This window comes from Anas platyrhynchos, chromosome 20 (genome assembly GCF_047663525.1).
Source record: "Anas platyrhynchos isolate ZD024472 breed Pekin duck chromosome 20, IASCAAS_PekinDuck_T2T, whole genome shotgun sequence".
Classification (NCBI taxonomy): domain Eukaryota; kingdom Metazoa; phylum Chordata; class Aves; order Anseriformes; family Anatidae; genus Anas; species Anas platyrhynchos.
Window position 1 is genome coordinate 10,912,680 of NC_092606.1, and position 548,951 is coordinate 11,461,630.

Consider the following 548,951-nt stretch of genomic DNA (forward strand, 5'->3'; position numbering starts at 1 on the left):
TTGCTTCAAGCAAGACAGGTCTCTTACCCAAAGCCGCAATCTAGACATGGCTCATGTCTGGCAGACTGTCTCCCAAGAGGACTTCTTGGCTTTGCTTGTTATTATTTGTCCTGGAGCAAAAGCTGATGAGGTTCCACCATGAAAAACGCCTCTGACAGTCCCTGCTCATTACCGGTATTTAAGATCTCATAGCAACATGCCAGTGTTGGAGATTATTACGACCTTTTGCAGTTCAAACTAGACAAATATGGTACTGCAGCCATTCTGAAGGGGCACAGTGGAAGCAGAATGGAGCCTCTAATACCATGGGGAACCCTCTCTTATCTTTAAAGTAAGCTACAAATAAATGGCATTTGGCAGTTGAGTGTGCTTATCAGCCACACTGATGGTAAAAAGAAACTCCTTTAACTCTTGAAAGCCAAACTCAAGTGAAAAAAAAAAATATATATGCTTCAGACAGTTTCTACTTGTGGTCTCATGGTGTTGATGTAGGAGTAAGAATGCCAACATATCTGAGTTGGTTGGATGGGATGACCAAGAAATGTCATCATGACCCGAGGGCAGGTGGTTGCAGCACATTTGCACTTAAACAGCAAGAACTGAAGAACAGAAAAGCACAGTAATGAAGTCTTTGTGTTTAGGGAATGTTCAGGGAATCCCAAAGAAAGTACAAGGCTGGTGCCAGCTGAGTGGATAGGAAGGAAGGAAGAGAGGAGGAAACTGAAGGACATGGAGGAGCTCACGGCCGTGGAGGAGCTCCTGACTGCTGCTCACCCCTGTTTCAGGGTGACCAGGGGAAGGCACAGGGGGTAGAAGCCATGGGCAGGCTCCTTTCCCTGCTGCATCACACTCCCAGCTGTGAGTTTGCTTTGTGGGTTTAGTTTCCTCTCCCATCCAGGAGCCTCCAGCCCACATGAGACTATGACCCATACATAGCAGGCTCCTCACAGCTCCCAAGAGGGGTGACCACAGGTTTTTAGAGGAAATCGCAGTCAAAGCTTGGTCCCTGCCTGCTGACCTGGCCTGAGTAACTCAAGCAGGGAGGTGAAGACTGCATTAGCAAATATTGTGGCTGTGTTTGTGGTGCTGGAGCTCGGCAATCAGGAAGCAGCTCATCTTTCTGGTGACACAGCCTCTCAACCCTCCAGGTCTAGGGACTTGCTGCTCTCCTCCACTTCCACCCCATGTGCCAGTGGCCTGGCTCTGATCCTGCCTTCTCTAATAGGAATATAAATTCCATTACAACATTTTCCTACCTTCAAAACACCCACATTTTGCTGGGGGATGCAATGAGAGAACAGAAGACGCACAATAACCACTAGAAGATGTGCAACAGCCTCTTGATGTGGTTGCTTGACTGCCTGGAGACAACCAGGCTGCTGATGAGCATTGTTGAGCAGGAGCCAATGGCACAGCACTGTTATTTTGCTCACAGTCTTTTGATTGCACCAAATTTATGGCCATAAGATTTGATATTATGCAGCTCAAACAACTTGAGGCCTGACACCATTGCCCTGCTACCATCAAGACCAGGAACTATCTTTTGGCTTAAGATCTTCTGCTGGAAAGGCAGCCAGTCTGCCTGCCAAGCTATCAAGGAGAATTCTGTCTTTGCCCTCTGTAATTTTTTCCAGCACAGTCAGTGTTGAGATATGGGCCGGTCCACATTTGAGGAGATCTAGCTTTAATGTCCAGCCTTTCATTCTCACTATTTTAATTTCTCTACTACATAAAAGTACTCCCAAGTGCTTACTTTTTGTTTTGGTTTTTGCAAGGAAGCATGCCTTCTGCAATCATGTGCAAGTGTGTGCTCCTCATGCCTTCATAATTAGTGGAACAAATTCAGGCAAATTTGACAGGCAGCTAGTGGCCTTAGGAGCTGTGTTTTGAAGATGTTTAAAAGTCAGATAAACATGTGGGAGGAGATAAACTCTACTGGTTTCTCCCCCTCCACATAAGAAATCAGAAAATGCCTCTGGGTAAGAATGTGAAAAAAACTTCTCTTGGTGCCCACACATCTGTAGCAAAAGAGGATCTGGGAGGGGACCCATTACTCAGACCTCCATTATCTCAGTTAAAATATTGACCCACCAGGAGACACCCCCTTGGCGCCCTTGCAGGGAACAGGATGTCCACCCCACAAGCTCCTTATCTCTGGTAACAAACCCTCCTGTGGTCTCACATCCACAAGACCATGCTTCCCAGTGCTTGGTCTCCTGGACCTTGCTGTCATGAGGATATCAGTGCCTGGAGATGAGCGGAGACCTCTGAACCTGGCATGCACAGCACTCGGATGCCCTCCCCTCCCTCTAGATCTGTGTGCATCACACTGATTTTGCAAAGGGAATTTTCCAGGATAAACAGCTGAGATGAACTAATGGAAATCTGTGGCTTGTTAACCCTCGTTAAAGGCACTGGCAAAAGCACGGGACTCTGCATTTCGGCAGGGGCAGCCTGGGTCGGGTTTAACGAGGGCTGCGGCGGCCGATGGATGCTGCTGGGCAGGAGGCGTGGGTGCCGTGCTGGGGCTGTGCAGGTGACGGCGGCGGTGGGGCTCGCAGGGCTGGACAGCCTGTTCTCCAGTCTTTCAGCCCAATTAACATCACCTCGGAGAATGAGGTCATCGTAGCGGGCCAGACAGTCTGGGAAAACACTTTCACAGCTCCAGGAGGATTTCCTTTTTCCTCTTTTCAATTGTTCCTCTGTGCTGCCTCGCTCCGCTCCCCCTCCCCATCCGTGTCCTCAGGCCTCCTTTGCACTTGGACAGAGGCAGGCTGCTGGGTGCTGCTCACCCGTCCCTTTGGGAGCAATCACCACCTTCAGGAGATGCTCAGGTGCTTAGGGAGACCCTGGTCTCTGCGGTGAGTTCTGCTCTGCCCATGCTGTCATCTGAAGGAGGTGGCTGCAGAGCTGCTCCCGGCTGCCTCCGGTCAGCCCCAACCAGCTTGTCCTCCTCGGGACTGGTGGGGAGTGACAGGACCAGTAGCTCTGTCCTCATCCTCCTCAGGGTCACCCATGTAGGGCAATGACAACAGCTCAGCATGACAGGGAGGAGGGTTTCTATATGTTGTCCCCAAGAACATGGAAGACTCCTACAATAGATGTATTCAGAGTAAATATTTATCTGAAAAAAAAGTTTTACCACAGCATTTGCAAGGATTGCACCGAGGCTGCCTCTGCTTCCTCACTGCAGCTCTCACATCCCAAGGTGCCACGTCTGGCAGTGTGCCCCACGGCCTGCCCATGGGTCCCCCATTCTTTCTGTGGGTCCCTCCTGCCCTGCCACTGCAGCCACCCCTGCCCTCCAGGTCCCTGCATAGCTGCCCAGCTGATGGCTCTGGTGATGGTGCCCCACTGCAGGTGCCCCACTGCCCTTCAGCTTGCTGGGGAAGCAGACGGCATTTTGGAAGCAGAACCACCTGCATGGCAAGGGGCTGGCTCAGGCAGAGTGGGATTGAATGGTGCCAGAGCAGGGCCGGCTGGTTCACAGCACCATCCCCAGCACTGCCCAGTGCCCCTGCAAGTGGCCTGCCTTGCCCAGCGCCCAGCCCTGCCCACATCCCTGCCCCTGGCTTCGCACCCACGGGCAGCAGGAGCCCGCGGGCCACAGCTCTGCCTGCATCGCGTGGCATTTTTTCAGCAGCATTGCTCTCCAGGTCTTGTCTTGGACATCAAGGGTCTTGTTCTGAGCCCCCCAGCTTTGGGTTGCTCTCCTCTGAGCTGCTCAGGTGCCGCATGGCCTGCACGGTGCTTGAGGAGCCCCAGTGAATGAAGAAGGGGAGCCCAGCGCACAGCCCAGCCCCACACCATGTAGCGTGGCTGGGTTTGGGGCACAGGAAGGATGTTTGAAGAGCTCATGTGTCTGTGGCTCTCCAAGGGATCACACTCTAGCTTTGGGCCCCCCTTCGTTCAGGCAGGGCAGCATCCAGTATGGCCGAGGCACTGAGCGAGGCCCTCAGGACTCATGGGCTGAGGTGGTCTTGACGTTCCTGGACCAGGCCAACTCCGGAGGGAAAACATGCCCCAGAGCCACCACCCAGAGCTCCCAGAGCATTCAGGGACAGGACATCTGCACATTCTCTTTTACAAAGCAGCTGCCAGACTTGTCTGTGGTTCCACCATGCCCCAGGCACTTACACTCACAAGCCTTCCTATCCCTTCTGCATCGCAATGTTTATTCCCACCAGTGCTCACCATCTCTCCACACCTCGAAAAGTGCTCCCAGATGCAGCGTCGCTCTCCCCTCAAGCTCGCCGCCTGCCCTCTGCTCAGAGGCCGTGTTCCAGCGTGCGTCTGCCAGGCTGCCTTTAGACATGACCTCAGGCCAGTGTGCAACATGCTCCAGAGGTGCCTGTTTTCTTCTGGGGAGAATCCACAGAGCAACTCGGACACAGGGATACACAAACCCGTCTGATATGTTCAAAGAATTACCGAGCATCTGCAAAGAGACTGAAAGAAAAACAAACATGCGGATGAAAGGATTCTTGTAACATGACAAATGAGGGAAAAAAAGGAGAAAGGGATGAATAAGGCCACCCAGACAGGTCCTGGGCTTTTTGGGAGCCCACCATCCTCTCAAAGAGGGCTACCTCAGCAACTGCACCATGGCCAGAGACTGTCACCACCTGCCTGTACCCTCTGCCTCTCTGCTGCAAAGCATGCATCCCAACATGACGTTGGTGTGATTCCATCCTCTCAGAGCTCCTTTCTGCAATGCAGGGACATTGCTCCCTACCTCCCTGACCTCTGCCCTGGCCATGCAGGGTGGTTGATGGCTCTACAGCTAAGAAATGCGCCTTGTATCTCATCCTGTTGCTTTTGTACCCTCCCCAGAAACTCTTCTCTCCTTTACCAAGGAGTATGAAACAGGCACCTCAGCAGACCTTTTTTACTGTCCGTGGCATCAGCCATCAGTGACATCCATCCATGTTCCAGTCTTCCACAGCTTGCTCCATTGACATTCAGAAGTCCCCTAAGCTATTGTTCAACATCTCCTTTCTCCTGTCACAATAGCAAGCACATTTTTTCATCCATTAAAAATAAATAAATAAAAGAAGGCCGCCCATGGTCTTCCAGAATAACCAGGGGAGCTGCAGTTCTAGCTATACCCGAGGGGCCCATTGGAGGAGGATGGTGACAGCAGTTCCCATCCCTCTGGAGGTGCTCAGGACAGGTCTACCAACCCCATGCTGCAGTGCAGAGTTTCCAGGCAGTGAGGACTCTCCAGCTCCTGTGTTGTGCAACCCCCTGTAGCCCCCAACAAGGAGCAGGGATGGGGCTGTAGATTTCTAGGAAAGCCACCCTCTGCAGCCTGGAGCCCTGCCTGCCCTCCCATCTGCAGCTCTGCCTCCTCTCACAGAGCCCAGATGCTGTCTTCAGGTGGGGATGCTTTGCTCTGGGATGCAAAGTTACGGCCCTGCTTTGGGGCTCAGAGAAGCTGGCCGCTGTTGCAAGGGTCAGGCTCATGGCAGGAGACATCTGGTTCACCAAAAGATGGGCAATGATGGAGGGTTACACCCGTGGACCAAGCAGCATTGCTGCAGCCAGGCGCTGACCACGGGCACAGAAAGGTACCTGCGCTGCCACGGCCAGCACAGAGGGAAGCTGTGATGGGCACAGCTGGCTCACGGGTGGCACTCAGAGCCCTGCTGCATGAAGGATGTGGTGGTGCAGCACCAGCAGCCTGCTGGGAACCGTCTCAGGCAGAGGAGAGCCTTAATGCTGCACAGGGCTGAGCAGGGAGCTGAGCCAGTGGGAAGTGGGCTGCCACCAGCACTGGCTTTTGCCCTGAGCTGCCTTGGCATGCGGCTGGACAAGGGGGTGCAGGCAGATGGGAAGCAGAGCTCTGCAGAGAAGGGAGGAAGACAGAGCCTTTAGTGGCTTTAACCTTTGGACAGATTCTGCTGGTTTATAAAACAAACCAGGTCCAGACACTGCTTGAAGCACGGCTGGACAACGGGTCCCACTCTGATCGGGGCTCGGGGCAGAGCTTGGCCCCAAGGGCTGTCCAAGGGGGAAAGGAGGAGGCCCCTGGCAGGGAACCTGTGCCCACCACATGTCCTCTCCACAGGGGCCCTTGGGTGCTCCTGTCCTTATCCCTGCCCCTCCTTTTTTCCCACCACAGCCATCCCCCGACACATCAGCCAAAGCCTTGCAGCAGCTGAGCCTCATTGCAGCTGTTTTGGTGGGCGCTACTTGTCCCTGTGAAGGTGACACCACCTGGGCACAGCACAGCCTCTCCGCAGGGCTCCTCGAGGACCCTCATCCCTGGGAAACATGGGATGGGGAGAAGATGTGGCCTGATGTGGCACCATCAGCCAGTGTCAGCACAGGGCACCCTGAGCACAGCAGCTTATGGGGACAGACAGCCAGGCATGGGCAACATGACATGCAGATTGAAGCTCTTCTGGGGCTGCACAGCCATCGGTGCTCCCAGATCCCAGGCCGAGCTCTTGAGTCAGTGAGTGCCAGGACCATTAATAGTGCAGTGACAGTGTTTAAATTGGAGCTGCCACTGCCGCAGACACAATAACTCCTCATGCCTGAGGAACTGATTAGCAATGGCCCCATGCTGCATTCTCCTTCACCCTCTGTGGAGTCTCTGAGGGGAAAGGGCTCAAACCCAACGTCTCAGGCTGTGGTGCACCCTGCCCTCGCCAGCACCATCCCTGTAGTGGTGACCTGTACCAGTTCCTGTGTGTCCAAAAGCTGGAGCCCCTTCTGCAGAGCTTCAGGGCTGCGCTGTGACTTATTGTCGAGTGTTTACTGTCATTGCCGGGGAGACATTAGTTCAGATTATGTCAAAACAAAGTTATTCCAAGCTCAATCCTAGAGAAAAATATTATTGTAAGCAGTGATTGGCGAGGGGCAGCGTGTCCACCGCCAGCAATCCCAAAGCCCACGGGGTGGGGGGAGATAGGATCTTTGTTTTCAAGCCAGGCTCCCAGCCAAGAGCAGCCAAAGCCGAGGTAGAAGGGAGATTTTGTGAGGCAGCCAGCAATTCAGGTCAAAGCTTCATCTCCTCCAGAAAAAAAAAAAAAAAAATTCCTTTAAACTGTAAAGAGAAAGTCCTGTTCCAGCTCCAGCCTTAGCCAGAGAGCATATGTGCCATATTGTCCAGGAATTGAATGTAAGGAATCCAGATATGCCATGTTATCCAAGAATCACATGTAGGAAATCCAGGAGTGACTTGTTATCTAGGAATCACATGCTGGGAAGCCAGACACAGCCTGTTAGACAGGGCTTGTATGCAAGGAATCCAGATGTGGCACATCAGCCGGGGGCAGGGCGCAAGGATCCAGATGTGTTGCATTCCCCCAGAGCTGTGCGTGGGGATGGGGAGCAGGCAAACACATGCAGGCTGCACCCTGCACGGAAGCGCAGGTACCCAGCTGGCTCCTGCCTTAGCTCAGAAACAGACAAATGCAAAAAGCAGCTTCAAAAGCAGGGGCTGAGCCGAGCCAGTCACGAGCTAGTAGTGTGGGGGGCCAGCTTGCAGCTGGGCAGAGAAGAACAAGCTAGGAGAGGAGGCTATGTATGTTCTCAAATCTCAACATGGGCTCAGACTCTGGCTCTGGAGTGGGGAGGTCGTCAGGGAGAAGTGGTGATCCTTTTTGCTGGTGCTAGACACTGACCCTAGAGCCACCAAACAGCATCCAGGAGCAGGAGGGACCTTGCGGGCTGGTCCAGGCTTGGCAGATGGAAGGAGATGCACCAAGGAGAACAGACAAGGGTATGAATGAGCCTCAAGAGGTGCAAATAAGGACAGCAAAACACAGGCAAAGTCTCAGGAGACATTCCCAGACGGTGAGATAGAAGTGGGCAGTGGACACCTCTTGCCAGGGCTGGCAGGGCTGGGTGGGAGTGATGGAGCCGGCTCCCTGGGGTGGACAGGGACAGGGCTCAGAGCAGGGTGCCCAGCCCCGGGGAGCTGGAGGCGTTTCCCAACCCATCACCCCTCATCCCACCCCAGGGCAGCACCCAGGACGTGGGCACTGCAGGAGGCTCTGTCTCCAAAAGCAAGCCAGCAGGGATGCTGCCACCACCCCAGCATCCCAGGACCTCTTTCCTGATCCCACTGAGAAGTCCTGGGTGATGCTGAGTGAAAGGAGACCATCCCCCATACATCTCCATGGCATGGATGGGGCACCTCCACAGGGCCACCCATCGCAGCCACAGCTGCCAAGCTCCACTCCACCGCCAGCTTGCAAGGTGTGCACAGCATCAGGGAGCCAGGCCGGCAACCTCCTGGCCTTCAGGACCAAGCCTGGAGCTGCTCCTTACAGCCCCCTCCCCAAAGCTGTGAGCTTCCCATAACAGTGCCCTACAGGGCTCAGGTGCACTGCTGTGACCATATCCCCTCCTTCCCATGGTGTGCTTTCTTCTCAGCTTCTTCTCACAGCATCTATTTTTGTCCCCCCCTTCCCCACCTCCCATTGAACCTATGCCAAAGAAATAAAGCACAGGGCAGCTCTGGGCACTGGCCAAAGCAAGAGCTGTGCAAATGGCACCAGGCAAAGTGCCCAGTATTATTCTGGCACTGAAACAGCCCCTTTAGAGACTGGCCAGAGCCCTCCCCGTCCCCAGAGCTCCTGGAGGAAGGGGCGCCTAGAGGCTGGCCAAAGTCATGGCGATGCTCAGACCCAGCATCCTGCAAGCACATCTCTTCTGCTCCTGTTCCTGCCATGCTAAAAAGTCTCCTGGTGCCACAGGCATTGGGGCTCAGATGGGCTAGAAGGCAGGAGAGAGGGAGAGGCCCATTCCTTTCCACAGCCAGGTGGCTGCACACTGGTAACCAAAGGCTGTCCTCAGGGTCAAGGGGCAGGGCATGAGGGGTCTGTTTGGCTACATTAAATCTCACGTACGCTGTCCCCAGCCTTGTCTGCCACTTGTCATTATCATGTTTGGTGGCTCATATCTCTATATCCCATAGCATCTTCCATTCCTCTTCACTGTCTTGTCCATCTCCTGTATCATCTCCAGTGCTCTGCAGATGATTTCCTCTGCAAGTGGCTGCTGCTCTTTGCTGCTGGACCTGGACCCTCTCTTGTGAGCACTCTACCCTTCTGCAGGGCTGGATGCCCCCTGCCCCAGGGAAAAGCCCTTTACCCCAGTGAAGCTGCACTGTCCCCTCTTGGCAGCCCATCACTGCTGGGAAGGAAGGGGACACGTGCAGGCACTTGCTCCTGCTCTGGGAACTGCTGATCCTTCTGGACCTCCTGGAGATGCACTCAGAAATGTGATGGAGCTGTGGCTTGTGAGCAGACACCATGCCCTGCTCAGAGAATGAAGCTTCCTCCTCTCCTCTGCAGTTCCTGGCCTTGCACCAAGCCAAAGCAATCCTGTCCTTACCCTGCTCCCCAGTCCGGGTACCAGAGCTGGCACTCGTTTGCTCATGTGCCTGCACCCCCATCCATGAGAGCCATAACAGCAGAGAGGTGACGACTGGTGTTCCATCCTCTCAAGGATTTGGGACATGGATTTGTGTCCTCCCAGCCCCAGGAGATGCAACATGGTCCCAGATCCTGCAGATCATTCACAGCACTGCCACCCTGGTGCTAGTTTCACTGCCTGCAGCCCCAAGGTGGATCAGAAACCCCCTTCCAACAAGAATCTGTGCATACCATGAGCACACCAGCTGGTTCCTCACAAAGGCTGCGAAGGAATGGGATGCACACCGTGATTTCTCCTACAAGCTGACCCAAAGCCTGGCCTGCAGAAAGGCTTTGTGCTGCTGCGCCAAAGCTCCAGGCAGCAGCGAATCCTCCCCCCATCCAAAAAGCTCCTCCAGTGTCCAGTGGCCCTTGAGGAGTGGGAAACTGCAGCTTGTTTCAAGGCTGAGTTTGTCTAAATGAGGCTTCCAGCCAGTTGACTGTAACATACATTTGTCAATGCTCCTGAAAGCCTCCCCCACCAGGAAACATTTTTATGTTCAAGTACCTATAAAAGTGGTCACGTCACCTCCCAGGCTTCTCTTAGCAAGTGGCACAAGCTGAGCCCAGCGCAGCTCATTTCCCAGCCCCTTGGACCAGGGGACCACAATAAGTGGACATCAAGTCTGGTTGCAGTCCCCCCTCCTCAGCCTTCAAACTCCAGCTCCTGGCAGGTCTCCAAGGGCTCAATATTGTCATGTCTTTCCAAGAGTTGTTCAATGTCAGTGTCAGCATTTCAGGGACTCTTCCAGCAGCTCATTCTTGGCTCAAGGGTATAAGTTAACCGGGCCTGTTGGTCTGAGGTTGCACAGCCTTCTCCATCACAGATGTAAATATTTTAGCCCCCTCAGGGGTGAACGCTTCTTTATGCTTCAACCCAAGCACAGACTGGACTCATCTGTTGCATTCTTCTGGTTTTGCTTCTTACCGTTTGACTCCATGTGTTTTGCATAGGGCTGAGATTGGGGGTTGGCTTGGTTTGGTCATCTTTAACATACATTTCTAGACTTCTCACTGCCATTAGGCAGTGAAAGCTCATTGATTTGTTTGGTTTTCCCCTTCTGTTACCTGCACAGTTTAACCAGCAGTTCTTTAGGTCGCTGCAGGCCTCCCTTCTCCCCACCTTTCAGGACAGTGCCAGCTTCTCCATCCCATGAGTAAGACCCCTTTTTGGGCACACCCAATTTGTCCGGTGCAGCAGTGCCCAGCTCTGCAGGAAGCCTGCTCCGTGCAGGAGGAGATGCGTCCTGCCTGCTCTACACGAGCAGGACAGGGGGGAGCACCCCATGGGCTCTGCTTGAAGCACTAACCCTGGAAATTTCCTCACCACTCCTACAATTCCCGGGCAGTAGTAGGACCATGACCAATTTTTAGGGGTCTTGAGAAACTGAATAGCGTAATTTTGGTGCTCAGTAACAGCTGGAGGAAGTGACCCCCACCCCGTGTCTGCTCACAAGCTGACAGAGCTCTTCCCAAGGCAGGAGAGAGCTTGAGCCATGGCTCACCTCGTCTGATCACACCTCCCCAGCAGGATGGAGCAGCCCAGCCTGGAGGTCTTCACCTTTCCAAGGTCCTCACCAGCTGGCATTGTCCCACAGACCAGAAAGGTCTCTTTTCTCCTCTGACGGCCACTGCTCCATGCTGCCAGCTCTCCCACTGGCTGACTGGGGCTGCTCAGCATGAGTCACCGCTCCACAAAGCATGGTAGAAGCAAAACAGAGAGGATGAGAAAGAGAAGAAAGCACGTTACCCTCTCTGGGCAGGGACATGGGCCTTCACTCAGCTGCCTTCCCTCCATGACAGCCTCTGGCCAGGCTCATGCCTGGTTCCCACCTGCAGCACACCTCAGGGCACCGCTGTCCTCCCCCCGGCCACCACCACCCCTGTTACACATCCAAACCACCACTGACAGCTTTTTCCCTGGGAGAATTATTTTGGTCTATGAAATCATGGCTTTGGGGCACTGCTGGGATGTCCTTGAATGAGTCCCAGCTTTTGCTAACGCCTCCCACTCTAAATTTACAGTCCCAGTCAGTCATGCCAGCGATTGTTTCACATTTTAGAAAATTGACCTTTCAGATATCCAAATAAACACGTTGTTCATTGATGTCCAATGTGAGCACAGCCACGCTGCTCTCCGGTGCCTACAGATCCCCGCGCCTGAGAGCAGCAATTAACTCGTCATTAGCGGAGCAGAGTCTGCTCACTCATCACCCTGACAGTGTCCAGAGCTTTCCGCCATGACCAGCTCTTATCTGCAGTTTTCAGAGACTCTCAAAAAGTCACATTATTGGCTGCAGAAGATATCCGCCGAGTGTCTACCAGGCGTCTCCAGGCGAAGAACTCTTTCCCCCTGCAAGCCTTTCCTGCAGGCTGGAACCGCATTTCTCCCACACGCGCCTGCCTCTAACAAAGCAGCTCTGCTGCCTCCAGGTGCCAGAGCCATGGCTGGGCCGTGGCCGTGCCTATTCCTCTCGGCCCCCCATTCGGTGAGCGGTGTGCCTCCCCACAGCCGCCCCGTGCCTGGGGTCACGGTGATGATGGATATTTTTATCAGCTGTTCCAGTGCCTGAACAAGCCCTCCAAGCAATAGCACTTCATTCGTTGCTCATCCCATTCCCACCCCCACCCCCCTCCATGAGGCAATAAAATACTTTACCTTTGTTTTTTGGGTTTGTTTGTTTTTTTGGCCATTATTTGCCATGGACTGCTCTGTAAACCCCCCAGATTCCTCCAAAGCCAGACGGGTCCTTTGCCATGTAATCAGCAGCCCTGGGGAGCAAGTCCCTCCCATCAGCTTTCATCCCCCAGCGCTGGTTTGTTTGCCGTAACTCACACTGTTCCTGGCCGTGGTTTCACTAGACTGACTGCTGCCACTATATTTGTATTGTGGGTTGGGTAATAGCATGAGGACACTTCGTGTTTCTAAAACCAGCTATTTTGGGGATATGTTTGTAGCAATCCTGCAGCTGAGGTCAGCCTTCCAACCACATGCACACACCGGCCTCCTGGAGACTGCCTTTCCCTGTCTCATCCTATGGGACATGCACTGGCTCCCAGCTCTGAGCCAAGGGGCTCGTCCCCCCATTGCAGGTCACCCACAGGGGAACCACCCAGCAGCAGCTGACGTGGGGTGCTGTGCCCACCAGGCTCCCCTCACTCACACATATGGTCCATGCCAACCTCCCAAGGCCTCCTTTATCTCCCAGGTGGGAGGGAGGAAAGCCCCTTACTTGCAGGAGGAAGTCTGGCAGGGTTTGGAAGACGAGTTTATGAGGCCTCCACATGCTCTTGGGCCTTGGTGGTGCTCTGCTAGGTGCTGAGGATGATGCAGGTGGTGCTTGTTGTTGGCCACACCAAGGACCACTGCTGCAGAAAGCCCTTCCAGTACTGCCCCACATTTTCCACCCCCATGTCATCCAATCGCACATTCAGCTGCTCCAGTAGCGGCGGTGCAAACCTGGCTCCAGCATGTTGGATGGATCATCCTATCTCAATGCACCTCCCATGGCATCCAGCTGCCTCTGTGGGGACTGACCAGGGCATGGGTACAGTGACCTCCCCTCCCACGGGGCAGCACCTCCAGTATGAGGCCCTTCACCAGGCCAAGCACTCTGTGCCATGAAGGAGAGGGCCAGGTCCCACCACATCGAAATGGACTCTGCTGAAGGACGTTCCCACAGGCCTCAGGCAGAGCCATAGCTTCCCTCAGGCACTCACGGGGCATCTCCTTCACACCAGGGAAAGGGGATGGGAAAAGTTGTTGGCTCCCACACAACCCCAGCCTCTTCCAGGGCAGACCCTGGGCCCCAGGGCAGACCCCTTGCCTCACAGCTCTGCAGCACATTGTGCTATCAGGCCCAGGACATGGAAGGCAGCGCCCAGGTGCAGAAGACCAGGTGGAAAGGTCTGTCCAGGCCGCTTCTGGTAGCAGGTGAAGGGGTCTGGGGGGGCTCTCTGATCCCCGTGGGTGCAGAGCAGATCGTCTCCAGCATCTGCGGCGCATCCAGCCAGAGCACCACGGGGCCATCACGCCGCGTTTCGGAGGCGCTGTCAGCAGTGACTCATGGAGTGAGAACACACAGTTCTGTGGGACCAGAGAGCCCAGGGAGACAACAACAGTCTGAGATTTATTCCACAAAGCAGCCTGAAAACAAACCCCAGGAATGTTTATTATTTTTCCTATGCAGCGGGGAAATAAAGCACAATTGTCTTGTGCTTGGAAATGCTGGCATCCCCACACACGGCTCCTCCGCGGAGATCGCAGCCACAGCTGGACGCTCCCAGCCCTCAGCCCAGGCTGCCTCCCTGCGGTCTGTGCCGTGGAGGAAGGGAGTTTTATGGAGTGGCTGAGCTGGAATCTGATGGGAAGGGTCACCCCGAGCCACAGGAGCACCTGCCATGGACACAGCCCCAGGAGAGGAACCCAGTAGGTTTGGGAATGGATCCCCACATGGAGAGCATGGTCATCCACCTGCACTGCTGGTCATGCATGCACGAGCCTGGGACTGGGACCAGCTGCTCCCAACTTAAAAACCATGAGACCCAGGTGCAGCAGGAGCAAGGGGACCAGGGGAGAGGAGGGAGAGAGATAACCAGAGCATTAGGAAGGGATGTAATTGCCCCCATCCCAAGTGTTGGTGGGCATGAAAGAGCATGGTGTGGGGCTGCAGTGCCAGGATGCTCCTACTGACAGCACGCAGCGCACACTGGCTGCACTCTCCCTCGGCATCCTCTCCACACCCCCATGCATCCCCACCCAGCGGGTGCAGGCACCGTCTCTGTCAGAGCTCCTGCTGCCAGCCACCTGCCCCTCACATCACCAGGCAGCACCACCTCAGTCCAGGGTTCCTGCAGTGCCTGAGCGAGGTAACACTGGGGACATCAGCTGTTCTGCTCCAGCAGCACCCACCCCACCCCAAATCCTCTACAACAAGCAGCCGGCAGTTCTGGAGCCACCGAACAGGACGTCGGAGATGTCACAAGGCACACTAGGGCTTACCCAGTCCTGATGCCCTGCAGACCTCACTGAGACCATCACACTAGCACAGATTCACCCCAAAACCCAGCACATCCCATTCTGATGCTCTGTCTTGCTCCACTGATGTGCCCTTTCCAAGAGATGCCAGCCTCTGCATCCCTTCCTGGGGTGCCTGCCCTGAGGCTGCACCCCCCAGACCCGTCCCCCCTTTTCAGGGATCAGGAAGAACGGTGCTGGGACTGGGCTGTGCGTGGGGACTGGGGGCAAACACCACTGGTGATGAGCAGTGGGAGAAGGGCCCTTGGAAGGGCAGGTGTTGGCAGTGCTCTGACGGGCAGCTCATCACGATCCCAGCACATTGACAGGCAAGCACACAGGGCTGGGAAAGCCAAGGACAGGCTGCCCCAAAGGGTGGCTGAAGCCACTGAAAGTCAGCGGCAAGAAGGTAAGCGCCATAAAACTCCCAGATATGGAGACCAGCAGCAGCAAGTGGGAACCATGGGCAGCGCCAGCCCATGCACAGACATTTTGGCTGCCCCAGACCACGTTTTCCACACAGCGGCATCCCCCAGAGGAGCCAGGCTCTTGGCCAGGCCCCTCGTGCAAGATTTTCCAGCTTTGACCTCAGCCCTGCCGCGGTGCACGCAGCCTCGGCAGCCTGGAGGGCTGGAGCTGGTCCCGCTCCCTGCCCTGTCTCGCAGGGCCCAGCCCTCTCTGAATCAAGAATGTTTATTTAAAACAATTTGGGGAAGAAAATAAAAAAGAAAAAAGAGAAAAAAAAAAAGCCTTTGCGTAGAGCTAGGGAAGCCCTGAGACAACAAATGAGCCTGAGTGTGATACTCAGCTTCAAAAGGGCAGTCAGAACCGGTCTGTGCCTCATAAAATAATGGGTGAGTATTAGGAAAAGATCCTTAAATACCACAGATAAAAAAAGCAAAAGCATCTGGCATGGCCTGTTTGCAAAGAACATCTCTTGCCTGAGAAACTTAATTGTTTTGTCAGAAAAAATTACTGGACGAGGCCAATTAGAGTGGGATTTTGGTTCAGTGCCTGGTCTGATGGCCCTGAAGATTAGCAGGCACACGCATCCCAGTGTCCCAAGCAATGTCACACCAGCCCTGCCCCAACCTATGGAGCAGCACAGGGACCTGCAGTAGGACACAGAGCTGAGTCCCGGCTCATGCAGCGTCCCCAGGGTGGGGAACAGGGACAGCGAGTCCAGAGGGGCTGTGCTGCTGCCATGCAGAGCAGTTAAGCAAAGCCGTTGGACCCCAGGAGCACACTGCTGGTCCGTGGAAAACGTTCTCTGAAGGGCCCAGGAAGCCACACTACGGAGAAAGCTCCAAGGGTTGGAGAGGACCTCAGGAAACGTGAGTTTGTGCCAGGATGGGCAGCAGGACCAGCCCCATTCCTGCAAACCTCCATTGTGGATTGCCCCATCCCCGGCAGCCCCGGCAACGCCATCTCACAGTGCCTTCAGCCCCATGGGCATGGTAGTCAGCGTGCCCCACCGTCACCTCTCAGGGGTGTGCCACAAGCAAGTGACAGCAGCTGAGATTGGGCAGGTCTCATGGAGGCATCTGGTCCAGCCCCGCTGCACTGGCGGAGCAGGCTCAGCGCGGTCAGACTGGAGCTGTGTCCATTCCAGTCCCAAATGCCTCCAAGGATGGACATCCCACTGCCTCTCTGGGCCCTTACTCCAGTGTTTGGCCACTCTCGTGGGGAAAATAAAACCACCAGGAGAAATTCCGATGACAAGTCCCCATGTGGCACCCAGTCCCCATCATCTTTGGCAGCTCCCCTTCTCCACCTCACCTCCACAGCTGTGCTCCGTCAGCCCAAGCAGCAGTTCTCCGTCTTCCTGGACAGCCCCACTGCACTGCCCGGCCAGTCCCGGGGCCAGCACTGCCCCGTGCCCTGCTGCGAGGCCAGCTGGTGGTCAGCCAGGCGTGCAGGGGCTGTCGGGGGCTGTCAGGTGCTTGCCAGCAGCCTCTGCCCTGTGTGTCTCGGGGCTCAAGCTGCAGGGACTTGGTGTGAGTGGGCTCGGGGCCGAGGGGAGCGCAGAGGGCAGCAAGAGCAGTGCTGGAAGTGGAAAAGGTCAGACACAAGCAGCGGGAGGAATGGCTCTGGAACAGCCCTTAATAACGGAGAAATCCATTCATTGCAGACAGCAACTCAAAGCATGAGTGAAACCAGACCCCAGTGGGGAGATAACAGAACAATTACAGAGAAACTGGAATTCGGCTTGCTTGCACTCAGCTGGGGAAAGAGCAGACAAAATAACCAAAGACCTTCCACAAGTGCAGAGAGCTGTGGCACCAGCCCTTGCATCCATTGGAGCACACAGAGGTGGGCAGGGGGCAGAGGTGGGAAGGAAGCCTCAGGGAGGGCTGCACACGGTGTCCATGACCTCGTTAGTTTAATTAGCGGGTGGAGTTTTATATCAAACTGGTTGCAGTCATGGGGTCTGGGACACATCCCCAGTGCTTTGCAGCTTGACTATGAGGGGTGGCCTGAGGTGACTGGACCCCATAACTAAAAACAGGAGGCTGAGATTAAGCAGGGACTTCCCAGGCAGGGGTGAGCTGGGCACACAGCAGGGGCAGGAGTTGGAGTCTCATGGAGGATGGAGCCCAAAACACCGGCAGCACAGGTGCCAGCAGGGCTCTGGGTCCTGCTCCCCACCACTGCCATGTCCCACTGCTCACCCCACCAACACCCATTGCCCTTGCAGGCACTTGGCAGAGGGCAATCAGGGATAAGCCCAGGGACAGCAAATCCGCTCACTGACTGCTTCCTGAGCCACACACCAGCAGTTTTAGGATGCACAGTTCAGGGCTACGTGTCCTTGCCCACCAGCCCTGCACCCACATAGTGCAGGTCCTGGAGCAAAGTGCACCTTGCACAGCCCGGCCCCCCGTCCTGACAGCCTCAGACCCCCCCAGGACACGGGGGGCTTCCCTGGAGCTGCCCAGCTGGTTCCTGCACTGGGCTGCCAGTGCCCCTTGCACCGGCCTAGGAGCATGGCAGCAGGGTTTGGGATTATGGGGTGAAATACCACAGCATCAGATCCCTGGAACTGTCAAAACAGGACAGAAAATATAAACTGCAAAAAACACATCAGGGAGAGGGGATTTCCATCACCCTGACTCATCAGGCTTGGTAGGGGCTGCCCCAGCCTGGGGCTTGACCCCAGCCCCTGCATGGGGGCAGCTCCAGCATTGCATGCTCCCCTCTCCCCGTCCAGCTCGGTGCAGAAGCCCCCAGTCCTAGGATGTGGTTGTCAGGAGAAGGGAAGCAGACCATAAATCACTGCAGCTGTGATGGGAGCTGGGCCCGGGCCATGGCCATGGCAGCCCCCTCTGCTCCCCTTGCCAAAGGGAACAAGCAGGGCACAGGGTGCTGGCTGTGCTGCCGGAGGACGCAATCCGTCTGCAATGCTGCTTGTCCAGCCAGGGGGCTGGGCAGCCACGCTGTGTATTTATATCAAACGGGGGAAGGGTTGTATTTTTTTTTTTTTTTTTTGGAGTACAGCAGGAAATAGCTGGGATAGTTACATACCTGGCGAGATGGCCGAGGAACCGGGGGCCAAGAAACATAGAAGATCTGGCATCACCCAGAGCATCAGTGCTGCACACATCTTGCAAGCATCCAGGGCTGCATACGTGACAGGGCAGCGGGTCACAGCAAGGACCCCAAGTGTGGCCAGCACTTCAGAGCCCAGCAGCTGGCACGTGAGGGGTGGCCAGAGGCGAAGCCGTGAGCTCTGTGCTCCAGGCAGTGAAGTGCTCAGCAGCACGGCTCACAAGGGCAGCACACAGAGCCCAGCCAGCTTCCCACCATGGGCCGTGTTCGGACACCCTCTGTGTCCCCAGCACCCAGTCTGCCTGCACACCAACAGCCCTGTTAGGGACAAGGCTCCTCTGCAGCCCTTGAGAAGGAGGAAGGTCCAAAGCAGGAGCTGCAGAGCCGTGGTGCCTCCCCTGTCATGCTCATGGACACTACCGTGGAGCCTTTCACTGCTGCTGTACTGAGGAGGGGCTGCCCACAGCCCACCAAGACCCAGCAGGAGACCTGGCGCTGGGCTGGTCTCTGGCGCTGGCAGGAGCCATGCTCGGGAGGAGGCTGGAGCAGGGACCTCCTCAGGTCTCCTCCACCCACCACCGCTGTCAGCTCTGCCCTGTACAAGAGCCAAGGCACGTTAAGTGCTGCCGTCCATCAGGACACCCCATGGTGATCCCCAGACATCCTTCTCCAAGGCCCTCTGTGCCAGCCAAAGGCTTACGGCCTCCAGACTTGAACTGTTGAGGGAGACCCAGCTGTGCCAGCAAACAGGGACCAGGGCCCCCTGTGGTAAGCTGTCTCCAGAGGGGAGCAGCCTCGAGTCCAGCGTGGTTTGAAGGGGGGGGCTGTCACTGGCTTGGCTGAGCACATGAGGCCAGGTGGGCTGGGAGAGATCAGCCCTCAGCAGGATGAACCTGGATGAAGGCAGACGAAAATGATGGGATGAACCTGGAGAGACTCTCCTAGGGCTTTGGATATAGGATTCTCTTCCAGCACTGTTACTTTGCTGTATCCCCACTGTTGTCATCTCAGTCCCAAATCACAAGGGTAGAATAATTGTCCTTGCCCTGCTGGGGCAACCAGGCCAGGTCGCTCCTGGTCCTGCTCCCCAGACCCTGCTCACCCCCACCATGTTTCTCTGCTCTCCCTTCACCCATGTCCCTCTTCCAATGCAGCAGCTCAGACTGGGTCCAAAGCCACAGGCTGTTTTTTTGTTTTGTTTTGTTTTCTAAGAAGGTCATTTCATCAATGTGTCAGGATTATTTTGAGCTCTGCATCAGTCCTTCAAGGCGTTTGCAGATTCTCATGGGGCTGTGGAGTCTGGGGAGGAAACCAACATGGTCTGCCTTCAAGGACAAAGCAATGAGGATTGCTCTTTGGGAATCCCATTTGCACCCAGGCTGTAGAAGCCCCAGGTGCTCCTTGCTGAGAAGCACTGTAAAACAGCACGAGAAGCCTTCCTGCAGCCAGAGGTGTGGCAGGGGTCCTCTCACCCACCTTCCCGCTCGCTGCAGGCAGTGCCTTCCCCTCCCTCTGCTCTGCAAGGTGGCTGCAGTGCCCCGGGGTCTGTCCCTGTACATGGCCACCACAGCCACCTGGAAAGCAGCAGAAAATCAGGGCCCACACAGGGTGACACATCCTCAAATACTTTCCCAGCTTACAGCAGTTTGCAGTTCATGGACCTCCTGAGCCAGAGCTGAGCCTTTTTATGTGATAATCCCCGGTGGATTTTTCTTCCATGAACTTGAGCTGAACCCACCCTTTGAACCCACGTGAGCTCTGAGTTTGCTTGTTCTCAGAGATAATCCACAATGAGATTGCTTCAGCCAGTGTTCAAGTGCCACAAGACAAAAGCCCATCAGGCTCAGCCCCTCTGGGAACACGGGGTTCCTCCAAGCCCCCCTCGCCCCGACCTCCAACCCACTGGAGGCTGAGCAAGCTGCCCTGCCCAGGGAGGCATTGGCTGTGCTCCCAGCCAAATGCCAAAGTAAAAATGGAGAGAAACAAACCGAGCCATCCCAGAGCCAGTTGTGGTCACCCCTCCACCAGAGCAATGATCTCCAGGGACCACCTCCACCTTCTCTGCAGACCCCTGGAATTCTATTAGCCATCTCCAGCAGGTCACTCTGCGTCTGTCCCTGCACTCATGTTACCCTGTCTCCAATGATTTAATGTCGTTTCCGCTGTCTGGGCCCCTCCTCCTTGTTCTTGAGATAATTGCAGAGATTTGGATTTTGCCAGATTCCTAGCCTCTCTCTGAACTTACTCCCTTAAAATCGTTTCTGTGAGCACCAGGCAGCTGCCCTGCGGTATCCTCCCCTGCACGTGCTTCCCGGGAGTTATTACGTAGCAGTTCTCAGTCCATAGTCTGCTTTGCTGCTCTCCTCCTTCCTTTTCCAAGACACTAATTGCACATCCTCTTCCAGCTGCAACTGTGAGTTAGGATAAGCCCACCACTAAACTGCCTAACCAGGTCATTTGGATCAACAGGGGCTGGAGAACATTCAGACAAGCAACTCAAGCCAGGAAATCCAAAGATGCAATCCTCCGGCAAAATCCTCCTAAGCTGAAATCCTCTGGCTAAGGGAGGGCAAGAATCAACAGCCAGGCGTGCGTGGATGACACGGCTTCAACCACAGGAGAACACTGTGATCCCCGCGGAGGGTGAGCTCTCGGTCCATGGTCACCATCACCCAAACCGCTGTCACCTCCTCATCCTGTTCCTCAGCTGGCCGATAGAAGGCTCCAAGCCACGCGTTTATGCTCCAAGCATGTGCTCTTCCTGTAGCTTCATGTAGCTCTGTGTGATGTGTGATGCATGGTCCTTGCCTGGGGATGTGGTTCCACTAACAATTGACAACACTCAGATCCAGCCCAGCTTAATCCGAGACAAAATAATGCTTTCGCCATGGGAAATACTATTTTCCATTCATCTCTACTACCCGAGGGAAACCTGCAGACCCCTCTTGGGCAGAGCGGGCAGGGCTGAAGCCACCAAGGGGCCCCCTGGCCTCCTACCAACAGGAGCTGCTGGGATCCAGCTGAGCTGGGATTCACCACTGTCTGTGCTGGAGGAAGGGCTGGGCTCCGGGGTCCGATTCAGGGCCCTGAGGATGAAATATAAAAACAGTAAGGGGAACGTGGTGAAGTAGCCCATCCTACCTCCTGAATGAATATCCATACACTTAGGTGCTGGTGGAGGGAGATAAAAGCTGCTTTTTTGAGATTCACATCCCCAGATGCCACTTCAGTCCTGGTCTAGACAGGGATGAGGTAGCTCGGCATCACCAAACATCCAGAAATGCTTTAGGATCACCCAGGACCTCGGCAGACAAGAGCCTGACACACAGCCCAGGGCCCACCGCCTGCCTGCCGGGGTGCACCAGCCGCACCGCACCTCGCAGGCAGCTCCGAGTCATCCCTCACACACCACATCAAATCCGCCACGTGTTGGCGGTCTCTAAACCCCTCATTAATTCCTGCTGCAACAGAAGCTGGCACCTCATTACCAAGCTGACCCAGCCCCTGGATCTCATCCTGCCCCTGGATCTCATTGCATCCCTGGTGCTTCCCTGGGGCACAGGGGCAGAGCAGAGGGCACTGCTCTGGGGCAAGAGCACAGCCAGGGCCAGGGGCTGGGCTGCGTCCCGTGGGTGCAGCCCAGAGCTCAGGCTGAACACAGGCATCAGCATGCAGCTGTGGGGACGTGGTGCCTGGGGTCACACTGAGGGATTTGCATCAAGTGGCCCGGGTGTCACCGGCGAGTCACAGTCTCGGGGTGGGAACTGTCAGCTCCGTGGTGTCACTGGGGAGTGCCCAGGGACCGCTGCCAAGTCACGAGGGTGCCATCACAGCAGTGGCACTGAGTCACGGGGCCGAGGGCTGTGCAGGTGCTGGGCAACGCGGGGACACAGCCTGCGGGCGTGGGAGAAGCCGGGGGGCGTGGGGCAGGGAGCTGAGCTGGCAGGAAAAGGAGCAGCTGGTGGGGTGTGCGGGACGTGGCCAGCATGGGAAGTGGAAGCGCCTGGTCACGAGGAGAGGCGACAACGTGGACAAGGAGAGGGAGCAAGTGCGGGTGGAAACATGGTCAGGGAATGGGAGTGAGGCCTGTAGGGTGGGCGTGTGGGGTGAGGAAGGGGGTGAGCTGGGCAGCGGGGGCTCAGGTGAGAACTGCAGAGGGGGTGCCGGTGAGCAGAGGTGCTGGGGTGCAGGATGGGGGTCACAAATGGGAACATCACCAGGACGGGAGCAACCGTGCCCCCGTGATGCACTGACCTGGGACCTCCATGCCATGGGGGTCCGAGGAGGGGAGCACCCCGCTCCAGGGTGCAGGAGGGCAGGATGCTGGTGGCACAGAGTGCAGTGTGCCGAAACGGGGCTGATGCCAGAGCACCGCACTGCCAAGCTCCTGCTGCCAGTGGCCCTGGGGAGCAGCAGCAGCAGGGCTTGGGGGGCAGTGGGTCCCTGGGGGCAGCAGTAGCATGGGCAGCGTGGCGTGGGGGTGGAGGACAAGCCTTGCCAGCCATGCCAGCAGCCATGAATCAGCTGCCAGCTGCCCCCCAGCCGGTCTGCCTGCTCTGCCAGTCTGATATTCAGCCAGCTCCGAGCCGTACTGCGCTGATTTCTACCTCAGCCTCTTCTTGCTACCTGGTCGTGAGCCACACAGGCATCAGGGGCTGGTGTGGACGGTTCAGCAGCAGCAGTCCCAGCCACGATCAGTCAGAGCCGTGCTCAGATTTATGAACTGAGAAGTCGGGCAGGGGCCCAGCCCTCCTGCAGGGCTCATGGTTTCTGAGTGGTGTGCGTGAGGGGGCAAAATCCACTTGTTCTCGGACACTGGGCTGGGCTTTAGGGAGGGACTGGACAGTCCAGGGGCTGATGGACTCCGGCCACGTTTGGACTCTGGGAAAGGAAAACATTGCACTATACAAGCACACAGGAACAGAGCTATCCCAGCCCATGGCAGCACTGGTGTGTGACCAGTCACTGCAGACGTGCAAAAGCTCAAGGGTACCAAGTCCCCAGCTGGCACCGTGCCCTCTGTCCCCCTGCCCAGTCCCTGGGGACGTTTTTGTCCTGTGGCTGAGCCCCAAGGCTGAAATACACCCAGGCTCTGCATACCTGGGAGCGCAACCAGGCCATGGGCTTTATGCAGGGTATCTGGGACCAGGTAAGCACATGCAAAGCCACACGCATAGGGGAGGAACTGCTGGAAGGGGGTTGATTGCTCCATCAGCTGGAGAGGGAGATGACAGCAGAAGAGGGATTGTGGGTGCCAAGTCAGCCCCCGCAGGGGGTCAGCTAGGCTCAGGCTGGTGCAGCTGCAGCTCCTGGGGAATCCCAGCAGCTGATACCAGCAGGAGCTGTACAGAGATGGACACCCCGATGGACACCCTCTCAAACCACCTGGACCTGTCAGGGTGCCCGCAAAACTATCGGACTATATATGCTCTTGTTGGGGACCAGCAGTCCATCACCAACTGCTGCCAGCCAGGCTCACACACAGCCACAGCACACCCTGAGGGTGCTGCACACAGCAGGGTGGCCAGAGCCAGTCCTTGGCAGTGATTTCCACACCCCTGGTTGTCTGAGTTGCTTCTGCCTCAGCATCCCAGTGCTCCACCCCAATGGGGAGGCTTAAGGACCTGGCTACTTCCACCTCCAGGGCCAAGGCCATGCCAGGGATGTCCTGCAGGGAAATGCAAACTTTATGCTGGAGCCCAGGACAGGCTCAGGCAGGGGAACTGAAGGCAGGTGAGGTGGTGGATGACATTGGCAGAGCCCAGCCTGGAGGCGCCCATTCCTGCAGTGCCTCCAAACCCAGCTCTGAGCTGCTTTTTCCCATCTCCTGTCCCCAGATCCATGGCAGGTTAAGGGTGAGGGACTGGCTGTGCCTGCTGCACAGCACAGCCAGATGCCCTTGCCAGCAGCACCGTCGCAGGAGATGCTCTGGCCCCAGGCAGGGCACAAGGACAGCACCCGAGGAACAGCACCAGGCACGGCAGGAGCACGACTGGACACTGCAGAAGTGTGGGGCCCCATGCCAGGACAAAGTGCAGCCTCAGCACGGCTCCAGCCACGGGCAAGCTCCCAATGGCTGAAGCCTCCTGCCGCCCTCACAGGGGTCCCCGTCGTCCCGCGGGGGCAGCATCCCTGGGCCTCTCAGCATTGGCACCGGGTCCAGTCCAAACCCTGGCTCGCCGGAGCTGGGTCCAGGCCAGTCCAAAGCTGCCGTGACGCGGGGCGCAGGAGAAGCTGTTTGTACAGCTGTGCACAGCACGGCAGCGCGAGCCAGCCCCAGGAACATGATGTTTAGAAAAGCACCGGCTAATTTGAGAGTGGATCTGCGCGAGCCGGGGCTGGGGGACGCGCGGCCCAGCTGCAGCCTGGCAGCAGAGAGGGATACGGGGCCGAGGGGAGGATGCTGGCTGCGTCCCCCACCTCTTGTTTGCCTTGTAAATGGACGTCAGGCTTCAATTAGCGGTGGGAATGATGTTCAAAGTGTGAAAGCGGCCCCGAAGCGCCTGGCCACGAGGCTGCCCCGTGGTGCCAGCAGCGGAGGCACCTGCCCGGGGCACAGAGCCCAGGCGGGCAGTCTGGGACCTGCGCTAGCAGCTGCGGAGGGGACAAAGGGCGCAGCAGCCCCCCCCCGTGCCCTCCGTGCCCACAGCCCCACCGGCCCGACCTCTGCCGCAGCCGCCCGCGGCGTCCCCGCTGCCAAACCCCGCGGACGCTCCGAGGCCGCCTCGGGAGAAGGGGGGGGGGGGGGGAAAACGGGGGCAAACGCAGCCGTTTGCGGGGAGCCACCGGCGGCTCTCGGGGAGCGGCCGAGCACCGCGCCCGACGGCCGGGGCAGAGCCGCCGAGGCTGCGGGGCCCGGCGGGGCCGGCGGGGCAGTGCCCGGCGGCGGGGCCGACCGCGGGCGGAGGGCTCCCTCTCGAGGCCCCCGGCCAGCACTGCCCGCACCCACCGCGGGGCCGGCACCGAGCCCCGGGGGCCCCCACCGTCGGGGCGCCGGGGGCGAGCACCGGCAGCGAGCCCCCGGGGCTGCGGGGAGCCGGCAGCGAGCGGCGGGGCTGGGCCTGCCGCAGGCCAGCAGCGGGGTCACCGGTGAATTAGCAGCGCGGTACCGCTCCGGGCGACACCGCAGGCAGGGGACGTGTCCTCCACCTTGGCCACCAAAGGCCCCCAAAGGATGCTGCCACGAGCACGCGGTCTGCGGTGGGCACGGCCGGTGGGACCGCTTCTAATGAGCTCCTCTCGTTAACCAGGGGGCTTCCTGTGCTGCCGACACCGCCACCAAGGCGGAGAGTGTCCCAGCAGCCCCCATGTGTCGTGTTGGCACCCCGTGCATTGTGTTGGTGCCCCACATGCCGTGTTGGTGCCCCGTGACAATGCTCGTCCTGCTCCCCATGCCGCCCCCAGAGCCAAGCAGCTCCTCGCCACTCACAGCCCCAAGCAGCCGTGCTCCCGGTGTCTGACCCCCGTGCCCTCAGGACACGGACCCTGCGGCACGGCCTCCCCGGGCAGCGGGTGGGCAGCTGGGGATCTGCGGCCAGGCCTGCGCTGGGGGCTGCCCAGCACCAGGATGCCACCCGCGCCTGCGGTGGCCCAGGACGGGAGCAGGCGGTGGCAGCGGACGCGGCGCTGCGGGGAGCCCAAGGTGCGAGGAGAGGGCCGGGACCCGGGACACGTGGCCGGGACACGGTGAGGCACGGGGCGGCCGAACAGCGGCGGTGGCACTGCGGGGACAGCGGCACCCGGCGGCCCCGGGACCCCCGGTGTCACCTCCCTGGGGCTCGCTGCCCCCTGCCCGGTGCCGGCGCTCTCCGTGTCGCCCCCCCGGGCCGCTCGCTCCCGCCCCGCGGCTCCCGCCCGAACCCCGGCGCGGCGGCGGCAGCCAATGGAGAGCAGGGGGTGTGTCCTCCGCCGCGCGAGGGGCCAATAGGGAGCTGGGGGCGTGCCCTGGGCGGGGCGCGGAGCCAATGGCGGCGCGGGGCGGGGCGGGGCGGGGCGGGGCGGGGCGATGCTGCCGCCGGCGGGGGTGCGGGAGCGCGTCCGGGCCGTGCACGGCGGCGCGGCGCTGCCCGAGCTGCTGCGGCGCTACGACGGCTGGGCCGGCCGCTACGAGCAGGTGCGGGGCCGGGACCCGCCGGGACCCCCCGGCACCGGCACCGGGACCGGCACCGGGCCCCCCCCTCCGGCAGCGAGCTCTCCCGGCGCCCCGCCGCCCGCCCCGCTGACCGCCCCGTCCCGCAGGATGTGGCCGCGCTGGAGTACCGGGCGCCGCACCTGGCCGCCGCCTCGCTCGCCTTCGCCTTCCCCGCGCCGCCCGCCGGGGCGCGGGTGCTGGACGTGGGCTGCGGCACCGGGCTCGTAGCGCGGGAGGTACGGGACGGGACGGGACGGGACGGGACGGGACGGGACGGGACGGGGCGGGAGGAGCGGGGGTCCCGGAGGCCGCGCGGTAACGGCGCCGCCCGCCCATCCCCGCAGCTGCAGCGCCGCGGGTTCGGCTGCCTGCACGGCGTGGACGGCAGCGCGGGGATGCTGGAGCGGGCGCGGGGCACGGGGCTGTACCGGCAGCTGCAGCGCTGCGTGCTGGGCCGGGAGCCGCTGCCCGGGCCCGCAGGTAACGGCCGGCACCGGGGGGGCGGCGGCGGGGGCCGGCGGGGGTCCCTCCGGGGCGGTGACACGGGGCCCCCGCAGAGCACTACGACGCAGTGACGGTGGTGGGGGCTCTCGGTGAGGGGCAGGTGCCCTGCTCGGCGCTGCCGGAGCTGCTGCGCGTCACCAAGCCAGGTGAGGTGGCCCCGTGGGACGTGGTCCCCGTGGGACGGGTCCCCAGCCCGACCCCCGGTTTGGGTGCGGGTACGGGCAGGCCGGGACGTGGCCTCATCCCCACGGGCACGGGGTCACACGCTGGTGTCCCGGCCAGCTGGGTCCAAGCCAGGGGTCGGGGCAGTGGCGCTCCTGACCCGCTGCCACCCCTGGGTGACGTGGTGCAGCGGGGGCCTCGTCACCCTGTCCCCTGTCCGGGCAGGGGGCTTCCTGTGCCTGACCACCAGGAGCAACCCCTCGAACCTGCGCTACAAGGCGGAGCTGGAGGCAGCGCTGCAGCGGCTGGAGCAGCAGGGGGCCTGGCAGAAGGTCCTGGCGCAGGAGGTGGAGCGCTGGGAGAGAGCCACCGAGGAGGAGGAGAGCGTCCAGGGCACTGGCTACATCTCCGGTGTGGTCTACATCTATCGCAAGTGCCCCGTCCCGCCTCTCGAGGAGGGCTGAGAGCTGAAAGGGCGCCAGGGAAGGGGGCTGAGCCTGGTGCCCTGCACGATGTCACCCTGCATGTCCCCTGCCCCATGCAGCTGTGCCACCCCCTTCCCACACAGCAGCGCTTCCAGAGCCCAAACTTCCCTGTTCCCTTCCCCATCTCCTCCCCTCGGGTCTGAGCCCTGGGGACCTGCTCCTCAGCTCGGGGAGGGCCTCCAGGTTTCATCGGGGTCTCCTGGGCACCTCCCTTAGCCCTGACATTCAGGTTCCTTGGTCCTTGTCCTTGCTGTCCCATCTCACAGCTCTTTGTGACATCTTTGCAGCTCCATCTGACTGGGCAGAGCCACCTCCTGTCTGGGCTGTCTCCTCCCCACCGTGCCCACCTCCCACGTGGCCATGGTCAAAATCTGGATCCTTCTTCATCTTCCCTGCTCCAGACCCCAGGCCTCTGCCTGGGGACTGTTGCTGATGGGTCCCCATCACCACGTCCTGCTGTCCCCTGTTCATCCCCCTCAGGAGCTAACCAGTGTGCCCTGAGGTGCCAGAGCCCCGTCTGAACCTGGAGCAGCTTTGCCAGCACAACACCCAGCTGGAGAAGCTTTCAGAGCACCACATCAGCCTTTCATCCCTGCTTAAGCTCTCATTTTCCTACAGCTTTGTAGTTAATGGTCTGGGTGGGAAATGAACCTGGAAGAGACCTCAGGAGTTGGTGGCTGCTCCCCACCCAGGAGCCACCCTGGCATCTCCTGTCCATCCTGTTCCCCAAGCCCCTTGTGATGGTGCCTCCACCCCTACCTCCTCCAGTCCTTCCTTGGGAAGTTTTTTACCCAAATCTCTTGCTGGGATCTTTCTTTCTTCCTTCCCCAGACCTGTTGCTGCTTGTCCCGTTCCCATGGATGTGGGGATCGGGTGATCTTCCTCCCTGGAGCTCAGCCCCTCCGGGAGGTGGCAGCCCTGCAGTCTGCACTGGGCTCTGGTTGTATCCAGTGCTCGGTGCCCATCCCGGTGAAACCAAACCAGGGGCTGAGCCCTGTGAGCCCTCACGCCAGTCCCAGGGCTTTGGACACAGCCAAGTGCCCCAGGCTGGGTGCTCTGAATGTGTTTTGAGGACCACAATACCCATTGTAAAAATGGGCACTTGTCACCCCTCCTGGCTGGTCTGTGTTGTCCCCCCATGTCCTGGTGTTGTGGTGCCCACCTCACCTCTGTGTCACAGGCACTGTCCCCTTGTCCCCAGTGCTGCCCCGACCAAGGGGCCATGGCTGTCCCCATCCCATGCTTGGCTGTCAAATAAACCTTGCCTTTGCTGCACGTTTGTGGTGTGTTATTCCCTTGCATGGGGCTGCTGGTTGTCCTGCAGGGTGGGGAGGGTGGTCCCCCCTCTTCCTGCCTCAGTTTCCCTGCTCCTGCATGGGGAGCACCCTGGCTGGCAACTGCTGCATCCTCATGGGGATGTGGGGACAGGACAGGGGTCAGGACAGCCCCTCCCCGAGCTGGCCACAGGGGTGTGAGAGCCACAGGAATTGTCACCGTCCCCCTGCAACGCAGTTAGAAATGAGCCCAGGCAGCTTCGGTGGCACCGAGAACTTTATGGGGGCTGGGAGCAGGCGGCAGCACCCAGCACGAACACAGCCCCTGCCTGCATCCTGGGGGCGGTGGGCAGGATCCGTCCCCTCACCCAAGGGGAGCAGGGCTGGCAGTGGGACGGGGCCACACATTGTCACAGCCTGCAGACAGGGCAAAGCGCCGGGGGGCTGGGATGGGGACTCAGCTGTTGTGGGAATGGGGCGTGTGGGCAGGGGGTGCTGGATCCGGACAGGCTGGGCACCACGGGCCTGTCCCCAGGATGGGCAGCTCACACGTAGTCTTTCATGGGGTAGCCCATGGGGCTGCAGCTCTTCACCGCTCGGTACTTCCTGGGGTAGTGATCCCGCTGGGATGGGGGCCCTGAGCAGCACAGGATGCCCCCGCCGAAGAGCTGGAGGGCACTGGAGGCCCAGCCGATGTAGAGGGCAGCCCCCAGCTCTCTCTTCAGGGCCTCGGGCACCATAGGGTTGTAGAAGTTGGTGACGATGCTGTTGGCGGACCAGGACACGGGGATGAGCAGCACGATGCCAGCCAGGACAAAGATGGCACCTGCCACGATGGAGACGCGCGTCTTGGAGTTCTTGTCCTCCACACAGCGGGTGCAGTCGGCACCCGAGATGGCGGTGAGGAGGGCGAAGAAGGCCACGATGATGGAGGTGACCACCAGGGCACGGGCAGCTTGCAGGTCGGAGGTGAGGTCCAGCAGGGAGTCATAGACCTTGCACTGCATCTGCCCCGTGCTCTCATACACACAGTTCATCCACAGCCCTTCCCAGAAGACCTGGGCCACCACGATGTTGTAGCCGATGAAGGCCGTCACCTTCCACATGGGCAGGGCACAGGTGAGGATGGAGCCCAGCCAGCCCAGCACGGCCAGCACCAGCCCGCCCAGCTGCATCGTCATCGTCGCCATCGCCAGCACCTGCGGGGACAGGGCACAGCCATCACATGCGGGGTTCCAGAGCCGGGCCAGAGCTGGGAAGGGTGGTGCCTTTGGGCTGGGTGCATCCTGCTCCCATCCACGTGGGGACGGCTGCAGGCCAGCACAGGGACACACACGCTGCATGTGGCATTGCTGCAGAGCAGCACAGGGACACTTGTGCTGCAGACAGCACTGCTGCAGGCCTGCATGGGCACACAGACTGCCATGGGGAGACTGAGCTGCAGGAGCTTGGGCAAGTCGTGTTTTTACTCAAAATGTCCCCACAGCACAAGGCAGTCGTGTGTGGTTGCCCCATTCCAGCTGAACCATGCCAGTGCAGGGCACATTATGGGGGGGAAGGCTTTTGGGGAGCAGGACAGGGGCTCGCTGTGCCCATCAGGGTAGGGCTCCCACCCCACAGCTGCGCAGGGCTCTGCGCCTCCCGGCCCTGCCTCCTACAGGCTTCACTCTGCCCTCAGCAACCTTTGGACCTGGGGCTTCCCGTCTGGGGTGCTGGGAATGGGCGCGAGCCCAGGTCTGCCTCTGATAGCGACTGCAGGGCTCAGCACTTTCAGAGATACCGGCCCCTTTTTCTCCAGACAAGCAGCACAGGGAGCCCAGGGATGAACTGGGGCTGGTCAAACCCTCACAGCTGACTACAGAGTGGGGCACCATGGACAGCTGGATAGAGGGGGTGCTGCTCCCTGGATAGGGGACACCAGGGGCACCAACCACTGTACCATGCCATGGTCCCTGGGCTCATCCCAAATCACTGCTCGGCCCCACGTGGAGCAGACCCTGGGCTGCCTGCACCTCCCCGCCAGGGGCCGGGACCCGTGCTTGGCAGCCAGGAGCAGCCGAGTTTTTATGGTCCCGGCGTGGCAGCAGGTATCGGCTGTGCCTGGCACACCCTGAGGCTGTTGGAGGTTTCACCGCAGTTTCTCCAGTCCTGGTTTCGGTTTCTGTGGCCTCTCCTGCACACCTGTGCTTCCGTCCTTCCCCGGACCTCTCACCCATTGGCACCCCAGCTGTGGCAGGCACCTTGCCGAGCTGGGGCTCTACGTTAGGCCTTTTAGGCTGAAAATAAAGTCCCTTTCTCCCAGAAAATGGAAGAGGCCAGGGGTTGGGATGATGGGAAGCCATCCTAGGTGACCTCTGCAGCCAGTGGGTCCCAGGCTGGTGGGGCGGCTCCAGCAAGTGTCACCATCCCCATGGATGTCTGCACCAGGGACTCACAGTGACCATAGCGCTACCATTCCTGCCCATCCACTGCCATTCCCAGCTCTGTGGGAGCGTTTGGGCTCCCCACTTCCATCCCCCCTCCCAGCAAAGGATGGGCACGAACCAGGAGCTCTCAAAGCCTCCAAACCCAAGGAGCACCCAGAGCCCCACAGCTCGGGAGCCCCCATGGTGGGCAGCACGTGTTGTCCCCATGCACTCTGAGTGCACACACACAACGTTCCCAGGGCTGGCCACAGGCCGGCCAAGCACCGGCAGGGTTTCAATGCTGGAAGACAAACAGGCAAAACACCCGGTGTCACCCACGCCGGCCCCAGGTGCTCTCGGGTGGCCCCGGGGCGCGGGGCCGTGCCAGCACACCCCTCCCGCCATCCCACGTCCCAGCTGGCGCCCGCCACCTCCTTCCTGCTCGGCACGGCCGGTCGGGCAGGAGCAGCGCTGGTGCCGGTCCCGATGCCTGGGGCCCTGCAATAGCGTGGGGCGGCCCCGCTGCCACGCCTGGCGCCGTGAAGGCATCTCACCTTCGAGGCACCCGCTGTCACCTCCAGGGGTCTCCCGGTGGCCCAGGAGGGGAACACGGCCGTGGCAGGGAGGCCAAGGCTGGACCAGGGGCGAAGAGAGCGGCTGGCCCCAGGCCCCAGCCCGGGGGAGGCTGGCGCTGTCCCTCTGGAGAGCAGATTTTGGGGTGTTTGAGGCTAGTGTTCTCCAGATGTGGGGTCCACAGTGGAGGCCCCACAGGCTGCCCCGCCACTGAGGCCAGAGGATAAAGACAACGGAGCACAGCGGGGTCCGAGCAGCTGCCGTTTAATGTGGGATGGCTGCGACACGGGAGCAGGCACTGCCACAGCCAGGGGTGCCGTGAGCCCCCCCCGGGCCACCCCGGCTCCTGCCCCACAGCAGGGGTGAGAAGCCCGGTGCAGAGCCCCGCGCACCGCCCGCTCCCCTCCCGCCTCCCCGACCGGTTCTCCCAGCCCAGCCGCTGCCTTCCCACTCCCAGGATAATGATGCCCGCGCCCCGGGGAGCTGCCGAGAGAAATTCCACGCACATAGAGCTACACAAAAATGCTGAAAGTAGGTCAAAGTAAAACTACAAGGCACAGGGGGTCAGAGCACCCCAGCCACCCCTCAAGACCGTGCCGGGGTTTGCTGAGTCACCACGTCCCCTGACCACGTGGGATGGGTTTGCTGTCCTCGCTGCCCCGTGGTGATCTAAGGACACGTCCTGGGGTTTTCCCGGACTTCGCAGTGGCGTTTGGGTGAGTCCCCCGGCCAGAGCCGGAGTTGTGTGTCACCCGCGGGACGGGCACCCCGCAGCGCTCAGGGCCGTGTCACGGCACGGCACACCCCGATACCGGCAGCCGGGGCTCCTTCACCAAGGAGATGCTGCAGGTGCCCCCGAGCCGCGGGGGGGAGCGGGGCAGGCAGCCAGGACAGCAGCGTTTTGTTCCCCGTCCCAGACGGGATTAAAGAACCAGCTTCAATCCACAGGCGAACAAAGGCAGCTCTGTCTGCCCTCCCCTCACACCGCTCTGTCTGCCCTCCCTCACACCGGCCCCTCCGCACCACCCCGGCACCCGGCCCCAACCCAGACCCCCGTGGGGCCGTGGGGTGCCCTGGGGGCATCCCCCCCAGGATTCACCCGTGGCGGCTGGGTGGGCGCAGCAGGGCGGCGGTGGGTCCGGGTGGGAGAGGCGCCAGGACGCGTGCGGGGTGCTGGGAGCGGCTCCTAGACGTAGTTGCTGGCCGGCAGCGAGCGGGACGCCGTGTACTTGGCAGAGTAGGGCTTCTCGCCCCGCGGCGGGCAGGTGCAGCACAGGATGCCCCCCCCCAGCAGCAGCAGTGCGGAGGCCGCCCAGCCCACGTAGAGGGACGAGCCCAGGTCCCGCTTCTGGGACTCGGCAACCAGCGGGTTGTAGAAGTCCCGGATGATGGAGTTGGCCGACCAAGAGATGGGGATGAGGATCAGCACACCGGCGATGATGAAGGTGACCCCGGAGAGGATCATGACCTTGGCCTTGGCGGTCTCGTCCTCCACGCAGTTGGTGCACTTGCCGCCAGCAACAGCGAGCAGGGTGCCCAGCACGGCCAGCACGATGGCCACCACCACCAGCGCGCGGGCGGCCTGCAGGTCCTGCGGCAGCGCCAGCAGGGAGTCGTACACCCGGCACTGCATCTGCCCCGTGCTCTGCACCACGCAGTTCATCCACAGCCCTTCCCAGATGATCTGCGCCACCACGATGTTGTTGCCCACAAAAGCCGTCTCCCGCCACATGGGCAGCGCGCAGCAGAGGATGGAGGCCAGCCAGCCGATGACGGACAGAGCGATGCCCAGCACCTGCAGCCCCATGGAGGCCATCGCTCGCCGGCGCGTGCCTGCTGCCGCCGCGCAGTGCCGCCCGCCAGGACCATGGCGGGCGTTATATGCCCTCGCCGAGGGAGGAGCCATCCCGCCGGCACCGGACGAAGGGGTAAAACCAGTTTCCCGGGATTCCTCCTCTCGCATTTCTCCCCACAGCCATGACACCTAATATCCCTGCTGCTCCCACGGTGGCCAGGATGAGGCCACCCAGGTGCAGGATCGCAGCCACATGCTGCCCGTGGGCAGACGGGGAGATGCCCAGGTAGGGCCGGAGCTGGCCCTGCAGCTCAGCCTGGGGTGCTGTAGGGGAATAGACAGCATCCGGGATGGGGATTTCTCCACCGTCACTCCCGGCCCCTTCTTCTACATGACCAGGATGGATGCCTCCACACGTCTGTGCCCCAGTTTCCCCCCAGTGGCTGCTCCTGCCCCTGTCTGCCATAGGCCCCATGCCAGGGAGCAGCAGCTGTGCCAGCCCTGCTGCTGGGCTCCGCGCCGGGCAGGGCACAAGCGGCTCTTGTTTGTTCCTTGGCGTCTGATGAGCGCTTCCCATCCCTCCATTTGGCCTCAGGCAGGAGGTGCCACCGCCCACCGCCGAGACCCACAAACCGGTCGGAGCTGCTGCTGGCTTGCCGCGGAGCAGAGATGGCGCTGCCTGGGGCGAGGCAAGGGGCAGACCCCAAAACCCTGATCACTGTCCCACAGCTGACATTCACATAGCAGCCCCTGGCCCCAGCCTGGGCTTAGCTGGACCAGGCACACGGTACCGAGATGCCAGCATCATTCTGCAACCACCCCAAAGTGCCTGGGTGCCACGGTGGCACCGAGTGGAGACTGGGGTGCTGAGCACAGAAGGCCACATGGTGCTGGGGGCATTTTGGCACAGCCAGCTGTGCCCACCGGTGGACACCAATACTTTGGGCTCTGCCTGACCTCCCCCCTTTTTATCCCCAGCCCCTGCACACATCTCCTGCCTGTCCCCTCCAAAGTCCCCCCCATCTTGTGCAGAGGCACAGCCTGAAGCCAGACAGCCTGCAAGGACAGACAGGCAGGCAGTGCACCGTTCCCTCTCCAGCTTAATCTCTGGGAGAGATAACACGGCCTGAGACTATCTTTGTTTTTCCAAGCACACAGGCACTGGGTGGATAAGGTATCAGGAAAGCCCTGTGGGGCTGCATTGGGGGTGGAAGAGCCAGCCCCCACCGGGTGCTGCATCCTCTAACCTGCCAAGAAGCAGGATGGTGGTTTGCCGATATGATATAATTGCTTGTGCTAATTGTTCAGCATGATGGGCTCTTGAGCCACCTCTGACCATGCTGGGGCGTTTCTGGGCTCTTGTATGGAGAAGGCTCCTGCTCTACCACACAGCCCCACTCACGATGGGACGAGCCGTGGCCATGGCCAGGAGGTGACAGCAGCCTTGTGGTCCATGCAGAGTGGTGCCACGAGGATGCCACCAGCACTGTGGCTGGGGACACAGGTGTCCATGCAGGCAGGGCAGAGCCCAGGCACTCAGGGACACTTGGGTCTCGCTGCAGAGCCCCCGTCCGATCCCTGTGCTGTTTCAGGGGAGCCACTCAGATGCTGGGCTGCTCCGGGGTGCTCCCGTGTCTGTCTGTCCATCTGGAGCACCCACATTGCTGGCATACCAGAGCACCCACCCACGAGCCAAAGGGCCGAGCGCCACGGTCAGGGCTCCCTTTAATCAGCGGGGCGGCGGCAGGGACCAGAGCATCCCCCGGCCGGGGCACCCTTCCAGGGATGCAGCACCAGGGCCGAATCCTGCCCCAGGCTGGATGTGGCTTCGCTGCCCAGCCGGCTGCTCTAACCACACCGTCATTTGGGGTTGGAGGCAGGCGCACACACATGCATGCACACACCTCATTGCACAACCTTGGCCCATGTGGGACGTGTCCCCACAGGTGCCTCCAGGCTGGGGACAAATGGCAAGGTGGGGAGCGGGACATTGCCACGCTCAGCGCATCCAGCGCCTGCACTGAGACAGGCACGGGGCAGCTCGCCCTCACCCGTGGAGCTAAAGCAGGCGCCAGCGTGGCCGTTTGACAGCTGATTACTGTAATTAAAGCCAGAATGTGACATGTCCTCAAAATGGTGTCTGTCACCAAGAAACAGCCCTCGTGCCCTTCCTCACGTCCCCCAGCCAACACAGCCAGCCCCGTGTCCCCAGCACTGCCGCGGGGGCCAGCAGGACACATGGACACAGGGCTCAGCGGGGAGCAGCGGAGCTGACCCCTGCAGCAGTGTCCCACCTCACACTGCGCCAGAGGATGCCACCCGACTGGGGACACAGCCTAGCTGGACTTCAGGGAACTCCTCCACACCAAAACGGGGTGCTCAGTCCGTCCTGGGGTTTTGCCTGGCACCAATTGAGTGTGGTTGCCTTGCCCCGAATCCCATGGGATTCGCAGGTCAGGGAGGACTGAGCTGCTGTCCTCATTCCAGTGCACCCCAAAGGGCTTGGAGAGGGCAGAGCTCACCTCCCATGGTGGCTTACAAAACGCTCCCCATGGATCCCCCTTGCTGCGGCAGGACAGAGACGTGCTGCATCCCCGTGCGGTCACCTTGGGGCAGGGACAGGGGACCAGGCATTAAACCTGCAGTCACTGCAATGCTCGGCGCTGGTGGCACAGAGGGACTGGCACAGTCCCTGACCTTGTGCCAGGCAGAGGACACCCTGCAGGGACAGGACTGGCAGATGTCCCTGTGTGGATCACGCGTAGCAATTCCCCCTCTCCCTTGCCACCGCATTCACTCCCAGTGCAAGACCTCGCCGCACCAGCACCACAAATACCTTGAGATCCCAAAAAGACAGGCGGAGGGGAGCCGGGCAGGGCCGGGAGCTGCAGCGGAGCTGGCGCAGAGCTGAGCAGCCTCTCCCCAGGGCGCACACGGGGCGGCGAGGGATTAGTTACCCACATGCCGCCACGCTCATTGGAGACTCAATGTTCCCAAAAAGTTCTTGCCTGACATAAACTCCCTGACCGACTGCAATGTGCAGAGTAAGGTTGTTTTCCTCTACCTGAAAGCAAAGGTTTATTAACTCACACAGCCCAGACAGATGCTCATGGAAAGCACCGTGCAAGGGAGCTGTGGCCAGAAACAGGACCTTTAGTCTCGAGTCACTGAGAAAATAAAATCCCTATGCGTTCGCTGAGCAAAAAAAGCAGCCAAAAATGGGCAAAAGCACTGGCAAGTCAAAGGGACGTGTGAGCTGACCGTCATGTGCTGGGAAGGGGACACCTCTGATGTGGCATGGCAGGTGTAAGGGGGGGTCCGCACATGGGTGATGTCTGGGGGGGGGTCGTGCCCTCAGCAAAGCCTGGGCAAGACAAGGAACCGCTCAGAGCCCATAGGGGTGGGGGTGTCCCGGGTGTGCTGCGATTCAGGGTGGCTGGGGCGTGCCACCAGCCCCCTGCCAGGCCCCACCGGCCAGTGCCCCGCGGCCCCGGCACCCTGCGTGCGGTGCTGCCGGCAGCCCCGTCCCCGCCCCGCCGCCAGACAGAGCTGCCATTGATGCTGGAGCCGCCTTACCTGCTCCCCGCCGCCGCCGAAGGGGCTTCAACAATGGGACGCCTGTGTGCCCTGGCCGGGGCAGATCCTGCAGCCCCGCGCCTGAAATATAAGCAGGCGAGGCAGCACTCACCGCCCCAGCACCGCTGCCCCGGGGGGAAAGGCGCCGGCCCCGCCGCGACCACAACCAGGGGGAACACCCCAAGCCCCGCGCTGGCCGCACCGCGCACGTGAGCGGGATGCGGCCCCGCAGTGCCAGGGGCAGTTTCTGCTGTCACCTCCTGCTGTCACCCGCCCTGCGGCAGCTGGAGCTCCTGTCCAGTGCGAGATACACATGGGGACAGGAATGGGGACAGGTCCCCTGGGCCACCTGCGGTGGCTGTCCCCCTGCCAGTGTAGGTGCTTGTGGAGAAGGGCCACCACCACAGTGATGCTCACACACCCCTCAGTCTGGCCTTCACTCAGGGTCACATCCGTCCCCATGTCACCATGAGTCCCCCCTTTGTTCCCACCACAGGGACCCGCTGCGGGTGATGCACCCCCTCACTTCCCAGCAGCAAGGAGAGAGAAGAGGGGCTTCATGCACATCTGGGACCCCACAGGGATGCCAGCCCCCTCGGCTGTTTTGGGTAAACACCAGCAAGCCAATTCCTTGCCACAGGAATGCATCCTAAAGTGTGCGGCGGCCAGCACCCCGAAACCCCGGTGATTTGCCCCTTCCTCCGCCGTGAGTCAGGCAGCCACCACTGCCCCAGGCCGGCAGCGCAGCGTGAGCGCAGCCTGTACTTTGGGCAGTTTGGGATGATGAGGTGGGGAGGCAGCGCGGCGCGTGGGGGCTGATTGCAGGGCCAGGAGATCCGTCACCCCGGTCCTGACCCGGTGGCCCCAGCCCCACAGCTCTGCGAGGGGTATCCCCCTGCCCCACGGCCCTGACCTAGGTGTTTCCCCTGCACCTGCGCAGCCGTGCGTGCACCGCTGGGTGCTTGTTTGCGCACACACTGCCGGCATGCGCATGTGTGTGTGTGCGCGTGCACCTGCCTGGCAGTACTTCTGCTCCTCGTTGTGCCTGCGCTGTCTGGCGCGTGCACCCAGGGCTGCATCTGGGGCACATTCCCCTGTGGGTGCGTGCACTTGTGAGGGTAGCTGTGCGTGTGCACAGGTGTGCAAGCACCCATGTGAGCACGTCTGAGTGTCAGGGTGTTTGTGATTCTGTGTCTGTGTGTGTACCTGTGCGTGTCTGTCTGCGCATGTGCTTGTGTACCTCTGCGTCCATCCGTCTGTCTGTGGCTTTGTGTGTGTGTGTGCCTTTGTCTGTCCGTGTCTGTCTGTCTGCCTCTGTGTGTCCGTCTGTCTGTGCAGCCATGTGTCTGTGCATCCCAGCCAGCAGGGGGTGCGTGTGTTTGGGTGTGTGTGCATTGTCCCCCGCGCAGCCTGCACCTGTGCACCCCTGCGTGCCGGGGCCGCAGCCGGCAGAGCTTTGCACTGCCAGCACCTGGCTGTGTGTCCCCGGGGTACCCCAGCCCTGTCACCACTGCCACCTGCCCAGGGACATGCCCGTCTGTGCTGTGCTTTGTCACCCCGAGGGCTGGGCCCCCCCAGCAGCACCTCACCAGGTGCAAGCCCCTTTGCGTGCTGCTTGCACAGAACCCCCCAGCACCCCGGGTACCCGGCCCAGCCACCAACACCAGCACGCCATGGGGTGCCGTGGGGTGCCGTGGGGTGGCAGGCTGACCCTGCTGCATAAGGGGTGTCAGGGTGCCACGGGGTGGTGGAGGTCAGGCACAGGGTGCCACGGCACAGCACAGTGCCAGAGGCACCCAGGCACAGGCCACTGGAGTGCCGTGGGGTGGCAGGAGCTGACCCAGCCAGACTGGGGGTGTCGGGGTGCTGCGGGAAACAGCTGGGTCAGGGCCCCCTGCCTTTGGGGTCCTGGCTACTGGAGCAGGGGGGGGTTGTGATGCAGCACAGGCTGCCAGCACCCGCTGCGCACCGCGCTCTTGAGTAGTTAATGAGTTGTAGGGGGGCCCTCGGCAGCGGCCAGGAACAGGCTGGAGCAAGCCCGCGGGCACTCACTCAGCTGCAGAGGAGGGGGCAAGCGCATTCCTGGGGTGGGGGGCTGGAAATACCTGCAGCACTCTGGTCAAACAGCCGTGCAAGGGATGGGGGAGCCGCATGCACAGCAGCACCCCACTGCCTTGGGGTGGCTCTTTTTGGGGACAGTGAGCCCCAGGATGTGACTGCTCATGGGACGACCACGCCTGGGCAGCCAGCCTGTGCCTGCCTTGTTTTTCTGTCGCCAGTTGCTACTCAGCCAGGCCTGCCAGGTGGATGAGGTGACGCTGCCAGAGTGTTACGTGCTCTGTCTGCTTCCTTCAAGGACAAAACATTTGAGCAGGATGAGTAAAGAGGTTTATCACCTGGCCAGGGATCCCAATGGGCACACCCTGCCCAGCACGTCCCACGTTACACAAGGGGGATCGGGGGCTCAGGACAGGGGGATGGGTGGAAACGGGGGCTGTGTGGGGTCGGGGCTGCGTGGGGACTGCCAGCATGGGGTGCGTTGTGGCGAGGCAAAGGGGCTGCACTTTGTACGGTGATGCAAAGGTGCCTGAGTGCACCCTGCTCTCACTGAGCCACAGTGAGATAAGAGGCAATCTGCAAGCGGATAAAAACCCCAACAAGGCTGTAATCTTAAATAAACTCCCTTCCTTTTGGACACTATGTTAAACGTGAGATCTGATAAGGTGCTCCAGAAATACAACAGACTGTGACCTACAGCATCCCTGCTGAAGAGGCTGGGCTGCGGGAGTGACGGCTCCCACCCATGCCGTGCTGTATCAGTCATGCTGCCTGGTATAGGGGCCCGGGCTAGGATCTGGCCATGGCCATGTCCAGCATGTAAGCACAGACGAGGGATTTCCAGGAATTTCCAGGCCCTGCTGCCTTTAGGAAGGGTTGTGAAGGGGCAGTGGTGGATGTGGGCTCCCCAAAAGGCACCGAGGTGCAGGGTGGGCAGCAGGGCTGGCACTCAGAGCCCATGGACGTGCACCGCAGCCCATCCAGCTCCTTGTCCGGGCTTCCCAGTGCCACGCCGTGGTCTCCAGATTGCACCCATCCAGACCCACGCCCCGAAACTAGGCCTCTGCCGGCAGTGGCCATCTCAGGTGGCTTCTCCCCCTCCCTCCCCTGCGCCAGCGCCATCTCTGCAAACAAAGGGGAGGGTGTGGGACGCTGCGACCGAGCCAGTGGCGAGGAGCGTCCGGCGGTGAAACCCCACCCCGGGCGGGCGCTGAGCGAGCGCAGCCCGGCCCCGGCCCCGCCAGCCCTTATAAGCACAGGTGCACCCAGGTGTAAGCCGATCCCCAAGGCTGCAGCGGTGAGCGGAGCCCGGGGTGGTTTCGGTCAGTGGGTTCCTTTCCGCCATCGCCTGGGGCGCGCTGAGCCGGACACCATGTCTATGGGGCTGGAGATCGGTGGGGTGACCCTGTCGGTGCTGGGCTGGCTGTGCAGCATCATCTGCTGCGCGCTGCCCATGTGGCGGGTGTCGGCCTTCATTGGCAACAACATCGTGACGGCGCAGATCATCTGGGAAGGGCTGTGGATGAACTGCGTGGTGCAGAGCACGGGCCAGATGCAGTGCAAGGTGTACGACTCCATGTTGGCGCTGCCGCAGGACCTGCAGGCTGCCCGCGCCCTCCTGGTGGTGGCCATCGTGCTGGCCGTGCTGGGCCTGATGGTGGCCATCGTGGGCGCCCAGTGCACCCGCTGCGTGGAGGACGAGACCACCAAGGCCAAGATCACCATCGTCTCCGGCGTCATCTTCCTGCTCTCCGGCATCATGACCCTCATCCCCGTCTCCTGGTCGGCCAACACCATCATCCGGGATTTCTACAACCCGCTGGTGCTTGAATCGCAGAAGAGGGAGCTGGGCACGTCCCTCTACGTGGGCTGGGCAGCCGCCGCGCTCCTGCTCTTCGGGGGGTCCCTGCTCTGCTGCTCCTGCCCCCCCAAAGATGAGAGGTACGCGCCCAGCAAGGTGGCCTACTCCGCCCCACGCTCCGCCGTCACCAGCTACGACAAGAGGAACTATGTGTGAGCCCCCACTTCCCCGCCCCGGCCCCCCGAGGGGCTCGGCCACCCGCACCCCCACCTCCAGCCCCGTCCGGCGGGATCGGTGCCACCAGGGACCCTCCGCCCCGCGGGCCGGGGAGAGACCCCGTCCCCGAGGGCACCCCGACCCCGGCGAGAGTGGGCAGAGGTGGGGGGCGATGGGGGGGGGGCAACGGGAGAGGTCCTGGGGTCAGGGCTGGGCCGCGGGAGCGGGAGCCGGGCGGGCGGCTGTGTAAATACAGACGGTTTCGTGTAAACAGAGCCAGTTTCGGGTTGCCAGGAGAGCTCTTCGCATGAGCGCCAGGAGGAAGCGGCAGTGCCCCTGTGCCCTGCCCCGCCAGCCCCCGGCCCCCTGGCCCCCCCGCCGGCCAGGCGCCTTCTCTCCCTGTTACGCGTGGTCTGTACGAGTTACATTTGTCAATAAACGTGTCCTGTTTTGGTAGCTGCGTGTCCTTGGGGAAGCTCTCCTCAGCTGGATGGAGGGGGGGACATGTGGGGTGGGAGCCATCTGCGGGACAACAGCTTCAGCCCCACGGGCTGAAAGTGTGGAGCTAATTAGCACAATTAAGGAAGAAAATGCCAGCCCCGGAGCCGGGATGGATAGGAACCCACCGCAGCCAGGACCATCTCTTTGTCCTCTCAAACAGGGGCGTGAGCACAGAGCTGTCCCCATGCCAGGAGCCACCCCACCGGGAATGGAGCCCACCGGGGTCACCGGGGACGCCCCCCCTGGCCCCGCAGGAGCAGCAGCGTCCACACAGCACCAGATCTGGGGACATGCAACTCCCAAGTCCCATCCTGTGCCCCAGCCCCTCCTTGCTTTCTCTCCCCCTCTGGCTCCCTCCCAACCCATGGGACTGCCCTTCTGGGGTCTGGTGGTCCCGGGGAGGGCTGCTCTCCCCCACACACACACTTTTGAGGGTACTGCTGGCAGCGGGTGGGTCTGCAGACACCCAAGCAGCCGTTCACATCCTGCTGCTGACACTCCCTGCCCGCTCAGTACAAAGTCTGGCTCTCCGGAGGGGAAGACGGGCTCTTTCCCCCCCAGCAAAGGCTGGGGTGAGGCCGCATTGCACAACCGCCCGTACCGCCTGTTCCCAGCCGGCGGCATGGCACGGCTCGGCTCGGCTCGGCCCCACAGGGCCCCCGCCTTCCCGCCACGCTCCAGCGAGCAGGGACAAAGCCGCAGGTGCATCGCCCCGTCCCGCGCGGGGCCGCCGGCTGCTGCCTCCTCTCGGCCCTTCCCCGGCCCACCGGGGACGTCCTGCAGCCGCCGCTTGGAAAAGCGCTGCCCAGAGGCAGGGCAGAGCAGGCGGTTTCGCCACTCCCGGTCCGACACCCCCGTGGGCAGGCCGAGCCCGCGGCGACCTGCACGGCTCCGGTTCCCCGGCCCCACCTGGCCCCCGATAAGGATCGGCCGCGCTGCGGAGCGGAGCAGCCCGGCTGGGGCCGGCCTGGGGCTCCCGGGGACAGCGGGGCGCTGGCACGCGGGGCCTGCGGGCAGGCGGTGACCTTGCTGCCTGCAGGCGGAGGCCGGCAGCGAGCACAAGGAGGCCTTTGAGGGACGCGGCCCCCCCCCCGGTTCCACCCCCGGTGTCAGCTCTCCCCTCGCTGGCTCTGCGACAAAGGCAGCGCTGCGGGGCCGGGATGCCTGGTGCGGGGAGGCGCTGCCGCCGATCACTCGAGTGTGGCTGCGGGGCACCGACGTGCACCCACGTGCTGCGTCCTGCCACAGCACAGCACGGCACAGCACAGCACGCGGCCCCTCGGGGCGCCATGGGGAGCAGGGCACGGCAGCACCACGCAGGCCTGGGGGAGTCCCCAGGATGGCAGAGGTCTGGGGGGAGCACCGCACATCCTCGGTCACAGGTCCCAGGCGGGGCTGGAGCCCCACGGGGACAGGGACAGGGACGGGGATGGGGACAGCTGCCTGCACGGGGCCGGGCGTCGGACGGGCAGTGTGCAGGGACACGCGGTGTGACGTGGTGACAACGGGGGGACACGGTGGCACACCATGGTGCACGGTGACACACACGGTGACACCCGGTGACACACACCCGGTGACACCGCTGGCACACGCGGCCCCGTTCTCCGAGGCCCGCTCCGGGCGCTGAGTCACGGCGCCGCCGCCCCCTCCGGCCGCCAGGGGGCGCGCGCGGGCAGCGGCGGGAGGCGGGGCCGCCGGTTGCGCGTCACGTCCTGCGCGCCGCCCGCCGCCGCCGCCGCCGCCGCCATGCTGCGCCGGCTGCCCCGCCGCCCCCACCCGCCGCCGCCCGCCGCCCGCTCCGCCGTGACGTAAGGGCCCGGCCGCGCGCGGGGCCAGGGAGGGAGGGAGGGAGGGGGCGGGGCCGTGCCAGGAGGGGCGGGGCTGCACCCCCCGCTTGTCCCCGCCCCCTCGCCGTGTGACCCCGCCCCCTGCCCGGGCCTGGCCCCGCCCCTTCTCGGCCCCGCCCCTCCAGGCCCCGCCCCCTCTGCCCCGCCCTGACGCCCCCCCCCCGCAGGGCCGTGCCCCTGTCCCACGCGGCGCTGGGTCCCGCGGGGCCGCGGCCGCCCCTGGTGCTGCTGCACGGGCTGTTCGGCAGCCGCGGCAACCTGCAGACAGCGGCCAACGCACTGGCACGACGCAGCGGCAGCCAGGTGAGGCCGGGACCCGGGACGGGGGGGACGGGGAGGCCGCGGCGGTGCCCCGGGGCTCGGGGCTGTGGCCGCCTGCACTGGTGCCAGGGGTGACGGGGCGCTGCCCGGCAGGTGCTGACGCTGGATGCCCGCAACCATGGCAGCAGCCCCCACAGCCCGGTGATGACGTACGAAGCCATGAGCCTGGACGTGCAGCAGCTCCTGGCCCGCCTGGGCATCGCCAAGTGCATCGTGCTGGGACACAGCATGGGCGGCAAGACGGCCATGGCGCTGGCCTTGCAGCGGGTCGGCGGGCGCCTGAGGCCGGTGGCGGGAGCGGGCCGGGTGGCGGGACGCTGTGGGAAGGGGGTGGCGACCGCGAGGTGGGGGGTGACACCTGAAGGAGCTCGGGGATGGGCACGCGGAGCTCTGCGCTGGGGCAGGAGGAGGCTGCAAGCCTTCGAGGAGCCTTGCCGGGAGCCCTGCGCCTGGCCCTGCCACGCAGAGTGTGGCTGGGAGGGCTCGGCTCGCGTCCAATGTGCCCCGCTTGTGTCCCCAGCCAGACCTGGTGGAGCGCCTCATCTCCGTAGACATCAGCCCTGTCTCAACCACGCTCGTCTCCGAGTTCTCTGCCTACATCTCTGCCATGAAGTCAGTGAACATCCCGGCTGGTCTGTCCCGCTCTGCAGCCCGCCAGCTGGCTGACAGTCAGCTGAGTCCAGCGGTCCAGGTGGGAAATCCTTCTGCTGGAACGGGGCTTCTGCTCCTGGCCTGTCCCTGGGACACTGGGCTTCAGGACCACAGTCCCTGCTGGGCTCTTCCCTCTCCTGCTAGCTCGGTGCTGGCCTGTGCAGCTGGGCCACCAGGGCACTGGGGGACTTGGCACACGGAGCCTGTGAGGCCTGCGGGGTGGGCTGGAGGGGACAATGCAGGGTGCCAGCACATCCTGAGGGCGCGTTGCTCTCACTGATGAGCGTGTTACCCACCAGCACATTCCTCTTTTGTGGCAGCACCCGCAGCTGAGGCAGTTCCTTCTCACCAACCTGGTGGAGGTGGAGGGCCGCTACGTCTGGCGTGTGAACCTGGAGGCCATCTCCCACCACTTGGAAGATATCATGAGCTTTCCTGTCTTCCACAAGCCATACCCTGGCCCTACACTCTTTCTGGGAGGATCCAACTCACCCTATATCAGGTGGGACTGGAAAGAAGTCCGTGGTTTGACCCCTCATGATCCTCTGCAGCTGCTGAGGGTGCGAGGAAGTCCCAGGAGGGGGGAGGTCCTGGAGTGAGCCCTGTGCCTCCAGCAGCCGGTGACACCAGCACGCTGGAGAGCGAGGAGGAACCTGGGGGCAGCCCCAGGCCTTCCTAGCAGTGAAGGGAGATGTGGTCAGAGCTGGGCTAGCCCTCTGCTTGGGGAGTGTGAGGGCAGACATTTGGACAGACCTCTGACCACAGCTCCCATCTCGTGTTCACTCGTCCTGCAGTTCCAAAGACTACCCAGAGATCCAGCGCCTCTTTCCCAGGGCAGATATCCAGTTCATTGAAGGTGCAGGTCACATAGTCCATCAAGATAAATTTGAAGAATTCATCACCGCTGTCCTCAATTTCCTGCCCCCACCGTAGCACTGGGGACCAGGGTTTCTGCAAACATTGTGTGAGACCTGAGGAGCCCTGGGCAGTGGTGCAGGGCTCCTGGGCTCTGGGCAGAGGGGCTCATCCTGGACCAGCTGCCCCCTTCGCAGTCCTAGGACTTCTGCCATCCCTGCACACATGGAGCTGGAGCTGAGACACATTTCCATGCCCATCCCTCTGAGTTCTCCTGCAAGCTCTCTGGGACACTGGTGGCACTGGCTCAGGCCACAGCCTGCCTGCACTGCGGTGTTTCAGACACTAGGAGGAGGCAGGAGAGTCTTCTCCTTCCCTACTGCCAGACCACCTGGTAGCGGAGCTGCAGAACTTGCAATAAACCTGACTCCATGCCAAGGTAGAGAACAGTTTGGGTGTGGCTATGGAGGAGAACAGGAGCAGTGGTGGGCACAGGAATGGGCTCTGGCTTACCTGAGGGGATGCTGGTGGGGCTGGGGTGTTAGACATGGGCTTAAGGAACCCTCATGGCTCCCAGAGGGAATCACATCCTTCCTCCACCTCCAGGCAGTGTGAGGACATGGAGTGAGCTGCCTCCTGAGAAAGGCGACGCTGTGGGCCTGCAAGGGGGAGCTGCAAGGAAGGAGCAGTGGGAACATGGACACCCACCCTGCTTTGGGCTTGGTGGCCTGGGTAAGGGAAGGCTTTGCATTCACTTTCTTTCCCGAGGGACTCAGCCAAAGGAGATGGAAACCTGGAGAGCATGCAGACTCTGGGCAGAAACTCGAGATGCCGAGGGACAGCAGGGCATGAGGCAGCTCTGTTGTTGCATCCCCTTGTGCCAGAGAAGACAAACCATAGCTCTTGCACAACTCGGGTGAGGACTAGAGGAGACACTGTCATAGAATATCCAAATTGGAAGGGACCCGCAAGGATCATAAAGTCCAGCTCCTGGGTCCTGGTGTCCCAGTGGTGCAGAGAGCAGATACACACTGAGCAGTCGTGGGCCTCCAGGGCAGCCCCAGGCAACACGTGCCCAGCCACCCTCAGGGTGGGCACCCCCTCTGATTTCCACCCTCCCACCTTGCTCACAGCTGCCGCAGGAACGCAACACAACAGCAGCTACTGCCGGCCATGGTGACCATCCACCCACCACAGGCTAGAGGCAAAGAAGAGGTACTGTCTGATGTTAAAAACCCTTTATTAGATAACATGTAGAGTCAGAGACAGGGTGGAAGTGGCTGTCGGAGATCGTCACTGCTGGGGAGATGCTCCACAGGCTCTGCTTGACTAACATCTCTTTACCATTGCCATGTTTGCATTCAGTGCTCTACTGACAGGCATCCGCTGCTCCCTGGCAAGAATTTGCTCAGAGGTTGCAGGCCACAAAAGGAAAGGAGAGGAGACCATGGACTATTTTATTCCAGTCTGAGGTTGCCTAGAGGAGAGGGCAAAAAGAACTGGTTCAGAGATTGTGTTTCTACAGAGAACACAATTCTTGGCCTTTACTCCAAGGACAGAAAAGGAAATTTTCCTTAAGTGCATCACTCTGAAGCGGAGCTGAATTCCCCTTGAGTTTGAGCCTTCTGCTGTATCACTCCCAAATTCAAACACTTTCTCTGTCCGTGGCTTTTTTTTTTTAAACCCATCGGAGAACATGAGACCAAGACACCCCTGAAACAGGTGCTCAAGGAAGTTGTTTTGGTAGCCCGTATCTGCTGTAGTCAGCTGGGAGATGGGGAACAAGTCAGGCCAGTGCCTGGCACCTACTACCAGTACTCGTGTCCTTTGGACATACAGCCTAAGCTGTGTGGTCTGAAGCCAGGAGAGATGGGGAATTTATCCCTGCTCCTGCCCTCTGACAAGATTACCAGGTTTGGGCCACAGAGAAAAGGCTGCTGTAGAGGTGTGAGGTGAAGATACTCACGGCAGGCAGATCAGTGGCCTGGGAAGAGATAGAACTTCCTGAGCATTGTAGTTCTTTCTTGTGTTGGCAACTGCTTAGGGAAGTCTTCAAAGGAACGTTGGACCTGGGGTGAGAGAATGGGGAGAAATGAGGACACCCCTTCCCAGCATGGGAACAGCATAGGGAATCAGGAGGCATTCCCAGGAAGGTGTCTGGTGGCACAAGGGGCGCCATGGGCTGCACCAACACTCCAGGTTCTCACGCACCCACCACACAGCGTGATGCTGATACCCCTGGAGATCCAGCTGATTTTCCAGGCCAAACCCGAGCACCTGGACCCCTTTCCTCAGGAGTTTGCTCCTGAGGCCTGCAGAGGAACAGCCTGCCCTGGCCAGAGCTCTGCTTGGAGCTGGGCCCTGCTCCCAGAGCAGTATCTCTAACCACTGCATAGCTGCATCTGCATTTGACTGCAGAGCCTCACCTTTCGGAACAACTCCTGCAAGTCACTGTTAAAGGCATGGTTTCGAAACTGCTCTACCAGTCTCTGGATAAAAATGGTGCCTCTTACTGGGTTTCTCCAGGAGACGGTATCTGGGGAGACAAAAGATGCCAAGTGTCATTTCCCTGGTGTTCTCCACTGCCACAGTGATTAACACTGGGTGCTACAGCAGGAAACAGGGTCACCTTCTCTGGGATATTTGTATTTGGCCTATCTGACCTGCAGGATAAAGAATGGGAAAAGGACAGAGCATTCCAGGGAGGCTGGCTGGGATATATCCTCCTCAAGCCTCTCTGTCCACCCTGCTGCCAGCCACACTCCTGATGTGTGCCAGCTGGCATGGCCTGGAGCCATCTGACCGAGCCAGACTCCCTGCAGGAGACAGCTGTCCCTAGCCAGTCGCTGTGGTGAGATAAATGGGCTGGGGAAGGTGTGCGGGCAGAGCTGGTGAGGAGGCTGGGGTGAGGGCAGGCAGCCAGGCAGGCTTCCCTTCTGGGGAGCACTGCAGCACCAGGGTGCCTAGTGCATGGGTGAGAGCAGCCCCAGCTCAGAGTGTGCCAGGAGGGCACAAAGCTCCAGCCCTGGTGCCGCTCACCCAGACAGGGCTCAGGGCCTGGCACAGCCGTGTACCCTGGCACCAGGGCATGTTGCCCTCTCCAGAGGCTGCTCCAACCCCAGAGCAGTGCATGCCAGAACACCTGATGGCGAGGACCCCCAGGCAACCTACCCCAAGGAGGTGGTGTGGAATAGACCCATGGCACGGGGAATGGCAATCCTGTCCCCCTCACCTCCCCTCAGACAGGAGAACTATCTCCCAGGAATTGCTTACCAGGTGTGGAGGAATATAAAGTGGCAAAATCACTCTCCAGGTGAATTAATCTCATTTCTTTACATTCCAGCTTTACAGTGTTCATGCTGTCTGAGCTGAGAGCAGGCATCTCGGAGATGGCTGAGTCAGACACCAGCACCGACCCTCTTTTGTCTAGGAAGATAGGGCCAGCCATCAGTAGTGGGGTGCCCCAACCTCACCCTGTGCTTGGGGCAGACTTGCCCTGGGAGAGCCTGTCTGGCTTGCTCACCTGACAGGCACCCCATAGTGGGAACTCACCTCCACGGCAGGACTGGATAATAACCACCTTGGGTTTGCCAATCAGTGCCTTGCAGTGCTTGTTGTTGAAGTTCTCATATATGGTGTCAAGGGAAAGGATGTCTGTGGTCTCATCTCTGCTCTTGGTTCCGCAGAGCCCAGTCCTACGTCCGTGGGACATGAACACTAGGAAGGTGCTGTCAGAGGTCAAATGATCTTCGTGACCTGCAAAATCCTTCATGACCACGGCCATCTCCTGCAAGCCACAAGGCAGAAGGAGCATCATACTCCTGTAATCAGCTGTGTGGAGATCCAGGCACCAGCTGTCAACAGGAGCCAGGGACAGAGTTGTTCCCATGGTGAGTTGTTCCCATGGTGCCCAAGATCCCCCAAAGCCACGTCTACTCTGAGTCCCCCCGTGACCATTGCACACAAGGGTCTCCACACCATTTGTGGGGCCAGTGCCAGCTGCTTTGTACAGTACTTTACCTGGGAAGTTAAGTTTTCATGGAGGTCCACCCTGTAGCCCAGCCCCTCCAGCAGCTTCGTCATTTCCTTCACATCCACTTCAGCCCCCTCTCGCTGGCTGAGGTGCTCAAACTCTGTGTTGCAGATGAGCAGAGCCCTACGGGTTCGTGTCTCCCGTGGCAAGAGTATGGGATAGATCTGTGAGGAGGGAGGGAGGTGACACTCAGCTGTGGGTGGATGAAGGGGAATTTTCTTGGGAAAAGCACGGAGAAGGCCCACGGACACAGCATCCACACCTCCCTTTCTCTGGGAGATCACCCCAGAGCTCCTGCTCCTGGGCCAGGGAGGACCCTTGGTAGCCCTCGCCCACTCTGGTGGGCAGCAGGTCTGTGCTCCGGCTCTCCTCTCATCTCCTCCACCCACAGCACCTGATTTCCCTCTGCTTCCTGGATGCGCTGGTACTCGCTTAGGGAGCACTGCCGGATCCACTGCTGGCCCTGGATGCTAACGGGGGGCTGCACACCAGGGGACCCTGTAAACACAAACTCCCGCGGTTACACGGGGAAGGACAAGCAGGGACTGTCACAGGGCATGAGTGGGCAAGCAGAACCAGGCTCTGCCACACAGGTGTCCCTGTTCAGTCCCACAGGGGACAGTCCCCCAAGAGCCTTGTCATCGCTGCATGGCAACGGGGACCCACTGCCACAGCACAGTGACACTGGGAACTCCCAGCTGCTCCCACGTCTCCCTCCAGCACCCTGCAGGAGGCACCCAGTGCCTCAGCATGGCTGGGGCAGGCCACAGCCCCGCGTCTCTCACCCGAGCCGGTGGCCAGACCCAGCTGCTCCACCAAGGCGTGATCATGCTTCCTGAGGCTGTCGATGAAGATCTGGCTGGCCTTGGAGCCTTTCAGGCGCACAGCATCAATGAGGCAGCGGGCCTTGTCACCTGTCACTGCATAGCCTTCTTGTACCTCATCCACTTCTCCCTGGCTCAGCACCTTGTGGGCCAGTAGGTCATCCAGAAGCTTCGAGATCAGCGGCTTCCGCACACGCTCCACGAAGTCCGCGCGCACCTTCAGCAGCTCCTGGGCTGCAGGGTGGCCACGTCAACACCCAGAGCCCACGCAGGCCACAGCTCCACCGCCCTCCCCAGCCATCCCCTTTCCCATCTCTTCCCTCAGCGCTCCTCCTCGCCCACCCGAGGCTGTCCCCACCGCCCCCCAGCTTTTTCACCAGTCCTGGGCGCTTCCCGGGCCGCCCCCCGCCTGTTCCTGCTACCGCACAGCCACGGAAAGCGCCCCGGGGGGACACAGCCCTGGCACGGGGCCGCGCCCGGCTCCTCAGCCTGCACGCTGCGGTGCCCCGGGCCCAGCAGGGCCCGTCCCGGCGAGCCCCACTCACCCGCCATCCCCCTGCAGCCGCTCAGGCTGAGGAAACCGAAAGCAAACGCGCCCCAAACCCAAACGCTCCCGCCCCGCTTCCTGCCTGGAGCCCTGACACGGCCCGCCCGAGCCCCGCCGCCCAGCCCAGCCGCGGCCCGGCCGCGAACCCGCCGCGCACAGCCCCAGGGCCCTGCCCACGGCCCCGCCCGCAGCCCAGCGCCTCCCCCTCGGCTCGGGGGGGGGGGGGGGCCGCGGCCCTGCCCTCGGCAGCAGCCCCCGGGCCAGGCAGAGGCGGCCGCAGCACCGGGACCCCGCAGCCCCCGGGGGCCGAGCGCGGCCCGCCCTGAGGTGAAGGCCTGGCCGCGCGCTGATTGGCCGCGGGGGGACGCGCTGTGATTTCTCATTGGGCGCCGCGCGCCGCGCCCCGCCCCTCCCCGCGCGCCGCGCCCCGTCACGGGATAGGCTGGCGGGCGAGCAGAGGGGCGGGGCCCGGCGGCCGGCTCGGCGCTGGGCGGGGACGCGTTCCGCTCGCTCATTGGCCGGCCGTGCCGGCGGCGCCGGGCGCTGATTGGCGGCGCCGGGCGGGGCGGTGGGGGCAGGGCGGGGAGCTGCACGCGGCACGGGCGGGAGCGGCGCGCGCCGACACAGGTGAGGGCCCGGGGGGGGCGGGGGGGGCTCCGCGGGCCGGGGCCGGGGCCGGGGCCGGGGCCGGGGCCGGGGCCGGGGCCGGGGCCGGGGCCGGGGCAGGGGCCTCGCCTCCTCCCTCCCTCCCGGGGCAGGCCGCCGGCAGATCTCTCCCCGGGGCCCGGGGCCGGCCCCGCCGAGCCGCAGCCCCGTGCCCGGGCGGCTCCGTGCCCTGCCCTCCCCGCGGCCGCCCGGTTCCTGCCCGGTTCCTGCCCGGTTCCTGCCCGGTTCCCTGCCCGGTTCCCTGCCCGGTTCCCTGCCGGCCCTGCCTCGCCCGCGGTTCTCCGCTCGGCCGGGGCTGCTCGGAGCCGCCCTGGTCCCGGCGGCGGGGGCGATGCCCGCAGGGTGCCCGTCCCGGTGCGGGCAGCGGGGCCGGGCCCGTCCCTGCGGCCGGCGGGCTCCTGCCGCGAGCCCCCCCCGAGGCGCTGCTGCTGGCGAGGCGGAGCTGCCCCCGCTCCCCGCGGCCTGTCCTGAGAGGGAGAGGCGGCCTCAGGAACCGGCCGCTCGGTACAGAAAAGGGGCCAGAGGTAAAACGAGCTCGTTCCCCGGGCACGCGTGGGGCTGAACGGGACGGGTGCGTGGGGTTGTGCTGGGAGTCGCTGAGTGACGCCTCGCAAGAAAACCCAGCAGCGTAAACTAACCTGGAGTGTTTCTGCATGGGAGGAAGGTGAGCGGGAAAACATCTCCGTGCTGTGTACTTGCACAGGCTCCCAGGGTGAATACGTCCCGAGGAATTCATAACTGGCAAGCAACTACAAACAAAAGTTTGTACCTTTTTCTTCCGTCCTTGCTGGCCCACCCTCCAGTGCAGCTTCATTGCCCCACAGTTCTCCGTCTGTTGGAGAGCTTCGGGACTTGGATGTGGTCTCACCATGGCACTGTCATGGTGTGCGGGGAAACATCAATGTCTGGGAATTTGGACAGCGGTGAACGGAGGAGAGAGACAATTTAAAAAAATTACCTTGCTCCTAGCAAGTTGGGTAACAGATGAATTCCTGCTGGCAGTCCTGGCTCACCCCCAGGATGTCTGTACCACTCCTGAGCTGGGAGGAAGTGATCCACATGCCCGCATCCCGCTGCCCCTCCCAGCTGTCCTGTGGAGGCGGCTGCTCTCCCCGCGGCCCAAGGATAGGATTTCCCTGCAGAGGGGTCAGATGATTAGCTTATAAATAGTAAAATGCCTGTTCAGGACTACGAGTGGCGTGGTTGGGCCGCAGCCTCGCTCCCTGTGCTGCTGCTCTGCCTGCCCAGTGAGCGCAGCCTCGTCTGCGCCTCGGAGTGCGAGCCACCTCCGAGCAGTAAGGTGGGCATTCCGGCCGAGGTGGTGAACTGCTGCAAGCGTCGGCCTTTGAGGAAGGAAGCTGCCCCACTGCGAGGCGCTTTGGCTCTGCAGCCAGAGCTTTGCAGCTGTTTGGAAAGGCTGCGGCCGTGGCGATGCCCTGCGTCGCTGTTACACACTGAGGTGGTCTCCGGTTACTTGCTGGCGCATTTAACTGGGAGCCTGAGTTGAAATGAAACTGAAACACGTTTAGGGGTTGAATCCCATGTGATATGTGCCCGTTTTCCTGCAGGAGAGTGTTTATTCATGTGGGGGAGCCCTCTTCTGCCCAACCTTCCTCGAGCTGAGGTTTTGTCGTGGAGCCGTACCCAGCTTTGCTCCTGAGCTGGGGGAGCCCCTTCCCCTTCTGCAGGGAGCTGTGCTGTGCTAGGGACTGGGAATGGCTTCGTGTGGCTTTGCAGCATCCCTCTGCAGGCCTGATTGATCTGTGTGGGGTAGGTTTGAAAGCAGTGCCGTGGCTTTCACAGGGGATACAACGAAGGGAAGTGGCAGAAGCAAAGCTGAGGAGGTGGCTCCTGCTCTTTGTAGTGGCAATGGCCTTGTTGTTGCTTTTTCTTTTGACTTGGTTGCTCTTTCTTGGTTGAGAGATTACCTCAAATTTCTTTTTCAAGAGGGAGTAGCCTGCCCATGACACATCTCTGGAGAGGAGAGTTACACGTTGGTATATTCTGATCCAGCTCACATTAAGTTACCAGCCTCTGAAGCTTCCTTTGCAGTTGTGTCTATTTGCAGGCACCTTATTCCTTTTAGCCTTTGGTTTAGAGCAATACCAGTCTTCCTTCCCTTGTGGATTGTATCCCTTATCTTCTAGGTGGAGCACTTGCTCCACAGCACGCTTGATACAGCTGATCTCATGCACTGGAAACCCCGTGAAGGTCAACTCTGCTGGACATGCAGAATGAGTTTTGCATTTGCCGCCACTTGTTTTCCTGGGGAAGAAAATGTGGCGCTCTCTCTTGCAAGGGTGCAAGACTGGAGGGCTGGTGACAAGGACTGACAAGCTCAGCCTCGGAAATGGACTGGCCAGGAATAAGGTGGATGGGGCTGTTCCGATAGCAAAGTGCGGCCCCGTGCTGTTCACCTCCTGCCTGAGGCTTCACAAGAAGCCAAATCTGGTGGCATTTACTGAGGCAGGCGACTGCTGACTGCAGGCAGCTCCACCCCTCTCTGGAGGAGTCCGTCCTGGCAGCAGAAACATGGGTGGAAATCACGACTTACCTGCTTGGGGGCAAAGTCTTGTATCTGAACTTAAGCCCACATTCATGGTAGTATATCCTCTAGAGCTTTCTTCCGTTCCATAGCTCGAGCAGCGCTGACTAGGGAGCGGACTTGTTCCTTTTCCAGCCCGGCCAGTTCTTCGTTGCAAAATGAGGTTTTGGAATTGCTCACTCCAGCAGAGCGTGCGGGGACACGGCACTGCTTGCGAGTGACAGCTTTATGGTAAGGACCCTCCAGAACCAATTCAATTGCTTGCTCTTTGCCAGTCTTTCTCTGATGTTCTCTGTTGAAACTGAGAACCGCTCGGAGCAAAGGGTGCAGTTTGCATTGTTTCTTCTGGAAGCTTCAGAGGCTTTTTTGTGTTTCAGCCTAGGAACTCGTTACAGTAGCCAGCTTTCTCCTAGTGGTTGATTTTCTTGTGGCAACCCAGCATCAGTCTATTCGGTTGCCTCTGTTACTTCAACTGCACTGCCTGCCTTCCCAATATTATTATTATATATATATTTTTTTAAGTCTTTCAAAGTAATCTGCAGAAGCACACTTTATTGCTGGTGCATGACTGGCATTCAGCACTCAGCACCGTGCACACAGTGTGATACAGCCGGGCAGGAGTCTGTTTAGCTGTTTTAATGTGGAAGAGAGAAGCTGCTGCCTCGCTGAGTGTCTCGTTTACAAGGCATTGCACCCAGGTTTGAGGACACCTCACCAAGGGTGCTTGGTGAGAGCGCAGCCAGCCATGGCACAGCTCGCCTGGCAGCACTGTTACCCGGTGGGCCTCGTGTGGCCCGGGATGCTCGGGTGGAGGTGCAGGTGGATGTCTGGAGCCGTGCAGTTGTTGCTTCTCACCCCAATCAGCATCGTCTCAGCTTGTGCTTACTTCTGCTTTCTGACCGGACGGCATGCCCTGCTCCTACCTCCCACCAGCTGCAGCTGCCCCGGTGCCTTTGGTCACATCTCTTGTTGTGGCAGCCTGGATTTCCCACAGGCTAAAACTCTCCAACCTTAGTGAAAACTTTGGAGCAAGCCCAGTGTGTCTGGGTGCAGGCTGTCTGGACGCCTGTGCTGCCCTGACAGTCGGACTTAGGTAGATGGAAATCAGCCTTTTCAGGCAGGGAGGCTGTGCTCGGGCGTGTTTCTGTTCCCTAAATGGAGCAGGCTGAGATGGCTGCGTTTGGATGTGGGGAGAATAGCAGTAGTGTTCTTCTGGTGAGCTTTGTTTGGTGAGCTCCTCTGGAAGTATCAGAAATTTCTTAAGAAGCTATCTGCTGAGGCTGTGCCAGCTTTACCTTACCAGCAGCCTACACTTAAGTGCAGTTGTAGAAGCTTTTGGAGCGCTGTTGTCAACCTTTCTGTACCTTCGGGTAGGTCTGGGGCCTTGGCAGCCCCTGATCCTTCGGCAGTGCTCCTTCCATGCGCAGTGATGGACGCCAGGGTTTGTCAGAGCCTGATAGCTCTGTCTGTGGGAATTGCTCCCTCTGATGTTACAGTTCATGTTTACTTAAAGCTGAGGTCCTGGGGATGTGGGGAACCACCAAGGTGTGATCTGTGCCAGCTCCTGGGCAGCCCTTCCCCTGCTGTCCCACTGGGTTGGGACCCTGCAGAGGGATTAACTCTCCTGTTGCAGGGGTATCAGCTTTGCTTTCTGAGGACTTGAATCTTTTGTGCTTGCAGACCGCATGCCTCATTCTCCTCTGCAAACATCTCTCTCACCTGTGCGAGGCTGTTCATCACCTGCCTGGTATGCAGGGGAGAGCTCCTGCTTCTGGAAGGTGCCAGCACCTCATGTTTCTTTGTCAGGGGAGCTACTAGCCTGCATTTTTCCTTTCCACACCCTTCACAAGTGGATGACAGAGGCAACCACCCTGGGAAAGGGGAGCTCCCCATGCCCTGCGTGCCTTCTCTGGGGGACGGGAGTTCCCCCATGGATGTGTGGGAGCCCAGCAAGGGTACTCAGGGCCAGGAGACACCTCAGGGGCCAGGAGACACCTCAGCACTGCTGGGCTCGGGTGGGTGCTGGAACTACGCAGTGCGGTGCCCCCGTACAATGACTTATTACCAGATCTCGGGAGTTTTATCATCCCCAGGACAGCCCAATGCTGAGGGCCCTGTGTATCCTTCCCTCTCCCAGCTCCTGACCGCTGCCCTTTATAAGGGCCTTGTTGCCTCTAACACAGAAGGTGAAAAGTGTCTCGGGCTCTGAATGCGTTACTGATGTGTGCTGGGCTTTGATGTCCACAACCAGCTGCTTATGGGAAGAGGAAGTCCCTTGATTTCAAAGGAGAAGTGCTCGTCTAAGCTGTGAAGTCCCTATTTTCTGGGGGGTTTTTGAACCTGTAAGACGTCACTGCAGTGGCTGCTGTCACCAAAGGCACACGCGGGGCGTTGAGCAGGAACATGCGCCCTGGCAGGAGGGCCCGAGGTAAGGGAAGGGCCGTGGTGGGACACTCCAGGGGCTGCGGGTACGTCCAGAAATCCCTGAGGGGCCCCGGAGCGAGTCCCAGCCTTTCCCTCTAGCTTTTTCAGATCGCACCACGGCTCAGGGTGATGTCAAACGCTCCTCGGTTCAGGAAGCCTTACAGGCACTGTCCTCGGCAGTGGTGCCTTGAAGAAAGGCGTCGCTGCGGCTGCTTTTCTCCGATCCTTCTACTGGTGTGACCTCCTTGGTCCTTCAGGTGGGCGTCTGCAGTGCCAGCCATGGTGCGGGGGTCTGGGGGAGGCAGCACCTTTTAGATACTTGTCCCAGGATAAATTGTTCCTTTTCTCATCTCTGAGTGGCTGCATAATGTGGTGGCACTGTGAGCATCGGGCTGCCAGCCCGCAGTGAAGCCCCTGCAGTGCTCAGAGACAAGTACACTATCAGAGAAGGAGCTGAACGGGCAGCGCTTCTTTATGAAGGATCAGCCGTGCCCTTTAGCGTGCTTTCAGCTGACTTAAGCCAGCGTGCAAGGTGCTGTGGTGCCGTGCTCGGATTGGGGTGGCTCAGAGGCATGCTGCAGGGACCTGGGCAGTGGGTGCAGGGCTGGTTGTGCCAGTGGGCAGGTGACTCGCACCGCTCCCTCCCGTCCTTTGCACCTTCTTGGACTGACACGAGATAATTTCTTACCTGCTCTGTTCTTTGCTCTTTCCCCTCTCCTATTTTAAAAGCTAATGGCTGCTGCCTACTGGCTGTGCTCCCTGCCCTTCCTCTCCCAGGAGTGTCACCCCTGGCATGCCAGCAGGCAGACTGATTCCCCTGCTGCCTCTGCCTCCTGTTGCCATCGAAAGGGGGTGGCCAGGTGCCCCCGGATGCTGGGTAAGAGAATCCTAGACAGAGCTGGCTTTGCTCAGCAAGGAGAGTAGATGGAGATTGTTTTCATGTGATAAAGCCGTTCAATGCAGAGGTTCTGTGCAGATAATCAAACTGCCTCACTAGAAAGCAGGGTGCTTTCTCTGCAGTTGCTAAATGAGACGAAAGAGGAAGCGAAAGTGTTTCAGTACTCTAAAGAGAACTAACAGTTTTGTTTGATAAAGCACACACGTAATGAAAAGTAACCCTCCCCTCCCTCCCTCTCCCCTTCTCTTTCTCTCTCTCTCTGCTGCATCAATAGCTCTTTCTGCTAGAGGAATTTCCAGCAGTGTGACAAACGATACAACCTGTGGGCTTGTCTTCTCTTTTTTTGCAATACAAGAGGAAGTTACTTGGACTTCTCAGGAAAGGTTCAATAGGTCTGCTCCTCTAGCAGGAGGAAGTCACATTTTCAGCATATTTTACTAATGACGAAGCAGCCAAAATCAAAGCCTGAACGAGCACCCAATTCACACGGCAGAGTTCCCTGGAGCACAGGGCACCCAGAGGAAGGGTCCTGATGTGCTCATGCTGCAGGTGGCTGTGCTGCTGCTCTGGCTTCCCCTCACTGCCCCGAAAAGTCACAGAGCTCCAGAGTTACTGGAGCAACGACTGGGAAGCAGGATGCCTTTTCCAGCACCGTGCCTCTGACTTCTCTCAAAGACACAGCTTTCCGCTCTGCCTGTTTTTCATTACTGCTGGTATCCAGAGCTATTGTGTTGCAGCCCTGGGTGCTAGCTTGTGTTGCAGTGCGCGTGTTGAAATGAGTAAGTGGTGCTGGGGAAATTCTGGCTTCAGCTGAAACTGCTGCTGGGTCTGCCGCTGATTTCAGCAGGCCTGGGATATCAACTGTTCGTGTCAGTGAGGCGCTGGCGTGCAAAAGGTGGCTGTCTCGGATTTAAGGAAAAAAGAAAAAAATCCCATTGCCTTCTGAGTTGGTTTTTTTTTTTTTTTTTGTATTCAGATATAGCAAGTCTGATGTATTTCATTTTTGGCCTAAATCTCTTTGAGGCAGGAATTCAATGCTGACGAGTTTTAGTGCAGTCAGTTACTTAAGGTAAGTGATCGCAGTCACTGCTCCTAGCGTAAAAAGAAGTTTGTATTAATTGCAGCAGATGAGTGTAAATCCTTTGGCTCCTTTTAGCATTGAGCTTGTCGTGTGACTGTCCCCATGCCCTGTCCTGGGCAGCGGGGAGGGGGCTCTGGGTGTGAATTTGTGCGGCTCATACTGTCAGATAAGCAGGGGACTTGCTATATATATCAAATTACCTTCTCTTTCCTTTTATTGATTGGCTAGGGATTTCCCTTTCTAAGCATGTCTGTTGAGAGGACGTCATGGGCAGTACTGTTTTTAGAAGTGGTTAAGCTCATGGTAGAGGGCAGGGGCCATAGCAGTTAAGCTCACCTGAATTTGCTGTCCTGCCCCATGGTTCGAGGTGAGTTGGTTCATGAAAGCAGGTTAGCGTGCAGCACAATCCTTTGACATGATTTTCACTGCTAAAGCACAGAGCTGTTCTGAAGGCTCCAGACACCTGGAAATGAAAGAAGACCAGGGACTCCAGGCTACTCTTCTTAAACCAGAGACTTCACGGGACTGGGGGTGGGAAGGGGGAATCCTTAAAGGCCGATGTAGGTGTTGCTTGGGATTGGGAGGGTACAATGAGAGACCCAGCCTGGCGCGAGCCTCTTAAGCAGGTTGCAGAGTCCCGTGCTGCGTGCACCTGGCCAGGGACAGGGCAAGGGGAGGTGGAGGCTGCTGTAGCTTAACCAAGTGCCCGTAGGCCGCTGAGCCACCAAACCCCACAGTGTCTCAGGACAGGTGATGTTACAGGGCGTCCGGTCACCCGGACAAACAGCAGTACTGGCTTTCTTTCAGACACTTCCCACTGACTGTCACAGCTGGGCTTTGGGTGCTTGCAGGTGGGTGCCAGTTTAGATGCCAAAGGCACCCTGCCTGGCCTCTGGCTCTTAACTGAGGGGAATGGTTCTCCTGTCAGTCCTGCCCTCCTCCTGCTCGTGCCAGGCAGATGCCTTTGACACCCTAAGACTTGCAAATTAGCACCTGTTGGGGATGTTTATGTATCTGTGTGAAAGTAATAGTAGTTGTATCCCTAACACCAGCAGAATCTGGGCTGAGTTTGTGCTGCTGCTGTTTAGTTGACATTATTTTAAAATACCCAGGTTGTTGGTAGGAGCTCATTGCAGCCCAGGTGCCCCAGAGAGCTGTGAGCTCAAGGAAGCTGGGGAACAGGGAGAGATGGGATTGGCACATTTCAGGACTTCTCTTTTGATTTTTGAGCCTTCTGGTGCATTTGGGTCACATATTTCAGGTTTTTTTTTCTGTTTTTTTTTTTTTTTTCTTGTACTCACAAAGACTGTCTTTCAAAGAAAACGCCAGCTGTCAAGGACATTACAAGTTGATGGGAATTAAAATGCACAGGCTTCCGATGAGTAAGAAAAATGAATGTTTGCAGGGAAACCAGGTTGAACAGTGCTTATGCAGCCTGGAGACTTGGGATGTGACCTCAGTAGCACAGTCACCATTTCCTTGAAGTTGTTGCTGCTTCCTTCCTGAGATTGAGTTAAATCTGAGAGCAGAGCAGCACGGAGAGGTAACAGGGCTGCCGGAGTCTGAGTGACTGGGAGCTCAGCCACCTCCTCCACTCCCTGAGGCACTTAGGGAGCAGCGTGTGTTCCCCAGGGCAGCCCAGCCCCTGAGAAACCCTCCTGGGGTCCTCTGCAGCCCCAGGCAGCACCCACGCTCTGGTGGGTGGCAGGGGCTCTGCGTTCCCTCCCTGGCTCAGGCCTGGCTCTGGAGCTGCAGGCAGAGGATGGGGAGAAGCAGGCACCTAGAGTGCAGCTGGGCCCGGTCCATCTGCACTGCTTTGGGTAGGGACCAGGCAATTGTACTTGAATAAAGGCCTGATTGTGACTTGAAATGTCCCGACTGCTTTTATAAAGAAAAGCAAACAGAACCGGAGAACGGGCTGGAGTTAGAGGGGGCGTTGGAAATGCTCACCGAAGTCCCGCTGCACTTCCCATCTCCCTTCACTCAGGGGCTCTGAAGTCCAGCACAGAGCCTCAGTCTCAAGCCCCTTCTGTGCCTGGTCAGGAGGGTCTGGAAAAGGTCAGGAGGGTCAGGTGGGGTGGGGGCCCTTTAGTGCCACGGTTTGGGGTTTCTCCGAAGGCCACTGGAGTGACTGAGCGGCCTGCTTCGCCCTCTGCTGCTCTCAGCTCTTCCGCGGCTGTCACCGGAGATGGATCGCTGCAGCGATAACAGCGCGCGGGGCCGGTGCCAGTCCCTGTTCTCTGCCAGGTCCTCAGGAAGATGAAGGAGGTGGCAGAGGCAGCCCTGGCAGGGGAGCATCCCCGGCGTGCTGCTGCCACCTGGTGCCACTGGCTGCCCCCGGCCCCTCGGCTGCTTCGCCTGCAAGCGAGGCATTGCGTGGCACCGCCGGTGAGAGAAAGGAGGTGCTCTGGGTATGTGTGGCTTTGTCAGCGGTCACCAATTTCCCCTTGAAACTGTGACTTTGCTGTCATTAATGTAAACAGTGGAGCTGATTGGCAGGCAGGCATGCTGCTGAAATTAATTACGTGTAAAGTCATTGCAGTGGCGGATGGATGGCAGTGCTCCTCAGGGGTCTGGCAGAGCACAGGCTCTGTCCTCGTCCCTTGTCATCCTGCACACTTGGGTCACACCTGGCTGGCCTCTGCCCCCAGAGGCATTTTTCAAATCCTGGTGGTATGTTCCTCCCCCAGGCTCTTATCCCATCTGCTCATTTTCACCTTCCAGCTCTCTCCACGCCCCATTCTCTGCCCCAGCATCCTTCTCTCCTTTCTGCTCCCTTCCTTCCCCCTCAGCCCCTTTTGCTTCTGCCTCGAAACTGCGGTGCCCCAGGGCAGCCGGCTCAGCTCAGGCCACCCCCTCTCAGTGCACTTGGCTGCTCTGCACACAGCTCTGGGATCTCCAAAGCTCCCATCTTCTTCCTCCTTCTCTTTTTCTGCAGAGGATCTTGTTTCTTCCGAGAGAATATGAAGTGCAGTGCCAGCGTCCCTTCGTGCCTCCCCACACTTCCCGCAGCGCTCTGCTCCTTTCCCTGCGGCAGGCACAGCGTCTCTTCGCACCTCTGCCCCCTTCCTGTCTCATCTGCCTCTGAATCCTTGCCCTATGCAGTAAACTGTGTGGTCTCTTGCTTAAAGCAAAGCCACCTGTGCTCCTCTTCACCTCCCATGACTGACTTTTTCCTTCCTTCATTACACCCCCCATGCACAGCCAGCTTGGGCTGACATCCCGCACGTCTCCAACCCATCTTTCCCCCTGCACCAGAACTGCTGATACAAAAACCTTGAACTTGGCAGGCTCTCTGATTTATTCTTACCTCTTCACCACTCAAGAGGTTCAGCTCCCTGGCTCCTGAAATCCCTTCCCTGACCTCACTCTGCCCCTTCCCACCCCCTCTGCTGCTCTTCCAGCATCTTCTGGGATTCACCTGGGTCTGCTCGTGGTCCTCGCATTGTCCCATGCTCTGCCTGACCTTGCCTACAGGCTCACGCCCAGCCACCCTCTGCAGGTGGCGTGCACGTGCTGTTTCTCCCCCTCAGTGCCCAGGTCTCAGTCAGGCTGCTCACCTGTCCCGCTGTCACCTGTGAGAGTCCCTGGCCACTGGCAGCGCTGGGCCTCCTGCCCACCACCCATGCTCTGTGCTCGCTGGCATGGAGCAAGTCCCCAGTCCGAGTGCTGTTGGCCCGCGTGTCAGCCCAGGTTTGTGCTCTCATTTGTGTCTGAGCTCTTCTGCAGAAGCTCCAGCACAGGGGGTACAGGCGGGGTCTGGCCACCGCAGGTGTGCGAGCTGGCAGTGCCATGGGCCAGCTTGGAGCAGGACAGACTTCAGACATCCTCACTGCACAGCTTCAACTGGGCTGAGAGAACGAGGCTTGGAAACAGCCTAATCCAAGTATGGTTTTGAGGGCCAAAAGGTGAAGTTCTCCTTAGGAGGGTGCTGTGCAGCCAGAAGTACTTACAGCTTCGGCAGCTTTCCCCTGTCTCTCCGCGATCCTGCATGTCCTGCTCTGGCCTTTGGGTGCAATCCCCGTGATGGAAGCCTGGGTGCTCCTGCTTTGAACGCAGGAGGAGCTAAACCAGTTTTCAGGGACGTCTTCTGATGGTTCTCTGTTAACACGAAGCCTAACAGTCTCAGGGCATTTTAATCATGAGCCAACCCTCCAATCAGGAAGGTTGGGGCAGTGCCTGCGGGTCCGTGTCCTGCTCCTCATTTGTCTGGAACTGAGGAGGTGAGACCGTCCCGTCCCGTCCTAGGGGTGGGTGATGCTTGTGCAGCGCTGCAGGGCCAGGGACAGCACCCTCCTCCACAGGAGAACGTTTCCTGCCTCCCAAATCCCGCAGGAACAGTGACTTTGAACGTGAAATTTGCTCTGTGATCCCAAGCCGCTGTTCTCCAGGTACCAGCAGCCGGAGCTGCAGGGTGCTGAGGGCATCCTGGGCAGCGCTGCTTACCCAGAGACCTGTGGGGATTCGCTTAGTCAAACTGGAAGAAAAGGTATCTGATAAACTGTAAAAAGGCTGGCTTTGTCAGAAGCTTGATGGAATTTATCCAGTTCTGAAACTTCATCTATCAGTAATTGGATTGAGTTATATCCTTGTCAGCAGAGTTGCCCAGAGCTGAGCATACTTTGCATAAAAAAAACGTACTGAGCAAGTTGTCTCGATGTTTTTTTAAGCTGTGTACACAAGCTTGTTTTCCTTCAGATTACTTTGGTCCCTCTGCTGTGTGCTTGCTGTCTGCACTTTGGCCACCTGGAGGCAGCCCCAGTCCTGGCCCCATGATGCTGGGGACAGGAGCACGATGCTGGGCACATGGGGGCAGAACTGCCCTCGGGTCACCACCTCAGCCAGTGCCCCATTAGGTATCGTTGCGGCAGGCTGCCTGCCCCTTCCTTGTTCCTGCTGCCCTTCTTCACCTGCCGGGTATTCTTGCTCCGCTGCACTCGTACCCGGCCCTGGTCATGCCCACACACAGGTAAATTGGGGTACTTCTCACTGCAGGGTGAGCTGAATGCTTTGGCCCACTTGCCATCATAATTCAGTATTGCGGAGATGGTTCTGAACCCTGGTAGCCCAAGCTTTTCTTTTGAATGTTTATTGATCAGTAAAAGTAAAAAAAAAATTCTTGTTGTTGAAGACCAGCTGTTAGTGGCCTTCATTAGGAGCAACCCTGGGACCTGCAGTTTCACTTAAAATAACAAAGACTATTCTGTAGAATCCACTTTGCATGTAACCGAGTGGTCTGACAATTGTATTTTTAGCCTGTAATTAGTTGAGAGGCCTGAGATGGCTGTTTTTTTTCATTTGGGATCAAAATAAGGCTAATTGGACTCCTGGTTGTTTCTTCTAACATCCCCTGTTTAATAACGGGACTGTTTTCTGCCATTAAGTACATTAGGACTAACTGCACTGTTTTCACTGAAATTAAACCAAAACCTCAGCCTGGGGCAGGCGCTGAGCATGGAGAGCCTCACTCCAGCTGCAAACAACCGCCAGCATTTCCTAAGCGGTGCAAAGAAGCCACAGGAAAGGCAAGCTCCCATCTTGCCTGGGGTGTGTGCTGAAATCTGCCCCGGAGCTTTGCCTGTCGTCTGCTGCCCTTCTCACCTCCCTGAGCTCCATCAGTACGGGAAACCTCCCCACGTGCGTGTGGATGGGCACAGCTCCTAAACCGCCGTGCTTCTCCCTCCCAAAGGACTTCATTCCCCGTAACATACCAGTGGCAGGTGCTCACGGGAAACTCCTCTGTGGTGCTTTGTTATTATTTATTATTTATTCCCCATTCCCTAAGCCTACATCACTGTAGTGAATCAAGCTGCACTGAAGACAGGGCTGTTAAGGTTTTCCTGAGCTTTTCCATGCAGCTGCCATAAATAGGTGCTGGCTGTTTATTTTCACAGTCCTGAGCGAGGTAGGCAGATGCAGAAAGCGAATGTTTCTTCCCATTGTTGACAGCCTAGCTGTTAGCTCGTGGAGTCAGGTTTTTCAGAGCACACACGCTTGATGCATTTGGATGTTGACTTGCAAAGTCAAACAGGTATTTGAGCCCGGAGCTGGAATTAAGAAAATTCCAGGGGAATTTTTCCTCCGAGGAGAATGGAACCAGGCTATTTGGCACCCTCAGCATTGCTCCCAGCACCTGCAGCAGGTGAGGGCAGAGGTTTCAAGATTAATTCCTGTCCCTGTCCAGTGCTGCTTCGGTCTCTGCCTCTCTGTTTTGCACTAAGAGAGACAAAGGTCCCTTGAGGAAATAACACCATTGTGTAACCCGCCTGAATCACGTGCGCAAGAGGGCTGTGGGGAGAACAAATTAAGGTTTTATGGGAGCTCTCAACTCTGACACTTCCTTGTTATCTGAGGGCTTGGCTCCGAGATTAATAATCCTGGAGAAGGATACAGGCTATAAAAACATGAGAACAACACAAATTGTTTTCCTGCTTCACCCAACCCAGGTCTGTTGGGCAGCATTGCGTGAGCCCTGGGGAGAGCAGTGGGCATCGTGCTCCTACCTCTTCCCCAGCTTCATCCCTTGCCTCTGCTCCCCTTGTTGTTTATGCCCAAGCCAAGGTGGGCAAATTAGCCTGTGGCCAGGCCCGGTGCATCCCCTGCAGCTGTGATTTTAGGGCAGCTTCCGACCTGGTGGGCTTAAGCAGGATTTTAGGGGAACCCGGCCTGCATGGCGTGCTGCTGCACAGTGTGTGACCTCTGGGGAGAGTGGGGCGGTGGGACAGAGCCAGCCCCACGCAGCAGCCTCCGCGAGGAGGAGGAGCACCATGCTAAGTCCTGAGGCAGCAGACAGCATCAGTGAGGACAGCTTTGAGGTGCCGGTGGAGGAGCACGTGAGGCCGCGTGAGTGAAGCTGTCCGCAGGCCCCGGGCTGAGGAGGACAGCTGGGGGCCGGTGCCTTCGGGGCCTCCCGGCTTCCACAGGTCCTCAGGAAGGCCTTGCCTGGTGCTGCCCCGGCCTGCCCAGGCAGCGGGAGGAGGTGGCCACGTTCCTGCGAGCTGAGCTCACCCGGAGCAGCCTTCTCTCGGCCTCCTCTCGGCCTCCTCTCGCCGCAGCCTGGCGGTGGCAGCTTGGAGGAGCGGCCTGGTGCGGGCTGTAGCCGAGGAGAACTGCAGTTACAGCAGTTACACCAACTTCTCGTATGAGGGAGGAAGTGAGGAGCTCAAACGGCCATTAGCAACGATTTAATACATCGGTACAAAGCGTACAGCAGGAAAAGTACTCGTGTGTCATTCATCGTTATCAATAATTCAGATAGCTTCAGATTAGTGAACAAAGTGTATTAACATTTTACTTCCCTGGCTAATTATGCTGTTCACCTAATTTGTAAGTCCCTGCCTGGCAGCGGCTCCTCCTGGTGGCATAGTAAGCTACCACCAGTTGTTTTTCTCTATGTGAAGTCTGGTGTGAAGTGGCTCTTTTGCTAAATGGTGTGAAAATCCATTTTAGTTAGAAAGAGATAAACTGGATCAGGGTTTGATTTTGCAGTATTTGGCTTTTCTGTTTCCCTAGGACAAAACCCAGGGAGGTTGTGGCGTCTCCTCTGGAGATATTCAAGGCCCATCTGGATGCCTACCTGGGCAGCCTGCTCTGAGGAACCTGCTTTGGCAGGGGGGTTGGATCTGATGATCTTTTGAGGTCCCTTACAACCCCTTCAGTTCTGTGATTCTGTGAAAACACTCATTCCCATTGTTGTTTTTCATGCTTTGCTGAAACTCAGTTACCTGCTTTTAGATGTAAGGGAATATAGCAGATAAGTTTTGAACCCTTTCTGAAGTTCCCTTCCTTTCTCATTGTGTGCGTGGCAAGACATGAGAAATTAGCAGAAATGAGCTGAAGCACGAGGGCAGTTGCTCCTTTCGGATGGCGCTGCTGCAGGCTGTGAGCCCTGGGGCAGGGCAAGAGCTCCCTCCAGCACGGCCGTGTTCCTGGATGACTTGCATGCTTCTTGTTCTTGGGGAAGATTAAATTTCAGAAAGGAATTCTCATTGCTGGCATTTGGTTTAGCCTTCTGACGTGTAGGTGTGAAACCTCACGTAATTCTGTGCTGGGAAAGAAATCCCAGAGCGGAGGGAAAGTGCTCAGTAGATGTGCAGAAACTCTGCTGTGTCCGATGCAATGCCTTGATGGTGAAAGGAGGAGTAAATCACATCAAAGAGAACTTTAGGCCCTCTCCAGTTCCACATTTTTTGACATTTACATTTTGTCTGAGGAGGGAAGAAAATCTTCACATGAAATGGTGGCAAAACTTACCCAAGGCATTGAACATCCCTGGAGCTTTGGCACACTACAGATGGCTGCTTGCTGCCAGAGGCTGGGTTTGGTTGGTGAGCTCAAAGCCACCTTCAGGCTATATTTAAAACTGAATATTTCTGGGAAAAAAAGAAAAAAAAAAAAGTAATATTTAAAAACTGGGGGGGACGGGGAGTGCAAGCGACACACGTGTGCTCTGCTTGCATGTGCTGAGGGTGCTGCACAGACATGAGTGGCACCAGGGACATGGGCGCACGGTGCACAGCAATTGTGATGATCTGATATCTCAAATGTCCCACAAAGGGTCCTCCCTAGGTCCTTGAACCCTAACAACCAGGTCTTTCTTCCCTCGGCTCCCTCAGCACGTGTTCCTCTGTAGAATGCCATGTTTTTTTCTGTCTCACTGCCGTTCAGGGCAGTAGTTCAGTGTGTGCTCCATTGTCTGACAGGAGAATGTTTCTCCCCAGCTACTTTTCTCCTGCCCTTTGGTAACATAAAGAGTGAAAGAAGTACTTCTACCCCGTTAATGAGCTTTCCAACTGTTAATTTTGAGGTTTACCCTTTACTAGAGCTAGAGGCTTGTACCACTTGATTTCTTGAGTGGGCATGGAAGTAAAATAAAGTGGAATTTGGGGAGGAGGCTGTGTCTGCTTCAGTCTTACACCCATGTTGCCCACAGATACAGTTCAGTTTCTCTGCCAGAGCCACTGTGCCATCCCCAAGGTGTGTTTCACACCTCTGGAGCCCTGGCCACCACGTGCTGGTGGGGAGCAGGTCCTGCGTGTAGTGGCTGACCCTTGGGACATGGTGTCTCCCCTGTGATAACGACTCTGATACCCAGCATGTCCTGGAAAGGGCGCAAAACAGAGGTTAGCAGCGATAAATACAGAGCACTGGCCTATTGCGCTCTCTTACTATAATTTTTTGTCTCTGTTCATATTGAGGTGTCATTGCTGTTGATCTGAATTTCTGCTCTGGGCTCTTTTGTTTGCTGCAGGTGTGTTTCGTGGAACAAGAGGAGACTGAGCTGTGATTGACCCAGGAGGTCCTGGACAGTGGCTGAGGATGGTGAGTACATATTCTAGTCCTCCTCTGTCCTGTGGTTTTTTTTTGTTTGTTTGTTTGTTTGTTTTGTTTTGTTTTGTTTTTCTGTGTGTGTGTGTGTCCAAAAATATGTCCAAATGTGAGAGAAAATACAAGAATTAGAAAGAAAAATACTAAACTATTGTGTATTATATATAATAATATAATGCAGAGAGCTCTGTAGTATGTCTGCAGTCAGGATGCTGTTGGCAGGAAAAATTTACCTCTAAACTTGTTATTGGAATATACTGGCAAGCAAAGCAAGTAAGACTGGAATCCTCTTCTGCCTCCTTGGACTAGTGATGTAGTCAATGATACTTTTCTTGTGCCTTACCGATTTATTTTTACTTTAAAAGTAAAGTTGGGATTTCTCCTTCTGTTCCACTATCACCTCTTAATGAATAGTTAACACCATGTTAACAATGTGTTTTGGTGGCACCAAAGTAGCAGAGATTTCACAATAATTTGTCAGAAAAAAATGTGGTTTAATAGAATCTGGAGGGACTGAAACACAGCCAAAATAGCCAGATTGCTGATGAACTTGAATAAGGTGACTCTAATGCCTCCAGCAAGAAAATATCCAAAATAAGCGCCATCTGATGAGAAGTCTTGAGATGAGGAATGTTGAAAGATAGGGTGAAGGTGTCTCTAGGGCAGTGCTTTGAACAGGAATTTGAACGTGACGTGGTGATACGCGTGTTTTACAGTGGGTGGGCAGCAAGTCTGTGCATTGCTGCAGTAGCAGTATCGTGATCAGCTTTATACTCACTGCTGTCAGAAGCATATCGTTATGTTGGAAGGAGAGCAGAGAAGAACAGCAGATGCAGTCAAAGGGCTGGAAATTCAAACAGAGGACTTGAAAATTTAGGTTAAACATGTCAAAAAAACTTGGCAGGCTGCTGAAGGAAATGGTGATGTCTTCAGTGGGATTGTCCCCCATGTGATCTATTAACAACTGCAATAGGAAAGGAGAATTGCTGTCTGCATTAATTGAACTGTCAGCTCTAGTAGCATAGAATCACAGAATATACTGAGTTGGAAGGGACTCACCACAACCATCAAGTCCAGCTCCTGGCTCTACCCAGGACCACCCAAAAAGTCAGACCATCAAAGCCTTGTGCAAGCACTTCTGGACCTCTGGCAGCTTTGGTGCCGTGACCACTTCCCTGGAGCCTGCTCCAGTGCCTGACAAGCCTCCTGGTGAAGAACCTTTTCCTGATAGCTCCTGTCTGAGAACAGCTTCCTGCTGTTCCCTCGGGTTGTCTCACTGGACACCAGAGATAGGACCCGAGGGAACGGTAGTTATTCATGCAGTAGTTTTGGTGTAGCCCCTATCCTCATGCTTCCTTACTTGGCTTAAGATCTCCTTTCCTCTCTTTTGGAAGAGCTTCTTGCCATGTTTCTGGTCGACTAGCTTGCTTTGGGGTGGAGAGATGAAAGTATACCTTTGTTGTAACCTGATAAAGCATCTTATACTCTGAGTTGGAATTATTCTGGTTTCAGATTGAAAAAGACCCAACAGTTTCTCTATATGAGATGGAGATGAGATTGATGCAGATGCATCCAAACGTTAATGAAAAATTGAACCTTTTTCTTTTCTTAAAATGACCTGATCTTATGCAACCTTTCCTAACGTGTCACAAACGCTCAAATGTTGCAGTGGCACTGGTAAAGCTAACCAACATCTGGATAATCCTGTTCCCTTTCTTTTGTATCTGTAGCAGAGCATCTCACTGTCAAATCTTGGAAATGTCTGGATCGTACTTTGTGTCATGCTGAATCACTGAAAAACAACCTGCTCTTACAAAATTCCTTGTTGTGTGCATGTTCGTGGCTGTCGAGAACTGACTTAGGTCAGCAACTCTGTCCCGGGGCTTGCTTCTCTTGCCCATACCTTTTCATGCCCAGGTTAGTGAGAGTGTGGGAAGTCAGGAAACCTACTCAGGTTCCCCTTTGTTGAGACAGGGCTGTCTCTGGGCTGGAGGCCGCATGTCTGTGTCTGATTCTGGTTCCCTGAACTTCCCTTGTGAAACTGGAAGGGTCATGCTGCTTCCTCCTAGCTAGCAGCCCTTGTGCTTCATGGTAACTGAGGCTGGGAGAACTTGCTTTACTCTCAGTGTCACAGGGAACCGATGTTCAGGGTACCACACAGCGTGTGGAGAGGCTGAGTAGACCCAAGCAAGGCTGGTTTGCAGCTATTCCAGATCGTGTAGTCTGAGAATCTCTAAAGGAGAGGACAGAGAGGAGGAGAAGTGAATGTATGTGTGGAAAATACATCAAAAATCCCTCCAGGTATGGTGGAAAAGGCCAGGGTCTACTGGAGAATGCTGCAGAGAGAGCCTGGGGGAGCATCTCTCTGCTGTACTCCCTCAAGTCAGGATCTGCAGCTCAACTTTGTAATCCTGAAACAATTTCCTGATGTTTTATTAGCCCTTGGTAGATTTTTTAATGGCCCTACCAAGGGCCATTAATTAATCTATCTGCTTTTCAAAACCAAGTAAAGATCTGCAGCTGTGCAGACCCTGGCCTTTTCCACCTTACCTACGGCTGTGACATGCTGTGCAAAGAGCTGTACTCCCAAGCTGTGGGCAGCAGCCCTGTCTGCCTTCTGAACCTGCTCCACATCGTTTCAGCTGACTGTCCCCAGCTCTTGTACTGGGAGTAGCTTTGAACAGTGGTGTTGCCTGTGTGCTGCTCCGTGCCCTTCCTGTAGGTCTGTCACGTTCCCCTTAGACAGCTGAAGCGCTCTGTTGTTTGCATCGTGCTCTGTACAGAAGGTGGCTCTTGCCTTTAATCCTTGTCTACACTCCCGAAACCTGTGTCCTTTATGGGGTGCATGGGCTGGAGCTTTAGACTTACTAAAAAGTTGGAATCCTTTACTTTTCACTGGGCTCCTTTCATGTGCCTTGGCAGATACATATCCTGAGCTGGCCCTTACATAGTTTTAACCTTTAGGAGTTTGGCTTCTTCTAGGCAAGAGGGTCTTCTTACGAATACCTGAAGATATCTTTACATTTTCAGAGGACCTTTTGAAAAGGATTTATGCATTTTTCATATTATACTCAAAAGTTCCTTTCTGGTCTTTGTTTTGTTTTTGTTTATTTTTCCTTTTGCAAGAAAAGAACCACACCCCCTCACCCACCGTTTTGGGAAGAGGGCATAGGCTTTCTGCCTCCTGGGACAAGGGGGAGAAAGCAACTTACTGTGAGCTGTAGAGATAAGCATTTATCCCCTCCTGCTTATCTGAGCTGCTTCCAGCAACTGAAGGTAGGGGGTAACTCTTACCCTCAGTGAGTCCTTCTGTGAGCTCTTCTGCAGGTTGTGACCTCTGAGCTCAGGGCAGGCCTGCTTCGGGTGCTGGAGGCTGGGCGCTGGTTCGTGGGCAGGTGGCTTCGGCCCCCTGCAGGGAGGGCTGCTTGGAGACCTGGTTCCCTGCAGGCGAGCTGAGCTGGAGTTAATGAGCTGTGATCACTGCGGTCAGAGGGCAAAGCACCAATGCCCTCTGGTTAGCAAGGGCATGCCCCAAAGCTGGTACCTTGCTCAGCAGCACCCCGGTGCAGATTGCTAGCTTCTTGGCCTTTTCTGCTGCTACAGGTCATCGCTTAAGAGCTTTGACTGCTTTGATTGGAAGAATCTCTTTATTTCTCCCCCAAAGATTAGCTGCTGATGAAAATAACCTTAAAGACAGCACTAGTGGTGGTTTAATCCTTAACTTTGGCTAATGGAAGTCGTAAAGAGCAACCAGCACCTTAATACATTACTTAAACTAACCCGAGGGGTAAGTCGGTGCGGGTGCAGCTCTAGCTGCATGCCATACAACTTGTGCTGCAGCATTCCCTGTTCTCAGCTGCTGTGGGTAGTGGGGCTGTCGAGATTTCCACCTCAACTTGTTCCCTTTGGAGGCTGCTGGCTGTTAGTAGGGTGAGGCTTTGCAGTTTAGCCATCCCGTCCCATCTCTGTGGCATATGGAGCTGTGTCATCCCTCTTCTCAAAGGCTTTCTGTGTTTGTTCGTGCTTGTGTTACGTGCTCACTTCTGGGCAGTTTTCTGAACAAGTATTAAATGTGTGGTATATCAGATCTACAACCTCTACTGTCATCTTGTAAAGATCAAAAGCTGACATTCGCCACCCCACTCCTGGTTTATGGGATATAAAGCAGTAACCTCTTCACACAAGTTTATTTATTATTTTTTTTCTGGAAGGCCATCTCAATGGCTCAGCAGCCTTTTGGTTCACCGAGGACCTCCTTAGGCTTTGAGGAAATGAACTGTTTTTGTAGAGAGACCCGAAACAAAGATGCCCTTCACATAGAGAAGAAGAGGAGGCAGAACAAGAAGTCCCATTGGCCACAGCTCATCAGCTGTCTGCATCAGCTCATGTAGATCCCCGTTATAGCAATTTATCTCACCCTGGTGCAGGTATCTGTGCTAAGCAGGAGGATAAATTTTGACTTTGGGACTATCTGCCCAAGACAGTTACCTCCTCCTGCTACGTTTTTTCCCCTGTTGTTTTTCTCCAGCTGGAGACAGGCCGGGGCAGCCCTAGGGACAGGGCTGTGGGTTCGGTTCTGCCATCTTGTGCAGCAGCCCTGGCTCTCTGTCCGCATGGGTTCTCTCCTCACATAACCCTGCAGTGACAAAAAGCCTGCCCTTAATCATTAGAAGTGGTAGAATTGGTGCCCTCTGCCTGATGTGAGGGTATTTACTGTCATTTTGTGAAGTGGAGGACAGGAGTCTGTTAGGATTGGGCAGATGGACCCGTTCTCAGAAGTCTGTCCAGGGTGATGGTGGTGGCATCCTGCAGGGGACGGGAGCACTTCTCCTCCTCCTGCCCTTCAGTTGCTTGCTGCCACCTGTCTGCAACAGTCACGTTTTACTGGGTGAGGGGTTGCCAGCCCTGCAGTGTTTCATTTGCACTCTTTGAGGCACTGCAGACTTTGCTCAAGTGGCCTCTTGTTCTGGGAGGGGGCATTGGGCTGTAGACCCGCAGAGCAGGAGGGAAGCTGCGAGGTGGCTCAGCAGGCGGGTGCTTGCTGCTTGCTGCATTGCACTCTCCCTGTCCTGTAGAGAGCTGGGCCACCTTTTGACACCGGGATGTAATTCAGGGTGCTGAGCAGCTCCAGGCCATGGGATTTCAGTGCCTCGGCAGCAGTCCTGTGCTGCCAGCACAGACCCAAATGCAGCCTCCAAATCCCTTCTGGGACTGCTAGCAGGTTGCAAGCTGTTTACCTGTGGTGTGTGAGTGGAGCTGCGCAGAGGGGAGGGAGGAGCAGCACAGCATGAACAATGTGCATTGCTACTGGGAGAAAACAGGGTTAATTACTACTAATTGGCCTTACGAACATGTTGACTGTATTATATTCAGCTCCTCTCTTCCTTGAAGTACACAAAGCCTTTAGGATTGTTGTGGTTGGGAGAAATGCGGGAGGTTTCTCTCTTCCCCAGCATAAATGTACATGTGCAAGACACTCAGAGGAGCCCAGTTACGTGAAAATAACCTTGTCTTCCCAGTTCAGTCGTACGGTTTTTAGTGATAATGGAGGGAACGCCAGCTGCTCGGCTGGGGAGACATCTGACTTGGCATTTAGGAAATCCCTTGAGTTAAGCCAGCTAAAAGGAGGCTGTCGGCGCCCTGTACTCCCTGAGCCTGCTCGGTGCTGCAGCTGTTTGATTGCACGGATGTGAGAACAGATATTTTGTGAACTAGGATGACTCAGGAGGCTAAATTTGCGGTAGGAAGAGGTGAAAGTGGTGGAGTTTGAAACTCTGCAGGCTCTTGACATGCTGCTAAGGCTTGGGGCTGGGTCTGCTCAGCCCCAGACTTGGCTCTCGGGCACAAATCCGAGTTGTGTGTGAGTTCTCTTCTAATGCTGCAAATGCAAAAAATATTTCTGTTGAAGCAGGGGAAAATCTATTTGTGGATGTTCAGGTCAGCTTAGGTTGGAAATTCAAAGTAATGATCTGACAAACAACCTCTTAACTCTGCGCAGCTGCAGCTTAGGTCTGTAAAGGTCCCTCTGCAACCTGAGCTGGAAGCAGCCCCTGTGCTGGGCCCTGAGCTGAGCTCTGTGTCCTGACCAGCTGGTCCGGAAAGTCTCAGAGCAGCTTGCTTACTTGCCTTGTCCATAATTTTGTGTGTTGTAAACACGACTCATACATTCTATGCACTCAGTACGTTAAAGAGCAATGTGTGCATTGACTCCACCAAAGAGACTTCAGTGCTTTACGTATTGACAGATGTATTTTGCTTTTCCCCAATGCATATCAGAAAAGAAAAGATGTTTTATGTCTTTTATAGCTATACTTTCTTTCCAGCATAAAAGACTTCTGCCACCTTTTGCTGCTCTGTTTTTTCAGCAGACTTCTGGCACTTACCCAAGAGGAGTACCCCCGGGGAACCGCTCAGATTTGGCCAACACAAATCCTTAACCTTGTGGATAAACCTCTGTTCTCCTGATGTGTTGACCTCGTATGTAGCACAGATGCCTTCGGGGCTGTGCTTTCTCCATGTCCTGCCAGGCAGCCCCGTTAGAGGAGAGCCCAGGGTGCCCCGTGGAGGCAAGGGCCTCTGAGCCCAGGCTATGTCTACTGTGACACCCACTAGGTACCAAGTAAATGTTGGACTAGGACAGAACCAATGGTAACGGTTACTGGGATTTTGTGGCTTATTCTTCCTCTGTGCTTTTGTCCAGCATCCAAATAGTGTAGCCTGTGTGGCCTTTGGGGTAGTTGGTTCACTTGGTTTCCCAGTGAGGGAGTTCATTGCCTGGGCTCTGCTGCCCTGCAGTGACACAGGACAGCACATCTGGGTGTTGCAAAGCTGTCCCTTGAGCAAGGCAGCTCAAAACAATCTAACCCTTAACAATTTTTGTGGAGAAATGCCCAAGTCTTTTCATGTGACTTGAAAGAACCTTTTGAGATGCTGTTGTGTTGGTGTTGGCAGTTAGAGCTGTCTTGTGGTGACTGTGGGGCAAGTGGGTCCTTGGGGAGCCCAAAGCCGTGTTCTGGTCCGCTGCCCCAGAAGGAAACCAGCTGGTCTGAGCAGAAGACCTGGGCCTGGGGCCTTGGAGGACTGATGAAGGGCTGGATGTTCCTTTTGTGTTTCAAGCAAAAGATTCTCACTTTTGCTCTTTATTTCCAGCATGCTAATCTCTGTCACCAAGATGCGGTGGCTCTGTAGGGTGCAATTTGGCTTCAAAAGCAGCAGCTAGGAAAGTAGTTCTGAGGAGGGATGCTGTCCAGGCTCAGTGCTGCTGCTCAGTGCCGAGCAGGGCAGGGGAGAGCAAATAATCCCAGCCGCCTCCTCAGTAGCAGGAGGCAGGGCTGGTGATGGGAACGGAGCATTTCCCCAGAGGCTCCTGTCCCGTGGCTTCTGGGCTGGGACCTAATGAGCCCATGGTCTGCTGTGGGGCACGAGGAGTGGCAGGCAGAGCGAGTCAGCCCCTGGGGATGCAGGGGAAGGGGCTGGGTGTTCAGCCCCGCGGCGCCTCCTGCACCGGAGGCATTCGCCCAGTGTCTGCACCCATTGCAAACCTGGCGGTGGGGAAGCTCCCCAGCGGAGCCACTGCCCAGGCCAGCAGTGAGGGGACCCGATGGCCCCGTGCCGTTGCCTGCGCCACAACATGAGCACCAGGAGAGCCGGTAGGAGCCAAACATCCTGCAAATCCCTGCGCCTGGCAGCTGCTGGGCAGCGCGGACGTAAAGGCTGGGGGACCAAACCCCCGTGGAGCAGCGGGGCAGCCCCTTTGTCCTCACCTCCCAGGCCTGGCAGGGAGCCGTCAGGCTGCCAGAGGCCGAAGCGAAGGTTTGCAGCAGCGGGCTGGAGCACAAAGCCTCCTCGCCGCTATTGTTCCCGGCATTCCCACCCGCGCCATCAGTGCGGCAGGAGCCAGGTGCCGCCGGGGAGGAGCGCCAGGCCCGGACTGCATCTCCCGGCAGCCCGCCGAGGAGCGGGGCCGGTGTCCACACGTCCTCGCCGGCCAGGTGCCGGCCGTGAGCATGGGGACGGGACGGGGGGAGCAGGGGTGATCCCCATCGGCCTCTCCATTTTCTGTCTCGCCTGTCAGGGAGACGCTTGGATGGCAGAGCCCTGCTCCGCTTCCCTGGGAGGTAGGTGGAGTCTGCCCGTCCTCCGCCCTCCCTCCCTCCATTGTCAGCGCAGCCGAGCGCGGCACCTGCTCGGGCTGCCCGCTGCAGGGATGCTCCTGCCCTTCGCCGAGGCACGGGGAGGCTGCGGAAATCCCTGCGCCAGGGCTCAGGAGCCGCTGCTGGCCGCAGCAAAAGGCCCAAGGAAGGAGATGCTCCTTGCGTGCGCCCAGCCCAGCTGCCGCCTCTGGAAATGAACATGAGTCTGCCAGGCCGCGTCTCCTGCTCTATGCTCAACTGCTTTGTAAGTGCTTTTTTTTTTTTTCATTCTTTCCTCCCTCCCCCCCCCTCCTTCCCTCCCCGTCTGCTCCATGTCTGCAAGCAGGGCGGTAAGCCAGCTCATCTCTCCAGCCCCCGTGCTGAGCCGCCCGCCCCAGATCAGGCCTGTCCTTGAGGCCAGGCTGCCTGCAGGTCCTGCTGCCCCGCACCTCCCTGGCTCGGCATGCTGCTGCATCCCCCTTGCGAAGGGGGAAGCCCTTCTCCTCCCTTCCACGTGCCCTGTGAGACGCTGTGGCCCCTGCTGTGGCTGTTCCACTCTCCTGCCCCAGCCCAAGGACACAGCAGGCACCAGTCCAGTGGGTTGTCAGCCAAAGGCCCTGGTGTGGGTCCTTGCCTGGGGCTGGAAAATGACCCCGCAGGTGCAGCAGACCCCAGGGGCACGGTGCGAGGCTGGGATGCATAAGCCCCCTTCCCATTCTGACCCTCCCTGCAGGCCATGCTGAAGGAGGGGATCCTGAGCTCTCTTTTTTACCTTCTGGGAAAGCAGTTTTCCTCAGAGGAGATCTGATGCCCCATCCTGCGTCGTTGTCCCCCATCCCCTTGTAGTGTGTCCCCTGCCCCCTCCCTCCCCCCAAAAAAAATGACTCATGGTTAAATGGCTTCAGGGAATCACTGGCTTGTGACGAGCGAGGGGTCCTGAGCTGCTGCTGCACCCCAGGAAGGGGCTGGGCAGGAGATGCAGAGATGCTCAGCCTCCTGCCCAACCCATGCTGCGGGCGGGGAGGGACTCAAGGACACCCATGCTGGTGGAGATCTCAGGCTGCTCTGCTCTAGCTCCTGCTGTTCACTGGGATTTCTTTGTGTGGCAGGAGACGAGGGTCTCCGCTTCCAGGCCAGCACCTCGACAGCCAAGCAGGGGCTGGTGGTGGGAGAGGCCCCGAGCCCCCGTGGCCTCCTGCGCCCCTCACAGCAACGTGAGCTTGGGGCCGCAGGCTGAGCCTTCAGAGGAGGAGTGGGGTTCTGAGTTGTGTTCAGCGCCGGACGTGGCCCTCAGGGCATATGTGAATCACTTTCGGTTTAATCTCTGATGAAACATAAGAGGATTTGGCATCACTTTAAATTGTCTGAGCAGGGTTCTTATTTCTTCAGATCAAAATTTGGGGTTCTAGCTCAGGGAACTTAACCAGAAAAGTATTTCATTTTAAATTCTTCCTGTTACTGAATGCTTAGCAGAGTATTTCCTAATAACTGCTGGAGCTTGTAGAGGAGCACTACTGAGAGAGCAAGAGGCACTCTGAAGAAATGTTCCTACAACAAAGTACTTCAGCACTTGGAATTAATGCCACCCTCAGCTCTCAGCGGCAAGTGTCTTCTGCTGAGTGTCTGGATGCTGCTCGTTCATGCAACGTGTTGGTGGTTTGACAGAATGTGAGGGAAGGGTCGCTGAAAATTAAGACCAGGATTTCATAAGTGACTGAAGATTTGCTTCTTGGGTGTAATTCGAGGCAATTGTTGTAGGTTTGCATTTCACACTTTCATATACTCCTCAAATAAAACTTCGGGCTCTTCCTAGGTTTCTTTGGGCCAAGAGTGAGAAAAGCTCCCCAAAGAAAGGAATCCTTTGTAGCAGTAAGAGTAGGTTGAAGCTGGTGGAACCATCTGGGTTCATTTCTGCTGTGGTTCCGTGACAAAGTTCATGGGGTCACATTTGATGTGGCAAATCACAGTTACTGTAACATCACTCCAAGATGCTGTGCATTGTTGAGGTGTATCTGCTCAGCTTTCCAAAGAGCACATGGCTGGAAGAGACAGACTTGGAGACCTGTGTCAGCTTTCTGCTGTGCTATGGTGTTCTGCAATAGCAGGAGAAACTGCTGAGGTCCTGCAGCATCGGAGAGGTTTGGTCTGGAGGCAGAACGGGCATTTCCATCCACAGGTTCAGGGGATCCCCAACGTACTGGGGTGCCAAGAGTATCCATAACTCTTGATTTTGCCTTTTCATAACATTCACTGGCTGGGGTCTTTCTCTTAATGTGTATTTTGTTTGTAATGCAGGGTGAGGAAGGCCCTCCCAGTTTGGAGTACATCCAGGCCAAGGACTTGTTCCCCCCAAAAGAGCTTGTAAAGGAGGAAGAGTCATTGCAGGTAAGGAAGAAAACAGAAACCATCCGCTTCAGGATGTAGCAGGCTCTGTAGCATGAAATCGGAGAGCACTTCTCCAGCCCAGGATGTGCTCCAGAGGCCACTGGTCGGCCAGCACTGTAGGTCACACTCACTCTGGTGAGCCCTTCACGTGCATGGAGGCTGTGGGCAGCTGCTCGGTGCCTCCTCCCCCTCCTTTCCAGCCCTGCCAAGATGCTGCAGTTCACACGGCGTCACATCTGCTGCTCAGATACAGCTGAAGCATGATGCAACACCGCTGTTCTGGGTATTCTCTGCCCTCCACCTGTGCTGGTGGTGAGGAGCTGTGATGCTGTATCACACCGCAGCAGGCAGACCCTCTGTGGGACTGGTAGCATACCGGAGCTAGGCTGTGCTCTCGATGGCAATAGCATGCCGTATTGCAACAGCTGATCTGACTTTCATGTACATTGCTTCTGGTGTTTTTCTGCTGCAGAGCTGTTGGAAAGAGAAACCAACATATGGAAAGAGAAACCTGGGTGGTGCCAACCTCATGCTGCAAGAGACCCTTGAAAGAGACCCAGGTGCCACTGCTGCTGTGCAGCAAGGGCAGTGGGAGCTGAACCTCCCAGTGTTTCTGCCTTCTTTCGCACAGTCCCCTGCCACTTTGTCCCAGTGCTTGTCATCCTGCTCCTATGGCCAGAGCCAGGCACGCAGTGTATGTTCTTACTGTTGCTGCAATGGTCGAGGATGCTCAGAGATTGGCATTGTTTCAGTAAACAATGCTGGTAAGAGCAAGGACTGAAATGTGACAGCTGGAAGGTTGACTGGGAAAGAGCAAATGCGGGCTGGGAGGCGTGCAGAGGCTGCGGGTCGGTATCCTGATGATGGAGCTTCTGAGGTGGCTCTGAACTGAGAGCACCTGGAGAAGAGCACAGCCTGCTTGAGTAGTCTTCGTGGAGGACCATAAAGTTTGCCCCTCCCAAAGGATAATTCGCATTCAGTAGAGAGAATAGTGATTTTTAGTCTCTTAATATAAAATGAAGTCTGAAAGGGAGCCATCGATTTGATAACAAGCTGCATTCAAGCACCGACAGTTTATTCCAGGATTCCCCTGTCAGTTCTTGGAGCTTTACCATCCCATCTCTAATCTCTCTCCCTTCTGTTGCTGTGTGAAAGAGCCACGTAAGCAGACAAAATATGTGCCAACTAAAAACAGCATTGGCAAGTATGCATAATAGACTGCAGAAATAAAGAGAGTATATTTTCTTAATGTCAAATAATTAATATTTCAAAGGTTTTCAGACAGGTGCCAGCCTAAGGTTGTTATTTTTTTTCAAGTAGCTTAAGAAGGGAGAATTCTTTAGGACAGTTGTCACTTGCACTATCACATTGGAAATCCAGGAAATTCAGTTTTTAGGCATCGTGTATTCAAGCCGTAGATACAGCTTAGAAATAAAGATAACATGGCCTGACCTGTATTAATAATAGTAAAATGAATTGTTTCATAAGATCCCCTGGCTGGCAAGTAAAGGGTTTTGGCTGAAATAGTTACGATATTTTTGCATAACTGGTTACCAAAATCACCTGGTATAGGTGGCATTCAGGGAACAAAAAGGAGTCTGCTTAGCTAGGGCAAAGAGGCCTGATGAATTCCAGGCTGCTCCGCTTTTTTTTTTCCTTTTTTAACAAGGATAAAAAAACAAACAAAAAAAAAAACCAACAACACACTAGTCTTGGCCATCTGCCAGGATCCCCTGTTTTAAAAATAGCTACAGCATGTCTGGGCTGATAGGGAAAATCAGACAGACGTTTGATTTATCTCCACCTAGATTAAAAGAAAAAATACAGGTAGCTTCATCACGGTTTCCTCAGTCTTACAAAACACTATACACAGAGATTCCTTCACAGCCTTGTTAGCAGAAAGTGTGCCACCCTTTGTTTCGTTTATTTACCTGGATTAGTACCCAGGGGTTCTGTTGGGATGCTCCTTTGCTCCTGTGGCGCAGCAGCATCACATGCATGACTGCACCTTGGGTAGAGGACTCGGGCAGCATCGGGCTGCATCTGGCACTGTGCAGAGCCTCCCTGGGGCTCCTCCTCAGCCCAGGCTGTGTCTGAGGTGGTTCCCTTAATCACACTGCCTGCATCAGCGCTATGTTGACCTTCTGTAAGAAGTGGGGACCATAAGGCCCCCACCTTGCATACAGCACCCTCATAGCCAGGTGCCCATGGTCGGTACACGTAGTATTTGTGGTGCACACCTCTCTTCTGCAAGTAATTGCCTCCCTGCAGCTGCTCACTGCTTCCCAAGGCATCCTTGGCAGAAGAGCCGTCCAGCGGGGCTGGGCAGTGGGTACCAGCGCTGTTTTGTGCTCTCAGCAGCGCACAAAAAGCACATCGATGTGATTTCCCACAGGAGATGCGTTGTGGAGACAGTAGGAGGAGCAGCTCTTGGCATTAATGGTGTGCAAAGTGCTCAGCATGTGACCTAACTAGTGGTGTCTCCTTTCCAGGTCCCGTTCACTGTGTTGCAGGGCGAGGGGGTAGAGTATCTTGGCCACGCAAATGATGCTGTGATCGCCATCTCCAACTACCGGCTTCATATCAAATTTAAGGATTCTGTGATCAATGTAAGTCTGGATTTGCCCATTCCTGTTTCCTGAACTGTAATCTCATGCAGTATTTTGGGATGGGGATTTGGGAAGGCATAAGCCATTTGTATGGTTTGCAGCCTGGGAACTGTGCCTCTTAAAAGTTGCCAAGCCTGACATCTATTACTGCTGGTCACGCAGTTGCTGTCCTGCTGCTGCATTTTGGAGGGCAGATGGGGTTCTCCTATAGATGATAATTAGGTCTTTCCCTTGCTCTTCATTTTGAAATCCAGTATTAAGCTCAGGGGTTTTAAGACTTGTTAAGGTCTCTTATAGGCCAGAGGCCGGTCTACCTGGCACTTGTCTTATTTGGATATCAGCATCCTAGAGTCAGCCAGTGGGAGCCTGAGGCTTTCTCTCACTGTATTGACATGCCATCTTTTATTGTAGCCTTTGTTTGGCTCAGTTGCCTGTGTTTATCTAGTTGTGATTTAGTCAGTAACTGGTTGATGGTGGGAGACTTAGCCAAGGACAGAACAGAAATCAGAATAGTAATCCTTGAAGGAGACTCTGTGCTGGATCGTGATGCTTCATAAGCCTTGAAGTGGGTTTGTAGTTTGGACTAGGAGCTCGTGTTTGTTAACAGAGCCATGGCTGGGAGTGATGGGTCTATGGGCTGGGCTGCTGTTTCTGCTAGTATGATGTCTTCTCATGCACTGCTTCTGTCCCTTGCAGGTGCCTTTGAGGATGATGGAGAGTGTGGAGTGTCGGGATATGTTCCAGCTTCACATTGTCTGCAAGGACTCCAAAGTGATCAGGTAGCCGTTGCTATCTTATAGATGCCACTGCAGTTGCCATGATCAGCTCTGGTGTCTCTCTTTGTTCTGTCATTGGAATGAAGCTCTTTATGGTCAAGGTTGCTCTGTTTTTTTTCCTAGGACTTGGTGCTTTATTCCTTTTTCTGAGCAGAGCTCCTTGTCTTGGTCTCAGCTGGATATATGTACCCACTGAGTATGATTTGCATTTGGGTTTGCAGGTGCCATTTTTCCACCTTTAAGCAGTGCCAGGAGTGGCTGAAGAGGCTAAATCGAGCCATTGCCCGCCCTGCGAAGCCTGAGGACCTTTTTGCATTTGCCTACCACGCGTGGTGCTTAGGAGTCTGTGTTGATGAGGAGGATCAACATGCCCATCTCTGCCGTCCAGGTAGGCTCCTGACCCATCTGCTTCCTGTTTTTTTGTCCAGAAGCACAGCAATGCAACATGAGCTATTGTTCATAAACCAACGTCTTGCTGTGTCTTACGTTCTGCTGTGGCCACAGCCCAAGTTAATCTTGCTAAGGGCCATCCCGTACCTGGCCTAGACATCCAGCTGATGTCCAGATGCAGCTGGCTAACACGGACAGTAAAAGGAACAATAAATAATAAGCATGCTAAGGAGTATTCTGAGCCAGCAGCACTTAAGTCCCCTTTTCCCTTTCTCCTTGTGAATGAAGAAAACATCCCATCCTTTAGTACTTTCATCATGATAATGAGACAGCTCAAGCAGTCTTGTCCTTTGACAGTAAATGTCATCAGCATTGAGGCAGCATCATTAATATCAGTCCATCTGCAACTCTTCTCCAGTGCTTAGAAATGTCATGACATTCCTGTGATAAAATCTGCAGAGATGTCTGGCTCATTTTTACTCAGGCACAAATGAAATGTTTGAATCCATAAAGAGGAAAACAGAGTTGTGATAGTGCCCTCGTGTGGATTGGAAGTTTGCCCTCTCCTGGAACACAAAGTTCACTTGCAGGTGCTTTCTCTTTGAAAAGCTTCAACATGAATAAAGGGAAATTAAACTGAGTGATAAGCCCTGCTTTAGATTTAGAAAAGTGTTGTTATTAAGAGAGAAGCAGTAGCCAGAATGACGCAGGTTTGGATGGAGGGATGGGGGGTGAATAGTATATCTGAAAGAGGTACCAAAAAGAAGTTGGTAGAGAAAAAGGTAAGATATGTATCCCTGCTCTGCCCCCAAACATCAGCAATTAGGAGGTATTTGTTGTCTTTCCCATACAGAAAATATTATTATCTAATATAAGTACATTTACCTGCAAAAATTGTTGCTGCAGGATATGAATGAGGCAAAGAACATTTCAGTATTTATTTATTAACAAGATTTGTCACTTGAGCACCAAAGACATCCAGTATTTGTACGGTGAGGCTAAAACATAAGAGGAAACTGAGTCACCCTCTGACAGAGCAGTCTGAAAAAACTGCCTCTGGAGTGGGCTGCCTCTGCCATTGGCTTTCCAACATCTGCTTTGGAAGCCATCTCCATCAGAAGGAAAACACAGATGAAATTAACACCACCGCCCCCAAAACACGCACTGAACGGGGAAGGCTATTTTTCTGCTGCTGAGACTGGGAGGTGATCTGACTCAACAAAATAGGCAGAGGCACCCATGCAAGGGACAAGTCTTTTTGGCTTCTGAATCAAGAACCTGCTGTCCAGCTGTCCTGTGGTTTCTCTCCAGCCTGTGATAGTTGCTATGGAGCTGCCACTGATGTTTAAATTTTATCAGTTCTGCTTAGCTGTCAGTAAATACCCTATGCTCTACCATTCCAGGAGACCACGTAAGATACCGATTCGAGATGGAGCTGGTGAGGATGGGCTTTGACTTGCAGAATGTCTGGCGAGTCTCTGACATCAACAACAATTACAAGTGAGTGTTTCACCACTAGGCTCTCCCCGATCTCCTCTTTCCTTTCCTTCTTCCCTTTGCAATCCCCATGTAGAGCAGTGGATGAGTCAGGCTCCAGCTAATCCTCCTTTCAGGTCTTGATAACCCTCAGGAAGATCAGCATATGAGCCAGACCCCCTTTCTTTCCTCCTTTAAGAAGGAGTACACTCCAAACACCAGAGCTAGCAGCAATTGTAAATGCTGACTCAGGTAGTTTATAATGTGGTGGCCAGAATTTATCCTTGAAGGCAATCTAGGGTCTTGGAGAAATCATTCATCATAGGGTTGCCTTTCTGGTCAGTCTTTCTAAAATGCTCACATTGAAAATTGAAAGGTTACATGAAGTCAGGCAGCCATTCACCTGTGTCAGGAAACTGGGGACAAGCCAGTGGAGGGCTCTCAAGATACTGAGAAGTCTGGAGGAAGAGCTGGGTTGGTTCAGTCTGGTGAAGGAGAGGCTGAACGGTGATCTGCTTACAGCCTGCAGGGCAGTTACAAAGGTGGTGGAGTGAGACTCTTCTGACAGTGGAAGGTGAAAGAACAAGGGACACTGGCCTCAAGTTGCAGCTTGGGAGGCTCAGATTGGACAGGGGGGAAGTGTCCTTCTCCAGAAGGGGGAAGATGCTTTGCTGGGACAAGTCACCCAGGGAGGCAGGAGGTCTCCATCCTTGGAGCATTTCAGGTCTCAGCTGATCTGGTGTTGGATGTGGTTCCACTGTGGGCAGGAGTGGAGATCTCTGGAAGGTCCTTCACCCAGCACGTCAGTGATTCTCACCTGTCTTCTGCTCCTGGAGAAGAGCTCTTGGAGAAGCGCTTCCGCATTCTTTGCGGCAGGTGGCATTAAGCCAACAGGTTTTTATTAAGCTTTGACTGACATGTTCATTTCTGCATTCCCTTTAATCCTTTGCTTGAAATGACTGGTATCCCTCAGTCTTTTCTGTATTTCTCAGACAGTAAAAACATCCCCAATCACCTTTATATTTCCAGTTTCTTGTGGAGACCGTGAGAAGCCTCAGGTATGCTGACCTGGGGAAATCCCTGTGGAGTTTTGCAGTTTGCTGCCTGCTACCTTCTCTCACGTGCTTCCTCAGGAATCCAGGCATCAAGCAATCTGTTTGGGCTTCAATTCATTTTCTTCTTATCCATACCACATTATTGCTTCTGGAATGTTACGTGCCTTTGTTGACAGCATTTACACAGTTTTTCCAGGAATTTCAAATAAAAATTGTTTTCCTGAACTGCTCAGTTTCAGAATGCACAACAGGTAGGTCTGTGCTGCAGGTACAGTCTCTGTGTGTCTTTGAAAGCAGCCAGGTTTTCCTTCCCTGCTAGGCTTTGGGATGTGATTCCCTCTGACTGCTTCAGAAAGTCCAGCTTAGATCAACCACCTGTGGTTTGCTTCCTGGGAGTTATGACCAGCAATGCTCAGCTATTAGCAAACGTCTCTGAAGACAGATGTTTGGTTTTCAACCAAACCAGGGAAGAAAGAACTTGAAAGAAGTTCTTAGCAAGCTGGATGCAGGCCTGGTTGTGCTTTCCTTGGGTCTGCTGAGTTCCTCCTTGGGGATCCTGGCAGGTCTCAGCTTCCTTTCTCAGCAGACATCTCAAGATCTTAAAGGTGTTGTAATTTGCTTGTGCAACTCAGAAACCAGTTCTCTCTTGCTGCTCCAGGGAGTGTGTCTTTAAATCCTGCCTTGGCTTTTGATCATTACCACCTGCCTCTATTCACAGGAATCAGGTTACTTTTTAACTGTTTATAGTCCTTTTTATCTTTTATTTCCCAGCATTGACAAAACAATGTTGTTAGAGACAGGATACTCCAAGGTAATGACTTTGTTCGTTGTCTTTCAAGTCTGTTCCGAGATGTTCTTATCTGGTAACTATTATCTTCTTCCTGGCGACAGCCATCATAAAAGTAGAGCTATACAAGCATATAATAACCACTCCTTCAGTCATGATAAAAGTTATACTCTTTCAGCACACAATAATAATAAAAATATTACATAATATCTCCATGGCTTTTACATCCCCAGTGATCTGTACACCGAGAGAACTGTGCATGCTCTGACATAGGCCAGCTAATGTACCCATGCTGTCTGAGCTAGAAGTTGTTTTCATGTTGCCCATGATGCTAGGAGAGTTGATGCACACATAGTTCCTTCAAAAATAATAAAAAGAAAGAAAGAAACAAACAAACAAATTCACCTTTCTTTTGCTGTTGATGCTTATCTTCAGCTTTGATCTTTTTACAGTCACTCACGGTTTTATTTATTTTTGGTTTTATGAGGAAAAGCTGCCTGGAGTGCTGTGGTATTGTTGAAGATATCCGATGTTTCCTACTCGTTTCTGTGACTGCTCTTAATTCATAGTTTGTCTTATTTTGTTAGACTTCTCTACAAATCTTAATACTTTCCTCCACTTTCATGGCAAAGGTGATGCTTCATGTTCTTGCATACTGTAAAGGAGGATCTCTCACTGGGGTGGTTGTTGCCTTTGCGGCAAGAAGATGCTTCATCTGTCCTTGTCTGTAGGTGTGGCTAGTGCTGATTTATGCATTAGTGTTGTTAATGCCTCTTTCTGGGATCTAACTTCACAGTTCCAAAAACATTCCATTTGCTAGTTTGGGTCAGCATGGTCCATGAGTCACATTGTTTCACTGTTCATTTCTTTCCATGTGCAGTGTGAGCACATCACACAGCACAGGGCCAAACATGGGTCCCTTTGGGACTCCCTTTCTCACAAAAAATAACCAGTTACATTCTGTTACTGTTTCTTGCTTTTCAAGGGTTGCTGTTTCTCAAGAGGAGCTTCTTTCAAGTCTTCAATGAGCAACTTGTGTAAAAAAACAAACAAACAAACAAACAAAAATCTATGAAAATCGAAATCCACTGTCAGCTTTGCAGGCTGTATCTACTTGTTCAGTGGTGCCTGCAGCAAGCTCTAGATACGTGACATGCGACCTCCCTCCACAAAAGCCATTGTTGACTCTTCCCAAGTGCACTGTATTTACCCTTGCACCAACTGTGCAGTCAGTGGCTTTGTACAGAAGTCAGACTTGAGAGGTTTCCCACATTCACCTCAGAGAGCTTTTTACAAAATTGATACCAAGTTTGCCACCTTTCATTCCTCTGGCACCCAAGCCAATGTAAGCAATAGATTACGCATCTCAGTTAATCATTCACCTGGTGTGCATTTGGGTTGCTGTAGCAATGTTGGGTATTATCCAGTCCTGCTGATTAGTTGCTCTTCGTTCCTAGCAGATAGTTCTACAGCTTCCCCTGCTGAAGTTTCCACATTAATCTATTCTTGTCCCTTGTCCCTTGCAAAACAGGGATAGGTCTGGCAACTTCTTTTCTCTGTGCACTCCTCCAATGATCACCGGGATCATTGTAGATAGTTTTGACTCTCTGCTGTGATCTTGCTTATCTATCAGACCTCCGAGGTGTCTTCATAGTTTTAATCTCTTAATAGGGCATTTCTTGAAATCTGCATGATTGCCTTGTTTTTACTGTTTTTTAATTGAGATTCACATTTGGCTCCTCTCAGGTTTGTGTCCTTTAGAAATATTTCCCCTATTTGAAGGATGTCATTGTATTTCTAAAATCCTACTTTCATTCACCAACTCTGCCATCTCTTTCTGATCCTTTTTGATGTGTTTTATATTACATTGAATAGCATATTTAATTAAGCATCGCATCAACTGCAAGCTTTTTTTGCTTCCTTTCACTGTCTCTTGAAGTATATAAAAATGAATCTTTTCCTCTTTCTGAAGCAGACTTCTACCACAGTGAGAACCTTTTTGCCTTTAAATATATTTTTGACTTCTACTGTGCAACGATTGCTGCAACAAAGCAATTTTTCAGTTACCCTGTGTTGGAGCAGCTTTGTGCATGCTTAGGACCAAAGGAATAGTTATATATCTTTTGATTTATTTGGCTGGTACCACCAAGAAGCAGCTGATCATTTCTAAAAACGTAGCCTTTGTCTAATGTGTTATCATGATGCTTATGTATTTTATGTGGAAGCAATGCAAGTCTCCCATTGCAATTTCTGCCCTTGCAGCCTCTCTGAATCTTTCAGCCTTTCATGGGTATTGCTGCTGCCGTGCTCCTGTGGTTGTAGTGTACCCTTAGTACTATCCAGTTTCTCTTTAGGGTGGGGATTTCAGTCCGTGCACTTCTTGCAATGTGTGTTGATGCTGGCAACTCTTGGCCTCACAATTTCACCTTCAGTTTTTCTTGGAGCAGACAGGACTTTGTTAGATCAATCTATTCTGGTCTTCCTACAAAGCTTCTACTCCAAAATCTAGGGGACCAGTGATAATCTTCCTTGTGCCAAGTTTATAAGGTGCTGTTAAGCCAACATACTCCTTTATCCTGGCTCTTCGTGTCCTCTAGCCTTAGGAGCACAGGTCTGTTTATCTTCACCTCAGTGTCAATTTTTGTGCACCCTCCTTAAATTTGGCTTAACTTGTTGAGGCTGTCCTGTGTTCTAACCTGAATTTTATTGACTTGATCCTTATTGTTTTTGTAAGATTACAGAGTTTGTGGCTTAACTCTTACAATATATGCTCCTGTACTGAAACACTCTTGTATTTATTCTCCCCAGTTTTTGAGACATCTTCCATAACATTTCATCCTAAGTGCCAGGAAACAGGTTCTGTTTTGACTTAGATGAAGACCATTCTTTTACAGACCATGGCTATTCAAAAAATCCCCCCAGATCCTAATAGGTACTAATCTTATTCAACATTCCATTGTTCTTGATCACACTTCAGTGCTTTTCTGGTTTTCTGAGCAATTTTACGAGAGGAACGTGAAGCACTCCAGAGAGTTCTACCACACACAGATGTTCTGTCTTCAGCTTCTTACCCAACAGCTTACATTTTCCTTACTGGATTCTCTTTCCATGCCCTATTGTTATTGTCCCATAGACCAACCTTGCCTTCTGTCCAGGGCTTTCTGAGAAGCTGTCTAGACACAGTGTGAAGTGACATTTCTAGCATGTCAGGCAGGTCCTTTCTACCATCACAAACCAGGTAACATCAGGTAGAGTAGCCTGGATTGAGGGGAGTACCAGGCCATCCTCTGGAGCTTACCTGCTTGATAGTTTCACCCTCCTCAGTTTGCTTCCTGTCTGCCCCAAAACATTCCTTCGAAAGATGTGGGTTATAGCCTGGAGCTGACTGCTCTTTGATGTTTCTTGTCAGGGCTTTGTCTGCCTGAGCTGCTGGGGCTCTGCTGGTCCGGCATCCAGGCGGTGCTTCCTCTCTGAAGCCTGCAACCTGTCTGCCCACATGCAGCCACATGCTGGGAGCCCAGGGGCAGACCAGTTGCTGCAGTAACCAGGAAGCCCCTGCACTCCTGAATTTTCACCTGTGCATCATTTTGTTTGCATTGCTCTTAGCTCCTTTCCCCAGCATGCTATTTGGATTTCCCCATCTTTCCCTTGGCTGCTGTCTTGTCCTACTCTTAACATACACTACAATTGTTTTTTTAACGTTTGGGGAGTTAAACATTTGTAATCACAGAATTGTCTAGGTTGGAAGAGACCTCCAAGATCACCTAGTCCAACCTCTGACCTACCACTAACCAGTCCTCCACTAAACCATATCACTGAGCTCTACATCTAAACGTCTTTTAAAAGACCTCCAGGGATGGTGACTCCACCACTTCCCTCGGCAGCCCATTCCAATGCGTAATAACCCTTTCGGTAAAGAAGGTCTTCCTAATATCCAACCTAAACCTCCCCTGGCACTACTTAAGCCCATTCCCCCTCGTCCTGTCACCAAGCACGTGGGAGAACAGACCAACCCCCACCTCGCTGCAGCTTCCTTTAAGGTACCTGTAGAGAGCAATAAGGTCGCCCCTGAGCCTCCTCTTCTCCAGGCTGAACAAGCCCAGCTCCCTCAGCCACTCCTCGTAGGACTTGTTCTCCAGACCCCTCACCAGCTTCGTTGCCCTTCTCTGGCCTCGCTCGAGCACCTCGATGTCCTTCCTGTAGTGAGGGGCCCAAAACTGAACACAGTACTCGAGGTGCGGCCTCACCAGAGCTGAGTCTAGGGGGACAATCACTTCCCTCGACCTGCTGGCCACACTGCTTCTTATGCAAGCCAGGATGCTGTTGGCCTTCTTGGCCACCTGAGCACACTGCTGCCTGGAAAATCCTATATGCCTGTTCCCCACTCCCTCCCTCTCTCCCTCCCTCCGTCTCTCCCCCCCCCCCCCCCCCCAACTTCTGTTTCAGCCAGACTGCTTTGAACTTCCGTGAGTTTAGATGTGGCACTTTGTTACTGCAGCTCTGTTTCTTAAAGAGTTGTGTCCCCTCCGCTATAGCTGTACATGCTTGGAGTTTATCTAGGTGACCAGATTGATAGGGACTTGCCCATCACATTTATGTCACTGTTGGCACATGTTCAGATAATGACCTCACTAAATATTATTTCAGATCTCCCTTGTATCATTTTATTGTAGCACAGACCAAACCATCATTGCCATCTTTCTAGGCAGAGATCTACATCTTTGTCATGGAGGTGTGTAAAAGCTTGTCAGTGGTGATCTGTTTCCTACAAGGGCCAGATAATCATTTACTAAACATAGTGTGCATTTCTGGGTTTGTAAGTACTGCAAGAAAACTGACCCCCCCACACACAATGACTGTTCCCCTAGACCCTCGTGCACATTTAAATCCAGAGCATGTTCTAAAGGCATCCTTGGGAAGTGCTAGGATACTTGGCATGGCCCCAGAGGTGAGGCCTGATGTTAAGGGAGGCTGTTATCTCCTAGCTCATTCTTGACAGCATTTTTTGGGTTACTTTTCCTGTGTTGAAACTGTACTGAGACAGATATGAGGAGGAAGAGCCATGCAGAGTTTGGGAGAATGTGAAATGCTCCTGCACTCTCTGTACAACTTGTCTAGTACATATTTTAGTCACCGAGTTCTCATCTTGCCTTGCTGCTATCTTTTTTCCAGGCTTTGTTCCAGTTATCCCCAGAAGCTGCTGGTGCCTGTCTGGATCACGGATAAGGAGCTAGAGAATGTGGCTTCATTTAGGTCATGGAAGAGGATCCCTGTGGTTGTGTACAGGTAAACAAAAAAGCAAAACAGCGTGCTCCCCAAGTCCCCAGTAGCTGCCCTTTAGACAGGTCTAGGAACTTGGTCTGTGACGGTAAAGCAGGACGTTCTCCCAGAGAGAAAAATATTTGGTAAGTGCTGCTTGTTTCCTGCTTTCATTTAGATCTGAGGAGAGAGGTGACTTTCCTTCTGTGCGAGATGCAGCAAGAATCCCATGTCAAATTCAGGTTCTCTTTGAGTTTCAAAACAGTTTGAGTTTCTTTGAGTGTCACAAATTGAGGTGTGCCTAGCTGTTACTTTGAAAAGAAATCTTGGCCAAAATGAGCCTGCTGCATGGCCCTTCAATCAACGACTTACCACAGCCTGGATATACATTTTAGTACCCACATGCAAATCATTCCTGTTTTGACTGAGTTGTGAGAGTTTGAAAACAGAGTTTGAAAAAAGAGTTTGAAAGTAACAGGTAGGATGAAATATTTGCATGTGGCTGAACATCATTGATTCAATAACTGGTAAATATGGAGAGTACCTCTTCCCCGATCAGAGCAGCCTTCCAAAAATTACCTATACATGAGGATGCATGAGGCTAGGCAGCAAACAAAGCAGGGCTTTTCAGGGCAGGGGGTTGGTTTCTCATTAAGCATGTCTTCTAGGAGGCTGACATGTTTGAACCAAATGGGACGTTGGTTGCATAGGTGTGCAGGAAGATACCTCACCCAGTCAGTGTATGTTGTAATGTATGTTGTGGTTTCTAGCATCAGACTCAGTGTTAGCAACTATTAAATCCAAATATAAAAAGCTTTGAAAATGTCAGCGCTGCATTACAAAGGAAAGCCCTGGAAAGCAAGAAAGCCAGGAAACAAAACCAGCAAATTTACACATACCTTAACTCTACATCTTTGTTTTACATGGTTTGTGTTACATGCTGGCAAAACAGCGTGCTGTTTCTACAAGAGCTAAATTCTACAATGAAGTAATAATGAGCACTGGTTATCACATGGAGCCTCCCCCTCTTTGCAGCCGAGTCAGCTAAGAAGTTAATTGTATTTGTGATTACTTCTGCTAAAAATGGTCTGGCGCTGGAGACTGTGTGCTTCTCCACCTGAGGGCAAAGCCATGTCTTTTTCTACCCTCTTAAAATTATTTTGTTCAGCGCTTTATAATATCACTATGAAGGTACCCAGTAATTTACAGGTTGAACTGCAACCTTTTGCAGCCTGGTATCAGATTAGAAGATGCTGACAAGTGATGTTATAAGATGGGTCCAGGCCTTCCCCATTTCTCTCTCATTTTCACGTTCTCTTTAGCCTTTGCCTTCAAACTTTATGCGTTTGGCCAAGAAGGTCTATAAGGGCCGTGGCTGCTTCTAGAGTACCTTGTGCTGTGCCAAGGGGAAGGGGCAAAATGCAGAGCCTCACACTCAGCTCCTCATCACCTACAGCTCAGGGGAGAGGGCAAGTGGCCTTGGTTGAATTTATCCCAGGGACTCAGTCACCACAGGACTGTTTGCTAGAGTTCAGAGATTTTGGAGAGCAAGGCTGAATTCAACAGCTGACACTCGGATCTGTAAAGCATGACACCAAAGATATCACATTATCAGTTTCCTTACAAAAAGTATAATTTAGCTGGTAAGCAAAACAGAAATATGGATCTCCATCTTCGAGTCCTCAGTGGAGGACATGCACAGTAGAGATTCAGGACCTTCCAGGCACAACTCACTTTTAAAGCAACACAGAGGACGCAATCAATTATTTAGTTGACTACAGAGGCAGACGGGCATTGTATGCCAGCCGCTCCTCATTATTACTCTGTCTGCACAGCCACCTTCAGAAGACCTTGGGACTACGTTAGCAAGAGAGCTTCTCACAGAAGCTCAGCAGTTGCCTTTGATTGTGTTCATGCTGCGATGAGTGTCAGGGAAGCAGTGGGCAGATGTGGACATTGCTGCAGCCCCATGCTGAGCATTGGTCTCAAGCTGGTCAAGGTGGAGTGAGCCAGGGCTTTCATCTGGTGGCTAGGAAACAAAACACTTGCATGAATGCATCTCAGGTGGGAATCTTTAGGTGATGCTGAGAGGCAGCAGCTCCGTAAACCCTCTCAGCAGTTTCTCGTGTTTTAAGCTGAGCTGCTTGACTTTGCATAGTGGATGAGAACTCCTATGGCCAGAATAACAGTCAGGAAAATCAAGATGGCATGTGCTAAGAACATCACATCTGCTCTAGCCTTGTGCTCTAAGTGAATCTGGGAGTAAAAGATGAACTGATAAGATACAAGGCATGTCATACTCCAGCTTTGGATTCTGAAAGGGTCTTGAGTCATCTAGACTAAACTGAGGATCCCTTGGGAATACTTACGTCCACATAAGTTAACATGCTATGGCACGTTCTACCATTCCAGTTTCAAGAAAGGATCATTTTTCCTTGGGGAAAACTTCCATTAAGAAAAGAACCAAAACTTCATATGCTCGTGTTGTGAAGATCTGCAGGAGACCACAGAATCAAGCTAGCTATGTGTGCTTCTGTGGTTTTGGAAGCTCACTGCAGGCTCGGTTTTGGTTTTGGTTCTTATACTGGCACCTGCTACACTTTCTGCTTACTGATGTCTTCATGCTCATCAATGTTGGCCATGTTTCCTCGTGTTTATTAGCACATCATTACATCTCTTGAAACTGGTTACCTCAAGACCATGCCCTGCCCAGTATTTGTTGCGCTGCTCAGAAGCCTGTGGTACCAAGAAATTCTCTAAATGTAGTATGACACTTTGGCCATGCTTCTAGTAATGCATTGGACAGGCCATCACTGAGGTGGCCTCCTACAACTCACATCTACACAGCTACAATCTTTTCCTACCCTCTGCACCCCAAAATGTTACTGTCACATCCAAACAGGCTGCTGGGAACAGTCCCTGGCACAGCACCTGCATGTCCCAGAAACGTGCTCGGGCGCTGTCTGGGAAAGTGCTAGTTGGCACAGGCCGAAAATTGTAGGTGTGCTAACAAACAGGCTTGGATGATCACAGGCCGGTGCTTAAGTCCACACCTTGGCTCTGTTTCATTTACTAGTATAAACAAAGCCTTTGCTGCTGTCTGTATTATCCATCCTTCAGTGATCCCAGTGCCAGAAATAGACCTTCTGGGAGCATAACTCACCTTGCAAAACAAAACAGCAGCAGAGGATGGCACCAAATGAGAAAAGACTCCAAAGTATTTTGAGTTAGCTGCATACAAATACTGTTTTTTGGAAGTCTTCAGTTTAGAATCGTCATCAGTATTAACTATGGGATGCCATTAGCAATAAAAACTTTTTCAGTGTTTACTGGTAAGTTGCTTCAGGACAATCTTGTCTCTGAGGAGCAAAACCATTTCTACAAACTGCAGTAGCTGCTGGTGAGATGCCACTGCTGTTGAAAGAAATTCAAAGTTTCAGTGTATTTTCTGGATGTACTGCCTTACAGCAAGTAATGTGAACAAGCATTGTCATCCGCTGTGGAACAGCAGAGCCTATAACAGGGGGATGACAGCATGAGGAAAAAGAGACACCTTCAAGAGTTCTTCTACTTTTAGCCCCCATCAGTAACCAAACAGCCTTTGAGTGATGGCACGAGGCTTCTGCTAGTGTGTTTTAGGATCTAGGCTGTTATGTATTGCAGGTTTTTCAGAGGTGTCAACCTTCAAAGAAAATATCTGTCAGATGTTTTATCTCTGTCTTTGTTCTTACTCCAGCTCGTCTTCAGAGAGGTGTCACATGCGGGGCAGTGGGACAGGGAGGGGTGAGTGTACAGGGCTGTCCAGGTTCTTGTCCCCTCCCTGAGAAGGGCCAGGCACCACGAGTAGCATCTCGAGGAAGTGTAACAGACAGGACAGGGATGCAGGTATTCTGTCTTGCTGTGTCTTTGGAGCAGCCAAAGTATCTTAGACTTCCTGCGGCATATATTCAGGAGAATGTATGGTTGTGTTTCATGGTCACTTGGTGGACCTACCCACTGTGAATTAAATATATTTATAATTCCATATCACCGTGGCAGTGAGTCCACTCTCTGTTACGGTTGTGGATGGATTAAAGAAAGAAGCTTGTGTGATTGTGAAGATGCAGGTGTGTGATGTGGTGTCATAATATTTTCTGTTTTATTATTTTCTTAATAATTCCTTGCACATTCTTAACCTTTCTGCTTCCTTTGAGCCTTGAGCTGAGGCTGTTTAAGAACTGCAATGACTTCAAAGTCTTTGAGATTTGGCAGCTTATTGTGCATAACTGTTTCATGTCATAACTGGGATACTTATTGATCATTTTTAAATACTTTTCAATTATTATTGTTACATTTTTATCACTCAGTATCATGAGATCCTCTGCATTTTTTTCCAGTCAGCTATGACTCTTGGATAATTCTGTAGCACCAGCAAAAGTTGTCACATAATCATCCACTCCCTTTTCAGGTCACTTGTGACTGACTTGACAAGTATGTTCATGTGAAAAAATGAGTACTTCTTTCTATTTCAGACATTCTGCCAGGCCTTGATTAGCAGCAGCCAGGGTAAGGTTCACATTGTAGGGGTTATTAGTAAACACCAGCTCAGGCCTCCACCCAGAAACTAACTAGTCCGATGCTGAGTGAGTTAATCTTTCTAATTTACAAGCACTAAATGAAATGGTTTAACAACCAGTACATAATGTAAGGGAGGAAAAATGTGAAAATAGAAGAACAGAACAGTAGTACAAGAAATAATTATGACTTTTCCGAAGTACAGCCATATTTATTGGAACTTCTCTCTAGTTTTCTAGAGTTGTAATGACAAGAACAACTGGTAGCTTCCCCCTTGCTACAGAAACTCTGGATCATTTTAGTGGTGGTCAAGATCCCAGCACAGCCACTGGTCCCAGGGGTGCAGCTGCCGCCATCCGCTGGCACTGCGTGTTCCTGACAGCCACTCCTGCAAAAACTGCAGCAACCTGCTCCTCTGCAATCTCGTTTTGCCAGCTGTTCCAGCTCCATCAGCCGCTCCTGCGCTACTCACAGCCATCTTCTGTTCCTCAGTGCTGAGATTTGAGTGACAGCCTCTGTGTCACTGCTGTCGTTATGAATAATGGTTATTTGAAATGCCCTGCCCTGTTTCACTGCTTAACTACAAGGGTAAATGCAGCAGATGAAGCAGTGAGGAGGGTTGCACAAGCACTGGCTGTTTGTAGATGTGTGGGGAAGTTTGCTGGGCTCATTCCTCACCTCTCCAGGGGGATTCATCCAGCTCTTGCTTGTTTTGCAGACATGTGCGCAATGGGGCAGTGATTGCACGCTGCAGCCAGCCTGAAATCAGCTGGTGGGGCTGGCGAAATGCTGACGATGAGTATCTTGTGACATCTATTGCCAAAGCCTGTGCCTTGAACCCTGGAATAAAGGTACCTGGTGGCATGCCACACAATGGAAGCAGTGATGGCAGCGAGGCCTGTGAGGCTGACTTCGGTGAGGCAATATGCTCCCTTCTGCTGTCTCTTAAATGTGTGAATTATGGTGTGGTTCCTACATCTAAATATTGTTGTTGCCGCTAGCAGGGCCGTTACAGTGAAAGATTTAAACCCGACATCCAAGTCAATAATCTGGGCCCTGCATGTGGGACATGTCTCTGGGCTTGTACGCGTCCAGTGTTGGGTTGTGCTGGAGGCCTGTTGTAAGAGGGAGGGAGGTGCCAGGAACTCAGTCGTGCTGTCTCTGCAGACTCGTCCCTGACCGCATGTTCAGGTGTGGAGAATGCGGGAACTCCTCAGAAGCTGCTGATTCTCGATGCCAGATCCTACACCGCAGCTGTGGCCAACAGAGCAAAGGGAGGAGGCTGCGAATGTGAAGGTACACAGAGATAAACAAATCCCAGTGTGTTCCTCTTGAACCTGCTGTGTTGAGTGGGCCCTGGAGCACAGTTTGGGTCAGGCTGGCATTTTGGTGCTCACTCTCTGGGAGCACATTCCCCTTCTCACTCATGCAGTCTGTTATCCCAGATATATTGCTGCTGGCCCACAAGGCTTTTCTAGAAATGCTGCCTACCTTCTGCTAGAGACTAGAAACAGTGCTGCAGGGTACAACCAAACTATGTGTATAGAGGCACTTGCTGCAGTGGCAGCAGCACTTTCTGACTGTTTTTGTCTCTGTTGTGTTCAGAGTATTACCCAAACTGTGAAGTCGTGTTCATGGGCATGGCCAACATCCACTCCATCCGCAACAGTTTCCAGTATCTGCGTGCTGTTTGCAGCCAGGTACCAGACCCTAGCAAGTAAGTGACCTTATTCTAGCTAAGTTTGATGCCATATCTGTTAACGTCCTGTGAGCTTTTTTTCTTCCTTTTTCTTTTTCTCCACTCCAGATTTCTGCCTCACAAAATGGAGGAAAAGTTCTCACAGTGCTTAAATGGTGCCCATTTTGATCCCCAGTAATCCAGAATAGATAGTATCACTGACTCAGTATCACTTATCTATTTATATCCTCTGATGGTTTCAAAAACATAGCTTCTTTTGGGGGAAAACTGAGATTAGATGATGGATTCTTTGTAGTTATTCACAAACTGTCTAACTCCTCTTTTGGATGTTTTAAAAAAGACACTTTTTTTCACTGCTAAGGAACCATCTCCTTGCTTTTTGCACACCTTCTAGCTGGCTTTCTGCCCTGGAGAGTACCAAGTGGCTGCAGCACCTTTCTGTCATGCTGAAGTCAGCGGTGCTGGTCTCCAGTGCAATTGACAGAGAAGGGCGTCCAGTGTTGGTTCATTGCTCAGACGGCTGGGACAGAACTCCACAGATTGTAGCACTGGCAAAGATTCTTCTGGACCCTTACTACAGGACCATGGAGGTACACATTGTGCTATTTTGCTGTTTCATGTCTGCTAAATGACAGTCTGAGTCTCCTCAGAAAGGAACAGAACTGTATTTAGCAATTAGTTTAGTGGCATTTCAGAGCTGCTCTTACAGGTACTGAGTTTTTCTATATGGTCTTCCTGCATGTTTTCAGTAAACTATATACCTCATTCCCAGTGTCGTAAGGCACTTTGAAAAACAACCTGTTGTGCTCAAGGTGCAGCTGCTTCCCTGTACTTCTTGTGTTCATTCTCGTGGCTGTTTGTCATATAGAAATAACAGTTGTCACTTTGTTTTTGGAAACCTCTGACATTCATGTAGCTTTGCTCCCAAACCAAGAACAGATAAAACTTTCTTTGCAGACCTTCAGAAGTCCTGCAATTTCCTGGCACTGCTAGCAGACAGAGCTTGCCTTGTCTTGCTAGGTGCCTACAGCAAAGTTGCCTGCAGTTAGTTTTCTCTTGTGTTCGCAGGGTTTCCAGGTGCTTGTTGAATCAGATTGGCTGGATTTTGGTCACAAGTTTGGTGATCGCTGTGGTCACCAGGAAAAGGTGGAAGATCAGAATGAGCAATGTCCAGTTTTCCTCCAATGGCTGGATGCTGTTCATCAGCTTCTGAAGCAATTTCCTTGCCTCTTTGAATTTAATGAAGCTTTTTTGGTAAGAAATATGCATGCAAACATTTATTTATTCCTTGCGAGATGTGAGCAGAGGCAGAGAGAAGGCCATATTTTACAGCATTATAGTTGAAAAACAATTCTTTAAAAATGGGAAAGTGTCTGAGTACTGCCTGGATTTCTGCTGGCATTCCTGACATACTTACACTGTACGGGTCCAGCCCTGCACTTTGGTTGTGGTATTTTGACCTGGTGCTGTATGTGTAATGCTCCTGATGGCTTCTTGCAATTTCTTCTTTCTTCCAGTAGGGATTGCAGGCTTGGAGTACCTTGCAAACTGGGCAGTGATGAAGGTTTTATATTGTCTAATTTCTTTGAATCACTTCTTCTGTGGGTCCCTTTCTAGCCCAGTGAATTCAGATTTTCTGAAATCAGAATTCAGGAGCATTGTTCTGATCAAAAGCTTGATTTGCATCTCTCAGACATACTAAAAAAAAAAAAAGGATGGGGGGATGACAAATGATAGCTATTAATTGCTGACTTACCAAATAATAGTTTAGGGTCATAGAAGGATGGATATGGTATTGGTTGACCATTGCTTTCTCTTTAAGCTAAGTGGCTCCTGTTATCCCCAATTTGTCCTGCCCTGTGTGACAGAGGACCACAGTAAGGTCACCAGCTAGATAGAAAGTACATGGACCATCCTAGACAGGTATCCTAGACAGGTAGAAGACACTGCTCTTGGGGACAGGAGACACTGCTTACCAGTGGCCATGACAATTGTTCTCCTTTTGATGCTGCAGGTAAAGCTGGTGCAGCACACATATTCCTGCCTCTATGGGACCTTCCTTGGGAACAGCCCATGCGAGCGGGAGATGCACAACATCTACAAGCGTACCTGCTCCGTGTGGTCCCTCCTGCGGGCTGGCAATAAGAACTTCCACAATCTTCTTTATATGCCAGGGTCTGAGCAGGTGAGTAGAGCTCCTGGTCTAGTCTTCTGGGCTCTGTGCCTGCAGAGCACTGGGGACTGTATAAAGAGAGAATGGAGAGGTTTTCTTCTGTGTTCATCTCTAAACATAGCGATTGTTGCAGGTGCTGCATCCAGTGTGCCATGTCCGAGCACTGCATGTCTGGACAGCAGTATATCTCCCAGCTTCCTCCCCACATCCTCTGGGACAGGATGATATGGACATTTACATGCCCCCTGGATCTCAGAGCCAGGAGTTCAGTGGCAGATGTTTGGACAGGTAAGAGCCTGGAGCTCCAGTCCCAGGTTGCCTCTTACCCACAGTCATCTTTCCCTTCTTGCTCATTATAGTTTCTCTGTTTTACCTGTTGTGCTTATTATCTTTACTGTGGAGAGCAAGAGCTCAGTAGCATTGTCCCAGCCACTTGGAGAAGAACATGTATAATTCCTCGATGCTCCTAAAAAGGCAGATTGTGGATGCCGTGATGTAGTTTCATGCCTTTCAGTTCATGCTGCTGCGCCCCTCTACCTCACCCCACCCCATGATCTCTAATTAGGAACATTTATGTTAATCTCAGTTTCAGTTGAAATGAGGGACATTTCAAGAGTTTTGTTCTGAGATTTGCTTTGCTTCCGGGTTCCAGATTACCAAAGACAAGATCTATGGATGACCTGCTTTCAGCCTGCGACTCCAGCAGCCCGCTGACCCGCACATCTAGTGATCCAAACCTGAATAACCACTGCCAGGAAGTCCGGGTGGGCCTGGAAGCCAGACATGCCACTGCTGAGGGAGCAGAGCTGCATGTGGGAGAAGGCAGCGTGATGGCTGCAGGCGAGGCAAGGGACGTGGAAGAGCATCAGCAAAATGCCCCCCTGCAAGCCAGCAGTGTTTTTAGCGGCTATGCTGAGCATGAAGTGCATAGCAAGCAACAGAGCAGCTGGGCATCTGTGCCAGCAAGCAGTGTGTCTCTGGAGATGGAAAAGGGAAATGTAACATACATGGAGGAACTGGATGGCGCATGTCCAGCTCCAAATCCTTCCAAGCAGGAAAATGTTGACAGGGTTCCTACCAGCTCTGAAAAGCAATTAGAAACCTGTTCCCAGGAACCCTTGAAGGCTGCTGACTTTGCATGCAGTGGAGGAGGTTGCCCCAAGAAAAACACCACCTGCCAAGACATTCCTAGCCAGGAGTCCCTGGCACCAAGTGCTCCTTGTCAGGAGCTGGGCATCCTCTGCCTGGATGAAGATAAGGGCAAAAGCAACGCTAGAAGGAATGGACCCTGTGAGGAGCCCTGCCAGCTGGGGAGAGTCCCGCTAGAGCAATGGCGCAAACCTATTTCCCAGAGCCAAAGCAGCGAGTTCTCGTTCCTGGGGTCCAACTGGGACAGTTTTCAAGGAATGGTGACATCACTCCCCAATGGGGAGCCTGCACCCAGACACCTCCTCTCCTATGGCTGTTGTAGCAAGAGGTTGAGCAGCAAACAGCTACGGGTGCCTGGCCTGTGCCTCAGTAGCCAGTGGTCTGTAAGAGAAGGTGCGAAAGCCTCAGTCTGCTCTGGCCACGTTGGCACACATTTTGCAGGCTCTGCAGTGAAGCCCAGCCGTTCAGGGCTACCCTGCCACCTGAAACAAGCATCTGGTCCCAAGCACGTGCCGCCAAAATGTCCTTCTCCTGTGCCTCCTCTCTACCTGGACGATGATGGGCTGCCCTTCCCCACAGATGTGATTCAGCACAGGCTGCGGCAGATCGAGGCCAGCTACAAGCAGGAGGTGGAGCAGCTACGCAGGCAGGTGCGAGAGCTGCAGCTGCGGCTGGACATCCGCCACTTCTGTGCCCCACCAGCTGAGCCACCCATGGACTATGAGGATGACTTTGTAAGTAACTGCCTCTAACACCCCAAGTCCAGCCATGCATCTCCTGGCCAGCAGTGGTCCCTGCACACCCCTCACACTCCCCTTTCCAACCAACATTCACCTTTAGAGTGGATGGTTAATACTGCTTCTGTGTTTCTTCAGCTCCTTTCCTCTGTTTTCCCTGTGCCATGTCCTCATGCCACCCAGAAGCACCTCTGCTTCCTGGAGGCCAAGCAGTGGCTCTTATACGGTTGTGAATGCTTCAGCCCTTTTCTCCTTGGGTGGAGAACTGCAGAGCTAGCCATGTGCCCCTCATAAGCACTGTGTGGCTGGAGAGGGAATGCCCTTGGCTCTGTGATTGAAGCAGCTGAGGGGATTTGACTTGTTCTCTTTTTACAGACATGTCTGAAGGAATCAGATGGCAGTGATAGTGAGGACTTCTGTTCTGATCATAGTGAAGACTGTTTGTCAGAAGCGAGCTGGGAGCCTGTTGATAAGAAGGAGACAGAGGTACGTGTGCTGCTATGGCAGCTGTAAAGGTACAGGAGAGAATGTTTCTTCCTAGCAGCTAACTTCAATGGTTATGGCAGCAGAGAGTGAGCTGGAAGAAAGGATGAGAGCAGCAACCCTTGTCCTTTAAGACAAGGTCCAAGAGACTACATCTTCTGCTGCTGCTGCTGTGTCCAATAGAGAGGACCAGTGGGATGGGCTCTCTCAGGGCTAGCCTGTTCTGGTCCAAAGCAACATCTCAGCCTGCATCCTGGGTCCTGAGACCTGGTTGGTGTGGTGTTACAGATTTAAAGCTGATGAGGACTGGTGTTTGCCCTAGGTTACGCGGTGGGTTCCAGACCACATGGCCTCACATTGTTTTAACTGCGATTGTGAATTCTGGCTGGCCAAACGGAGGCATCACTGCAGGTAAACAATATTTTTGCTGCAGTTCCACTCTTCTCTGCTTTTGTCTGTCAAACCTCACAGAATTCTTGAGTGTAATCTTTGTCCCCTCCACCTCCGAGGAGAAAGTGTTAAGTCTATCCTTTATTCACCAGGTCCCATAAATCCCCTGCAGGTTTCCAGTCTGCTATGTTGTCCTTGTTTCCATTTCCTTTTTGATCCTTTTGGTCTTTGATCTTTTTTCTGGGTAGTACTGCCTACTAGTCCCTTTCTAGTGCTAGCCAGCCAGATTGTGTTGGGAACCACGTTATTTTTTAAGAAACATGCTCACTAGTCGTAAGTAAGGCTGAGACTTCACTCCTGAACTTGGTCCTTTGCACTTGCTGAGATTTGCTGTGGCATTCCCAGCTCTCGTCTCACTGCTTTTCTTGCTCCTTCACAGGAACTGTGGGAATGTTTTTTGTGCCGGTTGCTGCCATCTGAAGTTGCCCATCCCTGATCAGCAGTTGTATGACCCTGTCCTCGTTTGTAACTCCTGTTATGACCACATCCAAGTGTCTCGTGCCAGGGAGCTCATGAGCCAACATCTGAAGAAGCCCATCGCCACAGCTTCCAGCTGAATGCCAGACAAGGGACCTGTCTAAGCCCAGCCTTTTCTCTCATGGGTTTGTAGGGTGACTCTGCCTCCACTGTAATTGTGAAGGCCTTTGGTGCAACACTTAAACACCAAGCTTGAATGCACTGTCTTCAACAGTCTTACTATCAGTCTGGAGCAGAGGAGCTCAGATTGGAGTACGGTGTGTGTCCCCACTCTGGTACCAGTGGGCCCGTACATTGTAGTCTGATTACCTAGGGCTAAAGAGGGGATTGCAACCTCTTTCTTTTGTGGGCTGGAAAGCAATGTTTTCACAGATATTGCCTGTGCAAAGTACCCCCAAAGCAATAGAAAGGCATGTTTAGAACCAATTCCCCCAACAAAGGCAAGCTGCTGTACAAGGAAGAGGGCAGACTCTAGGTGGTACCATGTGCTTTGAAAGGGTCTCAGCCTGGAGCAGGTCTGTAGATTCTCTTTCCATGAGTGTGATTTGTGATCAGCTTGGTGAACAAGACTCATTAGCCATCACTAATTGATTTTCTCTTGAGCATTGAAGAGAAATTCATTCTGGCTGAAAACGGGCTGAGCAGATTTCACCCGTTTTCATGCTCCACTAGGATTGGTGAATGCACTTGACTGTCCCTGCCCTGCAACAATGTGGGGAGATGGGAGATTGGCTTTTTCACTTCCTGCTCTGCCCGTCTGCTTTGTCTGCAGTAGTGTCACAGCCTGGTGCTAACACAGGAATGGCACCCTGATCTTCTCCTGGCATGGAAACAGAACTTGTGTTCCTGTGTTGCTCCTCCTCCCCTTTTCTGCCCTCAGCTCTCCACTTCCTACTGCTCTTTATCCTGAAAACTTGATACCTTGAGGGTATAGGCCATAATGTGTTGTTTTACCTCCTGGAATGTGCTGTCTGGTGTATGTGAGGGTTTCAGTCCAAATGCTGCTATATATTTCTGTGCACTTAATGTAACCCGAAGAAGGGAGAATGAAGCAGATACCAAAATGGGGGTGGGGAAAGACACTGGCTGACATAGACACTACAGTCTGTGCTTTTCACTTCAGGATGTACAACCAAGCTACAGTGATAAACATGACATGTGGCATCTGTTCAGTGGTGGAAACAATATCTCTGTTTTGCCCCAGTGCTACCTAAAATGCCTCTTGAATTTGACATCTTTTTTTGTTGCCTGTACAGTGGTCGAAGTTCAGAGTTGCCAACTTGTAATTGCCTCTCTACTTGTTCATTAAACTAGAGAACGGAAATCCCAACTCATTCCAAAAATAAAAAAAGTTAACAATTGAACTGGGGTTAGGAAAAAAGTGGGCTTTGGGTGAGCTTTCTGCTTTAGGAAGAAGCGTTTGAACATGGGACATTTCTTTACAGAAATGCAATTTTCTTTCCAACAATATAAAAATGTACTATGTATTCTGTAATATGTCATGAGCTGAGACTTTATATGTTGGGAAGGGAGTACTTGTGAGGGCATTTGGTCTAATAACAAGGCAAAGTACTTCATGCTGTTGTGATCTCCCAGATTTTTTGCTATTGGTTTGTCATCTCTATCAGAGGGAATGGAATAATGACCCTTTCCTATACTTTGATATGTCAGCCTCTGGTTTTGTAAGTCCCAATAGTGCAAGTAAAGCTAGCATCATCTGAAGACCCTGTGCTTACTTGGACTCTGCTTCTTTTCCATACTGGGAACAACCAATATGGCTTTGGGAAGAGAAGGCACCTTGCTTCAGATTCTCCCTTGCCTTGTACCTTGCAGTCATTGCCAGACATGGAAGAGTAACCATTGGGCTGGCAGAAGAATTTGGATTTGTTCCTGTTTTGCACATGTTGGAATGACTGCAAGCAATAAGGAAGCCAGAAACTAGGTACTCCTGGCTCTTCCGTTCAGGCCATTAGTCCAAACTGCTTTTAGCTCTTGTGAGTTTCAGTGTCACAATGTGCTGGCCAAAAACTCTAAAATCAGTTTGATAGCATTGTGACAAACAAAATGTGCTGTACAACTCAATACAATTGAAATAAAATCTCTATATTAGTGCTGCTGTGTTTGGACCCATTCTTTAGTTTATGGTGTAATCTTACTCATCGTTCCCCTGGCTGTAACTTGCTACCCTTTCCCTTCATTAAGTTATGTTAGGAATTTAGTATCCCTTCTCACAAATAGTAATCAAGAGTAGGACACAAAGCATGCTATGTCATAGTCTTCTAATTTGAGGCTCTGTATTCTTTACCAAACAAGCCTGTGGCTACCCAAGATGCCAACTTCCTCCAGCCTCTCCTTTAATGACTGGGTGAGGAATTTTTCTCTTCTAAACAAGAGCTGCTAGGGAGGATTCTGTAGTTTTTCAACATGTTTGTACCACTTTTACCTGGTAAGTTATGTTAGATTTGAACATCCTCAGGGATGGGATGGTTTCACAGGCTTCTGCATAGCTGGATTAGTCCCCAACTTCCAATCTGTGGTAGAAGCAATGGTCCGCTTTCTCTCCTTGCAATTTGGTGAGCTTTTTCCTGCCCGTTTCACTTCTGCATCTGGCAGTTGGTTGCATTCCTCTATGCAGAATGGCATCTGGGGACTATTTTGCTTAGTCAGCCTGATCTGCCAAGGGTGATGCAGGTAAGTAACAGTTTGTAGTGGAACTGGAGTGAAACTTTTAGAAAGCATCCAGGGATCTTAAAATTGAACAGGCCTCTCATAAAACTACTCCAATAGTTCAGGTCAGGCAGGTACCTAATACCTGTTGTATTAGAAAACAGCAGTATGATAGCTAGTCACATTTAAAAACTAACCTTTGCTCTTGAAACAGTCATACAAAAGAAAGTCATCTTTGAAGGCAATGCTTCTGAATGTTAACCATGAATGATGTTTCTACAAGGAAGAACAAATTAACTTCCAGGCTGTGGTCTTAACAGTTCTGATGTCATCTTTCTATGCAGTGGAAGACTGGCTGCTGGGACTGTTGTATGACCCTTTTAGCATTCCTTCACCAGAAGAAACAGTACTTCCACAGAATTTCCCTCTGTGCCTTCAAAGCTGAATATAGGCATTTTGCCTGAGACACTTGTAACTGTTATAGTGTCAGGCTGGCGATGCCAGCAAGGGCACTTAACATTCATGAGCATTGAGCACAGAACAAAGGACTATCACTTAAAGAATATAAAGCCATAATTTGCCGACATGTTCAGGCTGAGGTAATCTATCTGTGCACACTGAAATGTGTCTAAACCTAGCACAAACAGTAAGATCAAAGCTTTCCCCTATCAGTGCACTAACTGCCATGAATTCTTAGCAAATTAACAACTGGAACTGCGTATGATGTACTATAATACCAGCCACTGAACAAAATAAACATAGATTTAGGTGTAGTGAGAAGTCAGGTCAAGCTTGTGATTGTTAGATATTATTCATCTGCTAAGCCATTAGTAGATAATGCTAAAACTGCAGCAGATGTAAAGAGACATGTTAAGCCTTGGTTATGAAAGAGGGAAAAAAGAGGAATGCGATATATGGCCTTCTTGTGAACCCTGCAAGTACTGAACAGGAAACAAGTTTAAACTGCGAGACAGACAAGACAGATGCAGGCTTTCTGAGGTGTGTTTGATGTGCTTCTGGTCATTCCATTTTCAACAGTTAAATAGCAGTACAATGCTCTCCCAAAATGTTATGCTTCTGTAAAAGTGAACTTTGGCCACTGCCATTTATTTATGGTACCTTGGGTATCTCTGTGTCTCTTAAGTACATACTAACATATATATCAATCTGTCCTTAGATGAAAGATGCTGTATGCAGTCTCCAGTATGTTTAAAAAGAGTTACTGAAAGCAGCACACACATCTTCGAAAGTCTCACAAAGTTTAGGTTAGTCATGCAGCTTTAGTCTCCCATGTAAACATATATTTTACTGACATGTTTGTATCCGATTCTTTCTTACTGAAAACAAAGCCAGTTCAGAACCTGTGTCAACCTCTGCATTTGAAAAGCCAGTTGTGCGAACCTGCTGGACTGGCCTATTAAGTTACGTGTTCATGAGAGAAGACAGCAGCTTAAGGGTAAGCCCTCATTATGGGGGTACTTAGGTGTTTTATGTGACCTGGAACAAAATATTCAGTGTTACAACTGCCACTTCCCTTTTGTGACTGTAGCCTTATTTCACAGTTAGACAATAAAGTCCTCCCTGTCACCTTCTAACAAAGTAATCACGTTGTACAAAAATCGATATATTTGTATACCAAGGACATACATCAAGAAAATATAAGAACAAAGCATTTTCATTCATGGTCTTAAAAAAATGCAAATTTATTTTAGATTTGCATAACATTTTTTATTTTTTTTTAATGGCTGCAAAGGCACTTGCCAAAAGGAAAGCATTTGGCAGAACTGTATCAGAAATAAAGACTGACAGGCCTGGCTTAATGGTTTCAGTATATACACTGTGCAGAGCCTCTTCCTTTTGAATGAATGGTAAGGGTAAGTCAATTATCTGCTAAAAGTCAGTTCTACTGAAAGAAGGGAGGCATGCAACATCAAAGACTTGTAACAGGTGAGCAACTAAAGAGGAACAAATTCAATACTCCATAAATCCAACAGGGACAAGAATCTCTGCAACAAATTCCTGCATAGAACTGCAGTTCTTATTTGGTGATTGAATTGTGGAGGCAGCAGTAGTGCTACCAGACTTGAAGCTGCGAGTAAGGGAAACTAGGACCACCATGAGGGGAGAACATGTGCTGCCAGGTGGATTGTACTCTTTGCCCGTCTTTTCAGACCCGGAGCATTGCTAGTTTGGGGAAGACTGAATAATGTAAGTCAGCGTGGGGCTGGAATGGTGTCAAGGCAGGTGTTGAGTGAAGTCTGGAGAGGCGATAAAACTGTGCAGGGAAAGAAAGATGTAGAGAAGCAGCAGCAGTAAGGCTGGCTGAAAATGCTAGGCACTGTTGTCAGCTGACAAAGCTACCTCTAGATCCTGCACTGTCCAACAGCTTTGACTGAGCTACGTTTCCTGATGAAAAGCACTTCATTATTATTGATCTGTTTCAAGTAAGAGGAAATTTTCAGTGTTCCCCAGAAACATTCTGAGGGGCACCTACACTGTCTAAAACATGAGCAGTTCAGAGGTTGACCTACCAAGACAGCTAAAAGGATCATTACCTTCTCATTGTCAGGCTTGCTGGGCGAGTCAAGCACACTCCCATCTGTGTGACACAGCTGTAAGAGAGCTATGAAGCTGTTTCCTTCAGCTTACCTCCTGCCACATCTGCTGTAAGATTGTCTCGTGTGACCTGGCATGAGTAGTGAGGCACTGTAAGGTGCAAGACACGGCTTTGCTGGGAGCAGGCAGCACTCTGGAAGCTGATGAAAAAACATTCCATCTTTCAAAAGTCATCTGTTTTGCAGCTATGGGCTCAGCTGCAAAGTACGAAAGGAAATACTTTAAAGGGACTTCTTAGTTTTAGAGACTCATTCTCTGCATTTTACTTATGGACTACATATTGTTGAGTGTGACAAGAGTTATGGTTGACATAAAAAAACCTCACCTATCTCAGCTTCAGGCAGTCATAGTCTTCTTGCACTCCTGCACAGGGAAAGAGAAGCCTTAAATAATTTCTTTGACATAGTACAAGAGACAGACTCAGGAATGCTGAGAAAATATTTTGTGAAGTGGACTTTTTCTTGATTTTCAAGTTTGCATTCAGTATGCTTCACTTCAAAGTTATAGCTGTTGACACTGAGCAACCATTACAGAATTCTTAAGAGGATAATTTATAAATTATTACTGAGGAAATAAAAATGCAAAGCCCCTTGGGAAAATGGCTTCATCTTCACATGGGTTTAATGAGTTCAACTAGAACTGTAGGCCATTAGTTCCTCGGGTAAAGCAACTTCTTCCATGGTCCAGGATTTTAGCTTTGACAACAATGCTGGCAAAATTTCTGTTATTTCCTGCTGTTGCTACTGACTCAGAATAATGACAAAAGTGCTAAATCTGACAAAGATAGGCACAGGACAGAGTAGTAATCAGTCTGCTAGAAAAGGGGCAAAAATCATCTCTTAATCCCTCCTAACAATCACTTTCTGTTGACCCATTTCTTATTTTACCTGTCTGCTTTAATTTGAAGTGACCGTATCCCAAAATACTTAAGTACAATTTTTTTCCTCACTTCAGTTATGCAGAAGAGCAGAATGATTTTGCTTTCAGTTTACAAATAAGAACAGTTTCCCATCACAGCTTATTCAACCTTGTCTCCTTTCTATAATTTACTGCACTCTCACTTGCCGTGGTGGTTTGGGGCTGTACTGTAAACCAAAGCATTAAAAATTATTTCAGTTAAAGAAATCTTATGACACCTATCAAATAATGTACTTAAGGCCACAAGACGTGCAGCTGTTTGATCTTCTCACTATCTTGCTCTGAGGGCAGCCAAAGATAGAGGAATATCTTTTTCATTGCTGATGACCCATAAATGGGATGCAGACAGAGATTACCATTCTCTTCCTTTCCCAGCTCCTTTTTTCTCCTCCCTTTTTGGTTCATAGCAGAGGTTCTTTCTCTAAAATTCTAAGAATGACTGTACTAGGCTAGAAAAAAAAGTCCTGTGGAGCCTGTCTCCAATCACAGCTAGCAGCCGAAGCTCTGAGAAGAGCCTAAGAGGACATACATGCACTAATACATCTCTGGTACGAACGCTGATCATCCACCAATCTATGACTCAGGGACTACCAGTGACAAGTGCCATCTTTAAGAGCCGTAGATGTACTTCTCTTTGTGAATATATCTGGTCTTTTTATTTTTTTTCAGCCAAATCCTATTTTGGTATCCAAAACATCCTGTAGCAATTAGTTACCCAGTTTCCCTGTAGGCACCCAACTTGATTTATTTTATTTGACATTCTCCCAATTCTTCTACTAGTCGCATTCACTTTCTTTACACTACTTATAATTTTACTACCCACCTTCACATAGTCAAAACCACTCTTAAAGTTTCTTCTTCAGTGTTTCCTTCTGTCGAAGTTAATCCATATCCTCAATGCTGATTTTCTCTATTCCATTCTAACGCTACTAAAATGCTACTCTGGAGTGAGAGAGATGAGAGCTGCACATGTTCACTTTTAGGGCACAGTGAAAATTTGTGTTTTCATCTCTGTTCCTTTTCCAATCCCGTCTAAACTCACTTTCTTTTCCTTTTTGGGCACTGACACAGCTGTGAGCTGACACTTTTGTAGACCTACTGTAATATCACAATTTCTGTGATAAGCAACATGTTTCAGCGACCATCACTGGGTACGAGGTTAGGCTTCTATCAGCACTGAATTCCCCCTGAGTATTGCCCACACCAGCAGATGCATAGTCCTGCAGTCCCTCACAGCAGCTCCAGAGAAGTTAAGGTGAGGAGCACAAGCCATCATCTGTCTCACCAACCTCTTTTTGAGTGCAGTCCTGCACAGGCTGGGCACAGGCCATCAGTCCCCATAGGAGTCAATCACTTCCTGTGGAAGCTGACTCGCTTTGCTGAGTAAGCTGCTCTGAGGAGAAGTGGGCAGCCTCAGCACCTGAGTACTCCTCCTTCACTAAAGCAATCTATGAGGCTGGACTTCCCCTTCAGGCCATAGTTTCACCCAGCACCTGGTGTTTTCAACCTGTTTCCACACATCTGGGCTGATAGTAGCGCACTTACCTGTGCTTTGGATGATGCCCCCAGGACTGCCTGGGGATGCAGACAGGCAGTTCCAGCAGCAGCAGCCCCAACCCCTGAGGTTCGGTCTCTCTCCTCCTGGGACCCACAGGGAGCCCCTGATAGCAGTGGGGCTGAGTGGGTGGTGGAGCTGAGAGGGGCTGAGGGGACATCGGGAATGAGGGACCATCAATGGGGCTAAGCGGCACTGAGGGGGACTGACGGGGGGATGAGGGGGATTGAGAGGGCTGAGGAGAACCGGTAAGCCAGTGGGTCTGAGGGGACGGCGGAACTACGGGGGGAATGAGAGGGGCTGAACGAGACCGGGGGCACTGATGGACCATGGGGAACTGAGAGGGGCTGAGATGAACTGAGGGGACTGAGGGGGACCAGGGGGCACTGGAAGGACGCTGGGACTGCGGGGGGACCGAGAGGGGCTGAGGGGAACCAGTGGGAAACAGCGTGAGGCCAAAGGGACGATGGGGACAAGGCGCCAGCGGCCGGGCTGAGGGGGACCGGGGGACACTGAGGGGACGGCGGTGCCGGGGAGCCCGGGGGGGCGGGAGGGGAGCGGGGGAACCGGCGCGTCGTGGGCAGGGGGCACGTGCTGGGCCGGCTCCGGTGCTGCCCGGCGGCGGCGGCCCTCGCGCGGCGGCCGTTGGGGCGTGAGCGGCCGCCCCGTCCCGTCCCGTCCCGTCCCGTCGCCATGGAGGAGCCGCTGCTGCCCGCCCCCATCAACCCCAACAACTTCCCGGCCAAGCTGTGGCGCCTGGTGAACAGCCCGCTGTTCCGCTCCATCCGCTGGGACGCCCGCGGCGAGGGGCTGCTGATCGACCAGCCGCTCTTCGAGTCCGAGCTGCTGGGCGCGGGGCCGGGCCGCGCCGCGGGGCCGGGCGGCGACGGGGCGGCGGGGGCCGGCGAGCTCTTCAAGACCACCAACTTCACCAGCTTCATCCGGCAGCTCAACCTCTACGGCTTCCGCAAGGTGGTGATGGGGCCCGCGGGCGGCGCGGCGGGGACCGGCCCCGGCCCCGGCCCCGGCCCCGGGCCGGGCCCAGGGGGCGACGGCGGCTCCGGGGGGCCCCTGCACCACTTCCACAGCCCCCACTTCCGCCGCGACCGCCCCGACCTCCTCGTCCACCTCAAGCGCCTGACGAGCGCCAACAGGGCGAAGCTGGCGGCCGGGCTGGAGGTGACGAGCCGCCCGCCCAACCGCTTCCAGCGCCTGCTCGGCGCCTCGCTGCACGGGGACCTGCTGCTGCCGCCCTCGACGCCCGGCAAGGCCGAGCGGCCCGGTGAGGCGCGGCGGGGCCTGCGGGAGGCCGGGCGGGGCGCGGGGCACGAGCTTTCACCTCGTAGAGGAGAAAAGGCCTGGTTGTAAGATTTCTGACAGGCCGCTCCCAAGAGAGAATAGTTTGTAAAGAGGACTGAATGACAGGGTGAAAGCTGAACGGAACATAATATTGTTAGAAAGCCTCCGAATATGTTTTATTATCTTCCTAACCCTCCGTGAGAGGGTCTGAGTTTTCCAAGACAAGCCTGAGCTCTTGGAGGACCATTCCACAAATTCCAGATAAGAGCAGGAGAATTATAGTTGGCGTTGTCCTCGTTTGCTGTGCTCTCAGCCTGACCCGTGGGCTGCTACCCAAAGAGCAGTCCTGCTCCCAGCTCCCGTGACCACACATTGCCATCATCTCCGTTGCAGTTGTTGGCTGTGCACCGTGCCCTGAAGGGAGGAGCAGGGGCTGCCCCTGTAGTACTGACCTGGGTGCAGAACTGTGAGGCTCGGGGTGGGAGAAGTGGCAGGACTCTGCAACCAGAAAGGAAAAAGCAGACGGTGGTACTGCCTCTTGCAGTACCAGCCCTTGCTGAGGGCAGGTCAGGGTATCCTGATATTTATTCTTGATTGTTGTTTCCAGGCAGTAACTGTAATCTACTTGTGTGGTGTTTTCTGTAATGTGAGTGGAATTGCACCTGTAATAGCAAGGAAACAAAAAGAAACTTCTAGGAAGGGAAGAAGCTTGCTTCAATATTGAGCCTAGGAAGCATTTAAAGATTTTGTTTCAACATTTTCAAGGCTAAGATAAGTAATTACGGATGTCTTCAATGAAATCAGGTCTGAACTGGTGTACTACAGGCCATTGATAGAGTAAATCCTAAGGAAAACACAGCCTTTTTTTTTTCCCCCATCTGTTTTTATGGGTGCATTTTTGTCCCAGTTTTTAGAGAGCTTTTGCTCTAGGAGTCTGAGTTTCTAGAAAGAAAAAGAGAACATCAGTTTTTATAGCCATCGAGTTCTGACAGGCTGACAATTTACTGTGCACTCTGTTCTGTACTGACTAGGGGCATGTCTTACTTTGCTTTAAATATGAGGTAATGTGATAGGTGGAAGATATTTTTGTTTGCAAAGTGTCAGTCTGTTCCAAATGTCTTGCAACATGTAGCTCTGTGTTAAATGTCCAGGAACAATTCCTGTTAAAGCACTGGTACATTGTAACCTGATAATTGTAACCTGAAACTAGATAATCTTAATTTCCCTATCCAAAGGTAAAATAGGAAGAAAGGAATCCTCATACTCTCTTCGTTCACTGTTTTTATATGGTAAAAATACTGGAGAGGAAATAAACAGTCCTATACATAAACTCTTACTAACATTTAGGGGGCAGGTAGTATTTATTTAGTGATTCCTAATGGTTTAATAAGAACTTGTGGAATAATGACTGTATGTTACCCATTTCTTGAGTTAGTTCCTATCAGAGTGAAAGAGGTAAACGCGAAGCTGTTTTTAAAAAAGACTAGTTTGATGCAAACCATTCTTAAGCTTATAATTAGTATAGCTATACACAGCACTGTGGAAAAGTCATAAATACGGTAGTTCTTTTAGGAATTCAATGAGCATAAAGACATTCTGACTTTTATAGTCAGTGTTCTGAGAATGTCAGCAAAAACTCTAATAGAAACTATGTCGTCATGGCATAAGACGTATCAGTATCTAAACTGAACTAGTTATGCTGACTGGAAAAAAGTTGACTTAAAAATGACAAGTGATCTTTGATGTTAATCAAAGCAAGGCTGTGTATAGAAGAAAGGAGATTCTTTAAACATACACAACAATGAATTACAAAGCTTGTAGCCTTCTTTCTCCTTCTCCTTCTTGAAAAAGACTTGGTTGTTCATGCAGATATATTAAAATCCAAATCAAATTGGGGCATAATCTGGCTAAGAAAAATAGCTGTTTTAAACTTTTAACACTTCCAAAAGTTATAAAACAACAACAACAAACAAAACCACAAGTTCTAAGTGAAAATACCTTATCTGTAAGTGTTGATGCAAGATCTTGATTACAAATTCATTATTCTTTTCTTGTACAGGTTACTTCTAATACTTCCCTTTTTCATTATCACTGGAGTCCTTCTGTAACTTAGACAGAAGCCAAGTGATATGCATCTCTGGCTTCCTCCAGTGCTAATTTGCAGTTTTAGTTTTTCATACTAGAGAACAAGAGGCTAGTACGATGAATGGCACTTGGGAAGAAACAGTTGCTTTTATACCCTTGTCTACAGCTCTTTCTTCAGATTCAACAATAAACGTTTCTATCATTTCTTTTTTCCTTGACAAATTAAATGATTTGCCCTGAAACGTATGAACTTGGATTTCAAAACCACTTGGAGGATTTTGACATTGCCTTTCTTTGGCTGTCTTTGAGCTTTCAGCATTGGAGTTTCATATATTCCGGCTTTATGATTTGTTTTTCATCTTTTATTTTTAATATACTGTCTGATTTAACACACAGTACTTTTAAAATTGGTTTAGTGTGGTTTACTAATTTACTATGCATTACATGTTCATTATACTACATTTATAAATACGGATAACTGGTTACTGCAGGCTTATGGAGAAATGCTACATAGACTACTGTGTGCTGACACTGCTCCCATGTGCCACTGCAGCTGTTACTGTATGTTCAGTGTATCTTCAGGTGGAAGAATACAGTCAGTTTCTGGATTAAGTATATTGAACGAAGTGTTGTCTTCCCAAATAATGTTTTAGAGCCTTGGCTCCCCGTATTATCTTTCATTACCTGTGAAAACTCCTTTCATTCACACTTGTTTTATTTAATTTTGTACCCAATGCAGGACTGCTGACTGTAGGACAGTTTCATGGACCTTATCATCAAGACAGTTTATTTCCTTACTCTTACATATCGGTCTCATCCCACAACCACAGCACGTTACCATCAAAAAGTTTAGATCGGACTCCAGTCCCTTCCAGAACGTGGCAGAATTCTCTTGGGTTTGTTCCAGGACATGAGGCTTCCCCAGCCTTTTCAGATAAAGGGGTTGCCTTTCCAGTACTCCAGAGGTTTCCGACAGAGGTCACGTACACACTACAGCCCAGCACCTCTTCTGTGCCACTTCAGCAGCGGTCTCAAGCCATTGCCACGTCCCCTCCAAAATACAGCAGCTACACATCTTCAATGCAGTTCTCACAAACCTATTATCCAACAGGTGAGAAAAAATTCTAAAAGTTATAACTTTTCTATAATGCTGTGTCATGTGTATTTCAAGTGAGAATTAGAAATTTTAAAGTCTAAGAGGATGAGAGACCTTTTAAAGTAAAAAGGTTTCCTGTTTGATGTTCCTGCCCTTCCTCTAGCTTTGGAGTGTTCTCTGGTGATTTTCCATGTAGCCTCTCTTTTGACACTGAGGAGAAAAGTATTTGTCCACAACTAGTCAGTGTTAGCCTAACTTTTTATTTATTTATTTATTTATTTTTAAATAAAGGAAAACTGAGGGGGATGATACTAAACCACTGATAACTTGTTGAAAATATGCTACTCCTCAGTCCTGCGTTTTTCCAAGTAACTTTTTTAAGTTGAAGATCACTCAGAAATCTTCTGCAGAAAATTTAATTCTGGTCTGTAATCTGTGTTATTTTCTCTCTCTCTTTTTTTTTTTTTTTTTTTTTTTTTCTAGCTTCTTCAATGTTGTATTTTTACGCACTTAAGACTGAAGAAGAGTTACAAAAGTCTTGACTACCTTCTGTTGTCTAAAACATTTCTGCTAAACTTTTCAGTCTTCATACAGACAAGTGTTGTTTGTTTTTGTTTTCCTAGAAGGTAGTTGAAGCTAATTAATCTTCTGCCTCTGCTTTGAACTGCAATAAAACATGCAGAAGTTTGGGGGGCTTCTGTTTGTTAGTTTTTTCTTTCCCTAGAACCTCAGAACATAGTGACTCTTACCTTGAACAAATTAAAACTCAGTTATTACTCTCACTTTCTGCCTGTTCCTCCCTTGGCAGCTGCACCTTCATGAGTCAGATATCCCTGTTTAGAAATCCTGCATGTGGTAGCTGCTGTCTTTCTCCAACAAGCACACAATGAAATCTTCACATCTTTTGTGTGTATCTTCTGAGACCTCTGCAGAGAATATTAGTTCATGTTTCAAACAATAATCACTACTTTCCGTTACATACTTCTTGTTAAGGAAGGATTCTGAGGAGTTATGCAAATCCTGTGTATGTTTGTAAAGGTTTAAGAGACAGGGAACTTTTGTCATATGTCCCTTGCCCTGTGCTGCTTATAAAGATTACTGGTAGCTAGTGCCTATTACAAGCTGCAAGTTATTAAGCCTCCTCCAAGGAGCAGGGTGACATGAGCATGCAAGCTTAAGGTGGGAAATGGTCCCTACTTCTTGCTTCTGTCTGGACACAGAGCATAGGCTGAGATTCATCTTCTTCAATTTTAGATGCTTATATCTCAGTTTGTCCCCCAAACCTCGTACATAGTCAAACAAAGGAAATGGACATCTCTAGGGTTTGATTCATATGGCTTGTGTTAGACTTTGTCTTAGGCACTACCAGGAAATGAGTGATCCCACCCTATTTTGCAGTATTGACTGCAGAGGAGTTGAGCCTGACTAGGTTAGATTTAGACATGATTCTGTAGATCTCCAAACTGGATGACACTAATATGTCTCACTGTAGTTATAAAAGTTTAAAGAAGAAATCAGTTATGGTGCTCAAAAATCTTTTCTCTCTTTGCAATAGCATGGGAAAAGTACAGACAGAATCATTAGCAGGGGGAAAGCATGATAAAAGCAAATTTTGCAAGGTATGAAAATTAACATGTAATTCAAACAAAAATAGAGAAAGGTATGGAGTCTGAGACTTTTGAAAACTCCAATGAGTTCATTAGTACTTCTGAGAAGAAAGGTTTGTAATTGACAAGTCAAATTGACATTTGACTGTTTCATAAACTACTTCATGTTCACTCCTACTTTGGACACTGTTTTTACTTCTTTCCCTGTGTATCTCTTCATCTCTCTGCTATCCTTTTTGTTGTATACTGTACCTTACAGAATGCTGAAAGCTTATTTTTTCATATGTCCACATGAAAAAGTCTAGTTTCCTTCATCTTGAGAGCACAGAACCAAGGTTAGCTTATTTGAAAAGTGATAGTTAATCTTAAAGTATGTATTTCGTAAGTGACAGGACTAAAGAATCTATGTCCAATCTTGTAGTTGACTCTCTTCATTTCACTTATAATGAACATAATGTTTTTGTAGTGCCATTAAATCAAAGTAGAACTTTGTCAACAGGTTGTCACTATGTATATTCAAATTTCTTTGTTAACTTAAGAAACCAAAAGATTTCCTTCTTTTTTTTTTTAATTATGATTCTTATTGGAAAGGCAATAAAATTAGATGCTCATCTGGATTTTTTTTTCTCTAGTATTAGAGAATAGTTGTTTTAAGAATTTAGTTCTGCAACTTCAGCTAACTGCAAAACCTTTGATAGTAGTAGGATTGCATAAAAGAAATGTAGCGAAGCTTGGGTATTCTAATAATGAAAAATAAGTCAATGAGACTATGTGAGAAACATTACTTATTGGTGCTACCTGATACAGCAGGTCCAGTCATGTCTTCTGAATACATCTGTGGCTGTAGAGTTCATTTACATATGATAACCTTTCTGGTGAGTGGTAGCTTAGGAGTAGTCATATTATTCTGAATGGTACGTTTTCTCTTGAGATAAATATATATTTATCTTTTCTCATATGTAAAGCTTAAAATTCACGTATGAGTTAGTCAGAAGGGGTATCTTAAATAAACAGCTGAAAATATAGCATCTGTGTTTTAACACAGCATAAATAGCACGGTATTTTCCCTTGACAAAAGCAGACTGGATGCATTAGTAATGCACTTGTAAAACTAGTAGTAGGATTCATCTTGCCTAAGATTCATCTGAATGTATAATATTGAATTGTATGTGCCTGGGCTTGTCAGATTATATACATTCAGCAAAGAGAAACAGGCACCTCCCAGATGTTGAGTCATTCCAACTTTCTTAGATATATACCTTTGGAAGACAACTCTTATCTTTCTGATGAGCCTATTTCTGTATCAATGGTGTAGAGAGCACAGATGACTAGTTTTGAAAACTGGTAGACTGTAGCAGTAATGCAATTAATCCCACCTAAATGTCTAAGACATTTCCTGTTTTCCTTTATGGAAGAGAGCTTGGATGTCATCCTCATTCTCATCAGTCTTTTGGTTTGTAAAGGATCAGAGCTTGCACAGCTGTTGCATTCAGGTCCATCATGACATGTTCATTGATCTGACAAGAACAGGCACAGTTGCTTTCCATAATTTCCTGCACAGCTTTGGTACTGTTACTCATCATAAAACCGAGTCATCTCACTTCCCTTAAGTATAACGTTGTGAACTGACTTGATAAGGTCACACTGAAAAGGTGGTCTTCAGGGTTCTTCCCTGGTATTTTGCATGTAGCCTGTGCTTGAGAAGAATGGAAGAAGCTGGAGTGTCAGTCTCATCCCCTATGGCACAGCTGAGTTGCTAACACTGTTTATCAATATCTATTGCTATCTTGAGTACATAGAGAGGTATATGTTTTCCTTCAATTTCCAACAGATCTTTGGAGAAATTACTATGGTTGTTCAAGCGTGGAAAAGATCTGCTGCTGATCATACTGTATTTGTATTTCTTTAGGAACTTTCCTGAGCTGGCATGTGCTGTTAGAACATATGAAATCATGCAGGGCAAATGGGTATACATCAAGCTGTAAGCATGGAGCTATTTTCATGTTCTCAGATTCTGTTTACGTTTAGGTTCTAACTCCCAGATGCATTTGGCAAGGTATGCCTCCGCTGAGACCATGGCTGAACTTAGGCATATCTATCTGTGCCTATGTTAGTATATTGAACTTTGCAGGTAAAGAGCCTGGGTGTCTTGATCCAGTCTAGAATTAGACTGCTAGTTAGCACTCTGCCTGGAAAGTACTGTGCTAAGTTTTGCAGTTGGCATGGGCATGGGACCATTCCCAACAGGCAGTTTGGATGTGGTTATTTTGACTTGGAAGAGTAAGAAATTTTAATGGTATTAACAGAGTCTGTTCCAGAGAACATATCTGGATGCATTAAATTTACTGGTAGAGCTGTAGCCTTTGTGTCTTCAGCAAAGATTATAATTGATATGTATTTCTCTACTGAAACATTGTAAGCACTTAAAATAATACAGTCTCAAAAGGAGGGAGATGTATATAAGAACTGCCATTTTATCACAATGGTTTCTAGTTTGCTTAATGGAGTGACTCATGATTTCCATAGGACATTTTTGTAATTTCTTCACTTGTATTATTTGTCTGTGAACTGTTTTTCTATTCTTGGACAAAAAATTGGAACATGATCTGCTGAGGAGATTATGTAATCATTTGTGTGTGTGTGTGTGTGTGTATGACCTGTGATTGAAAGACTTGAGATAAATGCTTGTATTGGATCCTTTGTAACATTGCTAGGAAGCCTGTTCCAGTGTTTGACCACCCTCACAGTAAAGAAATTTTTCCTCATGTCCAGTCAGATCCTCCACTGGTACAGCTTTATGCTGTTCCTGCTCATCCTGTCATTGGTGAGCAGGGAGAAGAGTCTGGTGTCTCCTTCTCCACTTCCCTTCCTTAGAAAGCTGTGGAGAGCAGTGAGGCCACCTTTTAGCCTTCTTTCCTCCAAGCTGCTCAGGCCAGGTGTCCTCAGACTCTCCTCATTGGAGTTGTTGGTATGGAGTGTTGGTATGGAGGAGGTGGTATTGTGGAGTGGTTGATTTCAGGCCTCGGAACTCCACTGATGTATAAACTGTAGACCAAATTTTCACTGTTGGTACTGTGTTCAGTTTTGGGCCCCTCACTACAAGAAGGACATTGAGGCCCTGGACCGTGTCCAGAGAAGGGCTACGAAGCTGGTGAAGGGCATAGAACACAAGTCCTGTGAGGAGTGGCTGAGGGAGCTGGGGTTGTTTAGTCTGGAGAGGAGAAGGCTCAGGGTGGAGCCTCCTCAGGGTGGTATTGCTCTCTACAGCTACCTGAAAGGAAGGTGTGGGGAGCTGGCAGTCGGCCTCTTCTCAGAGGTAAATAGTGATAGGACTAGAGGGAATGGCCTCAAGTTGTGCCTGGGAAGGTTTAGGTTGGAAATTAGGACACATTTCTTCTCAGAAAGAGTGGTCAGGCATTGGAATGGGTTGCCCAGGGAAGTGGTGGAGTCACTGTCCCTGGGAGTATTCAAGTAAAGGTTGGACCTGGTGCTTAGGGACATGGTTTAGTGGGTGACATTGGTAGTAGGGTGATGGTTGGACCAGCTGATCTTGGAGATAATAATGATTCATTATTCTTAGTGATTCTATGATTCTATAAAACTTAAAAGCTTTTGTTTTTTATTTTTCCAACAGCTAGATGTTAGATCATTCCTTGTTTTTCCACAGTGCTAACAACTAGGTTGATTCTTTAAGATTTGCTAATATCATATTCGTATCATAAATTCCTGTAGTCAATGCCATTAGTATTACTGATAGCTGACTTCAGAATGATTTTAGTGAGATTAATGTTGTCATCCCTCCAGCTACATTTCACTTATTTTTATATAATTCATTTAATTTTGCCAATGGTGAGAAAACAGGATTTAGAGAATGCCTCAATAGCTCTCTGCTTTGGAGCAGAGAATATAGATCTCTGCTTTGGAGATGAGAATGTTAGCCTTAATCAGATCAAATGACCATATAGCTCATCATTTCCTTTGACAGTAATTCCCTGAAGCTGCAGTGTTTGAGCATTTTGGAAAAGCATCATTCCGTGTTTGCTCTACTCTTTTACTCTTCCTTAGGCATTAATCAACTATAACATGAGTTGTCAAATTTAATAGCCCTCGATGGATTTGACTTACATGAACTTGTCTTTTTTTCCCAACCAATGTAGACTTGTTGTATATCTGTAACAAGGAGTTCATAACTTAATTGCATTTTGTGCAAGGCACCTTTTCTTGTCTCTTTTAACCCAATTAAATATTAATTGAATCTCCATTAGTTTGTTTTCTTTGCGTGCACGTGTGTAAATGTGTCTCTACGGATATCCCCTTCACTGCACCATTTGTGTATCTAATAACTTTTGGTGATTTCCCTTGGTTGCATTTTCTCCAGATCAGAGATTTCTCTAGAATTTTCTAGATTTCTCTGCCTGGCTTGGCTGTTTGTTGAGGAGTGCTCTGTAAATCACCCATGTTGCCTTCCTTGTAACTTTCCAGTTCTGTTATTTTCTTATAGAGTTGTAAAATCAAAAATTATACACAGTGGTCAAAGTGTGGGTAAATCATGGGCTTATGCAGTGGAATAATAATGTTTCTGTTTCTTTCTCCATTCCCTCTTATAATAGTTTTTAACAACCTGCCATTTTTGATTTTTGGGGTCTTTCTGACAGCTCCTGAGTGTCAAGCTGCTGTTAATTTTTATTTTACCAAAGTACAGAGCTTTGTCTGGTGGGTGGTAGCTTTGGGAGATTCATAGGGCTTTTTGCATGCCTCCATAGCTGGCTGCTTGTTTCTGCCATGAAAAACCTGGTGCAATTAGCAAGCATCACCTCGCTATTCCCTCACCCTATTTTTAAAGTAGTTTATTGAAATGATGAACTGCATGAGTTCTAGTGCAGGTCCTCCCTCGCTTCATTCACCTGTGAAAAGTGACTGCTTATTCCCATATTCTGTGTCCTGTCTTTAAAACAGACTGTTTTTTTTAAAATGTGCAGCCTTCTCTCTCACGCTGTTGTTGCTTAGGTTTTGTAAGAGTTTGTGATGATGAATTTTCTAAAAGCTTTCTGGAAACCGAACTATCATATCAAGAAGATCACCATTATCCATGTTCATTTACCTACTGCAGGTCTTTCAAGACAGCAGTGAAGGGTGATGACTTCCTTTTAAATAAATGAAAAGCATTCTTGTTGACTCAGCCTCCATAATATGTTATCTGGTATCAACTAATCCTCCATTATATTTCCTTCTATTTTTTCTCGTTCAACTGTTAGGATTTATAATTTGTATTTCCTTGTAATGTTTTTGTTAATATGTTTCTAAATAATTTTCTTTAAGTATTGATTTCTTTGCTTGAGTTCTTTGCAACCTGTCTGGATATCCAAATATATTTTCAGTATGTTTGAAATATGATCACTTGATTTCTGTGCAGAAACATTCATCATGCAGTGTTTAGTCTTTTCCTTGTTCTGTGAGCTATGCTGTTAATTGCTCTCTGCTTGTCCTCAGTGTTTTGTTGCTGTCCCACTGACAGCAATTCCATTCTTGCACATTGGCGCTCATATTTTACATACTGTGTACTCTAGACTTTGAGAAATTTTTATTTTCCATCCAGAGCCTGTATGGACAGAATTGCCTCTTTTTTGACAGAAACTAAATCTATTCTGAGTCTGATCCATCTTGTTTGCTGAAAAGCACTATATCTCTTTCTTAATTTATTCAGTAATTATTCCTTTATTCCCTAAGATACTGTTCATGCCTGTCTCCTTAGTATTTGAATGAGAGACATGCTCACTGTCAACTGTTTCATAGCAGCCAGTAACAAAATGTGCTTTAGCTGCTAATTTCTTCTGGGTATGGCTAGATTAACTATGTCTTAGACAACAGAGTTTGGAAATGTATTCACTCCAGTTTTATACTACTTTTAATATAAGCATGTGAGTGAAGCAGATAACGTTTGTTGAATGAATTAATTCAATTTGAAGACATGAGGTGCAGTAAATGAATCAACATTTTTACCTTTGATAACACTGCCTGTCAGTAAATGCTTTCTTGAATGTTTTTTAAAAGTTATTTGGATAAATGGTGGATCTCCCTTTTTGACCATGGGTGATGATGTTGCTTATCTCAAATTGACCTCTGTCTTATGGTAGAATTGCTTCTGAATTGACTCATTGTTTATCTCCTATGATACTGCACAAATGCCATTGTTCTTGCTGTTAGATCAAGTCACTGTTGTAGCCTGTGAGCCCCCTCTCCACCCCCAAAAAAAAATCTTTTCAGTACAAACCATCAAGTTTATATGACTTCCTCTAATTCAAAAACATTCAGAATGTCATCAATCTCTTGTCCTCTAGACAGTTATTTTTGTTCTCCTCACTTTGATTTACAAACATAAAAATATGTTTGATTAATGAGTTGCTTTTGCCCTAAGTTCTACTAGTTGTGAAAAGAGTATCTTGTAGCATATTGTAGAAAATAATCTGCAATTAATAATTTACACTTACCTAGTACTTCACAAGCACTTCTGCCCTTCACATCCTTCCTTTTCTTTCATTAGAAAATAATGTTTTTATAATTTGTGTTTGCTTTTTGTTAGGGTCACTTTAACAGGCTACAAGAAACCTCTCATTTGTCATTGCTCTCTTGCTTCACCTTTACAAGTCTTTTAAAACTTTTTTGGTGTTTTTCTTGGGTTTGTAAACATCCTTTGGAGTTTCCAGTGAGTGAGATATTACCAAACCAAGGTATTATTTAGGTTTTTAGCAGTATCCAGATCTGTAATCCAGATCCTGATCTCTTTCTCTCCTGAAAGAGGTCCAGATTTCATCATGAAGTTGCTCAGAATTTGCTTCTGGAATTACAAATCATACACAGATCTCATGCTTGCTTAGAAGGATGTCCACTAGCTCTTTCTTTGTTGTTTAGCTCCCATGTTTGTTTCTCTGAATCAAAGGAAAAATCTGCAATATCATATTTAAAAGGGCAATAAGAATAGATTAAAAAAAAATCACATTTGGTTATTGTAGCAACTATCTCATGTGAAATCCCATGTAAATGTCAAATGTTGCAAATAAATTTGATCTGTTTGCCACCTCAAGTTATACTTTTTAGTCCCTGTTATGATCATTGGACTAAACATGATAACATCAAGCACTTATTTTTCTCAGAATGATGGGAAATCTTAGAGCTTATCCATGATGCAAATGATGTCTTTACTTTAAAATTAAGTATCTCTGCATGTCACCAAAAATTATACCTGCAGAACGTTGCCTCATATATAAAGTTGCTTTTTAGAGTAAAATTGCTCTTTAATGTCAATGTGTATGTATGAATATCTGGAGTTTTCTTGTGTGAATCCCGTATGTTATATTGTGATGGAAAAAGTCAAGCAGCTAAACGAAAGAGGTGATATGGGTATGCAAAAGATTGTGACAGACATATTCATATATGTTAACATATATTCATATACATATATATGTATAAAAAGTTATAATATTTCTATGTATTATAATATATCACAACAAATAAATCTTCATATGAAGAAATCAGTCTTAAAATTGTTCAGGAGTTAATAATACATTTCTGGAATTTAGTTAGTTTGCTACGTGATTATTGAAATGTTTAACAAAAGTAAGCAATAGAACTCTGCATGCCAAACACAAATTCTGGAAGTCTGATAGCTGTTTGATTTCTTGTAGCTGCACTGCAGTGTTGCTCACCAACTACTCACATAGATCCTCTGACTGGCTATGCTAGTCCTACTGCTTCGACGTACACCCACTGCAGCTTTTTCCAGGTGAGTGCAGCATACTGAAATCAGGTGAAAGCTGAAAATTGTATGGATGGACTGTAGGTTTATGGATTCTGGAGCAGATTACATAAATTTGAAAACTTATCTACGTGAGAAAGTAAAATTTTAGTTTACTATTTCAAAGAACCACTCCATATTTAAAGAGGTAGTTTTGTAATTCTAGATAGGTTTCAGGGTAGCAGTGTGGTGGATGTGGATGTCCTGATCAGTGGAGTGATTTCTTCTGTATGAGATGTGTGCTCAGCTTCACCAGAATTTGTTTGAATTAACAAGTCTATGTATATATATTTTTTTAAGAATATCCTTGCAGTGACAAAATCCAATTCTTGATATACTACGGTAACACTGGGAAACAACCCAATTTTTTAAAAGTTATTTATTTATTTATTTTATTTTTATTTTTTATTTTCTGTCATCCAAACTTTCTGCAGTCCTTAGGCTCATTTGATGAATGAGGAAAAACTAAGATGCCTTTTAGAATCAACCCCACCACAGAGGTATCCTATTAAAAATAACTACTGTAAATGCTTTATATAACTCTGGTGAAAACACACCTTTTTTGGAGGGCCTGTCTTATCAAATATCAAAAGGCTTGAAGTAAAAATGCAAGGGCTTCCTTTTGTGTTACAGCATAATACATGTACTTTTTTTTCCTCACAGAGGACAAGCAAAGCAAGTTATGCTTATGTGTGTTGAAAATAGGTTGACCTACCCAAGCTTGATTATCCAGTTTCCTGTCTTGCAAATATCAACCTTTGTCTTTTATTCATGATTTCTTTTAATATAGGCTTATCCAGGATGGCCAGGTTACAGCCAGAATAACGTGTTGTTGTAAGCGTATAAATAACCAATCATGATTGGTACTCTTGTATTTATTTTACACACAGTGTATCTTTGTTCTCTCACTTTCATTATGAGAGTTGTGGAAGCTTTTCTTTTTTCTCTTCTCTTCTCTCTCTTTTTTTTTTTTTTTTTTTTTTTCTTCCCAGGCATGACCTGAGAATAAGTCTGAGTGATCAAATAAAACAAATAAATTCTCATCTCAGGACACTGAGATCAGTGTTTGGGATAGCAGATCATTTCAAGAGAGACCTCGTGGCTGTTACTAGGGCTAGACTGAAAGATGATACAAAATATACTGTCCAAAGGGTGCAGTGAAAATTAGTTGTTTGAGGGAGAAAGTCCACAGACAGTGTGTGGAGTCAAAAGAGGTTTAGGCTACTTAGTAGTGTCTTCCACCAGTTGCAGGAATCCAGTGCAATGCTGCTGAAGGATGGTTTGCAGAGCATTTTAGGCTGTTTGATCATGCTGTGGCCTATTACCACTGGCAAAGTTTATACCAAGCTGCTGAAGTTAGCCAAGAAATGATTGGACCAGTCCAGGAGACACTGGCAGTCAGCAAGTTGATTATCAATCTTGCTTCCTTTGGATCAAGACAGTGCTTTGTTGTCCAGATGGAAAAATGGGAACTGTTGACCAAGAAAGACTAAGCCTTGTGCTAATCCTTACAGAAGAACATCACTTTACGTTCAGGAGACATTAAGACAGGTTTGGTTCAGTGTTACTAGAAGATGGGCTGTAGAGTACCCATCTGAGCGTGGTGACCTGACTGGAACGTGGGTAGAGAAGGCCAGTAGGTAAATGCCTGTCTGCCCACAGCTCGCACTCCAGAAGAAGCTCCAGAGAGTCAGCACATGAAGAGGTGAGGGGTTATATCTGGCTATATGGCTGCTTATGGTATGCATCTCGTCAAGTTTCTGAAATCAACAGCTTCAGGGATTTGTGTTATACTCTGTACATTCCTGCTAACAAAATTGGGAATCATGTAGAGCTTTGTATTCTTTTTCATTTGGTTTCTCTGTAGGAATAAGTTGTGGATCAATGTAATGAACCTCATTGCTTGGATGGGAGTGAGAGTCTTGTAAGAGGAAACTCCAGCTATCTCCTGCAACAGTTGTTCTGATAGTTTACAACTAATAGTGCAGTGCTTCCCTACTATTTTATCATGGCTGTGAACTGAGGCTACGTATTGGTTTTTAGTGTTCTGTATATATGTGCGTATATACACACATTTATTTTAAACTAGCAACCCTAATATTTGATTGTTGCTATTAGCATTTTTATTAAGCTGTCGGTATTTTCCTGTAAAACAGAAGCAAGTTCTACACTTGCAATAAATATTGTTCTACAACTGAAGCAATAAATATGTGAGAACAAAGAAAAAAAGAAACTTCCACTTTTATTTGTAACAAGAATATTAACCAACCATGTTAATTCGAAAGGAAATTGAATCCCAACTACTTCTGAGTGATTGCGCAAGGACTCAAGTCAGTCACTGAGGAGGTGCGGTTGCATTTTACTTTCTCTGTACGCTACATTAATCTTATAATAAGTGAAATACCTATCTTCCCTTTCACCCCTTTTGCTGAATCAGCCCATTTTGCTTCTTGAACTGAAATGACCAGCAAACTTTTAGTCTTTTGAGTGCTGACTTCCCAATCTTTGTCACTTTCCTCTGTTTCATTGCTGCCTCCCTCTGTATTGTCTGTCAAAACACGTTTAGGTAAACTAGAAGGATTTGCGCTGTGTCTTTGTGTGTGGGCATTTTCTTCTATTGGAATTGCATACTAGATCCTATGGTGTACCCAAAAAGATGGTATGTGTTTTTAGATGGTCTCATCCCTAAGCAGTTGATTTGTTAACACAGATCTTTCTTTCTTAAAATCCTGGCTACTTAAGACAATGAATAAATAAACCATGCAACAAAAGAGAAACACCTTGTGTTAATACTTTTTAAAATTACAACTGGAAAAAAATTAAACAAAGGTGACTAAATTCAAACCCATATCTTAAAAATGTTAAGGTGACTTGCCTTTAATGAGAACATTTTTCTTAGCCTAAATGTCTCAAATTTAAGGCTTTATCTTTTTTTCTTTTTCTCCCTAAAAGGGTATGGTTGTTTGCAGACTGGCACATCTGCGAGTCCACTACAGGACTTGTCTTCATATACCTTGAGTAAGGGATCAAGATATTCTCATCTCTTTGCGGTACTTCCTTCAGGGACTTCTTGTGTTCATGCTGCTGAGAAACCAGATGCTTCAATGGCATTTGATCTGATATGGTTTTCCTGGTCCTGTGGCTTCCTATTCTCTATATTAATCTATTGAAATAGCTTTTTTAATAGCCATTACCTCAGCTAGAAGGTCTGAGGAAAATCAACACTAAGGTCTAACCTTCCTACCAGATCTCTTCCAAAGTGAGACTGTATTTTAAATATACCTGAGTTTCTGTTCAGCATCATTATATTACTTTTTTTGTCAGAAGAAATTACCCTACTAATGTCCTTTAAATCCGAATGATCTCCAGAAGAAATAGCAGTGTAGGTATTGGCTGTTAAAATGGGATTTATCATTTCCTTTGAGTAGGACCTGCTGCTTTTGGAAGATTCTTCATTGCCTTCTTTATGTTTTGAAGGTTCTTTGATTAATTCTACTAAAAAATAATAAAAAAAAAATCAACAATTGGATTGGTGTTTCTAAACTGGAGATCCATAGGGCTTCTGTACAGATTTACGTAGACTTCAAGTCATATATCTGTGGGACTCTGTTATGTATGAGTGTCCTGATTGGAGGCTGTGATAGACAGGGCAATTCTATGGTATTTGTTTTCATAGGTATCTGAACTCCCTTTCATTTGGGACTGGAGCATCCTTGGAAATAATTCACTGTGTGAATGTGTATATGGACAATCACTAGAAGAGGAAAAAGATGTTATTGGTAAGTAACTGTGAGTTCCTCAATTTGTGTTGTCCATATGCACGTTTACAGCATGTGCACGTTTTTCCTAAAAGTTTGGTTTACATTGTTTTTTATACGTAACAGCAGTGCTTGAGTTTTAGAAGAACTGAAGGTGGATACATATGCTCTGTCCTTTCTATCACATATGTCACGTGTAAAGGGGATGGTTCTAATGTAATAGATCTACAGATCTACTCAGAGTAGAAGTCTCTGGTTTGAATGCTTGGGTGTATGTTGTTTATTTGCAATGAAAAGGGTATGCAGACAGAGCATCTGAAAGAGTACCCAGCTACTGTTAGGTAACCTTCCTTTCTCTCCAGGACACACAGTGAACAGAAGAAAGTAAGCTTGCTACGGGTAAGGTGGTTAATGAAAAATAAACAAAGTGGTAACCTTTTGTAATTAAACCTGATTTAACTGAAAATAACATTGAAATAACTTGAAAGCTTGTCTATATGAACACTATGTCGATTGCTCAGGTTCATTTACAGGACTTTACAGAACCAATGTGCATCCTGTTATAGTACCTTTTTTTAATATAGAAGTTCACTCTATTTTGTTTCTCCCAGAGTCCTCCAATGCAGTCACCTTATGCAGTTGAATTTCTACCCTCTAACTGGCCATGTAATACATCTGATGAAAACAAGAAGACAGAGGTAAATCTTGAAGCCGTGTTTCAGATTGTTGATGAAATGCATTCAACACCTAAAGCTGAAATGGTGAAAGTGGAAGCTGTGGAGAACCCATGTTCAAGCCCTCGATCCAACAGAAGTCAACCACTACTAGTTGATACTGAGAACAGTGATCCACCTTCTTCAAATGAGGAGAGCCAACTTGAACCTCTTACTCCTGTAGCTTCAGACATTACGTCATTTGTGATGGGAGCAGATCAAGAAACGACTTGTCCTCTGTCACAACCTACTGAATTTCTTTACACTCTCCGTACCTCTGCATCAGTAGAAAGTGGTGCAGCTCAAATACTGCAAGAACCTGTGACCATGCAGGAAGCACGTGCAAAACTGGGAGAACAACAAGATCACTTCCCAACTCCATCCTCAGTAATATTTGTTCAAGAAGGACAGCAGTTCAGTCCACAGAAGGTAAGGGGTAAAGAGAGTTAAAGCAGCATATTTTTGAGATAATTATATTCAATATTAATGCTGGTCTGGTAACTTTTTAGTATTCTTGCACTCTTAGAACTAAAGAGTTCCTTACTTAGGATTTTAATGGACAATGAAGAATTTGTTTGATAAAACAACATTGTGGGTTTTTTTTTGTTGTTGTTGTTTCTAAAAAGATAATGAAAAAGTATCCCTTGTTAATGAGCATGTTAGTCCGTGATGGCCAAGTTAGGCTGCTCATTTGCATGGGAAAAATACACATGGTATTTTATATGTATACATGGTGATGAAGTGGAAGCTTTTTTAGGCTATAACATACTTTCTTCACTCTTTAAATAAGAGTATTTTGAAAATTGCCACTGAAAGCAAAGATTTTTTTTTTAAATTTAGATAAATGGTTAGACTGTTTCCAAGAAACAATTACTAAATGTGTTTTCTGTGGAAAGCATAATTTATTTGCATGTGAATAGTATTTAGCATTTAGATTTTAATTGTACTGTGGTTCACCTGCACCCAGTCTTCCCTGTGACAATTTTACACTAAATTGTAAAATTATCACTGACAGGCATTCTAGATGTTTGCTGTGTTAAGGCAGCAAATGCATGCCTATTTTGTCATTGTTGTTTTGAAAAAAACTAAAAGCAAGAAATTTACTGCATCTGTTTCTGTGGCATGAGACCTAGCTCACATGTAGGCACTCCGTATTTCATTTTGTGTACATGACAAGACTACTGTACTGTTGTGTTATCAGTGTCTTGATGCCTTCCCTAAGGTTCTACCTCTGAAATCCTCAGCTGGTAGAAACTTGCCATTACTGTTCTCAATGTTATAAAAATTAGTTATCTTCCTCTTGGGTATATATTTAGAGAAAGAAGTGTATGTTTTGATCAGGTTTCTGCAGAGACTGAGCCAGTTACAAGGCTGTTCTGCTCAGCCCTGCACAGAGAGACAAGAGCCCTTCTTTGTGCTAGTGTACACAGAGTTGGCCATGCTCCTTAGTGAGTGTCCACTCATTATCTTAACTGCTGACCACAGTTTAAATGTTTTCAGTTTTGGAAACTTTGGAACTGCATTTTTAGAAGTATATTTTTCCTTTGTTGAACACCTCGGAAATTTGTGATCCAGACTTTCTTGTTTAGAACATTAATTGTGAGCCACAGAGTTGTGTGGAGGGGGGAAGGTGCTTTGGTTTTGAGGCCCCCTTAATGTGTGTAATGGGTGAGAATCACGATGCTGGTCCTGGTCTGGTTCCCTGGAATTTAACTGGATAAATAACTGGGGGTTATTTTGTGTTGAAGAGGAATTTGTGGAATTAGGCCTCTGGTTTGACAGATTCTGTCTTTTTCTTAAAAGTATTCTTTCTCTTACTAGTCTCCCCATCCTCAAAAGGGGCAAGGTTGCCTCTTGTCCAGAAGTATTTCCAGGGCCCGGGATCATGGCAGGTGCAGAAGTCTCCAGGGAAGGTTTCTATGCTTGTACTTCCATCAGGCTCCTACATAATTTGTTGTCTTCTTTATTCCTGAATCTGGAAGCCTTCCAAGGCTTTCAGTAGCTCAGTACCATTTAATTCAAGGCAAGCTTATGGTAAAATACTGCCCATGTAGAGAAGACTGTTTTATTCCTCTGTGTAGCAGCAGAGGAGGAACAAATTCCTCCAGTGTTAATATAAGAACATCAAAACAACTCTGCTGGGTCAGATCAAAGGTCCGACTTGCACAGTGTCAAGTCGCAAGGCAATAGCTGTAATCGGATGCTTAGGGAAGAGAAAGAAGAAGGCATGCAAATAGAACAGGACATTCCTCCTTATACTTTCCAAATATTTTCAACTCAAGGATTAGGGTTGATACAGCATACTAAATCTTAGATTTCTCTTCCATTGACTGAAGTCAGCCCTTGAAACCACGTAAACTGTAGCATGTGGTATCCTTTGACCAAAGAGATTCTTTGCTCACAATCTATTGCACAAAAAACTTCCTTCTGTTTGTTTTGAGCTTGGCTGTTACAAGCTTCACGTGGTGCTTCCTAGGAAAACTATGGAATTCTATAGTGACACGAAGGTGTTCACTATTTTGTTCTCTATTTCTTCCACGATGTTTCTTATCACTTAATTGGTTTTGTGACAGCTAGTGAGCCTCAAATGGTCCTCTTCAAAGAACTAACAATTTGGTAGAAACCTGCCTTATTCTGCTTCCAGCTTAAAAGATAACAAATTAAAGAGCAGTTCTTTGCATAAAAAAAGTCTAAGCATGTTCACAGTTCACATTCAGCACTGTCATCTTAGCCTCAGTGAATTCCTGTCCTTGTTTTGATTTTGGCCATAAATGGGCATATTTTAATCCACTCTTACTCATAATAAACATATTTATGTATTATTATTATTTTCTTCTTAAAGTGGAAATACAACACTTCTGTAATACCAGTTCAAGGGGAATTTTCCTCCTATTTTGTTCACTCTTCTTAGCTGTATACCTGTCTGAAGGCTGAAGCTCTTGCTTACTTTGTTGGTTAATCCAGCAAACCCCATTCATGTGAGACTGAGCTGCTAATTTTAGTAATTTAGCTTCTCATCATGGTTCCAGCTGGGTACAGGAGTCATGTAACCAGTGAGACATAGCAGGTTTTTTGTGAATGGTTTGGCATTTTTTCAATAAAATGAAAAGGCAAAACTTTCACATCTGTCCGCTTTGGTAGTTTGTTTGATTCTCTGCCAAACAGCATTCAGGACAAAGCTGCACAAGTACTAGGCTTGAGTGAAGAGTCTTTCCACAGATGTGGTAAAACCATAATCAGAAGCATGTTCACTTAAATAAATAAATAAATAAATAGAGTTTTGGAACCAGAGTTGTGTGTGTTAGGTTGATGCTATTAGAATTAAAATCTTATTATTGCCTGTTCTATATAAGATTACTAAAAGAGTTGGTGGGTAAGATCCTATAAGCACAGTAGTAAAAAGGAATCTGGAAGGAACAGTGCACAGTATCCCTCTCTGCTCTTCAGTTCCGTACCTACAACAGCGAGGTTGCTGGTGGACACAGCATTGCAAGTAGAGATTTACCAGTCAGGGAAATTAAATTCCCAATTTACTGATCATGTTTATCCTCGTGCAGCCCAACATGCTGTATGCCTTACTGGGTACTACAGCATCCCCAGGTCCTTCGCAGCAAACCTGCTATTCTGTCAGAGGTTCTGGACTCCTTTTAGCAAATAGTAATCATTTCTTGATAATGGTTATCTCAATAAATTTTAGTATGTTTTTTTTTTCTTTCTTATTAATGTAGTTTGATTTCTAAATCCGCTGATAAGAGCTTGCTTTTCAGATTGTACTGTATCTATTCCTTTTTTTTTTTTAATAATAAATTTGTAGAATTGTTTCTAGGGAGCATGCAAATTAGGATGCTTGCTTAAGAAGGATAACCTTTCACTAGGTTAAGGCTGCATACTCATATTTCTAGAATTAAAGTTATTATGTAAAAGTCACCAGGAATGGAAAGGTTTAAATCATCATGTGACGAAAAGTCTCATCACACCATTGCTGATGTTCCAAAATGTGCAACCTGTATCTACTCTGACCTGCTCTCTTTCCCTGTTTGTAAGAGTTAGTCTTGAGAAATCAGGATTCTAGCTAGTGAAGGTAATGAACTATTGACCTCCTTCCTTCTCTTTGCTTTTACACTTGGGAAGAGGAGCTGTGGTTCTGATGTTGGACAAAAAAGTATATCTATCCAAATGGTTTTCATATTAGCTAATTAATCCTACTAATGTAATGCATATAGACAACAGATTTTAAAGAACAAATGTTACAGTAAAGTGACTGAGTGACTAGCAAGTCCAGGAGGCTTGCTGGGAGGAACTATCTCTCCCACCAGTTTTCAGCTTCTGTAGTTGCACGGGCCTTTTTGAAAATTATAATAAAGCTTTGACATAGAATGTATATGCATTTCTATTAATATGCATACACACTGCCTTTTATGTATTTAATACTGAGCAATACAGACTCAAGGGGGAGATAGAGATTTCTGGAATTATTGCATTTGGTAATAAGGTATCAATGACATTTTGCCCTCTACATACTCACACATACCAGTTTTCAAAAGCTTTCTTTTCCTTTATGGACGAAAACATTGCAGACTCTGAACAATCATTAATCTTTAAGATGTTGGTCGATAGGATATTTGCAGAAGAGATTAATACTCTAGAACAGGTGACAGTGAGAACATCTTTCTGTCTAAAGGTAAAGCCCAAGTGCTTAATTTTGGGCCTTTACTTCCTTACTGGGACAGAAACATAACTTGTTTGTTTGTTTGTTTCCCTTTTTAACCTACAGATTTTGCCATATCATTAGAGAACTATTCAAGTTCAGTGAATGGTTGCTTGCAAAATACACGTGGAGCAGCAGCAGAGGGCTCCAAAAAGCAAGCAACAACATTATACTGTAATGTCTTAACAATTTGATGGGGTGGGGTGAGATTTCCAACCAGAAATGCGCTGCTTACATGTGTGGTTTTGCATTACCCATCTCTGTCACGTTGTCTGAAGTAAATCTGTCATACAGGTGTCAAAAACAATGAGTGTACCTGGATTTTTTCTGCTTACTTCTCATACCTACTATGATGACTGAGGGCAAAGCTGAGACCATGAGTACATGTACTCTTACTCTGTATATTCTGATTTTCTGATTTCTTGTTTTGCTTAATATTACATTTTGTAAGAGCTTGTGCTTCAACTTGTCAACCTTAACAAGTGTTTTTAACTGACAGTTACATAATCCATATAGACACTGTTCAACAATTGTTAGATGTCTTTTTGGAGTAGAGAAAAATACTTAATATTTTGTTCCTTGCAGTGATTACAAGAAAATATTGAGTGGTCTTTTTTGTTTGTTTGTTTAGTACTCACCTGAAAGCAAAACAAAAGCTAAATGTCAGTCCAATACATCAGAGAAAGCAGTGTCTTTGGAAGAGATGGGATTGCTCACTTCAGGAACTGGGCCTGTGAACAAATCTGCAGTTTCATCTGCACATCCTAGGAGCAGAGAGAGAAGAAACACTACACAGAAGAGCAAGTCCCCTGGTAAGAAGAGAGCCCAATTTATATATATATATATATTTTTTAGAGATTACAAAAACAGCTGCTACAAAACTAACCATCGCAGAAAGGGGAAATCGGAACAGGTTAGTTCTTGTCTGCAGTGTATTTCATTGTAACTTCAGTCAAAATACTACACTTGTACAACCTCTTAGTGTACTTGCTGGTATACTTCTTGAGTTATGCTTGCATTTTCTACTCATATGTGGAAATGGGTATAAATTACATGAGTAAATAAAATCTGATGTTCTGGGGGTTGTGTAAGAAACCTGGATGTTGTAATATTGAGATATTACCGTAGATGTGCTGGAGAGTAACAGTGTCATGAAAGAAGGATAAAGTAATAAAGTGACTATTGGAGTAGCAGGAAAAACAAACAAACAAAAAGCCCACCAAACTTATGAAGTAAGTATAGAAATCCAAACTTTTTGCCCCAATCACTAAAAATTTGGTACCAGATTGCTGATGTGTATGCTGAAATACATGAGAAAAACAAGTAGTAGACCATCTGAGGCCAAACAGTTCATGAAATCTACTAACTAATGGAAAACCTAAATGTGTCTGAGGACATAAGAGTACTTTAGATCCATTCTAGAGGAAAATTTGATGTGACATGCAAATCTTGTAAGAAACTATTTCCCTCACAGCTGATCATCGAAGAACTGATTGTATAGTTTGAAGAGCTGTTGCACACTTCAAAGGGTAGTTTCTAGGTACCACTTAATGAAGCTAGTTAATAATTCAGCTCATATGCCCATCAGTTTCAAATGTTTAAGTGAGGAATAAAGTCATTTTATTAGAAAGTTGGTTTTTTTTTGCATTTTTTTAAGGGTCATCTTGAAAGAATATGGGCTTTTGTTTAAAAATGTGGAATTGAAAGCTCTCATTCAGTTACTTCCTGATACCATAGACAATTAGTACACTTCTCAGGTTTTGTATCTACAGGTTTTTGTATCTTTACTTAATTTTTGTTATTAAGTAAATTTTACTCAACAGTAACAAATTTACTTAACAGTCATAAAGTTACAGGAATGTTCTGGAAAGCATTTCTGTTATACAGAAATGAAACACTGCTTTGCTAATTAACAATAATTAGCATAGTTGTTCTTTGGGAAACATGATAGTCATCCAGGTCTTCATTTCCACTGCTGTACCTTTTAGAGGTGACATACATGTGAAGGATAGAGAGAACACACCTGAACCAAATACAATCAGGGTCAAGTTGACCCAAAATAAATTTGTCACATGATACAAGCCTTGAAGCTGCATAGTCCACCTCCTACTTTTTAAATGTAAGGCTGGAGAATATACATTTAATTATAAGCAGACATCTGTTGCTCTGACTACATGTGTGTTTGTCAATACCTCCTTTCCTCTATGCATCTCTGGACACAACTTCTTCCCTAACTTTTCAGATCTGGAAAGGTACATGACGACAAATTCTAGATATTTCTTCACAATGTATCGTCTGAGTGCAATTGCGTCCTGTCCTTTTTCCTCTTTTCCTTTGGGCACCGATTTGTGTGTTTCCTGAGTAGTGTAGGACTTTGATGTATGTTCTAGGATAGAAAAGACTGTTGTTCCATCTATTTCATTAGGCTTAGGACACGATTCACTTGTCTTTGTTATGCAGTGTCTTTGTTGGTGACACCAAGTTCTAGATATCACACAGTGAGAGCCCACATAATGGAGTACAAAATGCCACTGCAATGAGGATGGAAGGAAGAGTCACTCCTGTGACTGGGAGCAACTCTGGGCCAAAACCAAGGTCACAAATCAAACTGTCCCTTTTGAAGAAGTCATTGCTCTCCTTTGAAGAATTGGACCAGATTTCTTTGCCTTTTATAGTCATTCTGAGCAAGAGAGACAGTTGTCTCACTAAAACACAATTCTCAGAATTTCCTTCCGTAGATGCCAGCTCATCTTTGCATCGCCATAGATAAATGAAATAGGTATCTGCTTTCTAGTGTACTTAACCAGCTTTCTCATTTGAATTCTAATTTAACAGTTTTAAAACCATCCTGTCAAACAGGGTCAAGATGAAGGGTCTCCCTAGTCCAGTGTCCTGTCTCAAAAACAAACACAAACAAAAAAACTGGCATTTTGGTACTATTAAGTACAAGCCACAGTGAACTTTTCTTCCATCAAATTTTCTAGTCACTTTTTGAAGTCTTGCGAACTTCTACCGTTCTGTGCAAATTAATATAGTTAACACAGGTTAATTACACAATGGGTGAAGAACCCTCTTCTTCTTTTGTTTGAAAACTTTTGTTTTCAATATGTTTGCTTTCATTATATCCTTACTCCTCAAGTGCTAATTGTCTTTGCACCTCACAGTCTGACAGAGGGACCCCATCTCCTCTGTTAACAACAGGAGAGATGCTTGTGAGTCCTCCCTCAGAGAATCAGAAACTGCAACAAAACATCCTTCTGAAAGAGTCTGAATGGGCTGTTTCACCTGTTCCTTTCCTACTCGTTTTTTTGAGAGATGGTGGGTGTGGCAGTCTAGTTTCTGGCATGTTTGTTTATCATGTTGAGCTGAAGGATAGCTCACACCTTTGAGAGACTGCTGTTTTCAGCCCCAAGCTCTTTCAGCTCCAGGATCTTTCTTAGGATGTAGTTTTGAAAGTGCTGATGATTAATCTTTTTATCAACTACTTTCTAGTTCAGCTCATCTATAATTTTTTTTTTTTTAGAATAAATTTGTCAGCAGCATCCATACCTGCAACAGGTGTCCTTTTGGACTTCATGAATGATGGCTAGGAACTCTGTAAATTCTTCTTGTGTCCTTCCCCATCTCCTGTGCATTGTATTCCACTGGTATGCTCATCTAGTGAATATAGCTATACTGGAGCTAGTATCTGTGTTTTGTGTTTTCTCTTCTAAGACAGTACATAAGAAGGACCAGATTCCAACAGGAGAGATCTCAGAATGGCACAGGTAGAATTTGATCCTTCTGGATTTAAGCATTCTGATACATTAAGGAAAAAGCTTTCTTCCTCAGTGGCTGTTTTTTGTTTGTTTGTTTGTTTGTTTGTTTGTTTTTGACAGTCATCTGATCCTTTTCTTCAAATAATCTGGCAACTTCCTTTTATTTTTATTTTATTTTATTTTATTTTATTTTATTATTTTTTTTTGCAACAGGAATACAGCCATAATACTGAGATGCCACTGGCTCAGATGAATCTGTCATTATGCTGCAAGGTACCCTAGACATTTATCACCCAGTCCCTTGCCACTACAGTTGTGTCATTATGCATTCCTTCTCATTCACTGCAAGGTTATTTAGATTTATTGATGCAATTGCTAAGGTCAAATCTTCATTCAGGCAAGGTTTTCCATGCAATTGTATGTGTGAATGTTCATTTGAATTATTTGTTGCACCTTCCAGACAAAAAACACTTTACTGTTCAGATAACATTCCTAGTAGTACATGGTGAAATCCTCTAAAAAAGTGTTAAGGGTTAGTGCAGAGACAGGCTTGGCCCATGACTCTCAATGTGTCCTGTATTGGAAACCCAAAGTGAAATTGCTCTCAAAAGTTTGAGCTGCAGGTTCTTTCTCTAGCTCAGTTGCTGTTACCTTTATTTAATTATCCATTCAGTGAAGGACTCTCAGGTGTCCTGGCAGTCTGCTGTTTTGTATGAGTGGATGTTAGATGCTATCTCTTGTATTTACACAACTGAGAGTTGCATTGTTACTAGCCTCCTCATTTCTCCATCCCAATGCCTTTTCTAGATTTATTCCCAACAGTCTGCTTTGGCAGGAGGTCTATGTCAGAAAGTGCAGAACTGCTGTCTTTTCAGCAGGTATTTTGCAGTATGGAAAAAGGAAAAGGATGCCAGCCCTTGTTCTAAGATGTGAATGTTTCTGTCAAGGGTTTGAAGTTCACAGAGGTGATATTTGCAGTGGTAGTACTACTGTTGTGACTCTATCAGGGTACTTGTTCACTTCCTTGACCTGCAAGATGCTACATTTTACTTTTTGGTCTGGTTATACATTACAACTATCTCCATTTTGCTCTAGATCAAGGTATTTTTTTAAAAAAGTCTGCCTGTCCTGTCTATGACAATGCATATTGGCACCAGCTATGGTATACTTTGAGGATATTGTGCGTTTTTGCATAAATGAAGTTATGTATCACAAGCTGAATGGCCATTTCTGTAGACACTGCTGAGGTTTTACAGTAATTAGCTTTTGGCAGTTGGTACCCATGGCAGTGAATGCATACAGAAATATACCTTGAAGAATAGGAGCATAACTTGCTTTTTTTTTTTTTTTTTTGGTCTTACATTTAAAATTTTGCAAAATTTGAATAATTCCTATTCTTGAACAGTAGACATCAAATTTCTATATTACATATATTACAATAATATTTCTATTATTATTATATAGTAGACATCATCATTTTCTATATTACCTGATATTGATTACAATGATGATTACAATTGCTATGTATGCTGTTTAGTGACACATACAAGGACTGATATTTACTCAGTATTCCCTTTTCTTCCTAGATCTCCATCTGCTGGTAGACGTAGCTTGCAAGCAGGGGCACTTTCCAAAGGAAGAAATAAGAGAGTGAGAAGTGGGTGACAAGTATGTGAAAATGTGCAGCAGCTGCCAGCTGGGTTCTCTTGTCAGACTCCAGAGGCAATGTCTTGCACACAACAGGCACTTTGGATCATTTCAACTGTTTATTTAAAAAAAAAAAAAAAAAAAAAGACTTTTTTTTTTTAATTTCATTCTAACTTTGTGAGGTGTTAGTCACTCCATGCTTTTTTACACCTCTTCCATTACATTTTCTACCCGACAAGTTATAAAGTGTCTAGTGGTCAGAATATTTAATATGAAGTAAATACTTAGCTGCTCATTTTTTTTAGATATGGAAAATCTGGATTTCCTGTAAACAGGAACAGCCTTAAAAGCTTTTTCCAAAACTTTCTTACTGGGAAGCAAGTTGTTTTTAGTGCTGTATTTGGAATCTTTTTATTTAACATTGTTGGAAGCTACAGTGTACTCGGCACATATGCTGTTTGGTGCTCTCACCGTCTTTGCTTGAAGTCATACTGTGGCTCTTTAATGGGAATTGTGTATGAAACAAAAGCACAGGAAAGTCACAAGATTCTAGGTCTGAATGGGTCAGGGATTTCAGGAGAGCAGCTATGGGAAAGATGAGCTAATTTTCTGAGTGATTAACCAGGAAATGCTCTTCTTTCCTAAACCAACGCTCTGTTTCAGCAACAAGTGTGTTCCTTCTGGTGGGTATCTGTTACACATGACAGCTGCTGATCCTTTACATTTATGGAGAATTGTCCTGTTTTAATAATTTCTCTTTGATTCTCATAATATATGTAATGGTAAGTTATCTGTTGTTTTAGTACTTTATTTTAAGTAGGTCTTAAATACATTGTAACATATTAAATCTGATTCTATTTATATTGATAGTAGATTTAAAGTTTTTAATAGCATTTGTGTTAATATACTGTTTAAGGGATAAAGTGGGCACAGTCTATATTTATGTTAGGGAAATACATGTGAAAGAGCACCTAAAACATAGATTTAATTGTGTCATCTGTGTTCATGCTTCTTTTAAAATTAATTAGAGCCAGTCCTTTCACACAAGAAAGAAAAAATTTATCAGGACTGTCTCAGCTATACCCTCCAGCACTTTATGTAGCTTCTAGCTGTGGTAGGATGTCCTAAGTGAACATCGAGTGGTAGAATGAACCGGGGCAAAGCCTTGGATTATTCACCAGCAGTCCAAACTAGACAAATGCAATCTGAGGATGCTTTTAGGTCAAGGCTAGTGGGAGTGTTACCATCCTGGTTGTCCTCAGATTTGTTATCCTGTATCGTATGTTACAGGATATATGTGCAGTACAATTTCAGTTGACATGAATAGTGAAGGGTTAGGTGGTTATGTTCAAGTCCTACTTCTTAAATGAAAGTATATGGAAACCATTTGTATATGAATGAGAGTATTTGGGTAGTTAAAAGGAAAAGTTTTTCAATAACATTGCTGGAGCTCATCACCTAAATTTGCTTTCATGCCCTATAGCTGACATGGCTCGAGACTGTTGCATAATATGCTGTGGAAATTGTGGATGGTCTGTGTCCTGTAGGAGCTGGTGCCATCAATAGTAATGGGGTTTGACAGCAGCAGACTAGCCCTCACAGACCAAGGGGTAAGGAGATGCACTTAAAAGGATTTTGGCTTATCAAACTGGAGCTGCTACCTCTTTAATTCACATACACTACAAAGGGAACAGTTTACCTTTCTTATTCCTGCTTGCCAACCAAAAGATTTGACACTTTTGGAGATTTAAGATAGGGGAATCTCAGGGCCTTAGATAATGCTCTGTTGTTTTAAAGGCAAATTACGAAAACTTTCATATTACAATTTTTTAATATGCTGATTCAGAAAGGCTTTGGAGCTGGCTCTCCTGATGTACATCGCTTTCAGAACACACATGGATGTAAGCTCTCTTCATTCTTAATCAGCTCACCCTGACGTAGGGAGAGAGCCCAGGAGAAAGGGCACTCGCTAGCTTAGGAAATTAGTATATTGCTGCACAAGGCCTCAGGAGTCTCAGGTGGCCCTCTAGACTGAAGGTCTAGCGCTTCAGCACCTTAATGTGGATCTAGTTCAGTCAGTAAATAATAAAAAGTAACATCTGTAGTAAGACCTTGTTTTTAACTATATTCTTGTTAATGGGAACTCAATGCAATTTTGTTTACCTTGTGGATGTTCTTTTATCATCCTGCTCAGACAGCATGGTTGCACCAATCTGCAATAAATTAAACTTTCAAACTGAAATATTGCACCTATATTTTCTTTCTTTTGATTTACAAATGATGTATTATCATCGTTGGAAAAAGTCCTTCATGTTTCAGCAGTTCCTCCTGCCGCTTTTTTCACCATACAACCATTACCCCTGCAACCACGCTCTTATTTTTAAAAGTGGAGCAATTCTTCTTTGTGTAACCTTCTACTTTCAAGGAGTTACTCCAGGGATTAGTTTAGCTGTACACGTAACAACAACAAAAATGTTCATTAATCTCTACTTTCTTGAAGGTGCTTTTTCCTGAGCACCGGGAACAACGACAAGTGACTCTCCGAACTCCTGCCTGGATCATACGCCTTCTGCAGGCAGGGCATTGTTTTCACGTTTGTTTCTGAGTGCCCTCCTTGAGCACCACTCCATCGTGCGCCTGTTCACAAATTTCCAGTTGCAACCTTACTTTGAGGTTATAGGTCTGACCTGCAGCATTATTCACCTCTCGGTGATGTCAGAGGAGAATAACAGTTGAATTCCAGACCTCTGACATCAGCCTGACCTGAAGCCTCGCAGCAAGCAGCAGCCAGAAAAGGGCTACTGCTGCCTCTCGATGGGCGGCAGCGTGGGGAAGGCCGGGGGAAACGCGGGGAGCCCGGCGGGGCCGGGCCGGCGGGGCGGGAGGGGGCGCCCGGGAGCGGGGCCGGGGCCGGGGCGGGCGCTCGGCGCTGCTCCACCCTCACTTTGTGCCAGCAGGTAGGAGCCGCGAGCCGGGAGCCGCGGCCGCCTCGCAGCCCTCCCGCGCCCGGCGCTCGCCCACGGGCGCTGCTGCGGCAGGAAGGCGGCTCCGCGCCCGCCGCGGGATCCGGCCGCCCCCGGCCATGGTCGAGCAGCCCCGCGGGGCCCGCCGCGGCCGCGCTGCCCGTGCCTCGGCTGCCGCCCTGCGCCGCGCATAGAGCCGGTGCCCGCACGGGCTGCGCGGCGAGGGAGCCCCGGGTACTCCGCGGGAGTGCTCCCGACAGGGGGCCGGCTTCTTTCCCGAGGCTGCGGGTTGCATGCGGACACTTCACTTGCAGCCATGCCTGCCCCGGGAGCTTTCTGTCTGCGGTAATTTTCTCCCTTTGATCTCGCTGGATTCTCCGTCGGGCTGTGGAGCGCCACTCGCACCTACCTGCCTGCTGCATGTGCGTGAGGCGGCTTGTCTTCCGTGACTTCTTTTTCGAACGTTCCTTACTTTTAAGGACAGATTGCGTTTCTAAAAAGGAGCAAGAAGACCCGAACCAAACGTCGTCAGACGCACATGGTTTCCTTAAGCTACTGGAAGTAACTTTTTCTGGGATTTGTAGAAGCATTTCCATCTGTCCCAGCCCCTGCGGGTTGCAGCAGGCGTGCTGCCTAACAGGTTTGCAGATTTTTTTTTTTTTAATCACTTCTTCTCTTCACAGCGGAGTGATCACCCTAACTTTTTAGTTGCACACAACCCCTGTGTAAACTCTCCTAGTTATGAAGACTCCTCGACACGTTTCATGTGACTTTGGGAAAGACCATGGAATTTTATGTTGTTGTTTTGTTTTTTAATTTGTGGGGCCTTTAGTTGGGATCTTCTTGGAAGTGATCATACCAGAACCCATAGTGTGAAGGAAACAAGATATGCGGTAACTTTTTGCTTGATACCTGCTTTGCTTCGTGTCTAAACTTTTAGCATGTTTTGGGGCCTTCTTAAAATCTCCTGGGAACTTGAAACTATGAAGAGAAGCTTCGTACTTCAATAATTATCCTTGGGAATTGCACCGAAAGTCAGACCAAGCCTGGATTGTTAGGAGAAAACTAGAACTGATATGTAAGCCTGAATGAAGCATTTCTGGCACAGGAAGGATGGAAGGGATTGATTTGATTTGGAAGGGAACAATATAGTAACAAACTTTTGTTTTTACCAAATATGCAAGAAATACCTCCTGCATAATTTTTAAGAAGGATACCAGTAACTGTAGACAACATCCAACTTTAAGAGCATGAGCATATATTGTGGAAGAGATGCCTTGCTGGCAAGAAGATGTGTCTATCAAGCATATGTGAGATGGATGTTTTGAACCTGGCAATCTTCCTTAGTCTTGGGAAGGAGACACCAGGACGTTGCGTCCATGGAGGAACCTCCCTGTGTGTGCCTCCTCTCTGCAGACCTGACGAGTTCTTAATGCTGCGGGAGATTCCTCTGTGTCTGAACTGAACCTGTCCTTGCGACCTGCTCATTCTCTTTCACTGATCTTTCTGGATCTGTCTTCTAGAGGAGGGACTCATAACTTCAGTGGTTGTTTTTTGTTTTTTTTTTGTTTTTTTTTTTTCCTGGTTTAAAGTATGCTTTTCAGCTCCGAGCAGCCTCTGAGCACGTGGCACCAAGGAAGGGAAGCGATGATGGCGAGAAGCAGGAGGGCCACACAGTGAGCAGTGCTAGCAGTGGCCGGTACCTGAGCCCCTCTCTCCCCATTTTCTCGTGCCCCAGGAGCCAGCACTGCACGCCCTGCACCCGCTGTTGGAAGCTGCTGGCAGGGCGAGGACGCGTTCGGAGCGGTATGTGTGGCCGGAGCGAGCTGCTGCAGCTGGTAGCATGAGTGGTGGCCCCCAGCTGCAGCTGGCTGTCCTCTGGCCTTGGCTGCTCATGGCTACCCTGCAGGTAGGACTTGGCCATACAGGGCTGGCGCTGGCAGCGGCAGTCGAGTCTGAGAGGTCAGCGGCACAGAAGGCGATCATTAGGGTGATCCCCCTGAAAGTGGAGCCGATCATACTGGAGGGAGAGTTCGCAAACGTCGCTGAGGTTACTCCAGCTGAAGGAAAACTGCTTCAGGTAAGAGCAGCTCTGTTTTATCCAGCCCTGCCAATCTCACGATCCCACTCTTTGTATCTTTGCCCCCTTTTTTCTCCTTGCTGCTCCAACTTCCAGCATGAAGCATTTGGCTGTATTTCCCGACTACACGTTTATAACCTGAGCAACAAGGTATTTTTCATGTGAGCTGTCCACCTGTTTTGTTTCTTTGTGCTGCTGCTCTTCAACCCTGCACAGTGTTTTGAGGCAGAAGTGCTAAGTGGTTGCCTCTTCATTCTGCTACCATCTGTAGTTGTGCTAGTATTAATGTTAATTTTGGATATGGTCAATCGATCCCAGGAAGATTATTGCATATCTTAATAGATGGTATAAAGCTGACTGTGTTGAGTCACATGCTGGGACACTAAACATCTAACAGAAAACATGATTATTTTTCTTTCTGAAATCTGTGCACACTTCTGCTAATAGCTAGGGTTCTGTTACAGCTAAAACACACGTACAGGTGTTGTCCCCCAGAATTACTGACCCTTCCAGCTGTAGTCTTGCCTGTAGTACCACCTGTAACTGGAAGCTGCATTTTACCCATCCAGTGATTCCTGTACAGTGCCACCACCATGTATGTTAGTAAGTGAAATTCATGTTGACTTCTGACCTCTTCTAAGAAAGGAGAGCATCTGAACATCTCACTGTGAGACACAGATGCTAGAGGGCTGTGCTGTTCAGTGAACAGGCTGATCTCCTGTTTACAATGTGCTTTGAGATCAGTTTCTGAGACTTTGTGTATTCTCTTTTCTGTTGGCAATTTGCTCATCAGGTGCTTTATTCTTGAAAACCAAGAACGACAAAATCACCTATGTTAATATTGAACCTAATTTTTGCATGGCTATTTTCAGGCTTGACTTTGCAAATGTGGTATGTTGCAACCTGAATCTTAATTAAGGCTGTAACCTGTAAATTTAAGTTAAAATCAAAAGTTTTTTGTAGTCTTAAAAGAAAAGAAATGCGGTTGAGCCAGCTTTAAAATAGAGTCACATGGCTGAAAATTAAAATAGATAATTTGTGACGTTTATAGATCCTGTTTGCAAAGCCTTTTAAACTAATCGGATAACTGGAATGAAAGCTATGTTATAAAGTTATATTACCAGGGTAAAAAATATCTTAGTCAAATGTACTCAAGGTCCTGTTCTGTCGTGAGGCAATGTCCAGGAAAGTCAATATTTATTTCTTACAAAAACTACAGTGGTGTTGCAACTGAGCACAAAGTATAGAGTATGGACCTTTTTGAAATGAAAAGGTGATAACCTCTTCTGTATGATGTTTGAATGTTTTTAACTGAATGCAGTGATTCAAACCATGATTTTTTGTGTCATGTGCAGTCATTGAAGCCCACCCTGCAGTGCAAACAAATAAGGCATTTTGAATACTAAGCCATGAATAGTGTAGGGTTTACAAAACTTCATTCTTTAAAAATCATCCTCAAAATGGAGAGGGTTACAGAAACACTAATCTAATCTTCTCGGTTTGTGTAAACAGACACGGACCTGCATTGTATATAATTTTAGGCCGTGGTCCTGCAGCTAGATTTGCACAGGTGATTGTTCCTATTCTGTATCTCTCTGAATTCCGGTGCTGTTTTGAAGGGTTTGCACATCCGGATCTGGTTTCAGGATTAGTGCGTGATGTTGGGACTAGGGGGGGGGTCAAACTACCTGCTGCAGCAGGATGTTTGCATGGTGCTAGGCACAGGAAAGCTCGAGGAAAGCTCGAGTCCACCTCATCCAGCATCCTGTGTATCCTACAGCATAGTTTCTAATTATGCCACTGCATAATGAAACTTGTGATATTAAATGTCATGTCAGTATTTGGGTCCTGAGCCTTCAGTGGGTTCTTGACTTTGGAAAGTCAAAACTTGAGACCAAATGGGAAATGGAGCCATAACTGCTAAGGTAGAAAACGAGTAAGAAATTAGTAGGAAGAACTATTTTTAGTTTGCATTTAAACAGTCAGGTGTTAAATACATCTGAATTATGCTCTATTGGAAAATCTCATTTTACATGTAGTTGCCAACATCCCAGTCTTGCAAAAACGTTACAGGCCATGTGCTTAACTTTGATGTCATTGGAACTCTTTAGGTAAATAAACTTCAGCCTGTTCACACCTACCTTCATAATTGCTTCTTTATATGTAATTTAGGCATCTTTGCAATTAATGAACTAAGAAGTCTAGTTTTACGTTGGTTTTGGATTGGCCTTCCTGGCTGTGTCGGAGTCAGTAAGATGCAGCCAGTCTTCATACGCATCACATGAGAACAGAAACTGAAGAGTTTAGCTTGGGAAAGGTGAATGCGTGGTCCAGTCCTGCTTTCAAGATAATGCTCTCTTAGGTCAGCAGGATAATGATGTTGCTTAAGGGTAAGTGCTACAGGATTAGGTCTATGTTCAAGTAAAGTTCTAGTTAACTTCTAGGTTTCTTATGTTGTTTTGGTAAGTATAATTTTGGAAATACATTCCTAATTATATAGAACATCTAGCATATCAGTGATTGAGTCTCACCAACCATACTTACATGTATACCATAATATTTCCTTCTTCTCTCTTCCTCTTGACTTGTTCTCCAGGATCATCTACAGAAACTAACCTTGACCATAGTGCTGCATCCTTTAGTGACTTTAAAACTATCTTTCTTACCTCCCAAGTACCCCAAATGCCAAATTCCCACTCGCCCCCCTTTGCCTCATCGCCAGTTCTCTGGGAAATGTCTGGGTTTTCATTTTTGCCTTTTGCCTGTCGGAACACTGCAGGGACCCAACAGCACTGCCTCTGGCGCTGCAGAGGCTCAGGGCTGCTGCCGGATGATGCAAAGGGAGAGGAATTTCTCAAGTAGGCAGCGCCACTTCAGACTTTATAGGTCAAAAAACCAACACCTTAGACTTCTTACAGAAATCGTCTTCAAGCCTGTTCAGAGCACAAGCTTGCTCAGATATTACATGCTCTAAGCATTAACTATTGCTTAACAAGCGAGAAGTAGCATGTGTACTAGCTGGCAGTTTCCAGATGGCTGGAGGTTTAGACCTTTGTTGAGCTCACTGCATGCAATAGTCTGCACTTCTGAAAAAAATTCCTGGGGAAGTCAGAAAAAGTCCCTGTATTAAAAATGGAAGAACCAAGCCTTTCAGACAAGTAGGCTGTAAAGAATGTATTTGGATCTTACTGGTAAATGGAAATCCAGCAGCAGCTAATGATTCAGCATGCCCTCCAAATCACAACTCCTGTAGCTGTTCGCCAGATCAGCTCCCTTCAATATGATTGCTAATGCAATTTCTACAACCTCTGTTTTTGATATTTTGCTGTTCTGTTAGTTTATTTCTGATGAATAAATCTTGTTTTCCTTCTTACCTAATGCCTCAGTTTCTATTTGGTACTGGAGAGAGTTCATGATGTTAATCTGAAGATATATAGGAAAATAAGGAAATGCATGGAAAGAAAAGGAGAGAGATTTTTAGAAACTTGACAAAAGGAGATATAAGATTTGGAGTCCAATTCGAGTCACAACAGAGTTCACATACAAATCGAATACTGTGGAAGAAAAAAACTTTATTTGAGAAATAGCACATCGCTTAATTAAAGGCTTTATAGAAAAGTGGGTATACAAGCATACATAAATAAAACAGCATTAGCATCTTTTTTTTTTTTTTAAATTTGAGTATATATAACCTCAGTCTTGTATACAGGAGAAAGGATGGTACTGCTAGTAGGTATGGTGTGGCTAGGATCATTAATGGAGTTTTCTCTTTAGTTCTGGTGCTAGTATTTTTGGAAATAATATTAAAAGTTTGAAAAAGTCCCAAACAATAACGTTTGAAAAGAGATACCTAAACTCTAACTACTGTCTTTAGTACAGAGAAGGCAAACCGATGGTCAATCATTTTACATGCCTACATGCAGGAAAAAAAAATGAGGTAGTAGAAGTCTTACTTTATCACAAGTCTCACAATACTTTGTTTCATTTCCGTATAGTCTTAGCAGTTACATAATTAGGTGATTGCATGAGAAAGTCAACTTTCATTTACCCACTGAGCACATTGTTTTAGTTTATGACTGCAGAAAAAATCTTGACAGCACAGGACAAACTCCCTAAGTGCTGAGAACAAGGATTATCCTATTTTCCTCTCCCTCCAAAGAAATAAATTATTAAAAAACAATGTTTTTAAAGTCAGTCTTCTAGTTAGGGTAGAACAAGTGCGAATTAGAAGATCTTAAATCATAAGCTTTTTAGGTGTTATACACGATCAAAAAGCTGATTATCATTTATAGATGAAGTCAGAAAAGAAGCATGGTGCATTTTGAACAGCAGTGACGATTAACAATTGCAGTTACCTTGAAGTTACATACTGGCATGGTGAATTCAACATGATCATCCCAGAAATTGAGTGTTTCCAGTGTTGCAATGCATAGCGCTGCTGGGGAATTATAATCACCTACTTAAATGCTTGTAGAGGGTTACACTCCCAACCCGTAAGAAAGTAAATATATTAGTAGTTTTATATACTACCAGCTCCTGGATCAACAAAAGGATGTTGAGTGCATAATGTTGACAGAGATCAAAGAAGTGGGAAAGTCTAACCAAATGATAATGGGGACTTAAATTACCTGTGAATAAACTGGTCAGATAGCACAATACGAGTAAGTTCAAAGAAGTAATTTCTGCCTCTTGGAACAGCCAGTACTAGAGTACACAGAAAGATATTCTTGACTTAGTGTTGAGTAATGTGCAAGAACTAACTCAAAAGCTAGCAATAATTGAGCCACTTGTACTGACTGCAGTATAATAAAATTCATTGTCTGAGTACCAGAAAGTAGAACTCTGACAGCAACCTTTAGAACTGGGAATTGCAGCAAAGTGAAACAGTGCAACAAGTGGCTCTTATAGTTTAAAAGAAGTATCTTTCAAGGTAACATAGATACTACTCAAGAAAGTAAAAATAGTCTTAGGAAATGTCAAAAGGAATTAAAAAGGCGATTGTACTAAAAGGCGATTGATCTATTCTCCATTTAAGAAAGAGTTTGAAGGGCTTAAAACTGAAATCTGCCACTAAGGATGTTTCTCAGATACTCCCTGGTGTACCATCTGTTGCTGGCCCTTGTCCCCGTAGGGGACCCATGGAGGCAAAGACCCATCCTGAGCTGAAGATTTTCATTACTAAAGAGGGCATAAATCTGGAGGCCCAAGTATTTACATGGGGCAGGCATAAGGAGCAGAAATAAAACCAAGAGCAGCAGAGCAATGCTGCATGGTCAGAAGGCTGCGTCAACAGGGCTCAGTGACAGTCAGCACAGGACTTCTGGCCATACACACCCTTCCTGGAATGGCTCCAAGGAGCAAGTGGACATTTCCCAAAGATAAGCTGGCAGGAGGGATGAGGTTAAAAGGGAAAAATTCTTTTTTTTTTTTTTTTTTCTGTGCCTCCATAAAGCTATATGTTTGGTAGGCATTTCATGCAGATTATGAAAGTCTAGACTGAATTGCATGTGAATTCATGATTATTTTTTTTAAATGGAAGCTCTCAGAATTATCCAAGTAAGACAAACTTTGTTTGATCAAAGAGAGGTCTGTTTTATTAGAATTTATTTTAAACAAAAATTGTGTTACATTTTTATATATAACACAATATACTACAATTGTATCTCTGTGTTTTTCTATGCTTAGAGCTCTCAAAAGTGCATTAAAGCTTTCTGTGGACTTTCCCCCTAAGTCTTATTCCAACTGAAAACAAGAAAGTTTTAACCTAAAAGAAAGAAAGTAATTAATGAATACAATGGAAAACTTTGATCTTCAGGTCCAACTGTCTTCAGTATCATAAAATCTGTGTAGCAGGGGTTGCCAAGAATCAAATACACGACATTTTGGTTTATAAACAAAGCTGAGTGGTAAGCTGAAACTCAGAGTATGGGGTTGTAGAGCGCACTCAAGCAGTCAACATTCAGATTTTACCACTGGTTCTTTCTTAGACAAGTCATAATCTCTTGGCATGTTTAGGAATTTATTTCTAAAACAGGTAGATGTGAAATGTCTAAAGACAAGTACATATGTCAGTAAAATACTGAACCATGTGTGTATTTATCTCTTTTGCTTTTCTGCTATATGTTTTTGTTGTTGTTGTTTGGTATGGTTTTGTTTTTGTTGTTTTGTTCCTTTTTTTTTTTTTTTTTCCTGTAGGGTGCAAGCTGCTCTATGTTCAATAGTTGCATCCAGTCCCTTTAGACTTGAAGTATTGATGTATTGCATATGTTGTTTTAGATATGTATTTTTAAGTAGTTGCTCTGTTTTCAGATTTGTGGTGTTTTCTCTTGTTATCTCACAAAAAGCAACTACAAAGCCTGGGTTTTGTTACTTTGCATCCTTCTTGGTGTCACATACTTCATTGGTCATTTTCTTGTCAAATTAAGCAACCCTACAGATGAATTGAAGTCCATCTTGGTACAGAATTTATTTATTATTTTTTTTCACAAGACATAATATCAGTGCAATCTTTTTACCTAAATAATCAACTTTCAAAATAGCTGTGCCTGTAAGTGATGAAAAGAGAGGAATCCTATGCTGTCATTCCTGTTTTAATGCTATCTTTGTGTGCATCAAAAAGTAAATACTAAGAAAGTAATGAAAGTGATTCTCCTTTTATACACCATGTTAGTAATGTCTCTCTGGAGAGCTTTACCTATTTCTGGTACCCAAGTGTTAAGAAGGATATGGAAGTATTGAGAGAAACTGTAGGGAGAGCTACAGAAGTGATCCCACCTACAAAGCGTAATGCTTAAGGAGCTCAACTATTTTCAGCTTTTTCAAAGTGCAAAATGAAAACTGCAGTATATATGTATCCATTTATAATTAGTATTGCCTACAAGGAGAGGGTGAGAGCAGCTTAGCAAAGACATAGCCAGATCTAGTAGCTGAAAACTAAAATTAAATAACCAGTGTTACACAATTGATTACCTCATTTTTTTTAGATAAAATAGATAGGTTCTTTACTGTAAGTAAAATTAAAGGTTACAACAAATCATCAGGCAAAATTTTGGTTATCCCTCCATTCTAGGTCCTTAAAATTGCATTAGATACAGACAACAAGAAAGGGTATGAAGTAGGCATAAATGGCCTGGATGGTCATGGTGGTCTCTTGTCTTGGAGTTCTGTGATTTTTTTTAAAAAATATCTCTGTTTTTCCAGTATTTCACTGTCATCCGAGAAATAAAGTGTTGTACTGCCTTTCATATGCCCATAACACTTTCAGCCTGCATTTGGACCTGGCGCTTAAGGACAGTGGTTTGGTGGGTGACATTGGTAGTAGGGTGATAGCTGAACCAGATGATCTTGAAGGTCTTTTCCAACCTTAATGATCCCATGATTCTAAGGAATTGTAATCTCATGCTTTGGAGCTTCTGGCTTGATGCCCGCATGGCTTGTCACCTTGTCACTTCCCTAGCCCTGAAGGGGCTAGTTAAGGGCATTAGTGGCCCTTTGATTTCTCTTTTGTTCAGTCATTAGGTCTCCGGTGATCATCTTGGTTAATCTAATGTGCATTACTCTGCTCACTGTCAGGGCAGTTGCATAAATGTAAAGGATTGTCGTATACAGATATTCTGATTACATAGTTGAATTATTTTTTGTGGCCATAAACTCTGTGAAAAAAAAATTAAAGTTTTTGTACAAAGCTCCGTTATGATCTCTGTTAATTTAGAATGCAAATAAAGCAGTTTAGGGATTAAATTTACTATGGTTTTGCCAAAGGATATGTGAATTCTAGCTCAAGATTACATGAAAAAAATAGAATTTAGGCTATCTGCTTCAAAAGCACTTCAGCAACTGTTGTTCCATGGAACCTTTGTTCATCTAGGTAGATTTGCTTTGGTTGGCCTGTGGATCCCTGCAGAAGGGATACTTCTGCATCATTATAGGAACCAGCAGAGAAAGATTGCATTCAGGTATGAAAAATGAATAGCATTCTAGTGCTCTTGCAGACGTGAAGCCATTTTCCTTCCAAATGCCTTGAAGTTCAATAGTAGAGCAGAGTAGCTTCAGTGAAGACACAGGCTAAAAAAGGATTTGGGGAGATTGCCACATGGCAGAGCAGAAGGGAGAACTTGAGAAGATATTCTAGGGAGTGAATGAAGAACATTGATTCTTTCATTTGTTTGTTTTTGTTCAGGATCATAGGCAAAATGTTAATATTGTTTTCTGAATGTTTAAATATAACAAAAATCTTTAAGGATATGAAAGTCAAATAACAAAGTGTGCACTGTGGCAATTCCTGTAACTTCCTGGATCACAATTTGAATCAGAAGTTACTGCTTAGCAAGTTAGTCATAAGGTTTCTCTTTAGACCACCATCCAGTGAAGAAATACAGCCTCAGAAACCCTAGTGAACTATGTCTTAAAGTCGCAGGAGGGGCAACATATGTATCTCTGCTACTGCTTCTATGTTGAATCATGTTACTTACAAAATGATCTTAGTAACTTTTATTTACCATGACAATTTTACACCAAAATAATTGGAACATCACAAAGATCCTGAAGAGATAAGAAGGAGCTCCCTCTTGCCATGCTATACCTTAGTTATTCTTTTGTTCCATGCTATGGGTGCACATATGTCCCCAAATGATAACATTTTCTAAATGTTATCTATCATTTAGAAAATAATTTTTTCTAAATATTTCCCTACCACCACAAAATTCTGTCTCCGTCCTCCCTGTTACTCCCTCTTTCATCTGGTCTCATTGGTCTTATTCATATAAGCTTAAAATCACCTCAGGTCATATAGTTTCAGACAGCTTTTTTTTTTTTTTTTTTTTTTTTTTTAATTACTCATCTGCTTTATGGAGTATTTTCTTTTATCTTTGCCCCTTACATTTTCATCCTACTTTTTGGTCAGAACAATGTTTTTTGTTATTTTTCTGTATGTGTTCTCCCTGATCACCATCAGTACATAAAATTGCTGTTGCCTGGTGTCATGTGGGACAGTTTGGTTTCTTCATTTCTTTGTGATCATCTGCTCTTTTGCAGTTGTTATTTTTTTTAACTGACTCCTCCAGGGTATTTTTGACATCTGTTTTGTCTCTGATGAGGAAGATTGCTGCACCAAAAGCTGTTATTTGTAAATTTTGTACAAAGTATACCTTCATGAGAGGTGCAGGTAGTTGTAGTCTAATTTTTTTGGATGATGTATGAATCACAGAATCATTAAGGCTGGAAAAGATCTTCAAGATCATCTGGTACAACCATCACCCTACTACCAATGTCACCCACTAAACCATGTCCTTAAGCACCAGGTCCAACCTTTCCTTAAACATCCCAAGGGATGGTGATGCCACCCCTTCCCTGGGCAACATACAGCTCCTATAAGCCCTGTGTTAGAAAAGATTATCAAAATTATTTCTGTGGCTTCTTGCTTGAGAAAACACCATACACCATTTCTGATTGTTGCACCAAGTAATGGCTTGAGTTACTGCTAGCCCATGCTTTCATGCTCCCCTGCTTCCCTGTGACTGCCTGTTTTGAGATTGCTTTCCCCATAAACCAAACACTAGGGGATGCCCATGGGGAAGGTTCCTGCTGAGTCTGCCCTAAGAAAACTAGTCATAGTTTCCTGTGAAGGTTGGGGGCAGCTTGGGATGCAGTGACCATGAGATGGTGGAGTTCAAGATGGAACTTGGTGGAAGAAGTAAGGCTAAAAGTAGGATTGCAACCCTGGACTTTCAGAGAGCCAACTCTGACCTCTTCTGGGACCTGCTTGGGAGTATCTCATGGGCTAGAAGGCAAGGGTGCATGTGAGAGCTGGGCTACAGCACTTTTTCCAAGCTCAGGATTGGTGCATCCCTAAGAGTAGGAAATCGAGGAAGGGGGGCAGGAAACCTGCGTGGATGAGCAGGGAGCTCATTGATAAGATCAAAAGGAAGAGGAAGGTTTAAGAAATGTGGAAAAAGGGCCCGTCCACTTGGGAGGCATATAGAAGTGTTGTCAGGGCCTGCAGGGACGTGACAAGGAAGGCTAAAGCCCACCTAGAGATGAGGCTTGCAAAAGAGATAAAAGATAATAAGAAGGGTTTTTTTAAGTATGTAAACAGTAAAAGGAAGACTAGGGATAATGTGGGTCCCTTGCTGAATGACAGGGGTGTCCTGGTAACAGGAGATGCTTAGAAGGTGGAGATACTGAATGCTTTCTTTGCTTCAGTCTTTGCTTCAAGGACTCCCCCCCGGAACTCCTTGACCCTGGAGGGAGGAGAAAGAGTCTGGGAAGTGGAGATCTCCCCCCTTGTTGACAAGGGAGTGGTTCGGGAGCGTCTGAGTGGGCTCAACGCACACAAATCCATGGGTCCTGATGGTATGCATCCACGTGTGCTAAGGGAGTTGGCAGAGGTGATTGCCGAACTGCTCTCTATCATCTTTGAAAGGTCCTGGAGAACAGGAGAGGTGCCTGAAGACTGGAGCATAGCCAATGTCACTCTGGTCTTCAGGAAGGGCAAGAAGGAGGATCTGGGAAACTACAGACCAGTCAGTCTCACCTCTGTCCCTGGAAAGGTGTTGGAACAGCTTGTTCTGGATGTCATCTCCAAGCAATTGGAAGAGAAGAAGGTTATGAGGAGTAGTCAGCATGGATTCACCAAGGGGAAGTCATACTAAACCAACCTCATTGCCTTCTTTGATGGCATCACCAGCTGGGTGGATGAGGGGAGAGCAGTAGATGTCATCTACCTTGACTTTAGCAAGGCTTTCAATACTGTCTCCTATGACATCCTGCTAGCAAAGCTGAGAAAGTGTGGGATAGAGGAGTAGACAGTAAGGTGGGTTGAGAACTGGCTGACTGGCCAAGCTCAGAGGGTGGTGATTGGTGGAGCAGAGTCTGGCTGGAGGCCTGTGATTAGCGGTATTCCCCAGGGGTCGATGGTGGGTCCAGTCTTGTTCAACATCTTCATCGACGACCTTGATGAGGGAATAGTGTCTGCCCTCAGCAAGTACGCTGATGACACAAAGCTGGGAGGAGTGGCTGGCACGCCAGAAGGCTGTGCTGCCATTCAGCGAGACCTGGACAGGCTGGAGAGATGGGCAGGAAATAAAACAAATGAGGTTTAGTAAGAAAAAGTGTAGAGTTCTGCACATGGGAAGGAACAACCCGAAGTATCAGTACAGGCTGGGAGATGACCTGCTGGAGAGGAACTCTGAGGAGAAGGACCTGGGGTCCTGGTGGACAACAGGTTGACCATGAGCCAGCACTGTGCCCTTGTGGCCAAGAAGGCTAACGGGATCCTGGTGTGCATAAAAAGGAGCACGGCCAGCAAGTCAAGGGAGGTGATCCTCCCCCTCTCCTCTGCCCTGGTCAAGCCTCACTTGGAGTACTGTATCCAATTCTGGGCTCCCCGGTACAAAAAAGAAAGGGATCTCCTGGAAAGAGTCCAGCGGAGGGCCACAAAGATGATACGGGGCCTGGAGCATCTTCCCTATGAAGAAAGGGTGAGAGACCTGGGTCTGTTCAGCCTGGAGAAAACAAGACTGAGAGGGGATCTCATCAATGTGCACAAATACCTGAGGTGTGGGAGACAGAGGGACTTGGCCAACCTCTTTTCAGTGGTTTGCAGGGACAGGACAAGGAGTAATGGTCACAAGATAGAGCACAGGAAGTTCCACACCAACATGCGAAAGAACTTCTTCACGGTGAGGATGACAGAGCACTGCAACAGGCTGCCCAGGGGGGTTGTGGCGTCTCCTCTGGAGATATTCAAGGCCCGTCTGGATGCCTACCTGGGCAGCCTGCTCTAAGGAACCTGCTTTGGCAGGGGGGTTGGATCCGATGATCTTTCAAGGTCTCTTCCAACCCCTTCAATTCTGTGATTCTGTGATTCCTTTTGCTGAAGACACCCAGATGGACCATCTTGCATCCACATGACACTGTAGAGCAGTCAGCCAGCCTATGGCACTGACTTTGGTAGGCTGAGGAAGATCAAAGAGCAGGAAATGCAGCAGTAAGGGGAAGCTTCAATTACAGCCATTGTCATTCAGGGAACTGCTAGCCAGGAAAGCAAGGAGAGGAGCGATGCTTGCCATGGCCTTTTCCAGGACTTCATTCAAAAATCATCTTTTGAAAGGTGCTCTGTGATGGTGATGGTAATGTATTTTTTACCTGCAAGGATATTGAGAGGGAAGCCAAAAAGTCTTCCACTGTTTTAACTTTTTTAATTCAGAAAGAGGGGCTACATAAAATTGAGTAAGCCTATTAAAAAAGAATGTAAGAAGGCAACTTAGAGTTATATCCTCACAGCGGATTTGAAGATATGGAAAGACACTACAGTAGGAAGGAGTTAAGATCAAATGTACCTCTGAAGAAATACTTTAAAAAGAAAAAAAAAGATAACATCAGACCTACATACCTAAGCATAAGGGTAAAAGAAAGTACATGAAAGCATCCTGAAAAAGCAAAGATTGTGGTAAAATGAGAAAAAGAGAAGGGATCATACATACTAACAAGCTAAAATATGTTAAAAACATAATGAAAAGAATTAGAATTTGTTCTTTGCAAAGAACAAAAACTTTGCAAAGGATAGAATAATTAATAATAGATTCTCTTTAGTCACATCAGAAGCAGAAAGCTTGCCAGACAATCTGTAGGAACTATACAAAATTGAAGTATAAAAGATGCACTCAGGGCAGCCAAATTGATATCAGAAAAATGAATACAATATTTTTTGTTCTTTCATCTGTCTCAGGCTGAAATGTCTGTAGATAAGATAATGATGTAGATAGACAAAATTAGCATTATCAGTCACCAGGATCAGGTGGTATTGACCCAACAGTTGTGGAGGATGAAATAGTTGAACTATTACCTATATTAATAAACTCATATTTAAAATAACCGGAAGGCAGCTGATGCGATACCAGTTTTTCTACTGGCCCCAAGTCATCTGTTAAAGCCCAGTACTGTAAAACCCACATGGAGTAAGTTGTCTGTAACTATAATATAGAGCGTAATAAGTAAGCGGACAGTTCAATAGGTCCAGATGAAATTCCAAAATGCCCTCATTAAAGGCTTTTAAGGAAATTAAGGGTTGGAAGGAGAATACTGACTAAATAATTATTAGAAGATAGGAAGCAGATGGTAAGAATACCTGGCGCATTTTCACAGTGGAAGAAGCTGATGAATATTGTTCTGCAGGCATATGTGATGGTAGCCATGCCATCCTGTACATTTATAAAGCACACAGGAGCTGAGTGCTTGGTAATATTTTAGAGGTTTCTAATACATTCAATAGATTGAAGTAATGAAGACAAGGATCAGCTATCAAATATTGCAAAAAGTACCATATAGTTCCTTGGGAACCATTGTTGCAAGTGGCCTCAACACATGGCTTTCAAGTGGTGCTTTTAAGCTTCATTTGATGCCCTTGGCACTTTGGCCTTCCTATCATCCTGGGTATATATCAGGATATCATCAGGAAGGCTTACTTCATCCTCCTGTTTCTCCCATTGATATCATCCTTCTTACCCTGCTTTGGAGCACAGATGATCAGCCCAGCCAGTGCTAGGGAGCAAGAATCAGATGTACAGTGTTTAATTTTGCAGCTTCCTGCCGTTTTCAAGGACCTCTGTCACAAGATATGTAGCAGAAGACTTCTCACTAGCTAGCTCTGTAGGCAGCACTGAACGTGTTCATCCCTCCTCACGTTCTCAGTGCTTTGTGTATACTGTAGACAACAGAGCCTGCATCTTTAATACCTACCTGAGTGTTCAGGTAGTGTACATGCTCTTGTGGGGTTCCCTTTATAATAACCATATCTCAATAACAGTCAAATATTCCTGTGGCTGAAATAAAAGCCTCACTACATTTTAGAGGAAAGGTGTTTTGTTTTGTTTTGTTTTACAGCTGTTGGCATCCATACCTCTCTCCTTGCCTAGGGAGTGAATCACAGTAATCCAAGAACATTTGGTCACCACAAAGACCAGTCACTGTGTTGAAGTCAAAAATAGTTTCAAACACTTGCCAGTTGTACCACTTTTACTTTAAGGTCTTCATGTTCAAGTAATGTAAAACAAGGTATTCTGAGGTCCCATCTTTTCTGTTGGAAGCCATGGAGCCAGGAAATCCAGTATGTCTGGTGGTAACCCAGCTATCACAGATGCTGAATATGTCAGCGTTAGAAAGTCATTTTAGCCAACAGACTACAAGTAAAAAATGTGGAATAATATCTGAAGGGACAGCTTGCAGAAGCTAGGGATTTTGCAAGATTGATTCCTTTTCATTGGATGAAGTTCTGGCTCTATTGTCTGCAGGCCATCATGTTTCTTGAATTCTTGGTTCTGTGATCTGAAGTAATAGTTGATATTTGTCTAATCCTTCTTCCCCTGAAAACCTACTGCAAGACAAGGCAACGTGCTTTAGTGGTCGTCCTGCACACTTCAGGCTGACTGGTGTGTGCTGAGGAAATGCTAAAGCCAGAGTTATTGGTGTGATCATAGAATCATTAGGGTTGGAAGAGACCTCCAAGATCATCTGGTCCAACCATCTTCCTACCACCAATGTCACCCAATAAACCATGTCCCTAAGCACCACGTCCAACCTTTCCTTGAACAACCCCAGGGATGGTGTCCCCACCACCTCCCTAGGCAAACCATTCCAATGTCTGACTGCTCTTTCTGAGAAGAAATGTCTCCTAATTTCCAACCTAAACCTCCCCAGGTGCAACTTGAGGCCATTCTCTCTAGTCGTTTCACTAGTTACCTGTGAGAAAAAGCCGACTGCCAGCTCCCCACACCTTCTTTTTTTCCTGTACTGTTGAAAAGGCTGTAAAGTTGAAAAAGTCTGAACGCAAAGGGAGGAAAGTTATTCTAAACCTTCCCTACTCTCATCTTTTCGTTTAGGCACCGATTACTAATATTACTGACTGCAGAGTACTGGGCTCAGTGGGCTTTTGGTCCAACCTACTATGACCATTCTTACTACTTTACAGTACAGCAATAAGCAAATCAGAAGTGCTTAAGAAAAACAATGGCATGGGCTGCATTATTGCTGTGACAGTACAGATGTGTGTGTAGTTTTTCCAGGGTATTGCTGCTCTAGGACAGGGGATGGTAAGCATCCACTTGCAGCCACAATAAGCCTCTTCTAACAGATCTGATTTCATGAGTTCTCTCTGAAAAGGGCACACACATGACAAGTTGGAAAAGGGATTATTCTTACAGTCTTCAAATCTGTAAAGTATTCTAAAGAAGACTGAATTTATCATTCCAGAGGTACTGAGTTGATTTTCCATTTTTTCACTTGCAAATTTCTCTGACTAATGAGCAGTGATTTATTAATTATATCAGTGCAGATACCTGAGCAATCATTTCTGTCTGAGGGATTTTAAATTTTCTTTGGCCCTTGGGTCCTCAAATTACGTACAGAGCTTTGCTAAAAAAGTGTTAGCCTCTACTCTAGCATGGAATCTTATGCAGGGTCTCACAATCCAGATGGGGCAATAACGTGAACCTGTGGCAGCTTGCTCATTGCTGTAATGTAAATTACTCTAATGTAATTCTTAAATGTAACTTTTCTGGTAGTAAGAAGTTCTGCCAGAGGGCAAGGAAGACCCACATGCTAAATGTTTGACATCAAGTGTCTTTTTTCCCTCTCCCAAGGTAAGGTTTCTCATATACATGTACTTTCCTGAGGTAATATAGAAGTTTCACTGGAGCCAGAAAATAACTCTTCTTTTCCTGCCAGTGAACTCCAGACATGCAGGGACAGTGGCATGTCTCTTCAGACATTTGATGTCAAACAGACCATCTCTTTTTTGTCTACAGAGAACTAAACCTGTCAGGTGGCCTCTATTCAGTCGTGTCATGAACTGGGAGATAAAGAAGTACAGTGATACTAGTAATTGCATAACATATTGTATCAGGAGATGTTATGATACTGCCTAAGTGTTTGTGCCTCCGGCCATCAGTAAGTTCCATCAAAGGTCAAGTTGTACAGTAGCTTCTCTAGAGGATATCTCCATTCTTGACATCTGCAGAGCTGTCATGTGGAGTTCAATTAATGCAATTAATCTGTATACCATTGCAGATACTTCCAGGAATTATGCCAAATTAGGCATCTTGTGGTTTGCAGACTACTCTAAAATGCTTGAGATGCCCCTCCCCACTTACCTGTGGGGAGAGACAGATGGGGAATTATTGTTTGGAGTTACTCACCTTTTGAATATGTATATGGACTGTCATTTGAAGAAGAAAAGAAGATAACTTGATAGTAATTGGGCTGTTTTGAGATGTGTATTGCAAATCCACACTGACTGCTTTCTCCATTTCCACTGAGATCTTGTGGTTGGGACAAGTTGCAGGCCCACACTGAACTGTATACCCAGGCTTACTGTACTGAATATATGCATATTGATGATGTGATATCAAAGAAGACTACTTAATGATGGTAAACTTTTTTCTTTTTTTTTTTTTCCCCACACCAGTAAACTGGCCCTTCTGCCATGATCTGTGATGTGCGGGAAAAAAAAGTGGAATGAAATCAGTGGTAGTTATGGATGGACATACTAATTTGCATAAATAAGATGAATGCTGGTATTGAGCAGTCTGGTGTTTCCATGAAGGCAAACTTTCTTATGTTTATTTAGTTGTGTTGACTATGTTAAGAACTTTGAGAGATTTTTAATAGCATATAAACTCAAGTTAAGCATTTGTGTGAACATGGATCTAGGTAAGTGGGCTGAATAGATGTTTTGTGAATGATGCAAGAATATTCCTATGCTTCTCTGAAGTTTATGTAGGACTTAAAGGGTCCTGAAGAACCTAAGTGAATGCTGCTAAGTTATACTTTCAACCACGTGGGATGGTGTTTTTGCCATTTTTATGTTAGCACAGATTTGAAGGGAAGTCGGGAAGATTTTTGTGTTGTCTGTGTGCTGGTGGAAAGATCATTGTTTGTCTGCAGAAGTTAACAACAGTCTTCTCATCCCTTGGCCATACAAACTAATTGGTGGCTTTGGAATATGTTAAGCATTTATTGCAGAAGTCTTCTTAAGAAGCAATCATGTTTCATTTTTAAGGTATCTCAGAAGTTTACAGTTGTGGGAGGTTCATTTCGGGGAGTTTCAATTCTCAAGTAATATGATCGTTTTGATACTGCATATCTGCATTTAGAAAATTCTAGTCCTCAGTCTTTTTTTCCTTTCCGGTTTCTTCTTTGTAAGTGGGATGGAAAAATTAGGCATTTAATACCAGTAATAGTCACATCAGTGCTGTTCAGAAGCAGTATGTCTCAAAGAAAAATCTGTCTGAAGTGATTAAATATCATGTGTCTGAGCCATGAGTCTCCAGATGAGGGAAAAGTTTTCACAGTAATGTCGCTATTTGTTCTTTTCTTTTTACGTGTCCTTTTCTGTAGGCATCTAGTATAAGCCCTTGGCAAAGGGAGGTGGAATTTTCATCCACTCCTGTGATCTTAAATCTCACCTGTCTAACCTGTCATAGAGGGTTACAGTTGACCTTCTGACCATGATATCACACTGGCATTGTATGTTCATTTGGCATGATATTGTCCTTTCATCCACCTTTGGTTCCTTTCAGAATCGGTGCTTTCAAGGGAACAAGTCCTTTGAGTATTTTCTGAGCTCTTCATTTTTGATTTATATTGGTGTCTCTGACGTTATATCTGGTCACGCTATAATGTCCATTGTTCCAGTGTACCCAAGACATCAGAGCTAGTGTCAGGCCTTATTTTTGACATTATTTTTGATGGTACAGGACCTTGTATTATCTAGAGCAAGATTGCCAGAAGGAAGTTGTTTTCTTTGAAATTGATAAAACTAAGTGAAGCTCAGAACTAACAAAAGGAATGTTACTAATTTTTTGAGGATTATTTTATATATTTGTGGAAGAATTGCAGGAGTAATCTGAACTTCTCCATTTGATTGACTTTTCCAGTTAAATAGGTAGATCTTAAAATATATTGTTTCAGTTCCATTTAAATAACTAAACTCCACTGAAGTGATTCAAGCAAGGTGAACAAAACAGAATGATGTATGTGCCTATTCAATGCCCTTCTGGTTTATTCTTCACCTTATGCTTCATCTTTAGATGCCTAAGTGTGTAGAGGTTCATCTCTATAAATGTTTGAAGGCTGGCCGATATGCCTATGTGAATAGTTCATTAAGAAAGTGCATCTTTGTTGTTCTACCAAATTTCTTTTTCTCTCTTCAGTGGGGAAATGAAAAACCATTGTGAAAAATTAACTGAAATATAACGTTTGTGACGTTTTTTGTAGAAATTACTCTTCTTGTTATGATCAGCTGATACAAAGCCCGAGTGATGAGTTCAGCTAGCTTTTGAAGAAATTTCTGTAATTTTATCTGTAACTGACACAATGATGAAAGCTTACAATATAGAAATCATACAGTTTTTAAAACAAAAATGCCATCTACTAGGAGAAAATAGCTTGTTTGAATTGGTCGAGTCTAGTGTTGGCCTCTTTACAGAAGACATTTGTGAGCAGCAGTGGAGAGGGAGAGTTCTGAGATTCAAAGCAATTGCTTTTATCTTTAAATTTTGATCACAGAATCATCTAGGTTGGAAGAGACCTCCAAGATCACCGAGTCCAACCTCTGATATTCAGTTGTGTTTTGCCATAATAACTTCAAGAATTCAACTGTCTTCCAAATATATTTACAGGGAAAATACATGTATATCTGTCATTTCACATGTAAGCTGATCCTTTGGTTTCTCTAGTTTCAGTGTTTTGGTTTTTTTCTTTGTTTTCCACCATGTTTTCAGAAGATAAGCATCTCTCAGTGCATTTCCCCTTCATTTTAGTAATTGTCTTCTCTAGTGACCTATTTCCTCTGCTCTTCTGTTCGTTTAATATAAGACCTAGGTGTACAGCCCACATATGCAAGCGTATAAAGCCCCAAATTAACCATTATGTCAACTCGGACAATTCATTAAAAGCTCCTCAGATCATCAAATGGAAAAAAAGTACTAGATCCTTTGAACTCATTCCCCAAAGATGGAGCCTGTGTAAACAGACATGCTTACAAGATACCTGGAAATTTTACATCATTAGACAATGAGGTGTGAAATGAGTTTTTTTTTTAAGTTTTCAAAGTTCTTTTGCTGAAAACATTTAGCCTCTCAAAACTTCAGTCCAGATATTAAAAGCTCAATCTTTGCGACTGTTCTGTCTTCCTGCAGAACAACACAGAAAAAGAAATAGGTTTGCTTATAAGTGATTCAAACCATAAAGGAATTTGTGACTAAAACACAATAATTGGATCTCCGTATCAAACAAACTGGGAAACAATTTTGTCTCTTGCACCCGGATTTACTATGCTTTCTTAAAACGTACTTATCAAGTATTCAGTTACATTCTGTATCCTCAGAGCTCTCTGTAGTGATGTTGTCTGATAACAAAATACCTACATATCTGTAATGCAATCTCATCAAGAAGTGAGGAGATGGCTACCGTGTAGTAAAATAAGAATGAAATGTACTTTTACCCATTATTGACTGGAAGTTCAGGATTAAATGAGAAACCAAGGTTGTAAATTTGGATGATTGAGCAAAAGTCAAGTTGATAATGCCTCCTCTCTTTCTTCCTATTGCCTGGTAATACCATTTCAGTTTTAACTTGGACAGTGTTCAGTCAGTGTTTATATATTTTCTGGAGCCAACCAGGTTTAGCTTATGGTGTTGTATCTTCATTATTCCAAGGTGTGCAGTGTCCGTGCAAGCATGCTGAAAAGGGAGGTTAACAAGAATGAGCTAAACCATACGGCAGATGACAGAATGACTGTGCTGCACCGCTTTTAGGGCCTGCCACAGAGATATGAGTGATTACCATGGCCTTGCTGAACTGCATGATGGTTTAATTATTTGACATCAAAGCCTGCAGCCTCACTTAAAGGAAGTATGAAAGCCTGCGTCAATAGTTTCATTCCTTGTAGGTTCTTCTATGTTGTTTCACTGTTTCACTGTGAACTTCTATGTTCACTGGAACAGGCTGCCCAGGGAGGTGGTGGAGTCACCATCCCTGGAAGTCTTCAAAAGACGTTTAGATGTAGAGCTTAGGGATATGGTTTAGTGGGGACTGTTAGTGTTAGGTCAGAGGTTGGACTCGATGATCTTGAGGTCTCTTCCAACCTAGAAATTCTGTGAATTCTGTGAATTCTGTTTGTTATCATACTAGATATATTAAACCTCTTCCATCAGCACACTGAGAAGCATGGATACCTACATTCATATACTGATTATTTTGTCATCATCTCCTTAGGGTCAGAATTTTGTGTAGAAAGTGACCTGCTTTGTTGGTTTTAAAAGAACAATTTTCTTACATTTGTTGGAGAACATAAAGCCAAAGGTGTCTTTACCCAGAAGTGAAAAATGAGAGGTCTGTGAATCCAGTCCATGTTCCGAGACAGATGTGCTCCAAAATGTTGTCTTGTATGCAGATTAGTTTTATCCATTTTGTGGAATGTCACTGCAGAGAACGGGGACTTCTTGGGGCCAACTGATCTAATACAACGTAAGTGGCTATTACAGGGCAAGTGAACTGTGCATTCACAGTTCACATGACTTCTTTTTCCATTGTCTTTAAAGGAAGGTGAGGCAGCTAGCTCAGCAGTACATGAGCTACATACATAGGTACATGTGGTAGCTGCTTAAGTTAGCTGAAATGATTCTTAGTTGAAATGACCTCAGGATAGGCAGAGTAGTTTTGCTGCAGCTTTCTGAGATCGTCTTCAGGCAGGACCATCTTCTTTTTTCTCTGTGCCCAGTAGGAGAAAAAGATCAGTGTTGGTGTATCCTCCCAGATCCCAGCAGAAAATGGCTCTGGGAGTAACAGAGTTGGAAATTACATACGGGCCACCTGGGTTGTTAGCCCATGTGGATCTTACCTACATGGCTTGCTGGGTCTTTTACACCTCCACATCATCTTTCATCAGGGAAGGATCAGGGAATATGGGGCTGTGCAAAGCCTTCCTTTTGTTTACTTCTGACCTTTGACTTGGCTGTGGTTAGGGTGCCTGCTTTTATCCTTGCATTATGGAGAATGACTAATAATTATTCTATGTTTCTATTGTTTGCAAAATTAAAAAATTTATAAAACTCCTTGTTTGGATGGAACATTCTAGGCTCTTACACAAAAGCTATTCCACACCTTGGTATTACTTGTGTACATTTTGCTGTTATATTTTTCCAGTTTGAGATAGGATGGCCATTAGTGAATGCACCATTCAGCTGTAAGTTTACCACAGACAATATTTTCTGGTCCTCTTTTTCTGTAAGTCTCTACTTGCTTTTTTGGATAGTGTCTGATGTTTTCAGAAAATGTTCCAGAATAATCCCAGGAACTTTTCTGAGTTTAATTAGCTATTTTAAAGCTTACAATTTTGTCCTTAAAATTGGCGTGATTGTTTCCCAGACACATCACTTTGCACTGATACTGAACTTCACCTGTCATTTTATCACATGGCCATCCAACCAGCAGTTCTGTGCAGAGCTGATCCTAATTGATAGCTCCTTGCTACTGAAAGGAAGAAAACTCACTCTTCCCTGTTTCTTCCCCAACTGCTTCTTTCCTTCATGCCCACTTTCCATGTGGTAACTGTTCACTTTCTTGTTCTGTCTCCAGTGTTCATGAGACCCTTTCCCAAACCAGTCCAAATCATTAAAACTGCAGAAAACAGAGATTTTTTGCTTGGTCTTTTTCTGAGGTTTTCATAAGCTAAACAAGCTCAAACAGGGTAAACAGCAGGGGATGTGGTCAGGAACACGGGTGGAGGTGGGCGTAGGAGGGGGGAGTCATTGGCACGCTGTTGCTCATTAAAGCATACATCAAGTAGCCTGAGATCCTTCATGCAAGTCTCACAATCAGCTTTAGATTGGATAATTCAAAAAAAATACTGTTTCATCTGCAAATTTTGTCACCTCATTAATTTACCATTTCCCAAGTAATTTATGAATATGCTGAAATGCTCTGCATGGGAACTTCCTGACTTCCTCTACAGTGAACCACGATACAAACAATTCATTTAGCTTTTTCACAAATATTTTTTGAGTGCATCTTTCATTCCCTATGCTGTTTGTTAGCCACAGAAACTCACTAATAGGCTTCCTTCTTCTGATGTGTTGAAAAAGGCTTTGTTGTTTGTATGCAGGCCCCTAGCATGTTGTTCCCTTTTGACCAGTCTACTTAACTTGCCAGGATTATAGTCATTTCTGTTTTCAGCATTTGGATGCAAGTTCCACTATTCAAAGGTTGCCTTTTCCTCCTGGTATTCTCTTTTCCTTTATTTTTCACTGTTGGACTTTTGGGTTCCATATAGAGACCTTTTGCACAATGGTGTACATTTATTCCAAGCCCGTAATAGATCTCTAAATAATTTCTGTATCACCTAGAATCATTGGAAACATTTTACCTTTTCATTTGCTTTCTGAAACATCTAATTACTCTCCTTATTCTTAGAATTTTAATGTCTTGATTTGTTGTGTTGTTGTTGTAATTCTCCTATTAGGAGGAGAATTTTAATACATAAATATATACATTGCAGAACTTATATTTCTGTCTTAAACCAGACCCCTGTGTACTATATAGGATAGTGACTACTTTGAAGGTTTCCCTGAATTGCCCCACAAAGAACTTGATGAAGATATCTAAAGCTGTGTTTTGGTCAGACCTCAATACATTTGCTCTGCCTGCTTATATAGTGATGGTTGAAGTCACCTATTAATACTGTGTTTCTCCAATTTTGTTACCTTTCTTACTTCCCTTAGCCACTCCTGGTAGCTGTCACTACCACAGAAGGGTGATTGGTAGTTTTAATACTTCTGGGTTTGTTTGTTTGTTTGTTTGTTTGTTTTTGTACAGGCATAGAATTTCAACCTATAAATATTTTATTATTATTTTTGCTTTAATTATTGAACCCTTTCATGCAGACTGCCTTTCTTTAGGTTTCCCAGATGTTTGTGAAAGTAATATTCTAATTTTAAAGTAGGCAATTTGTTTTACCCATCTTGACTTTCAACCCTGGATTTTGTTTTTGTAAGATAGGTATATGTAGATACAGATATAGATACAAGATATATATGTACAGACACACACCTGTATATATACAGTAAAAGATACACATTTACTGATGCACATTTCATTCTTGCAGGACAGATATCAGTACAATATCCCATTTTTAGGTGCAGGAATTAAGACAGGAAGTTTATATCCAGATTCCAGCTATGAATGCATAAAGCATACAGAAAATCTGGAAGAGGGGTGTGGGTTTTTATGTGCTGCCTGAAAAGGGGAGCACAGAGTGCTGCTCTGCATTGCCTTTTGAAAATGTAATGAATTGGAAAATGTTCATTTAAGTTACTAGCCCAGAGCTAAGCACAGAGGCAGAGCTTGAATCAGGTACAGACGAAGGCACCGATCGAATGTCTGCAGTACTTAATCTCTGCAAATGTTAATAAAAGTATTAAGCAGGCAACATGTTTCCTCTTGTTTTGTTATGGTTGAATTTCATATGCAGACAGCATGCCACAAACCTCATTTTCCCTTGCCATCCCTTCACACCAGCAGCAGCTTTCCCGAGCCTCAGGCACCGCAAGCTCTGACTCATTTACTTAATATTCCTCTAATGAAACTGCCCAGAGCTCTGGACCTATTCTCCTCCAAAACAATCTTTCTCCTCCCTATTTTTCCACACCCTGTGCTTTCTTCTCAGCTCCTGTCACATTCCTAATCAGACTTTTACTGAGCCTCCTTGAGCAGACCTTCCCTTACTCCCCGTGCTTTCCTGCCCGGCTCCTCCAAGTCCTGCCAGCCCAGCTGACATGGACCGGCTGCTCAGACCAGCCGACACATTCAGGCTGGCGTTGTGTAATGATGAGGGCATGGCTGTACCAGACGGTTTGTAGTAACGCCAGGAGGGTGAGGAGCAAGCAGGAGTTTCCTCATCTGCAGCACAATGGGGAAGTGCAAACAGGGAAGGGAAGGGGCAGCAGCTATTGCCATCCCTTCTTCACCATGTCTTTCTGGCAGGACATGGGGTGGGTGGCTTGTAGCTGCACTCCTTTGTGATGCACCCTTTGCCAAATTCCCATGGGGGCTGTGGCAGTGGAGTGGGAGAAATCCCACACAGCAGCTGTCTTCAGGGCCAAGGCGGGCTGGATGTACTGGGGTGAGTGGAGCCCCAGTGTGTGGGACCATCACCAGAAATAATCAAGGTCTGGCTGTTGTAACACCTCCCCAGATGTGCTGAGGACCACATTACCACCTGAAATACACATAGTAAAAGGGGGTGAAGGTGACTGAAAACCTGGACTGCAGCTCAGATGCATAGCAGAGATTCAGCTGCAGTTCTGGGGTCCAGAAACAGGAATTTTAGCTCCTTCCTATCAGCCCATGTCCATTGGCTTTCCTTTCCCGTCTCTCCGAAGTCAGTATCAAACACTGTGTGTGTGTGTAGTAGCATTGCATGAGAGACTGAGAGACTCCATAGCAAAGCTGTGTGGTGGAGACAGAGGGGAGGACAGAAAATGCATTTAGGTGCAATCAGGAGCCCATGGGTTTTCCCGGACCAGGGACACAGGTGATGCTGGAACGGTTGTGTTACCTGGTGTGGATGCTCAGGGCTGCATGGCTGTGTAAGAGAGGTGTCCAAGTTAGGTATTGCTTCTTCTGATGGGAAGGAGACTGGGCTGTGACTTGGAGCAGGGCTTGTAGTTCAAGCCACCATTGCAGCAGACTTCTGAGAAATGCATGAAAGATTTCCCTTACTTTGGCCTCTTCTTTGTAAGGCTGGCAAGTGCAAAACTTGTGAAATCTGATTTCTGAGCTCAGCACCAGTTGCTTTAACAAAATGCTTGCTCATGTGGAATGTTTTATTCTGTCTGGTTTGCAAAATGGCGGCACTTTCAGGTCCTTGGGATTTCCCTTCAGAAGTGTTGATTTTAACAGCAGATTATATCCAGTGGCATCTGCTGAATCATGACACCCAGTGCTTGTGGTGGCCACGCACATTTGATTTGGTGGGGTCCCGTTGCTTCTTGGTCTGTGAAAGAGGGAGCGGGTGTTGCAGGCCGTGCTTCGTGGTCACCGGACAGAGAGCTTTGTGCTCCTGATCCACTCCAGAGGATACACAGGTAGATTCTGAACAGCCATGGCTCTGCAGAGAGAGGGATTTCTTTTTGGGTGGCTGAGCCAGCTGGCGCAGGGCAAGCGGGGGTGGGGAGGGAGGCAGCAAGGCTGTGTGAGGCCCGTGGCTTGGGAGGCCATGGGGAGGAGGTTGGTGGGGGGCAGACGCCAACATGCTCAGCGTGAGGAGGGCTACATCCGTAGGGGTGCACAGACAGGAGAAATGAAGCCATTTTGCATGCTGCGCATAGAAACAGCATGCTGCAAACGGACCTGGCGCACTGTAGGGGCCCCGTGCCGGCGAGGAGGAGGCTGACGGGTGTTGGTGTCGGCCGTGTGCGCACAAAGCTCTCCTGGGCTCCTGCGGCCTGTACAGACAGGCCTGCTCGCCTCAAAGACAGGGATCGGATTCTTGCCCTCGGGGGTTTCCAGCAAGCGCACAGTTCAGAGGAACCCTTTCTTTCTCCTGCTGTTCACGCCCTGCAAAGAATTTTCTATCAACAAAAGAAATTGTTTTATAATCAACTGATGTTCGGCCCTGGTCCCTGGATATGAAGGGGGTTTTGAAGGACCAGGGAAATCTGTGAGGGCCCAGAATGAAGCCTGGGGGGGAAAGCAGGGGATGGCAGCCAGTGGCATGGCCATGCTGGGACAGATCAGATGAATGTGGGAGCACTCTGAAGCTCATAAAGCTCCTGGGCTCTGCTCCAGAAGTCAAAGAAATTGAACAAAATGACAGACAGCCCCTAGAAAGAAAGGGAGGATCCCTAGTAGGTCCTCTTGGAGACCAAGAAGACTGCTTCCTTTAGTTTCAGTGAATGTGCTCGAGTATCTCCATTTGTGCCATCATGTGAAGATCCCTGATAGTTTCAGAGTCAATAGGACCATATCAGACTCAGAAGGATTTTATTTGAATGCTGTCAGTCATTGCTCCAGGGAAGGCCTGTCTAGTCAAAGCCTCTTTGATAGCAGCCCCATCCCAAATCTCCTCTTCTGTGCAGACATGCAGAAAGAGAGTGTTGTGAGAGCCTGGGGAGGTCTCATCAACACCAAATCTGAGAACTGTGTGAAAACTAGAAAAGAAGAAAGAAGTATACTGTGGGTTTTGCAGGGATTGATTTTCACCCACATTTTTGAAGATGTGGGTGACCAACAAATTTAATTAGTCTCTGCAAGTGAAGTTCTTGGAGACTGCTCATGGCCCATGGCTGTTCCTGAGGGCTCCTCTCCTGGCCTTCAAGCTGGGAAGAACAGATGTCATCCTGTCCTCAGGAGTATGAAACATGGGTGGTTGGCATGCGGGCTCTACATGCTCTGAAATATGGCTGCCACCAGTATTTCCTGAAGGAGATACCCGTCTGCCATCACTGTTACAAATGGTTTGTACTAGGAGACAGAGAACTTGCTATTTTTATAGCAGAGAGATGTCCTGTAGTGTCATCTTCGGTGACTGACATGTTAACTGCTTCTGTTTCCACACTTTCTGTGCATATTATGGCCTTGCTTGTAGCCCAGGTCTCATAGTCCTACTGTGAAGCAGACAGCTGCTCTTCATTTCATTGTCCTGTCAGGCTGCGATTACATGTATGTTTTCAGCCTCTTAAAACAAAAATTTCTGCAGAAAACAGGCTCAAGCAGCCCATCTGTTGCTTCAGGATGAAGATGGGCAGGGCAGTAGGAAGGTGGCTGAAGAACGCCATAGAATTATTAAGGTTGGAAAAGACCTTCAAGATTGTCTGGTCCAACCATCACCCTACTACCAATGTGACCCACTAAACAAAAGACCCCCAGCTGGAGGCACAGCCTCCATTCTTGGGATATGCCGAGTGATCCCTTCAGCTCTGGGGGGCTGGCAACCTCAGGCTGGGCAGAAAAACTGTTTTGAGTTACCTAAACATGCTTCAGGCTTTTGTAAAGCAGCTGTTGCTTCACTTTGTAATACAAATGTCCCTACCTGGGTTTATAATGGTGGGGTCAGTATTTTTAGAGAAAGATGGAAGTGTTGTCTCAGTTACCTGAGGAGTTTTCTTGACTTCCACAAATGTGTCCAGAAGCTGGAGTGTTTGGAAAGGATTTTTTTTTTTTTTGTGCTTATGAAAGGCAGTTTTCAAATGTCAAAGTTGAAAGTACTTTTCCTTAGCAAAAAATCACCACCAAGCTGTTCAGAACTGGCTGGGCAGGAAACCATCTGAGCAGCTGGGCTGACTCCATGGCATTTTGTAGGAGATTTTTAGGACTTTAAAGGCAGACCCATCTTGATGTTATATCTCCCAGCCAGGAGCATGCACTGAGCAGCCTTTGAGCTGTTTGTGTCAGAATTGTTTGCTTACTTAATTTTAAAACGACCACATCCACATAGTCGGAGGGATTGCCACATCATGATGCTCTGAAAGTGTCCTTTGGCACTTGATTTACAACAGCTAAATAACAAGGGGGTCAGTGGCCAGCTGGCCACCAAAGCAGGAAACTGAATGACAACGAGAATAAATAGTGTTTCATGGAGCTGGAGTGTTTGACAGTGCTAGAAGCTGGGAGGACAGATCAGCGTCCAGAATATTAACTATGGAAAGGGTTTTCAGATGGTTGCTCAGCTGTGTGCCAGCAGGGGTGGCAACGGGAGCAAACAGTTCATGAATTCATACCCCTCCACACACACATGCATGTATCCCTGCAGGAAAAGGAGCATTGTATTGCATGTGCAGATGATGATTTTTGTTGGGGATTGGAGGGATGATTGATACAGTTGTACAGAAGTGATGCCTCTGCAGGTTTCCAAAGAATGAGAAACAGCCATACTTGGACAAATCTCTAGGAGAAGCAGTATTTGGGAAATCCCCAGCCCTGGTAACATAAGTGATTGATGTGATCTGTGAGATTATAGGATTGGTAAATGAAAAATATCGTCTGGGCTGTCAGCCTTCCCACACTGTGAGGGGTGCTCATGATTAAAAGTGTTGTCACTTCATATGTGCTAGAAGAATGGCAGGCACTTTACAGACCTAAGGACTTGATCACAGACTCGGGAAGAAAGCATAGGCCAGAAGAGTGGGAAGGAGGGACTTTGACACTCTTCATGTCTATGAGATTCAGTAATGAAGGTGACTTCCACACTATTTTTATGGCATTAGACAAGGATTTGAGTGCTCCTCCAGGAAAAGTGCCACCCCCACTACCCCACAGCAGTTTGTCCAAGTTGACCTCAGTGGTTTCCTGCCAAAAATACCTGTGAACAATAATGACTTGTTAATGATTTATCCCTGTGTTCTCAAGTGCTGCACTGATGCCTAATATAACAGAAACCATCGAAGCAGTGCTCTACAGGCTTAAAGGTTTTGGCTACAATGGCTTTTTGTCCTTACAGAATGACAGTAATGCAGATTGCATGAGGAAACCAAGAACTTGGCTTACTAGGCAGTGCAAATGCACATTATTCAATGTAACATAGGGAGGTTTGGTGGGAAAATCAACTGAATTGTACTGCTGGAGAAATCAGCTGAACTGTAATGTCCCTTCCAGACATTGCACAGTAGTGAACAGACACATCAGCAGTTCCCACATGGTAGCATCAATGCCAGCGAGGCTCAGATGTTTGAAGAGTTTGCTTTCTGCAAAAAAGAGCTGCAGATTCACTTTTTGTGTTCTGGGTGTGGCGCTGGTAGTGGAGCTATGAGAGCAAGCCGTGTCCTTCCCGGGGAAATGGGCAGCTGTGGCAGGGCAGAAGTGTGGAGTCTTATGGCATGGAAGGATGAGATACAACTTTTTTTTTTTTTAAAAAAAAAAAAAAAAACAATTAAAAAAAAAAAAAGTTCTCTGTGCTTCCAGCATGGCTATCTAATAAACCCTTAATCAAACATCCTGCCCTGGTGAGGGAGAACACAACAAGATGAAAAGCAGCATATACTTACAGAGACAGAATCTGTACAGAGACAGAATCTGAGATTGTAACAACCACCTCCATTCCACCTCCACTCTTCAAAGCAGGAGGAAAGGCAAGCAAGCCTAGGAACTGGAGTTTGCATGCATCAATTCAAGGTATAGATGTCTGATTTTACACAATGGAGTGGTTTTTTTTTTCACCAAGAAGCCGCATCAGAAACTCTAGAGAGTGCTAGATCCTCTTTTCCAGTGGTCTTTCTTTGGCAGGAATGAGAGAACCTTTTCTTGTTACAAAACATCAGAAAACAAAGAACTGGCCGGTGCCAGGCTGACAGTTCCTTCCATTAGGTCTTCTAATCTGCAGTAATAAGAGATGAGAGAGCCTTCCCTCCTGCAAGCAGGAGGGCTTTTTTCCTTTCAAAACTTTTTTCAGTCCTAACTACTATGACTCTGGATATCATAATTGTCCTGACACTCAGATCTTTTCAGATCTTTTCCCCCTTCCTTACCTCTATAGGAGATGTGGGTTGGTGAGAGTTGGATTCTCCAGTTGAGGTGTTGTTGCAACTAGCGTACTTTCACTCCCTAAAACAAATGATTTGTGGATGGCTCCATTCCCATTTTGCAGACCAAAAAAAAGGCTTTTAGAGCTCAGTCAGTCTGTACCATTTCTAAGTAACATTGGGTCAAATTATTGTGTGGCCTCAAGTAAAGACAGCAGGTAGGTAATCTTCTACTGGATCACATTCTGTCAAGCAGGGAAGTTATTTATTTTACTTTCTGCCCCATTTGTCCTTGATGCTATGTATTTACATGTCCATGCTACTCTGAACACTGCAGCAGAGGTGGCTGAAAATGGAAATTTCTTCAACTCTTTGGCCTCAGCTTCTTGAGTACTGGGCCAAGAGCTGTGTCATCCTCGTCCCTAAGAACCTCTGTGTGGAGACATGCCCTTTGGTGATGAATGCTGGAGTCTTCAGAGGCTCCCAGAAGGCTGAAACTAAGGGGAAGAATTATGCTTACCTACTTCAAGCTTCTTTGAACATGTAAGCCAAGCTCTTTGAATGCCTGTGAAATCTTCAGTTGCTGGACTCCCCAGGATGCAGGCTTGGCTACACACAGAGAGGCTGGTAATAGAGTAGTCAAAGGTGTGTCTTGGAGCTAACAGAGATTGCTCTTAGGAGTCTCTTGTGAGGAGTTCCTTGATGAAAAAAAAGCTGTTGACTTAACTGAAATCCATTGTGGGGTTCATTTGCAGAAGATCTTGTGCAAGAAAATACAAATGGATAAAAAGGGAATGAGACATTTTTGTGAAATCCATCAAGCTGCACCATGCTCTGCATAAATCCTTCAGAGCAGTAATTCCCCAAGCTTCCAACCATTGGATGATGGAAAGATATAAGTGGAAGATCACTCTCTGAGTGATATCTATTGGCTGGTGAGAGACAGGTTGTTGGGCTATCTTGACTGGGGTACTGACCCTGTGTGCCTGTGCTGAAATTCTCATTTCTACTCAAAATCTGAAGACACCAATGGAATCAATTTTAAGACAATTCAAACTTTTCTGTTTAAACTGGTGCAACCTCTTGCTGCCATGTGTTGTGTGGACTTAAAAATAGCATGTGCATGTATGTAGGAAGTGAAAGGCTGCAAATGAGCCAGGACTGGGACCCAGATACCCCATCTTTCTTACCTCTTGTAGCAGCCAATGAGCTCAGCATCCCCAGGAGCCCGGAGCTGCATTCTCTGCATTCCTGTAGCTCCTTAGATGTCAGTGATGTCATCGATAGCAGCCAGGGAAATGCGGATCCCAGAGGGCTTGAACTCATGTCTTAGCAAGTAAGCGTAGGAGGAACCAATTTTTGTAGAGTACTGTACTGTACTAGCAAGTTTTATTGAATCAAATCACAGCAAATGTATTTGCATCTCCATTTCTGTCTCCTGGCAATTCTACAACATCCAACAGGAGATCTACTCCTCTCCTTCACCAGCCACTTTCATTCCTGTTAAAAGAAAACAACTGCATTTGAGCAATAAAACAATGTGAAGTCAGTATGAGGTATGATTACAATCAAGGTGTATATTCCTTTTGCTGTTCTAGTCTTTGCCATTATGCCTGGAACCCGCTGACACACATCATATTTCAAGCGCACAGTTGGCACCGTGGGAAGCAAGGCATCAGCCCTTCCAGGAAGGCATCCGCTGGAAACTCCAGCTTTTGTGTCATGGACAGGACCCCGTCAGCCTACAGGGGAGACCCTTTTGCATTTTTTTGTGGGACAAACATGCCTCATTTCAGGGACACAGTAGCAAATTTTAGTCCTTTTTTTCCCTAACCTTTTCTATCAAGAGCTTTTAGTTGATGGCATACCAGCACTGCTGCAGCCTCCTGGTAGGCATGCCATACATCAGTTGATGCTCCTGGTATAGCTTGCCAGGCTGGAATGAAGCAGAGGTTTGAAAATAATGGTCTGTGGATCACTGGTGATACCTTGAAGCCATAGTAGCTCGGTGTGCAAATTATCTACTGAATTGTATGTAATAGCATTTTCCAGCATAAAATTTGGTGGTAAGGGGAACTGATCGTTCATTAGGATGTTTCTATCTAAAAATAGGATCTTTTTTTCCTAGTTTATTTAGGAATTTGTCTATGACAGGACCTTCCAAGAGCAACGCATGACCTAGATTAATTTATGCTTTCACTGGAGGCAGTGTCAAGCCCCCTCTGGGTTTCAGTGGGTGCAGGACTGGCAGTAGGATGGAGCAGTCATCTGGAGCTGTGGCATTTCCTGCCTCGGAAGCAGTTTGCTGTGTAGCTGCAGTGTTACTTGAATGTGGCTCTGTGTTATTTGGCTGTAATTAGAGCTGCTTGCCAGTTCTTGATTTCATCCCTTCATTTCAACTGTATTTCCAGACTGTGCAGCTCGCCCCAGAGAGCTGGGATTTGTTTTCTAAACCAAATTTAACCAGACCTTATACCCACACCTGCATTTTTCTAACTACAAATAACAATGGAAGTGATTTTATCTAATCTCCCACCACCTGGTTTGTTCTTGTCCACACTCTTAGGCACAAGGGTGTTGAAAACACTTTTGGCAGGAGTAGCTTTAAGCTGTGTAACTGCTAGCATTAACACAACCACCCAGGCTACACAGACAGAGTGTAAAGAGCAAGGTGCAGACAACAGTGGCCTCGTGCAGGCAGGGCACAGGGAAACCCGGGCAACCAGGGCTCACCAGCCCTGTGGTGTTCTCTAAGTGAAGCCTGAAAGACCAAACCAATGCAGGCAAAGCCCTAGGTGGTGTCCTCCAGGGCAGAGCCTGCCCTGCACAACAAGCATTGTGCCAGGGCTGTTAGGGACCAGCCAGTGCTGCTGTGTCCCTGCAGAACTCCCCAGGACACCTTGCCAGAGCAGCCCCGTGACTTGCTAGCCTGGGCTTCAGGAGCGAGTGCTGAAGGCCCCTCCTCTCTGCCGGCATTTCAACGCTGAGCTTTGGAAGGACTCCAGGCGATCAGTGAAGGGCTCTTTGATAATATCTGACGGGCGGGTAAGAATTTTGGGCAGCGGCCAAGATACACATTGCCTGTAATCGTTAACTCAGTCTGTAAACAGTTCAAACGGCACTGAAGAGGCCGTCAGTTATTACATTAGAAGACGCCTTTCATCTCCCCGCTCAGAAGCCAGCCGTACAGTGCCGGCCCCTGCTGCGCTGACTGTAGCTGCAGGTCTGTAGGCAGGGCAGGCAGTGCTTGGTCATACAATGAGCGCCGCGCTGAATGGCTGACCTTCAAACCTTCAGCGCTAGAGCAATAACTAAATCATTAGTTTCCTTTTGTTCTGCACCTGGCTGAGGCCGTGGAGCCCAGGGATATTCCAGGGGGAGGAGATGGGATTCAGGAATCAGACAACGTTCCCGCCTTCCCCTTCTGGTGCACAGCTCGGGAAGCCTCAACAGGGGTGTCTCCTGCCCCCCTGCCCGCCACATTCCTGTGGCTCTTCCCTGGTGAGCACAGGCTGGTGACAAAGGCTCGTCTTTCAATAGTGGCCTAGTAAGGCTTCCCTGCATATTTGCTGGTTTCTCTGGAAGTGGCCACGCTGGTGGTTCAGGCCCACATCAGTGCCCTGCCACCCCTGAGCAACAGTCGAGACCACACTGCTGCTGAGCGCCATCTCAAGAAGAGCACTGGAGGATTCCCCAGTCCACGTCAGCCTGGAGAGAACCCCATGGTCTCCTTCCAAGAGCTCCCTCCTGGAGATGTGTGATGCTTCAGAAGAAATTATGGCATAATCTGCCCCACGGAGAATTTCCGTGTCATTTTTGCTCTTCTAGATCTGTTATCCCCTTTCTAGAAGAGCAAGAATGGTCTTTCTGGCATCCACTTTCAAGGCTTTAACTTTGAAACCCACTTTAGGCTGCTTCTGTAGGGGGGATTGGACTAGGTGGTCTTTCAAGGTCCCTTCCAATCCCTAACATTCTGTGATTCTGTGATTCCAGTCTGGGTGGTAAAGAGATCTGGGTTTGGGTGAGTGTTTGCATCTGGCCCATTACTGCAGTTGCTCTGGGGATCAGAACTCTCTTCTGTAAAGGTGCTTGATATATCCAGTGTGGAAGACTTCATGGATCTCTGCCACCCCTAAGCTGGACCTGAGGGACCAGACAGCTTTGTGCTGTGTGTGACAGCACAGATTTGCACTTGGAGTGACAGGAAGGATGCCAGTGCTGTCTGCACAGTTGGGGTCTTGCCTGTTGATGAGGGCAAGATTTCTTGCTCAGGAGACAAGTATTGTAGAACAGCTTTATCCTCCAGGCTCTGAAAGGGGTCAGCACAGTGCAGAAGACCATTGTGTAAGAGAGCCTTGGAGCATGGAGATTACTGGTGGCATTTTCCCCCAGAATGGAGAACAAGCTGAGCCCTCTAAAATATATGGGGCAGGCAGGTAAGCATCGGTTAGATGCAGTTCACTTGGTCTTGACTCTCAGGCTGTCTGCTGCGTGCTTGGAGGCAGCAGGAGCATGAGCTGTTCTCCCGTGACGTGGGCTGGCTTGCCTTTACTTTCATTTAGCGGCGTGAGTCAGGGCTGACCAGAGAACCTCCCTTTACCTTTGATATTCCAAAGGGGATGTCTGGAGCAGAGAGAGAGAGTTTAACCAGACATCTTGAAACATGACATGATGAAACTTTTCCAAAAATTCCTCTGCTGGCTCATATTATCATTGTGATGGCCACACTAGAACAAGTGACACTTGCTTCCCCTATGTCTGACCTCTCTGTCTGTAGGAGAGCAAACTCCAGCAGAGCTGGCAGCAGGACAGTGAGGTGTGTAGTGAGAGTTTTCTCCAGTATCATGGCCATGCTTGTGCAATTAAACGGAAAAGATCCAGGCTTTGTGACTCACCTAAAACATCTAATCCTGAGTATGGGATAATCAAGTAAATGTCCCTGTTGAGGTTCAGCACTTCTCTTTGTTGTTCACCAGCTTTGTAATGAGAAGGGGAAGGAGATGCAGTCATTGATTAGGGGCTGATTTATGGTACCAAATTCTCGGGCACTGATGAATTGTTATACAGGCCAAAGCTCATGAGCACACTAAGAGAACACGCAGGACTATCGCATTGGCAGCATGTAGGTCCTTTGTCTCCTCTCCCACCTCTTGCCACTCCTTCAGGGGACTAGGATGCTCGTCTGAGCTATTCACATGTTGAGGTAGGACCTGAGTCTCTCTAAGAATAATGCGTTTGTTATCAGTGTATGTGTTTGTCTGTGACTCACATGTGGGTAAGGTGTGTTTGCTTTTATAACAGGTCTTGAAACTTTATGCGGGGAAATTAAAAAACCCCATATCCTGATGGCTAGGCTTCATGCCCAGGAGTCATGGAAGCTGCAATTTTTCCTCAGGCCCCTTGAAATACTCTGCCATGCTCTTTGTTTTCAAACTAGCTGTCTCCATTTTCTTTTTCTTAGGTTCACTTCATCTCCCTGCTTCATCCTTCCTCATTTTTATACATCCTTCCAGCAGCATCTCACAGCAACTTCACTGTAGCTGTGTGCCAGCCTCCTGGAAGCATCTCTGATACCAGCCTTTTTGTAGCATTCCCTCTTTCCTGTGACTGTGCCTTCAGGTAGAGGGACAACTACAAATTGGAGTGATCTTTGTGTAAGAGGGGCTTTCTGCTGATCTGATATAGCAGAAGGGTTCAGATAAATTGGGAAGAGCCTCTCTTGTACAGGGACAAATGTGTTCATTCAGTATGAGCGCTGGAGGAGACTGGGCAGGAGGCTCTGATGACTGGGGCTGTCCCAGCAGGGCAGTGTAGTTGGTAGCAGCATGCACTGGGTTTGCCCAGAGCTACCAGAGCACAGCACTGCCAGGCATTGCAGACTGAGCCTGCTAAGGGCTCTCAGTATCTCAGTGACGCAGCATGTAACTGAGAAGACCAGGGAAGTGCATGTGCCATGTTCCACCCCTGCCATGCAGAGGTCCCAGGTTTCCCTGCTGTCAGCATTTGTGACGGTGTTTGTGCACTGATGCTTGTTGGAGATGTGCCACACAGTTGCATGCCTAGCCTCCAGAGCTGGTACATCTCCCTTGCTCCTTCCTGTGGCAATGCTACCACAGGATCCTGGTCTCCATCTCCTGGTAGACCTCAGCAAAGGATCTTGCTCAGTAATTCTCACAAGGAGGTCAGTTTTAGCAGCAAAGAAGGAAGATAGTAGAGCAGTTCTGCTTGCTCTTTTGAAACCTATGAAGGAATATAACCTTTGAAGAAATATTTATTTAGCTTAGAACCTCACTGACAGACACTCAGCATGGATAAGGACTAACCAATGTAGGCCCTGATATCCACAAATACAGAACCATCTGTATTCAGCCCTCACAAGCTCATGCTCTGTGACACCCACAACAGCTGGGTGAAGCAAGTAGGTCACTGGGGAGGAGGTATCTCCAAATGATAAGTAGAGATGGCACAACAGCACTTAAGATGCTGCGTACCCTCAAGAGGCCACCACTGGCCATGCTTTAGGCTCCTCCTTATCTCCTTGCTGTTGCCAGGCTCCCTTCTGTTTTGTTGTGCAGCTCCCTTGCAAGGGAGCCTTTCCAGCACAGCACTTACATTCGCTGTACCCTGCTGCACCAGCAGCACGTGCTAAATGCTCTCAGCATGAGCTGCAGCAGTGCAAGGGCTTACCGACCTGAAAAAGTCAGCGCACGCTTCTCCAGGCCTTGCACACCTGAGTACGCCCCCAAAGTCATGTGCAGGAGTAAAAGGGATGAAGTCGGCAGTGTGAGCAACGGCAGAGAGCTGGTACTGGGTCAAAGCCAGGAATCACAAAGCTGCTTCCCATAGGTGAGGCAGCAGCAGGCCCTGCCTGTGTTCAGCAGGAACCCGTGGGGTGGAGGAAGCTCTCCAAGCTCTCTGGCACTGGCCAAAAATCTCACCTTTAATACATTATTTGCTTTCTAGCCCAAATATTTGTGGCAAAGGTTCCCCCACACCTCCCACGGTGCTGTCCTGAAGCGGGGCTCTCGCGTGGGGAGGAGGGTGGTGGGCAGTGCTGAGGTGGGATGGTGCTGGGCAAATTTTGACAGCACTCAAGGGGCCGGGCCAGGAGTAGTGGGAAGATGTGCAGCCCCTGCCTGCAAGGATGGGTTTGAGGCCAAAGGCTTCGCTTCTGAACACCTAGCACCAATTAAGAAAAGCTCAGGGAGACTGACCTGAAAAAGAGAGGAATGAGAACATGATGCATAACAAGTCCTACCCAAGTCCCGCTGAAGGTTCGCTGTGCCCGGTGTCCTGCTTCTGATGGTAGTTGCTTTCAAACGTGTGGGGAAAACATGGAGGGAAAGGGCATCTACCGAGTGATGCTCCTCTGCGTCACTCCAGCTTCGGGCAGGCTGTGCTCAGTGTGGCCCGAGCCAGGGCTTGCATCTGTCTCTTTGCATTAAACAGCCCTTCGTGGCTTCCTGTTCCATGGATTTGTCTAATTGATTTTTAACCCATACTTTTGGCATTCCCAACATCTTGTGAGAATGAGTCCTGCCTTTTGAGTGTACCGCGAGTCAGCTCCACTTCTGTTTGTTTGAAAATTCTTACCTGATAATTTCATTTGATGGCCCTAGTTCTTTTGTTTGGGAAATAGTAAATAATCATGCTCAACTTCCTTTCTCCATATTTTTCATGATTTTATGTAGCTCTAACATATCCCATCTCTACAAAGCTAAAGAATTCTTGTTTGTTTAATCTCTTCTACACAAATAGTCCCTTCTGTTTAATATGAAGTGAGCAGAACTTCTTGTAATATCAAAGCTGTTGACATACTGCAGCTTTATCTAGGAGAAGTGCTTTTTTTTTCAATTCTTTTAGAGTAATGCTTAATAATTTATTTAACTTTTGACTGCTTTGAATGATTCAACAGCTGCTTTTATAAAACTCCTCACAATTACTGTGAGAACTTTCTGTGTGTTAAAAACTAACCTAGAGTTCATCTTTGCATAAAATAGCTTTTTGGTTATTTATTTGTTTATTAAACATTTTGTCATTACATCACTCAGTATCATGAGATCCCTTTATAGCCAGTTTTAATATTTACCAACTTTAATATGTATGTGTTATTGAGAAATTCAGCCACTTTTACCATTCCTCTCGTTTTCCAAACCCTTTGTGAAAACATTCAGACCGTACAGTGTACTGCCGGGGCTGTACTGCTAAGTTCGCTCCATTGTAAAGAATGATCTGCTTTTCTCTGTTTTAGTTAGTACTGCGTAATATTCTGGCATCTTTCATAGCTTTGTCCTTGTAAAGAAAAGAAAAGGAGATACCAGTGTACAATATTAGCTGAACTACCTTTAGTCTCCTACTTGGTGGTTGCTTCAAGGAATCCCGTAGGTCTGTGGAGCCTGATTTTCTTTTTCCAAAAGTGCTGTTGGCTCTGTTTGGCAGGGAAGGCAGTATTATTGATCTGCTGTTCCCTGGATCACCTTCAAATTCTTCAAGTTAAGCTTTGTATGTGCTGCTTTCCATTTTTCTGGTACTGTAATCAATTTAGTGATCAGTTATATGCTGCTGTTAACAGTTCACCAGTTCAGCTCATGTTTTCTATTAGAGCCCTTTGATGAACAGTCTTGTACTGTTCTCTTCCATGCCTCTTATTGGTTGGTTATAAGATTTTTACTGACACTTCAAATCAAATCAATCCTTTTGACTTATTCCTTATGAAGATCGTGTATGAAATATTCCCTTAAAGAGAAAACCAAGGATAGTAATTCCTCTGGCTTTGCTGTTTGGGACTGCTTCTCCAGCCTCGTCCCCACATTCTCTGCTGTGGGTAGATGTGTTTAAAGGGTTCTCAGAAAAGGACAGCAAATAATGTATTTTCCATGGGCATAGTTGATTCAATGTGAATTAATTATCTTGAACTGCAGCAGGAATGATTCAGATAAAGCATTAGAAAATACTTTACTGTGCAGAGGAGAATGCAGCCCTGGACAGGACTGCCTGGGATGGGTGAGTAGTCTCCATTTTTAGAGGTCTTGAAAACAGGTTAAGCGAGTGTCTCTGAGGAATGTTTTAGGTCTGGCTGATCCCGCCTTAGGGCAGAAAAGTGGGCTAGATTACTTCTGAGGGTCACCTTTTTTTCTGCTGTTTTAAAAGTGAAGCCCTCTCTGAGCATCTAGCATGCCTCTGTGCCTGCCTTTCTGCAGGGCATTTCCACGGGCAGGGTCCTTTCTCAGCAGCCTCCACGCCAGCAGCGCCAAGCCCATCATACGAGCGCTGCTGGAGTGGTGGGATGGACGGGCTGGTGTGCAGGTAATGGGTTGTGGGAGAGCGGGGAAGGCTGTGAGGGTAAGTGAGAAAGAAAAGTTTGGTATTCGAAAGGCAGTGGTATGGTGGTAAAGATAGGAAAGAAGGAGATGCCATAGGGTAAGGAAATGGGAAAAAAGTGGCAGCAAGCTCATACACATGCAGAGGATCTCTGCATCCTGTTGTGCAGGCAGTGAGCGGGATGTGGTGACAAGGAGAAATGGAGTGACAGAGCCAGGGGGTTGACAGGCCTGACTGCCCTGCCTCTCTAGGTCTGAGAGGCTTTCTGTAAGGAACAATGACTTCTTGGTTGTAGCAGTTGGTGCCACAGACATCCCCAGGCTGGGAGAGCGCCCAGGATGTGGGACCCCTGCCTGGAGAAGCCCATCTGTCAGTCCTGCAGTCGGTGAGCCACTCTGCAGCCACCTGTGCATGGGCCTGCATCAGAGGGAATGAGGGATGCTGACTGCAGCCCAGTGAGTGGCAAGGGCCAGCAGCTGGGGCAAGAGTCCTGTCTGCATCAAGGAATCAAATAATATTTGGTTTGGTGTTTGATCCTTAGATTATTTTTAGAGCTTGCTTGTCCTCTGAGCACAATGCGCAGCCATGATCACTCACGCCAAATGCAATGGCCGGTGGCGGTGATCTGGAGTGAAGACGAGTGGGGCATGTTGCTTGGGTGGATGAGATACGAAGAATCCCTCCTGACTGCCTCCTGTTCATCTTTTTAAAGAATGCTGAGGAAAGCACCCGGACTCTCAGCCTCCAGAGGTGCCTGGTTAAGGACTCCTTACAGAATAATGAGGGAGCCACTTGTCTGCCCCAGCTCCATGGGGCAGGGGGCAGTGACCCCTGCATGCTTGTGGCTCCCCTGGCCGTCTCAGTTTACCCCTGCTGCTTGCTGTGCCCTTTGTGGATACAGTTGTGTCCCTGGCAGAAACGCACAAAACAAAGGACTCTTGCTTGGCAAGAGGGATCAGGTGTCCCAGAGGGAAAGAGGAAAACACCACAGTGGCCAGTCTTAACAGAAAATCAGAAGGAAGGTTTTGGTGCGTTCATCAGCAGGTCTTCCCCCAATTTACCACCTGGTTCCAAGACTTTGTATATGCTACCCAAGATCATTTGGGGTGCAGAAACATAGATTAGCACTTGTTGCACTTATTCCCTGTGTTTATCATTAATGTTGTGATCAGGCCCAGCAATCCTTGTCACAGAGACACTGCTCTGTGCTCTGCACACAGGAATAGCCCTTACTCCACAGATTCCTGCCCCCAGAACATCACAGCATCCAGCAAGCCATTCCCACCAAGGGTCAAACACAACTCCAAGCAGTACTGGAAGGTGGGACTTCTTCCCAAACCAGCCAGCTGCAGTTGGAGATGTCCTCTACCCCACCTACGCTACAAATCTCACCAGCATCGCACCCCACCACTAATGAGATCCTCTAAAGCCTCTTGCCGCTGCAGAACTGGTGTCTCAGGGTGCTCCAGCAGCTTAGGCTCCTTGGAGCTCCAGGAGCAACCTGGTAAAGGCTTGATAAAGCCATCAGGAGGGTTATCTCTGAATTATTAGAAGTATTACAAGACACACTTTTTGCATTTCTTGTTTTGTGTTTTTCCGTGCTTATTAAATGATATATTAACCAACAGCCAGAGATCTCCCAGTCAAGCAAACAGAATATAAAGGTAATGACATTGGTTGGTAAAGCCAGGGGGACTGCAAACACTTAAAAGCTGTGTTCATCTGCATGTGGGCAACACCTGCCAGTGCTCGAACAAAGTGCGGGGTTATTTGGGAGCCTCTCCTGAGCGCTCCCAAGTCATAACAGATTTCATTGCTTCCCTGGAAACCCCAAGCTCTGAATTTTACAGTAAGTGGTGCTTGGCACAGGTATGTTCTCTAGAACATCTTAAAGGCTGATTTTAAGTCTGAATTATATAGCGTTCTGACATTTTTCATCTAATATATGGATTAGCAAGAAAGACCCCAAGAGAAAGATGAATGAGGCACAAGGTTGTTAACCAGGTGCCGTGCTGGATTTCAAAGTGTAACAGGTCACAGCACAGGCCAATGGTGCCATCCCTTACACCTGGGTGTAAGGTTAGCTCCTGAAGGTTAGCTGAGAGTCCTGGGTTTGGGTTTTTCTGTCTTTCTGCCTGCCTCCAAACCTACTCCATGTTTTTGTGGGGTTTTGTTTGTTTGTTTCTTTTTAAGTCCTCACCATCATAACTTGCTTTTGGTTTGGCCAGACCCATTTTTGTTTCCTAGTACCTGGTTTTGGAGTGTCAAGGCACCTGCGCTTTCAGCAGGGTAGTAGTTCGTGTGATGAAGCCCTGTTCTTTAGGGACACAGCCCTGCGGTGATCTCCACAGGTCCCCCCTGGAAGCTCCCCTTAGACATGAGGGGCAGAATCCGGCCGAGGGCCGCACCCAGTGGCAGCAGCTCCAGCCTCAGCCCTGATGGAGCCAGGCAGGTGCCAATGGGTGCCAAGGGGCACTCCGGGGCCCAGCAGGGTCAGCTCCGAGCTGGGCTTTGGCTGGAGCCAGGGGATGCAGGGCACAGCGCGGTGTGCCAGACCAGCCTCAGCGCCACGCACCACCCCAGCAGGTTCCCTGCCCTCTAGCTCAGAGCGCTGTCTCCCCACACCCTGCAGGCTCAGTGAGCACATTTTGCATTTCCAAGTGAACGGAGGTGCCGCCGGTCTCCTTCAGCTTTTGATGTGTCCCATGCAGGTGGCTGCATCTGGGCTAATTGTCTATGCACCTTTATTGTCAGGAGCAAGATATGGGCACTGCACAGCTCCCAAGTCGCGCTGCCTTGAAGGACCTGTTCCTGCTGATGAGGTGTCTGGGAGACCCGCTTGTTTGCTAAATGGCACCATCAGCGTGTCTGAAGCTAGGTGAAATAAGCCCCGTTCTCCCACTCTCTGCAGTCAGGTCTCAAACTGGAACTGTCAGAGAGCAGGAAATGGCTTCCCTCCCGCCCCTGGTTTAAGCCTGTCAAGTCAGCAGCCTTTCTGCACAGCACTGGAATGTTGCTGCAGAGTTACTTGCAGAGTAGGACATGCTGCTGGACACTCAGGTACAATGCCTGCCCTAATCCTGCTGTTTTATAATGCTGAGCTTTCTTGCTCGTTTCCTGCATTTCCACACACTGATGCATTAATAAAAGCTGCCCAACACCCTTAGTATTTATAGCTTTTTCTGTAATGTAACCTCTGTGTGCTTTGTACAGCATAATTTAGTCACAGAGGAGGATGCCAGCCAGCTTTTCTAGGAAAAGCTGGGAAGGTTCATGCAAAATGACAGGACTTCCCAGAGGGAGCCAAGAACCAAATTTCCTCCAGTTTCCTTTAACCTCCCGTCATTTAGCACAAGACTGTCTTCCCTCTACCGCCAGACTGAAAAATCAGAAGCAATCACACACTTCACAGGCATGGACCAGTGTGGCACTCAGCCCCTGGCAGGACTTCACCTTGCCCTCATGTCCCTGTGATAGGCTGGGGCAGGCCATGGCCCCTGCTGCAGGATGCTCCGCAGAGGTGTGCACCTAGGCATGGTGCCCCAACCCCATCCCATAGGGATGTCCCATGGTGGCTGTGAGCTCTGCTCCCCACTGCCATCAATTTGGCACAAGGTGGTGAATACTTTTCCAGGACTCACAGGGATGTGGTTACTGGGATCTTATCTTCTCCCCTCTCATTCGTGGCATTTCTTTGCTGCTACCTGTTCTGAGTTTTTCAACAGTTCCTTTGGCTTCTCCTCTACAAATTCATCATAAAGTTGTTGAGTCTGGCGGCAGAAGAACAAGAACTGCTGATTCTCTGAGGGCACCAGGAGTTTGCTTTTCTTGTAAGCTGGGGAGCTGTGCATTGTGTCGCTGCTGCTTGCAAGCAAGCTGGCTGTGGGAAGTGGGTCCTGTGCCTTGGGGCCCTAGCAGCCCCACAGCAGCTGAGCCAGCACTGTCTGCATGCCCCAACCCAGAATCCACACAGGTCTGGCTTTGACTATGTCACTGGGACAAAGCCAGACCTGTGTGCAGCCCATGGTAGATACTTCACCTCTCTCTGGGATGTTTCGCTGGTGGACCAAACTGTGGCTTGCTTCTTGTGGCATTCAAAGCCTCACTGATGCTCAGACACAGGATGTTGCAGTGTAATGCCCACTGCAGGGATCCCAGTGGTGTCTCCTACACATTCTTGGCAGATTGAGACACAGAGTTTGCAGTGAGCTCAAGCCACCCTTTGCAGTGCTGAGCCCCAGGATCTGAGTTTCTTTTGCTTTTGTCCTGCAGTCCCACCCGCTGTCCCTGTGCAACACCAGTGAGGATGAGCACACGGAGTCGGGATTCATCACCATTGTCAAGCTTGAGCAGCCAGATCGGGATCCCAACCCATGCCTGTCGCTGGCTAACAAGGTATGTGCAAAAAAAGTCCTGAATGGCACCAACCTGGGAGATGAAACCTGTGATGCACAACAGAGTAAGAGCTGGAGGAAGCAGCAGGGCAGGAAAGAACTGCTGGAGGGCGGAGAAAAGAACAAGAATAGAGCACGGACTTTGGCAGAAAGTATCCTCTGGGGGAGATGCTGTGCCAACCTTCCCTAATACCCATTCCTCCTTACTTTTTGTACTTCCTGGCTTTGTAAAAGGTATAGAGTTTTCCCTAACCTGACTGCTCTGGGACAGCTCAGACCTTACCTCAGCATCCCGTACGCTTTGCTGCCTGGCAGCCCTGTGCCCCACATTATGCACCCTCCCATTGCTTGCTGGCCTGTTGGAGGGATTTGTGTTTTCTGGTGTCCTCTGCTGTGGGAACCATGGACACAGAAAATGTCTTCTGTCTTTAAAAGTTATATTGCATTACTTCAATAGATGAGGCACATGAAGGATCAACACTGAGCAATTCAGAAAAATGCAAAACAGGCAAACTAGAAACAAAAAGTGACTCTTTAACAGTGAGGGCCACCATCCACCTTATAAAGGGATGGGAGATCACAGAGGTCTTCAGATCAGGTCTTCTGCAAAAGAGGTGCCTTAGTGAAATGGCAGTTACTGTGTCAAAAGTTGAGGTCACTGGTACAATTCTCTGGTAATAAGGAAGTCAGGTGAGAACGAGGGTCATTTTAAACCTTAAAATCTTTGTGTCTCTGATAAAGTTGAGTGGATAAAGCTAACATTATCTTTTTTCTTCAGTGGTTCAGTCTATGTCCTTTTATTATCTCTGTAGAATATGTTATATTATTTTCCACAAGCACTGTAAAAACACAGAGTCTTGTTTAGCTCTACTTTGTCTGGATTGCATTCAGGTGATGTAGCCTCTGTTGTCTGCTTTCTGCTGGTGGTGACATTGTGCTGGGAACAGGGTCCTTTCCTGTCCTCCCTGCAGCTCGGCTGAAGAGGGCAGGTAAAATTAGTACCAAGCAGCCCTTCCTGCACAGCACATTTTTTAACAGAGGCTGTGGTGACAAAAGCAAGGAGATGTGATGCTGTGACAACCATGGTGCATATTTGCCGGCTCAGGGCTGCTTCATCACAGCCGTATGGGCAGTCAGACAGCAGTGCCCACCCCTTTCTGGACTGGATGGAAGCCTGAGTTTGGTTTGCTGCTGCTCTGGAGCTGATGCCAGCTGTTAGCACAAGCCAGCACTTAGTGTGCAGGAGTTATTGACCTACTGTCAATTATCCTGCATCTGCAAAATGGCCTGGTCACACCTAAAGGTGCTAATGATGCATGAGGAGAGTAGGAGAAAGAGCACACCCACGGGCTTCCAGTGCAGCCTGTGATACACGTAAGAGCAAGGACTCTGCAAGTGTTTTAGGGAGCGCAGCGGGGTACTACAACTGTCCTGTGCCCATCCAGCTGTGAACATTGTGTTACAACAGTTCCATGCTACCACGTCTCGTGTGGGCATTGCTGTGGGCAGCAATGCCAGGTTTGGCCAGTGCAGCTTCTGTGGATGAGATTGAACAGGAAGGGAAGAGCAACTTCAAAGATTCACATTCCGTATAAGAACATAAAAGCAGAAGACTTCTAAAACTGTTTTGCTACTTTTGTCCTTAACCTCTCTGGCCTCAGTCTTTGATCACAGCACTGCAAGTACCAGTGTATTACTGAGCCTGGGGATCAGCTGAGGGAGATCAGCACAGGGAGGACAAGATATGCTCCATTGCTGCATCCTCACTAGCCCTGACCTTCTCTAGCACTTCTAACCCCGCAAGGCAAATAAAACCCTCAATTCATTGCCATGCATGTGGCTTGATAGAGTGACTTTGATAGAGGCTTGATAGATGGCCTTTAGCCATCTTTGCTTTATTACCAGAGCTGAATCCACCCCTGGGTTTTGAGATCCAGCTGAATATGATGTCAGTCATCATCCTGCCTGCAGGCACTCCTGCTGCAAGATCTCACCAGGAGATGCTCATAGCTCTCTCCCCCACGTAGGGCTAGTTTAGCCATGAAATACAGACAAATGCTCCTTCAGACAGCTACATCCCTGGGCCCTCCTTTTGCCTTGTACCCTGGCTCCTCTACCCGCTGCAACTGCTGTCCTTCTGCACCAGGGTCCAGCTGCTTCTCCATCCTCTTGAAGCTTCTGCCAAACTCCTTCCCTCCAGCATCAGACAGATCTCTGTCCTAAAGGCTTTGGACAATGCTTCTCCTTGACAGCAGGTGGGCAGCTGTAGGATGTGGCTGGTGCATGCTGGGGCAGAAGCCTTGCTTCCTTGGCATATGTTTCCTGTGGCCAAACTCTGCATGTTGAATTGCAGTGCTATATCAATGGTGATAAAAATAGCCATGTGCAAAGTGTTATCATAACCTCTCCTGCAGCTGTCACCAAGCCAAGCAGTGCACAGACAGCACTTTCAAGCCCAGCATAAGAATGACTCCAGCAGCCGCCTGATGCACTTTCTGCTTCTCTTCTCTGAGATTCTAGTGCTAGTTCAGCACCCAAAGCTAAAATTGTTAGGGAATGTGTCTGGTCTGCTTGGGGAGAGGTGGCCATGGAGGACGCCTCTGGAGTCAAATCAAAGTGATTCATTTTTCTTTCTGCTGCTGCATCATTTGCAATTCTTTGGTATATTTTTTCCCAAGTGAAACATTGATTGCTAGTCAGACTGCTGGAATCTCCTAAATCACTGTGCAAATGCAGATCTGCACTGAAAGTGTTTCAGTCCTCAAAGAGCAAGGGTAGCTATGCCGTGTGGCTGAAGAGATCTGACACAGAGACAGCAAGCACTCAGAAAATGCTTGCAGCAAGCAGGTTGTGAATACCAGGTTGTGTTCTTTGCAACAGGAGTCTGTAAGATGTTGTGAAGAATTGCTTGTCCAGTCTCAGTTGTTTGTTTTCCCATCATCAGTGTCTTTGGCAGGATAAAATCTTTGTAGAGCTCTTCATTGTTGATCAAAGCTTGACTGGCTCCCATGGGTGGAAGTTACTACTTGAAAGTCCTGTTTGTTCCTTGGTGCTGGCAAACGCTGAGGTTCCTTTCATCCCAGGCAGGACCCCAGTCTCTGATCCCTGCCCTGAGCCTCTAATCCCACTTTTCCATCTTTCCTATCTGTTCTACCAAACCCAGGAGTGTCCAATCCCATCAATGACTCAGAGCCCTCAGCCCTACCTCCTGGAGCTCCCCAGTCTTCCCCACCATCTGCACCTCCATTCCCATCACTGTCCCTGTCCCTGTCCCCCAAAACAGCACCTGACCCTGGCCCCCAGCTCCTCCTTGATGAGCACGGAGGCTGCTGCTTACCCTGTCCTTCCCAGAGCACCGTGTTTGATATTGCAGCTGGGAAGCTGCAGCACTGACCTCTGCCCCCAGAGCTGGAGTTTGGCAATGCAGCGGGCAAACTGCTGCAGCAGCTACAGCAGATCCCTGTTTGCACAGGCGCTCGGGACGCACAAATCAAAGCACTCCGCATGAGTAACAGCAGCCCAGCCCTGCACTTTGTTCACGTTCCTGTCTCCCTTTCACAAGAGGCTGCCTCTGCTTACCTTAAGGGCTCGAAGGGCTCAGTGGGAGAATGTGGGTGACCACATGAGGTCCTTTGGTGTGCTTTGACCTCACCAGGATGGTATTTACACTCACTTGGGTGGGCCTCAAAGCTATCCTCATCAGACTGCTGCAATGATGAGGTGGGCTGTGAGGAGCACAGCAGGGTTGATCCTACTCCTAATCCTAGACCTGCAGCCCAGGGATCACCTCTCCCTGATGAATGTGGGGACCAGGGATCAGAGAGAGCAATGTATATGAGAGTTGGTCCTATAGACAGCCCCCAGCTGGTGCAGCTGCAGTGGGAGCTGGGGACCTGTGGCAGTCCCTGCTCTCCTGGGACAGGAGGCTTGCCTAGCAGTGTGCGGTGCTAATGGAGCTGCAGATCTCCCCAACAACCCAGATCTGAAGCAAAGGGGCCCATGGCACAGACATGCAGGGGATTTGGTGTCTAGGTTTATGGGTTTCTGTGACTGCAATCACACCAACAAATTTGTGTCTGAAACTGTGTGGGGAAACCTTCCATGAGTGCTAGAGCTGTGGCAAGAGCAGACACTGGTTTCACTGCAGCTCAACACAAATCAGAAATGAGGGTGTAAGCTATTTTGTCAGTCTAAGCAGCAGGTGTTTCTTTCTCTTGTGAAGAGCCAGGGAGGCAAATGCATATCCAAATGGTAGATGTTAATATAGATGTAAAATATAAAATGTCTACTCAAGCTTCTGTTCTTTTGGACAGGCAAAGCTGGCAGGGGAACGTGGAGCCCGTGCTATCCTTTTTGACATTACTGATGATGAAAGCGCTGCTGATCAGGTACAGACCTCACTGATATTACCAAACAAATTGCAGTGCCCCTGTCACATCCCTAAATGTGCACAGGTCAGAACCTACCAGCCACCAACATCCAGTGGGATGTCCCAGGAAGATAATGCAAGTTGGATTTGAGTGTTAACTCTTACACAGCTTGTCCATGCTCATGGACAGTACTTTTCTCTTTTGCTCAACCCTTGGTGAGCCTCCGGATCAGCAGGCAGAACAAGCAAGGCAGCAGCTTGTGAACAGCACCTTGCTGCTCTTAAAGAACATCGTCTGGTCAATTGAATGTTTCTTCCAGGAACTGGATGCTTCCATGTGGGAAGTCACAGATTAACAGAGCCCATCTGGTAGGGACAGCCCTGTTGTTATCTAGAGGAAAAGTGATTTCTCAAGTTTTCAAGCAAAAGTCCTGGCCACCCTGGTATGCTGTTTGTTATAATCCTGCTACAAGTTAGACATTGGCCTATAGACCTCCAGAGATACCTTCCACCACCATTGCTAATCTCTGGAGGGGACTAGGTTCCTCGCTGGAATAATCAATGTATAATGAAAAACATCCAGCCCTAGATAAGAGGACAGATAGAAGAGCTGGTTCCTGAGATCAGCAAAACTCTGGTTTGATTCCTGGTCACTGGATCCATCCTTTGTGTTTTTTTCATGCACTTAATTTCTAATGCCAGAGAAATGTGGAAGCAGGTGAAGGCTCATGAGGCAATGCTGAGGTTGCTCAGTATGCATATGGGAAGTATGCATATTGGGTCAGGTGGCCACTCCAGTTCAGGTCAATGTGGAAGAGAGAACACATGGACTTGCTGAGCCTGCTTGTGCGAGGCTGCCTAGACTATATGTCTATGGTGGAAAAAGGTATGGTCAGAAACAAACAATGTCCTGTAGATCACAGAGGGAGGAGAGGGGAGACTCTGATGTATCTCACAGGAAAAGGAGGTGAAGTATTTCTGCAACAAAGGCAGCACTCAGTGGTGCTGTTGGCAGCTGCCACATGGGAGAGGAGAGACCAAGGACTTTTGCAGTGGGGCTTCAAAGAGGAGCACGAACAACACTGAACAAAGTGTCCAGTTGTGCATGAGGAGGAGACACTATTGAAGGAAATAACGAAAGCTGTTCTGAAGAGTTAGTGAAAGATTCCATCTGATTCCCTCACAGAGGGATAGTGCAATCTGGGGGAGCAGTCTTACTCTCTGAAGTGTTTACAAGACTTATTGGGAGGAACCAGATGTGCCCGGGGAGCTGGGATAGTCCTTGTTTCAGGCTGTTCTGGACCATCTCTCACAATGTTTGTTTCTTTACAGCTGAGAAAGCCCAGAGGGCTGAGTCAGCCTGTGGTTCTGATCAGGGGCCATGATGCCGAGCTGCTCATGGGTGTCGTGAACAAGAACAGAGAGGCCCATGTGAAGATAGAGGTCAAGGAGCCACCAGCTTGGGTGAGACACACACCGTTCCACTGTCTTCTGTATCCTCTCTCCCAAGGACTTTTCTAAAGCTGCTGGGTTTTCCTCCCGATGGACAGAGATCACAGATCTTTGCAGGAGCTCTGCAGAGCCATTCTGCTTATCTGCATCATTCAGATGCTTTGCTGCAAATAAATGCTCAAAAGCTCTTTCAGCTTATTTAGTTCCTTTTGCTTAAAGATCATGAGTGAGGTGAGAGGATTTCCTACCATTTTATATGAGACTGAGCCTTGATTTTCTTATTTGGTGCTACCTTAGACCGCAGCCTATAGTGAGCTGAGGTGCTGCAAAACAAAAAATCCGTTCCTGCCAAAGTGTGCAGAAAAGTCTGAACCCTTTTTCTTTCAGCTGTAAAGAGCAAGGAATCAGAGTTGATGCATTCAAAGGCCGATGGTCAGGAAGAGATCTGAATTCCCCTGTTTATCCTCTAATTCCCACCTTTGCCACACAAGAGTAATCTATTTTCTGTTTTATCCATCAGCCAGACTACGATGTATGGATTCTTCTCACGGTGGTCAGCACTGTTGTTGTCATCATTTTGATTTTTGTTGTCCGCACAAAGTGTCAGCTGAACAGGACTCAGGTAAGCATCTCATGGAGCAGATGTGTCTGAGGAAGCAGAAACACAACAGTGGTAGCCACAAACCCAGTTTGGGGGAAGAAAAGTGCCTCTGTGACCTGGAGACAAGGCAGGTGCATGTCAAGGATATGTGGAGCATCCCTTGTGCAGTGGCCTCGCTCTCCTCCCACCACCCCATGAGCATAGCAGCCTGCCACACTCCCTACACCTTTCAGAGCTTGTCTCAGCACCTAAAGCTGCGAAGTTGGCCTGCAAGCTCTTGATTTTAACAGTGTTACCTGTAGAAGATTTAGCATTTTAATAGAAACTAATTAAATAAAAGTCTTTACAGAGTTAGATGTATCTCCAGATTTGAAAATACCCTGTTTTTTCCAATAGAAAGACATAAAATCCGGAACTGCTGAGTGGTTTTGAATGGCCAGTGCCAGACGTTTCTTGCTGGTGTCAAAGCCCCCTCTGGCTATGCCAGGTTAGGCAAAGAGTCACCTCTGGAAATGAGTATTGTTCTCAAATCCCCAATAATCCCATTTTGAAAAGTGGAAGAGCCTCAAAGAACATGACAACACAAGGTTGACCCTTTCCTGAAAGCCTCCTTTCTTTCTGTCAGGACTCCTTGCAGCAGCAGACCATGCAGGCCATCGGGCAGCTGGCCACACGCAACTACCAGGCCAGGTGCCGGCAGGCGTCACGGTGGGACTCCACCAGCAGCTGCAGCTCAGCCCCAGTCTGTGCTATTTGCCTGGAGGAGTTCAGCGAGGGCCAGGTAGGTTGCAGGCATGGCTGCTAGTGAGCATCAGCTCTGAGCTGCTTGGCTGTGGGCAGACAGAGCTGCAGAAGGAGCTGAGCAGCTTGGCAGAGGTTGGAGGACCTTGGGCGTTTTCCTTCAGCAGCTCCTGAAAGTTGGGAAGGGGCCATCACTGATGGATATCTGCCTGCCCCTTGGCCAAAAAGCACTGGCCCTGCTTGCAGATTCCAGTTCCCTACAGATGGGTCTTCAGCTGTCACTGAAGGATATAATGCCCCTGATGTGTCCATGTTGAAACAATGGGGCAAAAGTGGGGTTTGCTTCTCCAAAACAGTCAGCCCATAATACCCCTTTTTCCTGAGGACTAGCACCAATCCCAGGCATCACCCCCCAAAGCTGCATGCAACCTCCTCTGTGCAAAGCTGGGCAGCAGGTGGCTCATTGTTAGATGTCTCCATCCTTCAAGTCTCACTTTCTGGAGCATCAAGAGCCCCCATCCCTATGCTCAGCTCCTGGGACATGGTTCTCATTCAGCCTTCTCTCCCTGTTTCTCTTTAGGAACTGCGGATCATCTCGTGCTCCCATGAGTTTCACCGGGAGTGTGTTGACCCCTGGCTGCAGCAACACCACACGTGTCCGCTTTGCATGTTCAATATTCTTGGTAGGGCTCAGACACGGCATTTTCTGGTTCAGGGGGACTACGTACCCTTGGGTGATGCAGTGGGTGCATCATGGGAACGTGTCTCTGTGCATACGGGTATATGGGGTGGTGAGTGCATCTGTGTGTGTAAAAGCCCCCATCCCAGTGGTGCACAGTGAGGTGCTGGGCTGGGGCAGGATCAGAGCCAGTCTCAAGACCTATGGGGAAGGGAGGTGAGGGCTGGGGACTGGGGCACCAAAGAGGGTGCAGGACAATTTGCTGGCAGCCATGAGGACACAGACAGGACGTGAGTATGTAGTAGAGACTCGCAAGTGCCAGGCCAACTGTATCTGGGGCACAGGACATATGCTGAATACTACCTTCTCTCTTCTCAGCCCGAGACTCGGTTGACCAGGCCCCAGTGGCAGGCTCCAGGTTGGCCCCTCGGGACATGGAGCCTGGACGGCGACTGCACCTTTTCCGCCAGCACCCAGGACATGCCCTTTACCACCTCCCACATGCCTACCCTCAGAGAAACCTCAGGAGCTTCCCCCCAGAGCCAGCCCATGGCAACCCTTTCTTCCACTCTCCGGAGCTCTCCCAGCTGGATTTCAGCACCATCCACTACATGCCCTACAGGCCAGCCAGCTCTCTGCCTGCTTGCAGCCACCCATCCCCCCTGGTCCCTGGCTTGCAGGGCCAGCAGCATCCCAGCCCCACAGCATGTGGGCAGCCTCTGACACCCCATAGGATGTGCCCCCTGCAGCCCCAGCCCCCCTGCCTGGGACTCAAGGCAGCCCTGGCACAGCGGCAGCACCGGGCACCTGCCCTGCGCCGAGGGGCTGGCCATGGACACCAGCACAACAGCAGCGGCTCCGGGGAGAGCTATCTCACGGAGCACAGTGGGTACCTGGCAGACGGGCCGGGCAGTGACTCCAGCTCGGGGCCCTGCCACGGTTCCTCCAGCGACTCCGTGTTGAACTGCACAGACGTCAGTCTGCAGGGCATCCATGGCAGCTGCTCCACGTTCCGCAGCTCCCTCAGCAGTGACTATGACCCATTTGTGTACTGCAGCTCAGAGGGGCCTGCCACAGACAACGGGCAGGAGCGGCAGCGGCCACCAAGGGAGACGCGGCCCAGGTCCTTGGACCTGGTGGTGCCTGGGGGTGCTGCTCCATCCAAGGCCCAGGTGCTCAGCCATGTCCACTACCACCACCACCAGCACCACCACTACAGAAGGGACGCAGAGTGCCCTCCTGGGCGGGCCGGCCAAGGGCCTGGGCAGCGCAAGTCCCGGTACTCTGGGACCAAGGTTGGCTTCCACGGTGCTCGGATTCAAAAGAGAGCTGAGAAGAGCCATCACTGTCAGCAGCCTGTGGAAAGCAGCACGGTGTTACAGGAGGCACCTCCAGCAGGACAGACAGCCTGTTCCCAGCAAGGCCGGGAGCCCCCACATGTCCCCTCTGCTTCTCTAAACAGGTTGGACTTCAGTGTAGATGCCACCAGACAATCAGGAGCAGCAGGCACATCCCCTGTCCTGCTGCTGCAGAGACACAGCTTACAGAGTCGTCACCACAGAAGGAAAAGGAAATGTCCCCTGGAACCCGACCCCTCTCTCCTGCCTGAGGACTCAGCCTTGCCCAAAGCCTGTGACACTCACATTCCTCATGGCCACCCCACTGGCCACCGCTGCTCCCCTGAAGTCCAGCCCCTGATCCCAAGCGCTTCCTTGCCCTGCAGCTTGGGTGCTCGGCCACTTTGGAAGTGTTTAGTGCCACAGTCCAGCTCAGAGCTGAAAAAGCAGGAAGAGGGGATGTCAGGACGGGAGGGAAACCACACAGTTCCTGCTGGTTTCTCAGGGATGGGCACAGCAAAGCACAATCTGAGTCTTCGCCTGCACTGCCCATCGCAGCAGTGTAGTCAGGGTAAGTCTGGTATTGGCCTCTTCTTTCAGCAGGCAGGTGAGTGGAGGTGGTTTGCTGCAGGATGGGCATGAGGCTACTCTGGGTGCTGGTAGACATTTGCACCTTAATGGTGGGCTCTCCTACAGCACCACTGGTGACAGAAGTTTTTCAGAGCTTACCTGTCCTGAGATGATGGCCTGGACAATTAGCATGTGTTAATACATCAGCTGAGTGCACCAAACCCTGCAATCTCATCCTAAAATAATACAAGTGAGAAATAAGGAAGCTGTTTAGGGGGTCTCTAGCCACTGGATTATCTCCCAAAGGAAAGGGTGGAACCAAAATTCTAAGTATCCTTACCGCAGTCTGGATGTCCTAGTGGCAAAGTCATTATTGTTAAGGCTTAGTGGGCTTAGTTGATACAGTTAACCCCAGCCTGCTGGGCTCAACAAGGAAATGAGTGTGCATGGCCGGATGTAGTAGAGGAACAGACTAAATGAGTTTATGGATTTGCACATCCCTCCTGTCTCACCTGCCTCTGATGTGTGGGAGTTACTTTTTAGTGTCTTCTGAAAATTAGGTGTAATTAAGATTTGGCCTTTTGCCTGTACGTCAGTTCTGGCTCTCTCTGTGAGAGGGAAAATACCAGAACGTTTGAAAGAGCCAGCCCAGGTTTAGCTCGCAAGCCTTGCTCTCTTGGACTCTGCAAATAGCAGCCTGCAAGTCAGCAAGGCCAGGTGCTGGCAGCAGAGCAGCACCTGGCTCCCTTCCTCACCCTGCCACTGACTCACTGCAGGTCCTCGGGCAAATCATTTTGATTTAGGTACCGAATACAGATCTGGCTGCCTAATTTCTGTTAAAATGCCGGCCTTAAACTCGTGACTCACCATGCCCATTGTACCACAGAGATAATAACTTCCTCCCCATGCTTGTCTATCCAGCCCAACACCACGCCCAGGCTCCTGGTTGTGCCGTGCCTGCAAGGAGGCAGCAGGGCAGGGGGAAAGGCCGGATGGGCGCAGTGCCTGCGGCACGCTGGGCTCCCAGGCTCCCAGGAACAGGTTTTTCCCAGGCGCAGAAGAGCCTGGCTCTGCAGGTGATGGGGGAGTTTGTTCAAAGGGCCCGGAGGGAGGCTGCCACTTCAAGAGACACAGAGGCAGCAGCACAGGGATCTCTCCAATTTGCTGGTAGCTCTGAGGGCTGATGCGTCCTGAGCTGGAGACGGTGTGTGGCGATATCCTCAGGAAAGAGCTCTGCCAGGACCACAGCACAGTGGCAGGTTGCTCAGGAGCTGGTGTGAGCTCCCACTGCAAAACAAAGCCCAGGGACCGGTGTGACTCAGCATGGACCTCTCTGTCCCCAGCCCAGGTGCTGGCTGGGAAGGGACAATATCTGGGGAGGCAGTGCCACACCTGGGGCCACAGGAGCCATGAGCAAGGGGGGACCAAAACAGCTCCCAGGGTTGTTCCATGTCCCTCTCACAGGGAGTGTCCTGTGCAGCATGAATGGCCTCGTCCACCAGCCCACCATGGCCTGGACACGCAAGACATGGCTGCCACCAGGACACACCAATCTTTCCATCCAGGTCTCAGGGCAGCTGGCGCTTCTTCCAGGTGTGGCTGTGGAAGAGTACAGTGCAAGGAAGCATGTCACACCTTGCTGCTGTCTGACAGTGCAGGGCTTTGCCACCCACTGCCACCCTCCCTATGGGCTGCAGCAGTGTCTGGGCTTCCCTGGCAGGCTGTGGCCCAGGAAACTGCTGAAAGAGGAGCCCAGCTGCCACCCATTGGGGTGACTGTCCCCTGGTGTGGTGTGGCTACCTTGCATCTCCATGTTGCCTGGAGGCTGACACCATAAGCACATGGTGGGATGTGCCTCATGGTGCTGTGTTCTGTGACCGCACCCCGAAGTTTCAGGGGTATAGGTGCAACTGTCATTTCTTCATTCTTATATATTTTGTAGCATGAGAGACAGGATCCCTATATTGGCTTGCCTGCTCTTAACTTCTCTCTATAGAAGAAGTGTATGAGCAAAAGAGCAGACACAGGAATGGACAGATTTAGAAATGGAGGTGCCAGGCTTGTGCAACACCATGCACTGGCTTTGGTGGCTACTGTTGTGTGTCCTTTGTAGGAAATGTGTGATGTACTGACAGGTTTTGGTACTCTTTGTGATAAAACTCATGTTTTAAGCAGTGCCACTTCCCTTCCCTTCCCTTCCCTTCCCTTCCCTTCCCTTCCCTTCCCTTCCCTTCCCTTCCCTTCCCTTCCCTTCCCTTCCCTTCCCTTCCCTTCCCTTCCCTTCCCTTCCCTTCCCTTCCCTTCCCTTCCCTTCCCTTCCCTTCCCTTCCCTTCCCTTCCCTTCCCTTCCCTTCCCTTCCCTTCCCTTCCCTTCCCGCCTGTGACCCCCACACTGGGAGGATCTGTGCTGGGGACACCCTGGAGATGGAGGAGGGAAGGTGTCTCCCTCCAGCCTGGAGGGAAGGAGGGAGCAGGGATCCCCCTGGGGCACTTGCTGGCCCAGGGGACCTGCTGCTTGGGCTTCACAGTTCTAACATGGGGCTCCAGGGCATTGCAGAGGTACATGCTGCGATGCCTCTGTTGCTTTGTGGATTGTCCCAGAGGCCCAGATTTGTGCCCATCCTGATGGTGCAATGGGGAAGGCACTTGACACTTGCCCAGAGCCAGCACCAGCGTGACTTTCAAAGCATGTCCATTCAGGAAGCCTCTGGTCCCTCTTACCTCATTTTTGCCAGGAGCCCAAAGAACTGCTGTGTTTTAAAGCAGTGTCACTCTAAGTCTGTTTCACTGTAGTAGCTTCTGTGGTGCTTTCAGGACCAGACAGAGAGTCAAAATTTCCTTATAAGATTTATAAAATAATAGAAAGATTTTACTTTATTAGGAACTAGTAAAAGTTTCAGAGAGCAGAAGCTTGTGCAGGGGTTATATGGGAAAGCCATCAAGCTGGCTTACCTTACAAAGTCACCGCACAAAGATCAGTGGAGAACTGTTAAAAACAGCAAAGAACAATCCCAATAGACAGTCCTGTTTAAATGGGACACACAAAAAATAGACAAGGAGACCAAAGAGAAATGCATATATGCCTCTAGATAAGTAAGTGTTGCAAGGTTAAAAATGTAAGTGGATGAATCAGAAAGCCTAGTTTTATATGAAATTTTTGACATGAACTTTTCAGAAAAATCGTAAACAACAACAAAAACACGGTGGCACTCTGCAATTTCCATGTGAAATTACAGAGAAGAGTATGCCTTTTCTGGGGCACAGGAGGGACACTGTGTATTAAGGAGAGTATAAAGTCCAATGACAAGTAACACAAAATCCCCAATTGTACCTAAGTAGAAACACTATGGAATTTGGGTTATAATACACTGCATTAGCACAGTCTGCAAACAAGTCTGTATATAAACATGAGACTTTTTTTAAAATCATAGTGAAAGAAGCAGTCAAAAGAAAAGATGCTTTTGGGCGCAGGGATCATTTAAAGATGCAGTACCAGAAGCCCAGAGTCATACATATCACCAACCACAAAAAGGCCCCAGAGAAGGCTTGGTGGGGCAGCAGAGCAGAGAGGGCAATTAGAAGCAATAAGCCATTCTTCAAAAGTGAAGATGTTGCCAGACAAGAAATCAGAAGAGAGCTGGATGTAAAGCTAAGTGCAGAGCCATGGTGAGGCAGGCCAGGAAAGACTTCTGTGAACAACTTGTGAAAAACAGAATGACTACTGGTGCAAGCATTTTCAGCTCCATCACAAGAAAGAAGCCTGCCAGAGGCTCTGCAGCTCCAGAGAGTAAGACAGGCCTAAGAGGGATGTTCAAGGGTTGTTAACAGCAAAGTAGAGGAGCAAAATGAATTTGCTGCATCAGTAATCAGCAGGGAAGTGCTCGAGGAAGTTCTCACCCTGGCACATCTCTATTCAGGGCATGGGTTAGAGGATCCCACACAGATCAAGTCATCAGTATGAGCATTTCTGAAACACATCAGTAAAGTGAACAGTAACAAATTGCCTGCGTTATTGATTATTCACCTGGGCATTCTGCAGGGGTTCAAATACAAAACTGCTAAACCAAAAATGTGGACTGTAATCTGTTACCCGTGCCCAGACCCAGAAGAAAGAGCTGAGGGCAGTATCAGCTTGAAATAGCTGAAGGAACAGAACGATGAGCCTGACTTTCCTGGCAAGCAAATTGTTAAAAGTTCAAATACAGGGTCTGACTTGTAGACACATGGCTAAATGTGAAACCCAGGGGAGGAGGCAACACAGCTTTTGTAGAGAGATAACGCCTCCCAGATCTTTTAAGGGAATGAAGCTCTCAAAGGATAAAAGGGAAGGTGCTTTCATAGGTAAATAACTGGCTAAAAAATAGGAGACAAAGTGCAGATCAGTCTTAATGGAGGAAAGTTACTTGGAAAGGGAGGGAAGTGGAGTTCTCCAGCTGTCAGCACCTTTCAGCAAGCTCATAAATAGTCTGGGCACAGAGAGGAGATAACAAAGTTTTAAGAAGACAAAATCCTCCAGGATTGTCAGCTTTAAAACTGGTTACAAAGTGCTACAGAAGGATCTCCTGTTGCTGAGTTATTGGGCAATAAAGTGGTGGGTGAAATTCCATAACACAAAATGCCACACACAAGCAGAGCTGCTTCTAAATGCCTACACACAGTGATGGGCCTTTCTCAGCTAACTCAGAAAAACTGCATCCTGGACTTGCTGTTAGTAGTTCAGTCAACAAGTCAGGTGATTATTAGGAGCTAGCTGGGAACAAGTACAAGACAAGCAGAAAGTGTGCCATCATGCAACTGCATGAATCTGTAGTGCTTTCAGAGCTAGAATGCACCACCCATCACCACTTCTCCCAAAAGGATGTAGTAGACTTGGCAGAAGTACAGGAGGATCGAGTACAGTCACAATGCTGAGGCTTTTTTGAGAAAGCTGAATATAGAGACTTTCATGCGAGAAAATGATGACTAGCAAAGGATATGAAACAGAGAATACAAAATCAGATAGAGCAGGAGAGAACACAACTAAGAGACACTGCTTCTTATAACAAAATAAGTAGTGGCATCAAATGGGAAACAAGCTTTAAAACACCCAGTAAAGTAACACATGGCATAGAGAAACTGTGATGTTAATTGCCCAGAGGATGTACATGCCAGAAGTAAAATGGGTTCAAGAGCCTAGATCAAGAGCTATCAAATGCAGAGATGCAAATGCAATCTCTGGCTCAGGAAGTCCCTAAACCAGGGTTTCCAGAAGCTGATGGTGCTCCTGTGGGATGTAGCACCCTCCAGGTATGTGCTTACCTCGCCCAGCTGCAAGGTGAGGCTGAAGCTTGGTAAGGCTGAATCGCAGCCCCTGTAGAAACTCCCCTTTCCTAGGCAGTACCACGCACTGGCATCATGGGGAATAATGCTGTCTGCAGACATCACCAGGGTGCCTGCAATGGCCCCAAAGATGCTTGCATGACCCTGGAGTTTATACAGCTTTTCTTGGTGGGTTTTGCATAAAGATACATCTACACTTTTCTTGCCTGGGAGACTATGCCAAGGACTTACAGCTCTGACTAGTTTAAACGAAGAATCAATCCTCAAGCAGCACTGAAAGGCTCTTTTTAAGAGAAGTCAGACAACTAGCAATGAATTACATCTAGATGGCTTCCTACACCACCCCAGCATGCAAGGATCTCATCCCAGAACAGCTGGATTACTCCCTGCGCAGGATGAAACCTCTTGCTTTCTCTCTCTGGGAAATCTCATCTCCTGCAGCATGCCGTCAGCATCCTCCCTCTCTCCCCCAGCTCCTGCTTGTCTTCTCAGCTATTCCCTTTCATGTCACGTCTTTGATCTTTGCTAGAGAAGGCGAAAGGGATTAGGGGGCAGGGAAAGACCACCATTACAAGTTAATACCCAAAGAACAAGATTTCTGTTGTATTGGCAAGGTGTGCTCCTTCAGGCCATTGCTCTGTGCGGTTCTCCACGGCCAGCCCAGCAGCTGCGGATCTCTCACCTATCTCTAGATTCAACACTTTTTTTAACTTTTCTTTTGGTTTGTATTGACATTCACACACACAAACACAGTTTTCAGAAAATACTTTAATAACCCTCTTTGAGGCTCAGGACTTCTGATGATCACAGGGCAATCAAAGCTGTACAGACTCTTCTGCATTGCACATAAGCCAGTGTACATGAGAAGCAGCTGGCAACAGCTTATTCAGCATACTGGTTACACAAATCACAAGTGCCAGATACTCTCAAACTCTGCCTTCTGGTACTTTAGCCATGACCTGCACACACACACATATATATATAATGCTGTGTCTGTCCATTCATTTTCCCACATCTATTAGCTACATTTTCAAAGCAGATTCCCCTTTAGTTGTTTTCTTCCCATATATTTAATTTGCAGAGGTTTTGTTCCTACAGCTTGCAATTTGTAATGAACAAGACTTTGCTGTGACTGTTTTGAAAAGATGTTTTGAATTGCTCTCTGTGAATAGCTATATGGGCATTTGGTTCCCTTTGATCTCAGGAACATTCAGGAAAAGGGAATGTGAAAAATAATGCATGTATGCATTTACTGGGCTATGCTTACCCTGTGTGAGAGGCTTGAGAGACATCTGGGAAAGGGAACATGGTGTATGCACAACACTCCACCACATTAGAGAGAAAAAGACTATTTGAAGCAGTAACTGAGGGTGCACAGTTTCTAGGCAGCCCTTACTTGAATGTTACAATGCAATCTACTCAACACTTGCCTGTCAGTAATTCACCAGGCGAGGGCAGCTGGTGAGGAGCATGAACTACAGACCTTGCTGGCTGGCCACAGAGGACTGGCATTAGTGGCCAACAACAAGTCATTGGGTTTGGCTCTTTTGAGACTCTGAAACAATTTGTGCAACTTCTGAACACCATGAAATGCGTGTGCCATACCATTCTTGTGTGCACACCTCTCTTACAGTCTCCTTCTGTTGTCTGGAGTTTCTTTTGTTGTTGTCCCCTGTGCCTGGAGTGTGATGCCGTGGCACTGTGTGAATATGAACCAGTGTTATGTTTTGGTGCTAATCATTTTTTAAAAAGGCTGTATAGATTTTCCTTCAAGAGCAAACATCAAAAAGCCTCAAAAGAAAATATCTAGTAGGAATATGAATCCTGAGATTTGCCATATCCTTAGCCTGTATTTTCTGAATATTCAAGTATGAGTTTGATGCCTTATCCTTACGTTTTATTGTGCATTGACATAACCTGATTGTAGAGGGGGTAGAAAAGCCCCTCAAAAATACTGAGAGAAACTTTGTGGCTTTCACTGCAGAATCCAATCTCCCTATTGCAATAGTTGAGGTCCCAGCAGTGCAAGGTCCTGAAGCATTCAGCTTGCTGTAGCTTACACTTTGTTTTTTTTTTGTTGTTTTTCTGAATGCAGGATCTGAAGAGGAGGTCCAGGATGTCCATGAACACTCAGTTTAATAAGACACTGGCTAATTTGCTTACGGGAGAGCTGAAGTGAACAAAGATGTTCAGCATACCAGCCGTAGTGGAGCTCACATCTTGGTCTCTGCACAGGAAGCATAATAACCAGCCCTGACCTGCAAGGCCCACACTGTGATGCAGACTGCACATAAGCAATGTGATGCTTGTGGTCTCCTCATGTTTTCCACGTTGCAATGGTCACACAAATGCAGAGTTGTGTTCTTCAGGTCTTCTCCTTAGAAGGCACAAGCAGCCTGTCTTCATCCAGCAGCATCTGTCTGCATGGGCTAGCTTGCTCAGAGACCGGTTCTGGGAGTCACCAGCTGGAGAGCTCGCGGAGTGAGTGCAAGCTGCTATTTTGGCATGTTGATGCCACAGAAGGTTTTGCTAAACACTTCAAAAATAAACAAGTCTTCAAGACCAAAAGCTGCAGAAATTACTTTCTGTGGCCCCTTAGCTCTTGACTTCATTTGCTCTCTTAGGTCAAAGCCAGACTTCTTCATTTAACTTTTCCACTTTTATCTCAGACAGCAACAAGCTGTTCTCCACCTCAGCACTCAGGTCTGCCCTGCAAGGTGCTTCTTCTGACTTCATTGGAAACCAATATCTCTCACCACTTTTGATGACTTTGTTGTCCCTCAGCCATCTGCTGCATTTTGCCAGCAGTGGTAGAGGTGAAGATGCAGGGACAATGGCCATTTCTGAGAAAGAGCTGGGTCATGTTTTCTCCATTGCAAAGAATCCACCCTGTCATTGGGTAATGTGAACAAGTCTCTCATTCAACCTGTAACTTCTTCATCTATCCTCAAAATAGGTGTGGTAGCCAGCCCTGTTAAGAGCTTACATTTTTGAGCATACTTCAAACTTGAGATGCCCCCATCACAGAAGTCATGGAAAGTCCCTGAGTTCACATGACTCGACTCCTGCTTCTCTCCTTCCTCTCTCATTTCCCCAAGACACAGCAAAAATTCCCAGCAAAAGCATCTGTAAGAAATGCAGAGCAGAGCCCCATCTATCACCCAGCGTTATCTTTGTATTTCTGTGAGATGCTTGAAATGATCTTGCAAAGGAGTTTTTCAAAATACCCTTTTCCCTTTTCTAGCATTTTGATGATGGAGAAAATCTGAGAAATTTCTAGGCTCTGGACTTACTCCCTTCTTACCCCATTTGTGGTATGGTTTTGGAATATTCCCAATTCTTGTTTCCTATGCCTCATAATTTGGAGACATACAAGTAAAATAAAGTCTGGCAAATTCAAAAGATAAACAGTTTTCCTGCAGCAGGGAATGAGACAGTGGAGTTCATTGCCTTAAAGGATCATTCAGGCCAAAGAATTAGCCAGATTCCCATGTGGAGTGCACGTTTGTAGGGCACCAAGACTATCTCAAGTTTTCAGAGTTAACAAAACATTGGCAAGGGAGCTGAAGGTAACTTCTGAAACCTGCTATAGGGACAAACATTCCCCCCATCTGCTCTGTGATAAGTTTTCTGTATCTTCCTGTGAAGCAGCAGCCTCTTCCCCAGGCCAGGAGTGCAATGGTTAGGCAGTCCCAGTTCAGACTAATCATGCCTCTGCCTTCCTTCATTTCTAATTAAGGTTTCTATGGGGCTTGCTGCCCTTAATCTTTGAAAAAGGCATCTTTGTCCCAGCTGGCAGTCACTAACATGATGTTATTAAAAGTCAACCAATAACACTGTTTTAAACATAACTTTATTCCTTTGCTGGTGTTCATTTTCTTGTCTCCTGTGACCAACCCACTGCAGGACCTCTGAGTCTAGAGAAAAGCTGAATTTCTCACATTAAAAAAAAAAACAAAACAAAACAAAAAACAAACAGCAGAATTATACTCTAACCCTTTCAGTCTCTTCTTGTTTTCTCCCTTGCAGGAAAGTCTGTCTTAAACTAGAGGGAAAATAATAATAATAATGATAAAGCCAGGAGAGGGTCTAGATTCACCCAGTTCAACTTTATGTGTATGTGGCACATGGCTCCTCTCAACCAGCTCCCTACATCCTTGGCCATCTAGAGGGCTCAAGGTGACTTTAAAGAGGGGGGTGTCTTGAAGTCAGGGTGCTCACACTGGTTTCTTTAGGAGTCAGGAAGGCTGAGAGCCTCCAGGGATGCATTTCACTGCCTCAAAGGAATGAGTGTCTAGTTGGCAGTCTAAAAGTACTTTTTCTCTTTTCTTCTTTATCCTCAAAAAAGGAGAACTCTTGAGTCTGCAGCAAGTCCCAAGATTACTGGAGAAAGTGGTCAGTACTAGCAAACCCTTTCCACTCCCTACTGCAGTATTACTGGGCTGTGCAGGGCAACGCCCACTTGAAAGTGTTTTCATTTTCTGATTTTTATTCTGCTGCTACTTTTCATCCAGAAAACAGACATCTCAGATGGTAGGCCCTCTCCATGGGGCTTCCTGTGAGAGTGTGCAGGTCTATCTAGGTGGGTTCTCAGGTGGGAAGAGAGGGAGGAATTCTACAGGAAGGTGTTTTTTGAATCCTCTTCTGTAAATGGACTACAATCCTTGGCTGCCTACAAGAGAAGAAGTATCATCTAAGAAAATGGGAAATGGTTCCTCTCAGTTCCTGCACATCTCACGTCTTAAGTGATACTTTTGAGTGGTCAGTACCCTTAGGCTCCATCACTAAATGTCTTCAGTATCACTGCAATGAAACAGTTCATTTTCCTTCATTGAGTCCAAAGACCCAGCTGAAAACTGATGGAAGCCAGAGCATCCTGAACTCACTCTATCCACAACCAAGCCATTGGTCCTTCCTCGGGGATGCCTTTCTTCCCAGGACCTTCAACCCCACCGAGTTAGGTTGCTGTGGGCAGAGTGCCTAGGCTGGCTGGACCTCCTCCATTTCTGCACAGAGCCTCTGTTCCTTCCTTCTCTAAAGTTCAGATCCTTTTGAAATGTGAATATAAGTTTTGTTTTTCCGAGTCTGTCCTAGCTCTTAGGGCTTGAGAATAAATTATGACCCAAAACGGAATAGGTTTTATATATATGCAGAACTGTGTATTTATGTCTGATAGAAACAAAGATGTGTGAATATGCTGATGTGCTCAGAAATATATTTATTTACTAATATATTTATCCACGTATCATGTCTGCTCGTGTGTTTTTGTTCTGCACCAAGCCGGGTTTGTGTTGGAAACAAGCGCCTCTTCGCCACGCCACGCAAGTGAGTTGTTTCAGACAACCCGTGGCTGCCGCCGCAGCCGGCCAGGTGAAGCCTCGCTGCCCAGCGAGCGCGGGGAGCTGCAAACACCGCCGAGGTCAGGACACGGGGCGAGGCCTCGTCCCCCGGGGCTGCAGCAGGCGCAGTGGGCCTCCGGCTCCGTCCGGCCCCGGCCTCACCTCGAAGCTCCCGCGACCTTCGGCCCGGCCTCGGCTCCCCGACAGCCCGGCCCCGCCGCTGGGCTGCGGGCGGCTCCCGCCGGGCCCGAGGCCGCGGCCCCTCAGCGGCTCCCGGTCTCGCCTCTGCCCGCCCTCCCCGCTCCTCTCGGTCCCGGCGTGCGGCGCTGTCCGCCGCCTCTCCCCGTCCCTGGCGGCGCTCTGCCGCCCTCCTGCGGGGCCGCGGCTGGGCGCAGCCGCCACGGGCAGGCCCGGCCCGGCCCCGTCCTGCGCTTGCGCGGCGGCGGCGGCGGCGGGATGGCGCTGGAGACCGTCCCCAAGGACCTGCGGCACCTCCGGGCCTGCCTCCTCTGCTCCCTCGTCAAGGTGCGCCCGGCCCGAGCCCCCCGCCCCGGCCCCGACCGCGCCTCCCCCCGCCCCGCCTCGGCCTCCCTGTCCCGGCCCGGGCCCCTCTCCGCCGGCCGAGGCCCGGCCCGCCCGCTCGGCCCTCCTTCCGCCTGCCCGGGCCTCCTTCGCGCTCCGCCGGGCCCGGGGCTCCGTCTCGGCCCCGGCACTGGCTCCCCTCGCTCCCGCCGGCGCTGCCCGGCTCTCCCCTCCCTCCCCGGCCGGCTGCAGCCCCTCCTTTCCCCGGTCTGTCCCTGAGCTGACGCTTCAGTCCCCCTCAGACCATCGACCAGTTCGAGTACGACGGCTGCGACAACTGCGATGCCTACCTGCAGATGAAGGGCAACCGCGAGATGGTCTACGACTGCACCAGCTCCTCTTTCGATGGGTGAGTGGGGCAGTGACCAGGGGCTGCTCGGCAGCCCCGGTGCCATGGCACTTTGGCTGGGAGATTCCCTCACACCCCTGTCTCCCACAGGATCATTGCGATGATGAGCCCGGAGGACAGCTGGGTCTCCAAGTGGCAGCGCATCAGTGAGTGTCTCTCCCTCCTGGGTTGGACAGGAGCAAACTGTTCTGCAGCAGACCCCTCTCTGGGGCAGTGGGAGCTGTTCTTTGGGCTGCTGCAGGGGTTTCTGGCTGCTATTCCAGACGAGGGGGCATCTGTGCAGGCTGAGGCTGGTGGGGGCTTTTGCTCATCTGGCTGTTGCCATGCAGAGCATCTCAGTGTTTTCTTTCCCCCAGGTAACTTCAAGCCGGGTGTATATGCAGTGTCTGTGACTGGCCGCCTTCCCCAAGGTAATGCTGCCGGCTTGTGTAAGGCACTGATGGCTTATTCTGTGTACTAAGCATTGTATATTAGCCAGTTACACTCTTGAGTGTATTATGCCATATGTGATAAAATCAGCATTTAGGGATTCAGTAAATATGGTGTGTTACAAACACAGCACACACCATGTGGAAGAAAGGATTAGCCAGGTGACTGCAAAAAGACTTTAAATGGGAGGCTGGGTTCAGGTGTTCTGTAGACAGGTTTTCTACCTGGAGTCATTCAGCAGTCTGTCTGCCAGAAGTTGATATTAAAATGCTGTTGAATAAAACCTGTGATACTGGACAGCATCAAAGTGATAAACTGTGATTAAAGGGTGACTACAGAAAGTGGGCACATTTCAAGCTGTTCAGCTACAGGGGAACACAAAGGTTTGTCCATGAAAATGAGTTGTGCAGAAAAGGGTGCTGTTTGGAAAATGATCTTGAGACGGATACCCCTTCCATTGAAATACTGCACTGTTAAGCTATGATGGGTTTTATTCATTTATAAACGGAGTATGCAGCGAGTTGGCCTTACCTTCATAAAGCAGAGATTATACTTTCCATTTGGACAAGAGGCCCTGTCCTGTCCACAGTCCTTGATCAGACATCTAACCTGAGCCCCTTCCTAGGAGTACTACAATCTCACATCTCTGGTATAAAAGCCACGCTTTTGTCTGGAATCCTAAGCCCTGACCTGAGTTCCGCTGTCTGTGTTGGGAGAGATGGAACATCATGGGGTTTGAGGCCTCCTGGCACAGCTTTGGACACATCTGAAACAAGTGGAACATAGCAAGTGATGGCATGTGCTCCATGCAGCTGCAGGCAGAGCACAACATGGAGCACAGGGCAGAAGGAGAGGGTACGTGTAGGAGATGCTCTTTGGCCTTGGTTAGAGTGTATGGCATCTTCATATCACAGGCAGAGGTGAGAGAGAACTGGGGAATGCAGGAACCACTGAGAGACTGCACTCAAGGGCCTTGAAGGCTGTCATTTGTCTGTCCCTGGTGTGTGGTGCTGATGAGAGCTATCCTGAACCACATGATGCTATTCTGCTGTGATTTCTTACAGGGTTACTGAGAAGGTGGAACATGTAGTCAAGTCACGGAAATGACTGAGAGGTTTAAGAATTACATTAAGAGTTTGGCCCATGCAGTATGGTCATAATATTCAGACATCTGCAGGTAGAAAATAATGTAAACAAAATGTCTACCCAGTTCTTTCCCAAAGCAAAATGAGAGTTGATGTCTGGGAGCTCTGTCTAGGCATTTAAATCAGAAGAGGGAACTTCACTATTAACAGTGTAGTTTACAAAGTGTTAGAAGCAACTGAGAAGAAGATTGTTCAGTTCTTAATCTCTGCAGTGAAGGCTACATGATACAGCAATCAGATTTTTTTAGGGCTTCTCCTAGAGAATACTGAAATGTGTTTGTCTCCTTGCTGCAGGGATCGTCCGAGAGCTGAAGAGCCGTGGTGTGGCTTACAAGTCCCGAGACACAGCTATAAAAACCTAAGGGGCTCTTGTGCTGTGTGGAAGATTCCTGGTGCTCCACTGGGCTGTTTGGAGGAGCAACTGGCATGTGGGGCGCTGTTCTGAAACCTTTTAGTTGTAGTATGTGGGAAAATGAACCTGGACTCAGAGGGAGCTTGCTGGCTCAGCTTTTCTTGCTGAGCCAGCAAGAAATACCTATGGACTCAGTCACACTGCTGTCTGACGACGAAGACAATAAAAATCTGTTAGATCCTTGAAAGAGACTGGGAAAGAGGTGTTTAATGATGATGCACAAACATTTTATAATTACCATGGGTAAGAAGAGAGCTGGGACACATCTGTAAATATTTCAATAAAACATGGTGCTTGGTCAGAATTGAGTCCATCTTGTATTCTCAGTCACTAGTTTCACCCACCACTGAGTGCAGATGTAGGAGGAAGGGTTTTGTACTCAGTGCTGGGCCTGCCACAGTGGTGGTGCAGTTCAGAGCCTACAACAACCATTGTTTTTATAGCATGGACCCAATTCCCATCTCTAGAGGAGGATCCTGCACGTGGCTGAATTGGGGTGTCCATTACTAGGAATGAGCAGACTTGCAATTTGTCCCATACATCTCATGGCTGGATGGAATAGGTAGGGTGGTGTAGAGTATTCCACGTGGAGGTTGTTATATAGAGGTCACAGTGCCCTGGGCCTGCAGGGTCCTGCAGAATGAATGTGGAAGCAGACTTGAAGGACCTTGGATCTGCTCTTGGTGGCCTCCAGAGCCTGCTGAACCCATTGCTAGTGTGGCTGGGAGGCAGTGCCAGGCCTTATAGGAGGAGGGGTTGTTGTTGCTTCCACAAGCAGGCGTGAAAACACCCATCCAGTCTAGCATTTGTGAAGTTCTTGATGTCACAGTGTGTTGGGACTTTCAGCTTGAATAGTCTCTGTTCCTGAGAGATGGCGCTTGCCTAGTTTTTGTTCCAGTTCAGCAGCAGCTGCCAATCACAAAGGTGGTTTGTGCAAGAGCAGAGCCCTAGATCAGCACCTCTGTGAAATAAGCTGTTTTTTTTTTTTTTTTTTTTTTTTTTTTTCCTTTGAAATAATCCTGTAGTTGAAAAGCCTGATTCTTGTGTTCTGTAAACAGATACTGGAAAACTGATAAAACCTGAAAGATGACTGATTTAGGAGGAAAGTGGCTTCAGCAAAGGGAGTGCATCGATGTTGGGGAGTGTCAACAGGAGTACTAAGGCAATGTGCTTTTTGTCCTGCTCTGGTTTGTAGAGCTGGCCCATACTCACACTGCAGGTCAAAGCACAGCTTCCCACAGAATTTCGGAGCAGCCATGCTGCCTGCTGTGAGCAGAGGGAGGTTGCGTGGAGCTGCTGCATTAACCAAGACCGCTGAGAAAGATGTTTTAAACCACATTTTTCTTCAGTCCTTTCAGACGCAATGCTGGAGTCAGTCTCTGCTGACTTGCTCCCAGGTCCATTGCACACCTCCTAGTGCAGATCACCTTGGTGGGGGGAGCTGAGTCCTTTGTGGCAGAAATGCCTGTGGCTGGGGACAGAGCCTTACCGTGCAAAGATGGAGCAGCACGTTCAAGTCCTGGGGCAGAGGAGTCAAACACAGCTTTCACACCTCCTTGGTGAATGTCCAGATCACCGAAGTTACTTAAAAATTGCTCTCCAGGCTTGCGTGGTTGCAGAGGCTGGTTGGAGATGGACCTTGGAAACACCAAGGTCAGGCCTGAGGGTGAGAGGTACAAGTGTCCTGTCAGGCTCAGGGCATGACTTCGCTGGGTGTCAAGATGGAGATTTTGGGCCCTGGAGGGTGTTTTTGGACCAGCTTTGCAGTGAGAGGCGTAGGGTGCAGTGGGATCCCCCTGGGATACACTTGTCCCATGCAGAAAGAAAGGTTCAGGAAAGCTGCAGTTAGCACCATCCCAGCTGCTGTATGAGGTTGATGAGAGCTCATGAGGTTCAGCTTAAAATGAGTCCAGGAGGACAGGCTGGATGGTTCTTTCTCCATCTGGAGGCAGGTGGAGCTGGGGAGTGAGATTTTTGGCTGTAGCCAGCCTGGAAGCATATTGTGCACGGTCTGGCTGAGAGGCCAGCAGAGGACAACTGTTCTGGCCCGGCCCACCCCTTGAAGCCTCACAGCTCGAGTGCCACAGGGTGGCAGCACGGCTTTGTGGAGCAGGGCGGGAGCCTGGTGACGGGTGCGGAGTGAAGCTGCCAGAGATGAACCTGAGCAAGAAAGACCTGAGACACGTCTCCATTTTCTAGTGCATCTCCTGTGCAGGGCCCCAGGCAGTGAGAGTTTTGTTCAGCTGGGCTCCGGGTGTGGGTCTGCGGGCACTGTGCTTCACGTCCCCCTCCATGGGAAGCTGCAGGAACTCACCGCCCAGGACTGAGATTTCACTTAGGAAATTACTCCCAAGGAACAGCATGCATTGTCACTGTGCCTCTCGGGGAAGATGAGGAGGCTTGTAAACCACACAAACACCTCGCCTCTTGCTAGGAAGTGCAGCCACCCTCGATTATACAGAGTGAAGTCTGGCAGGAGCTACAGTGCAAGTGGAATAGAGACAGAACAGCGCAGCAAGCTGGCTGGACGCTGGTGGTCTTCCAGAGGAGCTGCACCTCCTCTGCCTGCAGCACATTGCAGTGCTTCTGAGAACCTGGTGCCTGTAATTGGGCTGGCTTGGTGAGCTGAGCCTCTTCCCTGCTAGCTTGCTCGCTCACCCACGCACACACTGCATCTCCCAGCCCACACTGCCCAAATGATTCATTGCTCCCAGGCTGTTTGAGCTGAGCGTTGAACCTCTGCAAAGTGCCTGAAGTGAGCATTTCAGTTAGACGCCAGCCTCAGAGCTGCCGGGGCTTTATAGCAGCAAAGGCAAATGGATGCAGAGCTTTATTTGCTGAGAAAAGTAGGGCATGGAGCTCTCACGCTGAAGAAATCAGAGGAAAAATGTGCAGCGGCAGCCTGGGCTGTAATCAGGAGAGAAAGCGTCAAGAGCTGTGGATCTGAGTCAATTCAAGATGGCTCCTCCCCCTGCAGCAAATGACGCCAAAATATCTCAGCCAGGCTTGCGGGCTGCAGGGCTGGCATTGCTCTGCCCGTGTTCGGGCACTTCCTGGGAGCTGCCGGGGGCTGGGGAGGGCAGCAGGGGCCAGGGGCCAGGGGCCGCCCACAGCCCCAGCAGCACCGGCAGGAAGCACGAGTGAGTGGATTTCTTCGTGCGGGTTTTGAGAACCGATACCTGGCTCTCCCTCTGGGCCAAAAAAGTGACTTTCCAAAACCGCAGAGCACACGGTGGCTCTACACAAGGCAGCTGCCGGCTGTGCTGGGAAATGCCCAGCCACACTGCTCCCACCTATGAGGGACCCTCTCCCCGCTTCACGTGCAGGGACAGGGACAGGACTTCATGTGCGGCACAGGGAGCCCTGGGACCAGTGTGGTGTGCATTTGTCAAGGGTCTTGTAGGTGAGCTGGGCCCAGGCAAGTGACTGCAGATGAGAGGAGTCACGAGCTGCAGGCAGCTGTGCTCACTTTATCTCTGCAGGGGCTGTGGGCAAGGCAGGGTGGGAGCTCCCACCTCTGCCCCCATCCTTGCTCCTACAGATGTTCTGTATGTACCGTGCAGCCTGTTTCTCACCTCTTTGCTCATGTTAAGGCCAGGAGACAGAGTTGTTGCACAGGGACAGCGTGGCAGGATCAGTCGCACTTTGCACTACCCCCTCTCCCACTGTCACTTTCTGGATGTGCCCTCCAGCTTGTGAACTCAACCGTCCCTGTGTGTCTGGGGTGCTGGGAGTCTGATCACATACAGGTTAATGAACAGGGTGCCAGGACCCTTGGCTGTAGGTGCCAAGACAGATACGAAAGCCCCAAGCCAAAGCTGTTTTCCTTGCTGAGTGGCAGAGAGCCGGACAACAGTGCAGGGGAAGGTGGCCTGAACTGGTACCCTGTGGGATGCATGCTGGAGTGAGGGCAGCAAAGCTGAGGCTGTGAGCTGTTAACTTGGAGGCCTGAGGTTGGGGGATGCAGCACTGTCCCACCCATCACCCCCAGCCAGGGCGGGCTGGTTGGAGCCAGTGAGGCACCCAAGCATGTCTGATGTGGTGAGGACCAGAGGACGCTCACCTGCGGATGTTGGCAGCATCAGTTTGGAGGGACTGTGGAGGTGGAGGTGTGGGGGTGTTACGGTAACCATGGCACGAGAGGATGGGTGCACAGGTTTCTGTGGTGTGGGCGGATGAGAAAGCATTTGAAGCATGGCAGAAATGAGGCACAGCTTCCACGTGCTAAAGCCAAAGAGCCTCCTGGTATGCCAGTGGTGGAGGTGAACAAGTAAGGAGCTGGGATGCATTCCCTGCCATGGCAGACAGAAATGTTGGGCTGTGATTTACATTAGGGTCTCTGGGTGTTTGCCCCTCACAAAACACAGAGGAAAGGAGGAAGCTTCATGGAGAAGAAGCAGGCTGGAGGGCCATCAGCTCCTGAAGCAGGCCTGCAAAGGACTTATGAAGAAGGGGTTGCCACTCCTGGGCTGCCACTGCTCACATGCCTGGTGCTATCTGCAACATAGTGGTCAGGTACTTAATGGGAGACACCTGAATCCATTGCTCTGCCCACAGGGTTGGGGTTTTCATGGCTAGAGGGATGAGAGAAGCTGCTGGAGGGTCCCAAACCTCTCCAGGCAGACCTCCCACCTCCCCACTCTGCTTCCACAGCTCTGTGTCAGAGGAAAGGGAGATGCCAAGGGTTGATGGGGCAGAGAGAGGTCTCCCCAATAGTGGAGGTTGCTGGGAGTGCTGAGGGCATGTTTCCTTAGGGTAAACGGGCAAGCAGGACCACAGAGATGAAGTCACAGGAGGGATTTTGGAGCCTGACAATGTCTATCCCATCCCCTGTTTCTTGAACCTCCTGCTGCAACCTGGTGGCAACCCCAGTCCTGCAACTGGTCCTGATGGTGGGTGCGCAGCCATGTGTCCTCCAAGCGGAGAGACTCAGGTGTTTCATATGCCTATAACCAATCTCAGGCGGTCATGGAGGTGGATGGCATCTACCACCCACATAGGCCCCAGCACCCATTCCCCATATTTCCCTTGCCCGGTCCAGCCCCTCAGCCAGGCCATGGGCTCTGATGCCTCTGTCTCCACATCACCCACACAGTCCTGGGTGCCTGAGCCCCACGCAGGCTCTCTGTCTCTTGGGGACACAACAGAGACCCAAAGGTGCCCAGGGCCTCCCAGGGTGGTTGTACCACCCTTGAACAGAGGCAAAGAAGGGGGAAACTGGTGTTGCCCTGCAGGGATGGGGCCCGTGCAGCACCACGGCCCATAAGGGGAGTGGGGCCTGGCCTGCCACCCCTTCCCCCACCTGCGGGCTGGTTGTGGCAGGTGACATGGAAAATGACGGGGCACTTTGTGCCCCGCTGGCGCCAGCGCAACGGTCCCGCACTTGTCATTGGTGCAGATGAGCTGCAATTTGTCTATATATGGGCAAAGTGAGGCACCGCGTTCACCCCCGTGTCCTCCGCGCCCGCCCCAGCGCGTCACTTCAGCTTTTTGAGGTTTCCCTTTGCGCTCTCATTTGCCTCCTGCTCGCGGCCTGTTTCACCCGGCAGTTTCTGGTTGACTCACTCCCAACGGCCGCGCTCCCAGCCCGCCCCATGCTTGCTACTGGGCCGTGGGGTCAGGCCAGCAGCACCCAGTCCCTGCTGGTGGCCCACACCAGCATCGTGCCCAGCACCTGGTGCTGCAGAAGTGGCAGGGTGTGGGTTTGGGGGTGCAGAGCACCTCTGGGCTCTGTTGGGTTGCTTGGGGTGTCCCCCCTGGTGCTAGTGCGGGTTTCTCTGGGGATGGAGGCTCATTGTCTCCTGGGTCCTGTCCCCTGCCTTGCGCACAGGCAGAGGGACAGAGCACAGGCAGCTGTGGGGTGGCTTGGGGCTGAGCTGGGGATGGATCCCACCCCAACCCAGCCCCTCTCCAGTGGGCGTGGAGGTGCTGCAGCTCTTCCTTGTCCTGGCTATGCTGGACAAAAGAGTGCCCCACAGGCGGGCGGCAGTCAATGCTCTTCCTGTCCAAAAAGTTCCCAGGAGCTAGCAGTGGTACCCTTGACTTGTTGGTGCAGCAAGGCCCCGGTAGCATTGCCAAGATAGGGGCCATGGGAGCCTCCGTCCCAGCAAGGATTTTTGGGGGCTGCTCCTTGTGCTGCTCCCAGTTCTCCATTCTGTGCTGCTGCTCCATGCTCTGACAGGCAAGCCAGTGGCTTGTGTAGGGAATGTAGTCATTAGGCTTCAGTGTGACATGCGGGAGGCACTTTGGTTCCATCGGGGTCTAGCAGGCACTTCTGAATGGTGGCCAAGAGATGCTCCCATTTGCCTAAGTCACTGAAGCTGTGGACCCAAGGCCTAGATGGGGGGTCAAGGAGGATTTGGTTGAGATCACCCCTTCCTCTTCCTCCTATTCCTCCAACATAGATCTCAAGCAGTACGGCTCCTTTAAACATAGCACAGAGCTGAAGGCAGGCAGCCTGGCCGCCACTTCCCCTGCGTGCAGCGAGCGCTGCAACCGCAGGCGAGGAGGGGAAGTTGCTGCAAGGCGCGATAAGAAATATCAGCGCTTTTGCAGCGCCCTGACTGCGTGGCCTGACAAGGGCCCTTCCCCCTGCCTGCACGCTGGAGCTGACAGCACTGCTGCCCCCCAAACCCCGGCACCCGCTCCCCTGTGCTCACAGATACTGGGAGAGTTACTGGAAAAGCAACAGCAGCAGGGAGCAGGGACAGTGGCTGGTGGCATCCATGCACCATCAACGCTCAGGAAGGAACAAAAAGTGGGTGGCACCTGGGAGCAGGGGGATGCTGTGGGTGTCTGAGCCACAGCTGGGCACCCTGAGACAAGGCAAGGCACGAGCACAGCTGGGGAGTGGTGCCAGGTCCTGCTGCCACTGCAGGAATTGGTACAGCTTGGGGGCTGCAGCAGCTGACACCCTGGGGACCACGACAGGTCCCTGAGCACCCAAGGATGCAGAGAAGGACCTGGAAGTGCTGGGGGCTGGGTGCTCTCCTGAGGTCCAATGAGGAGGAAATGCAGCCATTTTTGCCTCCCCACACCAAACCCAGAAAGTCTGTTGTGATCTCAGCCCTTTGGCAGCTATTTTGGCTGGGCGTGTGGAGTGCAGAGGGAACAGTGACTGGGCTGCAAGGCCTGGGTTAGAAACTCCCGTAGCCTTGTTTGCTGGTCGGTAAAATTAACCAATGGCCAGGGGATGTGGTGAGTTCATCATCAGCTGGAGACTTTCAGACCTCCTCATCTCAGCCCAAGTAACCAGATCTGCTGATTTCCTTCTTTTGGAGAAACAGAGAAGGCAGCAGATGGCTGCTGCTGGAGGAGGAAACAGCTTCGGAGACCCAAAATATGATGTTCTCCCAGACACACTCTGCTGCACCAGGCGGGGAAAGAGGAAGCGTCTCCTCCCCTACTTCCCTGCTGGGAAGGCGCCTGTGGGCCCCCTGTGGGGGAATGGCTCCTGGGACCCGGATCCACATGGGGCAGGCGACAGGCAGCCAGGAGCCCCATTCTGGGGGCTCGGCTCCTTGCCCTGCTGCATTCCCTGGGCCCCAGCATCCCCCAGCACGTCGCTCCCAGACACGTACTTCACTCTCCCCCTGACATCTTGCTTGAGAACGGTCTCTCCCAGCTGCCTCCTTCAGGAAATGAACTCCCTCTCGCCTTGCAACACCTTTAGCGTTAAATGGACCTTTCCTCCAAGAAAAGGTCTTCTTCAAGAGCTTCAGTGCCTGTCTTCACCCAGCCCAGCCCCCTGTTCTCAGCAGGGGCAGGTTTGTCACCAGAGCAAAGCACGCCACGAGAAGTGTGGCCTCAGCCCTGCAGCGCAGGGGAAAGTCCCTCAGCAGCACCCTGGGGACAAAGCTGCCTCTAGCAGCTTGGACAAATGCTCCTTTACTTTGGTATCAGAGAACGGGCCGGCTCCGAGGGACAGCTGGCAGCATCCCCCCTCACCACACAGTGGTGGCTTTGCCCCCTGTGACAGCACCCCATCACACTGGGGACCACCCCACAGCACCCTTGGCCTGGCTTGTCACCTCAAGGATGGGGTGCTGACTCTTGGCGGCTGGGGGGGGGGGGGGGGGGAGTCTTTGGGTCAGGAATGACCTGATCACACCTTATCCCCACCCAAATTGTTATTCAAGTATTTCGGATGTCCCCAGGGGTTATGGAACAATTCAGGCAGGAGAAGACCTCAGGAGGTTGCCAGCCCAGCCCAGCCCAACATGGGGACAGCCACACACGTGGTTGCTTTTGCTGCCAGCAAGGAGATGCTTGACACGTGCCTCAGCAAGGCAGAGATTCTCCCTTGGGTCTGATGAGCAAGATGTCCTCAGCCCAGGGATATGTATTGCAATGGGGAGATGTGGGATCTCTGTGGGGCACCCCTGGGCAGAGGTCTCTGCATGTGGGGTGTAAGCAGAGGGCGGTGGGTCCGGGCAGCACCAGGCCCAGCCACAGCAGTGAGAGTCCACAGGCAGTATGTGAGGGTGACTCAGGGGCCGGGGACTTGGTGCCAGGCCAGCCGCTGGGGTCTCAGCCCTGAGCCACCAAATGCTGAACTGCATGTACAAAGAGAGACGATTCTATGGGGAGCAGCTCAACGTCAGTTTGGAAAGGGTTTCACAGCAAAACCCCCTCTACCTGTTGTGATCCAAACATGTTCAGGCAGGCCAAAACTCAAACAACTGCTGACTGTACAGTGGCTCGGTTGATTTTGACTTTCCTCCTTCTCTGCCTTCTGCAAACCTTGCTAGTAACGTTTTTTTATATTTCCTCCCAGATTATCGATGTAGAGAATGAATGGCAATGTCCTAAAGTGAACATTTTGCACAGCCATGTGAAACTCATCCCATGGACCAATGCACTCTCATTCACAGTCAGTTTTGGGGATTTAGCTCAGAATTTTTAATCCAGTTTAATGGACAGCTTCATGTAGCACTGGCTGACCTTCCCCAGCTCTGTGGTGGGTGCAAAGACTGCTCCTGGCCATGCTCCTTTCCTCTGCTCTGTGCTTCTCAGTGGCAGCGGAAGGAGAGCAAGGCTGGGAGACAACCCTTGCACCAGACACACAGCTCTTTGCTGTAGAGCTTAGTGAGGAAATTGCACGTGGCTTGGAGATGGCTTCTGTGATACGGGACCTTGGCTGGAAAACTGCTGCTGGAGTTCGCTCCTGTCCCGGTGCCATCAGGCGGTGACGGCTGCCCCTGCACAGCTCCAGCCTGCAAGCCAGCATTGCAAGAAGCGTGTGACCTCCCTGTATAGCTGGCTTTCATTTTCTTTTTGGGGGCCTCGTGTTCCTGTTGGCCGTTATGGCTTCCTCAGGCTTGGAGGAAGTCTGGTATTGCAGAACAGTGCATGGGGGAAAAGCACAGGGAGGTTTCTTGGGCAACACATTTTCTAAAGAGCAGGACTGGAGCTTGCAGCCTGCTGGCACCCACATTGTCTCCTGCTGCGCTCCTGCCATGAGGCTGGGAGACTGCAGCACCCAAAATCCTGCAGAACCTCGTCCAGGGCTACCAACCTTTCTATAATGTCTGTCTTCAGGAATGTCATGCTCCCTCTGCAAAGATGGGGTGAGGGGACACAGTGGAGCCACGTGGAGCTGTCCCCAGCCTCTGCACCAGGGTGGGGGGGGACATGGTTGCTGTCATCCCGTGCAAGCAGACTTTTTTTTTTTTTTTTGCACAAACATGTTTGTTGCTCAGCACAGCAAAGCCCAGGAGAGCGTAACCGGCTGCTCTGCAACGGCCCCCGGTGCTTCCGGCGCTCGGCAGCGGCCGCCCCTCGCCCCACGGCTGGGCTGGCTGCGGTCAGGCTGTGGGGTGGCGCTGGGTGGGACCGCGCACCGTTATCTCCTCGGCAGCTACGGCTCTTCCTGTGGTCGGGGCCACGTGGGCAGGATGGGGTTAAAAGAAGCCCCGCTCCCTGCAGGGGCCCATTGCTCCCTGGCCACCAGCACCCTGTAGAGCACCCACCCGCAGCACCAGCACCCAGCATGGGCCACCTGCGCCCCAACCCGGTAATGTACGGAGGGACCCAGCCAGCGGCATGGCACCCACGTGGTGCTCGAGGAGCAGTGGGGGCATGGAGAGGTCCTGGGGCCATGGCCCCCACCTGCTGCCAGGGGGACAGTGGGTGCTGGGGGCCACCCCATGGGTAAGAGGGTCCCCCCCAGGGAGGAGGTGCTGCAGTGGTGGGCGGGAGGATATGGGAAGAGCCTGAAGCAGAAGTGCCACCAAGGAGATTTCAGTTCCAGCTGGACAGGAGGCAGAGGATGCAGAGGCTGGTGGGGCAGGTGAGGCTGCTGCTGGGCACAGAAGCCATTCTGGGGGGCACTAGAGACATTCCGGGGGGCACAGGGCTGAGGTCAGTGTGGGGCGCATGGCTCTGCATGGCCACAGGGGCTGCCTGGTGTCCCCTGCCATGTGGCCTGAAGGGCAACGGGGACACTGAGGGGGTCTCCATAGGGGTAGCAGGCAGGGGAGAGGTGGAGGTCCCTGGGAAGCCTCCGGTCCATGGCACTTCTGTGGCCCCATGGAAAGGGTGACTTCTCTGGAGGGGACAGAGTGTGGGATCCCCACAATAAGACAGGGCAAGGGGGACCTCGGTGACAGGGATGGCAGTATGAGATGGGGACTTTTAAAGGGTGGTCCCTGTAATGGGGATGGGGTCTCCACCATGAGGCCAAGGTAAAGGAGTCTTCTGTGACCACAGTGGAATTTAGATGGTGTCTCCACCATGGGAACAAGGCAAGGCAAGGGGTCTTTGGTTCAGATGGGCTTTGCTGTGGGATCTCCATGATGGGACTGAGGCAAAAAGAGTCCTCTGTGACCTGAGTGGCATTTAGGTGGGGTGCCCCCATGGGAATGAGGCAAAGGGTTCCTCTGTGAAACCGATAGGCTTCAAGGGACAATGAGGGAGTTTACGGTGGGATCTCAAACTTAAGATCAAGGCAAGGTATGGGGTTTGAAGGACAACAACAGAGTTTAAGGTGGGGTGTTTCCTATCAAGGGAGACAACTCTAGGGGAGCAGCTCAACCTCAGTTTGGGAAGAGTCCAAGGGGGACCTTTGCGAACAGGACAGATGATGAGATGAGGGTCTCCCTATGAGGATAAGGCAAAGAGGCTATCTTTGCCCAGGATGGGGTTTGAGAGGGGATGATGGGGTTTGAGGTCAGATCCCCTCCAGTGGGGACAAGGCAAGGGCGTTCTTTGTGGTCAGAAAGGGGTTTGAGGTGGGATACCCCCCTTGGGGACAAGGTGGCAGAGTCCCTTGTGCTCAGGATAGGGCTTAAAGGGGAATGATGGTGTAGGAGGTACAGTGGCTGGTAAAGCGAGGCTGCCCCTTTGTGCCCAGGGTGAGGTTTCAGGGGTACCAGGCAGGATTTCCCCCACAGGGATGAGGTGAGGATGTCCCTTGTGCCTGGCATGGTTCCCCAGGGCAGGATGTGATGCCAGCAGGAGCTCCCTGTCCCCAGGGCAAAGCCAGCCCTGCCGTTCGTGCCCCCGGCCATGCTGACACAGAAGCATCCCCACGGCCAGGCACGCGGGGTGCAGGCGGAGGAGGCCACGTCGCTGGAGGAGAGCATCGCCGACACCGACTGAGAGACAGTGCAGTCACCCATAAAGTAGAAAGCACTACTAAACAGCACTGCAGGGTGTAGTGTTTCCTACTTTATGGATGAGTGTACTGTGGGCTACGGAGAAGAGAGCACTGCCAGCCACCTGCGGGCCGGCCATCAGCTGTGAACGGCTGGGGAGCCAAGGACAGGCTGGCGCCAGCACCACCACCGTCCCTGCTGCCACCAGGCCAGCACACCTGGGACATGGGGCTGAGGGGCCAGGTAGGTAGCAAAGCCTGCGATTCATGCTTTTCTGCCCCATCTTCAGGTCATGGATGGCAAAGTCCTGTGGGGAACTGGGTGGTGGTGGCCATGTGCGGGTGGGGAGAGGCAGGGGGGCTGGCGAATAGCTTTGCATGGCTGCACAATGGCAGGATGCTGATAAATAAAACTCTTTCAGTGTTGACTTGTGGACTTTGTCTTTTTTATTCTATTCCTGGGAAACGCAAAAACTGGAAAAAGACACCTGCAGTTCCCCAAGGCCATGGCCAGCAGCTGGGGGGCACTGGAAGCTTGCATGGGGACAGGGCCTGGGGGGGGCTCAGGGGTGTTAGAAACAGTACGAGGGGCACCAGCACCACACAGTGGGACTTGTGCCCCGTGTCCATCCAGGCTTATGGCAAAGTGGCCACATCCTGCCACAGCCCTGCCACCTTCACATAGAGAGGGAATGAGACACTCCTATGGTCACTGTCCTCCCCCACACAGCCCATCCATGCTGTTGTCCCCATGTTCTGGCTTTCCAGGTCCCCAGTGCCCAAATGTCAGTTCCCAAACACCTGTGGGCATCCCCATGCTTGGCTTTGATTCCCCATCTCCTGGCCTTGGGAAAGATACAAAAAAAAAATAAAGAAAAAAAAGAAAAAAAAAAAAAAAAGAAAAAAAAAAAAAACAAGGAAGCAGCACAGCCTGCCCCGAGCAGCTTTCATTTTGTTGCGTGCCTAAAAGGAAAACAAAACCCAAGTTTACAGTTTTAATATGTAGAAGTTTTGAAAGGTCACGTTCCTAATAATGAATATGTAAGTATTAGGCAACATAAATCCTGGATACTTATGACTGATGAATATTATGTTCACAAATATTATAACCACCCAGCATTCACTGCCTGCAGAGACGTTGGAAACATATTTCTTGCTGAGAGCAGCAAAACAGAAACTGCAACTTTTTTTTTTTTAAACACATCTCCTTTTTTAGTGCCCTCCCTGTGGGCTGAGTGCATGTCAGCTGGTTCCTGCAAGTAAACGTGTCCATTCCCTACTGGGTGGAACTGCCAGTCTCTGAAGGACCTCGGTGCATTTCTCCTTGCCCGGGTCAATGCCATGGCCGTGCGGAGGCTGTGCAGCTCCCAGCCCAACGGGGCCATGAGGGCAGTGGAAGGCTTCCCCCACTGTCTTCAGACCCACACAAATGCCCCAGTCCCACATGCTGTGGGGTTTCCATGCTGCAGAACATGAGCCACCACATTTGTGGGGGGCTGCACCATGCCCTGCGCCCAGCTGAGCTCATCCCCTTCCCTGCTGGGCTGCTTTTAGCTGTTTCCTGAGCCTGGTGGTCCCTGCCATGCTGTGCTCAGCCCATGTGCTCACACCTGCCCAGGGATGCACGCACCCCCAGCACAATGCTGTGTCCTACAAATGCACATTTCCCATGCAACAGTGCCCAGGAAATCCTCGCAAGCATGGGCATCACAGATGTTCATGTCTCCTCCCCAGATCTGCACCAAGACATGCCAGAGCAAACCCTCAGCCCTGGTGGCCCTGGAATGGGTCGAGGGAGGTGGGAAGCAGAAGCCAAGGTTCTCAGCTGGGAGAGTGGGCACCCATTGGTGTCACCATGTGTCCTGGTCTCACTGGGGCTGTCCTCAGGGGCCTGCGGGAAAGGAGGATGGAACCAGGTCAATGCCCACCAACTGCCCCAGTGCCACCACCCCTGCAGCAGGGCACAGGTCACCCAGGGCTGGCACGGCCTCAGCCTCCTTCCCCAGCTGAGACCACAGAGAGCTGCAGGAGCTCCCATTAATCCTTCATGGTCCCACCAAATTCCATCCCCTGAGGCAGAGGAGAAGGTCGATAGGACAACTGAGGACACTAATTAGTCTTAATTGCCCTGAGCAGTCTCATGGGGAGCCCCTGGTCCTGGTTCATTTCACCTTGTCTGGAGGCTGCCAATGGACCCTGTTATCAGTGTCCTGCTCAAAACCCATGGGATGGCTCCCTGGTTTTTGAGGTCCCTGGGGTCAACGTTTGGCTCCTTATTTCTTCTCTGCCATGGAGCATGTCCACTCTTGCTGCTCCACAGTGGAAGAGGGCAGGAGGCCCTGGGGTCTGTGCACTCTGTATCTGCACCTTGGCTCCTTGGAGGCCTTTAGAGAGCAGTGAGTGCTGCTGGGGGGCTCTGCTGCAGTCATTTTTCAGCTTCCCAGGGTTGAATTGTTGATCTAGGCCTCCCTACTGTCACCTGGTTTTCATTAATTGCTCAGTGCCATTGTTTGTTTTTCCTAAGCCTGTCATTTCCTCTGTCTTAGGAGAGCTTCAAGTGTCTTTCTAAGGAAACACTTTGCTCCATCTCATGTACATGGAACATTGACCCACAGCAGGTGCTTGCATGACTTGGGGAACCAAGGGGTAACTGGAGGTGCCTGTAGCACTTTTTCCCCACAGCTGTCATGAAGACTTCACTCAGCTCAAGGAGCTCCCAAGCCACCGTGCCTTTGTTTAATAACTCAGATGGATTTCTCTTTCCTCCCTAAGGATGGTCCATGGCCCTGATTTATCCTGCTGGCTGGCCAAGGAGTAAGAGCACCTCCAGCTTGCCAAGCTCAGGAAGCCAGGATGCATCCAGTCTCTTCAGAGAGGGACAGCTCATGGCTATGGGTTCAGTGTGTATGCCACTGATGCGCCACCATCTCACCTGACTTCATCTCACCTGACTGGGGTCTTCTGTAGGACTGTGGGAGGAGAAAATGGGTGCCTGGCTTGGCCCTGGTCCCTGATACTCCAGGGCAGCAGGTCCTGGGAGCACCATGGAGCCACGCAGGTCTGGCACTGGTGAGCGGGAGAAGCCTAGAACTGTACAGTAGGTCTGGTGATAGCAGCAGTTCCCTGGTGGGATAAGCAAAGACTGCTGTGGTGAGCAGCACATGGCAGTGGAAGTGCAAAATAAGACATGTCGGAGCAGGGTTCCCAAGGAGGCTGTGCTGTTTGAGCAGCGTGTGCCGTGCGCTGCTCGCAACCACATGATCTTATCAGTGGCACGTTTCCCTTCCCACTGCTGGCTCTTGCGTCCTGCTAATTAAACTTTCTTGTTCTGTCTTGTCAGCAAGTTGTGCAGCACCTGGGCTTTGCTCTGCACTTGTGCAGCATCTGGAGATCCTGCCTGGCATCTCCTGGGGAGGAAAACAGTCATGGGCAGGGACCAGGGGGTTCCAGGTCTCCTCCTGGCAGTGGAAGGCAGTGGGACTCATCCTGAGTGCTCATGGGGGTGGGGGGGGTCACTCGAGCTAGTGATTGGAGATATGCAAGTGTCAGAAGATGTGGGTAGGTGGGATCTGCTGTGTGAAATTTTCCCTCTGGTCTGTTGGTTTTGTTCACTGCTTGTGGCCAGCTTGGCGGTGATCACAATAAACACTCTTTAAAATGAAGAGCTCAGAGATCCTGGATTTGTGTGACGGCAGGCTTCGAGGATGCTGCCAGATGTGGGACTGTTAGACCTGGTGCTAACTCCCCACAGCATCTAAGTGGGTCATCTGCAGACTTTACAGTCAGCGGTGAGAAAACTGTTGTTGGTGGTGATGTCTGCACTGTCTGTGCTCAGGCAGAGCTGACATGAAGCCAGTGGCATCTGTTTCAGTAGGTGACACATCTGCACTCTGCACGCCCGGCTGTGCCCGTGAGCTCCCACAGGCAGTGCTCATAAAGCAACCTCTGAAACGTGCATGCCAGCCACCTGAGCCTCCTGTGTGTACCTCACCTGGAGCCATGGCCACAAACGGAGCAACACTGTGACAAAACACTGTCCACCCCGCAGCCACGCATGCTGATGCAGCAGCTGGGGTGTATCCCCAGCAGTGGAGGGATGGCCAAACCGTGTCCTGCTGCAGGACAAGGCTGGAGCTGGGCTGGGGAGCGAGGACAAGTGGGCGTCCTGGGGAACGGGGCGGGGGCTCTCCCCGAGAGACTGGTGCTGTGTCACTGGTGCTGTGTGGCCCACTGTGTGGGGCGGCTTCCATCCACGGAGAGCAGGATGGGCAGTAGACACCTCTGTGGCTCTGTGTGAGCTCTGCTGCAGCGCTCTGCCGCTAACTCTCATCTCTCGTCTGTGCATCTGGACCACGCCAACCCCAACAGCTCCCTCCCTTCCCACATTGTGGCTCACCCACCGCAGCCCCTACGTGTGCTGGCAGGGCCCAAGTTCGTGTTTTCGGCAGCGGGTCGTGACTGTGCTTGGCCCTGCGGGGCAGCAGTAGCGGGACACCGGGCGATCCCAGGGCCGAAGGGGATGGGGAAACGCGCGGGGCTCCCCACAGAGGAACCCCCAACCCCGGAGCCGCGCCTGGGGGGGCGAGAGCCCGGCGGGACCCCGCCGCCAGCACCCCGTGAGCCGGGCGAGGCGGGGGGCAGCGGGACGGTGGCGGGGCTCCCCCGGCCCGGAGCCTCATCGGCAGGCAGCCGGCACCGTTCCCGCACCATTGCCATGGAAACCGGCAGGGCCGGCGTTCCTCCCGGCGGGATGCCCAGGCCCGGGCTCCGCGTGCACGGCTCGGCCGCGCGGCCGCCGGGGCCTGCGGGGCTCGGCGCGGGGAGCTCCGCCGGGCCGCGGCCAGGGGCGGGCAGCGCCCGCGGCCCCCCACCGGCGTCTCGGCGCTGCGGCGGCCGGCCCGGGCCTCGGCGGGCGCGGGGGTCGGCGGGGCTGGGGGCAGCGGGCGGCCTTTGTAGGGTGCGGGAGCGGAGCGCGTGTGCGTGCGGGGTGGGACACGCGCACACGCGCAGACACGCGGACACACGCGCGCACGGACGCGCACACGCACCGGCAGCCGCCCGCCCGCCGAGCCGGCGGATCCAGGCGGGGACGGAGCCTCCCCGGGCGCGGGGATGCTGCCGCCGCCTCCGTCCCCGCCGGGCGGGAGCGCGGCCCGGGCGCCCGCCGCCGTCGCCGCTCTGATGCCTTCGGGGTGCCCGCGCCGGGCCCCGCAGCCGCGGACAGCCCCCCGCGCCGCAGCCTGAGCCATGGAGGAGCCGGACCCGCCGCACACGGGCGACGCCGTCCCCGCGGCCTCGGCCTCCGCCTGCCCGGACGTGTCCCTGGCGCCGGCCACGCGTGAGGGCGCGGGGGACGCCGCCGGCGGGGCGAGCCGCCCGCCGTCCCCGGGCCCGGAGGGGGCCGGAGCAGCCCAGCCCCAGGAGGGATCCCGCAGCAGCCTCCGCGCCCCCCCGGCGGACCCGCAGCGGGTTCGCCCCGCGCCGGAGCTCGTTAGGCCTCGGCAAGCCATGGACGGGCTCGGACGTGAGCGGACAGACGGCCTGGCCCAGGTAGGGCGGCTGCCCGGCGAGCCGCGTTTCGGGGCGAGAGGCGTCGTGGCCACGGACGGCCGTCGCCTCGGCCGGGCTCGGGCCGTGGCTGCGCCGGGCCGCGGCTGAGCCGCCCCGCGGCACCGACCCCGTGGGGCCGGGAGCTGCTGGAGCCGCTGCCACGCAGCGGGTGAGGGGGAAGGAGCCGCAGGGGTTGCCAGCTGCCGCTGCCCTGCTGGTGCTGGAGCTGGCTCCGGGCACGGATATGGCAGCCCGGGGCTCCCCCACCCCTGCGGCATCTCCGCGCTCCGGCAGCATCAGTGGCGCTGAGGGTGATGAAGGGGACACAGCTCTCTGCCACCTGCTTCCAGAGCGCGCCCTCTTCCAGCAGGGTAGTCTGGAGGGGTTGTGGGCTTGGTGGGCAGGGGGGATCTTGTCCCTGCAGACAAAGCAGGGCACCTCGAGGCAACGCAATGCCCTGCCCCTCGCAGCATCTCTCTGAAAACAGCTGAAGAGGCTTCCTAGGAGCCTCACCCCCTCAATCCTGGCCACAGAAGTTCATTAGCTGGCCCTGTTTATGACAACTCACCTTCCCTTTCCTTGGGTAAAATCGCTCATTTTTCTGGGATCCCCTGGTGCTCTGAGGTGACTCTGTGATGCGTTTAAAATAGGGAAGGAATAAGCTCTCAGCCTGTTCTTCTAGAGTGTGGGGAAGAAGAGGTGAGCAGAGCTGGTTGGGGTTTAGCAGGAGATTTTTGAGCTATGCCAGTGCTGTGTTCCTGAGCACAGCTGGAGGGTGGCTGGACCAGCTCACAGGAGCAAGGGTACTGCTGGAAACCCACCGGTAGAGAAAATTGTTTCATTCAAGCAGTCTCTTATGGGTCTTTTTTGAATGGCTGTTTAACGTGATGCTTAGGGAAATGCCACATTTAGCCACACAGTCCTTAGCCCACCTCTGGTCACAGCTCTTTGTTGTTCCAGAAGCACCCCAGACAAAATTGGGGCAGCAGTATAGGAAGCATTTCCGCTCCCATCCCCCTTAACTGTCCATCCCAAGACTCGAACCAATTGTGCCAAACGTAATGTCTCCTCTTGCTTCAGGAGAGCCAGCAGGTGAGGGAGGGAGTAAACACCCTGTCTTGGTGTTGGTGTTCCTCGCTCTGGTGCTCAGCTTTATTCTGACCCACAGGACTGCCTCATGCCGTCCGGGGAGGGTGGCAAGGGGCAGGAGATGGCGCAAAGGGGTCATTGTGGGTTCTCCAGCAGTTCTGGCTGATCCTGCAGTGGGTACCATAGGCACCAGCTGCATGTGTGGGTGGAAGTGGTGAGGGCGATGACCCCACTTGGTTTCAATGGCTGTGACTGCTGAGCATCCACCATCCAGTTTCCCTTGGTCTTTGGGATGCTTTGACTTTTCCCTAGGATCATGGGCGGTCCTAACATGGCAGATGACTGTTTCCCTTCCCTCTTCATGGGCTTGGCAGCACCATGGTAGTATCACCACAGCACCAGTGTACTGAGTCAGTACCACAATGGTACTTGACATAGCAATGGTACTGTGGCACCTGGTGGTACTGTCGTGTATTGTGTTAGTGCCATAGTGGGACTGTGGCAGTACCATGACATTACTGTGGTAGTACTGGTGATACTGTGGTGGTAGTCGTGATAATGTTACATCCTTAACATTGCTTTTGATCCCCAGAAAGGTTAACTTGTCATTTCCTGGAAGGAAATCCTGCACTTCCTCCTAAAGTCAAGTGATATGAAAGGCTTGCAACTGATCTCTGTTTCAGATCCAGCAGGGAGCTCCCCTCCAAAGCATGGCTCTTCCTGGCCAGGCTGGGACAAGTGCTACCAATGCCATGTGCCCTGCAGACAGAGCTGGGATTCCTTTAGGAGTCCAGGACTTCTGTCCTTGGGATGTCAGTGCTGCATTACGCAAACAGGGCAGCAGCCTCCAGGGAGTAATCTAGTGTGGGGAAGAGCCTCTTGAGGGCTCGTCACTGACAGAGTTGATTAAAGAGGTTGATTTTATGATGAAGCTCTTGCCGTGTGTACCAGCCTCTGCCACTAATGCTGTGCCATTTCCTCAGGACCAGTCTAGGGGCAGATGTTAAGACTTTCTGTAGGTCAAGTTAATATCAGCTTTCTTGCTTAGATCCCTCTGGAGTGCAGGGGTTGGGGAGCTGCCACCTTTCTCCCGTACGGGAGCTGGCAAGTGAACTGTGGAGATAGAGAAGTGGGATGGGGCTGAGGAGAACACCTGGAGCACCCCATGCAGCCTCTGTCTGGAGCAGAGCTTGCTCCAGAGCTGGATAATGTTGTTTAGGGCCTGTCCAGGCAAGTGTTGAATATCTCCAAAGACTGGGACCCTTCCACCTCTCTAACCCTGTCCCAAAGCTACAGTAGACTCCTTGAGATGAGTGTTCTTCATAGGTCCTGTGGGAATTTCCCTGTGCCCGTTTCTTCCCCTCCGTTTGCTGTGCTCCTCTGTGTCCTGCAATGCACTGCAGGATTTCCTAGCTCCTCTGCAGAGTAACAGCAGAGACGTGCATCCCCCGTCTTACTACTGACTAATGCTATTTAGGGGCTTGATCTCATGAATGTATTCTTGTTCCAAGGCCTTTGAAATCACTCTGGTCTTGCTTTCCAAAATTTCTGTGTAGACACAGAAGGTAAGAAAAGACTTTCTTGCTGAGAATCTCCAGGCACGGCAGGTTTAGGATCCCAATCAGAATGATGAATATCAGAGGAGAAAAACATTATGTAAAACACTATGTAGGAAGAATGGGGTCAAAGTGTCACAGGTACAGTCTGGTTGGAAACTGGAAACTTCTCGTAATGCTGTCAGAACAGTTTTAGAGCATTTCCTGGAAGAGCTCAGTTGTCTGCATCTGCTGTGGGGTGCTGCCCTGCTGGGATCTGCTTTGGTCCTGGAAATTTGGGATGGTTTGAGGGTGGGTTGCTGAACTGAAGGCTTTTTCCTGATGTCCTAAATTGATAGAGGGGAAAGGAACAAGGTCATTCACTTTCTGGATATTCTCTGTGCCCTCTGTTTCCAGGATTAGTCCCCCACCAGCGTATTCAGCTTCATGTACAGATGGGATAAGCTCAGCAGCTTAACCATCCATGTTCTGGCATCTCATGAACCACAAAAGCAAGGAGCATGGCTAGGGTGCTCAGAGTTTGCTAATGTGACTACTTCTCAATCTCAGGAGGCCACTTTGGATCTGAATTTCTAAAAAGCCAAGCATGCAGCTTTCTCTCTGAGGTCAGAGGGAGCTAAGGATGTTCAATTACTCTGTAAAACCCAAATGAAGATGCTTAATCCAAGGAGCCCCCAAATCAGTTGGAATTTAAATATCCACAGAAAAAAAGCTGTTGCTCTCAATGGGACTTAACACAAATCACAGATACAGTAAGAATTATAAAATGCTGGTAAACATCCTCCATGCCAAGTGTTCAGGACATTTAACAGCAAGCTCAGTTCCTTTTGCAGGGATTCATGGTACTTTAAGAGCTTTGAACACTCCATAGATGAAAACCTATTAATTTAATGCCTGAGGATGCGTACAGCTGCACCCCTGACTAAATGGATAGATCAGCAAAATAAAATATGGTAGGGAGGTGAGAAGGCCTTCCTGGGTACTGAGGCCAGTTCTGACTGTTACGGACATCATTTCAGAGAATCGCAATCAGAAAAAGATTGTACTCCATCTAGCTCAAAATCTGAGTAAATTATTTTTTCTTGGCAACACTCAGCCTCATGCAAATGACTTAGTGCCATTTTCTGCAAGCATTACAAATGTATGGCCAACTGCAGATAGCTGTCTGCCATGAAAACCCAGTGTGATTTTATTTGTAGGAATGAATGAAAGCACAAAGCAAGACTGTTTGGAAGGGGAAAGTAATTTTTATTTTACTTACCTATCTGAGAAAGCTGACTCTACTCACCTGTACTGTCAGCACAAAGACATATCCAAATGGCTTGGAAAGGTTACTTGTGCAGAACATGGAGGATGAGAGACACCAGCCCATTGCCTCCTCACTGTGTCCTTGGCTCCTCTGGACTGGTGATGATGGACTGGTTTGGGAAGTTGGCTGTTAACTGCACCATGATCTTTTGTCTCAGCATCTTTTTCATTTCACCCTCTGTACATTATCCACAAGGGAATTTGCCAATGCCTTTGCTTCTTTCTTTTGGGTGTCCTGTGGCTGTAGTCCTCCTTCCTGCTGGAACAACATGAAGAGATATGGCACATGCAATGCCGGCAGCCTTGTTGGCCCCCTCCTGCTTTGAGTACAGGCTTTCTGCAGCTGAGCCATCTGTTTAGCAGTTCTTGGAAAATACCCTTTTGGGCATCCGTTTGTAAGTCTTCCACTGTTCTTGCCATTCACATTCCCATATTGATCACCAAACAGTGCCTTTGGCTCTTGTGAGCGGTGCAAGGAAATTATTTCTTTGTCCTCCAGCTACTTGTTAAAGACATTGGAGATTTGGGGCTTGTCAAAAGGACAAAATCTTAAAATCACATTTTGGCCAGTGAATTCTTGCTTACTGCAATATGTAAGAAATGCTGTTCCCAATGTGCCAGAGTCTGGGCAATCAACATTTTTTAAGCAAATATGACCCAAGCAGAAAAGGTACTCTTCGCCCCTGGGAAACTGCAAGTAATTCAGGAAACAGACTCACATGGTAGAGAACTGTGGGGCAGATGCCTTGGCAAAAACTAAGCACTGCATACAAAATCTGCCACTCTAGTTCTATGATGTGTCTTCCAAGGTTCAAGAGGTCATCCATCTCTTCAGAGCTGAATGCATTAGGTAATACAGTCTCTCTACTCAATAAAAGCAACTCATGAGACCACAAATACCATTGCTGAGGCTCTGAAGTAGGAAGGAGACCGGGTATTAACTTTTCAAGCTGTGATCCTGTTAGAGGGCAGTGGCACTTCCACCTGGGGTAGGGATTTACTGAACTGCAGTTCCATGGCTGCCGGGCGTGAAGCCCTGGCACAGCCCCAGGCTGCTCACTGTAGACAGGAGCATCCCACATGCATTTGTCAATACCATGCCTTTCTTATGGCTCTCAAGTCTCATGCCTTTCCAGGGAGTGGTTCTTTGGATTAAAGTTTCTGTTACAAGAAAGATGAGATATCAGAGAACAATCGTCCCTGCTCCAGCCATCAAAATACCAAACCTGGAAAGAGCTAAGTTTTATCACCCTTCCCCAGTTTTTTTGCATACTTACAAAATAGAATTATCAGACATGTGGCATCCAAAGAGTCCAGATACTCCATGAAGACCTTGGGGCTGCCTGGGCTGGAGCCTGCAGTGCTGGGAGCTGCAAGCTGACCTTTGTTCAGACCTGAAAAACAAAAATCTCCAACACCTTCTGTAGGAAGCCAATACCCACATGTTTAGCTCAAAGGATGGGCAATGCAGACGAGTACGCAAGAAGCAGGGGTTGTGAAGCCACCCATCTTTCTGTGTTTGCAATGAGGATGTTAACACATTTACTTCCCACTTCTATGTGTTGCTTTTGTCTAGTGTAAATGTCATTGCTTGTGCCTACTTCTCTGCAGATTCAATGACTTGCTCAGCAGCACCTAGAAAATCTGCAATGAAAGAAGAAGGCTTGGCTGTCTTGGCTTGGTTGGTCACCTGAGTTTTACAAACAAAATGGGTTTTACAGCATATATCCTGACTTTCGTATATTTCAAGCTGTGCAATGAAGAGAAATAATCTCTTCAGTTTTTCTCTGCAATGAAAGCATAAAGACTATTAGTCTCGCCTTACCGTGGTGGGGATGGGGCACAATTCTGCTTTACCGCTGTGGGGATAGACAAAATCTTTCTGAAAGCTGCTAAGAGAAAAATGAGAACCTTGTACATCAGTGTTAAATGGGCAGTTGACAGAAGAGGCTTAATACATGATTCTTCCCCTGTGAAATGCGGGCATCTTTCTCACAAGATATGTAGATGAAAAAGGTCCCTACAAAGGACTTAGGGGTGCCCAAGGATCCCAGAGTGACCCAAGGGCAGGAAGGTCATGTTGTTTTCATACTGTGTATAACCCTACACTGTAGGTTATCTGCTAAACAAGTTGGATCATATCCCAGCAATCACCAGCTGCATTTTCTGGCTGCATATCCTGGATCTGCAAAAAGATTTGCATTTAACATGGAGAGAGGTTGGGTTGCAGCTGGGAAATCCTTCATGGGGACACCCGCACTGTCATGCCTCTGTGTAAGGCAGGTAACTCCCAGCTGGAAGAAGTGTTGGTTAAAGGTCTCTGGACCACACTGGAGGGCAGGACAAGGAGCAACTCCAGTACAGATGGTACCAGCAGTCATTCAGCTAGATGAGAGCCTGTGCCCTTGGCAGGACCCTTCCACTTCAGGTGTCCTCACTGGGTCCATCCCACACAGGGCTGCTTGTTCTGATCTCTGTGCTGGGCTTTGTGACACAGGGACAGGCTGGCCTTGTGGGGACAGAAAAGGGTTACTCCAAATCCTCTGGCTCTCTCAACCGACTGATCTGTTTTATGTCTGATTGTCAAAGACAAAGAAATGCATACTGTGTATGCCAGGAATAGTTCAGAGCTGCTTTTCCAGCAGCCTTGTGGTATGAAGGTATCATTTTCTCATATACTTGCAAAACTTCTTGTATTTTGGATTTGCTGCTACAGGTGAGAAATTGTTCCATATTGTATTCTGGACCTGACTGCAGTCTTGGATTCTGCCTCTGTCTCAGGATTTTATTTTCCACTCACATTCCTAGTCTCAATGCTGCAAAGACTTCAATTTTTCTCCATCTGGGAAGACTGGAGAAGTTGAGCTCATCAAAGGACAGCCCAACCAGGGTGATCAGGGCTATCAAGCTGATTTTTCTCCTCTTGGAGTACCTGATTTTGTTTTTCCGGGACTAATGATAGTGCTTTCATAAGAAACTTTAAAGACAGAGAGGACATGAATTTGTGAGACTACATTTTTAGCTGCATGTCTCAATTTAAATACATTGTGGGTAACTTAAGAAAAGCTGAAAGTGGTCAGAGGGTGTGCAGAATAGGATGCTTGGGAAAAGGTGTAAGAAAGGACAAACGTAAAGTGAATGTTCCCTGAATATTCTCTTAATATCTTGCAATCTGTGACTCCAACACTCTTCATGCTGGAGACAGTATATTTGAAACTAATAGCCTCAGATGGATTTTTTCTTCTGTGAATTCTTTACTTGTGGTGATAAAAATCAGATAAATGAGGAAATCACAATAAATAAGATTGTGTTTGGAAGAGGGATGGGCAGCAGGAGAAAATGCTGAATCATGGAAACAGGAGCTGGCAATGCACAGGGAGAGGAGCTGGTGAGGAAGTGTCATGAAGTCAAAGAAAAAACATAGATGTTTGTGTCTGAAACCAGGAACCTGGTGCAAAATGAAGGAAGCTGTGGGAAACAGGCTGCCTATCAAAGGAGTGGCAGAGTAACCACGGCTGCATCCCGGGCCTGTTTCTTCTCTCATACCTTTAACAAAAATAGCCCTTTTACCTCCATGCAGATAATGCACACTCCAGTGTGAGGTGTCCTCGCTGTGCCAGCAGTGGCAGCTGATGGGTTTTGCTCTTGCTCACTGACCGAGCAGGAGGTGATGCTATTTTTGTCTTGCTTTTGACATGCAGCGAGGGAAGTGCAGAAGAGCAGCCTACAGAAAATAACTTCCCTCTACAAGGAAGCTGATTCTGCTGAACCTGGATGGAAGAGGAAAAAACGGATCGTCAGTGACAGGTTTTATTTCCAAGTGGCAAGGACTGAGAAGTTAAGGAAACTAATTACCAAAGTCAGCTGGAGCAAACTATAGGGCTTTGGCATAATGGAGGCCTGGAATTTAATGCAGTACAAGTGACAATGATTTCAAACAAGGGAGAGGTGGTGGGTTTAATATAGAAGGTAGTAGGAAAGTAGTGGTGGTTTTTGACATAAGAAGTGGTATCTGAAGTAGGAGGGTTAGATTTCAGAGATGGCTGTTGTGAAGCAAACCTGGCAACTGGAGCCCTATCTGTTGCAGACAGGGAAGTCATCATGGGGACATTTTGAAATTATATGTTTTAGAAACAGTCACGAGCATGCCAAAGGCCACCTGAGACTTCCTGCTCATGGAGCCACCTGGTAAATTCCTCCTCAACATCTGCTTCTCTGCTAGATTTTCAAGCAGGGTTGGATTTTGACTTTGGTTCAGTTGCAGCAGTGGGACTGGGGAAGCCCTTGGGCCAGTCTGTGCCAGGCTGAGCCGCAAGGCACCAGCAGTATAGCTTGGCCACCCGAGCTGCACTGCAGAGCTGAGCTGCCAACCCTGCCGCAGTTTGATTTACTGCCCCCCAAATGGCTTCCTGCAAGTTTGCCGCAGAACTTCAAAGATTGTGCTGGATGCTGCGTGTTCCTGGGGGATTTTGATTGCATGACCCATTTAGCAGCCTGTCTGGGCATCTCGCTCTGTAAAAGCTGCTGCAGCTCTTGATGGCTTTTTGAAGTTTTCAGGTGAAAAAGCAGCAGCTTTTCTTGTAGGTATCCTGCTGAGGCCTGTGTTTGCTCATTCCCAATGTATCACGAGGAAACTGTATTTTTGGTTCTACCCGCCAGAATAGGTGACAGATGATCATGTTACCACTGTACCAAGAGGCTTCAAAGCCATGTGTCAGCTGCACTAGGGAGCTGTGCTCTGCTTCCCTGCTTGCCTCCCTGCTGCTATTTCCCTGCTTTGCTCTATCTTTGGAAAATTTCCTGTGTGGCCAAAGAACTTGTCCCTGTGATTAATTATGTTAGTGGCCAAGGAATCTCCTGATCTGGGGACATGAGGGCTCTCTGTGCCTTCTCTGTGATTCAGCTCTGCCTTGGCTCCCACCAGCTCACTGCAAACCTTCCTGACTGCGGGAAGCTTTTGGATTTTGTCTCCTGGCTTCTGCAGGCACTTCTATGTGTCCTTATGAAGATGAGCCATTTGGGGGGGCCTCCAGGCCTGTTCTCACAAAGATTTCCTCAGCTCCATTCAAAACACAACGTGTGGGGGGGCTGCAAGCATGCCTGCAGTGAGGCTGCATCACAGAGCACAGATGCAATGTGGAATGTCAGAGCGGTTAATAAATGAAAAGCTATTTCATTATAGGAAATGAATGTTTAATGAGTGTGGGATGACGTCTAGACAGTCAGTCAGTGCTGGCCACGCAATCTGTGAGGAGCCAGCCCGGCCTCAGCCCTGTGCCAGGGTGAGGTTTGGCAAAGCTTGGAGCCACCACCCTGGTGGTGCCGCAGCAAGGGTCTCCTGATGCCACGTGGCTGTGGATGCCCCTCATGCCTCTCCTAAGGAGGCCATGAGGACCTGCAGCTGCAGCAGGGACTAGGAGGTGGGGGGTGGCCTGGCTGTGGGCCAGGCCCAGCCTGGAGCAGGCCCAGGGGAGCCAGCAGCACCTGGGGAGCTTAGCGTGGACTCAGCCTCTGCTGTGTGGTGGGCTCTGAAGCGCAGCTGAACTGCGGACAGCCTGCTAGCCCAGGCTAGGAGGAGAGTAGCTGTGAGTCTTTGCATCCTGGCCTGGTGAAGACACTGTTTTGTAGCTACAGTAAAGAGGCTTCAAAGACATAAATAGGCCCATCTGGGTGTCAGTCCCCAGCAGAGCCCCTGCCATGTTAGAAGGGCCAATCAGCCCCTGCAGAACCGCGATAGTGATGTGCCAGAAGCCCTGGCTGCCAGAGGGGAGAGGCCACAGCACCCTGCATCCTTCATGGCTGCCCAGCTCCTGCCCCAGGCGCAGAAGGCACTGGCTGAGCCTCTCTGCATGGAAGAGAGCAAAGACAAGAAGCTTTACTCTTCTTGGCAGTGGCAAGGAGACGGAAATAATGCATTCTGACTTCATCCCAGGAGCTGCCTTCCTGGCTCTGGGGACAGGAGCAGTGAACCGTCCCACAGCAACACTGTGCTTGCCTGAAAAATGCTGACAGGATTCGCCCCATGCCCTCATCCTGCTTTGTGCCCCCATCAGCACTCACAGCATCCTCTGCATGGGCTCTGCTCTTCCTGGAGCTGGTAATGGGGGAAATATTCTCTGAGACACATTACTGTCCCTGTAAAGCAGCAGGGATGGGACTGGTGCTGCAGGACTTGGTGCTGGGTCTCTGGGCCCAGGTCACTGCACTGTGCAGGATGAGTGGCACTTGGCTCTGGGGGCTTCTTTGTCATGCCAGGGGACTCACATGGCACAGTGTCCTTGGAGATAAGGCAGCAACTGCACCTTTGTGCTGAGAGGGGTGGAAAAAAAGAAGAAAATAAATATAGGTTTGCTTTCCCACAAATGGAAGGCAATGCAATCTCTTCCCATGGGACATTTCACTCCACCTTTCTTGAACCCAGGGATTTCTTCAGGGTGGACACCTACAAACAGCTCTGCCAAAGGCCTGGGAGCTCGAGGCATCAAATACCCCTCTTGGGGGCTTAGAGGGCTGGTGGCACCTGGGGCATTGGGTGAGGCCAGGAGAGGGCTGGTTTATTTTTAAAGGGTTTTCTTTTGGTTTTCAGTCTCTTCCAGTCATGTTTTTCCTCCCTGATGTGCCAATGCATTTCTATACAGGGGTGAAAGGTTGGGAGAGGCTGCTTGCTGTGCCCGGCTATGCCGGGGGTTTTGGCACAATGGACTTTGTGGCACTGTTCTCCTGTGCTTTTTCTCTGATAGAAGTGATCAAGAAGCCAAGAATAGTCTTGTTCAAAAGTGTGATGAGTTTTACCCAGTCTCAGACTTCCTAGAGCTTATCAACATCCTTGTGCTGTGAGCTGCTTATATGACTTGCTGCCAGGAAAGCCTGGGAAGTGTTTATTGGCACTAGCAAAGAATTCCTGGGTCCTGTAAGACTGGTCTGGCTGCTGGGAGAACATCTGTCTAGGTCTTCTCGAAGTCCATGGCTTGCTGCTGCCATATGGCAGATGTGAAGCAATAGCTTGGCTCTGAGCTTTGCTAACACATAAAAATACTTTCTGGGACCCTGCTTCGGCAGCAAGCCTGCGGCGAGCTGCTCTGTGCAGGAAGCAGTAACCACAAGCTATATATACAGCTCCCAGCAGAGCTGCTGCTGCTTTTGATGTGACAAAATTAAGGTAGTATTTTGCAAAGAAATCCGGCATGTTGCCTTCTTCCGGAGCCAAGGCTGTCACAAGGAGGGCAGAGCCAGGGCCTGGCTCCCAGGCAGGTTCCTGGGCTAAACTGTGTGGCTGGCTTGAGGAGGGGGGTGAGGAGGTCTCTTTGCCTCCAAGAACCACACAATACCTGGTCCCTGAGCTGTAGGGAGGAGCACATGTGTCTGGTGTGTTGTGGCATGTGCTCTTGCTGGCTTTGCTTGCGTTTATCTGAGCTGGTTTAGGTGGTATGATGTCAAAACGCAAGCAGCTGGAAACAATGTCAGGGTTTGGGCTTTTTCCCCAGATGCAAGTTGAGACCCTGATGCAGCCCAAGACTCTCTGCAGGGTGACCAGTCCCACCGGTCCATGGGGAGGCACTGGGTGATGGAACCATTTGTAGAGGGGTGCCAGAGTTCAGTGTGCCCTTGATAGCAATCTCCCTGACTTTCCACACTGCTAGTAGGGCATACATCTCCTTGAACCTGGAAAAGCATCTGCAAGTACCCAGCTATGGCCATTGTTCCTGCTGTCCCCAAAGGACATGCAGCCCCTCTCTTCCTCCTGAAATCAGCCTCCAAGTCTCAGTCTGCTGCTTCACTGCCTGCACCATGACCCTGCTGGCCTCCCAGTGAAGCTGGGCTGAGCTTGCTGTGGGGCCAGGGAGAGCATGCAGCCATGGCCTCCTCGTCCAGGGGAGGTGAAGCCCTGCCTTGCCTCTCCCATGCTGTTTTGCAGAGCGGGGCTGACTACAGCTTCCTTGTGAGCCAGAACACGAAGCTCCTGAGTGCACTGGAGGACCTGCAGCACCGCTACTCTAGTCTCGTGGAAGAAAACAGCTTGCTGGTGAGCGGAGGATGCAGCCTGGTCAGGCACTGGGTTGGCTCAAGGAACACCAATGTGGGGTGTGGGATTCTCCATGGGGAGGGAGCCCTGTTTGGGGCGAGCTGCCGTTGGCCACCAGATCCAAGAAATGCTGGTACGTGAGATCAGCTGGGGAGGGCATGGGGGAAAGAAAAGGGGGCCTGGGTGCCTTGTGTGCCCTGGGTGCCTTTGCACTGCACCTGCTGTTGGCTCGAGCAGGACCCCTTCCTCGTGACCTGCTGCTGCCCTCCCTGCCATCTTTGTCCTGCGTTATTTGCCTGCTGGAAACCGCAAGAGGCTTTTCCGCAGCTGCCTGCTAGGGCTGGCAGAGAGCAACACAGCCGTGAGCTGACAGCGGGGAGGGGGAAGTCACTCTTGTTTCCTCTTTAAGGGAAAAAGCAGAAACACTGATTCACTTCACCCTGCTCTGGTGACAGCACAGCACTGCCCCCTGCTCCTGCGGGAGCTCAGCACCCAGCTCTCCAGCTGCACCCCTGGCACCCAAAGCCACAGTGTGGGCTGCCCCATTCTGCCCAACTTCCACATCCTTGGCTCCCCTAGCCCATGGTTGGCAGCCAGGAAATAAGAAGAGGAGATGCTCCCCCCCCCTCACCAGAGCATATCCCTGCCTGTAAAGCCCTGCAACGTGGGGATGTAGCCACCCTGGGTTTGAGTACCCCACAATGCTGGCAGGGCTGCATTGGTCCAACCCTATAAACTTTCAGTTCCTGATCTGAGACCATGACCATAGAGGTCCCCAAAAGTTCAGGTCCTTCCACTGCTGTGGTCCAGCCACCTGCTCAGCATGTTCAGCATGCTTCAACAGCCTGGACCTGTGTGGCATCAGGGCTTGGCTAGGCAGTGCGATGGGTACTGCTGCCAAGACACAGGCAGCAGGATATGCTTCAGGAACAACCTCCTTGTTCCTGCTGGGAATGGGGTTCATCAGCAACCCTGGCTCTGAACTACAATGTGCAGAGGGAGAGGACCTTGCATTACACATCGTCTGTGCACCTTTGGAAGTGTATGGCCATAATGCCATCCTAGGCAAAGGTGCTTCCCATTTCCTAATGTAAATGTCATAGCAGCTTCATATTTCATGTGTCACCACTGCTGTTTGAAAAGGATTAGAAGGTGTAAAAGAGTCTGAGAAATATACAGTTCAGGTTGATTTTTTCTCTTCAAAATGCCCTTGAAAATTTGATCACTCAACATTTCAGATTTACATCACCAAATTCAAAACAGATTTTAGATAATTTTCCTACACTAAAAGCATACATCCAGTATGCCCTGCAGGCTCAGGGGGTCACCCATTAGCATTCATGTGGATTTTAGCAAAGCACTGTCATATAAGCTCTCATCAAATCTTACTCTCAAAAATCAGCCTTGGTCTTCCAAATGAAGATAAGCAAATAAAACAGTGAAAGCAGCAAGTGCATGTGGTGGGATCTCACAGGGATAGTGAAGAAAATAAGTGAAAGGATCAGGTGACCTGACATTTTTGCTGATGTGAAAAGACAGCACAACACATCTGGGTACGACCTTGAGAGAACAAGCCATCGGCAAGCAGCAGCTTATCGAAATGGACAGATAACAAATAAAAGGGGATTAAGAGCAAACAGAATCAATAGAAAGGAAAAGGAAATTTGGTTTGCAAACATCATAAAGTCCTTGGCTGATTTCTCCCCATTCCCCTCAGCTTATGTCTCAGTGTCAGGAGGGCAAGGAAAAAAGCAAGCAAAGTTTGGGGTGTAATGTGGGGTGTAATGCAGCGCAAATCCACAGTGATGTGTTGAGTACTGAAACAGCAGGGAAATGTACTGGACAGGCTTTGGAAGGGAAAGCCCAAAGGGCCAGCAGCCAGGATAGACTGATTCTGGTGATGTGCTCAGTCCCATCCAGCAAAGGCAGAGCCTGCAAAGAGCAGAGAGAGCGACGGACAGGCTGCAGAGATGGATGGACTGGGGTGGGGCAAGGGGCTTCTTGTTTAAGAGGTCAAGTTAACAAAAATATCAGGAAAAGCAGAGGCTTCAGTGACTGGAGAGGAGACGAGTGAAGGTCAGTGTATATCATCTGGGACAGCTGTACAAGAACAGGCCAAGCCCTGGTTGGGGAGAGCCCGGTGGACACAGAGTGGGTCAGGCAGGGCAAGGGACCTCTGCTACCTCTGACATCCTCAGTGGCAGCTTCAAGCATGGGTGCATGGGGAGACTGAATAGGGTTTTCAGGTCAATCCTTCTGTTATCCAGCGCAGGAGCTGCTTCCCTGAAACAGAGGAGAAGGTTAAGCACCTGAAGAGGAAGAACGCAGAGCTGGCGGTGATCGCCAAACGCCTGGAGGAGAGAGCCCGGAAACTCCAGGAGGCAAACCTCAAAGTCGTGAGTGTTGAGCCTCTGCATTGCTGAGTTGGGAGGCTGGGCTAGGAGAGCACCTCACCACTGGCACTTCTTGCTTGCTACTTTTATAGGAACAGAAGGCCCTCTTCTTTTCCCTTTCCTTAAACCAGGCAAGGCCACATGGCAGTCTTGCTTTGTACATCTATAACAGCGCAGGAATCACAAAACTGAGCTGAGGGGACAGCCATCACCAGCTTCTACTTATGCTTGGGGAGCTGGTTTTGAGCAATTTCCTCCTAATTGGTTTCTTGCTGTAAATGTGCCATCCTAATGTAAGGTATTAATTTAGGTAATTAGCTCAGCTTTCCCTGGGCTAGTCATAAAAATAATTCATCTGACTTCACCGAAAAGAAACAGGAAGTATTTGAATAAGAAAAGGAGTGTGGTAAGGCAAAACAGGAAGGGGTGAGATACTATGTTCTGCCCCATCCACACCTCACTAGCATTTTTGTGCAAGCTGTGTGTTTTTTCTTTCTCAAACGGAAGAGCAGTTTGTTAGAAACCCTATAGTTTCTGATACAGTGCAGGAGTGGTGGGAGATGGCTGAAGGACATGGGATTTTGCAGACAAACATTTGCATGAGCTACCTAAAGGTAGCTTGTAGCAGTGTAAGGGAAAATCTTTCTCCCATTTGAATGAAACCTTTTTTTTTTGGGGGTGGGGGGTGGGGGGTGGGGGTGGTGGTGTGGGGAGGAGTGGGGGGAATTCAAGCCCTTTAGGATAGAAAGGAGAAGTGAAAGCTTTGCTGAAGAGAAGGTAGGGGATTTTCCTGATATTGCCTGCCCTCGCTGTCCCCCGGCACCACACTGTCCCTCTGCCACAGGATTTTGGTACTTGCAGTGTAACAGTTGCTGCCAGATGGACTTGGCAGATACTGTGCTGAGAGAAATCATTTGCTATGCATCTAACAGCTATGCAAACTCTCCAGCAACTACACAAGTACCATTTCATTATTTTTTTTTCCAAGTGAAACTTTGGGGTGGCTGCTGTTTGAGACCTGGGTGAGCCCTTGGAGAACCAACTGGCTGGCCCAGGTCTCCATGCAGCTGAACACTTGGGTGGCCAAGGTTTGTAGAGAGGTGGGCTGGAGGTAGGACCAGGCAGCTGTGTGCCCTGAGGAGCTGGGGTTAATCTGGCAGCAGTTGGCTTCCATAACTGGTACACAGGTCCTGGGGAACCAGCTCAGTGTGCAGCTTCTGTGTGTGGGCGAGGTGCTCAGAAAGACCTGGGGAGAAGTTTGCACAGAGGATGCCCTGATCCTGGTCAGGGAGGGGAGGGAGTCCCTCCTTGTAAGTTTTCCAGGTTTTGTTCAGAGAAAAACTGCTGGATGAGAGGCAGGGTGTGATAAACCTGGGGATGAGACATGGCCTCACTGCCCAGAGGGCTGGGATGCACAGGGATGTGTGAGCTACCCACCCACTCAGCAGTGCTGGTACCCCATGGGAGAGCTGGCCCTAGGGATGGGGGCCAGCTAGGGATGGGGGCAGTGCTGAGACCTGTCATCCTGGGGAGACTGCAGCTGGGCAGCATCATGCCCTGCCCAGGACCTCTACTCAGAGGCTGTGCCCAGCCTTTTGCCCATCCCCTTTACTCCCCTTGTAGTCCCCCACAACTTCCCACTCTTGCTCTTCCCTCCCTTCCAAGGGAGTGCGTGAAGCTGAACTGCTTCTTCGGCTGAACATCCCATCTTCCCCCAGCTGTGCTGGCCCTGACTGGGCTCTCTCTTGCCACTCCCCTTTGCCTGTATTTTCCACCCATGCATGCTGAAGCTCTTCCCCCTTGCCTTTCAAGGATTCCATAAAAGCCCCATTTCTCTTGCTGTCTTGGCTGCCTTCACTCTTGCTCCCATGCTCATCTTTCCTGCCACCCTCCTCTCCTTTCTGCTGTCCTCTCTTATCTTTCAGCCTTTATTCTGGCTTTCTCCTCCCCACAGCTGCTGCTGCCCTGTCTGCAGCCCTCTGTGCTGACTATACATGCATTGGCCCAGTCTGCTGAGCACCTTCTCCCTCCCACCTCCTCTCTGATCCAATTCTCTAAGAAGCCTTTCTTCTTTCCTCCCACTTTTCTATACACCTCTTGTTCTCCCGTCTGTCTTTCCATACACCTCTTGTTCTCCCCTTTTGGGGCTAGGCTGCCTGATGGTAGTTGGGGTGGTAGTTGATCAACACCAATGTATGTGGCTTTCTCTCTTGCTGCTCTCTCTGGTATAGGTAACTGCTCCGGTGCCTCTAAAGGGTTCCAGCCTGGAGCTGTGTAAAAAAGCATTTGCCTGCCAGCGTGCCAAGGACCTGACAGAGCAAGCCAGTGCTCTCCTGGCGAAAGACAAGCAGATTGAAGCTCTGCAGCAGGAGTGCCGGGAGCTGCAGGCTAAGCTCATTGCAGGGAAGGTGAGAAACTTCTGGGACATCATGCAGTGGCTGGGTAAAAACAGTGCAGTAACAATGCTGGGAACCACGCTCCAGCAGTGTGAGAAGGACAGACTGAAAACAGAGCATTTGATGTGTGAGTTGGTATGGGAGAAGTTGGGTAAGTGTGTGGCCAAGATGGGGTCCAGACCCCTCCAGAACAGTATGTTGGGGGATACTCCAATTCTCACTTCATGAATTCGTGGGTCTGTGCTGCCATTTTCAGCAGTGACCTAAAAGTCTCCCCCTGGAAAGCCCCCAAGAAGCCACAGATACAGGATGACCTTTCACAGCGCTAAACTTCAAGTGAGATGTAGAAGCAGGACTTCCTTTTAAGACATTCCTTTAAAAAGTAAACCAGCTGAGCACATTCCCAATAACCACTCTGAATCTCATGTCCTCAACCGCAGCTTTCTGAGTGCTTACAGCCACAGTAGTGCATATTTGTGGATACAAATCCCAAGATGAGGGTTTGTGTCCATGAAACCATCTACAGTGCTGATGCCTACAACAAGGCTGGTTGCCTGCATTCCCTTTAGCACTAGCACATAACTTGCTGAAATAACTGATGAGATAAAACGGTTAATTCCGCTCATCCTGAGGTATCTAAAAACTGCTTGGATGTGTCATTCCCTCGAAGCACCTATTCTCTGCAATGGCTCTGAAAGGAGCCTCTGCAGACATATGAAGCTAGATAAAACAGTTCTCACTCAAGATGACTAGAGCAATCTGTTCTGCGCATATCAGGTATGTCTTTTGTTCCTAAGCTGGAAACTTTTGGTGTAGGTCGGTTAACAAACTCTCATTCTCTCTTTTTCACCAATATGGTTGTGGTCAAGTGCAGCGCTATGTTCTTGCACCCAGCTGAGCTGAAAGAATACTTGCATTTCTACTTACTCTACCTACAGTAATACTGAGGTGACAAATACTTCCTTGCTGAAAGCAGCTTTATTTCATTCCCTGAGCTCTCCATATGTTTGCTTTAACTGCATGTTTGCAGGTAGATTCTTCTTCCTCTTTCCCTAATGTAGGTCTAGTCAGGACAAGAATAATTGGGTGGTGTTTGCTCTTTGTAAAGAGCTGCCCCAGTGATCCCTTCTGGCATTAAATTAAACAGGAGAAAGTTATCCAGGTCTGCATGTGTCCTACAGTCTCATTGAGAACAAATTTCCTTCATGTCCTCCTGACTGCTTGCTGCAACCCCCACAGAAGCAGGAACAGCCTATCAAAGCTGTCTGATTTTCACAGCAGAGCATGCTGAGCAACCAACCTGAATCTGCCAGGGATAGGAAAGTAACAAACTACAGAAGAATGTGACAAAGACAGGAGAGCAAGACTTGTTAATGGCCAAGGAAATACACATTGGTGTAATCCTCAGGGTTGATTTCAGCTTCTGCCTTGCTACGGCCTGGGTGACAACACTGGCTGGGAAGATAGAACCACCTGTTTAACCTGCCAAGGTACCAGCAATGGAGGGCACCAATAGATGAGCAGGGAATCTGCAGAGAAAAATTGCTGGAGATAAAATCATTCCATCTGCTCTTGTTTTTCCCATTTCTCTTCCAAGCAAACTGCTCATTAAATTTTAATTCTCAGCTAGTTAAAATTCAAAATTCACCTAATCTGTCTGTAGCATGCAAAATGCATTATGCCAGTGAAGGGGTTTATATGCAGAGATATTATGTGCATGCTCAGAGTTTGTAACCAAATCAATTTTAATCTAGCATACTTAATTCCGCACAAATTCTTCAGTAGCTATGAAATGGATCTGCTCAGTTCCTTTCCACTGGCAAGACAACCTGCACACCGGACTGCAAAAGCATTGCCCTTGTTTTGCAAAATTAGGGCTCTCAGGATAAAATGATTTCCTGAGATCATTCTCCAGTGATGGGTTTCCAACCAAGCCCTAGCACCAGCTCTCAGCAGACTTCAATTTCTTGCAGTGGAGATTCTTGGAAACAAGGAATTTCAGGGAATGGCAAGGCAGCTGCAGGGAACATGCATAATATGAGGGGAAATCTGAGCTTTTTTCTACTCCCTTGTTCCCCAGGCTGTGGAGGCTTTCTGTTGATAATAGCTGCCTTTTTTTTTTTTTTTCTTTCTTTTTTTTTGGTGGGGGAAGGGAGTTTTTTGCAGCCACAGTCAATTTTGTTTAAAGAACTATACCCTGATAGCGTGTACATGGGAGGGCCCAGCTGCTTGCTTCTTAAATCTGTAACCAGTTCCCATTAATGGTGCCTCAGTTTCCCCCTTGTAGCTTGAGAGCAATTACGTTTTTTGACTACAATTGCATTTGCGAAGCACACACTATTTTTAGGGTGTATAAGAAGTGAACAGGGAAGCAGATTAAATTTGTCTTGGATACCAATTATGTATTGAATTCACTGGCTTAGGAGGTTTCCAGGGGAATGAGCAATGTCTCCTTCAGCAGTGTATTTGTAAAGACAGGTTTTCATAACCAGCTTTTGTATGTATGTACAGACATGCAGGTACATGTTTTTTCAGCTTCCTGAAATCTGTAAAAACCTGTGAAGAATTAACAAAACTGGTGATACATGCACACCTTTTTTTTTTTTTTGTGAGAATAAAATTTGCACTGGTTTCCTTTAAAAGCTGCTGGCTGTAGGTCCAGAGTGACCACTTGTGCTGAAGATAGTAGCCCATCTATCCCTCTCTGATGAGGTTAGAAATCAAGAATGTTTAAAAAAATAAACAACAACATCCTGAGTTAGAACTTAACAAGTCTCAGATATTCTTCATTATTCCTAGCATTTAAAAACCTAACCCACCATGCATGCATAGGGCTGCAGAGAATGCCAGCACTCACAATAAAGGGAACCAGCCGAGGCTCTTGTTTTGCGGGGAAATGAGATTTTATTATCCTGACACGCTCTCTGCTGGCAAATACTTAGAAAACACATGCTAGGCCCTTTTTAGTATAGCTTTGCACTGGGATACTTGTAGAAGCATTACAGGCTAGTTTTCATCTGTGGGAGAAATAACATATTGAAATAAGGGATGCAAAATGACTGTTTTTGAGGCTTTGGAGATGCAGGAAACTAAAATCTTTGTGTGCTACATTACCTGTTTTTGCTGCTAGTTATTTGGTAACACTTTCGCAGTTTGTGTGTGAAATCACCACCGTGACCTGCTCCACCTTTTCAAGCTTGGCAGTGATACACTGCTGGGTTTGCGTTTTCTGCAGGATGACCCTTGCTGCCTAAACGTTGTTGAGTTTGATCGGCTGCTGCGGGAGTCCCAGAAAGAAGTGCTGCGGCTGCAGAGACAGATTGCTCTGAAGAATTTCAAGGAGTGCCTGCGTTCCTCTAAAACCAGTTCAGGCAGCTCTTTGCCAAGTGCCACCACCTGCCTGGGAGCAACACTAAATACCTGCATCAAAGACTCACCTCTACCAAAGGAGGCCCGCTCGGGAGACCCAGTGCTAAGAGTGGAAGCACACAGGAAGGTGAGACAAGTGGGTCAGCAAGCGAAAAGTCTTGTGATTTCGTTACTGAATTAAACAATGTTCTCAGGAAGCCTGCAAAGAGCACATGAGCGCTGCACTCAACGTTGGCTGTGCTCGTTTTCAAAGTGGCCTGCCCAAGCACCAAGCATCGCCTAGCAAGGGGACGGTGGCCGCTGCCGGCAGCCCCCCACCCCACCTTCGAGGGCTCCGTGGCGGTGGAGCAGAGCGCCCTTTAGCTCCGGGCCTTTGCCCCCCGGGCTTCGCCTCACGCCCAGGCCGCGCTGAGCAGGGTCCGGGCCGCCCCCCCGCGGCCGCAGTGGTACGGCCCCGCTAAATCCCCGCCGCGCCGCGCTGCCGGCAGGTAAGGCCGGGCCTCCCGCGGCCACCCGCGCCGGGCCGGGGAGCGACGAACGGGGCCCGGGGCGGGTCCGGGGCTCCGCCGGGCAGCAGCTGCCCCGCGGCGCGGCCCGGTGCCGCTGGGCCGGGGCGGCTCAGCGCGGCCCGGCCCGGCCCGGCCCGGCCCCTCTGCTGGGGCCTCCGCGGCGGGGCCCTGCTGCCCGCGGGCCCGCTGTGGGCAGCGGCGCTTCCTGGCGGCTGCGGGGGCGAGAGAGACGCTCCGCGGGCGAGGCCGGGGCCGGCAAACGGGCTCGGCCCGTCGGGGGGCCCGGGCCCGGGGCCGCGGCAGGAGGAGGCCGGGCCGAGCCGGGGATGGCACCGCGGGGTCCTCCGCCACCTGGTGGATTTATCTGCTGGGGCTTCCTCCGATTTCTGATTGAATTTTTCAGTACCCGCAGTGTCCTGGGGCGGAATTTCGCACCCGGAGTCTGTGTGAGGAGCGGCTGCTCTGAACTGCCAGCTGCTCGCGGGTATTGCCCCGCGGTTGTACTGAATGCACTGAATATTCATTTAGTGTTCATCTTTTCCAAGTGACTTGTGACCTTTCTCCTGTATTCCTCCAGCCACTTTTTGTTTCTGTACTGGTGGGTTCTAGCCTCTTTCATTACTCAGCGTTGATCATCTTTGTCTCCTTTCTTTGTACATTTTCTCTACTGTTTTTGTGTTGGGGGAAGCACTGCAGCATGCAGTATCCCAGAGGCTGTCACTGATTTATAGAGCGACATAATGAAGTTTTCTCTCCCTTTCCTAATACATCTCTTTGCCTGTTTGTGTAAGCTTTGGGTTCTATTAAAAGATCATTTCTGTAATGCCACACTGTAATCTCCCAGTGTCATGAGACTCTTTTCACCGTTTGTGTCAATGCAGCATCAGTTCTTGGGCAGCACAGTTCCTGCTGCTTCTCCATTAGTCTTCTTATTTTTACCAAATATTTACCTGAGAGAAAACCTTCCCCCATCCTTTGGTGGCTTAGTGTCTGCAGAAACCTTTAAAAGAACTGTAGCAGAGTACCCAAGCAAACTGTACCTACTGATCCTCACTCATTTTACAGATTTGGGAGTGTAGGAGGAAGTTTTTTTTGGTTTGTTTGTTTGTTTTAAATACTTGATTAATCTTTGTTTCCTATGGGTTTGCTGGGAACAGATGTCAAATGTGCTAGTCTCTTTTTTCCCAGATCACCACTGAAATACTTTTAAAACTTGATATTTTACCAGCAATTTTTATTAAGGCAGTGTCAGAGAAGTGAATCAGTACATGTCCTTACTCAGTTACTACTGAAATGAGAGATTCAGTTCATGCACTCTTGGTTGAATTTTGTCTAATCTTGGTGATTTGTTACCATTTATTTTACTGGTCTCCACATTTCTTCTATCAGACAGTTCAGTTTGATACAGATCCTCAGTTCTGTTCCTCACAGTTTGAAATTTCTGCCATGGTGAGCCCTCACCGCCTAAACTCTTCCGTGATGGGGATGTGGGGATGGATGTACAGGCTTTTCTGTCTTTCTTTCTTTTTTTTTTTTTTGGTCCTGCTCTGCTGTTATCATCCTTGGACAGCCCTTCTGTACCTTGATGTTAAATTGATCCTCCAGATTCTGTCAGATTCTTCTCATGAGAGAGAACATGCATTTTATCCTTTCGCACATCTGCTCTTCATTTCTCTGATTCAGGGGAGTCTGTCCTCATTGTCAAAAGATTTTCTCTCTCAAAAATAACAAGAAGACTAAATCTGATAGCAGTAATTAGCAGGGAGTAAGGAACTATTGCCAGTCTCACAGCTGAAACTGTAGCACAGAATACCCTGGGCTCAGTGGGCTGTGTTCATGTGGGCACAGTGGTGCAGCATTGAGAATGAAGTTAGCCCTTGTGGCAGTAATCCCACTTACTGCAGTTAAAATAAATAATTCCACTCTTCCGTCTCTCTCCCTGGCACAGTGCATCAGGGCTGTATTCCATGACTTTCAAAGAACTTCCTCAGGACGTAAAGAACAAGCTTTGTTTCTAACTGTCATTGGAAAATCCCTTTTCTCTGTTTTCCTGCTGATTTCTCTACTTCTTTAGGGATTAGAAATGATGCTTATCTCTGTTAAGTCCAATCATAATTTAAGAGGGATTTCTCTCATTGACAGTGCCAGCTTAAACAGCCTCCTGTCCCCCACTGCATGTCCCCGCTACCCCTTCAGTTGTACTGCTGCAGTGAAGTGTTAGGGACTAGAGAACAGATCAGAGTTAAAAGTGGCCTAGCATCCACAGTCTTCCTTCCATCTTTTTCTGTAACCTGCATCAGTTTTCTGGTCCAGCTCTGTGTGGTATTGTTCAGAGCTGCCCTGGCACAGCTGAGGGAAGGGACCACAGCTAAATCACGGAACATGATTTAGGGGCAGGATTGCAGTGATGCTTCCTGGATGCCAAGGACAGAGCTTTCTAGACAGCCTACAACATTTTTAATTTACTTTATTGCTTGCTTCAAACATTCTGGTCATTTGCCAAAGCACGGATACTTCTGTGCCTGTTGTATGCTTGACTTAAACCAATACATCCTTGATGTCTCATCAGCTGTGCAGCCCCACCGTGCTGTCTCAATTGGCTCTGCCAATGTAGGTGCACACTGTGGATAGCTTCGAGGGTGGAAAGCAGCTTTTCTCTGGTTATTTTTAACTGTTTTGCTGAACAGAATACTTACACCTGAATTCACTGAGCATCTTCCAGGCTCTGCCGTGAATGAGGTGGCACAGCTCAAAATCACAGCTCTCTTCATGGTGTGTGCCAGTCTCATTTACCAGTTGTCTGATGTGGTGATGAGTCTGGGTTCTACAGAAAAATAGCAGTATATAATAGCAGCCACAATAGCATGTGGCTGGGGGGATTGTCTTTGTTCTTGGGAGGAAATTAGGTCCAAGCAGGCAAATTTAATTTTCTAAATTTTGTAGGTTGGCTGTAATTAGGAATTTCATCATTTTATTTATCATTTTAATGAAAAATGTTTACAAGCAAGCAGATTTGCTTTGTATATTTGTTTGTGAGAGGATGGCTTCTTAAGCATAGTGCATGTTACTGGTACAGTAGGTATCAAACCTTAGGTGGTATATCCACTAGCGTTCCTTGGGACGTTACTTCATTAAAGCTGACTAACGTGCAATGTTTTCAGTTTGTGAGGAAGCAAAATTTTTGTGTGGGTGGGGAGAATATAGATTTGAAACTTAGTATGTGCCAGATAGTTTAAAAATAAAAATCTCAACACGTGGGTATCCCAAAGCTAAATATTAACCGAAAGCCTTTCAAGTTCCAAGTGAGACTGAGGGGTTTAGTTAGTTACCTTAGTCCCAAAGGATGGTTCCACTGGCAAAAATAATGTTTTTACAAAACATTTGAAGGCTTCTGAGTGCTGGGGCTTGTAAGGCACCATGGCCTGGGTAGAGGATCTCAGGATTTCCAGCCACTGGTTGGGTCTTGATCTGCCAGACCAATGTCACCCTTGTTCCAGGGGTGCTAATATCTGTGAGCCTTGCTGCGGGATGGTGGTTTCAGGATTTTTCCAATTTCGAGCACCAGCTCTGTAGCAGAAAATGTGAAAGCTTTGATAGCCCAGGCTTGTAGTCTCATAGTTTCCTGGGTTTCAGCAGTGGAGCCATGAATATAGTTGTATTTAAAACCAGAGTTTCAAGTCTGAAATAGATAAGAGACAGCAGGTGTAGTGCTGGGATATTCTCTTAATAACTGACTATAAAGGGAGCTCAGACTTAATAACGTAGATCTGTCACAGATCCCTCAGACTGTAGATGCTCAAAGTGAAATGAGAAATTCCAGTTCTGATGGCAGACAGATGAAGGTTAGAGGCTGAGATGGAGTCACAAAGTCCTCCTGCTTCTTCACCGTACAAGTTGGATTTGATGATCACAATCTCCTGTCTCTAAAACCATTTATCAAAAACAACTTTAAATTCAATATTTAAATGTTGCCCTCTTTCTTCAGTTTACCTCACACCTTACCCTCCTGTCAGGGATTACTCTGACCAGACAATGCCAGGTCAGATATCAGTTGAGAGTGAAAATTTAGAGGATTAAAGGTGTGTTTGTAGCCCAAATTAAAGGGTATTCCGTTAGAAACTTGTGCACAAAACAGGTAAAAAACAAACAAACAAACAAAAATAAAACAGCTTAGAAATTCCTGAGGTGTGTAATAAAGTTGCTTGTGAAACTTTGTCACTAGGCCATAAATAATAGATTTTTTCCTGTGTTTTTAGTAGTTCTTCTGAAGTTGTTTTTGACTGATTTTCTTGTATTCTGAGATCTTCACTGATTTCTACTGTCTCAAGTTTATGAGGGTTTTGTCCTCCCATCTGATCATCTTCCTCCTCTGTTTATTGCTTTGGAGAAGGCCATGGAAGGTGTTGCTGATGCCTCTCATTGAAACTTCAGATGAGGCACGAAGGGGAGCTTAAACCTGAGAACTTCCTCGAATCCACCATTGCAGATGGGTGGTTTAGTCAAGCTGGTCTGAGTGGCACTGGGCTCCAGAACCTGTCCAACACGTCTCTCTCTGGTAGCTGACTGATCCCTGATGTGACATCAACCTTTCTAATCATAAATTCTGGAGAAGGTCAGAAGTTTTCATGTGGGATGTTTCTGTCTTAGGTGGTACGGCCAGGAGAGCGTCTTCTCCCTTAGCACATGTGTTGTGAGGTGGGCTCTGTTCTCCTGACTGTCCTTGAGCTCTCTGATATCTTACTTGCTTTCCAGGTGGAACCAGGCGTGCTACCATTGGGCATTGCCTCTGAAGGACATGAAAATTTCCCTCCTAGAAATGCAATAACAGACCCAGAGAGCAGCCAACAGATTCAGCAGCTGGTGAGTTGTTGCCCTGTCTGTGGGTGCAAGAGGGGTCTGTGCGTATTGGCACTTCCCTTCCAGAATAAAACCAGTCTGGTTTTAGGTGAAGGAGTGCACTGCTTTCTTGTGGTTTTCACCCATAGGATCCAGGCAGAGGTTTGGGGGACTGAAGTCTTTTGTAGGCACAACCTGCAAAGGCTATCTCTGCATTGAGAGTGCTTCTGGGAGACATCTCCTGGTATTGTGCTGCATCTTACGTGAGCTGGTGGGGGAATGTATCAGACTAAAATGAGAGGAAACCATGCCAATAGATTCTGTGATGTGTTTAGTTTAGTCTTATCTGAACTGGGAAACAGATGTGACTAACTTGGGACAGATGTTGTGAGGAATATGGCCCTTGTGAATTATTCTGGCAAACTAGGACAGTTCACAGTGAAGTTTAGCCATTCTTTTCTATCTTGGGAACTAAGAGTGATCGCAAGTAACTATAGATAAAGGTACATAACCAGATGATGTCTGCTGTTTGTTAGATGTCAACTGGATTAGAAAAAGAGCTAGTTTAGCACAGCTGTTGTTTCAGGCTTCATATTCTGCACAACTTTTTTATTCTTGTTCCTCACATCTTGTCCTTCATCCTATCCTACACAAATAAGGACAATCTTTGCAGATGGGAAATAGAGAACTGTTTCCAGAAGTTGAAAGGGTTGAGAAAGAGAGGAGTAGCTGTTTTACTTAAAATGTTTTTTGGTTTACAGTGTTATTTGAAAAATCTCCCTAGGTTTATATGTTATTTATGTTTGTAAAAAAGAGTTTTTCTTAAGAAAATGGGAAAAGCTAATATAGCATTGGGTCTGAGAAGCAGAGCCCGAATTTGTTCTGCACTGTAAGAACATGGACTTAGTGATCTATTTATTCTTGTTTTGTGCAGGAATTTGAACTCAAGAAAAAGCGCAAAAAATGTGAAAACCTTGAGCATGAAGTGAGGAAAAAACATAAAAGATGCAAAGAACTCGTAAGTGTTCTCATTGCCTAGTGTTGTGAATCTAATGGTAGAATAAGATTTTAGGTTGTTGTGTGGTTGTCTTGGGTTCTGTTTGTTTATTGCAGTAATGAGTTGCCAGTCATCTTTTTGAACGGTGTCACAAATTCTGGGCTTCAGCCCTTGGAGCTGGAATTTTTTATTTAGTCCTTCAGCTAGTTGTGGGTTGGATAAAGCTACATAAATCACTGGATGAAACTCCATAGCCTTTGCAAGTCTGGGGAGATGCTTTCTATTTTCACATGTACTCCAGGCAAACATCAAAAATTTCTGCATCTTGAGAAAGTAATTGCACATAATTTTCTTGTGCTTCTTTTTTTTTTTGGATGAAACCTTGCCTCTTTTCCATTTCATGGAGGTTTTGCAGGTCATATCACAGCATCCAGATTTCTCCCTTCTGTTTCTACCTTGCTGAGCAACTCTGGTGGTATTAATGACTGCCACAATGTATAGTTTTGTCAAAGGGTGATGACCCTTTGAATAGTTGTTTTGCCTCTTGCTCAGATGTCAGTTCTACATGTCCATGATGCATAGCTCACTGTTTGGGTAAGTATGGAGTGTTTAGGGAATAAGATTGTTGTTAGCAGATTTTTGAGATCAAGAAGGGACCAAGTCATCTTGAAAGACTGGGATTGAGACTCTCCAGTACAGGGTATTAGCTCTTGGAATATCCAGAAAATGTGAAAATGTTTCCTTAAAACTGTGTGGTGTGGGAATGTATGTATGTGCGTGTGTCTCTGTGGAGTCACTTGTAATTATGAAACTCTCAAATTCCTCTGATGCTGTAATGGCTGTAGGTGGACTAGACTTGCATAACTCAGTAAGTGTCCATGGCTTCCTGCCTGCTCAGAGACATAAAATTCTTCTTCCTCCACTGAAATTTGTAGAGAAGACTGCAGTCTTGAACCAGCAATGAAACTTGATGAATTGTTGGTAGAGATAGAGTTCTAGACAGAAGTTGACAAGGAAATGTCTTTCTTATTCTGAGGTTTGAGGCTATATAAATAAGAAAAGCAACTTACGAGACCATCTGAGATGGGGCTGGTATCTGCCTGAGCAGTGCTGCACACTGTTACCTTCCACTGCTCAAGCAGTATCCTGCCAGCATCCTGAACCATCAGTCAACAGGAACAATGAAGTCATGCAGAAAAAGGTGGGGGAGTTAGTCTGAGGACCTTGGAATGGTAACACCTGCTGTTTCTGGACAGGAGATCCAGCTGCAGGAGATACAGAGTGAAAATGCACGACTGGCTGAAGAGAACTTGCAGCTGAATGAGAAGGCTGGATGGGCAGGACAGGTAAAAAGCAGTATTTTTGTTTGTCAGATGGAGCATTACCTTCCGTAAAACTTTCTGAGATGAACTGAGTCATCATGTTGCCACCGTGCATAGGTCTTCCAACATATTTAGCAATTGTTTGTTCTAATTGGAAGGATTTTTCTTTACTTGGTAATCTGCATTGCAAGTGGTCATCAATCCATAGTGTGCTACAGAAACAAAATACATTACTGGAACCTCCTATAGTAAGTGGAGGAGGTAAATGCAGTTTCAGCAGGTTATTGTGTCTTTCTGCACAGTTCTCTGTGGTTAATCCCACTAATCCCACTATATAGAATTAAAAAAAAAAAGCTCTCAGAGCTTGTGTGTTTTGTTTGTATCTCTTCAGTAAATAACTTCTTCTTATCCCAATTCCTTCCCCCCTGCTAAAGAGAACCTAGTAGGAGAAATGGCATGTGCGTGTAAATACGGCAGTATTTGTTCTGAATGGAAGACAGGGAGAGGAGGTTGATGATTTTGGTGTTACAAGTAAGAAGCAGGTCTGTAAAATAGCGTATGGAAATAAATTGTCCTCCATTCTTCATATAACAAATACCTATGGCTATATGTGCTAATTGCCAATCCTTTCTCTTCAGGTTGAATCTGAGAATGCTGACCTGAAGTTGCAGGTTGTTTTGGTTACTAAGGAACGGGATTCAGTAATTCAGACAAATCAAGGACTTCAAACCAAGCTGGAGAATCTAGAGCAGGTGTTGAAGGTCAGTAGGCTGGAAGGACTGTCCAGATGCTTAGTGCTGTTTTTGGATGGCAGAGGTTGTCTCTTCGCTTTTTTTTTTTTTTGTCTGTTCTTTAGATTTGGTGCTTCTGCTGGGGGTTCTGCCATGCAGGATCCTGTGACATGGCCTTCCGAAGGGAGCAGAGGGACTTGGGAAAGGCTGCTGCAGGGATTTGGGTGGAAGGGGAATATAAGGTGGTCATCACTGATTTTAAGATTCTCTTTGTGTTGCTCTGGCTTGTGGCAAGAATTTCTTACTTTCTCCTCTGTGAGATACAGACCATGTTTTAACTCCATGGCTCGTGGCAGGACATAGGACATTATTTCAGTAACATTGCCTTTAAACTGTCTGTGAATTGTTCTGCAGCACATGAGAGATGTGGCTGAGCGAAGGCAGCAGCTGGAAGCCGAACACAAGGAAGCGCTGCTAGTCCTGCAGGAGAAACAAGAGGAAGTCAGACGGTTACAGCAGGTATGCAGTGTGTGAGTGATCAGACATCTTATTCTATGAATTCCCAGAAGAGCTGGGACTCCTGCACTTTGTTGCTTGGAGGAGCAATGTATGGAGGAGCTATATGTGAATCTACTAAAGTAACCCAAGGAAGAGTCTCTGTGTCTAGGTGAACTCTGGTACTTGAGCAAATTGAGGGGTTTTTCTCATAAATGATCTCCCACAGCTGTTTGTCCATAGACCAAAGATGCCTTCAGTCTATAATGTGTCTTAAAGCTATAATAGTGTCTGTCAGGGTGATGATGATAGTAGAAGTGAGTTTAGGTAGACTGCTTTCTTATTTACTCTGTCTCTTTTTTCTTAGGCACAGGCAGAGGCAAAAAGGGAACATGAAGGAGCAGTACAGCTTCTAGAGGTAAGACAAAATAAAACAAGATGATCTAGTGGTTGCAGAGTTGGTATCTTTTGTTCTTAATGTCATTTTTCTTGATGCCCTGGATTGTATTAGTTCTTGAGCAAAATGTGATAAAGTATTGACTTGACACAAAACGTTGCTGCTGTGTATAATTATTGGTTGTGCTGGCAGAGTGTAGTCACTGAGATGAGAGTTTTGTGTGGTTAAATCCTAACTTGTTCAGTCCTCAAATAGGTTATTTCATTCAGACAGTGTCCAGCAACTCTTTCAGGGATGCATTAAGTAACCAACCTCAGATCTGCCTGCTCCATTTCCAGGGTCATCTGCAGGGAGGAGGAATACTTGTGTCCATGTTATTTGATATATTTTTTTTTTGTGTGTATAGGTTGAATTGTGTCCTTTGCCTGAAGATAATGAGTGATGATGTTTGAGGCAGTGCCCTTGTCCCATTTGCTAGTCTGAGACCAGTTGTGTGAGTGCTGTGACATCTGCGCAGAACATGCTTTGCCATGGTGGCAGACAGCTTAATGATGCAGGCTGGCAAATGGGATGAACACTGTTTTGGTTTTGATTTGCACTGTCTCAGTGGTTAAGATGACTTAGGAGAAAACCTTGGCTGTGGATTCCTAGAACTGCAAATGCAAAGCACTAAACCCTGAAACCTGATGTGGTAATTTGGTGGCTGCCTGAGACTGGGGCTAGGTGTGAAGGCACATGGAGCAGCTTCTGCTCTGTCTGTCCACTGAGGCTTTCTGAGTAATAAAATATCTGGGAAAGAGCAGAGTGCTTCGTTGTACACCTGGACATTGAGATCTCCTATTAATGAGGCTGTGGCCATGTCTATAGTGGTGACATACATGTACAGTCGGAGATGGCAGCCTGAATTGCCTATGTCGATCTCTGTGGTTGTTAGGAGCCCAGAAGAATTGAGCAAGATGGTAAGTTTTCTTTATCCATAAGATTGTTCCATGTCTGTAAATGGCATCTCCTTTGAGTGGGCATGACCTGTATCTGAACTGGAGATCCTAAGAGTGCTGGGCTCCTAACCAGATGGCACTGAAATTGTTGCAAGATGGGTGAATATTGAAGGGAAGTGATGTTATATATTGTCCCATTTCCATGTTCTTTCTGGGACATCTGCAGAGACAGGCTGCAGAGACAGGATCAGGGTTGGTATGTGTGCTACTCTTACATCAGTTGGTATTTAGCTGGCTTCTTAGCAGCCATTACAGCAAGGGAGGTTTGATACTTGGCAAATGTTTTCTGAACTAATTCATCGAAGGATTGCAGCAGCCTCTCAGGTTTAAAATAGACATCTACCCATGTTGGGGAAAAAGGGAACAGTTGTTTTTTTTCTGTTTGAGTAGCTGGTCATAAAGGCCTCATCAGTTCTTGCTTTCATATTTCTGGTACAGAATTACTTTATAAGTCAGTGACACCAGGTGGCAAAAAGAGAGAGAAATTGTCATTGAAAGCTAGTTTAATGTGGAGCAACAGTTGTTTAAACAACTGAACTATAATCATAGTCCTTCCAGAATATCAGTGTAGGGGCCAGATATGGGGTTGTGATTACTTAACACCTCATATTGTCATTTTAGATGTGTTTGGATTGCTTTTTGATGTAATATTAATGGAGAATGGGTGTGGTCCATTCCTCTTTTGGAAGAGTTCAGTCAGATGGTTGTCCTAAGTGGAGTCTTCCTCTTTGGAGATGTTCAAAACCCAAGGAGACTGGGTTGTCAGCAGCCTACTTTAGCTGACTCTGCTTTGAGCTGAGGGGATTGGACTAGATGGTCTCCAGAGCTGCCTTCCAACTTCAACTACTGTGTAGCTCTGTAATAGGGAAGTGATGGGGATGAGTAGAGGTATGGGGTCATTTCTGTGTGAGGAAATGCTATGCACAGAATGACCAACTCTGCTTAGAAAGAAAACCTTGGGGGGTATGGACACGGTGACGAAGGAATTTAGTAGTTTTTCTGATGTGCATGGGACAAAGTGTCAACTGCCTTTTGTACTTCATTGATACCAAAGGCAACAGCCTGCTTTCAAGTATACAGTGCAGAAATTTGTAGGGAAATGCAGTAAACCTGGCTCAAATTGGCTTGTTTTCCCTGACTTAGGAGCAGGGTGCATGACTGAGCAGTCTGTCTGCTCCTTGAAATTGTGGCAAAGCCACATTCTGAACTGGGCTTTGATTCCTAGCACTCCTTGGTCTCAGAGCTGGGGAGTCTATGCACAAACAATCCATTGTGTGGTAGGTAGGGATGGCTGCAATGTGCTGGGAAAAGAAAGCTTGAAATTTAGCACTTAAACTCATTTGTTCAGATCTTACTGTGATTTGGAGGCCCTCAAAATGTGCATGGCTACCTTGTTCATGCAATTGGTATTGGGGATTTGGCTTTTGTTCAGCAAGCAGATGATTGCATAGAGGTGGGGATCTCTATATGGGACAAGGTGGACACAAAGTTGGTGAGAAACAAATCTCATTCAAACTGAGGGTTGGGTTATCTTTGCAGGTTGTTAATTTTTGGCTAGTGTAACTGCTGATTTGGTTTTATATCTCTTTGCTTTTCTCCTTGCTACCAGAGTACTTTGGATTGCATGCAGGTACTGCAATAATCCTGTCAAGCAGGACATTTTTCTCCTCTGTCCTGGCTTTGACAGTTGCTTGATATTTCTGTTTTAACTATACTCAGGAAAAGATTGCAAGAGTGTCACCTTTAAGAAATAAATATAATTAAAGAAGCTGCCACTAGGAGTTTGATAGAGCAGCTGCTTTTCTGTTTAAATGCTTTGCTTTCTCAGCCAATTAGAATTTTGAGCTTTTATTGGACTTTTCCATATCTTTCAAATTTGTCCAACTGTGCACCTTCTCCATACATCACATACAAGGTCCTTGTCTTTGACCTTGTATGTCAACACAAGACAAGGTCTTTGGGCAACTACTTGCAGTCCAAGAGGAAAGCATTTCCTTCAAAACCAAAAGCAATGGCAACAACATTGCAAGCGAAAGAGTCATAAAGAATAATACCTGCTGGCTTTGTAATTGGTTGGAAGACAGGAAGCAGAGATTGTGAATAGTAATTTTTACAGAAGAGGTAGTAATTAGTGAAGTAATAAAGGTATTGTAGTCTGGAAGCTGTGCTGGTTGGCCTATTGACAAAAGATTTGGAATAAGGGCTTCTACTGAAGTGATGGAGTTCGTACCTGACAGAGAACAGATTTTGGCAGTCACCTTCAAACCTGACTGCAAAATCAGTGAGAAGGTCTCGTGGGTAGTGGGGAGATCAATGACAGCACTGATTGGGCAAAGGTATGCCCATGGAGGAGACGCAGCCATTACCAAAAATGTGCAGCATGGGCTCTCAGTTACCTGTTGTGACAGGAAAAGCAGATTTCGAAGTATCTCTTTTATAAATAAAATGTCATCTCTCTTCATAGTACTGGTCTTAAAGGCAAATACAGTGTTGGGAACTTTTAGAAAGGGAATTATTTTCTTTTCTGAAGAAAGCCTGAGGACATCAGGGTATGCCCACTTTCTGTAGAAGTAGCACCCACATCTATGTGGAGTTATAGATGTTCTTTTAATCCCAATGTTAAGTTTGGAGTTAGTCCTGCTTTGAGCAAGAGGTTGGACTGCAAACCTCCAGAGTCCTCTTTCACCTAAATCATGACTCTCTGATCACCAAAACAGGTAGCAGAAGATATGGAGAAAGGTAGCAAAGGATGTCTGGATGGGGGAACATCCTTTGTAGGAGGAGAATTGTAACAAAGCAGCCAAAGAGAGTATCTAAGAGGACAGGGATGAGCTGGTAGTGGTTAGGTCTAGCTCAGTGAGGGAAATTGGTTCCTGAAATTGGCGGTCGGTTCCTGAATTGGTCAACGTGATCCCTCCAAGCACTGCTCCCTGCTCTTGCAGCCTTTTCTGGTAATCCCACTACTCAGTCTCAGGTTGGTGTGTGGCTCATCTTTCTTCCCCTTTTGGGATAAGCATAGATGCATAGACACAAAAGACTTCTGTCTCTTCTGTGTCTGGGGCTTGGTTCTTGCTCATTTTCTGCAGCTCTTGACCTTGTCCATGGGCTCCTCTTCCTTATCCCGCAGCTTCCTAGCACTGCCCTGGAAACGTGCTGCTTGCCTAGCCACATGCGAACCTCTGTGAGTAGCCTGCTAAGAGGCATTTACATGTATTGTGTTGTGGAGGAATCCTGTACAACATGACCTCAGTGACGGGGTTGACTGAGCAAGCAGAGAATTGCAGACACTTCTGAAAGTTGCTTGTGGCGTGTAATAATCTCTTTCATTACAGGGACAGTTACTCCTTGCCACACTTCAGACTTCACCAGGCTTCACTTGAAGACTGAGAGTTCCTAGCTACTTGACAGGAAACAAATTATAAAACTGACAAGTTTAAAACATGTGTTTTATGCTAAAATAAAAATGAATGTACACTTGGAAATTGGTAAGGAGTGGGACAGAAAGATTTTGCAGTACTCTGAGACCAGAAAGAAAGCTTTATCCAGGTCAGAACTGTTACTTTTAGAGCTTCTTAGAAACAGACTTTCTGTCTCCTAGAGCATTTCAAAAGCATGATTTAATTTTTGAGTTGGAAGGAGAAAAAGACATTTCAAAAACGTTTCATAGAATGGAAAATTTTGAAGAGATTGATTGAACAAATGTCACCTCGCACAGAGCCTGTGCCTCAGCCAGATGCACTGATGCCAAATCTTCTGCGTGATCTCAGTTGAAGAATTTGTGATGAGAAGTTTGCATCTAGCACCAATACTGTGTGTCTTCTTATTACTTGAAGGGCGTGAGCAAGGTCTACACAGGAAAACTTCTAGGAAGCCACACTAAGCTACTACATGGTGGCAAGAGAGCTGAGAGAGAAAGGAGCAGTTGTGTTCTCCTGGAAATATGCCTGCAGCTAGGGAGGGTGTGGGGATGTGTAAGGACAGCCAAGACTTGGCAATATTTTGGAATGGGAAGATATAGAGATGGTAGAAAGAGAACACTATAAAAGAGATAAAAATGCTTACCTAGCAGTGTAGTCTTAAGTTGAAGGAATGAGTATTTCTCATACTTTGCACAGTATTTCTCCAATGTTCCCCTGCATATCATCCAGTTGAGATGCAGCTTTCTTGTACTCAGCATGCATTTTCATGGAGCAAGTCATCCCTATAGGACCTGGTGGCAAACCCTGTGGGCTGCCGGCATCACGCCAACATTCTGCAGCATGGGCCACAGTGATAGTGCTCTGTGCCCTTCCTAGTGTCTGGAAGTCATGCCCAGAACAGCTTGTGGGGAGGCCATGGTAAGGTTGTGGGAGCTTCCTGGAGCTTCTGGGGTGATGGAGGAAATAGAGCACTGGGAGAGCAAATCCTTTTGCAGACATGATATTAATGCTCTAAGAAACATGCAAAGCTATCTCAGCCTTTTTCTTTCCAAAATTTACTTATCTTTGACTCATCACATCCTTTCTTGTGCAAGTCTTGGATAGGACATTAATGTTCAAACTCAATATTTCAGGGATAATTCCTAATTGATCTTGTAGTCAGTCTCCTAATAGATAAGGAGTCTCAGGTTTTCGAAGACACTCTAGGTGCAGAGCTTCCAATTGCTATTGACCTTTCCTGGGCAGGGCATACAGTTAGGTCCTTGTAATCTGAGACCCACTCAGTTTCTGAAGAGTTGTAGCAAAGACGAATGCTATTTGGAGCCTCAGTGATGATTTTAATGTAGGTTTGTGCCTCATCTTGTGTCTTTCCTGTCAGGCCCGGGTGAAAGATCTAGAAGAGCAGTGCCGCAATCAAACAGAGCAGTTCAGCCTCCTGTCTCAGGAACTCAAACAATTCCGACTTCAAACAGGAAAAATTGACCTTCTCACCTCTACACTGGTGACTTCTGAGCTTCCTCTTGCACTGTGCAGCTCTAGCCCACAGCTCCACTGGGAGAAAGGTAATTGCTGGAGATGCCTGGCCTGTGGTTGTTTTGATAAATGTGTCATTATTTGTGTAAGTGGAAAGGTGTAAAGAAAATAATGCAAATGTGTTTTGGGGATCTCGGTCTGTATCAACTTCTGGGATCTCGGTCTGTATCTCTCTTTCTCTCGTAAATAACCAAAATTCATTTTGTAGTCACGGAGACAACTTGGTGTTGTCAGGGAACTGACCAAATAGAGTGTAGGGTGCCCAGTCTGTTGCACGGTTAAATGAATTGCACTTACTGAGACATGAGCTGCTCTAAAGGGGTGTTTGCTCACTGTGATACTCACTTTTGGTCTTGTATTCTGACTGCGGCTAAAAGTAATGGATAGGTTATTTTATTGCAGATTCAACTGGTCCTGCATTGCTTACTCACCAAAGCACAAAGAAGGTTCACAATGAAGAGACTGATGAGTTGGAGTCATCACAGCGGGTTCCTGATGCTGCTGTTGGTTCCCCAGTTTCTGCTACTGGTTCTCAGAAACAAGCCAAAAAAGTTGAATCTCAGTCAAGCTCTTCAAAATCAGAATCCATGCAGAACAGTCCAAAATCCTGCCCAACTCCAGAGGTCAGTATGGGAGTCCCCTCTCGGACCTGTCCTTTCTAAGCCAAGAAATGCATTGCAGAGAGCCCTGTATTTCCTGGTGTTGCATTTGTTCCCTCTGGCTGACTGAAGAAAACTGTAGCAAAGTGAGAAAACCTGTAGGAAGAATTGAAAAGGTCTTGGATGCCCATGTCTGCAGTGCTCATTTGTACATATTACTGCAATTTAGGAAGGAATCAACTGACTAGACAGAGTACTGTGGGCTTGGAGAAGGAGGCAAGTGGGCAGGTCATATGGTAAGAAGTGTGGGGAAGCTCTGGTTAAGCCTCAGCCATGGTTGCAAGCATAAAGTTTACAGACTGTTACTTTCAGCATGCTGAGGGACTATGCCCAAACTGTTTTTGTCCCTGAGCTGTAAATGAGGGACTCGAGCTTCTTTGCTTGTTCTGTTAGGAGTACTAGTTTTACTTGTTCTAATACACCATGATACATAATACACCAAGATGCTGAGTTTGTGCTAGCAAAGGGGTGAAGTTAATAGGCTTTGCCTATTTGTGTCACCAAGATACCATAGATGGCGGTTTCTTCTCTTCCCCAGGAGCTCTTATGTAGTATTACAGGGTTCATTTAAGCAGTCTTTCATACTCACTGATACAACAATTTAGGGTAAGCTATTGCTGTGAGTGGGGCTGGGTGTGATGGTGTAGGAGGCAGCTCATGGTCTCTTGGTTCACTGATGTTTACTGAACAGCTAAAACTTTGGAGGCTACATGGAGTGCCACATTATACATGTGGAGGACATTGAAGTCTTGAGCTACAGAGCCCGGGAAGTTCGTGTGCCAAGCAGTGCCCACCACTGTGTAAGGTCTGAGAAGTTGTCATCTTTAGTGATAAAGTGATGGTCACACCTGGAAAGGAACATGTATCTGACTACTATCAGTTCTGTGGTGGGAGAAATTACTATTGTTCAGTGTAATTACTGTTGTTCAATGTCTCCCAAAACATCTTCGTAGACAAGCTCAGGAAGTGCAGCCTAGATGAGTGGACAGTGAAGTGGATTAACAATTGGCTGGATGGCAGAGCTCAGGGGGTTGTGCTCAGTGGTGCAGTCTAGTTGGAGACCTGTAGCTTGTGGTGTCCCCCAGGGGTCAGTACTGGGTCAAGTGCTGTTCAACTTGCCCATCAGCAAGTTCCTTTGTCCTGGATAAAGGAACGGAGGGCACCCTCAGTGGGTTTGCAGATTACACAAAGCTGGGAGGAGTCGCTGATACCCCAGAGGGCTGTGCTGCCATTCAGAGGGACCTCAACAGGCTGGAGGGCTGGGCCAAGAGGAACCTCATGAAGTTCAATGAGGGCAAGTGCAGGGCCCTGCACCTAGGGAGGAATAACCCCAAGCACCAGCACAGGCTGGGGGCTGACCTGCTGGAGAGCAGCTCTGCAGAGAGGGACCTGGGAGTCCTGGTGGACAGCAGGCTGACTGGGAGGCAGTAATGTGCCCTTGTGGCCAAGAAGGCTGAGGGGATGCTGGGCTGCATTCAGAAGCGTGTTGCCAGCAGGTCAAGGGAGGTGATCCCGTCCTGCTCAGCCCTGTTGAGGCCACACGTGGAATGTTGTGCCCAGTTCTGGGCTCCGCAGTACCAGAGGGACGTAGAAGTACCAGAGTTCAGAGGAGGGCTATGAAGGTGATTAGAGGACTGGAGCATCTGTCACACAAGGACAGGCTGAGAGAACTGGGTCTGTTTAGCATGGAGAAGAGGAGACTGAGGGGAGACCTCATCAATGTGTATAAATATCTGAGGGGAGGATGTCAAGAGGATGGAGCCGGTCTCTTTTCAATTGTGCCCAGTGACAGGACAAGAGGCAGCGGGAACAAATTGAAGCACAGGAGGTTCTGGCTATATATGAGGGGGCACATCCTTATTGGGAGGGTGACAGAGCACTGGGACAGGTTGCCCAGGGAGACTGTGGAGTTTCCTTCTCTGGAGACATTCAAAACCCACCTGGATGCCATTACCATTTGTATTTCATACAGGGTCACAGAGATAGGAGGAAGTGAATTTACTGCATTGGAGATATGTACAGTGGAAGGGACTTCCAGAATTTCAAGTCTAATTTCCTACTCATAGTGGGACTGCCCACCAACACTGGCTCAGTGAGGCCATGGCTTTACCTAGCTGAGGCTTCAGCAATGGGAGATCCACCAGCTCTGTGGAAACCTCTCCCAAGGTTGCATCACCTGCCTGGGCAAGGAGTTTTTGCAATGTTTTGCAACCATTGAAACTGCAGCTTGGAGCTGTCATTCTTAGTACTACCTTTTCACCCTAAAAATCATTCTTCCAGACTAATCCTTAGCCAAACTGGCCAAACTCACCACATACATCTGCTTAGAGGACTTGTTCACTACTGTTGGAACCTTTCGAGTATTCCTTCATTCTGATTTTGACCATATCTAATCCTTCATCTTTAATGTGTTTTTTTAGGTGGACACAGCGAGTGAAATGGAAGAACTGGATGTTGACAGCATCTCTCTAATGCCAGAGACAGGTAGCCAAGGCCCTGCAAAGCTCCAGGTCTTCCTGGCTCGATACAGGTAATGTGTCACCTCATTAAGGTTAGACAGGTTATCTCACACTTGCCTAGTTTACCCTGATCTATGACATGAACCACTGTTAAGGAAAGCCGTCAGGTTCAACCATGTACCTGACTCATCTGTTGGACTTTTTTTGGTGACTTGCATTTCTTCCACAAGCAAAGCCTGTGCATTCAGCATAACAAAAATATAGCAAGCTCGTTAGCAAGCGGCACCGGTTGAAATTTTTCTTTTGAAAATGATTTTGGATGGAAAATTGAGTTCTGAATTGACCCATTCCTCAGTCTGATTTTTAGAGAATTGTGTAGCCTTCTCCAAGAAAATCTTATTCCAACAATTAAGAAAACTTCAGCACAGAATTCCTGAATTGAGTTTTGGCTGAAATCTTTATGGTTATTACTAAAAACAATGTAATACTGAAGAAGGAAAGAATAACACCAGATTTTCCAGTTCATTTTTGCTGTCCATTGAGTTGCTATGGTCAAAGCCAAGTCCCTCTTTTCAGTTCCAAGAATGTTGGCATATGATTCAGCTTTTAGACTGTTGACTGGAAGGAGAAGAACTGGGATGATTCTACACTTGTTAGGAGTAGATCAGATATGACCTGTGTGTTCATGTCCTAGTCCTGTGCCCATAAGGTCTTGCTCAGCTCAGAAAGGATAGCATTGCTTCAGCATGCTGGAAACCATTATAATGACTGAAGAGCAGGAATTGGCAGTAGATTCTTACAAGTTTCTTTATGAGGCTTTTTCCTCTACTAGGCTCTCCGATTGGCTTGTGGGTAGGTAACTTAGAACTATCTGGAGCCCAAATACTATCACCAATGCATTTATTTAACAATTTAATGTACTTTTGGACTGCCATTTAAAATGTGGAGTTACAGCACTGGGAGTTGGTTCTTGACAACTTGGATCCTAAGAACTGGGTAATTACGAAGGCTAGAAACCTTTTCTTCATTCATATGTAACATTCTGCACAAATCAGCTCATTCTTAGGGTTTGAAACATGGGAATTTTGAGATTCTTTGCTGTGCTTATCCCCGACAGTTGTATGGCTGGTAAAGCTTGCTTTACGTGTTTGAGGAGCTTTGATTCAAAGCAGTTATGTGCATGAAATGTAGAGAACTATGTACATAAGAGTTAAGAGTGCAGGTGAATCTAAGGATGTCTAATTCAAAAATGCAGAATCCTAAAACTTATTCAGTTGATATAATCTGGAGAACAGCAGGCACTCAGGTAAATCAAATCTTTTTAAAACACTTCCTTGAGTCACGCTGATCTGTTACTTCAGAAGTCAAAAGACATCTCTTCTGCCACTCAACAAAGCACTCCTAGCTGCTGTTTGAACATGGAGCAATATAGTGTTGGTTATATATAAAAGCATAAGCTGGAGGCTTGACCTTTGTGGAATTTGCTGCTTACAAAAGGTGGGTGCAGCTAAAATGTAAGCTGTTCTAACAGCATAGCTTGAAGGTGTTGCTATGAAAGTTGCTGTATGAAGTAAGGTTTTGTTTTGTGATTATTTCAGCTACAATCCATTTGATGGACCTAATGAAAATCCAGAGGCAGAACTTCCACTGACTGCTGGAGAGTATATTTACATCTATGGAGACATGGATGAAGATGGCTTCTTTGAAGGTGTGTTCTAGTGGAAGTGGAATGTGACTGAACTGCTGTGGAGATTTGATCCCATAAAAAAAAATAAATTAGTGAATCTTAAAAGCTCAAGATAAATGTTTCCTGTCCAAAGCCAGTTTGCTAGTGGGAAGAGCAGGTTCTATTGGAAAAGAGTTTATTTGCATCATGATTAACGTCTAAAATGTGAAATCCTGGTCTGGTGAATTCAGTGGGAGTTTTGCCATTACTTTCCATGGAGAGGACCAAGTTTAACCTATGGGTGCCTTCTGCAGGTGGTCTCTTACCCTCTTTCCAGTGGCTGCCTACTGAGCCAGGGACCACAGGCAGTTGATAGTCTTGATCATCTCTTGCTCTTTTGGGCATAGTAAGGTGTAAGCTAAGCAGTCTAAACCACAGTCTTTATCCTGTTTGGTGTTATACAGTGTGCTTTTGGCACCTTTGAAACCATGGTCCTTGTTGACTAATGGGTGGATGGAATTGAAACAAAGAATTCTGGACTGTAAATTGTAGTGAAGTTTCTTTGTAGAGTTGACATACTTATGGGGATATAGGGACCTGATTTATTCAGGTGCTTTGCAAGAGCTGAGGCAAATGCATGCCATGTTGCACTGCTTACTCTTTGACTGTCTGTTTCTTTCTTTCTATTTCCAAGCTTCTCATGTATTTATTTATTTATTGTTTAAAGAATAAAAAGATTATTCTTTACTATTTTTTTTTTTTGCTTTCCCTGCGTTCAGTTGATTTGCTGTAGGTAGAATTTGAAAGTAGGTTCGGTCCCTATACAGTGTTCATTTAATACTGATTTGATGGTTCTTGCACTTAGATGCTGTGGTATCAGTCATCCCCATGTGTCCTTTCGGGACATCTTTATTACAGAAGCTAGCATAGCAAAGGAGGGAACTAAAAAGAAGGCCAGAGCTGAATACAGAACTGGATAAATGAAATTCCATGGGGAAGTACTGTGAAAACCAAAACTGTTTGGCTGGGAGAAGACATAAAATAGCTTGCATAGTTTGTGAAAAATAGAAAAAGACATTTAAGTTAGTAAAACAAGCTGTGAGGAAGAACAAGAGGATAATGAAGTAGGAAAAACCCTTAAGCTTAACCCTTAATTACACAAAACACTCTGTGGTTAGTTGGCTCTGAAGTGTGTAGTTATCTCACAGTGAGTTATCTCACTGTGGACATTGGGATGTAACAAGAGCAGCTGTAGGAAATGGAGCAAACTTGCCCAGGGATAACATCCCAGAGCTTTCTTTATTCTTGACTGCAGTGCAGTTATGACCTAGCATAGAAATTGTCACATTGTCTTCACAGATGAGTTGGAAGGTTGAATGGTAGGTGCAGTGGTAACAGGTTTCCTGTTTTTTGTTTAGGGGAGCTGATGGATGGCCGGCGAGGGCTGGTCCCCTCCAATTTTGTTGAGCGAATTTCAGATGATGACCTCATGACGTTTCTGCCTTCGGAGCTGAATGATCTCACCCATAGTTCATACCAAGAGAAAAGTTTTGTCAGTGCAAGCACCAGCAGTGGGGATAAGAGTGATTTCTCCATTGAAGAGAGTAGCATCAGTCCGTTGGCCAGTAGAGCAGAAGGAGACCAGGAGGAAGCTGTTAGTCACACAGCAGTGCCTTACCCAAGAAAACTGACTTTGATCAAGCAGCTTGCCAGAAGCATAGTTGTAGGCTGGGAACCACCACTTTTGCCGACTGGCTGCCCAGACATACAAAGCTACAATATCTATGTGGATGAAGAGCTACGTCAAAATGTGAAGAGTGGCTTTCAGACCAAAACAGTGATTGAAAAGCTGGATTTAAAGACGAAGGCTTACCGTGTGTCTGTGCAGAGCGTGACAGAGCAAGGCAGTTCTGATAAACTGCGATGCACTTTCTTTGTGGGGCAAGATTTTTGTTTGGCACCAACTATGCTGAAAGTCAGAAGCGTCACTGCCACATCAGCAGAAGTCACATGGCTTCCCTGCAACAGCAATTATAACCATGCAGTGTATCTCAATGGGGAGGAATGTGACATAACAAAACCAGGGGTCTACTGGTATGCTTTCCGCAACCTGCAGCCAAGCACTCAGTATGTTGCCAAGCTGGAAGCCCGACCCTTGAAAACTCCTTGGGAAGAGGTCCCAGAGGGGCAGGAGCAGAACTCAGCTGTGATACACTTCACTACCCCACTAGCAGGTATCAGAGCAGTCATGCCCATTGCCACTGTGCAGGAAGTGCTTGGGGCAGAGAGTTCTGTCTGAACTTTGCTGTGAAACCTTGGAGTAAAGGGAAGCAAGGTTTATTAGGATCTGAGGTGTGAGATGCTGTACTGTTTCGTCTTAATGTTTTGTTCTTCTTTTATTTTAAGAATTTATTACTTCTGTTTTCATTTGCTCTGAGAAGACATCCCCTTTGCTGATTTGAGCAGCATGCCTCTTGGGACATGGACAATCTGTTTTGCTGTGACCTGCACTTACCTTGCTCTAAGGGTTGCTGCATCTTGGCCTCAGCTACTTTTGCAAAGTTTTGTTTTCTGTGCATTAATGTTTTCACAGAACAAGAGCACCTTATTTGCTCTGGTTTTGTCTTGCGCTTCCCAAGGCTTGGGGTTCTGCAGTGACAAGTCTGGTGTGAGAGTTTTCTTTTTGATACAAACAGGGGTTTAATTTAGTGTTATGCTGTAGTGAGGTAAGCAAGAAAAAAGTCTGTTTGTTTTCTCAAAGGTACGCCTGATGCTCCTCTGGATGTCCAGGTAGAAGCTGGTCCCTCGCCAGGTATCCTCGTTATCAGCTGGTTACCTGTCACTATTGATGCCGAAGGATCTTCCAACGGAGTTCGAGTCACTGGTTACGCTGTGTACGCGGACGGACAGAAGGTATGGAGCTGATACTGTGCAAGGCTGATGTTTGTGCAGGTGGGTGGCTGGAGGCTGGTGCAGGGTCAACGGGGCAACCTCAGAGCTTCAAGACATCGAAAGCAGCCACTGACTGTACAAGTCAGGCATGTGATGAGTGTTAATGTCACTGTGGTGCTCCTGTGACCTGGGCAGGACTGAGAGGTACTTTGTGTATTCATGAGAAGTGGAGAAAAAGGATCATGCTCTAAAAAGGGAGGATTTTTTTTTCTACTGGGAAGGGACTTTTCTGATTAATACTTCATTAGCATAGTACACAGTGGCTAACTTTGCTGCAGGTTGGTAACTTAGGGCAGATCCAGATTTGTGGGATCCCAAGTGGGGACCCAGTAACTGCAGAATGGTTAAATTGCTTTGTGGTGGCATCAGTAGGGAGTTTCATCATTCCTCATATGGGTGCTTAGCTTGTTAATTTGATTCCAATCTCTTCAGAACATAGTAACAGTTCCTTTCTGTGGACTGTCTTTCATGTATGTTTTTTATCCCAGCATTACAGTCTTCCTTTTACCATGTTTGTGGTGTGCCCACCTGAAACATGGGTGGGGAAGAGGCATAATGGTGCTGCCTCACCATGGTGTTGCCAATAAGCCTCAGGAAAGTTAATAACTCATCTTTGCCAGTGATGTTATACCCAAAAGCTGTGACTTTCTCTTTACTGTTAGGGGACGCTTGTTAACTTTGGGTTCAGGAGCTGCCATTCTCAGAAAGGCTGAACTGGGCACAATAAACAACTGTTTCATGGTTCTTTGCTTGCAGGCAATAGAAGTTACTTCTCCAACAGCTGGGAGCATTCTTGTGGACTTGTCCCAGCTTCAGATGTTCCAGGTGTGCCGGGAAGTTTCTGTGAGAACAATGTCTCTGTATGGAGAGTCAGTGGATTCAGTTCCAGCCCAGATTTCCTCAGTCTTGCTGAGAACATCTCGTCACTCTTCAAATTCAGATTCTGCTGTTTCTACTACTTTTACCTCTAGACTGCCCTGCAGAGATCCTAGGGGCTCTCTGTCTGCACGCAGCCCACCCATGCACCAGACAGTGGCACTCTTGCTTCAACAAGTTTCCACTGATATCTCAGATGCCAAATTGACTGATCTTTCTTCCAGCCACGATGGCTCAGCACGATCTCTGCCAGAGAAAGCCTCCTCACCACTGCACCTCTACTCTCCCAGTGCTTCGTTGGTGCACACCATAGGCACTTTCCCAGAGGGATCAGGCGATGCACAAGACAAGAAATGTCTGACTGTGCCTCCTCAGCAAGCTGGCAGCACAGTGTTCCCTGGTGAGGGCACAGAGCCTGGCCCTTCAAAGGAAGCAGAATTGAAAAGCTCAGACAAATGGACAGAGGTGAAGGTAAGCTTAATGTCTCGTGCCTCGTGTGCTGGGAAAGAGAATGAATCATTTTGGGGAATGGAATGACATGCTGCTGTTTGTCTTTCTCCTGTTGTGATGCACTGTTTTATTTGGGCCATCGTCCAGTGGTTGGCAAACCAGGAAACAGCATTGGCTGCTGTTGTGTACCTGCAAGAGCAGAAGACCCTCACTACTTGATTGCGTGTGTGCAACCAGAGCATGAGTAGAGTTATGAAAGCAAGAACTCTTTGGGCTTGGATGGTGAAAAGGATGTTCCTACTGTTTTTCATGTCAGTGTTAGTCAGGCATTGCTGTTGTCTTTGACTTCCAAGAATCTTCTCCAGTTGGGTGGACTTGTGCAAGGCAGACTAAGCCCTGTAGCAAGAAGGGGCACTGCCCAGTGATGTAGCTGTGTCACAGAATCACAGAATGACTGGGGTTGGAAGGGACCTCTGAAGATCATCTAGTCTAACCCCTCTCCCAAGCAGGTTTACCTAGAGCACGTTGCACAAGATGGCATCCAGGTGGGTTTTGAATATCTCCAGAGAAAGAGACTCCACTACCTCTCTGGGCAATCTGTTCCAGTGCTCTGTCACCTCCCTACCCCCCCCCCCCCCAGTAAAGAAGTACCCTCTCAGAAGCCAGAGCTCCTGTGCTTCAGTTTGTGCCCATTGCCTCTCGTCCTGTCACTGGGCACAACTGAAAAGAGACTGGCTCCATCCTCTTGACACCCTCCCCTCAGATATTTATGCACATTGATGAGGTCTCCCCTCAGTCTCCTCTTTTAGAGGCTAACAGACCCAGCTCTTGCAGCCTGTCCGTGTGCGACAGGTGCTCCAGTCCTCTCATCATCTTTGTAGCCCTCCTCTGAACTCACTCTGGTAGTTCTATGTCCCTCTGGTACTGGGATGCCCAGTACAAACTGTCTGTCTTTACACAGCTGTCAACAAAAAGAAGCAGGGCAGAAGGAGTCTAGCTGTCAGATTAAATATGAGATCCAGACCTGCCTAGCTTTTGCCTAAACTCAGGGGGCATTTAGAAACTAGGTGCTGCAGTGTCTAAATCTCCTTTGGAGTCTGATCCTGTGAATATTTGCTAAGTGTGTCTGGTACATAAGGACAAAACTGTACTTTGTTGCAAAATGCAGTGGAGATAGGCTACCTTTTTTAGATGAACGGTTAGCAAAGGAGATGGCTGATAAAGGCCTGCCTGATTTACCCTCCTTGTTCCTGTCTGTGCAGCTGTACTCTCTGTCTATATTCTTCACAGAATCCCATTTTCTTCACAGCACTTACCAGCTCCAGGAAGTGCTGGGATAGTGTCCTCACCTCCAGCTCAAGCTAACCTGCAAGCTAGTGCGCAGGATGTTCCTCTGGAACAGCAGAATGGGAAATGGCCTGGTTGTATGTGTTGGGCTCATCTTGTTCTTGCGGCTCTAAAACTATTTGTTGATATGCTTCTGTGGCCTGTATGTGACATATGAGGTGGCTGGACTTGCACAGGTGCAAAGCACAGTGCTGTAGTGGAAGGGCCCACCTTCAGGTAACTCTAAGGAGGAGTTTGTTCCAGTACAGGCCAGCCTTCTATGATACAAAATTGACTGCCAAAATCTTCATGCACCGAGGACACCGAACACATGGTATTTCAGACAGAGTAGTGGGGTTAAGGGTCCCCTTTTGGTTCACAAGTATTGGATGACATTTCCCCCAGGTTTCTTTTTGCTCCCTGCCAAGAAAGGGCTGGGTGGGGGGTGCAGCAGACTGGTGTCATTCACCTCAGAACTGCTGGCAAGGACACCAAGGTTGAAATTCTCAAATTGTCCTTGAGGGGTCCTTTGCAGAAGAGTAGAAATAGAGCATGCACTGGAGGTGGGGGTGGGGGGGGGCACAGGAAGGTCCTGCAGATGATGCTGTTATCCTGGTGATGCCTTTTTTTTTGTTTGTTTCCCAGATGGAACAATCTGTAACCAAAGCACCTGAGCTAGAGACCCCATCTAACAGTAGCCTGAAGATACATATGGAGACCTGCTGTACGTGCTCTGTGGAAGAGCCACTAAAAAGTCCCAGTACTGAAAGAGAGAGAGAGACAAAGGAGAAGCACTTGACCCCAGAGCCTGTGCCCGCCCCAGGCCAGGCTGACAGGACAGAGAGCACCTCCCGAGATGCAACCGCAGGTGGGAGCAGCTGCCAGGAGTTCCTGAGGTTGTCCCCTGGCAAGGAGGTGATGAAAGAAATGTCCAGAGTGAAAAGAGAGGTTTGTTTTGTATGTTGGTCAAATTTCTGCCTATGGAGGGGGATATAGATTGTATTTGATATCCTTTTTTTTTTTCTTCTTTCTTTTACAGTCTTAAGCTGTACCATTTTTTGCATGTTATAAAGTGTCTGTCAGTTTTGTGTATTCATGCACGTTTGTGTGTGCATGTGCCAATTGCTGCACTGGGTGCTGTCCAATTTATTTCCTAACACACTTTAACTGCATGTGTATGAGAGAATAAAAGTAAAATATTACTTTATTGCTGAAATAGAGAGGATGCCTGAGAGGATTGAAATTGGTTTTGTTTTTCCACAGCAAGAAGAAAAACTGTCTGAAATAGGAAGACGACAGCTTACCCTTTTTGCTGAGCACAACCGTAGTTCAGACCTTTCAGATATTTTGGAAGAAGAGGAAGAAGATGAACTGTCTTCAGAAGCTCTGGAAGAGAAGAAATGGGATTCAAGAGAGCCCTTTTACAGGGAGAATGGAGAAAAGGTAACCTGTAGCAGAGTGATGCTTGTGGGGAGTGCCAGTGCAGCCATCCCATGTCATCAGCTCACAGGAGAAGGTGCTGGTCTGGTTCCAGCTTGGCTAAGTTCCTGCATGCTCTGCTTTTACTCCCAGCATTGTCTTTAAGCTGCTAAAATGCAAGTTCTTCATGAGAGGGGAGAGTGTTTATATGTAATAAATTTGTCCGTGGTTTAAGTAGTTGGAAGAACACAGGATGTAATGTGAACTTCAGAGCCCAGGGTGAAAAATCAATTGTATTGACCAAGTTCTTAATGTAGATGGAAACAGTGAGCACGAAGGAGTCTGTAAAGTCCACCCATCTATGGATTCTGTAGCAATCCACCTTCCCTACAAAGGGAAAATGGTCATGTAATATTTTGGCCTTAGTCCTGCACACACTCCTGAACATGAATCATGTCGTGCAGATGATTTTGTTTAAACCTTGGTGTTCTCTGAATGGAAGGATTGCTTGCAGGAGCAGTGCAATAGTTTTGCAATTCAGATGTTACAAGTGAGAAAATACTGTTTAAGTTGAATTATGAGCAATAATTTATTCATGTTACAAGTTCAAACAGTTAAAGCTATCTGGAGTGTTACAATGCATCTGCATCAGGAAATGTGCTTAAAACTGCATGACTGGGAAGGGATATATAATCATACAAATTATGACAGTTGAAATGAATGCACATGAGGGATGGTATTAAGGCTGGATGACTGAGAAATTAGAAAGATTTGCAGGAAATGTGATCTTCCTGTATTGCAAGAAACGCCCTTATTTCTTTCATGTGATCAAAGAACAGTTGTAGTTCACTGATGCTGAACTGTATGGCTCATAGCCTGCAGCACAGATGGGATGGATCTGCTGAGCATTAAATAGACAGCATCAGAAACTGCAGTGAATCTGGAGTAAATCTGCTGCTGCTTTTTCCCCTTTTGAAGGGGGTTCTGCTTTGGCGGGGAGGGTGGACCTACAGGGCAGTGTGTCAGGAGCCTGGTGGCTGGAGACGTGGGCTCCCTGGGAAGAACATGTTGAAGCTCTAGATTGTGCTAGAAAAAAAAAAGTGATAAAAACAGTTAAAACAGTTTCCCTGGAAGGAGAAAAAGGGGAAATGAGAACAGCTAGAAACACCATTACTAGTCACCTTTTCCTGGACATTTTATTAGCCTGAAAGTGTGTGTTTGTTTGTTTGTTTGGTTTCCCCTGACAAAGAACTACCAAAAAAAACCAACAACATGCACACTCCGAGGGGTTGAGCAAACTGGTGCTTCTTGACCTGGTAAAGTGATTGTTTTCTGTTCTGGCAATGCAGAGTTGATGGCATGAGTGTGACAAGATGCTGAATGGGTAGGGGGCATCAGGGGGAAGGAAGATCTAGGGCACAGAGCTCACTACACTGTTTTGTAATGTAGAGGAAGATGATGGCTGAGGTTGGGCCAAGCCTTGGCAGGCCTATTTTCTAGGCTTCTGCATATTTAGTAATGTTCTGGGTTGTTTCAGGTCTCCTCAGCTGACTCAGGGTTTGTGGGATAAAAGAATGGAGGGGTTCTGATTTTAAAAGTGTAATCTCGGTTATGTTGTTTAACTTTCTTCTTGATTATTAATGGACTACAAAGTCCCAGACCCTTCTCATGTTACAGAATTTCATTATTCTACTTCTTTCAAATACAAAACAGTGTTTTTCTTCAAGATTTGTGTTTTCTGAGTCCCTGGATTCCTTTTGCCTTGATGTGGAAGCTCACACTTGCATAGCTGCAGCTTCAACTTGCTAGAAACCACTTATTATATTAAAACTCAAAAGCAAAGACCCCAGTTTTGTAAATGTCTTACTAGACTGTTTTTTTATGGTTGCATTTATAAATTAGCATGTTACTAATTTGTGCTAACAAAGTAGGGCCTTGAGTGCTCATCGTATGCAGAGTTCTAGGAAGCTGAGCTTGTTCAGTCTGGCAAAGAGGAGGCTAAAGGGAGGTCTAGTAGCTGGTTGCAACTATTTGAAGGATGATAATGAGGAGAAAGCCAAAGTCAAAGGGTGGCAAATAATAAAGAAACAGGCAACAGCCATGAGCTGCAGTTTGGCTCATGTTGGACATAAGTACAGACTTCCTTCCTAGGAAGGTGATGCAGCCCTGGGATGGATCTCATGGGTCAGAGGTGCAGGAGTTCCGTTCTTTGTTGTTTTCCAGCCTCAGCTAAGCAAAACACTGCTATAGTCTTTGTAACACTCCTGATTGCAAGTAGGAGATTGAACTAGACACCTCTGGAGGTCCCTTCTAACCCATTCGAAATATGATTCAAGACCAGCTTTTGCTTGGAAAAAGTTATGGAGGTTGAAGTGATCAATAGGCAGCTTACAACTGCCTTTTCACCCTATCGTGGTTCAGTTTTTAATTACCTCTGCATGGCCAGGCTTGTGGCTGTAGCTTAAAACATCAGTATCTGCATATGCTTTGTTAAGTACTTATAAATGTTTTTAGAAAGTCATGGTAAAAATTACCAGGGAAGTTGGACCAGAGACCTCCAGACATATCTTCTAAGTTAAATGATGGTATGTTTCCAGGATTCTACCCTTTTATTTTACTATAAATGTAGTAAAAGGCAAAACATAACTTACACAGTTGATCCAAAACAAGTTCTAAAATTCAATGTTTTTCCAAAAGTTTTGTGTGACCTGGTAGGCTCTTTCCCAGATTGCAAGTGAGATAGAAGTATGCACGACCCCATTGACATAAAGGACTTTCATGTATATTCATGGCAATGCTGCATTAACCTGGATTTAGAGACAAACTGCTGTAGAGCTGGACCTTGACAGATGAGAGGAAAGGTTTGGGGAAGGTGCTTTATAGCAGAAACATCTTCAAGTTGTCCTGCTATACAGGGTCACTTCCTTATGTTCCAGTGTGAGGACAGAGAGATAAGGGAGGACTCTGGGTCCTTGTGTGGGCACAGGCTGTGAGACTGGTCCCTGTGGAGGGTGGAAGCAGACCAGCTCCAACGTGCAGCGAGCAACTACAGAGGATCTGTGTTGCTCCTGGCCCGTCATCCCAGACTGGGGATTCTGGAGCTGTGGGGAGTCCAGCAGGCAGGATGGAGGGTGTTGTAGACAGTTGTCTGTGCAGAGGCAGAGCCCGGGAGGGAGCTCATCCATGCCTTTCTTGCTTTCTGCTGCATTGCTGATTCATCTGATTGCCTTTGCCAGAAGACCCATTGCTATTGTTTGCTTCCTACCCTTGCTTCTCTGCAGACCACAGTCGCTGCTTCATACCGCTGTGCTGGGAGGGAATCCACTATAACCCTGTCTCTCTTTTTAATGCATATTTCCTCTCTTTTTTTCCTTTGCTTGTCCTGGCTGTTGCTTTTCTCGGGGGCTGGGTACAGATGGATCTTTGTGATACTGACAGCGATGAGGAGATTCTGGAGAAGATACTAGAGCTCCCACTTCAGAAGAACCACAGCAAGAAATTGTTTAGCATCCCTGAAGTGACTGAGGATGAGGATGAAGATGAGGATGAGAAGGGTGTTATGGAGGAAAAGGCAAATGTTCAAGACTCCTTGGAAATGCCTACCTACCATGCAGGAAGGACCGAGAAGCCACTCAGCATCCAGGAGCCATTTCTAAAGGCAGACGGTAGTGATTCTTCCCCAGATCTGTCCGCTGAGACCCCATGGGATGAGTGTACTGTTAAGGAGAGCAGAGGGGATGCTGACCATGAGAGCCCTGGGTTTGAGCCTCTGGGCTGGAGTCAGAAAAGGGCAAACTGGAACCGGGGCTACCAGGAGAATGATCCAAAGCCTGGGACTGGGGCAATCCCCACTCAGAGCAAGAAGAAGGGAAACAACTATCGAGAGAAGATCTGGAGTCAGCCTGAGATGGGTAGGAAGAGACAGAATGATCTCTCAGAGCATTGCAGTCGTCTGCTGGGCAACTGCAGCCAGATGGGAAGTAGATTGTACAGAGCTCCTAGCCTCAGGGAAGAGCTGAACATAGTGAGCAGCGCTGGTGGTAAGGAGGGGTTTGATGTGTACAATCGAGCCAGACAAGGAACCTCACGAAGAAACCACACGAATGCAGTGGTTTCAGGGTTTGGAGAACCAGCTTTGGCAGCAGCACTCTGCTCCAGCCCCAGGAGCCTGGAAATAGATGTTGAATACGACTCTGAAGACGATCAGGATTCAACCTGTGCATCTCCCCCTGAGAGCAGGCTGTGGCCAGAAAGGTCCCAGAGCTGTGCGGGGGATTGGAGTGATTGCTCCAGTCAATCTGAGGTTGTCCACATGGATGGCAGAAGGGACCTGACCAGACTGGAGATGTTGGAAGAGCAGGACATGGAGTGGGCTGGGTATCCAAACCACCACCTGCAATTCTTCTGCCAGGAGAAGGAGGCACTGAGGTGTGAGAGCAGCTCTGAGGAGCAGGGCTGGGATCTGGACTGTAAGTCACCTGTCTGGAGAAGGAGGCTCGAACATCCTTGGAAGGGGATACGTAGCACCTCCTTGCACAAAAGGGTTGGGTGACTTTTCCTATTCTGGTTTTGAAGCAGCTTGCAGTGGCGTTAGCTTCCCTTCTGCTTCCCTGGCCTGCCTGTATCTTGCTTTGTTCAGTGTTGTCCAGAAAAAGGACCCTCTAGGACCGTCTGGAAGAATATCTGGGAGATTCTGTAGTTCTGTGCTGCTTCGTGCCTTTTCTTGTATTAGCTGCTTCTGCTTTTCCTGCTAAATGACTGAGTGTCACCGATGCAGTATTCCTTTTCGCACTGGGTCTTCCTACCTATAGCAGGAGGCTGTGGGACTCAAATGAGAATCCCTGGTGAAATAAGCTGATTTGTGAAAACTTTGTGTAGATGATGACTGTAATGTCATTGCCTTCATTTGAAATGCCCTTTCCTGCGTCCTTGCATCCCCGTTGTCAGGCTGGGTGTTTGCCTGTATTTAGTTCTCTTTTCCACCTCCCATAGTATTTTCAGCTCTAGAGTGTCCCTGAAGAGGAATGTTGCATTTGGATGCACTGCGCTTTGTGGAGTGCATTTAGGCTGAGCACTGTTCACGTGAGTTGGAAGGCAGAGGCTGCTACTAACTCTCTGGTGGTTCCTGTTGCAGGCGTCTGGTAATAAAGATCCTAGGGGCCAGGAGCTGTCTGGCTCAGCTGCCTGGCAGGCTCCCAGCAGAAGAGGGAACAGGAGTGTAAGAAGAAGTCAAATGCAGAAACCTTTGCTCTCTAGTCCAGGTGAGTGGGGAAGGAGGGGAGAGTCATGCAGCAGAAGAGGGGGAGGCTGTTGGAAATTGCATGGGGGAGGCTAATAGTATTTTAGCCATGCAGGTCTATGGCACGGAAATGGTGCTTACATTATATCTGGTGTGTCGCCTGACTACTTCCAGGTCCTCCAAGAAGTGCTGCATCAGCAACTGCTGTTAAAGATGATGGCATTAGAATATTTGTGGCCCTCTTTGACTATGATCCTGTTTCTATGTCTCCTAACCCTGATGCAGCAGAAGAGGAGCTCCCATTTAAGGAGGGGCAGATCCTGAAGGTAGGAGCAGATCTTAGTGAACATCTACTCTATATGGAGCCAACTCTTGTTCCAGGGACAGCATAAACTTTGGGAAGTGGAGCTTCCTCATCTTGGGAGTTTCCTTAGATTCCCTTTCTCTGTTGTCTTTGTGTCTTGGTCCCTGTAGTGTAAACAGTCCTTGGCCTGTCTTTTACCTTGCAGGTGTGTGGAGACAAGGATGCTGATGGCTTTTACCGGGGTGAATGTGCAGGAAGAGAGGGTTACATTCCATGTAACATGGTATCTGAAATCCAGGTGGAGAATAATGAAATCAAGAGGCAGCTGCTAAAGCAAGGGTTCCTTCCTGCCGACACACCAATGGAGAGCATAGGTACTGTATCTCCTTTATGTGTGTTGTGCCCTCATGCATCCTTGCTGAAAACTGTAGAAAGCTCAGTTGTGCTGTCAAGTTTTGTGGCCAATGCAGCCCACCAAAATGGCTCATCACCAGGGTCTGAATGCTTGTTTAGTGGCTACAGCGGTGGCAAGAAGGGATGTCTGAGATCTTGGTTCATACCAGATTCTAGAGTGGGACAGCACTGCCCAGAGCTGCATTTGCAGCTGCTTGAGTTGGTCCAGTGCTTGAAGTATTGTGCTTTTGAACTCCACACAGAAGCTGGTGAAGCTGATCCTCAGTAGAGGAGGAGGAACAAAAGTTTGAAGAGCAGCTGAAGTTTGTGAACACAGTTTTCACTTTTGTGCTCTCTTGTTTTGTGAGTTTGTAAATGAGCCTGTAGGCTCTTAGGTGACAGAATTTTCAATGTGGGAAAGGAGGAAGATGGGCAGAGACTCATAGTGAATGGTAGGAAGGGTTTGAGACAGCAAGGCAGTCAGGCAAGAGTGTACAATGGGTAGACCCTGGTCCGTGGGCTGTTTCTCACTCCCTGAAGTACATGGTTCAGTGGTTTACGCACTGCAGAGGCTTTCCTGTTTCTTTCCACTCATGTTCAGAGAGAGGAGAGGAATCTTCCCTGGGATTTGCAGCTATTACTGCTTGGGCTGGGTTAGACTGCAGTTGCAGGGCTGTGAGCTGCCCTGAGACTGCTGTCAACATACTGTGTCCCACCTGTCTGGCTTTTATCCCCCCGTCTCATCCCGTGCTTGTTTTTGTACTCTCTGCTACCAGTGACAATTCTTTGACCTTTTCCACTTGTTAAAACGAGAGGAAATTTGTGTTTTGGCCAGCCACCTTTTCCTCACCAGTTCAGCAGGCTGAAACAGCACACGTATGAGGTTTTTGGGTGCTTGGGGTGGCAAAGGACTGAGCTGTTCTCACAGACAGTCAAGGAAAAATGAAAAAGAAGCGATCAAACTTGTTTCTGTTCCCCTTCATTGAGACCTATTGTCCAGCCCTTGAGACTAAGGGTCTAATCATGCCCAACTGCTAAATGTGGGTCTCTGGAAGGTGAGTCCTCATGAGCACAGGACTTGGAGGCAGTTGCTTTCACTTTGTGGCTGTGTGCTTTTTGGTAGGTTTGTGTCTGTTGGCCCCTCTCATGTCTACGGAGAGCAGAGATTTTACTGAGGCTTTTTTCACCCCTGGAACATTCATAATGTTTCTCTTGAATTTATTCCCTGGTACCCAGAGGTGATTTGATGCCTGTGGTGGGCTTTGTACCTGTCTGGATGTACAGGGCTCTCTGTTCCCTCCCATGTTGCGTCCTCTCAGAATAAAAACCTTAATAGCTCTGAGACTGCATGAAACGTAGTGGATTTGAAAGTTTCCAGAAGAGTGGGGATAGTGAAAAAGATACGTGGGGGTGTGTGCAGAGATGGTAAACCTTGTTCCCTTACACAGCTGGGCTGTAAGTGCCTCAGTTTTCCTGCTGTTGTAAACTGGTATTACAGCCTGGTAATTGAGGGAATGCCTCTAAGGGGTTGGTCTGGGTACTCCTGCAGGCTCTGCTGGGGACTTTTCTAGGGATGTATGTGCTGGCTTCTATAGAAATCCTCCCTTTTCTGGAACTTCAAGGGACATGTTCAAGCATTGAAGAGCCATACAGGGGCAGTGGCTGTGTTTGAACATTTTGTACAATGAGAGGCTGAGGAATTGTGGCTTGTTTAGCTAGGAGAAGAGAAGGCTTGGAGTATGTGAAGAATGACTTCTGGCAGCCCTCTAGCACCTTAAAAGAGGTTAGCGAGCAGGCACAACCAGGCAGTTCATGGTACTGCATGGCTGAAGGAAAAGGGAAAATAATAATCAGTTGAGAGTTTTGATCAAATAAAAGAAACACATCTCTCACTATGAGGATAAATAAGCATTGGTACAGGACTCAAGAGGTGAGGGAATCCCTGTCCTGAGAGTTTTTCAAGACCCAGTGAGGCAAAGCCTTGAGCAGCCTGGTCCAAATCCAGTATCGACCCTGTTTTGTTCAGAAGTTTTAACAAGAGACATCCCAAGATCCCTTCCCACTTGAGCTGATGGGATTCACTTCACGTGGCATTTTTCAGGTATGAATGGTACAAAGGCTTTATTTTATCTTTGTGGTGCTGCTTCTGAAAGATAAAATGCAGCTAAGTGGCAAAGTTTGTCGGATGTGTACTGTGGCGTCAATTATGGGCAAAAATACAATGTGGAATTCTGTATATATCTAGGATGTGGATCATGCCTAGTCTGAGTCCACATACAATAAATAGAGATTGGGGCCTTGTGCACAGAAATCACAGTGTCTGCTTCCCAGGGGAAGCATGTCATGCCACTCTGTTGCGTGTTCACTCTTCAAGATGCTTTTCACTTTCCATTCACTGTCTGTTTCTCTTGTCTATTTATTTGCTTTTTTTGGGTTTTTATTAAGGAAATGGCACATTTTCTCCACCTCCACGCCGCCAAACCGTCCCTCCTCCAAAACCCAGACGCTCCAAGAAAGGTCTGTGTCACCCACTGCTTCCTCTTTGTTTCTTGCAATAGGATTACAGACTGCATTGAATTTTTACTGCTTGCTTACAGGACCCTCAGATGTTTGTCTCTGTACGACTGCTAGGAAGTGGAAAGAGCTTCCATCCCTGCTGATGTTAAGTTTTTTTAACAACAGTAATGTCTTTTATAGTTTTGGAGCTTGACCTCTGCGTCCTATTACATCCTTGAGTCATGGTTACTGGCTTAGACTTTGAGTTGCATGAACAGTTTGCTTCTGTTTTTTGCTGCTGTGGCGTTTGTTCTTTTGATTGTTGTTTGTCAGTTATGTGGTGTGGACACTGTTGAAAGATGAATATCCATTGATAAGATGTTTTCTTTCCCCAGCAGAACTGGATAAACAGGAGAAGCACAAGTCTCAAACAGGTAAGAATTGCTCTTTCTTACTATAAGAAGGGGAATGTTACATTGGCATGATCATAATACAGACACTAGTTTTGTGGTCATGGGCCAATCCAACATCCTGTATCACAGAATGGTTGAGTTTGGAAGGGACCTCTGGAGTCTACCTAGTCCAACCCCTCTGCCAAGCAGGGTCACCTAGTACTCATTGCACAGGGTTGCATCCAGGCAGGTTTTGACTATCTCCAAAATGGAGACTCCACAACCTCTATGTTCCTCAACTCCACAACCTGTTCCAGTGCTCTGTCACCCTTACAGCAAAGAAATGTTTCCTCATATTCAGCCAGAACTTCCTGCATTTCAGTTTGTGCCCATTGCTTCTTGTCCTGTAGCTGTAAGTCATCATTCAGAGCACTGTAAGAGAATGGTCATTCTCAGAAAAGAAGAGTTGTAGTTCTTTATTAGTGACTGCAGTGGCCTTTGACTAAACAAGGGATTGTTTGGAGGAGAAGGGCACACATGGTTTTGCTTTGCAAGGGCAGGGTAATCTCTCATTCATCTGATGCTGCGATCCTTAAAATCCAAGGTCCCATGAAGGAGTTCTCTCTATGCTTAGGTGCTCTGTGATTTATTGATGTCAAGAGAGTTCAAGCCTGCAAACACCCCGCTAACCCATACAATGGATCAGATCTGTAAGATGAAGGACTGGACAGTTTGTGTTTTCTGTCGTGTCAAGCTTTGCTTTTGTAGAGTCAGAGCAGGTCTTTAATGGGGCTGAGCAGGTAGGTGGTTGTAAAAACGCAGGGTGTTGCCTGCACTTCCCTTTGTGCTGAGCTTTGTGCTGGTGTGGCTGGACTGCCTGTTGATGTTGTTTAGGGTCTTGCTGTTTCCTTGGCACTTATTTATTCCTCAGGATAATTTTTACATGTAGAAAAGAGAAATATCCATTTGAGACACTGTAAAGAGACTGCTGTCTTGTGTGTTCGTGTCTGTTAGTATATTAAAAAATAAATAAATAAATAAAATTCCTGTATATATAGGCAGGATACCAGGATACTGCAAGTGAGAGATGTCACTGGTTCTGTGAGTTAATGCAGGAGATCAGAAATCTGCTTTATCAGATTATCTCAGGGTCCTCTAAGATCTCTTGCTCATTCAGTTTCCCTCTTGTATTCATTTTATTCAGTTTACTCCCAAGAAGAGTGAAGAGCTGCTGTGACTTGGTATTTTGTCCTTTGGCTTCCAGCTCAGCATGTTTTGTTATGTTTTTGTCCTCCAGGACAGAAGCATCAGGACTTTGAAGCTGAACTACTTACTCCTCGAAGTATGATGGCTGTCTTTGACTATAATCCTAAGGAGAGCTCTCCAAATGCAGATGCAGAGGTAACCAGCAGCTGCTCAGTCCTCCAATACCTTTCTTTTTCCACTCTTTTTTTCTTTTGTCCTGAGACACTTAAGACATTGGTCTTAAGACAAAGATAATTATAATTGGTCTTAAGACTAAGATAATTATAGCATGGCAAAATAATGACTAAAACTGTTTGGCTGAAGTCATAAAATATAAAGTTTGCCAGTAAATTCTCTCATGCATTCCTTAATAACAGTGGTCAGTTATTATTCTGTGAAGAGTATGAAACAACACACCCCTAATCATTTTCAGTATTTGTCTCTGTGAAGCTATTAGAGCATCTTATGGCCTTGTAGCATCCTGTAAGTGTTTAGACAGGACTAAACAGCCCCAGCTGCTAGCAACTGTACGGGGCATCCTGTGGTAAATGGAAATACCCGATTAAGGGTCAGAATTGATTTCTGATACTTATGGTGAATGTGTCTTTATGGAGCATGTCTTTTGTGTTAGCTACCTGTGTAGGTCTTTGTTCAAGCAAGAACACTTAATTCCAATTTAATGGACCAGTCCTCTACGCTCGGCTTTTCAAGCAGTCTCTACATATAATCCAAACAGTGATTCTGTGGATAAATATGTTTCTGATGGAAAGATTGTAAAACAAAATCCTTCCAGCAAAAAAGACTTTCTGAATTAGAACATGCTCTGTTTCTGTTCCTCTGTAGCAGCATCAGTCTACTCTGAGCAAACATATACATGGAAAGAATCTGAATACTAACCCCATAATTAGTAAAAAGAATGTATGGCCAAGAGGTGGCACAATACAGGTAATGCTTGACACCCAGTCTGTGTGTTTTATGAACAAAAGAGCCTGCTTCTGAGGACAGAGTATTTTGGGTTTAATGGATTATTTTAGGAGAGAGACAATAAAAACATGCATCAACCAGCATTTATGTAGGTATTCACACATCTGACTGAAGAATTTTTTTGAGCCCTTGTCAACAAGGTGCTGTTGACATTGCATTATTAGAGGTGTTCCCCATTCTAACTCACAGGAAATTTGGTCACTTGATTTGCTGGAAAGCTGCATTTGGTGTTTCTGAACCTGCAGCAACACCTAATAGGATCAGCTGTGCAGTTCTCTGTGAGTGAAGTTCCCTAGAAGTTGTTTTCTGCTAGGACAAAGTCATTCACTGCCATCAGTAGGAACCTGAACCTGCAGCCTCAGGAGAGAAATCGAGTACTGGGAATTAAATAAAGTAAATATATCAGAAGTAGGTCTCTTCGAGCCAATGCTTCCATTGGTCTGGGAATTGCATGTAAAGACGTCTTCAGTGGGTCTTGCCCATTATGCAGCCTGTTGAAAGATTCCACCTCTTCTATCTTAGAGCAACTGTTTCACTGTAACTGGGGGGATTCCTTCCGTTAGAAGAGAATTCATATATCCTTGGCCTTGGTCTTGTGCTCCAAGGAGTACCCTGAGCATTGCATACAGAACAGTCATCTGAGGTAAAGGGGGATTTAGTGTTTATATTAAAAGGAAAAAAAAAAAAAAAAAAGGCATTTCTGGTGCTTGTTTAGTTTGTTCTTTGCACCCCTTTCTATAACAGGTGGTAGGTACCATTTTGAAGTTCTATTAAAATTGGTTTACGAGACAAATTTTGCTCTTATCCTACTTTATGAAATGCTTACTCAACAATGAATTCCACAGTTTCCAAGGTTGGTTGTTCTGCATTCTGTTCCTGCAAGTCTTATCACAATGGCCTCCCTCACTCATGGTGAGATTGTGTAAGCAGCCCAGGGCAACCTTGTGAGAAATTCCAGGCAGTGCTCCTCCTGTGACTATTGTTTCCTTTTGTTCATTGCAGGCTGAACTGACTTTCAGCGCAGGGGACATTATCACTGTGTTTGGGTCCATGGATGATGATGGATTCTATTACGTAAGTATTGGGGTTGGCTGGGTCCTTTGGCTACGTCTGAAATCCTTGGATTCAATCTAGTGGCAGGAGAGCAAAAATTAGGGGACAAAATATTCTGCTGCTGGAACACATGAACACATGCCTCCTTAGAATAAACAGATTGTTTCTTGCAGTCCGTGTTCTCCTCTAAACCTAGTATTCCAAATGGTTCTGAGTTTCTTTCTTGGACTAAATTGACTGCAGGTTTCCCAAAGCCTAAGATGTGTTTACTGCACATACATTAGTTGCATCAGCATCTGCTACAAGCTGATTTGTTGCCAAGGACTCTGACACATGGTCTTAACCAGGACAGGAGGCTAACATATAAGAACAAAACCTATGCTGATCCCCATCCTGCAACACATCAACAAACCAACTTCAACAAACATTGATATCTGTTTAATTTACTGTGGATAGCTGGGGACCGTGCCTGCCAGCAAGCTGTGTGTTAGACATGTTTCTTAGCCCTTGGATCATCCCTCTTTTCCTGCACAGAAAACAGTATGCATTCATACATCAAAGTTGAGGTGCACCACTAGATGAGGTCTGGAGGCATTGTTAGGAATGTTTTGTTTGACTTCCTTCATGGCGTTGGTCAGACAACATTGCTGGGGTTGTTTTGTCTCACCCAGCTACCTCTTGTTGAAATAGAGACAAATTTTTGGAAAGACAGCCAAGCTTGGTTTGCAGCTCCAGATGTCAGTGAGCATAGAGACAAGGCCTACAGGGCATTGCACTAGCAGTACTTCATTCTTTAAAAAATTAAATACCAGAACAAATGAAAGGCCTTTAGGAATCCTGTGGCACAATCATGTTCCAGTTGCTTCCAGGTTATTAGTAAAATTTTTTTGAGTTTATAAAGTGCAAATAGTCTTCATAGTCTACAACTTAGAGGTGTCTGTCCATGCTGCTGGAATACATTTGTCATAGCTTGCCATCATCTTTTCTTCCTTTACACTCATGTGTTTTTGCATTTTGAATTGTTCCACAACTAAGCAAGAATGTGAGTTGTGAAACTTACTGAGGATGCTTCCAACATGAATGTGCTCCTGGGCTTCTCTCAGGCCATAGCATAGCCTTCTTGGAATAGGGCTGCACCTCTATTTATTTTTCCATCAGCCAGGAAACCTGATACGGGAACTAAACGTTGATCTTTCAGGGAGAGCTGAACCAACAGAGAGGGCTTGTCCCATCAAACTTCTTGGAAGCTGTAACTTCAGATGGAGGCATGGTTGAGGAACTTCATTCAAAAGATAAAGATGCTTTTCCACCAAGTTCTGAGAGCCAGGTAAGATTGTGAGACTCTGCATAGTACAGACATCCAAGCTGTGACATGGTTGGAGAGTGGGTGTTGCACAGCATGCAGCATCTGATGGAGTGATTTAAATTATTGCATGTAGCTTGATTCATCCCATGGGAGTCCAGAACTTTAGAAGGGAGCACCGGGAGCTCTTCTTAAAGACAGTATAGTACAAAATGAGACACAAAGCAAGAACATTTTCTGGGACCTTGTGCTTGTTATTGTCATGTGAGCAAAGAACATCACAGGTCCCACCAGCAAGTTCTTCAGATGCACACAAAGGTCAGTGGTGAAATCCTGCTGCAAGCAAAGCAGTTCAGCCAGATCCCCAGACACATGAAATTCCTCATATTTGCTCATATCCATGCCAAGGAGTTCTGGAGTTATTGACACCTAAGCACCAATGCTTTTCCACCCATCCCAAGTTAGATGTATCTTAAATCTGTCCAAGGAGTATTCAGGAAAAAAACAAAACAAACAAACAAACAAAAAAAAACATAGAGGGAAGGATCAAACAGATCTGAGGAGTGGATCCACAGGCTAAGGCTATGGGAGCAACCCACAGATGCAAGGGGTTCAAAGGTTGGGCTATCTCCCTTGCATTATGTTTCTGATACTTTTCAAGCAAATGCTTAAGCAGGACACTGGGGTCATCTGCCAGATTCAGTCAGTCCTCAGAAAGCAAGGCCAAAAGTGTGACACCTCTCTGGTCACTGCCTGTGCTGTGGCATTCTAGACAGTGGGAGGCAGGGAGTGACACAGCCTCGTCCCAGTTCAAATGTACTTATTCCTCAACCTTCAGTTCTTCACGGAGAGGTTATTATACAGGCCCTTAAAAGTGTGGAAGAGCAGGCCTAGATTGGCTTTGAGGCAATCCTTAAGGAAGTATGCGGTCCTAAATCCTCCTCTGTCAAACTCTTCACTGGTGTCACCCTCGCTTTCCATCTGTCTGCAGTGTCATTTGTCTTATTTTTCATTCCCTGCTCCTCCTTTACTCACTTCCCACTTACCTTTCAAATGCTGCCTGGACTTGCACAAGCTCTACCTACAGCCCCCTCTTTTGCTTCCAGGCATTTGAAGCTTTGTTGGTGTAATGTTTGTCCCACAGCCTCAATGTCTTCTTATGAGGGAAAGTGGAAGGACAGCCTCAGAAATAAGATTTGAGGGTAGTTGGCTGGATCATCTTCTAAACCCAGAAGTGGTTTTGGACCCTTATGTTTGCCTGTTTTGGATACTCAGTTACTTTGATCTCAGCCAACAAGGGCTGGTCCTTGCTGAGCAATCAGAGAAATTAATGAGCTGTTACTACCAGGGTTTAGCAGCTATGAGCTTACAAGATGCTCCTCCTTGATGCTTTACAGTTTGCCACTGCTCCTCTCCTCTCTCCGCTTTCCATTGTGGCTGGGTTCAGCAGGAGGTGATTGTTCACCTGGACACAGCAGTTTGGCCCATATATCCTTGGATGCTCAAAGCTGTATTTTTTTTTTGTGATTCATGACACCTTTTTTAAACAGGAATACCTCTTGAACATGATAAACCCTCCTAATATAGACCTGTTTCAGGCTTGCCTGGCCTTCAGTTCATTTGTGTTTCTATGCCAGAGATGCAACAGAGCTTTTCATTGCATTTGATCAGACTTGGGGTTTGCAGAGCGGGAAGCCTTAGGCCAGGATAGATTTGGTAGCTTTGTCACTTGGCCAATCCATGAGCTGCTGTTCCTTGTGAAGTCTGGGAACTTGGAAAATTCAGTTCTTGATGCTTAAGCCAATTTTGTATCACTGGGAGTCAACATTAACTATGCAAGCATGACTTTCTGTTGTCTGTTTCTATGTGGTGGCAGACAGTTTCCTGTCCTGCTGCCTTCCTGCTTCACCAGCACACCTGTCCTTGGTGATTCTGGCTTAACAATCTAATTATGTGCAGTCCTGCTTGTGCTTTGCAGTCCAGCTCCATCTAAACAGCTTCCAAATAGGAAGGGAATGTTTGCCCCCATGTAAAACAGTATATTTATCCTGCTCATAATGAAGCTTGTACTAGATAACTGCATTTAGTTATGTTTAGTGAGTCCTGAGAAGAGACCTGACCCACTGAGTTTTTGGCTGTGTCATCAGTTACAGCATCCTGACCTATGAGCAAAACACTTGAAGGGTAAGGCAAGAAGAAACATGTTCTCCTATAGAAAACATATTTTAAGGGCCATCCCCGAGCTGTCATAAACTGAGTGATACAGCCAAGCATGAGGCTTTCCAAACTCTGTCATATTCATTCTGCAGAGTTTATGAACATGCTAGTTAAGTGTGGTTTTGGCATGTATATGTAGGCAGAACACATACAGCTGCTCCTGTTTGGGATGAGACGGGGCGGGAGAACAGGGCTTATGCAAAAAATCACCAAAGACAGAAGATGCATGGCAGCCTCTAGAGAAGTATTGTTTGAATGTTCTGGGACACAACATAGCAAAAGTCTCCCAACAAATTTGCCAGTTTCATCTTGAGACCTAACACATCAGCAAGCATGCATACTCACTATGGTATTAACATCAGAGCTTTGGATTGTATTAAAGCTAGTTCCAGTCTTAACAGAAGCTTCTCCAGCATGACCACGAATGATTTTAAAATTGCCTGTAACTTCTTGGATTTAAAATTTTCACCATGTATGTTCTTCCCATTTCCCTTCTCCTTGATGCTATGCCAAAGGCCTGAGGGTAAGGACAATTAACTTTCCAAATTGAACTGGGGAAGGTGAATTATTAGAATTATTTTTGAGTAAATCTTAAAGTGCTGGCATCTGAAAAAGGTAAAGCAGTTTGACTTTCAAAGTAACGTCGTTTTGGTATTAGACTGAGCAACAAAAAATGCAGTACAAAGAGGAGTGTCCAAGAAGTTATGATCACAAACTAGGGTGCTGAAGCACTCATGTTCACCAGCTATGAGCAGTTTACCTTAATGCTGTGGCTATTGAATGAATATTTTTGCCTCACTAATATGCAGTTTTTGTCAAAGACCGTTTGTAAAACAACTTCAGAAAGTATTCAATTCTAATTGATTTCATGTATTTATTTCTGCCGTGGTGGTTCTTTTCTTCAGAGAATGAGGAAGAGAAGAGTCCAGTGATAGATATGAATGATACATAGAGAGAGAGCAACCATGTAAGTTTGTGTGAGAAGATCTCTTCAATTTCCCACCCAGCTTAGCCTATTAAAGGGTCCTGCACTTGCAATTTACTCCTGTTCTTGCTTGTAGTTTGACAGGCTGGTTTGGGGCTCTGCTATCAAGTCCAGCTTCAAACCCTCTGGTGGCAGATCTTTACCTGCCAAGTTAGTTCTGTATTAAAGAGAAGCCACGTTCTGCACATGAAGTACAGTTTGGAACAATTATCTGGTGGTTTTGGGGACCATGATGGGACTGTAGTAGTACTGGATATTCAGGTTTAGAAAAGACCTGCTTTGAAATTCAGCCTTGCCATTCTACCACTGTTCAAGCACCTGAGCAACAAGAACCTCATGTAGCCATTGCAGAAATCCTGCTCAGGCTGAGCACCCATGTTCAGTCTGTGTTTTTTTTTCACTTCTTGAAATGCCCCCATACACCATCAACTTAAGAAAGTAGCAACACTTAGTCCCTAAAACCAACCTAGTCTGGATAATTGTTCTGTCTGACAATTTTGGGGTTGGGGGGTGAGACCCCTGGTTTTGGGTGGCAGTGGGAGGAGATCTGTGGTTTTTCTTCCTTTCAAACATTGTTTTCCAGAAGTTATACAAGTCAATAATACTAGAGAGAGCATTGAAAAGTGTCTCCTGAAAACTAACGTGACTCTTCAGTTTATCAACCCCAATAGCTTTATCAGGATCTTCACAGAATCACAGAATGGTTTGGGTTGGAAGGACCTTTAAAGATCATCTAATTCTAACCCCCCTGTTCTGGTCAGGTACACCTCCCACTAGATCAGGTTGCTTAAAGCCCCATCCAACCTGGCCTTGAACACTTCCAGGGATGGGGCATCCACAGCTTGCCAGAGCAGTTTTTCCTTTAAGTTTCTCTTAGAGAAGAATCCCTTGTTTTTCTTGTTACTTGTATCTGACCAGATGAATCTGTGAACTGGTTCTGTTGTTTTTCTGCCATACAAAGACCTGTGAGAATATCTGCACATACTTGTGTGTGAGTGCCTCTGTGTATAAAGATCTGCATGGGCATCGTGTACCATAGCTGGAAATAAGAAGGACTTGCAGCCACAAAGGCTGGAAACTGCTAGTCATTTCCTTTTAACCGTTTGATGTTTGATAATTATATTGATACTGTGCTATTCTTATTACAGTAAATAACTGTGTCATTCATGAATTGATCTGGGTACCTGCCGCTCATTTTGCCTGCAGTTTTTCATGCCTAGCTCAGCAGGAGAAAGTGTGTAAGGTTTGTTGGGCCCCTTCAGATCTGCCCTAAAACTGTTTCACTTTGCCTGATAAATGTTATCCAGCAGTGCATGGGCTCCAAGCCTTTGCTGCCCTGGCTGTGCAGGGACCTTTACATTGCCCCCACATCTTCTGGTTCTGCTAAGCCAGACAGACCAAGGTGTGAACTTCATATGGAAGGTTGTTTCACAGCAGCATATTGTTCTACAGGAGGAGCAGAAATCACAGCTACTTTTCACGTTCTTCATCACAGAGGAGGTGGGCTGCTGAAACAGCCATGGGGTGATAGAGTGGGGCTGCATTTGCTTGTAACCTTAGGAAACTTTAAATAAGTGAACCGACAGCACATAAAGTCCTATAGCTATGGCAGTGATGGTATGTCTGTGCATCTGCTTCATTCAGCAGTGTTCACCAGGAGCACTATGGGACCAGAGCACATCTACTCCTGCCAGTGAGCTACAAGCAGCTGCTGCTGTGGTTCTGACACATTTCATCTGCAGGGCTCGTCTTTGCTCTTCAGCAGTGCTTCCTCCCTGGGTGGGGCATCCTTCTGCCTTTGTTACTAACTCAGTTTCCCTGATGGAGCTGTGGCTGCTTACAGATCCTTAATGAGTATGCACTCAACTCTCCCTGACTTAGTGGGACCCAAGCAGAGCCAATATTTCAACCTGCCAAGGGGGCTCTTCCTTGGCACAGCTCTAGCACATGTCATGGGTTCTGGGGACTGCCAAGGTAGGATATACAGCAGGGAGTCTAGAAAATTAGTTCTCTGTCAGGCACACGAAAGCTGTGTGGAAGAGAAGGCAGTGGGACAAGGGCTCTCCTAGGCTTCAGCAACCCAGAACCTCTTCCCTGGTGAACTTGGCAACTTCTTGGGAAAGTGTGCCATGCCAGAGCAGAAGTGGTCACAATCCATACACCGAGGAAGAGGAGATTGTGTAAAGCAGAAGTCTTCTGCCAGAAACTGACCTTACATCAGCATGTTCTGAAAAGAAAGCTGAACCCAGGACCGGGGCACTTTGTGATTTCCAAAAGGAGCAGCATACAGTGAATCATTTGGAGCTGTAGATCCTAGTTAATATTCTGAAATACTCAGGTTGCTTAAGAACACAGGTTGCTTTGTGCCACATGATTCAAGACTTCCCTGTGTCCTGCTCCATCACCACGTTCTTGTTTTTTTTTCCATTGCTGGAACCGTTGGAGAGAATCAGACATGCTTTCTGCCCCTCCTGTAATTAGATTTGATGGATGCGGAGCAGCCTTGCAAGGGTCTAAATTTCTGACCCTGACAGAGCACAGTCACTGTTACAGAAGCCTCCCAGCTTAGCCAGCCTACTTGAACTTCTGAGGTCTTGCACAGCCCTTGTTCTTACCGGGTTGTTTTTCTTAATGGCCTATCCCAGAGTGTGCCGGGAGCCCACCAGTCTCCCCTGGCCGCAAGCAGCCAGCAGGCATAATGGGATGCATCGTTACCTTTCTATCTTTGCACTGAGAAGGTGCTTAATGTAGTATTTTCAGCTGTGAAGCAACATCTTTCAAGAGGTCCTCAGTGGAGGCATTTCTGATGTTGCCCAAAGTTAAAGTCCAAAGTTAACGGATTTTGGAATATCTGAGGTCAGGCAGTGTGTTGGGAGTATAAAACGCTTTACTGGAAACTTCCTAACTGATTCTGCAGCTGCACAAAGGAGCTGAGCCTTGCAGGTTGTGGGACAGACTGGTGGGGAGAATGCAGGGTTCTCTGGCTGAGGTTTGTGTGGGCATCATGTCCTTCTTCAAGTCTAACTTCTACTTTCTCTTTTTTTTTTTTCTTTCTCTTTTCCTGCTCAGTTAAATACAGATGGATCTGTTGATCAAAGCGACTCCTCACCAACTCCTCCTACTGAACCACCTTCCTGCCTTGCCACAGGCGAGCAGTGTCCAGAGCAGGCATCGCTGGCTATTCTCAAATGCAGTGATTTACCTGGTCAGAGTAAAAAGAAGAGAGGCTTCTTCTTCAAAGGAAAAAAGCTCTTCAAAAAACTTGGGTCCAGTAAGAAAAACTAATAAAGGATTTACTGTTAGGTGTAGGCTGCCTGTGCAGTCCACACAGGCACTGAAAATTGAGGAGAAGCCCTCTGCAATAAGCTGATTAGAGTATTTTCATAGGGGAAAAGTGTATATTGAATAGAGAAAACTCTTCAGTGGGTCTGTGAGCTGTGGTCTCTGATGAGAGCCCACTGGCAGTGACTCTGAACAGTGTCACAGCACTGAGGTGTGTGAGGCCTCAGCTCTAGGATAAAGCTAACTCCACATTAGTGTGTCCTGCTCCATGCAGCCCTCAATGCACCAATTCCCTGTAAATATTTTAATTTTAAAAATATATTCTGACTGTAAGTTAGCTAAATGGCTTTTCCCAGCAAAGCCCCAGCCCCTTAGGAAGAGCTCCCTTGTACTACACCCCTTGGTATTTCTCTGGTCCAAAGGAGGTTGTGTCAAGTCCTTCACTTCCTGCAAAGAAAAATTGCACTCTTCTGTTGCTGTGAACCCTCTTTGCTGTCTCTGGGCTGAAAAGTGAGTTATTTGTACTGTAAATATGCAGCTGTGCCTAGGAGCATCCCACACTGCCTCAGTCATGTTTCAGCGTGAGGATTCCTTTCCAACCTTAATGATTCTATGATTCCCGTGGAGGAAGGAGCGATACCCAGAAGGGGGTCGATACTTCCACTTGTAGCGTGGGCTGCTGTAAGCTGCTCTTGGCTGGTTCACCTTGACCACACACTGGCTGGGGACTCCGCCTTATTTATTTATTTATTTATTTGTTTGTTTGTTTGTTTATTTATTTATTTATTTATTTTGTCCGACTCATTCACAGTTTTATTTGGCTGTTTCAGTGGGCTGCTCCTCAGTTGGAGCTTGGATGGAGCGTAGAGCTGGGGATGGAGAGTTTGCAGCTATTTTCATATGAGATGTGTTCCTTCAGTTAAGACACATCCCTTCCTAAGCCACGGAGAGTTTTGTACGACATGGTTTCTACCCTTTTCAGTGTTTCTTTCTTTGCATGTTTCAATGGGGTACATGTTTTGAGAAAGACAGTTACGTGAGGTATGTGAATTATGCCAGCACAGTGTCCGCAAGTGTTGGTGATAAGGTATGTTTTTATTTAATATCAAATTTTATTATAATAAAGTCTATTTTCACAAAAATACATTTTCCTTAAAAAAGCAAAAGATTCATTGTTGCTTATTTGGGGGGTGGAAGTGTGGTATGTTTGATATGACAGTGTACCACTATTTTACTTGGTGGACACAGTCATAAAGTTGCTTTAGCTATGAATGCTTGCAAGGTTTTCTTAGAATATCTGAAGCAGACGTAAGTGATGATGGTCCTCAGCAACCTAGTATTAAGGCCTGCTGGGTCTCTTTTGAGTCCCGAAAACATGTCAGACCCCATGTCTCCTCTGCCGTGGAGTTTTCCTCCCCTGACAGTTGTGACACTACCTATAGAGCTACAAAGGGTATAATTGTGTTAGAGAGTTTACAGAGGAGGGCAACACAGATGGTGAAAGGGCACGGCATAGGAGGAGCAGTTGATGTGGCTTGGTTTGTTCAGCTTAAAGAAGAGAAGGCACAGGGGTGACCTCATGGCGGCCTACATCTTCCTCACCAGGGGGAGCGGAGGGGCAGGCACTGATCTCTTCTCTCTGGTGCCCAGTGAGAGGACCTGAGGGAACAGCAGGAAGCTGCCTCAGGGCAGGCTCAGACAGGAGCTGTTGGGAAAAGGCTCTTCACCAGGAGGCTTGTCAGGCACTGGAACAGGCTCCCCACGGAAGCGGTCACAGCACCAAAACTGCCAGAGGTCCAGAAGTGCTTGCACAAGGCTCTCAGACATACGGCTTAATTTTCAGGTAGTTTTGCGTGGAGCCACGAGTTGGACTCGATGATCCTGGTGGGTCCCTTCCAACTTGGGATAATTTTTGATTCTGTGATTCTAATCTTGGTAGCTAGTGCTGCCTGAAGTACCCTCCATGCTGTAACTTACCTTCCACTTACCCTGCCTGGAGGAAGTTGGTTGCTGTTCTAACTGAATTTACCATCTGCAGTTTCCTAAGCAAGTCATTTGAGGTCTTTTGAAAGAAACTGTCTGTTCTTGCACTTACCAGTTAATCAGGGGACTAACGGAAGAACAACGTCCTTAGATAAACAGCAGCTGTAACGTTTTGGTGTCTGCCCAGAGCTGGTGCCTGCAGGATGGCTCACTCGCTCTGGTACTGCCTTCATACCTCACAAGGTGAATGTTGTTTCCCTGCTCGCCAGGCGTGTGCTGGGCTGCATGCTACCAAATCACAGTTATATACACAGACTCCCATTGCATAGTGGAGTCATGCTAATTCAGTTGGATCCCCCAACACCAGGCAGGCTTTACAGCAAAGCTGAGAGGAGTCCTGAGAAAGGTTTAAGACCTTTAGGTCTTGGTAGGTTAAAAAAATAAATACAAGAAACAAAACAATTCTGCTTTGCACTTTTGGATTTGAATTGCTGCACTGTATCCCAGGTGTTGATGACACTCTTGGTGACATCCAAAGCTCTGGTTTCTTTCTCTGCCAAACTGTGCCCTTCCTTAGGTACTTCCCTTCAGTCTAGATCTGGATGCAAATGCAGCCAATGGTCACCTGGGGACTGGTGTCCTCTACTGACTTAGGAGTTGCTCCTGTTTCTGATTTTGTGCATACTCATTAAGAGCTGCCTAACAGGGATGTCTACGGTTCCATTCCTGGGCTTTTGGTGACCATTTACTGCATGCATATTCTCTTTCGCTTGGCAGCTCCAGTATGCTCTTCACTTCTGGTAGGCACATCATCACTGGCAACACCAAGCAGATTTGTTAGCAGACAATACTGGCACTGGACACACATCCTCAACAAATTAAAGTAGAGAATAAGTTGGGAAGGCAGAAAGGCCAGTGGACAGAATCTGTATTTTTAAAAGTTATTTCTTCAGGAAATTTACTTAGTGTCTTCTCAGAATTGAGATAAAATATCAATGTGTAGTTGCCCATAGTTCCCAAGATGGAGTGCCTGAGTTCTGACAAGTTTCTGAGTTTACAAAACTTTCTCCAGAAGAACAAGACTTGGGTCAGCTTTTTACAGACTTCAAGCAACACAAGAGTTGAATACTCTTGCACAGCTCTTACTTAAGACCTGTAAAACCTGAAGATGTCTAGTATGCAGGTAAGAGCTTGACCTGGGCTTGTGGATCACGGCCATGGTCCCAGAGAGTGAGGGAGGCAGTGTGTGTCTCTGGGTAGGATGGAGGGTGCATGGGGAATGGGATCATCTGTCCCAACAATCCACTTACTGTAGTCAGGATGTGAGCTTGCTTATTGTGGGGTTCCTGACTGCTCTTGGTCCAGATATTTGGTTAAAAACAGAGAAATGCACTAGGTGCATGAAGCTTTTCTCAGTCCTCAGCAGTCCAGTTGTTTGTCAGTGCTGCTGGGCCTGCTGCACTGTCAAGGAAATGCCTGAAAGACTCGATGGAAAAGCAGCTTTTTCTGACAGATTTTCTACCTGAGGACTGGAAAGAGGGGTGATATTTTTCAGGTTCTTTCATGAGGATATAATTGGCTTTATATAAAGGTGCTGTTTTGTCAGAAAGCCATCTGCAGTCAGAAGGGCTTTGCCTGGCAGTTTTGAGGAGCCCATAACTTGACAGAACTGCTGTAAAAGCAGTCAAATCCTTTCCTGCTCACTGGAGCTGCACCATTGGAGCTCAGCAGTTGGGACTGCAAGCACAGATGGAGAAGAGCACCGCTGCTCATTAGAGCTACACCTGGTGGGAGAGCATCCTGATCCAGATGTGGATCTGATCTGGATCAATCCAGAAGGAGATTGAACCACAGACTTTAGAGGAGCCTCCCAACTGAAAATCTTCTATAAAACTGTCACTTTGGCATAGTTCAAAATTGAGCTGTGGTGGTCCAAAGCAGGCCCAACCAGGAGGGTTTGCCTCATGACAAACTCAGCGCTACAGAGCTTGCTCCATCAGTGGTGCAAACCTCCACCTAGGACAATCGTCACCATTGTGTTTTTCAGTAGGAGCACTTGGAGTCCTGTAGTGATGTGGAGATGCCTGGTGCTTTGATCTGACCACCTCATGGTCAACAGAAACATGCTTCCTGTGGACTCTGCCTGGGCAAGCAGGCAAACAAGCAGCTGGAATGTAAACCTCTGCTCTGAGGTGACATTGCTTGAGCTAACGTTCATTTTTTTACTCTAGAGAAGCAGCACACAGTGTCTCCTTTGCAGGTGAAGGTGCTGAGCACAAGGGCTTGGCACTTGCAGTGATACTTGGCAGAAGGCTTGTACAGAGAGGCCCAGATACATGGCTGGTCCCACACATGGCCATCTGGCAGCAGGTCCACAGTCTCCATGGCAAGGGAACACTGAAGAGACAAAGCCTCTCTCAAAACCTCCCACTATCAAGATTTCTAAAGCAGTTTTAAGAGCAATTAAGTAAGTTCCTTATTATGAAATGCAATTATCAGCACAGATGTGCACTAACTGTCTCACTAGCCTTTGAAAAATCCTTATCCCCTTCTAACCAGTGAGCTACATGATACAGCAAAATAAGCACAGAGATAATGGCTTCAGCAAGCTTCCAGCTCTGCCCCTTTGCACAAGAGTAGTGCTGCTCTCGTTGTGCAAGCAGCTGATGGTGGTGGCTCAGGGAGAGGTACTTTGCTTCTGTCTCTGACAAGCTGAGTGCACAGGAAGGTGTGGCGTGGTGTGGGGGCACCTCCTGAGGCTCTGGTCCAACCCCTGCCCACAGCAGGGCTACCTCTGAGGCCAGGGAGGATGCTCAGGGTCTTCTCCAAGTGAGAACCAAGGGTGGAGAACCAACCACTTTCCTGAGACCCGGCCCAGCACTGCACCACCCTTGTGGTTGTTTTTATTAAGTCCAACAGGAATTTCTTTTGCAGCAAACATGCCCATTGCCTCCTGTCCTTTCTCTGTGCACTTCTGAAAAGACTCCTGCTCCATAATCCTTCCATGATACAGCTGAATCCAACAGTGGGGTTCTTCTGAGCCTTCTCCCCACCCAGCTGACTAAAACTGGCTAAATCAGTTCTTGTTGTATGTCTTGTGCTCTAGATGCACAAGGTTTTGATTTCACTCCAGTTAATCAAAAGCTGTCTCAGACAAGCAACTGCAGAACAGGACACTGCTCCAAGAGCAGCCTCACCTGTGACTCATTGCAAGGCTGGCAATTGGCTTTGCAGATTTTCTTTAAGGGTATAGTGCCACCTGTGTAGTCCAGCTTTGAGGACACAAGTATGTGTTGAGCTGCTGCTGGAGGCACTGTACCACCACTGCAGTTCCTAGTAGGCCCCATGCAGGGAAGAGTTAAACAGATGTTCATTTAACCTGGTGAACACCGGCAGAGACTTGATTGTTCTCAAACTGTAACTGCTGATCCAGGGAGTTTATGGTTAGGAGAAGTACAACTGCAATAAACCCCCAGTTAGTGGGGAGCTGAGTGCTGGTGAGCAGCTCCCTTGCTTCTACACACAGCAGCTTGTTTGCCTGTCTAGCAGTATTCCATTTCCCTGCATCATCAGCACAGCTGTAAGATGGTGAGGATTTGTCCATCAGCTGGATGTGCACGCAGACAGAGGGGCTTTGTACGGTGGAAGAGCTGCTGCTTTGCCAGGTGAGCTCCCAGGAGTACAATGGCAATTTGGACAAGGGTGAAACCCCTGTGTGAGCTACCCAGAGCTTGAGATGTGCATACTGGAGGTTGGTGCATTCCTGCTGCATGTTCAGCCCATCAGCCAGGTGCCCCCTCCTGATGTTCCTGCCTGTGGGGCTCTAGGAGTGATGTTCATGGGCCTTTCCACACCACAGCAGGAACACAAGGCAGGGCAGGGAGGTGTGACGGGGAGTGATGAGCAAAGCAGACATTCCTTACAGCTGGTGGCTCCATTGATACTTACGAGACTTTTTTTTTTCAACCTTTAAGAGCAGCAAAGGATAAAGAACACCATGGGGAAAGGACGCCTGTCCTTGTAGGACATCCCCAGGGGGGAATTCAAGACTCCTGAACTACTGCAAAGTACTACCTTATGTCTCTCCCCCACCAAAACCACGCAGAAGCGCTGCTAGAGCAACAGGCTGTGTGTCCAGCTGGGTGTGCAGAACTACTCGCCTTGTGCGCAGGAGCCCCCTGCTATGGAGCTGGGGTGGGAAGCAGCACTGTGGAGAGTCACTGAGCCCTGTGGGTCAGCCCAGATAGCCTGGCACAGATAACAGCCTGCTGTAGATAACAGCCTGGTGCAGATAACAGCCTGGCACAGATAAAAGCGTGTCCGTGGGGGGAGCCGTGGTGAGGACAGCAGAAGACAGCAGGTGAGAGCCTGGCACAATGCATGCTTGCTTTTGCTTTCACAGACCACTTACTTCCACACTGCGGATGGGGAGCCGGGGCTGTGCTTAGCTGAGGTCTGAGCTTCCCCACCTCTCCCAAGGGACCCCAGAGCCTCTCTCTGCCCCACTACCCAGTGCAGCTGGAGGCTAGCAAGGATGAGGCTGGACCATGCTGCTGTTGTTGCAGGGAGTTCCCCCATGGGGAATGGGTTTTACTCTGAATTTTAAGGTGAATGCTGTGCTGCCTTTGCTTGGTACCTACCTTGCTCCATGGTGGGTGCCTAATGATGCTCCATTGGCAGCACCCACAGCTCTGGGCTCTGCTTCTGATAGAGCCAATTGCTTTGGGGTGGCCTTGCTCCATGCTGGAGGGAGGTGAGGGGTCAGTTTTGGGCAAAACATCCCAAATCTCTGCGTGCAGAAGACCTTGCAGACTGATCTCTCTTTTCCACCCCCACCCCAGCTGAATAACCAGTGGCAGCTCTCCTAACCCTGCACAAACTCGCTGCATGATCAGGGCAGCTGCTGGGCTCTCTTGCTGTCCTCCAGCTACTCCAAAGGATTTGAGTCTGTTTTTAAAATACAGCTGGGGAAATAATTGTCCATCTGCTTCTGGGCTTTTGTATAGACATGGGGGAGCTGCTAGGGACTTGCTGCTCATAATCAGGTCCGTGGCTTCTCAGTTTTCTTCACTTCTTGCACTTTTTTTTGCAGGGATGAAGGCAGAAATCCTCTTCCCAGGGTTGCTGGTGGTCCTAATCCTGTTCCAGGCACATGTATCTTCTTCCTATGGTATTGTTCTGTTCTTGTGTTTTGCAGATCAGGGTCTTGTATGTTCTGAGTGGGAAAAACAATGAAGTCAGGTCTAGGAGAATCTGAATTATTCTCTTTTAAGCAGCTGAGCCCCAAAGAGAGGTCAGAAAAAAACATTGCCAGTTTGTATCTACTGTGCCAGCAATCCTGACAGCTTCAGGTGTTTACCAGTTAATTTCCTATCTGATTTCTTAAAATCACATTATAGGAGAAGTCAGCTCTCAGAACAGCTCCATCCCCACGGTACAGAGGTCCTCCCACCCCACACGCTTTGCAAAGTGTCCCCTGGGAGCGCAGTTTGGCTCTGCCGGGCTGCAGTGCTAGTAGCTCCATCATGCATCATCTTTTTTAGGGAGGCTGAAAACTGAACTAATTTCTGTTCCAGTGCTGATTTACCCTTCCAAAACCTGTAGAGACCTCTGCTTGTTAACTCATGATTTTAAATCATTATGGAAAACACATGCCAGACCTTGAATTTATCTCATATGGTGGTTCAGGCAATAATTTTTCTCTCCAAGATTGAAAAAGAGGTGAACTCTGGGTTGGTCATGGCAGGCAGTTAAAAGAATCTTGGGAGAATCTGGAGACTTTTTTTTTCTTTTTTTTCTTTTTTTTTTTTTTTCCATTTGTGTTGATTTCTGAAGCTGTAGGAAAAAGATCCCACTCAGGGATCAAGTGGGATAGCAGGGGCTTTTCCTCTTGCTCTGTAACCCCCAGCCAGCTGATGATGGGGACCAAGTCCATTTCTGGGAGCTCCCCAGAGCATGAGGGGAAGTGATGAGAGTGGGAAGAGAGCAGGGGGTTGCAGGAGACTGGAGAAAGTAGTGGGGAAATCGGCATGAGCATCCATCCGCCTTGAGACATGGGGATATATAGGATCTTTTGCCAGTTGGTGCCATAGGTGTGTTGGAAAACGTGGCTATACCCATTCTATTTTACAAGTGTTGGGGAATGAAGACAATGATGTGAAAAAAACGGAAATGAGAGCTTTTAATGCTGAGCTGTTTGACATGGCAGCCAGAGGTATCTGTGCAAGCTGTGATGGCTGTAGTCATATAAATAAAATAAATGACAATAATTGGGATTGCAAAATATTTTATAGAAATAGCAACTTCTCCCCCATAAAGCAACAGGAAGGATCATGCCTACATCTCTCACATGGCTATCTGAAGCCTCCACCGATGGAGAGACCCTTTCCATGTTTGAGGAATGTAGTCATGCACAGATGTCTGTCTCCCTCTCCAGAGAGAGTAGCAGCAATTGCTTCCAGCACTGCAGTGCAAATATCCCTAGGTGCTGGTGGCACAAAGAGACACCCACTGCGGCACAGGGAAGCTCTGACGTGACTAGGCATGGGACAGTGTTCTCACCTCTGTTTTTTCCATTCCCCTAATGAGATCTGTCCAAGGAGCTGTCAGACGCATCCCTCCTGAGCAGCGTGCTTGAAGCCAAGAAGATCGTGGATTCAGCCTACAAGGACACACGTGACCGGTAAGAGTTGGGCTTGGGCACAGCTGTCTCATGTGCACGAGCCATAGCCTGGTCTCCTCTGTCACATTCTGGAGGGTCACAGCCTCAAGGGGGTGTCCAGTCTACTCTTCGTATACCCTTGTGGTTTCCCCACCCATCCTTTGCTGCCTGCTCTCATCCTTGGATCCTCAACTGTGTCTCTGCAGAGGGCCTGGCTCTTCGCATCCTGCAGCTGGTAGTGCTGCCTTGTGTATATTGGCTTCCCCCAATTTTGCACCACATCTCCAGTCCGTGGTGTCACTCATAGCTGGAACAGTATTCTCCCTGCCCTCCCTCCCTGCTGAGTATTGCGTGGTCTGTTTCATCCCTTGGGAAGGTCCTGAGGAGGGCTGGAGCCAGCACAGAATCTTGCTTATTCGTAGTTTTTCACCCCCTGTGGAGGACGCAAACCACTGTAGTTTGTACATTTGCTGATGACTCCAGCTTCTACCACTATGGTGTGAGAACATATGGCTTCCGACTGACCTATATACCTCCTCTTTCTGTTGCCATCTGTTGAAAACCCCTCACTGGCTTAGGAACCCTCCATCTGATAGCTTTTCAGGGCTCCAGCAGCATTAAGACAGGGTGACATGGAGATGCTTGGGACCTCTGGATGGAGACAGTCACCTGCAGGCATTTATTAGTTGGAGAACAGTTGAGTGAGGTTTGGTTGCCTCAAAGATGTAAAGATCTGAGAGCTCTGATGTTTTCTGGCAGGTTGGAGAGATTGCCTTCCTGCACCCACCCTGCTCCTCTGCAGAGGGTGGCAGGAGCAGTCTGCTCTCTTCCAGCTGCTGTGCAGGGTGGTAGGTGACTCTGCCTTTGTTGGCAATTCCAACTCTTAACATGGCAGATCTGGGGTGCCTGAGGCTCACGTGTGCAACCTGCAGGACTCATGGCTTTGGCCCATTTCAGTCCTGCAGAAGTTATTTTATTCTCCCTTGCAGCATAAAGAAGAACCTGGAGAATGATGTCTTGACCCCCGTAGAACTTCTGAGATATTTCAAACAGCCAGTGGCAGGGACTCGGGCTGCTGTGCGGGCTGCAGATTACATGGAAACCACCCTGACCCTTCTCAAGGAGAAGCTACGCTGGGCCGTGAAGGGGGACTTCAATGTCACAGGTCAGGGTGTCACTTTGCTGGGAGGAAGGCAGAGCAGTACTCTGCAGGACTCTGTGGGCTTTATGAGGAGGGAGGGGAAGGGATTTATGGGGGTCAGGTCTTGGATCCCTCCCACCAAAGCTGAGTGAGCTGTCCCTGTGCCACGCTGAGGCGCAGCATCCTCCAGGAAGCAGCAGTCCTTGCCTCCTGGCAAGACCACTTTGCTGAGAGCAGGAGGCACATTAGGGGCAAGCAGAGAAACAGCCCAGGGAGGCAGGCACAGGACGGCTCTTGCGATGTAAAGATAAAGTCATGGGAAAGCAAAGGGTAATTAATCTGATTGCTGCAGAAGCACTGGCAGGCCAAGATGCAAGTCACGGGGTGCTCCAACATAGCTCCAGCATGAGTGGGAGTAGGAAGAGGGAGACAGGGCTGGGTGTGCTCAGCTCCTACCTCTCCGTGCCAGGAGCCTTTCTCCTTGCCAGGGCACCCCGCATCAGCCTGAGCATGATGACAAACCATGCTGTGACCCATCCTGTTGGTGGCAGCAGCGGCTAGGAAACCTCCAAGGGACTCGGGAAGTGTGCAAGCAGCAATGGCCAAGCAGGGTTTGCCGGCTGAGCTCAGCCACTTACCTCCCATACAGGAGGAGAGCTTCGCGGTGGAAATGCAAATGGCATTCCCTTGTGCTGCCCGGCCACCCGAGGGTGCCTTCTCCGAGCAGCTTTGAGTGTGTGTTCAGTGGTGGTGAGGCACACTCCTCCCATAAGGGAAAGATTTGTAACAAACATCTTGGATGACTGTAATTGTTAGCAATTTATGGTGGAGATAAAAAGGAAGGGGAGAGGAAGGGAAAAGGACTGCTAATGCTAGAAGCTCATGCCTCTTCTGCACAGGCTTAATAATATCTAAGATTTGATCACAACTTTGGTGGTTTTAATGCTTTTCAAAGCAGAAAAAGCAATCTGCCAAAGAGCATCCTCAGCACAGGTCTGAGCAGAATGACCTTCGGTGAGCCCCTTGTGCTCCTACAGCAGAGGGTGATACAGTGGTAAAAGAAGGCGTCAAGGGTACGAGAAGGGAAACTTTTTCCTGAGCCAGGGAGACACCACAAACTCGACAGAGCCAGTGTATTCCTGTGTGTTTATCCTCCATGGTTACCTTGCAGACATGCTCACACCAGCTCAGCTGGGGATGATTTTCAAGGCAAGCGGATGTGACCAGCAGAATGAGGAAATAAACTGTGAATCTTCTGGCCGCTACCGAACGATCACTGGCAAGTGCAACAACAGGTGAGGAGGCTGTGTTAAAGGGAAGATGGATGCATAGGTCCTCCATCAGTAGGAACAGACCTATGGACCCAGAGGTGATCCACATAGGATGCCTTATTTAGGGTTTTGCAGCCCCCAGAGTTGTTTCCTAGATGTGTGAAGATTTTAATTACAGCCTTGCTTCAAGGGTTCTTGGTGTCATACATAAATGAGCTCTTTGGCCAAAATGACAACAATTCTGACCCTTCTCTCTCTGCTTTCTCCTGGGTTTTGTCTGGATCTACCACCTTGCATGGTTTCATAGTGCTTCCTGGCTTCCTAACTGGGTATACGACCTGGCTGCATGTGAACTGGGGCATGATCTGGCCATCTCCATGCCCCAGTCTGTGTCCAGGAGGAAATCTGGACACACAGGCTGGGTGCGAGCACCTTGTGCAGGTCCCATGGGTATATGGATGGACATGACTGTAACATGGAATGTAAAAACTGTTTCTTAGTACTTACAGAGTTTTCTATGGCAAACAGTGGAGGATTTTCAAAGGAACAGCACAGGAACATTCCACATCTCTCCGCTGTTGCCAAGTACGTACTAGGCAGAGCATGTCTTGGCAGCTGTGGCCATAAAACACTTTGGCCATAAAAAGCTGTGTCTCCCCTTTCTCGGGAGGAGAAAGAAATTCAGACAGGTCTGCCTGCCTACAGGATGACTTCGCCTTCAGATGTCTGTGTAAGAAGCAGGGAGAGAGCTAGCTGTGCCCTTCCATTTTCAGAAGGTGGTGGCTTCATTTGGGAGGGAGATCTAGTATCTGGGATAACAATGGGTCCCTCAGACCTGAGCCAGACCTAGTTGCACTAATATTTTTCTGTTCTTCCATTCACTGGTGCAGGAAAAACCCATTACTAGGAGCTTCAAACAGAGCCCTGGCCAGATGGTTGCCAGCAGACTATGAAGATGGTGTGTCAATTCCCCATGGGTGGACAGAAAAAAAGCGTGTCTCTGGATTCCCCTTTCCACTAGTAAGTCCTTACAAGTCTGCTAGTTAGCATCATCGTGATCAGGAGGCAGAAAGATAAATTCACCTACGTCAGGTGTCATCTGACTATATGAGAATCTCCATGGTGACCTAATGGAAATGCTTTCTCACTCCCATGCGTGGATGAAAAGCAAAGGAAAATTAATCTGATTACTGCAGAAGAAACAAAGAAAGACCTGCATGATGCTTTCTTTTAACTCAAGTGCATTTAAGCCAATATAATTTACTTTAAGGTCTGACTCAGCTTTTTATGACTTGTTTTGTGGAAGTTGTTTTGCTCTTGAATGGTCTCCTGAAAAGCAGTATGCCAGAGAATAAAATGAGCAAGAGAATCTCTGGAATAAAAGACATTGAGCTATAAATTCTGTTTATGCACCCATGGGTGAGTAATCAGTAAGGGATGTGTGTGTGGCTCTGGTGGCACCTGGCGGGGAGATGGTTTCAGGTCACTTGAGCTTGGTGCACCACCAGCAGTAATGAGGAGCAAAGATTTTCTGTGTTGTGTGCCTTATCGTCATGGTTCCTTGTGCTTCCTAACTCTGCTCTAAAGCACATTATCAGGGCTGCCCAGTTTCTCCTTTTTCTGCAGTAATAATTGAAGGAAGAGCTGATGGAGAAACGGTGACGGGACAGAGCAGAAGAAAAGAAAAAGGGTTTGGGAGAGTATCCTGTCTATGTGAGAAGCGTACCTGACCAAGGAGCATTTGAACTGTGAAGGATTATACATGTTTTAGTAACTAGAGGGAATTTACTGACAAAACCTTCAGAAATTCCTAAATACTTTTATTCCCTTGCACTTCTATTTCAAAGCAATATTTGAAAAAAATTTGCCTCTCTTTCCCAGTCTAAGAACCAGAGTATGGGTCTTTCTTAGCCACTTCCACATGTCCATTAAGGGATGCTCTTTGCCTAGAAGCTCAGAAACCTGGCTAGATTCAAGAGTACAATGCTCAGCAGAGGTCTCTCTGTAATACCTTCCAGTCAGAGGCTTTTTTTTTTTTCTAATATGACATAAAAGGAATCATTCCTTGTGATTTTTTTGTTGACAACCCTACAGATGCACCCATTCCTATAACCATTTTCTAATGCACGTGTTCTGCCTTCATCCCGTGCAGGTTCGAAAGGTGTCAAATGAGATCGTCCGTTTCCCCCCTGCGCAGCTCAAGCTGGACCAGCAGCGATCACTCATGTTCATGCAGTGGGGTCAGTTTATTGATCATGACCTTGATTTCAGTCCTGAAACCCCAGCCAGAGTCACCTTCAGTGGCAAAGTGGATTGTCACACCAGCTGTGCCAAGCAGCCCCCCTGCTTTCCCATCAAGGTACAGCCAGCCTGCCTCTTGCAGAGAAGCTGGGGACAGGGTATCAGTCCTCTGACCGGGAGGTGCTGGTGGCTCTCCCTATCCTGGCCACCAAGGAACAGCCTCACAGAGCAGGCCAAGGGGGACAGACCACTCTTTCTGAGGTGGAAGTGCTCACTCCAAGGAGCTGTCCCCAGATGTAAGCACATCCACAGCCTTTCCCTTGTTTCCAACCTTTAACCCCATCTCCTTCAAGAATATATATTTATTTCGGAGGTATAATGCAAAGACAACACAGACGGTGCCTGGGTTATAGTAAGTGTGTCAGAGATAGGGTTTGGTGGGTGTTAATGTCCCATTGGTACCCTGGAAAATGCCCATTTGATGGTTAACTGCTCTATAGTGTCTGGAATGAGGAAGTGGCGAGCACCTGTCAGCAGTGGCTAAGGCTTTGAGCTAGGAAACTCAACAGCCACATTGCAGTCTCTGCTCCAGTAAGCACACATGCACCCTGCAGCACTACTCTCCTGATTTTCAGGATGTGTTGCAGCTCTGGCTTGATCGCATACCCATATTTCCTCCCAAGGAAAACTGTGAAGGGTTGGGGCATCACTGAGTATTTGCCACATATGCATTTGAAAACACAGCCAGTGTTACAAGTGCTGGATGGCAATTGTCCACAATGTGGAGTAGATATGGACATTAGACTGCAATATAAGATAGGAACACACGAGCTTCTAAGATTTGATCTGATATGTATTTACCCAGGGGAAGAAGTTTAGGTATCCTTTGGTCTTTCTTTCTGGACATTCAGGCACCTCCAGGCTTTCATACATATTTGGGAGTCCTAAAAAAAGCATCTCTGCTGTCTGTCTGACACTTCATAGGTGGGATTTTGGATCAGACTCAACACTGTCTGCCATGGAAGCTGCCTCTGAAATCACTCCTGCCTGGCTTTTCTTATGACTGTAGTATCACATTGCAGAGTTTCTGCACCCCTGAAATGATGATGAATTATTTCCTTATCTTTCTTCAGATCCCACCTAATGACCCACGAGTTAAAAACACCAGAGATTGCCTCCCATTCATTCGCTCAGCTCCTGCTTGTGACAGTGGTAAAGCAATTCGAGAACAGATCAACGCGCTCACCTCCTTTCTGGATGGCAGTGTGGTGTATGGCAGTGAGGTGCCTTTGGCCAACAAGCTGAGGGATCGGACCAACCAGCTGGGCTTGCTGGCTGTTAATCGGAATTTCACTGACAGGGGCATGGCGTATATGCCCTTTGACTACATGTCAAAGGACCCCTGTCTTATGGTCAGCAAGGGAGCTAAAATTCCATGCTTTCTTGCAGGTAAGTTGGCTGTTGAAACCCTTGTACATGTAGGTTCCCTAGTCTTGAGATCTAGAGTGAACAATTCCACCAGCTCGGGTTTAGTTCTTTAATTGCTTGTTTCTTGTATTTAAGTAGAAAAGGGAGCATAGCAAAACATGGTGAATGACTAAGGCAGGCAGGTAGGAGAAAGCTCTTCACTTCCTGAGTCTTTCTTGTGACCATACCACTGCTGTGATGTTTCTCCATCTGTGCTCAGCAGCCCTGCCCTGGAGTAGAGCCAGGGACACGGTGCTGCCATGGGTGCCATGGTGCACCCAGGGCCCCATGCAGCTCCTGGATGGAGCCAAGCAAATGCAGCAGTAGCAGACTGGCTGGGATACAGTGGCTTGTCCATGCTCGTCACTTGGCAGCTGCCTCTCTACCATCTGGATAGATACAGGTGTGTTTGTGCTGGGCTGGATCACTACCAAGAAATACTTGCTAGTGCTGCTGCACTGACAGAAGCTCAGATCCCAGCTGGACTGAGAACAGGACTGATTGCAGACTGAGGTGACCTTGCCACCAAGAAGGCTGGGGTGCACTGGCAACATGCTGGCAGTGCAGACCTTTATACATTAACAAAATCTCCTGCTCCATTTGTCACCCTCTTGGCATCCTCTTGACTATTCCTTCAACCCAAGCTAAATCCTTTTGTCCTGTGCAGAACCAAGACCTTCCATCTGCTGCTGCTGCTTGCTGCTTGTCCTGTTCCCAGCACACAGAGGCCAATATATTTCGTTTCCCAAGGCCCTAAGCAGTGGTCTCTTCCCCCGGCTCCTGCTAGTGAGGAGTAGGGTGCTGCTACAAGTGTGTGAGAACCCACAGAGGAAAGTTTCTCACCCCTTGGTCCTTCCTTTTGGCCAGCAGGACCTCCTGTCTAATACTTGATGGCTCTGGCCACACTGGGCTGTTCATGGCACCTGAGGGCATGACAGATCTCATCAGCTGTGGAGCTGATTTCTGTTCCCTTGCACCCTGCACATCTGGCCTAGGCTGCTTTGAACAACATCCCTGTATACCTTGGCGATACATCCAAGGTGACAGGACCAGCAGGAGAGCTCTGCTTGGTGTCATCCTCCAGGTCCCTCTTTTCAAGTTCTTGGTGTTTTCTGTTTTCCTTGGCCTCTCACACCTGTCTATCTCTCCCATCCATTGCTCCATGTCTCCAGCTGCTTCCCCAGTTCATGCAGGTCCTCAGTGAGGGCCCTGCAGGGCCTGTGGCAGATGCCCAGTGGGGAGCAGAGCAGGCAGGTACATTGGGTGCTTCCTGGTGTGGGCTTCCCATCCCAAGCACCTCTGGGCTGCCTGAGCAGTTTCTGTTATATAGCTGGGTACATGGACATCAACAAAATTATAGTGAAGGGGTTCAGGCTTACTCAGAGGCTCCTTGCAGCTCCCCACAAGCTCCTTTGAAAAATCAGTGTCTTATTTGTGACTTTTCCGGACCCTGAGAACTGAGGCAGCTGTACATGCGCTGTTACCTAACAGGGTTCAGCGATTTCATTATTGGAGTTCCTTTGGAAGCCCTGAGTGGATGCTGTCTGCTGGAGGAAACCTCACAGTGCTTGTTTTGTTTCTTCTTCCGTAGCCTCTTACAGACAGTCTTTGATAGTTAATGAAAAGGGCTCTGTGCTGAGTGCATGAGCAAATCCCTCTATTTACTATGGATCTAGTGGACTAAACACTATTCATTTACTCTTCTCTGAGTGCTTCTTTATACTCTCATCACCTGCTTGATTTCAGGTTTCCTGCTCTAGACGTTTGAAGAAGGATTTAATATTTCATTGTTATGCCTTTTGTAATATATTCCTTCAAGTTGTGACTCATTTTGCTTTTACTTTTACTTTTCTGAGAGCTTGATTGTGACTGTCTTCTTGCTTTGGCCATGGTTTCAGCTGGTTCAAAGGATGCCTTCTGACTTACAAAGCTCCATTTCTGTCTTGAGCTCTGAGACTGTTGCTCTGATATATGAGCCTGGAGGAGTTCTACTTGTATTTAACTCCTTAAGTTACCTCTCTTAGACTTTTTTTTTTTTTTAACCCAAAAATGGGCACAACTATGCTCATCTTGGCTATTGCTGCTTTGGCAGGAAATGGCTTTTCACCCTTGCTCTTTGGTCCTCTGGACTGCTCCTTCTCCTTGTGTGTGGTTCTTATCCATCTGCTTCATGATGCAGATATTGAGACACCTAAAAAGCTCTCTGTGCATGGTTCAAAGCAGGATGTTTGCTTTCTCCCAGTGTGAAGCAGCCAGGCACACGCAGGACACTGGCACTAAAATTAAGCACTCTTGTGATACTCATAGGTGACTCTCGAGCAAACGAGATGCTGGAGCTGGCGTGCATGCACACGCTTTTTGTGCGGGAGCACAACCGCCTGGCTAGAGGACTGAAGAGATTAAATCCACACTGGAATGGAGAGAAGCTCTACCAGGAGGCACGGAAGATTGTGGGTGCCATGATCCAGGTAGAGCCACCATGTCACACCCCAGCTCTGCTGCCTTGTCTTGCAGCCTTGCAGAGTTAATATGGTAGGATTGCTAGTGTGGGGTTTCCATAGGGTGCAGTGTTTTGGGGTGCAAATAATCAAATGCTTTTCACTAACTCCTTTAGTCTAAAGTAAAACCACCCAGAGATACCTGAAATAACATGTGCAGAGGGGGTCTCCCTGAATCTTTTATGTTCCTCTACTGTTACATTTCTTAATTGTTTGATGTGTTTTTAAATGCATATTTTTGTTTGATGAACATGAGGACAGAAAAGTCAGAGGAAAAGTTTTCCCAGTATTTTGTGCAGGATAATAATGCTATTGGAGATTAGGGTTAAAATTCCTCTGGGTCATAAGTCTGTTCCTCTCAAGAAGCCCTATGTGCTGGTGGGTGCAACCACCCGTGACATTCTGTTGTCCTTATGGTTTTAGAGCAGGGATGCTTGGGTCCATGCTACACTACAGATTTTCCCCTGACTGAGACAGTAGGGTCACAGAAATACTTCTGTGCTTGGAGGGGATCTCTCAATGTCTCTAGTCCAGCCTCCAGTTCAGAGCAGGACCAGCTTCAAAACAGATGAGGTTTCACAGCTGGCAGAAAAGGCTGGCTCCTATGACAGAAGAAGACGCAGGGTTACCAAAAGCAGTGCTTAGTCATATCTAATTGAAAACCTATTTTCTGAGTTGGCTTGGCAAATTCTTTCAGTAACATCAAAAGGTTTAAGTTTTTAAAACTGTCAAAATTGCATATTATGATAGTGTTGAATAAACAAATATTGAATAAGCCAATGTGGAGAGATTTAAACAATTGCAGTAAAAGCATTGCCTCTTTCGTCGTGTTTACATCAATGGCTTAATTTTCTTGCAATTCGCAGTCAATTAAGACATTTCCTGACAAATAATTTGATTTTTTGAGTTGTATGCTTCAGCTTCCGCAATAACCCAAAGAGAGAGGAAGCCAGGGCTGGAAACCTCTGCTCTGAGAGGACTAACAGCTGCCCATGGGAGGTGATATCATCTGTGTCAACACCATAGATCTTTTCTCTCATCTGAAGCAAGTAATATGGGAGGGAGGAGGACATGCAGTTCTACGTGGCTGCTGGAAATGGCCTCTACCTATAGTTCCAAGAGGAAATATTTGAGAGGTTGTGGCAGGCAATGCTAGCTTTCATCCTGCTCTCATCTGTCAAGATATAAGGCTAGAGGTGAGGACCATGTCTGAGGACAGCTGAGCAGCAGCAGCAACATGTAGAGAATCCCAGTGCATTACACACAAAGGTTGAGCATGGGTCAGGCATCAGCAGTGTCTGTGCTTCCTGATGTTGCTGAAGCTGCTATGAAGCTTTGCATTTTCATCCCCTTGTCAGTGCTAGAGAGTGCAGAGATCCCTGCACATGGCTGGAGCAGCACCCTGCAGTGCCTGTGCCTGGAGCTGCACTGGCAATGGCATGGGGCAATGGTCAGGTGCAAAAGCTGCTTTGAACCAAGGCTACAGAGCTTTAGAAATACAATTGTCACTCAGCGGTGTCAGAAAGGATCCTCAACAGACTGCCAGAGCACTTGGGTCAAGGTCTGATGAGGTGAAAGGAAAGTTGGCCCTGGGGAGTCTGGTCTGCATCTTGTGTTAGCAAAATTTCCTACAGAAATAGCATCAGAGAAGCCCAGTCTGACAGCTCCTGTTTAAGATGTACGCAACAGCTCTCCCATTACTTTGTTTCCAAGGAAACTGATGCTTAAGCAATTAATTATTCACACTTTCCTTGTTTCTCCTTAGATTATAACCTACAGGGACTACCTGCCTCTTTTGCTGGGAACAAGTTTACAGAAATGGATTCCTTGCTACCGAGGCTACAATGAGGCTGTGGATCCTCGCATATCCAATGTCTTCACTCTGGCTTTCCGTTTCGCTCATGCTTCAATTCCCCCATTTGTGGGCCGATTAAACAAAAATTATAAGCCCATAAATCCGAAACTGCAACTCAGCAAAACCTTTTTTGGTGTCTGGAGGATTGTGAAAGAAGGTAAAGCCTTTCTTGAATGTCTTGGGTGTACCATTACTTCATTTGGCCCTCTCTGGATAAGCTCCTGCATCAGTCAAACTTAAAAGCAGCTTGCATTAAATGTATTAAATCATCTTTACTACCAGAGTTTTCCCAACATAGCTGTTCTCTGCAGTCATCTTATTATGATGTATGCAGTCTGATTGCTTAATTGTTGTAGTTTCTAAGAACATTCAAAGTATTTTCTTTCTAATGCTTTATGTGCAGGAAAACTGATTCTCCTGTACTTATAATTAAATACAAGTTTTATTCAGACCTCTGGAGCCTCTTTCATACACACTTTCCACCCTATGCTGCTCACAAGTTGCTGTGTAACTGTTGCAGGCGGTATCGATCCCTTCCTGCGGAACCTGATGGCCAGTAAGGCCAAGCTGATGACACAGAAACAAATGGTTGTGGATGAACTCCGGGATCGGATGTTTGAGCAGGTTGAAAGGATTGGGTTTGATTTGGCTGCACTTAACATGCAGCGTGGCAGAGATCATGGCCTTCCAGGTAAGCTGGCTGTGGCAGCAGAGCTGCCAAAGGAGAACAAGTGAAAATCAGGCAATCTTGTTATTGAACATTGAGAAACATCTCCAGCCCATGCTTTGCTGAAACTTGTCTTAGAGGACTTTTCCAAACCTTTTAATCTTTTTTGTACTACCATTGATAAGTAGGTTGCAGGTTGTGCAATGAAGTCAGAGCCTGGCTGGAGCTGGAGAAGACACATGGAGGCACACAGCCACAAGTACACTTAGCATTGCACAGAGTCAAGCATTCAGTAACTGATGCATTTATGTTGTTGTTTAAATGCCATAATTATGAAAGTGGTTCACCAAGGGTGTGCAGGAGTCATTAGCAGAGTTCGGGCCAGAAGCCCCCATGGCTTCTCTTCAGACATTTGTATAGGTCCAGCACAGCCCCAGAAGACCATATATCTGAAAAAAAAATAATCTCACCATATTTTCTCTACAAAGACAATGTCCCAGGAAAAAAACAAAAACAAAAACAAAAACAAAAACAAAAACAAACAAGCATGTCAAAACCACTCACAGGGAGCTGCAAAATGCAAAACCAGTGTAAAGACATCACAATATAGTCTTGAGAAATAGATTGTTGATAGGACTTGACAACAGAATCAAGGGTGTGCCATTGCCTAACACTGTTATTAGGCTGACGTAAGTGCCTGGAGCTGCTGTGTCAGTAACATCCTGGGAACTGCAATACAGCTCACTTTGAAACTGTGATGAAGAATGCCAGACTCACATGTTTTAAGCCCAGACAGAGGCTTTGCAATGCCTGCAGATGCATGGTCTGGTCACAGGATTGCTCTGCCTTTTTATCAACAGTAGGTCTTGATGTTCCATTCTGTCTGTGGGAACACTGCTGCACAGAACCTCATCTGAAATCAAATCCCAAATTTCTAGTTTTGTCTGCTGATCTACTGCAGTGGAACTGAAATGTATTTGTAAAAGTGTTTATTTGTGTTAATCTCCTTGTCTTTGGGTCTCAGCCTACCCCTGAGTGCTACTGTGCTCCTTGATGTTAGACAAACTATGAAAGTGGTGATAACATAGCAACATCAAAAAAGCTTCCTGATTCTTTTTCTGATACAGCAATATGTGGTCTCCTTGAATTGTTTGATAGTAGTACCATATGCTGTATCTTTTTCTATGAATTCTCATCAGTTTTTAAACATCTTACTTACAGCTGAAATGTATGCTGCAGTATCATTCTCATCTCTGTACCCAGCAGTTTCCTGGGCCGAAAGGTAGCAGAATGCATTAGTTCTCCATAGACTTTTCTTTTACTTAAGCAGTCATTCGATAAGATAGAGAGAGGATTGAATTGAGACTGCCTTTTGCTGTTTATGTGCCCAGATCAACAAGATGCAAAATTATCTTCCAGTTGTGGTCTCATGAATTTCCAGCTATTTGCTGTAAACAAAATTTAGTACAGCTGGCAATGTACAGTGTCCCTCTTCCACCCATAGTAGCTTGCCTTATGAGCTCTATTTGCAGTGTGGAATGGCTTGTCAGGGTGGCTAGATATAAATGTACGTGAGACCACCTGTGGGGAGGTACTTGGCCACTGTCCTATTGTACAGAGCATCAACATATTATCTAGATTCACTTTCAAAGAAATCAACATCAATAAGTTTTGTGAGGAAATCTCTCCTGTTTTTCCAAAGATATCTGACAGTCTGCTCACAGAGCTACCTTAATGTTCCTAGGCTGTAATTTGGCATGCCCGGCCCCTTCATCTGGGTATCCAGAGCAGAGGGGTAGGAGCAATCATAGCACACTCAGGATCAGGTGCCTGAGCATATGTCTCCTTTGCTATTGCAAATGCTTTGGGGTCACTCCTCTTGCCATCTGCTGCAGCTTCAACAGGGCATGGGTCTCCCATAGCTCCTCTGTCACATCTTCATGAGATTGTTCAGGATACACCATGGTTCTGGAGCCTGCATGGGGATCTGTCTTGCCACTTGGTGAAACAGCAAAATGGTGCTGGAAAGTGGTAGAGAAACTCTGGCTGGCAGGGATCACTTGCAGAGACATCCACAAATAGCATGAAAATGCCAGGCAGGACAAAATGACCCTCAAGCATTGGAAAGGCAATAGCATTAATAGAAATACAGAAGAATTTAGAAAAAGGTTTTAAACATAACTGGAACCTACCTCTGCCCAGGGTACGGGAAAGAGAGAAAAAATCTTTCCAAAAAGGGAAAACGTTATTGACCGTTCTTTGCTGTGATACTCGACTACTTGCAGGTTACATCTCCTGGAGACAATTCTGTAGGCTCTCAAAACCTCGTGGTTTGAAGTCACTTGCTCAAGTATTGAAGAATCACAGTCTGGCAAAGAAATTCATGCAGCTGTATGGGACACCAAAGAATATTGACATTTGGATTGGGGCGCTTGCAGAGCCCTTTGTGAAAGGTGGAAGAGTTGGTCCTCTCATGGCTTGTCTAATTGGCACCCAGTTCAGGAAGATACGTGATGGGGACAGGTAAGAGGGTACACAAACCCCAGAGGACAGAGTGAGACTGGAGTTTGTGCAGATTTCCTAATGGAGATTTGGAAACTGCTTCCAGTTGTTTGGTTATTTTTTTTTTCATTGCTCCTCAAAATGTGTTTGGTTTTTGTTTGTTTGTTTGTTTTCCCTTTCTAGTGATGTTCTTATTCCCTGTCTAGATATATAATCCCTAGGTTGAGATTCTAGGCTGAGATCCCTTCCCAGTCAAGTGTTTTGACCCTCTGCGTGTTCACTTTCACTAATTTTGCAAATTGTATTGACTTTTTCCATGCCGATGGCTCAAACACAGTGGTAATGTTTGAGCAATTTTGCTGCATTCAGATAAGTTGTTTTAAGGAAGGCCTATATTACTACGTGTTCAAACACCCACTTGCTCAAGCAAAGGGAAATATGTAAGTACCTTAACAAGAAAAACAAGTATAGTTTTAAGGAAGGGAAAACCAGGCTCCAGATGCATTGCCTTCACCAACTGGAAACAAGCTTCCAGGTTTAGTCAGCCTACGTAGCTCGCACTGACAGAATTGTAGATGTTTAGTGTCTGCTGATGGGGTGGATAACACTTTGGGCAGTTTTTGAAAAATTGCCTGCATGCTAAGGGATGTTACTGAGGGACTAACACTGTCAGGCTTTGAAGGGAGTAAAGCAGATTAATTGTTCTCTTGGTTCTCTCCAAGTCCCAGCTAAGCTTCACTGCTTGCTTGGCACTGTCAGCATCCCTGATCCCTCTCTGCTGGGACAGATAGGCTGCTTCTTCAGGGCTGTGCCCTGCAAAAGTCTAAAAACATCTGTCACCTTCACAGACCCTGTAATTACAGAACACAACCTTGCACAAATGCAGTGTCTTCTGCACCTCTTGGAGGTCTTAGAGGTGACTTTTCACTATTTGTCCATTCCACCCCAGTTATGAGGTGTACTCTCATGGGCATGTAGCAATTTAGGCTTAGTTTGCACCAGGAGATGGGTGGACTGGTGTTAGCTTGCCAACGAAAATCATTTGAGCAGTATTGTGCTTTCAAAATACCTGAGGTCCTCTGCCACCTCCTCCTTGAAGTTGCTATAGGACATCAGGTAGAGGAGTTTGTACCCTTTTCAAGGTACATTTGCCAGTCCTTTCTGAAGCAGGGTTCTTGCATTGTTTAGCAATATTGTCTGAAAATGGGATCATGATACCTGTTCCTAGGAAACTTTTCTGCCAAGTACGTACCTAGAAAGACTTACAAGCTCAAAACACAGAGTTGGGAGCTTAAAGGCAAACAGTCTACTTTCACATTTAGAAATCCTATTCATAAGGCAGGAATAGAAGAAACAATTTTTTAAAAGAGAGTAATTAGAGGGCTGTTCCCACCATGGCATCACAGTCTGTTGAGTTTGTGCTGAATATTCTATTTGAAAGAGGGTGTTTGAGCCTCAGTTGAAGAAACACAGGGCTAGGCTTTAATTCAACTGTATCTTTGTTTTATTTATATGGCAGAAATGCAATTCAAATTACTCAGCGGGTGAGACAGAGCATTTAACTTAAACACCAGAAATTTTAATTTGGTCTTAGCAGGGAAAAAAACAAACATTGGTGTTAATGGGAAATAATTTTGCAGGAATCTTGAATAAGAAGAAGATAGAAGGGAAAAATCTATAGTGTCATTTTCTGTCTCCTGCAGGTTTTGGTGGGAGAATAAAGGAGTTTTCACTCCTCGGCAGCGCAGTTCACTGGCTAAAATCTCCTTGTCACGAATAATATGTGATAATACCCACATCTCTAAAGTGTCAAGAAATATCTTCCAGGCCAACAGCTATCCTCACTCCTTTGTGAGCTGCAACCAGATCCCAAAGCTGGACCTCAGAGCTTGGAAGTCAAAGAAGATGGAAGAAAGTACAGAGTAAGGTATAAACCTGAAACAGCAGTCAGTTTCTGCTTGAAAACAGGTGATATAACTGGACTAAGCTCAGGTTTTAGAGGACTTTAAGTGTCTAAGCAATGCAGTCTGCGTTACACAGAAAACTAGCTTACCAAAATACTCCTGAGACTACCATGAAATGGCTGTTGACATATTAGGGCAGCCAAAGACCACTGCACCAGACACCCAGGCTCTTAAACAGAGCTGTCTATCACAGGCCTGAAGATATGTGCCAGGTACATACCTAGCATGTGTTTAGATATGTCATTCCATCGAGTCCACTGGGAGTAGTTCCTCTAGCACAGATTTTCCAGCATCAGCATTGCAAGGTGAAGCTAGCTTTATAGCTCTGGGATTTTTCTTATTCAGTCTTTTCAGTTTAGCTCTGTTGTTGGTATACACACTTTTTTTTCCATCCAGCTTGTCTTTCTGTCCAGACCTGTCTAGGTCTGTCTTCTGCCCATCTCTGAGAATGCTGTCAGCACATCCAGGTCACACAAAAACCATCTCTGCACTTGAAAAGAGATTCCCAATATATGGACCAGTTTGTGGAGTTTGATTTGTGCTAAGAAATATTTTACCCATATTTCTGGTATTTCCTTCATCTGCCTTCAGTTCTTGAGGTTTACTGCTTTAAAGTTTTAAAGTTCTTGAGGTTCAATGCTTTTCTTCCAAAATGATCTCTGAAATCTCTAGGAAGTGGATGCAGGCAAGAGCAGCTCTCCCCTGGGAAAAGTGGGCTGCTCCGGTTCATTAGGGCCTTTTCCTCATTAAACATCATCTTTCCCTTGCTCTGAGAGTCAGGCCCTGCCATGCTGTCATGCTAATAGCTGTGAGAAGGAGCAAATCACTGCAACTAGATGCGATCATTCAGAGCTCAGAGAACTCCAGCTGCAGTCGACTTCCAATTCCCTTGAGGCTGTTTAGTTACATTTTCCAAAGGGCTATGGGATTATCAGCTTGAAAGTGTGACAAGGTGCAACCATAAATGCCACTTTCTTGGTACCAGAAAAGTAAGGTTTGGAGGACTGCAGAAAGCAATATGCAGGCAGGGATCTCCAGAGGTCTCTAGAGAAATATCCTGCCCAGAGCTGAGCTAATACCAGAGTTATTGGTCCCACTTTTCCAGCTTAACCTATGCAATAAATCACACAAGACAATAGGGAGTTATGGTGCATTCTTTTCTGGTCTGTTAACACATTGGTTTTTGTCTCCTGTAGAAGAACCACGTGATTCTTAATGTTGAACACTGAGGATTCCCCAGAAGCTTGGATTTGAAGAAGCTGCTGAGATTTATTTTTTTTTATTATTATTTTATCCCTGTGTCTATGTCTTTACTGCCTGAAATGTTTGGGCATGATCGCTGTCATTCACTCTATTTAGTTTGCTTGAAGCCTTTCAAGTGAGATGAAATCCAGTGATAAAAAACTTCATGAAAAGATGTTCCAGATCTGTGCAAATTACTCAATATCACAATGCAAAAGAAAGTGAGTTATCAAGAGACTCACTCCCAAACATACTGCTTGCTCAGGTAATTTCACATACACTGGGTCCCAGTAAGCTTTACTGTCAAAAGACAGGTTCTGTACACTCCTTTCGTGTGAAATAGCATGAAGTTTCCAGTCTACACAGAAAGGCATTGGGGCATCAGAACAGATTGCATATTTTTGCTCTCTTTATTATTATTATTACCATTTCATTTTTATTTCTAAGAAGTACATACTTTGGTTTCCAGAGAAAATCTAGTAATTTCAGTGAAGCAGCATTAGCTTTCATGTACCCCAAACAGATTTATTAAAAACCCTCTGTTCCTGCTTTTGTTGGATATGGAATCAAGAAATTGTCCACTTGGAATAAAGCTGTTCTCTCATCAGTACCTGCCCCTCATCCAGAATGCCTAAGGCATCACACAGCATGATGGAAAACTCTGATAAATTGTTCTGCAGCCTGGCATGAGCCAGAATGACTTACCCCTGGGCTGTGGAGGTGATGGGATATGTCCTAGCAAAGACAGGATCAGTCTGAAGTACAAGAAAGTAAGACCTAATCTAGTTTCTCCCTTCAATAGCTTTTCCCAAACGGAATCAAAATGTCTTTCTCTTTCCTCTCTAATTTGCTGTGCTACTGTAGTTGATCAATAAATTGCAATTTTGAGCTGAGGCCAAGACTTTCTTTACACTTTGTAAAAAGTACAATGACCAATGCCAGGTGGAGGGTGGTGATAGGTTTAATTTGGAGGTAATGGATTAAGCAGATTCAAGTGAAGAACCTAGTACATTTTTAAGGAAGGAAGATATATCTTGCTGCAGTCTCTGAGTCATTATCCTGTGTCATGTAGCACTACAAAAGCATTCCTCAGAAAAAGGGGCAGTGCAGGATTTAGCTCTAACAAACGCTTGACAGTAATCTCCTCCTTATCTCTCCCAAAAGGCAAAAAGTTCCTGTGAGATCCTCAGAGAAAAAGAAGAGGTGTAGGTACTGACTTCTGGCACCATTTGTCCAAGGTGTTGGGGTGATGCTGGGGTGACGAAATGCCCCAGGTGTGTAGGCTGACAAACATAAGTCTGGACGTGTTTTGAACACAGAAGGGTTCTTACAAGCAAACATCCCCTAGGAGTGGGTTGAAGCCCAGTGTTTCTTGGTTAAGCTCATGGTGCTGAGAGTTTCAAGGGAGTTAACAGATTCAATGGGTGTGAGACACTGACTACACTGGGGATGTGCGTCAGTCTCTCTGGCTTTATTTTTTTAGTACTGGTTGTCTAACGTGCAGCCCCAGCACTTACTCAGACCCTTGATGACACAGGAGGGCACATTCATTACCTTTTGATTTCAGCAATTGACTTATGAAGAGAAAATAGAAAACTTCATTTGGAAGGGACTTACAAATATCATCAAGTCTAAATGACTAGCTCAAAATCATAGAATCATTAAGGTTGGAAAAGCCCTCCAAGATCATCTGGTCCAACCACCCCCTACCATCAGTATCACCCACTAAACACCTGCCAAGGCGATCGGCTCCGGGGCAGACACGTTCTGCAGCGGAGCAGATGATTGAGACAGGCAGGACTTTTTTTTTTGGCATAGAGGCCGCCATTCAAAGCAGCCAAGGGAGCCGCAAGGATCCAGCAGCCCTCGCGAGGGAGGCTGACGAGGCAGCCCCTGGGAGCACGAGCGACCAGGACGGGCAAACAGGGCGGGGCGCGGCGGTTCACGCAGGGAGGGCCCCTCGCTGCTCTCTTTCAGCAGTCTCTCCCTTCAGTACATGTAACCTCCTTGTGAGGAACCTGGCCATGGTATCAACCAGGCAGAAAACCATGGCCTCCCCATCTCTTGTGGCTTCTCCAGCCACAGTCACCTATGTGGCTATTCAGACAGATGGCTTGGGGAAATACACCGCCGTCCAGGTCTTGGGCTGCAGGGTGTGCCCAAGTCTTCTGTCTGTATCCAACAGCAGCAGCGAGGGGTATGCCTGTGGGAGGTGTGCCCAGGCTGAAGAGCTGCTCAGCCAGGTAGTGGAGTTTCAGGAGGAGGCGAGCAGATTCAGGAGCATCGGGCAGTCAGAGAGGGAAATTGACTGGTGGAGATGTGCTCTACCCTCTCTGAGACAGACTCACAAGCCTGCCACAGCACAGGTGCCTCCTGCTCTGCAGAAGACAATAGTTCCCTCATCCTGCCAGGCAGTAGGAGGAGACCTGGGCCAAGGGGGGGAATGGAGGCAGGTTCCTGTTCAGGGTGGTAGGTGAGCCCTGTCACTGCCCACTTCACTTTCCCATCTACCCTTATGTAACAGGCATAAGGCTCTAGTACACAACAGTCAGAGCAATGAAGTAGACGAAAGCCCGTCCCAGTTGGAGAAGGTGCCTAAGGCAACGCAACCTACCCCCCTGCATTGCTACATCATCTGTCAAGAAAGATATAAGGGTTACTTTTGAAAGGGACAGAGGGCCCAATATACTGACCAGACGCAACCCACAAGGAAGTCTGTTGCCTGCCTGGGGCTCAGGTGAGAGTCTTTGCTAAGAAAGTCAAGTGCCTGGTACGGCCCACTGACTACTATCTGCTACTGGTCTTTCAGGCTGGTAATGACAACGTAGCAACGAGAAGTCCGAGAGCAATCAAGAGAGGCTTTAGGGCTTTGGGGCAATTACTTAAAGGATCAGGGGCACAGGCTGTGTTTTTCTCTGTCCTTCCAATAGGGGGGATCAATGCTGACAAGCAGACTCGTCACATTAACACGTGGCTTTGGGACTAGTGCAACAGACAGAACTTTGGGTTTGTTGATCATGGGAAGGTCTACGTGACGCCAGGCCTGCTGTCACCAGATGGTATGCGCCTCTCTCAGAGAGGGATAAGGATTTTTGCTCAGGAGATAGGGCTTTAAACTAGAGTTGAAGGGGGAAAGGGATAAAACCAGGCACGCCGGTGATGAGCTAAGGGATGGTGTGCTAGAATCAGAGGGACTGTGTGCTAGTGAGGTCCTTCGGTCGGCTTCATAAGGTGCTGTTTGTAGAGAAGCACATTTGAAGTGCTTCTACACAAACATACACAGTATGAGGAATAAAATGGATGAGCTAGAAGTCTTGGCTCAGTCCCACAGCTACAACATCATTGGCATAAGCGAAATCTGGTGGGATGAGTCCTGTGGCTGCTGTGCTACAATAGATGGTTACAGGCTCTTCAGGAGGGACAGGCAGGGTGGATGGGGTGGTGATGTATGTGAAGCATGAGCTGGACTGTGGAACTTCAAGTTGGGAATGGCAAAGTTGACAGCCTCTGGGTAAGGATTAAGGGATGAACAAATAAAGGGGATATTGCTGTGGGAGTCTATTAAAGACCACCTGGCCAGGACAACAATGCCAATGAATTATTCTTTGCAGAACTAAGAGACGCCTCGAGATCAACTTCCCTTGTCCTTATGGGAGATTTCAACTTGCCAGATGTCAACTGGGATCAACACACAGCTGACACAAACGAGTCCAAGAGGTTCATAAAGCACCTAGATGATAACTTCTTGGTGCAGGTGCTAAGGGAGCCAACTAGGAAAGGTGCCCTCCTTGATCTGTCGCTGGAAAACAGAGAGGGTCTTGTGGGAGACATGGCAATTGGCGGCCATCTCGGTCGTAGTGACCATGAAGTGGTTGAGTTTAGAATTTATGGTGACAGAAGGAAAACTGCCACCAAAACTTCAGCCCTGGATATGGGGAAAGCAGACTTCAGGCTGCTCGGGGAACTAGTCAGCAAGGTCCCCTGAGAAACTGCTTTTGATGGCATTGGCGTCCATCAGCACTGGTCATTCTTTAAGCACTGCCTCCTAAAAGCACAAGATCAGGCAATTCCAAAATATCGGAAGGCAGACAGGAAGGGCAGAAGGCCGGCCTGGCTGACCAGGGATCTTCTACTGGAGCTTAGATGGAAAAAGAAAGTGTACAGCTGCTGGAAGGAGAGTCAGGTGACAAGGAAGGAATGCAGGGATTCTGTTTGTGTTTGTAGGGAGAAAATTTGTGTGGCCAAAGCCCAACTAGAATTGAAGCTGACCATGTCTGTGGGCGACAATAAAAAAGGTTTTTTTTTAGATAGGTGAACAGAAAAAGGAGAACCAAATAAAACATAGGTCTGCCACATGTTGGGGAAGGTCTCCTCACAATGACATAGGAAAAGCAGAGGCATTTAATGCCTTCTTTGCCTCTGTCTTCAACACTGATGACAAGCTTCAGGACCCAGGGTGCCCAGAGCTGGAGGACCATGACGGTGGGAATGCTAAATTCCCAATTGACACTGAACATGTGCAGGACTTGCAGCTCCACCTGGATCCATACAAGTCCATGGGTCTGGATGGGATTCATTCCAGGGTGCTTAAAGAGCTGGCTGACATCATCACAAGACTTTCTCAATTATTTTTCAATGATCTTGGGAATCTGGAGAGGTTCCAGTAGACTGGAAGCTGGCAAATGTTGTGCCAATTTTCAAGAAGGGAAAGAAAGAAGACCCTAACAATTACAGGCCTGTCAGTCTCACGTCAGTGCCTGGTAAAATTATGGAGAAGATGATCCTTGAAGTTATTGACACGCACCTGGGGGACAATGCAGCCATTGATCCCATCCAACATGGGTTCGTGAGGGGTAGGTCCTGCCTAACAAATTTGATTTCCTTTTATAATAACATCACCCATCTAGTTGACCAAGGGAAACCAGCTGATGTGATCTTTTTGGACTTCAGCAAAGCTTTTGACACGGTTTCCCGTAGGATCCTACTGGACAAAATGTCCAGCATACAACTTAACAAAAACATCATACGATGGGTGAGCAATTGGCTGATGGGCAGGGCTGAAAGGGTTGTGGTAAATGGGGCCACATCTGGTTGGTGGATGGTCACTAGTGGAGTCCCCCAAGGCTCCATTTTAGGGCTAGTCCTCTTCAATGTTTTTATAAATGATTTGGATGTAGGACTAGAAGGCTTTTTGAGCAAATTTGCCGATGACACCAAACTTGGAGGGGTTGTGGACTCTGATGAGGGTGGAAAGGCCTTGCAGAAAGATCTGAACAGATTGGAGAGCCGGGTGATCACCAACCACATGAAGTTTAACAAAAGCAAGTGCCAGGTCCTGCACCTGGGACGGGGCAACCCTGGCTATACGTACAGCCTGGTCGATGAGACTCTGGAAAGCAGCCCCACAGAGAGGGATCTGAGGGTTGTGGTTGACAGCAAGTTGAATATGAGCCAGCAGTGTGCCCTGGCAGCCAGGAAGGCCAAGCGTATCCTTGGATGCATCAAGCACGGCATCACTAGTCGGTCAAGGGAAGTGATTGTCACACTGTACTCTGCGCTGGTGTGGCCTCATCTTGAGCGCTGTGTACAGTTCTGGGCACCACAGTATAAAAAGGACATTAAACTGTTGGAGAGTGTCCAGAGGAGGGCAACAAAGATAGTGAAGGGCCTAGAGGGGAAGATGTATGAGGAGCAGCTGAGGTCACTGGGCCTGTTCAGCCTGGAGAAGAGGAGGCTGAGGGGGGGACTACAACTTCCTCACGAGGAGGAGTGGAGAAGCAGGTGACCTATTCTCCGTAATCACCAGTGATAGGACCCGCAGGAATGGTGTTAAGCTGAGGCAGGGGATATTTAGGCTATACATCAGGAAGAGGTTCTTCACCGAGAGGGTGGTCGCACACTGGAAAAGGTTCCCCAGGGATGTAGTCTGTGCACTGAGCCTGTCTGAATTTAAGGAGAAATTGGACTGTGCACTTAGTCACATGGTCTAGACTTTTGGGTAGACCTGTGTGGTGCCAGGAGTTGTACTTGATGATCCTTATGGGTCCCTTCCAACTTGGGATATTCTATGATTCTATGTCCCTAAGCACCATGTCCAACCTTTCCTTGAACACCCCCAGGGACGGTGACTCCACAACCTCCCTGGACAACCCATTCCAATGCCTGACTGCTCTTTCTGAGAAGAAATATCTCCTAATTTCCAACCTTAACCTCCCCTGCAACAACTTGAGGCCATTCCCTCTAGTCACAGAATCACAGTGTTAGGGATTGGAAGGGACCTTGAAAGATCACCTAGTCCAATTCCCCTGTAGAAGCAGAAACACCTAAATCATGTCACACAGGAATGCGTCCAGGTGGGTTTGAATGTCTCCAGAGAAGCAGACTCCACAACACCCCTGGGCAGCCTGTTCCAGTGGTCTGTCACCCTCACTGTGAAAAAGTTAGTCCTATCACTGGTTATCTGCGAGAAGAGGCCAACCCCCAGCTCCCCACACCTTCCTTTCAGGCAGTTGTAGAGAGCAATGAGGTCTCCCCTGAGCCTTCTCTTTCCCAGACCTAACCCCAGTTCCCTCAGCCGCTCCTCACAGGACTTGTGTTTCAGGCCCTTCACCAGCTTCGTAGCCCTTCTCTGGACACATTCCAGGGTCTCAATGTCCTTCTTGTACTGAGGGGCCCAATCACCTATGATCTTTCTGTGTGCACTAAGCACAGAGTACCTATTTTTCCATTTTTAGCTAAATGCAAGGCTGAAATGTGGAAAATTTAATCGAGCTTATCAACTTGATGAAACTGCTTAGTCAAATTCACAAAAGTGCATGTGCAGCAGGATCAGGGCTGTTCTGATGAGACTTCAGAGTGTGCTTGCCCCATCTGGCAGAGCCACAGAGTGGAGGAGTGCATCCTGAAGGAGCCACTTCCCTGGAAGGGGCCAGGACACGTTTGTTTGCCCTGCTCAGTCACTGCTGCTGATTTCAGAAACATGGCACTGTCATGGCCTCTCATTCACCTTCTTTCCCACCTTCAGCCTCCCCCAGCAGCTTCAGCTCTGCAAATGGATGTCCATATTGCTCAGGACCATCTCCCAGAACTTACTACATTTCACTTGAGTGGAGGGCTACTAAGATGGTCAGTGGGCTGGAGCATGTGCTGTACAAAGACAGGCTGAAGAAGCTGGATTTGTTCAGTCTGGAGAGGACGAGGGGAGAGGAGGAGATTTCAGTCTACAGCTGCCTAATGAGCAGCTGTAAGGCCAAATGCTTCTCAGCTGCACAGTGAAAGAATGAGAGAGGACAGACACTTGCAGCAGCAAGGGAGATTCCCATTAGACAAAAACATTCGTCCTCATCATAATGGTCCAGTGCCGAGACAGGGACCAGAGAACTGGTGGGATCTCCATCCTTGGAGATACTCCAGACTTACCTAGACAAGGCCCTGAGCAAACTTATCTGGGTTTGGAGTTAACCCTGCTCCGAGCAGCTGGTTGGACTACAGACCTCCAGGGGTCTATTCCCCCATCTTTTTATTAATATGATTCTTTCATTTACAGCAGTAAACTAAGTTATTTTCCAGTCTTGAGCTCATCTGGGTGTCCCCTGCTCTATTATCATGGATTAAAGTCCAAGACCACAAGTTATTCCAGCTTGTTGTATTACATTTCTGTCATGGACACTACAGGAAGTTTCATGAGTTGGTACACATTTTCTTGTTGAAACTCCTTTTCTGTCATTTTGGGACTATTCTATTTCACTATTTCTTCACTCATAAGTAGAAATGCAAAGGTAATCTGTGCCTTGTACAATTGAGTTATGTGAAGATTCATCATGGAGGTACAGCGGGAGCATGATAAATACAGATTCCTTAGTCTTGATGACCTTTGTCTAATACTCCGGAATCCTTGTGAAACTTTTAACGTCAGTGTTAATGTCTGTTTATCTGAGAATGTAGTAGGTGAATTCCCTTCAGCACTGCTCTCCATTACAGGACTGTCTGGCTGATACAATACAGCCCTTGCAGTGAGCAGTCCCAATTCTTTGCCCTCTGATAGCTTGCTCCAGTCTCTTCCAGTGGAGATATTTGTGTCAGTAGTTTCCAGTGGGATTCACTCCCATTTCAGAATCCAGTCCTCTTATTTCATCCTGAAATCATTCCTCTCTCACTTAAAAGTCAATCATAACCTTTAAGTTGAACAGCTCTCCCGACTCTCCAGCTTTGCTTTACTGACAACAGTCAGATCTCTTTTGAGAGATTTTGAGATCTTCATTTGCTTACTTTGGACAAGTTAATTTTCTTAGCCTTTTCCAGTTAGATCAGATCACCTTCCTGCCTCCACCTCTCCCTTCTGGCCAGTGCATGCCTTAGCAGAGTCATTGAAGCTGCATGACAAAAGTTCCTGAGAACATCAAGACCCTCCTCCCACTACCTAAGATTCATTTAAATTGGGCCAGGCTCTGAAGAAGGTGCAAATATCCAGGGGCAAGGGAGTCAGGTGAACATGGATACATTTAGTCTAAAAGCCAGGAGTTTCACTGGAGCTGTAGTTTCTAAAAAAAAGCCTTGAAAGGCAACAGCTGTCTGCTTTTGAAATGGAAGCATAATGGGTCTAGATGCTATGAATCTTTGCAATGGAAGAAAATATTATCTGAGAATTTTAGTATCAGTGGGTTTGGAGCCTAAATGTGTTGTTAGATCTGAACTGATTCTCTCTTCATGATGAGTTGGGAATTGCATAATTTTTATTACCTCTTTTTGTCCTTTCATTTTCCCATACTCATAGGAGATACTAACTATTTAAAGCCCCATATAACCATGAGCCTATCTTCAAACTCTTGCATATCTGATTTGTTCCTGAGAGCAGCTGTCCTCAGTGATGCCCAGCTGATGCTGGTTATGCCCCTGTTCAGTGATGCCATGGATGCCAACTCCTCTCTTAACTTGGCCCTCTAATTTGAGGGCTAACAGATGCTTGCACTTGTAAATCTGCTTATGTCCTCTGGCTGTGATTTGTTTTGACCATGTGGAAACCATAATTTGTGCTGGAGACATTTTTCTCATAGATCCATGGTGTTTTAGGGTTGCCATGTTCCTTTGGGTAAGAGACATCAACCTGCTATATTATGGTACCTGATTGGTAGTGCACTGTATGCTAAAGAAATATAATTTCCTTATAGCCTTGATGAATGTATTTGAAAATTGCTGTCAGTGGCTTAAAAATAAAGCTCTTCAGTGGTGTGCAATGATTTCTTTTTGCTCCCTTTTTTGTCCCTAGATGTTCTGGGTGAGTTTTCACGTGTAGAGTTGTGTAAGGTGTTCCTCTCTCATTAGGTGCCTGACAACAGCAATCTTGATTTGACAGCTACAGCTGTCCTTGCAGAACAGCCATTCAAAGACCCTTTCACTGGCATTACATTTTAGGATGAACCAGTTGCTTGTCAAATCAGCTTGCATGAAATTGTGAAAGTCCATGACTGTTATTGATAGGATTCGTATGAGATGGGAGAATTTTAAAAGGCATTAGGAATACAACTATTTGATGGACTAGAACTTGGCTTCTAGATAACAACAAAACAGCCATGGCTGGTCTCTGTGAATGAGCTCCAAAAGAGAGCTAATCTCTGCAGCACTGGCACAGAGGGGTCACAGTGCCCAGGTGCTGTGCTGTGCCTGCCTTTGTCACGTGCTGGTGCAGGGCCAGGTGTCTCTCCTCACCATGCAATACCTTCCTGGATACTCAACTGATGCAACAGGAAGCACTATGGAGTGAGGAAGCTGTCATTGAAACTCTTAGGTTTGGCTGCCTGTCCTGTGGTCACAGAAAACCTTGAGTATTCACTTATCTCCAGTTTTCCCACAAAAGATGGGAGGAGAAGAGGAGTCACTGGTTAAACCCAAGGAACAGGGAGCACAGCTGATGTCTTTCTTTATTGCCATTTCCTTCTTCATGAATTATTGCTGAGTCTTGCCCCTTTTACTATTCTTGGAGATTTGATTTTGTTCTTTAGGTTGTGGTTGAAAACTGATGTTGCTTTATGAGTCTTCCAAATGTTCTTTGAGAATCTGTAGATCTCGGTACCATTTGGAATTTAGTAATATTACTCCACTTAAGTGATAGCTGCTTGAGCAAGGCCTGTTGTGCAACTGATGAGACACAAAGCTTTTGTTTCTCAGCCTTGTCATTATGCTTGTGAAGATCCTCTTCATGCTGTGTTTTAGGAGCTAAAGTACTGCTGGAGCACTCCCACGTTCTACCTGTGATTTCCTGATTTACCTCTTACATATGGAGATGTTGTCTAAACATGTGCCTGACTCTGGCCATGAAAACATCTGGAGTAGCTTTGTTTGTTTTTTGTCTAGACAGGTGGCTTTTTTGTCACTTTTCCCCCTCTCTTTGAGAAACATCCAGTTGCTAAGTTTGGTGCCTCTAATGCCTGCATGTGTGGGCAAGGAATTGGCTGGTATGATCACTGTTTTTCTCTATCTCTCCTCCATAATATTGATTCCTGATTTCCTGACCTCTTGCAGTCAGCTCACTTGGTGAAGTTTGATGCTTGCACAGGGTGAGGCATTCTAGACAGCACAACAGCTGGGTACCTGTGCTGTCCAAAACATCACACTCCCTCCTGTTAAAGATTTCTTAAGTTCTTATGCACAGAGCTTGACACAAATGAATGCTTCTGTTAAAGATCCCTGCCCATGAAGGGGAACCCCCGTCTCTCTCTCCAAACAGTCGTTGCTCTACCAGTTGAGAGCCCCACCAGATCATTCACATACACAGGCTTGCTATTGCATGTTTGCCTCTGCTTGCCAGCCAGCTCCTACACACAGTGTTGCCACAGCTCCCTTGCTAAACCGGCTTTCCATGGTTACTTTAACTCCAAGATTCAGCCTTGCTGAAGATCTCCCAAATCTCGTTCCAGTGCAGTGCCACCCACATGTAGCTGAACAAGGCTGTGCCACCCACATGTAGCTGAACATGTAGCTAAACTCTGCTCTGCAGCATTGGATGCTAGTTACTCATTTACTGTTCCGGGCAACACTCCTCTGGTTAACACTGGGCTGAAAGGATGGAGCTACTGCTTCTTCGCTACCCATTTACTTTTCTGCTCATTGCATTTCTAATTCTTTACCAGATGTATCCTGCGTTCAGATTCTTTTGCAAGATGTGCTTCTATAAGCTGTGGGTCTTCACCATAAGCCTTCTGGTTATTACCGCCAGTATTCCTCGTGGACGTAACTGTGAAAACATGAAGTAAGTTGGCTTGGGCTTCTTTCCGCTCTGGGCATTGATGCAGTCAACTCTCTGTTTTGGAGAGTCCTGGGAACTGTGCTGCAGTGGGGAGGAATTAGTTTTATATTGATGTGCGGTATTACATAGTTCTGCAATTGAGAGAATGGAGGCAGTTTTGGGGATTTTACTTGATAGAAAGAATAATTAATGATGAGGAAGGAAAGGATGTAAAAGGTGATGAATTTGACAAACCATGTAATACCAACAAACCGAATATAACGCACAGGTAAAGTAACCTGCTTTTTTTCAGTAAACCACTCCTAACTGGTCTTCAGAGCTGTTTCCTGCCTCCCTGTGGGTGGTCATTCCCCTTCTAAGCTGTGTTGAGAAATCTTCTGAGGTACTCTTCTCTTTTTCTCCCCACTACTTTATTCTCAGCCAGTGCCCACATTACCACGGTGCACTGCTGGCATGCACCTTTGAGTTGTCACTGATGTCTGGAGAAGAGTTGAGTTGTCACTGATGTTCTGGAGAAGAGGAGGCTCAGGGGCGACCTTATCGCTCTCTACAGGTACCTTAAAGGAGGCTGTAGTGAGGTGGGGGTTGGCCTGTTCTCCCACGTGCCTGCTGACAGGAAGAGGGGGAATGGGCTAAAGTTGCGCCAGGGGAGTTTTAGGTTAGATGTTAGGAAGAGCTTCTTTACTGAAAGGGTTGTTAGGCACTGGAACAGGCTGCCCAGGGAGGTGGTGGAGTCACCATCCCTGGAAGTCTTCAAAAGACGTTTAGATGTAGAGCTTAGGGATATGGTTTAGTGGGGACTGTTAGCGTTAGGTTAGAGGTTGGACTCGATGATCTTGAGGTCTCTTCCAACCTAGAAATTCTGTGATTCTGTGATTCTGTGATGTCCCCATCACTGAAATCGCCCAGGTCTGTCAGTCTCTGAGCTTCTGCCCTCACTGCCCATTCTGTCTCCCCATCCATTTCTGCCTTTGCAATGAGCCACGGGGCTGTGCAGCTGGGTGTACTTGTGTGAGCTGTGACTTGCAGCAGCACATGTTAATGGACAGCTTCTTAGGGCATGGGGTAAGTGGGAGCTAGAAGCCAACTGCTACACAGCAGCACTAGCACTTTGTAACCCCTAAAAGTGCTCCAGGGAAAGGATTCACTACTTCAGAAGGTGTATGTTGCAGTGCAAGTTCCCAGCTTTTCATTTTAAGAAATTTTCTTGACTTTTGTGCCTGACTTTGATCTTTATTTTTTCCATTGTCTGTGCAAGTTGCAGTCTGTGATCCAGTGACAAAATCACCTCTCTTCCCACCATCTGGGAAATAGCAGTGTCAGATGCACAAAATTTTTACTGCTGCCCATATTCAAGATTAAGCAATGTGGACAGGGGAGTAGAGTATAAACAGGTGCACTGTGAATTTGGGCAGCTGGAAATGTGGTCACTGAGGATAAGGATAAGGCTGAGGTTCTCAATGACTTCTTTACATCTGTCTTTAATAGTCAGATCAGTTATCCTCAGGGTACTTTACTCCCTGACCTGGACGTCCCCTGTGATTCAGGTAGAGAATCCCCCCTCCCGTGATCCAGGAAGAGACAGTTAGAGACCTGGTTAGATAGTTAGTTAGAGACTTAAATTCCTCCATCTGGAATGTCACAAGTCCATGGGACCAGATGAGCTCCACCCCTGGGTGCTGAGGAAGCTGGTGGAGGTGATTGCCAAGCTGCTTTCCACCATCTATCAGCATTCCTGGTTCTCTGGATAGGTCCCAGAGGATTGGAAGCTTGCCGATGTGAGTCCCACAAGAAGGGCCATAAGAAGGACACAGGGAAATACAAACCTGTCAACCTGTCCAGGGAAAGTTATGGAGCAAATCATCTGGAGTGAGATCACACGGCACTTGCGTGGCATCCAGGGGATCAGGCCCAGCCAGCACAGGTTCATGAAAGGCAGGTCGTATTTTTCCAACCTCATCTCCTTCTATGACCACGTGACCAGACTGGTAGATGAGGGAAGGGCTGTTGATGTAGTCTACTTAGACTTCAGCAAAGCCTTTGACATGGTCTCCCACAGTACTGTCCTGGTGAAACTGCCTGCCCATGGCCTGGACAGGTATACTCTCCTCTGGGTAAAGAATTGGCTGGAGGACTGTGTCCCTCCAGGTAGTGGTTAATGGAGTTAAGTCCAGCTGGCATCCCATTACAAGTGGTGTCCCCCAGGGGTTGGTACTGGGGCCTATCTTGTTTAATATCTTTATTGATGACCTAGATGAGCAGATTGAGTGTACCCTCAGTAAATTTGCAGATGACACCAAGCTGGGAGGTAGTGTCAATCTCCCTGAGGGTATGGTGGCCCTTCAGAGGGATCTGGATAGGCTGGGCTGCTGTGCCAACAGGATGAGGTTTATCAAGGCCAAGTGCCAGGTCCTGCGCTTTGGCCACAATAACCCCATGCAACCCTATAGGCTTGGGCAGAGTGGCTAGAAGACTGTGAAGAGTAAAGGGACCTGGAAGTGTTGATCAGTGCTCGGCTGAACAGGAGTCAACAGTGTGCCCAGGTGTCCAAGAAGGCCAATGGCATCCTGGCCTGTATTAGAAATAGTATAGCCAGCAGAAGCAGGGAGGGGATTATCCTCCTGTACTCAGCTTTGGTGAGGCCGCACCTCAAGTACTGTGTTCAGTTTTGAGCCCCTCACTACAAGAAAGACATCGAGACCCTGAAGCATGTCCAGGGAAGGGCAACAAAACTGGTGAGGGATCTGGAGCACAAGTCTTATGAGGAACAGCTGAGGGAGCTGGGACTGTTTAGTCTGGAGGAGGCTCAGGGGAGACCTCATTGCGCTCTACAACTTCCTGAAGGAAGGTTATGATGAGGAGGGGGTCGGCCTCTTCTCTCAGATAACTAATGACAGGATTCAAGGAAATGGCCACAAGTTGCACCTGGGGAGATTGAGATTAGATATCAGGAAAAACCTTTTCTCTCAAAGAGTGGTCAGGCACTGGAACAGCTTGCCCAGGGAGGTGGTGGAGTCACCGTCCCTCCTGGTGTTCAAGAAGTTCCTGGACAAGGTGCTAAGAGATATGATTTAGTAGCTTGGTGGGTAGTATTGGTGATAGGAGAACGGTTGGACTAGATGGTCTTGTAGGTCCTTTCCAACGTTGTGTTTCTATGATTCTATGATTAACTGATATTTGGCTGATCCATGGAATTTCTGTAGCTGGAGTTGCTGGGCCATTGGTCTAAACTGTCCTGAAGAAAACCTACCAGGTGTATTTGTCTTCTCTAATGAGAGTTGAGGAGCCATACTAGTAGTTCTTCTCCAAGACAGACAATAATGGATCAAATCTTGGACTGTGGAGAAACAGGCTACTCTCCAGGAGTAGTCTGTAAGATGGGCTAGCATGGAAGATTGTTTTTTTGGCCCCTTTACTCAATTTTAGCTTTTCTTTATCTCACATCTGCTTCCCTTTTCCAGGTTTTTGAGCATGTCATTTCTGCCACTCAAATACATCTTCGGTATCAAGATAGTGGTGAAGGGCAAGGAGAACCTCAGGACCAAGAAGCCTTTTGTACTAGTGTTGAATCACCAGACCTCCCTTGACATTATGGGTATGTGGAGAACCTGATCCTGTCTTCTGCTCCTGGTTCCACTGCTCTTGAAGGGATGGTATTTATGATATCCCTAATACCACAGACAGAAGGGCAGGAGTGGCTGCTACACAGTCCATCCCAGCTAGCCTCAAGGCAGTCTGTGTTCCAGGGCATTAGAGCACAACAGTCATTTTCAAGCTAAAGCAGCTTCATCCTTTGCAACAGAATTGGGATGAGAACATCAGCTGATCTTATTCAATAGCCCTGCTCTAAGTGGGTGGTTGATCTGGAGACCCTCAGAATCCCTTTTCCAACATGCTTATGACCCTGTGAGGTTGGGTTGGAGCTGCAGAAGCTGTAGGTATGGCATTTCCCAGAGCAGAGGGCTGTAGGCCAGAGGCTGGAGGGAATGTCAGTGTAGAATAACACTTGTTCTGTCCTTGTTCTTCCCTTCCAGTGATGATGGAGATACTGCCAAGTCGCTGTGTGGCCATTGCAAAGAAGGAAATACTATACATGGGCACTTTTGGCCTAGCATGCTGGCTTGCAGGAATCATTTTCATTGACCGCAAGAAGAGGGAAGAGTCTATCGCTACTTTGACAGAGGTGGCACACTCCATGCACAAAGACAATGTGAGTGGGGAAGACCCTTTGGTGGGGAGCAGGAGGCATTTTGAGCCACTGGAAAATGTGAACCTTGATGTATGTGGAAGGTGATCTTGGTCTCTGGACTAGGCGCAGAACAGAACAAAGAGCTCCTCTGGTGGGTTAATTATATTTTGTGGCCAGAAAGTGCTTGAAGTGGAGGAAGTGCATGTCTCTTCATGGCACCAGGAGCAGACAGATCAGTCCCAGGACAGTATGCCTGTGCAGCGGTTTTGAATAGCAACTCGAGATCCCTTCATCTCAATGTCTTCTCCCTCCTGCAGTTCCGTGTCTTGATCTTCCCTGAGGGAACTCGCAATCATAGTGGCTCCATGTTGCCCTTCAAACGTGGGGCCTTCCAGCTGGCTGTGAAAGCCCAGGTGAGACCCACCTTCTTCCTGCCACTGGGGATGTAGTTTGCCTACCATGGTCCACCAACAAGCAGGACTACAAGGCTCCTGGTCCCTGACTTCCCTTTGGATTGAGCACCCATCCAGGAGCCCAGCAGGAGCCTGCAGGTGGCACAGGAGGGAGACATTTCTGGGACAGGTAGAAAACCTTAGTGACTCTGCCTGGGAAAAAAAGTGGGGGAACCTTGACAAAAGCACTGGACCTTCCAGGAGAGTTCCTGCTGAACAGGCCTGTATTTGGCAATCCAGCCACTGTTGGCCTAAATAAAGAGAATAAAAAATAAAAACCAACAGTGCAGACACTGGGTAATATGGTTAAATGATTGAAATATCCCTTTTAGTGTCTACTATGAAGCTAACTGGGATAGTTATCAGCAAAGTATGTGGTTCATCTGAAAACACCATTTCCTTCTTGGGTGAGGAACAGAGAAATTTGCAGTTTCACTTACTGTAGACTGCTTCCCCTCCAGGTTCCCATTATTCCTGTGGTGATCTCATCCTACAATGACTTCTACAGCCAGAAGGAGAAGAGATTCACTCCAGGTGAGGATTACTTGGGGCAAAAAGCAGGCTGGCAGCTTGTGTGGGCTCAGTCCTTGGAGGGAGCCAGGAGGTGGGTGGGCAGAGAACCACATGCAGTGTGGGGATTGCAGCTGGACAAAGGCAGTTTCTTTCTTTTCAGGAGGAGAGGGAGTGGAATACTTCAGGAAATACTCATCTGTTTGCTTTCTCAGAGCTTGTCCAATGAGGGAACCTGGAGAAGCAGCAGAGTCCTAGGGCAGATCCTGCCCTGGCTCCACTGCTGTCCTTGGATCTACAGGTGCATGGAAAGCTGGGGAGCAAAAGCAAACACAGGTCTCAGAAAAAGTTATGCAGACTCCTATTTCCTCTCATTTACCCTGTTCTTTCACACGTTTCATACATTTATGATGACAAAATTTCTGCTTGTCACCGTTATACAATTTCACAGGGAAAAAAAGATGAGTCTTCATCTTTTTAATGGGTCAAAAAAATGGGTCTAGGTTTCAAAAGGAAAATGTGGACAAAAATCTTTCAAGTTCCTGCAGAGAAAAACAGCCTAACGTGTTCTTCCCTGGCATCTACCCCAAAATGGGCTTCTGGCACTTCCTACCCTCTCCCAGGCTGGTCTCAAGCCCTGTTCTTTCCTAAGGGGAGGATTTGCAGCTGAAATTCTCATTCCTGTCATCATTTGTACTTTGAGGTAGTCATTCCCTTGAAGGCAGACATCTGGAAGAGAGAGATAAACACTGAATTATCTGTTTCTATTCAGCTTTCAACTACTGGATTTATTCTTTCTCTGTTGGCCACACACAAGAGCTTTTCAGTAGTGGAAGCATTCCCCCACGTGGGAGTTAAGATAGGAGGATGAGCAGCGATTTCAGATGTATACCCTGCTCTGCTAGCCTGCTCCTTGCACTCCCTCTCTATGACATCCTTGCTTAGCTGGGCAATCAAGATGAAGCACTTCCATGGGAAATAAGAGGAAGATGCAGTGGGGAGGGACCTCTTTGTTAGATTAACCTTTTACTTCACTCAAGACCATCTCCAAAGATGAGTTTGCTCTGTGCCTTATCCAGCCAAATTTGGTGTAACTCCAAGAAAGCAGATTCCACAACCTTCTCAAACATTTCAGAAAAGACTATTTGCAGTTGTATGTACATTTACCTTTATAATAACCCCCCCAAAACCTGGGAGTTTGTGGTTAGCTGGGATTTTTTGTGACCTCTAAGCACTCTTCAGGGTCAGTCATTTCCAAATTGCTGTTGAATAGAAAGGACTTTCACATCTGAAGAAAGGACCACAGAGTGCTTTTCCTGTACCTCTCTGCTTTTCCCATCTGGAAGTTTTGCCAGGGCTGATTCTGAAGATGTGCTACACATGCCCAAGATTTCTGCATGTTGAGCAGGCTGATCACCAGGCCAGGACAGTTCTCCATGTCCCCAGTGGCTCTGGGCATGCTGATGGACTTCTGGAAGGTCCAGCTGGTGTCCAGTGTCTGCACATTGAAGTTGTCTATCATGCATGGAGCAAGTGGGGTGTTGCTGGGGTTATACCCCAGCAGCAGCACTTCTAGCACCACCTTGTCATCATTCAGCTTTTTCTGCAACACCAAGAGAAGTGTAGTAGACTCCTGAGATACAAGGCCTAGCTTTGCATTTAATGTGTTTTGTGGGTATATGTGCAGGCAGGGAGCATGCCCTCTTCTTTTGGGAAGCTATTCTCTGTGCTTTTGTTTCATTTTCCTTGCATGGCTCTGCCAGCAATACTCCTGGATCCTATTTCCTAGCACGCATATAAAGGCATGAAAAAGAAGTTAAAAGTAATACGGACACTCCCCAGATCTTTAGGTGATTGTCTGTGCAGGCAGTGTCTTGTCTCCACTGTCCAGAACAAGGGCGACTGGGTGCAAGAACAGAAGAGCATCATGACAATTCCCCTGTATATCCTTCCTGTTTACACCATTTCATTGCTAAGGCACTTCCTGAGACACATCTTGGCAAACCAAGTTTTTCTGGGCATGGTTCCTCTCATAACTAAGTGCGTTTTGGTAAAGAAAGACTCTTCTGAATTCATTATACATAGGCCAGAGCATGTCCAGTTTGGATGTGTTGTATTACAGACCTCTCATTCTCTTTACCCTGATCCAGACAGACTCTGAGGTCTAGGGCCAGGACTTGTGGGTGACCTCTTCCCACTGTGAAATCTTATATTCCACTTGTTTTTTTTGCATTGGATATAAATGAGTGTCCATGACTGATGGTCTCTCTGCATGGGAAGAATCTTGTTTGGGCTTTTGCTGCGTGCATCTGGAATATAACTAGGTTGCTATACAGCTGTTTTGGTGTGAAAGAACACATTTCCCTTAATTTTTGTCATGTCTTTTGATTTGCACCAATCCCTCTGCCATAGCTTCTCTTGCTCTCCCATACCACTCATATATTTCATTCCCCTCTGACCCTTCTGTCTTACTCTTCCAGGGAAAATCACCATCCAGATCCTGCCAGAAGTCAAGACTCTTGGTCAAGGCCCAGAAGATGTTCCCAAGCTCACTGAGCAGGTCCGTGATTCCATGATCACCACCTATCAGGGGATATCAGGAATGACGAATGGGTCTTCACATTAGTGATCCAGGAACCACAAAAAGGTCTGGAAACAGAAACAACCATGACTGCAACACTGATACACCAGAGACAGGCCAAATGTCCACAGAGGAAGAAAAACTTTTACATAGAAGTAGTGAAATGGTTGTGTTCCTTTCAGAGAACTGTGCTGCCTCAGCTCTGTGGACAGACACATAATGGATAACAGGACAATTCTTCGTAATCATAACCCTGAGAACATCTCTCTGGCTGGACCCCAGACAGAGCTAGACCTTTCCTGTGATCATCTCTGTGTGCTTATGATTACCTTTTCCTGTTCAAAACCAACAAGGTGGAGGCATTTATCCCTGAACCTATGGCCATCCTGCCTGGGTGTCTTGGGGTTAGAAGGTTACCACGATCCCCTGGCAAGAACATGCAGGGGAAAGCACTGTCTCCTACCATGGGGAGGACTTGGGAGTTACCTCTGCCACAAGAGGTGGAAGCCAACACAGTTTATTATAGGGGAATTAAAGACCAACGCATTCTTTATGTGTGTCTGCAGGGGTCAGTGTTTTCTGTTTTTTTTTGTGTGTGTGTGTTTCTTTTTCTTTTCTTTTCTTTTCTTTTCTTTTCTTTTCTTTTCTTTTCTTTTCTTTTCTTTTCTTTTCTTTTCTTTTCTTTTCTTTTCTTTTCTTTTCTTTTCTTTTCAATTTTCCTCTTTCTCTTTCTTTCTCTCTTTCTCTCTTTCTTTTTCCCTCCCTCCCTCCCTCGGCCTGCCTATTAAGCAAAGTAAGAATTTGCACTCAGTAGATGGGCAAACCTTGAAAGTGTGAAGGGAATGTGCCCAGGGGACTCAGAGGCAAACAGCAGAAAGGTATTGCTTGACACCCTTACCATAACATGATAATCTTGTGATTTTGAATACAACACGTATTTTTCAATCCAAGTACACTCTGGAAGCTGCAGCTGCTCCCAGAATGAATTTTCTGAATACTTCCTAGTTTTTCTCTGTCTTCTCCATCTCCTCAACACAATTTCTGTGGCAGGTTAGGGAGAATAGAGCACCAGTAGACATCAAATTATCAAATATCATTTTTTAAAAAAAAAAAAAAAAAGCTTGTGTTTCAGGCACTGAAGTTCATTTTTACCATTGGCTGTTTGTGATTGAAAAAGGAAAAGTGTTTTGTGTTTGTATATGGGCCAGCCTGGTAGCCATGGTCTGGAAGAGACGCAGCTCTACAAGACCCCCAAGGAGTCCTATGAGCAAGGACCTGAGAAGTGTCTGGGTCTCTGTTGCTGTAAAAGACCTGGATCTGGTCTATGCTGCCTAGGAAACCTGGCCAGGTGAGTCCTGGGGACCATGGGGAACAGCCACCTCTGGTAGGACTGCATTTATTTGGCTTGCCTGGCATCTTGGCCTCCTCTGCCCAAGGGCATCACTGCCTTACCCTGTTCCCAGCATGCTGGGTGCTCATGAAGCAGCATGGTCCACATGCTCAATCACACACCTGGCAACTATCAGTGTGAAGCGTGGGGCACTCTGGGCTGAGACACACATACCTGCACACCCACTAGGCAAAGCCTGCATGCAGTTGCTGTAGCCATGGAAATTTACAAGCATCTCCTTCATCAGTCCTTGCCAGAGAGGTACCTGATCCACCCAGAAACTTCAGGCATGATTCCACCTTAAACTGCTGCCTTCACGCTCCCATTCCCCTCTTTCCCTCCTGGTTGTGCCAAGGAGAGATGGAAACTTAACATAATTTTTGTATGTTTGGTATTTACTGATTTAATACAGTCTTGGGAGTGATCATTTTACCAGATGATTAATTTTTAGCCCTAACGTTTGTGGTTTACATACCAGTCAATTTACAGTTTGTTTGTTTTTTGTTTTTTTTTGTGCTGATAAGTTTAGCTATGAACCATAGTCAAAGAATATTTTGGGACAGATATTTGACATACCAGAATGGATGCCAAATGCAGATGAGTGCATTTAATGTATTTTATTAATGCTCAACACAAACACATCTTCACAATGGAGTTAAGTAAAAGTTGTCTCTAGGCTTCAGGATGCAGCTGCCATTCTCCAGCATCTTCCAAGAGTGAAATCTCACTGCTAACTAGAAACAGCCCTTCTCCTCCCCCTCCAAGCTACACTCTTTAGCAAAACAAGGAGATAAGTAACATTGGGATAAAGATTTTACGTTACATGCACTTGCTAGATTCTGAGCAGATACAAAGGATAAGGAATTTGATTTAGAAGGCTAAATTACTACTTCTGTAACTAAGAGATCATAAATAAGGACAATGTTTGAAACCTGTTTCATGCAAGCACCTTGGCTTCTAGATTTCCCTCCCCTTCAGGATGGGAAGCAGAAAATTTCTTCTTTGATTGTGCTTTTAAACATTCAGAAAACAAAAGGCACCTAACTGAATCTTGTAAACCTCGGAAAATTTTTAAGGCAATAGGTGATAAAATGTCACTACTTTATCTGAATAATTTAATTACAGAAAGCTTTTACAAAAGAATGAGAAAAAATACAGTACAGCAAATAAAACAGTGGTCTCAGTCTTGAGCTTCTCTCTGGGAAAACACATGCCAGATGCTCAGTACAGCAGTTAGTTGAACATGACATATAGGCAGTATGCACAGCTTAGTGCCGTCAAAAGAAGTTTCCAGTACCTGTTGGAAGAGCAAGATTAGAAGCTATAAATGAAGCAGAAAAGGCTACTGAATAGCAGAAAGTCTTTGCTGGACACAGTATTCCTCTCCACATTTTTATTTGATAGTGTAACTTAAAATACTGTAATTCCTCGGGGAAGGCAAGAGGAAAATAGGGGCTTAGACCAGCAGAGTAAGAGTTTGAAGCAGTTTGGATAATTCTGATTGATTTCTTCATAGACACGTCCCTATGAAGAAAGACTCCAGATATCTTGGAATAAATTATCTGACTTGGAATGTTTCCTAGAGAAGGACACATTCACAGGGGCCAAAACAGACTGGACTGTCAGGGATTTTCCATCAAGTTGAAGAGGAAGAATTAGGCTGCTAAGGAGTGGATTATGAGAAAAGTAGGCTAACAGCTTGTGCGCTTCCTGTTGTGTCTGAGTGGGGCTGAATGGATGGACATACTATATTCTGGGGGCAGGATCACTATGATGACCATAATTCTTTTATTTCTTTAGGTGCAGGAGAGCGTAGATCAGATTTAGTATTTTCGAGAGACAAGGGAAGTCCCCTGAGTACCTTTCCTGCCACTCTCAGGTTCATCTTTCCAGGCTGAGAGATTGAGCATATCAATCTCATGGCAGTCAACGAAGTTCTCAGGATAAGTGTTGGCTTGGAACATGTCCTGGGGTAACTTTTTGATATGAGTATTATCACAGATCACCTTCGACAGAGAGACTTTTTTCAGTGCATGTAACTGCTGCAGAGTGAAAACTCCTGGTTTCTCCCACCAGAATCTGCAATGATATTTACAGAAGCAGCTTATAGTCTCCTTCAAGGCACTCGATGCTGTTTACTTCCCAAAATGGAAATCTGGCCAAGATGAATCCCAGTTCAGATCCACCTTAATTCATCAGGCCATAGGCACAACACTTTGGAAAGAGGTGTCTCCAGGTGTGACTTCTGCCACACTCATCTGCTGGTACACAGCATCACCAGGTTGCTGGGACACAGTGACTGATCCTCCTCCCTTCTGTACGTTGAGAGCAAATGTCACCTCAAGCAGAGTCTGCTGCAGATCACCCATGGCCTGGAGCTGGTGCTCCTCAGACACGTGGGTCTGTATGGCTGGGCTGTAAGAAAGAACCCTTTGACAACTAGGGCTAAAATCAAGGTGTGAGTCCTTCTGGGAGCACTCAGTGATGTGTTAGAGATGGGCTGGATCAGTGCAAGGCATAAAATGTAACCATTTTTCCCCATAATAAATGCCATGGGAGAGCCACCTACCTGTCTCCGTCACGCAGGTTCCTGAACTGGGTGCCAATGATGCAGGCCAGGAGGGGCCCGACTCTACCCTGGGGAATGAAGGGCTCTGCAATTGCACCAATCCAAAGGTCAATATTGTCTGGTGTCCCATACAAGTCCATGTACTTCTTGGCCAATTTGGAGTTGCCTAGCACCTCAGAGAGTTCCTCTACACTTTGAGGCTGGGAGAGCCCACAGAAGCGCCTCCAGGCATTGTAACCTGCAAAAGCAGAAGCTGGTCAGGACCCATGTCTCCCCACTATCTGCTTATGCTCAGAAGCTAAACAGACCCCTGAGGTCATGAGCAACATCTGCTTCTTCACATGGCATTAAAGGACTTGGAAGACATTCTTACCTAGGTAGAGACAGTCACAACAGATGTTCTCAAAAGTTGTTTTTATATGCACATACTAACATTTTGGGTTTACTTTACACATGACTACCAGATCAGCCCATCCTGTCACTTAGAGCCACCTGGTACTGAGGGTGAATGCACCAGTTCTTGCAGGAGGCAAAATGCCTATGATCAAAATTGTAGGAAAGACATTTTGTTGTGCTTATCCCAAAAACACCAATTCCTCTGCAGCACCTGGAGGCAATCATCCCCATGGGTAAAAACCACTTCTGCTCAGAGTTGTGGGTTGTTTGAAGACATAAAACGAGTCTTGATGGGCAAAGAACAGATGGTCTGTCCAGCTTAGATGAAAATTGAACTTTGTCACTTGGGTCTGTACCTTCTGTACACCACACGCTTTCTTGGCAATACACCACTGCTTCTTCCACCCTTTAATACATTATTCCAACTATCATCTTTGCTCTCCAGGTCCCTTGTCCTCTTCTTACTTCCTCAGAGAAAAATCTGTATAATAGACTCTTCTTCCCTGAGTCTGTCTATCCTTTCTTCCACCTCAAATCAAAGTACTTTTTTTTTTCTTGTGTGTGTGTGTGTGTTTTTTTTTGTTTGTTTGTTTGTTTGTTTTCCCCCATTGGTTTGGAAAAAGCTTGGTACATTCATGAAGCTGATATAAACAACAAAGAAAAAGGAATTTTATTCACAGGATCTGTGGACTTGTGTCTCCTTACCTGGAAGGCCATGGTCTCTTCCCCGCTGCAAATTCAGGGCTGCTAGATCCAGACCCATTACAGCAGTCTGTTCAAAAAGGTGGTTCTGGAGCTCCTCAACAAGCAGTTGATTCTGTTTCATTAGTTTTGCTTGATCAACAACCATGCCTCGTATCAGAGGGTCAATGCCACCTGCATTCATTGCAAATCAGGAAAGGACTTATCTTTTTACCAAGTTCCAGCTTTGATAGGCCCTTCTATGCAGCTGAAACAGTGCTGCATTAGATCATTTTTCTACTCTGAGCAGTGTAGTTCCACAATTCCATCTCAGCATATGCTAATGCCTATGTACATATCTGCAAAGGCCAGCTGATAAGGCCCCCCTTCAGCAACCAGATTCCCTATCCCTTCCTGTCCCTCAACCTTCCTTTCTTCAACCTTAAATGAACTTGTTGCCAACCGGTACCCCCAGGTCCCCTTCTGCAGACCTGCTCCTTAGGCAGTCAGTCCCCAACACACACTGATGTACGGGGTTCCATCCAAAGTTTTGTTCTGCAATTTACTTTGTTTAGAATTAGCTATCAACTGAGAAATATTTACTGGAATATTAAATGAAAAAAAATAAAATCAATTCATGTCTGTTTGTCTGTCTTTTTCATAGGCATTAAGACAGAATTACAAAAATACAGTAAAACTGGCTGCATGCGTACATTTTGGTATATTTTCCATAATTAGTGAGATAATTCATTTTGGAGGAGACATTTGTCTTCCTTGGAAAGATTCATGCCTGCAGACATTAGCTGTATAAGAGCTGGATTCCATAACTCTCTTTAGAGTCATAAAGAGACCACTAGAAAGCAATTATCCTGTCTTAGCTCAGTTGGATTGATGTGTCACCCTCTGGCAATGCCTACCAACTACAGGGGGTTATAAAAAAAACAAAACTTGCTTAGTCTGGCCTAAATTTTGTTTGACTGATTTTTGGCACTGTGAATCTTGTGCCTCCCAGAACAGCATGAGCAACTACAGTATTTGAGTGAAGGCACAGTGCTCACACTGTCAGGTCTCACTGAGATGATAGGCAGACGGCCACCTGAGATGCAGATTTGATCTGTTACATATTCTGGTTATTTACTGGCATGTTCAGAATATGAATGCAATGATGTAGTGGGTGCTCAATAACATTCAATGACTAGAGTATTACAACATGTAATTTTGGGCAGAGCTCCTTCCCCTGGGTACAGTACAGGTTCAATGTTCTTGTGATATGTTTGGAGACAGTTCTGCAGGACTGTTCTGATGTGCCACATCTGGCAGACCACATTTGTCTTCAGCCCCTTGGGTAGACATGTCATGAGCAACTTTCAAGCTCAATGGCACTATAATTTGTGTTAAAAATTAAGTAAATGGAGCTAGAGCAGTTTTTGGAGTCTAGGCTTGTGTCTAACCACTGTACCTCCACCTGAGTGCCTACTTCAGGACCAGATCAAGACTGCTGGCTGCCCTATGTTCTTACCTTCTGTTATAATTCTCCAAGAAGCACAAAATGTCAAATGAAGAGGGACATGGGAAAGTTGACTCATAGGCTGAAAACTGTCATCTAAACGGGATACAAAAGGCTGTACTGAGGTATGACCAAATCGGAAAGCCAAAGAGAAAACATTTGATACCGTAGGATTCATAGTCTCATTGTAACCACTGTACGAGGGTATCCACCTGTTAGTCTCCTCTCCAAGCACAAGTGGAAGATAATCCCTGTATGTTATTATCTGAAAAAGGTATAAAAGCAGAGCAAATGGTCAGCAGCTGTAGCAGAAATGCCATCAATGTCAAAGAGAACGTGGAATCTCAGTGAACACAGAATCTTAGACCAGTGACAGAGACATTGTAAGATATTCAGGGAAGAGAGAGAGAGAGAGAAAAACAAAAAAACAAAACAAACAAAAAAAAAAAGCTGTAGCAATAATATGAGTCTGGCAGGAGATGCTGAGGTAAAATAATTGATTAAAAAAAAAAAAAAGGCAGCAATGTTATTTGCATTAGAGAAAGGGGAGGAGGATTTTCTATGATTTCCATCCTGTTGTTACTACACAAGGTGACAAAGAACAGCTGAATCGAACATCTTCATATCTGCTAAAGAAAGTACACGTGGGTTTCACAAAACCTCTGGACATGCATGCTGTCTCAGGTGGACTGTGCTTATTCATGAGTTTTCAGCTCCCACAAATATCTCCATGAGTTATGCAAAGCACTATTTTTCCTCCCTTTACAGGAATAAAACCAATTTCTAAGGATGCAAGTGATAAACAGTGAGTAGAGGTTGGTACCTGAGTCATGGCAACTATGATCTTTCGACTCTCTTGGTAAAGCTTTTCACCATCCCAGTGAGGATTTAACTTCCCCAGCTTTGTAACCAGGCGATTGTGCTCTCTGAGGAAGACAGTGTGCAGAGCAGAAAGTCCCAGGTTTTCAGTTACGCGTTTGTCCCCTATAAATGAAAATATTTTAGAAAGTTTGTAAGCTGCTTTTTATTTCAACAGCAGATTTTGATGTTAAGACAGACAAGCAGCAACCAATAGTGCTACTGACAGTAATGCTTGTGGTCACACTTCCTCACACTCATGCCAGATATTTGTTTCCATCACAGACAATCCAGATCATTTATCCAAAAACCTTGGAGAGGGGGCTTTGGGCAATTTAAGCTAAATTGCACTTGTTCATGAAGTACCTGTAAACATATCGTTTTGTGAAAATCTAACATCTGTCTTCCTCTTGTACCTCAAGGCTTTTAACTATCTTCCTTTGTATCACTGTGAATGTTTGGTTTTGAAAAATCTCAGTTCACTCAAGTTGTGAACACCTCTGAGAGGCTTGTGAATGTGCTTTCAGCAGAGATGCTGGAGAGAAAACTGAGGAGATGTGGCAAAGTCCCTCAGGCAGCTTACAGAAGCACTGTGTCTCTCCTCATTCAGCAAGGGGATCTTCTCATGTGGAAGGAAAGTGACAATATTATGTAATGGGTACGTGTTATATTCTTATCATTACCTTTGAAAGCTTCACATTTCTAGTTTTTTTGTTTTGTTTTAATATTGTACTTATTCTGGACTACTTCCCATTTTAAATCATGACCTTTTGAGTCATTGGCTTGTTTAAAATTCAGACTGAAATTTCTAGATTTGTCTTCAGATATATGTTGGGATATTCTTAAATATTACAAATTTATATTGTAGTATGAAGGAGTTACTAATAGAATTTAAGAGCTTTTAATTTTTAGTACTTATTGAATTGAAAACTGGTGAATTCTAGGTAGGAGGGAAAAAGTCACTGGGAAATTTTAAACTGTTATTTATTCTATTGAAAAAAAATCTCCTACCTTTGAAAAAACTTTTGAAGGGGGTGGGGGAGGATTTGCTGTAACTCTTTCTGGAAATGAAAATAAAGTCACTTTTGTATTTAATTAAACAATTATTGTTTTGTTATTACTCTTTCTAAATTTAGGAGTGGTCTCTGTCTTTCACCTTATAAATTCACGTCTTGCAGCGCCTCATGCAAATATAAATAGACATGAGACAAGTGACCATAACAATCCTTTTTGGCTTTATGGACCATTAAAATATCACTGTTGCTCCCAGGAGAAAATTACTCCATGGATGTACCTTACCTGCTTTAAAACAGGGGATATTCATACTCTTGTTTGTGAGTACACAAATACTTTTTGTTTTGTTCTCAAAGGGCAAAAACTCCAACCCTGCATCAGTAAAGTTCTGGTTCACAGCCAACAAACCCATCCAGCTGGTCTGATTTCTAAGACTCTTTGCCACAGAGTCTTCGCTCCCATACACCATGCTGGCATCAATGAATGAGCTGACTGCATTGATCTGCTCGCGGGTAAATGTCCTGGAATTGCACACTGAAGCTGACTGGATGAACGGCATACAAGAATTTGATCTCAGCACCCGTGGGTCATCAGGGGGGAACTAAAGCAAACAAACATAAGCAATGCCTCAGAGAAAGTTGTGTGGCTTTTTTTATTATTAAGGTGGCATGGGATGGAACAAAATTCATGGTACCTTGATTGGGAAGCAAGGGGACTTGAAGGTACAGTTGGTCTCACAGTGAAGATTCAGGTTTGCTCCTGCACCACTGGAAGGGGATAAGTCTATATCATGGCTGATCCACTGGCCCCAGTGCATGAAGAAAAGAGAGAGCTCTTGATCCTGAGTAACGTTCTCATTGCCTGTTCGAGCAAGTTCATTGGACACTTTTCGAACCTGGAGAAAATCAAAATTAACGTGTGGACTATCTGTTCCAAGATGAATTTGCCTTTCAGCATAACACCTACCATGAGAACATGGCTAAGATGATCTTAGATACGTTCATAAGAGTTAATTATGGCTTTGAACAGCCCCATGCCATGTCTCAGTTGGACTAAAATTGATGTGATTATAGCCTCCAGCCCTTTTGCAGCACCATCTTAACTCCACAATCACTCAGCCAAGCCTCTCTTCATGGCAGGCTCGATGTGAGGTATGTGCACATACCCATAAAGACAAGATGGCTTAGGAACAGCCAAGCCTCCTTGCATGTATAAAAATCCTGTTGTATCTGTGCCCACCCTGGTGCTGTCTGCACCAAACCCGAAAATGCACACTTCTGAAAATATTTTGATGTTGCCCTGGCTTTGCTTAGTGAAGTACTTGCATCATTGTTTCTCATCTCTGTCTCTGACAAACACATGAGCCCATGCCACAACTTCATTTCAGAAAACAATCTCTAAGTTAGTACCTGATTTAGCAGCCAATTTACACTCTAGGTATTGTCATTGTTTCACTTCTGATGAAAGTGAATAACTTTCTGCTTCCTGAGGGCAACATTCACTACTATTACTCAGACAAGAGTAACTGTTCTCACCAGTGGGAGTGGAAATCCATTGTAAAGCTTTCCTTCACTTACTCCTCTGGGAACAGACACTCCATCTTCATATGCTGCTGGGAGCCAGCGAACAAATGCATGGTTGGAGGCCCCAAAATGAGAATGCTTTCTGGAACATCACAAGAAGAAATGCAAACACTGGTATTATTTCATAGATAATTTAATTATTTCAGGCATGTAGACAAATGCTTTCCAGGCCTTTAATCCATGTCTGATTATTCCAGTAACAAAGGTGATAGCCAGAAAACACTGAGAAGTAAACAATACCAAGATTATGACTGTGGATTATTATTATAAATTCCAAATAAAATTAATATAATGTCATGAGGCGTCTTTTCTTCTTTTTTTTTTTTTTAAGTTTATTTATTAAAGTTTATCTAAATAAACTTTTTTAAAAAATAAGATTCCTCATGACATTAAATTAATTTTATTTGGAATTTATATCTCTCTAGCACCTTGGTCACACAAAATCACAGTCTCACAGTAAGGCCATCATCAATTATCAGGGTGGCTATGCTTTGTCCAGTTGAGGCTTGGAAGCCTCAAAGGATGAAGATCCTCCACCAAAGGATGAAGGTCCCTCACCTCAGTGGGGACCAGTCCCAAGGCTGCTCCTTCGGGAAGTTTTCCCCTTGTCCAGCATAAACAGCTCAAAGTGCTATCTGCAGTTATAGTAAGTATATTTTCCCACATTAATTAGAAGAATTTGACTCCATTGTTTGGTAACTACACTTCAAATAGCTGATGCAGATACTAGATCTGCTTTTGGCCTCCTCCTAGCCAAACTACAGAAGCCTAGCTTCCTTCACTCCTTCTCATAGGCCATGTGCTCTAGGCCCCTGATATTCCTGAAAGTCCTCTGCTAAATCCTCACTAGTTTGTTTTGCATCCCTCATGAATTATGGACTATCCAAAACTGGACCCTCTATCTGCACGTCATGTTCCTCCTCCTCCTTCTATAATCCAATATGTCATGGGCCCTATTTGCAGTACAAATGAATAGTTGCAAGGTGAGAGCATTCTTAAACTTATCTGTGTGCCTACCAGTTTTGAAGACAGGTTTCCTCAGCTGACTTGGCACAATAAGAGTTAATCCTGGTTGTGACTTGAAACACTAAAAGCAAATTCCTTGTAGGGAACTATGAACCATCAGATTTTTTCCCCAAACAGCTTTTGAAATCACTCAGTCAATAAACTCAAGGTTAGCTTCAGTTAACTAGGCAATCTTGAAAGGGAGTAGGTTATACATTTCTACACTATTCTATAACTGCGTTATCAATAACATTAGTAAAACTTGTTCAGAAGAACAATAATACTGGTTGAGCTAATGATCTGTGACTCTAGGGACACAGTAAAACAGGCTATTTTGAGGAAGATAGTTACTGAATATCAGCTTATGCGCATCAACTGTCTGTGTATAAACTTTTAAATCAATAAACATGGGGTAATACCTGTCTATACTGAAGAAGAGGTAGTATACCCAGAATTCACACCAATGTGCTGTGAAATTAGAGCATGCCCTAGAACAAATGCCACACCATAGCTGAAGCAATTATAAAATAAATAAATTAGTACAGACCCCATTACCTCCACAGCTTGTTTCGATTGCTATTATTGTCCTTACAGGAAATTTTTGCAGAGTATTCAAGCACTATCTCATGGTGTGCATCTCAAGCTGAGCAAGATCCATTTTAAATGATCTTTATAAAACACAGAGTGCCTTTGTTACTGAGTATCTTGTTATCTCACTGGATTAGGAAGCCAGAAGACAACCCTACTGTGAGCCTAAGAAACAGCATGGGCATAGCTGCTCTTTGGGTGCTGAAGCCTCTGTGGATGGAGCTAAAGTACAGATTAACCATAATGCCAGCACTGAGTGTGAGCTCCCCACACAGGTCATATAGAGCTGTGATGTGCAATCACATCTGGGGTCTGGAGTTATATAAAGATCTGTGTTATATAAAGATCATTTAAAATGGATCTTGCTCAGCTTGAGATCAGGCAGCAAATCTGTGGCAGACCAGGACAGTATGCTTTGCTTTCCAAGTATCAGGCTAGAAATTTTCTGCTCATCAAAAATCCCAACCAACCAAAAACAAACAAACAAAAAGCTATCAAGGAGAAACAAACCAAAGTATGATCCCAGGTTTGAACCAGGAAGTAACAATGCCCAGAAAAGTGAAAAACTCTTTTTTTTTCCAGCTTAAAGGATCGTGCTATGCGGAGCTAAAAAGCCAAGAATGAAAGTCTTTTGATGCATAAGAATGGGAAGCAAATAAGAGTATGTACTTGGATAGCCACAGATATGCTGAGAGTTATAAAGATGCGTTTATACAAACCAGGCACTAAAATTAGTCTCATGTGCCATAATTCTTACTGGAGTATAACAAACAAGGATTATTTATATTCACAGGACCCATGAGACCTATGTTTTTAAAAATATTATTTAGGTACTATGTCCAAGAAATCTGAAGTTAAAAATTTTTATAATCGATGCTCATCAGGTTCAAAACTTGGAGTCTCCCTAAGGCTGGGAAAATCAATATTACTAGTATTACAAAGGAAGAAGGGGAGGTTTTCTGGGACCTCAAACAGAGAGAGTGGTAGGATTCCATAGTCCCCAAATATTCTTTCCTCAACTTTTGACCTTCTGCACCGCAGGAATTCCTTTCCTTCAGCCAAAGCAATGTATGGAGAGCAGTGGACTTATATGCAAAATTTTCAAGACATATCTTTTTTCCTGCCAGGTATAAATAGAAATGAAACATCTGATACTGGCATCATTAAAAAATAATAATAATATTTTTTTAAAAAAAGACATTTCACTCTTCTTGCCCTTTTGAAAGGTACACAAATGGCTTTAAGACTTCTAACCAAGTCAATGCATAAACTCCTTGCCCACACACAAATCCTACCTGTTGTTACACTCTCCAGTAATGGTCCGGTAAATATCATCCTCTGGGCATTTAATAGAATGATAGTCACAGCCAGTTTCTCTGGAAATCATCTCCTTCTGTTTTGTGTCTAGGAGGTCTGCAAAAGAAACCATGCAAAATAACATTCACTCTTATTGTATCTTTTTGGTATTCTAAGTTAATGCTTGAAATTTCTGTATCCCTAGTAAGGTCAGCATCCACTGCACCAACATCAAATGTTATTTAAAACTTCCTCTGATTTAAACTGTATTCCACAAGAAGAATGCATTTTCTGCCATTCTGTTACCAATATCTGCCTACTTCATCTCTCAGCAACACAAGAATCTTGGCATGGGAAACAGTGGGTCTATGCCGAAAATGTCAGCAACTAACGCCCACCAGATAACACTTCTTCTCAGGGATTTAAACTTGTACAATGGCTTTAACAAGCTCAGTGAATTTTCTCTGAAGATGAATCACAAATGGAGAAGGTTCATGCACTGACTTTTGGTGTCTAGAGTTGACAGCTTTCCTGAAGTTACTTAGGGGTAGTTACATTGAAGTTCAGCTCATGATTCATCTGACCAAATGCAGGTCTTCACTTATCCCTGTTCTATTACAGATATTTATCACATGGCATTTATTGGCCTAAGAACACATATGCAAAAAGTTGCTGGGTACCAGCTGATATGCAGTAACTGGTTTCCTCATAATAACTTCTGCCTCTCTGTGCCACAGACCATTAGCTCATCCAGAATTACTCTGCTCTTACTAAGTCTAGTAACTACAAAAAAAAAAAAAAAATGAAGAGGAGATGTGAGATACTATGAGAATAGTGGTAACGCTGTGAGGCTTAGCAAGAAGGGATGACACCAGAGCTCAGCACTAGTGAAGTTGTCTTAAACAAGAACTTCTTTGCACCAGCAAATTGTCAGCATCAGCTTGATGGTGGGCACGTTGCAGCTGCCAATTACCTGGCATTGCAGCCTGTGCTTTAGCAGCTGTGCTCAGCTCAAAGACTCCAGATGGCTGGTTCACACTCCTCAGCTGTGACACAATGTACCTCCAACATCAGCAAGGTCACATGACAATTGTTTTATTTGTTCTAGGAATTAATCCATTGGGAATAAAACAAGGAATACAGTCAGGACCACTGCAATAATTTGAAGAGCCCCGTTTGGTTGATATCTCAGAAACATTCAGGCAGAATAGATGAGAAATTGCTCATCTGTGTGTTCTTTATATTCTCTAGCACAGGCAGGGCTGGGTTGACTAGAGGCACGCTAGCTGTGATCTGAGTCAGGACTGTGGAAATATAACAGCTGTGTTTCCATTGTTAATTTGATCCCTAAAACCTTTTGTCATCTCTGGGCAAGGAAAGCTGGGATGGCATGGAACAACTTTCCAGGAGATTTGGGGACCATCATCACCAGCAAAGTTTTATATTTGACTGGGAACAAAATCATGAGCGTGTAGATGTGCTTCTGTCCTTGGAGGCTAGAGTCTCCTGACACTCAGCATGGTTTGTCACAGATTTATTCTACTTATTCTTAACAACCTTGTTACTACCCCCATTCACTCTAGGCTTTTTTTTTATTTAATCAAAGATATGAGTTGAAAGAGGCAGTGCCAAACTGATGATTAATACACCAGGTGGTCTGGGTCTGCCTCTGAACACACTTTATCTTTCCACTATTTACAGGGTCTGCTCACCCAGGACCATAAAGTCAAACAGAACCAGCTTTGCTTCTGTAGGGAAGGGCTTTATAACCAGTTGTTTGGATCACGGCAGAGCTGCTCTCTAATGTGCCTGCTGTGATAGCTTTTCTGCTGTTGGCAAGATATTTTGGACTAAACCACATTACCTGTAACATTGAATCTCCCCTTCCCAAGCAGCTGCAGCTTTCCTTTGAGGAGTTTCAAGGTAGTTTCCAAATAGTCAGCAGCACGGACTGCACATCTGGTTCTTCCTACAGGCTCCTTTAAGTGCTTCAGGAAATCCATGGGGCTGGCAACTTTTTCCTCTAGTTTTTGCTTTAAACTAAACAGGAAAGAGCCCCGTGAAGTGACGTCTTCTGCCCGGCAGGGCTGGTGTACTTAGTCATGACTGACTACTCATCAGGTTTGCATATCTCTATCTTAGGTAAATTTTGGAAAACAAGTCATTGTAATCCCTTTCAAGTTTGCTTTACATCCTTGTCACAATGAGTCTTGTTAAACTATATGAAAAGCTAGAAAAAAAATCTGTGGAAAACTGAGTTATTCAGTCACTGGATAAAACTTTACATTTAGGATGCCCTAATATATATTCTGTGAACAGAAACCGTCTTGGATATGCTGTTTCTGTTCCTGGCCCCAGGAATCTTTTGTAGAAAAAGGGACTCGTCCCCAAAACAGCCTGCTGCCTGGAACTGGCTTTCGGGGACAATACAAATGGTATAAACCAGTTCCTGGTTTTTGACTCCCTTTAACTTTGGTGACACAGAAACATCATGCTCATACCACTAGACACCAGATCCAGCCAGACTGAGGAAAAGGACCTCTTCAACTATAACAGGGAGAGTCCTTAGATAAAGGTGTCTCCTTAATAGACACGCACTGGAGAGAAGAACAAATATTTCCTCTTATTGCCTTATAATGTTGAAGCTGTTGTGCAAAAAAAGACTCACCTTTTTCGGGCACGTAAGTATGCTGAATCCACCAGCTGCCTGGCTTCATTTATGGTGCTCAGGAGAGATGAGTCTGATAGCGCTTCCAAGTGCTCTACTCAAAAAGCAGAAATTGAGGATACTTTGATACTTTGTAGTGCACACCAGGAGCTACACATCCCACTCTATCTCTGGGTGCTGGGGCATGTTGACTCACTTTACTTGCAATTCTCACTATGTTTTTAGCACTACTTTGACAGATTTGTCTGTTCCTCCTGTTCACCTGCTTTGCCCCATTACTAAGGTCATGAAAGTTATAGGACAGTAAGTGACTATAAAGTGATAGCTTATTATCCATGTCATACTTGACTCTGTTGGCTTTGGGACATCTTTAGAGAGTTAATTTTCACCCTTCTTTTTGAAGTTATTCTTCCCCTTAAGAAGGGACATTCACTTAAGATATAACATGGAAGAAGCCAAATATATGGTCTGTGACCAGTTTTACTGTCATAAAATGATACTCACGCCCTTGGAAGACCCAACAAGACAAGCTTCTTAGGCATTGATTTCATTGTCAGTGGGCAAATTTGAAGGGTATTTCAAACTTATATTGGAGCTATGACTAACTAGGAAATCAGACTGACTGAGTTTTGACTCAAATGGCCCATAAAACATCACATTTTTTCAAGCACAATATCAGCAGGAGGAAAAACAAACTTACGATTTAATGAGGAGTCCAATGGCCCAACTAAGCAGAAGGTGATGATTACTCCTTGCAGAGTTACTATCAGTTTTATGCCTAGAGAGAAACAAAACATAATAATTCTCAGTTCACATAAATGAATGGGCAGAGCTTCCCTGAACCATCAGAAGGGATTGACAGGCCTTGTTTGGTTGGAGTATTTCTTTCAGGACCCAGGAATAAAATACAGAACCCCTCTGATCAGGTTTGTAGGTGGGATTCTGACTTGCAAAGACAGTAGCTGCAGGTCTTGGTGGGACACAAGGCTGTACCTGTGATGTAGGACATTTAATAAATTGCACTGAGTAATTGCCAAGGAGATAGCAAAATACAGTTCAACCTTCAGTGACAAGGGTTGTCAGGAAAGCGTATTAGAAGAGGACAGTGTCCCACTGTACGGAGATTGGGAGGGTCCATTGCAGGTGGCTGGTGTGAAGGAGACTCCATAAATTCATGGTCAGCCTGCCCTCTCTTCCCCTTCTCAGTCTTGTTACTGATGAGGAGGCAAATCTAGCACTGGTCCTCCAGACTTTATATATACAGTAGCAGAATGACTTCCTTGGAAGGAATTACTTAACAAAAAGGTTGTAATTATGTATATATATAAAGCCATTTAGTCAATATTTTAACAGTTTAGAACAGGAAATGAAGATAAAATTTGGAGGAACTGGTGAAATTCTCATCATGAGCCAGGCTATTTGTATTTGCAGCCCAGGGAAATTCTTCACAGGGATTGACAGCTGCTTATTCCTTGCAGTCTTTTACTGCCATGTATTGCTACGTGAGGGAGGAAAACCCCTTTTTCTCACTTCTCAAAATATATGTATTTTAGGTATGCTGAGAGAAGTAAGTAGAGACACCAGCTCCTAATGCTCTACTCTGTGTCCTCATCTCCTTGGGCTCAGTTAAGGAATGCATCGATACCCACACCAGAAATACCAAACTGGTTAAATACAGACTTAAGATTAAAAAGCACTGATCTTACCTTCCATCTCTGCAGAGTTCAAAAGACTGGGAAACTAGCCAGTCATTTATAACATCTGCAGCAGGGCAGAAATCAGCTGGGTCTGACCTGGGTGTGGCCAAAAAGGGAGAACTTGGGACCAGGTTGAGCCAAGAGGAAATATCTGCTGGTTTACTTTCCTGAATTAAGAAAGGTGTACACACCTCTATCCCTTTTTGGTAAATGTGTACTTCCTTTTTGAAAAAATAAAAATAAAAATAAAATAAAAATAATAATAATAAAAAAAAAAAAAACAGTAAAAAAGGAAAAAGAGTAAAGGCACACATTTCTTTTCTGCAAGGTGAAAGGGAACATCTTAATTTTATGAAGGTAGAAGATAATGGTGGAATTTGCCTTCTTTTTCCCTTTTGGTTGACATGTCTGCTGGTTTGGAAAGCCAGAGATGTGTCTTTTTGCCAACATGTGTTTGCAGAGTATGCAAAGGTCAAAATAAGCACGTCTGCCTGGTGGACCGGTGGGCTTGCATGCAGTTTCTCTGTGTGTGCCCTGTATTTTCAGAATATGTGCTATGAACTGCTGACCATAAGTGTGCAGAAGAAGGCTGCATGCATTTGTCATAGCACTATACAAAACCATAAGCAGTAACCAGCCATCAGAATCTGTAGATTTGGCAGGAGTGAAGACATGATATTTATAAAAAATAAAAAAATAAAAAAAGATTGCAACCTTATTTTAAAGTGACATAGTTGAGTAAGTGCCATTTCAGGTACTTGCCAAAATTTGTATCAAGGAAAACCAAAGTTGTATCCCATTTCAAATTGCTTAATAACTTTATTAGTATAATTAAAAACTTGTCAGATCATCAATGATTTGGAAATTAAAATAAAATCTGTGTTCATAATTGTGGATGAAAAACACTGGACAAAGAACAAGGCAGTTGCACAGAACAAGGTGGATCGGTAGGAAAAAGGGCTGCACTTCAGTGGGCAAACAGGAAGGTAGAAGCAAGAATTTACTTCTTTGAACATCAGTCAGGATTATTTCAAAAGACAATGCTCATGACCACAATGTGGGGAAAAACAACAACAACAACAACAACAACAACAAAAACATCCTACATAAGGCACTTGTACCAGGTAAAGCTATATTCAGAAAATAAGAGTACTCTGTTTATTCATACGATATGATATGATGTGATATGATATGATATGATATTCATATGTTTATTCATATTCATATGAGTATTCAGTTTAAGTAGCCAAATTTTTAGGCTCAGACAAGCTTTTTCAGAAGCCCATCAATTTACTGAAAAGAAAATTAAGTACTGACTTAGAGTGTACATATATCTGAACACCTCTACCAGTGGTGAAGTACTTAAAACATATCTTAGTATGAAAATGAAGAGCACGTATCTATCCTTCCTTCTCCTCCACCAGTAAGCCAAATGCCTACACATGGTCTTGCCTTCTTCAGTGCAAAAGCAGGCACTTCCATCCTGTCCAAGTCACTGAGGGACTTGAAATCACTACTTCTGCCACACTATGAACTGACTCCTCATTCTACCAGGAAAGATGGAACAAGTGCAAAATTATATAAATTAAACCCAGAAGAATAATCAAAAATAAGACAAAAATTTTGAAAGGTAAGAATGAATCATCCACAAAAGATACTGCTATAATTTATTCATCTTCGATTTCTTAATAATTTCAGTTTGAGATCAGATAGGTGAGATGGGTGAGTGTAAGAATGTTACTGTGGAATAATAAACTCTTTTCATTAGCAGCAAGGGCCCAGAACTCCTTATGAAAGGAAGACTAAAGTCACCAAAAGACAGGGACAAAAATAAGCAAAAGGAGAGAGGTTTACACACAGCACATAACTGTGAAACCACTGAGCACAGAACAAGTCCAGCGACTGATCAGACAAATTAATGGAAGAAAGAACCTTCCAAAGTGTATTAGACACAAAGACACCAATATAGTTCAGGTATCCCAGAACTACAAACTGCAGACAGGAAGTGGAGGAGAAATCACATGGTATGTTTTCTCAGCTGAATTTTCCGCTCCTATGATGTAGTGGATGAAGAAGTGATCCAGTGTTCAAAGAGAGATCAAGTGATTCATGTCTGAATAATAGGTTCTTTAGTTAGTTTTATACCCACTCTGAATTAGTTTCTTTGAGACCAGGCTTTGATAGTTTGCTTACAAGTATATAATTGGAAGCAGAGCCAAAAGCACCACTGGGTCTTATCTGTGGTATCTTTATCTTTCTTCAAAGTACCTGCTGCCCTGATTGGTTTGGCATGGTTTCTTGAGAAGCCAGTGTTGACTCTTGCTCATCACCTTGGCAGTTAAATAATCAAACACTTGGTCAGTGTTGGTAGAACTTTATCCAAGAATTGAATGAATTTCCTAGTTCTTCCTTCTGAAGAGAGAAATTTGTCCTGTTCAGTGTCCTTCATTTTCATCCAGCCCTTCTCCTAGAAAAATGTCACAGGCTTGAAGACTCTATCAAAAAGTTTAGTTTCCTCAGTTCTTTAAAAATGAGGTTCAATATTTTTGAAAACATCTCATTTGTATAAATTCAATGCTGGTAGATTGTTTTTTGCCAGTATTATGAAAACCACCTGATTTGCATTGACTTTTAAAGTGCAGACTGTTGCCAGAAGGGTAGTAAGTATTTTTGTCATCAGAAGTCACAGGCTGATAGCAGTCCAGTGCATTGTGCACCTGCTTTTTTGGTTGTCTTTTTTTTGTTTGTTTATTTGTTTTTACTCCTAGATGCATTTATTGAATGATCTTTGAGGGCAGCCAGGCTTTGTGGCAGGTGGTGGCAACAGGATCATCTACATGGGGGTGACAACCTCTCTTTGCCATTGGAAATTAAACAAATGGGAATCTTGAGCCTCCATGTGTGGAAGTGGGAGTGGGCAACAATGGATGTCTCAGCAGGTCATACTAAAGGAAAGAGTGTTGCATTTTTTGTGTGAAAATCCCACAGGTTGTGCCCAGAAGCTGCAGGTAAAGAGGAAAACCATGGTCAATGTATGTTTGTGAGCTGTATGCTAAATGTTGTACCACATTCACTGGCACTCCAAGGCAACCTGATTAAGGAGGTATTGGGGAGGCATTGGGGAGGCAAGGACAATCCCCAGACATGGACTGTATATCTCGAAACAAGACACTGGAACTCATGATAAGGAAGCGGCAGACGGACAGAGAAACAAATGTAAGGACTATAAATCTCAAAATTGGACATTGGAATTCATTATAAAGATACAACAAACGGAAGAATTGGCAACAACCAGCTCTCGCAATTAAGAAACGTGCCAATTCAGCAGATTCCTGACCAAAGGTGAAAAGTACACTGTGAGGAAGACTCGGGGTCTTCCTCCCAGAGACCCCTGCCCACGTCCCAAAGACCCCTGCCCACAATTCTTGGGAGGCTCTACGCAGGCGCAAGGTGCCAAAAGGCTAATTAGCATGAGAAGCGAGGGAAGGCGGGGATAGGTAATGCATATGTATAGGCGCTTGTAGAATATTGATAGATTGATTGTATAAATTCAAGACTGCTTTCCGCTTTGGGTATGCACGATAGGTGGAAAGATCCCCCGTGCATCCAGCGCTGCAATAAAGAATATACCACTTAAAGGAATTTCGGCTTCGATCTTTGAATCAAACCATAGCACCAATTCCCTGCCCTGTACTGGCTGCAAAGATTTCAGAAGCATTTCATTATTGCAGAATACTTTATGACACCACAATGATTTAGTGTCAGAATTGCAAAAGTAGTACATCACTGATCTTAAAAAAGTGAAATCTTACTTCTGAACAGCAAAAGAAAAATACAAAATGTACCAGGAATTAATTCCGTTCTGTTTGCTCAGAAATAGTTACTGTTCAGTGTAAACCCTTCCCTGTGTCACTACTGTTATTTATTATCATTCTATAGAACATTATACAAGCTGTTGTGGAGAGACTGACATTCAAGAGGAACTTCTTACCGATGATCAACCATGTAAATCCCAAAAGATTAAGTACCCAGTCCTTCCTAGTGTTTAAATATTTTCACAGATCTTACCGAGACAAAATAAATAGATAAATATACAAAGAAGAAAACTGCAAACAAATATGCATCACGTTAAATCAAATATTTATATATGTGTGAAGGTTAGGTTTTTGGGAACTGAAAATACAATGCCTTTTTTCCACTCCTAAAATGAAATTCAGAATCAAAAGCAGAAGCTGGTACTAGAGGTGCTCTGCTCACCCTGACTGACGATCTACCATGTCCATCCAGCTTTCTACATATAAACTGTACTTATGCAGAATTCTGGGTATCTCAGGGTGATTTTGCTAAATTGCTTTTGTATTTTAGGCTATACATCAGGAAAAGGTTCTTGACTGAGAGGGTGGTTGCACACTGGAACAGGCTCCCCAGTGAAGTAGTCACTGCACCAAGCCTGTCTGAATTCAAGAAGAGATTGGACTGTGCACTTAGTCACATGGTCTGAATTTTTGGGTAGACCTGTGCAGTGCCAGGAGTTGGGCTTGATGACCCTTATGGGTCCCTTCCAACTTGGAATATTCGATGATTCTATGATTCTATTTTTGACATGTATCATTGCAGTTGCATTAGTGCCTCAGTGAAGCCTAAACCCCCAAGCTGCCCTTGGAACAGTGAAACTGCAAAGACAGGGACACTGTCTGCCTTCAGGGGTGTGCATTGTCACTTTGCAATGCCCGTTCCCAAGGTTGAAGTAACCTGACATTTGCATTGCAAGTGTGACACTAGATGTGTCCTGCCAATTACTCCAGCTCAGGTCTAAGTACAGTACCCAGGGCTTCCAACTGCCCACAGGCAAGTTGACTCATGTCACCTGCAGCTAGGAGTTATGGTTCTTCAGTGCAATCTTTTGAGCTTTTGAGCATTGCCTACCAATGCTGATCACCATTCAGCAAAGCATACAAGACATCTGGGCAGCCAGGGCATTCATTATCCATCAATTAACTTATCTCAACTACAATAGCCTCTCTATCAGATCTTCTCTCTGTTCTGAGTGAATAGAAGTTTGAGAATTCTTCTCTTTCAGACCCTTATTGTGTTATTCATATTATGTCTTGGTGATACCATTTAGGTTGCATATCCTCACCTGTAAATCTTAGTGTAAGTCTAAAAATATGTAGCTATGCAGCCACTGATAGTGTTTGCTAAATATGTCATCAAGAATTAGCTGTAGCAACAAGATCTTTAAACTTAAGTAACACACACACACACAAAAGGCTTGTATGGACACAAGACTATAACAAGGATTTGGACAGGTTTGCTTGTGGATCAACTTGGGCAATAAGTAAGAGGCCAAACACAGCAACAGTGTGGGTTGAAATCAGGTGAATTAAAAACCAAGACGCTATGGGCTAAGGTGGGCTCTGTGGCTCCCCTACACGTAACACTTCCCTTCTGTCCATGGTTCAAACAATCTACCCCAACCACCAGCAGTTCTGCAGTTCTCACTGTCCACCCAGGGACAGCAACTGGTAAAGTTTGCTGAGAAAATCCCCTACGCACGAAATACTACCAGCAGGAGCTGGTACCCATCTCACAGCAGCTGCATACATTCTTGAAGGCTCCATGGGATCTGACCACTTCAAACTCTTCTCTCAGTGGACGCTTTCAGTGCTGTTGGGACAGCAGTGTTGGACTGGCAGCAACACCATGGGACGCTCAGGAGGTGGCACCAGAGGCCTTTACAGCATCAAAGGCCTGGTGGTGAGATTCCTACCTCTCTTTGAAGTCCTCCATTTCTCCAGTTTACATTATCTTCCTGCTCTGGAACCAGTTCCTATCTCATCTGGGCATCTGGGACAAAGTCAAAGCAGGAGCGGCTGTCAAGCACCTAGAAAGTCACTGAGAAGACTTACAGGACTACCAGGTGATCAGGCCCAGTCAGCATGGGCTTATCAAAGGCAGGGCCTGCTTGATGAATTTGATTTCCTTCTACAACAAGGTGACATGTTCAGTGGATGAAGGAAAGGCTGTGGATGTGGTCTACTTAGACTTCAGTAAGGCTTTTGACACTGTTTCCCTCAGCATTCTCCTGAAGAAGATGGCTGCTCAAAGGTGTATGCTTCATTGGATTAAACACTGGTTGGGTGGTCAGGCCCAAAAAGTTGTGGTGAATGGATTTAAATCCAGTTGGAGACCAGTCACTAGTTGTGCCCCCCAGGGCTCAGTGTTGGGGCCAGTTCTCTTCAGTATCGTTATCAATGATCTGGACAGGGGGATGGAGTGCATACTCAGTTGGTCTACAGGCAACGCCAAGTTAGGAAGGAATGTAGGCTCAAGGGTAGGAGGGGTCTGCAGAAGGATCTGGATAGGCTGGAATGATGGGCTGAGGCCAACTCTATGAGGTTCAAAAAGGCCAAGTACCAAGACCTGCACTTGGGGCACGGTAACCCCAAGCAGCACTACAGGCCAGGAGATGAATGGCTGGAAAGCTGCCTGGCAGAAAGAGACCTGGGGGTATTGGTCAATAGCCAGCTGAATATGAGCCAGCAGTGTGCTCAGGTGGCCAAGAAGGCCAACGGCATCCTGGATTGTGTAAGAAACAGTGTGGCCAGCAGGTCTAGGGAAGTGATTGTCCCCCTGTACTTGGCTCTGGTGAGGTCACTGTGTTCAGTTTTGGGCCCCTCACTACAAGAAGGGCATTGAGATGCTGGAGTGTGTCCAAAGGACAATGAAGCTGGTGAAGGGTCTAGAGAACATGTTTTACAAGAAGTGGCTGAGGGAGCTGGATTTGTTTAACTTGGAGAAAGGAAGGCTCAAGGGAGACCTTTATAATTAAAGTACATCAGGGAGGTGCTTTACAATTACATTAAAGGAGGTTGTAGCAAGGTGAGGATCAGGCTCTTCTCCCAAACATCAAGTGATAAGATGAGGGGAAATGGCCTTAAGTTGTGCTAGGGGAGGTTTAGGCTAGGTATTAGAGAAATGTGCTGGGCCTACCAAAACCAGCACTGGAGAAAAGCCATTATTCTCTGAACCTTGGGAGATAAAATGGCAAAAAATTGCAGATAGAAGGAGTGTTTGAACATTTATCTGAAGAAGAAGAAAAGTCTGTCTCATGAGTACTGCTTTTGTTGTAGTTTGTTGTCTTGCATAATATTGAAAAATGCCATTTGTAACATGAGATGAACTGTCATCTCTCCTCTTGTTCTCAGATTTTTCTATAAATACATCCTGTTCTTATTAGGCAATATGGTTTTGTCTGTAAACATTCCAAGAACTGTAGATGAAAACAGGTGTTCACTGACAATGACACAAGATGAGATAAGAAAAAAAAAAAGTCAACAACAATTAAAAAAAAAAAAAAAAAAAAAGAATAATGTTGTGGAAATTCTGACCAGAGTAATGAAAGCCTGTGTCTAGCCAAGCCGCAGGAACCAGTCGAGGATGTGGTCCTCTCCAGACCCATCTGGTGTCCTGATCAAACCTTATGCCCTCTTTACCTCTGTCAGACATTTTCTTCATGCTCTGGTCTGCTCCAATCTCCTCTGTTTAGCTGCCAATGCTCTCCAGACCCTCCACACCTCCTCTGATCCTCTCCAGGTCCCTTCATTGGGGTCTGGAGCCTCTCTGTCCTTTCCACATACACTGTGGGCCCCTCCAGACCCCTCCATTTGGGCTCTAGTATTCTGTGCTCTGTGAACCTTGTCCTTCCAGGTTCCTCCATTTGCCATCTGAAGGGTGTTTGAACCCTTACCCTAAAATGAAGCGTCACTTCAACAGAGCTCTTCAGATACCAAATGCACAGTACTTCATGCTCAAAAGGAATAACACGAAATAGCTCATTGTAGACCATAGACCTCAGCTTTACTAACTGTGCCAATCAGGACAGTAGTGCTTTCCAGCTCTGAAAGCTCTTCTCCCTTGTGCCAAATCCTAAGCTGAACCCCACAGTCATTTCAGGAGATCTAGAGGATGCATCTCCTAGCTGTGAGTGTGAATATGGAGCCTAGAAGAGGGAAAGGACTGAATAACTGAAAGGGATGAATTTAAGCTTAATTTTTCTCTTGAGTCTTTCCATAATTGTCCAAAGACAGATTCCCCCCACTCACCCCTCTATTTAGCTCTATCACATTTGTTAGTCTTATTCTATTCACTATTTCATGTGTGCAGAGATAGAGATGGTTTAAGGACCTGGTTTCCTTAGGTTAGATATTAGGAGAAATTTTCATTACTGAAAGGGTTGTGCAGCATTGGAATAGGCTGCCCAGGTAAGTGTTTGAGTCACCATCCCTGGAGGTCTTCAAGAAACATGTAGATGTAGGACTTAGTAGCATGGTTTAGTGGTGGACTTGTCAGTACTAGGTTAAAGGTTGGACTAGATGATCTTAGAGATCTTTTCTGATCTGAATGATTCTATGAATCCAACACACAGGTTCATATGAGCAGGCAGGCATTCATGCACACGCATTCTTACATGCATGTGTGACTGTGTCAAGGCTGAGTACGCCAGGAACATGCTCCTCCCTCCCTGGCCAGTGGAGGAAGAAAATCAAACTACAAAGACAGACGCCAGGGAGGGTGGCAGTGCAGTAAGACCCTACTTTGGGCTGGGAGCTGCGCCCAAACTGAACTGAACATGCAGTTCCTGCACAGTGAGGTTTCTATCCAAGCTGATCCTGCTAATAAGTCACCCAAGGGAGGGGGTGGCACTGAGATACTGAAGCACTCGCACAGGTCCTGGACATAACACTGTGTTGTGGTTTAACATAGCCAGCAGCTAAACACCACACAGCTGTTCGCTTACCCTCTCCCCCTCCCTCTCTGGGATGGGGGAGAGAAATGAGAAAACCGAAGCCTGTGGGTTGAGATAGAGACAGTTTATTAAGACAGAAAACAAAATAACAATAACAACAACAACAACAATAATAATATGTACAAAACAAGTGATGCACAATGGAATTGCTCACCACCTTCTGACTGATGCCCAGCCTATCCCTGAGCAGCTGCTCCCCCCCAACCCTGGCTAGCCACCCCTATATATTGTTTAGCATGACACCAGATTGTATGGAATACCCCTTTGGCCAGTTCTGGGTCTGTCCCCTCCCAGCTTTTGCTGCACCCCCAGCCTGCCTGCTGTCAGGACAGAGTGAGAAGCTGAAAAGTCCTTGTCTTAGTGTAAGCACTGCTCTGCAACAGTGTTATCAACATTATTTTCATCCTAAATCCAAAACATAGCACCCTACCAGCTACTAGGAGGAAAATTAACTCTATCCTAGCTAAAACCAGGACACACTGGGAACCCAGGAAAGGCTTTGGATATCTAAAGATAGGCACCCAAACCAGAGATAGGCAAATGCTTCTAGGACTGTCCTCCAGATAGGACTTCCGTAGTACAAAGTAGGTTGCTGTAGACTGCTCAGCAAGGATTTCTACTCAACAGTCTCTTTTATTCCTTTCTCCAAATCCCTTTTGCCAGAAGCCAAAAGACAGGTCAAAACCATGCAAATCTGGCAATATCAACCTGCCAGCTGTGGGACAGGACACTGCCTGGTCTGTGTGTCAGGTGGCCTCAATTAGCTAAGTCTGGACCCATTTTCACAGAAGCAAATGTATGTGTATCAGGAGGGATAGAGCAGGCAAGGGTGTGCCCAGACTGGGAAAGACAGCTGGGGCTGAATGTTCAGGGCCAGGTTTTTGCTGTTAGAAAGGAGATGAGATGGGACACAGAGTTCCTGCCATGTCCCTCTACCACATCACAACCACTGATGTTGTGAATGGTGCCTGGTTTCCTTTCCCAGCACAGTGCAGTGCAGGTGACAGCAGTAGCAGAAATACCAGCACTGGGTGTGCAGGAGGGACCCCTGTCTAGTATGGAATTGGGTCCTTTTGTGACCCCCCAGGGCCAGGTAAAAGTCCCTCCTGACATCCTCCTGTGGAGAATCCATCATGCAAGCTGCTGTGATGGCCGAGCGGTGAAGGCGTTGGACTTGAAATCCAATGGGGTTTCCCCACGCAGGTTCAAATCCTGCTCACAGCGGGAGCTTTTACTGACAGCCCCTGTCCTCTTGTCCACAGGAGGGGACAGATGGATGTGACCCCACCTGCTACTGACACCAGTCTCCTACTGGCCCCCTTCCCTTTAGGATGACGAAGACTATGTTCATTGGAGCAGCCCTGCACACCTACATCTCATTATCACAGGAAGAAACCCACACTGTGTTTGCTACAGCTGCAGCATTCTGCTCTGCATTGCCCTAATCCCTGCAGTCACATCACCCTCCCTGAAGCCACATCGCTCTGCTCCCTGCAGCCACAGGACAGGCTCTGGCTGCCCTCCATGCAGGACAGCTTTCTGCTGGAGGTGATGCCTTGTGGCAGTGAGGGAGAGTCAGTTGCTGCTGACCCCAAAAGTTACCCAAGCACTGACCCCACATCATTCCAAACCCCAAGATCTGCTCCAGGGCACTGCAGGAAAAGGCTGCAACCTGCAGTGGGGGAACCCCTTCCCTGGCTGGGACTCGAACCCAGGCCGTGGCAATGAGAGTGCCAAATCCTGCCCACTAGACTACCAAGGATAAGATGAGGGTAATGGTGACAGATTCCGTGATGGTGACCAACTAAGCTCTGAAGGGATATGGATACATGGACCCCACAGCCAGAGGGGAAGACTGGTTGGTATGGATGCCACAGCCTTTCTGTGGGACTTTGCAGGGACATCTGCTGCTTTCTGAGAGCTGTGGTATTGGGCAGACCCTCTGTGCAAGAGGACGCCATCTCTGCCAGGTATGGGAAGCAGAACTTAGCTATGCTGAGGCTATGATCACCAATTAAGGCAGGTTTGGGAAAGACAATGATGTCCAATTGCTCAAGAAAACAATCAGCAGTACCCAAGGAGGTTCAGCCCTGCTGCTGATGGAGCAGGCACCCCATTTGTGCTGCTGTGCATAGCCAGGCTAAGGTGACATAAATCACAGGTGATCATGGACACAGCAAACCCAGTTCATGGAACTCAGCCAGGGTGCCCCTGAAATTGGGTGAACCAGAACAGCATAGGCACAGGCTGATGATTACTAGCAGAGCTTTCCCCTGCTCAAGGGAAACAGGGTTCTGAGTCCTTGTGCTGGTAGAGGGGCTGTGTCTGGGGTCCTCATTCCTACTTGGTGCACAGTAAAATCTGTATCTTGTTTTCCCTGGTGCCATCTTTTGAGAGTTTGGCTGGAGCTGCAAAGAGAAGGTGACCCTAGTTTACAGAGAGAGTCCTTCTAAAGGAGCAGAGCCTTTTGCCTTCATTTACCCCACAGAAGGAAGATGAGTAAACACTTGCCCACTTGCTCTGGGAACTGTGCTGCAGGAGGGGACAGGTGAGGGACACAGGCAGCACTACATGGGTATCATGCAGCAGTGGCACTTGTCATCCACCAACCCTTGCCCCAAGCACCTCACTTAGCATTTTTTATTTCAGAACAGTATTTTTTCTTAAGTGAAATGTCTTTTTCAGTCTTATTTTGTTAAGTGAAATTTATTGGACAAAATCCCTGGAGCTTAAGTGAGGTTAGGCTGGGACAAAAACAAAACCTTCTCCCCCAGTGCCTGTGCACATCCCCTAAAAAAAAAAAAAAAAAAAAAAATAGACTTTCTGCTGAACAGAACAGAGAATGAACAGAACAGAGAAGAGCAGAGGGGTTCGGAGTGGGCCCCCATTCCTCAGGTGGTTGCTGCCAGAGTGGGCAGCACCGCGTCAGGCTGCAGGGAGACAAGCCCCACGCTTGCACCTGGGGCACTGCAGGGCTTCCCAGCAGACGGGCGAATGGTGACTACGATGCAGAGGAATGAAAAGGCTCCAGGAGCATTTCCCACAAAAGACAGCAGAGGGCTCATGCACCTTGCGCACTCATGCATGGTTCAGAAAAGTAAATGATGTGCAGGACAAGGGAGCTCTCTCTGCTCCTTCTGCTCCTTCACCAGCCTATGCTACACCCGTGTCTTTAGCTGAATACACAAAGGAATGTGCCATCACAGCCTCTTCCTTCCTTCCTTCCTTCCTTCCTTCCTTCCTTCCTTCCTTCCTTCCTTCCTTCCTTCCTTCCTTCCTTCCTTCCTTCCTTCCTTCCTTCCTTCCTTCCTTCCTTCCTTCCTTCCTTCCTTCCTTCCTTCCTTCCTTCCTTCCTTCCTTCCTTCCTTCTCTCTCACATCCCCCAGCACAGTTCCCATTCCTGGCAGTGTTGGCCAGGGTCCCTTGATGGGGACTTGCTCACACAGAATGCCCTGGGGAGGCTCCTTCAGGGCTCTCCCTGCCCCATGCAGCTCCCTAAAATGGCCACACAGCTCCCCTCTCCATCCAAACTCTGGCACGGTCCGCATGGACCCCCTGCAGTCCTTCCTTGACATGGTCTGGGGTCACAGAGGGACATCCAGGGACAGCTCCCCTGTCCCTATGGTGCCCTGGCCTCTCCCCAGTCATGCTGTGTCCACTGGATGATGGCTGCTGCTTGCTGCCTTTGCCTGAGGAGCTGTGCTGCAGGAAGCAGGAAAGGACAAAGGGAGGCAGTGGATAACACTGGAGGACTGACTAGTGAATTGCAGAGTAGGATGAAGAGAGCAGAGAAGAGTGTCACCTTCCCTCAAGAGCAAGGATGGAGCCAAGACAAAAGAACAGGGGCTCGCTCGCATCTTTGCAATTCTGCAGCATCTCAGCCATGTCCCCACCACAAAGACCTGCATAGGGCCAAAGCCCCAGTGTGAGGGATGAGGCTGGGCTGTGCAGTGGACTCCAGAGACACCTAACATTATTGCACCCCTTGTGCTCGTTAGGGCAGAGGGGAGAGGGGAGTCGTGCTGGGCTGAGGTGCAGATACCCTGCATCATCAGAAAGATATGCAGATTTCATGGTTTTGGTTGCCTCTACAAGCTCCAACAGAGCATGGGCTCTGGCAGTCTTGTGGTTGGGGCAGCGTCAGTATCTCTCTGCGGTTTCTTAGATCTCTATCTGGGACTTTCAGATGTTTTGTCATAGGCAGTAACCACTCTGCTGGCAGCAGCAGCCTCACTTGCATGACACATACTGGGCACAGTCTCTGGCTGTGATGGCAGAGGACTGAGAGGTGGGTGATTGCCACCCCCTGAATGCAACAAGGAAGCAATGCAGTCCAGAAGCTGCACCTTGTCAGCAGTGTGCAGGGCTGTGTGTGATGTGCAGCTGTGGGGGATGAAAATATTCTCTAAAAGCACTACTCCTTTGAAGGACAAGTCCCAGCCCCAGAGGCAGCCTTGGAGCAACAGGCATAGGTCAGGACCCAGTACAAAATGCAGCCACCATTGCAGCAAGGAGATGGGGCTGAGATGCATGGCCTTGCTTTGTACCCCATTGTGGATCTAGGGTATATAATGCAATAAGTGCATAAATTAGCCAGAATATTTGGCTAAGTGCAATACTAAAATACATTCAGCAGAGGATTAGCAATAAATAATGCCTCTTTCCAACTCAAAGAGTAGGACATCCCTTGGAAAATCCCATTTGAGGTTTTGTCTCTGACAAAACCCAAGTGCCTGTTAGCATATTGCTGTTCTGCCCCAAATTGCTGCCACCAGGCATTTATGACAACCCCATGGTGCCAGTCACAGCAGTTCCACTATCTCTATCACTGGGTTCAGCTCCAGACCCTTCACATTAATTTGAGGGCAGGAGTTCTTGGGGTCTCCAGGGCACTTCACCTGCCTGGCATCCCCCCTCTAGCCCACCGGGAGAGCTCCTGCCTGCTCATCTGGGAGGGAGGTTTGGGGAAGCCTTAAGTTCTTGCTGTCCTGTAGCACAGAGCCCTCCTGCAGCACCTCTCATTCTCCCAGTTTTGGGGACATAGTGGTGAAGGGGACACCATGCCATGGGAACAGAACACAGCTCCTATGGCAGTCCACTGCACTGCAGGAGCCACAGGACAGCAAGGAAACCCCAGGGAGAGGGGCTCGTGGTGCCTCGTGAGCAGCACTTGTCTCTGGGAGCCAGGCATGAAATTCACGGAGAAACCACAGGCTGTGAGCTGGCAAATGTGGTGCCAGCTGAAGAGAAGAGGGAGGTGGAGAAAGGGGAAATGCTCCCTGCGGCAACCTGGGGAGCCCATCACGAGGCCCATGACTGTGAGTGTGCACATGGTGATGGGGCTCTGCCTTGGCATGAGATCAGGTCCCAAGCAGGGGAGCCTCCTGCTCTGCCTTCTTCATCCCACCTTTCCCCAAGCCCAGGTTGGTGCTTGTGTTTGCCCCACATGTCTGGGAGAAGTCAGTGTTTGTAGAGGAAACCTTCAAGGTGGACTTACCAGGCAAGCATCCCCTTTCTTGGCTGGTGCTGGTGTGTACTGGGAGGTCCTGAGCTCCATTCTGGGAGCACAGCTTTGAGGGTTTTGTGTCTCTCAAAGATTTCCCAGGGCTACAGCCTCCCCAGGGTGCCAGCTATCCTTGCTACCTGCACAGGCAGTGGTGCTCGGAGCATGCACACTGCCCACGCTGCCCCTCACATGTGTCCCAGCCCACCACAGGACCCCCAACTGGACCTGGTCCCAAGCCATTCAAGGGGCTGAGCACCTTTGTGCTCAGGACTTGGGTTCTTGAAAAGGACATTGGGCTGACATCTTCCTGGCCCTGTGGGAGGCTGTTGAGATGAGCTTGTTGGGGTTTGCTGTCATCTTGGTGAACCTAAGTGCAAACCTGCTTCTCAAGAGCTATTTCATATCCTGTCTTGGTCAGTATAGCCCTCGTGAGGGTGCTGGTTTGTTCAGACTTACCCCACCTTACACAAAGGCTATTTTAGTATTTCCTAAACCTGCTGCTTCCTCTTTATTTCAGTATTTCTGAGGCAAAGGTGCCATGACATCAGCTCTGTTACGCTTTGGAAATTCCGAATACTTGCCTTGAAATCTGCTGCTACCCCTATAAAAAGCAAGGAGCATCCAAACCATCTTGCACCAGACGAAGGAGAAACCTGATCTGATCCTGCTTCTGCCTTGCAGCTTGCCTCCGTCTATAATGAACATCTTTAGTGCAGCCCTCTCCATCCTCCTGCTTGCTGGCCTCTTTTCTCAGGCCTTTTCTGGTCCAAGTGAGTACAACTCTTTGCTCTCCTGGGGTGGGATGTTGGCATTCAGGATTTTTGCTCTGAAGGCAATAATTTTGAAGAAGAGATGGAAAAAGTTTCAAAGATTAAAAACCTGTGTGAATAGCTTTTCATGCTTTCTTTGAATTGGTTCTCCTTTCCAGCATCCTTTTAACTTAGGGAGGTAATTATGAATTTTACTTCACAAGTATTAAAGGTTTCAGGTTTCACAACTCTGCTTCTGTTACCAGGCTTTAGGAGTGATACTAGAGTGACCAAGGGGATGTTTATCATTGGTAGTGAGGGAGAAAGCCTTTAGCAAGACACTCTAGCAGTGACTTTCATTAAGCACTGTCATTTTTTGCTCACTTTATGGTTAATTTGGATAAGAAGAGGGCTCCACAGCTGAGTAAGGGAATGGTTACTCATGGTAGACTCATGCTGTCCTTCCTGATCTCTTCCAGTTGGAGCTGACACAACCATCTGCTGCTTCAGCTATACCTCACAGAAGCTGCCCCAGAGTCATGTGAAGGATTATTTCTACACCAGCAGCAAATGCCCACAGCCAGCAGTTGTGTAAGTACTGGCTCCTGCTCTGAGCTCTTTGGGAAAGGCTCCACCAGCCTTTGGGCTCTGCTCCAAAATTTCCTGCCATCCACTGGGACTAAGAGCATGGTGGTGTTAGGAATCATGCATGGAGTCAGGGGGCAGCCACCACAGGCCCCACATGCTGTATGTGAGCACTCATCCTCCTCAGATGACAAATAGGGCCATCCTGGTGCTGGGAACAAGGTGTGGGAAGGATATTCCTGCGTAGCCTCCCTGTGGCCATGAGCCCAAGGCACATAACGTGCCACTCGTGAGACTTGTACCTGATGTAGACTAGGGGTCTGAGGCCAGCAGATGCTTGCCCCAGAAATGCCAGATGCCCATACACTGCATCCAGGCTCACCTCCAGACTGGACAGGGACAGGAATGTCTGAGCATGGGGGCTTCTCCCAGGGCACCTAGAGCTCTCCTTGATGCCTGCGTTTAGCAGGCTCCCCTGGAGCTTGTGGTTTATGGGAGGGTAAATGATCCCCTTGGGAGCCAGCACTGATCACAGGACAGGTCAGCAGGTGTCCAGAAAGCAACCCAAGGCCCTGGCTGCCACTTTGGCATGTCCCTTCTACCTCCAGGACTATAACACCTCTCTGCCTGGCTTGACAGGTTCATCACCAGGAGGACTCGGCAGGTCTGTGCTAAACCTGATGCCAGGTGGGTGAAGGAATATGTGAACTTCCTGGAGATGCACTGAGCACTGGGAGCTGAGAGGAACCTGCCAGGAGAGTCCTGCAAGACCATCCAGCAAAGTCATGGCATGGACCAGAAATCCTGCTTGTTCTGAGCACCGAGGCCAACAGACGCCTCAGGGGCCCTGAATTTCCTTTCGTCTTGCAAGGGCGTTGTTTATCTTTTACAATTTAGCCACCCCTACTGGGCAGCTATGATGCTGGGGACCTACCTCCTGGCCTTGCAGACATGGCCTGGCATAGCCTGCTGTGTGAGCTGTGACTAAACTCCATCCACTCCTTGCGCCTCTGCTGCTAGAATGGGAGGGGAATCTTATCTTAGGAGCTATTTGTGGGAAGTGGTCTGTCAAAACTAGGTATGAGTGCTGTCATGTAAATGCAGTCTGACTACTAAGCCAGCTGGCTGAACCCTGCAGTACAGCAGATGCTGTGAATGAGATTCAATGAATGAAATCCTTCCTTAATGGAAGAAATGGTACACTGGATATTTATGGGATGCTGGTTGTGGAATCATGTTGTTCAGCCTTATTCTCAAAATGCTGTGTCTTGCTGGTACTAAAGAATAAAGATTTTTCTCTTGCTCTCTTCACTCTGTGTCATCTCTTGCCCAGCCCCAGAGGAAGGCAGAAAGCACTTGGTCCTGGGAGTGCTGGAGTGTGGAGGGACCTTTCTGCTACACATCCCAGCACCTGCCTACCCCAGAGCTGGTGCTTGGAAGGTACTTGTCTAGAAGGACTCCACCACAACCACCTTGGGAGAGGCAGGAGACAGGCCATGACTTCCCACCTGGAAATGCCTCATCCTTCTTTTTCCTAAATCTTCCCTCCTGCATTGCCTCCCTAGTCTCCAGCACCCAGCATTGCCCAGGGCTGCATCCTCCCAGCCCCTGCTCTGCTGTGAGCCAGCCCTTGCCCCCATCACGAGTGACCAAGGCCAGGAGCTGGTGGAGCTGGTCCTGCAGGATCTGATGCTCTGCTCTGGCCCTATCTTCTTAGTGTTTTACCACAGGCACCCATTATCTGCTGCAGATCTGTCTGCAGCTGGTTTGCAAAGAAAACCTGAATTTGGTTTTAAAAAGCACACTGAGTAAAAACAAGAAAAACACTTTGTCAAGCTATGGTTTGCATTTAAAGCTCGCTGATGTCTTTGTGGGTGGAAAACGAAACTGCTGGGTCTGACCTCCTGCCACTGAAGCTCTGTGCAGGGGGGAGAGGACCTTCGCTATGTGCCCTGGGCTGCTTCCATCAAAGCTGCCCGAAGCAAAAAAAAAAAGCTTTTGTAAGCTGACCTGACCTTGTGCAGGCAGTTTGTGCATGTCCATGTTCACCTCCCAGGCCACTGTTTACAAGGAAATGAGCTCTTCTTCACTCACTGGGACTTATTTCTCAGCCCTCCCCTCATTGCCATAATTTTCCTCCATAGTTTGGAGCAAGCAAACCAGTGTGAGATGACACAGTTTCTGTTAAATACCCCAAGCCCACTGGTGCTACAGTGGTCTGCAGGTGTTTGTGTTGTCTCCTGTCCTCCCCTTGCTCATCACCACCTTTCCACAGGTCTCCCTGATTAATGACCACCCTTTCCTATGAAGTTCTTTATTAGCTGCCTCAAAGTCTCAATTTCTGGCAGAATCTGAGCACAGAGCTCTAACCCACTGCTCCCAGGGCTCTCTACAGACTGAAGCTGTGTTCCCTGCAGCCTGGGGCAGGAAACAGATGCAGAAGCTTCGCCAAGCTAAAGTGCACAGTGGACGCTGTCATTGTGGCCTTGCAGCCCTGCTGTGCTTTCATCTGACTGGCTGAGCTGGCAGCATGTTCTTACAGTGAGAGCAGGCAACAGGGAGCCCGGAGACATCTGTGTATGTGTCCATGTCAAAATATCACAACCCAAAATGATCCCATCCTTGAATCCTGGCAGGTTTCCTGCCTGTGTAGTGTCCGCATGCTGAGAGGGTCCTGTCCCCGGGGGACCCAGCTGTGGAGGGATTCCAGATCCTTGGTGATGGGATACAAGGAAACAGCTTCAGGCAGAACAGAGTGGCTCTCCCTAGGGATGGGGAAGAAAAGTGTAGGGGGTGGAGTTGGGTGCAGGGCACCCCGTGGGACAGGAACCATCAAGGAGGCACAGATGAAAGAGGCAGAGAGCTGGGAGGTTGAGGACAGAAGCAGAGGAGGGAGAGAGAGGTTGCAGTAGAGGAAGGGATGTGAGCGCCCAGGTCTGGGATGGGAAGAGCCCTGTCTGGTCAGTCGGGTTCCCAGGCATAGGGGCAGGGTCCCCAGGGGTGGTGCCTCCAACCCACCTTGTCAGAAGCCTGTGGAATGTACAGAGACCTGTCAGCAGGAGATGGGGGACAATGAAATCCACATGGGTGTCAGGTCTGGTGCTCACAGCAGCCTTGGTTCTGCAGGGCTTCGGGGTCCTAAAGGATGTGAGGTTGTGCTCCCTTTGCCCTGTCTGGCAAACACCATGAGTGAGAAGAGGGGGCCATGGTGTTCATGACACTGAAACTACTTTGCAAGAGGAGGAAAAGAAGCTGGGGCTGAGATGCCATGCTGACTCATGTGTCCCCAAAAACTTCACAAATGCCCTCACCCAGCAGTGGTGGGGCAGCTCAGACCATTTTTTTCCTGGTGGTGAAGATGTGGAGAGGACTGGGAAGCCTTTGTGGTGAGGAAGGGATGCACCACTGCAGAGCTGCACTGTGGTGCCACATCAAGTCTGGGAACTGTCTTTTGTGTGACCACTGTGCAGGCAGCCAGCCAAGGGGAGGTGCTGAGAAAACAGAGAAGGTCCCATGAAAGACTCCTGGCTCTGCCTCCTCTTGCCGCAGGCTTTGGAAGGCAGGGAGGAGGACCACAGACTGCAGGCCTGAGTGGCTGCTGCAGACAGAGTAGTTGGTATCTGCTGGGGCAGGCATCATGTGGGCATAGATCTCTGCACACCACACGTGTCACCCGGGGGCTCCTCCTCAGTCAGGCTGGGATGGTTTTGTGGTGGTTTACATAGCTGAATTCCACCACAACCTCTCTATTTCTCTTCCCCTCCTTAAAAGAAAAAGGGGAGAAAATATGATTGAAAGGGTGCCACGGTTGAGATAAGGACATGGAGATTTATTGACAAACAGTTATTGTCATGGGCAAAACAAACTCAGCATAGGAAGATTTATGTAATTTATGGCCTATCACTACTGGATTACAACAGTGAGAAACTAAAAACAAATTAAAAAAAAACTTCCTCCCCACCCACCCTCTTCTCTGACCTCTCCTGAGTGGCACAGGGAAATGGCGAATGGGATCTGCAGTCAGTCCCTGACGCTTCATCTCTGCCACTCCTTCATGGTCACTCTCTACCCCTGCTACATGCAGGGTCCCTCCCACAGGACGCCATCCTTCCTGAACTAAGCCTGTGGGGGCTGCCCACAGGCAGCAGTTCCTCAGTAACTGCTCCCACACGGCTCTGTACCACGGGGTCCATCCCCCAGGAGCAAACTGCTCTCACGGGTCTCCCACGGGCAGCAGCTCCCCCCAGGCCCCTGCTCATGCGTGGGCCCCTCTCCACGGGCTTCAGCTCCAGCCCGGGGCTTCCTCCTGCAGGGGCTCTCCACAGGTCGCAGCCTCCTCTAGGCCACATCCATCTGCTCCACCGGAGCTCCTCCACAGGCTGCAGCGTGGAGATCTGCTCCATGTGGGACCATGGGCTGCAGGGGGACAGCCTGTTCCACCAGGGGCCTCTCCACAAGCCACAGGGGAACTTGTGCTGCGTGCCTGGAGCACCTCCTGCCTCCTGCTGCACTTACCTTGGGGGTTGCAGGGCTGGTTCTCACTCATCTCTCTCCCAGTTGTTGTTGCACAGCAATTTTCTGTTTTGTTTTGTTTTCCCCCCTTTCTTAAATCTGCTCTCACAGAGGTGCAAACATCACTTATTGGCTCAACTCTGGCTATCAGTGGGTCCTTTTTGGAGCCAGCAGGAGCTGGCTCTGTTCTGACATGAGGTAGCTTCTGGACTCTTCTCACAGAGGCCAACCCTGCAGACCCCTGCTACCAAAACCTTGCCACATAAAACCAAGACAGATTTCCCAGAATAACATCCCATCCTTCTGCAGGGCTTGTCCCTTCACCAGTACAGGCAGGTCTTTCTCAGCCACCTCCCTGCAGCTGGAAAATCTCTCTCCTTGCCAGTACAGAGTGATGGCCAGTCCCAGATAACACCCAACAAACCCAACTCTTGGTCCCAAGATAGAGAAAGACTTGTGGGGTCAAGTCAAAAGCTTCCTGAATGGGCCCAGGGCTGGTGTGTTACCCACACAAGAGCTGGCTGCTGGCACCAGCTGGCAGTGTAGGAAGGCTCCTTCTCACATTTCCTGGAAAGCTTCTGCCAAGCAAGCATGAAGCAGTGCACAGCTGTGACAGGGCTGGCTGAAAGAGATTTGGAGTGTAGGACTGAATCCCTACAACCAGAAGGAGACACATCAGGGATGCTGACCCTGCCATCCCACACACATGGAGAGTGAGAGCACCTAACCCTAACCATTCCCACCCCAGAGACCTTGGGACTTTCTCCCCACTGGGCAAGGATGGGCAAACAGGACACAGGCTTCCTGCACCACCAGTGAAGATATGCTGAAGTCTGTAGTGGGAAGGGGCAGTAGTTCCACCAGCTTCAGCCCCCCTTGCCCTATCTGGCTCTGTGGGCAGTCCCCAGTCAAGCAAAGCTCCAGCTGGACTTCCTGAAAGGCCTTGCCATTGCTTGCCTGTGACTGGACTCCTCAGGAACTTCTTGTGTTCTCCCAGAGTCCTCAGGCATAATAAGGAAAATCAACCGTGTACTACCAGCAGAGAACAAGCGCTCCTGCTGGGCCATGTTCCAGGCCAAAGAGTCAGAGCATCCCATGCCTGTTTGTCAGGCCTTACAGGTCACAATGATGAGACCTTCTTCCTCCAGGAGAACAAAAACAACCCAAAGACAGAAGTGGGTTCACCTTGGGAGTAGAGGGCAGCAATAAGGAGAGCAACCAGAGAGACCATCACTTTCCCAACCAGAGCTAAGCAGACATACAGATCATTTCTGTGCTCATCACTGATCCAAGCAGTCCTTGCTTTCCATAGAGAAGCACCAGTGATGGGTGCTATAAAAATGGATTTAGGAGAAAGGTTTCCTGAGTGATGTGGAGCTGCCACTCAGGATCTGCCACACAGACAGCATCACATAGCTTAGAAAGACAAAATTCAAAGACACTGAGTTGTGAGGTCAGATCCAAAACAACAGCTAACACAGAAGAGCTGCAGGGGGAGGCTGTGACAGGATATGCCTCCCTTAATACTTCAGCAAAGTTGTCCAGAAGTAACCACAACTCCACTCCTCATGGTGAGGACAGCTAAGAGAGGGAGGAGGCAAGAAGTGCTTCCTTACACTCTTTACCCCCTGAGGGCTGATGAAGGGGATAGCTGCAGAATCAGGTTAGGAAGAATGGCCATAGGGAGAGAATGCTGCCTGTGGGGTTGCTCACCACCTATCCCAGGGCTTTTCCCAGATTCACAGGCAGTAATGGGAGAGCTAAATAGGGTTCAAGCTCCCCAAATGACCAGAGAGGACCAAGATACCAGGTTTAGCTTCCAGTAGTGCCCAAGGCTTGATGCTTTGCCCATGGGACTACAAAGGTCTGGGTGCCTTCTGGGCATTACTGAGCACAGGCAGGGAAAGAGAAGCCTGTGCACATTCAGCAGCCTCAATATGCCAGTCTCCTTGGTTTCTGTCCACCTCACTAAAGACACAAGAAGCCTTGTAGCAAGCAAGAAAGAGCTGGGGAAAGTCTGGTGTTGTCCCAAGCCTCAGGAGAGGACCATTGCAGGCAGCTGATGCATCGCCCAGCAGCCCTGCCCTGCCCTGCCCTGCCCAGAGCTAGCGGCAGACAAGAGGCTGGGGGCAGGCTGCTCCCCTGCACCCAGGTGCACCCCATTGTTCTGAGCCTCCCCTCCCCCCCCCCCCCCCATATCTCACACTCATCCTGGCTCACTGGAAGCCAGGGCTGGCGTGTCAGTGAGCAGAGCTGGCATGACTGCTGCTCCGGGAGCTCCAGCAAGGAAACCGAAAGCAGAGAGACTGAGGGAAATTCCCACAGAAGCCTGGGCTTCCAGCCAGGGACTGTCCGAAAAAGATCCAGCTGCAGAGCCAAGCTCCTCCTGCCTCTCCCGAGTGTCAGGTCTGGAGCATAACCTCCCACCCCCCCAGGCTCCCTGCATCCGTGCTCTGTCCCCTCACAGAAAAGAGGATCAGGGAGGATTTGGGGAACAAAGCTAAAGGCATGCTGGCCGTAGGGTGGGGTAAGATTTTTGCAGTCATGCTGACCCCCCTGGTCCCTACTTTAAGCTGCTCCTGTCTGCTAGAACCCTGCTGAGGAGAGAGAGAGAAAGGAGGGGGAAGCTGCTCATCCTCGCAGCTCAGCAGGCAGAAACAGGATTGCAGAAGACCCCTCCACATGGTCCCCATCACCAGCACCATCTCCTGGGACACAGAAAAACGCTCATGGCCAGGGACAGGGCTGGGTCTGCCCATGCTGCCCTTTGGGTCCCCCATGAGCCTTCCTGCCTGAGGTGCAGCAGGGAAAACACAACACTAGAGGGAAATCACAAGACAGCTGAGAGGTGCTTTCCCAGTCTCAGGGCAGCCAAGTCTGACCTATAAGCAGCAGGGAAAAAAATGAAACAGTAAGAGACTTTTTGCGTTAGGAAGAAGAAATACTGACTGAACAGAGCAGACGATGTGCTGAGCATGACACAGGCAAACTGTGCCCAGCACTACACTTTCTCCATTGGGACCTGCTCTGCACTATTGCAAAGCCTTGTCCTGGGAACAACAGCTGGGATAAAGCAGATTTTCTGGTGTTTTTTTCACCCCAGCAGCACAAAAGAACTGTGTTTTGGTTTACTGGTGGGAATGTGAGGAGCAACTCCATTGGGATGCTCAGAGAGCCAGGGTGCCTGCTGTCTTCTACTGCCAGCCAGAAGGACCCATATATATGCTGGGGCTGGTGGCAGAGCTGCAGTGGTGTCCTGGAGGAGCAGGAAGATGGGACAAGTGATGTTGCAGGGCTGCTAACAATATGGGTGTGGTGCCTGCAGGCTCCATTATGGGAACTGCGTCACCTTCACTGGCACAAAGCTGCAGAAGAGCACGCTTGTGGGCAGGGAGCTGGCCCTGATCCATGCCCTAGCACCTGGGCACGAGGGCACATGGGTGGCTCATGTGTCCTCTGTGTCTGTCAGCTTCGCACACAACCCCAAAGCCATGACAGCCTTCCCCAGTCGTGCCCTCTGAAGTGTGCCCAGCCACTGCCTTGTCACACAGACAGTGCCCATCTGGGGACCAAGGCACCTGGGGTGTGTGTGGGGCACCTTCTTGTGTGTGCGAGGCTATGTGTGTGCACTGGCGTGTCTGATTTTGTAGAGGATGTGGGAGGCAGAGGTATATGTGGTGGGGGAACAGAGTCAGAGGATATTTATATGTCTGTCGTATGGAAACAGCATGGTTTTACCTCAAACCATTTCCCATTATCACATGTCATCTAGAGTGTGTCGATGGGCTCAGTGGTGAGGTCTTGTCTCTGTGCTGGTGAAAGGGAAATAAAGGGGGGAAAAATAAAAACGCTTTATCCAAATCCATGTTTTATCCAAATTCTTTATTCTCCAGAATCATAATTTCACACAAGTAAGCCAGGGCCACTCGTTGTCCTGTTCGGAGACTCTGAGCTGCCCTCCTGTAAATACCCTCCCTGCCACCCTCCTATAAATAGCATTATGATCCACCGATGAAAATACCATCTATCTCATATGATCATTTCTTAAATAAATTAAAATAATAAAAGAACAATAGAGGCGCAGTCCCATGGGCCTTTCTGGGCCACAGGCAGAGGTGTAAGGCTGACTGATGACGTTTCAGACTGGTCTGAAGTGCAAGCTGAGTGCAAGCAGCAACACCCCAACATGGGGTGTCTCATGGTGCCCTTCCCACAGTCCCTGGGAGCTGCATGCAGATGGTGTGGTATCGTGCAGCTCCTGCCATCCCAAAGCCCTGCTCTGTCGCAGGGGCTCAGGATGACAAGACTCATGACAGCAGCTGTGCTTCCTGTCTGGCTTTGCTCAGTTCTGCTTCATGTTCTGCAGGTATCTTTGCACCCAGGTGTCACTTGGATTGGCACAGACTTCGCGCCCTTTCTTTGTGATGAACCTGTGGAACAGGGATGAGACACGTGAGGTCTCTGCTCAGACCAAGCTCCCAGGTTTGGGGTATTGCAGGAGGTTCTCCCTTGTGTCCCAAGCTTGTGCCATGGCTGACAGTGATTTTCCCCCATTCCCATCTGCTTTTTCACACTACATGAATATCCCTGGGAGTCCCCACAAAAGATTTGTTGGCAGTCCCTGCAGGAGCATCCCCAGCAGGTCCCTGCACATGAGCACGCACGTGCCAAAATGGCTGTGCCTGCGCTGCACCCAGGCGTCAGCCTTGATACCTACACGAGGGCTGGCAGGGAGCAGCTGGTGCTGGTGACGTAGTAACGCAGGATGAGCTTCTTTGGGAGCTTGTGGGATGTGTAAGAGAAGCAGCAGGTTGGGTGGTCAGGTCCAACTGGAAGAGACAGGGAGAGACAGCATGAGCATGTGCTGAGCTGTGCACCAGGAGCAGCCAGCCCAGAAGTGCAGGAAGCTAGGCAGGTAGGAGGGAGTGAGGAACCAGGGAATAATTAAGGCTGAAAGGGACATGGGAGATTGTCTGGTCCAATGTCAACGACCATTGCTAGGGAAGGCAAGTATAGGAGAGATTCCCACTCAGTTTTTGGGCAGTGGTTGGGAACCCTGAACTATAACCAGGAATAAGAATCCCAGGTCCAGGATGGCTGGACAGATGGCTAGTTGGATGGAGGGACGGATGGATGGACGGAGGGATGATTTTCCACTTCAGGGAAATTGTAATTGATTGCAGTGCAGAGTGGAGAGTGGCTGAAAAATTCCCAGCTATCTACCAGGGGATCTCAGTGGAGAAATAATAACGAAGGCTCAGCTCCATTCTTCCTTCACAAATAAGAAAGCAGGACTCACCTGGGGCAGAGGACGTTTGGGAGCAAGAGGCTGCAATGAGGAGAAGAGCGAGAACAACTGAAGAGACCTTCATCCTCCCGTCAGACAAGGACAGTCGGAGCAGGACCAGGAGCTCTGGCAGATGCAACACAGACTGCATCAGCTGGATTCAGTTCCCTTTTAATAGGGAGTCCTGGAGGCAGCAGAGAAGCCCAAGTGGAAATTCCAGAATTATGATAGAGGATGTCACGAAAGTGAAATAGCCAAAAAATAATTAGGCAGAAGGAATGGGATATAGTTCACATTGGAGCCAAGAATGTTGAGCTTTGACTCAGCATTCATTTTCGTTTTTATCAAATCAAAAGGAAACTGAAGCATGCCAAGTAGCTTGGCCACAAAGAAGGTATCTATTCATCCAAATTACAGGAGGGATTTTCCCTGTGAGTCTGTACAGAAAAAAAAAAAAAAAAAAAAAAAAAAAATGTTTACTTTAGATTATGCAAGCCTGGAGGAAAAAAAAAAAAAAAAAAAAAAAAAAAACAAGCAGGCTCAAGGCACGCTCATGCTGTTTGTATGCCGGGTGTTTGCTAAACTGCAGTGCAAGGAGCTGAGGGGTGGCTACACTGCAGACTCTGTGCTGTCTGAATCGCTCAACCCCTACCAGTTCCACCATGCCGGGTTTAGCAGGGACCAGCCAGGAGCTGGGGCTGGAGGCATCCCTGGCGGTCACCTGGCCCAGCCCCTACTCACAGCAGGGTCAGCTGGAAGCCCTGCATGGGCTGTCCGTGTTCAGCTGGGCTTTGAAGACCTCCAAGGAGAGGAACACCCCAGACTCTCTGGACAACCTGTTGCAGTGTTCAGTAATAAAGTTTTACCTGAGTTTTAAATAGAATTCCTTGTGTTTTGGTGTGTGCATTGCTTCTTGTCCTGTCATAGACACTGAGAAGAGTCTGATTTCATCTGCTTCTTTTCCCATCCACACATGGAGAAGGCCCCCCTGTGAGTCCCAGGGCTCACTGCCTCTCTTCCCATGACAGGTACCCCAGCCGCTAAATCATCTCTGTGGCCTTCACTGGACTCTCCAGTTTGACCGAACTTCTCTTTTGCTGGGGAGCCCAGAGCTGGACACAGGACTCCAGCGGTGTCTCATCAGCAGGGGGGAAGAATCCCCTTGCTGGCAGCACTCAGGCAGCCCAGGATGCTGCTGGCTTTCTTTGCCACAAGGACACACTGCTGGCTCACGTCCAGTTTGGTGCCCACCAGGACCCCTAAGTCCTTCCCTCCCAGGCTGCTTTCAAGCCAGTCAGCTCCGAGCACGCCCTGGTGCACGGGGCTATACTTCCCCGGGGGAAGGGGTTTGCGTGTCCATTTGCTGAACTTGATGAGGTTCTTGTCCTCTCATCTCTGCAGCCTCTCCAGGTCCTTCTGGCTGGGAGCACAACCCACTGGCATCTTAGCCAGCTCTCGCAGTTTGTGCTGTCTGCAGGCTTGCAGAGGGTGCACTCTGTCCCACTATCCAGGTAATTAAGATATTAAACAGGACTGGCCCCAGTACGGACACCTGGAGTGTCCCAGTGGTGACGCTAGCTGGATTTTGTGCCATGGATCACAATCTTGTGAGCCCGGATATTCAGCCAGCTGTCAGCCCACATCAATGCCCAATACCTCATCGGTTTGTCTATGAGGATTCCATGGGAGCCAGTCGAAAGCCTTGTTAAAGTCAACGTAAATAACATCCCTGCTCTGCCAGGAGGATTATGGAAGAGGAGTTTTGCCAACCTGAGATGTTTTCCGGTCTGAACTGCTCCCCTGGCTCCAAGATGGATTGTTCTGGCTGAAAAGGTGAGGAACAGGTAGCAGAGAACCTGCCTGGCATGGGAGACACTCTCCAGCCCCGCAGGTGCCCAACACTGGAGCTGTAACAGGGCAGTGCCACAGCGCAGCACGGGGCAGCTGGGCACAGCTGCAGCTCTGTAGGGGAACGGGCGAGCCTGTGATATCTGACCTCCTGCCCCAGCCTGGGGGTGCATGGGTGGGAGCCTCCTCCACGGCAAAGAGGAGACTTGGGGCTGTGCGTGGGCCCCTGGGCCTGGATCTTCATCCCCAGGAGTGCAAACCCCTGCTTGTCTCTCCTGGAGCTGCAAACGGGAGCAGTGGAGTCACTGATTTAACTCTGTTCTCCATCAGGAACAGGTATGAGATGCTTAGAGAGAAGGCTGACGGCTCCTGGCACAGGTGATGGTCTGCTCCACCACACCCCGACCCCTCCAGGGAGGATCCCGGTCACACTCCTGCTTCCTGCTTGCTCTTCCCCTGCAGTGCGATTCAGGATACTGGTGCTGTCAGATGCAGCGGGCTGCAGCTCACCTTGCAGCTGGGCAGATGCATCATCACAGAAGCTCACAACCACTTTTGTTGGTTCCAAAGCCTCTGTAGGATTTGACACAGGTACCGGGAAAGTGGAGTTTTGCTAGATTCAGAGCAAGCCCTGGCAGGACAGGCAGGGCTCTGCTTTCCATGGCTTAGCAGAGAAGTTCTGGACAGAGGTGCATGGCAGAACAAGAAGTGGCTCCAGCTTTCAGATGAATTGCTGTAGAGTAAAACTAAATCATGGCTTTTTGCCACGGAAATAAAGTGTGCAGAAACCAACAGTGGGAGCTCTCTGTTCCCCTCTTCTTGCAGCTCATAGGGTAGCATGGACACGGGGAAATGACAAATACTCGCTGCTGGTTCTGCACTTCTTGCTGCGTTTCCATGACAGAGAGACTGCGGCTACAGAAAGGCAGTTTTGTGGCTAACACCAGCCAGAAAGAGCTTTGCTCATGGGAACTTCACTCCTTCTTCTCCCCAGCGTCCCCCTCCTGCAGTGAACAAGCCCAAGGGCTAGAGGCTCGCACTGTGCCGTCTTGTTCAGCGCCCAGAGCACCCGGGGCAGTGAGGAGGTGTGATGGAAACATTGCACATCAGGAAGCTCTGCCCTCCATCCAGAAACTCCGAGATGCTCAGTGGAATGAAAGGAGCTGTTGTTCACTGCTACTGAATTTGACAAGGCTGGGCGGAAGAGGAGGGTCTGGAAGGAGCTGCTGCAGCCACAGTTGTTTGCTTGTGTCATTGGCCCAGACTGATAAGCACTTACAAAAATGCCCTTTGAGAGCCGTGATGCCTTCTGCCAGGGTGGGCACCTCTCCAGCCACGCCTGCGTGGCACTGACCCCTGCTGCAGGTCTCCACCTTTGAGCTTCCAGCTGCAACCACACGCTCCTGCCTGGCTGTTCCTGGAGCAAGATGACCCTGCTGGCCTCTGAGGCCCACGTCTGTTTCCAGCTTTCTGTTTCTCTGCACTGTCTTCTGTCTGTCTGTTAAATCCTAGAGCCCTCTGCTGTCAGAAAGCTCCTGCAGTTTAAGTAGTTATAATTCAATCTCTCTCAAGCTTGCTTCCCTTATTATTCCTGGCATGGAGCTGCCTTTTATAGCTTTGGCCTCACCCAGCCTTGGGCATGAGGTTTGTTTGAGTAGCAAAAGAAAGCTAAAATTATTCAAAAAAGAAGATTATAGAGAAAGATGCTATAGTGGCTGCCAAGACTTCTTCCACTGGGATAGCGGTCCCAGGGGCCCTGGGACTCCCTCCAGTCCCCCCAAGTCCTGCCCTTGCCAAGAGGTACCAGTCGCAAAGCATATGCCCCAAGGGGAAGGGACCCCGAGTGCTTCGCTTGAGGTGATGCTGAGGTCTCCCGGGCTGGAGAAAGCCACATCTGCTGCACCAAAGCACAGCTCACCTGCAGGCACTGCAACATCCCCAACCCAGCTCTGCAGCACAGTCAGATGCAGTACACAAAGGGATATTAGCCTGTCCATGGCTCTCCTGCTCGATGTTCACTCCTGTTGTCCATAAGGCTACAAGTGGCTGTGAGCTCCAGCATGCAGGGTGCTGTGTTTGGGGGATGCTGGGGGTCTCGCCCTGGGCAGAGGGCAGTGTCCGGGGCTCTGTGCACAGCTGGGGCTAAAGGAGACCCCTCAGCACCTGTTCCCAAACTGTCCCTGGCCCAGGAGGCCACAGGGGGAGGCTGCAAAGCTGCATGCAGCATTCCCCAACACCAACCCCTGCCCTGTGTCTGCCAGCACCAGACAGTGCTCATGGCTCTTTTGAAGGGCGCAAACCCATCCAGGGGCGCAAGAGGCTCAGATGGGAACTGTGCTTCAGAGAGGTGCTGCAGAGTACCCCAACCTGCAAGCAGTCTCCATGCATAGGAAGTGGTTTGCAGCCTTGCAGAGAGCCCAAACCAAAATAAATGTTGAGGCTAATAAACATCCGAGTATCACTGTCGGACTCTGTGTGATGATGTCATACACACAAAGCCTAGTGGGTTCACTTACAAACTGGCTTTATTTTTCACCCTAGCAGAGCTCTGAATTTTCAGCCTGGTCTTCTTTGTTTTTCCTGGGGCACTCACCAAAGATCTGACTGATATGGCCCATCCTTCTGGACAAAGGACACAGACCAGGCAGAGACACGTTGTCATTTCCATGCATTCGTGGGGTTTGAGGGCCACCGAGGGGATGCTGAGGGGTGGGGGTGGGGGCGAGCCCCCACCACTCCAGCCAGGAGTACCCTGACAGGTGCAAACACTGCCCTAGGGCTCCAAAATCACTGAAACTCACTTTTCCCTGTTTCTTTCATTGGCTTTCATGACATGGATGGGGAGGGGGCTGGAGCAAGGAGAGTTCTGTTGTTGTGTGTTTTTTGTTTTTCTTTTTAATTATACTTTTATTTGGTTTGAAATACCCTACATTTAATCCTCTTTTGTTTGTTTTATTTCAAAACAAAGGCCAGGAAAAATGTGAGGCACACATAGGAAAGCAATATTTTTCTCCAAAGCATTTTCTCAGAAAATATCCTTGCTGGAAGAAGGTTCAACCTTTAATGAGCTACCATCTCTTATCAACACTAACAGCTTGCTGTACCCTGCTTCTCAATGGCCGTCACTGTCCAGGATTCCTTGTGTGACACGGTTTCAAGGAAACACGAAGCCGCTCTCTTGTGCAATGCAGCCACACTCGCCCATGCCGTGTGGCCTGGATGGCTGCACTGCCCCCACCCCAGTGCAGCTGAGGCACTGGTTCCCAGTCACTCCCACACGCACAGGTTCCCCCTGGAGCCAGTTCCAGGACATGACATCATCTTGAAAATTCCATTGTTTCTCCAGAAATGTCAAGAGTAGGGAGGAAAAGAATTTCTGGTTCCTTCAGGGAAGTCTTCAGCACCCAAGCTCTGAGCAGGGCAAGACAAAGACTGCTGCAGGTTGTGCTGGAGGCAGTTACTGAACTTAGGCCATTTTTAACACTTCCTTTTCCAAGTGAATCCTGCCAGCTCAGCATTTAAAACTGCTATAAATAGCAAGTTACATCATCCAGTCTCACCATTTTTTGCAGTGTTCCCCTTTCATAAGACAGATCGAGAATTTCTCTATTTCTGCCTCTGACCAAACTTATTTGGGGCATTTGCTTTATTTAGCATTTTCTTCTGGGATTTCCGTTGGCCTGCAGACAAGCTCTAACATAACCTTCCAGGCAAATCAGTGCAACATCAGACAGACTGCTTCAACCAGCCTTCCTTCTGACTCCAAACATTGCCTGCCCATGGCGGGGGGAGAAGGGCAGACCGTGTGCTGTGTCACAGGCCCTGAAACCAGCCGGAGCCAGAGTGGGAAAATGTTTATTTTCCTGCACAGCATCTTTTGCATGAACCTAATTTCCCTAAAGGAGCTCCAGCCTACTTTGGCCACACTTCCATGGCCATCTGCCCATTCCAGAGCACCTCCCAGACAAACGTCCTTCAGCCCAGACACCCAGCCCCACAGCCACCCTCTTTCCAAAAGGGAAAGGTGAGAAGAAATTCCTTTCTCATTTCATCATGATAGGGCTGCAGGGTAAGCACACCGTTTTAGACACATTACCACATCTCAGGGCATTGACTACAGCCTCCCACTTCCACCCAGCCTGGGAAGAGCTGGCAGAGTCAGGGCTTTTGTCAAATTTCTAGGGAAAAAACAGACTCATAGGAAGCAAACACTCCGATTTTGAGGTTATTTTATTGGCTTTCAGTAGTGGAAAAGTTCCAGCACTTGCCTGGCCCTTGTAACACACATTATCTATGTTAATCTGATCCTAAACTGACTCAACTAAACTGAAAAGGTGTTTTCTTTCTTTGATTGTTGTTGGGTGGTTTGTTTGTTTGTTTGTTTGTTTTAATTTAAAAATTGTCCCTGAAAATTCAAAACATTTTTGCATCTGCTTGCCAACAGAGGTACAAATGCATGGAGAATTTCAGCTACCTGAAACTGAAAAAATATCTCACTGAAAGCATTCAAATAACCAATGCATACTTACAAATAATTCTTCTATTCTAATGAAACCTGCTTTTATCAGAACATCTCTGCACCATAAATGGCATTTTGCCTGCCTGCCCTACCCACGTCATCTGTCTGGCGAGCAGGACAGGACCAGATGGCTGTAGGTGGCAAATCTCAAGACATGACCTATGAATGACCTGCTTGAAGGTTCAATCACAGGGAATAGCTCAGAGGCAAACCACGCTCTTACGTATCTACAAGTTACATTTCCCAAGCAACCAGACAGAAGAGCCAAGAAAGCTGAGGCTGGCTCAGAGCTGACTTCTGGTCCAGCTGGCTTCTGGCTTAATGTCAGCTTCCCTCCCCCTTCCTGGCCAGGCACACCAAGGCTCTCCCCTCATCCTCCCAGGACTTTGAGGGCTCAGCACATGAACAAGCAGGGGGGCTGTGCTGGTGGGGGAGCCTGCAAGGTGCATCAGCACCCTGGCCAGATGGCAAAAGGAAGGCTAGGGAGGGGACCAGCTTGGCATGGTGTTGCCAGGGAAGAGCTGATGCTCCATTTGGCAAGTGTCACATTTGCTCCATCTGCCTTCCATGCAGAACAAGTGCTGCAGCCATGCCAGGGCAAGGGGCAGGCATCCCACCACCGTGGCTCTCTGCAGGCTCTGGAGACCACCTGGAGGGTGGGTCACATCTGGGACCTCTCCTGCTAAGGCCTTGGACCACATCGTCTCCCAGAAACCCCAGTCTGCTTGGAGGTCAAGCCCCCTTCACAGGGCTGCACTGCCTCCCTTCCCACCAACTGCAGACGGTGGAAGGGCTGTGCACACCATGCGACATTGCAGTGAGGGTTGGAAAACACTGGGTTATCTACAGAACTCATCCAAGTCGACAGCCTAAAAGTTGCCTTTTACAGAAACATGGTGAGTCAGTGCCCAGAGCTGCGGCAGAGGTTGTTTCGTTGGCTTGCTCTGCTTTTTGTCATATTCTTTCAACAGGAAGCATCTGTTGAAACATCACTGAGTAGATGAAAATAATGAAATGGAGACATTTCCCTGAAATGCAGCTACCTCGCTGTTGAGAAGAGGCCAAGTTCTCTTTTCCTGACTGACATCCCAGTTTATGCTTGTGCCTTCACCCCCATCTTGAGAGTTCCTGGTCTTTAGAACTGGTGACTTCTTCCTCACCCAGCTCCTGGAGCTCCTTCTGCTTCATCTGCAGGGTCACAGTCAACATCTCCATACTTTTCTGGATCTCTGCATCTCCAGGCCCATCAACAATAGGCCTCACCTCACCTATCAGTAGCCAAAGAAACGTAAGTGTCTAACCTAAATTGGTCATTTAAGGTCTTCTTGTAGGACCCGGAGTGAGGCAGGCCCCTCCAGGAGATAACACCCCATCTCAGCTCCCTTAAAACTGAGGAAAAAACTCAAGCACTTCAGCTTCTGGAACTCTTTTTTCCACCCTTATGCTCACCACTACCTGCGCTGGTGCCTGCAGTGCTGTCACAGCAGCAGGGCAGCTACTGAGTCCCCTCAGACAATAGGAAGAGGGAGCCCACAGGTGACAGCCCCTATCTTGTGCTGCTGCAGGAGGGAAACAGTTCAGGGTAGAAGAGATCTCTCTCCCGTTGTTCCTAAGATGGCCTCATCCCATCTATACTCTTCGTCCCATTTGTGCAGTGCAGAGGCAGGATGCATGCTTGCCTCCAAGTTGCTGTTACAGGTTGGGTAACACAGGCCTGTTGACAAATGCAGGAACCTCCACAGGGGAACTTCTTACTAAGGGACATGCATGAAAGAAACAGAAATAGATATTGTGATAGTTTCATATCCTGTGTCACTGGGGAGGCACTGAATCAAGGGGACAGCTTCACGTTTCCGGGGCTGGGGCTACCACTTCGTTCCATCACGAGACTGTGCTGCGAGCCGCTTCTCTGGGGGAAATTCCACCACACCTACGCAAGCAACTGTCCAGACCTGCTTGCCCTATAAATTGGAGGGTATCTGAATGTCTCAGCACCAAAGAGAAAAGAAGCTTTCAAGCTCACTTGCCTGCTTCAGCTCCAGCCACAACTTCTGCGTTGACATGAAGGTCTCTGTGATTGCCCTGGCTGTTCTCATCGCCGCCTTCTGCTACCAGACCTCTGCTGCACCAAGTAAGTCTGGACTCTATGAATCTCTCTAAATGGGGACAGGGTCCTTTCTGCCAGCCCTTCCACCCCGGGTCCCTCCTCATGTCAGATCTCCTTCTAGCGGGTGCTCCATGGGTGCTATTCAGCCGTGGGCAGGCACAGCGCAAAGCACAACACGTGTGTGGTGTCAGCAACAGCTCAGGGTGAACCCAAATGAGAAAGAATTTAAGGAAGAAGGAAAAAGACCTTGCTTTTCGTATTCCCCCTCCACGTCCTCCCAGACCCATGGGGACTCCAGTCCCAGCTCCCTGCCCCTGTTCGCCTGTCACTTGCAACTGCTCACACCTGTCTTTGCCTTCACAGTTGGCTCTGACCCACCAACCTCCTGCTGTTTCACCTACGTCCAACGGGAGCTGCCCCGTAGCTTCGTGACCGACTACTATGAGACCAACAGCCTGTGCTCTAAGCCAGGTGTCGTGTAAGTGTTCTCCTCCAGGACTGGGGGTTCTCCCTTTGGGATGAGGATTCCTCTACATTTTGGACCTGCAATGAGAAAGACTCATTTTCAGGGGGGACAGGAAGGATGTGGAGCCAAGGGATGCATGGGGATGCTCCATGGGCTCAGTGCACTTGGGGCTTACACTGGTCCTGCTCCAGAGTTTTGCAGGCTGGTGTCTGCCAACATGGTCAGCACCATGTGGTGCTGCCCAAATCCTACTGACCCTCAGGAGAGGTGTGGAACAGGGATGGTGGGGTCTCCCCCACATGGAGCTCTCACATGGAACTCATCTCGCTGCTCCCCACAGGTTCATCACAAGGAAGGGACGTGAAGTCTGTGCCAACCCTGAACATGACTGGGTCAAGAAGTACGTGACTGAGCTGGAACTGAACTGAAGCTTTGGAACAGGATGCACTGTGCCAGGACAAGCAAGCCATGGACTCCATCAGAAATGTTCCGTGTCATTTAGAACTAGCTGAGAAACTGAAAATGTCCCAGAACCTGACTTCAGTGTACTTTATTTTTTTTTTTTTATTTATGTATTTAATTTTTATAATGAAAGGGAGCAGGTGAAATAACAAGAAAATTATTTAATATATTTATATATATTTTTAATTAAGAATCTTGCTTATAGGTCTTTATATAGATTATATTTTCTGTATTTAATTAATTGGATTTTTTTATGCAATATTTAATTCAAATGTTAAGAAATAAATATTTTTGTACAAACTTTCTGTTTTTGTGTCTATTACGGTTTTTGCGATGACAATAGCTGAAATAATAATTATGGTAACAAATTTATTTCCTCTTCTAAACTGGCAACACCCATCCCCCCCCCCCCCTCCTGAGGGCACAGGATGTCCCTCTCTGAACCTGAACCTGACTTCAGTGTGCGTTTCTTTTTTTATTTATGCATTTAATTTTTATAAGGAAAGGGAGCAGGTGAAATAACAAGAAAATTACTTAATATATATATATTTTAATGAGAACCTCCTGTGGGGCTGGAAGACCTGGGAGGACCTGTGTGTGTTTTCAGGAGGACAGCATATATTGGTGCCATCAGGAGCCTTGTCACTTCAGGAACTCAGCTCCCAGCTCTTCAGCCCACAGGACATCCTGCACCCCATCATTCATCCTGCGACAGTGCTGACTGTACTCTGCTTAAAATAGCAGCCAGGGGGGGAAAGACCAAAAGCTGTGCCCATAAGTGGGACCAGAGCCCCATTCCCCATGTGCTTCTGGGAGGGAGCTGCATGGCCATGGGGTTGGGACAGGCATCGCCACATAGGCAGATGTGTAAAACACAACATGGAGCTGCTACCTGTGAGCCGGGGGGTGGCCTTGGGCACAGCCTTGACTCCACAGGCACTGCACGCCCCCAGGCCAGCCCCATTTATTGTGACTGTGATAGACAGAATGGCTGAGGTCAGCAGCAGTCTCTGGGTCTGTGTGATTTGCTCCATTGGGCCACCCAGAACAGGGTGCCCAAGACCATCTCCAGGTGTCTTTGGACCATCTCCAAGGAGGAGACTCCAGCACCTGACTCCAGTACCAGACTCTCTGGGCATCCTGTGCCAGTGTTTCGTCACCCTTAAGGACATGAGGACACTTTGGCCACTGAGTAGCAGCCAGCCCCATACCTGCATGCCGGAGCCTGGTAGCTTCACCCGAGAACTGAGGTTGGCACAAAGCTGGGCACCCACAGCTGCCCTCACTCCAGGGACCAGCAGGAACAGGGGACAGGAGTTCCTGTCTAGGGGCATGGAGACCCACAATGGGGGCATCACACAATTGGCTTAATCCTCAACAGTCCCCTGTGGACACAGCTCCACCTGGTCCTGTGGCAGTGGGAGCAGTCCCACAGCTGTGGGGTGTCTTGTCAAAGGACACACTGCACAAGCTCAGCCACGAGCACCACCAAGCCCACACACGGTTTGAGCCCGTTGCAAACCACACCGAGCACCGATGTCCTTATCAGCCTGGGTCGTGTTGGAGCCACCCACAGCTGACACCTACCCCGGGTACCTCAGCTAAACCCTCACCACCATTCTGGGAGCCCGCAGGGAGTCCTGGATTGCTCACGTCTTCCTTGATCTCACAGCCACTCACGCGTGACAGCTCAGAGGAGCCCTCACTGAGCGTGCGAGGAACGCTGTGCTCCCGTTAATCCACACCCACGGGCACAGAGGTGTGAGCCAAGCCCACGCCAGCAAGGCAAAGGCAGTTGTCAGCATGCAGCAAGTTGGAGGCAGCCCCCAGGGCCCGCAAGCAGCACCGGGCACATGGAGGAAGTATTCCAGGCCCTCTTCAGGGCCACCACGTCTGGCAGAAGAGGAGGCGGCATACCAGAGGGCACTGAGCTGGTTTGGAGACAGGGGAGGATGTGGCCCCATGGGAGGGGACTCATGGGGGTCACGGGTCTGTCTGGACTCAAACAGACTGAGACAAGAACAATAGCCTCAGCTGTTTCAGAGTTTGTGAACTGCCAAAGGAGAGACTCATCCTGAAAGCAGTGGGGCATTTACTGCATGTTTTGTGTAACATGTAGTTCAGGTCTTTAGAGTCAATGCTTTTTGTGTTCTGTTGTGGAGCAGGCTTTTAATACATTTTGGAATGCAACAGAGTATCACGTCTTCCAGTAGTATTGAACCATATTATTTAAAGGAAAGTCTAATTTTTTAAAAAATAAATATTTTTTATGAAAGTCATGTTAAAGCCTAACTGTGAAGCAAATGAAAGGTATCATAAAAGTAACAACATTACTATAATATCTCTACAAGTTTGTTGTTTACATCACCCCACTGTGGACACAGGCATTCTGAGGGAGCTGTACATCAGATCCCAGCACTGCACCGCAGGAGGAGCTGTGCTGTGCTAATTGAGGTACCGTTGACTGCACCGGTGGTTCATGGCCTGATGCTTTTCCATCTCTGCTATTTAGGTTCGCGAGCACTGGCTCCATGCTGTCCCCACCACCCCAGGGAAGGGGGCCCTGGTTCACCACGGGTGGGGAGACTCCGTCCTCCACCCAAAGCTGCAAGTCTCCCCCGTGGCAGCACCGGGACAGGGGCGGAGGAAGGGAGGCAGTGGCCCAAGCCAGTGAGGACAAGGGCAAGCACAGGAGTAGGCATAGGTGCAGGGTTTGGAGGCAAAGGCACAACCCAAACTCAGAATCACCCGAGCTGCTGTGGCCACTTATATTGCCATACCTGGACTTTTGCTAGAGGATGTTGCTCCTGAACTCAAGTGTTGGCAGGAGGATCTTCACAGATAGCGAGAGGAGGACAAAAGGGAAAATCAAAGCCCTCGGAGTTAGAAAACCCACCTTGGAACATCCTGGCTGATCCCAATAAGCTGAGATACTGGAAAGAAAAGACTAAAATTTCTGCAGGTATTATCTGGGCCTATTAACTGTAAATTTTAAGCCAGATGACTCACAACTTTTAAACATTAGGGAAGTAATGGTGGATGGTTTTGCATGCTGCAGTAACGATATATCCCTGACTGCCCGGGCTGAATACACAGAAGTATTTAGTAAGATGATGAAATGTAATACTAGAAATGGTGTCTGACTATCACACTGTCAGCCATGGCCAACAGAAAGCAGAAATGGAAATTTGGACCTGAAAGAACATTTCTGCTCTGTTCTTAGAAAGAAGCAGACAAGCACTCACATTCACTTATGATGATGAAACAATTTCCAGTATACTAGAAGAGAAAGAAGGATGTTAAAGTTTGTTGAGAAAACACATTTCTAGAATTGCAGGTCTGTAAATTTTACTGCTGAGATTCCCAGCTGGGACAATCAGCCCCTCTGGGTGACCAAACAGGAGTCAAACCCTCAAAAAGTGACAAATCCACAGACGACTCAGAAAGAATAGCTCGCTGATCACCCATCTCCAAGCTGTGTCATTCACCAGAAGCGGCATCCTGAGGATGCCTTCAGAAAAAAAAACAGACACCTTGAACAGGAGATCAGCCCTGGGACCTGCCTCAGCAAGAGGCAGTCTCAACACAAAATGTACCCGCAGAACTTACATACATACATACGTATACACCCATCTTCCTTTGGGATATGGAAATCAAGGGGAAACTGTGTGACTGTGATCACCCCGGTGCATACAGGCCAACCTCTTTGGGACTAAATAATCTACGTCTGGGTGTGAAGGTCACCAGCTTGCTCGGTGCTGGTCTGCGGGGGATCAGGAGCACAACCGCCATGGGAAAACCCAGATGCTCGGGCCAGACCACACTGTGCCGTGTAACTACTCCACATGGCCAGGGCAAGTGGTCTAAGCAGGACCTGGTCCTTGATGGGCAGGAGCCCTATGGAGGCCAGAGCCAGGCAATACAGAAGGAAACACAGGGAAGTGGTCTCAAGTTGCACCGGGGGGTGTCTTCGGGGGGGGGGGGGGTTATATTGGACATTAGGAAGAATTTGTTCATGGAAAGTATAGTTAAGCATTGGAACAGGCTGCCCAGGAAAGTGATGCAGTCCTCATCCATGGAGGTTTCTAAAACATGTGTAGAAGTGGCACTAAGGGACATGGCTTAGTGATGGGACTGAGTTGGTCAGGTTGGTGGCTGGACCTGATCTTGAAGTCTTTTTGCAACCCAGATGATTCTATGGTTCTTTAAGCACACAAGCACTTCCATGGAGGAAGTGGGCAAGCTCAACTTGCCATGACTTAGAGCAAGAGCTTGTAAGCAGTTTTAGGAACAGCTCTAGCCTTAAACCACACTTGCCATCCAGTCTGGACACCTCAGGGCAGACTGGTGTCAGCACAGAGCAGTTTCTTAGCTGCAGATGATGCACAGATTCCATCAAGTGGAAAGTTGTATAGCACATTCAGAGTTATCTCATACCGTGGACCTTTATTCTCCTTCTTTGGAGAAGCAGATGCATGACTTCTAGGGACGCACTGGGTGTTGCGGTGGGGTGACCTCACATCCTTTCTGCTCAGACGTTCACTTTTTCACTGTCATCCCTGCCCATCTGTAAGACTTCTAGATTGTTGCATTTCCTCCTGCCTCTTCTGAAAAAGCTCTTTGTCGCTCCTGATCTGTGGCAGTGCTCTTCATCTGGCACCTTGTTGCAGTGATATCACTCTTGCTTTCTGGACAGCTTCCATCCCACCGTCTCCTCCCGCCCTGGTGACATTTAGCCTGGCCCCTTCCCAAATGCTGCCCTGCGCAGCAGGTTTCCCTGGCAGCCCCCAGCTGCCTCTGCTTCCAGCCCTCTGCCAAGCCCTCAAAGTTCATGCTCTTTCTATAGATTCCCAGGCCACATAAACTCTCTTTGTGAAACCTCCATGGAGGTCAAAAAAAGGTGTGAGGCACACCAAGGCCCACTGCCCTTCCTGGGCACGTGGCAGAGCTGGGACCACGCTCTCCCAGCAAGGCTCTCTTCTCTTCTGTGCAGCCTACAGAAGAGAGAGCAAGCAGACGAGGGGAGGTGGGTGAGGTTCACCAAAAAGTGACAAAAACAAACCAAGAGGAACTGCTGTGTTGGGTCCAACACTATTTTTTACTAGGAGCTTCCTAATCAACATCGAGGACATCCCCAGAGAAACTGTACCAGGTATTTTAGATCATTCCTTATCAAATCATGTTTTATTCTAATTGAATTGGTCACTAAATCAAGAACTGTCCAACACACAGTGCAACCCCCACGCACGCATCCCCTTGCCTTCAACCCTGGTCCCAGTGACACAGAGCTGAAGTGTGGTCAGCTGCACAGGCAGCTGCTGCTATCGAACTCTGCCAACATGGTGCCCCACTGTTGCCACAGCAGGATCTCCAGAGCAGTGGCCTCCAAACTTGCCTGATTACAAATCCTTCTTGTTATTTTCTTTTTAATCAAAGCCCCCAGTATATGTGTCTTTATTTATTTATAAATTATATACATATACTACTGAAGTTATAATATTTTCTTCCACATCCAAATCAATCATCTTGTGAACCCCACTTGGGAGACCACTGCCCTGGTGGCCCCCCCTGGACTGCAAAGAGCCATGGCCAACAGCACCCTTTGGACACCACACGTGGTCCATAATCCAGCAACAAGCACATAGCAGCACCTTCTCTCCAAGCTACAAAATTCAGGGCTGAGATGCTGGGTGTCAGCCAGGGCTCGGGGTTTACCAGCAGGGATGGATGCACCACAAAAATTGCACTGCAGACTGCTCAGGGCTCCCCACATCATCCGTTTATTGCCTTGTGTCACTACAGCTCATACCAAACACATGACAAAGCAGCATGGTGTGCAGACACCCACTACCAGGAGCCTATGGGTGAGTGGCAAGACGGTGGCGGCCAACGGGTGCCCCAGTTTCAGCAGAGTCCTGGTAGGAGCAGGGGCTGGTGGGGTCATCACTATGTGCCCCCCACGCACACAGCTGCTGCCCAGCCATCATCCCCATGCTGACTCGAGCAGCCCATCGGGCCCCAAGTCTCTGCTTGCCTCCCATTACAGGACGATGCAGCCAGTCCCCTGCATGTCCCTCATCCAGGAGATCACCAAGGGCTCTGCATTTTTGCCCCCCAAGAAGGAACCCAGGTAGAAAAGAGGCCGGAGCTTCCCTGAGAACTTGTCGGTGAAAGTGTAAAGGTGGGAGCGGTCGGTCACATTGTAGAAGGAGATTTCTCCAGCCTTGTACAGAAGAGAGAGCAAGCAGTCGAGGGGAGGTGGGTGAGACTAACCAAAAAGTGACAAAAACAAGCCAAGAGGAAGTGCTGTGTTGGTGTGGTGGTTTTACTCAGGTGGGCAGCCGAGCTCCACCACAGCCGCTCTCTCACTCCCCCTCTCCTCAAAGAGGAATGGGGAGAAAATACAATACAGAGAACTCAAGGTTTGAGATGAGAAAGGTTTAATTAAAGGGAAAGAGAAGGGGGAGAAAAAGAAACCATAGAAACAGTAAGTCCGTGAGGAAGCACAGAGTGAAGTGAAAAAATTATTCTCTACTTCCCATCAATAAGTGATGTTCGGCCATGTCCTTGGAAGCAGGTCTTCAAAACGCGTAGTGGTTGTTCAGGAGGAACAGCCCCCTCCCCCACAAGAGCCCCCCTTTTATTGCTGAGTGTGACATCAGGTGTTATGGAATATCCCTTTGGTTGGTTTAGGTCAGCTGCCCTGGCAATGTCCCCTCCCCAACACTTGCCCACCCCCAGCCTGCTGGCTCTTGGGGGCTTGGAAGGAGTCCTGATGCTGTGCCAGCACTATGCAGCAATAGACACAACACTGAGGTGATATCAGTGCTGTTCCAGCTATAAGTGCGGAGCACAGCACTGTGTGGGCTGCTGCAGCGAAAAGGTGACTCCAGCTTAGACAGACCCAACACAACCTCCACCCCTTATTCCATAACATTTGTGTCACAATCAGGTACCACACAGTTTAGTATATAGATGCTCTCATCACCATTGTTCTCTGTCCATTGAAGTATTTATATGTCTGTACTTCCTTTCATTCCATAGGTCTTTTCCCAATATGTTCATAAAAACTGTTAATGATTTCAGCTTCAGCTGTCAAAGTGGTCACTCAGGGCAGGCAAAATTGGTTTTCTTGACACCAGCACCAGCTTAGCTCACATCACTGTTGCACTTGCCCGGTTCCTTGCGAAGTTGACCTGTCATTGGTTCTGCAGTGTTCTCCTACAACACATAACTTGGATTACAGATTAATTTTCTCCCAGTGTTAAATCTCCTTGAGGCACACACTTGATATCCCCATCTTTCTGCATTACCCACCAGGTATACCCTGGTCCTTGGGCGAAGACAATCCCATGAGTGGGTTTGCCTTTTCCCATGGTAGGGGCAACCCACACCACCTTTCCAATCCACTTTCCCACATGCACTACAGGGACTACGGGCCCAAAGAGTTGTGGTAAATGGAGTCAAGTCCAGTTGGAGGCCAGTCACTAGTGGCGTCCCCCAGGGCTCGGTGCTGGGGCCGGTCCTCTTTAACATCTTCATCAATGATCTGGATGAGGGCATTGAGTGCACCCTCGGTAAGTTCTCAGATGACACCAAGTTAGGTGCGTGTGACGATCTGCTCGAGGGTAGGAAGGCTCTGCAGGAGGATCTGGATAGGCTGAGGTCAACTGCATGAAGTTCAACAAGGCCAAGTGCCGGGTCCTGCACCTGGGGCGCAATAACCCCAAGCAGAACTACAGGCTGGGAGATGAGTGGTTGGAGAGCTGCCAGGCAGAGAAGGACCTGGGAGTGATGGTGGACAGTCGGCTGAATATGAGCCAGCAGTGTGCTCAGGTGGCCAAGAAGGCCAACGGCATCCTGGCTTGTATCAGAAGCAGTGTGACCAGCAGGGCTAGGGAGGTGATCGTCCCCCTGTACTCGGCTCTGGTGAGGCCGTACCTCGAGTACTGTGTTCAGTTTTGGGCCCCTCGCTAAAAGAAGGACATCGAGGTGCTTGAGCGGGTCCAGAGAAGGGCGACGAAGCTGGTGAGGGGCCTGGAGAACAAGTCCTACGAGGAGCGGCTGAAGGAGCTGGGCTTGTTCAGCCTGGAGAAGAGGAGGCTCAGGGGCGACCTTATTGCTCTCTACAGGTACCTTAAAGGAGGCTGTAGTGAGGTGGGGGTTGGCCTGTTCTTCCACGTGCCTGGTGACAGGACGAGGGAGAATGGGCTAAAGTTGCGCCAGGGGAGTTTTAGGTTAGATGTTAGGAAGAACTTCTTTACTGAAAGGGTTGTGAGGCACTGGAACAGGCTGCCCAGGGAGGTGGTGGAGTCACCATCCCTGGAAGTCTTCAAAAGACGTTTAGATGTAGAGCTTAGGGATATGGTTTAGTGGGGACTGTTAGCGTTAGGTCAGAGGTTGGACTCGATGATCTTGAGGTCTCTTCCAACCTAGAAATTCTGTGATTCTGTGATTCTGTGATTCTCCCACAGTGTGTAGGGGTTTTGTATCAGCAGGACCAGGACGGCTGTCAGACCCCCTGTTGTTAACTAGGCAAGTGGCCTCAGGTAGGTTTATATCCCAATGTTTCCATGTCCCAGTACCCAGTGCTCGCAGCATAGTTTTTAACAGTCCATTGTACCTCTCAACCTTCCCAGAGGCTTGTGGGTGATAAGGGATGTGATACACCCACTCAGTGCCATGTCTCTTGGCCCAGGAAGTGACCAAATTGTTTCGGAAGTGACTCCCATTGTCGGACTCAATTCTCTCTGGTGTACCATGTCGCCGCAGCACTTGTCTTTCCAGGCCCAAGATAGTGTTTTGGGCTGTGGCATGGTTTACTGGATATGTTTCCAGCCACCCAGTAGTTGCTTCTACCATGGTAAGTATGTAATGTTTACCTTGGCGGGTTTGTGGGAGTGGTCCAGTGTAGTCAATCTGCCAGGCCTCACCATAACGAAATCCAAGCCATCTCCCCCTATTCCAGGGAGACTTTACCCTCATGTCTCGTTTGATTGCAGCGCAGGTCTCACATTGATGGGTAACCTATGTGATGGCCTCAATGGTCAGGTCCACCCCTCGATCACAAGCCTATCTGTATGTGGCATCCCTCCCTAGATGTCCTGATGTTTCATGGGCCCATCAAGCTACAAATAGCTCACCCTTACATCCCCAGTCCAGGTCTACCTGAGCTACTTCAATTTTCGAAGCTCGATCTACTTCTTCCTTGTTCTGATGTTCTTCGGTGGCACAATTCTTAGGCATGTGGGCATCTACATGACGTACCTTTACAGCCAGGTTTTCCACCCGGGCAGCAACATCTTGCCACAGGGTAGCAGCCCAGATAGGTTTACCTCTGCACTGCCAGTTGTTCTGTTTCCATTGTCGCAGCCACCCCCACAGAGCATTTGCCACCATCCATGAGTCAGTGTAGAGATACAGTATTGGCCATTTTTCTCTTTCAGCAATTTCTAGGGCCAGTTGTATAGCTTTCACTTCTGCATACTGACTCGACTCGCCTTCCCCTTCCATGGCCTCCACAACTCGTCGTGTGGGACTCCACATGGCAGCTTTCCACTTCCGATGGCTCCCTACCACACGGCAGGATCCGTCAGTGAACAACACATATTGCTTTCTGTCTTCTGGCAACTCATTGTATGGTGGTGTCTCTTCAGCACGAGTTACCTCTTCTGTCGGTACTCCAAAATCCCTGCCCTCTGGCCAGTCCATAATCTCTTCCAGGATGCCCAGGTGGTTGGGTTTCCCCATTCGAGCCTGCTGTGTAATTAACGCTACCCATTTACTCCACGTAGTGTTGATTGCATGGTGTTTAGTGGGGATTTTCCCTTTGAACATCCAGTGTAACACAGGTAGCCATGGGGCCAAGAGGAGTTGTGCTTCTGTACCAACAACTTCTGAAGTGGCTCAAACCCCCTCATATGCTGTTAATATTTCCTTTTCAGTTGGGGTGTAATTGGCTTCTGATCCTCGATAGCCCTGGCTCCAGAACCTCAGAGGTCGGCCTCGAGTTTCTCCTGGGGTCTTCTGCCAGAGGCTCCAGGTAAGCCCATGCTCCCCAGCTGCAGTATATTATGTTTTGCACAGCTGGTCCAGTACAGACAGGCCCAAGGGCTACTGAACGAGCTATTTCTTGTTTGAGTTGTTCAAAGGCCTGTTGTTGCTCGTGACCCCACTCAAAAGAGTTCTTCTTTCAAGACACTCAATATAGAGGACTCACAAGCTGACCATAGCCTGGCACGTGCATTCTCCAAAATCCCACAAGGCCTAGGAAAGCCTGTGTTTCTTTTTTGCTAGTTGGCGGAAACATAACTGTTATTTTGTTGATCACGTCCATCGGAATGTTGCGATGTCCATCCTGCCATTTTACCCCCAAGAACTGGATTTCCTGTGTGTGTCCCTTGACCTTATTCTGTTTAATAGCAAAGCCAGCTTTCAGGAGAATTTGAATTATTTTCTTCCCTTTCTCAAAAACTTCTCCTGCTGTGTTACCCCATACGATGATATCATCGATGCACTGCAGGTGTTCAGGAGCGTTCCCCTATTCCAGTGTCGTCTGGATCAGTACATGGTAAATGGGCTGTGTTTCCACCCCTGGGGCAGTCGATTCCAAGTATATTGAATGCCCCTCCAAGTGAAATCAAATTGTGGCCTGCATGCTGCTGCCAGAGGGATGGAGAAAAATGCATTAGCGATATTGATGGTAGCATACCGCTTGGCTGCCTTTGACTCTAGTTCGTACTGGAGTTCTAGCATGTCTGGCACTGCAGCACTCAGTGGTGGCGTGACTTCATTCAGGCTCCAATAGTCCACCGTTAGTCTCCACTCACCATTGGACTTTCGCACTGGCCATATAGGACTGTTAAAAGGTGAATGAGTCTTGCTGATCACTCCTTGGCTCTCCAGATGATGAACTAACTTATGGATAGGAATCAGGGAGTTTCAGTTGGTGTGATATTGCCGCTGGTGCACAGTTGCAGTCACAATTGGCACTTGCTGTTCTTCAATCCTCAGCAATCCTACAGCAGAAGGGTCTTGTGAGAGACCAGGCAGGGTAGACAGCTGCTTAATCTTCTCTGTGCTCAAGGCAGCTATGCCAAAAACCCACCGGTACCCTTTTGGATCCTTGAGGTAGTCTATGCCGAGGATGCACAGAGCCTCTGGGCCAGTCACAATGAGGTGCTTTTGCCACTCATTCCCAGTTAGACTCATTTCAGCTTCCAATGCAGTTAGCTCTTGGGATCTGGGATCCCCCCATCACTCCAGAGGTAGAGATGAATTTTGCCCCTTGGTGGCCTGACGGCATTAGGGTACACTGTGCACCTGTGTCCACTAAAGCTTTATATTTCTGCGGTTCTGGTGTGCCAGGCCATCAAATCCACACAGTCCAGTAAATCCGGTTGTCCCTCTCCTCTACCTGGCCAGAGGCAGGGCCCCACTAGTCCTGGTTGGAGTATCTATCAATAAATTCTTGCAAATATGAAGCAGAGGTCTCCTCATCAGGGTCAAGAGTAATACTAGCTCTTCTACTGCCTCTGGGGGACTGCCCAACAGAAACTGGGGCAGCAATCCTCTTAGGGGCCCCTTTTGTTGCTGCTGTATCTTTCCACAGCTCACATACCCGAGCAGCTATGGCCGAGGATGGTTCGTCATCCCACTTCCTCATATCTTCCCCATAGTCACGTAAATAAAACCACAAAGTATCCCGCGGTGTGCGTCCTGGATTCTCCCTTGCTTGAGCCGGAGACTGCTGGCACTTGATGGCTGAAAGATTCTTCCGTCTAGGTGAGGAGGAAGCTATGTATTCTTCTAACCATTGGGACAGTCTCTCCACAGCTGAAATGCAGGCCCGTACTGGGGCAGAGAGATTTTCTTCATATTTATGAAGCTGGTTGGACACGTTATCCACAGTTGGCCCCATCCCCTCCTCCCAATCCATTGATGCCAGTGTGCTGGCATGTGATGAGGGTGCAGCCCATACAAACTTCTGCCACATGGATGTTGTGCATTGGACTTCATCAGGGTCTTTAGGTGTCTGGGCATTGTTCAAATCACTATAAAGCATCTCCAGCACAGCTAATTCCCACAGGTGCTGTAAACCCTTATCCATAGTGGTCCATTACCTGCTTGATATACAATATCTTCGATGTGGGGATACCTTTCTTTCACGGCTGTTAGGAGTCGCCTCCAGAGACTGAGAACGTGTGCCTCTCTCCCAATTACTCTATCAATGAGCCTTTCTCTAGAGAGGGATCTGCTCCATGCCCTAGCACCTGGGCACAAGGGCACATGGGTGGCTCATGTGTCCTCTGTGTCTGTCAGCTTCGCACACAACCCCAAAGCCATGACAGCCTTCCCCAGTCGTGCCCTCTGAAGTGTGCCCAGCCACTGCCTTGTCACACAGACAGTGCCCATCTGGGGACCAAGGCACCTGGGGTGTGTGTGGGGCACCTTCTTGTGTGTGCGAGGCTATGTGTGTGCGCTGGCGTGTCTGATTTTGTAGAGGATGTGGGAGGCAGAGGTATATGTGGTGGGGGAACAGAGTCAGAGGATATTTATATGTCTGTCGTATGGAAACAGCATGGTTTTACCTCAAACCATTTCCCATTATCACATGTCATCTAGAGTATGTCGATGGGCTCAGTGGTGAGGTCTTGTCTCTGTGCTGGTGAAAGGGAAATAAAGGGGGGGAAAAATAAAAACGCTTTATCCAAATCCATGTTTTATCCAAATTCTTTATTCTCCAGAATCATAATTTCACACAAGTAAGCCAGGGCCACTCGTTGTCCTGTTCGGAGACTCTGAGCTGCCCTCCTGTAAATACCCTCCCTGCCACCCTCCTATAAATAGCATTATGATCCACCGATGAAAATACCATCTATCTCATATGATCATTTCTTAAATAAATTAAAATAATAAAAGAACAATAGAGGCGCAGTCCCATGGGCCTTTCTGGGCCACAGGCAGAGGTGTCAGGCTGACTGATGACGTTTCAGACTGGTCTGAAGTGCAAGCTGAGTGCAAGCAGCAACACCCCAACATGGGGTGTCTCATGGTGCCCTTCCCACAGTCCCTGGGAGCTGCATGCAGACGGTGTGGTATCGTGCAGCTCCTGCCATCCCAAAGCCCTGCTCTGTCGCAGGGGCTCAGGATGACAAGACTCATGACAGCAGCTGTGCTTCCTGTCTGGCTTTGCTCAGTTCTGCTTCATGTTCTGCAGGTATCTTTGCACCCAGGTGTCACTTGGATTGGCACAGACTTCGCGCCCTTTCTTTGTGATGAACCTGTGGAACAGGGATGAGACACGTGAGGTCTCTGCTCAGACCAAGCTCCCAGGTTTGGGGTATTGCAGGAGGTTCTCCCTTGTGTCCCAAGCTTGTGCCATGGCTGACAGTGATTTTCCCCCATTCCCATCTGCTTTTTCACACTACAGGAATATCCCTGGGAGTCCCCACAAAAGATTTGTTGGCAGTCCCTGCAGGAGCATCCCCAGCAGGTCCCTGCACATGAGCACGCACGTGCCAAAATGGCTGTGCCTGCGCTGCACCCAGGCGTCAGCCTTGATACCTACACGAGGGCTGGCAGGGAGCAGCTGGTGCTGGTGACGTAGTAACGCAGGATGAGCTTCTTTGGGAGCTTGTGGGATGTGTAAGAGAAGCAGCAGGTTGGGTGGTCAGGTCCAACTGGAAGAGACAGGGAGAGACAGCATGAGCATGTGCTGAGCTGTGCACCAGGAGCAGCCAGCCCAGAAGTGCAGGAAGCTAGGCAGGTAGGAGGGAGTGAGGAACCAGGGAATAATTAAGGCTGAAAGGGACATGGGAGATTGTCTGGTCCAATGCCAACGACCATTGCTAGGGAAGGCAAGTATAGGAGAGATTCCCACTCAGTTTTTGGGCAGTGGTTGGGAACCCTGAACTATAACCAGGAATAAGAATCCCAGGTCCAGGATGGCTGGACAGATGGCTAGTTGGATGGAGGGACGGACGGATGGACGGAGGGATGATTTTCCACTTCAGGAAAATTGTAATTGATTGCAGTGCAGAGTGGAGAGTGGCTGAAAAATTCCCAGCTATCTACCAGGGGATCTCAGTGGAGAAATAATAACGAAGGCTCAGCTCCATTCTTCCTTCACAAATAAGAAAGCAGGACTCACCTGGGGCAGAGGACGTTTGGGAGCAAGAGGCTGCAATGAGGAGAAGAGCGAGAACAACTGAAGAGACCTTCATCTTCCCGTCAGACAAGGACAGTCGGAGCAGGACCAGGAGCTCTGGCAGATGCAACACAGACTGCATCAGCTGGATTCAGTTCCCTTTTAATAGGGAGTCCTGGAGGCAGCAGAGAAGCCCAAGTGGAAATTCCAGAATTATGATAGAGGATGTCACGAAAGTGAAATAGCCAAAAAATAATTAGGCAGAAGGAATGGGATATAGTTCACATTGGAGCCAAGAATGTTGAGCTTTGACTCAGCATTCATTTTCGTTTTTATCAAATCAAAAGGAAACTGAAGCGTGCCAAGTAGCTTGGCCACAAAGAAGGTATCTATTCATCCAAATTACAGGAGGGATTTTCCCTGTGAGTCTGTGCAGAAAAAAAAAAAAAAAAAAAAAAAAAAAAAAAAAAAAATGTTTACTTTAGATTATGCAAGCCTGGAGAAAAAAAAAAAAAAAAAAAAAAAAAAAAAAAAACAAGCAGGCTCAAGGCACACTCGTGCTGTTTGTATGCCGGGTGTTTGCTAAACTGCAGTGCAAGGAGCTGAGGGGTGGCTACACTGCAGACTCTGTGCTGTCTGAATCGCTCAACTCCTACCAGTTCCACCATGCCGGGTTTAGCAGGGACCAGCCAGGAGCTGGGGCTGGAGGCATCCCTGGCGGTCACCTGGCCCAGCCCCTGCTCACAGCAGGGTCAGCTGGAAGCCCTGCATGGGCTGTCCGTGTTCAGCTGGGCTTTGAAGACCTCCAAGGAGAGGAACACCCCAGACTCTCTGGACAACCTGTTGCAGTGTTCAGTAATAAAGTTTTACCTGAGTTTTAAATAGAATTCCTTGTGTTTTGGTGTGTGCATTGCTTCTTGTCCTGTCATAGACACTGAGAAGAGTCTGATTTCATCTGCTTCTTTTCCCATCCACACATGGAGAAGGCCCCCCTGTGAGTCCCAGGGCTCACTGCCTCTCTTCCCATGACAGGTACCCCAGCCGCTAAATCATCTCTGTGGCCTTCACTGGACTCTCCAGTATGACCGTACCTCTCTTTTGCTGGGGAGCCCAGAGCTGGACACAGGACTCCAGCGGTGTCTCATCAGCAGGGGGGAAGAATCCCCTTGCTGGCAGCACTCAGGCAGCCCAGGATGCTGCTGGCTTTCTTTGCCACAAGGACACACTGCTGGCTCACGTCCAGTTCGGTGCCCACCAGGACCCCTAAGTCCTTTGCTCCCAGGCTGCTTTCAAGCCAGTCAGCTCCGAGCACGCCCTGGTGCACGGGGCTATTCTTCCCCGGGGGAAGGGGTTTGCGTGTCCATTTGCTGAACTTGATGAGGTTCTTGTCCTCTCATCTCTGCAGCCTCTCCAGGTCCTTCTGGCTGGGAGCACAACCCACTGGCATCTTAGCCAGCTCTCGCAGTTTGTGCTGTCTGCAGGCTTGCAGAGGGTGCACTCCGTCCCACTATCCAGGTAATTAAGATATTAAACAGGACTGGCCCCAGTACGGACACCTGGAGTGTCCCAGTGGTGACGCTAGCTGGATTTTGTGCCATGGATCATAATCTTGTGAGCCCGGATATTCAGCCAGCTGTCAGCCCACATCAAGGCCCAATACCTCATCGGTTTGTCTATGAGGATTTCATGGGAGCCAGTCGAAAGCCTTGTTAAAGTCAACGTAAATAACATCCCTGCTCTGCCAGGAGGATTATGGAAGAGGAGTTTTGCCAACCTGAGATGTTTTCCGGTCTGAACTGCTCCCCTGGCTCCAAGATGGATTGTTCTGGCTGAAAAGGTGAGGAACAGGTAGCAGAGAACCTGCCTGGCATGGGAGACACTCTCCAGCCCCGCAGGTGCCCAACACTGGAGCTGTAACAGGGCAGTGCCACAGCGCAGCACGGGGCAGCTGGGCACAGCTGCAGCTCTGTAGGGGAACGGGCGAGCCTGTGATATCTGACCTCCTGCCCCAGCCTGGGGGTGCATGGGTGGGAGCCTCCTCCACGGCAAAGAGGAGACTTGGGGCTGTGCGTGGGCCCCTGGGCCTGGATCTTCATCCCCAGGAGTGCAAACCCCTGCTTGTCTCTCCTGGAGCTGCAAACGGGAGCAGTGGAGTCACTGATTTAACTCTGTTCTCCATCAGGAACAGGTATGAGATGCTTAGAGAGAAGGCTGACGGCTCCTGGCACAGGTGATGGTCTGCTCCACCACACCCCGACCCCTCCAGGGAGGATCCCGGTCACACTCCTGCTTCCTGCTTGCTCTTCCCCTGCAGTGCGATTCAGGATACTGGTGCTGTCAGATGCAGCGGGCTGCAGCTCACCTTGCAGCTGGGCAGATGCATCATCACAGAAGCTCACAACCACTTTTGTTGGTTCCAAAGCCTCTGTAGGATTTGACACAGGTACCAGGAAAGTGGAGTTTTGCTAGATTCAGAGCAAGCCCTGGCAGGACAGGCAGGGCTCTGCTTTCCATGGCTTAGCAGAGAAGTTCTGGACAGAGGTGCATGGCAGAACAAGAAGTGGCTCCAGCTTTCAGATGAATTGCTGTAGAGTAAAACTAAATCATGGCTTTTTGCCACGGAAATAAAGTGTGCAGAAACCAACAGTGGGAGCTATCTGTTCCCCTCTTCTTGCAGCTCATAGGGTAGCATGGACACGGGGAAATGACAAATACTCGCTGCTGGTTCTGCACTTCTTGCTGCATTTCCATGACAGAGAGACTGTGGCTACAGAAAGGCAGTTTTGTGGCTAACACCAGCCAGAAAGAGCTTTGCTCATGGGAACTTCACTCCTTCTTCTCCCCAGCGTCCCCCTCCTGCAGTGAACAAGCCCAAGGGCTAGAGGCTCGCACTGTGCCGTCTTGCTCAGCGCCCAGAGCACCCGGGGCAGTGAGGAGGTGTGATGGAAACATTGCACATCAGGAAGCTCTGCCCTCCATCCAGAAACTCCGAGATGCTCAGTGGAATGAAAGGAGCTGTTGTTCACTGCTACTGAATTTGACAAGGCTGGGCGGAAGAGGAGGGTCTGGAAGGAGCTGCTGCAGCCACAGTTGTTTGCTTGTGTCATTGGCCCAGACTGATAAGCACTTACAAAAATGCCCTTTGAGAGCCGTGATGCCTTCTGCCAGGGTGGGCACCTCTCCAGCCACGCCTGCGTGGCACTGACCCCTGCTGCAGGTCTCCACCTTTGAGCTTCCAGCTGCAACCACACGCTCCTGCCTGGCTGTTCCTGGAGCAAGATGACCCTGCTGGCCTCTGAGGCCCACGTCTGTTTCCAGCTTTCTGTTTCTCTGCACTGTCTTCTGTCTGTCTGTTAAATCCTAGAGCCCTCTGCTGTCAGAAAGCTCCTGCAGTTTAAGTAGTTATAATTCAATCTCTCTCAAGCTTGCTTCCCTTATTATTCCTGGCATGGAGCTGCCTTTTATAGCTTTGGCCTCACCCAGCCTTGGGCATGAGGTTTGTTTGAGTAGCAAAAGAAAGCTAAAATTATTCAAAAAAGAAGATTATAGAGAAAGATGCTATAGTGGCTGCCAAGACTTCTTCCACTGGGATAGCGGTCCCAGGGGCCCTGGGACTCCCTCCAGTCCCCCCAAGTCCTGCCCTTGCCAAGAGGTACCAGTCGCAAAGCATATGCCCCAAGGGGAAGGGACCCCGAGTGCTTCGCTTGAGGTGATGCTGAGGTCTCCCGGGCTGGAGAAAGCCACATCTGCTGCACCAAAGCACAGCTCACCTGCAGGCACTGCAACATCCCCAACCCAGCTCTGCAGCACAGTCAGATGCAGTACACAAAGGGATATTAGCCTGTCCATGGCTCTCCTGCTCGATGTTCACTCCTGTTGTCCATAAGCCTACAAGCGGCTGTGAGCTCCAGCGTGCAGGGTGCTGTGTTTGGGGGATGCTGGGGGTCTCGCCCTGGGCAGAGGGCAGTGTCCGGGGCTCTGTGCACGGCTGGGGCTAAAGGAGACCCCTCAGCACCTGTTCCCAAACTGTCCCTGGCCCAGGAGGCCACAGGGGGAGGCTGCAAAGCTGCATGCAGCATTCCCCAACACCAACCCCTGCCCTGTGTCTGCCAGCACCAGACAGTGCTCATGGCTCTTTTGAAGGGCGCAAACCCATCCAGGGGCGCAAGAGGCTCAGATGGGAACTGTGCTTCAGAGAGGTGCTGCAGAGTACCCCAACCTGCAAGCAGTCTCCATGCATAGGAAGTGGTTTGCAGCCTTGCAGAGAGCCCAAACCAAAATAAATGTTGAGGCTAATAAACATCCGAGTATCACTGTCGGACTCTGTGTGATGATGTCATACACACAAAGCCTAGTGGGTTCACTTACAAACTGGCTTTATTTTTCACCCTGGCAGAGCTCTGAATTTTCAGCCTGGTCTTCTTTGTTTTTCCTGGGGCACTCACCAAAGATCTGACTGATATGGCCCATCCTTCTGGACAAAGGACACAGACCAGGCAGAGACACGTTGTCATTTCCATGCATTCGTGGGGTTTGAGGGCCACCGAGGGGATGCTGAGGGGTGGGGGTGGGGGCGAGCCCCCACCACTCCAGCCAGGAGTACCCTGACAGGTGCAAACACTGCCCTAGGGCTCCAAAATCACTGAAACTCACTTTTCCCTGTTTCTTTCATTGGCTTTCATGACATGGATGGGGAGGGGGCTGGAGCAAGGAGAGTTCTGTTGTTGTGTGTTTTTTGTTTTTCTTTTTAATTATACTTTTATTTGGTTTGAAATACCCTACATTTAATCCTCTTTTGTTTGTTTTATTTCAAAACAAAGGCCAGGAAAAATGTGAGGCACACATAGGAAAGCAATATTTTTCTCCAAAGCATTTTCTCAGAAAATATCCTTGCTGGAAGAAGGTTCAACCTTTAATGAGCTACCATCTCTTATCAACACTAACAGCTTGCTGTACCCTGCTTCTCAATGGCCGTCACTGTCCAGGATTCCTTGTGTGACACGGTTTCAAGGAAACACGAAGCCGCTCTCTTGTGCAATGCAGCCACACTCGCCCATGCCGTGTGGCCTGGATGGCTGCACTGCCCCCACCCCAGTGCAGCTGAGGCACTGGTTCCCAGTCACTCCCACACGCACAGGTTCCCCCTGGAGCCAGTTCCAGGACATGACATCATCTTGAAAATTCCATTGTTTCTCCAGAAATGTCAAGAGTAGGGAGGAAAAGAATTTCTGGTTCCTTCAGGGAAGTCTTCAGCACCCAAGCTCTGAGCAGGGCAAGACAAAGACTGCTGCAGGTTGTGCTGGAGGCAGTTACTGAACTTAGGCCATTTTTAACACTTCCTTTTCCAAGTGAATCCTGCCTGCTCAGCATTTAAAACTGCTATAAATAGCAAGTTACATCATCCAGTCTCACCATTTTTTGCAGTGTTCCCCTTTCATAAGACAGATCGAGAATTTCTCTATTTCTGCCTCTGACCAAACTTATTTGGGGCATTTGCTTTATTTAGCATTTTCTTCTGGGATTTCCGTTGGCCTGCAGACAAGCTCTAACATAACCTTCCAGGCAAATCAGTGCAACATCAGACAGACTGCTTCAACCAGCCTTCCTTCTGACTCCAAACATTGCCTGCCCATGGCGGGGGGAGAAGGGCAGACCGTGTGCTGTGTCACAGGCCCTGAAACCAGCCAGAGCCAGAGTGGGAAAATGTTTATTTTCCTGCACAGCATCTTTTGCATGAACCTAATTTCCCTAAAGGAGCTCCAGCCTACTTTGGCCACTCTTCCATGGCCATCTGCCCATTCCAGAGCACCTCCCAGACAAACGTCCTTCAGCCCAGACACCCAGCCCCACAGCCACCCTCTTTCCAAAAGGGAAAGGTGAGAAGAAATTCCTTTCTCATTTCATCATGATAGGGCTGCAGGGTAAGCACACCGTTTTAGACACATTACCACATCTCAGGGCATTGACTACAGCCTCCCACTTCCACCCAGCCTGGGAAGAGCTGGCAGAGTCAGGGCTTTTGTCAAATTTCTAGGGAAAAAACAGACTCATAGGAAGCAAACACTCCGATTTTGAGGTTATTTTATTGGCTTTCAGTAGTGGAAAAGTTCCAGCACTTGCCTGGCCCTTGTAACACACATTATCTATGTTAATCTGATCCTAAACTGACTCAACTAAACTGAAAAGGTGTTTTCTTTCTTTGATTGTTGTTGGGTGGTTTGTTTGTTTGTTTGTTTGTTTTAATTTAAAAATTGTCCCTGAAAATTCAAAACATTTTTGCATCTGCTTGCCAACAGAGGTACAAATGCATGGAGAATTTCAGCTACCTGAAACTGAAAAAATATCTCACTGAAAGCATTCAAATAACCAATGCATACTTACAAATAATTCTTCTATTCTAATGAAACCTGCTTTTATCAGAACATCTCTGCACCATAAATGGCATTTTGCCTGCCTGCCCTACCCACGTCATCTGTCTGGCGAGCAGGACAGGACCAGATGGCTGTAGGTGGCAAATCTCAAGACATGACCTATGAATGACCTGCTTGAAGGTTCAATCACAGGGAATAGCTCAGAGGCAAACCACGCTCTTACGTATCTACAAGTTACATTCCCTAAGCAACCAGACAGAAGAGCCAAGAAAGCTGAGGCTGGCTCAGAGCTGACTTCTGGTCCAGCTGGCTTCTGGCTTAATGTCAGCTTCCCTCCCCCTTCCTGGCCAGGCACACCAAGGCTCTCCCCTCATCCTCCCAGGACTTTGAGGGCTCAGCACATGAACAAGCAGGGGGGGCTGTGCTGGCGGGGGAGCCTGCAAGGTGCATCAGCACCCTGGCCAGATGGCAAAAGGAAGGCTAGGGAGGGGACCAGCTTGGCATGGTGTTGCCAGGGAAGAGCTGATGCTCCATTTGGCAAGTGTCACATTTGCTCCATCTGCCTTCCATGAAGAAAAAGTGCTGCAGCCATGCCAGGGCAAGGGGCAGGCATCCCACCACCGTGGCTCTCTGCAGGCTCTGGAGACCACCTGGAGGGTGGGTCACCTCTGGGACCTCTCCTGCTAAGGCCTTGGACCACATCGTCTCCCAGAAACCCCAGTCTGCTTGGAGGTCAAGCCCCCTTCACAGGGCTGCACTGCCTCCCTTCCCACCAACTGCAGACGGTGGAAGGGCTGTGCACACCATGCGACATTGCAGTGAGGGTTGGAAAACACTGGGTTATCTACAGAACTCATCCAAGTCGACAGCCTAAAAGTTGCCTTTTACAGAAACATGGTGAGTCAGTGCCCAGCGCTGCGGCAGGGGTTGTTTCGTTGGCTTGCTCTGCTTTTTGTCATATTCTTTCAACAGGAAGCATCTGTTGAAACATCACTGAGTAGATGAAAATAATGAAATGGAGACATTTCCCTGAAATGCAGCTACCTCGCTGTTGAGAAGAGGCCAAGTTCTCTTTTCCTGACTGACATCCCAGTTTATGCTTGTGCCTTCACCCCCATCTTGAGAGTTCCTGGTCTTTAGAACTGGTGACTTCTTCCTCACCCAGCTCCTGGAGCTCCTTCTGCTTCATCTGCAGGGTCACAGTCAACATCTCCATACTTTTCTGGATCTCTGCATCTCCAGGCCCATCAACAATAGGCCTCACCTCACCTATCAGTAGCCAAAGAAACGTAAGTGTCTAACCTAAATTGGTCATTTAAGGTCTTCTTGTAGGACCCGGAGTGAGGCAGGCCCCTCCAGGAGATAACACCCCATCTCAGCTCCCTTAAAACTGAGGAAAAAACTCAAGCACTTCAGCTTCTGGAACTCTTTTTTCCACCCTTATGCTCACCACTACCTGCGCTGGTGCCTGCAGTGCTGTCACAGCAGCAGGGCACCTACTGAGTCCCCTCAGACAATAGGAAGAGGGAGCCCACAGGTGAAAGCCCCTATCTTGTGCTGCTGCAGGAGGGAAACAGTTCAGGGTAGAAGAGATCTCTCTCCCGTTGTTCCTAAGATGGCCTCATCCCATCTATACTCTTCGTCCCATTTGTGCAGTGCAGAGGCAGGATGCATGCTTGCCTCCAAGTTGCTGTTACAGGTTGGGTAACACAGGCCTGTTGACAAATGCAGGAACCTCCACAGGGGAACTTCTTACTAAGGGACATGCATGAAAGAAACAGAAATAGATATTGTGATAGTTTCATATCCTGTGTCACTGGGGAGGCACTGAATCAAGGGGACAGCTTCACGTTTCCGGGGCTGGGGCTACCACTTCGTTCCATCACGAGACTGTGCTGCGAGCCACTTCTCTGGGGGAAATTCCACCACACCTACGCAAGCAACTGTCCAGACCTGCTTGCCCTATAAATTGGAGGGTATCTGAATGTCTCAGCACCAAAGAGAAAAGAAGCTTTCACGCTCACTTGCCTGCTTCAGCTCCAGCCACAACTTCTGCGTTGACATGAAGGTCTCTGTGATTGCCCTGGCTGTTCTCATCGCCGCCTTCTGCTACCAGACCTCTGCTGCACCAAGTAAGTCTGGACTCTATGAATCTCTCTAAATGGGGACAGGGTCCTTTCTGCCAGCCCTTCCACCCCGGGTCCCTCCTCATGTCAGATCACCTTCTAGCGGGTGCTCCATGGGTGCTATTCAGCCGTGGGCAGGCACAGCGCAAAGCACAACACGTGTGTGGTGTCAGCAACAGCTCAGGGTGAACCCAAATGAGAAAGAATTTAAGGAAGAAGGAAAAAGACCTTGCTTTTCGTATTCCCCCTCCACGTCCTCCCAGACCCATGGGGACTCCAGTCCCAGCTCCCTGCCCCTGTTCGCCTGTCACTTGCAACTGCTCACACCTGTCTTTGCCTTTACAGTTGACTCTGACCCACCAACCTCCTGCTGTTTCACCTACGTCCAACGGGCGCTGCCCCGTAGCTTCGTGACTGACTACTATGAGACCAACAGCCTGTGCTCTCAGCCAGGTGTCGTGTAAGTGTTCTCCTCCAGGACTGGGGGTTCTCCCTTTGGGATGAGGATTCCTCTACATTTTGGACCTGCAATGAGAAAGACTCATTTTCAGGGGGGACAGGAAGGATGTGGAGCCAAGAGATGCATGGGGATGCTCCATGGGCTCAGTGCACTTGGGGCTTACACTGGTCCTGCTCCAGGGTTTTGCAGGCTGGTGGCTGCCAACATGGTCAGCACCATGTGGTGCTGCCCAAATCCTACTGACCCTCAGGAGAGGTGTGGAACAGGGATGGTGGGGTCTCCCCCACATGGAGCTCTCACATGGAACTCATCTCGCTGCTCCCCACAGGTTCATCACAAGGAAGGGACGTGAAATCTGTGCCAACCCTGAACATGACTGGGTCAAGAAGTACGTGACTGAGCTGGAACTGAACTGAAGCTTTGGAACAGGATGCACTGTGCCAGGACAAGCAAGCCATGGACTCCATCAGAAATGTTCCGTGTCATTTAGAATTAGCTGAGAAACTGAAAATGTCCCAGAACCTGACTTCAGTGTGCGTTTCTTTTTTTATTTATGCATTTAATTTTTATAATGAAAGGGAGCAGGTGAAATAACAGGAAAATTACTTAATATATATATATTTTAATGAGAACCTCCTGTGGGGCTGGAAGACCTGGGAGGGCCTGTGTGTGTTTTCAGGAGGACAGCATATATTGGTGTCATCAGGATCCTTGTCACTTCAGGAACTCAGCTCCCAGCTCTTCAGCCCACAGGACATCCTGCACCCCATCATTCATCCTGCGACAGTGCTGACTGTACTCTGCTTAAAATAGCAGCCGGGGGGGGAAAGACCAAAAGCTGTGCCCATAAGTTGGACCAGAGCCCCATTCCCCATGTGCTTCTAGGAGGGAGCTGCATGGCCATGGGGTTGGGACAGGCATCGCCACATAGGCAGATGTGTAAAACACAACATGGAGCTGCTACCTGTGAGCCGGGGGGTGGCCTTGGGCACAGCCTTGACTCCACAGGCACTGCACGCCCCCAGGCCAGCCCCATTTATTGTGACTGTGATAGACAGAATGGCTGAGGTCAGCAGCAGTCTCTGGGTCTGTGTGATTTGCTCCATTGGGCCACCCAGAACAGGGTGCCCAAGACCATCTCCAGGTGTCTTTGGACCATCTCCAAGGAGGAGACTCCAGCACCTGACTCCAGTACCAGACTCTCTGGGCATCTTGTGCCAGTGTTTTTCTGTTTTTGTGTCTATTACAGTTTTTGCGATGACAATAGCTGAAATAATAATTATGGTAACAAATTTATTTCCTCTTCTAAACTGGCAACACCCATCCCCCCCCCCCCCCCCCGAGGGCACAGGATGTCCCTCTCTGGGCATCCTGTGCCAGTGTTTCGTCACCCTCAAGGACATGAGGACTCTTTAGCCACTGAGTAGCAGCCAGCCCCATACCTGCATGCCAGAGCCTGGTAGCTTCACCCAAGAACTGAGGTTGGCACAAAGGTGGGCACCCACAGCTGCCCTCACTCCAGGGACCAGCAGGAACAGGGGACAGGAGCTCCTGTCTCGGGGCATGGAGACCCACAACGGGGGCATCACACAATTGGCTTAATCCTCAACAGTCCCCTGTGGACACAGCTCCACCTGGTCCTGTGGCAGTGGGAGCAGTCCCACAGCTGTGGGGTGTCTTGTCAAAGGACACACTGCACAAGCTCAGCCACGAGCACCACCCAGCCCACACACGGTTTGAGCCCGTTGCAAACCACACCGAGCACCGATGTCCTTATCAGCCTGGGTCGTGTTGGAGCCACCCACAGCTGACACCTACCCCGGGTACCTCAGCTAAACCCTCACCACCATTCTGGGAGCCCGCAGGGAGTCCTGGATTGCTCACGTCTTCCTTGATCTCACAGCCACTCACGCGTGACAGCTCAGAGGAGCCCTCACTGAGCATGTGAGGAACGCTGTGCTCCCGTTAATCCACACCCACGGGCACAGAGGTGTGAGCCAAGCCCACGCCAGCAAGGCAAAGGCAGTTGTCAGCATGCAGCAGCAGCAGGTTGGAGGCAGCCCCCAGGGCCCGCAAGCAGCACCGGGCACATGGAGGAAGTATTCCAGGCCCTCTTCAGGGCCACCACGTCTGGCAGAAGAGGAGGCGGCATACCAGAGGGCACTGAGCTGGTTTGGAGACAGGGGAGGATGTGGCCCCATGGGAGGGGACTCATGGGGGTCACGGGTCTGTCTGGACTCAAACAGACTGAGACAAGAACAATAGCCTCAGCTGTTTCAGAGTTTGTGAACTGCCAAAGGAGAGACTCATCCTGAAAGCAGTGTGGCATTTACTGCATGCTTTGTGTAACATGTAGTTCAGGTCTTTAGAGTCAATGCTTTTTGTGTTCTGTTGTGGAGCAGGCTTTTAATACATTTTGGAATGCAACAGAGGATCACGTCTTCCAGTAGTATTGAACCATATTATTTAAAGGAAAGTCTAATTTTTTAAAAAATAAATATTTTTTATGAAAGCCATGTGAAAGCCTAAATGTGAACCAAATGAAAGGTATCATAAAAGTAACAACATTACTATAGTATCTCTACAAGTTTTTTGTTTACGTCACCCCACTGTGGACACAGGCATTCTGAGGGAGCTGCACATCAGATCCCAGCACTGCACCGCAGGAGGAGCTGTGCTGTGCTAACTGAGGTACCGTTGACTGCACCGGTGGTTCATGGCCTGATGCTTTTCCATCTCTGCTATTTAGGTTCGCGAGCACTGGCTCCATGCTGTCCCCACCACCCCAGGAAAGGGGGCCCTGGTTCACCACGGGTGGGGAGACTCCGTCCTCCACCCAAAGCTGCAAGTCTCCCCCGTGGCAGCACCGGGACAGGGGCGGAGGAAGGGAGGCAGTGGCCCAAGCCAGTGAGGACAAGGGCAAGCACAGGAGTAGGCATAGGTGCAGGGTTTGGAGGCAAAGGCACAACCCAAACTCAGAATCACCCAAGCTGCTGTGGCCACTTACATTGCCATACCTGGAGTTTTGCTAGAGGATGTTGCTCCTGAACTCAAGTGTTGGCAGGAGGCTCTTCACAGATAGCGAGAGGAGGACAAAAGGGAAAATCAAAGCCCTCGGAGTTAGAAAACCCACCTTGGAACATCCTGGCTGATCCCAATAAGCTGAGATACTGGAAAGAAAAGACTAAAATTTCTGCAGGTATTATCTGGGCTTATGAACTGTAAATTTTAGGCCAGATGACTCACAACTTTTAAACATTAGGGAAGTAATGGTGGATGGTTTTGCATGCTGCAATATAACAATTTCCTTAAGTAACGATATATCCCTGACTGCCCGGGCTGAATACACAGAAGTATTTAGTAAGATGATGAAATGTAATACTAGAAATGGTGTCTGACTATCACACTGTCAGCCATGGCCAACAGAAAGCAGAAATGGAAATTTGGACCTGAAAGAACATTTCTGCTCTGTTCTTAGAAAGAAGCAGACAAGCACTCACATTCACTTATGATGATGAAACAATTTCCAGTATACTAGAAGAGAAAGAAGGATGTTAAAGTTTGTTGAGAAAACACATTGCTAGAATTGCAGGGCTGTAAATTTTACTGCTGAGATTCCCAGCTGGGACAATCAGCCCCTCTGGGTGACCAAACAGGAGTCAAACCCTCAAAAAGTGACAAATCCACAGACGACTCAGAAAGAATAGTTCACTGATCACCCATCTCCAGGCTGTGTCATTCACCAGAAGCGGCATCCTGAGGATGCCTTCAGAAAAAAACAGACACCTTGAACAGGAGATCAGCCCTGGGACCTGCCTCAGCAAGAGGCAGTCTCAACCCAAAATGTACCCGCAGAACTTACATACATACATACGTATACACACATCTTCCTTTGGGATATGGAAATCAAGGGGAAACTGTCTGACTGTGATCACCCCGGTGTATACAGGCCAACCTCTTTAGGACTAAATAATCTACGTCTGGGTGTGAAGGTCACCAGCTTGCTTGGTGCTGGTCTGCGGGGGATCAGGAGCAAAACCGCCATGGGAAAACCCAGATGCTCGGGCCAGACCACACTGTGCCGTGTAACTACTGCACATGGCCAGGGCAAGTGGTCTAAGCAGGACCTGGTCCTTGATGGGCAGGAGCTCTATGGAGGCCAGAGCCAGGCCAGAAGGAAACACAGGGAAGTGGTCTCAAGTTGCACCGGGGGGTGTCTTCGGGGTGGGGGGTTATATTGAACATTAGGAAGAATTTGTTCATGGAAAGTATAGTTAAGCATTGGAACAGGCTGCCCAGGAAAGCGATGCAGTCCTCATCCATGGAGGTTTCTAAAACACGTGTAGAAGTGGCACTAAGGGACATGGCTTAGTGATGGGACTGAGTTGGTCAGGTTGGTGGCTGGACCTGATCTTGAAGTCTTTTTGCAACCCAGATGATTCTATGGTTCTTTAAGCACACAAGCACTTCCATGGAGGAAGTGGGCAAGCTCAACTTGCCATGACTTAGAGCAAGAGCTTGTAAGCAGTTTTAGGAACAGCTCTAGCCTTAAACCACACTTGCCATCCAGTCCGGACACCTCAGGGCAGACTGGTGTCAGCACAGAGCAGTTTCTTAGCTGCAGATGATGCACAGATTCCATCAAGTGGAAAATTGTATAGCACATTCAGAGTTATCTCATACCGTGGACCTTTATTCTCCTTCTTTGGAGAAGCAGATGCATGACTTCTAGGGACGCACTGGGTGTTGCGGTGGGGTGACCTCACATCCTTTCTGCTCAGCCGTTCACTTTTTCACTGTCATCCCTGCCCATCTGTAAGACCTCTAGATTGTTGCATTTCCTCCTGCCTCTTCTGAAAAAGCTCTTTGTCGCTCCTGCTCTGTGGCAGTGCTCTTCATCTGGCACCTTGCTGCAGTGATATCGCTCTTGCTTTCTGGACAGCTTCCATCCCACCGTCTCCTCCCGCCCTGGTGACATTTAGCCTGGCCCCTTCCCAAGTGCTGCCCTGCGCAGCAGGTTTCCCTGGCAGCCCCCAGCTGCCTCTGCTTCCAGCCCTCTGCCAAGCCCTCAAAGTTCATGCTCTTTCTATAGATTCCCAGGCCACATAAACTCTCTTTGTGAAACCTCCATGGAGGTCAAAAAAAGGTGTGAGGCCCACCAAGGCCCACTGCCCTTCCTGGGCACGTGGCAGAGCTGGGACCACGCTCTCCCAGCAAGGCTCTCTTCTCTTCTGTGCAGACTACAGAAGAGAGAGCAAGCAGACGAGGGGAGGTGGGTGAGGTTCACCAAAAAGTGACAAAAACAAGCCAAGAGGAACTGCTGTGTTGGGTCCAACACCATTTTTTACCAGGAGCTTCCTAATCAACATCGAGGACATCCCCAGAGAAACTGTACCAGGTATTTTAGATCATTCCTTATCAAATCATAGAATCACAGAATTTCTAGGTTGGAAGAGACCTCAAGATCATCGAGTCCAACCTCTAACCTAACACTAACAGTCCCCACTAAACCATATCCCTAAGCTCTACATCTAAACGTCTTTTGAAGACTTCCAGGGATGGTGACTCCACCACCTCCCTGGGCAGCCCATTCCAGTGCCTCACAACCCTCTCAGTAAAGAAATTCTTCCTAACATCTAACCTAAAACTCCCCTGGCGTAACTTTAGCCCATTCCTCCTCGTCCTGTCACCAGGCACATGGGAGAACAGGCCAACCCCCACCTCTCTACAGCCTCCTTTAATGTACTTATACAGAGCAATAAGGTCACCCCTGAGCCTCCTCTTCTCTAGGCTGAACAAGCCCAGCTCCTTCAGCCGCTCCTCATAGGACTTGCTCTCCAGGCCCCTCACCAGCTTCGTCGCCCTTCTTTGGACCCGCTCAAGCACCTCCATGTCCTTCTTGTAGCGAGGGGCCCAAAACTGAACACAGTACTCGAGGTGCGGCCTCACCAGAGCCGAGTACAGGGGGACGATCACCTCCCTTGCCCTGCTGGTCACACTGTTTCTGATACAAGCCAGGATGCCGTTGGCCTTCTTGGCCACCTGAGCACACTGCTGGCTCATATTCAGCCGACTGTCCACCATCACTCCCAGGTCCTTCTCTGCCTGGAAGCTCTCCAACCATTCCTCTCCCAGCCTGTAGTTCTGCTTGGGGTTATTGCGCCCCAGGTGCAGGACCCGGCACTTGGCCTTGCTGAACTTCATACAGTTGACCTCAGCCCATCGGTGCAGCCTATCCAGATCCTCCTGCAGAGCCTTCCTACCCTCGAGCAGATCGACACACGCACCTAGCTGTTTTCATGTTTTATTCTAATTGAATTGGTCACTAAATCAAGAACTGTCCAACACACAGTGCAACCCCCACGCACGCATCCCCTTGCCTTCAACCCTGGTCCCAGTGACACAGAGCTGAAGTGTGGTCAGCTGCACAGGCAGCTGCTGCTATCGAACTCTGCCAACATGGTGCCCCACTGTTGCCACAGCAGGATCTCCAGAGCAGTGGCCTCCAAACTTGCCTGATTACAAATCCTTCTTGTTATTTTCTTTTTAATCAAAGCCCCCAGTATATGTGTCTTTATTTATTTATAAATTATATACATATACTACTGAAGTTATAATATTTTCTTCCACATCCAAATCAATCATCTTGTGAACCCCACTTGGGAGACCACTGCCCTGGTGGCCCCCCCTGGACTGCAAAGAGCCATGGCCAACAGCACCCTTTGGACACCACACGTGGTCCATAATCCAGCAACAAGCACATAGCAGCACCTTCTCTCCAAGCTACAAAATTCAGGGCTGAGATGCTGGGTGTCAGCCAGGGCTCGGGGTTTACCAGCAGGGATGGATGCACCACAAAAATTGCACTGCAGACTGCTCAGGGCTCCCCACATCATCCGTTTATTGCCTTGTGTCACTACAGCTCATACCAAACACATGACAAAGCAGCATGGTGTGCAGACACCCACTACCAGGAGCCTATGGGTGAGTGGCAAGACGGTGGCGGCCAACGGGTGCCCCAGTTTCAGCAGAGTCCTGGTAGGAGCAGGGGCTGGTGGGGTCATCACTATGTGCCCCCCACGCACACAGCTGCTGCCCAGCCATCATCCCCATGCAGACCCGAGCAGCCCATCGGGCCCCCAAGTCTCTGCTTGCCTCCCATTACAGGACGATGCAGCCAGTCCCCTGCATGTCCCTCATCCAGGAGATCACCAAGGGCTCTGCATTTTTGCCCCCCAAGAAGGAACCCAGGTAGAAAAGAGGCCGGAGCTTCCCTGAGAACTTATCAGTGAAAGTGTAAAGGTGGGAGCGGTCGGTCACGTTGTAGAAGGAGATTTCTCCAGCCTCGTAGTCCAGGAAGATGCCGATGCACCGGGGTCTGATGCTCAGGGTCAGATGGGAGACGGGACAGGTCAGGGCCTCATAGTTGCCGCCATTTTGCAGCCGTAGCACCCAGTAGCCATTGTTTGGAGAGAAGAGGATGTTGCCTTTCCGGCTGGCAGCCTCCTTGCACAGCCCTAAGCCCCACTCCGGCTTGTCTCCCACATGCACCTCCCAGTAGTGGCGACCTGAGAAGAAGAACTGCACTCCCAGCACCACCGGAGCAGAGTTAAACCTCCTGGTGTTGTCAAAGAAGGACAGGAGCAGTTTCCTGCCCCCACGCCGCACGCTCTTGTGGTCCTCAGATAGGATAAGATCAGGGTGCGCTGTCTCAGGGTCTAGAGTCACGTCCACTGGTGTGAGAGAAGGGAGGAAGGACAAGCGGACTTTGTGGGCAGGCTGGGTGTCTGCCACCAACATGCTGGAGTGCTCCAGCTGCAGCCCTTGCTGCTGGCTGTGTTTAATTGCTTATGCCTTTGACTGCACAGTGCCTCGTGCTGCCAGCCCCAGAATGGAGAAATGCTATTCATAAAATCATTTCAACTGTAAACCACATCAAATTATTTGGCATGGGACTGCAGAGCAAGAACAACCAAGGCAGCCCAGCAGATTGGATACAGCTTCAGAAGCAATACTGAAAATAAGAGTTTGTGGGCAATGCTCTCCTAGGCACCAGGGTCACCTCCCAACCATCTGACACTAGAAGGAGGAAGGTGTCATCACCATGAAATCAGCCTGAACCTACTGATATGCAAAACGGGACCATCTGGACCAAACTTGTTGGAAAAACCCACAGTTAGCGCCGGTGCTAACAAGAAAGCCTGATCTGAACTGGGGCATGGTCTGAAATCATGTCATTAAAGAGGAGCCCAATCATGGATGGACTCTGACACAGCCAACATCTCCAACAGCATTTGAGCAGCACAGATGGCATGGCTTCCCTCATGCAAATGTAACCTTCTCCAGAACCCAACAGGACCAAAGGCTTAAGCCAGGATCACTCCCAAACCAGTGGCTCACCCACATGTCAGGGGTATGCAACACCTCCTTGTGTCCCAGGGTATAGGGGGATCAGGACCACCTGCACCAGGAGCTGGAAGCAGTCCCCTCACCTTTGAACTTCTTCAGCATTTCCCTCATGCCCAGACAGCGCTCCGGAATGCTGTAGTCCTCCTTCAGGGTCACAGACACAGCTTTAGGGGTCTGGAACTTCACCGCTTCACACCTGAAAGGACAGCAATGGGGGGGGCAACATCCAATGCATACAGCACAGCTCCTCCTGCATTTTGGGGGCTTTCTAATGCCTTTCTTCTGGTTGCACAGACGCATCTCCTCCCTCAATCTCCTCTGTCATCCCAGAGTACTGCTCTTGGCAGCAAGCATGATGGGACCTTTGCTTTAGGACTAAGTGGTGCACCAGAAAAGGCTCCCATGCAGCTGCAGTGCCACTGCCATGTAGGGATGCCCAGAGTAGGAAGAAACCCAGGCCACGCTGGCAGCATGCCCCTCGGGTGCAGACACATCTCTCACCTCACAGCCCATGGCACAAGGCAAGACTTCCAGGGCTCTCGGGCCCCAGGAGAAGAGGATGGATGGAGTGTTCTGCAGCCCACTCTGGTTCCAGTCCCCTCTCTTGTTAGCCCCAGGTCACTCCATCTCTGGAGGACAAATGAAACAGTGGGCAGGGAGGACAGAGGGTGGATGGCACATGGACATCACACCGAGAGCCTGCAGGGAGCTGGTACTGTAGGAGGAACGAGCACGGGTGCCTACCTGCTCAGGATGCATTTCATGTCCTAGAAGGAGAAGAGAAAGTCATTCTGGGTTTTTCACTCCAGCCTGGCCTCAGCAACCCATCCAGACAACAGAGGTCTTGGGACTGAGGTCGGGGATGAGTTAGAGGGCTGGAGGCACAGCCTGACCTTGAGAAGCCCCTCGTCCGGCAGGTGCATTTTCTCCTTTATCTCCAGGATCAGCTCATCCAGCAAGGACTTCTGCTCCACCAGCCTAAACATGCTTTCAGAGATCATCACTAGAATCTGCTTCTCCTCCTCCTCCAGCTTCTGAAGAAGCAGCTTCTCCTCAGCAGCCAGCAGCCGATGCAGCTTCCCAAACTCGCTCACAATCCTCTCCCGCTTTTTCTTCACTGTCTCCTTGTGATAGGAAAGATGCAGGGGTGAAGAGAGGAAATGTTATCCAGACAACTAAGTCAGAGCTATGACCGGCATCCAGGAAACCGCTGCATTTTTGTGTGTGTTTATTTAAATGAAGATCAAAAAAAAAAATCATTGTGCTTTTATTTAGGCAGAGTTCCCACTGGACATCTTGAGTTTACCAGCAGTAGGGCTTTGATCGCAGCAGTTCTGGTTGGGTGGACCTCCAACGCCCACCGATGTCTCGGTGCAGCACAGGGGGTTGTGGGGGCTGCAAGGAGTTGCCATGAGGTGTCAGGCAGGGTTTTGTTAGGAGTGGTGCCATTTTCCTACCATGGGAAGCCCCAGGGAAACGCATCAGCACCTAGGAATGGGAGGGCTGGAAGGGAGCTGGGCAGGGCTCCCTGGATTGCTGAGAGCTCTCACTAATCCCAGGGCTGAGGAGCAACAACAGGCAGGGGCTGTGGTGCTTTTTTTTTTTTTTCCTGAGCCCTGAAAGTTGTCACTTGGCCCAAAACCTGGAGCATGAAAGTTAAGCGACGCCTGAAAAACACGCTGGGGTTAACTAGGACCAGGAAATCTCAAAGTCCAGGAGGTAAACGAAAAGAAACTGCAATGCATTTATTCTTCTGTCCAAGCACATGATTTTTCAGAACCTGACTCATGTATGCTTGATAAGCCAGGACTCTCAGACACTTCCTCCCCAGCACTCACAAGGGACATTTTTTCCTTTTTACTAAAGCAGTCCAATCAGCCACTGGGTCAGAGGAAGCCGGGGGCAGCCAGGCTATGACCCCACAGCCCTGACTCAGGCAGGCGGGGTGAGGACCCGGCTCTGTCACAAGCCCTATCCCAGCCCATGCCAGTGCTTGAGGGGCACAGCAGGCACGCAGCAGCACCCTAAACACCCAGCACCCACAAGCAGCAGACAGTGGCAGCTCTCACAGGGAGCTCTAACTGGGCAGCTCTAACTGGGAGAGCCCAGAGAAACCTGTTTTCCCTGCCAAAGCTGATTAATCATCAACTCAGCTGAGGAACTATCTGTCCAGCAGTTTCTTTTCCTTTTCTGCAGTTACTTTTACTTTCCAGGCTAAACTGACTCGCTTTTGCTGGTGTCCTACTTCCCCAGGACTGCCTGGAGGCAGGCAGAGGTGCAGTAATTCAGCTATTCTGTTTTGTAATAAAACCAATTCCAGTTCTTATTGCTGTGGGGCAGAGCTCACCATGTAGTTCACTCCCGAATTTAACTCAAGAAAAAAAAAATAATAATAAATTACTGTTTAACCGATGCACAAACCCCCATGATTTCATCAGAGATGGTGTGCTGCTTTTTTCAAAGTGTTTATAGACCTTTCAATATTTTCTGAGCCATCCAAATTTACTGATCCTGGTTTCTATCCCAGTGGCATTGCCCACTGCAGTGGGTACCTCACCCCTGCTTGGCACACAGAGCCGAGTGGGCCCAGCATGCTGGAAACTAAGCACTTTCATCGTGTGTGGGTCATTCACTCCATGGAGAAGGTCTTATGGCACTTTCACTGCTTCTCATGCTGCAGCCAGGATCATCGGTGGATGTGGGTCCTCCCCATGACAGCAGGACTTGGGACATGTCACAGCCCCAGAAAATTCATAGCACCCGATAAGATCATTCAGGATTATTATTTTTTTTTAAATTCCTAATGTCATCTAAGCTAATTCTTGAAGAATTAAACCAGGCACCTGCCTTGCACTCCTGGATTTTCATCTTTGCCACTGACTCACATTTCTTCATATCCTCTACTTCCTTGGAAAGATGTTCCAACACTTTCTGGAGTTTCACCTGAAAAGAGCAGAAACAGATCAGCTCACCCCAGCAGAACCCGTCCTGCTCTGCCCCATCCCTGGGCCTGCGGCTGCCAGTGCCAGCAGGCAGCGAGGGGAATGTGACCCAGTGCCAGGCGGTACCAACCCTGGCACCCGAACACAGCAGCTGTGCTCTGTGCTCTGCTCGCCTTGTTAACCCCCTCCACGCTGTATGGGTTTTCCACTGCTTTCTTCACTATTTAGCTTCCGAGAGTGAACTGACTGCACCCACCTTGCTGGGGCACTTGCCAACCAGCAGCGTGGTGCTGGGAGCGACTCCTGGACATGGCACTTGGGTGCCAGCAGCTCTGTACCCCACTGCTGAGGCAAAACATCCCCACAGCAGCACCCAGAGCCCCGGCCTCCTCCAGGGTCAGGGACCCCAGCTGCCCCCTGTACCCACACAGACAGGGGCAAGGCTGGGTGTCTCCCTTCCCAGCTCAGGAGGCAGCGGGTCCAGCCTCATCCCCAGAATAAGCAGCTGGGTAGCTTTACCACCCCTCCCCTGCCTGCCTGAAGCAGTGCCCAGGGGTTGCAGAGAGGTGCTCCTGGCACCCCAGCCTCTCATACCTTGTACACCTGTGCAGCCTCCTCGATGGGGTAGACGGTGTGGGAGCGGTGGTGCTGGGACTCCCGGCACACCACGCAGATGGCCTCTTCATCCACCTCACAGAAGAGCTTGAGGCGCTCGTCATGCTGGGTACAGAGTAGGGTCCCTGGCGCCACGCCGCCCCCCAGCCTCAGCTGCCGGATGCTCTCCACGATGTTGGCCAGCTGCCTGTTGGGGCGCAGGCTGCTGCGGCGGCAGGGGGCCCGGCACTGCGGGCAGGAGAAGGGCGCGTCATTCCAGAGACACTTCTCCTGGCAGTGCTTGGTGATGCAGCCGTGGCAGAAGTTGTGCCCGCAGTCGACACTGACGGGCTCAGTCATGTACTCCAGGCAGATAGAGCAGATGGCCTCCTCCTGCAGCCGCTCCAGGGCTCCGGAGAGGGCCATGGCAGTCTCCTCACCCAGGCAGCCCGGCCTGCTGCAGCCCGGGGTGAAGACACTGGCAAGCAGGCGGCAGCAGGCAGGGGCGGAGCGTGGCACCCAGCAGCACAGCCTGGGGCTGTGGCTTCCTCGGGGCCCTCAGGACTGAAAGTGTAAGGGAAGCCCTGCAGGGACAGCACAGAGAATCACAAAGCACCAGGAATAACCCAGGCTCCACGGCCTGGGCTCCCACAGGCTATGGAGAATGGCGGCACATGGTCTGGTAGCATCCACCAGGATGTTTGTGCAGCTGCTGAGGGTGGTGAGCCTACACCAGCCTCCCTGTGGGGCTGCCAGGAGGGTTGGAGCACAGAGCCCTGGAACCACTAACTCTGCTGCTGCCTATACACAGCATCCTGAGGCAGTGGGAGAAGGTGCAGGTTTTGATCATTTTTATTATCCAAAAATAACTGAAATACAATCAGTACAAATTGGAACAAAAAGTTTGCCTGAAAATAACAAATAAATTAAGATGCTTTTTCATGCATTTAAATAAACACAGGACCAGTCTACAAAATTCACAGGTGACAAGAGGACAGGGACATGTCTCAGAGTTGACCACAAGAAGTTCTTCGGCAGAGGTGATGCTTGAAGGGAGCAGGGCATTGCTCATACACTGTCAGCCTGGTCCTTGTGCTGTTTCAGGATATTCTGGACCCACTCATCTTTGGGGTTGCCACAGAATGACTTGCCCTTGAATGTGGTGAATCTGCAGAATGAAATCCAGTTAAAGGAGTTGGGAGAGAAGGGAGGATAGGGCAGGGGGACCGCCTGCTCCTTGCCACCAGGGAACCCCACCAAACCACACACCTCTATCACTGCAGAGCAGCCCCAGGGAAACACAGGGGGTGGGTTTAATGTCATTACAGGTATCCTGCCTTCTTCGTTTAGAGGAAAAAGCCACTTCATCCCCCAGATGGCCTGTCTGGGACCCGCTATCTTTGTGGGGGCAACCAGCAGAAGTTCTTTTGACTCAAAATCTAATGAAGACCACAGCTGGCTGTTTGGGACAGCCAACTGAGCTGGTCCCTCAGTTGTTTCCAGGCTGTTCTCCTAATGTGGTGGTTCCCCTGGCCGGGATAAGGTGTGCTGTGGGGTTTCATGGCACTGTCACCCATCTGGGAGGCAGCTCCTGGCATCTGGGCAGATCTACTTACATCACGCCTGGCTGGGGACAGTGGCTACTTGTGTTCTGATACATTGTCACATGTCTTGAGGAAAAACTTTTGCTCGAGTATTTGACACAGCAGGGACCGGAGAAGTTGACAGCAGCTGGAAGAGAAGTTTCATGATTAAACCAGACCAGGAAAAGTGCCATCAGGGAGAAGCAGGGTGACAGAACCAGAATGGCCCTGCTGGAGGAGATGATGCTCCCACCACCGTCTCCCACCACAGTCATCCTTTCCCCAGTAAGCCAAAGAGCAACAAGATGTGCCTCTCTTTTCCTGCAGCAGATGCTCAGAAGAGAGAGCTGCCAAGCATTACTGGACCTAATATGGCAGAAAGAAAGAGTAGAGAGTTCCTTGGAGAAGAGAGCTTGGACTCACCTGGAGAAGAGAGGACCTGGCAGCAGAGGGCAGCCACAAGAACAGCAAGGGCAGCTGTGGAGGACTTCATGCCCTTTGGTGGAGATAGACTGTAGGAGTCAGGCTTGAATGTTGCAAAGGGCCTGTTGCTATGCCTGATGCAGGATCCCTGGGTTCAGCCCACTTTATAAAGGGAACCAAAGCCGGAAATGTGTCAAAATGGTTGCTGAAAGACAACATGACACAATGGAAGAAGTGCTGTATCAAGAAACGCTGTGTCAGGAGTGTGGAGTCCAGTACCATACAGTGGAGGGAAGTAGTGCCTGGAGCCCTGATGGAAAGACACTATGATATGATAAAGAACAGGATATGACCAACTCTCCTTTCATTTCCCCAGACCAAACGTGTACCTAGAATACCTAGAAGTAATGTTTCAGGAGCTTGGTAGCTGGCCCTCTTGCCTAGAAGTCACATGATGGCAATGGATGGAGAATAAGTATGACTGCCACACACTTGTATTTCCTAGAACATCTGCATCATGGAAAAACTGGGGCCAATCCACTTCCCTGCAGCCATGGCAGCAGGGAGAGCCTACAAGTCAGGCCAGCCTCCCCAGCTGCCTGCTCAGCGGGTCAGCGAGGCACACAGCAACCATGCCCTGCCTGCTCACAGCGCTGCCCTGCCACGATGGGGCTTTCTCTGTGGGACAAGGACACCACCAGAATGCAGCCATGTGGAGCTGAGGGTACAGCATGTATCCTAAGATGAGGCTCCTTTCTTGTCCTTCCCATCATTTGCAGGAAGTTATTGGGTAACTGGTTCTGTAACTATGATGCAGGTGGCCAAGAAGTCCAACAGCATCCTGGCTTGCATAAGAAGCAGTGTGGCCAGCAGGTCTAGGGAAGTGATTGTCCCCCTCTACTCGGCTCTGGTGAGGCCGCACCTCGAGTACTGTGTTCAGTTTTGGGCCCCTCGCTACAAGAAGGACATCGAGGTGCTTGAGCAAGTCCAGAGAAGGGTGATGAAGCTGGTGAGGGGTCTGGAGAACAAGTCTTATGAGGAGCGGCTGAGGGAGCTGGGATTGTTCAACTTGGAGAAAAGGAGGCTCAGGGGCGACCTCAGGGGCGACGCTCTTTATAAGTACCTTAAAGGAGGCTGTAGCGAGGTGGGGGTTGGCCTGTTCTCCCATGTACCCAGTGATAGGACAAGGGGGAATGGGCTAAAGTTGCGCCAGGGGAGGTTTAGGTTGGATATTAGGAAGAACTTCTTTACCAAAAGGGTTGTGAGGCATTGGAATGGGCTGCCCAGGGAAGTGGTGGAGTCACCATCCCTGGAGGTCTTTAAAAGACGTTTAGATGTTGAACTTAGCGATATGGTTTAGTGGAGGACTTGCTAGTGTTAGGTCAGAGGTTGGGCTCAATGATCTTGAGGTCTCTTCCAACCTAGATAATTCTGTGATTTTGTGATTCTGTGAAATACCAGTGACAGCTAAAATACTGCTATGTTATCCATGGACACGAGAATTGGCCATTAACTATCACAAAGAGCTTTAGAAGCACATGACTGTGTTGGTTTGGAAATTTGGCTTAGATGATTATATGGCCCAGCAACATAGAATTAACACCCTCCTGGTATTGCTTTGCCATTGTCACAGCAGCCATACACACATACAGAAGATATTTGCTCGCTCAGCTGGTACTGTTTGGGACAGGAATGGTGTCACTGCACTGGCAGGGAAACTCATCTTGGAAATGTCACACATCTTGGAAATGTCCCCACAGAAGGACTCTGATGACCTCTAGGCTTGCGGATGAAGTTTCAGGCAAGCAGAGGAAGAGTTTACTACCCATGGTGCTAGCACGTGTTTGGGCACTGGACAACCACGGCCACAGCCATATGAGCAGGCTGCTTTTCGTAACGGTCCGTGAAGAAAGTGACTTATCTTCTTTATTGGAAAGGATGGTTAAGAAAAGAGAAACCACTGCCCAAAGTGGTGGCCTTGTAGGAATGTAGAGGAGGAACTCCCAGGGGGGGAAGTAGTCCAGATTGGCTGCATGGTGTCACTCAAAGAGTTGCAGTCAATGACTCAATGTCCAAGTGGAAATCAGTAATGAGTGGTGTTCCTGAGGGATTGGTATTGGGACCGGCACTGTTTAACATCTTTGTTGGTGACATAGACAGTGAAATTGAGTGCACCCTCAACAGGTTTGAGGATGACACCAAGCTGTGTGGTGCTGTCGACACGACAAAGGGAATGCCATCCAGAGGCACCTGGACAGGCCTGAGAGATGGGCCTGTGTGAACCTCATAAAGTTCAACAAGGCCAAGTGCAAGGTCTGCATCTGGGCCAGGGTGCTCCCAAGCACAAATACAGGCTGGGCGCAGAATGGATTGAGAGCAGCCCTGAGGGGAAGGACCTGGGGGTGCTGGTTGATAAGAAGGTTGACATGAGCTGGCAATGTATACTTGCAGCCCAGAAAGCCAACTCCACCCTGGTCTGCATCAAAACCAGTGCGGCCAGCAGGGAATCACAGAATCTCTAGGTTTGAAGAGACCTCAAGATCATCGAGTCCAACCTCTGACCTAACGCTAACAGTACCCACTAAACCATATCCCTAAGTTCTACATCTAAACGTCTTTTGAAGACTTCCAGGGATGGTGACTCCACCACCTCCCTGGGCATCCCGTTCTAGTGCCTAACAACCCTTTCAGTAAAGAAATTCTTCCTAACATCTAACCTAAAACTCCCCTGGCGTAACTTTAGCCCATTCCCCCTCGTCCTGTCACCAGGCACATGGGAGAACAGGCCAACCCCCACCTCTCTACAGCCTCCTTTAATGTACTTATACAGAGCAATAAGGTCACCCCTGAGCCTCCTCTTCTCTAGGCTGAACAAGCCCAGCTCCTTCAGCCGCTCCTCATAGGACGTGCTCTCCAGGCCCCTCACCAGCTTCGTCGCCCTTCTTTGGACCCGCTCAAGCACCTCGATGTCCTTCTTGTAGCGAGGGGCCCAAAACTGAACACAGTACTCGAGGTGCGGCCTCACCAGAGCCGAGTACAGGGGGGACGATCACCTCCCTAGCCCTGCTGGTCACAGTGTTTCTGATACAAGCCAGGATGCCATTGGCCTTCTTGGCCACCTGAGCACACTGCTGGCTCATATTCAGCCGACTGTCCACCATCACTCCCAGGTCCTTCTCTGCCTGGAAGCTCTCCAACCATTCCTCTCCCAGCCTGTAGCTCTGCTTGGGGTTATTGCGCCCCAGGTGCAGGACCCGGCACTTGGCCTTGCTGAACTTGCAGTTGACCTCAGCCCATCGGTGCAGCCTATCCAGATCCTCCTGCAGAGCCTTCCTACCCTCGAGCAGATCGACACACGCACCTAGCTTGGTGTCATCTGCAAACTTACTGAGGGTGCACTCAATGCCGTCATCCAGATCATTGATGAAGATGTTAAAGAGGACCGGCCCCAGCACCGAGCCCTGGGGGACGCCACTAGTGACTGGCCTCCAACTGGACTTGGCTCCATTTACCACAACTCTTTGGGCCCGGCTATCCAGCCAGTTTCTAACCCAACGAAGCGTGCGCCAGTCCAAGCCAAGAGCAGCCAGTTTCTTGAGGAGAATGCTGTGGGAGACGGTGTCAAAAGCCTTGCTGAAGTCAAGGTAGACCACATCCACAGCCTTTCCCTCGTCCACCCAGCGCGTCACTTTGTCGTAGAAGGAGATCAGGTTCGTCAAGCAGGATCTGCCTTCCATAAACCCATGCTGACTGGGCCTGATCGCCTGCTTGCCCTTCAAGTGCCGCATGATGACTCCCAAGAGGATCTGCTCCATGAGCTTCCCTGGTACTGAGGTCAAACTGACTGGCCTGTAGTTCCCCGGGTCTGCCCTCCGGCCCTTCTTGTAGATGGGTGTCACGTTTGCTAGCCGCCAGTCAGCTGGGACCTCCCCCGATAGCCAGGACTGCTGATAAATGATGGATAGGGGCTTGGCCAGCTCCTCTGCCAGTTCTCTCAGTACCCTTGGGTGGATCCCATCCGGCCCCATCGATTTGTGCACATCCAAGTGCCGTAGCAGGTCACCAACCAGTTCTTCGTGGATGGTGAGGGCCACATCCTGCTCCCCGTCCCCTTCCACCAGTTCTGGGTACTGGGTATCCAAAGGGAGGTGATTCTCCCCCTCTGCTCTGCTCTCATGAGACCCCACCTGGAGCCCTGTGTTCAGCTCTGGGGTCCCCAGCACGAGAAGGAAATGGACCTGTCAGAGAGAGTCCAGAGGAGGCCATGAGGATGATTGGAGGGCTGGATCACCTCTCCTGTGAAGACAGGATGAAGGAGTTAGGGTTGTTCAGTCTGGAGAGGAGGAGGCTCCAGGGAGACCCTACAGTGGCCTTCCAGTACCTACCGGGGGCTACAGGAAAGCTGAGAGGTACTCTTTGTTAGGGAGAGTAGTGATAGGATAATGGTTTTAATGGTTTTAAACTAAGGAAAGGTAGATTTAGATTAGGTATTTTAGGAGGAAAATTTTCAATCAGAGGGTAGTGAGGCACAAGCTGCCCAAAGAAGCTGTGGATGCCCCATCCCTGGGAGTGTTCAAGGCCAGGTTGGATGGGGCTTTGGGCAATCTGATGTAGTGGGAGGTGATCCTGCCCATGGCAGGAGGGTTAGAATTAGATGATCCTTAAGGTCCCTTCCAGCCCAAACCATTCTGTTATTCTGTTAAGTAGATTCCCTGGACCAGCTGAAGAGCTGATTCTAGGCCTGGAGCTTGCAAGAGGAGAGGAGAGGAGAGGAGAGGAGAGGAGAGGAGAGGAGAGGAGAGGAGAGGAGAGGAGAGGAGAGGAGAGGAGAGGAGAGGAGAGGAGAGGAGAGGAGAGGAGAGGAGAGGAGAGGAGAGGAGAGGAGAGGAGAGGAGAGGAGAGGAGAGGAGAGGAGAGGAGAGGAGAGGAGAGGAGAGGAGAGGAGAGGAGAGGAGAGGAGAGGAGAGGAGAGGAGAGGAGAGGAGAGGAGAGGAGAGGAGAGGAGAGATGGAGACTGTGATGCACTGGAGTCATGATGACCTGCTACCCTAAGTGCTACTAATACTTGCTGCTCTCATATCCCTGCTCCTGCCACTTCTACCAGTGCTTTCACATCCAGCGTTCACACACATTTCATATCCTGACCAATATTAACACACCTGTTGTACATCTCCACGTGGGGACTAGAATTAAAATGCGAGGAGGAGAAGAGGCTGGGGAATGAGCTGGAGACGTCCTTGCTGATGCAGCTCACACTGACACAGCCCCCTTAGAGCTGCTTTTAGCTGAGTGTTCTGGATGTTCTTGCAATATTCAAATATGGTTTTGATGGAAATGTCATGATTCATTTTGAAAATCAATATTTTCTATCAGGAATATATATGTGCCTAGACTTTTTGAATGAATTTGTGATCCTTTCAGATATACCAGAATGTGTCTCCTGATTTCATTCATTGCAAAGGGAATTCTTGGAGCTTTTGACACCTCTGCTATTTCCCCATTTCACTGTTTTCTTCAACTCCATTCCTTCCTTGAAGGACAATTTTGAATTTCAGTCTTGGCTGCTCCTTTCTGCCAAGACAAATAACACAAATCTCTAAATATTTTGATTTCTAAAACCTCCTCTATATCATACATCCTAAATAGTAGCTATTTATGGAATCTATAAAACCTCTGCCGTATGGTGTGTTTCAGCTTTCAATAGAAACCACACATGGTATCTTTGCATTCATTACCAGAACAGATTTGGGATGCAGGAGAAAGTCTTTTCTTAGCCCTCAAGGTAGACTGCCACACCACACTGTCTCTCAGTTTTGGAGTTTCACCTGAGGGTCACATTATCCCAGTGCCCCAGAAGCTGCTACATCACTACTGTGGGGAAATTGGGCTTAAACTGGGAACAAATCAGTAAGAAACAGAAAGAACATGACAGAGCATGGGGGAAGTCAGACTGCAGGGTGCTGCAATTCTGAGAAAGACAAGCAAGATCTCAGATGAGATCTTGCCAAGGGACATGGAGAACACAAGGAAATATCCATGTGTCTGAGCCAGGGCATGGATTTCAAAGTGATAAGCTCAAGAAGATTTGTAAAATGAGAATGGTTGGAGGCTGCATGTGCATTCAAGGGAGTCAGCACAAACATTTTCCTTTCTTTTCAAGGAGTTTGCCCACATCTGGAGACATTAGTGTTGGGCTAGATGGATCCTTGGTCTGCATCGTTTGGGACTGTTCATGTTTGATTCCAGCCCGTCCTACAGGACTGTATGGTCTACAGTGTTTCTTGTGAAATTGCATTGAAATTCTTGGATGAAAATTTATATATCAGGATGAGTAATTCTGGTAAATGTCAGCAGAAAGACACCAACAGTTTCTAAGCACACTTCAAGGAAAAAATATATTCTTGCAGTTTGTGCAATTTGCCAAGATAAATTCAGGGTGCCTAGACAAGCCCCACTGAAGAGTGGGAGGTAGCCAGCTGCTTTGTCAGGATCTGGCCCCCACAGACATTGGTAGCACTTCCAAGGACAGGCTGCCTTTGCCAAATTACAGCCATGCATGTGTATCCTGGTTTACCTGAGGATGCCCTCAGCACTGAGCACCAACCTGGCCGGAGATGAGATGGGTTTGCCCAGCAGCTGTAGCACTGAGTGACTGTTTTAGGTACAGCAGCTGCAGCTCAGAGAAACTAAGAGGAAATCATGTGTGTCACCTTTGAGATACTCAGCACCTGATATTTCTGAGCACCCAACATTACATGGTATTTTGTCCTCCTGTTGTCTTCACTGATGCTGAGGTACATGTGACATCTGCAGATCAGACTGTAGGATTTCACAAATGCAGAAAATCAAGGACAGTGCTCCACATGAGCTCTGGTGACAGTTGGGTTATAACCTGTATCATAAAGAGAAGACAGGGATAACTTCTGTCTCTCTGGATCTACAGCCTGTGCTGTCCTGCAGCCACTGTCTCCTTCACTGCCCATGCTCTTCTGCAACAAGCACAAGGTCCTCCGCACAAACCTGCACACCCCAAGTCACACACAGAAAACCTTTTCTCAGTGATCACGTTCTGGCAGTCAAAGGTTGACTCCTAATACAGAAGCAAAGCAAGCTTTTAATGTCCTACCCTGGGGGGAGAACAGCCTTTCCCACCCCCGGCACAAGTGGCACGTGTGAGATGGTCAACCAAGGGCTGGGTGTCTTGTCTCAGTGCTCCTGCTGAGCTCCTGCCGAGCTGCTGCCCTGCAGTGAGGAAGCTCTCCAGCAGATGGCAAGCACTTCCCACCTCCAGGCCCCGTTCCTCAGCAAGTTCTTCACCTAGGCAGCCACCCCAGCAGCACTGCAGCCCAAGGTCCCTGTTGAATTCGGGTCTTCTCCTTAGGTCCATCTGCAAACCATGCTCAGCTCTGCTTTTGGATTCTTGGATAAGCAGATACAGCTGCTGAGGCTTGGTGATGCTTGGGTTTGCATCCCTCCTTGAAAAACCTGGGCAAGTAGCAGAGCTCACCCAAGACGGAGGTAAGGACCACATGGTGCCCTCGCACTCCATAGCTAAGCTCTCCAAGACCCTTGCAACTGGCTGCTCTGTCTTGGCTGCTCCCAGGTGGGAGCTGGCAGTCCTGCATGAGAATCTTCCCTTCCTTTCCCCACTCACCACCTTGCACAGCTGGCCAGGGCTGCTTCCCACAAAGGCACTTTGATGGCACTAGCTGACAAGGATTCAGCAGCAGCATCTCTTTTGCCCAAAGCATTAAAAAAATGGAATCAAAAGATTATAAAGCCTGCATGTGCAGGCTCTACTTGCCCCAGGGGAAGACACCACATGCCTTTTGCTCTGCCAAGGACCCTCCTGCTGGATGTGGACCACCGCCCTGCACCCGAGACCTTGTCCTCACCCTGCTCCAGGTGGGCACTTTGGCTTGTAAAACATTTTTGTCCCAGGGTCTGAGCAAATAACCCTATCACCAGGGTTGTATTTCTGGTTACATGATTGCATTTGTGGAAGGCTTGTTTCAGCCACTGCCCTCCAGGAGATATGCCCACCAGGGACAGCTCATCTGCTCTGGTGGGCTCAAGGGCTTATGCCTTGGGGTGTCTACAAGGGTGACTGAAGCATGTTTGGGATCTCACCTCCAGGGGGAAAGAGAGCAGCAGGATCTTTGCACAGAGCTCTGTGCCCGCCTGCTCCAGTACAGCCAGCTGGATAACAGAGGAAGGACTGTGGAGCTCTCTGTGCCTCTGTTTTCTTGCTGAAACAAGGGATATCTGTGCTCTCGCTGAGCCTGGGCCAGGCCACAGGGGGGATGGGGGGGAGTGTGGCAGTGGGACCCTGGGAGTCTCCCAGCTCTGGCTGGGGAGGGCAGTTGGAAACCCTTGGGAACATAGCATTCCTCCACCCCGGTCAGGGCCCACAGCCCCTTCCATCCCTTCTGATCCTTCTGGCCTCTCTCCTGTCATTTCTTGTTCCCTGTGGCTTGTAAGTCCTTAGGGCTGACATCAAGCTCAGAAGCCTTGTCCCAGCAAAGAGGGAGCAGCATCCTCCAGGGCCATTATGGATGGACGGAGCCTCAAAGCGCTTGAGCAGCAAGGGGAGGCCACCCTGCAGAGCCCTGCAGTTAGACACGGACCAGTCCTGTCCCCTCTGCCCAGCCTGAGCCAGCGCTCACCAGGGGTCACCTGCTGCTGAGCACTGCACTGCCCTAAGGAAGGGAGGGAGGGGACACGTGGTCCTGCCCATGTCCCAGCAGACACCAGACCCATGGTCTTCATCCTACAGAAGACACACAGGTGGCAGGCATCTCTGGTAGCTACTGAAAGGCAGGTCATCACGCTCCACAGCCCCAGACACACATCAAGGCCTCCTGCCCCAGATCTGCAAAATCCACTGCACTGGGCTGGGTGACAGTGGGGAAGCTACTGTCCATCCCTGCGTGGCCAAGATCCCCATGACAGGCTGCCCCGCTGCCCTTTGCTTCCAGGCTGCAGCCCAACCTCTTGGAGCTGGGCAAGAGAACAGAGCAGCCCAGGTCCCAGCATGGGCACCAAGCCCTGGCTGTGGAAGGAGAGGAATTGACTCTGCTCTTCAGTAAGAGGAAGAAGTGAGCACAGCTCACAGCCATGAGGCTGAGGTGCATCTAGCCCTCCAGCATCCAGTCCTGTGTGCTGGGGGGCCATGTGGGAGCAGGATGGCTTTAGCCACGCAGAGGGGTGTGACCTTTCTTTCCTTTTCCTTTTGTGTCCCTCTGTCCTTTCTTTTCTTCATCTCTATTCGGTAATGACTTCATTTCTTCAATTATTAATCATCTTGCTGTAACAGCGGCTGACTTAAACACATTAAACTTCCTCTGGGACCAGCCCCAAGAAAGGAGGCAGGTTTCCAGAAAGTGCATTAGAGAGAATGCAGGGGGGTCAAGATGAGCTGGGGGGGGAGGAGGTGGCCTTGCTGGACACACAGTGCATGCCGTTTCCAGCAGCTGAGAATCTGATATCCAAGGCACAAGTGTGGACATCTGTGAGGTGTACCGCACAGCCTGCTCACACGTCCCACAGGGCACCTGCAGGAGGGCGCTTGTGCAATTGTTTCAGCTGAAAAGCCACAAAAGTGAGCTACCCAGGGTATTACTGCTTGCAGAACAGCTCACGACAACCCAACCCACATCCTGAGCAGCTTCTCCCAGAGCATCCTGCCACCTCCGACAGGCAGCAGCTGACGAGACGGCTGTGCCCGGCTGTGCCCCACCAGAAGCAGAGGCACTGCTTTTATGCGGCTGGTTTTTGAGACCCAGGAACCCGTCTGGCACAAACCCGGCGCAGCCCCGCTGCTGCCCTTTGCCAAGGTCAGAGATCACCCAGAGATCACCCAGAGATCACCCAGAGATCACCCAGAGATCACCCAGAGATCACCCAGAGATCACCCAGCCTTGGACACACCGCGACCCACGGACACCGCCACCCGCGGGCCCGGGCCGGGCGCTGCGCAGCGGGACCCCGGCCGCCAGGTGGCGCCAGGCGGGAGGGGAGGGAGGGGCAGAGGCCGTGAGCGGCAGGTGCGAGAACCAATCACCGCAGGGCACCGGCAGGGACGGCCCTCGGGGGGAGGAGGCTCCTTCTGACTGACGTTGGGAGCGACCAATGAGAACAAGGGGCGGGGAGGAGGAGGTGTGGGCGGGGCGGGCCCGTTCGTGAGTGGCAGGTGGCTGGGCCAATGGCGCGTGGCACGGACAGCGGCGGGTCGGAGCGGAGCGGTTGCGAGGGCGCGGCGGGGCATGGACCGCGTGAGCAGCTCCATGAAGCAGGTGGGCAACCCGCTGCCCAAGGGGCTCGGCCGGCGGGCGGCCGGCGGCGGCCTGGAGGCGGAGCGGGAGAGCTTCGAGCGCGCCCAGGTACGGGCGGGGCGGGGCGGGGCGGGGCGGGGCGGGGCGGGGCCAGCCTCCTGCCGGGGCCGGCGGCCGCCATGTTGGGCGGGGCTCCCCCGGGGCTGGCGCCGGCGCCTGGCAGCGCTGTGGTGCCCGGGGGCGCCGCGTCACTGAGCGCTGCTTCGCAACGTCGTGGAAAGACTTCCAGGGATGGTGACTCCACCACCTCCCTGGGCAGCCCGTTCCAGTGCCTAACAACCCTTTCAGTAAAGAAATTCTTCCTAATATCCAACCTAAAACTCCCCTGGCGCAGCTTAAGCCCATTCTCCCTCGTCCTGTCACCAGGCATGTGGGCGAACAGGCCAACCCCCACCTCACTACAGCCTCCTTTAAGGTACCTGTAGAGAGCAATAAGGTCACCCCTGAGCCTCCTCTTCTCTAGGCTGAACAAGCCCAGCTCCCTCAGCCGCTCCTCATAGGACTTGTTCTCCAGGCCCCTCACCAGCTTCGTCACCCTTCTCTGGACCCGCTCAAGCACCTCGATGTCCTTCTTGTAGCGAGGGGCCCAAAACTGAACACAGTACTTGAGGTGCGGCCTCACCAGGGGGACAATCACTTCCCTAGACCTGCTGGCCACACTGTTTCTTATGCAGCTGTAAGGGTTTAACGTGGGATGTGGCACTACGCAGAGGAAGGCTCCTGATGAGAAACAACACGGCATGTGTTTCTCGGAGGTGCTCTTCGAAGGGCTGGCTCGTTCCCTGTGTGGCTGTTGGTTCTTGTGAGTGTTCTGCTCTGCAATTTCCTGGCTTACTCCTTTCTACTTTTTCCGTAATTCTTGCTTTCTCTCTAGTATAGGGAACTTCACAGGCACTGCTCAGATCTTCCACACATTGGTCATCCACAGTGTTTGTCAAACTTCTTCTTTTTGAGGTTTTATTATAGAAACCTCATGCTGGGTGGCTTTTTGGGTTTTGTTTTTTGGGTTTTGTTTTTTGGGTTTTGGTGTTTGTTTTTTTTTTTTGAAAGTGACTTTTCTTTACAAAGGTTCATACATTTTTTCAAATGGCTTTCAAAATGAAGATTTTACCAGGTTTCCACATGCACACAGGCTCATTCCATCCTTGCCTCCAAAACCTGCAGGTCCCATAGCAGCAGTAGCAATATCTTGGGCTAAAAGAGCCCCTACAGATAGAAGGCATGTCAAAATAGGCTTCCAGTGAGCCTGGATGACACCTAATTGGGTTTGGTAGCACCCGTTTTCTGTGGTCGAAGAGTCAGGTTGGTAAAAAGAGCGCCATATGAAGCTCTCATGGTGGGATGCTCTTGTGGTTGTCATCACATTGCACAATGGTCTGCCCTGTTGATGTCCATTGGCTTAGGGATATGTCAAAATAACTTTCCTGGTGGTCTCTTTTCTTCATGTGTGCTTGTGTCTTCGTTTTGCTAGTGATGCAAATGTGGAAAACATGAGGGCACAGCAAAACGTGATGTCTCTGATACGCTGCTGCCATGTGCTGGCCCTGGCTGGCTCCCTGCTGGGTGGTAGCTGCTCCACGAGCCCCAGAGACATGGCTCCCTGGCTTTGGCACCTGCCTGACTGCTCCCCTTTTCTTTTGCTGTCATTGCTGGTTATTTTAATGGAAAGCTGAGTAACAGGGATGCCAGATCCTGCACTTGTGCTGTCCTGCCAGTGCATGGCCATATGGGGTGCACTGCTGCCATGGCTGTTGCAACAGCTTTCTCCCTTTTGTCAGTGTTTCCCTTGCTGGGATTCAGTGCTGCTCACTGCTTCAACCTCAGTAGAATAAATCTTCGGACAGAGCAAAGCTGTCTGAGCAAGGAGAAAAACCACCAAAAGTGAAAATTCTACCATATGTTGAGATAGATGCTTTTATTTCACGTGGCTGCTAGCCTACTGTGAAGTTTGCATCCTCTGCAAATTCTTCTTTCTGTACTGAGCTTTTGAAGCTAAGACCTGCTCGCTTAGGTGGGTGCCCTTCCCTGCTTGGGCTTCCTTTCACTTCTCCCTGCACCTGTCCCCTGTGGACGTTTCTGTGCCTTGATGGGGCTGGCTCACTCTGTGTGGACACAATGTGCTGGTTCGGCGGAGACAAAATGTTCAGCACTTAGATGAGACAAGATCTGGAGAGCAGAAATGGTGTCAGAAGGATGAAGGATTTCTGTGAGGTAGGGAGGATGCACGCATGACACTAAGTGCAGAGTATCACGGCAGGACACAAAAACCTCCTGGTGCTGCTGCTGCGCACCATCTACCTTGGCACTTCCCAGAGCCATTGGCTTTGTGTAGATGTGCCGAGCCACCTCTGCCCCAATCCCCTCCAAAGGATGGCCGCTGAGATGCCAGCACAGTGCTGTCACCTGTGCTGTGCCATATGCTGGCTGGTGCACTGCTGTTGTCCACTGTAGCTTCACAGCTTGCCTGTGGGGTCTTCTGATGACAGCAGGGGGACCCGGGAGCCCCTCCATGCTGGCAGTGCTCTGAGCTCCAGGAGCATCCCTGGCACTGCTGGTAGGGACGATCAGCATCCAGAAACCTGAATGTATGGGAAAGTTTCCTTCCTCATCCAGAACAATTCTGGCTCACTGCCTTTTAGGGTCCTGCACAAGTCCCTTTCCGCTTTTGGGAAACCAAATGCTGGAGAGGAGCAAATGTGCTCAGAAAGGAGTAGTGGGGGAAGATTCCTTTGTGGGCGTAAGTGCCCAGAGCAACAGTGAGAAGCGGCTTGCTGGGCTTTGATGATGTTCCTGTCCTGTTATAAAGCTCTCCCTCTGGCTTACAGCCAGGTTGGGGACAGGGCTGGTGGTTTCCATTGCTCCTTAAGGCATGAGCAGAGATGCAGAAGTTTTGTGTTCATCCCCAGAGACAGGTCCCCTGAGGTTTGTGTCAGGAGATGTGTCATAGCTGTGTGCTGCATCCACTACCCATCAGGTGTCCTTGGGCATTCGTCCACTGTGGTTTGTCCTGATAGTGGCCAAGTGCTGGGAGAAGACACTTCTTGTTTAAAACTCTTCCAGGAAATCTAAAAAGCTTGCACTTCATCTGCTCTGCAAGTTTTTCTTTTTCTAAGCAGGGCACCCAGTAGCAAAGAGAAACATGGATTGTTGATTGCCCACTGCATCCACCTTCTCTTCCTTGTTTGCAGCTATAGCTGGGTCCTTAGAACCACATGTTGGTGCAGGACCACCAAAAATAGCAATTTACAACTAAGAAATTCCCCTGGGAAGTCATATGTGCAGTTGCAGGTGATCATTGAGCTCCTCTTCACTGCTGCTTGTACCCTCCAAGGTAACTGGCATGGTGCAGAGGGGTGAAAAACTGTCAGCTCATGGTCCCTGGGGTCTCTGTGGGTTCAGGCAATTGCCTGCTTGTGGATCCTCATATTCCTCCTTTGCATGACCCAAGAGCTTCGGTTCCATCCTGAAAGCTCTGCCCTGGTGCTGGTTCCTGCGGGTACAAGCACCACTGCTGTTGCCTTCTGCAGCATGACGCCACCCCACTGTCCCAAATCAGCACCAAAACCAGCTCGTTATTTTGCAGTGGCTTCCACCCTTCTGCTGCTGAAAAGCCCAAAACACAGCACTGCAGGCTGCAAGGGCCAGTTTCGTTTTGGGACGAGGGTAGTGGGGTTATTTCATCCTGCTGGCATGGGAGCTGCCGGAGGCTCGTGGCTCAGTGCAGGTGGGAGGCAGTTCCTGCAGCATCCCCGCTTTTGGCCGTGCCACTGTGGGGGGAACACTGTGTCCCTTCCCCACCCACGGTGACCGGGACGTGGCTCAGTGCAGCTTGCCATCGCAGAGGAAATGCCATTTTGCTTCTGACATCTTCACTTTTAGAAAACAATTTTTGTGGTTCAGATGCTGCAGCCGCCGGCAGTTTTGCCAAGAACTTAAGTTCTTGCACAGGAAATGAGGCTCCTTTCAAAAGCACCAGAGTGTTCCTATATATATAGCCTCTCTGAACAGATATTTAAAGAAACATATTGACACTGGCAAGAACAGGAAAAAATAGCTTCTGTCTGTGGAGAGTGAGGGATGAAGCCAGCTGAGCCCATCCTGGGGGAGTTGGTGATACAGGGGATTAATTCTCTGCTCTTTCATCTCCAGGAAAAAACGAGCTCTTGTGCTTTGTCCCAAGTGTTCCCCAATGCTCTTGGTGTATTTTATTTTAATAGGAATTAGAGGTGCTTGGGAGTGAATACAGTTTCAGCAGCAAAGAAATGAGTCATCTCGGCTCTTTTCAATCTCACTTAGAAACTTATTTCCATCCCCACAGCTTCATCTGTGTGAAAGAAAATAGCTTGTCTTTTACCAGATTAGCTGTATGAGGTCTGTCTTTCTCTTTAATGAAAGCTGGGATTTAAACAAAAAAAAAGGGGGGTTGGGGGAGGGGCAGGGGGAGAAATAACTGAGGTTTTTCTGTGATCCTGGACTCAAAAAGTGGCTGAGCTCCAGGACAATAAATACGTGTGGCATAGAAGGTGGGGACACCTGCTGCCAGGTTGCTTCAGGTGGGAATGTGACATTTATGGACCAGCTGGCAACTAGCATGGGGCCTTGCCCCAGAACGCACCGAGGGCTACACAGGAGGACGGGGCTGGGGGACATCACAGCCATGACAAGCCTGATCCCCAGCTCAGCACCTGCTGTCCCCTTGGCTGGCCGTGGCAGCAACCCTGAGCCCAGAAAACCAAGGGGAGGATGGGGACAGTGGGTAACGGTGAGGCTGCGGGTGCCAGGCACGAGGAGGTGCCAGGTCTGTGGCACAGGACTGGGTTCCTGCTGCTCAGGGCTGCAGGTGCTTGGGGAAACACCTCAGGGCAGAGCATGGGCACAGGGCTGAAGCTGCTGCTCTTGTCTTGCCATGTTCATCGCTCATCCACAGTTTTGCAGCTCATTGTCTTCTCTGCCTGGTTGGCAGCTGGAAAGAAACGTTTTAAAAGGTATCCAGGACAAAATAGTTTGAGTTCTTATATTTGTAATCATCTGGCTTCAAATGCTTCAAAGAGGAAGAAAACTGCGTGCTAAAACCAGCACCAGCCTTTGCACGAGGCCGAGGCTCCAGAGACTCTGGCTTCTGAAACACAAATGTGTTTGAGCCAGAACCTGTCTGGATCTGATATTCGGAGAAAGCAAGAATAGGGCTTAAGCCAGATGTTGATGCATCTTTGCAAGCTTATTCTTATGCAAATCCGACAGTTTACCTTAAAATATATATTTTTATATTATTTATTTATTTATTTAAGAGTGTCGATAATTACAGATACCAGCATACAGTGAGCAACATTTGGAGGAGAGGTGAGCACAGCCCCAGATGCCCCAGGCTCTGCTGGCAGGTGCTTTGCCAGCAGCCTGCAGGTGTGCAGGGCCATGCCTAAGTACCCAGCATTTACTGGGTGCAGAGAATTCAACCAAGCAGTCAGGATCCTGCTGCTGCCAAGATGGCAACGAGAGCAATGCAGCAGTGGGAGAAGTAGAAAAAAGGCTGGATTCTGGTCCTTATCACTGCCACAGGCTCACCTGATTTATTCTGAACTCACCAAAGAGGAAATCTTCCTGGGGACAGACTGTTCAAAGGGGACATGCAATGAGCAGCACAGCCGGTATTTTAGTCCGGATGTGCGAGTCCCCAGCTGCTGCTGGATGCATTGTACATTGTTTGCTGTTCCCAGCTAATCAGGGTGGGAGGTAAATTACCCCTGGTCTGCATGCAGAAGGTGAAGTTACTGGCTCAAAGCTGCATGCGGGCATCTAATATTTTACTTACTAGCATGCGCAGCTTCCTTGTGTAACTTCTGCAGCACGAAGGCTGCAGCACGTGGCCATGGCTGTACCATCAGGCCGGGCTGAGCCTCATGCCAGGCTGCACACCCAGCTCATGGCTTCTGGTATCACCTTCAGGCCAGCAGAGGGGAGATCCCAGATGTTCCCTGCCCCCACCATGGGCTTCAAGGTGAGTATGTCCATCAGCTGTGTCTGTGCCATCCGTGGGGCTCAGTACATGCTTGCTGAACCCTTTCCTGCTGTGCCTTGAGCCAGGCATGCTGCTTTGGTGCTGGGACAGGCAGATATCATTGCATTCTCTGTTCCCATCAAAGCGAAAAGCATCAGCATGGTAACTACAAAAACACTCTTTTTTTTCTCAGCAGCTACTGTGAAATCATGTAGCTCCAGCACTCAGTAAGCTTTAGGCAGCTCATAGTGAGGTTACCAGCCTTTTTTCGTAGCTTGGTCATGAAACTCAGGCTGCCAGGTTGACTCGAGTTGCCCAGGTCTTCCATCCTTAGTCTTGCAGTGAGAAGACTATTTCTTTGCTGTTACCAAACTAACAAAACAGATTACCAAAGCTGTGATTACTTTATTCCAGGACTTTCATAATTTTGCTGCCTTTGGCATAGTATGACTGGTACCCAGCTTTATGTAATTACAGTTAATCCCAATTTAACAGCATTGCTCTGTGCTCTTCCCAGATGGACCAGACTTGTGTGGTTATCGGTCCCACAGCACCAGATGCCATGGGCCTGGGGGAGTCTGTTCCTTGAGTTGAGGTCCTGCAGTTTTTATCCCCTAGCTCTTGCTTTGCCAAGTGACCCAGCTCCTCCTGTACAGGCACAGACCCCTGCACCCCCAACAGCGCTATTCTTCCAGCAGCTGGGCTGCTGAAGATGGCACATTAAATATTTACCATGCAGAGAAGAGGCAAGTTGCAGTAAACAAAGGGACTCATTGGGAGAAGAGGCTTTTCTCATCAGGGCCAGGCTGGAGACTTGCTATTTATTGTTAACATTTGTCTCTTTTATTCTATGCAGGCAGCCCAGGGCTCTCTAGAGAGTGTATGGCATTGCTTTTTATTTTAATTAGCAGATGCTGGCTGGAAAACAGTGTTTTCCAGACATTATTTTTATGTGGAAGCGAGCAAGAATACAGGGTTTCATAAGCGCAAATAGTGTTGCAAGGTGCTCATGGCACAACACAGGGGCACACTGCTGCAGGAAGCCAGGAATTGTCCCTCTTCCACTAGACAGCCCATGGAATATCCTGAGTTGGAAGAGATCCCTGAAGATCAAGTCCAACACCTGGCTGCACGCAGGGCAACCTGAAAGTTAAACCACATATCTAGGAGCATGGTCCAGTCGCTTGTTGAACACCGACAGCCGTGACCACACTTCCCTGGGGACATGCTTCAGTGCCCAAGTGCCCTCTGAACCCTGCAGCACCAGCGCTGAGGCTGGGCCCCCACTGCCACCCTGCGCACTGCCTGTCCTTGGAGACATGTCTGGGGCTGGCAGCTCTACTTGGCTCTGACCTCTGGGTGCAGAAGGCACTTGGTGCATTTGGGGCGAGTGCCGCTCAGGGCAGTGGCCATAGGAAGGAGTCACAAAGAGCCTTTTGCACCTTCTGTACAAGCCAGATGCATCCCTTGGGTTTCTGGCCTGCTGCCCACAAGGCTCCCCACTGATTCAGGCTGGGGCTCTGCACACCCTCTGTGATCCGCAGAATTGAACAGCAAATCACGCCCTGCTTGGGCACTGATAGCGCTCATATAGCCGAGAGGGCTGGGCAGCGGCCATGCTCACCCCCACGGGTCCCTCAGCACCACAGCTGTGGTCACCAGCACACCGAGCACACCGTCACTAGGCCACTGCTCATGGGCCGCTCACTTCAGCAGTACAACCTTCAGAATTGCTTCCAACAACAGTCATGTTCCACCTCTGAGTGATGAGTAAAGGGTTTTGAGGTTTTAAGGCAGCACTGAGGTGGAGGCAGAGGAAGTTCTTGACTTCTGCGTGGCCTGGGAAAATCTGTTCTGGTGGCATTGTTCCCAGTTCGTAACCTGGTGGAGATCCTGTGTTTTCCCAGCAAGGAATGCTTTGTTTACTTCACAAACGGGAATGAAATGTTCCTACAGTCAGCAAGGCCTGACTGCTTTTGTGGAGGTAAACACTTCTCTGGAGAGGGCAGAGGTACGCACTTCAGGGCTTGCTGAATTCTGTGGCCTCACTCTGTTACCCAGAGCTTTCATGGTTCATACGGCTCAGCTGGAAGTGTGGATCTGGTGTCAGGGTCAGCATTAACCCCTTTAGGAGATAGCTCCAGTTTTCTCCCACACTGGTACAAGGTGCTCCTGGCTTCCTTTATCTGCTGGTAAGATGCTCTTGGCTTCAGCTGGATGACTCGCTCCTCACCAGCCCCACAAGCTCGCCCTGCACTCTTCTTGCGTTCTCTCCTCTTATTTGTCTTCCCAGAAATTGCATTACCACTCAGGCACTTTTTATAGCTCAAAAAGAAGTGCTTTGAATTACTGAGTTGTCAGGGAGGCCAAATACACAGGGGAGGAGCCACAGCTAGAAATAGGGATAGTCTCCGCTTATGCATTCCAGTTTTATTTTTTTAACGGAGATGTCCAAGTTTGCTGCAAATGCCAAGCTGAGGAACACATCCCGTGCTTGTTCCAGTCAGATCATGTCTTCTTTTTTCTTTGTCTTATTCCCAGTGCACTCAAACCAGCCGTGGGGCTGAGCTCCTGCAAGGTGTTAGGAGATTCCTTTCCTACATTACACTGACTGCAGTCATCCAGCAAAAGCTGGAAATGTCTAAGCTCTCACCCACACCCTGATTTCTGGTAGCCTCCAGATACACTAACAGTTTGCCCAAACTCGCCCTGCTGAAGCACTGAATGTCTCCTGCCCCTGGAAAAAGAAATGTCAGAAGTGTCAGAGCCACTGAGCCCAGCGAGGTCTGCTGGAGCCTTGGGTGTGGGGGAGCTGAGGCCCTTGGTCTCACCTGAGCTGTCACCTGGAGATGCAGAGGTTGGTACTGGCTGCAAGGGGACACGAGCAAATGAATCTGAGCAGAAAGAAGACAACACCTGCTTAACAACATCTGGGTCTTTCATCCCCTTAAAATTACTTGTGATTTTGGCTATGCATGGGTTGCAGTTGACACATTTGGAGGTGTGGATTGGAGGGAACGGGGTGGTGCGACGCTGCTGCCTGCTGGGGATGGGGTGGATGCAAGAGGTGGGACAGCAGTATTCAGGCTCTGCTTCAGTGAATGTTCAGGAAACTGTGCAATATGAAACAAAGTCCCCCAAAGGGCAGCAGAGGCAGCTACGAGCTGAGCCTGCTAGGGCTCTGCTCCACTCCTGCTGCTACAGGAGAGGAGCAGGTGCCTACAGTGGCATCTCTCTTTTTTTTTTTTTTTTTTGTGAGAAAAATGCATTCAAGGTCAAATCTGAGACATTTTTTCTTTCTCATCAGCCATCACGTGGAAATGGCAATTAGCCAGCTTGTGTACATTATATCGTTCATGGTGTTAACCCTTTTCCCTCCCTTTCTGCTGCTGCAGGAACAATTATTCCCTATATCTCCAGCTTCTTTTCCCCTCAGCAGAAGGGAAAGGAGATTTTGCACACTGTGGTAATGTTACAAACTGCTGATTCCTATCAAGAGATTCAGAGGGAATGAAGTCTGCCAAGCTCCTTTCTTCTAATGAGTGAATTCTGAGTATCTGATCTTAGCACCTCCAAATGCCTGTTTCTTTCCAGCCTGTGAAGAGAAGCAGTGTGATTACAGCATCCTGCAAGCAGCCTGTGCAGCTATGGCTAAAGCTTACTCTTCTTATCCTGGGAATTTCCATCTTTTCCAGTCCTACAGGATAAGCATGGTGCTCAGCTCCTCACACATGAGTACTGCAAGCAGCGGCTGCACCTCTGGGATGGTTGAGGCTGGACTCAAGCAGGGGCCAGCATCCAAAAACATGCGTAAAGTTCCAATTTTCTGAAGGCAGGAGGAAGGTTTTTCTCCACAGTAGCACTGGGTGCTGCTCCCCCATGGTCCTGAGCCCGCACAGTGTGGTTGCTGCTGCTTTTATGTCCCATGGGCTGGCTGACACCCCCCAGCTTTCACAGGAGCCCTTGTCAGCAGGCCGCAGTGGTCACCCTTCGGCAGAGCACATCAGCAACATGCACCCAGCACCAGGTGGGCAGGATGCTGCTGGCAGTGCTCAGGATGCTGTGATTCACTTTTGAGAGTGGACATCTCACTCTCAGGTTATAACATCTGATCTGCTGAAACCCAAGGGGATGCACACGAGTGCATCCCCCAGCTCCATCCACTGCCTCTCTGCAAGTGGGAGGAGGCAGGGAGTGGAGTGGCGGCTCTGGCCCCTGGCCTCCTGCACCCAGCACTGGTTGCTGCAAGCTTCTCCAGCGCAGTGCTGGAACATGCACAGACGGCTCCAGTGTGGGGATGTCCCCTGGTGCTGGAGAGGCTCCTTGCGTGGCTGCCTGTAACTTGGCTGTGTAAAATCGAAGTGCTTCTAATCCATTTTCCATATCCTACTGGATGGCACAGGCATGTTTTCCACACCCAGAGCAGGGTTTTGCCTTTGCTGTTGCTGGAGCTGTTGCTCCAGCAGTGGTTGTGAGGCTGGCAGGAGCACCACAGTGCAACCCTTTGTTCTAGGGCTGGGTAAATAAAATGGATTGCTAGCATGAGCTCCAGGCCAGCAGTGTTTGTTTTCAAAAATGAAAAATGAGTAAAAACTAATATTTAGATCTCAGGAAGGAACTTTGCAACCTTTTGTGCCTGTGATTCCCCCATTTCTAAGCTTCAGAAAGGCAGCAGGACCACATGTGAAACACAGTTTCCTTCATATGCTGGGATTTTTCCACCTCTGTGTTTGCTCAGATTTCATCCTGCTCCACCCTGCATCCCCAGCGGACATCCCTTCTCTGGCACCACATGCCTCTGTTTTCCAAACTTGTAGCAAACAAACATGCACATCCTGGCCAGCCAGCACAGACCACGCCGAGCGCTTGCAGGCAGGCAGGCAGGGTGCAGCTTTGCTGCAGGATGTTTGTGCTCCTCGCCTGAGCATCCCCAGAGCCGTAGCATATCTCCTGCAGCCTGGGCGGAGGTGGATTAAGCAGGGAGAGTGTGGCCCACTGTTACATTTACAAGACCTCAAGGAAAGCACGCACTTAGGTACCAGAATGGGGCTGCTGTTTTATTCTCCAGCTATAAGTCCATCAGAAAATACCACTTTTTCCTTCCTTGCCCCATCCTTGAGCATGCTTGCTCCACTGCACAGGGAGTGGACACTGGGAGAGAAGCCTACACAGCTTAATTATGTTACTGAAATGAATAATTATGCTAAAAAGGATGTGGTTGGGACAGCGTTGGGAACGGTGCAGAGTGTGGCCAGGTCGGGCCAGCATGGTCCCTGCACCCTGGGAGGGGATCTTGGTGTCATCTTGGGCTTGGGACAATTCCCCATCTCAGAGGGGTGCCTAGGGCTGGGCTTCAAGCACTGCACTGGTCCCTTAACCAAGCTGGACACTCCTTGGGAGATCCCCAGGGACCCATCAAGCTGCACTGCCTGCAAACCTCGGTCCTGCAGTCCTCTATTGACTGTAGGCATAGCTCCTATGGAAGCACCAGACCTTCCAACAAAAGAGGTTTGGAGCCTGGGAATTAGTTGTTTCCTTGCTGGGCAGGGGCACAGCGCTCAGCCCCAGGGGGGCTCCTGTGGTGGGTCATCACACCAAGCAGGGATGCCATCCAGAGGGACCTGGACAAGCTCAAGAAGTGGGCCCATGGGAACCTTGTTAAGTTCAACAAGGCCAAGTGCAAGGTCTTAGACCTGGGTGGGGTAGGGTCTGCGGTCTCCGCATGCTTTATTCAGACCTCTCAGTGCAGCCATGCACATCGCATGGGCAGCGAGCCCACATCGAGGGGAATTTACTCGCAGCTGGAAACTTCCCTGGGGCTGTGAACAGAACACGCTGTCTGTGTCCTACCAGCACTTCTACCACTGCCTGTCCATCAGAAGCTGGCTCGGCTGCTGGTGTGGCCTGGCACCATCCAGCCCCAGGGGCCCAGCAGCTGTGGGCACAATTGCTACAGCTTCTCCCAACCCCATGTACCAGGAGGTTTTGTATCAGAGCTCGTTCCCCATTTGTTACACAGGTGTGCCAAGCTGTCAGCATTTGGGGACTGCAGGAGCTGTGAGAGCTGTGGGCACCTGTCATGTCACAAATCTGTGAGCCTCCACTCAGCCACCTTTTCACCAGGCTTTTGGTTTTGTGTGGAAATAAAGCTCTGGAGAAGACAGGAAATTCTTGCACTGTAAGGCGAGGGTGATGGGGTCCTGGTTGGGCCTTCGGCTGAAGCCCCTTGCACAAGACACCACAGCCAGATCTCCGTCCAAGGGAGAAGCAAAAGGAGATAACCAAATGATTCCTCCCGTGGGCCACCTCAGGGATCACCCAAGGCAGAGATTTGAGAGGGGTAAAAGGGAGGAGGCTCACTGCTCTGCAAAAGGGAGGACGGCACCGAGTGCAGCCCCATCCTGGAGCTCCGAGCAGCAGCCTTGCAGCTGGGATGTGTCACCTCCCACAAAGCCACTGAGGAATTCAGGAGATGCTGGACAGTGCTGGCAGCAACTCAGCCAGGATGCAATGTCTGGCCCTGTGAATATTTCCAGATACATAGTGAGGACAAGCAAAGCAGGGAAATGGATCTCCAGGTTTGACGTTGCCCAGTGTTGGCTGTGGGACAGGTGTCTAACAGACACTGCTTGGAAAGGGATGAACAGCCTGTCCAGGGTGATGGCTCTCCCCTCTGGGGATGTGAGAGATGCTGGCACTGCTCCCCAAGCACAAAATGGAGGTATTTTGGCACTGCTTCCTCTGCAGCCTTGGATGCTCCCCAGGCAGCAGCCTTGCTGCCCATGGCTCCTGTAAATGAAGCCAGTGCCTCTGAGGCAGAACTTAAGGGCTTTGAAAGGAAATTGATGGGATTTATCAACTTGTTTCCTGAATAATTTATGGCAATGATCCAATTATGGAGGGGTTTCAAAGTGAAGAAGTGAGAACAAAGTAGGGGCCTTTGATTTCTGCTTGGGAGCATTTATCTGAGCAGACCCCAGGGGCACACAGGGGAGCAGATAATGGAGAAGCACACAGTGGTGGAGCACCCGGCTGTGCTGCCCACGTTGTGAGCTGCCTGATGGGGGCAGCAGCATGAGAGCAGTGAGCACAGCGCTGATGTTTTGTTAGCACATTTATGATCTTTGCTAACCCTGCTTCCTTTTCTGGGCATTGTGCTTATCTTGGTAGTGTCGGCGTTGTGCTTAAAAAAAGGAAGCAACTCAAGCGGTGCATTGTACAGACCAGGCTGTACGTGTGTGAAGGAAGACAGCCTCTGCTGGAGTCAAGAGGGGTTTCCAGATAACCTATACATACAAATGGGGACTCAGGGGACATAGAAGACATCTGCAAGTGAGAAGCAAGTGGTCATGTACATATTTGCTGAGGTTAAGTGTGAAGTTTTAAATCCCTCTTCCACAATTCAGTTACAACCCTGTTATTGCTGCTACTACAAGCTGTCCTTTTGGATCAAGCACTTGAGCTGGTGCCTGCCCTGTCTGCCCTTTGCAAGGCTCCATAACCCTTCACCCCACCTGAGGAATGGGACTTTCTTCTGCTCCAGTCCTGCAGCCAGGATCTGCCATCACCTTGCAGCACTGGCAGTGGGGGGAGCATATGGGGCAGGTGCAGCTTATTCTGCCACTTTCCCTTGTGCATTTTTAATCCCATTGTCTTGGGCTGGCCACATCTGCAGGCGCTGTCTGACCAATGTTACTCGAAGCTTTTGTGGTGGCTGTAACATGAGCCGGTATAGATTGAACAGACAGCTAAAAATAACAAACAGTCGATAACAGTAGCACAAACTGTGGCTGCATTTAATTTTTGAAGAAAATCTGTATATAGACAGCACAACAAAGCTGCCTCCGACAAGGCAAGAGTAATGAGGTCGGGCCCCCTTCCTGCACCAGGTGCAGGGCTGGCAGCACAGCGTTTCTGTACGCTGGGGGCATTTGGTGCCTCTTCTGTCCAGGGAGGCTTGGTGCCTCTGGGGCCTCTATCACAGCCCAGTGCTGGGCTGGCTTTTTGCTGGAGCCTGGGCTGCCTGCTCCCACAGCTGCCTGCTCCCTGCCCCATGAGCACCCATGCACTGCGAGCCCTGGACCCGTGCCAACCTGCAGCTGATCAGCTTTTCCTCCTCACTTTCACATGCACAGGAAACTGCAGCATTAGAAAGATTTTTAAATTGCATTGAGCTTTTAAGTACTGCACTGAATAGGATATTTTCCTAAATCAAGATTTGCAAAGGTATTTGGGCAGTAATTGTCCAGGGAGATTTTCAGGAGCATTGGAGCACCCAAACAACTTTGAAATCCAACCTAAAGTGCAGATTTGGTACCAAAAAAAGCAGCTGATTCACCTCAGATTGTAACCCTTTCAGGGTTTTTACATATTTTTACATAACGTGTAATTGGGTGTTAATGGGTGTAGGGTTTTTTGCAGGTTGCTCATTGCAGGGTCCTATCTGGAAGTCAGAGGTGTGAGGTCAGAGCATACATGCCTGCAAGCTGCAGCAGATCCTGTGGATTGCCAAGCCTGCCCCTACCCGTAGGGGTCCTGTGCAGGAGAGTCAGTGCTCACCCAGGAGACTGTTGAGAGGTCGAGGCCATGCATGTAGGTAGCTGCCGGCTACAGGACAAGTGTCACTGGTACCCGGGAAAGGGTGGGAGGATTTGCGCCTGATACAAGCATGTGAGGTTGCATTACAAAGATCTGATCTCACAGTTCAGGGAGAAAAAAATAAATAAATAAAGCCACAAACAGCCATAGTGAGGTGGGTTTTCCTCCAAGTGGAAGTATTACAAATACACCCAGTGGCTGGCATTCACATCCTTCTCTGAAAAAACACAACACAGCCAATGCTCCTGGCACAGCCAGAGGTGCTCACCCAGTTCCACGGGTCAGAAATGAAACCCAGCGCAGCAGATCCTCAACCAGCACGTCCCTTCAATACGGGCTGTGGTGCAGAGCTGTGCAAGATCAGGAGATGTGCTGAGACCAGCCAAAGCCTGTGAAAGAGAAAGCAAATAGTTTCATATGTGCTGGGTGTCTCTCTGCTGAACCTGCTGCTCTGCCTTATGCAGAAAGCTTGGGAAAGCCCTTCCCAGCTCCTGGAGACCCCATGCTGCTGGTGCTCCTGCAGGGTCCCGGTGTCCCCCTAAGTGGGCAGGGCTGGTTTGTTGGGAGCTGCAAGAGCTGCTGTGGGGTGGTTGGTTTGAACTGCTCCAGCAGGCTGATGCAGCTGGGAAAGATTGCATCCCCCGAGGAGAAATAATTGAGGAGACAACTCCCAGCACAGTGATGAAATGTGCTGCCCTGGCACACAGGAGCAGCCACCGTGCAAGTACAGCTCCAGTGCTTCCCAAGCAGAAGCAGATGAGCCCCCAGCAGCATAGGTCAGCCTTGCACCCCTGGGATGACAAAGGGGACACCTGCAAATTCACTGTGGGGAAGAATGTTGTGGAAAATCCTGCCATGAATGCACTGTGATTCCAAGCTGTGGGTGCTCAGCTCTGGCTTGGTTCTCTTCTCTCTGGGCAGATTTGGGAAATAGAGAAAGATCAAGAGGGAGCAACTGATATTATTAGTCATCGAGGAGGGAGGAGGCTGCAATGGAAGATGGTTTAAAAGGCTTCAGATTATTTTTAGACCTGGTAAAATGAACAATGGGGCGGGGGGGGGAAGGGAGAGACAAGAACTTCTGGAGACATGAATGGTTCATGCCACAGAGAGGACCTGGCTTCCACTTCATCTCACCTCAGAGCGTGAGCTCAGACAGAGATTTGCTCAAATAGAAGTAAGAAATGTAAAACCAATAAAATAAAATGACTTGTAGATCATTACTTGACTAACCTTTGTTAAACTGTCTGTAATGACAAAAAGCTGCATTTGCCAAGATATTTTATGCCTAACTCCCTTCATCTCTGTGGGAGTCAGCTGCTGAAATAAATTTTAAAGATGTTCCCAAAGCCTCCCTCCAGCTCAGGGCAGAGGATGGACGCCTCTCCTCCCTCCTTGCCCACAGCGCTCCCAGCTGTGCTGCACCTCTCAGCCAAGCATTTTGCAGAGCCCTGAAGGAGCCACTGGAGGCTGGGGCTGATTCCTAGGCCTAGCCGAGGGTCTCTAAGTTCAGCACAGTGGAGGCTGAACACAGCTGGGGAGGAGGGGGCTCTGTGCCCAGAGGGGGCACCAGGACACAGGGACAGAGCAGGGGTTGCTCCCCCAAGCAGCACAGCCTTGCCTTCCCTGCTGCTGTGGGGGAATGTCGCACCATACCCACAGCTCCCAGAGCTGGGGGAGGCAGGGTCAAGGCTGTGCATAAGGCAGTGCTGCAGGCATTATTGCTTGTGATGCCCTCCTGGCTTTTGTCCCTCAACGTGTGACCTCCAGGCACCTGTCTCCAGTACCCCTCTAGAGCCATGTTCATTTGCTAATGACCAGAGTGCATCGGCCCAAAAAAGGCTGCTGGGGAGGCTGTCTAGGGCCAGTCTTCCTGCAGCCCTTCCCAAATTGCTGGGAAGTAAGGCAGTTCTGGAGTGGAAAGGTGCTGGGTGCTGACCAGTCTGCACATACACCTGCAGATCAAAGCACAGAGGTTGCTAAAAGCGTGATCCCTGCTCTCCAGGGCTGGAGCAGACATTGATTCAGCTGTGCCCAGTGCTACTGGCAGAGTGGGAGAGGCTTCAAGGTTGTGTGCTCCCCCTGGCTGATAAAACTGCACCCCTGACACCGTCCATAGCTCTGCATGTGTGTGTGCAAACCGACAGAGATTTGGAGCAAGCTCACTTAACATTGCATAGTCCTAGGTGGATTTGGGTTGTCCCTCAGGCAAGTTGAGTATAAAACTGCTTTGTATGTATAGCACTTCAGGGAAACCATGCTGAAAGCGGAGCTGCTGCTCTTGCAGCTACAAGAAGTAGCAGATTCAGTGTTTTGACATCCTTATGTGAGCCACTGGGAACAGCTGTCCCAGTCGCAGCGAGCACCATGTAGGGCAGGAGCAGCTCACCCTTGGGGCTCCTGCTTGGCAGGGGATCCACAGCAGGGAACTTGTGTGGGCTCAGATGAGCCCAGAAAGGAAGAAACTTGCACCCTGGGCCACTTCTCTGAAGTGTCACCCCTGTGGCAGGGCAAGGGGTCATCCCAGGGGTGCAAATCACCCTATGGCAGGGCGATTTGTCCTCATGGATCATGCCAGGGCTCAGCACGTGTGGCCATCTCCCTCCCTGCTTCATGCTTTGGGAGTGCAGCTTCCTTGGACAGTGGGGAACTTTATTTTCCCTTTGTTCTGGAGACTCTTCTGAAGTTGCCTCTAAATTATTTTTCAGAGTTTTTTTCTATAGCTGCCTTGGCTCTGATGTTTGCCCTTTAGCCAAGGAGCTTTGTCAGAGCCCTCCTTGCTGGGAAGCTCCAGGCCTGGAGCACTCCCTGTCCCCCGATGGCTACGCAGTCCTCGCTCTGCGCTGTCCCACAATTGGGACATGAGTGAGACATGGACCTGTCTCTGTCAGCTCTAGCAGCTCTTCAGGCCTCTGTACAAGAACTCCTCTAATGGCAATAACCGTGCAGCATCCAAGGCAGATGCTCACCCAGGGCCTGATCCCACATTGTGATGCTGGTTCCCTGCCTCCTCTCTGTGCTGGCTCTAGATTAAAATTCTGAAAGCCAAGGTTAAGGATGATGAGCTGACTGGGTTTGCTACAAAATGCTGTCTTGCAGGAGGGCATGGTGGGATGAAGGGGGTCTTGGAGCCGAAAGCCAGCCATGGGAGGTAAAACAGCAAGTATGCAGCATGGGAAGCTCATGGGCATTGCATGGTGTCACCAATGTATCTGCTAAAGAGGGAATCCTACAAACTATTTTAAAAGTTGTACATTTCTGATGCAGGTGACATAGGGGGAAAATTCACATCTGTCCTACGCATGTTGTGGTGGGGGTCAGGACTGAGTTTTACTCCCAAGGATGTGAGTGATTCTCTTTGTTTTCCACTTTACCTTTGGGTTTGCTCTTGCACACACGCCCTAAGATCTCCATTTGTTCAAATGAGATATTAAAACCCCATGCAAGTGCTAATTGCAGGGATGGAGCCTCATGGTGCTCTGCATCCACAGGGGGCTGTGTGATGGACCTAGGACAGCAAGCCATGCAGTGCTGGTGCCGTCCAGTTCAGAGCAATGGTAAATCCAGCTGATACTGGATTAATTAATTCCTGGATCCCACTGACCAAGGGAAGATCAGGCTGGGGATGCCACAGAGCAGGGCTGTGTGGTGAGGACCAATGCTCACATCTTCTGTGCTGGAGGCATTTCCAGGAGGGGGGCTGCAGTGGGTAGAGCAGGTTTCTTGCATCCAGTGGGTGTCCATTCCTATTTTGCAGAGCAGGCTGCGGTGCGAGCATGGTCTGAGGTTGTCCCCAATGGCTGGGATCACCTTGCAGGCTGGTGGATATCTTTAGGTCTTCCTCCGCATGGGCCTGGACTGGTTCCCAGCAGATCGCTGATGACACATACCTCCAGGTAGGGAGGGCTTGCTCTAAAATAGGACTGTGCATCTGGCAAAGCAGCCAGATGTGTCACAGCATTAGGGAAAGATGCCAGTCGGTTTTCAGTTGTAATGTCTGTACTCAAGTTACCAAGATTTCCTTGGGGCAGATAATGAGCTTTTTCCCATATCCCATAACCAGCTGGACGTCGCTGACCAAAGGGCTTTGCAGCAAGGAGGGAGCAAACCCAGCTCCCTTTCTCAAGTCACAGCACTCAATTCTGGTTTTGCCTCCCTTGCTGCAGTAGGTACTGCGTCTTCCACCGCCAGCACCACGGGGACCTGATGCACCCTTCCTGCCACAGGCCTACTGTGCAGATGTGCTCGGAGCCCCGTCATGCCTGGCGTGATGGGGACAAGTGCCCACGATGGGGACTGGTGCCCACACCCAGCGCGCTGCTATGTGCATACTGACGGGCTGGGACGAGGAGCAGGGACCAGACCACCTGCTCCCTTAGGAACCGGGCGTCACAGTTCATTTAAAGTGGGAAATTGCTCTTTTGGCCTTTTCGTCACATTGCCAGGGTTCTACAAGGTGAAAGCTGCAAATGGATAAGGTGTAAAATTTGGCTATAGGTTGGAATCAGTCAGTCCAGCAAAAGGAGGAGGTTCATAGCTGCAGTAAAGCAGTGTGTCTGTGTGTCTGTCCCACATGGGAATCTCGGTGGAGACTTTGAGAGCCACCAGAGGGAAAACACTACCTGGTCTTGGCTCCAAAAGCATCCCCCATGGCTGGGACTTGCTTGGTGACTTGGGTCAGCGTGATCTGGGTGCTCCTGGGCCCAAGGGGTGGCTCTCAGTCCCCACAGGTCCCTGCAGAGTGCATGGGATGTGGGATTCTGTGATCTTGTTAAGAGCAGCCAAGTCACCATCCATTAACAAGGGGCTGTGCCATGACTAGACTAAAGTAATCTGGGAGGCTTATTGAGTTAGTCTAGGGCTAGCATCACAGAACATTTTTTTTGCTTGAGGCCATGAAGCTTCTTCTCTGCCTTCTGCAGAGGGTTAGCTGCGTTTCAGTGCCATGATGCTTTTCCTCCTACCTGCTTTGGATTTGCTTTTAGGGAATTTAAAGAATGATTATAGAATTGTTTGGGTTTCTTTTATACCCCCCCATCTGAAGATGCTAAAGAGCTTCTCAAACACTGGTAGCAGCTGGGAACAGCAAAGATACTGACCTGCTGTTGTGTTCCCTCCTGTCCCACAGCGAAGGGGGATTCTCTGGTCCACGGCCAGGTGATGCCAGCCGGCACACTGCCTCCCCGAGGACGGGGAGCAGGCGCGCTGTACCAGCCTGAATGCTTTTTTGTTGCAGGAGAGATCACGGCCCATGAGCTCTTGTCTCAGAGAGAGCACGGACAGGTCACCTGCAGGACCACCGGGTGTAGGATCCCCAGCAGCGCCCGGGGGGCACGGAGATGGGGCACAGGGATGGGGCGGTGCCCTCCCCAGGCGCTCCTGGCTGCCCCAAAGCCCGCAGCTCCAGGGTGCAGCCGGGCACCCACGAATTCTCCCCCCCCGCCACCAGCCCGGGGCCGCCTTTGTTGTCCAGCGAGGGGGCGAGCGCGCCCCCGCCGGCCCTCCCATCCCCCGCCCCCACCCCGCGGGGCTGCGCCGTGGCTCGCGGGAGCGCGCCGCGTGCGGGTGCGCGCTTCCAACCCCCCCCCCCCCACAGCTCCTCCGCGGAGCCTCCCGCGCCCCCGCCCCGCTCCCGCCCCGCGCCGCCGCCGTGGGAGCCGCGGAGCCGCTGCGGCCGGGAGCGGGGAGCGGGGAGCGGGGAACGGGGAGCGGGGCCCGTCCCCGCCGATCGGGCTCCGGCGAGCCGGCCTCAGCCCGGCTGGAGCGGCCATGGAGGCGGGCAAAATGGTGAGTGCATCCTCCTCCTCCTCCGGGGCCCCCAGCAGCGGTGCGGCGCTCCGAGGGCTGCGGAGGGGGAGACCAGCGGTCCCGGGGGAGAGGGTCAGGGCTCCGGGGGGAGCTGCTGGAGCTGGGATTGAGGGCTTGCTCCCTCCCGAGGCGGGAGCTTGGCAAGTTTCATCTGTTTGCGAACCCCCCCCCCCAACCCGAATTTTGGTGTTTTCTGCTGTGAAAGCAGGAAGAAACAGCCCGGTGTTACTGGACGTGTTGCAACGACAACCGTACTCCAGCTCTCTGGGATTCATCCCCAGCGGGAGACATCGTTGGGGTTAAGCTGATCCCCGCTGCAAGGCAGCTCCCCTGTGTTGGGGTGCACTCCTACCCGCACGTTGCCTTGCACCCCGCATTTGGGTTAGCAGGGTACAGGCCGTGCCCTGCCTGCTCAAGCTGCCACGCATGGCTAGCCGGGATGCATAAGGCCAGCCCCTGCTTGGTCACAAGGGATGGAGATAGGCTGGGGGAAGCAGGGCATGAGGAGCCATCCTGGCATGGAGGCATGGCCATCCCCTGTGCTGGTCACCTTGAGAGGGAGATTTTGCTTTTCACTATCCCCAGGTTGGGAGCAGCGAGGATGGGGGCACAGGTGCTCTGGCAGAGCAGGGCTGGGGACAGGATGAGGTGACAGGGGTGTAGCAGCAGGGAGCCAGCAGGGTCCAGGCTGTTCTTGGCTCCTGCACAGGATCCAGGTGTCCCCAAGGAACACCTGGACGTTTCTGGAGCTTGCAGCCATCTGTCTGGGTGGTGGCTGTTCGTTTAACAAACTGACGTAGGGAAGAGGAATGCTCCCTTAATTTTCTCACGTCTGCCCACAGTGGCAAGGGACTCTTCATTCTGTTCAGAGGAGCTGCTGCTTTGCAGGAGGAGCTGCAAGGAAGGATTTCCACAAGAGTGCCTGTCGCTGCCTTTGCAGCCTGGGGTTCACCCAGCCAGGGACCATTCTGCTGGTGATACCGCACCGCGGGCATTCCTGCCAGGCAGGGTGACCCACAGCTCTGCGTCTGGTGCTTAAACAGTCCATGGCATAGTGCATGGGGCTGTCACCTCACCCCGGAGCACTTCAGGGTGCCTGTCACATGGGAGATAGCAGAGATTGCCGTACTCTGAGATGTGCTTTGCAGGCTGTCTTGCTGTTGAAGGGACTAGTTTCTTCCTGAAGACATCTCCATAAGATTTAACATTTCCCAAGCAAGTTTGGTCCTGGGATGGCTGCTGATCACTACAACGCTCATCTGGAGATGAGCATGTGGCATTCTGGTTCTTCTCCCTGCATCCTCAGGCATCCTGTCTCTCTCCCGTGATTCCTCCCCCATTATAAAAGTGCCTGAATATTGGTATTTGTCAGCAAGCAGAAGACTCCAGTTGGGGCCACTGGGAAAGTATCAGGAGTATTTGAAGACTGTGGAGGATCTTCCTGGAACACTGACCCCAGAAAACATAGTGATCCTCCGTCCACTGATGCAAAGCACCACTGGTGGAAGAGATTATCTTTGCATAAAATCCCCACTTAAAATTAAAAGCCTGGCTAATGGGACAGTGCGGAAAGGGCTTCTGGCCATGACAGAGCAGGCTGGGCAATGTGGGGCACAAGTGCAATTGGCTGATGATGATATCATGCCCTTATCAATAATTAAGTAAGAAGAGTAATGAGTGGTTGTCAGGAGGAGCGGCTACAGAGGAGCTAGGGAAGCTCTGCAGGTGGAATCCATGCTGCCCAGTGGGAGCAGGTCTCAGGTGCTCATGGTGCCCATGTCAACGTGTGTAAGGGCTCACTGCCATGTGGTTCTCTCACTGCTTCTGGATCTGGCAGGTCATTCCAGTGTCTGCTTGCACTGGGGCCTCTGGTCACTGCAGGTCTGATGTGCCCCAGGGGGATGATGTCTGATGGGGAGCTCTCTTACCCAACCAGTGAACTGGCTCTGTTCTCAGCTGCTGCATCTGGTGGAAGGAGGTGGTTTCTGGCCAACCTCATGGCCTGCCTCCTGGTGCTGACAGCTCTTTTCCCAGAGGGGCTGCAGGAAGGAGTGAGGCTGAGCAGGATCCATGCTGGCTCCTGAGGCAGCTGGAGCACTCCCCAGGTTCTGCTGCAGCCTCAGCTGACTTTTCATTTGACTACTTGTTTCACCTGGAGGTTTCAAATGGATCCCAGGCTTTACTGCGTAAACTCCTTGGATGGTCATTAGTGAGGTTTGGCCTATTCCATAGCCTTAGTTTTTGCCAGCCGTTCTCCCCAAAATTGATTTTCCTTCTGTCCTTTTTTTCCCAAAGCTTTTCTGTGTGTTGAAAGAGTCCATATTCCTTATGTTGGATAAAGAAAAAAAAAAAGGAATAAAATCCAGAGCTTGGAGTGTGTCCAAGTAATTAATCTGCATAAGCTGTTTATGGTATTTGAGAAATAAATTGTCCCAACTGTTTGGGTTTTGATACCAGGATGGTATGAAGTGCTGTGTGAGGTGGTGTTTAACGCAGCAAGCTCTTGTTTCCAGGGTCAGTATAACCAAAGCCTGCAGACCTATGCTAACAGCTCGGCTCTCCCTTCCTGGCATCAGCCAGATCTCCACTATCCACATCAGACTTCTCACTCAAGTCTCTGACAAGTCAATTGAGTGCTTTTCTTCATTCTTTCTCTTTGGCTCAAAGGCAGTAGGAGCGATCAAATTTCTCTGTCTCTTCCCACCCTGCCTCTCATGATACTGTTGAGCCTACTATTTGAGTTGGAAGATCCACAAAGCCACCTTCTAGGAGCAATTTCTTGCACATACAGTTCATAGAAGCACGACTTGCAGATGCTTTCCACCAGTTTGATGCCACTCTGCTGCCCTCAGGAGTAGCTGGGAGCTAGTGGGATGGTCTCCTCTGTTCTTATGTTCAGATGCACTCAAAATGTGCATCCCTTGAATTATTTTATGTTTTCTATTGTGATAACAGTGCTGTGGCTCATGAGGCAGAGGCCACAGATCTTGCTGAGGAGTCCGACAGCTGCTCAGCCCTCTTGTGTTGCCTTGTGGTGTGCAGAATAAGATGGAGACCTCTAAACATTGCACCACCCCTTCCTGTCCCAGAGCAGTAGGTTTTTCTCCTCAAAACACCACACATGCTGGATGTGCTGTTCTATAACACTCATGTCATGCTTTGACTTGTGCAGGTGAGCATTAATGGTTGGGAGGCCAAGCATCATATAGGTCTGAAGTCATTGTCTTCCCAGCCTCAGGAGAGCAGAACCAAAGGCAGTGATGTTACATGGTGCAGCGTCACCTCTGGTCTGGCCATGTCTGTACCAAGAACCTCACATGCAGTGCTCGCTCCCTGTAGCAAAGTGCCCTGCGCTGCCCCAAGCCATTGGCTCGTGCCAGACCATGCATGGCCTTTCAGAGAGCAGGTTACTTTGGGAGCTGAGGTTTTCTTTTCCCGAGTGAACATTAAGTAAATCTCCAGCCCTGGATGCAGTGTGCAAACCCTCGTGGATGTGGTGAGGTTTCAGGGTGTCTAAAGCCAGAGGCAAGCATTGCTTTGGGAAAAGTGTGGTTGTTTCTTACAGCCCAAGTGAAGGCAAATGATGAGACTTGTGCCTTTCTGGGTATTAGTCTGTGGTTGATTGGAGCAGCTCGGGGTGTGTGATGCCTGGAGTGGCTTCAGCTCCTCAGTGGGAGGCAGAAGAGCTCTTTGTTTCTAAGTTCATGGATCCAGGAATGGAAGCCCCTGATGCAGCCAAATTGCCCAGATTAAAGGTTGGAAAATATTTTTTATGTCTCCTTTCACTCCCAGTTCAAAGAGAGAATTTAGGACTATGATGGAAGGCTGCGAGCCACTCAGTTTTTGCTGGGCATTCTCTTATTTTGTACAAAGAAATGTATACACATGTGTGTGTATGAGGCATGCCACCTGGCCTGCCATGCTGCCTCCACAGCCTCTTGTTTCTTCACTTCCCTTCCGCTGCGGTTGTGTACAAAACCAGGGCTGTTCCCTGCCTGGGTGCTACTGTATAAGGCCATGAGGCTGAGCTGCATGGTGGCTGCCTCCTTAGGCATGCCTGTGCTTTACTGCAGCTCTCAGGAGCTCCCAGTCCTGAGCCGGTCATGAATCACTGCAGGCGTTATCCAGCCCACTTTGCTTTGGGACGTCGCAGCGGAAAGCCTTTCCTGAGCTTGGAGAGCCTGTGTTTTGCTTTTGGCTGCTGCAGTTGAGTGATGTTTAAAAAGAGACGTGTGCCCTTTGAGCAGCTGTGATTTACACCTCTGGAAGGCTCCCTCACTTCCCAGGGGGATTGCCATGTACTGCTCCCCCCCGGCCCTGCTGCCCAGCGACCACAGTGGAGCTTTGCTGAGCTGGGATTTGCATTTTAATTAATTTCACAATTTTTTCCAGGCAGCTCTGTGCTGGTCAGATCTTCTCATTTGCTTCCCCTGGAGCCCCTGTGTCTGCAGGGCTTGGTTGAGAGCAGTTTTCCGGAGGTATGCTCAATCCCAGCTATCCATTTATAGAAAGGAATTAAGGAGAAATGAGGAGCATTACTAAGAGGATTTGCACTGCAACTTACTCAGTTTCTCCAAATAATTTGCAATAGCTCTGGATTCTTTAATCAACACTCATTTCCTTTTGGAAATGAAAGGAGATGTGGGAAGGCGCCATGCAGCTACTGTGCAGAGCTGAACTGTTCTCTGCATAATAGGAGATTTGCAATTCAAAGGATGCTAAGCTTGTAATTTGGGGAAATCTGGAAGGGGGATGAGGATGTGCATATCTACATGTGCATGTGAAAGAGAGGGACTGGTCTCACTGCACTCAGAGAGCCCTCTGTAGCTCTGTCTCAGATCCCACATGTGTTTTTGTGCCCCTTTGTCTCTCTGGGTGGTGCCTGCGGTCACACACCCGGAGCCATGTTTTGGTTGATCTGCTCCAGTCAGTGCTCACCTGAGCTGTGCCCCATGCTCCAGCCCCATGGCCCTGCTGTGGGGATGCTGATGCAGTGGTGCAACCCCAGCAGCTCTTGCTGTGTGCATGGGGCCCACTGACGCTCCACCAGCTTCTCCTCTCACTTCCTCTCCAGCCCAAATTTGCGGCATCGCACCAAAGGATTGCACAAAAGAGGAAATGAGGGGGTACGGGGAGGGTGCATTTGCAGAGGCATCATCTCCACTGCATGCCTGTCTCCCCAGGCAGTCTCCCCATGTTGGCCCCAGTGCCAGCTCTGGCATCCCTCCATCAGCTCAGAGAAACCAGAGCAGGGCTGTGGCACCACCAGGGAAACGTTCATGGCCTGGAGGTCAGAAACAGCTACTGCGGTGGAGAAACTCACAATTAAAACACCATAGTGGCTGGGAGTGGTGCCTCACCCATGCTTCTCCCTACCTGTCAGCTGGCATAAAAGGCGTATAATCTCATTTCAAGACAGCCCAGCATCTCTCGTGAGACACCTCAGCCTTTTCGACCTGTTTTTGCAGCCAAAACACTCTTGCTGCTGCTCCACATCTCTCTTTGCTTTGACGGGCACTGCTCCGGCCCAATGCCTGTGGCGGCTCTGCCTGAGCCAGTGGTGGCAGGCAGCACTGGAGCATCATTGGGCCATCGAGCCCAAAACCTCCCCATCATCTGTACTGGGCCTCAAAGGGACAGCAGGGCTTGGGGATGGGACTCCCAGAGGCCACCACGCAGAGCAGACCAGGCATGGCGTCATGGCTGCTGCCTCTGCTGTCCTGCTCCACTTGGGTTCCTAGTGCCAGGAGTCTGCCAGGCCTGCACCAAAGCCTTGTCCTTGACTCATCAGGAAAAGCCAACAGGAAGCGGCAGTTTAAGCTTGGAGCTCCACTTCCAGCTTTTCCAGGGGAACAGAGGCCATGCAGGACCCCCCCAGCTCCACTTCCCTCTGGAGCCAGCCCAGCCCAGCTGTGAGGAGGGCGTGAGCCAGGACTGTTGGCCTACAGCCTGCTGTAGAAGGAACCATCTGGGTTCCCTCCACCATCCCTGCAGGGTCTCTTTCAGCTTCCATTAAGCAAGGCCGAGCAGCAGGCTCTGCCCCGTGCCCACACCTCAGCCAGGTTGGCCTGGTGCAGGATGCTCACAGCAGGCAGGGAGCACGGTGAGCAGCAGCGCAGCATGACCGGCGACTTACGTGTATCCTCAGCAGAGCCTGTGCCATATGGGTGGTAGTGAAAAAAGCAAAGGGATAAATGGATTAGCCGTGCTCTAAAGCCCCCATGCTGTTGTCCACTGCTGGAGTGAGCAGCAGTGTCCCCACAGCACAACCAGGACACACTGTTTCGTCTAAAGAGGGGTGCTTGGCCCTGGGCGGTTCCTCTTGAGGCTGCAGTTGTGAGTTCAAGCAGAAGCCATCTCAGCCCATAAGCATATTGTCCCCACTCCAGCTGGCGGGTGCCTGGGGGCAGAGATGTTTTGGGGGGAAGGTGGGTTGTGCTTCACCTTGTTTGCTGGGGGGTTGGGCCATGCCCAGCTGCACGTGGGGTGTGTATGGCTGTGCCCTTGGTTCCCTATGGTCCTGCTTCCCTTATGAGGACATTTTGGAGATGTGGAGTGCTGTGGGGATGCAGGACGGACTGTCAATGAGTAAGGCACTGGAATCAGTCCCACTGCTTTAATTGGCTTGCATCAGTAATTAACTACTTCTGACAGAGCTGAGCCAGCCTATTTCTTCCATCAATAGCATGGATCCTCACAGAGCACTGGGAACGTGAGTGTTCTGGTGTCCAGCAGGTGCTGGATGTTGCTGTGAGCAGAGCATGAGCCTGGGGAGCGGGTGGCTCCATGCCAGAACCATAGCACTCACACCAAGCAGCTTCCTTGATCCGCTTGGTTTTGACCACTGCCTGTGGCTGGGCTTAGAACAGGCTTGGTCCCACAAGGTTTGTGTGCTTGTGAGAGCCAAAACACCTTCTAGGCCCAGTCCAGTTCCCAGCCCTGCTGCATACTTGAGAAAGCAGATGCAGAAGGAGGATAAGGCTAAAAAAACACTCAAAATCCTGTAAAGAAAACACCTCCAGCAACTGCCTCTCTGTAGGCTACAGAGCGCACTGGCTTCTCACTCTGTGCCTGTGCTTCTCAATGTGGGCTTCACAAAGTCCACAACATTTGCATTGCAAACCATGCCTTTCCTGGCAGAGAGCTGAGAGCAGCCTGAGGGTATGGTGGGCTTGGCTGCACTGGGGAGGGTTGTGCCAGCTCCAAGTGGGTTGGGAGCAGCTGAGGAGTCCCTGGCTGCAGGGAGGAGCATATGGTGGGGCTGGGAGGGGGCACAGACAGAGCAGGAGCAGGAGCGTAGCTGGGCTGTGACATGGAGGTCAATGTGTTCTGGCTGGAGGGGGGAAAGCTGCAGCAGGAAATGGGGAGAGCTGGTGGGGGTGCATCTCCTGCCCTCCTCCACCATGCACATGGTAAAACTATCCCATGGCTGAGGGTACTCACAAAGCTGCTCAATTTCCTCTGTCCAGTGCACACTCGTCACTCCACTTTGGCAGTGATTAAGCTGGGACCTGTTGTTTGTTGCCAAATGACACGGCCATCCCAGGTCCTGTTCTGCTCTGTACTGCTCATGGTGGTCTCACCATTCCAGTGCTGGATTTCCCTGTCCTCCCTGAAACACCCTCTCTGCTCAGCACCCAGCAGAAAGCAGAGCTGGAGCTGCTGGCTGCTACCCGTGATCCAAGATCAGGGGAGAAATTTGTCTTCCCCTGCCTGAGCCACCACCTCTAGAGCAGGAGAGGGTCCTTTTGTGGTCGCTGCTTTAATTGCATCATTATTATGCTGAGTAAATGAGTTCTGGCAGCAGCTGAACCTGGCAGATGCCAGGCACATCCCAGAAAGGCATCCAGGAATGGGCAGTGTCCAGCTGGCACAGGCCAGCAGCTGCTTCGTGGGCCGGGGACCTGGATGGGACCCAGGCCCCAACAGGTGCTGGCAGAGCGGGGGTACTGGGGGAACCCAAATCCTTCCCATCTCATCCCCCCCCCTTCTGTTTTTCAGACTGTCAGCATCAATAAGGCTATTAATACACAGGAAGTGGCTGTCAAGGAGAAACACGCCAGAAATATCCTTCCGAGAGTTGGCCACAGGACAAGCAAGCGTGGGAGCTGGCTGGGGCTGCTTGGAAAAGGGCCCGCGGCAAGGCAGCACGTGGGGGGGTTGCTGGGGAGGCTGCTGGGGTGCTTGGAGGGGCTGGACAAGACCCCCAGGGGCTCTGCCTGCTGGCTAGGGCTTTCTGGCATGGCACCAACAATCCATCCATTTAGTCCAGGCCATCTCATGGGAGCGGTGATGGGAGGGATGGAGGGGTAGATGATGCTGGGTCAAAGCACTGTCACTAAAAGCTGACCTCTGGCATCGCAGCAGGGTCAGCGGAGGGACCTGCCCACCTGACTCTGAGCATGCTGTGGCATTCCTGGGGCAGCGGTGTGCAGGGTGCCTGGGCAGCGTTGCCTGTGCTTGGCAGCCTATCATTGGTGGCTCGGCTTCCCTCAGCTCTGCAGGTGCTGGTTGAGAGAGTACAGCATGTCCCTCGTGCACAGCAGCCCTGCTTGCCCCACACTTGGCATCAACACTCTGCTGCCCAACTTTGTGGGGTTCATTCTCCTGTCCCCTCAAATTCACAGGGATGGGCACATATGCTCTGCAGGACCCCATGTTTTATGCCAGTGGGGTTGCAGGGTTGGGAGTGGTTTCGAAGCAGCCAGCCAAGCTGTGGGGCAACTTCCACCCCCGTTTCCTTGACCAGCCTCCACCATGCATCCTGGGCACGCACCACGAAAAGGGGGCACAGACCTTCTGGTCAGTGGTGAACCGGCTGCCGCTCTCAGGCAACGCCGTGCTCTGCTGGAAGTTCTGCCACGTCTTCCACAAGCTCCTCCGCGATGGCCATTCGAACGTGAGTGCTGTCCCACGCTCCCAACTGCATGAGGAGACCTCATATTCATCAGCACCCTTCAGACTCCTGACCCTTTCCTCGAATTTTGTGTGCTGGAACTGATGTCTGTCCCCAAAATACTGGAATCCCTCCACTCCCTGACTTGACCCCAGCTGTGTCCTGCAGAGCTCTGGTACCAGTGTCCCAACGCTTCTCAGTGCAGCAAGCTTGGCTCAGCAGCCAACCTGGGACCAAAGCTCTTCCTTGGGGGTCCTCATGGGGCAGTGGGGGTGTCAGCCAGACGTTACCCTCCCGCAGCTGTGAGTAGTGAAAGGCAGCAGGGAGTCCTCAGTAGGGACTGGACAGGGCATCCCTCCCCATGTGCTTTGCAGGAGCCTTCATGGTGCCAGTCTGCCCACAATAGCCCGCACTAAGTCATGCAGAATAACTCACCCTGGTGCCTACCATGGCTGCAGTGCTGGTGCTGGAGGAACCACTGTCCCCAGGGTATTGGCATGCATGCAGGAGCTGCCAAACAGGATCCTGCCCTATGCATGGACAGCGAGATGGAGGCACTCTGGGGCTGGGAAGTAATGGCAGCAGGCTGGCTGCAGAGTCAGGAACATGCCCAGGGCACCCATTCCTTAGACTAATTGCTGGGTCATGATAACGCACACTTTGCCGTCAGTGCCCGGCATGCCACCCTCATTTGCTGATTATTTTCTTCTTCATCTGTCCAGGTCCTGAAGGATTCTGTGAGGTACAAGAATGAGCTGAGTGACATGAGCAGGATGTGGGTAAGTGGTTGACCCTGCCAGCTGTGGGACTCTGTGGCTGCCCAAACAGAGGGTGAATTGGAGCCAGCTCCTCAGCAGGGACTGTGTGGTCATCTCACCTGCAAGGAGCTAGATGCTGGGTGCTGAGCACCAGGGACGCACAAAATCCCTCGGGGCTCACTCTGCTTGTCAGCACAGTCTCAACACCTCCCCAGAGCCTCCTAGCCTGGAAGTGCCATATCTGCTCAGTTCGCTTCATCATGCTGCAGAGAAGGGTGAATGAGATGGAGTATTTATAACAAGAAATACTCACAATAGCTTAAGTGACTTTTTTCCAGATACGGTAGGTTAAATCAGGCACCAGAAGTTCAGGAGAGCAGGGCAAGGCAGGCTGCAGGAGATGGGCTGGGAGTTGTGGGGATGTGTGAAGCAGGAGGATGATGCTGGTGGAGAAGAACATCACTGATACAGCACAGGAGAGGGGCGCAGGGCAGCTGAAAGGCAAGCAGGACCCCCAAGGAGGGTTGAAGAGGTGCAGCTTGAAACTGAGCTCAATGCGATGGGTGGGTGGCTTGAGCACACCAGGCTTGGTGTGCAGGTTGCATTCAGTATCCACTTCCATCAAAATCAAACACGTTGGGCAAAACTAAACATATTCAGATACTGGAACAGGCTCCCCAGGGAAAGTGGTCATAGCACCAAGCCTACTGGAATACCAGAAGCATTCACTCTCTCAAAAACATAGCTTAATTTTTAAGTAGTCTTGCGTGGAGTCAGGAATTGGACTCAGTGGTCCTTGTGGGTACCTTTCAACTGACTGCGATTCTGTTATTCTATGATTCTGTGATATGCTTTCTGTTTTATGGCAAAACCCAGTAAAAGTGTTCTGATAGTCAAAAGCAGAACTGAAATCTGCAATATGAGAGACTGAGATGAGAAGATGGTGGCCAAATCCCCTGCCATGACCCTCCCCAGGCCCATATAGAGGGCCTAAACCACATGCAGGTGGTGGGAGTGCACAGAACTCCCCTTAGTATCCCAGAGGGCACAGCACACTTGGCCAGCTTGTATGGCAGTGGTGTATCGAGGAAGAGGAGGTGGAAGATGAAGAAGGTGCTGGGCTTTTGACTGCTGCTGACCCAGGCAGCGAAGGGCAGAGGCACAGGGCAGTAGGATGGGGCAGGAGTCCAGGTAGGCAGGGGTCAGATCTGTATTCTTATTGCAAGGCAAGAAGGCTTTTTTGAAGGCACAGCCCGCCCAAGGTCTGAACATCTTCTTCGTATCCCCAGGGCCACCTGAGCGAGGGCTATGGACAGCTGTGCAGCATCTACCTCAAACTGCTGAGAACCAAGATGGAGTTTCACACAAAGGTGAGCATCCCATCCCATCCCATCCCATCCCATCCCATCCCATCCCATCCCATCCCATCCCATCCCATCCCATCCCATCCCATCCCATCCCATCCCATCCCATCCCATCCCATCCTCACCACCACGTGTCCCCAGCCTGCTTGTCACTTGGACCTTAGTGATGAGCTGCCTCACAAAGGGTAGTTGAAGCATGTCAAGAGCACTAAGCCATGCCGTCTGGCTTGGTGGACCCTGGCTGTCGCACTTGGCACCAGAGGTAGGACTTGCTGAGCCACTGCTGCATTGAGGGATGGGTGCTGGGGAGCCTGGGGCTCAGCCCTGCTCCCAAAGCACAGCTGGGCTGTGGGAGTTCATGCTACAGGGAGCTGCAGGGGCAGAAGCTGGTGGCAATGCAGGACAGCAACAGGCAGAGCTGTTGCAGGAGTGTCATCCTGGCTGTGACCCCAGCATGTCCTCTTCTGTATTGTGACCATCGTGAAACATGCCCCAGACTGCTAGTGTCTGGATCAGAAGTGTCCCAAGGACCACAGCCTTAGGGACGGCTGTTCTCATGGTGGCACCTGGCGTGGTCTTCCTTGTGCTGAATGCAAGGGACTATGCAAGGTATGGAGAGACCCCCAGCCTTGGGGTGCACATCCCCTCCTGAGCTCTGCAGGAGCCCAGGCACCTTCTGGGCAGGCAGAGGGGGCAGAGCCGCAGTGTGCCGGGCTGAGCAGGGCAGGCTGAGGTAGAGCAGCTGTAGTGCACTGCAGGAAGGTCTCCTGCCTGGCAGCAGGGCCAGGTAGGGGAAGCACAGGCAGGGCAGGAGCCGGTGCTGGAGTGTAAATGTCCTGAAAATCCTGCGTGGAGCCCAGCTCTCATGTATCACCAGGAACACAGGGAGGAAAGCCAGGGGTTCAGGCCAGTGGGGTGTCCTGGTTTGTGCGTGGAAGAGGATGAGCAGCAGCACCTGCTCCAACCTGCATACCAGCATTGAGGATTATTGGCCATGGTCAGCAATGGATGAAGCACAAAGCTCTTCTACAGCTGCCAGAGGGTCTGCCCCCATCTCTTGTTAAGTTACTTGTTAAACATCGCTGAACGTGGGGTGGTGTGGGAGGGCTGGGTCCCAGCCAGAGTCAGCAGAGCAGCAGCATGGTGTCCCATCCTGTTCCACACAGTGATGTCTCCAGCTTGTGGTCTGGTAGCTCAAATAATCATTCTCACTCACTAAAATCCATGCTTTCTGGCTCTTGGACTCTGGGTGCTTCTGGCCACTCGGAGCAGGGGAACAGCTTAGATTTTTTTCCCCCCTCTCTTGTGTGCCTGCCTCGGGAGCTTGTTTTGAGCCTCCAGAGCAGAGTTGCTGTGCAGGTCCCTTGTCTGGGCTGAGTTTTGGAGAGGATGTGGTCAGAGTTGGCTGGCTCCAGGTCTGTTGCTGCAGCATGCCTGCACACAGCTCGGCCAGTGCTGGCTGCCAAAGGTGATGGGGAGCATATTTATAGAAAGGAATGTGATGTGCCCTGTGGGGTGTTGGGAAGCAGTGCACCCGTTGATGGAGTTTATTATTTAGGCAGACGTTCTCTTATGCTTGTGGCATTAAAATAAAGGCGTTCCTCCAAGAACAGAATGAAAAGTCATTGTGGGCTTGTACACAAACACTGCCTTGTGTGGGTTCAAGTGCTCTAATGCTTAAAGTAGTTGGCTGTGGCAGGTTTGGTACCTGCAGTGTTTTCTTTCTTTTTGAGCTCTGCTGAAAAGGTATTTTCAGAAGCTAGGCCTGTACCTGTAATCCCTATTCAGCTCTGTTTGGAGCCATAGTATGGCGTACCTTGACTAGTTGGGGCAGTAATAAGAGGCTTTGCCCTCTGAGGTAAATGGCAGCTCCTTTCTGCCCTGCAGCACTTTCCTTTTCAGCCTTGCAGGAGCTGCTGCCCCATCTCTTTGCAGCTGGGCAGGTTTCTAAGCCCAGAGGGAACTGATTTTTCTTGCTAGAAGTACAGGCTGTATGGACCATGGAGGCTCTGGCTCCTGCTCACCCATGGCTCAGCAGGCCTCTTGTTAGCCTTTTTTCAGCAAGACTTACCCCCTGCAGCAGGAGGTACCAGCCGCTCCCCACTGCTGCAGCCCCTGCCCTGTGGATGAGGGACTTTGCTGAGCTTCACTTTTCCTCCTGGCAAGGGATGGGGCTTTCAGGGTGATCACTTGCCTTTGTCCTCAGTCTGGAGTCTGCAGGGATGAGGTGAAGCCCCATTGGGGCTCTCAGCATTGCTTTGCCAGGATGGAGGGATCTGGTGATGGACATCGAGACTTTAGCCCACCGGCAGACCTGGGGGCAGCAGCCCCTGCTCAGCACTGAGGAGCCCAGCTCGGGATCCTTTGGTTCAGCAGGGACACCAGGCCAGGTGTCCTGGTGTGGAGCCACAGTGGGCATGGGAGCCCCTCCATGTTCCTGACTGCTTCTTCCCCCCACAGAACCCACGGTTTCCCGGCAATCTCCAGATGTCCGACCGGCAGCTCGATGAGGCAGGGGAGAGCGACGTCAATAACTTGTGAGTGCGGGACAGGCAGGTGGCAAGGGGGAGGATGGGGAGCTCTGCGCACCCTTGCTGGCTGCCCCTCCAAGCCAGGGACGTGGCCCTGTCTGGCACCTTGTCCCCACCACCTGCCATGGGCACTGTGAGCAGACAAAGCCACCTGCCAGGGCTGTCACGTCCCTCCCAAGCAGGCAGTGTGTCACCCCAGCACGGGGTAAGGTTGTGCAGGGACACTGCCCAACCTTCCTGGCCCCTCTTCCCTAGCTTCCAGCTGACGGTGGAGATGTTTGACTACCTGGAGTGTGAGCTGAACCTATTCCAGACAGGTAAGCCCCTCATCACCCTAGTGTGTGGGCCTGGTGTGTGCCATGTGGCAGCACCGGCTCTGGGAAGGGAGTTGTCTGAGGGCATCAGGTCTCATCTGTTTTCCATGCACTTCACCACAGTTGTTCTTAGATGAACTTATTCCATGTCAGAGCCATTCTAGCCTCATCACAGCCCTCCTGCAGCTCTGTGTGGGGTCAGCTGCAATGCACTGCACAGCTCCACTCTCCCCCACATGCCTCTGGCTTTAACTCCCCAGCTTCAGACTCCCACTCCACAGCCTTCCTCAGCTGAGTTTCTTCTCATCTTACTTGTGGGCTTGTGACAGTTTCTGGCTTTTATTAGTGGAGAACACAAGCTCCCCCAGGTACTTGCAGTGGTGCTGGAGCTGGAAGAGGTGTGGGAGTACCCTCTCTTCCTCATGCTCTCAGAGGCTGTAATCAGGCATGGAGGTAAAAACAAGTCAATCTAAAGTCTTAGGACCGTAATGTGCTTCTGCACACTCTAGCAAGGTTGGGTTTGGGACAAATTAAAGAAGTACCAGAGCAAGGCCACCTTAGGATGCATAACACCAGACTCTGAAGATGGTCCCCAGACACATACGGCAGCAGCCCTTCCTTCCCAGCTGCCAGGCATCCCTTTCCTAGGACTTGCATGGGAACACATTAGATAAAATTAGATGCACTGTGGAAACCAGAGGCTGTGGTGCTCAAGACCTCACTCCGCTGGCCTCCAGCTCCCCCCTTTGTACTGTCATGTACCTTGGTAAGTGCTTCAGTAAATCAGCTGTTTTAGTGATTTGTGTAAATGCACATAAAGATTCTCTTGGTTAGGCACCCTACACATGACCCTGATCCATAAAACGTGGGATGCATGTCCCCTGCAGCTATGTGGGATGCTCCAGTGTGTCTTGTACTCTGCTCCCTGCAGAGGATCCCTGCCATCTGCTCCTGGGTATTTTCTGGAGCATCTCCCCAGCAGCACACACGGTGCAGCAGGATGCTCCACACACCAGAAGTGCAGCCCCTGCTCCCGCCTGCCTCTAAGTTGGAGAATATTTGTGCCGTCTGTTATTTACCCCGAGGCTGCTTGGTGCTTCCCAGCACAGAGGCTTGACAGATCTGTGTGCAGGAGAGGCTGAGCAGCACAGCCAACTGGGATTAGCACAGGGTGACCTGCTTTGTCTGCCACCGAAGCACGCTCCTGCCCTGGGGCTGCCTCTGGCTTTGTGCACACTCACCTCGGATGCCGGTGATGTTCCTCCTGCTCCCAGAGTCATCTCCCAAAACAGGTGGTTGGCAGCTACCCCAGGGCTGGAGCATGCACCAAGCTCCTTTCCACCTCTGCCTTTTTCTAGTATTTGTACCTGGTCTCATCCCTCGGGAGCTCAGCTGGGAGCTGACAGGAGCCTCAGGGTCCCTGCGCATGCTGGGGTGGGTTTTGTCCTGTTGCTCCCTGCTGAAGGCTGGCTCCGGACCAGGCACCCTCACTGTATGGTGCCAAGGAGTTCCCACGCCAGTGTGGTGCCAGAGAGTCACAGGTGGGAGCTTCTGCTCTTGCTGAAATTTCATGGCACAAACTGGGACGGAGGCAGCTACGTGACAGAGGCTACATGACAGGCCAGCAGGTCTCTTGCTCTGGGTGGCATTTCCGTGGCTGCCTCAGCAAGCTGACCTGTGTCAAACACCTGGTTTGGGAAGAAATGAGCCAGCCACAGAGGGCTGTCGCTATTCTCTGGCTGTAAAGGAGTGCAGACCATTAGCTCCAAGGCAGTTGTCTGTTTGGTTTACACAAATCCTAGCTCTGACAGCCTGACATTCCCTCTACCCCTCTGAACCATGTCCTTGCTCCTCCCTACCAGTGTTCAGCTCCCTGGACATGTCACGGTCTGTGTCGGTCACAGCTGCGGGGCAGTGCCGCCTTGCTCCGCTCATCCAGGTGATCCTGGACTGCAGCCACCTCTACGACTACACAGTCAAGCTGCTCTTCAAGCTCCACTCCTGTGAGTACCCCCCATGCCTGTCCAAGAGCCAGGAGCTCAGAGGGGTGGAGGGGATGTGGAGAGCCAGCAGGCTACGCATGGGGCGACTCCGGGAACCCACATGCCCCCAGCCCAGCTTGCTGGGGCATCCTACGTGGAAGCAGCCTGGCTGGCCACTTAGCAACACTCGGGTGTCTGCACTCTTTGCCAGTGTGTGGCTGGGGCTCCCCATTTGGACCCCGGGAGGAGGACAAGTGTCCCTGCAAAATGCTTGTCCCTGCTGACAGGCTGCCCCTGGAGCCCTGCATCTTCCTGGGGTGGGGACACGGGGTGAGGTTTATATCTGCTGCTTCTCCCAGGTCTGCCTGCTGACACACTGCAGGGCCACCGGGACCGCTTCTTGGAGCAGTTCAGAAAGTAAGTGGAGACCTGGGGTGCCAGCTGCCACCCCAGGTGGTGCTCTGGCTACCGAGATCTGATCAGGGAGCCCTGGGGTGCTGGAGCCCTCTGCACTCAGGCTCAGCAGCTGAGCAATGGAGGCAGAGGAAATGCATGAATCTGTCTAGTGCAGTAGTGCAGGGCTCCCAAATCAGCCTGCTTTGAATTCTCTGCCTCTGCTTGGAAGCTGCTTTGCTGGAGTGGGGATGCTTTCACCAGGACACCCACTCCGTTTGGCTAATCCAATGCTATTGAATTACCAGATAACTGCATTATTAATTCTAAAGAGGCATTCAGCTGCTAATGGCATTTTGTGCGAAGCGCCATTTGATGATTTAAAACCCTCAAACCCTTTAATTGCAGTTTTAACTGCAATTTGCAGTTGACGTGCTGAGATGAATGTCTCTCCGTCGCTGCTGAGGACCCAACCCTGCCCTTCCTGGCTTCACTGGAGGAGTTTGAACTACACAGCACCACTGCACTGCTGCCACTGAAAGCACCTGCTTAGCAAGGACTGAGAAGCTGAATGTGGTGGGGTGCTCGTGGGGAAGTCCTAATTTTCCCCAGTTGCCATCCTTCAAGCAGTGATAGGCACAGCTTGATATACTGTTGCAGGCAACAGTGTCTGGTGTGCCCCTGGGTAGTCAATTTTGTAGTCTCTAGGCACGTGAAAAAGAGATTTCCCTGAGTAGTGCTTAATTTCAAAAAAAAAAAAAAAAGGCAAACCAAGACAGCTTGTTAAAAGAAGCAGCAAAAAGAGAAAATCTTCAGGTGTTGCAGAGCTCAGGGTGTTGTCCTCTGAAGACCTGACTTTGCAGGCAAATTCAGGCCATTCAGCCAAGCAGAGGTAGCTTTTGAGAGGGAAAAACTGTCTTTTTGGGGTACAGCTCAGAACTGGAAAAGGTAAAGTTGCTCATGGCATGTGTCCTGTTGTCTGAGGCACTGTCCCAAATTAAAATATCAATAGCAGAGATTTTAACAGCAACAGATAGGAGTATAGGAGCAAATGGCCGAAGCCAAATCACATGTACCCAGTTACCTGGGAACTCACACATGCGATGTGCAAACACTAGTGAGCATGTTTATTTCCAAAAGCTCTGGAAAAAAAAGCTGCCTTGAGATGGAAGGACAGGTCTCCCCTGGATTAGCAACTGCTCGAAAGGCAGGTGACAATTGATAAAGTTTTGTACCAGTGGGGTTTTCAGGGTAATTCCCAGTGACTGTGCTGGAAGCAGTGCTGTTCACTGTATTTTAAATGAGATCAAGAGCGAGCAGGCAGTGAAGTGCTATGGCCTGTGGTACGCAGTTATTTAAGGTAGTCAAAATGAAAACTGGCAACAAAGAGCAGCAGGGGCACATCACAGCACTGAGACTGCACAATATAGGACATCTCGATTCAAGGTCAAAAACTGCAAACCAGTGCCTGTGGGAAAAACACCAGGCACAACCATCAGTAGATGGCTAGGCTGTAAGCAGGTTCTGAATGCCCAGGACAGACCCAGGGGCAAATATCAACCATGCCAAGGGAATGGCAGCTCATGGTGGTGGCAGCACCAGGCTGGATGCCAGGTTGGCTGTAGTAGAGGGGGAGCCACAAGCATCCTCAGTTCCACACTGAGTCCCCAGCTGCAGCTTTTCTTCTTGCATAATACCAGGTGTAAAACCAGGGGTGGAGAGCATTTATCACAGGCTGCTCTTGGTGCCAGAATTGGAAATCAGGTTAGAAGGGAGACAGGGCTGCTCGTGGGGAGAATTGAAGATGATGGTGCAGATGTAGCCTCTATGCAGGAAGCCCTGACCAGCCAGTGGCTGGGGATATAATGGGAGCAGTGGGGCTGTTTCACAGCTGTTCACTCAAAACTACCATTTTGGCTACTGTCAGGACAGCGCAGAGAGGTGGCAGGGCCTCTGGTCCAACCCAGTGCAGTGGCTCTCCCATGGTTTGTGGTCTTAGGTCCTTCTCTCTGCTCGTCAAATCCTGGGTTTATGCGAGAAAGCCTCTGGCAATCAGTTTTTACCAGCGGTGGGAGTCTGGGGGCCAGGGTCTTCTGACGACCTGCCATGGGTTTGGTGGTGGCATATGCTCCCATTCCTTCCAGCACAATGCGGTGACACTGCTCTGGAGCCTGGCAAGGGTTTGTATGGGGTGTGCAGAGGAGCTGCCTGATGGGGATGTATGAGAGCAGCGGTGAGAAACTGGGGTACATGGAGAGCCTTCCTTAACCAGCCTCTGTCCCCTTCCAGGCTGAAGGACCTCTTCTATCGCTCCAGTAACCTGCAGTACTTCAAACGGCTAATTCAGATCCCACAGCTCCCAGAGGTGAGAGCACCACAGTGTTGGTGCAGCCCTCGCCATCCCCATGGATGGGAGCAGCAGGGAGGGCTGATGGCAATGAGCAATCATTGTCCAGAAAGCATCGTGTGCTACCTGCTTTGCTTCGTGGGCATGGTGGCAACTCAGGGCTTGTGGGGCCTAGGGCTCATCCCTGCATCTTCCTTGGGTCAGGTGCTTTTAATGTTCCTGTGGGATGGAGCTGCTTTCTGGCTGCACGCTGTCCCTAGAGGGCTGGGGTCCAGGATCCCTCCTCACGGCAGCATAGCTGGGAGGGATGAGGAGTGAAATGATTTTTCAGGTGTGACACGGGGCCAGCCATATCGGTAGCCCTACTGTGGAACAGGTCTTACACCTTCCAGCTGTGCTCTCCTCCCTTCCCAGAACCCTCCCAATTTCCTGCGAGCCTCAGCACTGTCAGAGCACATCAGCCCTGTGGTGGTCATCCCCGCTGAGGCATCCTCGCCTGACAGTGAGCCCATCACAGACCTGGTGGAAATGGAAACAGCGTCACAGGTAAACACTGAGGCATGGCCCATGGCTGTGCCTATGGTGCTGCCCTCTGGCTCCGCAGCCATCACTTTCTCTCTGAACTGTGCTGTCGCAGGGTCTCAGGCAGCACTGAGCGTCAGCACAGGGGCTGTGTGGGTGCTGTGTGTCGCTGGTGCGTGCTGCAGGGTGCCCAGTGGGGAGTGTGGGCTCCCTGCCTGTGTTTGAGTCAGGCTGAATGCATCCCACGGTGCTTCTCTTCATAGTTTGGTGCCCTCCAGTGATGGCTGGCTGGGGCCGTTTTCCTTCCTAGCATTACCCTACAGCTTTCTGTGCTTGCATGGATGTTTCTGCTGGGAGAGGTGTTCTTTGCACCTCTCCATGAAGAGTTCTTCTTGTGCACTCAGCATTTTAAGAAGAAAAAATAATGTGAAATGACTTTGGGGATTTGCCCTCCAGGACCACAGTTGCCCCATAGGAAGTGCTGGGATCTGCCTGTGCACGAGGCTATGGGGGCTCTGGGAAATCCAGATGGGCAGCATTTGCAGGCAGCAGCCCTGCTGGCCGGTGGGATGGATCTGCAGGGCCACATGCAATCCTGCAGGGACAGCAGGGGATGCAGGCTCCCGTTGCACAAGCAGGGGAGCAGCAGTGCTCACCTGGGTCCCTGTGCTTCTCTTCCTGCAGAGTCTGTTTGACAACAAGTTTGATGACATTTTTGGCAGCTCACTCAGCAGCGACCCCTTCAATTTCAACAGTCAGAATGGGATGAACAAGGACGACAAGTGAGTCCTCCGATCAGTGGGTCCATGGCTCCTCCCGACACTGGGTGGCAGAGGGAGGACGAAGCAGAGCGGGAGCTCCCCAGAACACAGCACCGCATCTGCCAGCAAGTGCTGTGGCTGCCCACACCCAACCCCTTCCAGGGACGTGTCCCCACTTGGGCCATCTCAGGGCCATGGCCAAACCCAGCACAATCCCAAGAGCCCCAAGCACTCCTGTCCATGGGTTTTGGTGTGGAGCAGGAGGCAGAGCTGAGCTCAGCTGTCCCTGAGGACACAGTGGCCTCCATGAGGACCTTCTCTCCTTGTCTCCACATCCCTGTGTCAGTGCCAGGAGTACTGAGGTGGTGCCTGGTGTCTCCTTCCCAGGGACCGATTAATAGAGCAGCTCTACGGGGAGATCAGGACCCTGAAGGAGGAGCTGGAGAGCTTCAAGGCTGAGGTGGGTGACAATAACTAGTTGGTGGCACATGGTGCATGCTGGCCACATCATCTTCAGCACCCTGCAGCTGTAGGCCCATGGAACGCATGGCGATACCGGGGCAGCTCACACTGTGAAGGGGCCAGCAGGGTGGTGCAGGGTGGTAGCTGTGACCCTGCTGCCCCAGGGATGTGAGGCCCTGACCCTGTCCGTGTCCTGCCCCACACCTGATGGTTCCAGCTTCTCTGGATTGCTCAGCAGCAATCTGTCTGTACAGAGCAGCCGTGTGGGGCAGCCACTGTGCATGGGGAAGGGCTCCCATGGCTGCACAGTGTGACTTACCCCGCTGCATAAGGTCCATCTGGTGCATTTGGGGCTGCCGGGCGCTGGACGGTGCCAGGAGCTGCCCACCTGCTGTATCTGCAGAACGAGCGTCGCACCCTGCAGCTGCGCGGGCGCATCAGTGAGCTGGAGGCTGAGCTGGCCGAGCAGCGGCACCTGAAGCAGCAGGCGCTGGACGAGAGCGAGTTCCTGCGCACTGAGCTGGAGGAGCTGAAGAAGCAGCGGGAGGACACGGAGAAAGCACAGAGGAGCCTGACAGAGATCGAACGTGAGTAGAGGGCCAGGGGAGGTTGGCGGGGGACCACAGGGCGCCCCCAGTGCTCACCTCACCCTGTGTGTGGCAGGGAGGGCACAGGCGAATGAGCAGCGATACAGCAAGCTCAAGGAGAAGTACAGCGAGCTGGTGCAGAACCACGCTGATCTGCTGCGGAAGGTGGGCCCCACAGCCACCCAAGGAGCATGCAGCCTGGGCTGGGCTGGCCCCTGAGCTCCCACTGCTATCCCCAGAACGCGGACGTGACCAAGCAGGTGACAGTGGCAAGACAGGCCCAGGGTGATGTGGAGAGGGAGAAGAAGGAGCTGGAGGACTCCTTCCAGCGGGTGAGCGAGCAGGCTCAGAGGAAGGTGAGTAGGGCTCATGGCACAGTGGGGTCGTCCTGGGGATGGGGACAGGTGGTGGGGACAGGGATGGGGTCTCACACCCCAAGGGACCTTCCTGGTTGCACTCGGAGGGAAGCGGGCGAGTGCCCCACAGGGGCCGGCTCGGGGCGACCTCTCTCCTGCCCACAGTCTCAGGAGCAAGCCGAGGTGCTGGAAATGCTGAAGCAGGAGCTGGCGGCCAGCAAGCAGGAGCTGCAGGTCCTGCAGGGCACACTGGAGTCCAGCACACAGGTGAGAGCCCCTGCCGCGGCCATGCCGCTGCCACCCTGCTCCGGTTTCTGAGCCCAGCCCCATTTCCTCTCCACTCAGTCTCAGATGGGCTTGCAGCATTTATCTGTGCCCAGGAGAAAGGCAGATCTGCCCATTGTCACAGTGCCTTGGCAAGGCATTACCCAGCAAGATGCCATTGGGCCAATAACCAGCTTTCTGTCCTTGTCCTTCCCAGATCTGGATGGGTTCAGTGATCGTACCATGGGGTTTAGCACTCGTGTGTGAGGCTGCACCAAGCAGTGGTTTCCAGCAGCAGGGACTCCCAGCTCAGAAGGGACAGACCCAGGAGCTGATTGCCCTAGAGCCAGCAGGCAGCCTTCACCCCCATGTCTTGTAGCCTCTGATGGAGAAGCTGAACAATCTACTCCTGTGTGAGTGAGGAAGAAATTGTTGGAATAAATCCTCACAGTCAGACAGGGTGTCGTGGTTTAACCCGGCTGGCAGCTAAACACCACACAGCCATTCGCTCACCCTCCCCCCTCCCTCTCTGGGACGGGGAAGAGAAATGGAAAGTGAAGCCCGTGAGTTGAGATAAAGACAGTTTAATAAGACAGAAAAATCATAATAATGATAATAATAATAACAATAATAATAATAGTACAATTATGATAATAGTACTACTAATAATAATGTGTACAAACAAGTGATGCATAATGCAATTGCTCACCACCCGCTGACTGATGCCCAGCCTAACCCCGAGCAGTCTGGCCCCCTCACCCCAGCTAGCCACCCCTATATATGGTTTAGCATGATGTCAGATGGTATGGAATACCCCTTTGGCTAGTTTGGGTCACCTGTCCTGGGTCTGTCCCCTCCCAGCTCTTGCTGCACCCCCAGCCTGCCCGTTGGCAGGACAGAGCAAGAAGCTGAGACGTCCTTGGCTTAGTGTAAGCACTGCTCTGCAACAATTAAAACATCGGGGTGTTATCAGCACTCTTCTCATCCTAAGCCAAAACATAGCATTCTACCAGCTACTAGGAAGAAAATTAATTCTGTTCTAACTGAAACCAGGACACAGGGTGACTGCCTGCTGCAAAATGCTGGCAGGCAGCATGCCCTCCTGCCAGAGGCCTTTGCTTTGGACTCACTGCTGTGCCAGAGGGTCTGTGAAGACATGGCCATTCGCTGCACAGGGCTCTGGAGGTCTCCAGGCTTGTTGTAGAGGCAGGGAGCTGTCAGGGAAATGGACCTGCCCTTCCCCAGGGTGGGCAGACAAGCTGCAGTGGGTCAAAGAGCCCTTCATCTGCTCATGCATCAGGATGACGACAGTCATCAGCTGATAAAAGTGGAATGGCATACAAGGGAGCCTCAGCTGGCCCCACACAAGGTTGTCCGCTGCTTCAAAGGTACTGCTGTGCTGCCTGGCATGGGTGATGCAGGGCTGCACTCTGCCCGCACCTGTGTGGGTTGCAATGCATCAAGCAGCAGTGGTTGAGATGGCCTGGGCATGGACCACAAGCCACAAGCAATTCTCCGAATGCAAGGGTTCATCCCTTCAATGCCATGTCCTCAGCACAGTCTTGATGGGTGTTTTGTGCCCGGCCAGGTGGGAGCAGAGCAGAGCACCCGGATAGCAGACCTGGAGCAGGAGAGAGACAGCCTGAGCCGGGCAGCAGAGCGGCATGGTGAGGAGATAGCAGCCCTGCAGGCTGAGCTGCAGCAGCTTCGGGACACTCTCAGCAGTGAAAAGGAGAGCAGCAAGAAGGAGCTGGAGACACTGCAGACACAGCTGCAAGACAAGGTACCCCAGGGGCACCGCTGTTGCGGGCATCCCAGCATCACCAGCAGTGCACCCGGAGCCAAGGGCCACTCCAGTACAGTGAGGAGCCACATGGGGAGCAGTGTTCCATGGCACTTGGCTGCCCACTGCCGCACTGCTGGTCCCCAGGGACAAGAGCAAAGCCCCTGTGCCAAGCCCTGGCTGTGGGTGTTTGCCAGAGCTGGAGGCAGTGGAGGGGTGTCAGGGTTTGCCAGCTGGTGCAGTGGGGAGGGAGCCTGACACACTGCCTTGGCAGGAGAGCATGGAGCAGATGCTGCAGCAGCGCCTCGCCAAGGAGCAGTTTGCTCTGCTGCAGGGCAGCGCACGGGAGGCAGAGAGGATGGTGCAGGATGCCCTCAGTCGCCTTGAGGACCCTGCTCACATCAGCTGCACTGGCTCAGCAGGTGAGCTCCCCAGTGCCCACCAAAGCCAGCACGTCCCAAACAGTGGCCTTGCAAAGCCACCCTCCCCAATTTCTTCTGGGACAGTCCAGCCATAGAGAGATGCTGTGCTGTACTTTGTTCAAGTCTTGTCTCTTGTGTGCCTGCAGATTACCTCCTGTCCAGGACATTGGCAGCCTCTGAGTGCACAGAGAGGCTGCAGGATGCACACAGAAAATACCTTTCCAATCATACAGGTGAGACACGGCAGTGCTGGGGAAGGGCTCAGGTGGGCAAGAGGTGGCATCTCCAGGAAGCAGCAGGGTGAGAGCCCTGGGCTGAGAGCCACAACCAAGGCTTAGGCTCTGCAGAGCCCAAGTGGGAACAGGGGAAGCAAAAGTGAGAGCTAAATGGTTTCCTAGGCTGCTTCAGCTGAGCTGTGCGCCTTCTCTCTGTCCGCAGATGTGAGCAGCCTGCTGCCCTGTGTGGCCCTCTTTGCCCACCTCATCAGCGACACCATCCTGCAAGGCAGCGCTACCTCCCACATGGCCCCAATGGAGCCCGCTGACCGTGAGTGCTTCCAGCTGCGGTGGGCAGGGGCCGGGGGTCTCTGGCCTCATGGGCAGCAGCACCCTCAGCCTCTTCTGCGGCGCTCACAGGTCTGCTGGAGATGTGCAAGCAGTGTGGCAGCGAGGCCATGAGCTACCTCAGCTCCCTGCAAGACCTGGATAGTGTGGAAGGCGCTGACTGTGCCGCGGTGACCAGCTGCCTGGGCCAGATCAGTGCCATTGGGGAGGTGGGTGCATGGGCATCACCACCAAGTGGGATTGGGGCATGGGAAGCAACCTGGGGCAAGCAGGGTGGTGGCACCTGTGGAGGGGCTGTGCCTCCCTTAGGCATTTTTCTCCGTCCTGTCCTCAGGAGCTGCGACCCAGAGGACTGGACGTGGAGCAGGAAGAGCTGGGTGATCTGGTGGACAAGGAGATGGCAGCTACATCCGCGGCCATCGAGACTGCAGCCACACGGATTGAGGTGAACCGGCACTGCAAGGGCTGCCCCACGGGGTCACTGCATGCCTTGAGGCACCCTTGGGCACCGTGCCTCATGGGGCCACCTGCACAAGGCTGGGTATGGCAGCCAGGCAGTGCAAGTGGCTCAACGTAGCTTCTCCCCTCTGACAGGAGATGCTGAGCAAGGCCCGGGCTGGTGACACTGGGGTCAAACTGGAAGTGAATGAGAGGTGAGAAGTGGCCAGGGCATCACAGATTAAGGTACCAGTTTAAATCCAGGTGCTAAGGGAAGAGGAAGAAGGGTTTGGGGATGCAGGAGTGAGTTGGGGAGCCAGAATGAGACACAGTGTTGCAGGGTGGGCATCTTCCTCAAGGCTCTGGGGTCTCTGCACCTCATCAGCTGCGTGGTTTGCACCTGTGCCAGCCTTCCCACAACTCACTGGGATTTATCTCACAGGATCCTGGGCTCCTGCACAGGCCTTATGCAGGCAATACAGTTGCTGGTCCTGGCGTCCAAGGACCTGCAGCGAGAGATTGTGGAGAGCGGACGGGTGAGCAGGCGGGCAGGGAGTGAGGGCAGTGTGGGCGGGCAAGGACTTGGCCAGCACGGGATTGCCACGGGAGTAGTGCAGAGCTGTGTGCTGACAGCCAGGACAGCTGCCAGCATTGAGGCTGTCTGTCCTGGTCCTAGGTCTCTGTTTTGCACCCAGAGGTTGCAAATGCCATCAGCAAAGCTCTCATGCTGCACAGGGGAGCCCATGACACCTAGGGTTGGGTGTCTGCTCCACTTCCACTTGTATCTCAGATGAAATCCTGATTTACTCTGGTCTCCTAAGAGCAGAGGTTTGGGGGCCCCAGACACTGTCACCCTGGGGTGAGGGCGCATCCCCTTGCTCCAGCATGTGACTGTTCCCTTCTCCTCTGCAGGGCGCAGCATCACCCAAGGAGTTTTATGCCAAGAATTCCCGCTGGACAGAAGGTCTCATCTCTGCCTCCAAGGCTGTGGGCTGGGGAGCAACTGTCATGGTGTAAGTGGCACCCTGTGGGGGTAGCAGGGTCTTTGCCGTCCCCAAGGGGCAGGAGGTGAGAAGGGTGAGAGGGTATGAGAGAGCTGGCCCGAGGGATGCTCTAGCCCTTCTCTGTCCTCTCGCAGCGATGCTGCTGACCTGGTGGTTCAAGGGAAAGGGAAATTTGAGGAGCTGATGGTCTGTTCCCATGAGATTGCAGCCAGCACCGCACAGCTGGTGGCAGCTTCCAAGGTAGGAACACTGTGCCCTGTGTGGCAGAAACACCACTGCTCCCCTAGCTGTGCTCTGGGGCCCCCAGCAGGGTTGCTTGGGACCAGGGTGACCAGGTGGCACAGTGAGGCTGGAGCTGGCATGCCAGGTCCTTGGCTTGGATTGTGGCACCTGGTGGGACATAAGCACGTACACCCTCTCGGCCCCGGCAGGTGAAGGCAGACAAAGATAGCGCCAACCTGGCCAAGCTCCAGCAAGCTTCTCGGGGTGTCAACCAGGCCACAGCCGGTGTGGTGGCCTCCACCAAGTCTGGCAAGTCACAAATTGAGGAGAAAGGTGAGCACGGGGCTGCAGGCCTGGCCGGCAGCACAGACCTGCCCCCAGATCTCCACTCTTTGCGCCCTCGGTGTTCGGTTGGCCATATCCACGTGCACAGTGGTTTCTGCCTGCAGCATGGGAGCTGCTGGGGAGGGCAGGTCACACTGGGGAGCGGCCCCCAAGGGGACACGGTGTTTTTGTCTCTGCAGACAGCATGGACTTCTCTAGTATGACACTAACCCAGATCAAGCGTCAAGAAATGGACTCTCAGGTAGGAGCTTCCTCTGCACTTTCAGAAACACAGCCAACGTTGCATCTGGCATGTTTGGGCTGATGAGAGGGTGCCCAGGCTGTCCCAAGGAGTGGGAGCAGGGGAGAGCTGAGCCATTTTCTTGCTCCTGGTAAAGAGGTTCTTTTCCTCAAGCAGCATTCCCAACTGCTGCCCAAGCAGGCCATGCAAGCACAGAGCATGACCAGCACCTGGGCACCAGGAGCTTGTGGGTGAAGCCCAGTGGATGAAAGTGAAGGCTGGGCTTGCCCAGGAGCGGCATGCATTTGTTCCTTGAGCTTTCCCCATCCTCAGACACGTCTGAGCTAAGTCCCCTCTCCAGGAACTTTTGCTGTTGGAACATTAATGGGATGTACCTTGGTGATGTTGGGCTTGGTGTCAGGAAGCCCAGCACAGCTGGTGTGGGGCTGGGTGGCAGTGGCAGTGCTGCAGCATGCAGGTGGCAGAGCTGGCTGTGCTGCAGGGACAAAGAGTAGCAATAGCAGTGTATGCTTTGTCCTTCAGGTGCGAGTGTTGGAGCTGGAAAACCAGCTGCAGAAGGAGCGGCAGAAGCTGGGGGAGCTGCGCAAGAAGCATTACGAGCTGGCAGGAGTGGCAGAGGGCTGGGAGGAGGATGGTGAGTACGCACGGGCAGGGGTTGAGCACTGCAGGAGGGCAGCAGCCCTTCAGGCTGTATCTGCTGCGCTGGCTGGGAAGCAGCTCTGGGAAGCAGGCAGGAGGGCAGCCCTGCCCACAGCCCAGGCAGTGAGCGAAGGCAGGGCAGGGGTTTCACTGCAGCTGGCATAAAGCAGAGCCCGACAGCAATTAGCACATGTGGCCAAAGCCACGGAGACTCTGGCCCATGCAAAAGGCTGTGGAAGCTATCAAGTACCCAGGACCAGCTCTCCCTAGAGCCCCACCATCCCTGCTGGTCCCACTGTTCAGCCCTGGGCTCTGCAGCCAGCTGGCCCGCATGCCACTGGGGTGCTGCTGCCCTGGAGCCACAGCATGTGAAACCCTGGGGTCCCAAGAAGAGCACATTGCTCTACATCCCATTACTGTCTCTCCCCTTTCCAGCCACCGACTAGATGCTGCAGCAGAAGCAGCCAGCAGCAGACACCCCTTCGGTCAGCTGGGACCCAGCTTGGTGCAGCCCTTTCAGAAGATACACAATAAACTGGTGCAAAATCCACCCCGAAGCACACGTCCTCTGCGTTCCCCGAGAGCCGCCTGCAGTGCTGGAGGACCGAGAGCCGCGTCGCTGCCAAGGGAGACCCTGGGGCCAGGAGCGAGGGCTCCCCAGCCGCCCAACCTCACACCAGCTGCAAACTGCACGTGTATTTATTAGAGCTGCTTGGGGGGGGGTCTCTGGGGTGGTCTCTAACCCTTTAGTTTCATTTTTGCACAGATTTCCTGAACTGTTTGACCCAGCTCTGGTGGACCAGGAGCATTTGGGTTTCCTTCACCTCTTGCTGCTTCTCCAGCCTTAATGCGTTAACTGGCTCAGCGCAAACACCTCAAGGGAAGGAGCCTGCCTGGTGCAAAGGGCTGCAGGGATGCGGTGGGGTCAGGAACTGGCTCTGCTGGTGCTGCTGGGCTAGCTCGGGGCTTGGTGCTAGGCATGCTCCCCCGGCCCCAGCCCCCTGGCCCGCTCAGCTGCTGGCAGCAGCCAGGGTGGTGGGTGAGTCTGTGTGGAAGCAGAGTGCCTTTGGCCACGGTAAGGCCAGGGTCCCGTGCTGCTGCCAGGTCAGGGGCTCGTTCACACGAGGCAGCCTGGGTTGCTGAACCCTGGCGGTAAGAGCCATTGCATTGCTTCCTCCAAGCCCTGCAGAGCTCACTGGGCCCATTGGCAGCCTGGCCAGGTCCCAGCAGCAGTGCTGGGAGCAGTCAGCAATGAGCAGGGCTTGGGCTGGCAGTGAGAGGAAGGTTGTGATGAGTTCCTGTCCCCATGTTCCCAAAGTGCCCTGTCTGGAGCAGTGCTTGGAGCAGAGGGGCTGGGCTGGCTGGCCCTGTGCAGCGCTATGCTGCCCTGAGAGATCACTGTGTCAATGCCAGCAATAAACCACTCTACAAGGTGCTTGGCTCACATTTGGGCAACATCTGCTCCCAGGCCAGCAGCTCCCAGAGGCATGGAGTGGCTCAAGGGCAGCAGCACGGAGGGGTCAGGGTGCAGTCGGGGTGCCCCAAAGCTGCAGCAAGCAGCCCTGGTGTGCCACTGTCCCTAGGGGCAGGGGCAGCCGTGGGGCTGCTGGTGCTGAACATCCAGCCCCAGCCAGGGAACCTTTGTGCCTTGGAGCAGGGGACTTGCAGGGCAGGGGGTGACCTCCAGCCCCTGGCCCATCAGGCCCCCAGCTTGTCTCACCGTGGCAGGGATGGTGGGATCAGACCAGCGCACAGCAGTGCACAGCCATATCCTCACCCTGCCTGGCCGCCCCTCCTTGCCATCCCCAGGTTTGCTGAGATGTGCCCACAGCCAAGCCGGGTGGACACTTGTCTCCCTCGTGGGACCGGGGAGCCCTTCCCAGCAGGAGCGGACTGCGGCAGGGTGCTGTGGGGCAGCATTTGGTCACTCTCCCTTTAGGATGTGGTGACAGTGGTTGGCACTGCCTGGCCACGGAGGGGAGTGGGTGGCCTTGGCACCCATCGCCCAGGATGGCTGGACTGTCACCGCATGCTTTCCTGGTGACATGCATCGGCTGTGCCAGCCACTTGGACCAGTGGGATCTGCCCGTGTCCCCCTGCCCAGCCACCCCAGCCAGCACCACGGCCCTGGGGCTTCCCCAGACACAGGAGAGGGTGACAGCCACCGTGCCGCGTGCAGGGACCCCGTGGCCCTAAGGGTCCTGCCACAGCGAGCTGCTGCCAAACCGCCCCCTCCGCAGCCCCAGCCTGCCAGGACCCCGCCAGCCCCCGGCCTCCCGGTCCCTCTGCAAGCAATACGCGCCGCCCCTCTGCTGCGGGGAGACCGGGGTGCCCCTGAGCCCCCGCCGGCTTCTCGGGGGCCCGGCTGGCGCAGGCGACCACCAGCTGCTACCTCAGGTTTCCAGGCTGTGCCCGGCTGGGCCCCGGGGTGGCGGGAGGGGGGCGGGGAGGGGGCCGCGGCGCTGCTCCCGGTCTCAGCGCTTCTCCCTCCCTCTGCACCGGGCCCGGCGCGGCTGCCCCGCGGGTTCCGGCATCGCGCGGCACGGAGCGCTCCCGGTTTTTAAATAAAGCCTTCGGCCCTGCTGCCAGCTCCGCGTGCTTCCCGGGAGGGGAACGGGGGCGGGCAGGGTTCCGGGCACCCGGGGCCCCGCGGCATGGGCTGGCGGCGGGCCCCGGGCCCGGCCTCGTGCCCGTTGCTGGGGCCGGCGGGGCCGGGGCCCGGCACGCGGCGCTGCGGGCGGGCGGGCGGGCGGGGGAGGGCCGGGCCCTGCCGGGCCGGGCGGGCGGGGGGCCGGGGCCGGGGCGGGGCTGGGGCGGGGCCGCGGCCGGCGGGCTCGAGCCGGGAGGGGGCGGCCCCGGGCCCGGCGCCCGCCCCGGCGCGCAGTGCATGCCGGGAGCCGCGGCTGGCGGGCGGCTCGGCTCGGCGCGGGATGGCGGGGGCCGGGCCGGGCGCGGGGCCCTGGGGGCGGCGGGGCGCGGCGGCGGCGGCGCTGGCGGCCGTGGGCCTGGCGCTGGCGCTGGCCTGCCTGGTGCTGCGGGGCGCCCTGGTGGGCGCGGCGGCGCTGGGCGCGGCGGGGGCCTGGTGCGCCATGCGGCCCGGCCCGCCCGCCAAAGCCGCCGCCAACGGGGGCCCGGCCGCCGCCTCGGGCCGGCCCCAGCGGGCCCCGCCGCGGCGCCTCGGCCCGGGCCTGGGGTAAGCGGGGCGGAGTGGCTGGGGGGGGGGGGGGGGGGAGCGGGCCGCCGCTGAGGGGCGCGGTGTGTCTGACCGCCGTGTCTCCGCAGGACCCCGCCGCGCTGCCGGCCGCAGGCGCCGCGCCGCCGGTACCCGCTGCCGCAGGCCCGCAGCGCCGTGCCCGGCGCCCTGCCCGCCGCCTGCTGGGACGCCTGCCCGCGGAGGAGCGCGGCCTGGGCGCGCCGCGCCGGCCCGGCCCGCAGCCCCGTCACCGTGAGGATCGCCCGGCCCGGAGGCCTGGCCCGCAGCCCCGCGTGAGTACGGGAGGGGCCCCGGGAGGGCCGGCCGCCGGCCCTCGGCTGCTGCAGCCGCTGCTCGGAGCACCGCGGTGGGAGAGCGCGGCCCTGCGCTGGCCTAATCCCTGTCCGCGGCGTTGCTTTTGTGCCCTGGGAGGAATGCTGGGATTCAGACCGTGTGGGACGGCCCTCACCGCTCACACGGGGCCCCCGGGCAGCCAGTGCGAGAGGTTGTGGGGCTGGCCGTGGGGTTCCCCTATCTCTAACTCCTTGCTTTCTTTACCAGGCTGGAGCAGCTGACCTCACCTGTGGCCTTCCTGGCCAACAGCAGTCCAGACCCATGTGCAAAAGAGACTGTGCTGAATGCCATCAAGGAGAGCAGGAAGAGGCCTGTGGAGGAGGAGGAGGAGAACCAGGTTCTGGGGAACGATCAAGAGAGTAAGAGAAGGTAATAACCTTGTGGTGCGGGTTGCTGACTGTGTATTGGGATGGTCAGAATGGGCCTGGCGCTTCAGTGGTGACAAATGTGATGTGACACAGAACCTGGGATAGAAAAGAGCGCTGGAAACTGAACCAGAGGAATACAAAGAGGAAGCATGTCCCATCACTCAGCCCTCTCAGCTGTGTCCGAAATTCTTCCAAGACTCCTTTTTGCCCTTGAGATCAAAGGGATATGGTTTAGGTTTTGCCTGGGCAAGCTCGCAGGTCAGGCATGTTCCCCTGCGTTGCTAGGGCTCGGAGAGGCCTGAATGTGGATCAGGGAAGTCTGTCAAGGCTCCCGGGAAGGGGAGTGATTTCTGTCATTACAGGGGTTGGTAGGCTGGGGAAACTGGTGGGGAAAACTTGGTATCAGTCATAGGCTGAAATGTCTATCCTTCAGTTGGCCCTAGTTGTCAAGGAGAGATGCAATCCCAACGTCTTAGGACTCCAGGTGAAAGCATTATGCTTTAAAAGCTCTGCATGGTTCCTTCACACTCTGTAAGTACCAAAAGGAGGTAAAGACAAAAGGGACAACAGAAGAGACTATCTTTTGCTTTCATTAGTCAAGGTCAGTGATTTCTAGCTCTGAGCTACAAGAAGTGAGAGTGCAGCGGCTTTGCCAGTGCTCTGTGAAGGACAAGGCGTAAATCCTGGATACCAAGGTCTGCTGGAGCCTTTGTCACTGCTGGGACACAGCACTGCCTTGTTTTTCTTTTTGCTTCTGTGTCTTGTTTCTTCTTCCCACATACGTGGGGGCTGTTTGCATTGTACCCTTCTGCCCATCATGTTCCAGGACAGCCTTCCTGGGCTGAGGCACATTAATGGAAAGACTAAGGAGGAGTGGTTTGGGCAGAGAAAGGCAGTGCATGGGTGCATTGCCCTGCGTGCTGCTCTGGGGCTGCTGCTGGAGGTGGTCCTGAGCACAATAGGATGAGTGGAGTTTGCAGAGAGCTGCTGGCTGCTGTCCTGCTGCAGGAGCAGGCTGGTGGTGGGAGCTACAGCAGGACGTGTGGATTCTTCCTCCATCATGGGATTTTCCTCTCCTTTTGAACACTTGCCACAGCTTGGTGAATCTGAGCCCTACCAGAGCTGGGTAGCATAACAGGCTGGTTACGTGAACAGGATCTGCGTTTTTTCTTCAACATGCCAATACCAATCTTGGCCAAAAAAAAGCCAATTTTGAAGGGATTGATATCTGACAAGCATGAAGAATGCTTGTAGGCAGAAAATACTGTGACCTTTGAGGACAGAAAGGGGTATGTGTCAGCTGGAGAGCGCTGGATTGCCTGTGCAATGTGACCAACACGTTCAGAGCTTGAAGGAAGGATTTCAGCTAAGTGACAGGATGGATCTGACACCTCCAGCTCTGCTTCACAGTAGGGTTTGTTTTAAGACTTTCAGGCTTAAATTCTTTACTGAATCATTGGGGGAAACGGGGATCCCATTTCTGACTCAAATCATCCAAGGTGCTGGCTAGGACGAGGTAGAAGACTAGACCTCTGGAGCTTCGGTCCATTCCAAAAAAGCTGCAAAGTCTCTCTGAAATATTTTAGCTTCAAATAACGTATTTGAGTAAATATTTTGTTAAGTGAAAACTGCTCTGCCCAGTAGGCAGCTGATGGAGCTGCTGGTGCTTGGGAGGAAGCAGCTGGGGATGAGAATCAATGAGGTAAGGATTTGGGTGGAAAGAGAATCTGCAGTGGGCTGTGGATGGGGAAAACCTCTGTCCCAGGTGTTGGCAAGAAAAAAGCAAGGTTTGTGCCTTCACAGTGCCTAGGCCCCTGGAAGAGGTCCTGTTGCCGGGCTGAAAGGGCAGCCCTCGTCACTTCTGCCTCCTCACTCTCACAGGTTTCTGCCCTCTTTCCTGCAGGCGCCATGATAGCAGTGGAAGTGGGCAGTCAGCATTTGAGCCTCTGGTAGCCAACGGTGTCCCTGCCTCTCTCATACCCAAGTAAGTGCCCACTGGGCCCAAAAACAACTGCTGTTGGCTGGGAGGTGAGTCTTAAAGTTTGTGTGCTCTGGAAAAGGTGCTTGGGTTTTGCTTGTGGAGCCTAGCTTCTGTGAAGGGGAAGAGAGGCCGTGACCGTGCCTCCTGGCTGTCACTCAGTATTAGAGCTGTGCTTTGTGAGTGCAGGCCAGTGGCTGTAGGGCTGTGCTGCTGCAGAGGCCTCTTCCCAAGCTCTGTGCTGTGTGAAAGCAGGGTTGCTTTCCTCAACCTGTCCTGCATTTAAAGGGCCTATGGGTAGAGTGGTGAGGAGCTCCTAAAATCGTCTTTAACTTCCTGCAGGCCTGGCTCTCTGAAGAGGGGCCTTGTTTCACACTGCCCAGATGACTGCTCGAACAAGAGGTCACGCACCTCCTCCATGAGCTCCCTCAACAACACATATGCTGGTGGGATACCCAGCTCCATCCGCAATGCCATTGCCAGCTCCTACAGCTCCAGCCAGGGCCTCTCTCAGGTAGGAAACACCCCTGCCAAAGGCACCATTGGAGCCCACAGCCAAGCGTGGTGCAGGGTAGCTCAACCCTCCTTTGGGATCACCTGCGTAACTCGAACCCAGGGCTTGTAAGATGAGAGCAGTGTTGCGAGGTGCCTGGTGGTGAGCACTGCAGTCAGTCTCCAGCACAGCTTAGGCAGGCAGATCAAGCTCCTTGCACATTAGACTGGCTGCTGTGTCAGCAGCAGCAGGCAGTGATGTTCCTCATCCTCCAGTGCACGTTGCCAGGGGTGTCCCCAGGCTGAGCCGTCCTGCTGTAGTGCTTTCTTTTTCACTTTTGAAACCAGGAGGACACTTCCCCCCCCCCCCCTCCCTGCTTAGACTTGGCCAGCATGCTAGGGTGGCTGGATCCAGGTGAAAGGAAAGAAGGAAAAGTAAATCCCTTTGCTGCACTGCCACCTTTTCAGCTGCAGTCAGCATGTATTGGAACCATGTGTTCCCACTTCGACCCAGGCCCCCTTGGCAGCTGCTGAGCTGTAATAAAACATTGCTCAAATGGCTCTTGGGTCAGGCTGCAGATCTGATGGAGGAACATAGTCATGGTTAATGAATCTGTGCTGTCCTTGTAGAGAAAGGCTTCCTCCATACTATTAGTAAGGACAGGTTTCCCCTGATGGGAGTCTGAAATCCTTGAAGTGGGATTCATCCTCTCTGAGCTCTGGCAAGGAGGTGCCCTGCTTCAGCCAGAGCCGCTGTAAACATGCAGGGGTGTCTGGGGCAGCTGAGCAGCCTCTGCTGTGTGATGGCAAGAGAGCTGCACCTGACCAGCAGCATCCTTCCTCCTGTCCTCTAGGCAGGACTGGCTGTTAAGAGCCTGGAGGCTGCTTTCTCCCAATGCAGATTGAGTTTGGGGTGGCCAGATGCTGCTGTGCTCTACTGAACATGGAGGGGAGCAAAGTGGTGGAGAGACTGAGGCTCTGGGCTTGTTAGCCACGGTCCTGGGAGGAGATGGCACTTACTGTGCAAGTGAGCAGGAGGATGGGACAGTTTCCTCCCTCCCAGCTTGTGCACTAAGTTACTGCTGGTCTCTCTCTGGATTCCAGCTGTGGAAGAGGAGTGGTGTGAGCATTTCCCCGCTGTCCAGCCCTGCATCCTCCCGCCCCCAGACACCTGAATGGCCTCTCAGGAAAGCCAGGTAACTAGCCACTCGCTTGGGGAGTGCCTGCTCATTGATGCCAGCTAGGGAGAGGGCAGGCAATGTCTCAGCTAGCCTGCTGACCAAATCCTGCTCTCCACGAGGCTGGGTAATCCAGGCCTGTTTCTGAAAAGTGACTGTTGTATGACCCACCTGTGTGGCAGCCCTGTTGCTTTTGTCCACTTGTCCCTGCCACCTTGTTATGCTGCTGTCCCAGCAGGAGTTCTGGAGCAGCAGAGCTGCACCATCCTAATCCCCGCTGCATTCTGGGACCAGGTTAGAGATGTAAACGTTCAGATATTGCCACAGAGGCAGCGTTGTGTTGTGGCGTTGTGATAGCCTGGGTTACTTGAGCCACCAAAACCTGGGAAGAGGCAGGTACTGATTCTTGCTGTCTCCTCTAAAGCAATTCACCAGAGCTATGTAAAATACATAATACACAGTTGCCTTTGGTGCCTGTCTTGTAGCGTAGGCCCATGTGCTCCTCTCTCCCAGCTGAGAGAAGGACCTGACTGTGCAGTAAGCATTTGTCAGAACTAAAACTGATACCACCCTTGCCCTGAAAGGGTGGGTGACAGACAGAGACCTGTACATGACAGACAGACACCTTTGTGTTTCCCATCCAGGGCTGCTGGGTGCTGCCCTCGGGTTGATTTGTCCTACAGAGAAATGGGGCTTCTGCAGACTTGCACTGAGCTGTGGTCTGGAGAGGGAAGCAGCTCCTGAGCCTTGAGCTGCTTTCAGGGTGGTGCAGGGCTGTGCTCAAGATGTCTCAAGGCACGTTGTTTGGCTGAGGCCACAGGCCAGTGTTACTAATAGGAATCCTTAGTGTGTTTGGCCTGTCCTGCTCTCAAGGGATAGCGCCATGCCTGGGGCTTGACCATAACTAGCTTTCTCCCACTGGCACAGGGAGGAGGAGTCACATCGCTCCAACACTTCCACTCCGGTGAAATCAGACAAGGAGCTGCAGACAGAGAAAGGTGAGCATGGGCTGGCAGCAGTTCTGTGCAGGGCTGGATAGGCTGTCAGCACACACAAGCAGCGGGGACGTCATGTGACTTTAAGTCTACAGGTGGGATTGGGTTGAAGTGCCACCTGGCAACTAGGAATGTGCTGGTGCTGAGGCACTTCTTCTGGCCTCAGCAACTGCCCTAAATGAATTTCCAGGCGATGAGCAAGGGATACTGATGATGTCTGCATGCTAGCAGATGTGTGGGAGCTGGCTTGCAAGAGGGAGCCCCAGAACCTTGATTGGCACGGGTCCAGGTGTCAACCTTACACCAAGATGTGCCATGCTACAAGCAGCATCCCAATCAGATTCCAGGCTGAGCCTCTTCCAATGCTTCCTCATCTAAAATGGACAGGATATCCCATGTCCATCATAAATAGCCACCTGTCTGTCATGGTGCAGCGCTAGATGTGGTTCGTGTAGCTTTCCTGGTGTGTGATTCAAGTAGGCAGATTGCAAGGACTGTTTGGAAGTGGTAAAGGAGTTGCTTCTCTGCTGAATGCCAACAGGCTCTTGTACCAAACTGTCCCAGGATGTGCTGTGGCCAGCTGCTTTTCCGGAGTCTTGTAGCCTTGTTCTCAGCTTAAAGCCATACCCCTGGCTCTGCTCTTTGAGTTTGGGTCAGACAGGTGAGGGGTCTGGAGAACAAGTCTTACGAGGAGTGGCTGAGGGAGCTGGGGTTGTTCAGCCTGGAGAAGAGGAGGCTCAGGGGTGACCTCATTGCTCTCTATAAGTACATTACAGGAGGCTGTAGCAAGGCGGGGGTTGGTCTGTTTTCCCATGTGCCTGGCAACAGGATGAGGGGGAACAGGCTGAAGTTGTGCCAGGGGTGTGTTAGGTTGGATATTAGGAAGAACTTCTTTACCAAAAGGGTTGTGAGGCATTGGAATGGGCTGCCCAGGGAAGTGGTGGAGTCACCATCCCTGGAGGTCTTTAAAAGACATTTACATGTACAGCTCAGTGATACAGTTTACTGAAGGACTTGTTAGTGTTAGGTCAGAGGTTGGACTAGGTGATCTTGGTGGTCTCTTCCAACCTAGATGATTCTGTGAGAGAGGAGTTGTATGTGACTACCCTGCTGATACAATCCCAGCTCCTCTGCCCAGAGCTGGGTCTGACTTACCTTCTTCTGCAGTGGTGGAGACACCAATGAGAAAGAAGCGGAATTCCCTGAGCCCACCATCTGTGTCAGGGAGCAGCGGGAAGCGGAAGAGGAAGATCCAGTTGCTGTCATCTCGCCGGGGGGACCAGCTGGCGCTGGTACGTCACTGTCTCGCAGCCCCTTTTGCCCTCCTCTGGCAATAGAATGTGCTCACTGCAATTTCTGCAGGGCTGGGGGGAGACTGACCTGCCTGCCCTCAGGAAGGAGGCCCCGTCCTTGGCGGAGTGGGAAGTGACGCTATCCCCAGCCCCAGTGTCTGGTGGGCTGTGCGTGATTGTGCTGCCTGCTGCCGGACCAGGTAATGGCCTGGGGAAGGCCTGCCGTGCCCTCAGCGCCAAGCCGGGGTCACGATGAGTGGGGATTGGAGCTCCGCGGTAGCGTGCTGTGGCAGAACCACCTGCTTCACGGGTCTTGCGACTGCCTGCCTTCACCACACATTCAGAGAAGCTCTGCCAGCTTCCCTGAGAAGGAGCTAAGCTGCTGCTCTCTCTTGGCAGCCCCCACCACCTCAGCTGGGCTACTCCGTCACATCAGAGGACCTGGATGCGGAGAAGAAAGCAGCGTTGCAGTGGTTCAACAAAGTCTTGGAGGATAAGGCTGGTAAGGGCTGCACCTCTGGGCAGGCTGGGCTCCTGATGGGGTTGGCAAGGAGCAGTGGAGTAGAAACCCAGGGCTGGGGCTGGCAGGCAGTGGGGTGTCTGTAGCACAGGCTAGGGAAGCTCCCAGGCAAGTCTCTGCCTGGTCCTTGGGTCTAGGGATGTTCTCAGTGCCTTGAGACTCAAAGAGGTCATGCCTCAGAGCCTGCAGTTTTACTAATGGCTAGTCCCCTACAGCAAGTTACGGATACTGACTTTTTGTCTCCTTTCCGGTAGATCCAGTCCCCAGCACCACTGCAGAGACTATACCTGTGTCCACGCCGCTGGCATTCACAGTAACCATGGTGACGTCCCCAGGGCCTGCGCCTGCATCAATAGCTCCTGTCCTACCCAGCAGCAACTCGCTCCTGGACAGCCTGAAGAAGATGCAGAGCAGCCAGGCTGCACCTGTGCCACCAGGTGAGAAGAAGTAGGGTCAGCAGGGTGGGATGGTGGCAGAGCAGTCCAGGCTCAGCAGGAGCCCTGCATTCTTGCTGTTGAAGGCAGGCTGGAAAAATTCCTGTTTAAATGTTCTGCATGCCCTGGCCGGCAGAACTTGGAGGACAAGTTGGGGGGGACACAGGCCATGGTCCTGTTGTGAGCTGTGTTAAGCATGGAGGACTGGGTCTCCAGGAACCTTTGCAGAACTAGGATGGCTGTCTGGGAGAAAAGCTGTCTGTGTGTTAGGCCCATGTCCCTAAAAAAAGCTCTCTTCCCCTTTCCAGACTCCACTGGAGCTGTAATAGGGTCCCAGCCTTCTTCATCAGCATCACAGCCACCTGCTGCTGCTGTGTCACTGGAGTTGAGTTCTCTGCCTGTGACCTCTGCTGACACCAAGCCTGTGCCTGTGTTAAGCACACCTGTGCTTTCTGCACCTCCTGCCTCGGGGGCACAGCCTCCCAGCAGTGTGGCACCTGCATTCACAGAGCTGGGCCAGACCCCTGTTAAGCCTCTCTCCTTACCAAAGCCAAACATCTTATTTGGGACGCTGAGCACCCCACCTGCCAGCCAGCCAGCAACGACCACAGCCACTGCTGTCCCCACTACAGCCCCCGTCTTCAAACCTATTTTTGGTGCTTTGCCAAAAACTGAGAGCACAGCACCCTGTACAGCTGTCATCTCCTCTGCAGTCACTGTGTCTGCAAGCTCAAGCCCTTCCTCAACATCTTCCACCGCCACCATGTTCAAGCCTATCTTTGGCAGCGTAACAGCAGCTTTGTCTCCAGCAAAGGCCTCTCCTTTCACGTTCAAACCATTGTCACAGACAGCCTCAGCTGCAGATTTACCAGCAGCTTCCACAACCACCACGGCAGGATTTGCAGGTCTCCCTAACGTCATCTTTACCACCGCAGCTACAACTGCCACCACTCTGAGTTCCTCCACAGATGCCACCATTAAACCAGTTTTCAGCTTTGGACTCAACCCACCTGCCTCCACCGGCCCTACTGCCAGCCTGACTGTGACCACTGCCACATCCACAAGTACGTCACAGCCGTTCCTGTTCGGTGGCCTGGCCAACTCAGCTACCAGTACAGATTCCAGCTTTGCTGCCCCAGGGCCAGTGTTCCAGTTTGGAAAGCTAGCTCCAGCCACTGTCACTGCCACCACCAGTGTCCCTGGAGGCCCCACATTTGGCCAAGCAGCTTCAAACTCAATGGCACCTACCACCACTGTGGGCTTCAGCATATTTGGGAGCACCACGCTATCGTCATCTACCCCAGCCACCACAGGTCAGTCGACGTTAACATTTGGCTCCTCCATTTCAGCTTTTGGCAGTTCTTTCAGCACAAGCGCGAAGCCACCACCGCCATATCCTGGGGCAGCAAGCCAGCCAGCATTCAGCACTGGTGCTGCAGAGAGCCAGCTGCCCACCAGCAAGCCTGCTGCAGGCCCCATCAGCTTTGGCCCCACGTTCAGTTTTGGAGCCCCCACAGCACAGTCCGCCACTCAGCCAGCGTTTGGTAGCAGTGCACAGCCAGCCTTTGGCACAGGTGGCACCCAGAGTGCCTTTGGCACCAGCAGCACCCAGGCAGTGTTTGGGACCACCACATCGGTCTTCTCTTTCGGGACAGCCACCTCCACTACAGTCAGCTTTGGTTCCAGCACACAGACCACAAGCAGCAGCACTGGCACGGCCGTCTTTGGCACCACCCCTTCTCCTTTCACCTTCGGGGCAGCTGCCCAGCCAGGCCCCTCTGCCAGTGCCTTTGGGCTCAGTGTGCCCACCCTGAACAGCGGCTCCCCTGCCGTTGCATTCAACTTCGGGGCTGGGCAGAGCGGAGCAGCAGCAGCAGCAACGCCATTCGGCTCTTCCCTGACACAGAGCACACTGGGTGCACAGAACCAGAACACGCCGTTTGCCTTCACTGTGCCCAGCACCCCCGACACCAAGCCTGTGTTTGGAGGTGAGTGGCAGTGCTTGGGGCCTTCTGACAGGGTGGAGGGCAGGGCAGGATCTAGGCAGCTGCTTTCCTTCCAGACCTTGCTGAGATCTTCCCCCAGGCTCCGCAGCCCTCGATGGGTTAACAGTAGTGCAGTGCACTCTGCCCAGGTCCCCAGCCCTTGGTGTCAGAGGGGAAGATTAGTCTGTAGCTCTTCACTGCTCCTTGGCCCCTCTAAACATGCCAGCTTTCTAGTTCCATGTGAGCACTGAGCCCAGCCAGGTGCTCTCCTGCCCCTGAGAAGCCGAGGTCTTGCTGGTAGTTAGAAACAAATTGGAATTTCTTGGTGAGTGGAAACACTTCCAGCCAGTGAATACAATCTTCTCTGTTGTCTCTGAAGTGTTCTAGAATCACAGAATCATTAGGGTTGGAAAAGACCTCCAAGATCATCTGGTCCAACTATCCCCCTACCACTAATACCACAAAACCATGTCCTGAAGCACCACATCCAACCTTTCCTTAAACACCCCCAGGGCTGGTGATGCCACAGACTCCCTGGGCAACCCGTTCCAATGCCTGACTGTTCTTTCAGCAGAAGAAAGAAATGTCTGCTAATTTCCAACCCAAACCTCCTCTGGCACAACTTGAGGCCATTCCCTCTAGTCCTATTGCTAGTTATTTGCAAGAAGAGGCTGACCCCCAGCTTCCCACAACTTCCTTTCAAGTAATTGTAGAGAGCAATAAGGTCTCCCCTGAGTCTCCTCTTCCCCAGACTAAACAACCCCAGCCCCCTCAGCTGCTCCTCACAGCACTTTTGTTCCAGGCCCTTCACCAGCGTCACAGCCCTTCTCTGGACACGCTCCAGGGCCTCGATGTCCTTCTTGTAGTGAGGGGCCCAAAGCAGCACTCAAGGTGCAGCCTCACCAGAGCAGGGTACAGGGGGGTGATCACCTTCCTGGTCCTGCTGACTGCTGGTACAAGCCAGGGTGCCTTTGGCCTTCTTGGCCACCTGGGCACACTGCAGGCTCATGTTCAGTTGAGTATCAATCAATACACCCAGATCCCTTTCCTCTGCACAGCTTTCCAGCTACTCTGCCCCAAGCCTATGGTGCTGTTATGACCAAAGTACTACCACTTTGAACCCTTGCTGAACCACCTTGCCTACCATGGAGTTGCAACCTACTTGCTGAGAAACTTCTGGTCTAGACAGATGCAAACCTTTGTGCTTCCCTGAGCTGCAAATCTACCCATGCTTCCCTCATGGCAAGAGGGTCCAGGAATTATGATGAGAAAGCAAGAATGCAACGTCTTGCATGAAAAATGGTTTTTGGGTGAAGAAGCAGGATCTGCGGGCCTGCTTCACTTCAGTCTATAGGGAGAGATTTGTGCCTCCTGTCCCCCAAAGGCCAGGTTCTTCCTCTTTGCTGAACCGGGCTCATGGTGATTATGTTGCTTTCCAGGAACTCCTGCTCCCACCTTCGGGCAAAGCACGCCTGTCCCAGGAGCAGTGGGGAGTGGAAGCGGCAGCCTTTCCTTTGGGACGCCCAGCACTCCTGCCTCAGCATTTGGAGGAGTTGGCACTTCCTTTGGTAAGGGTTCCTCAGCAGGCCAGGGAGCTGTTGGGGGCTGGTTGGCCATGTTAGTCTTTGGATTTGGGACAGCAGCAGGAACAGGCTGTGTTGTGGGAGCCAGGTTTGATGCAATTCCCTGCAACAGGCTGAGGTGGTATCTGCTGGGCTCCAGGGGAGGCAAAATCATTTCCCCAGAATTCCTCCTCTGCCAGGCCAGAGAGACCTATGCAACCTTTTTGCTTCCAGGTCCATCAGCTGCATCATTTTCCATTGGAGCAGGATCCAAGACTGGTGCTCGTCAGCGGCTGCAGGCACGGAGGCAGCACACCCGCAAAAAGTAACCTCTGGGGCTATCAGGTCCCCATTGCTGGCCTGTGCGAGGAGCGCCTGCGCCAGCATACACGTGAGGGCCTCTGATCTGGAGCAGTCCCCATGGTGGGAGCAGTGGTGACGGGGCCAGGCCCCTGACAGATGCCCTGACGGAGGCAGTGCTGGGTGGCAGTGACTGGGGTGGGACAACAGGATAAACCAAACTCTTCTTACTTGAACAGTTCCACAGCCAAGGCTGGATGAACCTCTGTACATACCCACAGTGTTTCCTCCCTCACTGTTTTGCCATGTTTCATAATGTGTAAATTTTCCCCGTTGCTTCCTATGGCTGTTCCTGTCCCCTCCTGAGCCCCCTGGCTATCAGCTCCCCGTCCCCAGTACAGCAGCTGGCACATCAGTGGTTGGAGCCCAGCCATAGCCATGCTGCAGCCTTGCTGGGCACAGTTCTCTGCTCTGGGCTGCTGAGGGATGTGGTTTTCACCAGGCCCAGAAATCTTTCCCTGCCGTTTAATCTTGGGGCCTGGTGAACACGATTCCTCTGGAGGACTCTGCTTTGAGCTGGTTATTGTCATCTCTGCAGAGCACAATCCTGGGTTAGCACCAGCCTGGCCTTGCAAGTTTGGGCATTTTGGTGCCATAAATGGCTGACCCAGCTGCAGCTAGATGATAAGCCCATTGTCACAACTTCGTATCTGCTGTTGAACCTCAGACCTTGTGCAGCATGCGCTGGGCAGGCAGCTCTGTGCCACAGCACTGAAGTTCAGCTGGAAGAGCACAGTGGGCATGGGCAGCCCTTGACCCTTGCTGCTGTTTGTTGGGTGCTGGGCTTTCCCCCTTCCCTCCCCTCCCTGCTTGTGTACAGCCCTGTTTGTTTTGCTTTGTTTGTGCTCTCATTGAATCGAGTTTGGAGGAAAAACTGAACCGTGTGTGTGGCGGCATGTTGGTTATGCCGGATTTGCTGTTTGGAGTTTTTTTTGGCGGGCACCTGTTCCTTTGCAGGGGATGTGCCCTAGCTAATTGGATGTTGACAGTAGCATCACTGCGTGGCTACTCTTGCTGGTCTGTCCCTTTGTCATTGTGACTGAAAGAAAGGCAGCTGGGGTGGGGGGAATCTGGCCCTGGCTCCCCAGCATGGGGGCTTGGGCCCTGGCAACCTCTCCTCTCCCAACTTCCCCTCCCATGCCCTACTCTCCTGGGCTAGGAGCTGGAGCCGTTTTGCCACCTTGGGGTCCTCTGGCACTGCCAAAGGAAGGAGCCCAGAGGAGGTGGGTTTGCACCTCCCTAGACCTGAATTGATTCTCACTTTTAGTTCATCCCCATCCTTCTCTGTTTAACGGCTCCTAGGAGCTATGGTGCTCTCCCCTGTCCCCACCCATCTGGGAATGGGACTGTTTCATCTTGGGGAGGTCTTACAGGAAGAGGCTGCCAGAGCTCAGGTCCGTGTCCAACAGCTACCCTGCCAGGGAGAGGGATGGGCACCCCTGCCCGCAGGCTCCCCTCTGCTTCCAGGAGTGCTTTGCTGCCAGGTTTTTTTACTCTCCGAGCCGTGTGAGTGTGTGTGTCTGCTGAAGTCTAAATTTAAAAACAAAACAAAAAAATATTTAAACATTTTATAACAAAATAAGAATTTATTTTTATATTTAAGCTAAATTGCCTTTGAATTCCTTCAAGCTTGGTTCAGTGAGGTTGCTAGACCCTGCAGCGCTGTTGGTAGTTTACCTGTGCTGTTACGTTACAGCCTGGTGAGGAGGTGTGGGCCCACCCCACCTCTGCCCCAGGGGACTGGCTGTGCTGGGGAAAGGCAGCTGTGTCCCGGGGGCTGGCTGGAGCAGCCCAGCCGTGTACTCTGTGACTGTGTGCTCCTCCCAGGCTGTAACAAGTCATTATTTTTAAAATGTGATGTATGTGGATGTGACGTAACTTTTTTTTTTTAATTCCCCCAAGGATGAGGAGCAGGAGCTCTCGCATGTTCCTCTTGTCTGCCAGGAACAAGGTGCCTCTCCCAGCAGGCAGAAGGAGAGTAGGTGACCAGGGTCTATGTGGCACAGCAGGGTTGCCCCCCTTTAGTGCAGAAGGGTGGAGGTGATGCAGGCTGGCACCTTCTCCCTTAAAGGGTCACAGCTGCCGGAGCTGGTGGGGGGGTTGCTAGCATCTGCAAAAAAAAAAAGCAGCTGGGGGGATGTAGTAGTCTGTTGCGAGGCTGATTGGAGCATGGCAGATAGGTGCTATGAAGAAGCCAAGTTGAGCAAACATGCCCTTGGAGGTTGAGAAAGTAGCTAATCATGGGCTACATGCATGTGCAAGCTCATTCTGGTGATACATCCCTCTCCCCAGGTGCTTGCTGTGCCTGGAGAGCAGTCATGGGGCTCCAAGGGTGAGGGAGCATACAGCTAGGGTGTGCAGGCTGCTGTTGCTTAGCCTCGCAAGGGCAGGACCTGATCTGTCTCTCAGCCTTCCTCAAATCATTCCAGCTCCACCCAGGGCCAGTGGGCAGAGGGTGGCAGGTGCTGAACAAGGGGGTGAGGGCACCCTGTGGAGCATTGGCTGTTGGCTCTACTGTTTCTGGGCTGCCCTAAACAAAACCAGAACTGTGCCAAGTCCCCAGGCAGGTAAAGTCCAAGCTGTGTCCCCTCTGTGCTGTACAGGCCCCTTCAGACCCCTGCTGGGAGATAACCCTGTGCCTGGGCTGCAGTAGGGGGACAGAGGGAAGCTGGGGTTTTACTCAAGACTTGGATCATTCCTGGTGTGGCTGATGAGGATTTTAGTGTGAATGTGCAATTTTTTTTTTCTCTCGCTTCTTATGTCACTGATTTAAAATAAAAAGACTGTTCCTGTCTTGCTTGCCTTTGAGTCTTGGGCTCAAGCAGGGTTCTGTGTTGCTAGTGCAGTATATGGTACTGCTTTCTAGTTCCTTCCAGTTTGCATTTGTGTTGCTCTCCCCATTCAAACACACGGTGGTGAGTTGGGGGATGGCAGACTATTATTTCACCAACATGTTTGTTCTCCCACCTTTGCCTGGCTGTTAGCGTGCCTGTTATTCAGCTGTAAGACCACAAGCAGTGGCTGTTCCTGGGCAAGACAGCGTACTGCAGAAATTGTGGTCTTCTCCAGCAAAGGATTATCTTAATTTGCTTCATTACCAACAGTCAAAAGCCTTTTCCAAAACTACAGATTAGGCTGGGTTAAAGCTTTTTAGGGAAAAATAAGGTGGTATGTCACTAATCCAGCAGGGGCAATCCAGGCCCCCAGGATATAGAAACACTGGTGTTGTTTGACTTCACTTCCTAAGGCTACCCCAGTCCAGGTCTGTCGTTGAGGGCAAGCTTTGTGCTGTGCGCTGGCTTCAAAGGCCCCTATATGTACCTGGAGGAGCAGTTTCCTCCTGTGTAATGGCATGTGCAATACTCAGACCATTTGCTCCTGGGGAGGAGCAGCGAATTACAGAAGTTAACCACACCATCAGCTGGTGGAAAGCTTTATTTCTGTTGTCTAGGCAGTACAAGGGCTGCAGTGCAAAAGAGCACGGGAGGAACAGCATCCACCAGCTACAGCCAGCCACTGCATGCTCCTAAGAAATTATTTCATGTCTTTACCCGCTGCTTTTTCCGTCTCCTCTTCTTGGGAGGAGCTGCTCCTGGTTCCATTTCCTCTCCTTGTTTCAGACTTTCCTCAGCTGATGCAGGCAAGGAGCTGTGACAGGAACAAAGATAGACCTGTGGTTCCTGCCTTCTCCAGCACTCAGGGCAGCCAGCCCTTCCACCTTCCTTCCCTCCTTCCTCCTCACACCAGGAAGGCATCACTTACCTGGGGACAGCAGCCTGGTCCCTGCAGCGCTCCAGGACAGCCACAAAGAAGCCCTGAGTGAGTGTGTCTGCAGGGGAGGCACGGAGGCAACATTCTGCCCCAGGGAAGGTAGCAAGTCCTCGGCAGGGCCAGGATGGGAACACGTTCACTAGCCTACAGCATGGCACAAGGGACAGCGCTGACCCCAAAGCAGCAGAACAGCTGCTGAGGCAGCAACCTCCCAGCTTCCTGTGTTCTGTCCTTCCCCATCGCTTCCCAAAACAAGCACACCTGAAGGCTGAGCCCTGTTCCTGGAGCACTGCCTGAACCACATCCTCATTCTCTTCCCGGTGCACTGAGCAGGTGGAGTAGGCCAGGCGCTGGACCGCCGGGAAGCTCAGTGCATGGCTCAAGACTCTGCGCTGGAAGCCAGCCAGTGCCTGCAGCCGCTCTGCACTTGGGGCAGCTTCCTCCACCAGCAGCCGGTTCACCATCCCTGCAGAGAGCGCTGTAGTCACCCACCAAAAGCCCAGCTTAAGCCTGCTATCTTTGGCAGATGGGATGGCTCAAGCCCCCACATTACCTGAGCCACTGCATGATGGGTCCAGGAGGATGTAGGTCACTTTGCTGTACTTAGGGTCATGGGGATCAACTGTCAGGAAGTCCTGCTGGGCCAGCTTGAAGCTGGTGACACCGGCTCGTGTCAGCATGGTGTTCATGGTGGCCAGGCGTTTAGCATCCAGATCAAAGGCAAAAATCTGTCTGAAAGCAGAACCCAGCACCCAAGAGAAGCATGAACACCCTGCCCAGTCCCAGGGCCATGCTCACCACAGCTGCCACCAGCAGCCCTAAACACCTATCTGCAGGGCAGCCAGAGCTGAGAAGCTGCTCTCCCACATAGGTATACAGGGCAGAGTGCCAAGTCAGCAGCTGGGGCATGACCCTCTATGATTCCACGTCCCCTCAGGCATTCCCAATGACCCAACATCATCAGATGCCCAGCCTGCCTTGGGAGAAGGGAGTGTCAGCCTGAGTCAGCAGGTAAGGTTACAGGCTGTAGCTCTTCCCACCTCAGCCCTGCCACATTCTCACAACTGTGGCCACTCTCAGTCCCTCTGGGCCCTGCCACACACCAGCCTGCACTCACCCCTTGTTCTTCAGTATGGCAGCCAGGTGGCTGGTCTTGTTCCCAGGGGCAGCACAGGCATCAATCACATGGGAGCTAGCAACAGGGCTGAGCAGGAAGGCAGGGAGGCAGCTGGCCTGCAGGAGAAAAAGCCACCCTGAAAGGTGCAGGCTGCATGCACCTTGTACACGAGCTACCCTTGGCCCCTCCTGAGGTCATGTCAGATGCTGTGGGTTCAGAGGTGACCACTGGAACATGGGGCCAAGTCTGCACAGCACCTACCTCTGCTGCTAGAAACCTCTTCCTGCAGCATGGGAACAGCACTGCACAACCCAGAGTGCCATGTTCCTCCCAGCTGCTTGTCAAGCAAACAAGCAAAGCTGGGGGGGAACCCCACAGACTCAGGCTGTGCTCAGAGTTTCTGTTTCGTTCAAGTGCTGCAGCAAAGCAGCCCCAAGTCCAGACCTTAGGGGGAAAAGACAGCCTCCACTCCTGCCTGTGGTTTTCCCACCTCTGCACTGCAGCTTCCTGCTCCCCAGCTCTCTGACCTTATCCTGCAGAATGATGTGTCCTGATGTATAGAGACGGTTGTCGTGGAAGTCAGTCTGCGGAGGGAAAACCAGCAGCTCTGGGAGATGAAGATCCAGTAAGAATTTCTTCCCAGAGAGGGTCCTCAGCTCTTCCATGCTGTCCACAAGGAAAGAGATTGAGCACAATCCTGCTCCACCATGCCCAAAATCAGAACCCTCCAGAGCCCAGGCACAGAAACCCCTTCGTCCCACACCTCCTCTCTCTCCACTTCAGCTCCAGGCAGCACCCAGAGAGGCAGAAGGTAGGAATGGGGAACGTGGCAGCAGAGACCCTGAACCAGCCACTGTGAGCAGCAGCATCGCCCCTTCATCGCCCACCAGCCTTCATCCTGCAGGAGCTCGCTGCCCGCCCACCAGCACCACTCCGACACACAGGCTGGGGCAGGGGATCGCTCACCTGCCTGCCTTGCCCAGGAAGGAGTAGCCCTGGCGCTTGAAGAAGTCCACCACATCGTCCACACGCGTCTTCAGGGTGTTGACCCGGACGTAGCGGGGGACACACGGGGCTGGGGAGCACAGGGAGGGGGGAGTCAGACCCGGCCCCGCCGCCGCGGGGAGAGCCCGGCCCCCGCCCCGCTCACCTCCGGGGCCGGCTCCCGGGCCGGGCGCCAGCAGCTCCTCGTTGCGGCTCACCCCGCGCCGCACCTTCAGCCGGGCCAGCTCGGCCTCCAGCCGCGCCCGGTGCCGCCGGACCAGCGCCTTCCAGCGGCCCCCGCACTTGAGGCCCTTCCCGAACAGCAGGTCGTACACCAGCACCTGCGGGCAGCCGTCAGCGCCGCGAGGCCCCGCGGCCGGCCCCCCCCCCCCTCCCCACGGCCCCCCTCACCTTGGCCAGCGGCAGCGGCAGCCTCCTCTCGGCCCGCAGCAGCGCGGCGCCGTCCAGCAGCGCCTCCAGCACCGGGGAGTAGCGCAGGGTCTCGGCCACCAGCGCGTACAGCTGCCGGGTGTGCTGCGGGGCGGCAGCGGCACCGCGCGGTCACGGGCGCTGCAGCCCCCCGGGCCCCCCCGGACCCCCCCGCCCCGCCCCGCCCCGCCCCGCCGCGCACCGGGAAGCGGCTGCCGTACACCAGCCCGCTCAGGCCGCCCTCGCCGCGCTCCAGCCCGCTCAGGACGGCGGCGGCCGCTCCGTACAGCGCCATGGCCGCCCCCACGCGCTGCCTGCGCCGCCGCCGCCGCCGTCACTTCCGCCGCACGCCTCGGCTCGCCCCGCCCCCGCCCCTCACGGCCCCGCCCCGAGCGCTCGCATCGCCCCGCGGCCCCCGCCCCGCGGCCCCCGCCCCTCCCGCAAGCCCCACCCAGCGCCGGGCCCCGCCTCGGTCGCCCCGCCCCGCCCCGCCCTCACCCTCAGGCCCCGCCCCCCAGGCCCGGTCTCGGCGGGCGGCTCGCAGCGGGCGCGGCGCGGCTCGGGCAGTGCCGTTTATTGAGCGGGGCCGCGGCCGCGCTCCCCGAGGGGCCGGGAGGGGCCCTCCCGCGGGGGGGGGTCCGAGGCTCGCCCCGGCGGCCGCGCTACGGCTCGGCGGGCGCCTCGGGGAGCGGCTGGCGGCACGGCCCCTGGGGGCGCCGGGTGGCGCCGGGGGGGGGCAGGATGATAGGGGGCGAGTAGGGCCCCCGCTCGGGCCAGCACAGGTCCACAATGGGGTAGAGCTGGCCCTGGAACTCCGCCTGGAAGGTGTAGATGGGGCTGAGCTCGTCGGGGCTGTCGGCGTTGTAGAAGGTCAGCTCGCCCCTCTCGTAGTGCAGGTAGATGCCGATGCGCTGCGGCCGGGCGGTCAGGGGAAGGGTGGCCCGCGGGGTGCTGAAGGCCTCGTAGACTTTGCCTTCCTTCAGGCCAATGAGCCACACGCCGTTCTCAGGAGACTTGCTGAGCTTCCCTTTGCGGCTGACTGTGCCCTTGATGATGCCCACGCGCCAGTGGTTGCGGGTGCCCACGATCACCTCCCAGTAGTGTTGGCCACAGGAGAAGCCCTTGCAGGTGAGGATGCAGCTGCTGGAGTCAAAACGCTTGGGGTTGCTATCCCGGCGCTGGTAGAGTCCACATTGCACCACTGTGTCACCCTTGAAGAGTTCCAAGAGGGGATGTGCTGTCACCGGGTCCAGTTTCAGCATCTCTGGAGCTGAAAAGAAAGCAGTCAGCCTCCAGCCACAATAGCAGGTAGGGCTGTGGCTCCAGGTGACGCTGACTCTGCCCTGAGAGCTGGCACAGCCAGAGGGGCTGGTGCTGCTGAACTCTAAGCAGACAAAGTGTTACACAAGAGCAGGCTGCTACCAGCATGAGATGCTGGGCCAGCCACTGCTCCAGGAGCTCTCCTGGAGGTGAGAAGAACACAACTGGAGAGCAAGTCAGAGGCCAGCGTGGTGCCAGCTGGGCAGCCTGTCCCAGCAGCATGTGCCAGTAAGCCAGGACTCCCAGTGTGATGCCAGGTGGGGAGGTTGGTACCTGGCAGGACATGGCGGTGCAGCCGCTTCCAAACTGTCATCTTGATGTCATCTTGGTGGAAACATGGCTTGAAGGAAATGGGGCTAAAGATGCCATCACCTGGGAGCAGGCTGGGAAGCTCTGACCTGGAAAGACATGGGCAGCCATGGCAGAGTTGATGTGTGTATGGCCTCTTCTCACCTTCTACTATGTATGATGGAGCCCCTGGCATCTCCACAGCTGCTCTTGACCTCTTCTGGGGCTGCATGCATGGCTCTGGCCGTGGCTCTCCATCGTGACAGCAACGACCACGGAAGTGAGCAGGGAAGTGTGTCCATGCTAGATTACCCCAGCAATGCTGAGGTGCCCACTGGCTTGGGCTCTTTAGCCCCAGTGCAGAGGTGCTGCTGTCCCCACCGGTTCCATCCCATCACTCACCTGAACTGGGAGGAGCTGTATTTCTGGAAAACACAAGAGAAAGAAAGAGTCAGTGGTGGGAGGCTCGCAAAATGGCACTTATCTGCATGGTCACACCTCCACATATCTGTGCCCCACACCAGAAAGGCCAGGCTTCTCCTCTCCTGGGCCTCTGCCATCTGGGGAGGCCCTGGCTGGACAAAGGGCACTGACATCTCACTTCTCTTGGTATTCTAGCTATGCTTGGTGGGGGTTCTCACTGCTCAGGGGAAGGCCCAGGGCTGTGAGCAGTCAGACGAAGGCAGGAGAGCCTGTCTGACCCTTACCACCTTCCTGAAGCACACACTCGTGAGCATACTCACACGGATGAAATCAAGCTGGTTTTCATTGCTGAGCATCTCCAGAGAGCTATGTATCTCCTTCAGCCTCTGCAGGGCATCTGATGTCTGCTTGACCTGGGACTCAATGGAGGTTATGAGCTGGGCTGCTTTCCCCTCAACGCTCTCCAGGAAGGTGGCCTTCTCCTCATCAATGTATCTGTGCAGCTCCTGGAACTCCTTCCGGATCACCCACTTGAAGACATCTGCCTCGTTCTGCAGGGAGACAGCAAGTGGCTGTGCAGGACTGCATTACTACGTTCCCTTCACCTGCTTTCTGGTTTCTGAGGCGCCAGCGGAAAAGTCTGTGCATCCCAGCAAGCTGCCCTCCACTTCTGTTCCAAATCAAGAGCATCTCTTCACAGAGGCTAAATGTCTTTCCACCTTGCTGGCCTCAGCACCATGGCACCCCTCCCTTACACCCCGCCCAGATTTTGTGTTCCTGATGCCCCAGCTGGCTTCGTCAGAACCTTGGAAGAGAGTTTTCAGATCCCTCTGCTGCCAGGGAACAACCTGTGTCCTGGGCTAAGTGGGGGAAGTGCAGCTCCAGTTTAATTTGGGTTCAGCCTTTCTGAGGATCCCCACTGGGAAGCTTAAGCCTCAGAAGGGATACCAAGAGGTCTCTTTGAGATGTCTACTGTGTGGAAAACAGACACACATCTAAACCAAACATAAACTCAATGTGCAATTATCAGTGTTCTGACTGGGAAGTCTGCTCTGAGTAGGGTGTTTTTCACTGTTATCATCTCCAAGGACGTTCGGTCAAAAAAGCTTTGTCCTGCCAGGACACTCAGTAAAGGTTACATCACCCCTTTGGAAAACAAAAGCCACCAGAGAGGGCTACGTCACCTTTCCCAAAACAGGGCTATGTTTAATCCCCAAGTTTCATGGAGAACAGCAATCTCAGGGAACGGGGTGAATGATAAGCCCTGTCTGCTGCCCCAGGGAAGGGAGAAGAGAGGGAGAGGAAAAGAGGAGGTGAACTGAGGAGACCCAGGAGTAGAGGTTGCTCCAAGAGTTGTGCAGGACATAAGGGACTACGCAAAGCAGGCTCCCTTGGCATGTGGCACTCACTGCAATGCGGCTTTTGTTGTTGATGAGCTTGCTGAAGTGTTCATCCAGGTTCCTCTTGTACTGGTGGACATCGGTTAGCAGCATAGACAGCTCCTCCTAAAACAACAGTAACTCTCTCTAGGACGGTCCTCTCTGCCAGCCTACTTGATCAAAGGCTGTCCTCCTGTGCTTGCCAGCCCCCCAAGAAGCTGTGGCCCTGAAAAGCCATGCTCTTCCAAGCTTTCTGGGGTCCTGCACATCCTGCTGATCACTTGGATCTACAGGATTTGGGGTTGCCAGAGGCAGGAGAACACTCAGAGCATGCCAAGTACTCTTGCCAGGAGCACCACATCTCTGCTCCCGTTCCTGCCCCTCCATACCTTGCACCCATTGCAGCTCTGCACTGGTGACACCCTGTTGGCACCAGTGCCCAGAGTCTGACTCAGGCAGGGTGTTTTTTTCTGGTGCCTCCCACTCTTATCACCCCAGTGTCAGGAGCTGAGGGGAACAGTGGTCCCGTGCTTTTCCATTCCTTGGGCTTTCATGTGATGTTGGGTAGGGGATGCCAGCTATTTACTCTGCCTGGCTGGGGCTCCTGTTTCCCTGCCTCCTTGCTCTCCTGTGGCACCTCGCCTCAGCCCTTATCTCCAGACTCCATTTGATAGTATTTGAAAGCAATCTTGAAAGGTCCCTTTGGCACTACCTCACCCTCAGCTCTCCCCACCGTGCTCTAGCCACCAAAACCATGTTGCCCCCTCAGCCAGGGACATGCTTGACCTGAGAAACAGCTGACCCCCAGCCAAGGTTCCCTGCCCCACATCTGCCTGTACTATGGGACCATGCTGCCCACACTGGCCTCATTTCCAGCCTGTCCCTTCAAGGAAAGGGGACGCTTGCCCAGCTAGTACTGCTGTGCTTGGGGCTGGGACTGCTACAGACACCCTAACCCCCAGCCTGGGGAGTCCCTGCCTGCCAACCTTCATCCGGCAGTATGTGGTAGAGATGGGGGTGATCTTGTGCTGGCGGTGGTTCCCGATGGTGCCGCACAGCCCACAGATCACCTCTTGGTCAGTCTCGCAGAAGAGGCTGAGGGGGTTGTGGTGTGTTGGGCAGGACTCTGGGGCGGGCTCTGCCTCGCCTCGGCTCTGCAGTGCCTCAATGACACGGGCCAGTGTGACGTTGGGTGGCGAGGCGCTGCAGTCCACGGTTTGGCGGCACACGGGGCACAGGAACTGCCCGTCCAGCTCTCCAGACAGTGACACCACACACGACTTGCAGTAAGAATGCCCGCACTGCAGCATCAAGGGCTCCTTGAAGACCTCCAAGCAGATGGGACAGAGGAGCTGGTCTTCCAACTCATCGATGCTCATCCTCCGAGCCATGCTGCCACCTTTTAGCATGGCAGCACAGACCTAGCCTGGGAAAAACAGGTGGGAGATCACTCCTATTGCAAAGAGCAAAGTAAGCACATAAGAACAAAGAGGGCTGAGCATTTGGGTAAGGTGTTTGAGAGACACCTCAAACACTTTCATGCCCCAGCAGCAGCTCAGACAGTTACAAACTCATCATTAGGCTGCGCACAAATTTTAAGATGCATGTTTTAATACAAGATGGGCTTGGGGTCTGACAACATCAGGGGTTAAGCCCTATTGGTTATGCCTATGATGTCAGAAGTCACCACCAAGGTGACCCCTGTGGGGCCTTTGGGAGCTGTATCAGAGTGCATCACATCTGAGGGGAGACCTGTCTATGTGCCAGGGGCTGGCACAGCTGGAGACAGAGCTGAGAGGAATTTTTTGCTGAAAAATTCCAGTAGTGACCCTGGCTTGTATGAATTTCTACATATCTCTTTGGATTTGTTGTTTTAGCCCCTGCACGGCCTCACAAGGATTGGCATTAGCTCAAGTGATACATCTAAGCAAAAACAGAATAAAATCATAAAGAGCATCTTCATCTGCAAGATGGGGACAGAAGCCACACAATAAAACCTGTAAGGCCAATTTCGACTGATATGAGGGTTAGGAGCTTGAGCCAGAGCTTTCAGAGCTGTACCTGCAGCTCACCCCCTTGAAACTCAACATAGTTTCTGGTCCCCACAGTGCTCCATGCTCCGGGCCAGCACTCCTGAGAGACACAAGCTGAAACCCTGCATCTCCCGCTGGCTCTGGGGCCACACATGGCCGTTCTCATGTAAGGTTCATGCAGTATTGGCTCCCCAGCACAGTGGGATGTAAACACCAAGATCCTGAGCCAGATGGGCTCAACTGCCTACACATTGTGGCCAGGACAGCTAGCAACACACCCCCAGTGTAGGGAGGGCATTGCCACCTGGACGAGCAACAGCAATATGTGGCCCAGGCCCTGAAGGTGACACTGCTCTAACTGTGACAGCCTGACAGCATTGCACATGTCTGCTTCTGAATATAAGCTGGTAGAACTTTTATGGTCTCCCCATTCATGTGAAAACAAACCTGAAGTCAAAGACAGACTCGGTAAGTTCTCCAGGAAAAGGAGAGGCAGTGACTTGAGCTCAGCCCTTATCAAGCATAGCATATGGGAGCTTGGTGAGGAATCAAGAATAGCTCCAATGTCAGCCCAGGAATGGTCAGATACCCATAAGAACCCGCAGGGGAAATCAGCTTCAGCTGCTACCTCTGAATCATGGAGAACCCCCCTGACAGCCACCCACTCACCACACCACTCACGTGCCCCGCACCGTGTCCTCTCCACACTGGTTCTTCTTGGCACATGGAGCCTGATGGATGTCCCTTGGCTTTTCCTGGCCTGGTGGAAGATTTCAGCCCCGGTGGAGGGGCAGATTTGGCAAGCAGCAGGGGCGGTAGCTTCTCAGCAGCAAGGGAGCTGCGCTGGCCACCCCGCTACTCCACTGCTGTGGCATCAGCCCCGCTGGGGGTGCACCTGCTTGCCTGGGTGAGGCCAGGGAGCTGCAGGGCCAGCAGCAGCAGACGCAGCAGCAAGGCAGCAAGCGCTGCTCGCCCGCCGCCTGGTTCTACAGCGCTGTTGGCCCCTGTCCCCTCCTGGTACACGCCAGCCCTTTGTTTGGTACAGGCATGGTTGTCAGGTGACTGTGGGCAGCTATTGGAGCTCTGATAAGGCAGGACGGGGTGGTGCTGGCCTCGGGACTGGGTGTTTGCCACGGGACGGGGCATTCGCCTCGCAGAGGGGCTGGGTTAGGTGCATCCCACGGCGGTTCTGGTCACCCGCATCGCTTGGATCAGGGGACACGCTTTCACCAGAACACTTTCTTGTCAACTAAAACTCTTCTTTGGTTAAAATAGGTTTCTTTGTTCGTTTTGATGGTGGCAGTTGGTTGGTTTGGTTTTGGTTTTGTTAAAACCATTTAATTCTTTTGGAAAAGACCAGGAGAAAACCCCAAGCGAGTGTTGTTGCTCCGATTTCAGACAAGGCATGCATGTGCTTTTGTGTGACCGTAAAAAAAAAAAAAAATGTAGTTTTGTCTGTGTGACTCTAAAAAAAAAACCATCAACAACAACAACAAAAATCCGAACTATAACTTTGCGTTTACACAGCTGCGTTTGACTTCCGGCCCCGCCCGCCGAGCCCCTTGCCGAGCCGCGTTGGGGAGCGGGCCAGTCCGGACTGCATCCCCCAGAGTGCACCGCGAGCCCACGTGACGCCCCCATTGGCCAGCAGCCGCGCAGGGGCAGAGGCGCCGCGCGTGGCTTTAAGCGGCGTGCCGGGCCGCGCTCGCTCCTCGGAGCGCTATTGGCTGGGCCGCGGCGCGGGCGGTGACTGGGGCGGGGCTCCGCGGCCATGCGGGGCGGCGGCGGGGCCCGGGCAGGGCTCGGGGCGAGGCCGCGGCGCTGGGGGCCGTGGGCCCGGGGCCTGCAGGACCTCAGCGGTGACGGGGGGGTGCGCAAGGAGGAGCTGCGGCCCGGCACCGGGCAGCCCGCGCCTCCCGCCGCCACCGTGGCAGGTACCGCTCCCGGCCGCTTAGGGGGAGCCCGAAGCGGAGCCCCCGGGAGCCGTGGCGGCCCCGTGCCGCTCGCAGCGCGGTGCGGGGCTCGGCCTTGGTGTGCGGGCCGGGGCCGTGCAGGGCGCTGAGCCCTGGGGAGGCCTCCCGGGGCCCTGCCGCGGGGAGCGGCTGTGTGCTCGGCGCCCCTCTGCGCGGCTGGGCCGGCAGCCGGGCGCTCCTCAGGGCAGTAGCGTGTGGTCGGGGCAGGAGCTTCAGAGTGCCTCTGGTTTGCCTTAGTAAGGCTTCCTGCTTCAGAGACCGTCCAGGCTCTCTTGCCAGTTTTTTGTAGTGCTTGGGATACTCTGCTCTGCTTCTTGTGGCTGACCTTAAGTGAAAGGGCATCCTGACCTTCAGCAAAGCAGGTTTTCCAGGTCCCAGCTGCATTCACAGTACAAAGAAGTTTGAAGCTGAAAATGGTTCCTGTGTGAGGGCTTAGTTCTGCAACAAAGGAAGCCTATTATAGTACTTTATTTTTTTTCCCATATTTGAATTATAACTGGAGTTAGCCGTACCATTCCCCAGACAGTGGCAGAGTTCTGAGGGGGTATACTTTCTCCATTGTTCTTCTTTTTGGGGTTCAGGCTCTGTTTGGGAATGACTTTGTTACATCCTTCCCCAGATGACTGGGGCATTTTAATTTCTCAGCTGGAGGTTTCCTTCTCTTCCTGCCCACAGCTCACCAGTTTTTGAGACAAAACTGCATTTTCTGCTTCAATAGAAATTGAGAATGCAAAGTAGCGATTTTATTTGGTGTTGATGTTAAAACACATTCAACCACTTGGCTTATTGTATGTGGCCAATTTTTTGGTACAAATGTGGGGCTGGTTGTCCCCTCAGCAGAAGCGGGGGGGCGGGGGGGGAATTGCAAAACTAACTCCTAGCATGCTGCTGCTGGTGGTGTTTGGTGGTGGACATGAAATCAAGCTCTTGCTTTTCTCTTCTCCCTGCTCCGTGTTTTGGGCTGTGCAGTGAAGTACTCTGGGTACCTGGAACATGCAGATGAGCCCTTCTGCACAAACTGTACTACGAAGCTTCCTAGGTTGATGAAACTTGGAGAAGGTAGGCTTGTCCTGGGCTTCATGGGGTCATAAGGACCTGCCTGTTAAGACATGGTAATTTAAATGCACTTTAGTATCTTTAGGTTTGGGTTGTGTTTTTTTTGTTTTTTTTTTTTTTCTTTTTGGAACCTTTAAAACTACTGAAGGGGGTCAAAATGCATCCTTCAGGTAGGTGGTGGTTAATCTAGAATTGATAGTCATGCACCTCTCCCCACAATGGGAGTGGGCAGCTGGACTTACGCTGTTGGTAGTAGTGCAGGTGCTTCCTGTCAGACCTACTATAGCAGATACAGATTTTGATGTTTTTAAATCACCAGAGAGGAGGCATTGCTCAGTTCCACAGAATGCCTTGATAACCTCAATTATTCAAATATCAAGGTGATTTTGAGATGTGTGATACAGTGTTTGCTGTGAGCTGTCATAACTGTAGGGAACTGACTGCTGTAGGTGGTGGTATGTGAACACTGGGCCTTTTTTGCCTAGACCTTAAGAGAAATTATTTGGAGTCTGAGGGTGGATTCTGGGTTGGGGATTCTCATGGCCTTCCATTTCTTGTTGTGACAGACATTACACTGAGGGGCCTGGAAATTGGCCTGCTCACAATGAAGAAGGGAGAGGTTGCAAGATTTGTCTTCACGCCAGTTTATGCCTATGGCCAGCAGGGCTGTCCTCCTCTGATTCCCCCAAATGCTACAGTCTTGTTCGAAGTGGAGATGTTGGACTTCCTAGATTCTGCTGATTCTGATGCATTCTTTGCATTGACTGCTGTGAGTTGCCTTAATAAGGCTTGAGGCATAAATCTGGAGACTCGGCCTTTGCTGTCTTTCCCTTCAGTTGCTGTGTATCATGTGTTACATATGTTTGTTAAGCTTCAATGGAGGTGAAGTTATCCAGGCCCTGGGCTGCTGGCTCCAGTCAGATGCAGATGTATGCCCGTTAGTGTTCCCCTGGCATGCCTTGCCCTGCTTACTGCCAAGTGTAGAGGGAGAAGCTGGGTGCTGCCTTTATTTGCTCCACTGTGTTGGAGTCAGTGAACAACTTACCTTTATTTTTAGCTGTACAAAAAAACCCATGGTTTCACTAGGGGGCACCAGCTTCCAGGAAGTTTTCTGAAGTGGCAGGAACAGTAACTAACTGTCACTTTAAAAACAAAACCCTTTTTAAGTCTGCAGTGTTGAAGTGTCCCCCACCCCCCACCCTTTGTCTTTACTTTTTGGCTGCTTTCCCAAGTGCTCCTTCACTGTTCACTTTCCTCCCTGGTGAGCTGTGGTGTTATTGTTAATTCCCCCTTTTCATGTGAAAGGCTTTGGGCTGTGGTTGAGGGTCAGTGATTGGGGCACAGGCAGCAATGCTGGTGGAGAGAGGCCCTTCTTATTCCTTCACTGCTCTTGCAGAGGCCACTTCTTCCAGATGCAACTCTGAGATCAAACCACTGTTGCATGGGGGACAGCGTACTCCCTGTTTTGTCTGTTATCCACCCTTTCTTGTTTGTTCCTCTCCTTGAGCTGATTCAAAGTTGCAAACCCAGGGGAAAACCTGTCCCTCTTTTTTTTTTTGTTGCTGTTCTTTTTTTTTTTTTTTTCTTTGCTGGCTTGGTGTCCTGTGTGGTATCAGGCTGGTCATAGAGCTGGCAGCCACCCAGGGTGATGTGGCACCACTAGAGCAATGCAGCCTGTCAAACAGCTTCACCTTTTCTGCCAGGAATAGTGTTTTTGTATTTATGGTCTGTTCTGTGCTAAGCAGATGAGAGCAATGGGCAGGATTTAAGAACAAATTTCTGACCCTCCTACCCTGTGAGTTTTTTTTGTCCTGTTGAGCTTCTTGACCTGTTTTTTAGCACTTCTCATTAGGAGTTATTGACAGAACAGTGGCGTGTTTCAGCCTGGAGAAGGGAAATTCCATTGTGGTGGTCTGGCTGGACACTGCAGGGTACCTTGGCAATGGTCTCACTCCTGCCTTGTGAAGGGAAAGGGACTGGGCAGGGGCGTCCTGCCTGTGATCTCTGCTTGTTTTCTTCTATTTGAGCTGAAATTCCTGTGTTTCTTTATACAGGAGCAGCAAGATACTTTTCCTCTACAAAAGGTGTTGAAAGTGGCAGATACGGAGAGAGAGTTTGGCAATTACCTCTACCGTAAGCAGTGCTTTGAGGGTGCCAAAGAGAGATACAAAAGGGTATGACTCTGGAAAAATGTGTTTTCTGTCTGTGGGCTGTGAAAGTGGTAATTATTTAGTGCTAGTTCACAGTAATGAGTACAATTCAAAGATTACACAACTTAATTACATGTTCAATATATTCAGTTTGTTATTTAAGAAGTTATCTGAAACACTTGCTTTTGTGTGAACAGCAGTAATAAAGGGAGGAGGAGGGTTGGCAGAAATACGTAGAACCTTTTTCCTTCAGACTTGCTCCCTGTGGGCCCTAGCTGAGGCAGAGTGCATCTCAGTGTCTGTGTGAGCCCTGAGTGGCTTTTGTGATGGACTGTTAAAGTGGAGCCTTTCTCAGCTTTCATGGCAGCTCTTGCTGAGAGATGTTATAAGGCAGTACAACCTTGTATTGCAGCAGAATCCTGCTTAATGCTGAAAGTAATCTAGAGTCTCCATGTTCTAGGAATAGAGGTATCACCAGCACCTGGACACTCAACTTCTAGCCTCCCATTTGGGAACCACAGAATACTTGAGGTTGTAAGAAACTTCTGGAAATCGTCCAGTTTCAACCCCCTTCTCAAGGTCGTTAAGAGCAGGAGGTTGCCCAGGATTGTGTCCATTCAGGTTCTGACCATCTCCAAGGATGGAGACTCCACAGCATGTCTGGGCAGGAAAATACTCAAGTTCCCAAACTGGAATGCATTTGTCTTTGTTTCAGAAGCAGTGAGGCTTTGAGATGTTTTTCTTCCCTCCATTTAAGATTGCTTTCTCTTGGTATTTTTAACAACAGCAACAACAAAAAATTCTTTCTTCCTAAAATACTGCTTTTTCACCTTTATTTGTAGTCTGGGTAACAGGTGTATTTTTCTGCTGCTCTCTAGTTCCTCAGTAAGTTTGCTGGAGTCTTGTGTCTGAGTTGGCTAGTCATGCAGGGAATGCTGCGCAGTATATTTAGGGTTTTTATTATTATCTTTTAACTAACAAAGATAAATACAAACAGATGTAGCTGGCTGATTAGGATGGATTTATCACATTCCATAGTAGATTTGCTGTGCACTTGTCCTTTTCCCTGTCTTCTCAGGCATACTCAATCCTTGGTCGCAGCCCTTCCAGTGTGTCAGAGCAGTGTCAAATTGATGCTTCCAAGTTGTTGGTGCTCTTGAATCTGTCAGTTACCTACCTGAAGCTGGAACATCCTGACCGAGCTTTGATGTATGGGGAAAAGGCGTTGGAGATTGACCACAGAAACGCCAAAGCGCTGTTCAGGTGTGGCCAGGTAGGCAAAAAAATTTCTCTGGTAACTGCATCAAGCAATGACCCAAAGTCTCTGCCTGTGGAGAGTACCTAGAATACACTGAGAGCCACTAAATTAATGACTAAGCTCCTGCAGCAGTCTGATTTTTCTGCATCTGACCTTTCAGAAAATCTGGCTCTGTAAATCTGTCACAAGTCTTTGCTTGAGGGATTTCTGAGCTACCTAGGTCTGTCTTAGAAATGCTTGTAGTCATACATATTTCTGTCTGAAGAGCAGCAGTGAGTCTATATTTATCTTCTGGTGCATCTGTCTTCTTTCAATGGCAGGCTTGTCTCTGCATGACAGAATACAAAAAAGCCCGTGACTTCCTGGTCAGAGCTCAGCAAATAGAGCCGTTTAACAACGATATTAACAATGAGCTGAAAAAGTTGGCAAGGTGAGAACTCCTTTCTATCCCTGTGGAAGGAGTCTTTAGACAGGCTGGAAACCTCCACTGAAAAATACTTTGGTGTTCGTTTGATTTAACTTTTTTAAACCAAGACTGTTGGGTAAGTGACTTGGGAAAATGCAGAAGCTCCTGTAGTGTGGAGATGGTTGGTTCAGAGGTTCTGCACACAGTGGTTACAGGTGATACGTGAGAAGCTGAGAGCATCCATTCTTTCCAGAGGGTTTCTTGCAGAGAGGGATGTGTGATACATTCCATCTGAGTAGGTGGATTGGTCTGATGGCAGGGAAGTAGGGAGCTGCTGAAATGCCTCAACTAATGAAATGCAGTAGCCTAGCACCCAAGATAATAATGTTCTGCATTAATACAGATTTTCACTTTCTTTAAGATGTGTTGGCTGATTACAGCAATTTTTTTTTGCACTGCAAGTGCTTCAGAGTTTCACTGTACAAGACTACAAATACTGATGTTCAGCTGTGGGAAGATCTTAAAAGTGAATTTCTTTCTGCCTTGGTGGTGATAAATGAGCAATCCCAAAGGCAAACTTTCCCTTTGCCCACAGGCTGAGTATAGCACAATCCTGCCAGCCTTAGTCATGCCCTCACCCCCTGAAAACATGACTAACACTAGTCTCTGTCCTCACTCTGTTCTTTTGTTTGAAACTGGCAAAAGCAGTTGCTGGTTCCCAAAAATGTATGCTGCACTTCTGGCACTGTTCAAACATAATGTGATGAAGACCCAACTTCAGAGATCCCAAAGCTTCCCCTGAATAGGAAGGCTCTTTTCTGTTGCTGCTAGGCATTTGCAGCAATGTTTGTAGGGAGCAGTCACATCTGTAATAGGAATAGTTGAAGTGGCTGGTGCAGCCAGTTGTGTGGGTCTTCCCAGGGTGACATTTTGCTAGAGCACTGTACTTGTACATCTGTCCTCTATGTCCAAATCACATGTAACACATGGCTTCAGATTTCTTCTCTTACTTCAGGATTATGGATAACCCGAAGGTAGTAATAGCTGGTGGCCTGGAGATCTGAAGTATGCTACTTCCACTCATCCTCATCGGCCTAAGTACCTTGCTACCAAATACTAGGTGAACACAGTTATCAGATAGCTCTGGATGACTAGGTGGCTGCTCTTGGAGGATCAGTTTGCAGGTGGTATCAAAGACCCATGATACGGTATTAAATATCCTGATTCTAGAAGCCTTGTGAATTGTCTTAGACTCATTCAGAATATATTGGCTGGTAGAAGAAAAATCTTGCTAATAATTTTGAGCTTGTTCTGCCAGGGAGCAACAAGGCATTCTGTCTTCAGAGAAGCAACAGGCAGACTTGTCAGCTCTGAGTCTGGAGGTAGCAACATGTGCTACTAACGTGTGTTGCAGTAAGCTGGGTATGTGTTAAACATCTGTCTTGGAGTCTCTGCTTTGCTGCCAGTTAAAACTGGTGTATTTGTTGCCTTTACAATGACAAAGAGTGGAATTAGTATGAAATTGATGAAGATGATGATATTGGGTGTTGTTAGTCATGCCACACCTCAGTCTGGATCTCTGTAATGTTAACAAGCTGCCTTGCCTGTGAAAACCTGTAATGTCATCTGGCAAAGGCTTCAAAAGTGGCATATGAATCAAAATCTTTTTCTTAAAAGCTTTTCACTTCCTTTCTGAATACGCTTACAACACTCCTTTTTGCAAAGTTAATCAATAACTACCTTTTGGTGCATAAAACTGAACTTCAAAAAGGACACATTTAACAGCTAAGCCGGGTTCTTGGCAAAATTCACTTTGACCTGAGAAAAACAGGCAGAACCCTGGGCACGTATCTTGTGGAACATATCTGGTACCAGCTGTAGCTGTTTTTTTTGTTGTTTTTTTTTTCCAGCCATTGATCCCTGGGACAGTGCCTAAACTGAGTCACCCTCTGGCTTAGGGATTCTGTATCAGTGAGTCCTTGTTGCTGGTGAGGTGGAGTGCAGGGTGTGGAGGGTGCTGTGCTTCCTCTTGGCCATGCTGGTGCTGGGAGAAGCGGTGATTAAAATAGAGTGGTCTGCATAGCTTTTGACATGTAAATGTGATGCTGGCAGGAAGATGAGATTGGAGGAGGAAGCATTTGCCCTGTCATCTACACAGTCTGGGCATGTGTCATTGCTGTCTCTTACCTATCCTCTGCCCAGATTCAAAGGGTCAGTGGTAGATAGCCATTAGCAGCAGTTTGCCAAGTAGCGGAGCACCTGGACCACGTGTCCTGCTAGGCACTGTAATGGCTTGCACAAGGAATGGTGAAAATGAGGGGGCACCAAACTAGACCTCAGGATACAGCTGGGGGTTCCTCTGCATCATCTCACACTTGCAAAACTAGAGTAGAAAGCATCAGGCTTCCAGAAATCAAATGATCGTAGTAGCTAATAGGCACCAGCAGAGAAGGGACCCAAGGTCTGGGAATGAGGCAGAATTAATTCCTGGACATGGCATAAGGAAGTGGCTAGAACAGCTGCTCCTTTTCTAGCAGCACACTCTTATACTAGGCTAGTTTATTTTAAAAGTGTGTGTGTGTATATTTTTTCTGGTTGTGGCACTGGCAGTTGGGTGGGCAGTTCACAGCCCATGCTTCCCATGTTTGTGCTCTGCTTTCCAGCTGCTATAAAGACTACATGGAAAAGGAGAAAGAAATGTGCTGCCGAATGCTTGCCAGTCTCAATTCTTCTCATGCATGACCAGAAAAAGGTAATCAAGTTGTGAAATGGCTGAGGTCTCCTAAAGCCACTGTCTTCTCTGGATTGGGTTTTCTGGTGGTAGTGGGGAAACCTGCTTCTCTTCTGCCTGGGAGGATTTTGGTGACAAAAGGTAAGTTAATGGGTATGTGCGAAGGGAAGGGGTAGGACAGCAGGGTGAAATGTTACTGCACTGTGTGCTTGGGGAATCTTTCCTGCCAGGAGGGCTGGCATGGGACAGGAACTTAAAACCAGCAACACTTGGGTAAGTTTGGTTTTGTTGTTTCCTGTGCTGCTCATCCCAGTTATTCCTTGTTAGAGCCAGGGGGAGAAATAGCTATGTAGTCTTGTTTCTCTGCCAATTAAAAGAAAAAAAAAATTGTTTCTGTCAAACTTAAGATTTGGATTTCTCCCTCCCCTCCAGCATTCCTGTCTGGAGCTGCTGGAATGCCTTACTTCAGAAAAAATCTAAATATTTAATTTCTCTCTTTTTTAAATATTAAAAAACCTGTTTGTATATAAATTTTCAAATAGATGTTTTGGACTCTTTAAAGCCTTAAATCTTCTAGCAAAATTGACAGGTTTATAAATGCACAAAGGCTCTTTGATCTTTTTTTTTTTTTTTGTCAAAACCTTCACCAGGGTATAAGGGGGAGTGAAAACCTTCACTGGTCTCTTGCCTCAGGGTAAGCCCTAGGGAAAGGGTTGTGGAAAATGACAGCAGCCTTCTGTCAAAGCATCACCAGCTCAGGTCTGTCAGAGGTTATATTGAGATAGAGGGATACTGCCTGTTGCCATTCTACTTGCTGAAAATGAGTATTAGCAGCATTTCCATCATCAAAAGTGTGAGTGTAGGATTCAGCTGTGGTATTTTAAGGTTGCCTCTTTCTCTTGCCTGTGGTTGTGAGGAAGCTAACCCAATATTTGAGGAAGAGGTTTGACTGCATGCCTGTTTCCTAAAGCAACACATCCCTCTTCTGGCTGTATGTGCCTCTTTGCTGTAGTCTTTACCCATCTTGTCTCCCTTGTGCCCCGATCATAGCTGCATGTTGCTGAGCTGCCTCAAAGCACAAATTCTTCTCTGGATTCAGGATGAGATGGTCAGATCTGTTAGCAGGTACCTACCCCCAGACACATCGCTATGAAAAGGGGTTTGTGACTGGCTGTGGTTTTACCACTGTGTGCAGGAAGTCTGTGGCTGCAGACTTGCCGAGGAGGCTCTGAGTCTCAGTTTACTGAATTTTAGAGACTTGCAATTGGAAAGCCTGTATGACTTCTTTTGTTTTTGACTGTAGTACATAGCAGTGCCTGACCTGGGGAACTTCTTGTGTCAATCTGTGCATCAGCTGGCCCTGTGTCATAGTGGAGCTCTGAGCGTACGGAGTCATCTGCTGGGCCAGCAGGCAGGTCATCTGGTGGTAAAGCAATGTAACCTCTTCTTTCCCAAAGAGAGGCTAATGAAGATACTGATTTCTACACAGTACAATGGAAAGTAGCTATTGTTGCAAGTGGGAAAAAAAGTCTTCAGTTCATGGAGACTGAGAAGTACAAAGGAGAAGCCTTTGTCTGAGGCAACCTTCAAAATTAGGTGCAACTATCCATCAGCAAGATCTTCTCCACTGGCTCTGTATATTTGCACTGATGCATGTGTACAGCACTTTCCTGGAGCTCTGCCTGCTTAAACAGCTGATTGTCAGCTGTCAGTCAAAGATTCTGACCTTCCTTGAAGTTGTTTTTTAAAGTCTTCCAGACAAGCTTACGTCATCACCCACATAACAATTCATTGTTAATTCCTTGTAAGAAAAATCTCTTGCTGCTGTGTCTTGCATGAAAAAAAAAAAAAAAAAGAAATATTCAGAGAGGAGCACAACAGGTTCCAGCTGGAGCTCCTTTCTCTGAAATGTGCCACTATCTAGCCAGAATTGAGGCAAAGCATTCTTCAGTGTTTTCTGACAACTTTGTACAAGTTCAGTTTAGGGCACAAACTTACCCAGTCAGTCTGACATGCCTGTTTTATCATTTGTCTTAAGCATTTAGTGAGTAGATGGCCTGTGAATGCTGCCTGTAGCTCACGTTGAATGATCCAGTGGAATTGCAACAGTTAAGGAAAACTTCTGCATACCAGTTGGCAGGTCTGACCCCATGTCCAGCTTACCAGCTGAGTGACTCTGCTGTAGTTGTGGCATTCTCCCTGTCCTGACTCACTGCCATATCCTCTGGTTTGGTGCTCCTACCGAGGTGGCTTTGCTGTATGCTTTAAAATGTTCAGTGGTTGCTTTGTTATGGGACAAATAGTTTGTCTGTACTGGATAACCCAGGGCTGCTGTTCTGTGTTTTCCACAATGACACTGAAAAAACAGATGCACCTGAGTATACTCATTCTGCATGGTATGTGTCGCTCTTACTGTATAGTGTAGGTCCCGTAAGTGCCACAAGCATCATCTTGCTCAGAACATACTTTCTTCCTTTTTAGTGGAGTTTTATGTCAGGGTAAACATTCTATTTGTTGAAATGTGAGGCTGTTCCTGATGCTTCTTTGAGGAATCCAGAAATACTCAGGGGTAGAAATAGAAGCACAAATGCTTTTTTAAATCTGTCGTGTTGCAGTCCGTTGCAAACAGTGACCTGGGGCCTCTTGCTTGCATCTCTTCAGGTCTGGGCTATTTGCCTGCCTCTGTACACCTTGTGTTGTGCAGCATGCGTCAAGCCAGGTTACCTGGTACATGCACAGCTGTAAGTCCCATTTGACCCTTAACCGTAGAATGTGTAGACTGAGGACCACTGGCTTAGTGGAGTTTCTGTTCCATTGAAAAGTGAAGGGTTTTGGTGAAAAATTTTGTATTGCTGTGGTCCTTCACGATAAAGAGAACTTAATCATGAAGCACAGACAAATTCCCTAGAAATGTCTGGAAATGTATGGAACCTATTAAAGGGTCCTTGGTGGTAGCTTCATCCCAGAATGGTGAATCTTTATGCTTTTTTTTTTTGCTTTTTTTTTTTTTAATTAAAGATGAACCAAAGCTGAAGGCTTGCCTCTAATGTGTATCTCAATTTCAGTACACAGGAGAAGTAGTCTTGGTAGCTGAGAGCATGCAGGGAAATGTTCCAGTGCAAATAAGTAACGCTGAAATTATGGCAGGAAACTAAGGTCAAACTTGAGATTGCTATGAATAACAGGGTCTAGCAATTCTGAAGCCATTAATTGGTGGGAATTGGCTGCAGAATTGGGGTTGTGTCACCTGGTAGAAGTGACTGTAATTAGGCTTAAAATCAGTATCAGTGCCAGTTAAACTGACCTAATAAGCTAAAAGAAACTTGCAAATAAACTGAGTAGTATGTGAATAGTAGGATCAAAACCGCCTGCATTGGGAAGGCTCCAGACTTCTAAGTAAACAGCAGCTTCCTCCTTCCCCTACTGCTCTCCTTTATTGCTAAGCTGAAGATCTAAAATGTGCCTCCTGCTGTTGCTGTCCCTACCTACTGTGTACAGCTTAACAACAGAACCAGCAATTTCACTTCCTTTAGAATATGCAAATTATTGTACCACTGAGATGTCCTGTGCTGCAAAGGAAATAAAGCATCTGCTTTATGCTGAGCATCATTAGAGCTAGTGGGTAGTCTTGAAGGATGACTTAATTAAGCATTCTCCTTACTAAGCAGAGGAAGGAGAAAAGCTTTAAGATTTTTGGTTGTTTTGTTGGGTTTTTGGTTTTTTTTTTTCCACTCTAGATATTTCTTCCTGTAGCATCTTTTTTTTTTTTTCTTTGACAGGAGTTCTGCAATTCATGTCTACTAGTATCTGTAATACTTCTCTTGAAGGTTTGTAGGCCATGGTCTCTTCCAGAAACCAGGAGTGGAGAAATGACTCTGCCTCCACATAGGGAAGCTTCCCTTCTGCTTCCCTTCTGATGTACTGGACATGTGTCCCTGGTTTGTTATGCTGTGACAACAGGTTGGGCTAAAAGATGGTTTAGAGGGAACTGAGGGCAGGGACCAACAGGAGCTCCTGGGCTCTTTGAACTCTGATGTACTCTTTTGTGATCCCAGAATCACAGAACATTAGGGATTGGAAGGGACCTTGAAAGATCATTTAATCCAATCCCCATGCCGGAGCAGAAACACTTAAATCATGTCACACAGGAACATGTCCAGGCGGGTTTTCAATGTCTCCAGAGGAGGAGACTCCACAACCCCCCTGGGCAGCCTGTTCCAGTGCTCTGTTACCCTAACTGTGGAAAAAGTTTTCTTAATTTAAGCAGAACCTCCTGTGTTCCAGCTTGCACGTATTGCACCTTGTCCTATCAGTAGATGTCACCGAGAAGAGCCTGACTCCATCCTCCTAACACTTAATCACAAAGGCTTGTTTACAAAAGTCCTTGGTGAGGGCACTTAAGGTACTAGAGGTGATGTTGCCCAGACTAGGAGGGAGATCCATGCAGTATCTCAGGTTGCCCTGCGTTGCCCATCCTCCAAGGCATTAGTGAAGTGCTGGTACTCTAGTTTCATTGGAGGGGTGCCTCAGGGCCCAGCCCAGCCCATCTGCTCTGAAACTTTGTGAATATCTAAAACCTGGTGTTGCCCTTCGTGTGCTCAATTCTGAGTCTCCCTTTTGAGATAGGAAAGTGTTCATGGCTGTGTTTCTCCTCAAGCTTCTGCCTGGGCCTGCACAGCATTCTTGCCCTGGAAAGGACAGGCAGAGCCCCTGGTGAATATTCCATTATGGGCTTTTATTTCTCAGAGCTTCTGCCAGGAGCAGGAATGTAAAACATGCTAACTTCAATGCTGCTGTTACAAACCAGTGAAAAGTGAAAAATATGCTGGGTTCTTTCTATTACTATAATACGTGGTTTACTGTGCAGGTAGAACTTGAAGGGCAGTGGTCTGTGTCTAAGATGTAAATGTCTTTATGAAGAAAGCTTTAGTTTTGCAGAGCCTTCAGAGTTACTGGCCTTCACTTCCAGCAGCAAGGACATGTGTGGTTATTTTAAAAATTGTATTTAATAGAAGAGCTTAAAGTCTCCTTTCTCTACCTCTTGTGTTTCAGCTGTGATAGGCTGTATGAAGTGTAAGTAGAAATGTTTTAGCTTGACAAGCAAAAGGGAAAATTGGAGAAACGTTACCTCAAGTAAGTTGTAACCAAACAGTTTTTGGATGGCAGCCTACTGCAGGTGGCTATGCCTGGGATCAGGTTATTGCTTAATTGTGCTGTTGTTGAGGCACAAAAGCCCCCACTGGTACTTCTAGTTCTTGCAGTATTACAGATGGTAAGCAGCTCTCCCTGGGCTGCCAGGTGCATATGCCATCCCATACACTAGATAGGCAGAACTGGCCACCAGTCCTCCTGATCTGGGGTGCTACAGACTTCCTCTCTGGGCTAGCAGAAGAAATGTCTGTATTGTATCTGTTTTAGTCTTAAATCTGAGGATTTTAATGTCACGCACAGCCTTGTACAGCAAAACAAAGGTCCCTTTTCCATATGCTGTTGTGTGCTTGTTCTAGTCAGGCAGCTTGGAGGAGTGTTGAGTGTGGAGAACTGTAACTATGCCTGTGTAAAGAAACATGCATTGCTTTGGGTTTGAAAGACATTACTGCCTCCAAAGAGTGAAGGATGCTGTTTGCTTAATTCAGTGACAGCTTATTCTGAGCAGAAACACAAAGTGATCTAAATCTGTGCTTGGACTTGGGTCAGAGGTGGCCTGTCTGTTTTAGCCATGTGTGCTGCCTCCAGTGGGATCAGTTAATCCATGGAGTGTGGGTGTGCCTGTTTTCTACTGCTTCAGCATGGTTCTGTACTGAGGACTCTTTCACTGAGACCAGACATCAGAGCCTCTGGTAGGATTCACAGTGCAGAGGAGCTGCAGCACACTATAAGTTAATTTCAACACAGTAGAAAAAACTCAGATGACGGTGGTGCAAACCATGCCTTGGTGGCTTATTTTTTATGGGTTTTCCATGTTTTTTTTTTGGTTTATTTTGCAGACACCACTTTGTTCAAGTAAAACTAAACTTCTAATGTCCTGACACCCTAGGTTCCTGGCAAGGTGCTCTCCTGATCGTGAGGGGGTGCTGGCAGTGGTCAGGGCTCTTGTGAGCTTTCCATTCTAGTGGAGTACATGGTGAAACACAGACAAACTTCAGAGGAGTTTAAAAAGTTCTAAGCAGGTGTCGTGATATCTGTGATGATACAGAGACAGCTGAGAGTAAAGAGTGCTAAGGACCCTCATAAGAGGGTCCTGTGGTTTTGAGAAGTATTCCCCTGCTTGTGAGCTACCAAGCATTGTTCATGATGTGCAGCCTTGTAATGGGGTGTAGCCATCAGCAGTGGCACAGTGCAGCCTATTGTAAGACCTGAGGCTCATCACTGCTTGAACAGCACCAGGGCATTCACTGCTATGTGTGACACTGGTGATAGCACTTAGCAACAAGACAACTTTTGTGGTCCTCTGTACCAAGAGGCAGGAGATGTTAACAAGGCTTTCCAGTTTGGGGGATACTACTTTAGGGAAGGGTTTTTGCTTAAGACAGGGGGTGTTTTGGCACTACTGTGAGTTAGTCTGCAGATCTGCAGGATTATTTGCAATAAGGGAAGACATGAAAGACGTGACCTTCATGCGCCTTTCCCAGTACCCATGGTGCTTTATTGGGGAACTGTTGATTTGACAGAATGCTGAGCGTTATTGACATGAAAGCTATCTGAGCTCTTGAAGGACTGGGAGCTGCTGTTTGGATCAATTTCACCCCACGCTTGCTGTATGAAGTCCTTACTGAGTCAGAAGTGTGTGCTGAAGAGCTTATCTTTTTCCTTTCACCTTCTCATAATTGCCTATTTTATGAGACCTCTTGCTCTCTGATGAAGGTTTGTTGCTGCTTTTAAGGGATTTTCCTTTGGAAATGCCTGGCAAAGAGCTCTACTTCCTGTGTTTCTCTTCTTTGCCTTAGGTATCCCTGTTGCACAAAAGACCTGAGCAGACTTGACAGACCCTTTCACCATCACCTCAGGTTAAGGGTGGTAGTGCATGTCATCAGCATTCAAGCTCTCTGTTGTCAAGACTAATTAAGGATCTCCAGTTAATTCTTAATTCTTCCTTCCACTGAACTGGCTTTCTAGTGTACAGGCAGTTGACTCATTGTGGATCCTTTGCAGAGTTGAGGATTATGGATCCACTGGCAAGAAAAGCTATCATGGGGGGAAAAAAAACACTTTAAGCACAGATCTTAAGAAGACAATGAAAGTTGATGTAGCTCAATATAAGCAAGGAGTAAAGCATCTGTTACTTGCACCTTCGCTTTTTGAATTTTGACATCTCTTGAACCTGTGTTGCGGTACTCCTGGCAGCTGTTGATCAGCCTGTTGAAACCTTCAGACCTGCAGAGCCTCTCAGCTTCTGCATGCTCTTGTACTACCTGAAGATAGGCTTCACAGTAATCTTGGCCATAAGTAATTTCACTTGAAGCAATATGATTTCACTTGAGGCAATAACAGGCAGACATCCCTAAACACCTAAGTGAGACAAATGAAGGTATGGCTGACATCAAAATTGCTTTCATAGCAGATAAATGGTATCCTAATTAGGTTATCTTCTGAAGGAATGTTGCATGCTCCGAGATGGAATACGTGTCATGGGGATGTGTAGTATTCCCTCTAATAATGTTCTGACAAACCATGATTCTCTGGTCTTGTAAATAGCTGTTTCTTCTCACTGTATCAGGATGGATCACTCAGCACATCTTATCAGCTAGCTGATAAAGCTGTAGCTGGACTTTTTTCTTGTGTTCAAAAGATCTGCAGCCTGTCAGTAACCTCTTAGGGAGGTTAAGAAGGAGCTTGTTCATGTCCTGGTGGCAGTGTTTTTTCTCTAGACTGTTATTTCAGAGTGGCAGTTCCTTTTGGACTTGTCAGGTCTTGAATGAAGAGCACTTCTCGGGCAATTGCTGTTGTAGAAGGTTTTAGCTCCTTTGCTGATCTGTGCTCTAAAAAGTGTGCATGAAATGTGCTCTTTTGGAGTGCTCTTGGGGACCTGTGGTATAAGATGTACTATATCCTTGTGACTAACAAATCAAGACTGTTCCTTTCTTCTCTATAGTCAGTGACCATAAGGTTTGAGTTGAAGTGCTGAAAATGAGGTGTTCTCCTGTTAGAAGCGAAGCACTTGTAGGCTTCATTTCTCTGAAAGTAGCTGTTGTCTCTTAAAGACACTTCACTGGGATTTAACAGCCAGGCTAGCCTCCTAGGTTATCTGCTCTCCACAAAGCTGATTATTTGATCGCTTCTCTTGAGAAGTTCCTTCTCACAGTGGGTTATCTTAGTGCAGTGCTCATGGGAGCAGCTGATTCAAAGCACGAGTTTAATGAGGGCTGAAAAGACAGGAACAGTGCTTTAAGTGCACACTTCTTGGCTTCTTTGTGCTTCAGCAAAAATTTCATCTGCTATGCTTGGTGCCTACATGTTCTTTCCTGTAGCCCTTCTGGAGGCTGAGGCAGGAGAGGGGGAACCAGGGAAGATGCAACTGCAGTTCTTCATGCAAGAAAAAGCAGCTTACATTTTAAAGCTTTAGTTGAACATTAATAGTTAATTATGGCTTTAATGCAGAGTAAAGGCGATTGTGGTTATAAACGACCTGTGACCTGGCTTATTGTTTACTGTAAATTGGTGCTCAACTGCCTTGTCTTTCTGAAGCATGAATTAAAATAGCTGGGTAAAACAGACTTCTGTCTGAACTTCAAAGTGAGCAAGTGTTGCTGTTGTGTGGCTGAGCTGCTGCCAACCTGTTTTTAAGGGAACAAACATTGGAGTGGAGTCCTGGTTGGAGCGTGCTGTTCTCCTACCTGTAGGAACAGCAAACTCTTTGAACGCCTTCCAACTCAACATCTTCAGGGCTGCTCATTTCCCTTCCACTTCTCTTTTGATTGTGTAGCCATTAGGTGGAAATGAAAGAGATGAACTGATCAAACGCTCCTTGAAATGGCTTTAGGGTTTCAGTTTGAATATTTTTTTTTTAATTAGCTCTATGTAAAGACTTTATTACTTCAAATAGCAGCAATGAAACCAGAAGACTTGGTTTGTTCTCCTGTTTTTGTGGTGTATGAGAAGTCTCAGTAACTGTAGGTTTTATATCCAGCTAGACACCCCAAACCGCAACTAACAGTAGAAACATAACGTGATTATCTTTTATGTATGCCTATCAGGGACACATAAAAGGAAGTGCTGCGTGGGTATAGTAGTAGACTGACAAGTAGCAGCAGAGTAGAAGTCAGTTGCATTTTAACAGGAGCAAAGATGCTTTTCTCTAATAAAGCATAGAACATCAAGTATGCAGATTTTTTTTCACTTCAGAAGCCTTTTATTTTTTGTCCTGATTGCTACAATTCTATGCTGTACACCAGAGCATTTAAGCATTTCTATCTCTGATTAACTTTCAAAGTTTCAAAGAAAAGAGATCAGCTGCAGTGTCCTCTAGTAATTTTTTTCCATAAACTTCTCCCTTTTTTCTTGGTCAAGGTATGTACTAGGTTGTCAGCACAAAGCCGTGAATGTAACACAAGGTACTCAGTGAACCCCTGGTTTTGGAAGGTTTGGCAGTAAGAGGTAACCTTATAAATGAAGCTGTAAGATGAGTCTGGATGATGAACCAGGGCAGTGACTAAGTGCTGACTTGATAGAGTGACTCCTATTTTGTGCTAGACTAGAAATCTGCTGCTGGTGAATTTCCAGTAATCCTGAAAGTTACTTGACTGTTCTGTGCTTTTTTTTTTTTTTTTTTTTTTAAATCCCAAACTGTAGTTGGGGCCAGCTTTTCAGAGAGGCAGATTGTCCTGATTCAGACTACTTTTTCTGGCAGGGTGTCATTTGAGTCATGGGTTCTGAGTTGTCCTGTGTGGCTCTGAGTGTACTGACTGAATAAAACCTGGGTTCTTCAAAGTCATTGGGGGAAGATGAGTAATCCAGTCAACCTCACAGCTAACTCTGTGAACAGGGTATTGAACTGGAGACCAGTTCCTTGCAACCCTAATTGTCCTGTGATCCTGTGGTGCCAGAGCAAAATATGTGCCTTCCAAGGTTATATAATAAATGAGGTGTGTATCTTAAGCATGCTTTGTCTTCTCATCCTTTAGTTGTTAAATGTCTGTTTTCTTTAGAATTACTGCTCTTCAACTTTCCAGATAGCAGTCTGTAAGTTGATATCCTCTAAGGAGCAGGCTTCTCTATTTTGTGAAGTTATTTGATTTAAATTTGCAGAGATCACTGCAGCCACGCTGACTGAAAAAGCTCAAGTGGCTACAGCTCCTGAAAGAGTAGCAAAAATTGACTTGGGCTCCTGGTATTCTTAAGCTGAGAGAAGATAGGGCATCTTTTGAATGTGCATTTTTCTTTTGACCACCAGAACAGGAGAGCAAGAGACAGATAACGGGTTACTTCGTGGAAAGGTTTTTAAGGATTTTTGCAAGGTTTTTGGTTCTTTTCCTTCTTTCCCTTCCACCGTTCAGCCTCAAAATGCTGGAGAAATGAGGCTGACTTCCCAGCAGTGTTTCAGGACCGTTTGTGCCCTGACAAATTAGGGGAACACCTTCCATATCTGTATTCCTCTGAGTGATCTTAGGGTTGTCAGTTGAAGAAGCATCATGAGGAGCAGGATGCTGAAACACGTAACAGGTACGTAGGAAAGCAGCATGTACGTCTTACCACAGGTGCTTAATGGCTGTGAGGAAAACAGGGAATCCCATGTTCTGCTTACATGCAACACAGCTGCACTAGAGAACTTGTGGTGTTGAGCCAGTACTAGAATACGAGCTCAAACAGCTTGTGAGGGACTAGGAGCAAGAGGTGCTGCTCCTCTCTGCAGTTGGGGAGGCAAAGTATGGCTGGAAGAGGCACCACAGGAGCAGGTGAACTGTTCCCAGCAAGGTCAGTGTTGTGAAACTGTCACCACGTAGAGGGTGAGGCAGGTGATCTGAGTCCTGATCAGTGACCTAAGGGGTTCCACAGAGAGGGGGGGAAAAAATCACAGCTTAGAAACAGGTCTGCATTACATCCAGAGAGAATGCCTTATATCTAGATACTGTTTTCCTTCCAGTGAAGCTCTACTGACCTTAAAGAGCTGGCGGGATGGGGCAGGAGTTGCAAGTGAGAGAAAGGCTTCTCTGGGTACAGAATCTGTCATTTGGTATATGTTAGGACTCCAAGACTGGTTTAAAAAAAAAAAAAAAAGAAAAAAAAACAATCCCAAGTGAGAGTGATGGGGCAAGCGGAGATAACAAAGGATGAGATGCTGGGAGCACTGTATGCCTTGATGCGCTGCAGGTGTTGTATGTTGCTAAGCCTCTTGGTGGAAATGCCTTCCACATGGGACTAAGGTGTGAGGAGGGGATGAAGATGGGAGCAAACAAATGCAGTGAGAAGCAACAGGAATCTCAGAGGAGGAGCATGGTGAATCTAAAAGACAGAAAACTAACTTTTCAAAGGCAAAGAGTACATGTAGATCTCCAGTCTTGGGTTCCCAGAACAGGGTTGGAAAAAACACTGATTATGTGTAATATTAGTGACTTGGTGTAGGAAGGGAGGTGGTCTGAAGGGCAATTTCAGGCCACTGTGAGGTGGGCTTGCTAGTATTAAATTCTTACTGCTTAATAATCAGTTTCTTCCAAGTCCCAGGTGAGGAAGTTGCATTTTATAGGAATTCTACTATGCCAGTTCCACTTCTGCTAATTAACAGAACTCTTTGGTAATTCTTTTAAGGCTACTGTACACATGGGCTAGTAATGATTGACTTCTTAAGGCTTGGAGATGCTACAGTGGAATAAAATACACAGTGATCCCTGTGGGAATGTTGACTGGTATTTATTGTCCTAGGACTTCCCCAGCTGATGAAAGAACAGTTCTTGGATGGGAAGATGACCTACCTCTGGGCAGATGAAGATTTCAGCATTGGATCTGTGCTTTGGGAAAAGGGGAAAGTGTGGTCTTGTTCAGAGTATAATGTGGAGTTTCTGTTGGTATACACACAACCTGGTTTTCCTGAATTTGGTTCTTGTTCACCATGTTCTGGGGCTTAGTTTCTAGAACTAAGTACTGCCGTATAGAAGGATTGCTCTCTTCTCTGTTGCGTACTCTTTGAAGAAAATTTGAAGCCTTACCTTTTGCAGGTTCTGGGCTGCTTTTATGGAATCTGTAAGTATAAATGCCATGAAGTTTTGTATTGTTTATACAGATTGTTCTTTAAAAGTTACGTTTCGTACTGTTTTTGTTCTGAAAAATAAATCAGAACTATGTTGGCAGGACTTGTGCCCATTTATTGTGCAAGAGTGATTAATGTCTCTGCCAGTGTAAGGAACTGGAATTTGGAAATAGGCTCCAGTTTGTTAGTGTAGCTAGCTCCAGTCTGGGGCAGCAACATGTTACAGTTTTTTTGTTTTTTTTTTTGACTAAACATTCCAGTGAGTGTTGATACTAAATGTCTAATGATTTAAGACTACCAGCTTTTTCCTTTTCCCCTTCAAATACTGCTGACTTCTCTAGATCTGATCAAGTTGGTTTCCTTTTTAAGTAAAATCCACTATGTGCTCTAATTCTTCCTGAACAAGTGCAAAACCAAGTGCCTCTTAGTGAGAGAGCAGCAAGAGAATGCAGAACTGACAAGAAGCCACTCAGATTCTGTGGAGGAGAAGCCTGGTAACATGAAATGCTCTTTTAATGATACTTGTCCAGTCTGTTTGACTAGGATGGGTAACGTCTTCCAAACGTGATTCAGTACCACAGTGTTGACTTGCAGGGCAGGGAGAGTTGTTTGTGGTCAACATGTGTTCCAAGGTGGCCTCTTGCCTGGAGAGAGATGTACGAAGTGTTCTTGCTTTCCCCAGTTCTGCCAGCACCTTTATGGCTTTTGGACTCCATATCACCACACTGATGGTACGTTAAAATAAAATGCCCTCTCATTAGGACATACTGAAGAAGGGAAAAAAAAAAAATGAAAATTAGGAAAGCTTTGGATTGGCAGCACTTTGTAAACCCTCTTGTGGGCCTTTTTGCTTGTCTGCTTGTTCTTGTCCTTTGTGCTTCTGGAGAAAGGATGTCTTGGGCTCTGAGAAGGAGAACATCCAACCTGCTGTGCTGCTTAGTTTGAAGAAAACAGGTCTAAAGGGATTGTGAGGTTCGTTTCTTCCTCTTTTCCCTAACAAACAATATGCCTCTTTGCCAGACCTGCTTTTTCCAAAAGCCTTCAAAAGCATCAATCTGATGACCAGAAAATTATAAAATACTACCTGTCTTAATTATACCGTGTAATGTTTTATCCTGCTTCAAGAGTCCTGATGTGTGGTGATAATATGCAACAGAAAAGCAAGTGTTGCATGGAAGGTATTCAGTGAGACTGAATGAACTGGCAGGTGACACAAATCAGGTTAAAAGGTCTTAAGCCTGGGCTGTCATTTGCTTAATGTGGCTGGCTTTTTGCATTTGGATTTCCATAGCTGTTGTGGCCAGAGTTTCCCAGCTGTTCTGTCCCACAGACTGCACAGGCAGCCCAGTGTCCTGTGCTTTGCATTGGTCTTTTCCAGTCCCCATTTGGTTCGTAGTACCATGATGGATTTTTTTGCTGGGTCGACACTAGATGGCAATGCATCCTTGGTAATACTTACGTCAAAGGTAATGCAATTAAGGGGTTTGTTTCTGGTGGGTTTTATATCTGGATACTGTTTTTGTACAAGCTATTCCAATAGCTTCTTTTGATTGGAAGCTGATGCATTTTTTCTGTGTGAAGCAGACAATTGTTTTGTGACTGTTAGGATCAGATAAAACACCTGAAGACATAAATATGGCAGTGTTTTCCAGCATGAGATAGCTATGCCTTTTACAGTGCTTTCTCAGCCTTTTGCTCTGTTGTGGGACATTTTAGCATTTCTGAGAGCCTTTGGGTGATGGGTTGAGTGAGTGACCACCATTTTGGGTGGACGTGCGAACAGCACAGCTGTGCATAGACAACCTTGCAAAGGCTGCTCTCTAAACTTGTAGAGACAAAACTCAAGGAAGGCATTCAAGGTGTAAAATCACATATATGTAAGTAGATGTTGGTGGGATGGCTCACAGTGGGGACTCCTATAAGTCTCGGGAAGATCTTCTCCTGTTGTCAGCTGCTGGCTGTGCACACTGCAGTGCTTCCAGTAATGGTAATTACACATCTCCAGGCTGCTGCTCAGGCCAGGGCTGTGTGGGGCATGTATTTGACCTGGAGTCTGTCTTTAGTTCGAAGACAAGTTTACTGATATATTGCAGACTTTGCATGAACAAGTAGAGCTTGCTGAAATGATTGGTTTTAGTCTGTATTAAATTAATGCCAAAAATTACTGTTGTGATTTTTTTAAAGGAAGAAATGTGAATTTTCAGCCTCTGGGCAAGATCAAAAATGTGCTTGAATCTTTACTTGGCATTAAAACAGAAATGCAAGTCCTTGGGCAAAACAGAAAAATCTCTGCAGAGAAACACCGTTTCTGATTGTTAATCAGAAAATGTGGGATTTTGATAAGTTTACTACTGGAATTTTTATTTTTGGCCAAAACGCTAATTTTTTCTCCGCTATTAAATAGCTTGACAAACATCTTCAGGGTGTTCCATGAAGGAACTGTTCCAAAGGTTGGTTACCACTTTGAGCTCAAAAGTGGTCTTGTATTTCCAGTGTGGGTTTATCTAATGTCAGCTTGCAGCTTCTGAACTTGAAATTAAAATATCTGATATCCTATGATGTTTTCCTGGTGTGGATGTGCTTGAGCTTAACCAAAACCCAAGATGATGCGTGCCCTCACTCCTTCACCATCACTTTAGGTTTTCGGGCTTGCACATGACGTGCAAATGAGAACCCCTGCCTCCTGGGTGTCAGCTGCCAGCCAACTCTCCTGCTTGTTGCCCCCCCCGTCCTTGCACCACTGCTCTGTGCCAGTGAGCCCTGCAGTGAGGATGCTGTGCCCGTGCCTCCCTTGTCTGTTCTGATGGCAGATGATGTGACCCTGGAGAGCATTGGCAGGTGTCAATGCCCCTACCATGTTGTGTACACAAGTGTGTGGGCTGTGCTTGCAGCACCTCTGGGGTTAGGGTGAGCTGGGATCACCAGCAGGTACCCAAAATGCATGGAATGTCAGAAACAAAGGCGGGGTGACATACTGAGGGCATGTGAGAACCTATGGCCACTGGTGGTGATAGGGATGCTCGGAGGTGCTCCATGTTTTGGCACCTCTACTACAGTCTGAGCTGACATTTGTGGTCCTGGTGGCAGACCTGTTCTCAGCCCTGCAGGGTGTCGGATGGGAGATGCAGAGAGCATCAAGGTGCAGGTGTCACCTACCTGAGACCCCATGGCAGGTGTTGGAGGCTGGCTATACCAGCTCTGCACCTTGCTGTAGGGACACACTGCTGCCCTTATGGTCCCTTGGGCCTGGTGCCATGGGGATTCCTGTCCCCACGGTGGCAGTACCCAGGTGCTGCAACCTGCCCTCTGCAAAGAGAGCAGCAAAATAAAATTTTACCAAAGCAGCCCTACAGTGTGGTGTACTCCCAAGGAGAAGCAAAAACAGGCTTGTGGGCCAAGCATCCCCTGGCATATTGCCACAGCCCGGCTGAGAGCCCCTGCATGTGGAGCAGCCCCGAGCTGTGCCGGATGGGGCCTTGAGCCTTTTTATTTCAGCAGCTGGGCCTGAAAGTCAGCAGAGCGGAAACTGCTTGGTGGCGCCAGCTGCCTGGCCGGGGCTGAGCTGCATGGGCACCCGGTGCTTCCATGTTCCCTGCCCCCTCGTTTGTGTTGGCACAGGCTAGAGAACGAAGCTGGTTTAATTGGCAGTTGTGTTTGTGGCCAGGGTGTTATGAAAAGGTTTTCTGTCTCCCTCTGTAAGTTACCCTGAATATGTTTTCATTCTTAATATAATATTCACTTCATTATTAGCTGAAAGAGGCTCTTTTGAGTGATTTTTTTTTCCTCTTCCAAAAATATATTAAACAGTCCCTTCATACAGCAGTGCTCTGAGGGCTGTGATTGTCTGCTGGAAGGGAAGTGAGAAACCCGATGGTAAATGGGATTTATACAGAAATTCCTTTCTTTCACAGCATACCAGTGCACCAGAGTGGCGGCTGGCTATGATGTCCAGGCATTGTTGCTGCTGGCTGGGCACCACCATGGACTGGGCTGCAGGTGATGGATGAGAGCTCGCCTGAAGAGTGAGCTGGGTAGACCTGCTGGGGACCCACTGATTTGCTTGCTTTGCACCTCCATCAAACACCTCCTATGCAAGGCAGGGGCATGAGAATGTGTCCTGGGGCTGCTGGCACCTGGAGCTGCAATTTACTGACGCAAGCTCAGGCCGTGGAGTCAGGGCCTGGCCTCAGGAAATCCTGCGTGCGTTTCTGGGTTCCTCAGCCTTGCTCCTGTATTCAGTAGCAAAGGCTTTTCTGGCACAAGCAAGTTTTCAGGGGCTTGTTCTTTGTTAGGTGTGTTTTAAGGTATTGTGTACAGCCAGGCCTCTGTGTCATGGTCTTGCAATGCCACTCTTCTTAGGGGCAAGTTTTTTCTGTGACTCAGGGAAGAGCCCTATGACCTGCAGCAGCAGAAAGCTGCTCTCAGGGATGATAGTCAAGCACCCAGCCTGCCTTGTACGCCTGCAGAGGCACTGGCTTAGCCCTCCTATGGGCACTGCAGGCAGAGGCCTTGCTTGGTCTTCATGAAATGGCTCTGCTTTCCTTGTGTGTGCTCTTCAGCACTCCTCAAATGGTGTGCACATCTCAGACTTCCTCTTTTTGTTGAATTTAACACATTTAGGTTATTTTGTGTGAGCTTGAGGCCACAGCATCTGGGCAATGTAGGTGTATGAGGCAACAGTGAGTGGCCATACAACCCCTAGTGGCCTCTCTCAGGTGTCCTCATGGACAGACAGTTCATGTGCCTGGGTCAGGCTGGTGCTACTGTTGTGCTTGTGGCCTTTACACAGCTGCTGCGTCCAGGGTCTGATGGTTTGTGGGGTGCACAGGGCTGGCCAGCACTTGCCGAGGGAGATGGAGCCATAGGAGTGAGCAAAGGTGGGTGGCAGCGTGCAGCTGTCCTGGACGTCAGGAGTGGAGCGAGAGCTGGAGCTGGAGCAGGGTCTGGGCAGTGGCCCTGGGGCTGTGGCCATGGGCGCATTGGAAGTGCTGTGCACGGGTATTGTTTCACAGCCTGATGGGAAACAACAACCTGCACGACAGGAGGAGCACGTGGGACAGGGACACAGTGCCACATGAGAACAGCATCCCACCTCGTTGCTTTGCCCAAGGAAATCCGTGGGACTCATTTGGCAATGGGGTCACCTGCTTTGCCACTGGACCTCTGCTGAGGCAGCTTGTTGAGGAAAGTACGTGAGTTAACCTTCATCCTGGGATTGTGTGGGGTCCTGTGTTAAAGGCCATTTCTTCAGTGTGGATGTTACTAACCTGCATTTCTTGCTTAAGAAACCAGGTAGTCTGCCTGTTTTTTTTTTGTTTTGTTTTGTTTTTTTTTGTTTTTTTGTTTTTTTGCCAAATGAAGTTTCTTACTGGCTTTGGTGAGAAGCAAGGTCAGGTCTCCATCTACCTGTCTGAAAGGCAATTGCTGTATTAGGTACATCTCAAAGCATTAGGAGGGCTTGGAATAAGATTTTGCTGCAGTGAGAAGTAGGAGGAATGCCTGGTGAGGTGGCTGTCGTGTCCCAGGGCCTGTCCTGGGAAAGGACCCTGCCCCTGCCCTGAGCCACAGCCTTTCAGTGGGGCAGCAGCATCCTTGCAGATCCCCTGGCATCCTCAGTCCTTCCCTCAAACACATGCAAAACTTAACTCTGGCAGAGCTTGAGGTGCTGCAGTGAGAGCACAGAGTGGTGCAGAGCAGCTGCCTTCTTGGAGCACGTTTTCCTTTTCTGTCAAAGGAGTGTGAAGACAAATCCCCCTCTGCCTTGATCAGCAGCACTGGCGCTGTGGCAGTGCTCCTTCCCCTGTGGTCAGCTGCCATCATTCCTCACCATCCTGTGAAATGCATTAGGGATCATGCCACGTGCTGATGAGTATTCAAGACCTGGCTGAAATTGGGAACAATTAGCAGTTGTTTCAGTGAACATCTGTTTGCTGTTGCTCTGTCTTATGGCTGACACAGGCATCACCCTTCTTCCTGAGGGGGACCTCAAGAGATGCTCTTGAGTGGGACTGCAGCTCAGTGAGCAACTTCCCCATGGGTCAGTCTGCTTGATGCAAGCTATGGGTGAAGGGTGCCATTGGAAGGGGTTTAATCTGCACAGGTTGGGAGATGGAGCATCCCCTAACTCCTTAGGCAGCTCTGCTTGTTTATCTGTTGTTGTGGCCATCCATATTACAGACATGAGTGTGTTGAAGGGGTCCTGCTGTTCTGATGCTTGATGGCAATGCTCTCATGGTGTGGTGAGCCCACAGGCCCTGCTAGCCCCGGGTGAGCAGTGCCCAGGCCTTTGCACTCAGTGGCCCCACATCTGTGACCTTGGGGACCTGCTGCTGCAGGGGGCATCCTTGCTCAGCCCAAGTCAGGCTATGGAGAAGCCACGGAAGTGCTTCTGGAGCTGGCCCTGGATCGTGCTGCACTGGACCCTTGGAACCTCTCCTCCATTTGGTTATGGGATTTGGGAGTTGAAAGGCACAAAATATCCTGCTTTGAGTCAACAGGATGCTGAAGACAAGCTCTTCAGTGAGGAGGCATGTGAGGAGCTGTGCATCAGGAATGGGTGATGATGAGACTATTTTGGGGCAGAAATTCTCGTGGAAGAGCGCTTTGGGTGGTGGATTGCATCCCTTTCAGTGAGCTCCTGCCCTGAACACGGGCAGCTGTGTGTGTGAATGCATACATGCACAAGCACACGTTTGTCCAGTTGGGCAGAAAGGAAGGGTCCAGGAAAAGGCTTGGGTTGCAGTTGAGAAATCTGTGAAGTGGGTGGGAAAAAGGAGGATCCGTATTTGACTTAAAATAGGGCTGAAAGCTGTGGCTGGGACCCTGCCCTGGCACGGGGAGTGTTTGACACTCTGCCCGACTTGGCCGGCAGCGGGGAAAGTGAAATTTACAGCTCTGCCTTCATGCAGCAGGGTGGGGTTGAAATGCCAGAGCTTCCCACACCTGGGGGCATGGAGCAAGTCTTGTGTGAGCTGGGGCAGGCTGTGGGGGACATGCACGTGCCAGGCAGAGGGGCTGGTCCTCCTGTGCAATGCTGGCTTTAGCCAAGACTGCAGAGCTACCAGAGGCTGGAGCCATGTACGCATCTGCAGGACAGGGCTGGGTACAGCACCAGGGAAGGGCTTGCAGTCGCAAGGCGCCTGCAGTCACCCTGAGCGTAGCTGATTCTTGGAAAGGCTAATGGGAAAGCACCGAGTGCCAGAGAGAGCAGGGGAAATTGCAGAGGTTTTCCAGGCAGCTTTGAGCTGGCGTTCCTGAGCTCTCACTCTCTTCCCTGCCTCAGGTCCCTGTGGCAGAGCTGGCTCCTTCCAGACAGCCTCAGTGAGTGCTGAAAGCTGCTCTCATTAGCAGCACGCACTGAGGGCCTGATGCTGGATACAGGGCAGTGCCTCTGTGCCATGAGCTGGGTGGGATAGGGCAGGTCCTGCATCCTAGGGGCAAGGAGAACCCGAGAGCTGGACACAGGCACTGGAAATGTGTGAACTGCAAGGTGATAGGGGATGAGTAGTAGTAAGGTGGCATGGCTGCTGGGGAATGGTTTGGTTTTCCATGCCTTCACATTTTTCTGCACTCACAGGATGGAAAATGTGGAGGCCCAAAGGGGGGAGAGGGTGCGAGGGGGACAAGTGGGGACAGCAAGGAAGGCTTTCCTTTTCCAGGATCTTTGTGACATTAAATGACTGCCAGGGCACAGACCAGCCTGTCCAGCTGTGCTTTGTAGGGCAGGGGTGCGGTTGTGGACCGTAAGGGATGTGGGTTGGGGTGGCAGAAGAGATGTGATCAGGAATCTGTTCCATGGCAGAGTGGCTGCTGCCCTGGAGCACAGTGGGATGGGGACCTGCTGCTGTGCTCTGAGGACCTCTCCTGGTCCTGCCTGCCCCCTCCTGCAGCATAGCACCCTTGGGGCTCCCTGTCCCCCTGGGTACGTGATGATGGATGGGGGGCCTCCAGTGGCCTCTCTCCTTTCTGGGATTTTGGGGGAGGGAAGCAGTGGACAGAGCTCTGCCCTTCCATCCTACCCACTGCCAGCAGTGTGCCCTGGCAGCCGGGAGGGCCAACCGTATCCTGGGGTGCATCAAGCACGGCATCACTAGTTGGTCGAGGGAGGTGATTGTCCCGCTCTACTCTGCACTGGTGTGGCCTCACCTCAAGCACTGTGTGCAGTTCTGGGCACCACAGTACAAGGAGGACATTAAACTGCTGGAGAGTGTCCAGAGGAGGACTACGAAGATAGTGAAGGGCCTAGAGGGGAAGACAAATGAGAAGCAGCTGAGGTCACTGGGCCTGTTCAGCCTGGAAAAGAGGAGGCTGAGAGGAGACCTCATTGCAGTCTACAGCTTCCTCATGAGGGGGAGTGGAGGGGCAGGTGACCTGTTCTCCATGATCACCAGTGATAGGACCCATGGGAATGGTGTTAAGCTGAGGCAGGGGAGGTTCAGGCTAGACATCAGGAAGAGGCTCTTCACTGAGAGGGTGGTCGCACACTGGAACAGGCTCCCCAGGGAAGTGGTCACTGCACCGAGCCTGTCTGAATTCAAGAAGAGATTGGACTGTGCACTTAGTCACATGGTCTGAACTTTTGGGTAGACCTGTGCGGTGTCAGAAGTTGGACTTGATGATCCTTATGGGTCCCTTCCAACTCAGGAGATCCTATGATTCTTTGCTCTGAGCCCTTGAGGCTTTTACAGGCTGGGGATGCTTGGAGGGTGGCCAGGGACCAGCCGAGCCTTGTAGCACAGGGTTGGGCTTGGGTTTGCTGTGCTGCTGCAGCTTCCTGTGATCCTCTGGGCTTTCAGGTGGGATGAAAGGGTATCTCAGAAGTAAGACGTACCCTGGGGCAACAGCCATCTGAGAGGGCAGCCCCTGGCATGACTGGGCATGGCTCACCCACAGCCACGGCAGTGCAGTGGGGTGCAGCATTCACGCAAACAGTGTGGCTCACTGGCCTAAGCTGCACATCTGGAGGCACACTTGCATTCCTGTCCAGCTCTGCTTGCCGTTGTCAGCTTCAGGGCATATTCCTTTTCTTGGTTCTTTGCCCTTTAGACAAGGCAAGATGATGGCAGATACAAAGAGGTAAGAACGACTCAGGTTAAGTAAAATCCCTTTTCCTTGCTACTAATGTCTGTAAGAGCACCTGGAGAAGCCAGCCTGGAAGGACGAGCTGGCACGGGAAGAGGCTGGCAAAGCTCCTGCCTTTCCCAGCACCAGGGAGGTAGCTGAGGAAATGCTAAGGATGGGAAGACACGGGTGGGACATCAGGGGAAGAAGACTTGGGTCACTTCCCATACTCTGCGAATATTTCCATGAGTTCTTCTTGTTAAGACCTTTCAGCAGAGTGAGGGCTCACCCTGTCTTTAATCCTTTCCCTCTTTTCTCTCGTTTCCTATCTCCGTGGCTGTTACCATCTCTTCCCTGCCCTGGAGCTGTGGTCCCTTCCTGTGCAGCAGCTCTCCTGCCTCCACTGTGTCTGGCAGAAGCGAGTACTTCTCAGGGCTCAGAGTGATCTGCCAGCACTGAGAGCTGGGACCTTGCTCTGGCTCCACTGCAGGATGTGACATGACCTGTAGGCATTCCCCTGCCCAGTACTGCACATGGGCCTTTGCCCTTCTGTGTCTCCTTAAGTGCTCCCAGCTCACTTAAGCTGGTGCTGATTAGAGAGCAGCAGAGGCCTAAATGGGACCAGCCAGAGAATGGGAATGGGACAGAGCAAAGCCCTCCTGTAGCACACGAATGGGTTAGATTAGTGTTGTAGGGCGAGCCCCACACAGTGCCCACGTGTCAACTAACCTTCATGGAGCTGCTGGTACACCAGCCTTCTCTTCCCTTAAAAAATCATGCCCAAATGCCAGTAGTTGCCAGAGTGGGGTCGGAGCTTTCCCTGCTGTTGTCTGACCTTTAAAGAAAGGTGGTTGAGAGGTGGAGGGAGGGGGCGTCCCTTGAAAGATTATTTGTTTCTCATGAACTATATTTAGGCACCATCAGCAAAACTCCAAACTGCTGAGTCCTGTTAAATAAATATTGGAGTTCTGTGTTTTTTTTCCCCAGATGAGAACAGGGTTAGTAAGTGAATGGTAAATAATATTTTTGTTTAACATACCTGAGGGTTTCCATTCCAAGTTCCTGTCTTGAGCTCTCAGTGCCATGATGACAGCCGTAAGGAGGCACTACCCCAGCTTGTGAAAATCAAATTTTTCAAAAAATAAGGAGGCACTCTGATTACCCACCATCTGCACTGCTTTCACAGAATCACAGAATTTCTAGGTTGGAAGAGACCTCAAGATCATCGAGTCCAACCTCTAACCTAACGCTAACAGTCCCCACTAAACCATATCCCTAAGCTCTACATCTAAACGTCTTTTAAAGACTTCCAGGGATGGTGACTCCACCACCTCCCTGGGCAGCCTGTTCCAGTGCTTTCCTTTGTTTGTTTGTATTTTAAAACTTTGCATTCTTTAGTATTTTCATAAATGTTTGTGTATTAGGATGTCTTTTACTAGGATGTCTCCACTAGTAGGAAGTTAAAAGCATCTCCAGCCCAGCACAGTGTCTTGGCTATCCTCAGCTCTGTGAGGAGCGGGGTGCGAGGACAGGGCTGCTGCAGTCACTGGAGGATGAAGGAGAGGCACAAGAGTGGGGGAAGGCAGGGATGCCTGGAAGAGCCTGAAACTCTGCCTGGGGAGCACGCTGCTCTGCACAGTGTGAAAGGCAAGAAAGCATAGGGATGCAGACAAGGGGATGAAAGGATGGAAGGGCAGGAAGAGCATGTTCCCACTGTCCCATGCTATGCTGGGGTGCTCCCGGCAGAGTGAGACCTGGTTTCGTCTCCCCTTCTCCTGGCCCCGCCACAGGGCTCTGCCCAGCCCACGTCCTGCCTGGCTCTAAGCTGCCCCATGGTTCTCATCTTCTCCTCTGAGCCGTATTTATTTATTTATATGGAGATGTAATAAAACTCCAGCAGGAAACGGAGGCGATTCCCTGCCATTCCCCGCAAGCAGGCCCTGGGACAGGGCGAACAAGGAGGCACATTGTGCAGTGCAGGCCCGCCTGCCAGCACTGGGCTGTGTGCGGGGCCGAGGGGCCTGGACCGGGTGAAGAAAGAGCCGAGTGTGTGCCTGCACTGGGGCCGCTGCTGACACCGGCATGCTGGGAGCACAGCCCGGTGGCACCACAGGGCTGTGGGATACGGCGTCCTGGGGAAGAGCTCCTTTTTGGCAAAGCAAGCGGGTGCAAGAGGCAGGCAGCAGAGCTGTGGATGAAAGGGCTTCTGTGCTAGCCTGGGAAGTCATCTGGGAGCACAACAGAGCCAGCTTCAAACACCATGCTCCTCCTCTGCCTGTTCTTGGTCTGCCAGGACACTGGGGAACACTGAAGGTCAGCTGTGGGGCAGACAGTCACCCCATGGCGTGGTCTGGTGGCTGTGTGACCCATTGTTCCCAGAGCTCAGTCTGCTGGCAGCGAGCTTCAGTCCTACACCAGCCTCTGTGAGGCAGCTGCTGTGAACTGCTGTTGCCATCAGTAGGGTTCAGAGTGAATGCCTGCTGCTGAGGCCTACCTGTGTCCTGTCCTCCCTGTGGTAGGGTCTGCTGGGGTGAGCAAGAAGGCTGGGGCAGGACATGGCTCAGCCCAGCTTTCTGAGGAGGATGCTGGGGCAGGCTGGGGTCTCCAGGCCAGGCTTGTGCGTCTCAGCCCTCCAAGGAGGCTGGAAGCAGCTGGTTGTGCCACCAGCTGCATTATCAGCCACACTCACCAGCTAAAAATAGTGTCTGCAGGAAAAGCAGCCAAGGGAGATGGTGGGGGACAGCCTTATTTTCTCACCTGTCCCTGTGCTAGCCACCTCCCCATTGGGGCTCCCCCAGGGGCACCCCATTGCCATCCTGCTCTGACCCCTGAGCATGGAGGCTGGGGAGCCACCATGGTCCCCATCCACGTGCTGGTCCCTCAGGCTCCCAGGGCTCTCAGGGGGCCAGGGCCTTGCCCTGTGCTGCCTGCCCCCAGCTGCTCTAGGGTAGGGATGGCTGCCAGCAGCAGGGCGTTTCTTCCAAGCTGCCCCATTGTGCTCTGAAGGGAGGCTGCTGTTGCCCTAACAAGGCCTGGTGCAGCTGGGATGCCATCCCCCTGCCCATATCCCCTCTGCTGGTAAGGATAAATCCTGTTCCTCTGCCACCCCTGGGAGCAGTGAGGGGAAGCTCAGAGCTAGCAGTGGGCACTGAGCATCCCCAACACCCTGCTGACGGAGATGAAAGAAGAGAGCACAAGGCAGGAGCAGCCTCGAGCCAGTCTCCATGCAGGGCTCTTAGCCTGTTCTCTCTGCCCCCATACCACCCTCCCTGATCGCTGGTGTGTGTCTCAGCACCCAGTACCCTGCTTTGGCTTTTTTTACAACATTCCAGTAGCACCTCTTACTGTCCAGGGCTGTACAATCTCCCTTTTAGGTGGGGAATGCAAACAAGGGACCACATCCACAGCTCCCAGCTGGGCAAGATGTGTGGCTGGCATGGGTGGAGACATGGACATACACAGAGACATGTCCTCAGCACCTTAACCTCCTCCAGCCCCAGCCAATGCATTTGCTCCCTCCAGGCTTGCATCTGGTGCAGACATGCCTGGCCTTGCCTGTGGCTCCCACTGACCTTCTTGAACATGGCTCTTGCAACTACTGAAGTTACCAAAACCACACACTAAGGGGAAAGGGGAAAAAAATCCCAAATCCTCCAGGAAATGTTTGGAAACCTTCTCTGCAGTGTGGCAGAGGCGCTGGCTCTGCTGGCTGTGAGCATGCAGTTTATGTCCCACACAGGGGCAGCAGCATGGCAGGGACATCCCCTGTCCCCCTTTGCCAGGGGCCAAAGGCCATGGGGGCATTTGCAAAGAAGTTTTCTTCCCCACGATGCAGTGTTGGGTCAGGCCCTGGCTTGGCTCAAAGCTGGAAGGGCATGGATGGGGCTCTTACAGGCCCTTGGAGACCCTGCAGAGCCTTTGGCATCACTTGCCTACCCCACAGCAGCCTGGCACCAGGACTGGGAGAACGTGACATCCCCTGCCACGACAGCCGGGAGAGTGAGTGTGCAGATGGAAGGTGAGTGAGACAAGGAGGGGACAAGTCCTGTCCTTTAAGGGTACACATGCCAGGGCCCAGGTGTCTCAACATGCAGCGTTGCAGGGCTGTCAGGTAGTGTCTGGGGGCCAGCAGGAGCCCCCAGGACATGAGGTCATGCCCACTGCTCCCTGGCTTGCCCTATGCCATGTTCTGGTGCTGCCATGCCCACAGAGTCCTTCCTAGACAGGGCTGCCTGCCCAGTGACACACGCTGTAGAGTCCCGTGAAGCCATAAAAATAGCTGCAACTTGGGAGCAGGATGAGGGGGGTTGTTAATCCGTCCCCTCCCCCCCTCCTCCCCTGAGGCTCTCGTTGCATTGCTATAATTAATGCCTGAGTCAGGGAAGAAATGGCTTTTCCCTTCCATTGGTGCTGGCTGGGGCTGGGGCAGGGACAGTGCCACGAAACTCCATCTGCTTCACCCACCTCCTCCTGCTGGTGCCACATTCCTGCCCCCATTTCTTTGGTGTCTGTCCCCAGAAATCCCCAGCTTCCAGCTCCACTGCCACATGCCTACAGTGGGGAGTCTGGTGCTGAGTGGGGGGCTGCTCATGGAGGCCACAGGGTGCAGAGCATCCCATGGCCTGCTCCAGCCTGGCGGGCACGTTGCAGCACACACGTATGTGCATTTGCCTGGCACAGGAACAGAAGGGTCCAGTCTTGGGGATCACTTGTGGCCACCAACACCACTGGTGCAGGGAGACCCAACCATCCACACAGGTGCCCAGGTGGGTGCCAGCCTGGGGCCCCATGAAGTACCTGATGTGGGGCACAGCCTGGTGGGGGCTCTCCCAGGATAGCCCCCTTCAGCTGCTCCCCAGCCTATCCATGCCTGGTGCTGGCATCCCTTTGAAATTGAACCAGTTGGCCTTTCACACCAGCTATTCCTGTGAAATTCTTCAGGAAGGGAAAATTGCCTGGATCCCCACGTGGCTGTACCCTCGTCCTCCCTCCAGCTGGTACCAAGAGTACAGGGTCCTTTGGTGCTGAGGCTTGCTCCTGGGCACAGCTGCTGGCCTGCCCTTGCTTTTTGGGCTCTAATTCCCTGCCACAGCCCCTGCCTGCGAACCTGGCACTGCAAAGAGCTGAGACCATGTGGGCAGACCTGAACCAGCTGGCAAGATCTGGGGCAGAGGTAGCACAGAGGGCATGGGGCCCCCATGTCCCTTTGTACATGCTGCCTGCCCCTGCCAGGGCTTGATGGTGCAGCGCCCCAGGCCCCTTCCCAGCTCCATCCCCCTCTCCCCCTCCATCATCCCTTCCTGTGCTCCATCACAGCCTCACCTTCTCCATCATCCCCCTCCCCTGCTGCATCACTCCCATCGAGGCTGTCCCTATCACTGGTACCAAAGGACCCCCCCAGACCCCGTGCCCATCCATGTGGATGCTGGGGAAGGGGGGAGCATCTTGCAGCCTTTCTTTGCAGCCAGGCAGCAACATGGGATTGTTCTCAACCCGTGGCCTTCCTGCCCTCCTTCTCCCTCCCCTGGCTGAGGATCTTGCACAGGTCTACAAGCCCTGTTGACGGGAAGAAAGGAAATGGGGCAAAGCTGCTGCCAGGAACCACAGGCTCCCGGGCTCCTGTGATATGGCCTCGCTCCACCAGCCTGGATGCTTCCTGGGCAGGATTTCTGTGCAGTCTCTGTGATTTCTTTATTCAAGCTATTGATATTGGATTCTCAGCCCACGGACACTTCCAAAGCCATAAATCTGCTGTGTTGCTCTAACTGGTGCTCTTGTTTTCACTGCAAGGCTTCCAGACCTGCTGGAGACCTCGGCTTCTGTGCATGGCCATGCTGCTCGCTTTCCCAGCCATGGGCATGGTGCTTTCAGCGTGTCTACCCGCCCCTCCTCCCCCAGCAGCCCCAGTGCTCCCCACCCCTCTCAGCTGTGCCACGGGGGCTGTGCTGGCAGGTACTGGGGGGCCAGCACTGCCATCCACAGCTGGGCAGGTTGCTTACCAGTGGGCAGGC

General features: G+C 49.6%; 26 protein-coding genes, 4 long non-coding RNA genes and 2 other non-coding genes across 77 annotated transcripts in view; 18 read left to right on the top strand and 14 right to left on the bottom strand.

The window, feature by feature from the left end:
- The window catches only part of LOC106015848 (uncharacterized), a 13,570-nt gene extending 1,170 nt beyond the window's left edge, over window positions 1–12,400 (bottom strand). The window contains exons 1-3 of one of the 2 annotated variants that reach the window (XR_001188157.5): window positions 12,091–12,400; window positions 4,195–4,449; window positions 1–3,092 (exon numbers count right to left, since the gene is read on the bottom strand). The exon at window positions 1–3,092 is cut by the window's left edge and continues 1,170 nt beyond it. This is a non-coding gene — a long non-coding RNA (uncharacterized lncRNA). Of the gene's footprint in view, window positions 3,093–4,194; window positions 4,450–10,936; window positions 12,066–12,090 lie in introns of those variants that run through there. The other variant, XR_011804289.1, reaches the window with a different exon arrangement.
- Window positions 12,401–25,953: 13,553 nt separating this feature from the next.
- On the top strand, window positions 25,954–28,554 carry METTL27 (methyltransferase like 27). The gene is made up of 5 exons (XM_027445966.3): window positions 25,954–26,110; window positions 26,236–26,364; window positions 26,473–26,608; window positions 26,686–26,778; window positions 27,020–28,554. The coding sequence occupies exons 1-5, from the start codon at window positions 26,003–26,005 to the stop codon at window positions 27,256–27,258; spliced, it is 705 nt and encodes a 234-aa protein (XP_027301767.3). The 5' UTR covers window positions 25,954–26,002; the 3' UTR covers window positions 27,259–28,554.
- Window positions 28,555–28,812: 258 nt separating this feature from the next.
- LOC101790465 (claudin-3) lies at window positions 28,813–37,057 on the bottom strand. The gene is made up of 2 exons (XM_072026151.1): window positions 36,903–37,057; window positions 28,813–29,752 (listed from the first exon to the last, which is right to left on the bottom strand). The coding sequence occupies exon 2, from the start codon at window positions 29,741–29,743 to the stop codon at window positions 29,099–29,101; it is 645 nt and encodes a 214-aa protein (XP_071882252.1). The 5' UTR covers window positions 29,744–29,752; window positions 36,903–37,057; the 3' UTR covers window positions 28,813–29,098.
- Window positions 31,780–36,888, bottom strand: LOC101802851 (claudin-4). Its single transcript, XM_027445965.3, has one exon. It carries the CDS (start codon window positions 33,492–33,494, stop codon window positions 32,718–32,720), a length of 777 nt encoding a protein of 258 aa, XP_027301766.1. The 5' UTR covers window positions 33,495–36,888; the 3' UTR covers window positions 31,780–32,717.
- Window positions 37,058–40,224: 3,167 nt separating the features above from the next.
- On the top strand, window positions 40,225–41,433 carry LOC101790278 (claudin-3). The gene has a single exon (XM_005015884.5). The coding sequence runs from the start codon at window positions 40,333–40,335 to the stop codon at window positions 40,975–40,977; it is 645 nt and encodes a 214-aa protein (XP_005015941.2). The 5' UTR covers window positions 40,225–40,332; the 3' UTR covers window positions 40,978–41,433.
- Window positions 41,434–42,752: 1,319 nt separating this feature from the next.
- Window positions 42,753–48,462, top strand: ABHD11 (abhydrolase domain containing 11). Of its 5 annotated transcripts, XM_072026148.1 has the most exons (7): window positions 42,753–42,826; window positions 43,493–43,628; window positions 43,740–43,913; window positions 44,167–44,337; window positions 44,618–44,799; window positions 45,763–45,884; window positions 46,286–48,462. In XM_072026148.1, the coding sequence occupies exons 1-7, from the start codon at window positions 42,768–42,770 to the stop codon at window positions 46,330–46,332; spliced, it is 891 nt and encodes a 296-aa protein (XP_071882249.1). In that variant the 5' UTR covers window positions 42,753–42,767; the 3' UTR covers window positions 46,333–48,462. The 5 variants fall into 5 exon arrangements, with proteins under 5 accessions (XP_071882249.1, XP_071882247.1, XP_071882251.1 ...); XM_072026146.1 differs by having other exon boundaries at window positions 45,763–48,462; XM_072026150.1 differs by lacking the exon at window positions 46,286–48,462 and having other exon boundaries at window positions 45,759–45,899.
- LOC101789899 (caspase-1) lies at window positions 46,376–51,179 on the bottom strand. Of its 8 annotated transcripts, none has more exons than XR_011804293.1 (9): window positions 50,639–51,179; window positions 49,971–50,243; window positions 49,580–49,683; window positions 49,173–49,349; window positions 48,705–48,939; window positions 48,426–48,578; window positions 47,579–47,688; window positions 47,063–47,221; window positions 46,376–46,629 (listed from the first exon to the last, which is right to left on the bottom strand). XR_011804293.1 is itself a non-coding variant. In XM_072026142.1 (9 exons), the coding sequence occupies exons 1-8, from the start codon at window positions 51,069–51,071 to the stop codon at window positions 47,129–47,131; spliced, it is 1,503 nt and encodes a 500-aa protein (XP_071882243.1). In that variant the 5' UTR covers window positions 51,072–51,179; the 3' UTR covers window positions 46,376–46,629; window positions 47,119–47,128. The 8 variants fall into 8 exon arrangements, 6 of the variants coding, with proteins under 6 accessions (XP_071882243.1, XP_071882242.1, XP_027301817.3 ...); XM_072026142.1 differs by having other exon boundaries at window positions 47,119–47,221; window positions 50,714–51,179; XM_072026141.1 differs by having other exon boundaries at window positions 47,119–47,221.
- Window positions 51,070–104,200, top strand: MTMR4 (myotubularin related protein 4). 8 transcript variants are annotated; one of them, XM_027446011.3, is made up of 19 exons: window positions 51,070–51,183; window positions 67,421–67,491; window positions 77,925–78,014; window positions 80,507–80,623; window positions 81,320–81,402; window positions 81,621–81,787; window positions 83,193–83,289; window positions 90,280–90,393; window positions 95,639–95,835; window positions 96,088–96,216; window positions 96,526–96,637; window positions 97,014–97,209; window positions 97,688–97,873; window positions 98,634–98,804; window positions 98,926–99,080; window positions 99,445–100,675; window positions 101,054–101,164; window positions 101,484–101,572; window positions 101,991–104,200. In XM_027446011.3, the coding sequence occupies exons 2-19, from the start codon at window positions 67,489–67,491 to the stop codon at window positions 102,166–102,168; spliced, it is 3,426 nt and encodes a 1,141-aa protein (XP_027301812.1). In that variant the 5' UTR covers window positions 51,070–51,183; window positions 67,421–67,488; the 3' UTR covers window positions 102,169–104,200. The 8 variants fall into 8 exon arrangements, with proteins under 8 accessions (XP_027301812.1, XP_038021581.1, XP_005015925.1 ...); XM_038165653.2 differs by lacking the exon at window positions 51,070–51,183 and adding an exon at window positions 51,229–51,746; XM_005015868.6 differs by lacking the exon at window positions 51,070–51,183 and adding an exon at window positions 51,771–51,886.
- LOC139999158 (uncharacterized) lies at window positions 98,633–105,053 on the bottom strand. The gene is made up of 2 exons (XR_011804296.1): window positions 104,532–105,053; window positions 98,633–98,860 (listed from the first exon to the last, which is right to left on the bottom strand). It is a non-coding gene; the product is annotated as an uncharacterized lncRNA (long non-coding RNA).
- Window positions 105,054–105,708: 655 nt separating this feature from the next.
- On the bottom strand, window positions 105,709–110,280 carry LOC139999157 (uncharacterized). Its single transcript, XR_011804295.1, has 3 exons — window positions 109,835–110,280; window positions 107,697–107,734; window positions 105,709–107,511 (listed from the first exon to the last, which is right to left on the bottom strand). It is a non-coding gene; the product is annotated as an uncharacterized lncRNA (long non-coding RNA).
- Window positions 110,281–110,409: 129 nt separating this feature from the next.
- HSF5 (heat shock transcription factor 5) lies at window positions 110,410–140,543 on the top strand. 4 transcript variants are annotated; one of them, XM_072026138.1, is made up of 7 exons: window positions 110,410–111,126; window positions 113,968–114,339; window positions 123,614–123,711; window positions 128,093–128,623; window positions 133,534–133,714; window positions 136,874–136,933; window positions 138,247–140,543. In XM_072026138.1, the coding sequence occupies exons 1-6, from the start codon at window positions 110,538–110,540 to the stop codon at window positions 136,885–136,887; spliced, it is 1,785 nt and encodes a 594-aa protein (XP_071882239.1). In that variant the 5' UTR covers window positions 110,410–110,537; the 3' UTR covers window positions 136,888–136,933; window positions 138,247–140,543. The 4 variants fall into 4 exon arrangements, with proteins under 4 accessions (XP_071882239.1, XP_071882240.1, XP_027301814.2 ...); XM_072026139.1 differs by lacking the exon at window positions 136,874–136,933 and having other exon boundaries at window positions 114,136–114,339; window positions 138,247–140,542; XM_027446013.3 differs by lacking the exon at window positions 136,874–136,933 and having other exon boundaries at window positions 138,247–140,541.
- Window positions 140,544–141,208: 665 nt separating this feature from the next.
- RNF43 (ring finger protein 43) lies at window positions 141,209–206,888 on the top strand. Its single transcript, XM_005015864.6, has 9 exons — window positions 141,209–143,350; window positions 186,454–186,576; window positions 190,889–190,963; window positions 192,277–192,408; window positions 192,917–193,018; window positions 193,623–193,778; window positions 194,319–194,421; window positions 194,796–196,325; window positions 203,739–206,888. The coding sequence occupies exons 1-9, from the start codon at window positions 143,114–143,116 to the stop codon at window positions 203,780–203,782; spliced, it is 2,502 nt and encodes an 833-aa protein (XP_005015921.2). The 5' UTR covers window positions 141,209–143,113; the 3' UTR covers window positions 203,783–206,888.
- A 455-nt stretch (window positions 206,889–207,343) lies between these two features.
- Window positions 207,344–210,203, top strand: SUPT4H1 (SPT4 homolog, DSIF elongation factor subunit). Its single transcript, XM_027445937.3, has 5 exons — window positions 207,344–207,507; window positions 207,807–207,913; window positions 208,004–208,059; window positions 208,270–208,323; window positions 209,782–210,203. Exons 1-5 carry the CDS (start codon window positions 207,439–207,441, stop codon window positions 209,847–209,849), a joined length of 354 nt encoding a protein of 117 aa, XP_027301738.1. The 5' UTR covers window positions 207,344–207,438; the 3' UTR covers window positions 209,850–210,203.
- Window positions 210,204–213,507: 3,304 nt separating this feature from the next.
- LOC119713297 (uncharacterized) lies at window positions 213,508–221,923 on the top strand. The gene is made up of 2 exons (XR_011804332.1): window positions 213,508–220,190; window positions 221,374–221,923. It is a non-coding gene; the product is annotated as an uncharacterized lncRNA (long non-coding RNA).
- A 4,494-nt stretch (window positions 221,924–226,417) lies between these two features.
- Window positions 226,418–295,260, top strand: TSPOAP1 (TSPO associated protein 1). 12 transcript variants are annotated; one of them, XM_038165666.2, is made up of 31 exons: window positions 226,420–227,045; window positions 238,914–239,021; window positions 241,289–241,417; window positions 243,646–243,822; window positions 247,046–247,306; window positions 252,441–252,548; window positions 253,459–253,542; window positions 254,778–254,867; window positions 255,482–255,604; window positions 255,989–256,093; window positions 256,437–256,487; window positions 262,262–262,445; window positions 262,819–263,039; window positions 265,496–265,605; window positions 267,133–267,242; window positions 268,619–269,434; window positions 269,962–270,113; window positions 270,909–271,499; window positions 273,450–273,752; window positions 274,068–274,247; window positions 277,639–278,766; window positions 279,358–279,484; window positions 279,637–279,788; window positions 279,972–280,140; window positions 282,605–282,676; window positions 283,051–283,089; window positions 284,345–284,448; window positions 286,279–286,350; window positions 287,528–287,656; window positions 290,755–290,816; window positions 293,904–295,260. In XM_038165666.2, exons 1-30 carry the CDS (start codon window positions 226,743–226,745, stop codon window positions 290,779–290,781), a joined length of 6,225 nt encoding a protein of 2,074 aa, XP_038021594.2. In that variant the 5' UTR covers window positions 226,420–226,742; the 3' UTR covers window positions 290,782–290,816; window positions 293,904–295,260. The 12 variants fall into 12 exon arrangements, with proteins under 12 accessions (XP_038021595.2, XP_071882334.1, XP_027301823.3 ...); XM_027446022.3 differs by lacking the exon at window positions 290,755–290,816 and having other exon boundaries at window positions 226,419–227,045; XM_038165663.2 differs by lacking the exon at window positions 290,755–290,816 and having other exon boundaries at window positions 283,054–283,089.
- Window positions 295,261–295,411: 151 nt separating this feature from the next.
- LOC101801315 (myeloperoxidase) lies at window positions 295,412–330,845 on the top strand. 3 transcript variants are annotated; one of them, XM_013096132.5, is made up of 14 exons: window positions 295,412–300,459; window positions 301,192–301,269; window positions 302,688–302,781; window positions 303,750–303,925; window positions 305,073–305,196; window positions 306,063–306,192; window positions 307,325–307,531; window positions 308,547–308,862; window positions 311,188–311,348; window positions 313,144–313,390; window positions 313,754–313,924; window positions 316,186–316,423; window positions 318,106–318,329; window positions 319,563–320,501. In XM_013096132.5, exons 2-13 carry the CDS (start codon window positions 301,194–301,196, stop codon window positions 318,326–318,328), a joined length of 2,163 nt encoding a protein of 720 aa, XP_012951586.4. In that variant the 5' UTR covers window positions 295,412–300,459; window positions 301,192–301,193; the 3' UTR covers window position 318,329; window positions 319,563–320,501. The 3 variants fall into 3 exon arrangements, with proteins under 3 accessions (XP_012951586.4, XP_071882339.1, XP_012951585.4); XM_072026238.1 differs by lacking the exon at window positions 319,563–320,501 and adding an exon at window positions 330,735–330,845 and having other exon boundaries at window positions 295,412–301,269; XM_013096131.5 differs by having other exon boundaries at window positions 295,412–301,269.
- LOC101801127 (1-acyl-sn-glycerol-3-phosphate acyltransferase alpha) lies at window positions 330,515–339,133 on the top strand. Its single transcript, XM_021269819.4, has 6 exons — window positions 330,515–330,853; window positions 334,312–334,445; window positions 334,885–335,060; window positions 335,357–335,452; window positions 335,953–336,025; window positions 338,482–339,133. Exons 1-6 carry the CDS (start codon window positions 330,669–330,671, stop codon window positions 338,625–338,627), a joined length of 810 nt encoding a protein of 269 aa, XP_021125494.1. The 5' UTR covers window positions 330,515–330,668; the 3' UTR covers window positions 338,628–339,133.
- Window positions 339,134–340,574: 1,441 nt separating this feature from the next.
- On the bottom strand, window positions 340,575–354,977 carry LOC101805061 (myeloperoxidase). Of its 6 annotated transcripts, XM_013096102.5 has the most exons (13): window positions 354,838–354,971; window positions 354,138–354,231; window positions 353,334–353,509; window positions 351,469–351,586; window positions 348,533–348,662; window positions 347,692–347,892; window positions 347,283–347,598; window positions 345,949–346,109; window positions 345,138–345,390; window positions 343,643–343,813; window positions 342,542–342,779; window positions 341,834–342,051; window positions 340,575–341,269 (listed from the first exon to the last, which is right to left on the bottom strand). In XM_013096102.5, the coding sequence occupies exons 1-13, from the start codon at window positions 354,932–354,934 to the stop codon at window positions 341,250–341,252; spliced, it is 2,193 nt and encodes a 730-aa protein (XP_012951556.4). In that variant the 5' UTR covers window positions 354,935–354,971; the 3' UTR covers window positions 340,575–341,249. The 6 variants fall into 6 exon arrangements, with proteins under 6 accessions (XP_012951556.4, XP_021125491.4, XP_021125492.4 ...); XM_021269816.4 differs by having other exon boundaries at window positions 340,575–342,051; window positions 348,575–348,662; XM_021269817.4 differs by lacking the exon at window positions 341,834–342,051.
- Window positions 354,978–365,785: 10,808 nt separating this feature from the next.
- On the top strand, window positions 365,786–365,867 carry TRNAS-UGA (transfer RNA serine (anticodon UGA)). The gene has a single exon. It is a non-coding gene; the product is annotated as a tRNA-Ser (tRNA).
- A 466-nt stretch (window positions 365,868–366,333) lies between these two features.
- On the bottom strand, window positions 366,334–366,405 carry TRNAE-CUC (transfer RNA glutamic acid (anticodon CUC)). The gene has a single exon. It is a non-coding gene; the product is annotated as a tRNA-Glu (tRNA).
- Window positions 366,406–370,785: 4,380 nt separating this feature from the next.
- CCL26 (C-C motif chemokine ligand 26) lies at window positions 370,786–372,787 on the top strand. The gene is given in 3 exon segments (NM_001310397.1): window positions 370,786–370,919; window positions 371,378–371,489; window positions 372,123–372,787. Coding segments are annotated over 3 exon segments (273 nt in total). The 5' UTR covers window positions 370,786–370,846; the 3' UTR covers window positions 372,211–372,787.
- Window positions 372,788–379,858: 7,071 nt separating this feature from the next.
- On the bottom strand, window positions 379,859–381,597 carry LOC101800921 (C-C motif chemokine 4-like). The gene is made up of 3 exons (XM_027445998.3): window positions 381,295–381,597; window positions 380,713–380,824; window positions 379,859–380,425 (listed from the first exon to the last, which is right to left on the bottom strand). The coding sequence occupies exons 1-3, from the start codon at window positions 381,431–381,433 to the stop codon at window positions 380,338–380,340; spliced, it is 339 nt and encodes a 112-aa protein (XP_027301799.1). The 5' UTR covers window positions 381,434–381,597; the 3' UTR covers window positions 379,859–380,337.
- Window positions 381,598–389,642: 8,045 nt separating this feature from the next.
- LOC101802909 (C-C motif chemokine 4 homolog) lies at window positions 389,643–390,983 on the top strand. Its single transcript, NM_001310813.1, is given in 3 exon segments — window positions 389,643–389,780; window positions 390,120–390,234; window positions 390,563–390,983. Coding segments are annotated over 3 exon segments (273 nt in total). The 5' UTR covers window positions 389,643–389,710; the 3' UTR covers window positions 390,651–390,983.
- A 12,417-nt stretch (window positions 390,984–403,400) lies between these two features.
- LOC101800938 (C-C motif chemokine 4) lies at window positions 403,401–404,995 on the bottom strand. Its single transcript, XM_005015859.6, has 3 exons — window positions 404,837–404,995; window positions 404,255–404,366; window positions 403,401–403,967 (listed from the first exon to the last, which is right to left on the bottom strand). The coding sequence occupies exons 1-3, from the start codon at window positions 404,973–404,975 to the stop codon at window positions 403,880–403,882; spliced, it is 339 nt and encodes a 112-aa protein (XP_005015916.2). The 5' UTR covers window positions 404,976–404,995; the 3' UTR covers window positions 403,401–403,879.
- An 8,092-nt stretch (window positions 404,996–413,087) lies between these two features.
- LOC110351183 (C-C motif chemokine 4 homolog) lies at window positions 413,088–414,316 on the top strand. The gene is made up of 3 exons (XM_027445964.3): window positions 413,088–413,336; window positions 413,676–413,790; window positions 414,119–414,316. The coding sequence occupies exons 1-3, from the start codon at window positions 413,189–413,191 to the stop codon at window positions 414,204–414,206; spliced, it is 351 nt and encodes a 116-aa protein (XP_027301765.3). The 5' UTR covers window positions 413,088–413,188; the 3' UTR covers window positions 414,207–414,316.
- Window positions 414,317–420,674: 6,358 nt separating this feature from the next.
- On the bottom strand, window positions 420,675–426,244 carry LOC101804875 (E3 ubiquitin-protein ligase TRIM39). Its single transcript, XM_027445963.3, has 6 exons — window positions 425,736–426,244; window positions 425,047–425,142; window positions 423,093–423,323; window positions 422,944–422,966; window positions 422,283–422,395; window positions 420,675–421,523 (listed from the first exon to the last, which is right to left on the bottom strand). Exons 1-6 carry the CDS (start codon window positions 426,159–426,161, stop codon window positions 420,952–420,954), a joined length of 1,461 nt encoding a protein of 486 aa, XP_027301764.3. The 5' UTR covers window positions 426,162–426,244; the 3' UTR covers window positions 420,675–420,951.
- A 327-nt stretch (window positions 426,245–426,571) lies between these two features.
- LOC101800424 (C-C motif chemokine 3) lies at window positions 426,572–458,185 on the bottom strand. Its single transcript, XM_013096106.5, is given in 6 exon segments — window positions 426,572–426,854; window positions 426,857–426,903; window positions 427,352–427,466; window positions 427,742–427,946; window positions 452,937–453,057; window positions 457,768–458,185. Coding segments are annotated over 4 exon segments (273 nt in total). The 5' UTR covers window positions 427,812–427,946; window positions 452,937–453,057; window positions 457,768–458,185; the 3' UTR covers window positions 426,572–426,813.
- HIP1 (huntingtin interacting protein 1) lies at window positions 437,952–488,254 on the top strand. 2 transcript variants are annotated; one of them, XM_027445902.3, is made up of 31 exons: window positions 437,952–438,123; window positions 466,478–466,541; window positions 467,233–467,375; window positions 468,095–468,151; window positions 469,420–469,500; window positions 471,955–472,031; window positions 472,281–472,342; window positions 474,202–474,342; window positions 474,681–474,738; window positions 477,004–477,079; window positions 477,476–477,607; window positions 478,268–478,365; window positions 478,732–478,804; window positions 479,210–479,393; window positions 479,470–479,558; window positions 479,633–479,749; window positions 479,915–480,016; window positions 481,602–481,796; window positions 482,071–482,218; window positions 482,365–482,451; window positions 482,657–482,764; window positions 482,854–482,990; window positions 483,116–483,226; window positions 483,376–483,434; window positions 483,662–483,755; window positions 484,132–484,232; window positions 484,358–484,463; window positions 484,655–484,778; window positions 484,970–485,031; window positions 485,554–485,665; window positions 486,106–488,254. In XM_027445902.3, the coding sequence occupies exons 1-31, from the start codon at window positions 438,007–438,009 to the stop codon at window positions 486,114–486,116; spliced, it is 3,126 nt and encodes a 1,041-aa protein (XP_027301703.1). In that variant the 5' UTR covers window positions 437,952–438,006; the 3' UTR covers window positions 486,117–488,254. The 2 variants fall into 2 exon arrangements, with proteins under 2 accessions (XP_027301703.1, XP_027301702.1); XM_027445901.3 differs by lacking the exon at window positions 437,952–438,123 and adding an exon at window positions 458,289–458,455.
- A 327-nt stretch (window positions 488,255–488,581) lies between these two features.
- LOC101804691 (nuclear envelope pore membrane protein POM 121C) lies at window positions 488,582–503,175 on the top strand. Of its 2 annotated transcripts, XR_011804282.1 has the most exons (14): window positions 488,582–488,863; window positions 488,953–489,156; window positions 489,425–489,586; window positions 491,489–491,569; window positions 491,906–492,077; window positions 493,160–493,251; window positions 494,161–494,231; window positions 495,396–495,520; window positions 495,920–496,022; window positions 496,295–496,477; window positions 496,783–498,462; window positions 499,899–500,027; window positions 500,256–502,062; window positions 502,209–503,175. XR_011804282.1 is itself a non-coding variant. In XM_038165704.2 (13 exons), exons 1-13 carry the CDS (start codon window positions 488,601–488,603, stop codon window positions 500,348–500,350), a joined length of 3,360 nt encoding a protein of 1,119 aa, XP_038021632.2. In that variant the 5' UTR covers window positions 488,582–488,600; the 3' UTR covers window positions 500,351–503,175. The 2 variants fall into 2 exon arrangements, 1 of the variants encoding a protein (XP_038021632.2); XM_038165704.2 differs by having other exon boundaries at window positions 500,256–503,175.
- A 623-nt stretch (window positions 503,176–503,798) lies between these two features.
- On the bottom strand, window positions 503,799–507,046 carry NSUN5 (NOP2/Sun RNA methyltransferase 5). 2 transcript variants are annotated; one of them, XM_038165706.2, is made up of 10 exons: window positions 506,885–507,046; window positions 506,665–506,787; window positions 506,420–506,594; window positions 506,236–506,344; window positions 505,797–505,935; window positions 505,270–505,385; window positions 504,706–504,884; window positions 504,414–504,618; window positions 504,144–504,296; window positions 503,799–504,029 (listed from the first exon to the last, which is right to left on the bottom strand). In XM_038165706.2, the coding sequence occupies exons 1-10, from the start codon at window positions 506,975–506,977 to the stop codon at window positions 503,921–503,923; spliced, it is 1,401 nt and encodes a 466-aa protein (XP_038021634.2). In that variant the 5' UTR covers window positions 506,978–507,046; the 3' UTR covers window positions 503,799–503,920. The 2 variants fall into 2 exon arrangements, with proteins under 2 accessions (XP_038021634.2, XP_038021633.2); XM_038165705.2 differs by having other exon boundaries at window positions 504,414–504,630.
- A 146-nt stretch (window positions 507,047–507,192) lies between these two features.
- Window positions 507,193–511,501, bottom strand: TRIM50 (tripartite motif containing 50). The gene is made up of 6 exons (XM_038165913.2): window positions 511,079–511,501; window positions 510,123–510,218; window positions 509,034–509,264; window positions 508,693–508,715; window positions 508,276–508,400; window positions 507,193–507,952 (listed from the first exon to the last, which is right to left on the bottom strand). Exons 1-6 carry the CDS (start codon window positions 511,499–511,501, stop codon window positions 507,345–507,347), a joined length of 1,506 nt encoding a protein of 501 aa, XP_038021841.2. The 3' UTR covers window positions 507,193–507,344.
- A 2,254-nt stretch (window positions 511,502–513,755) lies between these two features.
- FKBP6 (FKBP prolyl isomerase family member 6 (inactive)) lies at window positions 513,756–533,983 on the top strand. 3 transcript variants are annotated; one of them, XM_027445984.3, is made up of 8 exons: window positions 513,760–514,059; window positions 515,068–515,157; window positions 515,721–515,923; window positions 517,209–517,328; window positions 518,383–518,577; window positions 518,883–518,992; window positions 521,632–521,720; window positions 533,556–533,983. In XM_027445984.3, the coding sequence occupies exons 1-7, from the start codon at window positions 513,897–513,899 to the stop codon at window positions 521,708–521,710; spliced, it is 960 nt and encodes a 319-aa protein (XP_027301785.1). In that variant the 5' UTR covers window positions 513,760–513,896; the 3' UTR covers window positions 521,711–521,720; window positions 533,556–533,983. The 3 variants fall into 3 exon arrangements, 2 of the variants coding, with proteins under 2 accessions (XP_027301786.1, XP_027301785.1); XM_027445985.3 differs by lacking the exon at window positions 517,209–517,328 and having other exon boundaries at window positions 513,756–514,059; XR_003492772.3 differs by lacking the exon at window positions 518,883–518,992 and having other exon boundaries at window positions 513,757–514,059.
- Window positions 533,984–548,951: the final 14,968 nt, after the last annotated feature.

Bases quoted from the DNA above. Each gene is read 5' to 3' on its own strand.
- LOC101800921 (XM_027445998.3), bottom strand. From the start codon at position 381,433: ATGCAGTCTGTGTTGCATCTGCCAGAGCTCCTGGTCCTGCTCCGACTG. The intron at 380,825-381,294 runs GTGAGTCCTGCT...TGTCTCTTCCAG, and splicing joins CCAAACGTCCTCTGCCCCAG to TTGGACCTGACCACCCAACC. The intron at 380,426-380,712 runs GTAGGTATCAAG...CCTGTTCCACAG, and splicing joins TGCTCCCTGCCAGCCCTCGT to GTTCATCACAAAGAAAGGGC.
- TSPOAP1 (XM_027446022.3), top strand. From the start codon at position 226,743: ATGGAGGAGCCGGACCCGCCGCACACGGGCGACGCCGTCCCCGCGGCC. The intron at 252,549-253,458 runs GTGAGTTGTTGC...TGTTTTGTGCAG, and splicing joins GCCAACAGATTCAGCAGCTG to GAATTTGAACTCAAGAAAAA. The intron at 265,606-267,132 runs GTAATGTGTCAC...TGATTATTTCAG, and splicing joins GTCTTCCTGGCTCGATACAG to CTACAATCCATTTGATGGAC.
- LOC101805061 (XM_021269814.4), bottom strand. From the start codon at position 354,934: ATGTTTTGTTTCTCTCTAGGCATAAAACTGATAGTAACTCTGCAAGGA. The intron at 346,110-347,282 runs GTAAGGTACATC...TTTCATTTATAG, and splicing joins TATCCCCTGTTTTAAAGCAG to GGGACAAACGCGTAACTGAA. The intron at 342,780-343,642 runs GTAAGGAGACAC...CTGCTTTTGCAG, and splicing joins AAGAGACCATGGCCTTCCAG to GTTACAATGCCTGGAGGCGC.
- ABHD11 (XM_072026147.1), top strand. From the start codon at position 43,225: ATGCTGCGCCGGCTGCCCCGCCGCCCCCACCCGCCGCCGCCCGCCGCC. The intron at 43,287-43,492 runs GTAAGGGCCCGG...CCCCCCCCGCAG, and splicing joins GCCGCCCGCTCCGCCGTGAC to GGCCGTGCCCCTGTCCCACG. The intron at 44,338-44,617 runs GTGGGAAATCCT...CTTTTGTGGCAG, and splicing joins AGCTGAGTCCAGCGGTCCAG to CACCCGCAGCTGAGGCAGTT.
- LOC101789899 (XM_072026141.1), bottom strand. From the start codon at position 51,071: ATGAGCGAGCGGAACGCGTCCCCGCCCAGCGCCGAGCCGGCCGCCGGG. The intron at 50,244-50,638 runs GCAGGAAGCGGG...GCCACCCTGCAG, and splicing joins GGGCCGTGTCAGGGCTCCAG to CCCAGGAGCTGCTGAAGGTG. The intron at 48,579-48,704 runs GTGAGTTCCCAC...CTATCTTCCTAG, and splicing joins TATCCAGTCCTGCCGTGGAG to ACAAAAGAGGGTCGGTGCTG.
- LOC101801315 (XM_072026238.1), top strand. From the start codon at position 300,987: ATGATCAGGGCAGCTGCTGGGCTCTCTTGCTGTCCTCCAGCTACTCCA. The intron at 302,782-303,749 runs GTAAGAGTTGGG...TCTCCCTTGCAG, and splicing joins TACAAGGACACACGTGACCG to CATAAAGAAGAACCTGGAGA. The intron at 313,925-316,185 runs GTAAGCTGGCTG...GACTACTTGCAG, and splicing joins CAGAGATCATGGCCTTCCAG to GTTACATCTCCTGGAGACAA.
- LOC101802851 (XM_027445965.3), bottom strand. From the start codon at position 33,494: ATGCGAGAGGAGGAATCCCGGGAAACTGGTTTTACCCCTTCGTCCGGT.
- LOC101801127 (XM_021269819.4), top strand. From the start codon at position 330,669: ATGGAGCTACTGCTTCTTCGCTACCCATTTACTTTTCTGCTCATTGCA. The intron at 334,446-334,884 runs GTATGTGGAGAA...CTTCCCTTCCAG, and splicing joins GACCTCCCTTGACATTATGG to TGATGATGGAGATACTGCCA. The intron at 335,453-335,952 runs GTGAGACCCACC...CTTCCCCTCCAG, and splicing joins AGCTGGCTGTGAAAGCCCAG to GTTCCCATTATTCCTGTGGT.
- LOC101804875 (XM_027445963.3), bottom strand. From the start codon at position 426,161: ATGGCCCTCTCCGGAGCCCTGGAGCGGCTGCAGGAGGAGGCCATCTGC. The intron at 423,324-425,046 runs GCAGGTGCCTGG...TCCTATCACAAG, and splicing joins TGAAAATCCAGGAGTGCAAG to GAGACAGTGAAGAAAAAGCG. The intron at 422,396-422,943 runs GTAGGCACCCGT...CTGTCCTTTCAG, and splicing joins ATGAAATGCATCCTGAGCAG to GTGTGAAGCGGTGAAGTTCC.
- RNF43 (XM_005015864.6), top strand. From the start codon at position 143,114: ATGAGTGGTGGCCCCCAGCTGCAGCTGGCTGTCCTCTGGCCTTGGCTG. The intron at 143,351-186,453 runs GTAAGAGCAGCT...TTTGTCCTGCAG, and splicing joins CTGAAGGAAAACTGCTTCAG to TCCCACCCGCTGTCCCTGTG. The intron at 193,779-194,318 runs GTAGGTTGCAGG...GTTTCTCTTTAG, and splicing joins AGGAGTTCAGCGAGGGCCAG to GAACTGCGGATCATCTCGTG.
- LOC101800938 (XM_005015859.6), bottom strand. From the start codon at position 404,975: ATGCAGTCTGTGTTGCATCTGCCAGAGCTCCTGGTCCTGCTCCGACTG. The intron at 404,367-404,836 runs GTGAGTCCTGCT...TGTCTCTTCCAG, and splicing joins CCAAACGTCCTCTGCCCCAG to TTGGACCTGACCACCCAACC. The intron at 403,968-404,254 runs GTAGGTATCAAG...CCTGTTCCACAG, and splicing joins TGCTCCCTGCCAGCCCTCGT to GTTCATCACAAAGAAAGGGC.
- METTL27 (XM_027445966.3), top strand. From the start codon at position 26,003: ATGCTGCCGCCGGCGGGGGTGCGGGAGCGCGTCCGGGCCGTGCACGGC. The intron at 26,111-26,235 runs GTGCGGGGCCGG...CCCGTCCCGCAG, and splicing joins GGGCCGGCCGCTACGAGCAG to GATGTGGCCGCGCTGGAGTA. The intron at 26,609-26,685 runs GTAACGGCCGGC...GGGCCCCCGCAG, and splicing joins GCCGCTGCCCGGGCCCGCAG to AGCACTACGACGCAGTGACG.
- NSUN5 (XM_038165705.2), bottom strand. From the start codon at position 506,977: ATGGCGCTGTACGGAGCGGCCGCCGCCGTCCTGAGCGGGCTGGAGCGC. The intron at 504,631-504,705 runs GTAATGTGGGGG...GGGTGACTACAG, and splicing joins CCCATCATGCAGTGGCTCAG to CGCTCTCTGCAGGGATGGTG. The intron at 504,030-504,143 runs GTAAGTGATGCC...TTCCTGTCACAG, and splicing joins GACCAGGCTGCTGTCCCCAG to CTCCTTGCCTGCATCAGCTG.
- FKBP6 (XM_027445984.3), top strand. From the start codon at position 513,897: ATGCGGGGCGGCGGCGGGGCCCGGGCAGGGCTCGGGGCGAGGCCGCGG. The intron at 514,060-515,067 runs GTACCGCTCCCG...TGGGCTGTGCAG, and splicing joins TCCCGCCGCCACCGTGGCAG to TGAAGTACTCTGGGTACCTG. The intron at 517,329-518,382 runs GTATGACTCTGG...CTGTCTTCTCAG, and splicing joins CCAAAGAGAGATACAAAAGG to GCATACTCAATCCTTGGTCG.
- LOC101790278 (XM_005015884.5), top strand. From the start codon at position 40,333: ATGTCTATGGGGCTGGAGATCGGTGGGGTGACCCTGTCGGTGCTGGGC.
- LOC101804691 (XM_038165704.2), top strand. From the start codon at position 488,601: ATGGCGGGGGCCGGGCCGGGCGCGGGGCCCTGGGGGCGGCGGGGCGCG. The intron at 489,157-489,424 runs GTGAGTACGGGA...TTTCTTTACCAG, and splicing joins GGCCTGGCCCGCAGCCCCGC to GCTGGAGCAGCTGACCTCAC. The intron at 496,478-496,782 runs GTGAGAAGAAGT...TCCCCTTTCCAG, and splicing joins GGCTGCACCTGTGCCACCAG to ACTCCACTGGAGCTGTAATA.
- MTMR4 (XM_021269820.4), top strand. From the start codon at position 75,844: ATGAACATGAGTCTGCCAGGCCGCGTCTCCTGCTCTATGCTCAACTGC. The intron at 98,805-98,925 runs GTGAGTAGAGCT...CGATTGTTGCAG, and splicing joins ATATGCCAGGGTCTGAGCAG to GTGCTGCATCCAGTGTGCCA. The intron at 100,676-101,053 runs GTAAGTAACTGC...CTCTTTTTACAG, and splicing joins TGGACTATGAGGATGACTTT to ACATGTCTGAAGGAATCAGA.
- TRIM50 (XM_038165913.2), bottom strand. From the start codon at position 511,501: ATGCTAAAAGGTGGCAGCATGGCTCGGAGGATGAGCATCGATGAGTTG. The intron at 509,265-510,122 runs GTGAGTGCCACA...GTCTCCCTGCAG, and splicing joins ACAACAAAAGCCGCATTGCA to AACGAGGCAGATGTCTTCAA. The intron at 508,716-509,033 runs GTGAGTATGCTC...TGTGTTTTCCAG, and splicing joins ACCAGCTTGATTTCATCCGT to AAATACAGCTCCTCCCAGTT.
- LOC110351183 (XM_027445964.3), top strand. From the start codon at position 413,189: ATGTCTCAGCACCAAAGAGAAAAGAAGCTTTCACGCTCACTTGCCTGC. The intron at 413,337-413,675 runs GTAAGTCTGGAC...TTGCCTTTACAG, and splicing joins CCAGACCTCTGCTGCACCAA to TTGACTCTGACCCACCAACC. The intron at 413,791-414,118 runs GTAAGTGTTCTC...TGCTCCCCACAG, and splicing joins TGCTCTCAGCCAGGTGTCGT to GTTCATCACAAGGAAGGGAC.
- LOC101790465 (XM_072026151.1), bottom strand. From the start codon at position 29,743: ATGGCGACGATGACGATGCAGCTGGGCGGGCTGGTGCTGGCCGTGCTG.
- HSF5 (XM_027446013.3), top strand. From the start codon at position 110,538: ATGGAGGAGCCGCTGCTGCCCGCCCCCATCAACCCCAACAACTTCCCG. The intron at 114,340-123,613 runs GTGAGAAAAAAT...GATTTCTTGTAG, and splicing joins ACAAACCTATTATCCAACAG to CTGCACTGCAGTGTTGCTCA. The intron at 133,715-138,246 runs GTAAGAAGAGAG...TTTTCTTCCTAG, and splicing joins ACAGAAGAGCAAGTCCCCTG to ATCTCCATCTGCTGGTAGAC.
- HIP1 (XM_027445902.3), top strand. From the start codon at position 438,007: ATGGACCGCGTGAGCAGCTCCATGAAGCAGGTGGGCAACCCGCTGCCC. The intron at 479,559-479,632 runs GTGGGCCCCACA...TGCTATCCCCAG, and splicing joins ACGCTGATCTGCTGCGGAAG to AACGCGGACGTGACCAAGCA. The intron at 480,017-481,601 runs GTGAGAGCCCCT...GTGCCCGGCCAG, and splicing joins CACTGGAGTCCAGCACACAG to GTGGGAGCAGAGCAGAGCAC.
- SUPT4H1 (XM_027445937.3), top strand. From the start codon at position 207,439: ATGGCGCTGGAGACCGTCCCCAAGGACCTGCGGCACCTCCGGGCCTGC. The intron at 207,508-207,806 runs GTGCGCCCGGCC...AGTCCCCCTCAG, and splicing joins TCCTCTGCTCCCTCGTCAAG to ACCATCGACCAGTTCGAGTA. The intron at 207,914-208,003 runs GTGAGTGGGGCA...TGTCTCCCACAG, and splicing joins ACCAGCTCCTCTTTCGATGG to GATCATTGCGATGATGAGCC.